Below are 576,716 nucleotides of genomic sequence, written 5' to 3' on the forward strand. Positions count from 1 at the left end.
GTGGTACAAACTGATGTTTTCTTTCCCTTCAACAAAGAACACACGGTTGGGTTTAGGCAGCAAAAACACGTGGTTGGGTTTAGCAAAAAAGAAGAGGGTTGGGCTTTAGAATCTTATGCAACACGAACACTGCTCTCTCTGGTGAAAGTCTGTGTTTGTTGGACCCATTCACCACTCCTCCCACCTGCCTCAGTCAGACTTTCGTCACCTTAACTTTCATCCTTGTCCCGCCACACTTCCCCCTGACACAGCGGGGCGCCGTTAAGCTATAACAGCAACCAGCCATGTATCATGCCGACGTTTCAGGATGCCCTTTTTCGTAGGTTTCTGATGCCACAAGTCACTGCCCAAGTGCTGGATTTCAACAACAATTTCAGAGTGATACCAGGCTCCACTGACAGTACTCAGATAAACTCAGATTGTTATTCTAAGTGCCTGAAAAAAATGGAAAGGATGCTTACAGAGACAGAGTGAGATCCATTTCGTTTAACCAGAAACAGCCTTGAAATCGCCATCGACACACCCACCAAACTCCATTGAAATAAACATTAATTTTATCATTGGAAAACGCACTTCACTGTAAGTCCACAAAAACAAAATAAAACTCACAAATGCCATCTTGGTTCGTCTTTCCACTGTTCCAACAATCACCAGCTCTGGTTTGGTTGACAATAATCCTTATTCACCCAGTTAGATGTAAAATATGCTGGTTCTATACACACTAAAATTACTGTTTATTTGAATTGAGTCTGGTGGGTTTGGCAATAGCAATTTCAGGGCTGTTTCGGGTCACACAAAAAGGATCTTACTAATAATAATCTGAGCCTGTCTGTGGCAAAACAAACACTTTCAGCGGACATACATTGAGGGTGTGCATTGCCCCAAGTGATTACATTGCAGCCTGTTTCACTGCTGCAGACTGCTGTCCTCTCTCTCAATACTGGACCAGTTTCAAAAGTTGTTGTTCCCATCAGTCACTTAGACACAAGCATGTGGGAAAACAGGGTCCAGGTTGAAAAATACCACAGTTACCCTTTAAGAGTTTAGGTATCAGAGGACGCATTTAAAGCTTGGCCTGATAACGCTAGAGGAAAGGTTGTCATAGATGAAGTCACTGATGAGCAAATCATGCCAGTGTGGCCATTGGCGTTTGGGATATGCCAGTCACAGAGTAGAAGAACAAAGGAGAATAAAACACAAGAAGTGATTTTGGGAGTGATTAGCTTAAGATTAACATCATATGTACAAAGTATGGAAAAATGGAATTGAATAGTGAGGCTGAATAAAGCGTGGCAGAGAGCTGGGACATATCTAGAGCACATTTGCTTCTCTCATTTTTCTTCATATGATTTGACAAGGAACATATATTCATAAACTGCACCACTGATTTCCAACAGATGTACAGTATACACTGACTTTAATTACTTTCGAATTATATTTTGTATAGCTTGACTTTGTAGACTGTTGAGGTTAAAAAAAAAGTGTCACACCCTCTGTTGTAAAAGAGTAGGTTTCTCATCTAATGCTGCTTCTGCAACTGTGTCTCCATTTAAACATAGAAATTTAAACAATTTAATTATGTTTTAATGAACCGGTTTGAGTGAACATAACACTGCAGCTGTTGATAAATCAAACATATGACACAATAATACGTTCACACATCATTACACATATAATATTATATCAGGTGAAAATCTAAACATATAAATGTTAATAATAATAATAATTATTATTATTAATACATTTTATTTTCATTTTAGGTCACCTTACAGAGTAAAATACAGAGTAAAATACAATAAAATACAAAGTACAAGATAATTACACATTTAACAACAAGCAAACAAACAAATATCAGTTTAAAAAGCAAACAAAACAAACATAAACAAAACATCTGTTCAGGCTTACCCACTCGAGAGTAGGAAAGCCAATGATTGCACATACGGAAAGGAGGTGTTTCCAAAAGTGTACTTTGGCATCCTCTGCTGGTGTGTGTGCACACGGACACACAGATACACACAAAGATGGTGTAGTTTTCTCTGAGCCACCCAAACTGATGCATTTTAATGTACTGTACTGATTGTGAACAGGGGTGTAGCATCCTCCTCTCTTGATTCATGTCTCTCTCATGTACCTTTTTATATTTTTTTTAAGTCATTTTGCTTTCTTTCCCTTCCTTTCCTTTCTTTCTTTACTTTTTTGGAACTCTGATTTCCCATTAAAGATAAAAAAAACGACTGGCCAGCTCACTTAGTGTAAAAGTCCATAGTATAGGCAGACGGTCCAAAAATGCATCCAAGGCACTCTGACTGTAGTTGTAAATATATGGATAACCAACACATTTACACTGAAAATTCTTCATCAGGGTATAAAATGCACTGGAAACAGGTGTGCAATTTAAGAACTCATGTGAGAGTCATGTCACACAGGTCACATGATATATTGGTAAAGCCCTTCTAGAGAAAAAAAAACCCCACATTGACAGAGACTGCAAATGAAAACGACATAAATATATACTCTAAATGATTAGCATATTAAGTAACAAGAAAAAAGGTTAAATGTCAAATAAAAAGAAAGACAACAACTGTGAAATAAAATAAAAATTGTTAAATGTTGTGACAAACCTGCACATAAATTGGCAGAAACTGAAAAATATAGTACATATGACAAGGACAAAAAACAATTTGTGTGAACAGACAACACACTCATAACCTGTATAAAATTGAAATATTTATAAAGTGTATAACTGATGATAACTAACAAAATGATTTGGCAGTGGGGTTTAAATTAAACCTAAATATTCAAAGACAGGAAAAAGTTCACAGGGCTTACAAAGGATCACCCCCAGTAATAAAAACATGTCATCAGTAATATTGTACACGTAAAAGAGGGTGTATAAAAACACTCATGGGTTCAACCTCACTAACACTTGTTCAAAAACACGAGGTGAAGGTATAATGGAAGAAAAAACAGAGTAACTTGAGAGTGACTTATTAACGTATTAGTAGGGCTGTTCAAGTCCCCATCCGGACCAAATATGGAGTGTGGACTAGTAGCTGGAGAGGTGCCAGTTCACCTCCTGGGCGCCCCACTCTGATATCTCTCCACTTAGTGCATGTATAGGTCCTGTTTGTGCATGTGTGTGTGTTTCGGACCTGTGTGTAATTGACAACAGAGTGAAAAAATTGAATTTCCCTCAAAAAAACAAACAAACAAACAAAAAAAACCCCCACCTTTGGCACATGACCCTTACATGAGATCTTTAATTGCACACCTGTTTCCAGTGCATTTTACACCCTGATGAAGACTCTTACAGCCACAGGGCACATCCTCCCCACACCATCTAAAGAGGGTGTGTCATCATTTTTGGCCGTATTTTGCTGCTTAAAATATTTTTGTTACAACCATTAATTTCATAAAGGGCACATATCGAAGTTATTCTATTCAAAGTCTAGGTTTTTTGGGGGGCTTTTTGCCTTTATTAAAGGACAGCTCAAGAATGACAGACAGGGAGGCAGAGAGAAAGGGATGACATGTAGCAAAGGGCCACAGGTTGGAAGTGAACATTGACTGCTGCGTGTACCCGGCCTGCATGGATAGTACACTCAATCGGTTGAGCTAGAAGTCGCTCCAAAAACTAGAACCCCTTGAGGACAGCTGCCCATAAAGAGACCCGTGAAGGTTATGGACCAGTCACTGAAACTTCCAATGTTTCAACAAATGAATAGGCATTCCTTTTATGATTGTAGTCATCTAAGCTGTTCATTTCACTGGTTGAGAGATGGATGTGATTGAATTAAGTCCAGGATGGCCTTTTTCATTGCAGACATTTTAACTGGTCATAGTGAGAAAAACACAGGTATACCTAATGACATTAACAATGGCTCAGCTCAGTTTAAGTGTCAACCATGCCAGTGCAGGGAGTCAGCATGCTCAATACCAGGGCCTTGAAAAAATATCGCTCCTACATGGAATAGAGCCATTAACAATGTCATCAACACCTGTGCTTTTCCTGCAATTACACATCAAAATGTCTGCCTGCCTAGTTTATAATATTAGTATGTGCAATTGCTAAAACCATTCTCAAATGCAAGTCTGGCGCATCACTTACAGACATAACCACCTCGGTTTTGCAGCAAAGATTTTCACTATCACACTGCACAAATCAATATTACTGTATCTACTCAGGTTCACTATCATCACTGATCTATATTATTACCTCAGCAAATATGGTTCAACAATTTCTGGCTTTTAAAACCTTTTTGCTCTGATGTTCTAAGACACTGTGTTTAATAATTCATTTCAACTGGATATGGGCCAGTATATACAAAGTCAAAAGAAATCTGGTGAGAGTAAACATCAGTAGTTTATTTGTAGAAGTTAGATGAGAAGGGAACTGAACAAATTGTTACTTAATATATTCCATATAAGATAACAGTGACATATGAAATGTTCTGCTGCTTGTTGCCTTAAGGATATTTGGCTCACTGGAAACCAATGGTGTAACGTAACTATTATTGAACTGAGTTTGGGAACACTTTTTAATTAAAACTGTTACCTCCACACACTTGTGTCCTTTGATTTACAGACAATGAATCTATTTCTATATGAAGGGTTGAGAAAATCTCTGGATGCATTTACACTCAATTGAATGTGACTATTGTAAGAAAAAATCGTACCAGCTGGAAGATCAAAACATAAAAAGATCATAGAACAAGTCTAAACTTCAGTTGAGCTGTCACACAGCATACCATTATTAAAAGAGGGAAAATGGGGGAGAAAAAAAGAAGACTATGGTCTATAGTTAAGGGCTTCCCTCTTATTACTTCCAATCTGGTTTCATTCTTCTGGCTTCTACAAAGTGTGCTCTCAACCACACAAATCTTCGTCAAGATTTGCAAATGGATTATTCTTAGACACAGGCTTTAGATGAGAGAAGATGTTAGTGATTTTGGAGCAGCAGCAACACAGAAAGTCTAACAATTAAGAGCCATCAGTTATAATAAAAAACTGTCCCAGTATTGTGGTCCAATATTTGCCAGACTAATGTATAAACCTCAGTGTAACTGTGGATTACAAACCTCAAATCCGATAAACCTCTTTTTATTAGGCTGCTCGGGAAATTGGAGCTTACATACGCCAAGCTTCTGCTGGGCGTCTGATGCTGAAAGACCCAAAACAGACAATTGTCTCGGGCTGATGATGTGTGAGGTGCATAGAATCGTGATATTACGTATGCCAGACCACAACAGCAGCCTCTAAAGCAGCCATAAAGAGCATCTTAGTGCCTCTGACTGAAAACAAATTACACCAGAAGTGCAAAAATGTCTGCGCGTGTGGAGTCCCCCTAATAATTGTTATGTAAGAATAGCAATGTGAATATAAGTCATCATCCATTACATATTTGATAAATACATTTGAAGATAAAGTTAATTTATCCCGTTGGGCACCTGACTTGTGACCCCTTAAGATAGATCAGTATTTACTCTTTAATCGTCTGCTGCTTGTTGCCTTAAGGATATTTGGCTCACTGGAAACCAATTGTGAAAAGTAACTATTATTGAACTAAGTTTGGGAATACTTTTTAATTAAAACTGTCACCTCCACACTTGTGTCCTTTGATTTACATTCAAAAAACACAAAAATCGTACCAGCTGGAAGATCAGAACATAACCAGATTTTAGAACAAGTCTAAACGTCATCTGAGCTGTCACACAGCATACTATTATTAAAAGAGGGAAAATGGGGGAGAAAAACAATAAGATTACGGTCTTTAGTCTCATACTTCTTGAGATGGTTTGTTTGGAATGATTTTTACTGCCAGAGGGGTAAAGGTGTCCGGTATTTCATTACTGGGGAAAAAATAAAATAAAATAAACACAGTTTTTGACAATGGAAATGTCTATTATCATCTGGTGACCCCTCAGATTTATCTTTGACCCCCTTAGGATCCTGATACACAGGTTGGGAAGCACTGTACAAGGTATAGCCCACTGCAGTTCACCTACAGCCCATGGGCCAAATCTGGCCCGCAATAGGGTGCCAGGTAGCCTGATGACCATTTTATAATTCATAATGAAAATGCATTGATTCACAATGGGATTTTTTCTTTTAATAATGTGTCAGAGTGCATAAAACCCCTTCAAAATAGAGATTGTCTATCAATATAGTGCCAGGGGAGGACCGCACTGACCCCTCATCAGAGGTCAGGGCTGACCAGGGCTCCTGTCACTTTGCAAAAGTGGGCCCTGGGCAAAGGAAGTTGAGTATCCCTGGTCTACTGAATAGACAAGGCAATTCAATTTTATTTATAAAGCCCAATATCACAGGTCACAGTTTGCCTCAGACGGCTTCACAGCATACAACATCCCTCTGTCTCTGTTATTACCTCCGCCAAGGAGGTTATGTTTTCGCCGGTGTTGGTCTGTTTGTCTGTTTGTTTGTTTGTTTGTCTGTTTGTTTGTCTGCAAAAAGTTATGAACGGATTTTGATGAAATTTTCAGAAAAGGTGGAAAATGGGACAAGGAACAGATGATACAATTTTGGTGGTGATTGGTTGAAGCAAAGGGGATAAAATAATAAATAAAGTCCATCGTCTGACAGCCTCAGCAACAATTCCAATTTCTAAAGATGGTGAAAATACCGCCATCTGGTGGCCAGAAAGCATGTCTAGTTCTACTTGCTAAATATTGTTGTAATTCTAAAGTTGAAATTAATGTTCTGAGAAAAAAAAAGAAAGCGGAAAATACAAAACAACATATTATATTCTGTGTTGGTACAAAATAAAAACGAAATAAATACACCACAGTGTCTCCATGGTGAAGGCATATATAACCTAATAATGATAGTGATGCAAATAACCTAATTGTGATGCAGGCTGCAAAATCTGATGCAGAGGAGGAGGGAATATCACCTTCTTGGTGGAGGTCTGCACTCTGAGTGCTTTTCTAGTTAAATAAATTGTTTTACATTTTGAGAATTTGTTTATTTGCCCGCTTGCCGAGTGTTAGAAAAGAAGAGACATACTAGGGGAGAACTATTTGGATGATTATTTTATGTAGGTAACTTTCAATTCAAGTCAGTTTTATTTATAAAGCCCAATATCACAGGTCACAGTTTGCCTCAGAGGGCTTCACAGCATACAACATCCCTCTGTGCTGGGACCCTCACAGTGGATAAGGAAAAACTCGCCAACAACAAAAAAAAAACACCCATAAACTTTAATGGGAAAAAATGGTAGAAACCTCAGGAAGATGGATGGACAGAAGTGCAATGGATGTTGTGTGTACAGAATAGATCAACATAATAAATGTACAGTAATCCATATGACAAATTATATATGAAGAGAGGGAGAGACAGAATGGCAAGTCAGGACATTTTTTTCTGTATAGCCAATTGGCAATTCAATGTGCTTTACAGTGTAATAAAAATACAGCAAAGGTTAAAGATTTACAATTTTAAAAGGACAAAGTACAAGCAAGGCTACATAAAAACAAAAACGTGAAGAGCAACATTGCTGCAGAAATGACAAAAAAAATAATACATTCAGAAATAAACATCTATAACAGAACTTTGAAAAATATTGATAAGAAAACAAATCACATGACATATAGGAATGCTAACTTTGTCAAGTAAACAAGAATCTTGGTTTGTGCACTGTAAAAAAACAACAAAAAAACTACACACATCATGAATATTTAAATTACACTTGTAGATGATGAGCACAGGAAAAGTACATTATGGTCTGGTCTAACTGTCCATCAGATGACCCGGGTGGCGAAGCTGTGCAATAACAACATTATCTTGTACATCCACGGTATTGACTCAGAGGGCTATCTGTCGCGTCCCGTGTTATTACACAGCAATATTTGGGGTGGCGCGCCTGTCGCCCGAGTGTGTTTGCTGCTCGGAAGCTTCTGCACAGAGATGGCAAGAGAACCGTAGCAGACTGTGGGGCCTATACGGTTGGGCAATTTACCGACAACCGTAACGTTAGAGCCGCAGAGACGCAGAGAGTAGGAAAGGAGCGGATCAACGGACAGGGTAAAACACGACTGCTTACCTAACTTAAACCGTTACGAACGACTCTGTCGTAATGTCAAAACTGATAACGTTATTTTTACAAGTCTGTCTTCTACATCCAACCAAACTGTTTGACTAGCTATATGATGGCGGACAACTAACGTTAGCAAAGCTGCTAAGTAACGTTAAATACGTTAGCAAGCCGGCTAGCAGGCAGCAATAGGATAGTAGCTAACTGGCTAGTTAAGTTTGTAGCGTTAGCTTGCTAAACTAGCCGTGTCTGCCTCACTGCAAGTTGTACAGCCAACGTTAGAAGATTAAATAAACACATTGAGTATTTCATGTGGCTAGACAGTTAGATATCATAAGTGTAGTTAGAAGGATAGTCAGCTAACATTAGCGGCAAGCTAGTAACTCAAACACATAACACTGAAACTGGGATTTATTTTCTGGGGCTAGCAGGCTAGCTTATTGAAGGCTAGCTAGCTGACTTCAGCTTTCGTTGCAAGTGGTAGAGGCTACGACATGGCTACATGACGTTAGCCAGCCTTATCTGACAGATTCTGTACCAATGTGATATGTCTGGTGCAAATATGAGATTACTAATCATTGACTCAGATGGAGGATATTGCTATCCGAAGGCCGCTATCTGTCATGTTATTCGTACTTTGTGAGCTAGCATAAATGTTAGCATGTCAGTAGATTGTCAAAAGTTAGCTAATGTTCGTTAACCATATCAGAGTTTGTGTGTGATAAGTGTTTGCGTTATAGATATCGACAAGGTGTTGTTAGCGTATGGCTTCAGTATGATTTGAGAGTGATAACAATCAGCTCCTTATCAATCCATTAATCCATGGTCATGTTTACTGAAACTTGCTGTCTGAAAAAACAATGTTTTTCTCCAACTTTTGGAGTTGACATTTGCTGTCAACAATGAGTTTCTTTGCCCATGCACACTATAGGTAAACAAAGGCCTGGTATCAAGCACACTGCTTTTTAATACAGCACCATATCATCATCATATCAGTAGCACCCCAGCTATAAATACTGAACAAGAACAACATAACACTTGGACAGTGACTGTCAGTCCTTGACTGACAAAGGCAGATCATTTTGAGCACAATGTGCCATAGGACTAACATTGTGTACTTGAGCTCAGCTGATACCTGATGGGAATCCATATCATCAAGGTTAGGCTCAGTGTTCTTCAATTCCCTCTCTGTGGATATGCTCAGCCTCAAATAAAAATGGTCAAACATGACTTATTTGTTTCAGTGGTTGATCAGAATTTTCTATACTGTCTTGGTGATTGTATTTCAGGAACATTAGTGAGCACCCTGCTGTCTCAATTATGAACAATGGTTCGACAGCTCAGACTGTCATCTACTGTATTGGTGCCACTGTGGGAGGGAATTGCTTTCAGGAAGGTGTCACTTGAGCAGCAAGTTTTGCTGTCTGGCTCTGAAATCTACTTGTTTGTGTTCTTTCTCAGCCTGTCTCTCTCTGTCACACACACACACACACACACACTCACTCACTCACTCACTCACATTGACCTTTGAAAGGCAAGAAAGCAGCTGTGGGGCAAGTCTGAGTTGTAGCCTGCCGCCACTGTGTGAAGTCAGAGTGTCATGCCACCGTAAAGAAACGTTGTGAGGATTTAACAGCTCCTGATTGTTGTGGAGATGGAAGTGGTGCTAGGTTAAAGACTGCTATTTACTTAACGTTCAGCCAGCCTTTACAGTATGTGGGGAAATTGCAAGCACCATTGCTGACGCATTACGTAGAATGAACCATGCAGCTATCGCAAATTCGGGTGCCTAATGGTCAGCTCTGAAACCCTATGTGATCAAAACTTCTGGCAAGAATAAATTAAGCTTCATCTGCCTCTTGTTGTTATAAAATTAAATTCTGAATGTGCTTGATGTGAAAGGTTTTTGTTATTTTTATATAAATACAAAAAATGACAACAAGACTAGAGTGTGTTATGGCTTAGTCTTGTTTTCTGTCACTGAGGTTATTGGACTTGTTTTTTTGCCCAGTTTTGTAGAGCTGAGTTATTTGCTTGAAGGGCGACTTCAATCCTGTTCATGTAAGCGAACACCCCCCCTGACATCATCGTCTGCCCAGATGTATTCCAGTGCAGTCAACTCTAATACTGTGTATGTGGGCCTAAGGGTCCATGTTATGTGTGTGAAATTAGAGAACCTTAATACTCATCGTATGAGCCTAGTTTTTAAGCTCTGTCAACAACAGCCTCTCCTAAAGAAGCTTTGGCCTTTATGCAGACTCACAAACACATATGCACCACAAGATATTAAGTGCATTGTCTAACAGTAGGGTGCTAGCCGTTGAGAAGCAAATCCAACTGAAATCTGACCAGTACATTAAACAAGCAAGCAGTTCAAGATTAAATAGTATTATGCAAATTGCACTTATCAAGACAGAGTTGTGCTTTTCACACCGCACCATGTGACGATCCCTCATATCTAATGTTTATTGTCTCTTGGACTTGAAGCCATTGAAATTATAACTTAAAGGAAAACAGGCAATAAAAATGCTGTATTAAGACCTCTGAATGTGCTGATCGAAGCAAGATGGGAAGCTAAGGGCCCTAGATTTAAACAAAGTCTAAAAATAAAAGTTACTTTCATTTTAAGATTAAACTGCAGATTACTTTTGTGGTTATTTGTTTGTTTGAGAAAAATACCTAATAAGTTTCAAAGAAAATGGGAAAAGGTGAAACTACTTACTTTTGTGCTTTAAAAAATGACTTAAACATTTGATTGATGACCAAAACTGTTGCCAGTTAATTTCCTGTTGATTGACTAATCAGTTAGATGACTAATTGTTGCAGCTCTTATTCAGACATGCTGTCTTTAGAGTGCAGAGACCCCCTTCCTTGCCTGTTATATTTTTGTTTTCTCTTGCACATCAGTGAGATGGTTGGCTGTTTTTCACTGTTGGGCTGTCTGAGCCTCCGTCTCCCCAGTTTTTGCAGTGTGTCCTGCACTGTAAGTGCTAGTCCTAGTCAGCTGTTTTTCACTGGATTCTCGTCTGTGAGAGAAATCACTCTGATTGGCAGTTCAGCTCAGTGTGCGTGCGAGAAGCGAAACAGAAGTGAGGACAGTAAACAGACGACTTAAGTCAAGAGGGCGTAGGATCAAGAAAACTTGTTATATTAAGTAGGATTATTTTTTCTTGCCACTTAGCTCTTGAGCAGAAATGGTACATAATTGTTGTGTTATTGTTTGTTAGTGCACTGTAAATATCATTTGTTCTTTCAACAATGGGTTATGTTTTTAATGTGCTAACTAGCATATTGATTCCACTCTGTCAGCCTCCTGGTTTTTGTAATACAGACTACCGCTGCCTGCTGGTATGGATAGTTATTAACTCTCACATGGGCGCAGAATGTACATGCTAGTTGGCTGTTGCCTGAAGTCTTGGGAGTGTGTCCATGTGCAATTCTTTGAACAAGACACAGGCAACATGAGGTGACACAACAGTGGAGTTCATTGCTACCTGTTCCTTGATATCGCCTTGGTGTGTCTTAGCCTTTACCTACGAGAAAACCTTCAGAAGAATTGAGTTAGATCCTCATAGTGTAAGTCTAATGTAAACCTGGCATATTTAGGTCTAACTAGGAAATGAAAAGGCCTGGCCAGTCCAGTAAGTAAAATTGCATACTTGGGAAAATGCTATTTCAGGCCTTATACAGAATGCAGTGCAGCTGAGAGCTGGTGAGCAGCTGAGAGCTTGAAGGCTTTTTCTTTTTTTTTGGGTAGAATTTCTGATGATCATGTTGAAATAGTTCTTGTTGGGTTTTCCCAGCTGCCTGGGGCTGTGTGATGCAGTGCATTTCAAAGTGTATTCACTAAATTACTTAATGGACACTATCTTCTGCAGATACTTGTGTATGACTAATGTGCTGGCTGTGGTTAAGTGTCCAGAAGTCTTTCATACATCAATTTGTCACATCCTATCTCTGTACACGGCTGGTTGTCTTCACATCTTTGCATTTAAGGGGAGGAGAGCAGACTGAGTTTAGATGCTGTTTGCCATGTGTCATGCATTATCAGACAAATGCACGGAAAACAGGAATTAACATGTCATTGCCTCTGATATGGTATGCAAATATCATTAGGATTGCATTTAATTATATGACTCAATGATCAAATGCCCTTGTGACCCTGTTTAGGGATTGTCTGTCTTCATATTGGCACTCTAATTTATGTGTCTTTTTCTGGCAAATGTTGATCCCATGTTTGTTTTCTTGTTTCAGTAAATATATTTTTATTCATAAGGCTCTTTATTAAATTACACCTCAGGTTCTGCTATTCCACATTCATGCTTTAGGCACATTTAGTGACTTCAGTTGGGATGCCCCGAGCTGATTTGCTAAATTGATAATTACAGTTAAACGACACTTTGGAAAGCCATAAGGCAGAGCTGTTTTTCTTAAAGCACAAATTGTCTGCAAGTTGTCAACCGTATTTGCACTTGATTATTATCTAGCAAGATAATAGCTAGATTGGGCAGTCCCTAGGTAGGATGCATTTTTCATTGAAATACTACTGACTGGGTTTTGTTCATCTCAGTTACAGGAGTAGGGCCGTGGATTTAGATGAGGTAAATATGCCTCATAGTGTAGCGTATTTTACACAGCATATATAAAACCTGTTGATCCAGGTGTCAGTCAGTCCATATAAGCAGTACCAGGGGAATCTGGGGTCAGTCTGTTGCCTGGCTGTGTTCATTGTTGATTTGTCAAGAAGATCCTTCAGAATGATGGCAGATGACTGCTGGACTTTGTCCCATCCCATCATTTCTACCCCCTGCTCTGTATGGTTGGTGTCCTTACCGTCAGGAATCAGTTTTTTTGCTCAGTGATTGATTTCAGTGCTCTGTGAGCTTTGTTCCCTCATAGAGCTATATAAAGTTAACTTTAACTTGGGCTGAGAGCTTTTACTTTTAAAAGGCTGATTAACCTAGCAGATCCCTAGTGAACTCACTTGGTATAAAACTTTGGGAGAAGCAAGATAGCAGACTTAGCTGTGCCTTGCACTGTGCTGCTGACATGAATAATTTTTGTCTCTATCTGCGCCGTAGCCTGCACACTGATCAGTTAATTCTGGCATGAACTGTCCCTATCTTCTTAATAGGGTTCTTCCTAAGCTCCTTAAAAGCTGCCTGCTCCAACTTGCGGTCCATGTTGAGTGATCAACCAGCGTATGTGTCAACCTGGTGCTGTAGTCATTAAATCATATCAGAAAATGCTTGGTCCTTATTAGAAGCTTGGTACTAGATCAGGAAACAGTGGGTGTAGTGACTCCTGGAGCTGAGACTCTGACAATTAATAGGCATGTTGTCTTCATGCTGTTGTCTTGTTTTTGTTATCGTGGTTACTGTGGAGGAGGCTTGCATGCCTGAACGCTGGTGATCAGGATGATGTTATTGTCACTGCTGACAAAAGAAGTTAGACAACTCTCAAAGACATATTCAGTTTTTATTAATATCAGTTGAATGTGGACAACTTAATTTACTATCTGCAGATTGCATCAATTTTAAAGAGCATCACATGCATCACAATTTTGCAGCTTCTATGATCAAGACAGGTTTTGCTGTATATAGTTAAGATAATAACAGTTCAGTACAGTATTAGGGATACATGATAATATAGGCATGTCATCGGTATCAGCTGATATTGACTTTAAAATAATCTATCAGCATCGACCAACGTGCTTTTTCTTATTTTACACAATGGGTAAATATTACATACCTTGAAAAGCATTCTATTTCCTGTCTCCATCTGCTTGTGGGCCATCACGATAAGAGTATGCATGCATAATATGATGTTAATTCCACTACAGAATAGACTTGGTGGTCATATAAAATTAGGTGGGGGAAGAAAGTGGATATACTGATATCGTTTATTGTCCAAATAACTTGTTATTAGTATATCGGCTATCGGCAAAAAAATCCAATATCGTGCATCTCTATTCAATATAGTATAATGTAGTATAATAATCATTCTACTCATACTGTAATCACTTTGCATTAATGAAAGTAATCATTTAGAACAACTTTGTTGATGATCTGATGATTAATTTTTTTGTATTGTTTGTTTTCCTCTTAGCGCTATAAGCAAAAAAAAAATTTGATGACAAATTTGTATTGGCCCATTTTATGATGCAAAAAAGAAATATCTTCTACAATCTAAAATTATCGCAGTATTGTATATTATTAGATAATAATAATTAAAGCTGTGCAATTAATCGTCCGGTGATCGCGATTACGATTTTGAGGTCAAACGATTTCAAAATTAATTAAATTGAGTGTAAACAATTTTTGGTCACGGATACCTGGAGATGTTATATTGACTTCTGCATGTGCAATACCGCCCCTCCCCTCCTCTTCTCTATTCACTCCATGAGCCAGTCAAGTAGGTGAACTACGAATAATCCGACAGGCAGGTAATCGTGGAAGATTTCTAAAACAGTGTGCGGAAAATGGCAGACGGAGAGCAAGAGAGGTTGTGTAAAACAATAGGGCCGTAATGGTACGTGTATTTGTGTCGAACCGTTCGGTACGCGACTTTCGGTTCGGCACGACCCTGTACTGAATTATTGGGCGCAGGATATTATTTTATTTTATTTTGTTTTATTTTAATTCCGTTTTTGTGAGCCTAACCATTTAAAATATCTAGTTCCCCAACGGACATAATTGAGTGACGGACCGAGTCCGACCGTAAAGCTCCGCTTTCACTTTGTGCAGGGCATTTTTGCATTTTGACAACATGGCAAGTGAGCCTGACAAACCTGAAGACCCACCCGCAAACCTCAAGTCCTCCGTTTGGGAACACTTTGGTTTCAGAGTAAAATACGAAGATGGAAATAAACAAGTTGACAAGACAAAAGCAGTGTGCCAACACTGCAGAACAGCGGTCGGGTATGTACTTGGAAACACGTCTAACATGCTAATGCATCTAAAGCGACACCACCCGAGTTTGAATGTTAACCGGCACGAGTAGAAAAAGCAATCTGGTGCAAACTACGATATCGCTGCCGCTTAAAAGAAAGAGCGTTTCCCTGACCATCGCGCTAAAGAAATAACCAACGCCATTGGAGTTGAGTAAAATTGTTTAAGCTGCACTTTAGATATAAGCATGTTTTGTTTACTGCACTTTAACAAAGTGGGAAAGCTACCTAAGTTCCTAGTAAAACTGAATCTGAGCAGGCTTTAAAACTGACCAGCTGCACTATACTTTTTATTTTAATTGAGTAAAACTGTTAAAGCAGAAATGTATATTTATATTTTATTTTTCACTTTTATATTTCTATTTTCATTCAAACAATGTGAAAAAGCAGGATTTTATATATATTTGTTTCATTCAAAAAATGTGTAAAAAGAGTTAACTGCTGTGGTGGTATGTTTTAAAAAGGTTACCAATAAGTAAAAGATATTTAATAGTTGTCTATATTTTTTCATTACTGTACCGAAAAAAAACGAACCGTGACTTGTTTACCGAGGTACGTACCGAGATTTTTGTGTACCGTTACACCCCTAGTAAACAATATAAGTCATCATGTGCACCGCATAATCGTTTGCATAATTGTGTTTTCAATTTTGACCAAAATAATCATGATTATGATTTTTTCCATAATCGAGCAGCCCTAACAATAATTTTTAACATTTGAAATGCTGGTTAGATGATATGATGATATTTCTATAGTATGGTCTTAAATAGGCAGAACAAAATGTCCGCCTTTTTTTCTGTGTGTAGTATTGTAGTGTTTACATTAATATTACTGCATTGAATCCAGACTTGACCTTTGAATGGAAATGTTTCTTGTTCCTACCTAGCCAGGTTGCCATCGTGAGGGACGAGTAAACATCACGTTGACACTTAAACTGCCAGCACATTTGTAGTTTGATGTTCATGTTAAAAGGGGCTTAAACATGCACTTTGCCAGAATTGTGCTATAACAATATTAGAAGACCTAATGCTGGCACCAAGGTGGTGAGACAAAGCCAGACCCCACTGTATCATTCTGCTCAGAAACAGCATTGTGTAGACAAGAAACTCCCAGACAGCTTTACAGCGCTACACTAGACCATGGCACATTGCAGTGCAAGTGATCAGGCAGGTTTTAAACAGGTTCAGTTTAACCCAGTTATCCATTCCATTAGTTGAAAAGTAAAAAAACAAAACAAAAACAAAGCCAACTGTTTATCATATGTAATTGTGCTACATGTTGCAAAACACTATCTGTACTTTACAGGTCAAAATGTAACCAGGAAATAGCAAACAACAGGTTATGTGATTGCTTTGTGAATACTGAATGGAGAAATTGCTGGAATAGGAATAGGTATCACAAACCAGTACTGAATTGGAACTAAGGACGGTGCACTAGTCCTGCAACAAACCTCTAGTCATTAGGGGCTTGCTGCTTAGTTTTTAAAGCAAGGCTGATTGAAGCTAGTGCTCACAAGTGTACTTTACAAAAGACAGTAGTCACACAGTAGAATGTAATCCCTGCAATGTGAAGTGTCCAAGAAGTAGGTTGGTACTGTTAGTGGAGAAGCCAGCTCAACAAAAAGTGTTGTGTGATGACCACTGCAAAAATGAGAGTCAAACATTTGTAGGTGTGATTGGTGTTCAGTTGTAGTAAGTGCAAGTTGCAATTGTTAGACTATAGAATTTACCACCAAATCTAATGTTATTATGTGACAGTGAAAACAAAGCAGCTGGAGCTTTATACAGAATATCTCATTTATACCTCCTTGCTGGGGACACAACAGGTACTATGTGTAAAACAATTGCTGCTTTATGTTACAAAATGTGTATACATACAAAAGAATAAATCAGAGGTCGGACTTGAAACTGCTGCAGTTTGCACCGGCTGTGTTGAACCTCATCCTAAGAACAAGCTCTTTTCTGTTTCAGAGGAACCATGGGACACGGAGTGGGCTGAACCAGAGGGTCTAGCAGCACACACCAATTGTGAGTATAGATTGTGTTTCAACCATTATGTCTACAATGTACAATTATAGTATGGGGAATCAATTACAGCACATGTAGATTAAGCTAAGAGCTGGTCGTAGAGGGCTGCATTGGGATTGGGTCCCGCCGGGTCCCACGGGACCCAACCCAAACTTTGCGAGAGTGGGCGGTTTGAACTTTGCTACGGGCGGCTAAAAAAACCACTGCGGGGTTGGGATGTAGCCTATAGTGACGGGATGGAGTTAACAAATATTGTGGAAAAGAAGCTCAAACAAGGTCTGAAGGCACACTGAGCCCTCTACTTCCCAGCGCTCTCAAAGCTGGCGTGTTTCATCTTCAGTATCCCCACATCCAGTGCGCCTTCAGAGCGGGCCTTTAGTGTCTGTGGGTGCATCTTGGAAGAGAGACGCACGGGATTGAGACCACAGTCAGTCAGCAACATTCTTTTCCTCCACAGCAATATTATGGCCAAGTGATTCATTTCTTAAATTCATTCGTTTCATTCATTAACTTTGTTTATGTTATTTATTAGTGTTATTTGAGCCACTCACAGCCTACTGTCGTTGCTATTTGTTAATTACATAAAGAGGCGTGATGATGCCAGTATTATTGAGCAAAGGCTTTATCTCATTAATGTTTCTTATTCAGGTCTCTCTTAGAAAAGAGACCTTAACCTCAACCACTGCGTGATTATATAAAGGTAAAAAAATAAATAAAATACAGAGGAGGAGAATAGAATATGAAACAGCCTTTATTTCACTAAAAACTAAATGAAAACAATGAAATAGGAGCGCTATTCCTGACCAGTGTGTCAAAAGACATGCAGGCCAGGGAAACGAAACAAACAATCCCATGAATCTTTTTATTAATAGCCTATAAAATGACTTGTTTTCTCCTGCAGGACGGGAGAAGACACAGAATCAGTGCATCTCTATTATTGTGTGGGCATAAATTCTCAGAGTTTTGCGGGAGCGGGCGAGAGTGGAAATACACATTGCGGGTGCGGGCGGGAGTGTAACACACACGTTGCAGTTGCGGGCAGTAATGGTCAGAAATTCAGCGGGAGCGGGCAGGAGCGGGATGAAGAAAACAGTCCTGCGCAGGGCTCTAGCTGGTAGAATCATGACCACAAATCTCAACAAAATGTTCAGAATATGTAGAAGCAGCCTTTACGACTTCTCAGCTGTATTTTTACTTGAATCATGCCAAGTTCACATGTTTCTTATTTGTGATTTTACGGGCTATTATGTGTTATGTGTTTTGATGTTTGCTTTATTTGTCTGTGTGCATATGGTTTTGAAGGTTTCCCACTGTGGTGTATGACATGGCCACGGCCTCATCTAGAGCAGAGTCTAGCCATAACCACAGCGGAACGACACAGCTCCATGCCATTGGTGAGTCCAAACACAGTAGGCTATAAAGTATAAGACTGGTAGGGTGGTCTCTCAGGGTCTAGACCCTGTCATTCTCTCACAGAGCTCACATTAGCCCCTTTTATACCCCCTTGTTGAAGGCAGGAATGGCACGTAGTTATTCTACCTTGCTGTTCTTTATAAACAGCGCAGGATGGGGGTCCAGAGTTATTTTGCCTTTTAATCTGGCAGTGGAGGTAGTAACAGTGCTGAATCAACGTCTGTGTAAAAGAGAAAGCCTGCAGGACAGGACGGGTGTGCTGTTTTGGCGATGTGTTATGTGTATGACCCACCGCAGGGAGATTTAAAAGCAGCTAGCTGCTAACTTAAGAATAGCAATCGAAAATGTCCGCAAATTGGGGAGACAATGAGGTCCAGCAGCTCTTACCTGTGGAGCCAAGGGCGAGATCAACCCCCATGCAACAGAGACAGTAAATGATTATTATTTCCATGTTTTGCCATTGTTGTTGTTTGGAAAGCACTACTCAATGCTGATGTCATATGTCACACTAAAGGCCAACACTGCTGTGTTACACGTCACACCCGTCAAGCCTTTTTTGCTACTGGAATGCCGCCATGCTATCTAAAAATCACACACTGGGGCGGCACTTTGCTTGTGTTGTTTGGTTCTGTGTAAAAAAGCAAAGGCAGCATAATGAAGGGTCTTCATAGGCACCCTGTTGTGGTATCTTTGTGTTTAAAGGACTATTTAAGCACTGTACATCTGAATTTCTAAACAAGAGTATTAATTTCATGCTGAAAATGTAAAATGTTGGAATAAGAAAATAATTCAGTGGTCTCATCACTTGCTTCATGTACCCACCACCAGTTTCCTGTGCCAAAATCAAGAGGAAGAAGAGCCTGTTTGGGACTGCCATTTATGTGGAGGTGACAGCGGAGGGGGAGTCGCGCCGCACAGTGAAGTCTCATAGCTCCTCCAGTCCTAAATGGGATGAGAGGCTCACTCTGTAAGAAGCAACAACTTGCCTCCTTTGTGTATCTGACTGTCTCTGTGTGTGTGTATGTGTGTCACAGCATGTTATATAAACAAGTTCATGTTCACAGTGCACTTCATAAATGAGTGTCAGGGAACAACTTGTGAATCCCCAGTCATTATTTGGAGAAGGTAAAATGAGAGACAGACTTTGAAGTTGAGACAACCACAGACATCTGTCTTGTCGTACTCCCCCTAACCAGAATGTTCCTAGAGAGAGCCTGTGTTGATTTGCAAGTTGCCCATGCTCATATAAAAAGCTGTTATGTGAGGAAGATGGAGATTTCCTCCTCTCTCTGTCTTTTAGTAAGTTGGTTTAGGTGCAGGAGTTTGGGCTCTATGTCTACCTCACGGTACATACGTTATGTAACAAACATGAGGCTGGTGGTTCATATGATAATTCTTTCAACAAGAGAAAAGGCTGTATGACGACACAGAGCTCTTTGTGTCATTTGAGATTTTTGCAGCTCTCTGGCTTCAGAGTAGTCCAGCGAAATGCCAGAGACATGTCATTGCAAATGTTAATCGCCTTGATTGGGTAATTATTGCCAACAAGATAGATTGTTGCTACCTTTGTGATCTTGGGTTTGCACCATAGATGTTTTGCAAGCCATTGTGACTCCTACACAAAATGTCAAGGCTATAATCCTAGATATTTCTCTTTAGGCTGATGTGCTCAACCGTGAATATGATGAATGTGCTGTGTAGTGTTCATTTTGTCTAAGCACAGAAAACACAAGGAAGCAGCATTGTGTGAGCTGAGTACATCAGTCTCTCAGCCTGCAGCAAAGACAAGATTGTTTTAGGAGGAGCAGAAGAGAGCATCTAAATAATAGTTGTTTTGTTTGTTGCTTTTTTCTTGTGTGAGGGGGAGCAGATGCTGAAAGTAGGAGGTCTTGAATAATGATTTTATTTGTTCAATGTACATATGTCACCACATGTCTGTTCCCCACACTCAAATGTAGGGCTGGGTATTGTCAATACCAATTTTCTAAAATCCATTTTGACGAAAAGAATTACATTTACACATTACGGTATAAGTCTTTAGTTTTATTTTTATGCTTTCAGAGCAGTTTCAGAGCATTTAAAAATATGAACCCACAGTGTGGTTTAACTTAATTTGTCTGTTTCAGCTCTCTAGTTTTATGTTTGTGCTCTTTAGTTTTATGTTTGCATTTTTGCACTCAAAGCAGTTTTACAACATAAAAAATAAGCCATTATACCACTGCTTGAAGTTGTCTATTATCTAACGTTACATGGGTCCCAGTTTAAGTCATTGCACCTGTTGCAGTTGCTTTAAGTGTAGTAAGCAACCATGTGCAAGTTGGGCAAAATTTAATGTTGTATGCTAAAGGTTACCCGTTACCCGCAGTCATCATGCACCATCCTCAGTAAACCCAGATGAGGGAGAATCCGGTGGTAAAAATTTGAAGGAGGCTCTGTAACATTAAGTGGACTTCAGTGCTGAGAGGAAGTCTTTTTCTTGCAGTCCATCACAGAGCAACCATCCACTCTTAAATTTATGCCATGCACGTTCAAGTGTTTCATCAATTTTGTTTTGTTTCTGGTCTTGGCAACCATGTCCGTTTGCATATATTGCATTGCATGCCGCTGGCATCAGGCCTGATCAAATGGAGCCACACTTTCAATCTCTTCTTAGACATTTTCACACCTATGCAACACACAGAATCCATTTGTAGAAATCCATTTGTGTAAATCACTCTTGGGCTGACTGATATTAATAGATGCGGTTCAAAAATAAAGATGTTTGTTCATTCGCTTCTAACTAAATTGTATTAGCAACTACTTGATTTACAGTGGTAAACACAGATACAAAATAATAAGTGAGCAAGATCATATCATACAAGCTGCACAAGGTCTAAAGTCTAAATGCTTTTCCGTCAGCTACACCAGCAGACTGCAACACCTTTCCTTTATGGACTTTGTGACCTGCAGGATTTACACAGACTCAAAGCCACTGATAAACACACACCACTCACAAAGTACAAAATGGCAAATAGAATAAGGATAAACACATGCCAAAGTCAAGCCTCTCAAAATACAACAACACACATGATCCTTTCTCTGGGCGCAACACGTCTATGATGTGTAACGTTTGACAGCTAGTCATAAGCATTATTAGATCTTGGTAGAAGCAGGCTCACTGCCGCTGATGAGATTTACTCCGTAGGTATCAAAATTAGTTACCGCATGAAGATGCATTTTTTGATACTCAGTAGTATTGAAGCAAATTGGTAGGTGCCATAAAGTATGGAAGCTCAGTACCCAGCCCTACTTAGATGTATTCACTGATCCCAAAGCACTGTAGCACTCCAACAGTGATTGAAGTTCACGGGGTTGTGCACTTATATTAAACTTATATTGAAAACCTGTGAGAGTGTGAAGCAGATCTTAGTGCTAAGTGAATCCATCCATTTGTAACATGATGAATGAGTCTATGCTTTAGCAATGCCAATTTCTGACTGTGTCTGTTGTTCTTCTCATGATGTTGTCAAATTGTGAGATTTGTGTAAAACGTTTTAAGAATTACATGTGTTGTGTGTTTGTTTGTGTGTTTTTGACCCTCAGGAATGTAACACCGCACACACAGGTGGATTTCAAAGTATGGAGTCACCACACTCTGAAGGCAGACGCTCTGCTAGGCAAAGCCACGCTGGACCTAATTCAAGCCCTGGAGAAGCATGACAGGAAATGTATGATTAAGCTACATCAAAAATACAGAACCATAACACAACGTCTAGGGTGGGATGTGTTTATTATGTAACAAATACAGCTGCGGCACAGTTGCCACAGTACCAGACAACAGAAAAGTCATGAAGTCAGACATCAGGTTGAGGTTGCCTGATATCCCATGCTGCACATCATTGCATCTTTTTCTGTAATATGAATATTATAAATTCAGTCTAAATGGTTTGCTTTTTGTTTTCTTTGATGGGACTCTATTGTAATGCCTCCTCCCACACCATCCCCCGTTTTGGCTCTACAGTGGAGAATGTGAAGGAGGTGCTGAAACTGAGCGTGGAGCAGAAGGGGGCTCCGGTTCCCACAGGGGAGCTGACTGTCTACCTAGATGGCCTGACTATCACTGACCAGGAGGAGCTGGCACCGCTTACCAACGGCAATGCAGCAAGTGGCACCAGTGAGTATTTCTGTGTTAGGGATGGGTGATAGCAGGGTTGGCAATTTTAATTACCATGTGTACTGGTGAATGACAATCAAGGAGGGAGAACAGGGAGAAAAAAGTGCCACAGATACATGTGCTGGAAATGCTGGCACTCTATCACCTCAGCCTTGTACAATCAGACACTTGCCAACTGAATTAATTATTGTAGTAAGTATACACCTTTGCATAATTATCTGTAGGGTAACATTGTTTTCTACAATCCTCTCTAGAAGTCCAACAGAATGGTGATGCCATCCATGAAAATGGAGACTCTTCCTCTTCTTCCTCGAGGGCTGCCAACAGGTAAACTAACTCAACGACCCAGCCATTTGGGGTTATTTTATGTTGCAACATATTTCATGGGAAAAATGTTTCTGTCTTCTTCACTCTTCCTAAAATGGTTGTTGGCCTGGTTAGAGAAACTCCTTGAGAACCAGGAGCATGCTAATCCTCAAGTTAAGGAATGCTAACAGGCTGCAAAGAATTATGTGTTTGCATGGTTTCCCCACAGTGTGCACGTGTAAAAAGGCTATACACGCGCGCACACACACACACGTATATATATATATATATATATATATATATATATATTATACACACATACATACACACATACATACATACATACATACCTCAGAGAGGTCTGTGTTCTGTCTGTGTCTTACTTTTCTAAACCCTGGCTCTATCCCCTTCTGCTTTAAGCTCTCGTGCTGCCCCACTGGTGCCAGTCTTTATTATTTGTCACACGGCAAAAGTGCCCTTCAATGAGGCTTACTGGGCTTTTATGGGAAAGCCACAAAGGAAGCACGTCTGCTCATCGCAACAGACGGGAGGTTGGTGGGGGGGTTGAGTGGGTTGTGGCTGCCTGACTCCTCTCTGCATTGCAGTTGCTGAGAGGACTGCAAGACACAAACAGGGGTATATTTAAAACGTGGTAGTGTTTCCCCTCCCTGGGAGTTCCCGAAATGTTGAGTAATGACTCCACAGCAAGATCGGAAAGGTTGCCAGCTGAGGGGAATTTGTGGCGACAAGACAAAATTTTGCTTTGTCATTGTTACCTAAGTAATGAAACCTTAAACAATTACAATAACATACACATACATTTTTGTTTCAATGAATTCAAGCACAAAAGGGAAGATCAGCTCCAGTTTAAAACAGGGAAGCTTTAAACAGTTTCTACTAAAAAGAAGAAGAAAAGCAACACAGTGTGTATTTATCCTGCATTGCATTTTTTAAAATTGTAATTGTAGTTTTGGTCTGAACTTGGTTTTAACCTCCCCATTCTTTCCCAAAATGTGACTTCACTTGCAGCTTGTAAAAGCAGAAGTGAGTAATCGACTATTTATCTGGAAGCTGATTCTTGGGGAACCCCTCTGCCCTACTTCTCTCCAGTTGTTCTTCATGGACTCACAGCTCTATCACACTTAACTGGCAGTCTTTACATTATTACCTCGCTTCTCTTTTCTGTTCCACCTACCTCCCATTATTTATTTATTTATTTATTTATTTCATTTTAGAAATCTTTATATTTCCTGAGTTTCACTCACTTTACCTGTGCCTTCATTTCCCTCCTGTTTTCCTTTTTTACTTTGCTTTGTTGCTTTTCACTTCTTCTTTCACTCCGTTTCAGTTAGCTTGTGTTGCTACTTTTCCTCAGGCAGTCAAGTAGGGAGACCCTTCCTGTGGAGTCAGAGGCGCCAGGTCTCACAGTCTGTCAAAATATTTGATACTGGCCTCCGTGCTGGCTACAGGAGCAAAAAGTTGGATTTGGTTCAAACTGTGTGTGTTCCTACTTAGGTAATTTCAGTAATTGCTCGTCTGTTTTGTCTTTGGACCTCTCTCTGCATCAGATTCCAATACTAAACCAGCAATTCCAGTCGCCTTTGACTTTGTATTTGTAGGTAATCTGTAAATATTGAAACATCAGTATAATGCTAACAATAAATTATTATAGATACAAATGAACTGGGCTCGACACTGAAATTTAAACTGGGGCAGATATGATAGAAAAAATTTACTGGCATAATTTTCTGTGTAATGTGTCTTATGTCTTGAACATTGTCTATTTAAGTATAGTTTTATAGCTTTTGTGATTCGGGACATGGTGAGCAGTAAAATCAACATCCATTGTTGTCCTCGTTTATGACCCTGTCTGACTTTTTCTTCTTGGTCGCAGCTTTCTGGTCTGACATTTTTCTTATTGCTGGCTGCCAAGACAAAGCCTGGACTTGAGTCATATGTTAGATTTTGTATTGGTCTTAGCGTGGGCTCGTCTGTGGCACTGTCTGAACTCTGCTGGCTCACAAAAGAGCCTCTTCAGCTGTGCCCATTACGTCACTACTCCATCCTATTATGTCCTGTCCTTGCCCCTACAAAACAATAGTCTCAATGTCACAAGTTGGTCTTTTATCTGCCCACACACACACACACACACACACACACACACACACACACACACACACACAGAGGAAGCACACACTTACACACTTAAGTCAGAGTTAGTATGAGACTGTTTTGGGCCAGTAGGAAAAACAGAGCTTGAGTTTTTTTGTTCTTGGAATTATCATCTTTTAGAATGAATGAATGAACTTGCTGAACCGCTACTGAGTTTTTAACAGTGTGTGTCTCCAGATTCAGATTTGATAAAATGATTTTGAACTCTGTGTGTGTTTTCTCCTAAAGCACAGTGAATGGTACAGACTTGGGCCCGAGGTCAAGTTCCTGTTCGGCCTCCAATGGTGTGGATGGTCAGGTGCCTTCCAGCTCCTGCAGCCCCGCCCTTGATCACGTCGTCAATGGAGATGCTACACCCAACTCGACCCCAGTCCACCAACCCTCAGACAGTGATACAGAGAGTCGGACTGGTGAGCTTGATCTTTAGTTTACATCTGTGTGAATCACAGATTACAGTATCTGTGATGGTTTAAAATGGGTTCCTTGAAGAGTGTGGTGTGCCTCTGGCCTCTTCAATGCATTGTTGTGTTTTTCTCATTAACAGCCTTAATCCCCTGTGAGTGGTAACGTCGTTAAATATAATTCACTTGAGATTTGGAGTATTTCCTGATTAAATTTGATAAATTATATGCTTTTGTAAAAGATGAAATAATGGAAGTCATTATCAGACCACCTCTGTTATGCACGTGCATATTTCCAGCAGGTATTCATTATGTTCCCTGTGCCGGGCCTTTACTTCTTCATGGTTCACTTGGTCCTGGTAACAGTAGAGTATAACTGTAGATTCGTTTTCATTAAGTGAGGCCTGTCAGCACTTCTGTCGAAAAACTCCCAGGAAAGATAAACGCATAGAAAAGGAAAGCAGAGTGCAGTATACCATGGAGGGCAGGCAGGGGAACCAATAGCACATTGTCTACACTGAGCCTCGGTTGATGGGAGAATATTAATTCTTCACATGTATATGTAAGTTAGGGCCACATAAACAAAATCCAGTCGCACGAATAATAACTAGTATGATTTGTTTGAAATTATTGAAACGCTCCCCATGTGCCCTTATTCACACGAAAAAGCAAGATTTCCCTCATCTTGGTGCCTCCCCTGCCTCACTTTGGTAAGAAGCTAACAGACTTTTTAAAAGACCTCTTACACGCCCTTGTGAAATTGCAGGTTTGTGAAATGTAGAGACTGAATTAACTATTAGATGTCAGTCTTGTTCCATCCTTAATGTGATCTGTAACATGCAAGGGACGACAAGCACTTGCCAGAAATTGCTGTAGTCCCTTCAGTGTTGTTCTTGGACTCTTTGCAGTTTTCTCCATGTCCTTTCATTAAGTTTGGAGGGTCGTGCTGATCTTTGGAATGTCTCTTTGATTCCACATTTTCTTTACTTATTCATGATGGTTTTGACTGCGCTTCATGGTACAACTGTCTTTATTATTCTTTTAAATCCCTCTCCAGGTTGGTACTTTTCAACAATTAAATTTTGCAGTTTCTTTGGGAATTCTTTGCAGACCATTGTCCTCGCAGTAGGATGCAACCTCAAACATTCAAGCAAATCCCACAGCAACAGCTGACTTAAATCTAATTTTAATAAGGATCACTTTTATTGTTGGCAGGCCTATGCTGTTTACCAACAGGCATGATTTTTATAGCGATTGGTAAACCTTGAACACAGCTAGAATCCCCATTATGAAAGGGTATACGGACTAATGCAATCAGGGTGTGGTACAGCCCAGATTTCAACAAAGGTGGGATGCTGTGTAAAATGCATTGATTTGATTATAGTACAATACAAGGTATTTAATGTTCAAACTGATAAACTTCATATACACTTATTCTAAATCTGATGTCTGCAACATGTTCTAAAAATGTTGGGACAGGGGCATCCTCAAAAGGCTCAGCAATTTACAAGCAAGGATGGTCACTTTATATTAATATTAATATTACTACAAGGGCTTGTGAACACAGTTAATTGCTGCAACTACAAATGCATGTTAAGACTCTACCATGCCAAGCAAAAGCCATATATCAGCAACATCCAGAGATGATGCTGACTTCTCTGAGCTCCAGCTCATCTAAGATGGACTGACACAAAGTGGAAAAGTGTGCTGTGGTCTGACAAGTCCACATTTTAAATTATTTTTGGACGTTGTGTCAGTGCTAAAGAGGAAAAGGACCATCCACATTGTTACCAGCTCAAAGTTCAAAGCCAACATCTGTGATAATACGGGGGTGTGTTGCCAAGACACATTCTGCACTAGTTACAACAGCGTGGATTCACAGTAAAAGAGTGCAGGTTTTGCATTTATTTACATTTTGCACAGCATTCCAACTTTTTTTTTTTTTTTTTAATGTTGATAAGATCTGACTGCTCTGTGTAGTTGCAGTTGTCATGCAACCCCAGCACGTGCAGAATGTGGCTTGGCGTTGTCTTGCTGGAATAAGCAGGGACGTCCCTAAAGAAGACATTGTCTGGATGGCAGCAAAACCTGTATGTGCCTTCACAGATGTGCAAGTTACCCACAATGCTATTGACAGCAACACCCCCCACATTATCACAGATGATGGCTTTTGAACCATATGCTGATGATCCTTTTCCTCTTTAGCCCAATGGACATAATGTCCATGATTTCCTCAAACAATTTGAAATGTGGCCTTGTCAGACCACAGCGCACTTTTCCACTTTGTATCAGCCCATCTCAGATGAGCTCGGGCTCAGAAGTCCGCAGCGTTTCCAGATGTTGTTGATATGTAGCTTTCACTTTGCGTGGTAGATTCTGGTAGTCTTAACATGTATTTGTAGATGCAGCGATGAACTGCATTTACCGACAGTGGTTTTCCAAAATGTTCCCGAGCTCATCTAGTCATGTCCTTTATAAATCATGTTTTTCTATATGTTTTACACAGCATCCCAGTGTTTTTAGAATAGGGGTTGTACAACTGATAGGGTTGGGTACCGAAACTCTTTTTGTACTTACCCAGTACCGATTCACTTATAATGAAACGGTGCCAAATTTCGGTACCTGAGGTGGAGGCAGAGCGAGAGCGCATGACTCGCACCTCAGACTCAGCAACAATGGCGACAAAAACAATGTGCAGACAAAAGTTAATGTGCAGCACTGTTCCTAAATGTTCTCAATAAAATGTTGAAACTGAGAAGTTTAGACTATGGGCCCGAACGACACATAGTGTGTCCAAATTCACACCTGTTCTTCTCTGTGGATTTTCTCCGTGACCGTGCGTCATAGCGAGAAGCCACGCATATCAGCGGAAACAGCAGAATTGTAGCTTTCCGACAAGCACTTGTCGGTAATCCAATGTTTTCACAGCGAAAAATTACAATAAAATGATGTATAACAGAGCTTTCATACAGCTTTGCACACACATTACTCTTGGATGGATTACTCACGAACGCAGGCTCGCACAGAAATGCCACGCATATCACATGAAAGCGTAGGACCACACACATCATTGTGCTGTCATCCCATCACACTCTAAATACAGATCAATTGTCTACAAAATAAAAACTTGATGAATTTCTTTACAATCCATTATACAGATCTTGTTATCAGTCACTTCATATAGTGAGGAATATCGTATCTTACCACTTCTTAGGCTTGCGTGTGTTTCTCCCTGTCTATCCACATTTGTAGTCCGGCTTTCAAGATGCAAATATCTCCATATTGTCCAGTTGACACTCCATCAAACTTTGTATGACAAGACTAGCACACTTCACCTTTGTGCACCCAGACAACTGCAGCCTAATGCATGCTGACAGGGCCGTAGTCACCATATACATCCCCCCCCCACCACCACCACCACCAATGCCCAAAATGTCTCCCCAATGTATAACTGAAACTGAAAAACAAATATTATCTTGGAGGACATCATTGCACTTGGCTGACTATTTTTCTGTGATCTTAGATGTAAATATTGCATGTTTCTTTCAGATAAAACACATTTTTGACTTGTGAATGAGTCAGTGGAATTTCTTGCAATAATGAAAAAATACTGGCAATCATGTCCGCCTGGCACAAACCACATGTTTTGGACAACTGTGAAGTGACAGAATGTCCCAGCATCATGGTTCATATATTGCCAGATTCCAGAGAGTCTTCCCTCTTCATATATGGTAGAATATGTCAACTTCCAACTTGCTATGGTGAGATACATGTAAAAATGTAAGAATTTAGGCACACAGATTTGATGATGGCAAATCTGGTTAGCCCAGATTGTCCTGAAAAAAAAAAAACAAGATATAGCATGTGTATGTACTGTTATGACTGTGATATGAGCTTAAAAGTAAAGACAGTAAAAATACCCCAAAAATGCCTAGGGCCCATAGGGTTAAAAAGTACCTAAATAAAGTACTGTTTGGTACCGGTACCGAATTCCAGATACCGGTACTGGTACCATATCCGTTCAATTATGAACGGTACCCAACCCTAACAACTGAAGTTACATTCAGTATATATACATCCAGTACTGTCACGAACGGCAGAACGTTGCCATCAAAAACACTGTGTATTGTGTACTGTGTATTTTGCAGTCAGGATTGCAATGTTTAATAAAACTTCAGTAATATCTTCTGCCTTAGGTTCGACACACAGCACCGCTCTCTCACTGGAGCAGCTCCAGTCTGTGTTCGTCTTTGCCATCAGTGGCAAAGCAGCCTTCAGTGTTGATAGGTTATTCCCCATGATGTGTAACCAAGCAGAAAGTGCTGTGGGTGGGATGCTGAGCGAAGCTACACAGTGGAGTGGGAACTGCAGACAGACAGTTGGCTGTATCAGAGCCAAAGTAGCACATGTTTCCAATGTATTTATTCTAGCTGCCATTGGATTTTAACAGCTAAAACAACAACACAAAATATAAAATCATTATGTGGTGGTCAGTGCAGATATTGTGGCTGGCTGCCACAAATAAATCGATGTATGAGAAACACTGCCACTTTCTTTTGTTTTCAGTTTTGTTAGTTGGAGTAAATCTGACATTTATATTGTTGTTATTTCTGTCTGTACATCTCAGAAAGCTGCAATTTCACAATAGTGTGTGGAATTTTTTTAATCCACTGTAGTTTCATGTCAAGACACTGATTATCCATTTTCAAACTTTAAATTTCTTCTGTCAGTGGATATATTTTCCCTCACAGAGGCACTTACTGATCAGCCAGTTGCTATGAGTTGAGTATGTATGTAGATTCCTAGACTTTTAGACAAATGGGCTCTTGTTGTACGGTCAGACATTACAAATGCAATTCTTCCCCTCAGATATCACTGAAATCAAGTCGTAAATGAATAAAGTGTTTAGTCCATGCATGTAAACAGCAACATTGTCTTTCTCTGACTTGCCTGCAGTCAATGGGGAGTCCTGTGACGCTGCTCCCGAGCCATCATCCTCCACAACAGATGTGTTGCCCCCTGCAGATGACCATGAGGACTGCAATCAAGATGCTACCCTGCCAGACCCTGACACAGCACCAAATAGCACATCTCAAACCCAGCCAACCTCCTCTTCCTCTTCTGCTGCTAAGCCTATTGATGGCACTGCTGCTGCTGCTGCTGCTGCTGCTGCTGCTGCTTCCTCCTCCACATTCGCCTCCCCAGCACAGGGGGCCACCTCCTCATCATCGTCCACTTCCTCCCCAGCAATTGGAGAAGCGAATGCTTCAGGAGGTGGTGGTGCAAGCAGTAGTAGCAGTGCAACTGTAACTACAGACGGGGCGAAGCCCAGGCAGCAGGTCCCCAGTGCTGGAGCCCCAGATCCTCTGCCACCGGGGTAAAAAACACCACCAGCTGCCTTGTCTGCATTCCCTGACCATTTAACATCACATACACACATCAAGCCATTATAACATAAAGAGGTATTTACTATATTTTCAAAACATAGTCTAAAAACTTAAAAAACAGTATTATATTTTATTATCAAATAAAAACATATAGTATTCTCTCCCAGGAAGATGGTGCCACCTGATGGCGATACTCATTTGAGTATGAAACCCTTAAAACACCCACACACTCATATTTCATTAAATCTGATGTACATTTTCTGTCACTATATTTCTATTCATATCTGTCCTCTTGCACAATCTTAATGTAGCTTTGTTTTTCCAAATAGTTGTTAATTGTTGTGTCTTTCAGTTGGGAGCAGAGGAAAGACCCGCATGGAAGAACTTACTATGTAGACCACAACACCAGAACTACGACCTGGGAGAGACCGCAGCCACTACCACCAGGGTGAGTATCTTTCTTGCTCACTCTCTATCTTCAGCCCCTCTCAGACATGATATCTGTAACTTTACTGGGTTCATTTGTACATTTTAACAGTGGCCTTTTGGCTTTTATATGTAGGTCTCCACAACAGTGTTTGGTGGTGTGGTATGGTTTGTTTAATTTCTTGCCCCTGCATTTAGTCCTCATAGATTAAGACATATTTAAGCTACTGATACTGCATAAAAAAGTGTCCAAATAGATGAATATAACCAGTTTCCTGAAGGCAAAGAGTCTTGTGAAGCAGGGTGGTGTTTTCTCTGTTGTCTGGTAACGAATCAACAAACAGTAGTATTGTTTCTAATTCTAATAAATAGATTTAGAATTAATTATATCTCAATCACTCCTCCAGTTGGGAGCGCCGAGTGGATGACCGGGGCAGGATCTATTACGTGGACCACAACACCCGCACCACCACATGGCAGCGTCCCACCATGGAATCGGTCCGCAACTTTGAGCAGTGGCAGAGCCAGCGCAGCCAGCTGCAGGGAGCTATGCACCAGTTTAACCAGAGATACCTCTACTCTGTAAGACAATACCCACCCCCACACTTCCTACATCCTCTTCTCTCCTTTAGTCATTACAAACTTCCTATGGATTTGTACCTCAAACACAGGGTTCCCACAGTCGTGAAATTCCTGGAAAAATTACGAAATTAGAACATCTGTTTTCCAGGCCCTGAAATAGTTTGGAATTAACAGAATCTGGATTGGAAAAGTTTTGAATATACACTGTATTGACTATTGTTTCAAATATGTTTATAAAAATCTTAAAACATGTCCAAAGTTAAGCAAAATACATTCCTTGTGTATCCAGTTTAAAATCAAGTGCTGCGCTGTGTGACTTTGAAATGTCACTAGTATGGCATGATAGACACAGACTAGACCAGCATCAAGTCATAGTCAAGGCAGGGATATAAAGCCTGCTGTCACATCAGGAGAGAAACAGGATAATGCAGAAAGGCTGTTATGTAGCGGGTTAATCAAGACTTTCACACTGAGATCTGAAGCACATAAGATGCTGAATATTCACCATCAGTGTTGTTAATTGCTAAATAATGCTGGTGACAGTAACCACTGATGGATAGTGAATGTTAGCTTGAGTGGGAGGCTGCTGTAGTACAGTCATACAGTACAGCAGCAGCAGCAGACTGTCGTCTCCAACTAAATCTCAGCCAATAGATCTGACATTTGGCTATTAATAGGTTGCTTATTTACAGACATTTAGCCTGCCAGTAACTAATGATTCAATCAAAAATCAACTGACAAATTCCCTTCTGTTCAGCTTTAATGTAATAATGTATCATGAACGCTCAGTTTCAGGCAAGATGCCTGCCCATTTTAATTTAAGTCATGGGAATGGGTTAAAATATTATGGAAAAGTTTTGAACATCCATTGGTAAAAATGTGTGGGAACCCTGTAAACAGCAACAATTGTTCTAAATACAACTCATTAGTTTATTTGTAATTCCCATTATTTAAGTAATTTTTTGTAAGCAAAGATAAATGCTGCCAGTCTGCAAAACTGCAGACTCACGCATCACTGAGTCACCTGACCACACCGGATCTATCTAGCTTTTAGCTTGTATCAGCTCATCACCTTAAGTACACATTTAGCTCAGACCATTTCCCAGTATTTACCCAAAACTACAGAAACAGAGAAAACTATTTTGCTCAGACTGAAACGACTTCTACAAATCTTTTAAGTCTTTGAAGATATTTTAGTCTCTGGTGATGTTGGTTTTCTCAGTGCCTTGTGTTTGTAATGGTTCTGATATCAGATATATTGCAGTCCAAGACCCTTGTGCCATTTTCAAGAGCTCCATTGTCTTTTTAGAGAATTTAAGGCACCATTTAAAAAGACCAGATTAGAATATCTTTTATGATAAATCACATTTATTTTACATAAAAACTGACTTTCAACCTTTTTTGTTTCATCCAAACAGCAGTAATTGGTTTAGTGTTCATTTCTGTCCTTTATGACAGACTTTTCCTGTTCCTACCTAAAACCACCATGCATAGTGCAACTTTGACAACAGTCAGAGCAGAAATTACGCTCATTGTTATACCTAAATCAAACAATTTTCAAGTCATTTTAAGTTGATAAATGTCTGATCTTAAATGTGATCCTCCAACAAACAATAATCAAAACAAGGAACAAGTAGCAGTGTTTCCTGTACATTGATTTATTTGTGGCAGCCAGCCACAATATCAACACTGCTCACCACATAATGATAATGTCATTGCAAATGAATGGAAAGCAATGCCTGTTTTAAAGGTAGTTAAATCACAGGTCAGAAATCTAAAACACTACAGTATGCTTTGAAAATGATTAGCCTCATTGTAAAGTACGGTAGAGTAAATCAAAGAGAAATAAACAGTGTTATTTTCTCACCCCCATATGTTTCTTTCTGTCCTATTTGGCAAAAGTAAACAAGTCGATGTCAATTTTGTCGTCATGATGATCTTAGAAATCAACGCCCAGCTTCCGATGGTGGTTACAAATTATAAATTGCGTTGTTTTCATCTTTCATCTTTTCATCTTTTGAATCTCACCTTTTTCTCTGGGTGCATTTATTTTGCAACCCCACTCACTCAGTACAGAGCTCAGCTCACATAAGGTGAGAACTTTGCCTTGCTAAAGTTAAAAACATGCACGCCTCAGTCTCTGCTCTAATCTGGTTATTTTGGTGAGGGTCCCTCTGCTAAGTCTTTGATATCAGCAGTGATGTTATCGTCACTGATGATGATTAGCTCACAACACAAATCAAAGAAGGACAACTGGGCAGTATTGAACCCTAACTGGCCACAGAGGCCTTCCTGCCAGCAACAAAGCAAAACTCAGTTTCTCATTTTGTTTTGGATTTTTTTACCATTTCCCTGATCCTTGTTGTGGAGTCTATTTATTTTCCTTTTTTGCTTTTGAATACATGCACATATTTGGAATATTTCTGGACCCCATTTGTGTTTTCCTCGTGTTTTTTTAAATGGATGTCCATGTGTGCATCCCTCGTTTCCAGGCATCCATGATGTCTGCTGAGAATGATCCTCTTGGCCCGCTACCTCCTGGGTGGGGTAAGTTCATGTTCTTTCTTCTAAGTACTGTACACATTTTCATTTGGTGTCAGTTTGTACTCAATTTTAAATTGGAAATAGATTTGCAGTTCATGCTGATAAGTAAAAACATTGTACCTGTTTTCATGCCAAAATGGATGTAACTACGAAAGAACAAATTGTGATACTGTTTCTCCCCTTTAAATCCCTCCCTCTGCTGTCATGCCTCACTGTTTACAAAGATATGTTTATAGTGTTAGTCAGCACTGATGATGATAATCTGATAAGCGTTGCCACACTGTGGGGCCCAGTGTCTTTTCTGTCTATTAAGCTACAGATTCCTGTCTGTGTTCATATCACCTTTAGAGAGGCGTGTGGACTCCAATGACCGAGTGTACTTTGTCAACCATAACACCAAGACAACGCAGTGGGAAGACCCCCGAACCCAAGGGTAAGCTCAGTGACAGAAAAACCACAAACAAACAAATTTTAAAAAAAAAAAGGAAACTGTGTTTTCCCACACATGGCCGTGCTGTGGTCAGGTTAGAAAATAAACACATATAAAATATAGCTCGCAGAGTCCTGTGTGACTGCAGTGAGGTGGCTGAATATTAAATCCAATTAATTTAAGCAGGAGTATACAATTTATAATTCAAGACCCTTTTAAAGATTATAATTTTAGTGTGAAACATCATCTAGAAGTCATTGGTCTTGTTCCTGTCCTGCACCACACTGATATCGCACAGTTTTCTTATAGGGTTACCAGAGATTTTACCTGCCTTTTTTTGCAGTCACTCAAACTGGTGTGTTGATTGGCATACTGAAACCATAATAGTCGTGCTCCCTCAGATATTATATTCTTTATGTACTGTGTTAGGGGCAGCACGATATTGGATGAAGCTGACATTGCTAGATTTTTCTGTGATATGTATTTCACAATACAGGAATGTTCGACAGATGACTTGAATAGCTCTGTTTGGAAAGTGTGAATCACTGTGGAATTATTGGGGGGATTTTGTGGTGTAAATGTAGATTCTGGAGTGCATCTGCTAAGAGTTTCAAAAAATTATATAAAAAAACAAACCAAAAAAGGACTTTTTACTCTAAATTACTATCCTCTCTTACACCTGGTTCCAATGTACCAAACACAGAAGCAGAACGCTGTGCCCACTCTGCTGAGGTGATTCATGGGGGAAATTAGGTAGTTGAATACAGTGGTTGACTCATATTGACACCATTGTAATCTTATAATATTCTTCTGTCAATCTGAGCTTAAGTCAATCATTTAACATGCCATGATATTAATACTGCATGTTGCTTATCGTGAAATAAGGGGGACTACCTTATGTTGCACTTCTCCTGTTTTGTGCTCATTTTAGGTAGTGTTGGACAACTATCAGGGCCTGCTTAGGTTTTGATAAAATGATCAAGAATGACTGTGATTGGTGGTTCACTGTGCATGCAGAGCTTGTATGTCACTCACGAGCAACACTGTGAAACCAAGAACTCTTAAATTAGAGTTAGTTATATTATATCAGACAGACTTCTCTTGTAGATTAATGTTACCACAAAGGAACTCTAAAACCAATCTGTTATGCTTTTAAAGGGTACCTTTGGTATTTTTCAACCCTTTTTTCAATCCATCTCTATAAAAAGGTCTATCTCTGTAGGGATCATTTTCATAATGGTATCAGACACTCAGAATAATAGTCTGAGCCTGTCAGTGGCTAAAAGAAGCACTTTTACCTAAACTGACTGTGCGCAAATGCCCCAGGTGGTTACGTTGCAGCCTGTTGCTCAATACTGGACCAATATCAAAAACTGTTGTTCCCATGAGTCACATACTGTAGACACAAAAACAAGGCAAGGCAAGGCAAGTTTATTTGTAAAGCACAATTCGTACACAAAGTAATTCAAAGTGCTTTACAGAACAAGAAAATGCATTAAAATCACAATACAAAATAAAAACATAAATAATCATTATAAAATGAACTTTAAAAGAGAAGAGTGCAGATAAGATCCTTTCAGTCATATGCACAGTGAAATAGAGCTGTTTTGAGCCTAGATTTGAACATTGTCAGAGTAGAGGCCTGTCTCACATCTTCAGAAAGACTGTTCCAGATTTTAGCTGCATAAAACTGGAATCCTGATTCCCCATGTTTAGTCCTGACTCTGGGCACCAGCAGGAGGCCGGTCCCTGAGGTCCTCAGAGTCCGAGATGGTTTGTATGGCACTAACATGTCAGAGATGTACTTTGGTGCTAGGCCGTGGAGAGACTTGTACACAAGCAGAGCTGCTTTAAAGTCTATTCTCTGAGCCACAGGAAGCCAGTGTAGAGACCTGAGCACAGGACTAATGTGCTTGTACTTCCTGGTTCTGGTCAGGACCCAAGCAGCAGCATTCTGGATGTACTGCAGCTGTCTTACGGCCCGTTTGGAGAGGCCAGTGAGCAGGCCGTTACAGTAGTCTAACCTACTAGAGACAAATGCATGGATAAGTCTCTTCAAATCGGGTTTAGACACTATACCTTTGATTTTGGCAATGTTTTTTAGATGGCAAAAAGCTGCTGATGTTATTGATTTGATGTGGCTGTTAAAGTTCAAGTCTGAGTCCATTATTACCCCGAGATTTCTAACCTGATTTGTAGGTTTTAGAGAGAGAGACTGGAGGTGACTGCTGACACTTTCTCTTTGTTTCTTTGGACCAAATACGATGACTTCAGTCTTGTCTGAATTTAGCTGGAGAAAGTTGTTTTGCATCCACACACTGACCTGTTGGATGCAGTGACAGAGTGAATCCACTGGTCCATATTCACCTGCTGTCAGTGAGACATAGATCTGAGTGTCATCTGCATAATTGTGGTAGGACACATTATTACTTAGTATTAACTGGCCTAAAGGCAGCATGTAGAGATTGAGGTCTATCTCTGTAGGGATCATAGAAAGGGATCATCAAAACATAGAATTGGGTCCAGGTTGAAAAATACACAAGCTACCTTGTATGTGACCTTGAATGTTGAGTGGAGAAAATTCTGAGGCAGCAAACTCTGGCATAACACCGTCATTGAATTTTTACTGGAGTGGAGGCAACATCTGCTTTTCTAATCTGGTTCCAGTGAAGCCAAGATGAATATCTGTAGTCATTATATCTGAGCAGAATGTTGAGAATACCTCGTGACAGGCCATGGTGTACAGTTACATTTAATTTACAAGAACAAGACATGCAGACATCTCTGTTGGCCTCCAGACTGTCTGCACAATGCACAGTGCTTTCACAGTCCTCCTTGTCTTTTGACTTGTTTGAAGTTAATGAGAAGCACATCCAAAACAATATCAGGATCTAAACCATGAACTTCACTGTGCATCAATCTGACCTTAGACCTTAATCAGTGTGCATTCTGGGAGCAAACATTTGTACTATTTTCGTAGCAGAACATACTACAGCAGTTAATGATTTACAGGAGAATAACAACCTTTATTATCAAAGCAGCTGTAACTAACTTGCCTACCAGAAAGCCCATTATGCCACCATTATAATAGCACCATTAACCTGTTGTTAAATGTGTTTGACTATGAAAAACATTGGAAGCTGCACCAACAACTAATGTGTTTCTTGTCCTTGTACAAAGCCTTCAGTTTTCTGCCTCTATCAGTCAATGTATGTAATCGTATGTATATAATGTATGTGTTCGTGCAGGCTACAGAATGAGGATCCTCTTCCTGAAGGTTGGGAGATCCGGTACACAAGGGAAGGCGTTCGTTACTTTGTGGATCACAACACCCGAACCACCACTTTCAGTGACCCCCGCACTGGAAAGTCATCTGTGTAAGAACACAATTATAGATAATTTACTGGTTCATGTGTTCTATATTACACTACATATTACAGAAAGCCATGCTAACAGCTGCAGCTATGGGAGCTTGCGCATAATTTAAGAGGATATTTTACTGGGTCCAGATGGAGTCATTTTTTTACTGTGATGTAGCCAGTGTACATACAATGGTTCTATTTCACACAGTGACATTCAAGGAATTTGATACATTTCCTTTCCATTTGGTTTTCATTATTTGGTGAACACTCAACTGTTGACCCCTGTAGAATTTCTTTCATTTCATCAATCAGTTTATACTTGTCACATTTTGACATTTTTCAACATTGTTCTTCTCAGCACCAAAGGCCCTCAGATTGCTTATGAGCGCAGCTTTCGATGGAAGCTTGCTCATTTTCGCTACTTGTGCCAGGTAGGTGTTCTTTGTCTTTATTACTTGTATTTCTTGCTCTCAGTCACTTGTCTTAATATTATTTTCCCCACAAATGCATTAATGTTTTTTCTGTCTTTGCTCAGTCCAATGCTCTCCCTAGCCATGTGAAGATCACCGTCTCAAGGCAGACATTGTTTGAAGACTCTTTCACGCAAGTAAGACGGTCCTTTTACTACTGTCTGATTTTACTTTAAGCCAATGTTATATAGTGTATACAAAATTTCAAGAGCAGTGCATGCTTTGTTTCAGAGTTTTCCTTCGCTGTATGTTTAGTAAATGCATGCCAACCATGCCTATGTCATTTGCTGATGTTGTGTGTGTTCTCTCTGTTTGATAGATTATGGCCCTGAAGCCTTACGACTTGAGGAGGAGACTCTATGTTATCTTCAGAGGCGAGGAGGGTCTAGACTATGGTGGCTTAGCCCGGTATGGACAATATAAGCAGTGCAATGGATTTTTAGTGCAGACTAGCTTTTTGTGAAATGTTAGCCGTAATTGATAATGTGCAGTTGTCTTGAAGTTGTCTTGCCTTGTCTCTCTCCTTCCATTTTTTAACTTTTCCTCCTTTCATTTTCTTCCCCATGTCAATTCAAATTCATCCCTCCACACACACTCTCTTATCTTCATCCTCTCTTCTTACCTCTGTCTGTCCTTTGTCTGTTTCTCACACACCTAACTTTGCAGAGAGTGGTTCTTCTTGTTGTCCCATGAAGTGCTGAACCCCATGTACTGTCTGTTTGAGTATGCGGGCAAGAGCAACTACTGTCTGCAGATCAACCCGGCCTCTGCTATAAACCCGGACCACCTCTCCTACTTCTGCTTCATAGGCCGATTCATCGCAATGGCAAGTTCACATGCTGCCCACACACAAGGATACAATCCTTATAACACTAACACCTACGCAAACTTAGGAGGTAAAACAGGCTGACAGTTTTCCAATCAAATGTGTTGACTAAAATAACCAAACATTAATTAATAAAACATGTTGAAACAAAAGAGTTAAAGAGGAGCTATTATGCTCAATTGTAGGTTCTTAAAGTATTTTGGATTTCTACTAGAACATGTTTACATGCTTTAATGGTCTGTCTGTGCTGAATCACCTGGATTCAGCCTCTGTCTGAGTTGCTCGACTAAGTTTGCATGTTTACTTCATTATTTAAAACTTTGGCCACCTTTAATATGAACATCCAACATTGTAACATTATATATCTGACAGAAAATAAGGGAAAGCTGAATAGGGTCCCTTTGAGGTTCACTTTGTTACAAAAACAAGTGCACTTTGAGACTGCGCACATTCTGTATGTGTTTCTATGCCTCTGTGCTGCCTATAGCTGTGGCAGGAGGCATCATCTTTATGGGTTGTCCATCTATATGTCCATCCCTTTGTCCATCCCATTCTCGTGAACGTGATATTAAAGAAACCCTTGAGGGAGTTTCCTCAAATTTGGCATAAACGTCCACTGGGACTCAACAACGAACTGATTAGATTTTGGTGATCAAAAGTCTCAGTCAGTGTTGCCTCACAAAACATGTTTTTCCGCCATAACTCAGGAATTGATTCGTTTTATGACACAATTTCACACACATGTCTAACAGGGTAAAATGATTAAGTGATGGTATTTCTTATATAAGACGTCAAAGGTCAGTTTCACTGTGACATCGTAACGTTCTGCAAAAAAACATTTTTCTGGCCATTATTTAACACCAAAACTCAGGAGCAGAAGTGGAGGCATTTGGTCAGATACTAAGTTGCTGACACTAATCTTGACTGTCCACCTTGCAACTATGCTGATTGTATAGATCTCCTATGCTGTTTGAAGATATGTGAAGCATCCATGTTTAAGAATTTGCAGCTTCTTTACGGCAACATCCATATTTGAAATGTTGTCAATTGTCATGGCTTCATATCTGTTTGTACGGACATGGATTTAAACTGTAACTGCAACTTGACTGGTTCGTGGAGACATACAACTGCAAGGCAGTAATTGTAGTTATTTTCAGATTGTCAGAGTTAAAACACGTCATGGTTTCCTTATATTTAATACATTGATCTGTCATGTGATTGCCATATGTTCAGACGTACCATATTTTTCAAAATGACCAGCACAGTAAAAAGAATCTGTTTTCATTTGTCTCTTGCTGCAGGCACTTTTCCACGGCAAGTTCATCGACACAGGCTTCTCTCTGCCCTTCTACAAACGCATGCTGAACAAGAAGCTAATACTCAAAGACCTGGAGTCCATTGACCCAGAGTTCTACAACTCACTCATATGGATCAGGTAAGTTGTGTCTGGGCTGCATGACCTTCGGAATGTATGTGAGTATTCAGGCAGGAAGATTAAAGTGCAACACACACCACTGCCATACATTGCGTTAAAACGGCCACCTCCATTATATTCAATGAACAAACCCTCGCCGGCTGACGCGACGCACCGCTCTGCTTCAGCCCACTGCTCTATTTCCAGCGTGGGCAGCGCTGCGAGAAAAGCCTTTCATGTACGTCTCGGCCGCCATCGTTTCATTTGCAGCTTTCAAAGGGGTATCTGGATGCTTAACGTTATTAAGTTTTTCAAATTTTTAATAAGACGGTTTTGATAAGAAACTCAGCCGTGAAATCCAAGTTGTTGTTGCCTCAAAGTTTTTCCTCTTCTTCTTCCATTACTAGCAGTTGGCAACCGTTGGCAACTAGTGTAGGCACAGCCACCTAGCGGGCTGGGGTGGGAAATACACTTTAGTGTCGACGGTGCCGCTGTGCGCTGCTGCCAATGTGTGTTGGGGGGTGGCACTTGACGGCCACAGCGCCGCGCTGGTGGCAGTGTGTGTTGCACTTGACATGCATATTCTAATTTTAATGATCACTTTACTGTCAAGCATCTGAGAGCTATTGTCTATTTGACAGCTCTTAATATTGTAGCAGTTTACACAAAGTGGACCTTTTGATTAAAGAGTCACTTTGTGCATTCTTACATAAATTACCCCGTGATTTTTTAAAGGAAAGTCTCCCAAGGCCCCTTGACCCCACACTTGTGTGTGCACACTATTGGTTCAGTGTATTTAGATAGATATACTGTAAGTGTTTTTAACTCTGGGGGGAGCCAAAGTAGTGGAAAAAGTTTTTGACATCTGTCTTGTGGGTCTGTGTAGTGCAAGTGATGCACAGTAATGGTCTCACAGACATCTGTCATTCCAAATGAATGTTTTCAGCCTTTGCGGCCTTTGTATTAGTGGACCATGAGGAGGTATTTGCTGAATTTGCCAAAAAAAGTGTAATGGATTTAGGGCTGCCCCCGACTAAGAATTTTCCTAGTCGACCAATAGTCATCATTTAGGGCCATTAGTCGACTAGTCGCCCTCATGTTTACGATATTAATGTAATTAATAAATGATATATTTTGGGCGGAGAGGTGTGAGAAAGAATAGTATCAGTAACATTGTTAACACTGTGCTACATTACAGAGAAATACAAAACCATACTAATGAACCTTCGTTAATATAGGCCTATATTTTATCTACAAGTGCACGTCACACACTGAGCGAGCCGCCTGTTAATGACGCTGTGGGCTAATGGGCATGTAGCTACTTCCATATTTCAGATGATACATCATGTTTGTAGATGACCAATGAAGATGAGTTTACATATCACCTAGCCTGTGGAATAACCGCAGGTACCAGCCCTGGAAATTAACCTGCTTCCTGTCTGACTGCTGAGCGTGGACACTTCCTGTGTCTGTCCTTTCAAATTAAATCCCCACATGGTCCAGTCATATAGGTTTGATTTGTCTGAATGAAATCTTGGTGGCTGTGGATCAAGAAAACGTGGGAAGTCAACTGCAAAAACATGCGTACCACAGAGATATGGAAAAAGGACAGATCACACACACATACAAGAGGCAATTTATTTATTGACACAGACAGAGAGTATACAGGGTGCTAACAGGGGATGATCAGGTAATTGCAGACATCACATGATGTAAGAATAGTTATTAACAAAGATGCCGCCAATACCAGAGACTCAGCCAGCGTTTGCTTACCTTTACAAGGCAGTCAGATTTTATGCTTTTGGATGGAAACTTGAATATCTCAGAATTATTAGTTTGTTTTTTCAACAAATGAACTGTTCATCCTCAATTATGCTTTGGCAGCAACACAGTATCATCTCTCTTCAGGGACAACAACATTGAAGAGTGTGGTCTGGAGATGTACTTCTCAGTGGACATGGAGATCCTGGGGAAGATTACTTCTCATGACCTCAAAGCCGATGGTGCCAATGTTCTAGTCACCGAGGAGAACAAGGAGGAGTATATCAGGTTCAGTGTAGCTACTGTTTTATCATATTAACAACTGTATCTGACCTCTGAATATCATTGTGAGTGACTTACAAGGTACGTTTTTGCCGTCCGGCTTACAGTCTAATGGCAGAGTGGAGGTTCTCCCGCGGGGTAGAAGGTCAGACCAAAGCTTTCTTGGACGGCTTCAATGAGGTGGTTCCTCTTCAGTGGCTGCAGTACTTTGATGAAAAGGAGCTTGAGGTGAGCAGCATAGCAGCAGGTGTTTCCACGGTCATGGAAAACCTATTTTCTTTTATGTTATGGAAAGTTATGGAAAGGTTTTGAAATTCTGTCAATGGAAATGTGTGGTAACCTTGGGTGCTGTTATGTCTCCAGTGAGCATTTATTTCAGTCTCAGTAGCCTACCCCACTCCACAGAGCTTTGAACACATTACTTAAAAACATTAGATAATATGGTTGTGTGTGGAAAACCACTATTTCCTCTATACTCTTTTTGTGTGAGAATTCTCTCTCCTTACTTCTGTGTATTTGCTTTGTGTTCTATGCATCATTGATGTACTTGTATGTGTTTGTTTGACCCAGGTGATGCTGTGTGGCATGCAGGAGGTAGACCTTCAGGACTGGCAGAGAAACACAGTGTACCGTCACTACACAAGAAACAGCAAACAGATCATCTGGTTCTGGCAGGTACAGTCACACAACCAGACATCATGTCACGTGTTCTTCACCCTCTGCTGCTTATAATGGAAAGGATCTGAATATTGTGCCAGCACAAGTTCAGATGTGATGGCACAGTGCACCAGGAAAGGCCCAAAGTGCCAAAGAGAAAGAAGAGAGCAGTCTGTTTTTGGCTGGACTGCAGCGATGCAAAAGTCATTCACTGCTTGAGTGTTGACCTGCATTCACAGAAAAAAAAAAAGATCACTGGAGAAAATAAAACTACCTTTGTCTGCTGTTCAATGTTTTAAACCACAACTGGAGTCTGTACGTGCCATTGCATACAGTTGTATTCAGCGTTTGTGAATGCCACTCTGTGGGCCTCTACATATGTGACTGAACACTGTCTCATACTGAGACTACTATGTTTACACTGGTGCATTGTACAGAAATGAATTAGGTTTTTTTTTACTTTATTAAATACAAAATTTCAAACAGGCATCTGTAAAACACATGTAAAACATGACAGCTACATGTACTGATAAAAGCAGGTCATTTAAAATCGGAAGTAAAATAATCAAAATGAATAATATAGAAAAGGACAGACTGTCGTATTAAATTGTCATGTTAAAGTTTGCAAGAGGGGATTACTTACAATTATTATTAAGATCATTTTTTCAAATGCTTAAAAAACAAGTGATGTGCTTTTGTCTAAACAATATTTTGCCAGTGGATCAAATTGTTTTACAAAAATATTCAGTATATCCCTGTCACAATTTGGCCACAATTTATTACTAACTGTGATTTTTTTTTTCTTTTCAATCAGAACTCCTAGAATATGTTGCTTGTAAAAAGTGTTTGTTTGAGGCACGACATACACACGTGTGCACATGATCACGATGGTACTCCCTCCACCTCATGTTGAGCCAGGAAAAACCCTGTGTTGCTCCTTTTCAATGTTAATATGAAATGTGTCATATGATTTAATGATTACAGCCTGACTAATCAGTTGTGTTAGGTTATTGATGATTGTGTGCTGTCACTTCCTCCCCTGCAGCTGGTGAAAGAAGTGGACAACGAAGTGCGGCTGCGGCTCATGCAGTTTGTCACAGGGACGTGCAGGCTTCCTCTGGGCGGCTTCGCTGAACTCATGGGTCAGTGACAGACAGACACACACAGAGTAACATATTTACTACATCATCAGTCAGATGCCAAGAGCTACTGATACATACTCTGCACATTTTACTGGGGACATTGTGTTTTCAGACTGTCCGTCCTGTTCTCATTAATGCAGTATCTCAGGAACACTGTCAGGGAATATTCCTCAAATGTGATTGAGGAACTGATTAGATTCTGGTGGTTAAAAGTCAGAGTTGCTGTGATATCATAAAATGTTTATACCGTTTGTTAAATTCCTTCAAAGTCTTCACTACATTTATTATATGAGGGCAGACATGGACGTAAACTGCAGCTTGAATGGTCAGAGGAGTTGTACAGCCAAGAGGCTGTAATTTTAGTTTTACAGTGTTCGTCTCACCCTTCATTATCCTTTGCATTTCAGGAAGTAACGGGCCCCAGAAGTTCTGCATTGAGAAGGTGGGGAAGGACACATGGCTTCCTCGGAGCCACACATGGTGAGTGGTGTGCTCTACCTCTGATTCATGAGACTCATTCCTGCCTTGCATAGAGTTTTTCCAGATGTTATTGCAGTATATCGCTATTAACAGTGATTTACTGTGATAAACTGTATCTTTTGTGGCTGGATTCAGTTTGCCGTCGTATTCCAGCCACTGGTTTAATGAGTTTGCCAGAAAAAAGTGATTCACAGCAGCTGCAGTTTGCTTAGAAAGCTGTGGATATTCCTGAGATTGTACATAATCATTATATGGGAACTGTTTACAATCAATAAGGATCCGACCTTTTATACTGATGTTTCATCTTACCGTTGTCTCTCCAGTTTCAACCGTCTGGACTTGCCTCCCTACAAGAGCTTCGAACAGCTGAAAGAGAAGCTGCTCTTTGCCATCGAGGAAACGGAAGGATTTGGCCAAGAATAGAGGGAGGAGTCCGCTTGTATCTCTCTCCCTCCCCATCGCTGTTTATTCAGCCAAGTAAAACAAACTAAAAAAAACAAACAAAAAGGAATTGCACAAGATAACCACCAATGTATATAAGCTATTTTGTCATTTTAAACCAAATCTTAATTTGCAGCATCATTTTTGCAGCAATCCTGTTCCCCAGCCCTTAAATATGATATGATACCCCATCATGAAATATGCAAGCATTTCAGCATTTCTGCTCCTCTGTTTAAAAACAGAAATCATGGATATTTTTTTAATTTCCTCCCCACTGCTGACTGGCTTTTTAAAAGAGACTGAAAGTGTTTTTGAAAGGATTTTATAGTTGAAGCGCAATCTTCTTTTAAAGCTCTAGTTCTATAGAGCTTCTAAATGGCAAGAGTAGTATTGGGGTCTGGTGCCTGAATTTTATTTCCCCCGTTGGACTCATAGTAATTGTTGCAATTTTTGCGTGCTTGCATGGCTGCCTCTGAGGATGAGAAGACTGCTGTGACCACCCTCTACCACCACCTATACACACGCAAAGACATTTAAGCATGGACGCTCCATCTCTCAATGAGCTTTTTTACCATTATCATCAAAAAGGAGTTCATTCTGAAGCAGGTGAAGCAGAGGATACGCTGTCATACAGTTTTTACCTTAAAGAGATTCTGGACACACGCCCGGAGTAAGAAGCATCATCGGATCATTTGATTAAGACACGAGTCAGGAAAAAAGCCGTCATGGAGAAAGGCTACGATATGAAATGAAATATGGGGACTCAAGGAAAATATCCTGAATCAAAGTAAAAGAGCGAATTGTGAGTGTGGTGGCAGTGAAGGCTGTGGTTCACAGCTCTGATGTTTAAGCCATGGTCACCGGACATGTCCCACACCAGCTAGACAGCAGCCCTCTGCTCTAGTTGGCAAGTAAGATACAGGACGGCGATGGAGTTGTTTGGGAAAGTTGTCGCAGCAAAAGAGATAGACGGACTCTGGCTCAACAGGTCGTGTGTGTGTTTGCTGATTCTCTTTTGCCTCTTTGAACTTTGATCTCGGATTATGAAGCGTCCCCAGTCCTGTGAAGCCACTGTGGTTTACAGAGCAACATACATCATTCTGCTTATTTGATAACATGAAGAGCACATGACCCCTCAATTATAGGTTTCACAATAGACAAACACCCCGACAGTGGATCTTGTCATGAAACATCACTACAACTTGATGCACACGGAGTGAGAAGAAGGGCTGGGCGATGTAACGACTGTGTTCGATATATCAATACGTTTTCAAGCACGATATAAATTTAGACAATACCCTTTATATCGATATAGGGTCAAGTTGCATTACAATACGCATACCAGTGTTTAATCTGTCTGTTCATTAGTCTACAGTGTGACATGAGTCTATATGTTGCACATGCTACGCTAAATCAGTCTGTGAGATGAATGAAATAACCGCAGTAGCACACGTGCAGTACAGCACTGTGCTGCATGTGTGCTTGATTGCGTGAGGTTAGCTTTGGTTTCCAAGGTGTAGCCCGTCACTGTTCTTATTGGTAGTTGTAGTCTACTGTGTGACACTGAGACAGCGCCTGGATGCAGGCGACAGATGTGTTTTCAGAAACACGGCGACAACACAGACGTCTCATATACAAGCCTCTCTGTTGATGCTCTGTGCATAAATAAGATTGATAGCCGAAATAAATGAAAAATATTTAAATCATTTTCCAGCTCCTGATTCATTTGAAAGGCCAACAGATGGAAAACGACTTTTTAATTCCCCACAAAAAATTTTTCATTTCTCCAAACAATAAAATGGATTTAGGCCTCTACTTGATACTTTTATACTCATGTCATAGTTTTGTGTCCTTTGCTTCAAACCTTTAAACCTTTGTAGCTCCAGTGCTGTGCGTAAAAAGTTCACGTACAGCCCTGCTATTTATTCTATATCTTATCATACTTTGGTTCATTTGAACATGCAGCCCATTTTGTAAAAAAAAAAAAAAAAGTCATGTATCGCCATTCAGCCTGAAAATACCGAAACATGAATTGTTGTCTATGCCGCCCAGCCCTAATGAGAACTGACAGCTTGTTACATCTTGTGTTGTAGTAAGGTCCACAGGACATCTCATTCTTATGAATGTACATTTGTACATCCTCATTTCTTACCCACCAGTAACTAAAAGCAACTGAAGCCAATGTGGCATAAAAATGATTGCATCATTACAGAAATGTCATTATCAAGGCAGTAAGTGTCGTTCAGTGTGCCATGGGTAATGAGGTTTTTAAATTTTTGTCAGTGTTCATAAAGTGAATAGAGACTGAAAAATATCAAATTTCATGTCTTGATTGACATGAAAGCACCATATACAAATACTGCATGCAGGCAGCACAGAGTGGAAACTGGCCAATTAAAATAAAATAAGCATAAATACATTTTTGAGGGGTTGATAGGTCTACTAGAAATTGTGGGCTTCTGAAAGTGCTACCTGTGTCATGAGCCTGTATGGCATTATCGGTCACATACAGTGTGTATCTGCTCCTCGGCTGTGCGGTCAACAGTATGACTGCAGTTGAGTTTCCAGCCGCAGTGCTGAGCCCTCCTGAGATCATACAGTTTAATTTATTCAGCCCGTGTTCAATTTCATGATTAGTTTTTGTGCTGAGATGAGACAGCCTTAGGTTAAGAGATCTGTGTGAGTGTGTGTCAGTAAATAAAACCTAGCCTTTCTTTTACAAACAAATCATGATTATAAAACTTAATGATTTTATGAGTTAATGAGACACTAAAGTGCCACAGACCAAATAACGTGTGGAAAGCTTCCCCAGTGCAGCTGCTTAGCAGTGGAAGGCCTGTCTGGAGACCGACGCAGCATTGCAGCGCTACATGTGTGTTTTTTGTTTTTGCACCCTCACTTGTCCTTTCTTTCCTTCAGTGCTTCAGGGGACATGTCCTTTGTTTTTCAGAACGTCACATGTAAATCCGTTGTTTCTAAACTCTGGTGCTTATTCTTTGAGTCAGTGGTCTTAACGCAGCAGTGGCAGGCCATTCTCGTTTTCTCTAGCATTGTGGGGGGTTTTTTTTTCCAGACCACTGCAAACAGCAGCAAGCTGCTTTAGACTTTTACTGGGAGGAGCTTGTGATTACTCAAATTATCAGTCATGTATATAACATGTACTCAGCTGTCCCTGTGGAGGAGTTTGAGGGAGGGACGACAGTATGAAGAAATCATTTACTGTAGCAAAAGGAGCCGACTTAAGAGAAGTCAAAATAACTTTGTGCTTCCTTTTGAACAGAAACCTGTAATCAAGGAAAATCAACTGTGTATGTGAATATTCATTGTATAAAGATAACGAAAGTAAATAAAGTACTTAAATATTATAATTAATTACACAGAGCCGCCGCTCCATTGATGGAAATCTGTGATGCCTTTGTTCTTATCAGACATGGATGGGACGTTTCAGGTTGCCTTCACTGTCGCCAGTAACTGAAGCATCACCTGGACAGGTGTGTCCTCTCAAAGCTGACTCGTGATACTGGGCATCATTTCAGTACGTGATAATGCAGCAGGGAGCTTGTTCGTGTGCTGACTGCGGTCGAGGCCGTCTGAAACGCATCCAAACTGTAACATATCGCGTGTAGATACACACTGTAAACACCACCTACACTGTACAGAATGCCCCTTTACTGGAGACGATGTGTATAGAAGATTCATTTTTAATCTGCTTTCACCCATTTTAATGAAGAGAGATGGATTTATGAGATACAAATAAATAAGTGAATAAACCCCCTTCATGACCACGCTTTCTTTCTTGTTTTTGTTGTGTGATTATCGGGGGACGAGAGGCCTTCTGCTCAGGATTCACAACAAAACTGTTGGCAACTTTTATTCTGTTCTCAGAGAAAATAACACAATGTGCTCTTGGTTCATCCTCTGTTTTGAATGGATCTTGCCTGTGGAAAGAACCATATTTAATAAATGTATCTGACCATCTTTAGAGCTGGTTTGAATTTATTTTTTAGTTCAGTTTGATACTTCATCTGAAAGCTTTAGCTAATATATTATCGGGGTGGGATTCAAGATACGACATTATCACGAAACTTAAGTCACAATACAATATTAATGCGATCTTTAAATATGTTGCGACATATTACCTTTTTTTCCAACTATAAATAATGCCCCAAAGGAAAACTTTATCAATGTTTTATGTAATAAGATAAAGTTTTCAGTCTGTTTATCTCACTTCAGCCATTTTTTTTTTGCAGCAACAAAATGTGTCTAATGGAGTGAAGAAACAATTAATTATATTATTCTAGTAGGCTACTTAAAGTTTAATTTATATTTGTAATATTAATATTTTATATGATAAAAAAATCAATACTTAGCACTGTGTGACGATATGATATTGCTACACAAAAATATCGCGATACTATGCTGAAACGATTTTCCCAACCCTAATATATTAGTTATGTCTTTCTTAAAAAAATTTTATTGGAGGCATGACATCACCTCCTTGCTACAAAGGACTCATGTCATGGTGACTGTTGAAGACTTACTTTTGTCTTAATAACCCTTTGAAACCCGAGCAAGTTGGCTTTATTTCTTTCAAAAACAAAGGAAGAAGGCAATGAAAGAAGAAGTGACCCAACATATTGCAAGAATTTAGTAAAAAAATAAAATAAAAAGTAATTTATTATAAAAAAAGAAACAAACAAACAAGGAAATAACTTGGGGAGAAAAAAGTGCTTAAAAATTATAACAATTCTTTACCATAATATTTTTTTAAATTATTATTTATTTTATATATTTTTTAATTATTATTTTTATCTTTACCATAATTTTAAATATGTAATAATAATGATTATAAATATTGTTTTTCCCTATTTTTTAAAAAAAATAATTTTCTAAATCTATTAATTTATAATATGTGGGACATTTCTCGCCAAGTTGCTCATTGCCTTTTCCCCCATGCTTTTGACAGAAAACTCATCAATTTGCTGGGATCGGAGTTCAAAGGTTTATATATTTGTGAACGGCATCTGAAAGCAGCACATGAAAAGTAACGTGATGTCAGGTTTCAATGGGCTAAACCCGCTCAGTCGACTCTATGCTGGTGAAAAAACACAGGCATTATTAAGCTAAAGATGCATTTGTGGCTTTGATTTATTTATTATTTTGATCAGGAAAAAATGCCCTTCAGTTAAAACACAGTAAATGCATGTACAAAAAAAAAAGAAAGAAAAAAATTTGTGACTAGAGAAACCATTAACTATTGCTTGAGTTGTTGGTAGACAGATACAGATGGGAATTATATTTGTACATTTTTCTCTCTAAAAATGTTATTTACAATATGCAAAAGCACAATATCTGCTGTGTTCTTCACTGTCCCACATTTTTCTTGATTCCTCCATTTTCAGATCATAAATCTGAATTTTAAAAAGTGGCAGTCTTGTAAACATTCAGCCCAGCAAACAGCACGTGATCACCGCTAAACTAGATGTCAGAGAAATTCAGGCACGATTAGATAAGTGGAGACCATTAGATCCTGTTCACTAACTTAATCTCAAAAGTTGCATGTTGTAGTTTTAATTTAACTACAAATTTAATGACCAGACAGTTCTGCTGTGTTAACGACTACAGAATCAGATTTACTCGCAGTAATTAACAGTCCAAAAGTCCCCAAATGCACCATGTTCCACTGTAATTAGGGCTGGGCAACATATCGATATTATGTTGATATCGTGACATGAGACTAAATATCGTCTTAGATAGTAAGTTGTGTTGTCTTTTCATGGTTTTACAGGCTGTGTTACAGTTAAGTGATGTTCTATTATTTGCCTCGATCGACTCAGTCAGCTCTACGATATCGACTCAATATCGACATTATTTGGTCATAAATATCATGGTATTTTAGTCCAGCCCTAGTGGTCATAACCGCTTCATCCTAGTTTCTTCAACAGGTCTACAGCATCTTTATGGACCTGCAAAGAAACAAACACACTGTAAACCAACTGAGTACGTTCACATCAGCTTGTGTGATTCATGCATCAGGATACCTGAAGGTATTGCAACATCTTCCTCAGAGTTATTTTACATCTGGGTTAAGTAGTTATGAAAACAGTCAATCAAAAGCTTGGGCTAGTGTTACCTGGGGACCTCTGATGATTTGTAATAGCTGTAGGGGTTCAATCTGCCTTGTCCGTAATTAGTCAAGTATAAATTCAACCACAAATTACCTGCCATTTCGCCAAACACGGAGGTCATGAGATCATTTAAGTGGAGTGCTTTAGTGCACGTACCTCTTTGTCTTCCAGCGTGTGAGCAGGGTAGTCCTTTGCTTTGGTTAAATAGAACCGTGCTTTCTCTTTGTCTTTCATGCCCAAGTAGGTCTTCCCCAGCATCAGCAGGTTCTTACTGTAGAAGTTTGGATCAACTGAGAAAAACAAAACACAGAAATGCAACAATAGTTAAATACATTTTAAACCTTTAGATAATCCTTTACAAGCACAGCACTGCTCTGATCTAAGAATCTGTGCTGCAGCCAGCAGGAGATCAGCAGTTTCTCAGTTAATGCCTCAGTGACTTTATTAGTATGCTGTGTTTTACCTTCTTCAGCTTTCAGGAAAAATTCCAAAGCCTGAAAGGAGCAGAAAAAAAACATCATAAAGAACTTTCAGCCTGAAGCTGTTTTAACAGTCAGCCATTGTGTGGTTAGTAACAAGACAAAGGAAGAGCGGTACAAACGGAGACGTCCTCACCTCTTCATATGTGGAGTTAGGCGGCGATGAAAAAATTAAAGCCGCCACCTTACGTTGATACCAAGGCAGCTCTGCAAAAGCAAAGCACCTGAGAAAGAGAGGGCATAAAGAATACCTTGAATAATAACATCTGATCGGCTTAAACTCTGATAATGTGTAATAGAAATGGCAGAAATTGACATTTTTGATGAAAGGTCTGCGATCACAACTGCAGTCAGTCGCACTGTTTACCCTGTTAACCTTTAGTGGCGAACAACGGGAGACGCAAGAACACTCACAAGAGGAAGGCTATACAAGTGCAGTCCATTCACCATTGGGAAACAATAACATTATGTCGATCATCTCTTCAATTCGCACATGCACATTTTGTCAGCACAGCTTGGTCTAATAAATTTACACTTTTATTTAACACAGTTGCACCACGTCATGGACTAATGGAGCCGTCTGTTAAGCCCAGTATTATTTGCTCCACCTCAGCGGCTGCGATTAAACTCTACCAGAAATGACAGTTTTGGATCAAGTCCAGCTGAACAAGGACACAATGGAGCAATTTTCCATCCATCCATTTTCAACTGCTTATCCAAAGCCCGGTCGCAGGGGCAGCAGTATTCTAGACGTCCCTCTCTCCGGCAACACTTTACAGCTCCTCCTGGGGGACCCCAAGGTGTTCCCAGGCCAGATGAGATATGCAACCCCTCCAGCGTGTTCTGGGTCTGCCCCGGGGCCTCCTACCAGTGGGACGTGACCAGAACACCTCAAACACGAGGCGCGCAGGAGACTGCTCAGATGCCCGAACCACCTCAACTGACCCCTTTCCCTGCAAAGGAGTAGCGGCTCTACTCCGAGCTCCCTCCGAATGTCTGAGCTCCTTACCCTATCTCTACGGCTGAGCCCAGCCACCCTTCTGAGGAAACTCATTTCGGCCACTCGTACCCACAATCTCAATCTTTCGGTCACTACCCAGAGCTCATGACCAAAGGTGAGGGTTGGGACACAGATGGACCAGTAAATTGAAAGCTTTGCCTTCTAGTGCGTTCTTGTGTGGACAGAGATGTTTTGTAAAATGAAGGTGAAGTGGACTTTTTTTTTTTTTTTTTGAATGGGGAGGGAAAATATCTGTTTTTAAAAATATCTGCATATGTATCGACAGGGCCTAAGTCTAACGCACGCAGTTTCTATCCATCTGGTTGACATCCTGTTCTGTTTGCAATCTTTGGGCCTCACAAAGTGACAAGTCCAACAACGACAACTCCACTGCTGACTTCCCTTCCTTTAGCCTCTACAGTCTTGATGTTGACTGAACTTTCAGATGCTCTTGAGGCAGCTGTATTAAAAAATGAAATGCATGGTTTGTTACAGTAAAAAAAAAGACTCACCAGAACCCCAGAATATGTAAGGAAGTGGCATCTTTGGGATTGAGCTCAATGGCTCTCTAGGAGAAAGCAACATGTTTCACTTCAGAATAGAGTTCACTGTGACACACTGATAATATGACGCTGACCTGAATGTCCTCTCACCTCTAGATGTTCCCTGATGATGTATGAATTTCCAATTTTCACCTTGACTCCCTCGTAGTCTCCGGTATCACTGAGACAGACTGCATACCACTGTGTCAGGAGAGAGTTTGGTCATATCTCCTAATATGGGCTTTTTTGGTTTTGGTTGTTTTTTCTCTGATAAACCTGATGGAGGTGAATTAGTAGTGTCTTCTCAGTGAAGCCAATGGCTTACTTTGTGTGCAGCAAAACACTTATCATCCTTCTCCAGTGCCTTCTTTGCATATTCGAAGCCCTCATACATCAGCTGCTTCTTCCGTTCTGCCTCCATGTTGGGCAGGAGGGACATGTCACGAGACGCCCGGGCCAGCCTCCACAGGAACTCTGCATCATCACTGGATGGATGGAAACAAAATCACAACTTAAACTCATACTAGTACATGAAAAATGTGAAACTGGTGCTTCCTGGTGGTAGTATTACAAAAAGACAATGTGGCACTGACCAATGGATTCAACTCTGAATAATAAAAAGACAAACAAAAGCAAGGATGAAAATAACAAATAAATTATACAACGCACCAAAACAGGGTACATCTCAATAACTTCTAAGCAGAACATGGAAAATATGAAAAGTGAGAAGAACAGAGAAGAGCTGGCTACAGCCGGTGTGTAACTCAACTCTGTCCTTACCTGTCCTTGTACTGCACCAGCAGCTGGTACAGCTTCTCTGTCTCTGCACAGCTGTACAGGTAGTCGGCCTGCTCCAAAACCTCCTCTGCACAGACACAAAACACAACAGCTAATTCAGCTGGACACTGTCCTGTGTCCTAATTCACTCAATTCAGCTCCGTCTCTCTGCCTGTTATTTACAGTGCCCCTGAAATTCTCATTACATATACACACGAACACATGCATGTATGTGTGTGTATGTATATGTGTGTGCGTGTGATAATTAACTTTTAACTTTTGCATACATGACAATAACTTGTTCCCACAATATAATTAACTTGCACAAAAAATAATAACTTGTTCCCACCAGGTAATAACTTGTTCCCACAGGAATATTAAATTGCTGCAACAACATAATAACTTGTTCCCACCAGGTGATAACTTGTTCCCACAATAAAATGAACTTTTGTGAACAGGATAATAACTTGTTCCCACAAAGTAACTTGTTCCCACCAGGTAATAACTTGTTCCCACAGGAATATTAAATTGCTGCAACAACATAATAACTTGTTCCCACCAGGTGATAACTTGTTCCCACAATAAAATGAACTTTTGTGAACAGGATAATAACTTGTTCCCACAAGGTAACTTGTTCCAACAAGACAATAACTTGTTCCCACAGGAAAATTAACTTCTGCGCAAGATAATAACTTATTCCATAAGATAATAACTTGTTCTCACAAGATAATAACTTGTTCCCACTGGGTAATAATTTGTTCTTACGAGATAATTAACTCGTTCCCACAAGATAACTTGATCCCTTTTTGGGACTTAAGGGGCTTTATCATTTCTTTAAATTTTCTATATCAGGATAATATTGTTATCTTGAATTTGGCAATGTTACTCATGAAGGTAAAATCTGGTATGATGCCAGCCCTTGTGTTTATTAATGACATGCTGATCAGGACTGTGATATTCTACACTTAATCACTTAGGAAAATACATGTTTGATTACCAAAATCTGTATATTCAGGATATCTTACATCTAGCACAGTTAGCAATCACCTTTTTCTAGAGCATGGACCACAGCTGAAGTCTGCACTCTGTGATACACTTCATAACCCAGACAGGACAGTGTGGGGAACCCCAGGAGGAACGCAGCTCTTCTGCTCTGTACACAAGAAAGGAAGTGTCAAGTCAATTATATTCATGTAACAGGTGAGTCCTCCCCTGGAATCAGTCTGATTGTGAGCAGGTGAAACCTTCATTCTACTGTGCCCATATAAAAGTAGCTGTGTACTGCTGTGAGAGTAAGTTTGCCACACTCTTCCACCTGTTATCGCTGCTGAGGGCGATGAAAGTGAGACTAAGTTATGCCGCTACATGTTGTCCTTGTTTGGTTGAGTATTATCTCGATATTATGGTTATTAATATGTGCCTTTATCTAAGAAGGAAGAACAGCGTTCTGGTGCACACTGTGAAGGTAGTTGGTGTCTCCTCACTGTCATTGTTGTAAATAGTTTAAACCATTAGTATGTCATTATTTTTGCTTTATTAGGAGGAGCACCTTTGTCACTGCTGTTTCTGTTCCTTTATCTAATTTCTTATAGCCTACTTTTGATTAACATGTGTTGTGTGACTTTGTTAATTAGTCCTTTTTTATTTCCAGTGATCGCTGATTTTCTCTGGTTCTTTACTTTTTGGTTAGTAGCTTAACCACCTTATAGGCTGCTGGTTGTGATGGGGACAGGGCCTGTATCTTATTTTTTTGAACCAACCGGGGACTTTGAGTTAGGTGGAGGTTCTTTGGGCCTTTCTCCTGGAGATTAACTGCATGTTATCTGGTTGTATGTAAAGTTCCTGTAGCTTACTGTGTATAAGTGACTGTGGAATTACATTTTTCTAACTTTTTCAGCTTTTATCAGACAATGATTGCCATCCGTGACTTATTTTAATTCAATAATAATAATTCAATTTCATAACAAACAGCCCTTGTGAGTAACTTAGATTTCCACCTAGGAAATATGCCTGTGTTCAAAGACACACACATTAAATTAAAAATGGTGCCATGTGCTTTATAGGCCTTTGAAAGGCAAACCCATCTCCATTATGGCTTTCTGTTTTTGTAAAATAGCCAGAAATGTATAACAAAATATGTTATCAAATGTATGCTTACTCTATATAAACTATAACAAAAACAAAAATTGTTTAATTAAACAAATAATTCCTTATTTTCTTTGGTATTTTTTTTCCAATGCATATATGCGATGATGATCTCTGGGTGGTATGTATGTTGGTGTTATCCTGTGTCAGGTATTGAGCATAGCGTTAGTTCAGGCAGGACACGATGTCAAGCTCAGCTCACATCCCAGCTACATCAGCTGATCTCAAACAGCCCAACCAACTGGTGATTCTCATTCAGGTCGCCCTATTTAAACTGCTCTGGCCTGCCTACTGTTGCTGCTTCCTCTACAAGCCGCTTTGCAACCTGCCTCCACCCCAGCTCCTCCTTTTCATGTTGTGTCTATGTGTCTATGTAATTTCTGTTTGTCATTGATGTTTACTGTTCTGTTCCCGGGGGGGTCTTTGCTGCTGCTCTCCCTGCCTTAGGCTTTCCTTGTTAGGGCATGGAAGGGCAGGGAGGTTTGCTCTCTCTGACTTAAGGCTTTCTGTGTAGGCCTAGGAAAGGCAGAAGGGCCCCAGAACAGAGGCATACCACCAAATATAATACTGTAAATGGAAATAAAGTTTTCTTTAACCAAAGTGGTCCTGACTGACTCTATTTGATCATGTGACGATAAGATTATACAGTAGCTAGTTTAGGCGCATAACAAGTTATTAGTGTGCCTTAGGGCCTGTCATAATAGTGTGAACTGGGGCCCTGTCCGCTACTGACTAGTCAGCGCACTGTGGTGATTACAGCTCCACCTTTTAGTGCAAGATCAGTGTGCTAGGTACCTCAACAGAGGGGTGACCACTGGAACCATCCAGAACTTTTCACAGTGCAGACAGGAAAATGTGTACCGAACTGAGCTGAACTGGTTGAAACAGGGCCCGTGTGAACTGGGACCCTTGGAACTACCTTACGCCACTGCTACTGCTCCATTTGGCGCCATCTTGGCAAAAGTGAAAGCATTAATGAGTCCAAACAGACGGAAAAGATTCCTGCTCACTTACATCTAAGCAGAGTTTCAGCTCAAAGTAAAGTAAGACACCGCATAAATCTTAAGTGTGCGGAAACTCCTATCTCATGGCTGTTCTCTACAATGATCAGTCTCAGCTGACCCAAGGCAACCTGACACTACCACAGAAGCAGTGGGGAGGCACCAGGTCATTGCACTCACCCATATTCAATGTAGAGTTTCAACTGAACTTCCGACACACTTAAATTAATTATTATATACATTGTTTGAACTGAACAGTCTTCCTCAACATCATACTAAACCTGTTTCACAGTGACAGTGATGAAACATCCTGGTAAGCAGTACTAAAGCCCTGCTGCCCTTTTACCTACATAAGCATATAGGCTTATCAGTCACTTTTAAAAGACACTCTCTAACAAGGCATAAATCAATGAATTCCGTGCAACTGTAAACAGGTCAAAGTAAATGACTAACAGTTTCATGCAGGAAAACAACACTGTCAGATGAGAAATAAGGAAATGCATTGTTATTTACAGTCAGAGCACCGGCAGTCCTTCTGAAAGTGGTCCAGTAGAGCCGATTTGTCCCTCTGATCCCGACGCCTTTGGCTCCAGATGCTGACAGTAAAGTCCAGCTCACACACCGCCTGAACGCCACTGTAGCCATGGTGTCAACCTGCAGCGACTCAACGATCAGATGGTCACAACTGCATCAAAAAAAAAAAACTTACTGAAGCAGGTCAGCCAATACAAACAAGCTGCATTCAAGAGCACAAATACAAAACGTTGCAAAACGACAAGATATGGCGGTTGTTTCTTGACGAACACATATAGTTTACTGTAGAGTTTGACTTAAATTGCGACATTTGCAGTTACATTATACTATATATTCAAAATATTTAATCTTAAATTTATAATACTTGATACTTTCTACTTTTAAATATTTTTTACTTTTCTAATCATTTCTACAAATACCAAACACCACTAATATAGTTTGTGTACTTATGTCATACAAGTAAATTAATTAGTCGTCATCTTTTCTTTTTTTAAAAAAAAAAAAAATTATTTTTATATACATATATATTTTTTATTCTTTTTTTTTTCTCTTGTAATTTTCCTTTGACTGGTTTGGTGTTCTCTGTTTGTTCATGGGTTGATGAGTGGTTAGGGTTATCTTTTTGTCCTTAGTGGGTCTGTGTTTGTTTATTAATATTCTGTACACCTTTATTGAATTACCAATAAAAATATCTTGTTTAAAATATGCATAGTTTCTGTATGTTACAAATAAGTACTTTTCATATATCCCCTGTTAACCAGACAATATGGCAGTTAACAAACAACAAGTTAACATTTTGGAACTAAAACGGAACAGAATAAATCAAGGGTGTGAAACATACGGCCCGGGGGCCAGAACTGACCCGCCAAAGGGTCCAATCCTGCCCACTATTAATATTAATACACCTGTGAAGGCTAGGAGGTGTCACGTTTCAGGTTTGAACAGTGAGTAGATACTTCATATAAAATGCTGCCTCAGATGTTTTTCACCTGACCAGAATACAGTGCTCTGAAATAGAAATAAAAACGTACTGTGGTCAGATTTAAAGATATTAAATATCGTGGAAAATATTGTGAACCAGCACCTTTCAACAATTTGCGCAAGTGAAATACATGTGAAGTCAATGTAAAGACGCAGTAAGACTCAAATTCCCACCAAGTGGCGCGATGGACGTGATGACAATGACGTGAATTAAGCAACGTAAATGAAGTGAACTCTCGCTAATTCGCAAGAGTTGAAAAATCGAAACTTAAGAGACCAATTCGCACTGCGATAGCCAATCTGCATTGAGATCCTTCAGGGACATGATGCTGAGGACATACTCCCGGAAGTTCATTCATTGATTCAGTGATTTCACAAACATATGACTCGAGTTATTCGCGTGTATGAAGCGAGTCAACACAAACTTGTGCAAGTAATGTAACACAAAGATTCGCATCATGTTTGGTGACATCACACTGGCAAAACTTCAGATTGTAAATGGTTTGTGAGGCAGGGGACGACTTAACCTGTTTCGTCCACTTAAGTGGAAACTTCTGGAAAAAAAGTCACATGTAATGTAAGTGAGTCAATATCACAGGCTATCATGGATGAACGTGAAAATGGGAAATTTGAAGAGGTTGTTATTTTAGGTTGTTATGTGATGGTTTTACTGGTCCAGCCCACTTGGGATCAAAGTGGGCTACTTGTGGCCCATGAACTGAGTTTGACATCCCTGGACTAAGCCCTGTAACCAGTTAAGTACTAAACCAAACTAGCTAACTAACTTCAATTACTATCGGATAAAAACGAGTTAAAATGCAAAAACGATCACAATAATACTCAATGAACATCTACACGGGATATCTTCAAAATTACAGCAATGTCTTACATGTTCTTAAGCTATCACAACGTCTTAAATTATTAGCTATAAAGCAATGCTACAAAATATCTTCCTTGAACGCACCCCGGAAAATGCTGTCCCCTCGATATGTAGCCGACAAGAAACAACCAAACCTCGTTAGAGTTCCGCTGTACTTTTACACTGGCTATTTTTAACAGCAGTGTTACGACGAAGTTTTAATTTAATTTAAGCCTAAATGTACCAAACACACACCATAAGATGTGACTGTAAAGCTAAAGCGAACATAAGACGTTACGTTGCTAAGATAGTAACGTTAGTTAGCTGAGCCTTGGTGGGAGTCGGCTCCTCCCCCATGTTGCTCAGCTGTCCTTGTCAGATAACGATAAACGTTACGTGCTCATGTGTGACCAGAGGCGGGCTTAATTGTTTATTTTTTTTAATCAACGAAACAGGTAAATAAGTGTGAGTGAGCTTTTAACTGATGTGAGGAAATAATATGTGTAACTTGGGTGGAGGCTGAGTAGGTTGGTGTGAGTTTAGCTGGTCGCCACACCCACCTAACAGGCACCGCTTTGCTTGACTTGACTTAATTAACGCTGAAGCTAAAGCTGACGTTAGCACAGTTAACGGCTATAAACTCGGTTTGAGTCCAAGTTTTATGTGTTTCACTGTATTATTGTCACTGTATATTTTTTAATTGTTGTCTTTGTTTCAGTTTTATTACAGGCTCTTCATACACTGCTGTGGTCCGTTAACGGTTTATTCTCTGACATATTCATCTAAAGGTAACGTTAACGGTACACTAATGGTCACGTTGCATCAGCAAATATTAAAAAGCATTTCAACCTGATGTCACTCTAAACTAACAGGACTTGTAAGCGTGTTGTTAGACTGCTAATATGAGACAGGTGCTGCCTGTACAGTATCCAGAGTAAAGAAGTAACGTTACTCAGGCAGCTTTATTTGTACGGCACATTTCAGGGTGCTTTACAGAGCACTAAAATATGAGACATGTTTACAGTAAAAAATAAAAAGAGACAATAAAGAAAAAAAAAAATTTCTAAATTATTTACAGTTAAAAAAAATACCCCAAAGTACTCAAAGCCTTTTATACTGGGTTGCTACCACTGCTGTTACTTGTATTACTACTTCTTCTTCTACTGCTATTACTGCAACTACTACTTCTAAAAGGTAAAATTAATTACTAAACGATTTACAGTAAAAAATAAAAAAATCACCATTTAAAATAGCAATATCATAGGAGCAAATTTTATGCATTGCCCTTTGATTCTTTTCTTTATAACATCAGAGACACTGAACACACAACAGTTTGTCTGGCCAATTAGTGCAAACTCTGAGAATGGAAGCCTTTTGTGAATGAAGTCATGGATGTTGAAGCACAAATTATTCAGAGGCCTTTGCGTCTGGCTGTCTTATTGTTCCCGGAGGAGTGTTTACATGACAGATACAATTTCACCTCACACACTATCATTTATCTTAGCAATCTTCTCCACAAAGATATATCAAATATTACACATTATGGATTTGCAATATCATAGGAGCAAATTTTATGCATTGCCCTTTGATTCTTTTCTTTATAACATCAGAGACACTGAACACACAACAGTTTGTCTGGCCGTAAGAAAACGGACTCTGGCTCTGCAAAGACTTTAAATCAGAGTGGATCAAAGAGGAATTCCACAGAACTGCAGGTTTGCCAGTGTTAATAAGAAATTAATCTACATGGATACATTATGAAAATTATTTATGAATACTTTTAATATATTTAAAGAGTTTGTGGTGTAATTGGCTCATTTATGGGCCTCACATCCCCATCGTAGCTCCATCTGAGAATAAAATAGATTACAGGAATCGAAAGTCATTTCACAGTAGTTCAGTTAACCTCAGCGTAATTTTGCAAGAATGACATAAGTATAAGCAAAATTTTTGCCAGTCTGTACAATATTTTTGTGTTTGATTTTGAGTTGCTGCCCAGTGCGTTTGAGCCCCATCAGATTACAGCTGAATAAGCTGCAGCTGCAGCTGCCGTATTAATTTTTTTTTTATTTTTTTATTTTTTTTTATTTTAGAAGATATGTTTGAAGTCCATATACACGATTCAGCTGGGATGAAATAAGTGGCTCTGCTTTTAACTCTGCTTTCTGCCACTGGCAATCATGTTATCTGCACTCCACTGAGGATGGCTTCTGGTGCTCACCGTAAACATGCTTCCCTCAGGCTGAACATACTCAGAGTTTATTGTGCTAAATCTGATTAGCTGTTTCTGGAATTGAAAACTCTTGAGTTTCCCAGCTCAGGCTAAATCAACTCGATCAGGAGATTGTGATTTGGCTCAGAGTTTGTTGAGCCTGCTTTCTGAAATAAGGCCCTGGACACAGTCTGGAAGCATCTCATTTTTTACCTTATACCTTAGTCCATCAAATTTCTAAATTTGAGAACCTGTGAGTTTATGAATAATATGCAGTTGAGTAAATACACTGTAGTCACTCTTATTTATTTATTTATTTATTTTACAATATTTGTTGATTATCTGTGGTGAATCTGTTTAATCCTCAGTCCAACAAGCTGTCATGGCCACAGGTGGGGCCCCAGGGCCAGGGGCCGCCCATTGGGCCACCAAGGTGGAGCTGACCATCTCCTGTGAGAACCTAATGGACATGGACGTCTTCTCAAAGTCTGACCCTCTGTGTGCCTTGTACATCAACACAGGCTCCCACTGGTATGAGGTCAGTATTGGGTCCTGGGGGGGTGGTCAAACAAAGTTAAGACCCTCATTTGAATACTCAATTTATATAAATCTGTAAATCTGACATAGAGTACCTGAACGCATGGTTGGCTCATAGCTGATGATGTCCCCTATTATATATATATATATATATATCAGTGTATGTGTTTGGTTCTGAGTTATCTGACGTTAGCTGGATCATATGTGTGTTTTCTTTCTTAATCAGTTTGGACGTACAGAGATGATCCTGAACTGCCTGAATCCAAAGTTTACCAAGAAATTTGTGCTCGACTACTATTTCGAGATGGTGCAGAGGCTGAAGTTCTGCGTGTATGATATTGACAATAACACCTACGACCTGGATGATGATGACTTTCTGGGGGAGCTTGAATGTACCCTGGGCCAGGTGAGCTTCACTTTGTACAGTTCAGAAAAAAAAACTTTGGACGTTCCTCCACCTTTTCATTGTTGTGTGACACTTACAGTGTTTTGTGTCCAGATCGTCTCTAACAAGCAGATGACTCGGTCTTTACTGCTGAAGAACAAGAGGCCTGCGGGGAATGGCACCATCACAGTGAGTGGACTCTTCTCTCATTTAATAAAGATACATATAAATGATAAGCTGTGCTGTGACTGAGGCACACTCTTTGTGGACACAGACACACAGGACAGAATGGGTGCAATGTGCTCAGGTAGTTGTGACAGACGTGAATCAGGCAGACAGTATTTATAAAAATAGACAAAGTTTCTCACTGTTGATTTATCTGCGCACCAAACACAATTTAATTTACACAACGTCAGGCTTCAAAAAAGACCAAAACTCAAATTATCTATCACTGTCCAAAGTTCCATGTCTCAAACCTTTTAGAATTTTGATCACTCTCTTTGTTTTTTTAAACAGATCTGTGCTGAGGAAATAACGGACACCAGAGTGGCAAACATTGAGGTGTCAGCCCGCAAGTTGGATAAAAAAGTAATGAAAGTCATTTTCAATAGTTAAAGGAATATTTCACCCCCGCAAGTGACCATTTATATATCAATCACTTGCATTGTGTGATGCTGAATTCGTGAAGAAAGCTTGTTTTTTTCGCATGCCTCTGGTGAGCGAAAAATCCCACAACTTTGATGGATTGAATTCATTGGGGGCCACGTTAACAACAGCAAAACTACATCAAAACATCTGTTTCCAAACTCTCACACAACTCGCGCAGTATAATCCAAGTCTCATTCATTCAGTCATATGATAAGTACTTTCCAAATATGCTACATTACCTTGCTGTCAGACGATGGGGAACTGAACTGAAAGTGAAACTTACATTTGCTTCCTTCAAAGCCAGACTACGTTGACAAAAAAAAATGTAATTTTACCTCACTGAACACAGGAGCTGTGAGTCCACCACTACCTTCATAGATAGTTTGCTTGTGTTATTGTGTGACTTTGGTGAATCCGATCTAACCCTTTACAACGCCACAGTCACACATGGGCCTTTTCCACTGTCACTTTTGGCCGCATAGACTCAAGCCATGCTGCAGCGATTAGCGTTTCCATCATCAGTTTAGATGCACTGTGCTATGCCAAGCTGCAGCAGAGATGGTGACTCTAAATTGTCCATAGGTGTGAATGTGAGTGTGAATGCTTGTCTGTCTCTATGTGTCAGCGCTGTGATAGTCTGATGACCTGTCCAGGGTGTACCCTGCCTCTCACCCAATGTCAGCTGGGATAGGCTCCAGCCTTCCCATGACCCTTAACAGGATAAGTGATTATGGAAAATGAATGCAGGAGTTGTGTGAGAGTTTGTAAATGAATGTTTTAATTTAGTTTTGCATGCAAGAAAAACAATGTGTTCTTCACAAATATATCGTAACACAGGGCGAGTGATTGATATTCAAATGGTTATTTGTGGGGTGAAGTATTCAGGTTCTTTATTGTTTAGCTATATCCTGCTGTTAATCCATAACTGGATCTGGTTGTTCAGTGGCTGTGGTGGTCCGACCCTTTCCTGGAAATCTTCAGGCAAACAGAAACTGGCTGGCAGCTCGCTCACAGGACAGAGGTACACATATTTACCAACAACTCATTACTCTGCTCACATAGAGATGTTATTAACTTGTGGCTCATCTTGTACCTGTTCACGTAGGTGGTGTACAACAACCTCAGCCCAATATGGAGACCCTTCCGCATCTCATTGCGAGCTCTCTGTGGAGGTGATGTGGAGAAACCCATAAAGGTAATTTTGTTTACAGTTTTAGTTTCTTACCTGAGTTAATAAGCCTTGTAAAATGCAGCATATTAACACAACTTGTTCCCTTAACAGTAGATTTCTTTGGTTCTTTTAATTTCTTTTAGATTAGTTTGATCGACCATAATTCTCTAACATACTAATGATTCATCTAGTAATTGAATTTCTTTTCATTTTTACAATGCTCCCAAATTTAAAACACACTGCGAGCCAGCTGGATAAGCGGTGTGTGTTTGTGTGCACGTCGCCTGCATGACGTCCCCACCTGAAGGTGTGCATTTCTGCTTTGTTCTTTTTACTCAGTTGAGTTACTCCCATTGCTTTTACTGTATTTACACAGATAACTAAGAAATTTGATTCATTATTTGTGCATGCTAGGTGTGACCTTTGTAATTTATTGACAGTTAGACAGGTGTTAGACCAAGTGTACGCTTAAAATATGATGGGGCGTCTTTGCTGACCACAAATAGTGATACTGTGTGTTTTAATTAGGTTCATATTTCTTCTATAACAAGAGAAACTTGCCATTGTAGCATAGCAGGACTTTCTTTAGTAGTCTAAAAAAGACATGCTATTAACGTCATAACACTGACACAACAAACATTTCTGAGCACCTCCTTTTAATACTGCTTTTTAACTATAATAGAGATAAACATGTATGTGAAGTTGACGATCAGCAAAAATGTTGTCGAGAGCTTAAGAAAATCATATCAACCTTAAAGGCATACTATGCAGAGTTTGTCACTTACTGTTTCTAAACACAGCATTCAAACTTGGACCCTCCTCCCTGGCTGAACTAGACTGACAACAGCAGTCGTCAAGAGTGAATGAAGAGAGAGAGGAGAATAAGAGGAGAAAAAAAATATAGGCAGAGGGCAGGTTGTCAGCAGATACAGACACTCTTAGTGGTTCGTAAGTGATGATTGAGCAGGATCACTCTCTGTTTGTCTTCAGGTCGACTGTTACGACCATCACGTCAACGGCTCCCATGACCTCATTGGGACCTTTAAAACCACACTTGCGGAGATGCAAGTGGGAACACACATCTCCCCGGTGAGACTTTTGTGTGTGTGTTTGATTCCAGCTATAAAAGGCCAGATACTTTTTTTTTATTTTAACTGCCATAAATATGACTCATGTTTCTCACTTGCAGGTTGAATTTGAGTGCATTTCCCCAAAAAAGTTGAGGAAGAGAAACTACAAAAACTCTGGGGTCATTTGTGTCAAGAGCTGCCAGGTAATGATTTAGAAATTTAAGACCATATCTTTCCTCTCACTGAGCCACTGTGTCTGCACTGCAGCTCACAGCTAACACAATGTTTACCCTCTCAGGTGGTGAAGGAGTATACCTTCCTGGATTATATCATGGGGGGTTGTCAAATCAACTTCACTGTGAGTTTGGAAATGAATGTTATTACTTTGATACTTTTACTTATGATCATAGTTTTCAATCAGACATAAGTAAAATGTTTTGTTTCATCATTCTTTGCGATGCAAACTCTCATTTGCATTTAGTCACTGAGCAGTTATCTTAATCTTTGTCATCTCCTGTTCTGCGGCCAGATTGCCATTGACTGCACAGGCTCTAACGGGGATCCCAGGACTCCCCAGTCACTTCACTACATCAACCCTGAGGGCTATAATGAATACCTGACGGCCATCTGGGCGGTGGGTAACGTCATCCAGGACTATGACAGGTACACTCAAACTCTGCTTCATCCTGTATTATCCGACCATTTAAATTCTACTTTTGACTTTTGCAGAGTTTGAATAAACGATGTTGAAGCATAGCCAAGGAAGAGTTAAAGGAACAGTTCATCCCATAATCAAAAATACATATTTTTCCGCACTCAGCTTGTGGTGCTCATATCACCAAAAAAATAAATTTGAAAAACTCAACAGCAAAATCTCCTTCTATAAATCATGACCCAGTTACTCAAGATAACCCACAGACCTTGTTGTGAGCAGATTCATGGAGGAACTATTTTCGTTCCACTAAACTACACCCACCAACTGTATCACTGCACAGAGGAAAGCAAGCATCTTCTGCTAACTCACCTAGAACCACTGAGCTAGCTAGCTAAAGTTTGTTTGCTTACAGTGATCATAGGATTTAGTTTCACGGCTTTAATCTACTGACTGATGTGCCCTGTTTAATATATGTTATTGTTTTACCTAAACCTGTATGTTTTCTGTCTTTCTGTTTAGCAATAAGATGTTTCCTGTCTTTGGTTTTGGAGCCAAGGTCCCTCCCTCCTTCCAAGTATGAAAAAATTCTAGTAAACCTTAAAAATCCTAACGGTCACTTCAGAGACTGACACTGGGGCTGGGTATTTATTCTTGATACTTTTAAGGTATCATTCTTGGTGCGTCAGTGGTCAGATCCCAGACTATTACGGCTCCCCAGTTGATCAGCAAACTTTCTGTTGCTGCCATCTTTTGAGCCGCTCTCCTGCAGCGAATGGTCTGTTCAACGTCCAACAGCTCCAACAGTGAGCTGTTTAACGGTCCCAACCAACTCATACCGACACTGAAAGGGCTTGACTGTGTTGTTACCTGTTAAAAACCAGTATCTTACATCAGTGATGCTAATTATTAGCCCCGTCACTGTGTGTGTAAGGGCAGACTCTCACCAGTATCCCTGACATAGAGCTCACACTCTGCAGTTTGTGCCGTGGTGAAGTAGAGTGTGTTGTCTTGACAGATCGAGATGCCATCAAAATGTTAGAAAGTGTGGCTTTACTATGCTTTATTCTATTCACATTATGGGTATCAAATGTAGTACTCTACTGGCATCAGTATCACCTAAAGGTTACGGGTATTGGCACTCCATCCACCCATCCATTTTAATCTGCTTATCTGGGTTGCGGGGGCAGCAGGCCAAGCAAAGCAGCCCAGACATCCCTCTACCCTGGCATTGACACTGGTATCATAATTTTTTAAACAGTACCCAGCCCCAGACATCAGGCACTTAGTGACTCAGGCTAAACTCAGACTCTGCTTTCACATTTATGTCAATGACCTCTTCATGCTGTTCTAATTCCGGCCATATACACCAAATCAAATATGATTTAATTAAACTGTGACATCTTAAACTGGTCTGATACTCAGTCAGGAGTATGTGAGTAATAGATCCCTGTACAGCGCAAGAACATGTGTACAGTTATCTATCCATAATGACCTTTCCTATCTATAATTGCAGAGACTCAATGAAATCAGTTCAGCTGATAAATACGGTGTAGAATGTGGGATTTGTTACCAGCTAAAGAGTGATTTTATCTGTATATTTTATCACTGACCTGGCTGGGAGTGTAATGTACTTTTTAGAACAGCTTAATTATTGGTCTGCTTGTGATTTGAGCTGTGTGAGTCAGGTAATCATTTTTATACAGTAGATAATGTCACAAGTTTCTGACAGGAGGAACATTAAAGCTCTGTAAAGCTCTTATTTATTTCTGCTAACAGGTCTCCCATGAGTTTCCTATCAATTTCAATCCAACAAATCCATTCTGCGCGGGTAAGTCAACTCAAGATTGTGTTTGGGTGTCAAATGTTGTACAGTAATGCTGCATTCATGTGGTCTTACTGTATACTCCTGTGTGTGTGTGTGTGTGTGTGTGTGTGTGTGTGTGTGTGTGTGTGTGTGTGTGTATTTGTGTGTGTGTGTTGCGTTGCAGGCATAGAGGGTGTGGTGCAGGCCTACCAGGAGTGTCTACCTCAGTTGAAGCTCTGGGGCCCCACCAACTTCGCTCCGATTATCAACCATGTGGCCTGCTTTGCCAGACAAGCTCTCCGGCAGAATATGGCCTCAGTAAGTAGCCAAATTCTTTTCAATGTGAAATCTTACGGCGCTCCTCAATTAAATCGTTGTTAGATCCAGTTTTGAGAGCAAGCCTAGCTGATGGAGAAACTGAAAATTCAGGTTACTTAGATCAAAATTTAAATGTTCGGATTTGAGTACACAAGGAACCTCACTGGAAAGCTGCAAAATGATAAAAACATGACAAGACAAAAAAAGAATAATGGCACCCTTTAAGAAACAGAGTTCATCTTGTATATTTTGGTATAACATATTTCACTTTTGTATACCTCAATACCTGAAGATGTTTTGTTGTTTCAGAAATGTTTCCAAAAAGGTTTTATGTGAAATCTAATTCATGAAAATGTGAACAAACTTGTACTGTTGCTTATGTAAATCTTCCACAACAATAATTACGAATATATGGTGTTTACGTACGTACTCCAAAAACCCGACCATAAGCTGGTTATTCACGTCCACGTTAACACACTTGTTGTCTGATTAGTTTTCTCTCTCCATCTGCAGCAATACTTCGTGCTGCTCATCATCACAGACGGAGTCATCACAGACATGGACCACACACGCACTGCTATCGTGGAGGCCTCTCGTCTGCCCATGTCTATCATCATAGTGGGTGTGGGCGGGGCAGACTTCAGCGAAATGGAGTTCCTTGACAGCGATGACAAGTTGCTGAGTTCGCCCAGGGGTGACGTCGCCGCGAGAGATATCGTCCAGTTTGTGCCCTTCAGGGATTTCCAAGTAAGCAGTTGCCCGCACCTTCATAATCCAATATCACTTAGTTTAACAGGTGTTTACCGATTTGGAATAAAATGTGAGTGCAAATGTGTTAGCAAACATGGTCCCAAACATGGCTAAGACTACCTCTTATTCTTATAACATTGTCGTTGCAGGGAAGCAGCGTGGCCCTTGCCCAGAGCGTCCTGGCGGAGCTGCCTGATCAAGTGTCGTCCTTCTTCAATACTTACAAGCTGAAACCCCCGAATTTATTCAATGATCCTGACCCCTCCTAGAAAAATGGGCTAAATTAACCCAAATACCTCATATTTACTACTTATATGCATCTCCTTCACCCTCTTTCTGTATTTACTGTTTGGAATGGCATACATGAATGCAAAGACATGAATGAGGGTAAGAAATAAACCAAAAATATATGTTACTAACCTCAAACATGTGCCTGGAATTCTCAGCAATGTTGATAGAAGAGTTGCTGTGACCAAGAGACATGATAGCTTGTATAGTGCATGTACAACTTGACATGTTGGTACGGCTTTGTTGATTAAATATCAGTATTTCTCTTTCTTTCTTTCCTGTATCGCCTCTTCTCTGTTGTTAGTCTGCACAGTCTGTCAGTGCTGTAACCTACATAGACAAGTTATGTGTCTTAATCCTCAGGTCACCAGAGACAACAGTGGGCTCTGTCCAGTCTGTCCAGGGAGTGAGCTGAGAAAGGGTCGTGGTCAGGCGTTGGACAGGTTGTGTCAACACCATCACACTGATGTGAAACTTCTTTCAGAGCTAGTCAACATAAGCCCTGGTTACTCCTGTACATGAGGGCGATCTCTCACATGATTTAATTTTGAGTGTGATGTTTGTGGGTTTTTATGAACAACAGAATTTGAGGCATCGTCTGTAAGCAGTTAGAAAGTGTGATCCCAGTTACAGCTCTTGTAACATGGGAGATCAGTGATATACAAGATCAGGTATACAAGCATCTGCTGTACCCTGCTGTGAGAAAAAATTATAGTTAAGTTTAAGTTAAGTTTAAGTTTATTTACTTCATTAATCCCCCTGAGGTGAAATTCAGTGCCAAATCTAAGTGTCTTTACTGCCAGCTGATTTATGTTTACCTCAAAGCCCCCTGTCCTTTGACACTTGGGATGGACAATATTGGATTTTTTTCCCAATATATAACAACTTATTTGGCCGACAACTGAAATGTATAGATCCACTCCCCCCAAAAAGAGTTTTTGTGATCATCAAGATCGCAGCTAATAGGCACAGGACACATCATAGTCCAGTGAGCTATATTTAGTTTTAAAAAGCTGTACATCAAAATATATTACACACTGAATGCCATATTCAGTTAATCATCCTAGGTATACCATTGAATAAATGTGCATCTGCAGTATTTAGATTCTTACATGAAGACTGCCTGAAACTGTGGCAAATGGTATTAACCCCTGAAAAAGCTGCAACAACATATGAGGCATAATTGAGCATGGGAATGTCCAGCATATACTTCCATCATAATGTCCCAAGTCCCTTTACTTATAGCTCTGGAGCCGGCTCTTTGGCCCCTCACTAGTGGCTCCCTGTGGCTTTTAAAAGAATCACAGCATTTACTTTTTGAAACATTTTATTTTTTATTTATCATTTTTGAAGGCCTAAAGAAATTCTTACAGTCTGTAACTGTAGTAATGTGTACTTATAAACAGAATTTAAAGAAGTTTTTAACATTTTGTCAACTATGTCTATGGCCTGATAACCTTTTCCTCTAAGTGTTGCTCGGGCCGTGTCTAAATGAACCTCAGTAACTGCAGATGATCTTGAATTTCCTTAGCGAGGCTGGCTATAGACTCTGGGAGGAAACAGACGTACAGAGGACACTATGAATGACATCTCATCTATGGAAGCATAGAACATACAGCAAGTATTAAGGTGTCCACGTGAGCCTACGTACACACAAATACTCACACTTTCAATCATGGGAAGCAATATTATAATACATATCTTTACTGTAGTTACAGTCACAGTTCTTCCAAATAAATCTTGCATGTTGTGCCGTCCAATGGACACCACCCAATCCCCAAACGGGGGGTCCTGATCCCCTTAATATGACTGGATGTTGGAGTGTTTGGGAGATTTAGACCTATTAGTAATGTTGTTATGTTTTTGATGCAATAGTCTGTGTAACTGTCATAGTAGGACTCAAATATGTTTCTTAGGTCCAGACAGATTTTTTTTAAATGGCTCCTATGAAAGTTAAGGTTGACCCCTGACCTATAGCCTACACCCCAAACTCTAGTCTTCTTCATTAGGGTTAAACATCCTGTCACCCTCCAAAGAAGACAAAAAATGGGTGAAAATGTTTTTGTAGCTGTGTTTGTGAAATTTTCATGAACCAAGTTATGTGTTATATTTCGTCATTTGTTTCATCAGCTTTTCTATGTTTTGTTAAAAACCTACAAAGTGAGTGAGTGCATTGCTTTTGCTTGACTAACGGGTGTCCCTCTAATTGGAAACGAGCGCACTGGGCACCGCCCATCCCAGCGTCATCTATCTCGTCTGTCTGTCTACAAACCAAACCTCACACTCCACTCACAGCCAACGAGGTAAGTTTGGACTTATTAAGACTACTTTTTACATGACTTCAAAAAAAAAATGTTTTATTAGAGAGCGTACTAATTGTGACGGGTAGAAAAAAAAAAGTACTAAAAACAGAGGTGATGAAAATGCACTTGAGTAATAAAATAGAGGTAAATTGTGAAATGGGGAAAAAGTGATAGATTATCAGCTTTTTGGATTAATTTTATTTCATTTGATTAAAACAGAGCCACGTTTCATCATTTCTCCGTCTAACATTGATCATTCATTATTCACAAAACAAAATTGATCATGTAAGGGAGGTGGCCTCGAGGGCGGGAGGCACAGAAATAATTAGAAACAAAAACGGAAGTAATGAATTCCTACAAATTAATTATGGACGCAATGAAATAACAGTTGCTTTGATTATTAGTTGTGTCCTCAGCCTACCAGTCATCATTCACAACACTGAACTGACATTTCTTGATTACAGCAGGGGTGTCAAACATATGGCCCGTGGGCCAGAACCTTCCAAAGGGTCCAGTCTGGCCCCACTCATTGGCTCTTATTCATGAAATGTTAGTAAGTCTGTGAGTGTATTTGCACCTAGTCAGTGTATTTGCACTAAAAACCTGGGCACCCTGCATGGTCAATACTCAGTAGCGCCCCCTTTGGCACATTTGTATCAAGCTCAGAGTCTTTCAATTCTTGTTTGGAGGATTTTCACTCATTCTTCCTGCAAAAGGCGTCTAGCTCTGTGAGATTCTTTGGCTGTCTTCATGCACTGCTCTTTTGAGGTCTGTCCACAGATTTTTAATGATGTTTAGGTCAGGGACTGTGAGGGAAGCCTTCAGCTTGCGCCTCTTGAGGTTGTCCATTGTGGATTTGGAAGTGTGTTTAGGATCATTGTCCTGTTGTAGAAGCTCTCTCTCTTCATCCTCAGCTTTTTTTTGCATCCAGAATTTGCTTGAATATATATTTGAATCCATTCTTCCCTCTACCTGTGAAATGTTCCCCGTGCCACTGGCTGCAACACAAGCCCAAAGCATGATCCATCCACCCCCGTCTTTAGCAGCTGGACAGGTGTTCCTTTTTTCTCCAAACATACCTTTGCTCATTGTGTCCAAAAAGTTCTATTTTAACTTCATCTTGTTTCCAAAAAGCATCAGGCTTGTTTCGATGTTCCTTTGCAAATTTTGGGCGCAGAATTTTGTGGTGAGGATACAGGAAAGGGTTTCCTCTGATGACTCGTCCATGAAGGTCATATTTGTACAGGTGTGGCTGCACAGTAGAACAGTGCACCACCAATCCAGAGTCTGCTAAATCTTCCTGCAGGTCTTCTGCAGTCAAACGATGGTTTTGATTTGCCTTTCTAGCAATCCTATGAGGAGCTCTCTCAGGAACGTTTTCTTGGTCTTCCAGACCTCAACTGCCAACTGAGGAAACAGCTACTTGAAAACACTTTGCTATCTTCTTATAGTCTTCTCCTGCTTTGTGGGCATCAATTATTTTAGTTTTCAGAGTGCTAGGCAGCTGTTTAGAGGAGCCCATGGCTGCTGATTGACAGGAAAAGGTTTCAGGAGTCAGAGTATTCATAAAGCTTTGAAGTTTGCGTCACCTGGCCTTTCCTACCGATGACTGTGAAAAAGCCAGAGCCCTAGCAAACTAAGTCTGGGACCCTGGTAGAAGCTGTCTGAGAGCTCAAATGTCTTCATGTGCCCAAACTTTTGCATGGTGCTCCTTTACTTTTTCACTCTTAAATTGTACAAAACAAAAATAATGCACTGATGTTGTTGAAAAACATGTTTTACCTTTCACTTCATGCCATGTGGAGATCAGCTCATCTTCTACTTACTAAACTATTCACAGGAAACAAAACTTTAACCAAGGGTGCCCAAACTTTTGCATGCCACTGTATGTTTAACATGATCTTTGAATGCAGTTTTTTTGTTTAGTCTTTTATAGAGGCACATATCTGTCTGGGCAGGTCAACTGGCAAACTGTGTACACTGAGGTAGCAAAACTGGACAATTAAAGAATATTAACATCTGCAAAATAAACAGAGGAATGATGCAAGTGAAGCTTTCAATAAAAGTCATAGCTCAATCATAACTTGGATGACTATGGGTGTGGTATGTTAAACGTTCCCTCCCATTTTTATAAGACTGTTTGTCTGTGCTTCTGCTCATCAGTTTGTTTGTGTAAGGGAACGTGTGCGTCCTCCTGGCTGTGATGGCAGCAGTAACAGACAAGGAGCCATGGTTTACTGACCATGTGACTAAGTTGGCACTGCACATCTCCTGTGAGAATCTGCCGGATGTGGAAATGTTTTCAAAGTGTGACCCTCTGTGTGTGCTTCACATGAACAGCTCAGGGCCTCACTGGTGTGAGGTAAGTAGATCAAAAGGCCAGAATTATTTCAGTATTTCCAGTACTAGGAGACATTTATGAAGTGAGATACATCAACTCTATTTGCTGTAGGGATGCTGAATATTGGAGTTTTTTGCTGATATATAACAATTTATAACGATTTTAGTGATCATCAAGTCTCTTCTGTAGTGGAATTCACATCATATAATACATGCATACTCTGATCATGATGGCCCACCAGCAGATGGAGACATGAAATACAATACTTTTCAGTGTATGTAATATTTATTCATTGTGCAAAATAAGAAAAAACATGTTGGCTGATTCTGATAGTTTTAAAGTCAGTATCTGCCGATGCTGATGAAGGCTGCTTTGAGTCAAAAGTGTGTCTGACAGAGACGATGTACAAAAAAGTCCTTTTGTGAAACATGTATCTGTAGATTGGCCGGACAGAGAAAATCAAGAATTGCCTTAATCCCAAGTTCTCCAAGACTTTTGTCATTGACTACTACTTTGAGATGGTGCAGAAGCTGAGGTTTGAAGTGTACGACATCGACAAGGAAGACCACAGTCTGCAAGATGCGGACCTCCTGGGAGAACTGGAGTGTACCTTGGGAGAGGTTAGCTTTTCTAGGTCTTTGCTTACTACAAAAAGTCTTTTTTTTTAAAAACTCATTTTTATTTCACCTTCAGGCTTCTATACAAGCAATACAGTTTTTACATAACTCACATTGTACTTAGTACTTTAATCATTGTACAAAGTTTCCAGCTGCCGTAACGTCTATCCAGATTTAAGACGAGTAAAAGAGAAGAAAAAAAAAGAAGATTTTAGAGCTCCCTTACTGCATTGACAAACTCATTATAGAGCTCCACCTCTTTATGAATTTTGATCTTTGCATCCTCTTAATTCAGATGTTGTACATTGGAGGTTCAGGATCCAACCATCTAATTGTAATACATTTAATCACAGAGAAGAGTATTTGTATAGGTACATTTTTGCCCTCCCCTCAAACCCTTCAGGGGTTGCTCTGAGGATAATCACCCTTGGATCTTTGGGGATATTTTGATGGAGCACTGCTCTCAGGGCATCTAACACATCCTTCCAGAAATTGCTTAACTTGGAGCAGGGCCAAAGAATATTAAAGTGGTTTCCAGTTTGTGGGCCACATTTTCTCCAACACTTACCTTAATGGGATGGAGCCCACTTAGCTGGTATTTGTGGGGTTTGGAAATATCTTATTAAATCACAAATGCTTATTCGTCATGCTTCTCTCTCTCTTCATCAATGTTAAGCATTAAAAACAACGCATATTAGTTTTTTGTTTTTACTGTAGAATTATCATTTGAAGTGGTGTTTGGGCATTTCCAGTGAAAAGTATTTTTCTGTCCAGATTGTGTCTTCAAGGATTCTAACAAGACCACTTGTCATGACGGACAAGAGACCAGCAGGGAAAGGAACCATCACTGTGAGTTACTGTCATTTAGATTGGCAAAGGCATTTAGAGCATTTAAGTGTCCATGTGTTTCTTGGTGTATTTGCACCTTTGTGTCATTTTTCAACACAATACTGTTTCATGTTTTGTAGATATGTTCTGAAGAAAGAACAGACAACAGGGTAGTGGAATTCAAAGTTGCTGGTAGAAATCTGGATAGAAAGGTACCACCCAGTGTTACAAAATACACATCACTGCTATCACGTCAGTCAGTCTCAACTGTTATTTTAGTTGCCTCATATACAGCATAGGAAAGTGGTTAAGAAACTAATAACTTTTTTTATGGTCTCATTTAAACAATTTTATTACAGTTAAGCATTTTGTGACCTTTTTTTTTTTTTTAAATAAACTTACTTTCTCACTAAAATGTGCATTATAGGTACATAATTTTTGAAGTAAACTTGAACTGCTGTATTTAGCGGCCCCTGTTCATCAAGCTTATTGTTTTCCTTATATTGATTTAGTTTTGGCAGCTGCCACAACATCAACATTAACCATCACTTACTGATTTCTCTTATTGTAGTGGTTAAAATGGTATCTGTTTCTCAGACCACAAATGGGACATGAATTAGCAGGATAGCCACCCCACTCCAGCCTCACTCTCCGCCTCTAGGGGATTAATTGCTGGTAGGAAAACAAATATTTAAAGGGGTACTACAGCCATTTTTTTTAAATTCATACATATGGTCTCAATTGTTATTTCACTTCATTAAGTTTTGAGGGAAAAAAACAAACATAGAGACTTTTAAAACTGTAAACTCTCACTCATTTTTAATTTCATTCACACAAATGATACGTCTACGTCTTCAGAAATAGTCTCGAGACACCTTCAGCTTTTCTTGCAATGTATTTCAGTTCTTAGCTCCTGTAGGTAATACAGTTCAGCCTCCATTTCTACAGATTTTCAGATGTTTCAGGCAATCCGTTAAATATCTCTGCATTTTCAGCAATGCTTTTGAGCTCATTTCAGCTTCAGCATTCACATGCATTTCTGCAGTAAATGGATTTTCTTGTTTTTTCATATTTGCAGCCTTTGCCACCTTTTTCCTCCAAAAAAAAAAAAAAAACGCCAGACACATTTAACATCCATCTAGTGATGCAGTGGCGCGGCTGCTATCAACAGGTGAAATATGATTTTAAGCAATAAATTTTAATTGCCGGACCATCGTGGTGAAGGGGGAGCTGAACTGGAGGGTGGAGCTTTTGATTTACTGGTCCATCTACGTCCCAACCCTCACCTATGGTCATGAGTTCTGGGTAGTGACGGAAAGAATGAGATTGCGGATACAAGCGGCTGAAATGAGTTTCCTCTGTGAGGTGGCTGGGCTCAGCCTTAGAGATAGGGTGAGGAGCTCTGGAGATAGATAGATAGATAGATAGATAGATAGAGCTGCTACTCCTTCGCGGTGAAAGAGACCAGTTTAGGTGGTTTCGGGCACTTGATCAGGATGCCTCCTGGGCGCCTCCAGTTGGAGGTGTTCTGTGTAGGTCCCACTGGTAGGAGGCCCCGGGGCAGACCCAGAACATGCTCGAGGGATAACATATCTCATCTGGCCTGGGAACGCCTTGGGGTCCCCCAGGAGGAGCTGGAAAGCGTTGCTGGGGAAAGGGACGTCGTGGGTGCGGATGAAAATGGATAGATGGATGGATGGATGGATGGATGGATGGATGGAGATTAGAATTAGAAAATTGCATCTAATTATATGTTGTCAGTAATTTATTTGATTCAGCTGCACATTATTTTCTTACCTATTTCCAGACTTACTTCAGTAAGTCCGACCCTTTCCTGGAATTCTACAAGGAGACAGAAACTGGATGGCAGCTCGTGCACAGGACGGAGGTACAGATATACTCACTGTGTACCATGCTTAAAGCCATAACTAGAGGGTGTATTGAGAGATTGGAGTTCATACAGTTAATGCTTTACAACTGTCAAAGTTGTTTTTAATCTGTGCTGGTATACAGGTGGTGAGAAACACCCTAAACCCAGTATGGAGACCGTTCCGTATCCCAATGCAGTCACTCTGTGGAGGTGACATGGAGAGACCTAGTATAAAGGTACACACACACACACACACACCTGGACTGTAACGCATGGTGACTGATGACAGGACAGCCTTTTTCTTTTGTCTGTCCTCTTTCACGCTGCATTCCCTCATCTACTTCATGTTGCTATCAGGAGGAAATTTGGCCTTCTATCATTTGGCATATTCATTATTTAAAGGACCTCATGGGCGGAGACAAGCTATGTTTTTTAGGTGGAAGAAAAGTACTCAGAAGCTGCAGTGTGCAGATTGTCTATCTCGCACTAAAGTTGGTAGTGGGACCTTTCCCCCTCTGTCTGACTAATAGGAGGCTTGTGTGTGTGTTTCTGTTAGATATCTTAATATCAGGGTGTTGCCTTACATTTGAAGTTTCACTCCCAAAGCATGCTTTTGTCTCATCTGCTTTGATTTTCACACACTGATGATAGTTTATCATTTAAATATAAAAATATATAAAGCTATTAAGCTAAAGAGAATTGACTGAATTTGTAACTGTGTGTATTCCAGGTAGATTGTTATGACTACAACAGCAGCGGATCTCACGACCATATTGGATTATTTGAGACCACACTCTCTGAAATGCTGAAGGCATCACAAGCATATGAGGTGAACTCTCTCTCTGTATCACATATTTAAATCTGTGTTTTCTTACCACATCTGTCTTGAGTAGAAGAGATCCCATGTTCATCGTCTCAATCATTGTGGGAGAGGCTAAATTTCATTTCAGCGATCAAGGCTACAGACACAGTATTGGTAAATAAACACACTCACTGCTGTATTCACTCATGCCGATGAGGACCTGATGATGCTTTATTGTCCAGGGGGAACAAAATGTCTAAACAAGCCACTGAGGGGTGAACGGGTGAACTCGTTTAGGACACATGTTCTGGGCTAAGAATAAACCAGTGTCCAGTGCACGTTATTTATTTGGATTGACCTTGTTGAAAAACATGTTTCTCAAGCCAGGGACTCTGAACCAGAAATTTAAACAATGGGCAAACAGAGGCCTGAATATATTAGATACAGTAATTGAAAAAAGAGAAATCAAAAGCTTTCCTAAATTAAGAAGGGAATATGGATTAGAGCATCAAGATTTTTATATGTATTTACAAGTCAGAGACTATTTTAATAAAGAAATAAAGCCAGACCTCCCAGGTGAACCAAATAAAGTGATTGTGGCTTTATGTAATGCTCACAAGAACAAATTTGGAAGAGTAATATCTGAATTGTACCAAGGTATGGTAGCAAATAGAAACACTTCAACTTTGTACATAAGAGATAAGTGGGAGAAAGAACTAAAGAACTGGTATGTGGTATAATATATTTAAAACACAGCAAACAACTAGTTATTCCAGAATATGGAAAGAATTTTGCTGGAAAAACATTGTGAGATTTTTCATCACACCGAAAATGAAAAAGGGACGTTCACCTGTTCAACAACTCTGCTGGAGACTGTGTGGGGAACAGAATGTGGGTCACACACATGTTTTTTGGGACTGTACCAAAATCACAAGATACTGGAATGATGTGTGGAAAGAGATGGGAAAGATATTAGGCTATGAGCTGCCTAAAACATGCACCGCACTATACTTGGGAAATGTAACTCGAAAACATCCAAGACAAAGACTGGTATCTGATTAAGATTTTACTGGCGGCTTCCAAGAAAGCCATCACAAGGAGATGGCACAAAGAAGACCCCCCTACTTGGAGGAACTGTACGGAGATCATTGATGAAATACACGTTATGGAGAGACTCACACATATTATAAAACTGCAACAATCATTATGTGAAAGCAGATGGGAAAAATGGACTGTCTACAAAAAACAGCATAAAGACTAAAAGTAATTTTTCTGACACTATGTTCTATATGTATTGTGTTGTTTAAATGAGAAAATCAATAAAATATTAGTTAAAAAAAAAAAAAAAAGAAAAACATGTTTCACCTTTCACTTCATGCCTTTTAGAGACCAGTTCTACTTAACTCTACTCACAGTAAACGAAATTTTGAACAGGGATTCCCAAGCTTTTGCATGCCACTGTAATTTCATGTGACAAGTAAAATTGAGTGACATTCAAAGTTCCCCTTTCTCCCCCATTTTGATGCATGGTTTAGACTTAAGCAGATCATCTCCACTGTGTCTACATGTCTAAATGCATTGAGCTGTTACCACATGATTAGCGGATGAAATATTTGTATTCATGAGCAGTTGCACAGGTGTACCTAATATAGTGACTGTATATTCTGTATGTATGTTCCTGACACTTGTGTGGTGTGTTTGTGCTCCTCTTCAGGCCAAGAAAAACAGGATGAAAGGAATCCAAAACTCTTGTATGATCATTATTAAACACTGCAAGGTACTGTGGTTTTATATACACTTTCTTTCTGAATTAAGTGGGTTTTTTTCCACATGAAGTCAGTTGCACGATATAGAGTTGTTCAGATGACTTAAACAGTAGACCTGTCATGTTTCACACCACCTGTATATCTAAAACATTGTGAACAGATGTGTACAGTAGTTTTTATTGGGTTACATTTTGTAACTTTAACAAAATACGGGTAAATGTACAAACACCACAACAGTGCAATACCTCAGCATATGTGTTGATGTATTATTATTTGAACAGTTTGATAATTTCCTGTCATCAATATGTATTTTCAGATAGTGAAGGAGTATTCTTTCCTTGATTACATAATGGGCGGCTGTCAGATTCACATGACTGTGAGTATACCACTTTTTTTTTTTTTCTTTTTAAATCTTAAATCTTTTCATGAATCTTTGAAGAAACAACAAAAAAATATCCCAAGGACCGGCTGCACAAAATACCATAAATTTCCTCCTTAATTATGACAATTAAGGCTTAATTTCTCCTTAGCGGAGGGACTTACACAGTTGAACAGCAAGGTGTCCTTAGGTAAGGAAAAACGGTACTGCGTTTAAAGAGATTTCACAGTTTCCATGGAGACTGTTTGTTTTCTTGAACTCACACTTGTGATGCCTGGCATTGTCTCACACAGTTGGCTTATAGTTAGATAGTGAAAAAATGGCAGAAGAAAAGAAGACAAGAAAACCATATTGGTCAGAGGAGGAAAAGATTATACTTTTGGAGGAATACAATCATACAAAGCACAGACTACAAAGTAAATCTGATCCCCAAATACCAGAAAACAGAAAATGACAGCAGGAAGAAGCAACGAAAACTAATTCACTCAAGTGTATCCATTGGGTTCTCCTTGTCGCAGAACACTCCTCTTGGGGTGTGTTAATTTTTTTCATTTATCACCATCTGTCATGTTACAGTTAAGATGGAGTCAGAGGTACCTGAAGTTTTTTTTTTATCTTGCTTTGGTTGCTAAGGTCTTTTGTGCAATGATCTCAGGATTCCTTAAGTATAATAATAATAAATAATAATAATACATTTATGTATAAAGCGCTTTCAATCAAAGTGCTGTACAGGTGAATTAAAACAAGTACAAGTACAAATAGAGACAACGTAAAACAGTTTCAAAAATAAACACACAAACAACAATCATAAAAACACAACACACACCTAAAACAGGACATCACAGGAGGAGCAAACCACCCATCACTCAAACGCAACAATAAACAAGTGGGTCTTTAACTTTGCTTTAAAAACCTCAATTGAGCAGGCCTGTCTGATGTCGAGAGAAAGACTATTACACAGAGTCGGTGCACGGAAAGAAAAAGCATGTTCACCGACCGTCTTCTTTTTGACTTTAGGGACAAGCAGACGGCCGCTCCCCTCGGAGCGCAGAGACCGTGTAGGCACATAAGTATCCACAAGTTCTGTTAAATATACAGGTGCCAAACCATTTACAGCTTTATATATTAGTAACAGCACCTTAAAGTCCGCTCTAACCTGAACAGGGAGCCAGTGAAGAGAGGCCAGCACCGGAGTAATATGATCATACCTAGATGATACAGTTAAAATATGACCTGCTGATTCTGAACCAACTGCAGACCTCGAAAACTCTTCCTGGGCAACCCTGATAAAAGAATGTTACAATAATCCAACCTGGATGTCACAAATGCATGAATAAGAGTTTCAGCATCTTTTACTGAAAGGACTGATCTGATCTTTGCAATTTTTTTGAGGTGAAAGAAAGCCACTCGTGTCACCTCTTTTACATGCAAGTCAAATGAAAGGGTCTGATCAAAAAGTACACCAAGGTTCTTTACCTTGTCCTTGCAATGAATGACACAGTCATCAAGAGATAGGGTGAAATGATCGAACTGGTGACTAAATTTTGACGGTCCAATAGCTATTATCTCAGTCTTAGCTGAGTTAAGTAGCAGAAAGTTTGTTGATAGCCAGGACCTCACAGCAGCCAAACAGGCTGTAAGTTTATCAGAAACAGACCCATTTCCTGCAATGACTGGCATATATAATTGCAAATCATCAGCATAACAATGAAAAACAATCCCGAAAGAGTGCATGATCTGACCTAGTGGTGGCAAGTATATTGAAAACAACAGTGGACCCAGGACAGAGCCCTGTGGGACCCCATGCTGAACAGAACAAGAGTCAGATAACACGTTGTTATAAAGAACACGTTGAGATTTCTCTGACAGGTAAGATCTCAACCAATTAAGCACCTGACCCGAGATGCCAAAATAATTCTCGAGCCTGTCCAAAAGTATACAGTGGTCCACAGTATCAAATGCGGCGCTAAGGTCCAACAACAGTAGAACAGATGTTGAGTCTGAATCTAACGCCAATAGTAAGTCATTCACCACTTTTGTAAGTGCTGTTTCTGTAGAATGGTTAGCACGGAAAGCAGACTGCAGTGGCTCAAATAAATCATTCAATGACAGAAATTTTAAAAGTTGGTTGGAGACCACTTTCTCAAAGATTTTCGAAAAAAAGCTAAATTTGAGACAGGTCTGTAATTGGCAAGAGTTTACGTCCAGATTTGGTTTCTTCAATAAGGGTTTAACCACAGCAGACTTAAAACAAGCTGGAAAAACTCCAGTGGACAGAGAAAAGTTAAGGATAGCTTAAACATAAGATCCTAATATTGACCAAAGCTCCTTAATAACCCATGCTGGTAGCGGGTCCAGAGAGCAGGTCGTACTTCTTGCAGCCATAACAACCTTAGTTAGAGCAGCCAGAGAAGTAGACTCAAACTCAGAGAAACCTTGACCTGTAAAAGTGGGCAAAGTGGCAACACAGTCTGATCCCCCAGCCAGTGACTGGGGTATTCTAGATCTAATATCCTCTACTCTATCATTAAAATACTCCATAAAATCCTGTGCAGAGAGGTCAGTGCTGATGACTGGCTGCTGATCCTGTGTTAGTCTAGAAACAGTGTCAAATAAACGCCTTGGGTTGTGCTTATTATTCGTAATCAAAATAGAATAATAGGCAGCCTCCGCCGCAGACATCTCAGACTGGTAAGTGGTCAGACTTTCATGCCATGCTTGATAATGAACTTCCAGCTTAGAGTGACGCCACTGGCGTTCATGTTTTCTACAGCTCTTTCTGAGAAGTAATAAGTCATCATTTCGCCAGGGCATAGGATTTTTCTGAGGACCCCTTTGCTGGAGCAACTGAATCCAATAGTACCCGGAGAGCATTATTAAAATTTTCAGTAAGACATTCGACTGAAAAAGATTGACTAAAAACGGACGATAGATCACAGCAATCAAAACAACCGAAGGTTTGTTTATCATGAAAAGCTGTAATTCAAAGCTGGTGTAGGGATCACAATAAGAAATCAATTTGCATTTAAAACTGTCGTTAAAAAGTGAGGCAACTCCCCCTCCTCTTCCAGTCAGTCTAGGGGAGCTGAAAAAGCTGCTGTCAGGAGGACAAAGTTCCATTAGGGGTGCTACTTCCCCATCACGCATCCAAGTCTCTGTGATAAACATTAAATCCAGAGCATGGGAGTTACAAAAGTCACAAAGGACAAAAGTCTTACTAGATAGGGGCCGGGCATTCAGGAGAGCTATCTTGACTTTTATCTCCTCATCAGCTGGTCGGGCTGTGCAATCCAGCAGACGCAGGTTTCCCACACACACGCACCAGCACTCCTGCCCTGCCTCCTCTGCACACTTAGCTGTGACAGCTGATCAAGTTCCACCAAGACCAAGACAAGGAGAAGACCATAGATACTTAAGTGAACATTCTAAGGAAACCTTAAGGAGAAAGACTTAAGGGTGTTTTGTGCAACCAATTTTATTTTGATGAAACCTTAAGTAGCACTTTAAGGAAAATCTTAACTTAAGGTGTTTTGTGCAACTGGCCCCTGACATTTAAATCTTCATGTTTGTTTTTTTAATTGCAGTGTCTATTGGATATTTAATGTGTTCAGGAAACATTTATTATGATGTAGTCAGTGTTATCTTATTTTATATTCTCTGTTTTCATTCCTCCAGATTGGTATTGATTTCACAGGATCCAACGGGGATCCCAGCTCCCCCACGTCCCTCCATTACATCAACCCCGAGGGCTGTAACGAGTACCAGGCAGCTATCCGGGCAGTGGGAAACGTCATTCAGGACTATGGCAGGTACAGAGATTGTTGTACAGAAAGTATTATGTTGGCTATCATCAACGTTTAGAAGAACAATATGCATAGTTGTGTGTTTTTGTTCCTATAGCAAATTAGTCAGACAGACAAACTTTCAATTTTTAGGACAAGTTTGATAGCAAAATATTGCATGGAATACGCTTGGATACATATTTAATCCAATGTTTCAATGGTCCATGTCCCCGCTACCAGCAGGCAGTTTGTGCCCAGCAGAAAATTAAGTGCAGAAGAGTGTTTCATAAAGCAGGACTTGGTTTTTAACCCAACGTTAATTCATGCTTTAGGTGCTGAAATTCACAAATGTACAGCTTTTAAAGCTGTGAATTCAAACCTGACTACCAGCAAGGTATCAGCTTTATTATAAATAAAATAATGTCAGTATTTTGCCATTTAGCTATTTTGTATTTTAACCCATCCACACATTAATGTCAGTGAGACAGGCATTCAGAGCATGCAGTGCATCAGGGGCATTTGGTGTGACAGAGACATACAGTCATGTGATGTCAGCATAGAAATGGTAATTAATGTGGTGATGGCTAATAACATTTCCAAGTGGAAGCATATATAATGAAAACAAGACAGCTCACTTACTCTGACAGCAACTGACACATACTCAGTAGGCTAACATTCTTTATTACAGCCTTAAAAATTATAAGCCTATGTAAAATATTACTGTATATAAATCACAAATATGAATCATTCCAGCTGAGGACAAAACTTAAGAAAACAATTAGTATGAACAAATAACCCAGTCATTTGCAGAAGGAAAAATCACAACAGCACACACACACAAAAAAATCTCATCCTTTCCATACACTGTGACATAGACAAGCCCCCCTACTAAAAAGCCCAGTCAGCTCTTACCGCCAGCTCTTCTGGGTCTTCAGCATCTGCACGCTCACCATCTCTGCACCCTACTTGCAGCTTGTGTAATGACTATGACGAAGTATAGCAGCGCATTCTACTGTGAAAAATAATCAATAAAAGCTTCTAAACCAAAATCCTCACAACTGAACATGTTCCAGCAACAATCTGATCCCACACTGGGGAGAAATTAACAACTTCTGCAACCAAGATTATAGGTTGCCCTAATGTTAGCATGTGGCTATATGTAACTGTGTGTGTACTGTAAGATAAACACTGGCAGTAATTTGCCTGGAACAGATGATAGTTAAAAGAAATCCTGGTGTCAGCTCTTACATTTCTGCTCTCTGCCTGTATTTTTTTCTTATTTGCTATGACGTTGAGATTATGCCCAAGACCTGGGACTCCAGTGTAATCCCTTGTATATGTCAATTTACTTGGACACAATAACACCTGTTTTGTTTCACTTCCTGTAGTGACAAGATGTTCCCTGCTCTTGGATTTGGAGCCCTGATCCCTCCTTCTGGGCAGGTGATTGTTTGTGCTAATTAAAACATAGTTGAATGATTGACATGGGATCCAGATTAATAGGTATTTGTGTTTGCAGGTCAGCCACAAGTTTCCCATCAACTTCAACCCATCAAATCCATCTTGCGCAGGTAATAATAGACTGCCGCTGATGTGAGCTCACTCTGCTGTGTGTTTAATGAGACAGACTGGGACATGTAGGGCATTTGGCTGTTTACAAATTTGTTTTTTTTTTTATGGCATGAGATTGGCATCATTTGTTCTTCTACGGTAGAAGCAAAAGCATACTTCAGCGACATCGGAGTCGGAGATTAGTCATTAGAGTAAATTAGTCAGTCATGTAAGTATTTATAGACAACAGATTTGATAATCAATAGGCGTCCGAGTCATTTAGCAAGCAAAAATGGATTTGCAGCATGTATCTGTTTTATTGTTGATAGAATGAATGGTGTATCGATCACTGCAAAAACTGTACCAACAAGATCGATCACTTCTCTTACATAATGTTTGTTTCAACATTTAACCAGAAATTTAAATTGCTCAGCACTCTGTCCTCGGTCATTGAACTGACCATCTCCATTTCTAGTGGTGCTGAATTAATTGGAAATATTTTTTAAATAATTCTGTAAGACTTACTTCTGTTCACCTGCATGTGTGTTTTTAGGTATAGAGGGTGTGCTCCATGCCTACCAGCAGTGTCTGCACAAAGTGAGGCTTTATGGTCCCACAAACTTTTCCCCTATCATCAACCATGTAGCCCATTTTGGCCGGCAAGCCATGCAGCAGGAAACTGCCTCAGTGAGTTACTGGAAGTCTAAAATCAATCAGAATGCTGTAATTGTTGCTGTATTGATCAATCCTACATTATTCACTATTTATTATGTCATTCCCTTTTATTTCGATGTTTCACAGCAATACTTTATTCTGCTGATCATCACCGATGGACTGAGCACAGACATGGATGAGACTCGCAAGGCCATCGTCAACGCCTCTCATCTGCCCATTTCAATCATCTTTGTTGAATTAGGGAGAGCAGACTTGAGTGATGTTGAGTTCCTGTGTGGAGTTGATGGAGTTGTACGTACTGCAGCAGGCGAGGCCGCCATGCGCGACATTCTGCAGTTTTTGCCTTTCAGGCAGTTCCAGAACGTAAGAATTTCTGACTTGAAACTGCATTTGACCAAAGACAGTCTCAAAAATGGTGGTTCAGACAGCCAGGGTTTCATACGTCACATTCCTAAGGAACAAATCCTTTCAACTTGCCGGGTGGGGCTTTCCATATCAGTAGTATAATGCTATGGAGACATGAGTTGTATCAGAGGAGAAGTCAAGTGTAGCTACATTCACTTTCACTTCAACTCACATGTGGCATTCAGGATCAAGGTGTATCTAAAGCCCAGTTCAGAGTAAAGATTCGCGACCATGAGTCAAAGACGTTTTAGAACATTGCAGAGAAAAGTTGCAGTGGTATGAACTGACCAGTCTGAGCTCAACTGAAGTCACCTGATGGTGCCACCGGCAACTCAGCTGGTCAAATCACCGGCGGCTGGTTTTAAAACGTAAAGCACGTCACCTGTTTGAATGGCCAGTCAGTTTGTAGTGAAGTCAGCTGGTCAAGTCCAAATGACTGCAGATGATGTGTTCGCTTGCTGCAACAGGTGCTCCATCTCCACTTAGCCCTCAGTTTCTGTCCTCATGGTGTGCCGGTGTTGGACGGTGGGTCGCTGCTGCTGCGCACACACACACACACACACACACACATACAAACAAAAAGTTAGAGGAACTACGAAATACTTGGATTGATAAATTACACAAGGCTAGAAGAGTAGCAGAGGTTCAATGTACACTTGGAATAAACTTGCCATTCTGTGTGGGGAAGCAAAACACGCATATGATGTAGTGAGTGTAGTAGTCAATGCCTACTGATGAAAGGGATAAACAAAACATGTTTTTTTTTTTGTTTTTTTTTTTCTGTCTGGAAGAATATTGGACAAACGGCAACTTCAAAAATGCTCAACCCAGCATTCATTCTTTGGCAGACTGTCCACAACTGAAAGGGAATAACCACAGGGACAAAATTGTCTTTCTAAAGAAGAAAGCTGTTTTTTTTTCTGCCTCTGTATTAGACGCAGGCAAGGATTGCCACAGGCGCTTGTTTCTCATATCACCAAGGAGCCGCAAAGACATTGAACATCCCAGGAAACATCACGTGTGACACCAGCTTCCTTAGAATTATGTGGTCATACAAAGGGTGGTAAGGACAAACGCTTTCTGTCCATTTTACATGTCTTGGTGAAGTCCACCATATAATACAAACTTATGCATTTCTGGATCCTGGCAGCACAGCTACAGTCTGTCCAGAACATCTCATGCAAGAGTTGAATTTTACCAGTAAAAGAGCCAGCAGTCTTTTGCGCACTACTGGACGGGAAAGGGCTTTTTCAACTAACACCTTGAAAGGTTTGGAGGTGTCTGGTCTCAACGGTAATTTCTTTTACAGTCCGCCAGCAGTTCTTACACAAAAGAAATTGCCTGTTATTGCCAGCAGTATTGCCACACAGGAAGAGTTGGCAAAGTCGTCATTCTTCTCTGATGTCCAGATTCCCCACATAAAGGCCAGTGTTGACATGTTGATTGCTACCAAACCCTTGACATACTGGAACCCTAAGAGTTGTCAACAACCATTGAAATGGCCTATATGCTGTAAGAATTGTATTACATCGGATGGTTAGTGGTCCACTCTGCAGCTCCTTGTGGCTCTCGGCTGCTTGGCAGATTTCTGGAAACATTCTAAGAAAAGAAAGGCTTTATGCACTCTGTGCATCTGCGAACAAAGAGTTTTGTCTTTTGTAGAAGGCTGCAAGCTCTTTGGGCTGGACAGTCAAATATTGACCTTCAACTCAAACACGGCTTGGTGTATACATGGTCTGTTTTGTCTCCATACAGTTGTATACATGTTACATCCATTTTGGCTCCTTGGGTTTGAGTTTAAATCTAATGTTTGCCTGCTTCAACAATCAGGGGCTGGTGTGTTGGAGCCATTTTTGTATTGTGTTCATTAGTATGTATCTCTGTAGACTCACAAGCCAGTCTTTAGATGCTTTGCTTAACTATCAGAAGGCGGAGATCTCTGACTGTCTGGTGGCGAGACTAGTGTCTCTGTGAGGTATGTTTTTCACTTGTCGTAGTTCCCTCTTTGGACAGTAGGTGGTATATGGAAAGTACAACAAGTGAAGGAGTAATCAGATGGGGTGTGTTGTATACTGGAACAGGCACACAGCTTCTTTACCGCCACATGTAGTATGCCATGGAGTCATCTGTTTGTTTGCATGTAAGTTATTAATGGATATACATAAGTGCTTGCAGATCGCCTTCCAAACTGTGGATAGGCCTGTTGGTCTAAAGATAAATTCTCTTGAGTGTGCCTAAATCTGAACTGTGAACTGTTCCACTGACATGCTGCACAAAGGCGACGCGTCAATTTGCAAAGTACCGGCACAGCAGCCCTTCAGTGGCTTGTAGGTTTCTTACAAGCCAAGCCATCACTGCAGAAATTTAGCAGCTCAACTGCCTTATTAAAATGATATATTTACTTTATAGAAAGCTTAAAAGCTTGAAAGTTTTTTTTCAAAGCTTCTGACAAACTTTTTATTAGGCCCGTAACCATGGGAACATGAGCAGTTGCTTTAAGACTGGCAGTAGGATAAGATGTAAAATAGTAGAGTGCTTCTGCTGTCAGTGTTGAAACATCTGTTTGCACAAAAATATGCCATGTTTATCTATAGCTACATTTAGTTCCCCTACTGTCTCCCTCTACATCACGTATATGTATTTCAATTAGGAGACACAGACGAATGATGTAAAGACAATGTTTAATACAGAATATGAGTGTACAGATTAACAGATGCTTTGTGCTGATTAAGATTTAACATAAGTCTTTTGCGCTTGGACACCAGAGGGAGATATTTTGTGATCGAAGGACATCTGAATGGCAACAGGATGAATCCCCCCCAGGAGTCCAGACACTGGTGGTGGTGGTGGCTGCTGACTCTGAGGATGAGCATGAAAAGTATTGTCTTCCTGACTGAACTTTTGCTAGAGCTTTGTTTATCACTCTCACCTCGTAACTCTGTCTCTACTGCTTCTCTACAGTGTCCTCATGAAGTGCTTGCTCAGAACATCTTGGCAAAAGTCCCAGCTCAGGTGGCAAGTTTCTTCAATACCATGGGTTTGAGGCCACCCTGCAGTGACAGACCTCCTCCTGACCTCTTAGCATCTGCCTCCACAGTGATGTCTCCTGAGGACAACATGCAACATCCAGCCTGCAATGATGTGTGAATACTATGTAACAATAGCAGAAAGCCATAGTCATTGTTATTTTCAAACATGTCCCAACATTGGTTAATATGTACTTAACAGATATTTGATCAATGAGTTTTTATTTGACACATGTAAGTGTATCAGGTACTGGTGAAATGCAATCCCACTGGATTCCTCTCAAGCTAGGATTTGTAAGAAGACTCAAGATCAGGAACCTCTCAACCTACAAATGATCCCATTCCTGTTTGGATCTCTGCCTGAAGCAACTATCACTACTCAACATGTTCTGTAAATACATCAAAGCTGTTTAAGTCCTATCTACAAGACAGGGAATACTTTGTTTCCAGCAGCTACATATCTGATCGACCTAGCATGACATTTGGAGTTCCTCAAGGCTCCATTCTTGGACCTCTGTTTTTTAACCTGTGCATGCTTCTTTATGTTGTGTTTACACCAGGTGTGAATGAAAAAGTTTACGTGAGTGAATTACATGTAGAGTCAACATAAAAACGCAATTAGACACAAGTTTCCGCTGGGTGGCACGATGTACTTGACGCTAATGACAGGAAATACGCAAATTAAGTGGCATGAATGAAGCGAGTAGCACAATTTTGCATCTTAATCACAAGAGTTGAAAAATCTGAACTTCAGCAACCAATTTGTGCTGCGATAGCCAATCAGCACCGAGATCCTCTGGCGACATATGACGCAGAGGAAGTTCTTTCGTCCATTCATGCGCGTGTGACGTGAGATATTCGCACGTATGAAATGAGTCAACAGAAATATATTCTAGTGTTCAAACTTGTGCGAGTAAAGCGAAGTTAAAATTTGCATCATGTGTGGTGTAAACACAACACTAAGCATAATCTTATAAAACAATAATACTGCTTATCATAATTATGTGGATGATACTCAACTTTAGCACTTTCATAAACTGACTGCTCCAATACACTTGCTGCATCAATGCATTGACCAAATAAACAGCTGTGTGAACCATAATTTTTTATTAATTATTTATTATTGTTAATTTTTCTTCTATTAAATAAAGACCAAACTGAAGTAGCTGTCTTTGGTGCTAGAGAAGAATGGCTAAACACTGACTCCATTTCTTTAAAGTCAACAAACCAAGTCAGAACTTTTTTGTCATTTATTCCGATCTCAATTTTCAAGTCAAGAACAATGTCACCCTATTGTCACCTTTAGAATATAACAACCATCAAGGATACATGTCTAAACTGGATCTAGAAAAGCTAATTCATGCCTTCATCTCAAGAAGGTTAGACTAAAATGGTATTAGGTCTTTCAAAGAAAACACTAAAGCAGCTTCAGCTCATTGAGAATGCAGCTGTTGGAGTTCTCATCAAGACTAAGAAAGCAGGTGTCTGCACTGGTTACCAGTCAGTCATAGAATGGACTTTCAGATACTGCTGGTTGTGTATAAATCATTCACTCGCCGAGAATCTAATTACATTTTTGACCAACTCATTAGGAACTGATCAGCTGACTGTTCTGCTACTTTGACTTATTTTGCCATTCATTGTTGGAACAAACTTATAAAAGACCTTATATTTGCACCAAGTGTAACTACTTTTAAAAACAGGCCAAAGACTTTATGTTCATATCTGCCTTTTTAATTGAAATTGCACTTTAATTTAGCCTTTTTATATGTATATTTTTAATGTTATCATAATTATAATTTATATAATTTTTTTACGTTTTGCTTCTTTTATACTCCTGAGACCCAAACTTTTCTTTGGTAAGCATTTTTACTATCTCCTAGCTATTTGGGATTAATAGGACCTGATAAGTATAAAAACTGAAACATTGTCATGGATAATAAAGTCACAAAGTCGTTCAGCAAGCTGATGATAAATTCCCAATGTTTTCAAATAAGCAACCTCATATTAACAGCATCTAACAGATAAAATTTTACATGTAAATGTAAAATTTGTATGGCATATCAAACTAAAAATGTTATTAATCATATCCTCCTGACACTCTGTGTCCTCCTATGATGACATTACAGTGAGTTTACTGGACCTTAGACTTCATTCTGCTTAACTTAGACCTGTTGTCATCCTGATACGACAGTGGACAAGGTACAAAACCGGTTCAGATTTGGTTGAACTATTTATGTTTGTGGACACTTTTATGCTCATTCTACAGCTCATCCCGACACAAAAGTGGGCAAGGTACAAAATCTGATTAGAATTTTATGTCTGTTTGATATGGCATACAAATGTTATCAACTTTAGTAATAGTAATGAGCTAAAATGCTGTTAATTAGGAAGTACTCGCTTGAGGACACTGGGACTTTATTATTGTATTATCCCAGCATTTCACACAGGGCAATTACATATGTGACGGACTGTTCCTACAGGAAAAAAGGACATTTGCAGACTGGAATACAAAGCGGGGAAACTTTAATAGAGAGTTACAAAATGCATAAATCACAAGGTTTTTAAATAAGCTGTATTGTTTGCAATTTTGTTTTTGCACATCCATGTTCGGCCATTGAAAATAACCCATTAGATCAGTTTTGGACCTGAGCAATGACCTCTAACCCTCACAGTCACAACACATTAAACAGCTGTTGCATTTTTTGTAATTTTGTTTTGGCACAACAATGTTCAGGTATCAAAATAAACTGTTCTATAATCTATTACATGCTTGCAACTACTAAAAAAAAGAAGACATCTTTTTATACTTATGACATCCTACATTCCAGTCAGAAATTAAAAATGCATACCAAATAAAAGCTGGGGTCTCAGGGATGCTCTCTTTATGTCTGACTACATCAGCTTTGACTAAATCCTGGTTTTAGGCTTTGTGTATGAGTGAAAGGCCTTTGGTTTCATTGCATTACTTTCTCAAAGTGTAACACAATCCCACTTCTCTCATATGTAATCAAATCTCCACTTTTGTAGCTGTGTTTGTGGACCTTTTGTAAGCCTAAAGATGGATTATACGTCACTAGCTGCTCTCTATATTTTGTTAAATACTACAAAATGATAAAAATGATGAGCGTTATGCTCTGCTCTGCTCTGACTGACGGGTGTCCCCCTAACTGGAATCGAGCGCACCAGGCACCGCCCACCGTAGCGCGAGCTCCCTCTCCACGGTTGTGTCACTGCTACACATCAAACCACAGAGGACTCCCAGCTAACGTCAGCGAGCTAACAAGGTACGAAGACTCCCTTTTACATTATGTTTTTTTCGCTGTCACCATAAATATATAACGTTAAACATGACGGTTTTATTAGTTAACGTTACTACTTGCTTACTTACGGGAATGTAACGTTAACGGTCAACGTAACGTTACCTATGTTTTACTTAAAAGGCGTTAGCTCGTTCAAATTAACATAAGCTAACGTTAGAAAAACCCCGTAACACTCTTACGTTGTATATTTGACAGCAGTGTAACTGTTAAATATACGTTAGCTAACGTTTAGACGTTTATGTTAGTAACGTTATGCCCCCACAGCTCGGTCCGTTAGATTTCCTTCCATCAAATTTACTTTAAATAACTACGTAACATAAGTCAGATCTCTTTATAATGGACTGACCACATAATCAAAGTTAATGTTTTACTTTGATTTGACACGTAACGTTATCGAAAGCTTCAGCTAACGCTAGCCCAGTCTTGGACGATCTCATCCACAGGATAGCCAGGAAAACCCCCACCGCTGTTTGGCACTGCGCGTAGCTTCATTTAAATCTTACATTTTATTGAAACTAAAGGGGCAGTAAGTGCATAATGTGTTGGCCGAATTTACCAAACAACCCGTACGAATCATCTAATCTCCTTGTGTTATACAAACAGTACTTTTATTAATTATCAAACAATGAATAGCATGTTCTTTGAATGCAGTTTGGCGTGTTTGCTTGGTTCATGGGCATGAAGTTAACTGGGCGTGTCAGCTGCCAGACTCTGCACACTGAGATAGCTAAACTAGTCCTATCCTATCCAGACAGTCTGTTCTCCACACCCGGGGAGAATAGCATAGTTATCTTTCAAGATTTTTTGTGATCCGTGGGGGCATCCAAATATAGGCCAGCCATTAGGACACATCAAGAGTGGGACAACATTTGCCAAAGTGGGCTCTTCATTCACACTCATGCCAAGGGGGGAGGGGCACAATCACATACCACTGTGCAAAATTAATCATGTTTCCACATGTGTGTCCTGGGCTGAAAAAAAGCCTTCAAATGAATGATTACAGAAAAGTCAAATCAAACACTGATTGAGGAAATGACCGCAAGGTGTTTATTCAAAAGCGCAAATCATAAGTGACCAAATAGGAAGGGATGGGCGATATGGCCCTTAAATAATATCACAGTATTTCAGGGTATCTTTGCAATAATGATATTCTTGAATAAGTCAAAAAATATTTTATTATTCATGTAAGAAAAAAGAATTGCAACAAAATAAGTGATATAGTTTTACAGTTTCCCTCAAATATTCAGTAAAAACTAAACAAAAATGATCTCTCATTTCTTTAGTTTGTAAACAACAGTAACTCAGAGTGAGATTCAGATTCCGTTACAATATTAATAGTTAAACAAAATAAAATCTACCACAAATAACACATTTAAACAGCTCCCAAATACAAAAATGTCCCCTGGGATCTGTATATATATAAATCAACAAGTGATTTCCTTCTTTTAGTAAAATCCTAATCCTAATTATTGAGTTGTTGTTTTTTCCACCTGGACCTTTATGCTCTGCCATTTGTCCTCTAATCATCACGCTGTAACCTGTGACAGGCTGTTATGATACCACAACTATCACACAGTCACATGTTTGTTGTTTTTTGTTGAGCCATGAGGTCTACATTACCAAAGGTTTATGACAAAATCACTTGATGACACCGACTCCTGTGTGCACAACATGAGAGGAGAGGGAGAGACGTTGTCCCTGACAGTTAATTCCACACTACTGAAGCCGCTCCTTTTTTTGGAGCCACTGCAGAGTCTGTAATACTTTCACTTTCAGCCATGCTTGTTGTTGCTGTGGGTAACAGTATGACGTCCATGTCAATAAGTGAGGCTACTTTAATCAAATAATGCTCACATTGCATACTGAAGTGAAACAGTGCAAAGAGTATAGACTGTTTAGGGACCCCAGTATGCACAAATATTTAAATACACATTTTAAATAGGGCAATGTTTCTTTTTTTCTTGCCAAAATTTAGCGTAATTTTGGAGCGTTATTTGGCCCCCTTTCCGACAAGATAGCATAACATGGTTGGTACCAATGGATGCCTTAGATCGTGTCATTTGATATGATACCAGTGTCCCAGTGTCTTCACTGTAGCTTTAAAACTGAGCCTGATACGAGAGATTTTGTTTTGCTAAAAATTATTCTGCCTCACTTCTCACCATAAGCTCTGCCTGTCATATCTGCTGCTTCTTCACATTTCTTTTGCCAGACATTTGCCCATTGCCTCTCTGCTCCTTTCATTGTCTTGTTCTCTCTGTACCCTGACTTTTTCTTTTGCGCATCACGCAACTGACCCACTCTGTCAGATGGACTGAACCATTTCACAATACCTGCAGGGGGTGGGAGCATCAGATGGCATGCTGAAATGTGTTTTAGTGATTAGAATACATTTATTTATCATGTAGATACATATAACTTATAATATATAAGTAATAAAAACACTTATAACACTTATAACAGTGATTCAAGTCAGTGATTAAACTGTTGTGCTTAATCCAATTTAAAGGTCAACCATAGACCTTTTCATGGCCCCCCTTGGCCTTTGGGACGGTGTCGTCTGTATCTTTTGACCCGAGCGGGCTGTCCAAATAATATATTTAAAGTATGCCATTGTATACTTAGTGGATCAAGGTAAATTTAGGGGTCAAAATCTGGGGCATTTGTGTCACAGCATCACACAAAGAAGTGCATATCTCTGCCTCTGAACATTGTTAATTGTTTATTAAGAATCCCCGTGCTAACATGCTATTTTAATATCCTTTATGTCTATACATTGGTTTCTAGGGTGTTCTAGAAATCATATTATCACTGAATTTTCTGCACATACAAACTTGTCTTTGTAATATGTTTCCCCCCCATGAAAACCATGATGCATATTAGCACTCAGACTGAAACATTAAATGAGACCAAGTTTGAAACATACCTTGACTGTAGGCCTATATATAATCTTATGCTACCATATTTGGGCAAACACCTGTACAGTTTGAACAGGCAAGGTAGCAATTAAGTCCTCGATATTGGCATTTACGGCACAAAGTTTGGCATCCTGACTTACATTTTCAGTGCACAAGCTCCAACAAGAAATAATGAGCAGGGCTTTGGCCAGAATCAATGGGAATGTGGCATGAGTCTTGGATCCTCCAACCCCGGTGGTAGCAAGTTTCCCATCCATTTCTGAACCTGATGATACACTCTGAAGCTGTGAAACATGGCAGGGTGGAGGGTAGATAGTCATTTTGCTGTATATATAATTATTTAAGTGTTTCTTATTGTGATTGAGACTGATTGTCTCTCCGCCTTGGTAGATCAGTATCATTGTGCTTTCCCCTGCATTGATTGATACTTGAAAAATCCCCCTGGGAAATGATTATTGATTATTGATTATTGATCCCCATAGGGAAATTCATGCTCTGCTTTTACCCCATCCTGACTGTTGGGTAGGAGCAGTGTGGAGGGATACTGTGCTAGGTGTACACAGACCCTCCAATATTAACACCATTTTACCCAGACTGTGTCACTGTAAAACGCTTACACTTTGCTTTTGACCTTTAAACAGAATGTCCCACTAAATCCATGATGGTATCCTTTTATATATGACGCAGGAGTGTATTTGGACCAGTAAAAATTATGACACACTACTCTTGCAATTTCTCCTGGGTTGGGCCCTATTTTGAGCTAGACTGCTTGGACTAAACTGACTAAATGAAACTGCAGCTGTCAGTATAAGTTTGAAAAATTAAGTTTGCTCTTATTCACAGTGACATCGAGTGACAGACAAGTCAAAAGTGATTACACAACATAAAATACAAAATTAAAAACAGGGAAAAGCCTACAGAACACAAGATAAAAACAGAAAATCAGTGAAAACAGTTACACATTCATAAACAGTGGTTTGTGATCATGGTTTTAAACTTTGCATAGTTTGACTCCATGAATCAGGAGCGGAGGAAAAGGCAGACTTTACAAGCCAGTCATTTGACCAAGCTTGATGGGGTTCAAAGTCATGGCTCAATTACAACTTGGATGGCTATGGGAGTTAGAATGTTAAATGCTCCCTTCCATTTTTCTAAGATCTGTGTTTCTGTTCTTCAGTTTGTGTGTGAGTAGGTGTGTGTCTTCCTGGCTGTGATGGCAGCAGTAGGAGCCCCGGGGCCAGCGGTCAGTGACTGTATGACCAAGGTGGCACTGAGCATCTCCTGTGACAATCTGCTCGACATGGATACCTTCTCAAAGTCTGACCCTCTGTGCGTGCTTCACATGAACAGCTCAGGGCCTCACTGGTGTGAAGTAAGTAGGTTTAAAGGCCAGAATTATTTTCACTTTTCAGAATTTGAAGTATTTCCAGTACTGGGATAACTTAACTATATTTGCTGTCATTGTTGTGGAAATTTAAGTGCCAGGCTGCTTTGAGTCAAAAGTGTGTCTGACAGACGCTATGTACAAAAAAAGTCCTTGACTGTGAAATATGTATCTGTAGATTGGCCGGACGGAGAAAATCAAAAACTGCCTTAATCCCAAGTTCTCCAAGACTTTTGTCATCGATTACTACTTTGAGATGGTGCAGAAGCTGAGGTTTGAAGTGTACGACATTGACAGTGATAACCACAGTCTGCAAGATGCGGACTTCCTTGGAGAACTGGAGTGTACCTTGGGACAGGTTAGCCCCCTTTGCTTACTACAAAAATCATCACAAATTCCTACTCATTATGCTTCTCTCTCTTCATTGGGGTTAAACACATATTAGTGCTTTTCTTTCTCCAAGAATTATCATTTGAAGTGGTGTTTGGGCTGTGGCATTTTTAGTGAAAAGTGTTTTTGTGTCCAGATTGTGTCCTCAAGGAAACTAACAAGACCACTTGTCATGAAGGACAAGAGACCAGCAGGGAAAGGAACCATCACTGTGAGTTATGATTGTTTAGATTGGCGATGACATTTGGAGCATTTAAGGATATTTGATTTTAAGTGTCCATTTGTTTCTTGGTGTATTTGCACTTTTGTGTCATTTTTCAACACAGTGCTGTTTCATGTTTTTGTAGATATGTGCTGAAGAAAGAACAGACAACAGGGTGGTGGAATTTGAAGCTGCCGGTAGAAAACTGGATAAAAAGGTATCCTGAGTATCTGAATTTTGTTTACGAATTTACAAATAATAAAATATTGTAGATGATCCTACTGGAGTTAAAAAAAAATCTGAATTGCTACTGTGGTTTTTGCTACTGGAGATAAGTTTTTATGATTAGAAAAACACTCTGAAATTTTGCATTTTCTAATTACTAAGTAGTTCATTTGATCACCTGCACGTTCTCACTTATTTCCAGGATTTCTGGGGCAAGTCTGACCCTTTCCTGGAATTCCACAAGCAGACAGAAACTGGATGGCAGCTCGCTCACAGGACAGAGGTGCAGATATACTCATTGAGTACCATGCTATCCAGTCTATGGGTTCTCGGGCAGAGCATGGGCAAATAAAGCCACAACTACAAGGTGTATACAAGTTGTTTTTAATCTGTGCTGTTATACAGATGGTGAAAAACACCCTAAACCCAGTGTGGAGACCGTTCCGCATCCCGATGCAGTCGCTATGTGGAGGTGACGTGGAGAAACGTATAAAGGTACACACACACACTTACACCTGGACTGTAACGCATTGTGACTGATGACAGGACAGCCTTTTTCTTCTGTCTTCTTTCACGCTGCATGTCCTCATTGAAGGGTTGCTATTAGGAGGAAATTAAATAATCCCTCCCGTCTCATTCTGGCTTTAGTTGTGTATGCTTATATAAAAAGTTGCCTGGAACTTTTCTCCAAATGTAAAAGTTTATAACCTACTAATGACTGTGAGTGTTGGATTAGCTTCATTGAATGGCCTGTGAGATTTGGCAAAATGTTTTTCTTGAACATCGACATTGATCATTGAAGCATTTTACGTTTGTCATGTAAGATCAAGGAAACGCCGGGTCAAGGCCACAGTGGGAACCCTGCCTGTGTTTTAATGCTTGCATCTTGTTGTATATATCTAAGGGTGTGATTATCTTCTGCAAATAAGGAAATGCATTTTAGTATTAGTTTATGTATGTTGTTTTTTGTTTCCACCCTCTAACCCGTAAAAGCACACTTGTCAGGAAGAGATGCTTTCCACTCTACAGTGCAAGTGAGTGTACTGTTTCCAACGTGAGTACTCTTCACGTGAAGGATGCAGTGTCTGTGACAGGACAGGCCAAAGTCCTTGACGCATCTAAATCTATCTTAAAGGACTGCGTAAAAAAAAAGAGGAGTTTGGCTCGTTGGTCAACTTACCTGTTAAATGATGAGAGCGTCATCACCACAATCATCCTGTGTCCCTAGTTAACCATTAACTTTCTTTGAACTTCTCCATTGTGTTTATTAAGTAACACAATGGAGCACAAGCATTAATTCAAAATGGAGTGTGTGTCAAGCTAAATTATAAGTCAGGATATCCAGCGCAGTCGATACAATACAAAGAAAATATACTGTGAACTTACTAATTTCCTTTTTAACACAGGATATGAAGCCTATGTGTGATAGTAGACTGTGATCTCATGTGTCGTTGATCACAAAAAAAATCTGGCTTCATCAGGTATTTAATATTAAATATACTTTATTGTTCAAGCATATGAAATATATACATTTTTAGGCCACATGATGAAAAGTAACACATTTTTCTGTCGGCACTAGTGGCGTTCAGTCATTCAGTATATGGATTGGGGGTCGATCAATATGTTTTTTTCAGAGCTGATGCCGATAATTAGTAATCAATGAGACAGATAACAGATATTTGGAACCCATATAAATAAGCAGTTAAGAAGAAAACTTTGTTTTGACTCCTTTAAGCATGTGTTCTATTAAGAGCCCTACACATGCCGCCTTTTTTGTGTCCTTATTTTGAAAGCTGGCACAGAAAAGGCACCAAAGTAGCGGCCAGCGTCCGATCTCACGTTTTCCAGGCGGCTAAAGACGTGGCATGTGCACAGACCCTTAAATGCTACAGAAGAGAACTCTTTGGACATTATCTGTAAAACATTTAAAGTTATCTAAAAACAAAATATGAGCCAATGCCCATCCTGTGCTGAAACGTTTTCTGCATGTACTGCAGACTGCCTTTCATAGTGTTGGTTGAGTGTTACATTCCCACACTGCACTTTTATACCTTGCATCCATTCAGAGAGAGGGGAGGGAAGTTCTGACACAATACAAAAACTTCCTTTGATCATAAAGCACAGTGTTACTCTACAGTTCTCTGGTTCATCAGTAAAGTGCATGAACTACACTGCAGACTCGATTCTCTACAGTGACAAACAGGGTGACAACTGTATCAAATGAGCAGGGCCAACAGAGTTGAATGCGTATGGGAAGGTCTCAGTCATATACATCTGGTGTATGAAATGTCTGTACTTTCTGTCACTGCCCTGTATCTTTACAAAATGGATCATCTGGTCACATCTCTTGCCGCATCCAGGCGCAGTCTCACTCCCTCTTCCTTTCCTTGTAACTCTCGTAGTAAGTACTGTTACTAACAGCAGAATGTTACCAGTGGAAACACTGGTCTGTTTTAAAAACAACAGTGTAGAAGAATATGATGTTTATTATAACATCAGTAATATCTGCTGCCTTATGTTAAAATCACAGTTCTGCTCGCTCCAGTCTGCATCTGCGTTCACCTTTGCCCGTCACACTATCTGTCAGTGTTGATAGGTGTGATGTGTAACCAAGCATCAGAGCCAAAGCAATTGTATAAATGCTGAGTATTGCATCTGTGCCAAGACTTGGTCGATCCCTAATATTGATTTTTTTTTAAATTACCTGGCAAATATTGATTATGTATCAACAAGTAAGTCAACCAACGGGCCAATTTCCTAGAAAGTAGACGCTTTCCATTAAGATGGATCCCTTTTTTTAATTATTCATAAGCTTTCTTAGTTAGTCATCCTGTAGACTGACTGTAGCGTCACACAGTTTGTCTAATATGTACTGGTTGCTCCATGCTGTGTCTAGATCTGTTTGTCTTTGCCTGTTTTCTTAACACTGAAGGAACTCAGAAGCTGCAGTGTGCAGATTCTGAGCAGGTACTCTGTGTGTCTTGCACTAAAGGAGGTAGTGGGACCTGTACGCTTCTGACTATTAGGAGGCTTGTGTGTGTTTTTCTGTTTGATATCTTAATATCAGGGTGTTGCCTTACATTTGATCTTCACTCCCAAAGCATGCTTTTGTCTCATCTGCTTTGATTTTCACACACTGATGATAGTTTATCAGTTGGATATAAAAATACATTTTCTAAAGAGAATTGACTGGATTTGTGGCGTTTCTCCGAACTGTCTGTGTATTCCAGGTAGATTGCTATGACTACAACAGCAGTGGATCTCATGACTTTATTGGATCCTTTGAGACCTCACTGTGTGCAATTCAGCAGGCATCACAAACATATGCGGTGAGCTCTATTTGCCTTATCTTTTTGCATGGGTATGTCCCAGATTTGACATTTTCCGTAAGCATAGACAAAACAGTGTATCTCTCCTACTTGTTTTTTCATTAAAAGCATTTGGTGATGCTTGACTGGCATTTTTAAAGTGTAAAAATGTACATATTGTTCCTGACACGTGTGTGGTGTGTTTTTGCTTCTCTCAGGCCGAGTTTGAATGCATCAACAGTAAGAAGAAACAGAAGAAGAAAGGATACAAAAACTCTGGGGTTATCGTAATAAAGAAATGCAAGGTACTGTGGTTTCTTTTTTTGTATGAACTTATTATTTTCTTTGATTAGTATTTTAGTACTCTGCAAATTAGGAAGATATGCAAATAGACACAACACGAGCACCTGAAGAAACATCTTTATCAATTTGACAACACATGCACAGCATTTAGAAAAAGTACTGCATGGAGCTCACAGCAGAAACTGTTTCCAGAGGACACTAAAAAGTGATGCACACACCACTGGGACTCACTGCCATGAGCTTTGTCATATGAAGTTATTGAGGTAGGCAATCCGGCAGCGATGTTGGTTAATGAGCACACTTCCCTCCTAAACATTCAGACATTGTGTGTGTGAAAAAATGAATGTGACTTGTAGGGTAAAAAAGCGCTCTAAGTAGTTGGAAGACAAGAAAGGCACAATACCATTCACCGTATGCAGATGTATACAATAGTTTGTATCTCGCTATGTGTTGTAACATTGAAATAATACAAGTAAATGTGCAAACAACACCACAGTGCAGTACCTCAGCATATATGTGGTTACATTATTTCTTTTAAACAGTTCAATGACTTTGTGTCACCAATATTTATTTTCAGACAGTGAAGGAGTATAGTTTCCTGGATTACATAATGGGCGGCTGTCAGCTTAACTTCACTGTGAGTACTACACATTTTTTAATCCTTTTATGCATCTTTGAAGAAACAAAAAAAAACCACTTATCTTTTTTTAGTTACAGTGTTTGTTTGAGGATTTAATGTGTTCAAGAAACATTTTTTTTATCATGTTATCAAGCATTATCTTATTTTTTGTTTTCTTTTATTACCCATCCCTCTGGGCCAGATTGCTATTGATTTCACAGGCTCCAACGGGGATCCCAGAACCCCTCAGTCCCTCCATTACATCAACCCTCAGGGCTATAATGAGTACCTGGCCGCTATCTGGGCAGTGGGAAATGTCATCCAGGACTATGACAGGTACAGAGATATTGGTTTTATGTAGTAATAGTATGGTATTATGTTGGTTAACAAAGTAGAGGAATAGTACACCATGAACCATCTAAGCATAGTTGTGTGTTTTTGGAGCTTTTTCTGTCCAACTGTGGTCTCATCCTTTCTGTATGTCAACTTACTTGAACAATAACACTTGTTTCGTTTCACTTTCTGTAGTGACAAGATGTTCCCTGCTTTTGGATTTGGAGCCAAGATCCCTCCTACATGGCATGTGAGTGTTTGTGTTAATTAAAACATGCTTGGATATTTGTAAAGGCCTCTCTCCATGTGATCATTACATTCTTTAGCGCAAAAAAAGCTTGTCTTGGATCGATGTGATTCAAGTCTACTTGATGTGGGATCCTGATTAATAGTTGTTTGTGTTTGCAGGTCAGCCATGAGTTTCCCATTAACTTCAACCCATCAGATCCGTTTTGTGCAGGTAAAAATATACACAGTTGTGTGTTCGGTGTGACAGACTGTGACACGTGGCATTTGACTGTTCACAGATGTCGTTTGGCACAGTATAACATGAGACTGGCATCATTTGATCCTCCACTGAAGTTTTGGCATGGGGTGTTCAAAGCAGATATGTAACTTGTGCAACGAGTTGTGGAAACATGTTTGATCAGTTGATTAGTCAGTCACCTAAGTATTTATAGACAACAATTGTGATAATCAATAGGTGTCCGAGTCATTTAGCAAGCAAAAATGGATTTGCAGCATGTCTCTGTTTTGTTGTAGATAGAAATAACAGTGTATCAATCACTGAAAAAGTTGTACAGAAAATACCAATCATTTCTCTAACATAAATTGATCATCATGTTGCAGTGTGCTGTCCATTTTCAGTGGTGCTGAATTAAGTGGAAATATGTGTGAAATAATCCTGTAAGACTTAGTTCTGTTTACCTGTGTGTCTGTTTTTAGGTGTAGAGGGTGTGGTCCATGCCTACCAGCAGTGTCTGCAGCAAGTGAAGCTTTACGGTCCCACAAACTTTTCCCCAATCATCAACCATGTAGCCCATTTTGGCCGGCAAGCCATGCAGCAGGAAACTGCCTCTGTGAGTTACTGGAAGTCTAAAATCAATCAGAATGCTGTAATTGTTGCTGTTGTGTGCAAATGTTTGTTATTGTAGTTTTGATTTGGAAATAGCCACTAAACAGGGACAACATCATTTTAGTTCTTCTTTTCCACACAGTATCAATCAGTGAAGGTGAAAAGCGCTTCCACTTCATTTTGTTTCTGCTGTTCCCCCTTATTTCAATGTTTCACAGCAATACTTTGTTCTGCTGATCATCACTGACGGAGTGATCACAGACATGGATGAGACACGTAGTGCCATCGTCAACGCCTCTCGCCTGCCCATGTCGATCATCATTGTTGGAGTAGGGGGAGCAGACTTCGATGCCATGGAGTTCCTGGATGGAGACGATGGAATTTTACGCTCTGCCACAGGCGAGGCTGCCATGCGAGACATTGTGCAGTTTGTGCCTTTCAGGCAGTTCCGTGATGTAAGTTGTATCATAAAGCAAAGTCTTTGATGGCATGCACCACCTAAGCTTCTTAAGTCTTTAAAAATCCTTAAATAATGCACGAATGTCTGAACATCTAATTTCAGGCAGGCATTCCAGCACTTGCCCAAAGCGTACTGGCAGAGTTGCCTGACCAAGTGGCCTCCTTCTTCAATTTATTTGACCTGAAGCCCCCCAACGAACCCCCCAGCGAACCCAGTCCTTCCTAGAAATGTAGGAGTACCCCCAGTACCCAACAAACCTCATTCCCCTCTTTCCTCCCCACCTTTGATTCAATGCTGTATGATTTGATTTTGACCAGAGGCATAATTACACAACCTAGTTAGCTTAACTAACCACCCTGTTTTCCAGGGGTTTTTTTATATCCTGTCCACTTCACAGTATGCCTCACGTTATGTCATCATGCACTGAAGGTCTGTGGACATACTCTGTTGAAATCTCTAACTCATGAATGCTCTCACAGGGGGATTAATGCAAGACTATTTGTTGGCAGTGAGCAGAAACTTCCTGGAGTCTCTGCTGGTTGCCTGGCAACCGCTCAGAGCCAAGAAAAAGTCTAATGCTCCATGTAACTGCAATGTTATATGCAAATGTTTTTACACATCGGTTTTTGTACAGATTAAAGAAACCAGATACAGGGTTCCTTCACAGTGTGGAATAGTAGAAATGTTAGTTAACTGAATTTCCAGGTCTGGATAAGTCATAGAATTAAAACAATAATTAGATATTGCGGCCGGTGCATACGCCAAAAAAAACTTCACAGCTTCCGGATTTACTTTCGCAGTATACAGCCCACTGAATATCCTGACTGCAAGTTCTTGCTCGTCTCATGGATGTATATTGTGATGATGTCGTAGATTATTAAATTGCTCTTCTCAGCTCAAGGAAAGATTTACAAAAAAGTTAAAAAAAAAAAAAAATCATAATAGAGAGAGTCATAATTTACCTTATTTGCAGTTCGAGGTTTCCTGTCAACAGTTGTACAGACATGTCTTTTACAGTGGTGGCTATGGAGAAATGCTTTTTGGGCAGCAGGGATTTTTTAGCCGCAAGTGGCTACTGGGGAAAATTGGAAGCAAGGCTGAGCAGGTTTCCTGGGGGCTGGGATAAGTATGGAAAAAAAATATTTGTGTTTCCAGACTTTTACCCCTATTCTGTTTTCTAAAATATTAAATTTAGAGTTTCTAAAAATAAACTGATCATACAAGCAGAGTTTTTTTTTAGCACAATTAAAATGTTGACCACTGTTTGAGCGGGTGCGGGCCAGACTGACCTTGACTTGTTGACATTTATCAGTGATACACTGATGTAGTTATCAGTACATTTGATGAGTTGTTATCAAGTAAACTGACTAAGGAAACATTTATAGCTGCACACATCATCGTTTCCATTGATACCGTGAGTAAAAGAGGGGCACAGACGCTGTGAAAATTACATTTTTTTTTTACTATTTTCAAATTAGTTTTGGCTCTTAATTATAAAAAGAGGCATAAAAAGCATTTTTGGCCCAACCAAACCTGACATGAAAAATCGACCTTGAAGTCTGGTAATTTGGGTCTGGAAAAGTATAAAGTTTTGATATGGAAAATATGTAGGAAACCAGCTGATAAACATATGATACAGTTTCCAGTCTATGTGTTAAAGTCAACCAACAGGCTACTGGCTGTAGCCGTATAAATACTGTATAGTTATGACAGCAGTATGGGTTCTCTCTGCTAGAAAGTAATAAAATATTTCCTCATGTTTAAAGATCAAAATACATACCAATACCATTTATATGTTTTGGGAAGTATGTTTACACTACACTTCTTTAATCTGTACAGTAACTAGTGTAGACACTGAACTCATTAGCACAACACTAGCATAACCTGTTACTACAGGAACATTTGTAGAGAGCATTCCTGGGCTAGTTTTTAGTAAATCATATTCTAACCATAGGAACATAAGCAGTTGCTATGAACTGGCGACCTGTTGCAGCTGTCAGTGTTGAAACATCACTCTGTTTGCACATGAATGTGCATCGTTTATCTGTATACTAGGGATGAAATGGTTATTGCTTTCATGATAAACCGCGACACAATTCCCAACAGTTAGAATCCCCATAATAAATTTTGATTATCATTAAAACTCTGTTTGATTACCATGCTTTGAAAAACTGATGCTATGCTAAGCATCAACCAGAGTTTGCAACAGTCTCCCACATGCAGGTGCAGCATGCAGTTTATGTTTGTTTTGCTGTTGCCAGGTTTGTAAAGTGGGTGTGTAGCAAGTAAACTCAGTGATGCTACCGGTCCCTTGTCCTCATATGCAGTGACGCAGACACTCGGGCTTGTATCTCATAGACAGGCCCCTTTTTTTTGTTTTCATATGTTAACATATTAGATATTATCATTTTAATTTTCATGCAAATGAAAAGTGCATAGCGCTGCAAATTTTATTTGTGGTTTTCACTGTAAAATTTGGTGAAATTATTTCAGTTTTAGTGTCAATACTTTTGGGACATTCTCATCACATATTAATAATGCTGTGACAATACTAATAACTGGGATAATTTTGGTCACTATGAGTGTATTATGACATTTTTATACCGTTTCATCTCTACTGTATACTCCAGAGGTTCTCCCTGTTTCAACACTGTGCTATACATACTTCTAATCATACTAATAATAACTAAATATTCATCATGTAATACTCAGATGCCTGTTGTTCATCCCTGCTTCTTTTATTTGGTTGCTCTATTTAGTGTCCCTGCTATCTCCTCCAAATTCATGTACAAGTGTTTGTCACTCTCACCTTGTGACTCTGTCTCTGCTCCTCTAGTGTCCTCAAGAAGCGCTTGCTCAGAGCGTCTTGGCAGAAATCCCGGGTCAGGTGATGGGTTTCTTCAACACCATGAAACTGAGGCCACCCCACAGCGACACACCTCTACCTGACCTCTCAGCATCCGCACCCCCGAGTGAAATGTCTTGAGGATGGCATGCAGCATCCACTCTGTCAGCCATGGTTTGATTTGTAAATACTATGTACTAATATTTTAAAGCCATACTCATTGTCATTGTCACACATTTTCTAACATTTTTTCAATGTGCACTTAATGTAGATATTTAATTTGACTCTTGCATACAACTTTATGTGACTCAAGTCAGTTAATCAGTTCAGTTTTTATTTGTCACGTGATCATATAAGGTCCAATTCCAGTGAAATGTAAACCTGCCAGTTCCTTCAAGACACGATTGTTAAGAATTTAAGAGTTTAGGGCATTACTAGAAACCAGTATGAGTTAAGCCAAGGTCTAGGTATATGTGGAACAATTGAGGCAACTAACAGTAGTCATCTCATGAGTCTGTCAGAATGTATGTATGAAAGGGCTGGCGTACTTAATGTGTCCTACATGTTCCTGCTAATACTTCCTCAAGCATCTCCATATTACAGTAACTACTTACTGGTTTATACACTCTCTCTCTGAAGCACGCATTTCCTTTGAAATCAGGACCTCGGACAATACGGTGACTATCAAATGCAATTCAGTGATGTTTACATAGTGGATCCATACACAATGGATTAATCGTTTGCCTAAACCAATGCCTTTTGTAGATTTTACACAACAAAGAGGATTACAGTGTGTCCTTGGTGCTGTTTTGTACTTTAATCAGTTTCCTTTTCTTTTTTAAATCAAGTTTCATATTTGATTTGACATGTAAGTGTTAGAGAAGGAGAATCTATTATTGGTGAGCTTCATTTGTTTAAAATGCATGTTTGTACACTAGAAGTTCACTCTGTCTTAAGAGGAGAAAGTAAAACTTCTCACTTTAATGACTATTATGAAAATGGCCTCGTACATTTTACTGAGTGTATATTTGTTGTTTGGATAAGTTGTTTGCACCGATCACTATGACATTGCCTTATGTATTATAGTTATCTTTGTCTTGGACTTTGATTTTATCAATATTTTATGTAAACATGATAGCAATGCAAAAGAGAAATTATAGTGTACCTACTTAACAGCCGGCTTCTACTTCAATATTTCTATGTGAAATTATATGGTAATTTGAAAGATTTTTGTTGTTTTGTTTTGCTCGTGCCTTCATCTCATGACATTTAAAAGTACTGCATGTATTTTAACAAAGTAGTGATTTATATTCACAACCAAACTGATTTAACTCTGGACTTCAGACTTGCAACTAAATAAACACCTTCTCTATCTGTTTTTAATACTTGTGAAACCTTGGTTACTCCTTCCAGTATGAAATAGGTGGTGCTTCCCTTACATGTAGCAGTCCTTCAGGAGTCTCCTGGCTGCCTTGGTGCTGGTTGGAAATGCTCGTTGAAGTCAAGAAGAGTATTTAAAAATAATGGTTGTTAACTGTCATTTAGCAATCAGAAATGGCCATAAAATTATCATGTGTCAAGTACAATCAAGGGTATGAATGAACATGCTAACACTAGCAGGATGTGTGTTATTAATGTAAACTTTGCTGTCAAACAAGATAAAGCCCTGCAACATATTGCCATAAACAGTTTATAAAGACAAGCTTAACAATCACAAACAAAATCCACAACCAGATAAACATGAAGGCCATTTAGATTCAGGAAAAATAAAGGATAAGTATAAAAAAATGAGATAAATTAACAAATAAATGTGTTTTTTATACAAAGATATTGGCTCAACACAGACAAAGTGTCAATGGGGGACTATTGGTGACACTACAGTATGTTTCTAATATTCATACAAAGTCAGGTCCAACATTGAGAAATACACTATTTTGTCCAGTTCTCAATAAAACTATCCTGGGTTTTCAATAAAAGTAATACTCTCCATTACATAAATCAAGTCGACATTCATCAACACTAGGTACTGTAAAACTTAAAGTAATATCCCGGGCTATTATTTGCATATATCACTGAAATCAACAGGCCTATATTTGGGACAGGTCTTTAATTCCTTTAGCACAAACTGTTGCTCAGCAAAAATCAGGAAATATAATCAAGTTGTTTATTTAAACCAGTATCAGTATTACTTGTTTAAATATTAAGCTTCAGATAATATATCAGTTATGAATCACTCATTTAATCTAGCTCCGTGAGACAGAGCGTCAGGGAAAGAGTGAGTTACCACACTCATTTTACAGCATCCAGCTTACCAATACCACGTTATCCTGTTAAATCAATACTCACAACATGGATTGATTTTTATAAAAACACCTTTTTGATTCTTTTGATCTGAGGACCCTTACGGACTAAAGGAGTATGAATAATTTACAGGGTTATCAAGGACTGGAAACATATTTTGAGGTTTTATACAGCCAAAGAACTGCAAAAAATGAACTGCTTGAGACAGGTATTTATTTGTCCAAATGTGTAGCTACACCGGGCTAGTATGTCTTTTTCAGCCATTTCTGTGTTAGGGATTTCTTATAGGCCACTAACTATTTTTTATTTATTTTTTACAATTCAAGTTTTTATTGGTTTGAAAGGCTTGGTAAATGGCATGCATATATTATCTTCCAAGCATACAAAAATATAAGGCACATATTTTTTATTATATGGAGGTGGACTCCAGCACATGAAGAAAAATTAACAAATAAGTCTAGAAGGAAAGAGAAGGAAACAAACTAACAAACAATAATATGTCACACATATGTCAGCATACATCACTCTACATGGTCACATAATCACCGAGAAAGTTCATAATTATGTAGGCTTATATTCCATTTCGATATGAAACCATAACCGGCCCCATATCAAAATGGAATATAAACCTACATAATTATGGATAGTATTTTTAAGATACTTATCCTTCCATTGAAGTTTCCCTAGTCTAATCAGGCACAGTAGTTTATTTTTACAGCTAAATCATGTCGTCGTCGTCGTCCCCCCCCCCCCCCCCCCCCGCACCCCCTTTATTTTAAACTTTGCATTAACAGTTTTAACACAATGCATTCAGTGGTCAGTACATTCAGTTTGTATACAAAGTGGTAAGTAATGACCAAAAAAATACAATTAGAATGAGTTAAGTGAGCACAAACTTCAGTAATATAATCGTATAAAATAGACACAAGTATGAACACACACATGATCACACACAGGGGCTTTCCTAATTAGTTATAAAGTTGCTCAATTTGCATAAATCAATAGGTTTGTTTTTATCATATTTTTAAGTATGTTATTATTTTAAGACATAGGACATACACGAGGGTAATATCTTTTATTCATTTATTTTATTTTTTGAATATGAAATTTAGTTAAAATAATATTATAAAAATAAATGAATTATATATTATTAATTCTTGGAGAAATTTAAATTTAAATTTAAAGAATATTATTTACACATCAAGTTTTTTGAGTCTGGGTCAATTTCTAGTCAGCCACCCAACTACTTCTACTTCCGGTGAGTCCTTCAAAATAAAACTTTCAAAAAAAGACAGATGCAGTTACGCCGAGTTATACACTGTAACCCCTGGACGAGGAACCTTAATTACTGTACACTATACCACACGGTGTGTACCACAGACTGTAGGTTTTACAGTTGTACTTTTTACAGTCATGACAAAAACTAACTCCTTGAGCGTCAAGCCAGATATAACAGTTTGCGACTTCCGGTGAAGAAATTCAACAGAAGCAGGAGGGCTTCTTGGTGGGCGTAATTTTTTCCGTGTGGGCAGAGCTCAAAGAGCGGAGCCTCAAAGGGCGACACCACCCTCTGAAGCTGTTAACGTACGATAACCTTGTGCTATTATCGCCACCCGACAAATTGTTTTCTTCGTGAGACGTTCAAAGGTACGTCTGAATTTAAATAACAGTCTAATTGTTAGCGTATGTTAACGGTGTTAGCCAACTAGTTTACTAATTTAGCATCTACTAGCCCAGTTAGCTTGTTAGCTTCAGCTGTTGTGTTTTCACTTAATGCAACCCTGTCAGCTTTTATCCTTCCCATCGGCTAGACTTAATGGGTGTTTAAGTTATTGTGTCATAGTTTCCATGAGCCGCAGTTCAATACACCGTGTGTGAGTTGTGTGTAACTTAGCTGTTTGAAGCTAGCTTAACGTTAACTCTTAATTTGATGTTTGTGGCGTAACGTAAACGTTGGGTGTGTAATTTAAAGTCACTGCGGCACCAGCTCGTCAATGTTAACTTAAGTGTTTAACATGCTGTAACTTACCTTTTAAGCAAGTAACATTAGCTTATAAACGTTTGTATTTGCAGAAATGTATGTCCATCTTTTAACGCTAACAAATCTTAGCTAGCATCTTAGCAATTTAAGCTACATCTTGTTATATCATGTTTGTGCGTGAATAAGCATGTAAATATGTTTCATAGTAGTCTCCCTCTCTGTGTGTGTTTCTAAGTCCTTCCCTACCTTTGTTGCTTCCCCAGCTCGGTGCCTGTCAGACATGGCTGCCCAGTGTGTAACTAAGGTGGAGCTGACTGTGTCCTGTGAGAATCTGCTGGATAAGGACATCGGCTCCAAGTCCGACCCTCTGTGTGTCCTGTTAATGAGCAGCGCTGATTCCCAGTGGTATGAGGTCAGAAGGATGTCTGGATCTGGATTCATTTATTATATTACAGATTTACAGCTGCTATTAGTGGGGACTGGTGTGAAGCTGCTAAAATGTTATTGATTTAAGTTTAATCCAAATCAAACACACTGTAGTCAGTCAGTATTACTAAAATAACATTTATTTTGATATGCAAAAATGCACTCCTGAGAAACCACCCTTGACCTGAGATAATATGATATATCTCAGATAATATGGGATATACAGAAGGGTGATAAATTAAAGGAAAAACAACAAGGTGTTTGGCCATCACATGCTGCTGCAGTCTGGCATTGATTCCAGAAATCTCTGGAACTCCACTGGGTGATTTGATGATGGTGGTGCAGAGTGCTAACGTAGGCAGAAAGCATTTTGCAGGTTGCAGAACACAAGGCACACTGCACTGCTTTTTTTAAATTTTAATTGAATGCCACTGGCAAAAAAAGAAAAGCTTGCTGCCTCTTTACCTAACTCTCCTGTGTAATCAATCTACCGTTTTATTTTATTTCATTTAATTTATTTCACAGTGCAGTGGTTAGCACTGTCGCCTCACAGCAAGAGGGTTCCTGGTTCAAACCCAGGGTGGGGAAGCCCCTCTATGCAGAGTTTGCATGTTCTCCCTGTGTCAGTGTGGGTTTCCTCCAGGTACTCCAGCTTCCTCCCACAGTCAAAGACATGCAGGTTAACTGGTGACTCTAAATTGCCCGTAGGTGTGAATGTGAGCGTGAATGGTTGTCTGTCTCTATGTGTCAGCCCTGTGATAGTCTGGCGACCTGTCCAGGGTGTACCCCACCTCTTGGCCAATGTCAGCTGGGATAGGGGGTTACGGAAAACAAATGACTATGAGGCAAAGGGTACTTGCTGTAGTTCTGGTTGAGGGTGAGAGGCTGTCAGTGAATAGGTTGTTGGTCACAGGGAAACAGAGATCTGTGTGGGTACATGAGACCCTAAAAAAGAGGGTGGATCATGGGGAGTACCACCAGTTGGTCCAGGAGCCTCTTCGCCTCCATGATGTCTTTTTAAAGGCATATTTTAGGTTCCCTTGGGGGCAGTTTGACAGCCTGCTGTCTGTCGTTGGGCCATGTAGCTCTGGGTATGCAGCAACCGCTACCACCAGTTTCTCCTCCATTGTTTACCAACTGTAAACTTGTTGTTGTGACCACCACAGAAGGCCTGCCTCTCAAATCATCTGATTGGACAGTGGGGAAAAAACAGGATGAAAAAAGAGTTGGTGTGGGGCATTTTTCAGCTCTGAGTTAAAGTTTTTCAAGTCGAGGAGTTCAGAGTGCTCCTGCAAAAATGCCAGGCGTCAAAGTGCAGAAATGCGAGGCATCTAGCAACACAAAAGCAGCGAGCAAAGAGCGTCATTGTCATTTAAAATCAATGTGATTAGGGCCTAAATGCGCCTTGGCATTGATTCCACAAGTCTCTTGAACTCTACTGGAGGGATGAACACCACCGCACAGTGCTGCCTAAGGCATCGGTCCAAAATCCCCCGTAGATGTTCAGTTGGGTTGAGATCTACATCATAGCATGATTCACATCATTTTCATACTTATTATCAAACCATATAACAACCCCTCGTGCCCTATGAATGGAGGCTCTGTCGTCCCACTCATTTATTCTGTTTTTTTTCCATTCATTTGTTACCCATCTGTATAAAATGACACATTTTACCAAGGTGGGGCAGTTATGTCATCAGTTAATCGTTAACCCCCAAATGGAAAAGTCAGTGTTGTGTAAAGCAGCAATCGCATCAACTGCACTTCCTGTTTTGTCAGCGCATGTGTGCCAATACATTCTCCTTTTTATATCGTGGTCTGATGTTGTGGATCTCTTGAAATGTGTGCATGTTGCAAAAATCACAAAGCAATCCAACCTTTCCCAACAGGTGGCACGCACAGAGAAAGTCCAGAATTGCCTCAGCCCAAAGTTTGCAAAAAAGTTTGTCATCGACTACTACTTTGAAATAGTGCAGAAACTGAAGTTTGGGATTTATGACATCGACAACAAAACTATTGACCTGAGTGACGATGACTTCCTGGGGCAACTGGAGTGCACCTTGGGCCAGGTAAGGCTTTCCATTCTTCTTATGGAAGTACACAAACAAGTGTTCATGATCCATGTTTGTAAATTGTCATCTTTTAGCTTCTAAAGCTGATAAATAAATCCACTTGTGAGTGTTGGCTTTATGGTATGCTGAATGTTTCAGTTCCACACTAAGTTTCACTGAACAGAGTTTGTAAATTTATGGTTTCCAGTTCTAAGCAGTAAAAAGATTCATGACAGTCTAGTGAGTCAGACAGGTGCAGCAGTGGTAGACACATCATGTGGTGTAATAACATACCATTGTTACAGCTCTACAGTTGGCTCTCTGATAAGCAGTTGCTGTGTAGGCTCTCTCTCAGTGTAATCTCACCCCAGATGTTTATTCTGCCTGGTTGTTTTGGATACTGTTTGCCTCATGGCGTGGAGGCTGCTGAGGTGTGCTCATCCACTGCGCTGCAGGAGGAGCTTATTCATTGTGCTGCTTTAACTGCAGCTTTTTCATCTTTGCTTTTGTCCTTTCTTTAAGGTTGTGTCGAGTAAAAAACTGACCCGGCCTCTTGTCTTGAAGAACAAGACCCCTGCAGGGAAAGGGACCATCACAGTGAGTGGTGGAAAGAGCTAGAAAGAAATGTTGCAGTGTTGTTGTTTTTTTCCTGTTGTTAATTTCCTCTCTATTCTGCTGTAGATCAGTGCGGAAGAAATAAGCGATAACAGGGTGGCAAATTTTGAAGTTGAAGCAAGGAAGCTAGATAACAAGGTATGGGTATTACATGCTGTTATTCAGTTTAAATATTCAGGAGCATTTTACATATCGGTGTGTTTCATTTCTTTATTCATCCACAGGATTTCTTCGGGAAGTCCGACCCTTACCTGGAATTCTACAAGCAGACAGCGACTGGATGGCAGCTGGCTCACAGGACCGAGGTAAACACCAATGACAGCGCTGCTTCTGACTGTATAACTGCTGTGGAAAGAAAGCTACAATTCTTGAACAAGTATTGTAACATAAATCCTTAATTTATTTCCTGTCATAACCTGTAGTCTGTTTTTCCTAGAAGGGGACAATAAAACTGTTGGGAGATGAACAGTAGTGTTAAATGAGTTCATGTTACCTTATTTTATCGGTTTTCCCCTCATATCTGTTTGTGTGAAAAGACTATGTCTGAGCTGTGTTACACTGCAGCCTTTGCAATAACATGCATATTGGACAAAAGAAACATCTGTCGAAGCAAAGAGTCGTAAGTGCCCCTCACAAGAGCAGATTCTGTAACCCTCTTCCTGCGCTCTCACTAAACAGCTGCACTGACATACCACTGGGACCAATTATTTTTTTTACAAGCAAATGTAAAATCTGTTGTAAATGAAGGAGCAGACAAATCACATTTATGGGTGTGATCGAATCAGAGAACAGCTAATCAAATGAATTAATTTTTAAACCATATTTGCACAAAGCAGTAACTTCAGTGTTCTATCAGGCAGGTGGTCACACTGAGCCTGACAGCAGCCTTCAACACAGCAGCCACAGATTCTCAGCACATATTAGCTTTCCTCCTAAAATCTCCTTATCTAACTTGCAAACATTAACACTTGCCCTGTCCTGCATCTTAGCTTGTTAGATGAACAACCAGACAAACATTTGCCATAGTAAAGTGCACAGCTCATACCAGCTGATCCCCTTTAAAGCTACAGTTTGGTAACTTTTATGAAAATAACTTTTTGTTATATTTTCTGAAACAAGCACATGAGACATAGTCTATGAAAAAATGTATGTCCCTCCTCCTCTTCTTACTGCTTCTAAAGGCATTCGCTAGAATCCAGTGTGGCACAGCAGCAACAACCAATCGGACAAAGTCGCTTTCAGCCATGCTTGTTGTTGCTGATATGAATTTTTCATATCATATTAAAAATTATGCTGGTATTATTGTGAATGAGATGATACGGCACACCCCTATATTTTAGTGTAGTGTTGTACTGTACTAGCTGTAAAATAAGAGTTTGTAACCTGGCTGTCATGTTGGAAATAGTTGATCAAAGTACCAGGCACCACCCAATCTGACCAACTTTCTCATTTTACAGCTGAACACTACACTAAAGTATGTTTCTGAGATCATAAGAAGAAGAATCTTGATTCATATTTGATCAGCGCTGTCTAGTTTGACAGTTTGACTACAGTTCATGAGCACTGATTGACATGATTGACAGCTGTGTCAGACTCCATGGCTCTTTTTTGTCTTCATTTACATGCGGTAAGACACAGTCCTACAAGGCAGAGGAATGATTTTTGTCACAGATTACCTGTCTCATTTAGTGCTATAGTGACAGTTTCAGGAAAATACGAAAAAAGTTATTTATTTAAATCAAAGTTACCATCTACAGGTTTAATGATAAAAAACTAATGTCATTACATCTGAACATGTTGAGATTATTTTTGTCTGGAAAGAAGGATAACTAAATGTCATTCCATTTTGACTTTAAGAAGCTCCATACACATTTGTTCTTGATGTCTGCACTTGTATAATCTGTATTAATTCTGTCCTCAGGTGGTGAACAACAACTTGAATCCAACATGGAAGCCCTTCCGGATCCCCCTGCAGTCTCTCTGTGGAGGAGACATGGAGAAGCCTATAAAGGTACCCTAAATTCCTTCTCTCACCTTAATTACTTGCACTTGTGGAATGTGTTTCTTTAAGCTGCCCCTTGCAGCTGTAACTGCACTGATCATTTGGGTTCAGTGGCACTTTGTATTTTCATGGTCGTGACATAATACAACTTTTCTTAAAGGTGTAGTTTTCAAATCAAAATTGTTGGCTCAAACAAATATATCAAAACATGACTGTAGTGTTCTTAGTACTAGCTTGATGATGTATATTTTTTTAACCTCTGAAGCGAACATGTCAGGAAGGAAGCTGTTTTCAACCATACAGTTCAAGTGAGTTGCCCAGTGCGTTGCAGTGTTTGTCTTTTCTCATCTTATCATCACTTAATGGGTGAAGTGTGTGAATGGAGTAGATGGAGGGGGGATACACAGCGCCACATGAGTAAGGTCTGCGCCCTCCACGTTTCCTTCATTCAACTAGATCCTGTCATAGAGCACATTCGTCTGAAACTGCACATTTCTGTGCAGTTGTTCTTCGTCATTTTACTGTCAGCTTCTGTCGAGAACACTGGTATTACAAAGAGTCGTGTTTGAAGTCTCACTTTTGCATGTTTTTGTTTCTTCTGTTCTTTACATCTCCTGTTTTTTAATAAACTTAAAGGGTCAGTTCATGCAAATTACAGAGAAACCCTTTATCACTGCTCTCTGAGATTTACTTGCTCAGATTTTTAGGATCTGCCTCCAGCCCAGTACAGTGGAGGTGAAGGGAGTTTTAAATTGTTCCAGTAACTTTGGATAACACGATCTTGCTGTGAGCAGTGCTTTATTTTTTTCTAGATTTGGTGAACGAACCCTTTAGTTGTAATGTTTTTTCTCTGTGTGAACGAGTGAACAGTTTTCTTGTTTGTCACATCACTGTGTGTTTACACCTGTTTCCAGGTTGAGTGTTACGACTATGACAACGATGGCTCGCATGATCTTATTGGAACCTTTGAGACCACAATGACACGCCTCCAACAAGCATCACGAACATCTCCGGTATGTGTGTGTGTTTTTATTGTTGTTTGTCTCAACCAACTTAAAGCTAAATGGACTTCACTTACATAATGGTATTCTAGTCTGCCGACCACTCATAGCGCTTTTTTTTTTTTTTACACTACATGTCACATTCACCCATTTACACACACACAGTCACACACTGGCGGCCGAGGCTTCCTCACACGGTGCCACCTGCTACTCAGTAACCATTCACATGCACTCACACACTGATAAAACACCTATCAAGGGCAATTTGGGGTACAGTATATTGCCCAAGGATACTTCAGTGTGCAGAGGAGCTGGGGATTGAACTGTCCATCTTCTGATTAGTGGACGACCGGCTCTACTCTACTTTTATTATGTGTTATTGTAACTGGATTACATTTTGGTGAATGTAAAAACCCACTGATAATTGTGATTTAGTCTACGTAACAGCACAGATTAGTTCCAAGCAACCTTTAAGTTCCCACGCACTGCTTTAGTTTTTATGATCTTGACATTCACACTGCTATTGTGTTTTGCCCTCAGGCAGAGTTTGAATGTATCAACAGTAAAAAGAAACAAAAGAAGAAAGGCTACAAGAACTCTGGCGTTGTGAGCGTGAAGCTGTGCCAGGTACAGTACTATTTTATTTGTTTGTTTGTTTGTTTGTTTGTTTGTTTGTTTTTATATGTTGAATGTGTTCACTTTGTGTGATTAATCCTTGGATTTAAGCAGCAGATGCTTCAGTACTCTTCTATGAAACATATGTGTTTATCTTTTAGGTGGTGAAGGAGTATTCCTTCCTGGATTATATAATGGGAGGCTGTCAAATCAACTTCACTGTAAGTTTTGGCTCTCGCTATTAATGCCTCTTTTTAGTCATTTGTATTCTTGGGTTATTAATGAGGCTGATGATATCTGTATCTGTTTTCATGCATTGTCTGCATGTCTCCCTAAATGCTTTGGCAGGTGGCTATCGACTTCACAGGATCCAACGGGGATCCCAGGACTCCTCAGTCTCTGCATTACATAAGTCCTCAGGGCGTCAACGAGTACCTCACTGCTATCTGGTCCGTCGGCAATGTCATCCAGGACTATGACAGGTATGTATGACACAGTGTAGTGCATTCAGAACTTCATATACAGTATACGTTTTTAGAGGCCTGATGACAGAAGCATGAATGAAACCGTCATGGTGAAAGTATGAACATACTGGCAATGCTGCATTTCTTTGTGCAAGCTATGGATAATAATTCACTTACATACTAATGTTTTTTCTTCCTGTTCCTGTGTAGTGATAAGATGTTTCCTGCCTTTGGCTTCGGAGCCCAAATCCCTCCCTCATGGCAGGTAAGAGTTACATTTAAATGTGGAACTACAAATGCATGCAAAGGACAAGACTGCTGTTTACATGTAGTTTGAATCATTCTAAGAGTTGATGCCGTAGTTTGGGACAGGAACTAATACCTGCTGGGACTGTGTTTTGTTAAACAGGTTTCCCATGAGTTTCCTCTTAATTTCAACCCATCAAATCCATTTTGTACAGGTAGGTTTACAAATTATTTCACTGTTCATTTAGACAGATTTTCAGATGTTAGTAGTGCTCAGTTTGCAATGTGTTGATACAAGTGTGATCGTAACTGTGCCTGTGTGTGTGTGTGTGCGTAGGCATTGAAGGTGTGGTGGAGGCCTACAGGGTGTGTCTGCCCCAGGTCAAACTCTACGGTCCCACCAACTTCTCCCCTATCATCAACCACGTGGCCTGCTTTGCAAAGCAAGCTCTCCAGCAGACCACCGCATCAGTGAGTATTTATCTGTGACTGTAGGCTCTCAGAGTAATTCATCAAACATTACTTAATTACAAAAGCAGACAGTTTGCACTCTTTCCAGCTCACCAGAATTAGTATTTTGGCTAAAACAGTTCTGTGTAAAAAAGTTCACGTGGTTTTTAACCTTGCCCTGCTGCTGCCTTTTGCACAAGTTGTTTTCACTTGCAGCACACATTTGGCCTCATTGGGCAGGGTGGAAATGAAAGCCTGTCAGTACTCATTTCCTACAGCAATTTTGGCAATGGACCAAGATGATTTGATAAAACTTGAACCAGAGCAACAGGAGTTTTAGAAAAATACTGCCGTGATTGCCTGTTCAAGCTATTTTCAGATGCCAGGCACATAGTTAAAAGATTGGTGTGCCCAGGAGAAACACTACCTCGAGTTGTAAACTTGACAGCTGCATAATCTCTTGATGGTAGGTCTAATTAACTTCTTAAGTGAAGAGTAATGGCAATGCTCAGAACAGTTATGTTTATAATATGAACTCTGGTGGTGTGACTCAACTTGCATCCCATATATTTAATTGCTCTAATTGCAGCTGAGTAACGCCCATTGACCGCAGCAATTTATAAAGAAGGCTTTAATGAATTTGAGGGGGAAAACTAACAAAGATGGACTTAATTCTAGTACACTATGATCGTGTCAGACTACAATTCAAGATGCATTTGAGACCTCATCAAACAGTTCAGCCGTTTACTAATGGATCTACTACCTCTGTTGTTGCTGTCTCCCTGAAGCAATACTTTGTTCTGCTGATCATCACTGACGGAGTGATCACAGACATGGATGACACACGCAACGCCATTGTCAACGCCTCTCGTCTGCCCATGTCGATCATCATTGTCGGAGTAGGAGGGGCAGACTTCACTGCCATGGAGTTCCTGGATGGAGACGATGGACGTCTGCGCTCTCAGACTGGCGAGGCCGCCATGCGGGACATCGTGCAGTTTGTGCCATTCAGGCAGTTCCAAAATGTAAGTCAGTAGAAACATTAAACGTCTCTTAAGTTATTGGTTGATTTTTATAACGCATGAATGGTGTTTTCTGTGATTTCAGCTGATTTTAAAAAAAAAAAAAAAATTGAGCTCATTGCTTTAAGAACTGCATGCGTTTCAAGCTTTTTTCTAAGCACTTCACTGCTTCAGCTCATTTTCAACTGGCTTCAAAACAACAAATCCAAACATAATATACTAGTGTCCCCATCTAATGCCAGTATACATGCCCAGTCCCAGGGATTCCCAGCCCATCAACCTAGATCTCACCTAGCTGTGTGTGCGTTGTGTATTCATCTCTTTTCAGGCACCCATCCAGGCTCTTGCCCAAAGTGTATTGGCCGAGTTACCTCAGCAAGTGGCCTCCTTCTTCACTTTATTCAAACTGAAGCCTCCCCAGGATCCCAATCCTTCCTAGGGGTATCCTGAATATTTCAGTCATAAAACCCACTACTATCCTAACCTTTGCTTGGCCAACATGACTAACTGCCTCGCTCAATCACGGCATCAGTCATAGCATGTAGTGATATCCATCCTCCCAATGTCTTTCTTTCAACTTTTCCAACCCTGTTTTGCCAAAGATCCATCATCAGTGCTGAGTGAAGAGAGAAAGTACAATAAATTCTGTTGTTCTTTCTGTCTCAGGATCTGAAGCACTGGTGTCTGATCTCTTAAACATACTCTTGTTTATGTTAAAGGGAAACTCCTCTCTAGATCACTAAATCAAAGCAGTTGATGATACAGTTTTCAGGGTTAGGATTATTTTCTTGTTGTCTTTGGCATTTCACAAATTTGGATTGTTATCTAGCCAAATATGAACGACATAATGTCAAGATCATTGCAGCACAACTACACAGTCAAAACATTGTTGGTATGGGCCGTTCGTTGACAAAATGTTGCATGCCACAATGAGCACAAGCTCAACAGCAGTTTGTACAGGTTCATCTGCTGTTCTTTAACACACCACAGTCAATCTTTGGTCAGCAAATTGTGACCGCTTGAATTTTAAGACCCTGACACACCAAGCCGACAGTCGGCCGTCCGTCAATGTTGGGCCATTGATGAGCATTTGCAGCACTTTTCGCTTTTCGTGTGACTGACACTATTGGCTGTTGTCAGCTCGAGTTTGCTTTTTTCACACCCATTCAATGCGGTGATACAGTGTTGGCAATTGCGGAGCCCATCAGTGAATGAAATCACTCTGATTGGTAGTTTAGCTCAGCGCACAAGAAGAGAAATGGAAGTGAGGAAAGTAAACAAAGAGCTAAAGAGGAAGTGAGACCAAAACAAACGTGTTGCATAAGGTAAGAATAATTTTTTTTTAGCCACTGAACTCATGAGCGGAAATGCTGTGTGATGGTTCATGTTATGGTTCACTGTCACACAATGAATATGCTTTGTTATTTCAACAATGGATTAAACGAACTAGCATCAAAACTTCCGGTTCTCCTTTTTGTATGACGATTACGGAAGACCACTGTCTGCTGTGACAGTTATTTCCTCTCACTCAAGCACAGAACATACAAGCTGCTTGGCTGTCGGTTGAAGTGTGTTCTTGTGTAACTTTTTGGCCAAGACACGGGTGATGTGAGGCAACACAGCAGAGGGCTTTCATCGCCTCTAGATCTCTTAAGTTGGTTTGGTGTGTCTGGGTCTTGAAGCTGTTTTTAAGGTGAATTGGGTTGAAGCTAGACAAAACAACAAAGAACAATACTGATGATGTAATTGCTGTTGACGTCACAGTTGTTGCTCACTCAGTCTATAAAGTATAAGCAGTTCCTCTGGAGGTTACACGTGACAAACTCCCAACATAAAGTGAAACGCAAAGATTGTTGAAGTATAAAAGGGTGGAACTTTCCCTTAAACTGTCTTCCTCTGCATGACTTCCTGCTTCTCATTCATACTTGTCATTGATTGAATCAGTTTTGCACTTTTCTTTCATAACTCTTCCTCTCCCACTTCAGGGTCCTCCAGAAGCACTGGCAAAGAGTGTGCTGGCAGAAGTACCAGGTCAGGTGGTGGACTTTTTCACTACCATGAAGCTGAATCCACCCAAATCTAATCCTGCACCAAACCCTGCAGAGACCATCTGATACTGCAGGGAAGAAACCAGACATACTCCAACATCATCTCCTGGAGATATAAAGCAGATCCCAGCTTAATCTCATCACACCATTAACCAGATGTTCTTTGTTCACTTTTCTAACTCAACCCTTTTTTTCCCCAGTAGCTTAAGGAAACACCAGCACATAGCTTTGCCAAAGACGACCACCCAATCCACACACAAAACATCGCACATTCACTTTATTGACCAACTAGTGTTTTAAAGTGTCAAAAATTGATCTAGCTTTTGTTAGATATTAAAATCCACTCATTAATTTTAGCCATTAATCAGTGCTACTGCTTTGTAGAAACAGAAAACAAACATAATCATTCCATCATTTTTTAAAGGACTGCGCAGGGAATTGCACTTTTATTTTTTATAAGAATTCATTGTTTCTGTAGCACTCAGTAACACAGGTTACCATTTCAGAAACACATTGCACTGGGTGTTAACCGACCTGCTGCTGTTTGCATCAGAAGAGTTTATTTTTATGCCTGTTTGATGGCTCCAGCATCAAGTTACACTAGTTAAGCAAAACGCCTCAATGAACGCATGGGAAACTGGTATATCAAGTATATCACATAGGTTATATGTTTATACACCTCCCCTTATATTAGATGTTTACACCCTCAGCAAAACAGCTGCAACACTACGAGCAGCATAGTTACGTACATGTAGCCGAGTAGCTTTGTAGTTACAGAAAATATATCAGCGTTAATGTTAACTGTTGCATATACTTCCCTATGCACTCACCTATAATAACACCATGTATTCAAAGACTTATATTTGGTTATTCTACTCAGTGAAATGCCAAACTGTGTGTGTAGGTTACAAACCTTTTCAAACCCACAGCTCTTTATACCTTCAGTATGAATCAAATATTGTGGTAACAACTAGAAAGTCGTCTGACTGTAGACGTGGTTGTTTTGTGCCAGTCTCATCGTCTACCATAATGCCAACTAGTTTTGCTGACTTATACTTCCACATTTAGACACCGTTGATAGTTCCCTGGATAAGGACTAACAAGCACAAGACTAAGGAAGTGTATTGTCACCATGATATGACCAGTTTGGCTTAATCTAGGTTTCATATCCATTTCATAAACTGGCCTCCATATATGTATCAGTATTAAACATGCTGTCACCTTAGAAACTAGATGCAGTGCTGGTAATTGAAATCTATGCATATTTACTGAAAGTGTGTCTATTTCTGTTGTGTTCTCATTGTTTTTACATGTTTGTACATTGAAAGCTTTAAACATGTGTCTGATGTATCATGTTGTAGCTTCAGTGCTCTAATAGAAATTAGTAACATGCCTTAAGTGTAAACATACAAAAGGTAGATTAAGCTTGCTAATAAAACACCTCTTATTCAATATAAATTGAACAGAACGTTTATTCGCAGCATATACACTCATTGGTCACTTTATTAGGTACACCTGTTCAACTGCTCTTTAACGCAAATAGCTAATCAGCCAATCAGGAGGCAGCAACTCTGTGCATTTAACACTCTGTGTTAAGACAACCTGCTGAAGTTCAAACTTAGCATCGGAATGAGGAAGAAAGGTGATTTAAGTGACTTTGAACATGGCATGGTTGTTGGTGCCAGATGGGCTGGTGTGAGTATTTTCTGGGATTTTCACACACAACCATGTCTAGGGTTTACAGAGGATGGTCCGATAAAGAGAAAATATCCAGTGAGCCAAAATGCCTTGTTGATGCCAGAGGTCAGAGGAGAATGGCCAGACTGGTTCAAGATGATAGAAAGGCAACAGGAAGTCAAATAAGCACTGGTTCCAACCAAGGTCTGCAGAAGACCATCTCTGAAGCAACAACACCTTGTCCAAACTTGAAGCAGATGGGCTACAGCAGCAGAAGACCACACCAGGTGCCACTCCTGTCAGCTAACAACAGGAAACTGAGGCTACAGTTCACACAGGCTCACCAAAACTGGACAATAGAAGATTGGAAAAACCTCATTCAGATGGTAGGGTCAGAATTTGGTGTAAACAACATGAAAGCATGGATCCATCCTGCCTTGTATCAACGGTTCAGGCTGCTGCTGGTGGTGTAATGGTGTGGGGGAGATTTTCTTAGCACCAACTGAGCATGGTTTAAACACCACAGCCTACCTGAGTATTGTTGCTGACCGTGTCCATCCCTTTATGACCACAGTGTACCCATCTTCTGATGGCTACTTCCAGCAGGATAACGCACCATGTCACAAAGCTCACATCATCTCAAACTGGTTTCTTGAACATGACAATGAGTTCACTGTACTCCAATGGCCTCCACAGTCACCAGATCTCAGTCCAATAGAGCACCTTTGGGATGTGGTGGAACGGGAGATTCTCATCATGGGTGTGCAGCCGACAAATCTGCAGCAACTGTGTGATGTCATCACGTCAATATGGACCAAAATCTCAGAGGAATGTTTCCAGCACCTTGTTGAATCTATGCCATCAAGAATTAAGGCAGTTATGAAGGCAAAAGGAGTCCAACCTGCTGAGTGTAAATACACGATACAGTATTTGCAAGTGCGTGTTTGATTTGTTTGATAATGTTAAGTTGTGGAGATCTTTTAATGCTGCTGTGGCCTTATAGACAAAACTTGAAATATATTTAAAAGTTTTAGAGGTTTTTATGAAGAAATGTATGCTGAGGTTTTAGTATTTGACAAGAGGAATGCAGGCTTTTGCTGCCACCTACTGGTCAAGTCAGAAACAGTATTTGTACCATCTTTCTGTGCAAATTATTACTGAATAAGGTGATACTGATATCATGATGACACTAGATGTTATCTTGGACTTTATGGTAATATATTCATAATAAAATAAATCAAATATATAATTTCTATTGATACAGATTAAATGTTTATCTTTTCTTCATCTAAAAGGCTTCAACTGACCTATGTTTACATGACCATGAACGCCTTCACCCATTTTACCGTTACATCCACCTGTGGCCACAATTTTCCAGCCCTCCAAAGCAAAACACATCCAATCTACTGCCGATGTCCACAATCAAACTCTTTATTGTGAGAGTACTTAGTGTAAAGAGTGCAAAGACACAGCTTGTCCATTGATATCATTGTCGACAATATACAGAACTGACAGTTGTGACATCACATCAGTACTTGGAGAAACTACTCATCTCATCCTAATGACCCGTACACAGGCACTTTTAGTTTTTATATAAAAATATGCTATAGTCTTCGTGGAGTTGTCACTAATTACGTCACTCCTACTAAAATAAGATGCTGAATGTCTTTACTTCTGTACAGTCTGTAAATCCAGTGTGCAGTCTGAAGTTCAGTTAAAGTGAAGTGTTCAGTTAGAATTGATTACCTGATGTATGTGTTCTAAGTACATAAGACTAAGAGTGACCCTACTTGGATCAGCTCTCATGTATGGATGAATGCACCTCAGGGCTACAAACCCACTATATACCACATCACCTCTTACTGTCAGCAGGACTTAAACATCAGTGTAGAAGTCCTACACTTACTACTACCTTGGCAGAAGCAGCAAGTGATACTTATTTTTTGACATCAGAGTGTCAGGGGTCTCTAACAGTTCAGCTGGCTTTGCTTGTATCTCAGCCAAGTATTACTACAACCCAAGGTTTGAAATGACGGAGTGTGGAGCCCGATCCTGGTTTTGGTTACATGCGGTGGATGTTGTTGTGGTCCATGAACTGCTTGAGGTTCTGCAGGTTGTCCCACCACTGAAAGAGGAAGGTCTCTGCGATGAGGCTGAACCAGGGTGTGATCTCCAGTTCTTTACGCTTGGCCTTCTCCAACATCTCCTTCAGCTCCTCCTTGCTTACGTAGCAGTGGCTTTTGATCTCATTGGGGTCTGGACTCAACTCCACCTCCTTTAGAGAGACAGAAAAAAGATGTTATTGACCATAATTTAAGCCGGGTAAGTATAACACAGGCAAGCAGGCAAATACAATCCAAATACACACTTACAAAGGTGTCAGGGCATCATTACGCACTTTTTGTGGCACTAGCACCCCCGAAAACACAGCGACAGGTTGCTAAATAATTGCGCACATTTGGTGGCTAAAAAGTGGATGGAAACACTGTGCTGACTCACTTTAAATGACTCAGTTTGTTGGCCTTGAACTGTGGTCTGCAGTTTGGCAGGTGTCTTACCGAGATGTCACACAGTCCACCATCTGCTCCACCTCCACTGCCGTTGACAAAGTCAGCTCATATACTACGACGCTTTAGAAATGTTGATGCGCTACATGATATGTACAAATGTAACATATCCGTGCTTTGCAGAAATGAACAATGCCAACATTTTTTGTAGCAACTGGGCTGGTCAACGGCATCTTTAATTGTGTTTCAGTTCTTGATTTTATCTCTCTTTAACAGTGCATTTCACTGCCACTTAATTGATTTTCTTCAAAGAAACCAAGGATCTCTGGAAAAGTCTGCTCTTTCTGTTCTCAGTGTGTATTAGTTGCATCATATAAGTGAGTCATTAGACAGGCATTCACCAGACCAGCATGATCGTATCCCCAGTGCAGTGTGTGCCTCTAAAATTATCATTATATTCAAGTCACAGAGTAACGCAGCTATAGTCAGTACTTGTCTTCACAATGTGTCATATCACTACCCTGGAAATCCAGAGTTATCGTGAGAGCACAATTTGAATTTGCTCAGCGAGTCCTCAGTCTTTCTAGATTTGGGTCCGGATTTCCATTTTCATATCACTACTTTAATTTGAAAGTTGTCGCTCTTAATGATGAACATACAGTTCCTCTCAGCTCTGTGGAGCATTTTAGCATCTTTTAATTTAGGGTGCTTTTACACCTGCACTGTTTGGTTCGGTTCAATCAAACTCAAGTTTGTTTGCCCCCTAAGTGCGGTTTGTTTGGGCAGGTGTGAACACAGCAATCACACTCAGGTGCACCAAAACAACCGGACCGAGACCTTCTTGAAGAGGTGGTCTCAGTCCGGTTACAAACGAACTCTGGTGCGGTTCATTTGTGGTGAGAAGGTGTTCCGACCTGGATGTGAACCAACTGCAGTCACATGACACATTGTTTGGGTTAAACATGAGCATGTTACAGTCCTGGAGGATTATTAATGTGCACCTCCTCCTGTACTGCCTTAATATGCACATTCAGCACATCCAATGCATCAAAACATTGTTTTCTAGTTGGAGCCGCGCCTCGTTTTCAAACTGTATGCTTTGACTAAAATGAACAATGACAGCAATATAGTCCACGATGAGCAGCGCTAAAATCAACCTGCGTAGTTGTCCCTCCATTGTGACATTAGAAAGTGTCACATTTATCTTGCAAGTGTACTCTTCTTCAACGTTTGGTTTACTTCCTGGATTTTTCCCACATGGAAATTCTGACCAATCAAGAGCAGCTTTCTCACGCAAGGCATTTGATCTGGTCCGCTTGTAAATGCTGCCGTGAGAACACGAACCAACTCTAGGCAATTATACAACTTTGTGACAAAATTAGTCCCTGATTCAGACCAAAGCAACACAACTCTAGGTCTGAAAGCACCCTTATTGTTTTGGTTTTAAGTCCCACATATTTACAGTCCTGGTTCACTCTCATCACTCACATCAGCATCATTCCCAGCTGTCACTGCCTGCTCAACCACCAAACACCAGACTGACAAAGTTAGCAAGTAGCTGGAGAGCATAGTGGAGACACGCTGATGCTTAAGCACAAACATGGGCCAGATACACATCACATATCCTAATGTAACTCAACGCCAGCAGACATCGCTGTGATACCTTCTGCATGAAGAGGATGTAGTCAATCTCATGTTCTCCCCACACACCGTCTGACTGGGCCTTATAGTGGATCCTTGTCAGGTACGTCATTTCATCTGGTGTCACCTGAGGAGCAACAAGAAGGCAGAGATCAGGCACAAGGAAAGACTCTTGTGATGTGCTTAAACACACACACACAAACACACACACTCCAGTATACCTGTTCCATGGGGATGCCCAGCTCAGCTTTGAGTCTCCTCTGAGCAGCTCTCCTCACTCCTATTGCTTCCTTCTCCTCCAGCTCACTGTCTGTGTGTAAAGGGTGGCTGCAGCATGTGTTTGTGAAACAGCCTGCACGTGCACACACACAGGGATAGTTAAACATATTAACAATGCCCGCCATAAGTGTTCTCAAGTTGTTATGTTTCATGTGATCACGTGTGTCCCAGTGAATCACAGGTGTATTTGGGATAATGGTTAAACTACAAGGTTTATGGATTTGTCACTGACCTGGAAAAGTGATTTTGGCGTCAGACCTCTGTTGTAAGAGCAGCTTCTCCTCACTGTTGAAAATGAATACGCTGAAGGCTCTGTGTAATAAACCTGGCAAAACAAACAAACAACTTATCACAGGTACAAATCCAAAAGACACAGATATGCACCCTGAGGCAAAACAGGTGTGTGCAGCTCAACATGACAGACAGGTACCTTTGTCGATGTTGGAGTTGAGGTGACAGTTTTTCTTGGTGTCCGCTCCAATCTTGCGATCGTTCTCGTTGATGAGGATGCACATCTCGGACAGCAGCTGCACCTGCTTCTCGTCCAGGTGGTCTGTGGTTATCTCAGGCATTCTGACTGCAGACTGCAGGTGTCTCACCTCACTGCAGAGCACGGGAGGAGACGCAGACAGACAGCAGCTTATAATTGAATGCTTATTCACGTCAAAACAGGAGGAAACTCTGTCACAACAATGTTGTATCGTGACAATATCGTATTGTGGCGATTCCCTAAGTGGACCTTGAAATTTTTCCAAGTTCATAAAAATTTTACACTCAAGTAGGGAGTATATCTAACAAACAAACATACTCAGATACATGTAAAATATACCTACCCCAAAGATATCAATGTGCACTAATATAAAATACAAAACCTTGGGTAAACCAGATTGTCTGCAGGTATCACACAGTTAAATTTGATGCTTTTAAACACAACTTTAGGACTGATGTTTGTACAAATCATGCTTTATTTATTTAGCATCACTGGTAAGCATTGCAGGCAAGTATATATGTGGTCTTGTGCAGAGGTATGTGTTTATTGTAGACATATGGTTATTAGATTGAGTTAAGTTGATCTACATTTTGCCAGCAGGTAAGAACAAGTATGAGGCAAAATGACAGTAGTATAGTTGTTTTTTAAATGAGTCCACATTAGAAATGTGGACTCATTTTAACAAAATAGAAATTAAAAGATGTGTGAATCAAATTATAAAAACTGTTAGTAGTAGTTATGACCTCACAAATTTAAGTTTTAAGACTTCACTGACTGTTAAGGCCTTATGGTAGTACAATTGAAAAGAAGACATTTTAAGAGCTTTAAGGACCTGCAGACACCCTGTAAACATTCCCATGTGGGCAGTTAGCATCGGCCCATTTTTTAAGCTCATTTCTACCCACATGGGGCCAACAGCAGTAGTAGTAATAGTCAGTAATAATAGTAGCATTATTTGTTTATTAAAGGACATTTTTTGGACTGCTGCTTATCATTATGTGACTGATAGTTTCATTGCTAGTTGTGATAAAGTATTCCAGTTGTGACCCTGGCCACAAAGTTTACAAAACGTGCATGTTATAATAATACATCAGTAAATGCAGCTGTCTTACCTTACTGTATGCCGAATTGAAGATACTATGCTCAGGCTTTAAGAAGCTACTTTGAAATTGCGTACTAACTCTAACACGCAGAATATTGAGTTTTTTTTACAGTTGAATTTGGCGTGACTTTATTTCTTTATGACACAACGACGTTCATGTGACAAAGAGGCTTCAGCAGAGCTCAGCTATCAATAGCACAAACTGTGTCTTAGCTTAGTGTCAACAGGCTAATCTCTGACTGCTGTCTCTAACCTCAGACCAGGACTTGAAGACTTCACAGACCTACAGACTGGTAGCTTACCTGGCTATAGCTCTGCGGCAGGAAGTCAAAGGAGTGCAGACAGATCTGAGCCTCGGTGCAGACACTCGACCAGCGCCAGGTACGTTTGATTTCAGCACGGCGGCTCCCTCGCAGGACACCATCCGGAGCACCGCCCACACAGCCCGCACCATCGCCTGACCAAAACAGAAAACCAATCACAAGGTCTGGAGCTGTAGGCGGTGGTAAAAACTGGAGAGGAGTTCACCCAGTGAGGATCGGAGGACACACTGCTGATAACGCAGACGGTAAACATTAACGTGACTGCACATAAAATGAGAGATTTTAAAGGTTAAATTATAGACTGACTGCTTTTAACTCATAAAATTAGAAACACTTATATCCACTACTACTTTACTTTACTTCAGTAAAAATATCAGTACAACTGTGTTAATATACTACATTACCATGTAAGGATTACTGAAAGGGCATGTTAGTGCTTTTTCAGTTTCCACAGTGAAAAATTGTGGATGGTACCAAAAGAACCGTTCCATCAACATCCCCATGTTTGGTCCCCCCTCTGTTGGGGTACCTAGCACACAGATCTGGTACTAAAAGGTGGAGCTATGAACACTGCAGTCTGTTGATTAGTCAGTAGAGGACGGTCACTCTGCTCAGGGCTGAGTTGTGGCTGGTTTTGAGGCTCAGGTAACCACTGTTCATACTGTGGAGAGTTTTACATACATTAGGAAACTACAACAATAAAATTAAAGTATGTTTTTCTGCCTGTTGCAGCAGCTAGAGTCTGAGAAAAAATAACTTGACTTTCCCATAGGACAAAAACCGACTAACACCCACTAACATCTGGCTTTTGTATGTGATGTGAAAGGTTACAGTCCGCATTCACACCCTGGTCAAATTACTCTGCAGTAGTCACAGGTATTAATCAGCTCCGGCTCTGTGATCAGAAGTAGAAGTAATAGAAAAACATCTGGGTGAGCGTACTAATTTTAGCCCCTTTATTGGCGAGATGCAGTGACACACACTACAAAATACTGTCCATCTCCCCCCAAGCAGCGCTCAAACATCATTCCAAATTAGTGAACACAGAGCTTGAAAGAGATAGAAGATACAAAAAAAGAAGTAACGACGTAACATTTTCAGTGGCCTTCATGCAGCTTTCTATTGTTTACTAACTTGTTTTTTGGCCTGTCCATGAAGTCGAATTAGACTAGTTAAAAACAAAAAAACAACAGAAAGGCATGCTCGTCTGCTGCAGAGCCATGTACACGTCTCTAGTCTGCTGGCAATGGGAAAAGCGTCTAAAGCTTCTTTTTAGTGGGTTTTCCTATGTTTAAAAAACCTGTGTACATGTGCTAATTTTAGTGGAAAAGGGGTAAAAGAGATGCAAAGGAATAATAGAAGAATAATTAAAGAAGGAGCCGGCGTGGGTAGAGCAGGCGTCCAATATATAAAGGCAATGTCCTTGCAGCTGCTTGATTCCAGCCTGCAGCCCCCTCTTTCCCCCTTCATGCTTAAGCCATTTTTAGATAGGAATTGTGCAAATTTACAAGAAAGCCCAATCAGTCTTTTTTCAGCATTGGCAGTATAAAAACAAAATCGGGGAGTGCAGCAAAATGACGCCTGTCTACTTTTGTCTATACAGAATGTGCCTTTTTCAGGGCAATGGGGGGCGTGAGCAAGTAACAAAACGTGTAGCTCAGCGTGTGACGTAAACAGCCTTGCTCCGAGGGAAGCCGTGGCTGGTCAGTCCGTCAGCGATTCCCTCATAAGTCGGCCCGTTCTTCACCGTCCCCGTCATCTAACGGTTAATGGCCTCTTCGTTTGCGAGGGCAAGGAGGATGCGCAATTCCTTGTCTCCCCAGTTGCTCATCTTTACAGTGTCTGTCAGGTTTGCGTTTCCCTCTTGCTACTAGCTGCTCGCTAATTCCTGCTATCAGCTGTTTCCTGTTTATCCACCGCCAGCGGGTCGCACGTGCAGCATCATCAACAGCTCCTCCCAGAAGTCATGAACAGCCCTTCCCATTGCGGAAGGGCACTTCGTTCTTTTTAAACCAAAAAGGTTCCGCCAATATGTTTAGCCCTACGTGGCGGAAAATTAGGCACCTCGGATCAACTCGCCAATCCGGCTCTGTGTGTTTAAACGCTCACAGCTTGCCGGCAAAACGGCCCAACATTCGCCGAAAATCTGGCCGTGTAAACGGGGCTTAAGAAAGGGAAAAATCCAAAAAAAGCCACACACAAAAAGATGCATTATATTTACAAGCTTATGCAAAACAATGACACAAAATGAGGCCCATGATCCATGAACTGTGTGTGTGTCTTGCCACTCAAGCGGGGGGTCTTTTGCATATCTGTGCCCAGGGACCAATTGTCTGATGACCCGCTCCTGTCCATTACAAGTTAAAAGTCCCGTATTGAAATTGTTGCTCAAGTAAAAGTATAGTAGTTTACTCAGCAGTAAAAGTAAAAGCACTCAATGCAGTATAATAGCCCATGTGGGCATTATATTACTGGCTATGATTGATGCATTACCATTAAAGCAGACAGTAGTAAATAGTGGGATGTTATTTTGTCGCTCCAGCAGACTCCACTTCGTGTTTTCCTGTGAACACTGACTGTCAACACGCCATCAGACCACTACGCAGCACAGCCTGAGCACAGCCAACATCACCCAGGCCCCTGACAACCGGACATAAGTATGCACTGTCTGCTACACACACAGCCTACACATAAACTGATATACGTTACATTACTCACACAACAGTTTACCTGTCTCAGGTAGATACACCTCGTCTTTTAACGCGTGTTGCGCTTGTTCACGGCGGTATTTTAGAGCTGCACACAGTGGTCGAGCCAGCTAGCTTTCACTCCCTGCCTCTGAGGTCACGGTCTCTCATTGGACACCATGACATCGGCGCGGCAGCTCATTGGCTAACAAAGTGCAAACACAAATCACGTGATGCGGAAGTCGGTGCGCCAATAAAATACGTGATGTGTCAAATTTGGGTAAAAAATCTGATACTTGTCAAACTGTAACGTGTCAATAACGGTTAAAATCATACATCGATAACGTGTGTAAAATAACATACGGTGAAATGTACATACATGTGGAGTTAGGAAGGTCATAGGTCATGTATGCTGTGGTTAGCTAGCAGCCGTGTGGTGTGTAAACGTTAGATGCCGCAGTGAAGAGATGTGGCACCTCGTCTGCTTTACCGTGCAGCTGATTTTATTTCAAGACCACCGAGATAACTTAGAGTGATTTCAGTGACAGCGGTGAGTGTCTGTGTTGTATCGTGACATAACAGTATCATAGGTTGGTCACAAGTCACGACAGCAACGTCGAGCATTCATTTTGCAAGCGTGATTCACCCTGTTAACTTGTTATGGGTCGTTATTGGGCATAATGTTACATGGATACACGTGTTGACTGGCGGATGTTATACTTTCAATTTCAGTCTTGCTTGTAAATTGTCGTTAAGCTAGCTAACTAATGTTATGCGTTGTCCAAATGTTAAATATGGCGCCACGCCACCATATCTACAGCACAAACCTGCACAGTGCTCTGAACATGTTGTACCTTGAGGCTGAACTTCATTAAGATTCTGTTAATTTTAATATCTTACAGCAAGTAGGTGAATTATAGCAGATGACTTCAGGTCTGTCAGGCTTCACAAGCTGCTGATAGTAAATTAGGGTGACAATATAATTTACCAAGGGACGCTTATTTGTTCTACAGAGTGTGTAACTTCACATTTTTTTAACCTGTTACCTTCATAGTCCCTCATCCAACAGTGGGTGGGTGTCAGTATGTCTTTATTTTTATTTTATTTTTTGTATTCTTTTGTTGGGTTGCCTATGAGCAAAGCAGCATTAAATTCATGGACTTTTTAACAGTATTTGGAATTATGTTGTTTCAGAGCAGCCATTATGATGTCAGCACAAACCTGCACAGTCCAATAAGCATGTTGTACCTTGAGGCTGAACTTCATTAAGATTCTGTATATTTTAATATCATACAGCCAGCTGGCAAATGTAGGTAAATTATAGCAGATGACTTCAGGTCTGTCAGGCTTCACAGGCTGCTGATAGTAAATTCAGGTGACATAACATTTACCGATAATGTATAACTGCAAGGTTTTTTTTATTTTTTACCTGTTATCCACATAGTCCCTCTTTTAAACAGTGGTTGGGAATCAGTTTTTCTTTTTGTTTCTTTTGTTTTAATCTTTTTGAATAAGATGTCTTAAAGTCAGGTTCTACAAAGTATGCTTTATGCCTTTAAGTAAAGCAGCAAAACAGTTTTTTCCTGTTATTCCCGTAGTCCCTCCTTCTTTCAGTCAGAGGATTTACAAAAACAGTCACAACATCATGCGTGTTTTGGCAATTATATATAAAAACAAAATGAAGTGCTTAAAGGAAATAAATAAATAAATAACTAAATAAACAAGCCAAAATTAAACAGACACAGTAACAAATACATCAAAAAGATAAACATCAAGGTTTACATCAGTTTCCATTCGATTCCTCATCAAGACAATTATCTCTATTATCTGACAGAATATTTTTTGTTGAGTTTCTTTCACTTTCTCAAGTCACACTTTGACCAATTCAATCCCAAATAAAAAGGAAATTAATTATTCATAAGGAGAAAATACTTGTAACTTGTTATATCGTTTGCAAATATAGGAAAACATAATCAAATTTCCAAATAGAAAATTTATTGAGTTCCTTCTCCAGTGGCTGTATTTCACAGGCATCAATTGTTGGCACCAAATAAAACTATGTGTGGCACAGAACAAGTGGGAGGGATGGTAAAATTCAAATTATGCACATGTTTCTCACATTAAATAGGAGTCAGTTAAGTTAATAATCTTGAAATTATGTTTTATTGGAAAAGCTTTTTGCTTACAAGCAAAGCAACATTAAATTACTGGACTTTCAAATGTGGTTTGGCCGTATGCTGCTTCAGAGCAGCAGGTATCAGGGTCAGACTGATTCAACACGCTCTTTAAATCTGAATATATCTGCTTGTATCAGTTGGATCCATGCAGGGAAGGCTACCCTTCACCTTGAGCAGTTCCTGCAATGGCTGTGAACCTAAACTCAACTTCCTTTTTACTTGCACACAGGTGGAGATAACCGACCAACCTTATCCACCCACCAGCCAACTAGCGAGCCTGGCCTTTGTGTACCTGCTTCTCAGGTAAGAGGTGAGCAGGAGGCAGGGCCACCTGCGCGGTAGGAGGGATGCCTGTGGAGGGCGGAAGCAGCAGCGGCTCTGCTTCAGCTGCCCGTCACCCCAAGCAGAAGCGCAAGGCTCACAGCTTGTCTATCAGGCGCACCAACAGCACAGAGGAGAGGCCAGCAGGCATCCAAAGAGGAGACATGCTGGAGGGACAGGTGAGGGGGATGCACAGACAATGCCTTTTGTCTCGCTGTCAGCACACTCTGACAGTGGCAGACAAGCATTTTGGCAAATACAGAGCTTATACTACACACATAACATGTCTTATAAACATGTTCCACAGAGTTTTTTGTGGATCTGCTCATAAAACACCTACTATAAAGTAATTCTTTACTAAATAGCATTTTGATTGTTATTCAGTTTTGGTGTGAGTCTGTTTTTTGTCAGTCATGAGAGTACAAGCCGGTTGAGCAGCATTGCTTTTATTTTGTACCTGGTGTTGCAACATTCACAGCCCCATGCTACCTTGTATTTACGAGATGTGGTTTCCTCCCCCGAGGAAAGTGTAAGTGTTTTTATTAGGGAGCTACAGGATCCTACTTTGGAGTAAACTTGCTTTTGGCCAAGTGTTCATGTCATCTGGATTTTACATTCTCTAATCTTTGAAGGACTGTCTGGTGTGGATGCGCCTGCTGGTTACTGATTTTCTTTTTGTTAAAACAAAGGGATGTACTGTGAGTTTATAAACCCACTGGTGCCATAAAGTTAGTGATTAACTATCTTCAAACAGGTTATTTAAATTGGAGATTGATTTATTTCCTCCAGAATGGACAAGACTGTAACTGAAGCCTTTACACAAGCAGGCATTTCCTGATGCAAACCAGTCGTGGCAAACTGTCAAGCTTCTTCACCACTGAGACAATAAAAACTGTTTTTGTTTGATCAAGAACGCCCTGGTTGTTAACTTTTGGGAGTTGGCTGCAGACTGACCCTACTTAGAGTCGTCTCTCGGATAAGCTGAACAAAGAGTTTGTGTCAGGGATATTTTAGAAGTGTTTTAGATGGTATCATCATGTATTTCTGTCACGGGAGATAAAACCTGTAGAATGAAAAACAAAACATCGTCTGTGCCTTTGTTATGATCCAGGTTTTGGATCAAAATATTCAGGCGGAAATAATGTGATGCTTTATGTTTGTCAGTATTGCACAGCTCTAGTTTTGGTCATGGAGGTCCTTGAACATTTACTTTCTGTGCTTGACAATGTCCTTGAATTATCAACCACTAAACCTGGAGCTCAGCTTGCACTGGCCTGTTGTCTCATCAAGTTTTAATATGGGCCGCTTGTCCAGGTCTGATTAGTCTTTTCACCAGGCCTTTTTGTCCACTGCCAAGACATGCTGGCTCTGTTTATGTACCTAGTCTACCCCCCACAGCACAGAATAACACACACACACACACACAAACACACACAGCTTTATAAACCTATATATAATACACAGGATGCATTTTCTTCTGCGCTTTCAATGCTGTCATTATTAGCCAGAGTACACTGCAGGTTTTAGTGCCACAACTAAGCAGCTTTACATTCATAAGGGTGGCCTGTTGTTTGCTAATTGAGCTTTTTTTTTTTTTTTTTTTTGGTCAAGTGTGTGTTGACACGGGGTGCAGACAGAGCGATCAGGCGGTTAACGTTACTGTGGCAAACTGTTGTTGATTTTGAGCGCGTGCCAGAAGAAAGAGTGACAGTCAAGTATTTGGTTTCCTCGTCTTTCAGATGGCTGGAGAAAGCAGCAGCTCTTAAGGCGTGCTGTCAAACGCAGCCTTCGTTTTCACAGCAGCTTTTTTCGGTTTCTTTGCATGCTAGTCTGTTGTAGACTGGTGGTCACCTGGTACCTGGTACCTCTAGGAGTTCGCCATGGAGGTAAGTCAGTTGAAATGAGTTGGGTGGTTTCACTCTTGGCTGTTGTGTAGTTAGTAAATTGTTTTGTAGGGTATAAGTTGCGTAGCACAAAATGTAGCTGGTGGCTGATTGTATCAGGTGAACACGCGGGCTGTGTTGACTTGAGATTTATGTGCGTAGCTTTCGATTTGTTTAAGTGGTGTGTATTTTATGAGTCACCCAAACTTCTGTGTGAGTAGTGATAATATATGAAACAGTAGTTTGTCACTGTAAAATTGTAGTCTTGCCTGTGTTGAAGTTAAGAGTTTTAAGCATAACATATTGAATATACCACATTATTATAAATAAAAGATAATACGACGCTGGAGAGGGATCAGGAGGAAATAAAAGTGGTGACTTATTCTTAATTTTTAGGCCCATATGTCAGCTTACCATCAAGTGTATTAAAGCATTGTTCTTTTCTTGTCTGTCTGTCCAGGACTCCAAGCTGCCCCTCTCCTTACGGACCAATCTTCTTGACCTTTTTGGCCAGATTGAGCGCGAGTTTGAAAATCTTTACATCGAAAACCTTGAACGTGAGTAACTGATCGAAAGAGTCCATCAAATGTTTTTAGGGTGCTTTCATATCTGCCTTGTTTGGTCCAGTTCAATGGAACTCAAGTTCGTTTGCCCCCGTAAATGCGGTTTGTTTGGGCAGGTGTGAACACAGCAATCACACTCAGGTGCGCACCAAAACACGGGACTGAGACCTTCTTGAAGAGGTGGTCTCAGTCCGGTTACAAACGAACTCTGGTGCGGTTCGTTTGTGGTGAGAAGGTGTTCCGACCTGGATGTGAACCAACTGCAGTCACATGACACATTGTTTGGGTTAAACATGAGCATGTTACAGTCCTGGAGGATTATTAATGTGCACCTCCTCCTGTACTGCCTTAATATGCACATTCAGCACATCCAATGCATCAAAACATTGTTTTCTAGTTGGAGCCGCGCCTCGTTTTCAAACTGTATGCTTTGACTAAAATGAACAATGACAGCAATATAGTCCACGATGAGCAGCGCTAAAATCAACCTGCGTAGTTGTCCCTCCATTGTGACATTAGAAAGTGTCACATTTATCTTGCAAGTGTACTCTTCTTCAACGTTTGCTTTACTTCCTGGATTTTTCCCACATGGAAATTCTGACCAATCAAGAGCAGCTTTCTCACACAAGGCATTTGATCTGGTCCTCTTGTAAATGCTGCCATGAGAACATGAACCAACTCTAGGCCCAAAATTAGTCCCCGATTCAGACCAAAGGAGACAACTCTAGGTCTGAAAGCACCCTTAGATTTCTTTGCCGTATACCTTTTAAGTATTGACCTTCAGGTGTTGATTGACTAACCAGACAGTTCCAGAGTTTGTTTGCTTACTGATGTCCTGTCACTGTGCTAACATTACAGTACGGCGGGAAATTGACTCTCTGAATGAGCGTCTGACTGGAGATGGACAGACTGTTGAGGGAGGAGACCCCACCAAAGGAGCTCTGAAAACAAAAGGTACAATATTTCCTTCACAATCTGCTGCAGGTGTCAGTATATTTGAAGTTATGCTATGCAGGAAAAGTCATCAACTGTTTGTAGATGCAACATTTAAGAAAGTTGCTAACTATGTATTACACTGTATTTTGGGCATACGAACAAGCAGCAACATGTCCACAGGTAGAAGATGGACAGCACTATGTGTACGACTGATTTAATGAGACATGAATAGGACAGAAGTGCTAATCAACTGTATAAAACTACAGTTTGACTGTCGTTGATGCACAGAGCAGCCATCTTGAAATTTTGAGGTTGGGGTTTGGATGGGTTCTCTGACTTGTAGTTGGAAATTCCACTTTGGGGGCGTTCAAGCTGAAATTTCTAACTGGGAACCATGGATGTATGAAGAAACCTGGATACAGCGTTGAAGGCAGGACCCCGTTCATTCCTAGCATGAAGCCAGAAAAGCTCTCTTGAGATTCTTCAAGACTTTCCAAATGATATGGGACTGAATGGAGCAAGTCATTTTTTGGAGGTTGTGGCAAATGTATCCACTGATTTACAGACGTCTCTTTCCAAATGTAAGTCTTTGGGAAAATGTTTTTTTGGGCCAAATGGCAGCATGTGACAGATTCAGGAGTTGTAATCTCACTATTTCGCTACTACAAATTTTGGCTTCTAAGCCCAGCGCACTTCCTTGGGGCCTGCAGGGAACTTAAAAATTCTGACTTCCCAGTGTTAATAGAATGCATCATTGGCCCCTCGTCCTTTCATTGCTTGTTCATACCCTGCAAGCTACTGTACTATTGCTGTAATGTTAAATTTGTTGTAACGAAAACTCTGTAACTCTAACTGTATTCACTTGTTTGACTGCAAACGACCTGCAGGAAGATTTATCAGACTGTGACACCTGTACAGATATGACCTTCATGGAAGTGTCATCAGAAGAAAACCTTTCTTTTGTTCTCACCACAAAGTTCAGGGTCGGAAGTTTGCAAAGGAACATCTAAACAAGCCTGATGCTTTTTCAGAAACAAGTCCTGTGGACTGATGAAGTTAAATTAGAACTTTTTGGACACAATGAGCAAAGGTATGTTTGGAGAAAAAAGGAACACCCGTCCAGCTGTTAAACACAGGGGTGGATGGCTTCTACAACAGGACTTCTAAACACACCTCCAAATCCACAATGGACGACCTCAAGAGAGGCAAGCTGAAGGTTTTGCCGAGGCCCTCACAGTCCCCGACCTAAACATCATTAACGATCTGTGGATAGACCTCAAAGGATCAGTGCATGAAGACGGCCCAAGAATCTCACAGAGCTAGAAGCCTTTTGCAAGAAGAATGGGTGACAGTCCTCCAAACAAGAACTGAAAGACTCTGACCATAAAGGGTGTCCAAACTTTTGCTTCAGGCCCTTTTCATTTTTTGTTTTTTTGAAACTGTAAAAGATTGAAATAAAAAAGCAATCTTGCCTAAAATACTTAAGAAATGTTTCATCTTTAACTTCATGCCTTTTGGAGATTAATTCATCTTCGACTTACTTAACTACTCACAGTAATCAAAATTTTGACCAGGGGTGCCCAAACTTTTGCATGCCACTGTAGACATGTGTAAACCTCCTTTATGAAACGATCTTCTCGTGTGCTGTGCGCAGTTAAAAGCTTTGATGCTTTATTAGGCCGTTAGTGCAGCAGTGAAACCAACCAGTAGGTTTGTCACTGGTGGATAATTTCATTCATTATTCTTTATCTTTCCGTCACACAGCCAGCCACAGCACCAGTCAACTGTCACAGAAGCTGAAGACGACCTACAAAGCCTCTACCAGCAAGGTACCTCTCTCCAGCTATTTTCGCCTGGTCTCTAGAGCTCAGAAGATTTGTCATCTGTGTAATTATTTATATCTGTGGGGGTAACGGTTACAGACTATCGAAAGCCCCTTTGTTGCTGACTGAGTGAGGAGAAGGACGTCTTTCTCTTCCTGTGTTAGAGGGGGTAAACAAATTAAATTGTGACCAAAAATCATGACTGTTAACTTCATTTGATTTTTCAAGTGTTTTTATATAATGATTTTTAGACTTTTACGATGTTAAATTAGGGAAACTTGATATTAAGCGATTATCACTGATTGACATCTCCCTTGACTTCTTCCTCTTTAATCTCTTGCCGATGTAGCCCTTGTACACTTTCCACAGCAAAATAGGTGGACCTCGCAACTTCAGTGTGGCTTCATGGGAGTTGTGGGGAGGAGATTCATGGGTAACTTCCTGAATGCTCTGTTTGTCACTAAGCATTGTGAGGGTCAGCTGTGGGCTGAGTCTGTTTTTAACTACAGTCTAACCTTGACTCCTCATCTCTTCTCTGCTCTGCACCCTGTCGGACATCATTTGGGTGAACGGCTGCATTTATTTAAAAAACAAACATACTGTAACAGTGTCTCATACAATCAGACTGTATATTTGGTCATGTTAATAGGTTATTGCGTACAAGTCTCTTTCCATCAGCAAAAACGACTTGTCAGAGTCAGTTGTTGTAATGCCAAAATAAATTTTGTGGAATTATAAAAGTTTAAAAAAACAAATTGCTTCCCACATCACAAGACGAGTTTACCAGGAGTCAGAATGGTCATGTTGAAACTGATTAATGTTCAGTAAAGAGCTGTCTTCATACAGCTTTTAAAGGAAGAGTTCAGCATTTTGAGAAATAAACTTAAGTCCAGTTCAGACTAAAGATTTGCAATGAGACAAAACCCGTTTCAGAATGTTGCAGGTGACAGTTGCAGTGGTGTGAACTGTCCAGTCTTAGCTTGATTCAAGAAGAGGAAGAAGAAGAAGCATATGTACTTTATTAATCCCTGAGGGGAAATTTCACTTCACAATTTCAGTTATTTCACTTGTTGTCATATACACACAGGCCCAAAATACACACACATGCACAAACAGGACCTAGATGTCAAAGCGAGGGGGCTGCCTTGGACAGGCGCCCCGAGGCTGTTGCTCAAGGGCACCTCACTAGTGCTCAGGTGGTGAACTTGCACCTTTCCAGCTACCAGTCCACACTCTACATTTGGTCCAGGCGGGTACTGGAATCGACGACCCTCTGGTTCCCAACCCAAGTCCCGATGGACTGAGCTGCTGCCGTCCCCAAGCTGGCTGATGGTGCCGCCTGCGACTCAGCTTGTCAGGTTGCCAGTTGCTGGCTGTAGAACATAAGGCACGTCAACTGTTTTAACAGCCAGTCAATCTGTGGTGAGGTTTACCGGTCAAGTCCTTTACAGACTATCAGCAGACAGCATGTTCGCTCACCCTCTGTCCCTGCCGAGCCCAAGTTCGTCCGATTTACATCCCTGTGGCTTTTGAAACGCATGTTTATCCCCGCCCTGACGATGTTTTGCTGTGTCCCACACAAACATAGTCATCGACTGATTAATTGGCGCAGGTTAGTTAAGTCATTGTGGTGTATTGATTATGATTACAGTCCATCTGAATCTCAGGTCATCTGTTTGTGTTTTGCAGTTTCATCACAAAAATGCAGCTGTAGCCAGTATCTCACTATCACTCTCCTTATTCTTATTTTTAGAGGCTACAAATTATATTCAGCAACAAAATAAGCCTGAAAAGCTGGAAATCAGAATGGAAGTGTAGAGCTTTGTTGCTGTGGAGACAGTACACCATCTCATCTAGTGGAATTGATGTAAACTGGTTTTCAGAACATTTCAGACTGGTGTTTTGCAAGTTAGAACCTGTCTCATAGTGAATCTTTGGTCTGAACTAGGCTTTATTTTGTTTCTTACCAGCAGTTAGATGAGCAGATTGATACTACTCTTGTGTCTTTACGTTAAATAGTAAGCTAACACCAGCAGTCACGTAGCTCAGCTTAACACTAAGACAAACTGTTGAAGTAAAAAATCTGCCAGCACCTCTAAAGCTCAGTAATTAATAAGTTATTTCTCTGTGGTTTCATCCATACAAAAACTAGAATGTTCTGGGCTATTTCTTGACCAGAACCAGTAACTTGGAGTATCTGCTGGTTGCCTGGCAACTGCTCACAGGCAAAAGATAGTCCATCATATAACCTCTGTAAAACAGTGAAAAACAGACACGAGAGTAGTATTGATCTGTCTAACTCTCAGCAAGTAATTCCCCAAGATGTCAAATCAGGCCTTTACTGCAGGACTCTACAGAACATATGCTCGTGAAAACTGAAGTGTGTGAATGTGAAACGTTTTGTTTAAGAATCAAAAGTTTCAAAATCGTTTAATAATCTCCTAGTCAGGTCAGATAGGCCCAGTGTCTTATACATACTGTATAATCTTTAAAACTGAACTGTGCCCCTTAACTCTTTCAATGAGGCATACCAGTGCCTCTAAAAGTTAAAGTATGTACAAGTGTAAAAGGGTCAAATGTGTAATACGGCTTTAAAAGATGTCTTTGAATTTCTTTTCCCCATTCTCTCATTTTTCACATTTACCTTGATATTGCTTCTCTTTAAAAGTAAGTATTTTTTCAACTTGGACCCTATTTTCCTATGTTTTTGTGTTGAGATGACAAACAGGAACAACAATTTACACTGCAGCTGGCAGCAGCAAAACAGGAAGTCAGTTTATACCGCTGACAGGCTTAGATTGTTATTTTAAGGGAAAGGATCCCTACAGAGATAGACCCTCCATATTAAAGAGTGAGAGAGATCCTTTTTGTTTAACCAGAAACAGCCCTGAAATTGTTATCACCAAACCCACTAGACTCCATTTAAATAAACTAATTTTATCATTGTAAAACACACTTCATTCAAAGTTGAAATAAACTAAAGAATACTCACAAAAGCCGCCTTGGTTTGTCTTTTCACCGTTTCAACGATCACCAAACTGGTCTAGTTTAAATAAACCTTAAATTCACCTAGTTAGATGTGAAAATATGCTGCCTCTATACATGCCAAAATTACTACTTATTTGAATGGAGTTTGGTAGGTTTGGTGATGGCAATTTCGGGGGCTGATTCTGGTTAAACAAAAAGGATCTTCCTCTCTAGCAAAGAGGTCTGTCTCAGTAGGGATGCTTTCCTTTAGTTTTCAGACACTTATAACAATCTGAGGCTGTCAGTGGCAAAAACAAACACTGAAGATGTGAACATGCTCCAAGTGGTTACAGCTGCCATCACCAAACCCCCCAGACTCCATTTAAAATAATAGTAATTTTAGCGTGTATAGACCCAGCATATTTTCACATCTAACTGGATGAATCAAAGGTTTATTTCAACTAAACCAGAGCTGGTGATTGTTGAAACAGTGGAAAGATGAAATAAGGTGTCTTTCGTGAGTTTAGTTTTGTTTCTTTCGGCTTTGTGTGAAGTGTGTTTTACAATGATAAAGTTACTGTTTATTTAAATGGAGTCTGGTGGGTTTGGTGAAGCCAATTTCAGGGTTGTTACTGGTTAAACAAAAAGGTAAATCTCTGTAAGGATCCTTTCCATAAATTGCCAGACACTTAAAATAACAATGTGAGCTAGGGCTGTGCGATTGCCTCTAAATTTCATATTGTGGATTGTCATTGCTCTAGATTGCCAATACACGATTAAATTGCCAAGGGCGGGGGGGGGGTTACATCCTTGGCACGTGTCTTACGTCGTTCACTACCACGTTGTTTTAATATTTTGCATCACATCACATCACAAAAGTGAGCGTCTCCGGCTTGTCAGCGCAGCGGTGTCCTCCTCACTTCAAGTCGCTGTCATTAACTTTTAACCTGCAAAGTGCCGCAGTGCTGCAACATTGTAGGAATTTATGAAAGCCCTTGTGAGCATTTTAATAGTTACACATTAAAACAATATTCATTTGCAATTACTCTATTGAATGACCCCGAAGCATGAGCAAACGGGCTGTGTCACTTTGGATCAAAGAGATGCACCCTGTCACTGTCAGTGCAGGGCTGACAGGGCGTCCTCCACTGAGAAGAGGGAGAGGAGAGGAGAGGAGAGGAGAGGAGAGGAGATGGATTGTAGGTCTGTTTGTAAACAGGGCTTCTCTGACAATCATATATTTCCCCAAAAAACATCTCTTAGTGCACAGTAGAGCGCCGTTTTTTGTTATTTTTTCAAAATGGCCTTGATATCCAGCAAATCGCCTGGCAACCCTCCAATCGCCAATATACGATTTGATCGCTGATCATCCCAGGCCTAATGTGAGCTTGTCGGTGGCTAAAACGAACACTTTTAGTGGGCATAAATTGACGGTGTGAACACACCTGTTATCAGTACATTGCAGCCTGTTTCACCATTGCTGACTGCAGTGCTCTCTCAATACTGGATCAATTACAAAAGTTGTTGTTCCAATTAGTCAACTAGACAAAAAACATTGTAAAATAGGGTCCAGGTTGAAAACTACAGTACTTAGCCTTTAAATTAAAGAAACAATCTGAATGCAGCCAAAGTCTGAGCTACATGAAGAGTGGGCCACGATCCTCTGCTGATTTGTAAGTTAGAAAAGAGGATACACAGGATCAAGGGAGGACTTCTTAAATTAACAGAACTAGCTGCTATATAATCTACAGCTAACCTGTCAGCTGGCTACGAAACATGACCGACAACTAATTTTGTTCAGACTGACAGTACTTGAAACTAATGATCTGCACTAACTATACCCTGGGTTTATTACTGGGTTGACCTTCACTGGAATGGGTTATTATGCTTGTTGCCCATTATGTTTCAATGACAGGGAACAAACAAGATTGTATTGTACTGTAATGTGATTGTAAACACAGCAGACAGAATGAGAGCATATATTAACACAGTCTCACATGAGGGAACCAGATGCTTTGCTGCTGCATCTAATGACTACCAATGATCTAAGCTTATTGTTGTGGTCAGCCGTCTGCTTGCAGCAGCATGCACAGTACAGGTTATGACCGCTCTGTGATAAGTGAAACTACAATTCAGCCTTTAATTTGTTCACGTTGAAGCCTGCAGTGACTAAAGGCCATGTGTAACCAGACCACTGGATATTTTTAGTGGTGCACCACTCGTTTGGTATCAGCACACACAGTGACAATCTATCTTACTTTCACTGATACTTGAACTGGCATTAGAGCAGTTGTGATATTAATACTCTAGTGGCACACGGTTTGAGGCAAAGTGAAACCATCAACCTTTTGGCAGTTGCAGAGACATCCTCTGCAATATAACAGTGCTTGCTTACACACACACACTTGGCTTTGGCAGGCTACGAGGGCCCTCTAACATGAAGCCAGTTCAACCTAGTCCATCTCTCTCTGGCTTCACTGAGCCTGATGCTGATGAATAACAGTGTGGTATGACATATACAGTGGCATGCCAAAGTTTGGGCACCCCTGGTCAAAATTTCGTTTACTGTGAGTAGTTAAGTAAGTAGAAGGTGAACTGATCTCCAAAAGGCAAAAAGTGAAAGATGACACAAAGCTTCAATTATTTTGTAATTTTAGTCTTTTAAAGATCCAAAATAATAATAAAGGAAAAGGGCCTGAAGCCCATTCTTCCTGCAAAAGGCTTCTAGCTCTGTGAGATTCTTGGGCTGCTCTTTTGAGGTCTATCATCAGATTTTTAATGATGTTTAGGTCGGGGACTGTGAGGGAAATCTTCAGCCTTCTCCTCTTGAGGTCGTCCATCGTGGATTTGGAGTGTGTTTAGGATCATTGTCCTGTTGTAGAAGCCATCCCCTCTTCATCTTCAGCTTTTTTTCAGAGGCTGTAATGTTTGCTTCCAGAATTTGCTGGAATTTAATTTTATCCATTCTTCCTTCTACCTGTGAAATGTTCCCTGTGCCACTTGCTGCAACACAGACCCAAAACACGATCGATCCACCCCCATCTTGAACAGCTGGACAGGTGTTCCCTTTTTCTCCAAACATACCTTTGCTCATTGCATCCAAAACCTTCAGCTTGAACTTCATCAGTCCACAGGACTTGTTTCCAAAAAGCATCACTCTTGTTTATAGGGATGCACCAAATATTTGGTAACCGAATATATTCGGCTGAATATTGCAAAAAAACACACATTCAGTATTCGGTGGAATAAGTAAAAAGCAAGGCCGAATAATAGCGACGTGTTTTGATAACGCAATCAAACAGCGTGCATGACAGATGGAGTAAAATGTCCGCAGTGTGGCGATATTTTACTCCGTCCGTCACCGCACTCGCATTTGTGACTAAAAATAGTTTTATGCGGGCAAAATAAATCATTCAGCACGCTGTGTGAGTACAGATTTCAACCAGCAGCATAAACGAAACGGCGAATCCCGTCGGTTGTGGGTTGAACGAGGGTCACAGACACGGACAGGAATACGTATTCCTGTCAAATATAGCGGCGCATAAGAACGGCTTACCGGCGATGGAGAAGTCCGGCTCCAGGTGAATAACTTGTTGTCACGACTGCCCAAAAGTACCTGAACAGCCGAGCCATGGCGGCACACAGTATGTGGCGTGTCAGAGGAGAAACGAGCCGTTCACATTTCTCGCTTTGTGGCAGGTAACGATCCACAAACCTCACTGCACTTTAGGGACTGTTCTTTACTTATGGAGGGACTGTTCTTTATTTGTCAGGGGAGGAGGGTGGCTGGTTGATTTATATATTATTTATTTATTTTATTTTGATCCCCCCTATGTTAATCACTTATTGATGCTGTTTTTGAAGTATGAATAAGTCAATAAGTAATTTATTCCATTGAAATATCATTGATGTATTATAGAAAAGTGATTTATCTTTTTATAAATGACAAAAGGCACATCTGCCTCATTTTCGCTGTGGTATCCTGATACTACTCAGAACCATGATATTTTCACTGGTATCGTACCATGGGTCCCAATTTTGGTACCTTGACAACACTAATCTGGAGGGGGTTCATCTGCAAAAACTAACGAAAAACTAAAAAACAGCATTCGGTATTCAGTACTCGGTATTGGGCCAAGCGTTTAATATTATTCGGTTTCGGCTTTGGCCACAAATTTTCATTTTGGTGCATCCCTACTTGTTTAGATGTTCCTTGGCAAACTTTGGACGCTGAATTTTGTGGTGAGGACACATTAAAGGTTTTCATCTGATGACTCTTCCATGAAGGTCATATTTGTACAGGTGTCACAGCGCAGTAGAACAGTGCACCACCACTCCAGGGTCTAATAAATCTTCCTGCAGGTCTTTTGCAGTCAAACAATGGTTTTGATTTGCCTTTCTAATAATCCTACGAGCAGCTCTCTCGGAAAGTTTTCTTAGTCTTCCAGACATCACCTCGACCTCCACAGTTCTTGTTAGCTGCCATTTCTTAATGACATGACGAACTGCGGAAACAGCTCCCTGAAAACTAGTCTTCTCCTGCTTTATGGGCATCAGTTATTTTAGTTTTCAGAGTGCTAGGCAGCCGTTTAGAGGAGCCCATGGCTGCTGATTGCTGGGACAAGGCTTCAGGAGTCAGAGTATTCATAAAGCTTTGAAATTTGTGAACAAGCCATAGTCCTAACAAGCTAATTATGGTCCGAGACCCTGGTAAAAGTTGTGTTACAGCTCAAATGTCTTGGGGTGTCCAAACTGTTGCATAATGCTCCTTTGCTTTTTTGTCACTCTAAAATTGTACAAAAAAATGAACTTATCTTGCTTAAAATGTTGAAAAGCATGTTTCAGCTATAACTTCGTGCCTTTTGGAGATCAGTTCATCTTCTACTTAATTAACTATTCACAGTAAACAAAATTTTACCAGGGGTGCCCAAATTTTTGCATGCCACTGCACAGTAGGACACAGATATAATAGATTGAGAAGCTGCAGAAACACAGGAATAATATCTACATATCAAACATAATGCTAAGGCGATACAGAAGAGCTAGAAGTATAATAGATTCCTTTTGAAAAAATATGAATGTGGACAAAATAGTGGACAAGTTGTTGCTATTATCCTTCCATGTATTGTTATTGTCTCATTATGAGCAATCTGAATAAAAGACAGGAACTGTTAAAAGTAAATAATGGCTTTTCCTTCTGCCCCGACTGAGGAAAAGAACCGATAAAGAAAAAAGAAATGACTGACTGATAATGCAGAAATGCTGCATTCATAATGAACTAAGCTAATTAATTGTGCACAATTAATATGCAGCTATAATTGCCGTTCATTAGCCTGTGGTAAACCATTTTATTGTTTGTTTTAAATCTAGAGTGGACACATAATTGTGTAACAAATGTTTAATTCATCTCTGACATAATTAACCCAGAAAACAAAATGATTCCACTGATCTACAACAGTGTCTAGTGCTTTTTATCACTTCTCACTTACTGTGTGTCAGGATCCTGTAGGAATGATAACTCAGTGTTCCCCAGAGAGCTGTCAGGCTGTCGACAGGATTTGATCCTCTGAAGTTAACCTGCTCTGAAACAACCGCCCACTTCGCCTAATCTGTTTGTCAGAGACCAAAATATGTGACGCATGTAGAAATGAAAAGCTACTGTTCGTCTGTGGTTTGGTTAAGGAGCCAGCTTTCAATTACATCACGTCATGTATCAAACACAAATTATAAAATGAGTAAATGGAAATTAATTCACGGGTATTTATATCAGCCAGATCTTTCAAAGTAATCCCATCAGGTCTGAAGACGTTGTATTGGTGCACCTGTAGTTACTTTTTTTACCTGGCCTCTTATCTAAGCAACACTGTGTTGCTTATCACAGAATGCTCATCCCTCTGTCCATTTCTTTCCTTTTCTTCATCATGCCCTCCTCTCGTCTCTCCCTGCTCAGATTGTGTCCAGCTTTAAAGCCACCACAGGGTCCCGGGCTTTGTGCCAGCTGCTCAAGGAGTACATGGGCCATCGGGACGGGATCTGGGACCTCAGCGTCACCCGAACTCAGCCAGTGGTCCTGGGCACCGCCTCTGCAGGTACACCAAGGCACCTAACTGACTAGTTGGCTTAAAGTAAAGAGTAAATGGTTGAAAACGTTCAAAGTAATGGATACAAAAAAAAAGCTTAAAGTCAATAAATAGCTCATATAATTAATTATAAATAGCAATGAATGGTTGTAACTACACTGCCCAAAAAAATTAAGGAACCTAGGGACCACTGCACCACCATAAGGTCTGACAATCACTCTGGGAATTTCATCCTGGTGCCTAACAGGTAGCCATGACATAGGGGTCTGTGTGACCCTCCAAGGATAAGCCTCCCCAGACCATCACTGACCCACCGCCAAACTGATCATGCTAGATGATGTAACAGGCAGCATAACATTCACCACGGCGTCTCCAGACACTTTCACGCCTGTCACATGTTCTCAGTGTGAATCTGTTGTCATCTGTGAAGAGAACGGGGTGCCAATGGTGGACCTGCCAGTTCTGGTGTTCTCTGGTGAATGATCGAGCTGCACGGTACTGGGCTGTGAGCACAGGTCCCACTAGAGGAAGTCAGGCCCTCATGCCACCCTCATGGAGTCTGTTTCTGACAGTGTGGTCAGAAACATGCACACCAGTAGCCTGTAGCAGCCAGTAACCAGTAGCCTGCTGGAGGTCATACTGTAGGGCTCTGGCAGTGCTCCTCCTGTTCCTCCTCACACAAAGGAGCAGATACTGGTCCTGCTGCTGGGTTGATGCCCTTCTACAGCCCTGTTCAGCTCTCCTCGTGGAACGGCTGGTCTCCTGGTATCTCCTCCATGCGATTGAGACTGTGCTGGGAGACGCGGTAAATCATCTTAATCGATAAAGAAAATAATTGTTAGGTCCAGCCCTAACTTGGATATGTCAATCACAGGTCATTGTTCTGCACACAGCTCACATCCCACAAAGTGGTTTTCAGTACCCAAATAATCCGTCAGAACTAAGGATGTTCTGTGCATTATTTGCATCATTGTCACATCAGTTGTGATACCTTGGTGCAATTAGCAGAAAATGAGAACATAGTTGAGATGATTGATGGCATCTGTTGCATTGTTATTGCTAATACTGTCGAAATTCTGAACAAAAGAGACAACCCTCACATAGACAGAAATTTAATGACTTTTCAGTTTTATTGAACCTGTTTTTTGTTTTTATTTCCATCATCTGCCTTTGCAAGAAACATTAGAAGCTCTAAATCTGTGTTTGCTGCTCATTTTATGTTCCTCCTAATGTCATGTTGTACACAAGCCCACTATATAGTGGTCCATAACTGAATCTAACTAGAGAGCAAGCTTTGTGAAGACAGTACATTACAATATGAAATCACAACCTGTTTGCTATACAAATGTAAATGGCTTCCTGTTGCCTGCCTACGCTCTCTCCACACAGATCACTCAGCTCTGCTGTGGAGTATAGAGACTGGGAAGTGTCTGCTGAGGTATGCCGGCCATGCAGGATCAGGTAATGATTCGTATGAAACTTAAATATGTGTATTTGTATTTGTTGTTGTTAGATTTTGTTATAAATTGCAGTGTATCACTAGAAATTGGTTCAAATCAACCTACAAAATAGTGTTAAATAACCTTTCTTAAATGGATAGAATGAGAATTTATTCAGCAAGGTCTGTCATGTCATGTCTTTTTTATTAAACTCTCTCTGGTTCATGCCTAAAACTATGAAGGCGGATTAGGGCCATGTTAATAACAGAATAAAATCATAAACCTACAACAATAAAGTCATAATATTACAAGAATAAAGTTGCAAAACTATGAAAATAAAGTCAGAAATCTACAAGAATAAAGTCAGAAATCTACGAAAAGAACGTCAAAATATTACGAGAATAAAGTCAAAATATTACAAGAGTAAAGTCGTAAATATTACAAGAATAAATTTGTAAATCTACGAAAATGACGTCAAAATATGAGATTAAATATATATTTATTTATACGAGAATAAAGTTCAAAAACTATGAGAATAAAGTCGTAATATTATGAGAATAAAGTTGTTATGATAATAAAGCTGCAAAACTATGAGAATAAAGTCACAAATCTCCGAGAATAATGCCAAAATATTACAATTATAATGTTATAAATCTACGAGAATAATCATAATAAGAGATTAAAATTCTAATTTTAGGAGAGAAAAAGTCAAAGAGAAAGACAAGACAGTCAGGTAACATGGTATAAAAAGTGCTTACTTTATTCTCATAAATTTATGAATTTATTCTTGTAGATTTATGACTTTATTTTCTAAATATAAGATTCCTTTTCTCTCTAATGTGACCCTAATCCTCCTTAATATTTAAACATATGCTGCTGCAGCATCGTGTTAGATAAAACAGTGTGTCTGTCAACATGTGCTCACTTGGCTTGTCTATAATAACAATATGTGATGTAACACATGTCTCATCATTGTTCTCTCGCCCACAGTCAACTCCATAAAGTTCCACCCCACAGAGCAGATGGCCCTCACAGGTGTGTCTTTATATCCATGTGTGTTTCTTCAGTTAAATTAGCTGGATTTTCTTTATCAACATGTTCATCTTCTTCAGGACTGTTTGACCATCTCCTCCCTGCTGCTGTTGGCTCCAGCACTTCAATTTCTGTAGATCTGAATGTGCTGTGTGTTTGCTGATGTGAACTTGTGTTCTCCGCAGCCTCTGGGGACCAGACGGCTCACATCTGGCGCTACATGGTGCAGCTTCCTGCCCCGCAGCCACCACCAGATGTCAGTGTGAGTAACCTTTCTGTTCTCTTCTCAGAGTTGCTGCTGGAATAGTTTCTGAGAGGTGTGTTTTCTGTCAAAGGATTTATTACATTTACCAAGTCAGTGAATATTTAGTGCATTTACAAATAGGCCACTTAAGTTTTCACAGCAAATTAATCACAACAGAACAAGATACTTGCTGTCATTTTTAATTTCTATATCACTGCAGGCATCTGTGTGCACTAACTGTATAACTGTGCCTTCTTCTTTCTGTACCCAAAAGGCTCCATGTGATGACGACCAGGACTCGTCAGACAGAGAAGAAGGTGAGGTGGATGGCGAGGGCCCTTGTGAGGTCCCCACTGTCCGGGTCCCTACAGCAACCTTGAAGAGCCACCAGGGTGTTGTGATCGCAGCTGATTGGTTGGTGGGAGGTCGACAAGTGGTGACAGCTTCCTGGGATCGTGCTGCCAACCTGTATGAGGTGGAGACGTCTGAACTGGTTCACGCACTCACTGGTATGTAAACTGGCTGACATTATATATCATAGTATTTATGGTATAATATGGTGTCTGTTATCGTCATCTTCTGGTTCACATACTTTATCTCCAAGTTTTTCATATGTTAAACATTTAAGTATTTAGGTATGATCCTGAGGGTCACAGGGGGGCTGGAGCCTATCCCAGCTGACATCGGGCGAGAGATTAGGGCAGGGTTCACCCTGGACAGGTCACCAGACTATCACAGGGCTGACACATAGAGACAGACAACCATTCACACTCACATTCACACCTACGGACAGTTTAGAGTCACCAATTAACCTGCATGTCTTTGGACTTTGGGAGGAAGCTGGAGTACCTGGAGGAAACCCACGCTGACACAGGGAGAACATGCAGACTTGGGCTTCAGTAGTTCTGAAGTGGAGGGACTTCTGCAGGAAGTGAATTCTAAATGAGCTGTCTTATTTTAAAAGTGTCAGTATTGGATACAAAATAAAGATGCATGGGAAGCTCCTATCTGTTCAGTGAACACTGTATTCAGGGGAAAAAAAAAGACTCGAACCCAAGTCTAATGCTCAAAAATATTTCCAAACACCAGAAAGAGATTTTGACCACTGGAGGGGCGCAGACTGGTCCTCGCCACTCTCTGCAATTAAATCTACATGGTCCTGGAAGATCTGTTCCCTGTTCAGAACATGATCTGTAAGTAGGTCTAAGGTGCAGACATAGGCCAACTTTGGGCGTAGAAATAGCGTGTCAGATGTCAGTCGGCCCCAGTTTGGAGAAGCAGGCTGGAGTCTGACATGGAAACAACTTCCTGTGGCGCTGCTCTGCAGGTGACATGGATACACACTATGCACAACAGACCTGTTGTGCAATGGGCAACGTGCAGTTTGTTAGCTCATAGCAGCACATGTACTGGAGGTACTGAGTGTGTAGGATTGTGAATAGTGACAGCTCTGTGTATGGACTGTAAGTATAATTTTTTTTGTGTGTCTTTTAACGGCAGGTACTACTTGTATCCAAGACAAATTTCCTTCGAGACACGTCTATCTTATCTCATCTATCTTGTGATCGGCCACTCATTAATGGGTGGCATGGTCCCCAGTTATCATAAAACAATGAAAATAAGTCATAAAAATATAACAAATGCTAAAATTATTATTGTAATGTAAATGCTATATGTTAGTTTTCAGAAGAAGTTTCTTCTTAAAAAGAGGCCTGTTTTTGCTGCTAAAAGATTGAATCATGACAGCTAAAGGTCCACGTTTACCTCTGTCTGAGGCGGTAACGTCAGAGGTAACGAGTAACTGAGATTAAACAGAAGACAAAATGGCCTGCCTGGTTATTTTGTGGAACCAAATTGGCTGTTTGTGTTTTTTTGGCTCCCAGACTAAACAGGAAGAAACCACTGTTTCCTTTGCTTAGTGTCCCCACACAATGAAATAATTGTAGTCCAAGCAAACTGCGCTGCAGGAGCTGTTTGGAGAAATTAAATAGCCAGTTTGTGCCTCTTCCAGCACTTTAAACATCACTTTTTTTTTACAACACTTGAAAGGAAATTCGCTGATTGGTGCTGTTTGGGTGCACTAAATAAAGTGGGGCTCTGAGTGACATACTCTTACTGTTGTACTAATGCACAAGGAGTTTATTAATTTGTGTCTTTGTGTGCAGGACATGACCAGGAGCTGACCCACTGCTGTACTCACCCCACCCAGCGGCTGGTGGTCACCTCATCCAGAGACACCACCTTCAGACTGTGGGACTTCAGAGACCCGTCCATCCACTCTGTCAACGTCTTCCAGGGACACACTGAGTAAGTCCACACGTCATGAACCGACACCTGCAGTCTGTGTTGTGCCCACAGGGTGGTGCTGTAACATCTCTCTGCTCTGTGAATCCCTCCAGTATTTTCTGCCTTTTTTCCCTTTTCCTTTTACAGTGCCACATTAATTTACAGACCCTGTTGCTCTAAGCCAAATCCTCCACTTGCCTCTCATTCATTACTGAGCACTTCTCCTCACTCCGACGGTTTGCTTCCCTTTCTCCCCGCTCTTTCTCTCCCTACCTCCCTCTCTCCCTCGCTCTCCTGTTCATTTATCTGTCCGTTTCTGCGTTAATCCTCCACTCTGTGTAATTTGGCACTTCGCTCGCTGTTAACACTCAATTGCAGACGCTCATTTCAAAACGATGACTGTCAGGCTTGTCTGTGGCTTTCAATGGCAGCGCTCTTTAAAAGGCGTAAGAAGAGTGTGTGTGTGTGTGTTTATGTTCATGTCTACATGTGTGTGCTGGCTGGCTGGTACTCTCTGGCAGCCTTTGATTGCAAGTGGGGGGATTACATAGAGCTCATTATGTACGACCCCAACATGTATAATTCCTGCAGATCCCACTCTAATTCTCTCCCATAGACAATTGGTATAATGAGATTAAGCACCAGTGTTTCACAGTTAACGACAGCCCTCCTCCTTTCCTTTCCTTTCCTTTCCTTTCCTTTCCTTTCCTTTCCTTTCCTTCCCTCCATTCTTCTTTCCTTCCCAAATGGCCATCAGTGGTCTTTAAAGTAAAAACTTCCCCACTTCTCCTTCTGTGGTGCGTTTAAAGCGGCAAACCGAGTCTATAAACAGATAAAAACTGTTTGCTGAAAGACTGGAAAAAAACTTTTCGAAGTTGTTTAGTGCTTGGCTGCAGTGGTTCAGAATAAGAGAATTGCTGCCACCTGACATTTGAAAGTTTGAGTGGGCAGATAATAAGTAACTAACCTGAACTGGCCTTTTTTCTGTTAGAATATTTTACATCTAGAGCTGCAACTATTGCTTATTTTTCATTATTGAATAATCTGCTGGTCTATAAAATATTTGAAAAATGGTCACCGTACTTTAGTAGTCCCAGATGATGTCTACTAAATTCTTTTGTCCAACCCCCCCTAAGATATTTAACAACAACCCAGTTGCTAGAATAAATGTTGCCATTGTACGTTTATGTAAACCACGAATACGTAACATTTAAGTATTATTGTGCAGCAGATATATTGAAATGTTATGTTTCTTTATGTCATTTTAACAGTGTAAGATAAGATCAGTGTTGGGCAATCTACTCTGAAAATATAACATATTACATTTAACTAGTTACCTACAATTGAAAGTAATCAGTAACTTTACAATATTACTCTGTGTAAAGTAATAAGTTACTTATTACCCTACTTTTATTTTACTTTCACCAAAATTCCCTCAGAAGAGCTAGTGTTCATTTTAAATGGATGAGTGTCATGTTGTTTTACAGCAGCTCCAGTTTATTACAGGTTATTTCCTGTACAGTGCAGGTCTGACCCATTCATGTGTCCACATACAGTGGTTACCACTTTGTATTTAATTCCCCTAATTACATTAATAATAGCATGATGATTTAGAACAATTAAAGCCTAGACCTTTTTAAATAAATGAATATCCTTGGACACAGAGAGGGTCAGGCAGAGGATCAAAGTCTAAAAATGATGAGATATGGCTCAGTATTTTTGGGTCTATGATATGAAACACAATAAACAAATATTGAGGTTAACACAACAAACAGAATGGCGTACAATTAAGTCACTCTGTCGAGCGCAAATTAAAACACCACAGCTGGAAGACACACCTGTCGGTTCCTGAGTGTTTGGCATTGTTCGACTAATTTTTGCAACTATAGTTGTAGTGATGCTCCACATTAAAACAGCTTCTAGTGTGATGTTCAGTGTCATTTTGTATTAGCAGTAATGCGTTTTGGCGGCACAGTGTTGCAGAGGTTAGCACTGTTGCATCACAGCAAGAGGGTTCTGCCAACTTCGACCCTGCCGGCCGACTGGGGCTCTACTGTGCAGAGTTTGCATGTTCTCCCCGTGTCAGCATGGGTTTTCTTTCAAAGAGGTCCAAAGACATGCAGGTTAACTGGTGACTCTAAATTGTCCATAGGTGTGAATGTGAGTGTGAATGGTTGTCTGTCTCTATGTGTCAGCCCTGTGATAGTCTGGTGACCTGTCCAGGGTCCAATAGATAATCAACTCAGCTCTAGTGTGTGAGAGGGGGAGAGAGATGAGGGGCAAAGAGGAATACTGTTGACTCTATGTGTGTGTTTATGTTTTATAAATACAGTTTACTCATCCCCACACTTCTCTACCTACAGACTTATGAGCAGTTTGTTTTAATCAGATCCTACAACAATCACAGGTTTCTGTCTCGCTGCCATTTCTCTTGCAAATTTTCCAGAATCTCCAATATGGCGTAATGACGTGGCATTAACGGCCCAGTCTCCACATCCCTCCTGTGGAAACGGCAGAGGAGAGGAGAGTGTGAATGGTTTAATAGGCAGCAGAGGTTGAGAGCTGGAGGGGAGACAGCCTCTTGTTTCCACAGTCTTCACCGGCAATTACAGCTAACGCTTCCTGACAGTGAACCGCGGCAGCTAAAAGTGCAGCATACACCCTCTATCCCACCACCCCGCCATAATTGCAGAGTAATGACAACTGCACGCGAGCTAACAAAACAGCCTAGAGCAAACGAGAAGTGACAGCGGACTTGCTCTACAAACGGAATGCCATGTCACGTTTGTCTCTCCTGCCATCGACGGCTTTCGGAGACATTTGATTGCAGTTGATAGAAATGCACATTTGTGTGTGAGCGCGTGTGTGCGAGGGGTGTCTGTATGCAGATCTGACATCCTGTCTCTGGAGGAATACAACAGCACTTACCAGGTTCTCAGCGACTGTCAGTTTTGCTGCAGCACACCAAAATAACAGAGTGCTCTAAAACCTCTTAGTCGTCTGTACCTGAATTGTTTCATTTACATTTCACCTTTTAGGCATTTGGCTCGCGCTCTCATCCACTTACAATGAGCACATTGTGAAATTCCTTGAGATTTCATAAACTCACACATCAGTCATTAAAAGCGCTCATTAGGAAGGAGGATAAGGATCAGAGCCACAGTGCCAGAACAAATTCTCCAGTTTAGCTGACAGATTTATGTTTGATAGAGATGTGCTGGTAGGTAAAGAAATGAAAACCTGGCAAGAAAAGTGTTTCTTTAAATCACACAAAGATGTGCCCCCTGTTGGATATTATATCAGTAATTCCTCTCAATTTATTAGTACGTACTTTGAAACCCTTAAAATTCTCAAAACACTGCAATCATCACATCAAACTGTGCAGACTAGCACTTCATTTGTCGTCTGCAGTTCATTGTTCGTTGATACTTACGTAACCCAAAGTGTAAAGAGTCAAACATCCCTCAGAGCCAGCTGAATAAAATTCATTAAAGCTCGAGTCATGCAATCACCAGTTTTATCAAGTTGTGCATTCAAAGGCGTCTCGCCGCCAATGTGCACCTTTCCACAGTTAAATTATTGTAAAAGACTAAAATTGACAGCAGTGCCAATCTGACTCTAAAGAGTTGCTGCCTGTCTTACTTTGTGGACTCAGATTGGAGGTGACAGCCTCATCTTCTCAAACAGTAAAAGAAAAATTTACAGGACTCAACGAGAAAGAAAAATGACAGCAAAATGTTAGTGGAGACTCTCAGTCATTCAGGCTCAGGGTAATTCTAAGTGCTACATTGCAGGCAACTACTTAGTCCAGTTACTTACGATATAGCACGCAGGACAACAAAAATCCACAACCCTTGATGAACACTTTAATGTGAGGTCCGAAATATGGTGACACCTGCAGCGGGCAAGCCTCCTGCTATGGGTTTGGGTGCTGCCCATGGGAGTAATATGCTTTATGCTTCAAAAAATAAAACAAAATAAAATGTAGCCCAGCCACAGACATTAACACATACACATCTCAGGTTTATAGGATATCAGTCAGATCATAGTTTATCACAGCAGTTGTTTCCTCTTCCTGTGTCTCTCATTTCTGTCTTTTCATCTTCTTTCATGTCCTACACTTTTGTTAGATTTAATATATTCATTCATTTTCTGTGACTGCTTACTCTGTTTAAATAAGAAGCAGAAATGCATAAAAATGCATGTTGTGAGCTGGTGCTGTGTCATATGGAAAACATCAAATATCACAATATTTTTGACCAAAAACCTTGATATCAACATTTCAACTTAGGGCTGGGTATCGCCACTGATTTCCTGAATCGTTTCGATTTCAGTTCACATGGTTTCGATGTGATTTGATTCGATAGCTCTTCAAATGGGAATATTTTAATTACAACACCATTTTTTAAAGCTTCACACATCCGTGGGAAAAAGCTCATATTAAAAGATTGATCTCTGATTTTATGAATCGATATCAGGTCATTCATATGAAGATCGATTCAAACCAGGTGAATCAATTATTTTAACCCAGCCCCATTGTGACTGTATTGTAGGGTTGGTGCTTTCAAATAATAATTACACAGTGAAATTTTTGATAGATAATTATCAGTAACATGGGTAAAGGCAAATAACAGAACAGTCTGGTATGTTTAGAAAATTACATCAAGTTACCGTTATCCAGTCTTTAAAACCAGGAAATGACGTCATTCACTATATTACGATATCTAAAATCTAAGACGATATCTTGTCTTTTATCACAATATCAATTTAATATCATTCCATTGGCTGGCCCAATTGTGAGGCAACGAGCTATGAAAGTGAGAGCGATTATTTTATTTGAGTATACATCAGACTGTTTCAGACTGTTGACAGGTTTCATCTCAATGAAGACGAAGGGGGGCAATTTTAAGACGTCATTACACAAAATCTCAGTGTCATTGTAGAGGCTGAAGCTACAGGTGTGACTGACTGACAGAGTATAACACTCTAATGTAACATCAGTTGATTTTGAACACCTTAAGGTGCAACCTAGACACGTCAACAGTGATGTAACTTAGGGTCATCAGGTGCTTCGGGTCTTTTAACTTCATACACCCTCCCCCAGATGACCCAGCCACGGTTGATCAGACCCCTGCCTGTGTCTAGGTAGCTTGTGTGGTCCCCTTTTGATCCACAGCCATCCTGATGCCCTCTCAGCAGCAGCAGTGACATTCTTGATGGCTCTTCTTCTGTGCAGACCTCTGATCCCCAGAAACATGAGGGCCCTGTAGAGCGACTGGCCGGCCAATCCTTGGCAGGCGACCTTGATGGGGTAGCATCAGGTAGCACACGTCTGCGAGCTCCTCATACTTGGCCTTCTTCCTCTCAAATGCCTCTCCCTTTACAGTCTGCCTTCAGGAAAAGCCGTCAGTCAAAAAGGTTTGGGAAGAAAAACTTGACTCAGAATATCACACTGTCTTACCTCATGTCTCGGGGTGTTCTTGAAACCATGGCGCAATTGTAGAAAAAAAAAATCTGACCTCTTGAGTGCTACCTTTATGTGGCTAAGGGACCTTTGGGCTCAGTGGTTAGGGATTCATCCTGCTCACCTTAACTTCTCCGACTGTAGAGAGGTCCCATGATTCCCTCTGTATGTCTCTCTCCTTCTTCCTTCCGAACTCCCTAAGTCTCCGATCGCAGGGAGTCTTGACCTTGGCTGTCAGACACACTGCAGTGATGCCATTAGGTAACACTGAATACTTCCCTCCCTCCTCACCACCCATTCCAAAAACCCTTTAACCTTAATCAACCTTTTAATCAATTACCTTGTCTGATTACGCTCCCCACAAACCTCCCACCCAGCGCACCTCCTATCTTTCCTTCTCTCTGTCTCTCTCTTGTATCCCCAGGTGGGCTGTACCCTGCAATGTTAGAAGGTGCCTGTAACGATACAGCACTTTCCCCGAGTCCCGGCCCCTCTAATAGGACAAAGTTTAGTCCCCTAATTAGCCCTTAATGCCACGTCAATTTGAATTAAGAGGGAAGCCAGTTTTTGAAAGAAAAACTGGATGTAGAAGTCTGGACAACGCTCGTGTGTGAGGGGACACTGCTCTGCGCTAATCTTAATCAAGAATCAGAGCTTCTTTTTTTCCAACTTCCCTCCACGAATGAACAGGCACAAAAGGGAGGAAGGAAGAAAAACCCCTCACAGGAGCGACTGACATACAGTAATAGATTGGAAATATTAAAGGTCTATTAAATGAATGGCTAGGCCTGAGCGCAGTGCTATCGTGTGGAGCAGTGCATCACGGCTGGTTGGATAAAGGCCGTGGGAGGAGGGGGATGCTGTATGCATATAAAGAACGTGTCTGCCTCCATTGTGCCAAACATAGCTCATGATATGATGAAGCAAAGTACATTGTGTATTTGGCCCAATTTATCTTTTCATCAGTTATCTACGAAGGCTGAAGTCACATTTGTGTTAGACTTACAGAGTAAAGTTTCTTTTAAACTGCCTTCTTCTTGTGTACAGTTTCAAGTCTGCTGCACCTTTGACCACACTCGGCATCAAAGATTGATGTGATCAGAGTTGTGATCACCTGTAACTACATCTGCAGACATGTCAAGGGCTGGGTATGGGTACTTGATACCTTTTAAGGCAGGGATACTCAGTGACAGTAGGTCAGGGGCCAGTCAGCTGCCCCGCACATGTACACAGGGGCATTTCTAGGATTTAGGGACATTCGGGCTCAGGCTGGAGGTCGTCAGGGGATCCTCCTCTGGCACTTTTCGATAATCAAGCTTTGTTTTGATACTTTTTTATGCACTCTAGCACCTGAAGCTGCGTTCACACCGTCATTTCAGGAAGAGTAAGGTGTTGAAGGGGAGGCAATTAAGAACACAGCAGTAGGGGTATGAAGCAGGTGCTACCTACATGATTTTGCTGTGCTGAGCCGATAATGTTGGTGTCTGAATACTCACAGCTGTACAGCACAGCACAAGCAACTTATAACCAGAAGAAAAACTGGGCCTGCAATATAGCGGTGGGTGATATGGACCTTAAATGATATCATATTATTTCAGGGTATTTTTGCGATGACAATATTCTTGACAATAGACACAGACTCCTGTATGCACATTGCATTTTTTGGGGAACGCTTGTGTGGGTAGGCGGTTTCTGCGCGGCATTGAAAAGGCAGCTTAATGTATATTAAATGTGAATCAATTTATTTTCCCTGTGAATTAGAAAATGGTTTTTGGGGGACTGTCCGGCACCCTGTCGGGGGCCAGATTTGGCCCACTGGCCATAAATTGAGTATTTCTGCTTTAAGGTACTGACCAAAATAACTTAGTACCAAGTAGTATTGGAACTTCTCCAGTCAAATGTTGCGTGCATATGGTCCTTTTGTACCCAGATCTCGAAAGAGAAGTCTATTTCTATGGTTTTGCTCGCAGCCAATCACAGCAAGCGTTCTTTGATTTAACTCAACATGTGATTGTTGGCAGGTCGGCATGCTGAGATGCCACCATAACATTTGATAGGATGGCTATACTACATGCCTGTTGACATTTAATGCAAGTTAATACTGTTGGACCTTCAGAAATAACAGACATATTATATTAACTCATCTGTTTAATACAGTATGTCACAGCCAGGGTACTGACATGGCTCCCCTACTAAAACTTTAATGAACTCAAGTGAACTTAACTTAAAAAAATAGAATAAAAATAGAAACTGTGGTTTGATTAAAAAAAGATGGTGTTAAAAGAGGAACAAAAGCAGCCAAATTGGATCACAAAGCGGTGTGATCTTCTGTTGGTTGTTTTAACATATTAACAACACGTGTTGCAATTTTGAGAGTGTGAAAAGTTGTCATCAAGCGAGAGTAGATCTTAAAATAGACGATTAAAATAGTCCAGTGATGGATACAGAAACGACTGAAAGTAAAGAATAAAAAGTTTATTTAATTAGTTAATAGGAACAAATGGTTGTAACTATATCCACTTTTATATGATTAATAGAGATTAATAACATCCAGTTTATAATCCATTTGTATAAACATATCGTGGTTAGAGCTGCAAAGATTAATGGATTAATTAAATAGTTGTCAATTATTAATCAATTATTATTATCAATTAGAAAAAAAAAATCTCTGAATCTTGGTTCTTAAGTATAATTTTTTTCTGGTTTCTTTCCTCCTCTGTGACAGTAAACTGAATATCTTTGGGTTTATAGGCTATAAACTAATCAGATAATCAAGGAGATAGTCATTAGTTGCAGCCCTAATTGTAGAGGAGCCAGTGAAGTGGTACTTTGTTATTGGGAACCAGGGCCTAATACACCTGGAGATATTCTAGCACAGCCACCACGGTAAAGTCATGCTGCTCAGCTGTAGCTTTGACCATTTATTTTCTCTTACAAATAAGTTTTTGATCACATTTTTCAGGTGATGCGACAGGATGCAACCAGGTGTATTTCTGTGGTTGTCTCTAGTATTTGGTTTGTTGAACATGATCAGAGATTAGCAAGCAAAGCAGAACCCGCCTTTCACACCTCGTAATGGCTCAAACACATTTGATGGCGTTAACACTTTGAAGTCATTATTGAGCCCATCAGGTTTTCCTGCCAGCTACACCTTTGCGACAGAAGCGCAGCAGAGTGTGATCCATCCCGCCTCCGTTTCTTTTCTCCAGTGGGAAGGTGATGCCTCAGAGTGGCGCTGAATCACATGTTAAATCAAGAACCACACAGCGTTAACTTTCTGATGTTGTACCTGATACATCGTCTCTGGGTTCTAATAGTGTCAGCGCTCATAACGCGTCTTGACATATCACGGTGACGCATGTGTGGATGTCACTTATCTTTTAGGCGTGCGAGTAATTACAGTGTCTGTGGGAGAGGGCGACTCGACTGGCTATAAATATTCACTCTACCTTTTCCTGCACTGGAAGAACTGGAGGACTTTGCTTTCTTTTCTCTTCAACTCTCATCATTGCACTTAATTTAGACTGTGAATCTCCTAAAAAATTCTACACTTTTGGTTCATGTTGGAACGTGCACCGTCTTTGTGTAACATATGGCCTCTGTTTGTGTGTGTCCATCTCTTGTAGCACTGTGACGTCAGCAGTGTTCACGGTGGGCGACAATGTGGTTTCAGGGAGTGACGACCGCACTGTAAAGGTGTGGGATTTGAAGAACATGAGGTCGCCTATAGCAACCATCCGCACTGACTCAGCTGTGAATAGGTGGGTGAAAGGAGGGGTGAGAACCAGGCTCTGTGGTTGTGCATTTATTTGGAAATTTTAACATTAACAATTCCATGAAAACTTGGCAATCCGATACAATCGAAAGCTCCAGAACAACGACTAAATGAGCTCTGAAGTTTGATAGTTTTGGAGCTCAATATTTAAATTGCTTTACTTATTTTAACATCCCTACTTCTGATTGACCATCCATTTGTTCCATTATTGGCTGAATGCTGCTTTAAGCTTCTGATAAGAATAAATTCCTTGAAATACTTTTTAAATTTAAAATGCTACAGCTCATTGATAGAGGCAAGGAGTTGTGTTTAAACTAGGTAGTGAAATTGTGCTTGAGATATTCATGTAAATACAGTGCTACACACACCATGCAGGATCTTCTGTCACCAGACATTATTTAAGAAGTGATGTAATGCAGAATAAAAGCTGTAGTTGCAGGAGAACTTAAAGGAGTTCATTTAGAAAAGGAGTATTATCCAAATGTGACCCAGATTCAAAGTGAACTTGATCTGATCTTTCAGGATAAGCGTCTCTGCCAACCAGAGGATCATCGCTCTGCCACACGACAATCGACAAGTCCGACTGTTTGACATGAGCGGAGTGAGGCTGGCCAGACTTCCACGCAGCAACAGAATGGTGAGGAGGGAAACAAAGTGAATGGGAAGATGTGTGTTTGATCAGTCGATCAGCGTCAGGGGGGGGGTCATGATTCTTCAAATCCACGAATCCACAATTGATTTTGAGATTTTAAGGTCATGACTGGATTTGATTTTTTTAATGAATCTTTCTCCCAGCACCAACAGGTGTGCTTGAACTCTTAAATTTTTATATGTAGAGATCATCAAATCATTTACATGGTATAAAGTGAGATATAACTGTCTATTTTTCATGAAAGTACAACACTAAGGCCACACGGTCAATTTTAAACAACTGATATAAAATGTAACTAACTTATTTCATCAGTCAACTGAAAATGAAGTGTTGGGTCGGGTTCACACTGGATGTGGATGTGTGATTTGTTAATTGTCACTCAGCTGTCTGTCAGCAGTCATCTGGCCGCTCACACCAGAATTTCTCTACACTGATCAGCGAGTGATTCTGCTCTCTGCTCTGTTTAAATCACACAGAGCTTTGTCTCCGTCTGTTTGTGCGTGTGTGTGTGTGCGTGTGTGTGTGAGAGATAGCACTTCATTGTGTGCTCATTTCTCTTACTCTTTGTTTAGACACAACTGACATATATGAAAGCATGGGGTGCATATACCATCATTTATCATAGTCAGATCATTTATATCATATTTAACTTTCCAGATTCTCTTGTGCAAAAATACGTGTGAAGCAGGAGCTATCACTGCAGATAGCCGGCTGGCCTGGGCGCACCATGGCCAGTGTAAACAACCCAGTTGCTTAACATGGGCGCTGAAATCTAGTGGGTAGAGTTCCACAAAAATTCAGCGCGCTTCGTACCTCTTCCGTATGCAGCATGAACCCGGGGTTACACAGAAAGGAAAAGAAGAGTCACTAAATGGCAGAGGGTGCTTTACAACAACAGCTTGAGTTCACTCACCTGCAAAAAGCCACCACTTCACTTCACTACTAGTTTTTCTGTCAACATCTTGACGACAGGAAGTAGGAGGATTTCCCAGTTCTGTAGTTTCTCTGTCGTCTCCGGCTCTGGCAGTGGCCGTGTGCCTGGAGAAGTGCAGCTGTAGGCTACAGGTTAGCTACTAGAGGTGTAAATCACGAGTTTACTAACACACATATAACACCACATGGGACAAGGCTTTCTTTCTCTTCAAGGCTTTCTGACCTTTATGGAAGAAGTGTTTTCAACAACCAACATCTTTGTCCTAAAACTTCAGGGTTATCTGTCTTAAAGCCCTGAAGCCATAAAACATGGATTAACAACAAGATCATATGACAAAAGTATAAAACTCAGCTCTGGAATAACTGTCAAGGTTCATAGACACATTAACTGTTTTTTGCTCAAGCATGTTTAAGTGCGTAAATTATCCTAGTGGCTAGCAGACTTTCCTCCATTCATAACTTAACTAAGTACACGTATAAGTTATACATTTTTTACTCACCGTTTAAGTCGCTGCATCTCCTGACAGAACAGCTCTGTTGAATTTCAGCCTGCATGCACGATTTTTCAGCCGAACATTGTTAAAACAAAGCAGCTAATGTTGCTGTAGTGAGAAGTTAGCGGAGTGAGATGCTCGAACCAGGCAGGTACAATGATCTTACGTGAAGTCATTGTTTACATACAGCCACACTGCCGATATATTCCAGAGTAAATAACGATATCCTCATCGTCTTTCTCTCGGCTTTTTTGCCATCTGCCTGCTGCTGTTTGACGGTAGCGACTTGTCAAAATAAAAGCGCATCCTAAAGATGACAATGTAGATCTATGTTTTCACTTTGCATCAATGATACTGGATCGTTGATCACTGAAACAATATGTTGATCAAGATTGATGGATGGTTACACCCTTATTAGCTACACTGTCGTCTTTGAAGTGCTGTTTTTTTTTCCTTTGGACGTGTGCAATCAGGTGGGGATCAGAGAAAGCAATAATACTGGGAGAATCACTGGTCCTGCTTTTGATTTAGAATCAAAATCGTGACACCTCCTTATCAGCCCCATTAAAACTAAAATCTTAAATGTGTGTGTGTGCAGGGTCACAGGCGAATGGTGTGTTGTACAGCCTGGAATGAAGAGAACCAGCCGTGCAACCTGTTCACCTGTGGCTTCGACCGACAGGCCATCGGCTGGAACATCAACATCCCTGCGCTGCTGCAGGAGAAGTGATGCCACTGACACACACACACACACACACACAACAGAAACACAGCAAAATAGGAGACGGTACACAAAAACACTGTAATCTGTGGCCTCGCTCGTGCTTGTACGTTCAAAGTGTCTATCTAGTGAAGCATTTTAGTTTTTGTGAAAATATTACCGTTACATTTTAGGACGCAGATATTAACACTTGATAGGAGTGTATTCCCCTGATGAATTACACTAATTTACTGTGTACACCTGCAGATGAAACCTCCTGGTGTCAAATGACTGACATGGTTCCCACATTTTAAAGTCCAGGTGCGTGCGAGGCCGCAGAGCTGATCTCCTGTGTTTGACCCTCTCCCTTATTTAGCATGCATTGTGAAGTTGTGACACGGCTAGGCTGATTCTTTTGCTCCTAGCCTTTTCTGTTTTAAAGTATAAAAGTATATATATTTGACTCCACAGTCATAGGCTGCTGTTCACATCACTGTTGTTTAGTTACTGCTGAATGGTTGCTCTTGCATGTAGATAATCTCAGTTTGCAAATGTTACTTGTAAAGAAATGAGAGAACGACTATAAGGCCAGGAGAGTTTGTAGAATATGATATAAAGAAGTTATGTATATATTATGTCATGGCCTGATTAAGTGATCTGTGTTGCAGGTTCTTGCTGTTTCATGGATTAAGTGTCTTACAGAAATCTACCTGTTACGGGTGGAGTTTGGCAGAGACAGCGTGGTTCTGTGAAATGTTTTTATCCTTTTAGTCAGACTTGAAATATTTCTCATCATGAAACAAAATAAATAATATTCAGGCCTGACAGGTGACCTTCGCAGCACTCAGGCTGCGGGGTCATTCGGTTGTCTTAAAATGTTTCAGGATCTGCTGTTCTGTCCGAAAGTTTTCACCAATTAAGATTCGACTCTTTGCCTATTACCTTTGATGCTTTCAATTCACAGCCAGCCTCTGTATTTCCAGATTTTGTTGTCAATATTTCAATTGATACTGTAACTGCCTTGTTCCATGTTTACAGTAGGATTTCATTTTTTAAAGTTTTGCTCCGTTCTGCCTCTCTGTCAGACTGCAAAGTGTCAAAAGCATAGCAATAATGGGAAAACGACTGCACTTCTGTTGTTTGCAAATCTTTTGTAGGTCTGTGATCGGGATGTGTTTGACATTATCATAACCTAGTATTTTCTGTATGTTGCAGGTTTAGGTGTCAGTACTCTTAGCCATAATATGCACCCAAGATTCCTCAGTGTCGGTGAAATACAGACCCAATCCTCTTCAGCCTGTTGCCAACTCAGATCCCTGTTGCTGTAATGTGTCATCCCCAAGTGAACTTGTCAGTTACTGGTCATTTCTGTGCTTCAGTAACAGCCTGTCAATATGAAGTTATAGTGTTTACACTTTGCATTGAACCCTTAGCCTTGTATGACCTCTTGGACCTTTTGTTGTGGATGGCGCTGTCAAGTCTGTGAGAAGCACTCTTTATCCAAATTCAGAAGCAATAACCCAGCTCCTTTGTGTTTCTGGTGCTCAGAGTGAAGCCCATTTGACTTATGGATATCAGCGACTTTAAACACACACTGAATCTCATTTTGAGAACTAGAAGAACTAGATGAGTTGGGCTTGACCAGAATCCAGGAAACTCTTTATTTGTTACACTTGTGCAATATACGAAACATGAAGTCATGCTGTAGTTTCTGATCTTCTTGTTTAACTTATTTCAGTGCTGTAAACCCAATACAAAGATTTTATGTACTTGTGTGACTGGTGTAGATGTAGCTCAGTGTACATAGGTATGCATAACTTACCCCAAAGTTGGCGTCAGACTTCACACTTTACTGCTGTTGCTACCAACAATAGAGTCAGGATGGATTTTGAAGTGGCATGAACCTAAAAATGTAATAAGCGTATTGAAATGCCTTACCATTGCATTGAAAATGGTGTATTAGCCTTATCCATCTGAGCATCAATGCACTTTTCCAAATGCTAGTTAAATAACTAATTGTGTTCCACTGCTCAGTGCAGATAGGATTTTTATCCCTGTTTCATTCAAGGAACTCAATCTCGCGCCCACTGATATCAATGTCATTTTAATCTGCAGGCAAGTCTGATTTGTGCCCGACATATGAATTCCAGCTCAGAGGAAATATGATTCTGGATTGATACATTAAATTATTGTGTGCCAGATTGAAGGGGGGTAAAAAAAAAAAAAAAAGTGGATAGGCTTCGCTTCATTGTAGCGAATCATATTCACCTCAAACTTCATTATGTGATCTACTTTGCATACTTTATTGTGACGGGTACGTGCTCTCTGACACTTTCCAATAAAATGTGTGATTTTCTTCTCCCAGTCTCTCATGTCTCTTTTTCATCTTATTCAACACAAACCCCTCTCACCCTTTTGTTCCATTCAACAAGAAATATATCACTTTGAAAACTACACATTATTCATCCTGGTGTAAATCTGGTAAGTTGTAATGAAGTCTAGTGTTAATGAAAGGAGAACCATAAGGTGTATGGATATTTGTACTGAGTGCAAACAGAAACTTTGTTATTTGGCCCATGGCTGAATTAACATTTAGTTTTAGTTAGAGTGAAGTTTTGTTGCTAAATAGTAGCTTAAGGGAAGCCCATATGGCATCCACAGAGTTGCATGCAGTTGGCAAGTAATACTTATTATGAATATGTGTTTTCTAAACTTTGGTGAGAAACTCTCTTTGAAGTAGGCTAAATAAGGATGGTTGGTTTATCTTTCATAGTTTAACATGTAGCTGGGGCATAATCACAATGAACATTTTCAAACAATATCAAATTGTCCTACCCAATAATGTATTGATTCAGAATATAAGACATAATGTAAGATGTGGCATAGTATGTAACGCAGTAAAAACTCACAAAAAATGTTTTGATTAAGTCTGCCATAAAATGGCAACGTAAAAAAAGTATAGTCATAGTGTACTATAACATAAAAATGTTGTATAGTATGCTATAACATAGTCATAGGCTGTCATAGTATAGTAAGCCAAAAAAAAAGTCCAAAACGTCATGGTATAGTATGTCGAAAAATAGTCAAAAACGTCATAAAAACCTCATAGTATAGTATGTCCTAAAAACGCAAAAAAACGTCATAGTATAGTATGTCGAAAAAAGTCATAGTATAGGATGTCATGAAAATGCATAAAAAAGTCATGAAAATGTCATAGTATGTCATAAAATAAAAGTCATACAAATGTCATGATATAGCATGTTGAAAAAAGTAAAAAAAAAAGTCATAGTATAGTATGTTGAAAAAAGTAATAAAAACATCATAGAATAGTATGTTGAAAAAAGTCATGAAAATGTCATAGTATGTCATAAAATAAAAGTCATACAAATGTCATGGTATAGTATGTTGAAAAAAGTAAAAAAAAAAAGTCATAAAAACGTCATAGTATGTCGAAAAAAGTAATAAAAACATCACAGTATAGTATGTTTAAAAAAGTCATGGAAATGTCATAGTATGTCATAAAAAAAGTCATAAAAAATATCATGGTATGTTATGTTGAAAAAAGATTTGAAAACGTCATGGCATAGTATGTCGAAAAGTCATAAAAACGTCATAGTATAGTATGTCCAAAAAAAGTCATAGTATAATATGTCGAAAAAAGTCAAAAATGTCTTAGTATAGTATGTCAAAAAAAGTCATAGTATAGTATATCGAAAAACGTCATAGTATTATATGTTGGAAAAAAAGACATGGTCTATTATGTTGAAAAAAGTCATAAAAACGTCATTAAAATGTCATAGTATAGTATGTCGAAAAAAGCCAGAAAAGTCATAGTATAGGATGTCATGAAAATGCATAAAAACGTTATAGTATAGTATGTCGAAAAAAGTCATCAAAATGTCATAGTATAGTACGTCCTAAAAACGCAAAAAACATTATAGTATGTCGAAAAAAGTCATAAAAACGTCTTAGTATAGTATGTCGAAAAAAGCCCGAAAAAGTCATAGTATAGGATGTCATGAAAATGCATAAAAAAGTCATAGTATAGTATGTTGAAAAAAGTAATAAAAACATCATAGAATAGTATGTTGAAAAATGTCATAGTATAGTATGTCCTAAAAACGCATGAAAAAGTTTTAGTATAGTATGTTGAAAAAAAAGACATGGTCTAGTATGTCGAAAAAAGTCATAAAAATGTCCCAGTATAGCATGTCATAAAAACGCATGAAAGCGTTATGGTATAGTATGTCGAAGTAAGTCATCAAAATGTCACAGTATAGTAAGTCCTAAAAACACAAAAAACGTCATAGTATAGTATGTCGAAAAAAGTCATAGTATAGTATGTCACAAAAACACATAAAAACGTCATAATATAGTATGTCAAAAAAAGTCATCGTATAGTGTGTCGAAAAAAGTAAAAATAAGTCATAGTATATTATGTCGAAAAAAGTCATAATGATGTCATAGCATAGCATGACGAAAAAAGTCACAGTATTGTATGTCAAAAAAAATCATAAAACCGCCATAGTATAGTATGTTGAAAAAAGTCACAAAAAAGTCATGGTATTATGTCATACAAACCTATAAAAACGTCATAGTATAATATGTCGAAAAAAGTCATAGTAATGTAAGTCGAAAAAAGTCATAAAAATATCATAGTATAGTCTGTCATAAAAACGCATAAAAACGTCATAGAATAGTGTGTCAAAAAAAGTCATAGTAATGTAGGTCGACAAAATTCATGAAAATGTCATAGTATGGTATGTTGAAAAAAGCCAGAAAAAGTCATAGTATAGGATGTCATGAAAATGCATAAAAATGTCATGTCGAAAAAAGTCATAGTATAGTATGTTGAAAAAAGTCAGAAAAACGTCATAGTATAGTATGTCGAAAAACCCCAAAACTCATAGTTTAGTATAGTATGTCATGAAAATTCATAAAAACGTCATAGTAGAATATGTCGAAAAAAGTCATAGTATAGTATGTCACAAAAACACATAAAAACGTCATAGTATAGTATGTCAAAAAAGTCATCGTATAGTGTGTCGAAAAAACTCATAAAAATGTCATAGTATAGTATGTCGAAAAAAGTAAAAATAAGTCATAGTATAGCATGACGAAAAAAGTCACAGTATTGTATGTCAAAAAAAGTCATAAAAACGTCATAGTATAATATGTTGAAAAAAGTCACAAAAAAGTCATGGTATTATGTCATACAAACCTATAAAAACGTCATAGTATAATATGTTGAAAAAAGTCAAAAAAAGTCATAGTATGTCTATATAGTATGTCATAAAAATACATAAAAACATAAGAGTATAGTATGCTGAAAAAAGTTTAAAAAAAAGCCATAGTATAGTATGTCATAAACCACATAAAATGTCATATTATAGTATGTCGAAAAAACTCATGAAAACGTCATAGTATAGTATGTCAAAAAAACCTCATAATATAGTATGTTAAAAAAAAAAGTCATGAAAATGTCATAGTATAGTATGTCGAAAAAAGTCATAGTTTACTATGTCATAAAAACGCATAAAAACATCATAGTCTAGTATGTCAGAAAAAAGACATGGTCTAGTATGTTGAAAAAGTTGTAAAAATGTCCTAGTATAGTATGTCGAAAAAAGTCATAGTAATGTAGGTTGAAAAAAGTCATAAAAATATCATAGTATAGTATGTCATAAAAACACATATAAACGCCATAGTATAGTATGTCAAAAAAAGTCATAAAAATATCATAGTATAGTATGTCATAAAAACACATATAAACGCCATAGTATAGTATGTCAAAAAAAGTCATAGTAATGTATGTCAACAAAATTCATGAAAGCGTCATAGTATAGTATGTTGAAAAAAGTCATAAAAATGTCATAGTATAGTATGTCGAAAAAAGCTTAAAAAAGTCATAGTATAGTATGTCATGAAAATGCATAAAGCGTCATAGTAAAGTATGTCAAAAAACAGTCATAGTATAGTATGTCGAAAAAATTCATAAAAACGTCACAGTATAGTATGCTGAAAAAAAGTCATTAAAATGTCACAGTATAGTATGTTGAAAAAAGCCCGAAAAAGTCATAGTATAGGATGCCATGAAAATGCATAAAAACGTCATATCGAAAAAAGTCATAGCATAGTATGTTGAAAAAAGTCATAAAAACGTCATAGTAGAGTATGTCGAAAAAAGTCATAATGATATAGTATAACATGACGAAAAAAGTCACAGTATTGTATGTCAAAAAAAAAAAAAATCATAAAAACGTCATAGTATAATATGTTGAAAAAAGTCATGAAAATGTCATAGTTTAGTATGTCATAAAAAAGCATAAAAACTTCATAGCACAGTATGGTGGAAAAAAGACAGTATAGTATGTCGAAAAAAGTCATAAAAATGTCACAGTATAGGATGTCGAAAACGTCATACTGTAGCATGTCGAAAAAAGTCATGAAAATGTCATAGTGTGTATGTCGAAAAAAGTTTAAAAAGTCATAGTGTAGTATGTCAAAAAAATGCATAAAAACGTCATAGCACAGTATGTAGGAAAAAAGACAGTATAGTATGTTGACAAAGGTCATAAAAATGTCATAGTATAGTATGTCGAAGAAAGTCATGAAAATGTCATAGTTTAGTATGTCGAAAAGTAAAAAAAAAAAAAAGTCATAGTATGTCATAAAAATATATAAAAACATCATAGTACAGTATGTCAAAAAAAAGTCATAGTATAGTATGTCAGAAAAAAGACATGGTCTAGTATGTCAAAAAAGTCTTAAAAATGTCATAGTATAGCATAGTATAAAAATGTATAAAAACGTCATAGTATAGTATGTCGAAAAAAGTCATAGCAATGTAGGTCGAAAAAAGTCATAAAAATATCATAGTATAGTATGTCATAAAAATGCATAAAAACGCCATAGTATAGTATGTCGAAAAAAGTCATAGTAATGTAGGTCGAAAAAAGTCATAAAAATATCATAGTACAGTATGACATAAAAACACATAAAAACGTCATAGAATAGTATGTCGAAAAAAGCCCAAAAAAGTCATAGTATAGTATGTTATGAAAATGCATAAAGCGTCATAGTATAGTATGTCGGAAAATGTCATGGTATAGTATGTTGAAAAAAGTCTTGAAAATGTCATAGTATAGTATGTCAAAAAAAGCCATAGTATAGTATATCGAAAAAAGTCATAGTGTACTAGGTCATAAAAACGCCATAGTATGTCATAAAAAAAGTCAAAAAATGCCATAGTAAAGTATGTTGAAAAAAGTCATAAAAACGTGATATAGTATGTCAAAAAAAGTCATATAAACATCATAATATAGTATGTTGAAAAAGCAAAAAAAGAGTATGTGTAGTATGTCGAAAGTAGTCATAGTTTAGTATGTTAAAAGAAATCATAGTATAGTATGTTGAAAAAGGTAAAAAAAAGTAATAGTATAGTTTGTCGAAAAGTCATAAAAATGTCTTAGTATAGTATGTTGAAAAACGTCATAGTATAGTGTGTTGAAAAAGCCAAAAAAGTCAGTGTAGTATGTCGAAAATAGTCAGTATAGTATGCTGAAAGTCATAAAAATGTCATAGTATAGAATGCAAAAAAGATTTTAAAAAAAAGTCAAAGTATAGTCTGCCAAAAAATTCATAAAAATGATATTGTATAATATGTTAAAAAAAAGTAATAGAATGTCATCGGTTAGTATGTCAAAAAGCCATAAAAATGTCATATTATGTTTGTAAAATAGATTCATGGTATAGTATGTCAAAAAAAGTCATGAACATGTCGTAATATATTATGTCAAAATAAGTAATAAAAATGTCATAGTATAGCATCTTTTAAAAAGTCATGACAATGTCATGGTATAGTACGCCATAAAAAAGGAATAAAAATGCCCTAGTAGTAGAATGTCATTGTGTCAGTATAGTACACAAAAAATCGCATGAAATAGCATGAAATAAAGTGTCACTGTATAGTATGCCATCAAAATTTTATAGTATGCAAAAAAGTCATATATATGCTGTCATAAAATGTCCTTGTATGCATTTGATGTCATAGTATGATATGCCATAAAAAAGTCACAAAACAGAAAACTTTGAAAAAAAACCCCCCACAACTGTTTTTGGATGGTCATTAAAATGTTCTAAAATGTTACACCACAGTTTGTCGTTAAAATATTGTAGTATAATATGCAATAAAAAGAAATTGCGTAGTATGTCATCAAAATGTCATAGATCAGTCATAGTATAGTACAGCAAGAACAAAGTGACAAAAAAGTCGGTTAAGTATATCATAAAAATGCCACAGTACACTTTGTCCTCACAGTTTGTCATTAAAAGTATATTATACAATAGAGGTCATAGCAAAGTATTTCATAAAAATGTTGTAGTATGGTATGCATACACATAAAAAAGTTGTAGTCGCAGTCATAGTCATAGCATGTCATAGAAATGTCCAAGTATAGTAGGTAATACAAAAGTCATAAAATGTTATTTACTTTGATAATAGTGTCATAAAAAGGTCATGAAATAGTACTGTATGCATAAAAAAAAGTCACACTAGTTTGTCATAAAAATGTCACAGTATAATATGCAATAAAAGTCATACTATACTGTTTACAAACTTGCTCCATGCATTCTGTCTTTTCAAAATAAACCGGCTCAAGCTTTACAAAGCTTTATATTGAGTTTCAGTGTTCAGCTGTCTGACCTAGTATCTTTACTGTTTTAAAAACACTAATCTGGAAAGAAACTAGCCGTCAAATAAATGCACTGGAGTAAATATTAACAGATGTGGTGAAGTAGACTCATAGAAAACTTCCTTTTCACCACTGCTGCAGTGTTTACATTCTTTTACACCGTTGGGAAGACCGTCAGGTTTCAGAACAAAGGTTGGAGTTTTCTAGAATATTGAAGATGCCAGACCATTTCAAAAAAGCAGGTATCATCCCTGTGTAAATCTGTATGTTGGTCTCAGCCTACATGTTGAAATAGTGTCATAGTTAGTGTGTTATGGCTCTTAGATTTCATTGAGAAACAGCATGACACTGGGAGAGAGAATATTCTGTGGAGTTTTACCTCTCTGTCCTCGTCCATTAGATTATAGCTGGCTGGCCGTGACCAGCCACTGGAGCAAATTGTCAATTATGATGTTTATTGTAGAGCACACAGTCGACTCCATGGCCTTAGGGGGAAGGGTGGATGCTGCTGAGGAGGCATACCTCGATCCCCTCCTCTCCTCTCCCCCTCTTCCTCGCTTCATTCTTCCTCCAGGCTAATTTGGTGGCTGGTCTGTGTGACACCTGCCACCGAGCCAAATAGAGATAACCATTTCCCTGTGGATTTCCCCTGGGAGAGACGGCAGGAAGGAGGGAGGCCTCTTTAATATTTGTCTGGATGCTCCTGAGGGCCGGTGCTGGCTATAGACAGGTGATCTTAAAATGGACCAATATCAGTGCTCATTATTTGATTTTTTAATGTATTTGTAATGAGACACGTATTATATTTTACATTTAATGTTTCCTCTCCATCGGCATCATAATCTTATTAATCAAAAAACTATCAAGACAAAGTAAAATTACAAGATTTTGTGTTTTTATTCACATATACAGTACAAACATTCACTTTTTATTTGTTACTGAAGTGCAATTTACAGACCTTAGCAGCAATTCTTCATATACTTTAATTTACATGATAATTAGACATTTTAGGATCTCTGTCACATCTTTGTCAACATCTTTTTTTCTTTTCTGTTTTTTACATATGTACACTCTTGGATACAATATTGCCATTCAGACATGCCTTATATTTATTATCTCTCAAAATAAATCTGTGTATCTGTTTTCATGGCTCATACAGCCATTATGAAACACGGGGTGAAGCCATGAGGAATGTTGTTACCTGCGTCGACAAACCATGTCATGTCTGAAGTTATGGACTGTAGGCAGACGATGACCACTCAAACAATTAAGATCAGCAAAACATGTTGGTGGAAAACAAACACTTGATCTCTGTTATGATACACACAGACAAGATTTACACAAACTCCGGTGTAAACAAAGAGTCAGACAATATGAGCTCCAGAAAATGACGTCTAGTGGGTTTTCTTTTCTTATATTGATGCCTGGTTCACACTACACAACATTTTTGTCCGTTCCGACAGTCACTATGTCAGATTAGACGATTGCGGAGTCATAAAATCATGCTGGAACTTCTCGTCCTATTTTTTATTTTTATTACTACTATTTCAGTCACTGTAACCGTGCATGTGCCAGCTGAAATGTTGTAGTAACAAAAAGCGCCACCAGATGGCAGGAGCTACATTTGACGTACCGCATGCAAACTCTGACAGTTACTGAATCCTCAACAAGTTCCTGTAAATGTTTCACAATAAAAGCCTTTTTGGAAAATGAAGGGATTCTCTCAACTGAAATTACAAGAGGCTTTTAATTTTAAAGAGATACAGGAAGTGTTAGTTTGAAATGACGGCGCAATGCATTAACTTTATCAAATATAAAAGTAGAATTTTTTAGAGGAAATAATAAATAACGGGCTATTTCTAATGTAGTATGTTTCAAATGAAGCTGGTTCCCTCTGCAGTTGAGGTAAGTAAAAGCCCCACCACTACATTTTAATTTTATTCCTTTATATCCTCCATTATGAAGAAATAATGTTGTTTGCTAGCTTGATGCTAATGGCAGTACTCACCAGGTTGCTAAATTGCCTCTACTGTTTCTCGCCAGCATTATTCCCTTTTTACTCTGTGTGGTAACGTCCCTAGAGGAGATATCAAAAACCCTGGGGTGTTGTTGTCGTACAGTTGTCTACGGCAGCAGCTCGCTCTGTGTTTCTATTGGTCAAAGTGACGGCTGTGACGGGAGCAGTTGTGAACGACAAAAAGAAAATCAAACATGCAAGACTTTCTATCGGAAAGTCGTGAGGCGTCCCAGGTGTGGCGTCGGTTGTCGTCTACTATGTCAATCTACACGAGATTAAACGATGGATTATAATGCATGACACTCATTGTCGTTCACTATCCATGCAGACACCACATGACGCTGCATCAGGCTATAATCAGGCTGATATCTTGTAGTGTGAACCAGGCATAAAACAGCCACAGGCCAAGGTTGGTGGTTAGGGGGATCAACAGGGGCCCAACAGCAAATTTTTGCCCAAGGGTTCTGTAAAAGCTTAATCTGGTTGTACCACTTACATTTAATAAACTGTAGTTTGCCATTTTCATGAATTAAGACAGCATGCAAACCACTAGGGGACATAAAACTACTGATGAAACATGAGATATTAAAAATACTTCTCGTACTGTCATTGTTGAAAGAAACACAAATAATTCAAAGGCCCTGTTTTCTCACTGAGTTTCTAACAGGAACAGTTTTTCGTATTCCACAAGAGTTTTCTGGGTTTTTTTTTTGTGGTTTTCACTGCACTCTTTTTGCTGGTTTAAAGTTGGTGGAGATTAATTTAGAAAGAGATGATGTCACATCAGGATTTGGGCACAGCTGAATCAGAATCTGACCTCAGTTGGTGGGCTGTTTGGTCACTGCCAATCAAATCTCAACAAACCACACCCACACAGCCACCATGAAGCAGAGCAGCTGAGTTTTCCCAATAAATAATTTTGGTACTAACTTTAACTTTATGCTTTTTAAGTTACAAATTTGTAATGCAATAATAATTCAGGGGCTTTAAAACTTACATAAAACAATGGATACAAAATGTAGAAATGTGCCAACAAACACACTGCAACCGTAGTGTCTCCGTAGGTGTTGTGAAAGAGAACAACACAGTGATCATTGAGATTATAAATTTGGGGGATTATTTTATGGGACAACATCCTTTTTTGTAGTTTTTTTTTTATGTCACTGTACTGACAGCCATAATAGGTAGCCTGATGTCTACTTCGGAGTAACTGTTACACGAATCAAGTGCAAAGTATAAATGTAAATTTTATTACACTTTTGTTCCTGAAATTCACCCCTCTGCTGGGATCAGGAAAATCTTGTTTTTTTTTTTTGTTTTTTTTTTTTTTTTAAAGTATCCCAATCCTGCTAGGAAGTTTTGAGCAATTTGTACTGAAGGTCTGATCCAGATCAAAACCAGGACTGGATTACATGATCTAATCCCACTTTTTTTCTCTTTTGAACAACCCACTGTCAAGATCTGATCCTGTCCCATGACCGAAATCGGATCAGATTACTTCTGAACAACTGGGCCCAGAATATTATAGTTGCTGTCCACAGTGAAACCTATGATCAGAAAAGTCACTCTTATGACTCAGGCTGTCCTCTGTGGTGGATATAATAGTGAAAATAAATGATTCCCCGTTTTCCTGGTGACCCCCTGGAACTACCTCAAGGACCCCTGGAGATCCCATTTTGAGATAACTGTCCTAGACCTGCTAATGAGCTATTAAATAAGTATAGAATCTGATTGAATTGAATGGGAAGCAAAATGCAGGTCACATATGGGTCAAGTTCTCTCTTGTGTAAATCTGCCTGTGTGTTTCAAAACATCGTCCTCACACACTGACCTCCAGTGAAGGTCTCATTCTACAGTTCAATCGGCCAGACGGTCAACAGTTTGTTTAGGTACTGTATCCTCACTGGAGCACATGATGCTGCCAGAGCAGGGGCTCAGAAGGAGCAGGACAGGAGGAGAACAACAGAAAGCACCACTAGATGTCACTCTCACTACTTGGATTTTACTGCTGACTGAGCCATGCTGGTGGCTGGTTTGGATGCCTCGTCTAAAATCCTTGAAGAGAATACAGCAATGACAGAACAACACAGTCATGATCACAATGAATATCAACACTTAGCTGCTTAAAAAAATCACACGCGGTGTGTTTGCTCACATCATGAAATATGCAAAGACATAAAAAATACTGTGAGATACAAATGTACATGGTGGTGATCGGGAACGTCCATATTCACCTTGCTTATTTTTAATCCACAAGTGAGGCTTGTGTGTTCAAGTGTGTGGAAAATGGCTTTCAAAATAAAGTCCCTCAAGTCGACCACAGCGCTGACAGTGAGGGGGTGTGGGCTGACAAAACTTGAAGCCACCTTGACTATTATCTTTTCAGGGCGGTCGTGACCACAGAGAGACAGCACAAGTCGATCAGGTCAACAAGGCCTCGCTAATGAGTCACGACTGAAAGTCGCTCTTATTGGTGACAACAGGGTTCGATTCAAATGTACAGAAACTGGCCAAGTGCGACTGAGAACTGAGGTCAACCAGGTTGAAAAACACAGAAAGAGAAAGGAAATAAAATCAGTATGAAAGAGAAAGGAAACAGACAACCACTCCCCTTCCTCCATCATCACCTCCACCTGTACTTAGGCAAGCTGTAATGGCTGCATTTATGTACCTCGCCTCCATTCTTCTCCTTGTCTCTACCCAGTGGGGTGAGGATGGGAGGGAAAAAAGAGGGTGTATTAACCTGTCGTCGTGTCGTGTTAACCTCCGCTGTGCTTGAAAGGCAGGAGGGGTGGAGGGGGTAGACACAAGCCCAGAGGAGAGAGTGACAAAGAGGAGGTGAGGGAAATAGGTGGAGGACGGGAGAAAATGGAAAGAGGGCAAAGAGGGAGAGATGGAGACAAAGGGAAAAGGAAGTCAGGAGTCAAAGGGTGAGTCAGAGAAGGAGGACAAAGATAGAAATGAGAGAGGGAAGGTGAGGCGGGCTGAAAGCAATGGTGTGTCCTCTTTTTCTCACTCTCTCTTCCCATCGCTTCCCTTCCTCTTCCTCTATCACCCGTCACCCTGACAGGGCCGGTAATTGGACGTGGACCTCTCTCTCTCTTTTTTTCCCTCTTTCTCTGTCTCTCTCTGTCTCTCTCCCCCGTGGCTCTGCTCCTCAGCAGGAGCCTTGGGGCCCGGAAATAGCTGATGACAAGATAGCGGCTGCCTTTCATTCTGCTCAAGGTTACCCCACCCTTTCTTTGACAGCCAGAGAGGAGCGTATTTAGGTGTGTGTTTGCTTAAATGCGCATGTTTGTGCGTTTAAAGGAGGGCGAGTCAAAGAAAGAGTCCATCTTTTTTGTGTCCGTTTTCTTTTCAGGCCGTCCAGTTGACCTTCGTCTTGTCAGGCTTCTTGTGGGGCGGATGGGTGGCACATCCAGAATGACACACACACACACACGGTGGTGATAGCCTTGAGTTTAGAGGTTGCTGTGGGACACTTCCAGGTATGAAGCAGGATGTTGGTAAAGAGCATAGAGTCATCTTACCCTAAAAAAATAAAGGTTAAACAAACACTCTTTCTCTGTCTCACTTACACACACACGCGCGCGCACACACACACACACACACACACACACACACACACACACACGCACATTTCCTCAGACGGACAGCAGGAACTGTTCCTGCTCTGGCGGTTTCTTGACCCAGGTACCGAGGCCTGTTTCCTGCAGGTATTTGAACCACTGCTGCTTCACTGTCTGGTAAGGACGTGCCGCCATCTTGGCCTCGCAGTACATGAGCTGGCGGTCCGCCGAGCCGGACAAGTGGATCCCCGACTGAAGAGAGTGAGCAGGCAGAGGAGAAAGAGAAGAAGAAAGACAGACAGAGAGTCAGATAAAAGCGACACAGAGACAGAGACAGACACGAAGATAGGGAGGGAAAACAAAGAGAGGGGAATAAAGCCGGGGCACAGAGGCTAAAGGTTTCATGAAGGGGGGGAAGAGAAGAAGAAGAAGAAGAAGAAGAAGAGAGAGCAAAACAAAACGAATGAGCCGGCACAAATGCATTTGGGTGGGGTTGGGAGGCGGTGGGGTGGTGGGGGGGCTTCAACAGCTGTGTAATCTCCCCATTTAAATTTCACAAGCAATTGAACATTCTCTGTGCTTTTTGTGCATTCCTATTGTCGCGAGGGGAAACAATGAAGATCGGCGGAGAGACAAGTGGGGAGAGAGGGGGAGAGAGCAAAAGTTTCTTTTGCAGATTAGTGCGACTGCTCTTGCGTGGCCCTTATATACGGCGCGCAGGGAGCACTTAGGGTGGGGGCCTCCTCGAGTACTTCTCCAAATAATTATGGTTTCATAGTCATTATGCTTTAACGGCCGCCATTTGGCGATGCAGGCAGTGTCTGTTACATAAAGTTTCAGAATGGAAATGAAAGTGCAGCGGGTCTGTGTGCTGACGTTAAAGATCCGAGCTGCCAGTTTTTGATAAGCCGCATAGAGAGCAGATGTTGCCGAGCCGACAAATTTATCTACGGCGGGAGAGGAAATTCCACATGTCCTCTGCAGAGCGCTCACCTGCAGCCACAGCGCTCTGGGACTCTGATTTTAATACACGTGTCTGTGCTTTGTAACTGAGCGGCTGTTGGCGTACATCTCTACAGTTAATGTTTCTGTATTACCCCGTGTACGCGCCTGCATGTGACTCCTGATGGCGAGGGATTGCATATTGTTTTTGACAATGCTGCTTGTTTTCCAGCAGAGGAGCATTTACAGGGAGAGCGAGTGGAGTGGTGAAATTTATTCATACGGAATGTGACTATTGTTTCAGCTCAGATTAATTAAACAGTACATCATAATATTTTTACAACAAGTAAAAGATACACTGTGGAAGGTGGTTTTTCATTAACATTTAAATTAGTAGGACTTTTTTGCAGCACATATTTTGATGTGTCATAACAAGCAAAGCATAGTGTAATTAATAATATTAGTAGTACCTGTATTCCACTGAGTTGTGCCGGTGCCCTTTGTATTGTGCATGCTGGTATTCGTAAATGGAACAGAGCTATCATTAATGTTGGAGCTGTGCTTTTTCTACCAAAAGTCAAAATGTCTACTGTGAGAAAAGTCTATAGGGTGACAGGAGCCGCTGGTTCTGTCAGTATGTAACGGCTGTTACTTTATATTTCTTGTAATAATACGCTGAGTGTTCCCCAACATAGAAACACACAGTAACCTGGGTAATTTAACATTGGGTTATGGCCATCAGTTTTAATTATCTTAACTTTGTTTTGGGGCACCTCTGCAGTTTATGGGCAAATCAACATCTCTGGTTCCAGGGCTCTCTTTCCTGTCCCCTCTCAACCATGCTGTCTAATTAGAGCTAAAATGCTGCCCCAAAAATAATAATAATTCATTCATTCATTTTCCATAACTGCTTATCCTTGGAGCCTATCCCCACTGACAATGAGCGAAAGGCAGGGTACACCCTGGACAGGTCGCCAGACTATCACAGGGCTGACACATAGAGACAGACAACCATTCACACTCACATTCACACCTACGGACAATTTAGAGTCACCAATTAATCTGCATGTCTTTGGACTGTGGGAGGAAGCCAGAGTACCCACAGAAAACCCATGCTGACATGGGGAGAACATGCAAACCCCGCACAAAAGGGCTCCCCCACCCTGGGTTCGAACTAGCGATATATATTGAATTTCATATTGCAATAAAACAATGTCTTGATACCTTCGTGGGACTGTGACGAACTCTACCATGATATAACATGATTACTACGCTAGTATAGCTGAGATCTACTATCCCTTCTTGTCTGACATTGTCAGGGTTTGACATTAGAGAGGAAGCTAACCATCGTGCTGTCCCAACGAGGGCTTAGATGCAATTACATCCCTCTCAGATGTGTTGTTATCCTAAACTGCGCGGTGTCTCTTTGAAGACTTTGTAAAGTAGCTCCTTAATGATAAATCCAACCATGAATGTCTTTTGTGATTATTCATCCAATTAACAATTTGATATGTTGTTGTTAGCCATCCCTTAGCTTTCCATGATGCTTGTTGAGTCTGTCAACAAATCAAAGGCTGTTTCTGACAGTGTGCCAGCTTTAATCTCAAACACACTGCATAATGAAATAACAAATGACCACCTTGTTTTTGGCCTAATGTGTTTCTCCAACCCCCTAAAGCTGGCCAAGTGTCAGGCAAAACAGGCAATTAAATGATGTTTAGGGTAGAACTGTCCCAGCCACTTAATTATTCTCTCTTTAACTGTATGTTTTGCATGTTAAAATATTATAGTAACTGTCTAAATCCCAAGTGATTTTATAATTAATGTTCTTTTTAAAAGCTTAATGTCAAGCCCTGATTGTATTGTTTTTGTTTGAACAGCAGAGGGCGTAATAATACCTGTCAAGAAAAAATGTCGAATAAACACATCCGATTTGTAATTTAATAGAGACATTTTTTCAACTTGTCATTTTTCTTCTCTGCAGAGTTTGCATGTTCTCCCCGTGTCAGTGTTTTCTCCAGGTACTCCAGCTTCCTCCCACAGTCCAAAGACATGCAGGTTAATTGGTGACTCTGAATTGTCCGTAGGTGTGAATGTGAGTGTGAATGTTGTCTGTCTCTATGTGTCAGCGTCTTCCCCAGTGTCAGCTAGGATAGGCTCCAGCCCCCCCGCGACCCTCAACAGGATAAGTGATTACAAATAATTAATGAAAAAACACATTTTTCTTTGTTTTTTAATTTTGTGATATATTTTGTGATAAATATCATATCGTGGACTTTTTATCGTAGTGAGATCTTACTGTGAGATTTCGGTTTTGTTACAACCCTACTCATGACCCATGACATTCAGTACATTTACATGCACAGTTAAGTCAAGCTTCAGTTACAGCTCAACTAGGCCATTTAATTGGACTACTGTCATTGTCCCAGTATACAAGCATGGGAGGGGAAACCATTTCCACCACAATAGGTGGCGATATGCCCCCTTTCAGCTTGTTAGTATTGGACCTTTTTACAGTTGACCTATTATGTCACAGACTAAACAATCGACACACAAGTTAGCCACGGTTAGCTAGCAGCGATCTGGTACCACGGTAGACAACTTTCTTCAGCTTCAGCTTCTCTTCAAGGAGACACAGCATGAACTGTGTCTCCTCGTCCATCCAAAAATGCAAAGCTCTAGATGTAGATTTCACCATGCAGTTATCAGCTTCTTCTTCTGTTGCACATTTAATGCTAACAGACTTTCGGGTCAAAGCCTGGAGCAGAAACTGTGGGACATACACAGAGCGCCTCGGCCAGTTTGGGTCCGATTGTCTGTATACATGCAGTAACTCAACTCCCAATCACATTATCTGGGTGTGTTAGTCTGACTTTGAGGGATATGATTTAGTACGATTTTAGTCAGACTAACATGTTCACATGTATTTTAAAAGTCTGGTTTAAGTTAGACTATCACAATAATTAGATTTTCTCTAATGTCATAGATTCTGTCCCCACTGATTAATCTAGTTGAGCCCCTTCTGCCCTCACCTTGCGGTAAAGTCTGTTCCAGCGGGTGAACAGTGCGTGCTTGCAGAGACGCGATGGTGTCCCTGAGTCCCGTCTCCTTCCCGTGGCCGTGTTGACCACCTCCAACTGTGTGTCACCCAGCGTCCAGTTGACACTCACACACGAGGCCTTCCCAGGCTGCTGATACTCAGCACTGCTCAGCCCTACAGGGGAGACAACACAGGGGAAACAGACTGACTTCAGGCGGGTTTAATCGTCATTACATTCAAGGTATTCCCCCATAGGTGACCCAAATTATCTCTGATGTGTAAAACAAAACATTTCATCAAAATGTTTAATAATGTAAAGCACCTGTGATTAAAACAAGTACCTGAGTGGAAATTTGCAATTTTCCCATCAAACCTCCTCTTTGTTGTTTCGTTTAACCTTCCTTCACCCTTCCCTCGCTCTCGCCTGGAGGCTAATGGCAGACATAAAGTTTTGCAGCGCTGCAAAAAGCCAAGTCAACCTGGCCCTGAAACTGCATGGCTGTTTATATGGAGCTTTGATACACCCTCAGAGAGAGGGGGAGAGAGGTTGGAACAGGAGGGCCATTGAGCATATAAGCAACTTGTTCCTGCCTTTGTATGAGTGCTTGTCTGCTCTTGAGTTCCAGCAGTTAACGGTGTTTGAGTGTTGCCAGCTATGTACGGCATAAATATTAACTCCAGTCACAAAGATCAACCCTCCGCTACACCGGACTGTCTATCTCCCTGTCCCGCCCTCTCCACCTTCTCTCTCTGAAATAATTAGCCTCGCTAGCAAAGCACACAAAGCGATCAGCTGAGAAAAGAGAAAAAGAGACAGAGGTAGAGGTAACGTGGAGGTGAGTGGCTGTCACATTGGGTTCCATGTCGAGAATTAGCTGTTTGCATCAAGAACACAGGTGCTGGCAGAGGTGCCAGGCCTGCGGCAGAAACTGAGCTGACAGCGGGGTGAGAAACGAATGAGGGCTCAGGGCAAATATGTCCTTTAGAGGCCACAGTGGGTGTTTCATAGGAGCCAGTTTACCAGTATACTCTGGGTAAGGAAATGGAGAATTTGTGATTCATGTCTTAAAAAACATCCAACTGTACTGCCTGAAGCAGGAGAAGATGCTGAGCCCCAGACTGTTTGGATGACATGAAGAAACAGGTCTCCCAGAAGTTCCCAGCGGTAATAAAGACGCTAATATTTGTATTTATTTTTACAGTAACAACGAAGATAGATTGTCCCAGATGTTAAGTTAGCTGCAAAAATTTGCAAAAATGTTTTTGATATTACCCATAAAACAACTCTCACCACTACAAATTGAAGGCTTACTTCAGCATATTAAAAAGTATGCTTATTCCCAATCTTGCAGAGTTAGATGAGAAACTTAAGGTCATTCGCGTCTGTACTGTAAATACGAAGCTAGCTAGCAGCTGTTTAGCTTCTCTTAGCATACAGACTGAACTGGGGGTACAGCTAGCTTGGCTTTGTCTGAAGATTACAAAATCTACCTGCAAGCACCTCTTATAAAGCTTGTAAGTTGCATGTGTCCGTTTCCAGTACATGGGACCTTAAAAATCAATTTCTCATAATGTATTTCAATGGCTAGATGAAAATTATTTTCTGGTCCTGTTTGAATTGTGCCATGACTTTCACATATGTTGTTTGTGAATTTTTAATATATTTTTTTCGTGCAAAGAAGGCTACAATTTAGTGGGAAGAAGTTTGATACTGTTGGGTTTTGTGTGAGAGCGCTTTGTGGACTACAGCTCTTTGCTGCTCTCGACGCGTATGATATACATCACCACTCGCACTCAGAACATGGCTGTGTCTCTGGTACACTTCACCGCCTTCTCCCAAGGAGAGGACAAAAGCCTTAAGTGTGGCAAAAACCAGTAAAAGTCTGGACATGTGGAAAGTTTCAGCTACGCCAGTGGGGAGATGGTCGCCGTTGATGGCTCCGTAAATTGTGGCAGAAGACGCAGCAGCACTGTGGGTTGAGAAGTGGAGGGAAAGTGTGATGACGCGATGTCACATAGGCGACATATAGTCTTTCTCATTCCAATGTTTCCACAGCCTTTAACTGAAGAATCATACAATAAACTGTCGAACTCATGAAAAAATATTATTTAGACCCACACAAAACATTTGTGTAATCCAAGGCATTTAATGACTGGGACCAGAAAATAATAATTTTCTCTCCATTGATTCCCATTCATATTTTCCGAGCCTAGAGGTCCGATGGGGGTCTACCGGACTTATGAGCTCTATACCACAAAACACACCAAGCAGTGCTGAAGTGCAGCCTGCGTTGAGCTGCGATGCAATATGGAAAGCTGTGGCAGCTGCTTGAGGGTGCAGCTGTTTGATTCTGCAACGAAGTCCAGCCAAACTAAAAGTTGTGGATAGTTGTGGACAACTTTTAGTGGCGAAATGCAGCCAGAGAATACCGACAGCCAATCAGTAAACAGAGTCCTATGCATTCTGTGACATGTTGACCCATGTTACAAAGAATTCTTCCAGACTAAAACATGTGAACATGTCACTGAAAATGTAATATTGACAGCGAGCCACACTACGCCCCTGCTTGGTGTGTTTTCGTCATCGAGCAGAAACAGACTAAAACATTCTGTAACCACCTGTAAACCACAACTTGTTGTTTATTCACTTCAGCTTCTGTACAAATTAAACAAATAGAGTTATAATTATTAGACTTGGAGCCTCTGGTGGGTGAGTTCTGTTACAGTACCATTGGACAGAGCCAAGCTGGCCTTTTCCTTCTTTTTCTGGTACTTATGCTGAGGTTAGCTAAGCTCGCTAGCTAAGCTCTTGACCAGCAAATAAGTGTATTTCCCAAACTGTCAAACTATTAATAATTAAAACAAATTAAAGAAAGGAGCAAATTGCTCATTGTTTGCCACAAAGACTGTCTAATAAAGATGGACGATATAAGAACTCCCCAAGAGTGAAGCCAAAACACCGTCATCGCCCCCTGGTGGCTGGCTGCAGCATATGTTATGAACTAAACCATGGGACCAAGCTAAAAGATTGAAGTACATGTCAAATACATTTCTCCCAACAATGGTTTCTGTCTTTTTCAGTAATTCTTATCACGCTGATGGATGGTAAAGTGTTGATTGGACGAACGGTGGGAACTCAATACCTTGGAGATCGTTTCCGGGCAGACTCTGGCTCCAAGAAACGTCACTAGCGCAAGAATGCAGCGACGAAATCTGGGATACTCTGCCTTCATTTATATTCAGTGTTAAGAAGTGGAGACATGTTGTCCATCTTTAGATACAGTCATTGGTTTGCCCGTGGAGCTAACAGCTGACTTCTGTTTCTTCCTCTGAACATAATAAACTGTCTGATGGAAGGTGTTATACTATGAATTACAGCACAATATGCTGCACTGTAATTAATCACAGATGTGTTTTTATTTACTGCTGATAAAACTGAGACAACATCGGGTGAAATTTGTGTCATAGTGCCAGAGACATTAACATGTAGCATCTAGGGTCACGAAGTCTGACAGTTATGTGCTGCTTGAACATTATATCCACTCTAAATCTGTAAAACTGTCTTCAGAAAGGAATCGCTGTCTTGGATTTCACCTAGACTTCCAGCCCAGTTATTTATTACAGTATATCATGCAATGTTAAAGGTGCCTTCACAGAAAATCAGCAGACAGATTCTGTGCGACGGGTGAACAACAGTTGCCTCTGATCTCACCGTCTGACAGACAGCTTGTTATAGTACAATACCTGATGTACAATACCACAATACATGCCTGCAGATCATCTCCCTCCTTGCCACACTCATTTTCCCGTCTTCACTCTTCCATTCACCAATCTCAGCTCTTCTTTTCTGTAGCTCCTTGGAGCTGGAATGAATTGCCTGCCACAGTAACAATCCTCCAAGTCTCTTATTACCCATCTCTTCTCTCTTGTGGAGACGCACCTCTTTGAACAAAAGACTCTCCTATCCATCCTGCCTTTTTCCTTTCTCTCCCTCCATTCATGGCTCATTTCATCCCTTCAATGGACTTGACTCCTCTGTTTCTGTAATAGCCAATTTGATTTTTCCCTCATTGAAGACTTGATCAATTTCTCTTCTGGGAAGTGTTTGGCAGACATGAAAGAGGCAGAATTAGAGCCTTTGGTTATGGGATTCATAATTGTACAACACACATACACCACCGCGGCTTAATATCTGAGGCTAATGTCGAGCCACAATACAGCACAACCTATGTGTTTATGTGTTCACATTGCATCTATCCTGCAACACTGAAGGGTAGTGCAGGGTTTTTGAAAGTGTTCCTCATGGAGATGATGAAGCAGAAGAGTAGTAAAGCAACAGGTACGTAAAAAGATGGCCTTCGTCTGTGTAAGGCTGCTTTCAGACCTAGAGTTGTCTTGCTTTGGTCTGAATCAGGGACTCATTTTGTGACAGAGTTGTATAATTGCCTAGAGTTGGTTCGTGTTCTCACGGCAACATTTACAAGCAGATCAGATCAAATGCCTTGTGTGAGAAAGCTGCTCTTGATTGGTATAACTCTTGGATAAATCCAGGAAGTAAAGCAAACATTGAAGAAGAGTACACTTGCAAGATAAATGTGACACTTTCTAATGTCACAATGGAGGGACAACTACGCAGGTTGATTTTAGCGCTGCTCATCGTGGACTATATTGCTGTCATTGTTCATTTTAGTCAAAGCATACAGTTTGAAAACGAGGCGCGGCTCCAACTAGAAAACAATGTTTTGATGCATTGGATGTGCTGAATGTGCATATTAAGGCAGTACAGGAGGAGGTTGAATAAACACACATCCAGCAATCCAGAGGGTCAGAATGCAAAGCAAAGGACAATATATGCATTTTTTCCTTTTCTTGTTCTTGTTTTGTTTCTTAATGTAACAGTTGTAACAATTAAAGTGAGAGCTGAATGTTAGAACAACCTGTGGATCCGAGCAGTGGTGTGAAACCAAGTGGAAAGTGTCTCAGGTTTTGCTCCATTTACCTCAGCTGTAGATTTTTCTAGAAGACAAATATTATAGACATTTGCAGCCCAGAATATTATTTATTTTATTTTCTTCTTTATAATTTGTTTTGCTACAGATGGCAATATAACATTTGGGTTATAACCAAAAAACCATAAAGCTGGGCACAGTGGAAGAGGTTTATGATCAATCAGCTTTTAAGAAGCATATCTGATACATATATCAGACTAAATATTTTACACAATTTCTTAAGTAAATTTACAACACCAACACCATACTGTGACATATACCATTACCGTGATATAAAATAACATATACTGAGGCAGGAGATTTTAGCCATTTTAGACGAACTGGGAAGAATGGAAATCTTCATGTTTGTACATACTGCATTGGGGATGTATATAAATACTACAGTCTATAAAATTTAATCCAAAATTTTAAGCAACCTCCCATCATGTAAATCATATATTGAATACTTTAGTAACGTGTAGTATACATAGTTACTATTTAAAACTGCAATGTGAACAAAGCAGGGTGTAGCTGTAAAACAAGCGAGTCTACTCAATCAACTGCAAAGCTCCAAAAGTGGTGACCAGCCATTATTAATGTTTCCTTTATCTACTGTTGTCCTGATTTTCCTTATCCCAAAACGACAAAGCCCTGCCACAGTTTCTGTTCACGCTACGGTGGAAGTGAACAGCAGGACAAGAGTGAAGGACAAGTCAGCCCATCGATGTGTTTGGCCCTCGGGGTTCAGGTGTAGCTGCTTTGGCTGAGTGCGATAAGAGCGGGCCCCTCGATCCCCAGGAATTTCCTCTAGGGGTGTTGCTTTTAAATAACCCTGGACACACAATAGCCGGGGAGCTCATCAGAGCCAATGAAAGGAGGGAGGAGGAGATGAGAGGAGGTGGGGGGGAGGTACGCACACAGACAACTGAATGCAACCGAAGTTCTGCTTTTCTTTATTCCCCCCTCCTGCCTGGCTGTCTCGCTGTCTTCCCCTCAGCCTGTCTGTCTCTCTGTCCGAGCTCCCTTCAGACTGAATGGCTGCCTGATAAGGGCTGTGATTACATTGATTTGGTGTAGGGCCATCTTTACTGTCTGTCCATCTTCCTTCCTCTCCACCCTTTCCTTCACCCTTCTACCCTTCAATAGACTGTAGCTACTCGAGGTACCGCAGGTGCAAAGATCTGACAGATTGCGATGTGTGGACACACAGAAAACACACATTATCGTGAGGCATGTCAGAGAGAGGCCACCTCTGTTTAGAGTAAAGAGGGTGTCTGAAGGTAAAGGGCATGTCTAAATCATCTGTCAACACAAAGAACAAGAAAAATGTAAAGGCAGCATTATTCTTTAAAAAGAAAACAGTAGTCATTAAACCAACTATGTACTTAATACAAGGTTTATTATAGTTAGAGTGATTAACTTACTATTATGAGTGACTATGATTGATGAACGAATGGATCGTACCTGACCGCAATCCTCCAAACATTAACTGCAGCTTGTAATATCTAAATCTGAAAACTCCGCTCCAGACAACTCAAATGACTGCCGTCAAAAAGCCATCGAACAAATCATGAGAGATGTTCGCTGAGGCCGTGGTTGCAGGATTCAATGATAAATTTGTCCTGGCTATCATCACCAGAGGACAAGTCAGTACAATTATCAATCTTGATGAGGATAGGCCTCACAAAATATTCATCCTCATGGCAACCAATTACCCGCAGCAGAGCCCTGCAACGCAAAGAGCTCCTATGACCTTCAAGAAGTATTCTTGAAACCTGACACAGTGTGGACATACACCGCCCAGCCAAAACATTAAAACCATTGACAGTGAATAACATCAATCATCTTGTTACAAAGCAGTGGTCTGTTGGAATACCTTGAGTCCTGGCATTCTTGTGGATGCCACCTGACATGCACAACACCAGACCAAACACACCCCCTCATGGCAAAGGTACTCCCCGATGGCAGTGGCCCCCAGCAAGTGACATGCTTTTCCACATCGCAAACACTGCTCAGGTGTGGTTCAAGGAATGTGACAAAGCGCTCAAGGCGTCAAACTGGATTCCAAATCCCCCAGATTCTAGTCCGATTGAGCATCTGTGGGATGTGGCAGTACCCCAGAGGTCCTGTGTCCATGCCTCAACAGGTCAGAGGCCCCACAGTGGATTGAACTTGGCTCTGGCCTTTCGAGGTGTGAAGAAAGGACCCATTGACCGTCGACCCTTTGATTCCTGCATGGTGCGAGGTGGGGCACTGGCACATGCCACGAGTGTTTGATCTGTTGGGATCTGGGGAATTTAGAGGCAATTTTTATGGTGTGGCGTGGCACATCGTCTTGCTGGGGGCCACTGCCATCAGAAAGTACCATTGCCATGAAGGGGTTTGCTTGGTCCACGATGGTGTTGGAGAAGGTGTGTCAAAAGGCATCCACATGAATGTAAGGACCTGAGGTGTCCTATCAAAACATTGCATTTGAAAAAGGTGATCACAGTTATTCTCTTCATCTGTCAGTGGTTTAAATGTTTTTTGGCTAATTAACACTAATTAATCGCGTTGCGTGGTGCCTATTAACCCGGTGCGTCACTGAATGCCACAGTGGCTTTGTCACATGATGGTGGCAGACAAGATGACGCTGCTTGGCCAAGTGAACAGAACATTTATATTTAAAAAAAAAAAACGCCCACATGAAACTGTTGATGGGAGCACCGTTCTCTGCAATTTCTACAGTAAGGAATTTTCTTACCATCGGAGGACTTCAAGCCTGACATATCACCTCAAACCCATGGGTCCAATTTAGCACAGCCTCTGATGCTAGCGCTAGCAGCCACCCTCGTCAAGCCACAATTGACCAGACGTTAAGATACAAACTAAGTCAACCTATGACCGACTAACTAGCTCCCTTGCAAAATGGATTCCATGGTAGAGGACAGGGAAGCAATTGTGTTCAAAATCCAACAGCTGTACTATGACACATCTGTCAATATTCTTACGATTAATTTAGATTAATTAATCACAGAGCATGTAATTAATTAGATATTTTGTAACTGCTTGACAGCCCTAACATATATGTATTAATAACTGCTTTTACTTGAGACACCACTTGAATCCACAGAACAAGAAATTAAGGTGTTAACGGTGTTCCCAAATCTCGACCAGTGGACCTATTTCTACCATCGCAGATCATATACTGTCAAAATCAGCCAACCCTAACACACACACTCACATATACACATACATATATTTGGTGGCTCCTAATATGTTATTGTCACACTGTCCTTGTTCTCATCAATGATCCCTAGCAACAAACCGTGCCCTACATCGCTGTGCGTCTCTGTCGCTCAGCCACTCTGACTGGCCTAGATCTGAAGTGATGGCTGATGCAGTTTCTACAAGTTGGGTGTCATTCAGATCTTCTTCCAGCATTCATCTTCACTACAAACGAAAGCCTCAGGTCTCAGTGGAGCCCCGAAGGCAGACGTGCCAGACAACTTCATAGCTGTTGCTTGTCTGGCTGGCACAATGTAACCGTAGAGGAGCAGGGGTACATGAGTTTGTCAAGCATGTGTGCGTGGGTGTGGGTGTTACATGTGTGATCTGTTGTGATTCATTTGGTCTGGAGCTGACATATTTATTAAAAAGAACCTCTGAAAATAGATACTGTATATATATGGCCCAGGATCTCTGGACGGGATGGCCCCATCTGTAAACACAGAGCTTGCTTATATTTAGCACAGACAGGTACGTGATTGTTTCAATAGAAAGCAGAGAATGTAAAAAACTAGAGGATAAAACCTTCACTGGGCCACATGAAAATCGCAAAAACCTCCAAGCAGGTCAACCAACCAACCTGTGAATTCCTAATTTAGTGAGTTTAAATGCTGTTTTTCAGCTGAGTTGGTAGAGGGCACCACAGAGATAAAAGCTGAGTGAATATTGGACTTACGATCATCAGGTGGACACAAACACGACTCCATATGAATGATAATGTTGCTCCCTATCTGCTGAAATAGTAAACAGGCAACTGTTTGCCATACTAACCTATAAAGTGATAATATACCAGTGTTGTGTTCACAGCTTGTTTCTGTTGCCCTCAAGTAGCAAAAACTATTTGCAAAAATAAAGAATTAAATTGAGTAAATAAAGCTGAAGTAATAAAGTTTAGCTGAGCAATCTCATGCAGTGATTTTCAGCAGTAATTCACTGTAACCTTCTATAAAATAGGAAAATAGCTGTTTGTGGTTCAACACAGCATATTATTTCAAATCACATTTTATGATATGAAATTGCAACTCTTATTCAAAACTACTGCATTTCAAAAATACTGTGTCAAAGTGACATAATGCTAGTGCCCTACAACCACTCAAAAACCCTGTTTCCACCAAACCCTTTCGGTATGGTACCTTTGGAACCAACAGTAACCCTTCAGACACGGTACCAAGACCTTAGAGTTTCCACCGCAAACAGTACTCTTAAATGTGGGCAGGTTTATTGTCACTCACTGCTCTGTCCAGCACTCGCTGTATTTCCTCATTACTGGTGACACAGAGGGAAGTCTGCACCTCGTTTATCGTCCACAGAACGAGGCTGCACGCTGACATTTTCAAAACAAAATAGAACAGGCTGCAGTGAGAGTCTCTCTCCATGGGATATTTAAACATAGTGGGTTTGTGCATTTAGTCCGTTTCAGGCAAGCTCAGGGGTTTAGTGTTGCTGTAGCCCACAGGAACAACACTCTGCGATGCTTGTTTTTTGTCCAAGTGAGTATTAGAATACATGCAGTTCACGTAACCCGGCTGGAATTAATATATATAAACACTTGAAGATCCACTTGTAACCAAAAGTGTTTGTCATATAAAAACTAAAGTGATGGTCAAAGTTGTTAAAGTGAAACTTAAGGTGTGTTGATTAATTTATGTTGTCAACTCATACATTGAGTAACATTACAAGTAAACGTTCCACCTTAAAAGTTGCCGGCAGTCGGCCCACTGAATTAAGTTATCTTTTTCTCCGACTCCAGCTGCTGTGAGAGGCAGCAAAACATCCTTTCATTTTATAGTTACAGTTTACTAACAAAACTCTCCACAGTATGAACAGTGGTTACATGAGCCTCAAAACCAGACACAACTCAGCCCTGAGCAGAGTGACCGTCCTCTACTGACCAATCAGACTGCAGTGTTCACAGCTCCACCTTTTAGTACCAGATCTGTGTGCTAGGTACCCCAACAGAGGGGGGACCAAACATGGGGACGGTACGGAACGGTTCCATTGGGACCATCCACAACTTTTCACTGTGGAAATGAAAATTAGTGTACAAAACTGCACTGTACCATACTGCTCGGTGGAAACGGGGCTTTTTTGGTGAATTTTGACCTGCAAATTTGCACCTCGTCACTCTCCTGACAGTTCAGAGATCAGAGATGACTCTGAAACAGAGACCAAGCCTCCAGCAGCAGCTATTCTGAAAGGACTTGTAAATGAATTTCGTTGTGTCACATTCTGGTGTGAAGAATTCCCAGAGTTGATGTATTTCCTAAATTTGATTTGTCTAAATCACACTGAGACACGTCTGACTGTCTGTGTCGTACCGCTGAGCAGGGGCTGGTTGCGTCTATGCGTGGCGGGCAGTGGGCCCAGGCGTTCCTGCCGCTGGTTCAGAACTCTGCCCAGATGGCCCGTGTGACACAGGCTGCCGACAGTCACGCTGTGCAGGTACACCGGCTCCACAAAGTGGCTCAGCAACGCCCCCTGCAGGCCCAGGATGTTCCATCTGAGGTGAGAAAGCGAAGAGAGGGGAAGTTAGGGAAAAAGTGGTGTGATGATTGAAAAGAAGATGAGGAGGGGTTGATAGACAGAACGGCATAAAGTGCATTTGTGAAAATGTAGGTGAGGATGACAGAAAGAAGGAGAGAAGGAGGGAAGGCAACAGTTGGGGAGGGAGATAGAATCAGGGCGTGAAAGGAGTAAAAAGATGGGCAGAGAGAGTCAGGGAGAAAAAGAGGGAGACAGATGTGAGAGCTTCAATGACAGGTAGAGACAATTTGATCATTATCTTGATGTGGGACGTGATGAATAACAGCCACTGGACTGACAACACACACAAACACATAATCTGACAGACACACACGTCCTCCTATTCCATTTTCCCTGGTTCAGAGACACAAACCATCATCGCCACCGCCGACAACAATGCTGCCAAAGGTCAGTCCATCAGCATTCACTACATGGAGCTACGCATTACCACGTGTGCATTCATCAGTGCCATTGAGGTTAATGCACTGCACGGCAACCTTCCGTCGATTGTTCAGCAAGAGGGGCAACCACCTCAGGATTTGTTTGGGGGGGATCCACCAGCGACACAAAATCACTGTGGGGCTAATCCTGCCAGCCGCACCGACGCCTGATACTGTAGCCAGCTGGTCATGTGCCACCTACTGCCTCTATTTAACCAGCAGATGCTAATTTATGGATGGAAAATGATAATTACTGTGTTTATTATCATTCCTGCCCTTCATAGGGAGAGACGGCCTGCTGTGCGCCTGAGCTGTGTGCTCTCCTATGCACCGGACTAATGAACTTATGCGAGGCACAATCAAAGCCTCGACATTATGCTACTAATTTTTAGATCATTGTTCTTTTTGTTAATCAATGTCTCTTTATCATGGATGCAATTACAGCGGCTGCTTGTTTTTTTTTTTTGTTTTTTCCCCCCCCAGACTTAATAATCACTCATTATGGCTTCTTTCGCTTCCCGAGCAGTCAATTAACATCAACGGCTTTCTGGGAATCACTAAACGCCGCTCACGAAGCAGCGGCCGCCTGCCTACGCTTTACCTGCAATCTGTCAGCAAGATCTGTCCTTTACCTCTCAAACAGAGAGGAGGAGCTTTGTTCAAAGAGCACACACACACTCACACACTTACACACACACAACCTCAGTGCTTCACCAAAACAGAAATAGTTTAGCCTGAAATATTAATTTACCCAGAAAGCGACACCGTGAATCAGAAACATCTTCTAATCTCATGCAAGAAAAGACAGCCATCTGGCTTGGGTGTGTGAATTTAAAGAGAGGAGAGGGGAGAGACCTCTTCTCTCCCTCTCTCTCTCTGTCTGTCTCTCTACATCTATCCTTTCTTCCCTCCCCGGTAAACGGCGACCATTAAAGTAATGTCTTCATCTGCATAAAACTGCAGTGGAATGGAGAACATCATCGTTATATGAAAGCCATTTAGGCCCCTCAATTAAATCCAGCTGTCGACTTCAAATCAAATATTAGCAGAGGAGCTTCACAGGGCCAGGTTTAAGAAAACAAAATGATCACATCAGGTGAAGCTATGATGGGCCGAGATATTACCCAATATTAAAAATGTTTATGATAAGAGCAAAGATCTTAAAATCCCTTATGGTCAAGACTGAACTGAGTATAATTAAGTGCAGGAGCTGAAGGAAGTGGGGAAATAAAAAAGTAATGGGAGGTTGCAAAATGAGTGTGACAGAGGACAAGAAGAGTATCCAGGGGATCACTTTAAGACTGCAGGAGTGTGTGTGTGTGTGGCTGTGTTGAGTCTGCGGTCCTAAGCTCCTCTCAGTTCCACCCTCCACCCTGACCTTGATAAACTGGCCCTTTGTGACCCACTCACTTTAACGACGGCCACCCATCATTTACAGCGATATAAAAAATAAAAAAAAATAAAAAAAATCGGAAAGAGGAGGCTGTGGAGCAAAGAGAGCGCGTCTGCCGTCCAGCTTGGCGGGACGGACGGAGGGGAGGGGATGGTGTAAGGGAAGAAAAGCAGGGTGTCCCTTCTCCCTCCCCCGTCACTCTATTTTTTTGTAAAGTAATTGCTTTCACCCCCGTTGGTGACCTGGGTAGATTTAATCACACCATCTCCAGCCCTGGCCAACTGAATCAAATTGGTCAAATTAACAGCGGCTCCACAGGAGAAGGGTTCACCTCTCTCTCCCTCCTTCTATCTCTCTGTGCGTGTGTGTTTGTGCCAGTCCTTTCACACACAACAGCGGCTCAGCTGTAGTCCTGTATGGCTCAGTTGGCACAGCGCGGTGCTTACTAAGCTAAATTCATGGGTTCAGTTCCTTTTGAGGCCCAGTCCTGGCAGAAAGACTGAGACTATATTAAAAATCGATTTCAGATATGTTAGAAAATGCAACATCAAGGGTGGAAGTAGAGAATTACTATTGTTGAGTCCCTTCATTGTGTGCTGGGTATTTTTAGCTACACTAGCAGCATGGCTCGAGGGACAGTAACGTCAGTCTGTCAAGAAGGGAAGAATGTATTTAAAATGGCAAAGAAATGTTTATTATTATACATGTTATATTATATATTTGTTTCTTGTTTTTTCAGGGTGTCTACAGATATAACCAAATTACATTTAGGACTTTTTAAGACCTTTTTTAATATCACCTTATATGAATTTAAGACCAAACCTGCAATTGAAATTCACATTATTCACAAGTGCTATATTGTAGGCAACTGGACTTGATTGATTTTCTTTAAGACATTTCACCTCTCATCCAAGAGGCTTCTTCAGCTCTAACGACTGGTGCGGAGTCACAGGCTTTAAACTCTGTGTAGGTGTGAACTGTTACAGAGTCGAGAGGTCACAATGTGAGTCGTTCACCCACGTGGCCATCTTGTGTGTCATTAGGGTTAGATGGGTCCAGGTGAGAACTGGTGTTAAGTCGTCTGTGGGGGGATCCCGAGACTGCATTGTAGGTGGGTGATAAATGGTGTCATAGGCCACCTCCTCTGTTTAACGATGGTCGTTGCAGTTTGACGTAGATGATGATGCTTCTTTCAAACATATTTCTTCTCTGGCCAAGATGTGAACATTGCTGTCCTCGAGTGTCCCTTTTCTTTTAGATGTAAGTGGACAGCTGAGTCTTGACCTGAGGAGCTGGCTCTCCTGTGCTGTGCCATGTGCTTGTGGAGTGGTTGTTTTGTCTCCCCAGTGTATAAATCTGTGCATTCCTGGCTACACTGAACTGCATACACTACATTACTCTGCTTATGCCACACAGAATTTAAAGCCTGTGACTCCGCACCGGTAAGTTAGAACTGAAGAAGCTTCTTGGATGAGAGGCGAAACATCTTCAAGAGTGTGTGTGTGTGTGTGTGTGTGTGTGTGTGTGTGAGACACATGTGTAAGTACTCTTTCCAGGTAAAGACACTGATGGGTCAGTTGAAAATGACCAGTAAGGAAAAATGACAGTTGGGGGAGTTTAAGTTTAATGTGTTTAATGTAAAAAAGAAAACAAAATCTCATCACTGTCATAATTGCTATTCATTATTGTAATTCTCCATTCTCTCTAAAGATTGTAAACAGTCTTTAGGTCTGTCAGGCTGAAGACGTTTTGCAGTAATGTGACTAATAATATTTAAGACCCATTGAATCTGAATTTAAGACAATTTCAGATGTTTTAAGGACCTGTAGACACCATGTTTCTGGGGGTATGTTTAGGCACAAAACCACTTAGTTATGGATAGGAAAAGATCATGTCACACAATCAGCACAATCTCAGCTGGAAGCAAGGTCATGTCTCAGTATAAAACAACCGCTTTTTGTGGTGCTATCCCCGCCAGAAAAACAGTGACAGGTTGCAATAAATAACAAAAAAAACAATTGGTTTTGTTTTTTGTTGGTCTTGAACAGTGGGAAGCGGCTTGGCAGGCATCTCTTCTACATAAACACCTCTCTGGTACTGTACATAAACATGTCATTTCTTTGGTGATTGGTCTCCTTACTTTGACAATGACAGATATATATATATATATATATATATATATATATAGATAGATAGATAGATAGATACCTTTTAGATTCTTAATTCACCGTTCAATTTCCACCTATAATTCACGTGTGTTTGGGTATATATATCTAAATGTTGCCAAAGACATTAATGACATCTTTGCTTTATTGTAGTGTAGTGTAGTGTAGTGTAGTGTCTGTGGACATACAGTACGAATTTGGTGACACTGACACCTGTGCCCTGAGGCCAGCTGATTTTTTTTAATTCCTTGTAACGGGAGCACCGTGTATTTACACTACACGACAAACGGCAGCAGCGTGACTAGGTGCTGAGTGTCTATTCTACACTTAGAGCTGTACTTTTGACATATTTTCTGGTCGCAGATAATTGAAGAATGTTTAACTTTGAGTAAAACGCTGCAGCTGCTCATCACTGTCACTCTTTACCTGGCTCCCCAATCACAGTGGAGAAGGAGCAGGACAAATACCACAAAGGCCTCCCGTCACATGGAGGAGAAATATTATAAAAAAATATTGTGTATTTTCATATGTTTCCTCACATGAACCCGCATAGACCATTGGGTCCATCCTCCCTCCCTGTGTTTCAGCCTTCCCTTTACTCAGAGCAAGTACTCTACCTTGTGGCAACATTTTTACTTCCTTGAATATTCCGTATCATAGCAACCAGACACAACCAAAGCGCCTCAGCTGTAGAAATGCTGCACCTATAGATTCTGTTTCTATTGCTGCACCTACAAAGTGCTGTCAAATGCTCCCAGCTGGGTGTTTCCTGAGAAGCGCCTGGTGTTCTCAGCTGCTTTGGTGGACAAGGGGCCTCAGTTTCTCTCCTAAGCATATGTGTGTGTGTTTATGTGTAGGTATCTCCTCCGCCTGTAAAGATGCTCCAGTGTGTACACACCGATGCCTTCACTCCCCACACGTGAGGCCAGTGTGAAAACGGAGGCGGGAGAGCAAAGCTGTCTTGTTTTAGCGTTGCCGTCTGTCCTGCGCCGGCTTGCCAACATGCGGACGATACATTAATAATTTAAGAACACACACAGGCTCCATTGTGTTGTTGTTCTCTGTGTGAACTACATGTGTTCCAAGTTGTAAATTAGTATATAAATAAACAGAATTAAGCTGAAGTTAAAATTATTGTTAGCAACAAAACATTTTTGGGTCGACTAAATTTCAGTATGGAAACATCACCCTCATTTAAGCATGTAACTGCTAAAACCTGAGAAAGAAAATAAATATATAAATAAATATCTCACAAAGCGTAACGGGGTTGAATGACTAATCTCTTAGCTTGAGGAGAGTCGGCCCTACAGATCTGGAGCTTAAAACGATGACATGATTAATGCACTAATTCATTAGAACAGGATTACCTGTTCAAGTTACATATGGAAAATCAATAGTCACCATCCGGCCTACAAAGGATTTCATATACAGCATGGCTTACAGCAACACAACGACACACACAGATGTGCAAAGGTAAATATCAGACAAACCTCTATCTGACTCATGAAGCACACTCTAAAATGCTTTATTTAAACAGGGATCACTCTTTCTCATAAGGAAGATAATCTCCTAATAAAGTTAACTCTTCAATGAACCCTTTACTCTTCTTTTCTTGCGTAGGCCAGAGACCTCCTGGGTGAGAACGAGCTGATCACACAGTTTGAAAGGAGTTCAGGTGAAGGCATCTCTCATGACATTTTACAATACGATCAACACAATCCCTGCACTGATAACAGCAATGCTCAGCAGGGATGATGGGTAAATTATATTTGTAACTCTTATTGATAGTCATAGTGTGCACCTATTTTACCCAGTCTTGAGAGCTGAGACTAATCATGTCCAGCCCCTAAAAAACATAAATTATAACTTATCAAAACACTGATTTTGTTTCTGGGGTGAAACTTTATTTTAAAGGGATTAATATGTTTGGAAAAAAAAAAGATTCATAAAATATTTTAACCTGCTTCTGTTTTTTAAAGCTTTTTTTTTAATGTTTTAATTATTTATTTATTTTATTTATCTATTTTTTAATTCTTTTTTTTTTTAAACTTTTTTTTTACCCTTTAAAGCCCTGTGCCAGAAAACAGCCTTCTCCCAGACAAGAATTCAGCACATAAAAAAAAATTAAAAAATATGTGAAATATTTTTTATCAGACATCAACGGTATGTACTGATAACATTGGCATAAAAATGTACTGCTATAATCATCTCATTTTAAAATATAATTATTGTGAGTCAGTCTGCAACTTTTAGCAGCACAGAGCTAAGATTACATTAGCTAGCTTGCTACAGCATGCTATATTTGTGTGTCTTCGTTTCCCCAAAATGCCATGACTCCAGTACTGCTTGCTGAAATTTATTCACTTTGAGGAAAGTGGCATCTGTGACCACTCCAGGAATTCTAGGGTGCTTTCAGACCTAGAGTTGTCTTGCTTTGGTCTGAATCAGGGACTAATTTTGTTGCAGAGTTGTATAATTGCCTAGAGTTGGTTCGTGTTCTCACGGCAGCACTTACAAGCGGACCAGATAAAATGCCTGCATGAAAAAGCTGCTCTTGATTGGTCAGAATTTCCATGTGGGAAAAATCCAGGAAGTAAACAAAACGTTGAAGGAGAGTATACTTGCAAGATAAATGTGACCGCCTCTTCAAGAAGGTCTCAATCCGGTTGTTTTGGTGCGCACCTGAGTGTAACTGCTGTGTTCACACCTGCCCAAACAAACCGCACTGAGGGGGCAAACAAACTTGAGTTCAACTGAACCGAACCAAACAGGGAAAGTGTGAAAGCACCCTCACAGTGGACTGCTTCAGCAACCAATGTTACATGGAGCATAAGATGGACTTCGTTTCTCTATTCTGACGGTGTTACACCATCAGGGCCTCACTGTTATGACACGCCCCCTTTAAACAATCAAATCAAATACCTCCAAACATTATATCTCGTCTGTCTATCCTGCTTCACCTGAAAATACATCACGATACTGAAGCTAGATACTCTCAAAACCTTGTTTCATCTGGACTTAAGGGCTTTGGTAATGGTGTTGTTGAAGTCCTCTGACTATTTTCTGTAGAAGAAATACACAAACAAAATAATGAAGTCTGACTCAAAACTTTAAAATGGTGAACAAAGTAACATTTTTTATAAAGTCCAATATCAAACCTGTGTTATTTCAGCAAAAGACAGCAAGGACAGTATTTTATCTGAGAGAAAAAAAAAACTGATTTGATTTCCAGTTTAAACTCGCCAAGAGAGACCAGCAGGTTGTTTCAGGTATAAATCAGTTTGCAGCATGTTCAGTATAGCAGCAGCACAGAAAGGTGCTTTTGCCCAATTTAGTTTTGACCCACTTGACAGATAACAAAATCAACAAGTGAAATGAGGCAGAATATAAAGGGAGGGTTTCGATTTGGAACAGAAAGACTGCCACAAAGACAAAATGCAACGTTTAACCCAGACAGCGACAACGTTTTAAACTCAGAGGTAACATCTGAAAACACTGACCTGGTGATCTTGTCAGTGCAGGACATGGTGATGAGCTGCTCGCCCTGTAGGACGCCGTCCCACGTCTGGACGGGTCCCCGGCATCGCACCGGCACCGTCCCCTCGCCTGACTCGATTTTGGTCCGCAGGTGGCTGCGGTGCTTTCTCATGAGGTGTCTGCTGCTGTGTACTGCAAACACAACACAGACGACCACAGTCTTCATCACTCTGCATTATGTCATTCTGTGTTACACGGCTTTGCTGGATACCAAATTTAATTAACCAATACTGAATTTCCACATAATACAAAGCAGTTTCAGATTTAATCAGCAGCCAAGATTCAGTTTGTACATTTCTGATTACATTTACTCAAAATACACCAGGTAAACTAGGCCAGACACATTATTTTCCTCAGTGTTGCTCTTTATATATTATAGAAAATGATCCATTATATCGTCCATAAAGCTCTTAGAGGGGAACATCACCTACATCGAGAATTCCAACATATTATTTCTTTGGCCCAAGATGAGCTGCTCCATAGACAATGAATAAGAGACTGATTTTGTGGACCCACAGACTGTTTGTGTTCTCAGTTCTGACGCAGAAAATGTTCCCACATACTCAGAACCTTCCCCTGGGTGCTCTCTGTGTCATCTACAACAGTGGCTCCCAACCTTCATATTATAGTCAATGCATAACAATGACAGTGCAGAACAACTGCCACAGTTACTGATACTGTGCAACTACTCCTAATAGCGAACGCAATAACTGCAGTAAGTTTGTGTAAAAAAGTAATTTTATAGAATTTTGAGCTGATTGTTTCATGTGAATATTACATCATATTATTTTAATAATCGTACATACTTGACCCTTTGAAACCCGAGCAATAGGCTTGATTTCTTACAAAAACATGCGAAGCAGGCAATGAGCAACGAAAGAAGAAATTACCTGTAACCTCACTGGCCAATCATTATGTTTTCTAGGCATGCCCAAAAATACAACCATACTGGTAAGAGATGGCAGCTGTTACTCGTAAAATAATTTGGATGGATTTAATCTCATTTATTATATTATAATTTGGAAATATACCTGAAACTGTCCAATGTAAAGATAAATATTCATTAAAGATACTTTTAGCAAGTAGCATGAAAGCTATAACTCGCAAATGGTTGCAAGTTGATCCTCCATCATAGGCCAAATGGCAGGGGATTATTAATGAAATATACTGTATGGACAGAATTTCTTTCATTCTACGACTTTAGATGGAAAAATGAACAAAAAATTTGGGAGAAACTGATTAAAATATATATATATATATATATATATATAGAGGGCGAGACTGTTTAGCAGAGAGAGTGAAAGCTTGTGTTTAGGTCTTCACTGTGCCCTTATCCTGTGAGATGTTTTTGTTTTTAACTTTATACCTTGAAAAAGCAGTCTTAGCTGCTTTGCACTGACTTCCTGTTACATTTAGAATTGATTTTAAGGTCCTCCTCCTTGTCCTTGTATACAAAGCCCTAAATGGACTGGGACCAGGCCATATTGCTAGCTCCCTTGCTAATTTGCCTCTAATAATAAGAAGAACACTGTGATCATCTACTGCTGGTTTATTGGAGGTTCCCAGCAACAGGGGGAAGAAGATCGGGATGCAGCCTTTGTCGCCCCCAAACTATGGAACACACTACCTATAGATATCAGAGAGGCTAGCTCGCTAAATATTTTTAAAAGAAAGCTAAAAACGTATCTGTTCACTTTAGCCTTTAACTAGCTCTGACTTTGTGATACAGGTCTGAAACTTCTTTTTAAGCTTCACGCTGCTGCAACCTTTTTAAAATCTCACTTGATTTGATTTTATGATTTATAGTTTTATAACTTTATGATTTCATGAATCAGTTGTTTTATGTTCATTCTATTTTTATGTGAAGCACTCAGTGCTCATAATGCCCTTATTGTAAAGCACCCTGTGCTGCATTTCTTGTATGAAAGGTGGTATATAAATAAAAATAATAATTTCATTCAGTTTTAGTCATATAAATTATCAAAATGCTGAGATGTAGGCCTACTGTATACTTAATCAAAGAAAGTTTTCTTAAACCCGTAGATTCAAGAAGGCCTCACGACCCCCCAGTGAAACTTTGATGACCCCAGGTGGGGGTCAGGACCCCCGGGTTGGGAATGATGGCTCTAAAACATTTTCTCCCAGTCATTGTATTTGGAGCAGTTCTAGACTTTTACTTGATGACATCAAAAATTTGAGTTTTAGCACTCTAGCTTTTGGATTTGGGAGAGAGTTCACTAATATTTTTTGACTGTCACTGACCACAGGTATAACTCTCCTTAAAGTGTTACATTCTCTGTATCAATTATTGGTGTTCATGTGCAACTGGATAAATGTACTTAAAACAAAATAAATGTTTATTTAATATTATGCTAAGCCCATAAACAATAAGAGATTACAATTATATCTTTTAAATGACAGGTACTGATCCCAGCAGAGGACAAACATTGTGATTCCTTTCAAAGCAAAAGTTTAAATGAGGTGAATGGCTTCATTTAGGGAATTAAATGCATTATCTCGGGACTGCTGGCTGCCTAATTATTAATGAAGTGAGCATTTGACTGGATTGTTGCTGGATGTTCGGAGCAGTCTGCGGTTTGGGAGGAAGGAGAAGGAACCGTTTTTGTGGATGAAGCAGTTTTGATGCATCCTCGATGAAGTTAGTACTGTTCACATAAGGCATGGTATGATGTAGTACTGTATGAATAACAGACTGTACGACCATCGTCTTTTTAACCCTATTAGTGAGAGCACAGTCCCTTTGTTTAAACCACTCTCACATGGTTTCATGTGTGTGTACCAGGCAGCTTGACCTCTATGGGCACTAACATTGTTAACTGAAGTACAAGGTATTGGAAAATAGTCTGCGTAGTATCAGAAAAATGTGGGATAAATTAAAGATGTTTTCTTGCTTTCAGTACAATTACAACGTGGATATCTCTCTAACAGTGTGACCGAGTGTACGTGAGTAATCAGTGTTTTTGTTTTAATAACCTCTCATTTCTTCAGGCTTAAAATCTCCTTCCTTCTCTCTTCCTCCATGGCTGTTGCTCTGGCTGATGTGACAGCGGCTAAAAATTAAGCCCCGACTTCCAGCTCAGAAATGTTTAAGAACAGTCAGGGAAAGGTACTAAGTAATTTTCTAATCTCTGAAAGCGCACTGCAGAACATTTAAGAGGTTTAATGACCAAAAACGTCAAGTTCAAAGGCTTCTCCAATGACAGCGTCATCTTTTCTCCCTCTCTCCTTCCATCCTTACTGGTTTCATGAAAATCTCACCATGCACTGCACTGTAGTGTATATTCATAGAGCTGAATAGCAGCTTCAGTCTGTGATGAAAGGAGGAGGAGGAGGAGGAGGGGGGTATATATATACATTCTACTGATGGAAACTGCAGTCCAGATTACATTTCTGAACTCGTAGGCCACCAGAAAAATGCTGGGCAAACCGTCTAAATGAATATACAATTTATTTTCAGTGGGTAAGCAATAAAATGTCATCTAGTCAGCACAGCGTGGCTGAAAGAGGCCAAAGCCGGGATGTGACATGAAAAGGATGCCAGCTTCTTGACAGTGTCTGTAGGAAAAAAAAAAAAGCAGTGCAGTTGCTTTCAGAATATCTGCCAGAGAAAATAATCTATCTGTAAACCTGAGAGACTGACTGAGAGAATGGGATGATAAAGACAATGGCAGTAATTGCATGACGTAGAATTGTGTGCTGTGTATTAAACTTAATTTTGTCAACAAACAAAAGAAACAGAAAGGCCTGGTATCTTACGGTCAGTGGTGATCTCATACGGCGAGTTGAGCCTCCCGTCCCCACACGGCGACGTGCTGATGTACATGTGGAAATGAACGTTGTCTCTCAACCTGTAGCCACACTCCTTGTGCCGCACAAATATCGACTCCTCCCAGTCCTCTGGCCTTTTACTTTGAGAGAAAAAGACAAGGAAAGAGAAAACAACAAGAAGGAGGGAGACTGATGAGAGAGGGAGCACCATTTATCACAGCATAGGAAATAGATTTCTACTTTTCGTTTCCAATGATGAAGTGAGGCGGAGACGGAGAGAGATGGACACTGGCCCTTGCTCTGACCACAGTCCATTCTCCTGCTGTCAGGTGAGACTCCATGACATTACTCAGGCTGTCTCAATGTCTCAGGGGAAACAGGGAGAGTGAGTTTAACCTGTGGTCTAAACATGCTTTGCATTTGAGTTGTGAAAGTGTCAGCATGAAGGTCAACTAAAGAACTGACTGAAAGAAATTAATGGTTAGATATTTAACAAACATGCTGTTAGGGCTTAATGAGAAAACAAACTATTATTAAACATTAAGGTTCATTCTGCCTGCTGCATGACGTTTGTGGGCTTGTTAAGGTCCCTCACACCAAGCCGACGGTCAGCTGTCGGTCACTGATCGGCCTTCACTGATTGTCTGTTGCCCTGTTTTTGCAGTGTGTCCCACATCGTTGGGACTTGTTTGCTTTTCTCCAGCTAATTCAGCATGTTGAATCTGCTTCAGAGAAGTGGGGCCTGTCGTTGAATGAAATGACTCTGACTGGCAGTTCAGCTCAGTGCATGAGAAGTATAACAAAAGTGAGGTACGTAAACAAAAAACTAAAGTCAAGAGGGCATGAGATCAAAAACAAAATTCTAATCAGAGGTAAAATTAGTATTTTAGCCACTGAGCTCTTTAGAAGAAACATTCCATAGTAATTGTTTGTGTAACTGTTCGCCAGCGCATCAACTTCAACTTTATATTGTCCCTAGAGGGCAATTAGTTGCACAGGAAGTAAAAAGACACTTAAAAAGTAAGAAAAGAACACATGAGAATAAAAATACCCAACAATCGGGGGAGGTGGGGGGAACCAAATACAGTGATCTGTAACAAGAGTGGTCACAAACAACATCCATCAGTATCAACATTAACACCACCGTCATCATCGTCAACATCATCACCATCACCCATCACGTGATCATAACAAGAGTAACAACCAGCTAAAAGAGTAGCCTCAGTATTAAGTATGACTCTTCCACTGCCCTGCATTCATGTTAAATAACGTGTTTTCTCAACATCGGCTTGTGTTGTTAATGTGCTAACTGGTTAACTAGCATCTTGAATCCGTCCTTTTGGTCTTCTGGTTTCCCTTTTTGAATGAGGAACAACCGCCACTTGCTGGTATAGAGAGTTATTACCTTCCATTCAGGCACAGAACATACATGCTAGTTGGCCATTAGCTTTTTTCTCTGCAGTGTATTCAAGTGCAACTTTTTGGCTGAGACACAGGCAATCTGAGGTGATGCAACACTCAGCCCTCAACACCACCAGTTCTTTGATATCGGTTTGGTGTGTATGGGGCTTTGGGGCTATTGGGACAGCAGTAGCTCAGACCATAGGGACTTGAGTTGGGAACCGGAGGGTTGCCTGTTCAAGTCCAAATATGGAGCGTGGACTGGTGGCTGGAGAGGTGCCAGCTCGCCTACTGGGCACTGCCAAGGTGCCCCTGAGCAAGGCAGGTTATGGAAAATGAATGAATGAATGGCGATCACCTTGACTGTCTTTGTCTCTGAAACGCTATAAAATGTTAGATGAGACATAATTTCTATCTAAGAAAGTCTGTATCAGTCTCCTTGTGATTAAAATAATTCTACTTTAACTGGTGTTTTATGTGTCTTTATTGTTTCTGTGACTGAGTGTTTTACAGAACAATTTTCCACAACACTGTACAGTCAGCACATTGGATGTTTGAGGTAAATAAACAGACTAAACAATGGTCCAGTGTAACATGAGGATTTGATAAAATAACATTTCCAGTCATTTTTAGGGATGGCTAAATCAATAGTTTATAAAAGCCTTTTTTCCATTCATTAACAATGAGCTGAGATCTTACAATATGACTGACCATCGTGACACATAATCTAACATAAATATGGTCATTGTTTCTGCTGTGAGCAGCAATACGGCTTTCATCACTCACACACGTAGGTACTAACACATATAGTATATTTAAACTATGCATCATGATGCAAAGCACAGCGTCTTTATATAACCTCTCCTCTGTCTCCGATGTCCTTTCCCTGCGTGCAAATATGGCAGTTCTGGCATTTTGTTTGGTCATTCCATTATGAGTTATCTTCCCCATTAGCCATTTTACTCAGCTGCAAAGTCTCTGTACCTGCCACCCAGCATTGTGCTAAGACAAAAAGTCAGTGCTGTGTATGCAAATATGACATTCAACGATCTAGACTTCTAGCCACTAATCTGATGAATCAGCCTTGCTATCAAGTTCCCCGGGGAGCTCAAAAACATAATATATGCTTGTGCACTGGAGGCAGTTTGGAGTCAAAACTCATCAAGACCGCTCTTGATGCTGGTGAGAATCTTGGTGAGTTTGTGTGCACCAGAGCAAGCTATACAGTGGCACAGATTGCAAAGGCACACACAGCAGATGCATTTAAAAAAGTGCTAAAAACAAATAGGCCATTGAGACCCTGAGCTGAACCAGTTGAGTATGTGATAGTATGCTTAGTTAGCTGGAGAGAACAGCACACATATGGCTCGTTGATTATTGAAAAGTCTCTGATGAACAAAGCGAAGCTGTTTCCGTGGAGCCTATTATAGAGGAGAGAGCATTCTTTGGCACTGCACCAAGAGGTCAACAAACGAGATATTTAATGTTATTAAGCACACTGTGATGCATAATGTAATGTACTGCATGTTAATGTAGTTAGAGGCACCTTGGAAACTAAAATGTAGGAAGCCTACGCATCATTCTGCCTTCTCTCCACTATAATAAAACTAGATGGCACTCGGCTTGTGCTGTTCAAAGTGCCAGAAGAACATACACATTTGAAAAACTCAACACAAGCCAAGTGCCATCTAGTCCCATTATACTGGAGAGGATGCAGATATCTCTATGATCTATCAATCTAGACTGATGAATATCACTACAGGTAAGACGAAAAATACATATTTCTGATTTGGGGGTACACTGTTCCTTTAATTACTATATTTCTGCTAATTCATACCATGTTACTACAAAGCAATACTTGCTGTAGATAAAAACTTTCCAAACGAAGTACATGGTCATCTTATTAAGCCCAGTTCAGACCAAAGATTCACAACATGACGAGTTGAAACATGCAACTACTTGCAACGTGCCACTGTGCAACGTTATAAAAACCTGCTGGTTCACACCAGTGCAACTAGATGAGACGGTGTATCATCTCTATGCAACAACTTTCTGTACTTCCGTTCTGATTTGCAGCTTTTCAGGCTTATTTTGTGGCTGTATATAATTTGTAGCCTCTTCTGAATGAGGATAGTGATAGTGAGATACTGGCTACAGCTGCATTTGTAGTACTGATGAAACAGTGAAAAACAGAAACAAAACCAGCATAAGATGGGCTGTATCCATAATAAATTTGCCAAAATAATATTAAAAACCAGATTAATTAATCAGTCTTTGAGAATGTATGTCTGTGGGGGGCATGGGCACATACAGCGAGCAGCAGCAGCGACCCACCATATGACACCGGCACACCGTGAGGACGAAAACAGAGGCCTTGGCAGGGACGGAGCACCTGCTGCAGAATTGGAACTCGCCGTCCGCAGTCATTTTGACTTGCGGTCATCACTACAGGCTGTGGAAATGTGTGACCAGCCTTATGTTCTTAAACCAGTCGACGGCAATTTAACCAGCTGAGCTGCAGGTGACACCATCAGCTGACTTCAGTCGAGCTCAGACGGCCAGTTCACATGGCTGCAACTTTTCTCAGCAACGTTCTGAAACAGTTTCGTCATGTTGCAAATCTTCGGTCTGAACACCACCCAGTGCAGTGCAGTTTATAGTAAATAGGCCAAACTCGTTCGGCATAATACTTCCATTATTTTCAGAGTTAAAACTAATTTAAAGAATCCAACATTCATGTCGTATTTTTGGTGGAAATAGAATCAAGTCACTTCACATGTCAGAACAGAACCATGAGATGAAGGCAAAGGATTTTTCAGTACTAAGCCAAGCTTCCAGAAAACTAATTGGCTAGTTACAGTGAGCATTATTAAGTTATTCAAGGGGATAAAGAATGTAAATTCCTCAGGGGTAAATACAGCACTCAAATAATGTGTGCGTGTCTTAAAATTTCACGGCAGATGACAGATCTATTACCTTAAGAAGAGTTCAAGTTGAGAGTAGAGGAAGCGTAACAAGGCTCTGCGGGCCGTGACCTCAGCGTGACAGTCATTGACCACTTGTCCCTGGTCACTCAGATACTCCCCGTTGATACACTTGGTGCCCGTGGATAACGCCACCACCTGGGCGTGCCTCAGGTCCAGACCTGTTGAACAAATTACAGACAAATGTTGATCTTATTTTGCTTGTCATATGCTCCACTGACTGCACTTATTCAAAAATCCATGAGTTTAATAGTAGCCCTCAGTGTTTAATATCTAATGTATGGCCTTTCTGTCTGTGAGAGGCATTTTGTCATCATTAAGAAAGAAGTCCGAGAACACGCTGACATTCACAGAGGAAGAAAGCAGACTAACATTGCTTAGATTGCTAAAATCAACCACAAGAAACAGTAAGGTGGGCGAAGGTGAAAAGCCAGAGTGCTCAGACAGTACATATGACTGTTTCTGTTTCTAAGATATTCATGCATAATGGATGAAGACTGGTTTTGGGAGAGGACATAAATAAATCACATGTTGAACTTCAAAGACGTTGGTTTCAAAATCACAGATGTTGCCACTAGAAGCTCTCCACATCTTTTAACTATCGCATAAATTTGTATTTGGCGAAGGCTTCCTAACTTACATATTTTAGAAAACAAAGATCCAGATGCCACAAGGTCTTTTCAAGAATAAAGAACCAAACCTGGGATAAGCAATGCATTTTCCATCACTAAGGTCATGCTCAGTGTGTCTTCACTCTGCACCTGTGCACGTTTGAATACTTTTAGACGTTGCCAACTTGGCCTGAGGAAGTAGTGGGCATACATTTGGCATAGTTGGGCCAAAAATGTCTGAACACTACTTTGTATAAAACAAGTATTTTTTAGAGTAAATTTAAAAAACCATAAAATAAAAAACGGAATTGATAAGAAACTAGAATTTCCCCCTCGCAGTTGTATGCCTCAGCACACCAGTCAAGTTTCCCTCGCAGTTTACATCCCTGTCTGTGAAAACATTGATGCTTCACACACAGAAGATCTTTAAAATCAGCACAGTTTGAAGATTAGTGTCACCAATTCAGTGTTTGAATAAATGTCTACCCTTCTGTTCCTGACTTATGACAATGAATAATGGCCAGAAAAGTGTTTTGTGCAAAATATGATGATGTCACAGTGAAGCTGACTTTTGACCTCTTGAATATAAAATGCCATCACATCATCATTACTTCCTATCAGACATTTGTGTGAAGTTTTGTCATAATTAGCGTTGGAATTCTTGAGTTATAGCCCAAAACATGTCTTGTGTGGTCTCAGTGATCTTGACCTTTGACTTATGACCACCGAAATCTAATCAGCTCATTCTTCAGTCCAGGTGGACGTTTGTGTCAAATTTGAAGACGTTCGCTCAAGGTGTTCTTGAGATATCCCATTCACAAGAATGGGATGGACGGACGAATAACCCCAAAATATAATGCCTCTGAAATAAAAAAAAAAGTAATTCTAAAATAAAACAAAGCTAATACAATACAAATGGACGGCAATGGATGAATGGAAAAATATACTTCAGGCTGAAGCTGGTCTTTAACTTCATCAGTGACAGAGTTCCCTTTGCTCACACAGTGAAATGAAAAAGAAAACACAGGAGGAGAACGGGTAAAAAGGTCATTCTCACAGATAACTTTGGGTTATTTCCATAACCACAGTTTGCTGAGTAGCATCTCCTCAGAAGCCCCTATCACACCACACCAGCCAGGATTAGCTGGATCCAAGGAGTGAGGGAGGGATGAGACCCTCCACCTATAAACTGGGCCGGCACCACTCCTTCTTACTCAGAATTTTCACCTCTTCACATTGAGACACACACAGGAGAGAGCTGAGTCTAAAACCAGGGAAGGAGGAAGGACTCTTTTCTCCATATTCTGACTACAACAGATGCTCTCTGTGTGATTTTGTGGCCACTTTAGGATGTTTGTGTCATGTGAATGGTATACTGGATGTCGATATATGCGCCCATAACATCAAATGCAGCGAGCCAATCATGAAAGGTCTAGAAAACACAGCAGAGAACCAGACTTGCTCTCTACATCAAAGGATCGGGCCTGCTGCTTCTTCCAACTGTTTAGTATCTATGTAACAGCTGCACCAAAGATCCAGGCCCAGGGATGTTCCTGCAGGACCATCACTGACTCACTGACTCACTCCCTGACCTTGAGGTGTTTCTAATTCCTGGGACAGAGGGGCAGCAGCATCACGTTTCTTGGCTCAGCTTCAGTACCAATGAGCACATTTTCTGAGAGACTCCTTAGCTCCTGTGTGGGGGCTGTGGGAGCCATGATTGGGTCACCGCAGGACAAATTAGTGTGATGTGAGGGCGAAGCAAGCACAGTAGGTCCACTTCTTTAGTGACTCGAGGATGGCTAGGGCTTCTTTTAGGCCAAGATATCACAAAACGTTGATCAAAACCTTGTGTCGGGTGCTCATAGAGAATGGGAAACAACAGGATTGACAGGAAGGAAACTTAGGTGCTCCATATATATAGAAAACGAGGAAGGAAGTATTCAAAAACCTTTACTGTAGTGGCTGAATCATTAAAAGAGCCAAAATGCTTCTACCACTGCAGGTCTTTGTCAGGGCTTTAAAAATATTTTTTACATCTGTCTTGCAAATTTTTTACACCACCACAAAGTAAAACAACACGCTTAGAAAACAAAAGACTGTTAACTGTTATTTTTCTCAGAGCTTTTTAAAGTTTAAAGGAAGCGTTCAATAGAAATGCAGATAGATCAGACAATGAAATAACAGCACTACACAATGCAAACACAAATAGGCTAAATGGTCTGAAACCAGCATAATACATACTGTATGTAGGCCTACATAAATGAAAATACATATAAAAAATAAAGATAAACCGGGGTACATGCAAACAAATAAATAAGTATATCAGAAGAAGAATCAGTCAGAGGATTCGGGAAATATAGCTGCATAATTTTCCGTAATATCTGGATATATCAATATTGGTTATCGGCCAAATGAGTTGTTATATATCCGCATATTGGATATCAGCAAAAAGCCAATATGGTGGATCCCTTTAACAATATAGTAACCTCCTTGAGTGCCGCAATGTTTATTGTTTACATCATGCAAATCTGGAAATACCACACAATCTGAGTTCTCTGTGGTGCCCTCTAGTGGAATCCTGCAGTAAGTGATTTAATTTTTCCAAGGATGGTGATGACATGGCGTGCTCTGCCTCTGATTGGCTTTCCCTGACATTCTTTTCCTAACCCTAACTAATCTCACTCCTACTGCCTAAACCAAACCCAACCAATGAAGGCAACGAGCACTAGCCAATCAGAGAGAGAGCAGGGCAGGTCGTGCCTTCACCGACCTAGGAAAAGGTCATTTGCCTCTAGTAGCATGTGTACTATATAAATAAGTAGTGAGCAGTTGTCTGCGTAAATGTGTAGCTAAAGACAAGTATTTTTCTGGCTATATGGCCTCAGTTCCTTCCAACCTGTCTGGACAGCGTGATATAAGCCTCTAAAGAGGTCATCCAAGCGGCATTCTCAATGTGAGACACGGAGCAAATGCTATGAGAGAGATCACAGAGTCATCCTGTCTCATGTTGGTTTTCCTTTGAGAATAAGACACTTTTCTCAGTGAGGATTCAGGCTAGTGCGGGGCCATGTGAGAGCCCGACTGACTGACAGATAGACAGAGGTGGTGCAGAGGGGGGAGAGGCTGGATCAGCACGTTAACGGCATGCCATTCCTTCCCTGGCTGCCACAAATCTCTCCCATCGCCTCTGAAAGTCAGGCTTCGCTGGCTCCTGGCAGACCTGCAGGCATCGCCGGCCCGGCACATGAGCTTTTATCAGCCTCGGCCCAGATGGCACTGCGGCGGTGGAGTCCTGACACCTCCACTGATGAGGAATGGGAAGGAGGGCAAGGGAGGAAAAAGTTAAGGGAGAGAGGAGTGTGTTTCGTGTATGTGTGTGTATGTGTGCGTGTGTGTGTGTGGGCAGTTGAGGAAAAAAGAGCACAGCAAAGAAGAAAGGAAAGTCTAAGGTAGTGTGGAACAAGTTTCACTTTTACTCTACAAACTACAGCAGAAAACTTCCAAAAATACTTGTCTTAAAAAAAATCTAACGCGTATGGATTTTTAAAAACTTTTTTTCTTAAAACAAACTGTCATATTGATGGCAGGAAAAAATAGGGTTAATGTACTGTGGTGTTTAGATCATGTATAACAGCATCAAAGTAAACCTCAGTGTCTAGGAAGCAGAATTTTTAAAATCCTATTATTATTATTTTCCTAGTCGACCAGTAGTCATCATTTAGGGCCATTAGTCGACTAGTCGCCTGTATGTTTACGACATTAATTTAATCATTAAATGATATATTTTGGTGGTTTGAGTTGAAGGTGTGAGAAAGAATAGTATCAGTAACATTGTTAACACTGTGCTACATTACAGAGAAATACAAAACCGTACTAATGAACCTTCATTAATATAGGCCTATATTTTATCTCCAAGTGCACGTCACACACTGAGCGAGCCACCTGTTAATGACGCTGTGGGCTAATGGGCATGTAGCTACTTCCATGTTTCACATGATACGTCATGTTTGTAGTCGACCAATGAAGATGAGTTTACATATCACCCTGGGTTCGTCCTTCACCTTCTCAAAATGATCCCACACTTTGGATTTCCTGCCCGACATGTTATTAACTAGCCTGTGGAATAACCGCAGGTACCAGTCCTGGAAATTAGGGACCATACACATGCAGTGTCTTTTACCCCCTGGAAAACATGAGGTCGGGTGCTGGACGCTACTCTTGTGCCTTTTTTATGCCAGCTTTCATGAGCGTGGCGGCAGGTTGCATCTGACTTTGCTAACAAGCATCATATAGCCTGTTTACCTGAAATCCTGAGTGCAGAGCTGATCTTCTTCCAGGAGCTGTGTAGGCCTATCGTCTGTGTGACAGATATAAAACTCTGGGTAGCCCTGCACTAAAACGATCAACTTTTCTGTATTCATCAGACTGAATACTTACAGAAGAAGGGAAAGATATCTGTCGGCTGTGATTGGTTTTTAACCTGACTCCTGTCTGACTGCTGAGCGTGGACACTTCCTGTATCTGTCCTTTCAAATTAAATTCCCACATGGTCCAGACATATAGGGTTTGTTTTATTTGACCTTATGAAAAGGTGCAGCTCCGAAGAGAGTTTCACTTTTGTTTGTTTATTTTTTTCCTCCGACTAAGCAACCAATGACATCCTGCCGACTAATGACCTTTCTGGTCAATCAACGGCTATTAGGGGGCAGCCCTAACTCCTATTCAATTTGGCTAAGTTTAGCCAACAACATTAGCATTTATTTGGAGGTGTGTTTCTGGACACCTGCCAATTGTCAGTCCAAAATTCAGTCTTTTATCTCTGTTTTTAGTCTCCACCAACTCCTGAAGGAAATATCTGCTAAATGCTTTACAATGTTCACCAGCTAGTCACTAATTCTGCCTGTTCACTTGTGCTGTGCAGTTAGCATGGACAGGGTTTTTGAGCTTTCTGACTGAAAAACAACACTGTTGAGAGCGCGGAGGGTAAAACAAAACACCAAAGTTGCTCTGTAGAGCTGAAGGGAACAGTGGGGTTAGATGATTGTTATCTATTATCTGCGGCCCCTCTTTTGGGGCCCTTGCTTGGACCACACCCATCTTTGAACTCAGCCTTCACTGTGATCTGCACTACCCAACTGTAGAGTGACTGCATTTTGCACGGTCGACATATGGCACCTAGCAAAGTGCTTCAAACAGCAACAGAAACACATCACAGTGTGCATGTAGCTGTGTTAAATGATGATCAGATGTATCAACAATGAGACAATATATTCTGTTAACACTTGGATCAAACCATTAAAGCATCTTTCAGTACCTTTTGCTGCAGATATTATATATGGAGGAATTATAAATTAACATCTAGAGAAGAGCAGGTTTAACATGCTGTGCCACCACACAGAAAACATACAATATTTATGACTACAGCACCCTAAAAATCTTCTATATCATGAGTTCGACTATTGGCATTCCCTGTAAGCAACGCGCCCCAATTCCTCCTGGGTGATAAAGCAAGTTCTAAAAGGTAACAGACTCAACCAATTTCATTCTCCTGCTTTTCCTTGCCGTTCCACTTTGCGATTGTTTAGATCAATTTTGCAGTGGATAATTTCTGCTGTGCTGCTCACTACCCTGCCATGAAATTGGCACTGAGGTTGCCTTCAGTTTGCAGGAGAGAGGAGAGGAGGAGGAGAGATGAATGAAAGAGGGAGAGAGACAGTGAGAGACATAGAAAGAGAGAGACACAGAGAAGCGATAGAGAGCCCCACAGGCAGTGTGCTGTTTTTAAACCAGGAATAATCAGCTGCATCACAGTAATACAAAAAGAGAGGGTCAAAAGAACAAGGTAGAGTGGAGTCAAAGGCCTGAGGCACCCTTCACACACAAATACATCTGTTACTGGTGATTCAAAGATGTCACACCCCGGGATAACAGCACTGTCAAAAAGCATGTACATCACAGAGTGAGACCTGGAACGACTAACTATGGCAACTGCACTACACTGTTCAGTTCACAATACTGTCAAGGGCCTTTAACAGGAAGACAAAGCACATGTCGCCTCACTATGGCAACGGAGGAGGTAAACACACTTTGTGACAGCGCACGGAACAGAGGTGCACATAGGTATTTATTTAACACTGTATTTTGATGACTTCTCCTGAACTCGGCTGCACCTAAGTGGAGGAAGAAGTGAGGTAGTGGGTGTGGTAACAATCAAGCAAAGCAGTGCAATTTCCCTGTCAGATATTAAAGGGAATTTGTGCCAGACGACCAGGTCAAAAGTACGGGCAAATTGCACTCATATTCCAGTGACTGACACCAACCCCCCACCTTAAAAAAATATATTCAAGACATTACCAGTCTTTTTGAGGCTAAGTTGGCCAGTTTAACTTATCTGAATGTACAGTACAATCAGCCGTTGTGATTTTGGTTTCCTCTTGAGACAGGCTTTTGTGGCAGATTCAGTCCACGCTGCTCCTCACATCACAGATTACTGTGTTGTTGAGATGCTGCTTTCAAAAACGAAAGTGAGGTTATTTTATTGGTTGTGAGCAGTCGTGACAGCACCTGTGACTAAATGTATTCTTCCTAATGCCCCTGATTCCAACTGTGCCAAAAAACTATGCCCTATGGAGCGAGGAGGGGGTCGGCTTCAGGTACTTCAGCCCTAAATCTATTCTCAAAAGCCCAAAACCTCTTTATTACAGATGCACAGCATACATTTTAGGCCAATAAATTATCGGCAAATAGTGGGACATTTTTATAATTATGCATTATTCCAATAATTAACATTATAGCCAATAAATAGTGCCGATAATACAACGCCGGACTGCTTTCATTGACTTAACAAGGGCAGCATCTCCACACCTGACACAGTGGGTGGTGTTACATGTACCTTTAAATTTGGTCTGTAAGTGCCAATAAACACAGAGAAGCAGAACAACTGCAGCACGCTGTCGAGAGGGCAAAACATGTCGCTGTGTGGATGTCTTTCACTGTTCCACATGATGACAACAGGACAGGGACAAAGGGTCTGATCTCCAACTGCCCGACACCCCACCAGACTCAAAAACTTCCTGCAACTGGGAAACAGGTTAAAAATCCGGCTTTATAGACACAGCACTGGAGGACTGTCTCCAGAGTGTTAACACAAGCTAATTAAAAAAGTTATTAGTAACTGCTAACCATGTGATGCTACAGTTAGCAATTATTTGTATCGTCACCTGTCAAACCCTGTCCAAAGCACTTCTCTCTCTCTGACTGCGTGTGCTTGTCTGTCTGAGGTGAGCGTTAATCTGTGAGGTGAATCAATAGCGCATCACTATTCTACTTGGTAATTGTAGGCTATTTTATTGTGGGACGGTGAGACGGCGCCTGGGTGTGTTTATAAAAATGCAGCACGATGATATAAACATTTCATACACCAGATGTAACGTGGACCTGCTGATGTTCATATGGTTGTGTTCATAAACTTTTTAAAATACAAAAATAATTGGTTATCATATCGGTTATTGGCCATTAGAAGCAAGTAATCATCACTTATCGGTATCGGTTGAAAAAATCCAACCCTAGTTTTTAAAATACCTTCATATTTGTGTCATGTCACAGCAATCAGCCGTGGTGAAGAAGGAGCTGAGAGCAAAACTTTTGATTTACTGGTCCATCTATGTCCCAACCCTCACCTATGGTCATGAGCTCTGGGTAGTGACTGAAAGAATGAGATCGCGGATACAAGCAGCTGACCTGAGTTTCCTCCGTGGGGTGGCTGCGCTCAGCCTTAGAGATAGGGTGAGGAGCTCAGACATCCGGAGGGAGCGCAGAGTAGAGCCGCTGCTCCTTTATGTCGAAAGGGGTCAGTTGAGGTGGTATGGGCATCTTGATCAGGATGCGTCCTGGGCGCCTAGAGGTGTTTTGGATATGTCCCACTGGTAGGAGGCCCCGGGGCAGAACCAGAACACACTGGAGGGATTATATATCTCATCTGGCCTGGGAACGCCTCGGGGTCCCCCAGGAGGAGCTGGAAAGTGTTGCTGAGGAGAGGGACGCCTGGGGTGCTTTGCTTGGCCTGCTGCCCCCGCGACCCGGCCCCGGATAAGCGGATGAAAATGGATGGATGGATGGATTTGTGTCATTCAGCTAAATGTATGCGCCCACGCTGTTTATCCTACTATCATATTCCCTGAAGAAATCTCATATAACTTAGTAAATGTTCATATGTTGGCAGAATTTTTAACTCAGAGTACTGACGACCACATTTACTTGGCATTGGTGGGGATCCTTGATTAGCAATTAGAGCAGCCGAGATTATTGTGGCATGGATTCAAATGTAGCAGAAACATTCATTCTGTGAACTCTAACACTGTACAACAAGAACATGCTTTCAGATATGTATGAAATGTAATTCAAATTAGTAACATTGTACATTTTTTCCCTCTTAGTAGGTGGCAGGAGTGAAAATTAGTCATCCTCAACATTTGCTGTTTTATGGTTTCAGAATGATGAAGACAGCTGGAGAACAATTAGATAGGATGTAGGCTCTACATGATATTTTTAATTTCCTTGGCAACTATGTTTTTCCAAAATTAGGCACAGATTTTCAGTCATTCTATCATCTCAAATGTCTTGAGAAATATTGTGTATGGCTGCTGCTGCATGGGAAAAAAAGCATGTCCTCAGACCTCCCTAAGTTTGGGCCGAGTCCCAAATGTTTGCAATGTCTGGCTCCTGTCCTGCACACCTGCACTGTGTGCCACTGATTGGTCCTTGTGCTACTGAGTCATGGAAGCAGATCCTGTGTCTCCCTTAACAAAGCAGGACATTATGACCCACCACTCTGAGAAATAAAGACTAAGGTAAATCTGGAAATATTTTTGCTGAACCAGTTGTTCTTTTTTTCTTACAATAGAGCGTTAAGTCATCACATTTATCAAACAACATATATATATATATATATATATATTTCTGCTTAATGTTGCATAACTTCCGCCACACAACACTGGTTCTCGACTTGCTCTGTCTGCAGGCCGGCGAAATGGCCCCTCGCCACTGGGTTGCATCACACAGCTGGAGCAGACTGTGAGACAGTTGTTCAGGTTGTTAGATCACACAGCCACATCTAAAAGTACATCTTAAATCAGTGATGACATCATCAAGGTTATTTTTTTCAAATAATGGAAAGCTTCCTGGAGAGCTGCTGAAGACATTATAAAACTGTTTTCATAGTTCCAGTGGTGCCCCAAAGAAGGGAGGGGGGTCATGGCCACCTTCTTACAATTGCCAGTCCCCTACTAGCCCACCCAAGCTACCAAGGTAGTGGTTAGGGCTGCCCCCGACTATGTATTTTCCTAATCGACCAATAGTTGTCACTTAGGGCCTTAGTCAACTAGTCGCCCACATGTTTACGACATTAATTTAATGATTAAATGATATATTTTGGTGGTTTGAGATGAAGGTGTGAGAAAGAATAGTATCAGTAACATTGTTAACACTGTGCTACATTACAGAGAAATACAAACCGTACTAATGAACCTTCATTAATATAGGCCTATATTTTATCTACAAGTGCACGTCACACACTGAGCGAGCCACCTGTTAATGACGCTGTGGGCTAATGGGCATGTAGCTACTTCCATGTATCAGATTGTAGGAGCCAAATTCATTATTTTGTTTTGTGAGAAGTGTATCTTTTTTGCCCCATTAAAGGTTTATTCGTTGTGTTAATTAATATTAATTATTATTAATATTAGAATAATTGGTTATGGTGACCTGCCTGACTTCACGCCTTCTTTTCCCATGTTCCTCTCGTTTCCTTTCCACACCTTTATCTTGTCAGGTAATTTGGGACTCAGGTTGGCTCAGGTAGAACGGCACTACACAGTTTTTTGACCGCAATTAATTTGTCCTTAAATAGGTTGTCTTGGAGGCTTGAAGCCGTTTTTTTGTTTATTTTTTATATAGTCAATTGGGGCTGTTGTATGAGAATATTTTGTGTTTTCTTCTAGAATAAAATAAGTTCATTTTTATACAATTCCCGTGAGATCCTGCCTTCACATTGTCAAAAAACTCTGTCATGTTTGTAGTCGACCAATGAAGATGAGTTTACATATCACCTTGGGTTCGTCCTTCACCTTCTCAAAATGATCCCACACTTTGGATTTCCTGCCCGACATGTTATTAACTAGCCTGTGGAATAACCGCAGGTACCAGCCCTGGAAATTAACCTGACTCCTGTCTGACTGCTGAGCGTGGACACTTCCTGTGTCTGTCCTTTCACATTAAATTCCCACATGGTCCAGTCATATAGGTTTTAATTAATTTTGTTGAGGTGCAGCTCCTAATAGGGTTTCGCCCTTTTTTTTTGTTTTCTGTGACTAAGCAACCAATGAAATCTTGCCAACTGACCTTTCTGGTTGACGAACGCTTGGTCGACTATTAGGGGGCAGCCCAGTAGTGGTATCTTGGTAGCTGTGAAATTAGACAAGCTAAGGCTTCCATTAGTACCAACCATGTCAGCGTAGCTTGCCAATAAGGCCGATAAATAACACTCCAAAGTTAGCCTAAATTTTGGTGGGAGGAGTCATTTTCAAAGGGGTCCTTTGAACTCTCACCTCAAGATATCCGAATGAAAATGGGTTCTATGGGTACAGTCAGTGTACTACTTCAAATTAAAACTGTACATTTGTCTATTTAACCTTACAATTATAAGTCTACGCGGATTAACTGTAAAATAAAAACAGATAAATTAAGAAACCACAGTATATCAGATTCACTGGAGTGCCCCTTTAAATTGTCACATACAATACTAAAACTACGCTGGATCAAACTGTTCCCATATCCTTACTGGGAGAAAAAAACTCAGGTTGATTTAGATGATGATGATGATGATGATTTCAATTTTAGGGTGTGTTATAGGCATGTAATATACTGTAACAAGTAGAATACCAAAGGAATGCTAATAAATGCTAATAGGGACATTAATTAGCCACACACAAGGGTACATGTCCGTAGGGGTTATTTTTGGTTCTAAAGGTACTATACCGAAAGTTTTTGGTAGAAACAGAGCTATAATTCAAATGTGACTGTTGAACAGAGTCTTCTATATACATGTTGTATATGTATTCCTCATGAAGAAATGTGTCCTTTACATTTGACCCATTCTTACAATTTAGCAGCAGTGAGCAGCCACAGAGCAGCACCCAGGGACCAAGTGCAGTCCTAAGGTCAGTGACCAGGATCAGACAGAGTTTCCCTCATAGCTGACATATGGTACATGTCTTTTGGAATGTGGGAAGAAATCATTGGTGCAAAGTAAGTAAGTACAACTGCTCACGTTCTTTATTTATGTGTACTTTATGAGTAAATTAATGTATAACACACTGCACACACTCCATCTTAGCAAGTCAGTTTTGTCTTTAAGTGAGTCCTCAAAGTCAACTTTCTTCAACCAAGTGAAAAAAATATATTGTCAGCCTATTTTGATAGAAGTCTCCTGGTTACATATATTTGTACTGCCTTGGCCAACTACGATATTAAAATGCTGTTATCGGGTGGATGTGTAGATAAGAAAAGGATCTGAATACTTTTTCCACCACTGCAAGAAACTGAAAATACCTGTGAAAATATGATGAAGATTTTCAACTTCTGGTCAGTTGGTTGATAGGTTGTGCAATATGTTCTTGTCTGACGAAATTCTTAATGGTCAGACAATAGCTGGTGTTACTTTAATAAGGCCGTGTGTCTACCAAATCCTCTTTTCCCAACAGAAAATGACAGTTGTTGTTGTACAGCACTTGTATTTGTCCTCTGTGACATTGTGGAATTTGTCCTATCCCTCCTCAGAGATAAGTTAAACATTTTTCAACTCTAATTTTTAATTGGAAAAAGGGATAAATAATCACAAAAGACATTCAGTGTCTGATTTATCATTATGGATTTGTGTAACTACGTCTCCAAAAAGACCCTGCAGTTCAAGGCTGGATTACAAAAGCTTCTGAGAGGGATACCATCACACAAGAACCCTTGTCGGAGTGACAGGATGGCTAACCTTAGCTAATGTTACCGGTCTCAAAATAGTATGTCTCTCTTTCACATGCAGCGTTACAGAGATATTTAATGTTAGTTACGCTATGTTAAATATGACATTGTCAACCCCAAAGTTAACTGCGCTCTGGAGGACACACAATGCTACCAGGTAGAGTACACTCAGTGCACTGTGGCGATTTAGTTAATCTAGAGATGACGTGCAGATCTACTTCCTCCATTGATGAATCGATTGGTAGAATTTCAAGATTTTCTTCGTTTGAATACAGCCCTACCTGGAGAAAGAGACAAAGAGCTGCCCTATGCTACTCCAGGAAAACATAGTCAACTGCAGCAAGCATCTCCAAGATATTACACATAAAGCCTCAACATAAAAGCTATTATATATTTGAGGTAAGTATTTCAGGTGTTGACAAATTGCTGGCGATCGCCGTTAGGAACCACTGGGGGTGTCAAACAAAAAAAAAATCCATATAAATGACCATGAACTTTGCAGTCATCAATTATTACACAAAGCAACTGCAACTGACAGACGCTGCAAGGCTCCAATCTGAATCCCTTTATTCTCCATGGTTATAAAACAGAGAAAAATGTTTCCTAATAAGCCACCCATTATCTCCGAGCACCATAAAGCAGATATTAAAAGATTTTCCTCTAAAGCAGATTGAGCTCTTCAAGGTCAACTTTTGGTAAACTGTATTATGTGCCGTTTAGGTTGAGCTCCATAAATCCCATCTTTCATGTGTTCCTCCATCACAAGATGTTAGATGATTACACTGAATGTCATCCAACACGTGTCGTCTGAATAACAGAAAATCTCTGAAAATGCTCAGCACTTGCAGAAGGAGAGGAAAAAACAACTTGGCAAGAGTAGGGACTGCACCCTGTTGAATCTTTATTAGCTTTAACAGGCAACTGCTCTGAACATATAAGGGTGTCTTTGTGAAATGCTGCTGAAGCTCTCAAATCTCTCTCTCTGCTGCAACACACCCTGGGCACATCTCTGCTAATTTTTTTGCCTCTTAGCAAGCTGTTTTGTTGCCGGATGTGATTACTGAATGTTAAAATTTGTGGCAGCCGGAAAACCAGATAAAGAGTGGAGAAAAATCCCTGTTTGAAAATGGATATGCAGACTAAGAACCATAGCTTAACCGTCATTTGTAATCAACTTGTTTGAAACCCTTTGCTCTCGTCTCTTTCTTTGAGTCCCTGTGGTATTTCCCCCCCCCACACTCGGAGTCTCATCACCCTGCTGAAAAAAAGAAGCCTCAGAAGAAGCTTCTCTCATCCCATCCAACAAACAAGTTAAAAAAAAAAGGAAGAGGAAGGAGGGGAGGTCTGATTTTTTTTTTGCATTTTCCATGTGGACGTCCCTGATTTTTCATGTCTCTGAGCACATCTGAACACTGTTTACCATCTCCACACACCCAATGCTATCTCAGATCGATTCAAATGAGATTTTCCACACTATTTGACAATGTTTGCTGGCGGTTTACTTTGGCGGTCGTCTCGCAGCTCTCAGCCTGTTGGTGAGGCTAATCTCGCTCAGGTTGGGGCTCAACTGTCTCGGCGGGACTCCAGCGAGGGTGGGGGGGCTCTGCTGTCTGTCTACGGTTCAAAAACGGACCCTGATTAATATTCTTGAGGCGAGAGCAGAGGCATGAGACAAACACAGAGAGGGAGAAAGCGAAGGGGCGGGGGGGAGAAACAGAACAGGACTCCCCAGCGTTCCTGTCAAGTTTGGTGTCTGACTGCACGGACGCTGGCCACCACACTGCTGCTGCCGCCGCCGCTGCCTCACTGTGAGCACTTGGCAGCCCTACGTCTGGATCTCTGAAGATAACATGTGCTATTAATAAACAAACAGAAGCAATTACTGGGAGGCAGAGGAGAGGAGAGGGATTGGATTAGGTCAGGATGAGCGCCGGTCTCACTGAAGTCTAAACTGATGAGCTGCAGCACTCCAAAGACAGCAGAGATACCAATCCCTCCTCACTGACCCCTGCACCCCCACAGCCTGCAGCAACACAGGGAGATAACACTCCTCTGTGTGTGTGTATGGATTTATGTCTGTGTGTCAAGACTCCACATGTGCAGACCTGTGTGCATTTGTGTGTGTGTGCGTGGTCATTTTGGTAGTAAATCCCATTAAAAGTGAAGGCCCTGAGACACTTCTGTGTCTTTTTATCTCACATCTCTGCTTCACTTGTTTGTTTTAGTTTTGGTTCAATTTTTCGGGGTTAAGGTGATTATTTTGGTTAGTTATCTCTACACAAGGTGAAATGTGTCAAACGTTGGCTGAACATTTTCTATAGAAGCCCAGAGTTAATGTTAAATGCTGTTTGACCTATCATTAGGCCCCGCAGCGGCTATCAGGCAGTGCAGTCATAAATCTACTGAGCCTCATGACAGGTGACACCGTTCTCTAGCTCTGACCTGACGTACATTTAAACTGTTTCTGAATCCTACTCTTACCCAAGCAAACAGCTGATACACAGCTATTTGACCACACCAAACCCCCAGGAAGTGTGCCGGGCTTTCATTTCATAGTGGTCAAATAGTGTAAATATGCCCTGGGGCCCAAAAAGACATGACCAAACAGACGTCTGTAAATCAGCGGATATATTTTTTTGAGTGTCACAACCCCCGTGAAATGAAATGTTTCAACTTTCAAGATTTGATCCATTTGGTTTGATAACATTTGGAAAGTCTAGAAGAGCCGCACGATTGGATCATTTTATCCCCATTCTTGTTAGCAAAGGGCTAAACAGGAAGTAGCCGGTTCAGCTGACGGAAGTCTCCAGTGCGCCTACTCTATGGGCTGCACAGTGCAGAAGCAGTGCCAATTATCCGGTTAATTCTATACGTGGCAGTTGAGCCTTTTTAGCTTCATGCACCACTGAGCAACTCAACCCCTCCTCCGATACTGTATTCAGGTCTCGTTATATGTCCATGGACCAGACCTTGTAGACGAATTCGGAGAGCGATTTGTGTATGCTGCCATCTTGCGGCGGCGCCATTGCTGCGGTGACAGCATCATATTGACCATCACATCATATTGAAGGCCATCAATATTGATGGCCTTCAATATGATGTGATGGTCGTCTAAAAGGCGGAGCTCAGGTAATTTTGAACCACAATCAGAGACCTGTAATTGCTGTTTTTTTGGTCATTGGAGGCCAGGCGATCAATAAAATATTCTTGAATACCTAAAACAAAACACAAACACGTGTTGTTGTTGTTTTTAAGTCACGTAGCCTGTCCATAATGATTAAATGTCACGCTGCTAGCTTGCTAACGTCAGCACACGTAATGTATGCTAACGTTATATTACACAGTGTTTAATTATATATTAATGTATATATTATCTCCCTATTACTCTAATCTTTCCTGCTTATCGCTCCAACAAATTATTAATTTCTAAATTAATATCGGTGCTCATTTAAGATACCTTCATCAGTTACCGGAGGCCACCGTCTAACATCATCAATCCAGCTATACATGATGCTGTCATTGTAGAGAGTCACTTCACAATGACAGCATAATGAATTGATGACTGACACATGTCACCGCAGCAATGGCGTCGCTGCAAGATGGCGGCATACACAAATCGCTCACTGAATTCGTCTGTATCTGCATTGTATCTGCCTAGGATAAACTACAATGATTGCCCCCACTGGCTTTATACGCATCATCTAAATGCCATAGCCCACACAGCTGTTCAGCTAATATCACTGAATATCACTAGTTCCACCCGTCTTAAAAATAGCCAACAGTTAGCAACCCCTCTGTTATGAGAACGTACTCCATCAATGAATAATGTCTTAAAAACAGAAGAATGGAAAACTGTACCCACTTGAATTTGCACATGAATGTAAGTGTGCTACGGGGTCATCAGTGGGACCCCTCTCCATGACTCATGTTTTGTTGAGTTGGGCCCACAACACTGACTCACCTGCTCTTCACATGTACCCACACACTCACCACGGCCCTCTGAAGCAAGCTACACTCACTAGGGTACGTTCTGTCTGTAACATCACCAGCTAACATCATTGCTTAATAACATGGTAGCTAACAGCACGTTAAGTTACCTAGCATGTTGCTATAATGATAGCATGTGCCAAACATAACAAATCCTCCTCAGCTACCTCACCTTAGCAAGCAACAAAACACTTCACAAACTTGTGTCTAAAACCTCACCAGCTAACAGCAACTAGCAAAGACAGCTAATGTCATGTTAAGCTAGCTACAACCAATGCTTCACAACAACACTGAACAAAGACAGCTAATAATATGTAAGCTAGCTAACACCAACAACTGCTAAGGCTGTGTGGTGAGCTCATTGGCAAAACAAAACAAACTATTAGGGTCATTTTTCCTGCAATCTGGAAATCCATTGGTTAAAAAAAAAAAAAAAAAAAAATTTCTTCCTTTCTCCTCTGGAGGAGGAGTTTTTCGACTAATGGAAGTGCAGGGGCATCACGCCCTTGACTTCCAGCGGTGCCCCCAGGGAATCGCCCTGTTGTTTACAAATACTTCGGGTAGGAAACCAGCGGAGTTTAGCTATATATCACCGTGTAGACTAATCTGATGTTTGTAAAGTCTATAAACACAATGACTGAACAAACATTACTATTTCCGTGTGCATGTTAACATAGCTGGGCTAACCGTTAGCTGTTAACGTTAGCCGTTAGCGGTGTCTGTAATAACCATAGACTGTATAAAAATAAGGTAATAACTCAATAAATGGTCCGTGAATAAAATATTTTTTCCAGCAGATATCTTAGTTACAACATGATTGAGCTAGCAAAGCAGTTTTGTGTTACTATGTGTGGTATTTATTCAGTTATGGGAAATCACGATGTCTAGAAAACATCAGTGGCTGCTGCTAACAGTGACAGTTAGCAAAGCCAACATCAGGACGTCATCTGTTTAAAGCCTCCCATTGTCGGATACGACATGAAACTACTCCAGTTAGCTAAATCATGTTGTAACTCAGACATCCGCTGGAAAAAATATTTTTTTTTCCACGTTGACGAGACGGCGTTTTGGGTGGAGTTGTCGCTATGGACGCGGAGCTTGCTGCTTCTGTAGGTACACATTTCCTGGGGACACCTGCACGTCTCGGCCGCGCCTCCTCCATTGCGATTGGCTAAAGCGCAGCATCGTTCAGACTCAAAGCCCCGCCCTTCCCCCTTCTTAGTCGTCTTTCACACAGGGCATCTGAAAATTATGATGGAAATGCCAAAATTCAAATTAAAATCCCCTGATTTGCACAAACTAAAATACGCTCGCTTTAGCCAGGTTTTGGTTGATTCGAAAAAATGTTGATTCGCAAAACGGGGGATGTAAACATTTATGTTCGAATTAAGTCTGACGTAGCGCACCTCTCTCCATGGTGATATCCACACTCCGGGTTGGGAAGGCGGTGATGCATTTACAAGCTGGTTGCCAACCGCCAGAAAACGTAGAAGAAGAAGAAGAAGAATGCGAGACTTGTTTTGTTTCCGGTTCTGCGGAAAACTCGTGCGAGTTCGTAGTTTTCACCAAAGTCCGTACATTTAATGGAAACACACAGGATTCGTATTTCTTTTAATGTGCATTTCCCAATGATTCGAATCACTTTTGGATGGAAACACAGCTAGTGCTTGGTAGGGATGGGAATTGAGAACTGGTTCCAGTTGATAATTGATCCACTGGAGTCATATGTATTTCAATTCCTTTGATCGATGGTGGCATGTGTTTCTGAAAGTTGATCATAGCAAAACAGACACGTCAGACTTGTGCGTCCACGTGTGCGGCTGTAGCTCAGAATGAAAAGCAGGTTGTCCACTAATTGGAAGATTGGTGATTTGAGCCCTGGCTCCTCCAGTCTGTCCTCCTGTCCTTGAGCAACATACTGAACCCCAAATTGATCCCGATGGCTGTTCCATCAGTGTGTGAGTGTGTTAAACAACTCGCAAGGACAAGTGGTCATGGCGAAGGGGAAGAAACGGTCCAAACTGTGGCTTCATTTCATGAAGAACTGATGATGAGGTGCTGATTGTAATGGCTTTAAAATGGTTATAGGCTATTTGACAATAAACATTCGAGTGCCACTGCTTCCCAACTGAGCAGCACATGTTATAGAGGGACAAAACCCTATGTAATAATAACATCACTGCCAGACCGGCAGGCTAAACTCATTTTTTTTTTTTTTGACTAAGAAAACCTGAATGTAGATGAATGATATAAAAATATTTTCTCACTGAATCTACACTGTGATCAGACTCAGAGAGAATAACATAACAGTTGCCTTGACACTGAGAAAACACTTTTTCCCCCACAGATAATTGATCAGGAATCAATAAGGGAATCAATATAGAATCCGACTGATAAGCAGAATTGATGATGGCACTGTTATCAATAAAACCTTATCAATTCCCATCCCCAAGCTAAGGGGCCTTGTATAGGATCCCATAAGATCGCACCCTCCTTTTCTTTTGTTTTTTTTTTTTTTTACTTACTATAGATCCTTTTAGGGCCGACGTCACAATGACGTCATTTTAAAATGTGGTCTTGTTGTGTTATTTGGAGCCAGAATAGAAGGAGTCACGGCTCCAAACTAAAATTTTATCTCATACCAGCCACCACAACCCGTCAACAAAAACAAAGACAACTATGGTTAAATGTGATAAGACCAAAGGACTGGACGGAGGCGATCATCAAAAATGCTCACATGTGCAGCGCACACTTCATATCAGGTCAGGGAAAAAGTATTTCCTGTTTTAGGGATGAATAACGTTATGTGTATAAAGGGTTATCATGTCCACCTCATCAGAAACTGGGGAGGGATTAAGAGGAATATTGGATTTCTCTGGAACGCTAACTTTTTAGCACATTTGCTAATGTTAGCTTCAATAGCAAAACAAACAAGTGCCGTCCTCCTTTGTAAGATTGGCTTCCTGTGACATCATCCATCCACTGAGTGAGAGCATACAGGTCAGCCAGTCTGGTCCCGTTGGTCTGTGATTACTTATTTAAGTTACACTAGCAGTCCCGGAGAGTGAGTGACCTGACATAGTGCGTTCATAAATTCAATCTGACACTAAAATTAGAGCCCTGTTGGTGAAAGAAACGGCCCATTCTATATTTTGAATTAACAAAGCTTAAGTAAAATCACATATTACGCATCTACAAGAGCTAAACAATGGCAAAACAAAAAAGCAAACTTTAAATGCTCAACAGTGTTTCATAAACAGCAGATTAGAAAAACATGACAGTTCAGTTTAGGACTGAATGTTACAATCCCTTGATGCATATACTGGAAACTACGAGTGGGAGTGATAGCTGTCTGGGGGTTTCAGAGTGGGAGTCAAAGGGTTAAAGTTAGATGGATAGAAAGTAAGAAAGAGCTTAGGGAAGAGCCAAGGAGAGACATCTGTGCGGACAGAACTCAGCACTCAGCTTGTTTTCAACAAATGTCATGTGAGATGATCCTGAGCTTTACTGTATGTGTGCACATATTGTGTTAGGAGAGATGTGGAGTGTGTCAGGGTTTGTACATGCTGTACAGGCCTGTGTGTGTTTTTGTGCACCCCCGATGTGAGGCCCTGATGTGATGTGCAACAAACACCGCACATAAAAGATAAATGTGTGGTAATATCTCATTGTTTCATGCTGCAGGAGGACAGCGGTGTGAAGCTTCCTCCTCCTCGCTGTTCCTTCAGTGTGTCACTCAGTCGGGTTTCAGATTAAGTTTTAAGCTGATCTAGTTAAGATTTCCACTGTGGCATCTGGAACTCCTGTCAAAGCTGCCTGAGCACAGCGAGTCCAGCATGCAGTGGGGATGACTGACACTCACTACCATGTCTCATTCCCCTCAGAGACTGTGAATAGTCAATAATTCATCAGGAAGGTATATTCTCCTGCACGAGTGCAAGGTACAGCATGGAGTGGAGACTCTCTCTTCCCCCCCTTAGTTTATCATTTCTCTCTCTCAATCTAAAATTCCTTCCCCTTCCCATTTCTCGCCCTCACCCTCTTTCTTTTTACCTCCCTCACTCATTCTATATTGCACCACTTCAATAATTCAAAGTGATATATAAAAGTCAATGAAATTTGCCATACCTCGGGTCATTACGATGCCTGCCAGGGATTTGTGTCGAGCGTGCGCAGGACTGCAGCCGCCCACCAGCGACCGGTACTTCTCCCTCACCAAGTGGAATATTGAATCGGCAAAGTCCTGAAAAACACAATCGCTCCCTTAATTTTCAACTAGACACAATCTGTGGAGACTGACTTCACAGGTTTCATTTTGCTGTATGATATTCCTCTTTCCTAATCTGCTCAGGTGATGCAGGGAGTTTGGGGAGATTGGCTCCAAGGTCAACTTACCTGTTTAGCTATGAGCACATGCAGAAATCAAACATGGTCTACACATCATGATAGTGATGATGTTCCCAACACTACTATGATGTTGGACTTATGTTTGCCATGTATCACCAAAAACAAACACATTTCGTAATTTCTACACATACTGACGAAAAGAAAAAGAAACTATTTTAGGTGAGAAATTTATGTATCCCTCTGTTGTGGTGTGATTTCAGTCTGCACATACTCTGCCTTTGGGAAACACTTTTTCCTAACATATGTACAGGGAAAGCACACCCCTGGTATCCACCCAGCACAAAACTGCCAGTATCCCACTATCACTCAACATAGTGTATCTGCAGAGGGCACATACAGTCAGATTTAGTGTTAACATTCCCATCACTTAAAGGTTAAGTTGACCAAAGGGGCATAAACTGTATTACCTGTATATTTTATGTGTCAGTATCTATTATGCAGGTCTACAGATGGATGATGCTACGATGTTAAAGAAGTATTCCACTGCTGGAAAGATGATCTTTTCATAAAACTGAGCTGTCTATGCAGAATTAAGACATAAATACTTTTTAAATTTGTGTTGCATGACCAGAGAAAACAGAGACAAAAGGCTACAACTGCCAGCATTCACTGCGCAGCACCAGAACTAATAAATGCTCCCGTTGGTGGGTGACGACGCTGGTGGGTAATGCCTGCTTGTCAGTTGTCAGGAAACAATATGGTGGCTGGCTGGTAACAAACGATATTAGTTAAACTAAATTACTGTTAAATGGTAAGCTATTAAATGTTTCTGAAGATGCAATGCAGTCACAGATTCTTGGTTCATATTTAATCAGTTCTGGCACCAACTTCTTGTTCACAAATTCATGGTTGAATCCGAATGTCCACCCTCTGGACTTGCAGACTGAGCCCTCGTGGACTTCAGTTGTACATAGAGTGATGCATTTACTGTCTGCGAGGGCAGAGACTGCAAGCGGCTGATAGGCAGCCCTCAAATCTTTTACTTGTTGCTGTGGAAAGATTCAACTAGTCCACTTCAGGCCCCTTGTAGACTGGATGAATTGTAGCTTTTGACAGCCCTAAGCACTCTCAGACTTCCCAGGAACGCGCCCGCAAAGTGTGCGAGTCTGCAAGTGTGGTGAAGTGCAGACATCTGAATTCAGCCTATGTCCTCCTGAGAACCTGTGTCCTCACATGTGGACATCACATTTGGGTTTTCTGGACCTTATTCTTCATTATGCTTAACTTAGACCTGTTGTCCTTCTTCATGGACACTTTTTTTGTACCATCTAGTGGCAGTAAGCGCAAAATACACTAATCCATGTAAAAACAAGATGGCAGCCATCTCTGTCATGTCAATTTGCAGCCGACCTCGAAACAAAAGTGGACGAGGTCCAAAACCTGATCACATTTTAAAACGTGTTTATTTATGATTAATAACATTTTTAGTCTGATATGTCAACAAATTTGACCAATTTTGGCAACAGCAACATGCTAGTATGCTGTTAATGAGAAAGTACTCGTTTGCAGACATTGGGAATTTTTCATTAGCTTGCTGAAGGACATTGGGACTTTATTATCATTGACTTGACAATGTTAAGTTTTTTATACTTATCAGGTCCTACGAATCCCAAATAGCTAGGAGACATTGAAAATGCATACCAAACATAAGTTCAGGTCTCAGGAGGATATATCACAGCCAATTATTTCACTAAAATATGTTTCTGAAAACATTTTAAGTTAAAATTAGGAAATACAGCAACAGGATCTTGGTTTATATTTGATGAGCTCTGCCTCTTCTTAAGGGTTAATCTGTGTTTAGTCTGAGTTTGAGAGCTTTCTCTCTCAGTCCCTTTCCATAATCTTTGTGTCCAGGGTGGCAGGCATACCAAAATACAGACACACAATCTGTAGTTCGAGCAATAGCGCTTGAGCCAGAGATCTTCTCTGGGAGAAGAGCAGGGAGATTTGGGCACTGGAAAAATGAAGGTAAGTTTACGTCAGTTTCTTCACACACAATACCCACACTGTTATGATACAAAGCTGGTTGAAAATTGGCAAAGTATTCCTTTAGTTATTTGCACCTCAGGTCACTGAAGTCAAAGACAGTCTTGAGACTCTACTGTTTGGTGTAATAGTAGAAGAAAGGTAAGCTCTAGAGAACAAACACTGTGCATGTTTAGAAGAGATGTGCATGTTGTTAGAATAAAACAATCAAAAAAGTTTTAATAACATTTAGCCAAAACTAAAATGTGTTAGGTTGTGCCCCACTCTCCCTTATACAACACATGACACCATATATACTCAGACCCGTAACCCAGTAATGATGCTGGCTGTGATCAGAGGTGTACCTGACTTGAAATTTTTTACCCTGAGGGGGCAGTGTTGAGTTCCTCTTTACTAAGAAAAAACAGGAATGGCTAAACATGCAATAGATGTCATACTGTATGTAAAGAGTGGCCAGAAATAACCATAGTTACACTATGACTGAGATGGAGAAAGAACTTTCTGTTCTGCACTACAGAGTGCCCATTCTTGCCAACGACTGCGTACTGTAACTGCTACTTTAGAAAATTACTAAACCAATGTGATATATTTTTCACTTAAGCATTTTGACATCAGCATAACCATTGTTAGGAGAACAGTGAATCACTGGTGTAATCGGCCGTCTTTTCTACATAATCAAAGAGGATGTTGAAAGTTGTCCCAGCCCTGTCTTTCTGACCGCTCTCTCTCTGGCTTCACTGAAGATGTGGATAAACATGATGGACATTATTTTTTGATTTCCTCCACCATCTGCCGTCTGCAGCTCCCTTTGTGCTGAAAGAATAGTACAATGTGACAGCGTTGTGCTGTAAGAAACCCTCTAGGTCTAGGTACCATGTCTGAAGGGTTACTTTTGGTTCCAAAGGTACCATACGGAAAATGTTTGGTGGAAACAGGGCTCAAGTTGACCACGTCTTTCACAATATAAAATGCAGACTATTAAGGATTGATTGATTGATTTATTATCCATCTATCCGGCCAATCCAACACTTCTCACCACACATCCACTGAATCCACACTATTCAGCAGATGTTGCAAAGACATCTGGATCATATCCACCACTCCCCCAACCTTTAATGCTCTGTAGTGGTAATTAAGGACTTAGTCTCAGAGTGGCCTTCACGCCAACTGTAGAGCTGAAATGGATCACCGGGAGATGGCAACAAAGTGGCAGCAGAGTGGGCCTTTTGGACAGATTGAGCCCCCAGTAGCTGAAAGGACATCAACAGATGCCACGGTAACGGACACACAGAGTGAGAGAGAAGGAGAGAGATTAAGCGTGAAAAGAGACAGAGAGAGGGTGACTGAATTAGCGAGCATATTGCACATTATAGCCCTCGTCAGGGCTGTGAAATACTCTCACAGTTGGAACTGGCGGTCAGGGTGCTCACAGCTTGTGGTGTGTGTGTGTGTGTGTGTGTGTGTGTGTGTGTGTGTGTGTGTACGCACATATTATTGCTCTGACTGTGTCAGCCTGAAGGTTTTTGGGGAACAGAACGGGACAGTGAGGTGTTGTGAAAAGTTGACAGTGACTAACTTTCAGCAGTTTGTTTTTTCGGAGCTGCAATGATGCCTGATCAAGCACTCTAACAGTTACATGACAGGTCACCTCTGAGATCGGTGTACTTCTCTTTGGCCAGACTAGCAAGACGGACTGGAAGGAGAGAAAAGTTGTCCTCTGAACTTTTCATCTTGTGTTGTTTACTTTATGCTTGAGTGATTGATGCGGTCTCAGAGCATGTATGTCAAGCCCTAACTCAGTGCAGCTCATGTTGCAGGGGGGGGGCAAAGGAACAGAAAAGTAAAGTGGTAGATTGTCCGCTTCTTCAAAAGATTAAGTGTGACCAAGGACACTCAGAAGTCAATCTATGTTACAGATTTTCTAAAGGTATATGATGCAGTATTGTCGGTTACAGTTTGTAAATACCCTCACAAGCTAAAGTGAAAGTAAAATCCAACCCCAGATTCACTTTTTTGGTATTTCACCTTGCTGTATTAGTCTTAATATTGGTTTTTAGGAAAAGCCTGCATCGAATATCTTTGACGACCTTATCTGTTATTTATTTTGCTCTAATCTATCACAAGGTAGAGGAACGTTTGCTATTCAGCCTACTGTAGATTCCTTCTTTAAAATGCTGGCTGTCATCCTTCTTAGATATTTGTAGTAATTTTCAAAGCAGAAGGTCCTTGATTTTAGACAGCAGTAAATAAAATTTGCCTTCCCATTCCAGCAAGCAGCCCTCGATTTTATCAGCTGAAATGAAACTGAAGAAGATGCAAACACAAGTACACAAATCAGCTTCACTATAGCTCGCAGCATTCACAGACAAACACTTGTCTTTATCTGGACACATTTTCCCCACAAATACAACATGCTAATGTTATTAGCACAAGTCTATGGCATTTTACATTGTATAAATTAGCCTAGCGGCTAGCAGACTTTTCCTCTACTCATATGAAGCCAGGGACAACAGCAACATTTAACAAAGGTAATGTTACAAAATTCAGCTCCATTACAACTCACAAGATTCACCGACAAAACAACTGTCTTATACTAAACCTGTTATCCAAACAAATACAACATGCTAATGTTATTAGCACAAGTCTATGGCATTTTACATTGTATAAATTAGCCTAGCGACTAGTGGTGATTTCTTCTGCTCATATGAAGCCAGGATAAATCACACACAAGACTTAAAATGCTATTTTTGTGGAGGCTTGCTGCGTCGCTGCAACTTGTAGTTACATTTAGGGTACGGCAGTTTTTTTCTAGGATTTTTTTCTTTTTTCTGTTTTATATCATTTTAAATGCTATATCTTTGGATTGTGGGCTGTTGACGGGACAAGACAATACTTTTTTTTTTACCTTTCATAGACAAAACTACAGTAAATTAATCAAAAAAATAATCAACAGATTGATCAATAATAAAAATAATGGGTAGTTGCAGCCATATGGTTCTCTGAAGCGACAACAGCAGTGCAGTGTATGTTGGGTTAGTGTAGAATACTATCACCAAAATCAATGGATTATGTCTTTAATCATATTGACTTAAAAATTCTGAACCTCCTGATAGTCGACTTTCAGGAAGGTGAGAAAAAAAGCCTTGTTTCAGTAGATTTTATCAGCTCATACATTGTTAAATTTCCTGATTCTGGAGCAGCACACAGTTACACAGATGTGAAAAAACACCTGTCTTGTTCCCTGTACCTGAAAGTGACATCCAATTAATTCTAACAGAATCCTGCTTGGCTTGGCAGCGTCAGCTGGTGTCGGTCACAGTCTGAACCCCGAGTCAAGTCCTCCATCCCTCCTAAAGGCCTTTTCATTGATGACATTACAGAGGTGAGAGAAGGTGGCAGCTCAGAAAGGCCCGGAGAGCAAAGGTGGAATAGACCCTGGCACGCGGCCCAGCTTTTTGTCCCTCCCTCCTGCTTCCTCCTCCTCTCCTTTTGTTCTCTCCCCTCTCTTCCCTTTCACCTCTCTCTGTCAGTCCACATTTCCTCTTCTTTTCGTCCCATCTTTATAAGTCCGGCTCTTCAGATTCTAGTCTCGCCTTTCATTCCTCCCTATCTCTTGTCCCTCTTTTCTCCCTTTAACCACCCGGCCTTCTCACCCTCCTCCTCCTGTGTTGTCAGGCTTCTCTCCCTTTCTCATACTGGTTTGTGATAGAGGGCAGTGATGTGCCAGGACTACAAAGCCAACAGTGAGTCAGAGCCTATAATTTCCTCATTCTGTGAGTCAGAGTCGGGAAACAACATAATCTACATCACCTGACACAAAAGGAAAATAGGCTGTGATTTACAGCTGTGGTTGCATTAGCAACAAACGCCCTCCACTTTCTCTGTTTATATCAGCTAATATCTAACTACATACATCTGCCTGTACCTGTAGTTCTCACACATTTCCCCGTATCATTTTTCTCAACATACACGCACACACTCTCTTTCCTCAGCGGGGGAGTTGAGTGCCACCTTCAGTGTGGGCCTAATGTGGCAGAAAAACGGGGCCAAGGATCTCGCTCCTCAGTCAGACAGAACATCAGTGCGACCTGCCACACAGAGAGAGGAGGGCCGGCGTGTGCTCGTGGCTGGCTGGCTTCCTCTTGGATGAGCATCAAGGTTAACGCTGCTCCATATAGCTACATTTGGGAATATGGTTTTCAGAATGTGTCTCAGGTAACTGATGTAAGCTCCGCTCGAAATACATCTCAGGTAGAAACTGCTCAGAGCAGAAAATGCTGCAGTGGCTGTTGTGTTACTCACCCCACCTGGTGTCTTTCCTGCATTAGTTCTGACCAATTTACTTAGCAGTTCCTCTGGGCCTCCTCAGGGTGGAGAAAACAAGCGGCAGTAGTTTTTTTTAGTAACTGCTATAGCTGCAATGGATCAGATTTATTACAGCAATCAGCCTTTATGAAGAAGAGGTGCAGAAGTACAGAACATGAAAACTGACCCACTGACCTTTGACCCCATTTACACTTCATGTAAGGTATCTTCTGCACATAGGATAGCTGTTTCATGTCAAAGAAAATACATGTAAATGCAACCAAAGTCAGTGAAAAGAAATGAGAGGAGAAAACAGATGCAAATTAATTTTATGCCTGGGTCTTCAACAGGGGGTCCATGACCCCTGAGGGGTCCCTAGAGTTTTTGCAGGGGGGATGCTAAATTATTGTTTGATAATTAAGCTTTTATGATTTTCAAAAATTTAAATGTCTGAAAATACATATGAACATGAATCCAACATATTATTAGCAAAGATAAATTGTTAACATTAATAAAATAAAATATTTTACAGTAAACATTAATGGCATTCTAACCGTCACTCATGAATCCTTGTGCAATCATGTGACCTAGCTAACACTAAATCACTGTGTGCTACTTATCCATAACAGCAAGGTGAACTAGCACTGGCTAACATTTACATACTATTGAAACATTTTGGCCAACTAGCTTTAGTTATTTGTCAAGTGTGCAGACATTCTCGTGAGCCATAATGGATCTTGTCGTAACTTTTCGACGAGGCAACACTGACGCACTGCCCACCTTGGAAACACACCGTGAAAGTGCAGAGGGTGAAGCTAACACATCTAGCCATGCGACAACTGGCTCTATGAGTGTATCTCAAGTTGCATGCTTCTGCCAAGCCACAAAGATGGCGACAGTTGAGGGTAAGAAGTATCCAGCATTACAACTTCTGGACCGTTTAGAGTGCCCTAGTAGTACACTGTACTTTCCCATACAATACACTTAGCGCTCTTATGCACTCATGCACTCAAAATGTTAGGTGTTTAGTACAGAAGTATGCAATTTAAAACACTGTATGTTTAACAGCTAGCTTAGTAGCTAACTTTGCATGTCTGCTGTTCGGGGCTGATTAAGTGTCATGGCATTGGTTAATCAAAGCCTTTTGTCGTTGCTATAAACAGCTGCCTGTTGTGTCTGAAAACAACACTATGAACCGTGAGCCTGAAACAACAAAGTTTTGGGCAGAAAAAACAAAATATCAAGCTGAAAGATGCTAAAATGCCATACAGAGCTGAAGGGAACTGCAAAGTGAAGCCCAAAACACAATGGCAGCGGCCACTGCATATAAAAAAAATACTCTCCTATTATTTTCAATGTACAACCCTACACTGGTGGTGGCTAAATTTGTGGTGGTGCTGCCGCCCCTGAAATTACATGCATTTCCCCCCACTCACTCTCTGCTTGTACATACCAACTGCCATAGCAGCTCTTTTTCTCTGCTCCTGTGGCAGCTCGACTCCTCTCCTCACCACTGATGTATACAGAGAACTCTGTAGCTGTTGCTGTGCCTCGTGTGTGACAAAGACTGGATGATGAAAGACTTGATAAGATCGAGAAATATCCTGAGCTGAACGACCCACACTCCCGTCATTGTAAAGACAATGGCCAAAAAGATATTGTCGGCGAGTCATAGCTCTAGAGATCGGCTATGTTTCGCTAGGGGCTGTCCTTACATGTTTTTAAGCTAACGCAAAGGTGGAGGAAGTACAGATCTTTCAGCATAAGTAGTAATAGCTTTGCGTGGTTGTCTGTTGATGGGCTGTAGCGCAACATGTCCAGTGTGATGCACGGCGGCGCTAGTGTGTTTTCAGCCTCAGGTGATAATTATCTGTAGTAGGGGTGAGTTTGTGTACAAAAATCTCTAAACATTTAGAGTGGGTAATTTTTTTGTGCATCCTCAAATCGTGCACTAATTTTTCATAACCGTTTATGATCTCAAACACGTGTACTGTGGGTTCATCACTACAAGGGACTTCTTTATAATACATGTAGTTTTGTGATCCATTGTTAATACAAAAAAATAATAATCAAAGACAAACATAAACATCATTTTTTTAAAAGCATGATAAGGATCTTGAATGCATCTCTGGCCTATTTTGTTTATCTGTCCTTTTTTAATCTGTCCATCCATCCATCCACCCCTCCCTGCCTCTTCTTCCCCTCTCTCCCCCTCCCCAACTGTTTGTGCACGTAAACAGTTCAGCATCTATCTCCAAGGTAATGTGGAATGTCACCAACAATCCTCCTGCTGCCTTCCCTCTGAAGTCAATATTGTGCCAGAAACACAAAATGTCAACGGGGAAATTTTCTCTGCTGCGGCCTGACCTAGAAGTCTGTGCATGCTGGGGTAGGGGTGATGGTATGAGTGTGTGTGTGTGTTGTGAGGAAATACTCAACTGTATAATTTATTGTTTAGCACGAAGGCCCCAAAGGGAAATTATGACTGAAGATTCATTAGTGATTACATTTTAAGGCCCTCCATAACATTCTCCATATGCTTCCGCACATTGTGCCTCAGTTAATCTGGTGAAGTGTAAAACTGAGGCAGCCATGTTGATTGTGTGTGTCCATGTGTGTCACTCCTTCATGAACACTGCCGCTCATGTTGCGGAGTGGCAGGGGGTGGATGTGGGCTTGATTCTACCCCACCCTCAGGAAAACACACATACACACACATGTGCGCGCTTCAACCCACCACCCTCACCACCTTATCACCTGCCTGCAGAGCGGCCCAGGCAGCATAAAAACGGGGCCATGTCTTATATTTCTTTATAGAGGTATTTAACAATTCATTCTCCCGAGTTTTAATAGTGTCTGCCCTCTGCCTAGATATCCCCCCTCCGCCCCACACCACCACCACCACCAGCCCACCCTTCCCTCTCCCCGTCCCTCGCCTGCCGCCAAGCATGAGGCTTTTGAAAATGGATATCTATTCATTTGGTGGAAGCGTTGCCTCTAGGGGCTTTTTAGATTCTCAAAAAGCCAGACTCCTCGCGGCGAGACAGATTTCCCTCTTGTTTGTTCTCCATATGACACATAGCATCACTCTCACTCCTAAATCTTTGGCTCCTTCTCTCTGTCCTCCAGATCTGTATCACAATAGGCGAAAAAAAACCCACAGATATGTCGGCGCTTGTACTCGGATCTTCTTTCAGTGGTTGTTCTGTTGTCTCGCTTTTTAGTGACAGTAAAAGATGCCGTTGTGTCATGCGATGACAACAAAGAGCAACCCAGAGAAGTTGAACTGTGTACAAATTTGGAGAGTGCTGTGAAACACTCCAGCACCTCGCCTCTAACTATATCCAACCTTTTCTCGCATGATGGCCAGATGGCCCTGCAGCTCGTTGAACAGATTTCTCTCAGTGTGTGTGTGTTTGTGTGTCAAACTTTTTGCCTGAACAGCAGGGCCTTGTCAGTCAGATCAGGCAGCCGGGCTGCACCACGCGGCCGTCGTCATCATGAGAAGAGGTCTTTCCCTTTCAAACCACATGCTTGATGTTAGCGAGCGGGAACAAAGGCAGATGAAGGAGCACACGAGAGGGAGCAGGTGACAGAGATTGTGCGATTGATCTGTCTTTGCCACAGCTCGCCTTAGCTTCTTTCCCCATTGCGGGTGAGGAGGGGGAGATAGGATGCTGCACCGCAGGTTTCCAATAGCAAGGCAGAGCTCAAGCAGTGATTCCTCATTAGGCTTGAAAAGGTAGGAACCCAGATGACAAGCCTGGTGCATGTGGTAAGGATCAGAGTCATGGAGGAGCTACCACAAGAATGATAGCCTCATCCAAAAACCAAGGACAATACTTCCTGGTGATGATGCTAAACATAGAAGTGGATCATTATTTCTCTCCTGTTCTCCACCTGGAGCCACAATCAATCCTGATGGCCCAGTTCTTCTGGAGGGAAATCCTTACTGTAAATCTAAATACGTGACAAAGACCACACAGCTTGGACATTTTTAGCCATACTCGCAGCATAGCTGTAGGGATGGTGACATCATCTGCTCCACCACATAAGTCCAAACTGAAAAACCTCAGCAACTACTGAATGCATTGCAATTAAACTTTGTACAGATATTCATGGCCCCAAGAGGATAAATCTTGATCCCCTTACTTTTCTTCCAATGCCTCCTGCAGGCCAGATATTCTACTTATCTAGTGACTTATCTCAACATCTACTTGATGGATTGGTTCACACATTCATGCCCCCTTTCTGAGGATGAACTGTAGGAGCTTTGGTGACCCCCTGACTTTTCTCAAAGTGCCACTATCACTTCAAAATTTGCAATCCCATCAGCCTCAGCTGTAGTACATGGTTTAAGTGCTAATCGTTAGCATGCTAACAAGCTATTCTAAGACGGTGAACATGGTAATCTTTACCATGAGATTTTTTTAAGCAGTTCCAACTCTGACATTATTGAGTAAATCCCATGAGTCTTTTGCTTTGAACACAAAATGTTGTGTTGATATCTAGTGGTCAAACTATTTTGTTTAAGATAATCTTACTCATGTATTTTAATTCCATCCTGCTTAAAAACATAAAAAATATTTTTGATTTTGACCAGCTTCTTAAAATAGTTCCCAACTGCCTAAAAACACGTTAATAAAACAAATGTAATTTTTTTTATGCTGAAAAACATGTTTATTTTAAGCACCATCTACTAACCACATTAATTTCAAGTATAGGCTTAAGATTTCATTTTGCTAGGTGTCATATATTTTAAAAATGTCTGTGAATTGTTGGTAGAACTGAGGTTGGATGAACATCAAATGCATAATTTCCTTTATTTTTGTGAATTGTTACGCACCAATTTGTGCCTTATTTGCTTCAGTTAATGGTGTAAATTTTTCTCATTTTGTCAAATTAAAAGTCTGCTGCTACTTTAATGTTGTAACTTAGGGGGGACAAATGCAATGAGATGTGTCCGCTGAGTCTCCCACAAAGCTACACCTATGGGCACAGAGGCTCTCACGAAGATATGTGGTGTTTATAGCTCAGTGATTCTGAAAAGATACGAACTACAAAAATATGTTAAACGATAGCACATATATTGAGTGCATATTGCATAGTATTCAATTTGAGACACATTAGTTGTGTTTAATGCTTACAAAACACAGCAGTGGTGATAAAATACCATAAATGCAGTCAATTTCAAGCCAAGTCAGGATGAAACATTCACAGATATCACAGTCTAGTCTCAAATGATGTTGAAATAGTAGCTAGTCTCTCAGTATCTGGACAGTATCAGAAAACAATCAGACATTTTATGACAATGTCACAGCAAAAAAGAAATAAATAAAAATAAAAAGGGAAATTAGAGCCTGTTTTGCCTGTGTCCAGTATTTCCTAGATGCCATAAAACTAAAATGAAACTGTGTAACTGAAACTTTGGTCACAGCTAACTTCATATGTCCCCTGATTGGTTACATCTGCTGAAAGCCACTAATGCTCTTAAGCCTAAATCCAAACATTAATTTGGGAAATGAAACCTCAATATTCAAGCCAAAACGAACTGAAGCCACTGAATCATAACCACCAACCGCAGATGTTAAGCGCGACTGACTCTAAAACTCATTATCAGTCTAAATTCTCCTCATCTGATCAAACAAGCACTGCCAGTTATGACAACAGAGACACTATCAGGGCCTGGCCCATGTGTGCCGCCATGTTTGGTGTGGTTGTAACCTGGAGACCGTGCCAGGTCCCCAAATAACCTTCATCCATTCCCTCTCCGCTCTGTTTTTCTATGTGGTTCACAAGAGTTCTCTGCCTCAAACAGACAACAGCATCTTTACAGTTTATATCACTGAACTATCACTGACTCTGCTGCAGGGTTTAAACACAGACATTAGCCAGAGGACAAATGTTAAAGTGGAGTGTCAGACATGAGACATATTCACAGTGGTGACAGAAGAACTCAGATTGGACTCTGTTTTCTTATGTTTTTGTGTCTAAGTGACAAATGGGAACAACAGTTTTTGAAATCGGTCCAGTATTGAGCGACACCACTGCAGCTCACAGCCGCTTAACTGGCTCACGTAAATATTGGGGACATTTTCAAACTGTCAACTTATGTTCACTGAAAGTGCTTGTTTTTGTCACTGACAGGCACAGATTAAGACTCTTACTGTCTGACAACAGTATGGAATGGATCCCTACAAAGATAGACTTTTTTGTGAAAGCATACAGTCTTTTTTGTTTAACAAAGAACGGCCCCAAAATAGCCATTGCCGAAGCCACCAGACGCCATGTTAACAAACTTTTAGCATATATATATCTGGTTGAATAAGGGTTCATTAACCAAAAGAGTTGGTGATCGTTGGAACAGTGAAGAGAGGAACCAAGATGGTTTTCTTTCGTTCATTTTTTGTCAACTCTGAGCAGCGATTTCAGGGCTGTTTCTGGTCAAACAAAAAGGATCCTATTCTTTAACAGTAAGCTCTATCTTTGTATGGATGCTTTTCATAAGTTGTCAGACACTTTGAGCCTTTTTTCCCGCTGCCAGTTTAAAAAAAACTGTTGTTCCCTTTAGTCTCTAAAACCCGGTTTCCACCAAACGCTTTCCGTGTGGTACCTTTGGAACCAAAAGTAACCCTTCAGACATGTTACCTAGACCCTAGCGTTTCCACCACAACCATGACTCTTAAATGTAGGTGGGGTTGTTGTCACTCATTACTCCATCCAGCACCTGGAGTCTGCACTTCATTTATCGTCCACAGAAGGAGGTTGTATGCCGGCATTTTCAGAACAAAATAAAACAGGCTGCAGTGAGAGTCTCTCTCCAGGGGATATTTAAAATAGTAGGTTTGTGCATTTAGTCCTTCTCAGGCAAGCTCAGGGGTTTAGTGTTGCTGTAGCCCACAGAAACTATGCTCCACAACGCTTTTTTTTCTCCAAGTGAGGATTAGAATATATGCAGTTCACATAGTCCCATCATAATTAAACACTTGAGGATTCACTCATTATTAAAAGTGTATATCATGTAAAAGTTAATGAAACAGTCAAAGTTGTCATATTGAAATTTAAAGCCCCTACAAGGAACTTTCATTTTGAGTTGATATTGGCGACCCTGTGGACAAAAGCGGTAGTGTTTTGCCGGAATGAAGCCTACATTTCCCATGAGCTCCAGCATGTATTGTTGTAAAGACGCTTACCTGGCTCGCGCATGTGTTTGTTTTGGGGATGAATGAAACAACAAGACGGGAAAACTTTGCCCCCGCTCCTATCGGGGATCCCAGCTCACCTCTGCCGCGCCCCAGCTCCACCTCTCCGGTGTAAGCGCCACCGCCGCCGGGGTAAACGCAGCGGTCGGCTGGTAAGGCTGAAGGCCTGTTTGGTGAGCACTTTCTCGGCTTCTTGGACTGAGTATGGAGCGGTGCCTCGCCTCTTTATTTCTCGGCACTTGCTGGATCCTGTCGACGCCTGGCTGGTACCTGTCGTTGGCCCAGATGAGATGTTCCAGCCCCGCGGCCCCTGCTCTCCTCATCCCCGCTAGTGCGGGGTGAATCTGTGTGTGGCTACCCGGACAGCTAACGCCGTGGACCCGCCGGCTCCTGCCAGGATTGGGCTGGTAAATGCTAGATCGCTAGCAAACAAAACCTTTATCCTGAAGGATTTCCTGATATCCCGAGGATTGGATTTTCTCTGTGTGACTGAGACGTGGCTGACTGTTGGTGAGTCCAGTGCTTTCACGGAACTTTTACCCGATGATTGCTGCTAATTTAACTCCCCGCGGACGTCGGGTTGAGGAGGAGGAATAGCGACTATTTATAAGAGTCACTATAAATGTAAGCAGCTAGGTAAGATGATGTGTGCCGCCTGAGTACCGTAAATCGCTTCATCCTGGAAGCGACCTGGGGCGGCCCAGGAGACAGTTTCCTAAAGGTATGGATATACACTATATAGAAATAGCTTATCTTCACACCAATGGTCTCATTTGCTGTTGTAGGTCACGCGCAGACATCAGCAGAAACGAGAGACTTTTGCATATCCAGTTAAAAGTTCCTTGTAGCGGCTTTAAGGTGTGCTGATGATTCATGTCATCAGCTCATGCATTGATTAACATTATAAGTTAACGTTCCACCTTAAAAGTTGCCGGCAGTCAGCCCACAGTCAGTTTACAGCTGCTGTGAGAGGCAGCAAAACATCCTTTCATTTTATAGTTACAGTTTACTAATAAAACTCTCCACAGTATGAACAGTGGTTACATGAGCCTCAAAACCAGACACAACTCAGCCCTGAGCAGAGTGACCGTCCTCTACTGACCAATCAGACTGCAGTGTTCACAGCTCCACCTTTTAGTACCAGATCTGTGTGCTAGGTACCCCAACAGAGGGGGGACCAAACATGGGGACAGTACAGAACGGTTCCATTGGGACCATCCACAACTTTTCACAGTGGAAATGAAAATTGGTGTATAGAACTGAACTGTACTGTATTGGACTGCTTGATGGAAACGGGGCTTTAGACACATAAACATCGTCAAATGGGGTCCAGGTTGAAAAATTCTGAACTTACCCTTTAAGTAAAAGTACCAGCACAACAATATAAAAATACTCCGGTACGAGTAAAAGTCCTGCATTTATAATTCTACTTAAGTAAAAGTGTGTAAGTGTGATAAGAAAAATGTACTTAAAGTATCAAAAACAACATATCAACAAATGTTTATTTGTTTGTGAAGGGAAACGTATCTCATCTGAATATGGCAGAAGTGTGTTTTACAACACAATTCTGTCTGATATTTCAAATCCTATTCATTCCTTTATTTTTTAGATTGGGTTACATATGGTTATAATTACTATAATTAATCACTGTGAAATTAAAATGCAAATATATTGCATTATATTTTAACATCCATAAAAGCCACTTCCAGCAGTATGATTTGTTATTGTTTTTGTTTGTTTGTTTCTTTAATTAAATGTGATGCAAGGCTGCATGATGCTCTTTGACCTGCTAAATATTACCAAGGAATTACTATTGTGTTACTGCATTTCTGCTTCACTTGACAGTTCGAAGTTTAAAGTGACTGAATAGACAAATATCCTCTTCCTGAATCTGTCTGTTAAAATATGCACAGGGCAGAGAGGAAGAGGAGGGAAAAAAAAAAGGTACGGGGTGACGACAGTTGGAGCGCATCTAAGTCGTTTCGGTATAAATCCCCTCTGATTAACCTCCACGGTGGAGATAAAAGCAGCGATATGCCTGAAACAACTTAATAATGTCAGGCACAGTGTAAAACACACACCAGCGGCTTTATACATTATGCACCTAAGACCAGCAGAGGGACTCCTGTGAAAAGATAACATGAGCTACCCCGGAGAGAGATGGAGAGGAGAGAGGAGAGAGGAAAAGAAGGGACAGGCAGACACTCAGAGAGGAAAAGAGATGGAGACTGAGGAGAAAATGAGAGGGTCAGTGATGAGGATTTAACAAGTCTATCATCTACAGTACGTAGCTGACTAAAGGGGGATGGAGAGGAGGAGGAGGAGGAGGCCACTCCAAAGGCCCCTGAGGGCTGTTCACACAACTCCCATTAATCTGCACATGATTCAACAGAGGGAGAGTAAAGAGAGAGAAGAGAGAGCAACCTTTGTGGTCTGCTGTATCATCCAGGGCAGAAATTTTATACATACAAATATCACACAATGAAATATGAAAGTCTAACACATTGGTAATAATTTAAGACTTGTCGTGATATTGAACAGCCACCTGAGAGATTTATTAGCCACTCTGAAGGGACAAGCTCTCCAATAAGTGCTTATCAACTGCAACTAATTGTCACAAAAAAGTCAACACTTATGAAAACTGGGGAATTTGCTGTGTGACTGACTTCTGGGTCGATTACTCTCCATGGTTTACGACTGAAACCAATCAAATATACTGTATAGTAACTATAGCTGCCTATTAGCTCTGACATAATGTGACTGTTAAAGACACTGACATTTTTGGATTACAGTAGTCAGAGGCGAAATTATGTTTGACTTGCATCTTCTTCCACATCAGCAATTTAAATTTTCTGGTATCATCTCATCGTAGCCTCAAGGGCGTAGGTTTCATTTCGACACTGGAGGGGACACATGAAATGGTGAGTTTGGGCGTCGTCTGCCAGAAGATTCAGATCATCATACACTTAATTTCTTGCATTCTGGTGATTTTTATGCACTAATTTGTGCCTTTTCTGCGTCAATTTATGGCGTTAATGTCTTTAATTTTGTCAAAATAAAAATCCTCTGCTGCCTTTATGTTCTTTATGATCTAAATATTAAAGGTAATGTGTATATACCCTGCGTCCTGACCGAAATCTACACCTATGAGTAGCCTATTTATTAACAGAAGCATATCAAGAAGACGTAGCTATGCAGGTAAATATAGAAATTTTACAGAAGCATACCATACCATATCAGTGAAATACAGTAATTCTACAGGAGCATACTGCTTAATCACAGTTATGTAATGGATTTTAACTGTGACGTTACAGTTGAATGTAGTCATTTTACAGGAGCATACACATCACAGTAATATGCAGGCATAACTACTGGGAGGTCGCAGTATACATCTGTCATCTCGCAATAATTTACTGTAAAAATGCTACATTAATTTACTGTGAAAGCGATGCAAATGGTAGCTGGGAATTTACAGTGTATATCTTATTCACTGAGCTTGACTGAGTGCACCAGTCAGCACACATAGTCAGAGGAAGAAAGCCTGGACAGGTGCATTCGAGTCAGGTGTGATTTTTAATTTCTTTCTCACAGGTATGACTCATGTCCCTCCATTAAAGAAGCTGTACACTACGTCAGAGCATATGTATGATTCAGAATCTGGAGCGGGGTTGTCTCCACGTCTCTCAACTTGGTGGTGGCTGACCAATCTACTGGGCAAAGGGAACTATCTGTAGCTCTGGTTGAGGGTGAGAGGCTGTCAGCAGATAAACAGAGGTCTGTGTGGGTACATGAGACCCTAAAAAAGAGGGTTGAGTACCACCAGTTGGTCCAGGAGCTTCTCCTCCTTGATGGCCCTTTCATGTCCTGCACTTATATACTTAGACGCCTGCTGCTTTCTGTTGAGATCGTGGTAACTGCAGTTTGTAGAGTCATACAGCTCTGTGTATCCAGCAACTGCTACCACCAGTTTCCCCTCCATTGTTTACCAACTGTAAACTTGTTGTTGTGATCACCACAAAAAGTCCACCTCCCAAATCATCTAATTGGATAATAGGAAAAAATTAATTCTCATTAAAAACAAGCCCCCTTCAGCTGCTAAAACACTGTCTGTGTGACCGAGCCTTACCACAATATCTTTACACCACCAATAGTGGTTTACTGCAATATTAATGCTCTGAATATTGTAGGGACCTCTTTAAGGGCACAAGGCTTGCACCCTGGCTAGCCAATTTATGTATTTATTAATTTATTTTTGAGTGTGTGAATGTCAGAGAAGCTGAGGCGGACTCACACAAAGCTCCAGCTCTGCACTGGGACAGCACACACAGACTTCTCCTTCAAAATAAATCAGGTAATTAATTTCAGGGAAAACCTGAAAGAATTTCGGAATACTTTTTTAAATATCAAAGGTCACAAGCAACAACATTTTCATTTCGGATATGCTTTGATGGAACCTGTTCCCAAGGTCTGGTCGGGTGTGTTTGCTGCAGTTTTCTTTGAATGAATCAGCATTTAGACAAATGTGGGAAACTCAACTCTCCGGTGAACCCTGTATTGGGGTAGCAGCTCCTTAAAGCTCCGTGCTCCAGGGTTTATACATTAAAAACAGTACCCCAGATCACACTCGTAGGGTTCCTAAAGTTATATATATGAAGTTAAATAACAATCATAACAAATAATACTCAGTTGCTGTGGTCATAGCAGGACTTGTATCATAACAGAGACACTGAATCTTTTAATAAAAGTCACATATTGGCATTATGTGTGCGTTCACAGATTTATCAGTCCTATTCTATTCTCAGTGTCTCAGCTGAGATTCCTCTCTGGAATCTGTAATATTTTTTACGCTGGTCAGAGCAGAGCCACAGAAATAATAACAACCACAAAACGGTGTTTGCTGTTTCGGCATGTGAAGAGGCTGCAGCGACAGCTTTAAAACATTTGGGAGGACGGCAGGATCTAGCATCGCCTTTCATGTGTTGAAAGAGCCGAGCCATTCAAATGGCTCCTCTGAAGCGCTGCGATGGCTCCCTTCAAGGGGTGGCCGATTGTGTCGGCCTCCGCCCAGACGTGGCGGCCGCGCCTCCATCTCTGCTGCTCTTGAAGATACCGCTGTGGCTCTTTTGGCGGGCTCGACCCTGGCAATCAGCGAGACTTCAAACCCCGCTGCCACCCTTTGAACGGTGCCCGGGAACGTCTGTTGCCAAACGCCGCTTTCCTCTCGGCGCAGAGATTAGAGACGCAGACGAGGGGGAAACACTGGTGCTTTCAGATGCTTTTCTGTCTCCTTGTCAAGCAATGCCTGTAACATAATGTACTGTCAAGGGTACAATGTGCTGCTAATACCAATGCAGAAATACAACAGACTCACTGCTGTGCGTTAATACACCTCGCTCAGCATTGATATACATTACCATTCTGCAAGATTACACAATTAATTTAAATTAACAGAGGCAATAAGTCATGACAGAATCTTAAATCTCCTGGTGGACTTCATATTGTTATGTATTTGAAGAAAAATAATAGTCTTTATGACCGAGTACAAGACTATTTGACTTTTCAGGCTGGATGTTTTGCAGTGTGCTGAGTCCATTTTCTTCTGAAGGAGTCATTTATCCAGCGGCCTTCCCTCCGCTGGTGACTAAGTGTGGACCAGACTCTGTGTCATGTCTGTGGGTGCAGCTGCGGCCAAAAGGCCCTACAGCGAGCCATACATCATCAGATATTGATATGGTTCCACCGCAGCGCCACGGCTGACATTTGATTCATAGCTCTGGGTTCTCTTTTTGAATTCTTAACAGTCAACAAGGGATCACGGGGAAATGTCAATGTTGTGTTGGTTTGGGGCGCCTCAACGACATGAGGGAGAGTGGTAAAAATAATGGAGGCGGTCGGGACAGGTAGCTAACTTTGTCTCGGGCTAATGGCCCTTTGGTGTGTGACTGTGGTAATGGGGGTAGAATCCGACAGAATGTGAGGTCGTATCTGTTCAGATTTAAATTCTGTTTATCATTTTTGGTTTCCAGTCAATCCTGCCTCAGATCTTTTAGCCTACTTCAGCAAGAACAAAATTAGAAAATCAGGGTACCTATTGTTATATTCATGCCGTGGGTTACCTGAGAGGGTGGGATCTAAGCACCCCACACAGCTTCCATCTGACTCGCCATCTCGGCCATTGTCACACCTTTATTCAAGCATTACATTCGATCTACAGCTACAGTCTATTGCTTCACATAAAATACAAGGGACGGGCGTTTTAAGTAATGTCCATATTCGAGCACATGCAAAAAAAAAAAAATCTAATGTAAGAATAGGGATATAATATGGCCAACAATGGAAAACAAGTGCAATTTGAAATTCATTTATTGAACAGCCCGTCTTCAATTAGCCTATCAAACCACAAATTGAAAGTTAAAATAAGAAAAGTCAGCAAGCTTTCAGACGCCAACGTTAACATTAAATGGATTAGACACAGTGCTGAAAGACCGTCTCCCGAGCCACGATCCTCACGGTCAGTTCAACTTCTGCCTGGTAAGCACAAGCTAACACAGAAGCAGTGGCTAACATCTGAGTCAATCACCGAAACAGCTCGACTCTGTTGTTAAAACTGTTACAAACCATAAGGAAATGTTAGCCTTATGATGCTAACAGTTAGCCATGTCACTGTGTGAGTGTGTATGTGTATGCAGGCAGACTCTCACCAACTGTTCTCGGTCGGTGTGGCGCTCACACTACTGCAGCAGTAGCTGATATGCTACACGCAACTCTACCATAAAATTTGATTTTACCCATCTATATATAGTATACATTTTAATAGTAAAAAATACATATATTCAAAGGTCATGTTTACATGTGAAAGGGGCAGCAGCGAGTGCGAATACACTGAACGAATACTGATGTCCAAAAAAGTACTCGAGTACTCATAGAACTCTTAAACTCTTAACTTTCTTTAAACATACGAGATATTATAGACGTAACATTGACAATGCAGCAGCTTAAACGTCCAGTGTGTACGACTTTGTTGCATTTAGCAGTGAGGTAGCAGAACCGAAACTTCCCCCAAGCGTGTAGGAGAACTATGGTGGCTGATGCACGAAAAAGCAAAAACACGACTTGCCCTGTCTAGAGTCCGTGTTTGGTTTGTCTGTTCTGGGCTACAGTAGAAAGAACATTGCAGGCACTGTGGAAGAGAACCTGCTTCATATGTAGATATCAAAGGCTCATTCTGAGGTAACAAAAACACAACAAATATCATTGCCAGGTGGTCATAAACAAATGAACACATTAATATGAATATCAGATACCATTTCTGCCAAAAGATGCCCCTAAACCCTTCACACTGGACCTTGAAAAAAGACCCAGTGTATTTACAGCACATTGCCCTATTGCACTAAGATTTAGCATCGAAGTTCAACAGCTTGATAAAGGCTGGAACAAACAATAGCTTCCAGCGGTTTGATTTGCACTTTGGCATGCAGAGTCTTTTTCCTGATGGCATGAGGTTTATATTCAGAGAACAGAAGATGTTGAGAGTCTGCAGTGATGGCTGCTTACATACAGTGTGCAATTACCGCAGCTCAGTTACACCATTTTTTCCCCTTCTGCATGCATATAGTAACCATACATAAAATATAGATGCATGTAGTGTGAGTGGCCAATTCTGGCTAGGACAAAAAGGTTAAATACAGTTGGCTGTTTAGCCAGCCTGATTTTCTTTTGTCATGGGAGATATTTTGGCATCAGAATAAAAACAACACCAGATTCACCATGGAAATTTGCCTATCACTGTAAAATTCATTGTGTTTCTGACCATACAAGTCACATACACCATTAGGTCATGTTGAATGATTCTTCCTATATGGTTGTGTATATATGGGAGGAAGGCCCACATGAATTCACAGTTGGAGGAGGTTCACACTGAAAAATAAAATTGCTCTGAAGTAAAAAAAAAAAAAAATCCTGAAAAGTTAATCTGGCTATTGACGATTGCTAAGCCCCGCCCCTTTGTGATGATCCAACAAGCTGTCGCAGTAAGCATGGAGCCCACACTGTAACTAACTGCACTCCCTGAAGATATATTATCATACATTTGGAGAAATGAAAGAGTGATTCCAGAGAGAAGCAGACAGAGGGGTCTACAGTCTGTGTTTGAAGGATATATCCAGGATGTCAAACTGACTCAGCAGCAACAACAGGTTCAAAAGACAAAGATAGTTAGAAGCTAAAGCCGAACTATAGGCTACAGATCACAGTGTAAAAGTGAACCACCACATCACTGCTGATCGCCACACAAGACAATGAATATAAAGGGAAACTTTGCTGATATTGAACCAGCTGTGTGGCATCACAGTGTGTGCAGATGAACCGTGTTTGGCTTCACCCCCGTGCTGCTGCCAGCACCTGGAAGGGCAGGGATCTCCAGGGGAAGTCAAACAACTTTCATCAGCACTAGGGTTGGGCGATAATACGGTAATAAGGTATCCCGTGTTATCTAAAAGTAGCAACGGTATCAGTTTCATTACCGTCATTAAAAAATTCTGCCGCCCATATAGGCCTACAGTGGCCTGATATAATATTAAATACAATTTATTTAATGTCTAAATAATGACTTTGTCCAGCACTCATGTATGTGTGGTTGAGTTTTCAATTTAATACTATTATAATTTAAAAATAATAATAGGCTATAATGTTTCTCATAACTGTTGTCAGGAGATGACATTTGATAAAGTTTTTGGAGGTGACGTCATGTGACAGCTCAGACGTGAGAAAGAGAAGAAAAGATGGGAAGCCTCGCATCAAGCGAGTTGGTCCCCAAAATCCCCACAACTTCACAACTTCTGCAAGCAGCAGCAGCACCAGCAGGTCCAGTTTCCATCAGAGTGGAGGAGGGAGAAGCGCAACCCGAACCACCGAAAAACAGATGACCGTGGGCAGTCTCCTTCAAAGAAAAGCCGATGTGGTGGCAGGTCCAGTCGGCACCATACAGGAGCGAGCAGGAGCAGAGATAATGGCCTGTTGTCATGAGCCTGTTATTCAGGGAGACGAAGACCTCCTTCTCAGGTGGAAATGTGATGGAACCAGGCGTTTTCCTCTGATGTCGAGGCCTGCCTGAAAGTACCTGTGCGTTTGTGCCACGAGCTCTCCATCAGAGCGGTGTGAGCAGGACTGCGGCCAAAGTTGTCAATCCACTACGTGCAAGTAAACATGCTGGTTTTTCTGGCAAAAAACCTTGAATAGTTTTGAAGCATATGATGCTGCTATAGTTATCATTATACTTTGTTGTTATGTCATTTTCAATGAGGAGTAGCCTGTTCTGACAGTCAAAACAGTTGGGACTTGGAGAGGGTGAACTTTTCAGACTAAAGGTAGGCCCATTTTCAGTCATGCCTTGTTATTTATTGTTCTGTTTTTCTTATTTGATAAGCCCTAGTACTGGATGCTGTAGAGCTGTGCTTTTAATGTATTTGATTTATGTTGATAGGTTCTAAAAATAAACCATCGGACAGCAGCCGCTGGGGTCGGATACGCTGTATAGCACATATTATCGTTACCGCCATTGTTATTTATTGATACTTTTTTGGAAGAGGACTGTAGCCCACAGGCAGTGTTGTTATTTCATTCTGTTTGGTTGACTGCTGCATTTGCACTTTTTTTTATTTTTATTTTTTTTAATATTTATCAATAAAAGTTGTTAATGTTGTACATGTTTTGTTATTTTTTCAGTATTCTTAGGCCTATGTAATGTTTGTTATTATGTTTCTGAAAGATATAGACACGAGTCGACATTTTGGCGACTCCCTCTGAGCCCTTTAAAGTAATTTTTAATTAGTCACGGTAATATGGTATACCCCGGGAAAATGTGGGGAAGGTTTAACGGTAACAAAATTTGGATACTGCCCAACTCTAATCAGCTCTAGTCATGACACACTGCGATGACACACTGCTGGTTGAATATGAGCAAAGTTTCCCTGCTTCCCTTCACTGGTTCCTGTACAGCAGGGTCGGTCTTTGTTTCACTGTTATAATCGTTACAAAGCAAAAGCAGCATGTGTATACATTCAGTAGGCTATATCTTCAGTAGCTAGCTAGCTAACCCTACACTTTTCAGGGTTTGATTTTGGTTTTGGAACAGGGAAGAAACGTATATCTTTTTCCAACCTCTCCAGGTAACGAGTATCATTAATACACGACGTGCCCCAGGCACAACATTTAGCTCCAAATCCACAAAACCAGCCTGAAAATGAAGGAAATCTGAAACAATGGAGCACAGCTGTGTTGTTGTCGGACCCTGGTCTGAGCCGGCTGATGCTTCGTTATGATTGGCCAGTCTGCGTCAGGAGGCGGGACTTAGTGAAGAGTCAATTGTGCATGCACTTTTGAGACAGTCCCTAACTTCATTTTGTGACTGTCGCATCTATTGTTGAGTTGTGCAAGGTGTCAAACATCAATTGAGCTTAATCCTGCGCTGAAAAGCAAACCTGGTGAAAACTGTCGACAAGCTGCTGATGAGGAATCTACTTGAATCTGTTTGTATCTGTGTGTTATTTGCTCATATCCTAAAAAGCACCTGTATTTCTTTGGATCTTGGCAGTGTGAGATCAAATCATGAATGTTGGGTGAAACGTCATAACTTCAAATTCCACTAATTGCCATATTTCAGCTGCAGCTGAAGATGAACTGCTCCTCTGTGGGGTGAGAAAGTTCAGCTCTGGGGGCTTATGACAACCTTTCAAATCCCCCTCACACAAACTGAATGCACGGATGTCAAACTCCAAACAGAGCTGTTCAGCCAACATTTAAGAGATGTGGGGTTTTCTCCCAACAACAGTGATATGTTTATCCCGCAGACAGTCGCTATAAGTTTACACCTGCCCTTTGGAGAAAATAGTGCTGCTTTTTTCTGCACTGATGAATGTGCCTTCTAACAAACATCCCCTGACAGAAGAGGCTTAAACAGTGCATGATCCCTCTCACCGCCAACCGCTGTGTGCACACACACAGCCTCAGCGACACAATATAATATGCACTTCACAGCCCGCGGATGAAATGAATGCAAATAACTGCGTGAGAAAGGCTTTTGAGCGTGCCAGAGAAATCAGTCTGTGGCCCCTGCTCTTTTAACATTTACTAAAAATCCATCACGTGGCGTTTGCAGAGTAAGCAGAACGCCAGATAGACTGTAACAAATGCACATGCTCTCTTTTGTCACCTTTTCTTTCCTTTCCGCCGAACCTTTCAAGTGCACACACATACTTCATAAGCTCCTGCAGCAGGCCAGCAGAGAGAGCAGGAGAGGCATGACAATAGACTGAAAGGAGAGTCAATATCGAACTGAGCAGAAAAAGAAAGGCAAAGAACACTGAAGGTCTATACCTATTGTGTGTGTACGTACGCGCGTGTTGGACTTTTAAGTCCTTTTGAAAAGTACACACCACTGCTCCGCGCTGTCTGATGTGTCAGACACTTTCTCTAATGAATGCGTGTCAAGCTGCTCAGCATTGTACAGGAGATTAAACTCGCTGTTTTCTTTATTCTACTCTGGCTCATAATGCACGCTGCCGCGTTGCGAGCGAGTGAGGTGAAGAGTGATCATAAAAAGAAAGGGAGACAAATGAGTGGTTCACCTTAAGACAGGAAGATCAGCGTCTCTCCACCTCCACAATCTGTGGACGCATCTCCCTTAACCGCTTTAATAACAGCTCTGAGAGAGAGTGCTGAATGTCAGCTCTGCTGGAGCGCCCGGCTGTTTGTGTGAAGTAGCTGCTACATCGAAACAAGCCAAGGCTGTAAATGTGTTTCTATGAAGTGGTTCAGAGGGGAAGATGCTTGACATTAGGGCTGTTGTAGAAAAGAGAAAAGAAGAGAAAGCAATTGACAAAAGGAGAAAAGGGAGAAAAGGTGTGTGTACACATATACTGTACATGTCTACTGTGACAGTCTGTGTATACTGTACAGGTGTGTGTGCCCATGCTACCTCTAAGTGTGCCACCTGACTATGGGCGAAAGCGTGGGAGAGTGAGAAGACTGACATGACGTAATCCAGTGTGCAATGTCACAATGCTCAACCCTGACATTTCACGCAGCAGTTAGAAAAATCCAAACCAGCAGCTACAGTGATGCCGGAGACAAAGCCCTGACAAATAATGCACATGAAAAACAAAAAATCTGTTTTATGAAGTGATGGGAACGTTGACACCAAAATTATCCATGCTTCCCTACTTCTAGTCCTGTGAAAACCACACATCTCCAAAATGTCAACTTCTCTGTTTTCAGCTGTGATAATGTATTTTTCAGAATTTCAAAAAGTTTATTTATTTTAAAATTACAGCACAGTTATTTTTATTTTCATAAAACCAAACCCAGTTTTTAATATTAATTGTTTCTGCAACAGTCATTCAATGTATTTACATCCTGTAATTATCATTCATTATAATTGTTAGTGGCGGGGTCTGCCATTCATTGGCTCAAACCATCTACCTACATACACCACACATTCTCACATCTTGATGTTTGGTCAGGCACTTTCCACATCCACATACGATGTGCAAGGTACTCTGGGTCCATTGTCTGTTGACATTCTGGGACGCCGTGCCAACTTCTGCCTGTTACATGCATTGTTTTCTTTCAAAATACACTTCTGTTTTCACAGGAAATTTAGAGCTTACATATAGTCTCTTTCAAAATAAAAGCACTATGTCAGTACAACACCACAGATTGACTTTTTTTTCCCTTCAACAACAAACACGTGGTTCGGTTTAGGAAAAAAGAACAGGGTTTAGCTTTATAATGAACGAACACCTCTCTCCTGGGTGAAAGTCCGTGTTTGTTGGACCCATCCACCACCCTTCCCATCTGCACTACTTGGACTTATGCCGCCTTAACTTTCGTTCTAGTCCCAAACTATAATGCTGACCAGCCGTGTATCATGCTGACACTAAAGGACAGCTTTTTATGTCAGTGTCTGACGTCAGAAGTCACTGCCCAAGCGCCGGATTTCTACGACTCCTGAGTGAGACTTGGTTGACGTACAAGAGATTCACAAGAAACAGGAAATGCATGTGTGTAATCCAAAGTTGCTGTCTGTAACTTTATCTATTGATATAATTTTGTATCAGAGCTGCAAGTTACTGCTTATGCTAACCTAACATTGCTACGGCTGTTATTTCACATTAAAAGCATTCAACTGGCAAAACACAAGGTGGTTTTTATTGTGAAGTAGTCACAGGAAACGCAATGTATAGTGCAGGCAGAAATTATTGAAAATGCATCGACAAAGCAAAACTATTATTTTCTGCATGTTTTTAACAGCAGTTCAGTTTTAAATGCTGTAGAGAGCGGTGATGGGATTTACTTTAATCCCACTACTTTTGTCTAGCAATGTTACTAATCATTTTTTCCAAATATTTTTGTCTTGATCACAGCAGATAAGCGCAGTGTATTCTTTAGATTTTTTCCTGGTTATTATCTAACATCAACTGTAGCAACAGGCAGCTCAGGTGAGTGGCGCTCAGTGTGTTTCTTTAAGAGAGTGACACAGACAGGGAGGAAGAGAAGGTGGAAGGTGGACTATTGCGCGCAATGTTTCCGTTAACAATGGCTTAACATTACTTGGAACACTGTGGGACCTCCTGGACGACGTGCACAGATATACTGTACAACGGTTACTCACCAGACCTTAAGGCGGCGCAGTGAATAGCGTGAATCAATCAGCATCAGACTGTCACTGCACACAGTTGAGGCTATTTGATCCTGCTCTTCTGGATATATATAAACATTATTTTTACCCTCCTTGAGATGAAGAACAAAAGCATGCTTATCGTGGTGAGTTACAGTCTATGTGCAGGGTTTGAAGCACTGTTTAGGTCACAATAGATAACCCCCAGTGTGTTTGTGTTTTTGAAAATGACTTTCATAACTTAGGCCTGTTCTAAATTACTGTAAAATGTCTGAAAAACAATTGTTATTTCATTTTATTTTGCCAAAACAGTACTGAAAACTGACTTGTGTTGCTTGACTTGAAGGCCTGTCAAGGCCACCTTAATTAGACCTATCAAAACCTATTGTGTTTTATTTTTTCCCATTGCTAATTACTTTTCATCACAGTGATAATGGGAACAACCACAGATAAAATTTGAGTTGTCTTGTATCACACTTCCACAGCAGCACTAAAATAATAATGCTGTGAGTGCACTGATAAGAGGATGAAACAGGTATCAAAAAGTAACACAAAGGTTACGTCCCCTTGTAACTAATTACTTTTGTATTAGTAATTGGTAGAGTAATTCAATTACTTTTAAGAGAAGTAACTAGTAACCGTACCTAATGACTAATTTTTGGTAACTTGCACAACACTTGCAGGAAGTAACAAAACAAGAAGGAGCAGCCAAAGTGAGCAGTAAGGGGCCATACACATGCCATGTTTTTGCGCCCTCAAATTCGCATTTTCGGCGGGCGTGCTCAAACGCCAGAGTGAGGCCTTCGTGGCGCAAAGGCTTTCCTGAGGGCCTTTTTCTTTTTTTACTCATGGCACGCACATCATAAAGTTAGATTGTGGTGTTTTTGAATGGCAGATAAAGACAGATTATTGACTGACTTCCTTTAAAACAACATGTTTTGGCAGCACTGTTTGCAGATACACGAGTTGCTTTTCTCTTTCTGAGTGCTGTAGTCTTCAACCACACTTGCTGTTGCCACAGCAACCGTGGGTGTCGCCAAATCAACTAGACCCAAAATGTGAAGGATAACAACTTTAGGAAACACAGTGGAATTGTCTCCACACATACAGTAAAGGAACACTTTGTGCTCCCGTTTTATTGAAAAATCACCGTTTGGAGATACAAGGTTTTCACAGGGAAGCATAACAATGCGAACACCTGTCTAATCCCTCATGTTATTTCTGTCTTTTTCATTTCCTCCATCTAATTTATTTTTTTGTATTCTGTTTATTTGCTTACAGCTTTCACCTGCACTGTAATCTCCTACGTTGTGGATACCTTTATGCTGCATGTGAGTCTGTTCTGGCAGGTGAAAACGGAAACATCCTCACACATAGGGATGTTACATCATCGGTGTGTTTTAAGATAAGTCAACTTCTGTTTATGCCTTTGGTGCTTAAAACTCTCCCTGTCAACCTATATGTGTCTGTGTGCGACTGTGGTGTTTCATTTCTCCATCAGCAGGAACAGCGCTACTTCATCATCCTGCACAGGAGAGTTCGACGCAGGCCCTAAAATTCAGCCGGGATGCGGAGACAGGAAACAGGGCAGCAGTGGGAATGGATTTGTTATGTACCTGCTGACGTACAACCAGGTGCTACAGCAACAGTAGAAATGTATTAAAAGTCAGAGCGTGTGCATTCTGCACTGGCAGTTAAAGTTATATGCAACTGTGAGGACAACTCTGCCCGCGCTATTAGTAATTCATCATCTTTTTACAGAATGTGATGATAAGTGCAGCGAGCTGGGTCAAACTTTTCTTAGTCTAAAAGCTTAAAAGTCACCGGAACTGAAAACTTCTCCTTTCAGCCTCTGACTAAAGCATATGATAACTATTCATGCTGTGAGCCGTAGATTTTTTTTCCCCCCCATATAACACAATCTGTCAAAGCTTTATCACTGCTCTGTGAAGCCAATCGAATGGCTAATCAGCCCATCTACCCAGAAGACTTTGTTCTAAAGTTCACGCCGCTGAGATATCTTGAAGCTGCACGCAGGAGCCACCTCTGTGATAGTGTGAATGATTGGTACAAATGTTCTAAGGGCATGATTTGCTCTAGCCTCCGGAATGGCTCTTATTTGATCTGCTAAGTGCTTTGCGGGGAGACAGCATCGGGCGAAGATATTATGACTCATGGCAACCCCGCCTGTCATCTGTATGCAGAGTTCATCACTTCCTGTATTGGAGGGGAAGAAGTGCCATCAAAGGTCGCCCCAGAAACATCCCTCTGTGACAATGACAACGGAGACGGTATTAACAGGTCCGCCTCTCAAATTTAGAGGTGATGCCTGTGACCCGAATCGGCAATTCAGCTGTTCTGGAAGCAACTGTTACAAAAAAAAAAAAAAAAAAATCAGCTGATAAGAGCAGTGAAAGTAAGAAGTTCAGTAAGAGTTCAGCTGCATCTATTTTGTGCATTCATACTCCTCTAATTTGGCAGGGCTCGGCTATCGAGGAGGGGAACTCGGGCACGGAGAAATGCTGCTGCTATACCGAGTGAATACTATGAAATATTGCACCTATTTTCCTGCAATTTTACAGACACGCACACGCACTAACACATTTACAAAATATGTGGGGAGAACCCTAACACAAGGGGTGAAAACCATCATGTAAACATTATGCGTTCCATATATGACCTCTGTGTTTCCTCTTATTGCCCGGTGGGATAACATAAAAATACATGAAGATGTGGAAGGAGCTCCATCCATAACCCAATGGACAGTAGTTCCAGGCACAGCGCAGGCCTTAACTAGCTGGCTGTTGTATACTCATGGGCAGGCAGGTTGAAATATGAGGGCTGAGGACATGAGGTCTTCCCAGAATGCTAAACTCTCCCTCTCCCCCCCATCTATATCTCTCACCCTTTCTTCCTCTCTCCCCCCGCTGTGCCCTGCAACCAATCTGACGCCTAATTAATCCTGAAGGTCTTTTGTTCCGCTGAGGTTTTCCTCTCTTTCCCCCCACTGCACTCCATCCATCCTCACCTCCCCTCCTTCCCTCTCTCCCTCCCCCCACAGCCTGCCTCTCATCCCTCCCCCTGCCAGCTTGGTTTTCTCCCCTCCTCCTCCTCCTCCTCCTCCACACACCTACACACACACACACACACACACACATGCTCTCATACATACACCTTATTCCAGCCTCTCCCATTTTGTTTCCCCCGAGGGAGGCACGGTACAGTCCCAGAGAGCAGGACAGAGGTAACATATGTTTTGCTTTTTCTTTTTTTCTCCCAATCTTTGGGGTAATTTAGTCGAGACTAAAATGTACGACTGTTGTTAGATTTATTCCCAGTATTCTACTAATTATGCTCACATGAGACATTTTCGTGGTTTTTAGTATGCAGATATGCAGACATGCAATGTGGGTAATGTGGATACAGCAGAGACGGATAGCAGCAGAGGAATGCAAAGATGTATACTGCAAACCTAAATGTTTCAGGCTTCACATCTTCAAAGAAACAGTTCAACATATAATGTTGAATGAATATGCTTATTTGCTTTCTTGGCGAGAGTTAGATGAAAAGATGGAAACCACTCTCATGTCCGTGTGCTAAATACGAGGCTACAACCAGCAAAATAGTTAGCTTAGCTTAGCATACAGACTGGAAACAGCCAGACTGATTTTATCCATAATACAAAACCAAAAATACGTACAAAAAGAAAAGTGTAAAAATGACATTTCATTGTTTTCCAGGGGATTAAGGGCCAGACTATTTGTTAATTTTCAAAGTGTATACTGAATTTATAATATTAAACCACTCTACCTTGCTGTCAGAAAGCCCTTTCCAATGGGGAATTGAAATAACTAAAGCCATTATCTCAAAGTGTCCAGACTCCATTGCCAAAAACATTTTTAATCACTGGATGTGCTGGTCAACCAAGGTTGGAAATTAATCTTTTAGGGTGCTTTTTACACCTGCCCTGTTTGGTTCAGTTCAATGGAACTCAAGTTCCTTTGCCCCCTCAGTGCAGTTCGTTTGAGCAGGTGTGAACACAGCAATCACACTCAGGTGTGCACCAAAACAACCAGACTGAGACCTTCTTGAAGAGGTGGTCTCGGTCCGGTTACAAACGAACTCTGGTGTGGTTCATTTGTGGTGAGAACGTGTTCCGACCTGGATCTGAACCAACTGCAGTCACATGACACATTGTTTGGGTTAAACATGAGCATGTTACAGTCCTGGAGGATTATTAATGTGCACCTCCTCCTGTACTGCCTTAATATGCACATTCAGCACATCCAGTGCATCAAAACATTGTTTTCTAGTTGGAGCCGCGCCTCGTTTTCAAACTGTATGCTTTGACTAAAACGAACAATGACAGCAATATAGTCCACGATGAGCAGCGCTAACATCAACCTGCGTAGTTGTCCCTCCATTGTGACATTAGAAAGTGTCACATTTATCTTGCAAGTGTACTCTTCTTCAACGTTTGCTTTACTTCCTGGATTTTTCCCACATGGAAATTCTGACCAATCAAGAGCAGCTTTCTCACACAAGGCATTTGATCTGGTCTGCCTGTAAATGCTGCCATGAGAACATGAACCAACTCTAGGCAATTATACAACTTTGTGACAAAATTAGTCCCTGATTCAGACCAAAGGAGACGACTCTAGGTCTGAAAGCACCCTGCCTCGATCAGTTAGTATGTAAGGTAAAGCAGTTAGACTACCAAACATAGCCTATACTTCAGCTGAAACTGATTCTTCACGTGGCTCTTATAAGGTAACTACAACACGTTTTGCTGTGGTCCCCGTCCACAGCAGTACAGTGCTTAGCTTCCATGCTAGTAGATTTGATTAAGTAAAGATGCTAGCAAAGCAACACAGTACATAAAATAAGCACAGCAGAAACTTAACATAAGGTTAGACAACTGTGTTTAACTAATTTCTTTAAACGTTACAGTTACGGCTAATAATGACAATAAAAATATATAAATTTGCTGATTTCACATTTCTCGACAATTTAAAGCAATTGCCAGTTCTCTTCCAGGAAGTCACAATATCACAGTTGCCAGGGAACCAGGTCTACCTAAAACAACATTCCTTTTTTAAGCATGTCACATACACACGTGATGTTATACCTTTCCATATTGTAAATGTGTCTGTCAGATGAGATGAAGAACTGAGTCTGAGTCACTACAGGTATCACCAGAATGATGCAAAGTTGAGTATTTTAACATAACAGCCGTACAAAAACTTCACTCCGGCATATATTCTATCCCGCAGCCAAGCAGAGCATATCAACAACACAAGCCATGTTGCCTCAGCTTTGGAAGCGAGGGGAGGAAACCCTCGGGAAAACATCCACAGAGGTTTGGGAGGCCCAGAGGGTCCAAGTGATCAGCCAGGCATGTGAGTGGGTGGAGAGGGACAATCGCTGGCAGGGGATGTCTGTCTATGTCTGTGCAGCAGAACAGGACTGAGAGTTTGGACATTTTGTTTTGAGGATATAATTATTATTTTGTGGAAAATCAGCGGCTCAGATGTCTGTAATAAATTCAGGCCTTGGAACATTAACACCATATTTGCAGACTAATTGAGATAGCAAGATGAAACTAACCTGTGATCAGAAGGCAAGCTGCTATATTACTGAAAAAATACTGTATGTGTAACTACAAATATGATAATGGATTATCTGTGTAAATAAATTAGAGCTCAGTGCTTTTCTGCAGATAGTTTTGATTCCACTTCCTCCTCCTCTGTCTGGCTATAGTAAAATTTATTACAAGATCACAGTGGTTCTTTAAAATAATAATGTTAATAATATCTAATAATTACTATCAGCCCTTTAAAACTAGAATGTTCCATTAACTGTGAGATCAGAGAAACTAAATTCAGGAAATGAAAGTCTGTTTTACATCTGTGGAACCATAAACATTTGGCACTTCAGACTAATGCCAGATTTAAAAACTTCTATTTTTCTTTGTATTTATTGTGACCTCTGATGTTTTTGTAAATTAATGAATAAAAAAGAACACACACAGAGGCGGCAGCCATGATGTCTGTGTGCTCTATTCCCTTGAAAACTTTCTGCAGTGGAGAAGCCCTGTTATAGATGATATGTTGCTATGTATGCTAATCAATGTCATGCAGTTTTTTTTAAAGCCCCTACAAGGAACTTTCATTTTGAGTTGATATTGGCAACCCTGTGGACAAAAGCGGTAGTGTTTTCCCGGAATGAAGCCTACATTTCCCATGAGCTCTAGCGCGTATTGTCGTAAAGACGCTTACCTGGCTCACGCATGTGTTTGTTTTGGGGATGAATGAAACAACAAGACAGGAAAACTTTGCCCCCGCTCCTATCGGGGATCCCAGCTCACCTCTGCTGTGCCCCAGCTCCACCTCTCCGGCGTAAGCGCCACCGCCACCAGGGTAAACTCAGCGGTTGGCTGGTAAGGCTGAAGGCCTGTTTGGTGAGCACTTCCACGGCTTCTTGGACTGAGTATGGAGTGGTGCCTCGCCTCTTTATTTCTCGGCACTCGCTGGACCCTGTCGATGCCTGGATGGTACCTGTCGTCGGCCCGGATGAGGTGTTACAGCCCCGCTGCCCCTGCTCTCCTCGTCCCGGCTGGTGCAGGGTGAATCTGCGCAACCTGTGGCCTCTGTGTGTGGCTACCCGGACAGCTAACGCCGTGGACCCGCCGGCTCCTGCCAGGATTGGGCTGGTAAATGCTAGATCGCTAGCGAACAAAACGTTTATCCTGAAGGATTTCCTGATATCCTGAGGATTGGATTTTCTCTGTGACTGAGACGTGGCTGACTGTTGGTGAGTCCAGTGCTTTCACAGAACTTTTACCCGATGACTGCTGCTATTTTAACTCCCCGCAGACGTCGGGTCAAGGAGGAGGAATAGCGACTATTTATAAGAGTCACTATAAATGTACGCAGCTAGGTAAGATGACATGTGCCGTCTGAGTGCCGTAAATCGCTTCGTCCTGGAAGCGACCTGGGGCGGACCCGGACACAGTATCCTAAAGGTATGGATATACACTATATAGAAATAGCTTATCTTCACAACAATGGTCTCATTTGCTGTTGTAGGTCACGCGCAGACATCGGCAGAAACGAGAGACTTTTGCATATCCAGTTAAAAGTTCCTTGTAGCAGCTTTAAATTTAATTCATCTGTAACACACTGTCAATGGTAACTGTTGACCTTATCGTTTTTTTCCCCTTGTGTCTAAAATGTTTAAGTATCCCAGGCACAGGAATACATATTAACAGGGTGTGCAACAAAAGTTCAGCTCCACACAGCGAACTAAAACCTAAAGTATACTTGCTGCAGGAAACGCGTGTGCATGCAGTTTTCGTGCACTTTTGGCTGCCACACGTATTTTGCGGTCGTTTGGCGCATAGACCACACACTTTGCTGCGAGGTAGCGTGATGCGTATGCAAGATGCAGTATTGACATGAACACTAGAGGTGCTCATGCGAAGTATACCTAGAGACTGTGAACGTGAGGTCGGAGGTGGACTGGTGAAAAGGATATAATGGAATGAAAGATGTAGGAGCAGGGTAGACCCAGAAGATGGAGGTAATGCAACGTAACTGATACCAACCACCGTAAGACTCCAAAGAAGAAGAATTGCCTGTGCTTTTCCTTATCGATTGCTCGCATGGGTAAAACAAGGGAAACAAACTCCCCATGTGATTGGTTAAGGGGCCGCACATACCATCTCCGATGGCGGTGGAGACGACACCTTTTCCTCTGCCGAGATCTTAACAGCAATAAAATTCTGATCTCCTCTTCATCGAGAGTGCCCATGTTTGTGTTTATCTGGAAATACACTGTCACCGCCTTCTTTGCTTTTCGTGACCTGTGTGTCTGAGTGCTGCGGTCTGCCCCTAGCAGAGACCACCAGTATCACACGTTTTGGCTGCATCGACTAACGTTCGTGCTGCAGCAAGTATACACGCAGGTGCAGCACACCGTGTACACGTACGTTTGGCCACACAGCAAGTATACTTCTTGCTTAAAGGGAAATTTCGGTTTATTTCAACCCGTCTCCTATCGTCCTAAATTTGGTTCAAGAGACTAGTAACATACAGATAATAGTTAGCATGTTAGCCATTAGCCTAGATACAGCCGTAGCGTCAGACCTATTAAAACGTAAGTGAACGAGCATCCCTTCAAGTGCAAAGTTAGTCCACTAAACAAGCTTTTTTCCCCACAAAGACCGGCTCATAGCGTTAGGATAAATGTCAGAGAACATATAGAAAACAATATGTAACCGTGTTGTCTTACCTTACCGGTGTGGTACCATGTTTGTTTACCATTTAGCTCTGCTTTCCAAAGCGCAGCCAAAATATATCTGGCCAGCTCTAGATAAAGCCCAGCTGGATACTACTCCAGGTGGAGGTGTCTCGTCCTCGGTCACATCCAAACCTTGAAAATAAGGCTGCAACCGCTCCCATTCCTTGCAACAGAGGCATTCCTCTTCTGTGGGCATTGGGGCACAGCATTCACAGGTACACCACCAATCTCCAGAGCTATGCAGCCTTGTGGCAGCCATTCCTCCTCTCTCGTCCTCTAACGTTACCTATTGCGCCTCTCTCTCTCCTCCTCCTCCTCCTCCTCCTCCTACGTTCAGGCGACCGTCTGGTTCTGTCTTCCAGCTGTTGCATAGCTTGGCACGCTATGAGATGGCTGCTTGTTCTCGCGATATTTCGGCTGCGCTTTGGAAAGCAGAGCTAAATGGTAAACAAACATGGCAGCACACCGGTAAGGTAAGACAACACGGCTGTATCTAGGCTAATGGCTAACATGCTAACTATTATCTGTATGTCACTAGTCACTTGAACCAAATTTAGGATGACAGGAGACGGGTTGAAATAAACCGAAATTTCCCTTTAAGTCACTCGATGTCAGGTATGAGACCTCTTTGGTCGACTTCAAATCCAAAATGTTGCCATATTGGTGCAGTTTTAGTTCTCTTGAGAGACTATCATTACCATGTCTCCTCTCATCACCCCAAAAAACACATGAACTTTATAGTAAACAACACAACTTGCACCACCTTGACTGAAACTGATTTCCTTCTTGCTGCCATGCTCAGCTCAACAGTAAATTGTGCACGGCCTGTCAGACACTAGTGGCTCCATTTGTATATAAACAAACTACGTACATCACGTCATCATGTGGCTGATGTGGGCTACTTTTTGATTTGTCATAATAACAAATGCTGCTTCAGTTTGCTTGCATAAAATCAAACCATCAAAATAAAGAGAATGTTACATCTGTGCCAAGGTAAGAGCCATGTTGGTGAGTTAACTAGAGATGCAGTTCACTTAGCAGTTTCACAGAAAACTAAATGGTACTATGACAGACCTGTGACACTGACTTGCAAATTATCTCTTAAACTGACAAACACTGAGATAAGGTCCCATGGGGGACACTGGAAGAGGAGGGACTTCGCCTCTCTATCAAAACAAGAGGATATAAAGGTAAATAATCATTTAAAATAGCTGAAGATAAAACAGGAGCTTGGCCTGGTTGTAGTATGTGTGTTAAATATTAAACAATACTTTGGTGCCACATCTGTTGATCTGCTTACTGTACGTCACCGTGTTGGCGTTATGAACGATTTGATCTCCCCTGCTGTGATGCATGCTGATTTGGGCGTGTGCGCGACTCCATTCAGCGTGTGTGACAGAACGGTCCATTGCTCCGGGCTGGAAGGTCATTTAAAGGCCAGACATCCAGACCTCTCCTCCCTCCTCTTCCCCTCTCTCCTGCCTGAGAGCCAGAGATAAACCTACACATGCCAGCCACACAGGACCAATAGTCATGATTTATCGGAAGCCATTTGGTACCTGAACGCCTATGAAATTGTAATGAACTTGATTATGCTTTTAATGAAGTGTGAGAGGTTCTTCAGAAACGATTATAGCCATGCTCCGGCTCACAGCTAGGGGCTGTGGAGGGGAGAGGAGGAGGGAGGAAGGGGGAAAGGGAGGAGCGGAGGACTGTCACAAACAATGAAGACTTTGTAGGATACTGTAGGGCGAGCAGAGGTGCAGACAGGAGCGCCACGCTTTTTGGGAATAGATTACAGGGGCGTTTTACAGTATATACGAGGTGACTTGACCCGACCAACCCCATTTCAGTTCCTCCCTGCTAAGGGATTTTCCCTCAAAGCTGCATGCTGACGCGGTACATTAGATTCAACAGCCTGCAGCCTCATAGGTCATATTTTGCATACATATTAGACAGTTGAGGATGATTCTAACCTTTCCATGTACAGGGTGCTCCCATTCAGACGGGGAAACATTATTGTTCGGTAATTTCACACACAAATCTCCACTCTCCCATGCCGCTGCTTCTTTAAATACCACATGATGAGGTAAGTGGCTGCTAAAAGGGCAGACTGACAGTCCAGAAGCAAACAGTGGCTTTTTGCTCACATTATTATTGTACACTAAGTGACAAATTGTAATGAGATACTTTATGAATGCACATAAGGAATTCCCTCCTGGCTCTCATTTACAAAGGTCAGTTATCGGGATTAATTTGAAATATAACACCAACTGGTGTTCTTTAAAAGATACCTCCATTTTGTTACAGACGGGGTATTATAAGTGTAGTTTTACCACTTTCTCAGTTACGACAATGTTGTACTCATCAAAGCTGTGGCTGAGTTTTAGGAACCTGGGGACATTGCAACAATAGGGTGACACCTGATGATTATTTTCATTATCCATTAACCTAGTAATTATTTTATCAATTAGTAGTCAAATATGCCAAAAGACTCATGCACATCTCTCGCATTCAGCCGTCAATGATATAAAAGAGACATTCTCTGCCATCGAACAGGAAGTGAAAGGCGGCGAAGTTGAATGTCTTCTCCATATTACAACTCTACATCCAGATCATTGTATCTACAGGTATCAGTCACCTAACTTCAATGCTTTTTAAAGATTATTTTTAACTGAATTTAAGAATGATTTTGGACAAATCCAAGTTCACACCAAAGATTTTCGCCAAGACGAGTTGAAACAGGCAACTACTTACAATGTGCCATTCTGCAACGTTATAAAAACCTGCAGGTTCACACCACTGCAACTAGATGAAATGGTGTATCATCTCTATGCAACAACTCTGTACCTCCGTTATGGCTGAATATAATTTGTAGCTTCTTAAATGTGTTGAAACAGGTGATGTACTGTACGCTCTAAAACCAGTTGTCAATGATTTGACCAGCTGAGTCATAGATGACACCATCAGCTGGCTTGAGTTGAACTCAGATCGGCCAGTTCACCGCTGCAACTTCCCTCTGCAACGTTCTTAGACAGTTTCGGCTAGTCGCAAATCTTTGGTCTGAAATGGGCTAAACAGTAAGTAGTGCATATGTGGTCTTTGACAGTGGTAGGTTTTATGTAAAATATGGTTATTAAAGTGAATTAGGCTAATCTACATTTTGCCAATAGGTAAACCGAAGTATAAGTTTTAAAGATTAAATATGAAATGTGGACTTTCATGCAGAAGAGCTTGACTCATTCTGACAGAAAGAAATCAAAAGATGTATAAATGAAATTAGATTTTGTTTAGTTTTAGTTTTAGATTTTAGATTTAGTTTGTTGTAATTCAGACCTCACAAATCCATAAATTAAAGTATCGGTGTGTAAGATTTAGGACAATTCAGTGGTGTCTAGGGCACTGCAACCAGTTGAAACTTCTACCCAGTTTGCTGCTTCCTGTTTGGTGCTGGAGAGAGCGCAGCGATTGGTTGTTGCCAGTGTTCACGTCACTGAACCTCAGTGTTTGCATGAGCCAAGACGATGATATCAAACATGTTTGATTTATCGGATCATTAAGACGAAAAAAAGACTGATTTAAGTCAGCTCCGACTGGATTTGAAGACCACCTTACACCAAACAACTGAGATAAAACGGATGCTATTGTACTGAAATTTGTCTGCCACAGAGTAATCGCTTGAAAAGTCATTTGGAGTAAGGCCAGCATTAGATGATAGTTTTACTCTTTGCCTTTTATTTCACTTCCAAATAATTCAATTAACCTTGAAGTTCACCTACAATCTGTACAATTAATATTAACCTTGTGAGTATGATTTTATTATTATCACTGATTAAAATTATGACTAAAACCACAAAAAAAGCTCAGACGTATCCTTTACATGTCTAAATTACCACCCCAGGAACATCAACTGCAAGAGACGCTCTGTTTGGCTGCATCAGTAGAAAGTGACGGATGCGGATGTTTCATCAGTCTATTTGCACTGCACCACTAATGGTGATAACCACAGCTGATCCTGTGGTTACAGTCTGCTGCCGTAGCTGTCACTTTGTGTGTATCTGCTGCCATCACTGTCCACATGCTGAGGCTGTAACACTATCTGCAAGGTCTCCGAAGCTGTTAATCAACTCCCCTCTAATGTGTTGTTCACACCTTCTCTCTGTCTCTCTCTCTCCCACTTGGTGGATTTCTATCTTAGACAGGGTGCTTGGCTGGGCGATCGCTGTCGCTAATTTGTTGTGGCAATATTAATTAATGATCAGCCTGTCACAGCTGTTTATATTGAGACAGATTAGAAGTGGGAGAGATTAGACAAAGAAAACAATCTGCGAGAGGCTCAGCGGCTGACAGGGGTCACCTTCGCGTGTCTGAAATCATATTCAATTTGCCGAGGCGGAGGCAGGGAAATTACTCTACTTGACCAGTCTGTATCCTTCTCTATCTGTGATGGTTCACATTTAGAGATAACTTAATCAATTCATTTTCAACCACAATAAAGACAATTTACAGTCGCATTCGATCTCAGCTGATATGATGAAAAATTTACATATTCAGCTGCTTTTTATATGTTTGGAATAACCGAGAGACAAATACGCTGGCTCTTTCATCTGCAGCTTTTTCATGCTTTCTCTCCTCAACCTCTCCTCCATTAACCCTCATTTTCATTCTGCTCTGCCACCGAGCACATTTCCCTATTCAAATGGACCTTAATCCAAGGTGGCAGAGCGCGGCGTCCTGACCACTGACCTCCGTACTGTCCTTCCACGTGGACCTGCTGACTCTGTGCCTTCCCACTGCTGCACACAAGTCCTGGGCTCAGTTGACTTGGCAACAACGCAGCGCATTGTGACGGCGAGGGGAGATTAAGTGGCCAATCAAGGCCTGAACAGTGGGGTAATCATTCCACTTGGTGAAATGGGTGTCAGGATTACTCCGGCACTTTCTCACTTCACTGTGCAGGCTTTATTAGGGCAAAGACATTTTCCGGTAACTAGAGTGCTGTGGGTACGATTAAAGAACAGCTTCCTACTGACTGATTAATAATAAAGACTCAGAGTTACATTCAAAAAGAAAATGTTACCTTGAGGTCAGGGACTGTTCAGAAATTATTAGGGATGACGGAGGGGAGTGAATGTTATTTGTGCTGAATGGAGAATAGTCTCAGTACTTTGATCGGAGAGCAGGGAACTGATTTATTTTTTCATATTTGTGATGAAAAAATATTCGGTGGCAGCAGCCCTGTCTCCCAGAAATAAATGTACATACTGTGCTACTAATTTGCAACCACAAACATATTTTTAGAGGAAATTACATTTTTCTTTTAAAGTAAGGAGGAAATTGTGTTACCCTGAAAACATTTCTTCAGATACTATATATATCAGGAAATGCTGTCATTAACAACCACAGACTGTATAAAAGAAGTGGACGTGACCACTGTGACATCATCCATTGGTTTGAAGTTTCCCATTGTGACACCCTGAGTTCTTGGTTTTTGGAGTCAGAACCGACCATGTTTGGACAAGAGGGCGGAGCTGTAGGTTTGAAGCTGAGGTTGTGGATCTGAAGGAGGATTTATACTTGTGCAGTGGTGTGTCTGTGCCACTCTGCAGTTACACCTCTAAGTTTAGTTGATTCAAAACACACATTAAACACACATTAAACAAGGCTTAATTGCAACAGTGTCAAACACCAGTACACAAATCAGCTTCACTATAACTCGCAGCATTCACAGATGAACACTTGTCTTTATCTGGACACATTTTCCAAACAAATACAACATGCTAACGTTATTAGCACAAGCCTATGGCATTTTACATTGTATAAATTAGCCTAGCAGCTAGTGGACTTTTCCTCTGCTCATATGAAGCCAGGATAAATCACACACAAGACTTAAAATGCTATTTTTGTGGAGGCTTTATTGTCTTCACAATTTATTGTTTTTTAACTGTGAAATTAAAGTAAATAAAAGCTTAGTTTCCACTGAGGGAAATGGTTTCAGCTTACAAAAGTAGGTAGAAGGTCTGTGTCGCTGCGACATGTAGTTACATTTTTGGGGAGGTGCACGTCAGGCTCAGGGTCAATTTGATGCCGAAGTATAAATCCCACGACACGGCCGTGGTACCGACTTGTCAATCATAAGGAAGCCACGCCCTGAAGTATAGCCTGCTTTATGGTCTACTTTACTCGATATGGGACCTTAATTTACAAAATAAAGATCATGCTGGATTGAAGAAGGCTTGAAACTAGCGATTGAGACCATAAATTCATTAGAAAAATGTTTACTGAGGTAATAAATCAACTGAACCAGTACTGAGGCAACACATTCTCACTCTAACCTTGTCACATATTGACGTTTGGTCATGGACTTTCCACGTCCACATACGCTGTGCAAGGTACCCTGGGTGTGTTGGATGGTGACATTCCGGGAGGCCTTGTCAAGTTCTGCCTGTTACATGCATTGTCATCTTTCAAAATACACTTCTGTTTTCACAGGAAATTAACCGTTTGCATACAGTCTCTTTCAAAATAAATGCACTACAACAACACAAATTGACGTTTCTTTTCCTTCAACAACAAACACGTATGGTTGGGTTTAGGCAACAAAGCATGTGGTTCAGGTTGGGAACAAAGAACAGGGTTTGGCAAGATAATCTTACGGGACAGCAACACCGCTCTCCCAGGTGAAAGTCGGTGTTTGTTGGAAACTTCCTCCACCCCTACCACCCACTCTTTTCAGATGTCTGCACCTTAACTTTCGTTCTTATCCTGCCATGTTTCACCCTAACGCCGCTGAGTGTAGTTAAACTATAGTGGTGACCAGGTTGACTGAAGTTGTGCTGTTGAGCAAAACAGTTGACTGTTACTGTCACCAGCTGCAAATGTATGCGACTGTGGTTGTACTAGGTGTCTCTGTGCTATGAGTAGCTTGAATGAAGTCAGTGCAAGGCAGGGTAACTCTGCAGAATGCATTCTCATTTGATTTCCCTGGATAAATAAAGGTTAAATGAAGGAATAAAAAATTAAAGTACTTGCTGGAAGATAAATAGCTCTTTAATGTCAAGCAGACTTTGGCCCAGTGCCTCATTTCTGCTATGATTGTTAAAAAGTCAATTCTCATAGACATAAGCGTAGGAGGCATGAAGAAAAGTGTAGGCTATATTACTTTAGGGAGTCTATTGTATGTGTAAAAGTGCACTAGTATGCTTGTCTTGTCACTCTGGCTGTATTATTCCGTGGTATGTATGTGAAGCTCAATACAGCACCGTGCAGTTTCCGTGAGATTAAATATTTCATTGAGGGGATGAAGCCTTCCTGTTCTGCTCAGCCCAAGTTTGAAGGACTAATGCTGCTCCTCATCCTCATGTTCCAGTCTGCTGAGTTAATGTAATACTCTCATATTACTGCCCTGTCTTACCCTACTTACTTTCATTGTCCACCATCAATATATTCAGGTGTTGGATCGTTCGTCTTCTCTGCATCCTCACTTCTTTTTAACAAGAAGAGAGTAGCAGTGTTGTCCTAACCCTGGGCTTTACCTCTGGCTCTGTGTTAGACATCAGCTGGTGGTTTACCCTGTGGGTCTTTATTAAAGTAAACCAATCAGTCAAAAGGTTGAGTATGAAAGCTCTCCACCAAAAAGAAGAAAGATAACCCATTGCCTTCTTTGCCAGGAGGAATCATGTCGTGTAAATAGATGGTGTGCACATAGACACAGGTTGTTAGAGAGGCTGGGTGCATCTTTAAAGGTCCCAAACTATGTTCACTTTCAGGTTCACACTTGTATTTGGGGTTTCTACTAGGACACGTTTACATGCTTTAATTTAAAAAAAAAAAGCACTGTAGTGGCAGTTTAGTGTTTGCCGTGATCACGAGAAGAGTCCATCTGAACTCCCCCCTTATGAGGTATTTCCGAACTTGTGACTAGTGATGGCCAAATGAGGCCTCATGAAGCATTTTATTTTCTGAGCCCACTAGATGGCACTCATGGCTTAAAGAGAGAGGCTCAAAGAATGGCAGTTCAGTGTGCTTTCAACCTTTTGCTAGACAAAAAGCGCCATCTAGTGAGCTCATAAAAAAAAGAAAATGCTTCATGAGGCTTCATTTGGCCATCACTACTTGTGACCTGTTTGCTGAGGTTTTCAGAAATGGCGCAGGTCATGGACTTTTACTTTTCGGCAGATAGTGAGTTAATGTTACTGGTGTATCGATACTGCGGAACATGAGCACTGAAACGACTTTAAATATTCAGCATCACTATGTATCGATACATATATATTTTTGACAACACTACATAAAGTTAAAATAAATCACTATTTAATAGCAATGACGTGTCAAAGAACAGCGGCATGTGAATAACTAAAGAAGAAAGCAACAACATCCGATTGAAGCTTCTAATTATTTGATCAGGAGAGGAGTTGATGTTACATCCTGTGTAGAGCCAACAATAAAGCTTTACGCTGCAACAGGTACAAGCCAGAGGGAATTCTGGGAAAAGAGAACGGAGTAAGGTGGCACACATAATTTGGCATTCCACCATAACATTTGCATTACCCTCAGGCTACAGCTGGCAACCACCCCCACATTACGCTTCACATCTGCAGTGTAGTCAACGACTGCCCATGCAATCAGTGCTTGGCAGAGAGATTGGCTCATGTGAACATAGAGAGTGTATGTGAGCTGGAGGGTTCTGCATTAACATTACGCAACAGTGCAGACATGTAGCAAATCATTCCCACAAACACACGCCCGGTCACATGTTTATTCCCACATGCATGCATGCATGCATACATATTGTATGTGCGCTTTTGTCCTTTCCTGATGATAATAAAATGCCTCTTGAGCCTGGCAGACAACACGGCTGACTTTCAAGAAATTCCACAAGCGAGTGCTTTCTGGAACTAAACGGGTGCGGCAAATCCTCTTAAAATCCTTTTAGACACCGTGGCAGCAGGGAGAAAAAGAAAAAGTTTCTCCCAGGCAAACGTGCAGGTTTGTTGGGTTGATGTCGTGCTCTGGGGAAGGACACTCTCGCCAGTTTTTTTTCTTCGAGACTGGAAAAGAATGTTAATACAACACATATCCTACAGGATGCGCGGGAACACAATATGGTGGCGTGTGTGTGTCGACAAAAGGCTTCAAGGAAAGACTTTCGGGGAAGGACGCTTTGGATGTGTATGGATGGGCTTAATTTCTCCTGTCAAGACTTGGAGGGTGTGGTGCTGTGCACATTCCTTTGTGTTGTATTAGGATAGTAGACGGACAGTTTGCAGTTTCACTGTCAGATGCCGATATGCCAATGATCCAGGGCCTCATATATATAACAGTTGTGTATGCAAAAAAATGTGTGCTTCAAATGTGTGTAGCTGCGCCACTTTCAAGCATTTCACAAATAAATGTGCGTAAATTTATGGAAACTTTGACCCATTTGCACAAACAGGGGAAATTGGCGACGCAGATAATGAAGCTGCGCATTAAAGCCAGATTTTAGGAATTAAATCTGAGAGGAATCATTGAATGTATAATGGGAGGGGGCAGATCAGCATACTGTTTTGGTGTGTGTGTCCTTTTGTGATCATTCTGTGCCCCCTTTATGAATTCTGAGGTTTTTGTAAGTCCGAAAACGCAGTGCAAGCAAAACTCTTCATGTTTAGTATTTTTTTTTCCCTCAGCAGCAGCTTGTTGAGTTTGAATTGCAGGATGAAGAACTGATCAGTCAATCACACTGTGGTCAGATCACTCAAAGCTGATCAGATCTGACTGATTGACTGATAAGAGGAGCGGCTGCTGCAGAGGCTGGTGAACCCAAACTTTAAGACCCAACGCTGGCAAAGCAGCAGCTTTCATCCAAAGTAGGTTGTAAAAACAAACACCACAATGATAACCCTGTGAAATAGAATATCATATTTCCATATATACTGATGAACAGTTAAGCTTCACTTTTGGAATCAATATCTGGCGACAAATGCTGATATCGGGGCGTAACCTGCCACAACTAAATAAATGTGTGGGAAACCCTGCACTCAATAAGCACCTCAACTGTAGAAGCAAACTTAACTCTCCAATCAAATTCTGCCCAACATTTCATCAGCGCTGTCTCACCACCATATTCCCGCCCCCGGAGCGCAGAGCAGAGGGCCGCACTGTATGACACTGACACTCCTGGTTATCTGTTGAAATGTTAGGATGATGGCAGGGGGGCAGAAGTCAGGGAAGTCTGACTTGGCTTTCCCCGATATTAAGCATGAACATACTGAGTCCTTCTCACCTCAACCGCGTTAACAATTCTAACTGATGAAATTACTATTATAGAGATCCAAGATTAGATCAAATTGCATTAAGGAATTGCAGAACCGAGGTCAACAGTGTTCAATAACTGTATCTCACCAAGTACCGTTTAAGTTTTCATAGAGTTCTTGTGTGTAAAATGGTCGCAGTTAACATGACTGTGCTGTCACTGGAGGCCCACACACTCTGCCTTCTCCAGACACCTCAACACCTGCACATACTGTATGGATTGTGTAAATTAGCAACATCTGTAAATAAAGTATGAGTCCTAATCATGTGCAGGCAAAGTTCACCATGACAAAACTTAAACAAGTAAATAAATTGTGTCCAGCTATCAAAAATCAATTTTCAATTGATATCCCAGGTGGGGGATACCACTCACTGTCACGACCATATTTGGAGGGGGTGAGGCAATCAGTGTGGTTGCAGTAAACATAAATACTGCTGTGACATTCAGTTGATGCACTGATTCACTGTAAAGAATCATGAGGTGCTTTGCATTGAGCATTTCAGGTTGGATGAGGGCACATAGAGGGCGGGAAATGATACTGATCCACGTGCACACAACAGGGCGTACGTACATTTCTGCATTTCTACGTACTCAAACATTTGGTGTGGATTCTCTGCAGAGTTTGAAATGAAGTCTCTGGACAGCCTGGATACAAGATTTTCCCTCTATGCAAACAATAGAAAACAACTAAAATCAGTGTGACTATCTACTCAGGGCAGTTTTGCTTTAGATGAAATTCTTCAGCTGAAATGAAGTTTTAAATGGCTGTCAACAAGTGCCAGCCAATCCAGCCACTATGTCTTTAGGCTCTCCAATTTCCTCAAGTTTCTCAAAAACTAGTTTCCTGGCTCTGATTGCTATTTACATATTTGGGTAAATGAGCATGGGATTGGGCTCAGTGGTTTGTTTGTCGATTTGCTCTTTGCTTTTCTATCTCCTTTGGGCAACAGATTGAATTAATGTTTGTAGACACTGTGATGCCACACATGAGGAAACAGGAGATCTTGCAAAATTACAAAACTCTCCCAATTACAGCTCTACAAACACATAAGACCCCGGAAAAAAACTCATTTGGGTGGCAATGCAGATTTCTCTTGTGTCAGAGGCACAAGGACAATAATTAGCTTCATTTACACGATTTTCTATTTAAACAGACCAACAAACAGATATTGTTTACTCGAGACACAGGCTTTGCAGGAGACACAGACATGCACCCACAAACACATGCGCACGTTTGTGAACTGTATTTTCACTCTATGCACTATTTTTTGACACAAGGTAAATGCCAGCTTGCTTACACATATTCTTTATCAGCGCTGCCACCATGTCTCCTTCCATCCCTGCTCGCTTTAGCTCCTATCTCCTTTCCTCCTTAATTACTTGTTGGAAGGTGTTTGGCTTTTCGCTGCACGCCTGCTGTTTTGGTCATTACAGGCCCCTGTAGGAAGTGGAGTAGCTGCCAAAGAAGCTTAGCAGAGGACAGGCGCTGGGGATGTGTCTGTACTCACCTGGGGTAAATGAGGACAGCTCTTCCTGCTGGCTTTGAGGCCCATTCTCCCCTCAGGGGCTGTCCTGATGTTGAAGAGGGCTTGAAGTGCACACTGGGCTGCCTGGGTCTTGGCCTGCTTCTTGCTGCGACCGCATCCCTCAAATATCCGCCCATCCACGCGCACCGCCATCACAAAGCTACGTAGCCGGCGGCCTTCGGCTCGCTCCGAAAGGCAGGCATAGCGCAGGCCCGGCCGGAGCTCATTGAGCAGCGCCACGGGGCTCTTGGGGGCCTCTGGCTCTGGAACAATTCCACCTAGCCTCTGCTGAGCCTGCACCATCAGGTCCAAGGTGTGGCGGAGCAACCGTCCATGTCTCAGTAGCTCACTCGATAGCAGCTCGCTCTCTGCTGCTGAGTTGCAGAGTGAGAGGCCGTCGGAGCACGGCGAGGACTCAAATTCCTTGAAAAGCGTGTCAGGAAAGTCCGCCTGATCTGAGGTGAAGTCAGCTGAGGGGTTTGAGATGTTCCCCATGGCAAGGTGGGCCTGAGGAGCGTTTGGAAACTGGATGAAGGACTTGAGGGCCAGCTCGGCAGCCCTCATCTTAGCTTTCTTCTTCGTGGGGCCTGTGCCCTCGAAAGTCAGCCCGTTCACCTCCACAGCGATGGAGAAGACAGGAGCATGGACTGGCCCCGTCTGAGACACCATGCGGTACTGCAGGCCCGGCCGGAGCTCATTGAGCTGCACCAAAGCATTCTTTGGTGCTTCAGACCAGGACAGTTTCTTATAGATGAGGCGGAGCTGACACAAGTGCCCGTTGTTGTCCTCCTCCAGCGGCCGTTTCCTCTTCAGACCAGAGCTCCCACTCCTCGCAGAGTCGGAGCAGAAAAGCGACTGGCACTCTGCAGGTCCTATGGAGCGATCCTCTAAGTTCCCAATATTGCGGTTTTCCTTTACCTCTGCACTGCTGGTGCCTGCAATACAACCAGGGAAACAGAAACAATGTAAAAGTGATAAAAAGATAGTGAAAAGGCTGTCATTACTGTGTGACATCCACATTTATCCTGGCTGAACAAAATGAATCAAGAAAAATCTCCCAGGCAAGATTGAGCCACTTGATACACAATGAAATGGTAATGAACAAATCTACAATCATCTCCCTGAGCTGAGCCCACTTCATACCACAGGGCTCTATCATATTTAAGTGTTTTAAAATCCAAATACAAATCCCCTAAAAATGGCGATGTTATCTGCCAAATCATTCTGTAATCTGCCTCCAAATTGGTTCTGAATCTGTGTCGTAAGTGGGAAACATTGGTCCCCGTGGCCAATGCAAAGCATCAATCCTATTTGTAATGGGGGTGGGGATCACATCGAGTGGCAGACATTCCAAGAAAGGATGAAATGTCTGTAGCCCGCTTTATTTCACACTTCTATCCTCTGTGAGAGCGGAGTCTGAACAGCTGTGATACGCTCTTCAAACCTAGTTACGGGGAAGTGGTGGCGTATTGCATTTCTGATGGGAAATGAACAAAAATAGGGTGTTCAGATCATGCCACAGGAATGTTAATGGTGGGATGGGAGGCTGGGATCAAGTGCTGACAGTCACCGGTGGGCTGAAGCAGATTGTACATGATAGTGTATGTACCTGTCTAATGACTTATTTATCACAAACACTCGAAGCTCACTTTTTAAAGATGATACACATTTTAACACACCAGCTGACATGCGTGCATAATCAAATACCCCATTTCAAATAACTAATTATGTGTGTGACAGAGAGATCATTTCCATATTAGGCCTGCCACTGAGGGAGTCAGCGCAGCATGCTGACAGAGAGAAAGAAAAGAGGCAGCAGCTTACTTAAACTGTCCTCGTCCTCTGTGCTGCTGGTCCCAGGGCTTATGTACTTGAAGGGAGCGATCAATGCTGACAGCATACTGACTTTCTCTGGAGGAGAGACAAGAGACACGCAGAGTCAACAAGAGGGCGGCGGCGGAGATGTTTTGATAGTTTTATCGATTAAAGCAGCGAATCAGTGTTGGCCCAACACGGGGACAGAGATGGAACATAAGTGGGCAGGGAGTATGCACACAAGGCCACGTCTCTGTCGCCCGCGCATGGACCACAATGCACACATGGCCATATGAGAAGGCAAACACAAACCTGTACACCAACATACACACACATAGAAGATTTAAAATGCCTTAGTAACATAAATCAAATAAAAAAAGTGGTACACAATACACAGTGGGCCTCATGCATTCGTATTCTTATCCTAATGTGTTTTTCTCTGAGAAGTTTCAGCTTCCAAGTGTTCTAAGGGCTCATTTACGCACAACTTTAGATATGGAGACAGACGATGCCTTCTGTCCTTACTCTGGGTTCCTTTTGTCCGTATTTGTGCACATTTTCTGAAAGCTTACAGATACGAATGAAACAGAGCAGTACCACTGGAGATTGTGGAGGCGGTGTAGTGTAGTTCAAGAGAGATACAGCTGTAGAGATGAAGAAATCTGAATACAAACACACATTAAACACACATTAAACATGGCTTAATAGCAACACTTTCAAACACAAGTACACAAATCAGCTTCACTATAACTCACAGTATTCACAGACAAACACGTCTTTATCTGGACACATTTTCCCCACAAAATGTTATTCGCACAAGCCTATGGCATTTTACATTGTATAAATTAGCCTAGCAGCTAGCAGACTTTTCCTCTACTCATATGAAGCCAGGGACAACAGCAACATTTAACAAAGGTAACGTTACAAAATTCAGCTCCATAATAACTCACAAGGTTCACCAACAAAACAGCTGTCTTATACTAAACACGTTTTCCAAACAAATACAACATGCTAATGTTATTAGCACAAGCCTATGGCATTTTATGTTGTATAAATTAGCCTAGCAGCTAGTGTAGATATCCTCTGTGCATATGAAACTAGGATAAATCACACACAAGACTTAAAATGATATCGTCAGGCTATAACGTAGGCTCTACGCAGAAGTATAAATCTTTCTTAAATAATGAAGGCCACAAATTCTTATTCCATGAAGAAGAAATCGTGCATGAGGCTCACTGTTATATGCAGTTTACTTTTATATGTGGATTTACTGCATCATAATTACGTGAAAAATCTTAAAACGATGAGCTGATGGCAGCGACACGAAGCTCCGCCCATGGCTCCACCCCTGAGCTGTTATTGGACAGTTGACTGTTTATCATTTTCGCATGAAAAAATGCATCTCTAATTCATAAAAGAAAAGCTCCCACGCACCTCCTCATGAAACCTAATATGAAAAGCTAATGTGCTCTCTGAAAGACAACACTGAAATGCAATACTAAATGTATGTGTACATAAATGTGTATTGTGTTGCATCAGATGTTTTTGTTTGATTGGATTTTATATTGGCATTTTAAATCTTCAGCACACACACACACACACACACACACACACACACACACACACACACACACAATGGTGATAAACTTCCTTTCTTTATCAGTGCCAACTTGTCGACAGTGTCTTTCTCCTGTTTCTCCCTGGGGCCTGCTGCTGTCCAGGTGTGCGTGTTGTTTACAGTGTGAAGCCCTATTAGGGCCATCGCTTGGTCTGGTGCACTCCATGCAGCGCTGAGCAGAATTGACAGACCAGTCTGGCTCCTTAATTACACCCCCTCTCTCTCCCCAACAACAGCTAATGATCAATAAAAGAGAAAGGTAAGGGAGAGGCAACAGGAGGGAGGAACCTGGAGGTGGACAGAAGTAGGGGGAGGTGATGAAGTAGGAAAAAAGCAGGAGGTAGAAAATGAGGTAAAATGAGTTTATGTAGGTGTGCGGAAGGTTAGAGGGTGAGCCTGAGGTCAAGACCCCCTCCGAGCTGCCTCGTCTGCCTCCACCACAGTTCTGGAGCAGGATTCAGGCCCGCGGCAACAACAATATCAGGGAGCTAAATGCTGCATAAACGGGGCGCTACATTACAGTGCAATAAACATGTTTTGATAAGAGCGCAAGGTTGTGAATGAGCTGGGCCCCCGGTGCTCTCTCTCTCTCTCTCTCTCTCTCTCTCCTCACAGCTCGACAGCACTAGAGGGGCTCAATGAGTCACTCTGACACACATGGATACACTCTAAACACTGAGGCTGGAGATGCCCGAGTCCTCGTGGGCCAACATCACAATACAAGCATTTGCATTCTGACCTAATTACGGACGAAAGCCCAACACAAGCAGCAATTTGGCCCTAAACGACTCCCTCGCCATACAGGGTCATTATCCGGACCATTTTCAAATCAGACTATATTGTTTTTAAAGCCCCTAAAGCCCTATTTACAGTAAAAACATGGCTGTCTGGTGTGTTTACAAAAGGGGAAAATTAGAGGTGTCGGGGACGTGCTATTGGCTGGTACACCATATCTTAGCTTATTCTTGCATTTGTACACAAAATGTATCCAATTCTTTTGTAGCGTGAAAGACAAATGTTCACATCAAGCATGAAATTACAGGCAGTTAACACACAGGGGCCTTAGCTTTCACACTGTGGCCTGAAATGCCTGTAATGTATATTTGATAATCCTGTATTGCTGAGGGGGTCTAAACCACCCACTCGACAGCTTCTGCCAAGTCAAAGAACCCACTGGGCATGAGATACCAAAGCTTGCTGTGACCAGACACACATAGTATGGACCCTTTCATGAGCGTGAGCAAATTTATTCTCTGTAGAGAATATACCGAGGCTTTTAACACTCAAATCTACAGGTTCACAGCACAAAAGCAGAAGCCAGCAGTTTGATACTGTATTGATCTGTTGTACTGCTCTTGTGTGAATACAGATCTGAGTGTTTGACAGCTACAGAAATCCTGCACATCCAGGTAAGAGCAACAAAAACAATTTTATCTTTCCCACCCATCACAACAAGAAGCAGGTTTTTACATCTGGTTGCTAAACATGACGAGATGGTTTATCTTTTCCACTGCGATGACAAGTGTTTTGTGAAACAGTCGTATGCTAAGTTGGCTGTAATGTTACCGCTCACCTCTTGAACATACCAGAGAAAACTGCCACTCTATTTAACTCTCTTTTTGTAATCGGTGCTGATGTGCTCTGATGTGTACTGTCAAGTCAAACCACTTCCTGTAAGCAGACAAAACTTGATCCCTACTTGCAAGGGACAACTATTAAAAGAGGACCTTTTGTGTAGAGATGCATGAAAACATTGTCATGTTATTGGTATTGGCCGATATTGGCTTTAAAATGAAATACTGGAATCGTCTGACATGCTTTTTCTTAATTTTCACAATAAATTAATGTTACACACATTGAAAATTTCATGTCTCCATCTGCTTGTGGGCCATCAGGATAAGAGTGAATTCCACTACAGAAGAGAGTTCATGATCACCAAAATTAGGTAGGGAAGAAAGTGGATATATCAATATCTGTATCTGTTATCTGTCAAATGAGTTCTTACACATCAGCATATCAGATATGGGCAAAAAATCCAATATGGTGCATCCCTACTCATGTGATTTAGAAATTACCCAACCACATCTGCATTCATTGTGGCGCGTTTGTTCAGAATAAGCAAAGTCTTCAGTTTACTTAAATTTACTGGCGTTATCCCCTGATTATGATGTCAAGGCTGGACTATCTGCAAAGAAAGCACTGTGACAGCTTTAAAAGCAATAAGGAGGCCAGCTCAGACCCCATTAAGTGTCCTTATTTTGATGAACTGGATGCTGTTCTAGGTAAGGTTAACTGACACCGCAAGTCTAATGCTCTTCTGATGAATTTCAGGGTCTCATGCTGTGTAATAAGATGAAAATGCTGTCAAAGCTTTCATTCATAATTGTGTCCATTATTCTAGAGTGGGAAAGAGGTAGAAAAAAGGAGTGGGGAAGACAAACAAATAAAACTTGTAAAAAATAAAATAAAACAAATAAATAAATATGATCCCAAATCACAAAGATACTGATTCACATGGGTCTAATATTGTCAATCTTGTTTGGCGACATATCGTAGGTAATGTGCGGTGGAATTTTTAGACCTGGTGTTGACATAGCATCTGTATGTGATCTGTTCTGTACGACACCTATTGCACGTCTGGAAGAGGGATCCCTCCTCAGTTGCTCTTCCTGAAGTTTCTACCATTTTTTTCCCCCTGTTAAAGGGTTTTTTTGGGGAGTTTTTCCTTATCCGCTGTGAGGGTCCTAAGGACAGAGGGATGTTGTATGCTGTAAAGCCCTGTGAGGCAAATTGTGATTTGTGATATTGGGCTTTATAAATAAAATTGATTGATTGATTGATTGATTAACAGCAATATAGTCCACGATGAGCAGCGCTAAAATCAACCTGCGTAGTTGTCCCTCCATTGTGACATTAGAAAGTGTCACATTTATCTTGCAAGTGTACTCTTCTTAAAAGTTTGCTTTACTTCCTGGATTTTTCCCACATGGAAATTCTGACCAATCAAGAGCAGCTTTCTCACACAAGGCATTTGAGAACACGAACCAACTCTAGGCAATTATACAACTTTGGAACAAAATTAGTCCCTGATTCAGACCAAAGCAAGACAACTCTAGGTCTGAAAGCACCCTAAATGCAATCAGACCAGCCAAGGCAGGCCATACCACATCTGGAATTGTTCTGGACTGCCTTGAGATTGGACCTCTGCCAGGTGTAAATGTAATCTGTAAAGCATGACACTCTTTAAAAGCAAGATGAGAGGTCCCTTAACTCGACCTCTTCCTGCTAGCTTAAGCAAACCAGGCAAAAGCTACATAACAGAAGTAGCTAGCAAGTCTCAAAAACAATAGACACCTGTTCTTGGCGTTTCTTCAAATTACCTGGGATGTGCCATGTTTGTCGACAAATGCCAGCCCCAGGATGCTTGCTAACACTTACTAATTACCACTAGGCAAGGGTACAGCTGAGGCTGGTGGGAATGTCATTAGTTTGAGTGTTCTGGCCAAGACAGGCAGCAACATAAGTTACAGACGAACTGCACAGAACAATACAAAATAAAAAATATAAAGCTCTAAAACAAGAAATATAAACCCAAAATAAGATTACCACAAAGAAAAGCCAAGAAGTATGTTAATATATGCTATAAGACAACCATAACAACGCAAAAAAGGGCAACTACACATGAATACAAAGACGAGACCTGACATTGGCATACAGATGATTGCGTACATACAATCCTACAACAGTGCTTTGAAATTGCAGAGAGGAACCAATGACGATGGTGTTAGATGAAAAGTCAAGGGATCATCAGAGTTACTGCAATTTTCATTGTCTGAGAAACATGTCTGTACAAAGCTTCATGGAAATCAATTGAATAGTCATTACCATCCTTAAAAGGCCAATGCTGAAGAGGAAACTAAGTCTTTGCACTATGCCTCCGTGTTGGACACATCACTGGGCTGCATAAAAGCCTGAATGGAACCTTTTTATTCTGTATTCAGAGCATTTTTATTTCGATGACAAAGTTCACAGTCAGAAAAGAGCGTTTCTGTATAGAGCTCTTCAGGTCTGTATAATTTCAAAGTAACAAAAAAACAATTCTTCTCACTTTCAATGGACCACAGTTCATTTCAAATGTCTCAGGAAGTAGCTATTGAGTAGAAAATATCATCATGTTTTCAATAACTCTGATGCTGAATCAACTGCGCAGTGGCAAGCAGCGCAGTTTAGAGGTCATCCTCGAAATGCCACCTCTGATCGTTTTTTGATAGGTTTATGAAGCACCGGCACAAACACACTTCACTCTGATTTATGAGTGAGCTGTGTATAACGTCAGAGGCAGTTTGTGTTAGTAGTTTACAGTATGTAGTGTGATTGATTTTCCCACAGAGATACAGCATATTTCCAGCCTTTTAAATGAAAATACACTGCAGAGAACTCACAGTCTGAAGCTGTGGGAAAAGAACACAACTGGTTTGTTATATTGATGGTACAAAACTCCAAGAAACGATTAAATTCTGAAGTCTAAACAAGACTGTTGTCCTAAATAACACCAATAAACTGTTGTGAGACTTGGACTGTGGACTTTAGTTTAATAAAGAAGGTTGTAGGTAGTAATTATGTAATTCAGTACTAATTATAGATTAAATATAGATTTCTTTAAAAGAACAGCTCAACTGAAATTCAATCAAATAAGTATCCATTATTTATTCATTAATGGAAACTTTAATCATGATAAAGGTTTAATTCCATGCTTGACTGTAGAGAGAAATTCACATTTTGGCATATAAAGCTGACACAGTGTTCACTGCAGTCTCTGTTGTTTACTAGGGGTGGGAATCACCAGAGGATCCACGATACAATATTACTGTGATTTTAAATCTGTTGCGAATGCGATATGTTGATTATTGTGATAAAATATTGCGATATAGTGCAATTTACTGCCTTTTTTTCAGCTGCAAATTATGTCCCCCAAAGGAAAACTTTGTCAACATGTTTTATCTATAAGATAACATCATTTATCAACACCATTTTTTGCAGCATGTATCTAGTGGACTAAAAAAAAAAGCAATTCATTATATAATTCTAGCCGGCTTGGGAGAGAGTTACTGCCTCAAGCGAGCGAATTCAAGTATCTAAGGGTCTTGTACACGAGTGAGAGTAGAATGGAGCGTAAAATGGATTGGCGGTTTGACACAGCATCTGCAGTGATGCGGGCGCTGTGTTGAACCGTCGTGTGAAGAGTGAGCTTAGCCAGAAGGCAAAGTTCTCGATTTACTGGTCCATCTACGTCCCAACCTTCACCTATGGTCATGAGCTCTGTAGTGACCGAAAGAATGTGATCGTGGAAACAAGCAGCTGAAATGAGTTCCTCAAAAGGGTGGCTGGGCTCAGGCTCAGAGACAGGGTAAGGAGCTCGGAGTAGAGCCGCAGCTCCTTTGCATTGAAAGGGGTCAGTTGAGGTGGTTCGGGCATCTGATCAGGATGCCTCTTGGGCGCCTCTTGCTGGAGGTGTTCTGGGCACATCTAACTGGTAGGAGGCCCCATGGTAGATCCTTGGGGTCCTCCAGGAGGAGCTGGAAAGCGTTGCTGAAGAGACGGATGTCTGAAATGCTTTGTTCAGCCTGCTGTCCCCACAACCCGATTCTGAATATGCAGTTAAAAAAAACAGATGGATGGATAGTAGGCTATCTAAAGTTTAATTTGTGTTTGTAATATTTTTTCTTTATATTTTTGGTCACTCTATTATGTTAAGATTGTGAAAAACTAAAACTAAAATTAACCCTACTCCCAGTATCTTACATGAAGAGGATTTCATCTGGGCAAATGAAGTGAGTTTACAATCCTCTCTGTTAAAGTCTCACATCAAAGCTAAGAGATAAAACCTGCCTGGTGCAAAGTTCATCAAAGGTACCACCAATCACCGCCGCTGATGTGGACACTGTTACCTTACATGCCCTTCACGGTATCTGTCATCCATCCCTTCTTATTCACCAGCCGGCCGAATGGATGAGACAATGCATGCCAATGGTCTCAGTTCGCTACGTCCGTCCCCCACTGCACCAGGACACGGTGAGAGGAGACGGTGCTCATTTGTTTCCACCGCACAAAGGCGGGGAGGCAGAGGAGAGCCAGGTTAGATAGGGAGAGCCTTGGCAGATGGCCATACACTCCTGATAGTGACAACACCGATGATGGTGTCCATTCACAATGAGCTGCAGGAGAGGCTCTGTCTCTCTTTCTCTCCTTGCACTTCCTGTATCAGTTCTGAGGAGAGGGTAATGAGCCCAATCAGATTTCCCCATGGCTCAGCATAACCAATGGGTCAGATGAGCGACAGGAGACACTATTGAAACAGGCGCTGGGGGAAATCATTGACTCTCTCTCTGTCTCTCTCCCCGTTTAGCACCTGCCCCTCTCTCCCTCCTGTCTCCCTCTTTCTCCACATCTTCCTGCGAGCCTCGGATTGAAAGCCACTGAGCCACTAAATGAGAGGCTGCATTGTTTCTCCACAGCACTTAAAACCTGATTCCTGTCACTTCTCTCATCTGATCTCTGAGCAAAAAGCTATGTAAAAATAGACACCGAGTTAAGTGTCCTCTCCACCTTTTGTCTGCACACTCGTGAACACGTACTTGGGAGGCTTACATAAAAAGGTCCATGCATGCTGTAATTTTATCTTGTCATTTTGCCATCAGTTCATTTTGAGGAAAAAGATGCAGACTGATTCATCATGGTGCTGACATGTGGGAGGACACAGGAAACGTTGTGCTTGCAGCAGTAATTTGTCACCCTTATTGTTTTAAAGGAGACAAATTAGAGCAAAAACCAACATATAGCATCTTAGCAAGGTGTCGGGCCAGCAAGTCTCTGGGACTCTAAGGAACAATGAACATTCATTCATTCATTTTCCATAACCAATTATCTTGTTAGGGGTTACGGGTGTTCTGGAGCCTATCCCACATGATACTAGGTGAGACACAGGGTACGCCCTGGACAGGTCACCAGACTATCACAGGGCTGACACATAGAGACAAACAACCATTCACACTCACATTCACACCCACGGACAATTTAGAGTCACCAATTAACCTGCATGTCTTTGAACTGTGGGAGGAAGCTGGAGTACCTGGAGGAACCCATGTTGACACAGGGAGAACATGCAAACTCTGCACAGAGGGGCCCCTCCACGCCAGGGTTCGAATCAAGAACGTTCATTCTTCGTATGTTCAACGATCCATTATTATCAATCCAAAGTAAAAATATTGATACATATAAGACACAACTTTATTTTGAAACTTTCGTTGCATGTCTGTGTCACCATTTCCATCAGAGCACACCTCCTCCCTAAACATTCAGATGGTGCTAGCAGCCAAGCACCAGGCAGATAATGATAAGTGGCCAAGAAATATACAATGAGGACATTTACTGATTCCATCTCATATCAATCGCAGGTCATAGCAGACTTCTTGATATTAGCAAATACCGTATCAGAGTTGATATACTGAGATATGAACTTGTGATTCACACCCCTACACATCTGGTGTTTTGATGATGTTGGTGGAGGGCATAGTCTAACATGTTGGTCCAAAATCTCCCAAAGGTGTTCCACTGGGTAGATATCTGGTGACTGCAAAGGTCATAGGCCTCAGAAATCTTCAGTAGCTCAGCTTCAACTAGAACAGAATGCTGCAGCTTGTATTTTAACTGGGACAAATCAAAAGTCACATATCCCCCAGATTTGCGCCTTCCTCCACTGGTTGCCACCTAACTTCAGAATTGATTTTTAGGGGCGTCGGTGGCTTAGTGGTAGAGCAGGCGCCCCATGTTGCTGTTGCCGCAGTGGCCCAGGTTCAAATCCAGCCTGTGGCCCTTTGCTGCATGTCATCCCCCCTCTCTCTCTCTCTCGCCCCCTTTCACGCTTACCTGTCCTGTCCAATAAAGGCAAAATGGCCAAAAAATATCTTTAAAAAAAAGAACTGATTTTTAGATTATTTTTGTAACTTTTACCTGAGATCCTCAAGCCTATGCTCGCTAGTCATTCTTAGATCGAGGTTGATAACTAAAGGTGACCAGGCTTTTGCCATCCAGGCACAGAATTCTTTCTACACATATTTTTATATTAAAGCTTTCCCTCTTAATGCCTGATTTGTACTTTTTAATTTGTAACTTTAGTGTTTTATTTGCTTTGTGAACTCGTTTAGGAAAGTGCTTCAAACATTTCCATACTCCATTCAATGACCCCTTGTGCATAATGGATGGGGGCTTTGTCATCCTGGAGGAGACCACTCCCATCAGGATAGAAATATTTCTGTACAGGATCAAGGTGATTTCTCGGAACAAATTTGGTTTGATCTGCAGTGACCCTTCCTCTAAGCATGGTTCATACTCGCTGTAGTGTCCCTGGTGCAAGGTGCGCAAGCCAAATTATGACTTGTTTACCAACATTGAGCAGAAGGCTTCGAAAGTTGTTGTGGCGCTAGGTTGAACACCTCTGACTTCTTTTAAATAGGCGCCCACTGTGCACGCTGTACTTTTCTGTTATACAGGGAAGACTGGCCTGAGCTGGTTCACCTGTACACACACCACTAATGATCTCAAATAACGGCACCTCATTGAGACACCACAGGGACAGTCAAATGGCTTTAAATTCTTGGAAAGTAATAGCCCACCACACTGGAGAAAGAAGAGGCTTATGCTGCAGGGTGTGGAGGAACATGAGACATCGCTGTAAAAGCTTTAAAAAAGTCTCATGGAAAAAATCGCGACCCACAGGGAAATAACGAGATATAAAATAATTTTACTTGGAGGTAAGCGACAGTAATAAGCACAGTACACAAATGCAATGTTTGCTGGTACGTTGGTGTTTACTATCGTTGCCTAGAAGCCTACTTATTGGCCAGCGTCCTTCCGTTAGCGCACAGTGACCTCTTGCTTATCCATAGGATATTTTGTTTGCGTGCTCCCTGGTGTTTTGGAGTACATTGGACAAACATTGCGTTGAGCATATCCACCTCTGTGCATACTCTTAGCTTGCATGCCATCGACTGAGGCCCACGCCAGTTTAAAGACAAGTGGGAGCTAGACTATGCCAGCACAATGGCATGGGGCAGCTGGGGCTCAGGAGGTGGAGTAGGTCATCCACTAATTGGAAGATCAGCGGTTCGATCCTTGGCTCCTCCAGTCCACATGTCGAAGTATCCTTGAGCAAGATAGTGTTCCCCATGGCTGTTCCATTGTTGTGTGAGTGTGTTAAAGCTGTGTAGCAGGTGGCACCTTGTACGGTAGCCTCAGCCACCAGTGCGCGAATAGGTAAACGTGAGTCGTAAGTTAAAAAGTGCTTTGAAGACCAGAAAGGCTATACAAGTGCAAGTCCATTTGCCATTTACCACAATGCACCCCAAAGCATATCACAGCCACTGGACCCTTTCACTACAGGGGTCAAGCATCCAGGTTTTTCCTATTATTTGTCACCCATCTGTGTGCGTTCAAACACAAACTCCAGGGCATGAAAATACACCACAGAGCTGCTTGCACTTGCACAAACTGACACCTGAGAGAAAAGCGCGTCTTATTTCTCTAAAGTTGTGTTTCCCTGAATCCTCTTTCCTTGTGTTTTCAGAGGAAGGGACTAAGATGAGACGAAAATGAGAGCGACAGATGCAGTTCAGGGAATTGGGATGCACCTAATTTTAGCGGTGCAGGACTGGGACGACACTGTAAAGATAAGAAGTATTTAGCTTTTCAAATTTCAGCTCCAAAGGCCAAAGTTAGCGCCAATAACAAATAACACCACCGCTGCCATGAGACCCATTTACACAGCGTTCTCTGCGTAGTCAAACTCGGCAGCAATGTGGTTTGATGTATGATTTCTCAGGTTTCTCTGATGTTGGGCTCGATGCATAATGACTGTAGTGTAAAAACAAAGTGTCAGCAGGGGAGACCTGTTCACATCAACCGCACAGTGATAATTACTGACAGGATGTGGGTTTGTTTTCAGGCTCCGGTATCTCCCACCTGTCAAAATAAATGTGTGAAGGTTCTTTTGTTTTTTTTTGGGGGGGGGGGGTTTGATGGAAGGATGTGATTTAATTTAGAGTTTTTCTCTCTGTCAGTGTGTGTTGTTGCAGACATACCAAAGCAGCTCTTAAGTAAATGAAGGACAACACTTTGCCAATCATAATGAACTGGGAAACAAGAGAATGGCTGAAAATAACTTAACTTTTAATGAACTCACGCTTAAACGGTGAGTGGAGGAGGGGAGTGGATGGAGACGGAGAGTGAAAAGAGGTAGAGGAACATATAAGCACAGACTGATGGATATTTAGCAGCTGATTAGTGGCAGTGAGGACAAAGTAGCCAGGCCATCTGCTTTACATTTGCTCCCCTGGACATGAGTGCCAAGGACAGAGAGTCTTCACTGTGGACACTGACCCTGCGTGTTGTCTGTGTTATTGTCAATGTTGTCTGTTTGAGCAGATGTTACGCTGTGCAGAGTAACGTGAACTTTGTCACCTTTATCAGTCACATCATCTGTGTGTTGTGACATGTTGTATTTGTGTCGATGACGTCGCGCAGATGTCTAACTTTCTGTTTACATGCTGGGATTTCAACGCTCTCATCTTGGGAGCCAGCATCCTGGCAGGTATTACTTTTCATTTAACCGTGTTAAAAGCTACACTCGTCACACCCTTTGAGAATCACACTGATTAAACCTCTCTGAAATTCACCCATCAGTTTTCTTTATAATCACACATTTTCTCTCACTTGATTTGTTTTCAAAATTTTATTTAACTTTCTGAAATTAAAACTGCAACAGAAAACAAGATGCAAAAAATACTTTAACTTAGAAGGAACAAACCGCAAATTAAAAAACATGTTTTTTGGATATAAAAAGAAATAAATACGCCAAACCTGTAACATTCACCTTAATACATCTTCCTGCATATCATACAACCTGACAAATCATATGCACAAATGGCACTTTAAAAGAAAAATTTGAATTTTTCGAAGTGGGAATGTATAAAGCCCAGTTTCAACCAAACACTTTTGGTATGCAGGGTTCCTACACATTTGGAATTTCAAAATTCCATACCCTAATTTCCAGACTTCTCAGCGTTTTGTTTTGTTTGTTTTTTTTCAGAGAATATGCGACATCTGAGTAAATATATCAGTGTATCATATTTCACATCATATTTAATTATTCTGAATAGGCAACTGTAGCCAAGCACCATAATGGCATGTGCAAATAAAAACTCAGGTAAGTTCAATGTCTGGGCTGAGGCAAAAAGGTTGGGACTCAGGGGCTCAGAATCGCCTCCTCCCCCATGTTGACGATGTCAAACGATTTCACACAAAGCTTGCATCTAGCTCTGTGTGTGAATTGGGAATCCTTGGCCAAACAGTATTTATATACGGTATTGTCAAGCTATCCATCCAAAAACTTGCATCTACCCATTGTGAACCACGTGAAACTCGTCTTCTTGTAGAAGGTGCAGTGTTGGAGTGAAACTTGATACCTGGGGGGCTGGAGGAGGGTCATGGGGCAGCGGACTGGACATACCATTTGTCAATCAGGTAAAAGGGGTGGTATGTTTTCTGAGACGTTTGCTCTCACACAAACTGTGCTTGGCCCGGCATAAAACACGATCCGGATTCATTAAATTATTTTTGGAAATACCTAATTTTCTATTTTAGAAAACAGTATTTTAGAACAGTAGTAATAGTCTGGAAACATAAATATTTTTCCATACTTTATTTTTCATTTTCCATACTTTTTAATACCTGGAAATTGATCAAATTTATTTCCATACTTTCCATACTTGCGTAGGAATCCTGGGTATGGTACATATGGAATCAAAAGTAACCCTTCAGACTTCCGCTAAGTGTTTCCACTGCAAACAGTCTTCTTAAATGTGGGCGGGCTTGTTGTCACTCACTGTATTTCCTCCTTTATCAGTCTGCACCTCGTTTATCGTCCACAGAACAACGCTGCACGCCGATATTTTCAGGGCAAAATAAAACAGGCTGCAGTCAGAGTCTCTCTCCATGGGATATTTAGAAATAGCTGGTTTGTGCATTTAGTCCTTCTCAGGCAAGCTCAGGGGTTTAGTGTTACTGTAGCCCACAGGAACAATGCTCCGCAACGTGTTTTTTTTTTTTTTTTCTTCAAGTGAGGATTGGGATATATGCAGTTCACATTATCTATTTGAAATTGATATATATGTATATATATATTTAAACACCTGAAGAGCCACTCATTACTTAACGTGTATGTCATCCAAGAGAGACAATAAAAACTAATGGAATGGTCAAAGTTATCACAATGAAATTTAAGGTGTGTTGATGGATTCACATTGTCAACTCATACATTGAGTAACATTACAAGTAAACGTTCCACCTTAAAAGTCGCTGGCAGTCGGCCCAGTGAGTTATTTTTCTCCGATTCCAGCTGCTGCAAGAGGCAGTATGTAGTGTATTAGTGTATGTAAAACTCTCCACAGTATGAACAGTGGTTACATGAGCCTCAAAACCAGACACAACTCAGCCCTGAGCAGAGTGACCGTCCTCTACTGACCAATCAGACTGCAGTGTTCACAGCTCCACCTTTTAGTACGAGATCTGTGTGCTAGGTACCCCAACAGAGGGGGGACCAAACATGGGGACAGTACAGAACGGGTCCATTGGGACCATCCACAACTTTTCACAGTGGAAAGTGAACTGTACCGTACTGCTCGGTGAGGCTTAAGGTACATATCCATGGTCAGGGCATTACCGACAGCAGATGGCAGTCTCATGACATGCTCCCAGTTTGGAGAAGCAGGCAGGAGTACCACCACAGAAACTAAGCAATGTACCTACTGCTGTGGATGCCGGCAGCAAAACATATTTCAGCTGAAGTGTGAACTATATTGAGAATATGTTCATCCATTTTCCTTACCAACAGACAGCCCTTTCCTTTGACATTTCATTTTCTCTAAGTTCAAACCTCTGTATCCCTACACATCAGCCCAGCTGTGCCACTCACTGTACTACGCCACAGGTCTTCTGCTTCCATGGTGGTACTCCTGCCTGCTTCTCTAAACTGGGAGTGTGCCATCTACTGTAGGTAACACAACAACCATGGATAAGTACCTCATACAGCCCCACTTCAAAACATACATCAGCAAAACTTCCAAAATACCTCTGCTGACCTGTCCGGCTGGCTGTCAGGCAATCACAGTTACAGCAGCAGCTCTGTGAAGCTTGTGCTTAAGACGATTTCATAATTAAGAGACAAAGAATTCCACGACCAAGAAATGTAGATAACAATGTGTTGGTGCCAGTTAAAGAAGCCAAAAACATTTGTTTTTCGTAAGTTGGTTAATCTCACAACACTTGTGCTGCCAAGAAGTAATCAAGCAGCATTATTTCTAAATGATCTGAGAGAACACAAGAGAAAAGCTCCCACAGAGTCGACCGTGCTGTATGTCAGAATCAGACGATACTTTTCAACATAAAGGACAGTATATGTGCAGTATCTTCATTTTAAAACAGTGTCATTGATGTGATTATTCTCAGTGTGCCTGTGTTACTCAATCTTTTCATCTTTTTTTCTGCTTCGCGTGTTTTTTTCATTTAGCTGCGTTCCATTACTATTTATTGCAAATACCACATCTGGGCCCTGCTGTCCTACACTATATAATACAATAAAAGATAAGATTTAGCTGAGCCTCTTTGAATTCATAGGCAGCCCTGGCAGCGAGGGTTACTTTACTCCGAGTCAATCTGCGGTGGTCACAGAATACAACAATGTATTCCACTGCGGAGCGTATACGCAGAAGAACTCCAGTGGACATCGAACTGCTTAATCATATTGTGGCACAGGAGAAAATTTGATGCCATCTTCCCCCCTCCCCCTTTTTTTTCCTGCTCTGCTTTTCCATTTTGACAGCGAGACACAGAGTACACTCTTATGCTCCTGAGAGGCGACTTGCCATGGTTGAGTGTCATTGAGGAACCTGCTCAGAGTGTGTGACGGCTGTGGATTGTCACAGAGGCCCTGCAGACGGTGCGGTGGTACAGTGGGGCTTATGATCACGCCGAGGCTCTGACTTGTCGACCACACCGCCGCCTAACACCGCTTACATCTCCTCGAGCACTCACCTCTGGGAGCTGCGCTTACTTTCAATGCTCGGATAAGACTTCAGAATACTGTCATGATAAAAGCTTTTTAATGTCATGTGTCATACCAGAACAATGCAGAAGAATGTTGTTGATGCAACAAAAATAAATTTTTCAATACATGTTTTTCCTGCACCGTAGATAGAAAATATGTTTTCTTTGGACAGCTTTGCGTTTGACTGCAAAAGCTTTTAGCGCTAAAATAGCAGCGTCTGAACAAAGGTACCGGAGAGTGCTGGAGAGGCCTTTATGAAAAGAGTGAAGGTGAAGAAACACACAAGCAACATGTCATCCTAAAAAATGAACTTGTTGAAATGTCAGTGCGGCCTGGAGATGGAGTAGGAAGAGAAATAAGCAATATGAATCCCATATGCTGCTACCGTCCCTCCCCTGAATACCTTTTGGCAATTAAAAGCAAACAGGCATGACTTTTTATTTTTTATCAAAACTTCTACACAGATCACGATCACTACCTGATAAGTGGCGGATTTAATGCGCACTCACTTCCCTCCTTAACAGAATATTAATGTAGGCTGCCATCCATGAGAATGACTCATTTACAAGCATGCAGAGGAAGCTGAGGACTCAAACCTGGATGAGGTTTGTCGCCTCGCTCGTTTGATAACAAGCACTCGAGTGTATTTACAAGGCAGAGCGAGTGAGATAAGTCTGCAGTGTAATGACACTAAGCAGGTCAGGAATGTCTCTGCCTCTCACTGTGTTGTTGCTCATCTCCCTCCCACGGTTATCCCTCTTTCTGTCAGCCAGCTACACTTCCTCGTGCAGCCCGATGGCGTGCGGCGCTGTCATCTGCGCCAATGTAAAGCATAAATATCAAACGCTGCCATTCTCTGGTATGACTCATGAAGCCTTTATTGTTCTCACACACGCACATATGTGTGCTCAGAGCTGAAGTGACGTCCTGATGGTACACTCAGAGCACAGAAAACATTGTGTTGCTTACTGCCTGCCTCGGCAGTAAGCGCACAGCCATGCTGACATGGCACTCAGATGCCGATGTGACCCCGCGTGTGGTCTCCAATCTCAGAGTGTGTAGGAGTCAATCGGTAGGTGTGAGGTTAGATACAAATTGGCCCATTCGTGTCACAGCTCTGCAGTCACCAGCTCAAGCCTGGACAGCAGCTAAAACCAGAAAGCAACACTCTGAGGAGGAGGAAGTAGTGAGGGAGGAAAGTAGCTGGAAGATGGGGGTTATTTTTGATGCAAATGCAATTGATGTTTGGAGAGCTGAAAGAAATATGTATTTCCCATATTTAGAGGCCAGCTCACCTTCTCCCCCATCCTGTTTATTCACGTCACCCTCCATCTATTTATTACTTCACCTACATCCTGTCCTTTCCTGCTAAACAGTCTCCCTCTCCTGTCGTCAAATAAACCTGCCAGCTTCTGTGTGATCTTCCCCAGAAGTGTTTTATGCGTCATATTATGACACATATAATCAGGCTGGCTGTTTGCACTACTTTGTTCAGCACAAATTGCTGCACCGATGGTCGCGGCAAAGCACAGATGGGACGTGGACAGTTTTTCATCGGCTGTTCCATACCACAGAGCCCAACACATCTGGTATGCAGCGAGAAGCATCTTTGCACTAATTTGTTTGTCACTATACATTGAAGGGACTATCTGTCATCCTGCCATGCTTTGGTTGCGGCATGATGTTTGAAGAACATGGCTAGTCATAAGTTTCAGGCAGCCCGGCTGGCTGGCCGCTTGGGACTCACTCACAGGAGCCATCTGACTGCTGGAATGAAGGCGAGGAGGGAGGGAAGAAATGGGATGCAGAAGAGGAAGGAAAATAAAAAGAGTGGGGTTGGGGAGTGGGGGGTCTGTATATTTTACTGCAGCTCCTCAACCCTCAATTTCAAAAAAGAGGTGAAGAAACCATTTTCACTTCATTTTGATTCTAAAACGAAGGTTGATCGAAATGAGCTTTTGATTTCAATCAACAAAATCTTGAATAGGTTACTACTTGCGTGCGAATAAAAACATCAACAACAAAAAAAGATGACAGGAGGGCAATCAGGCACTCCGCCAAAAATATACAAATACAGGTACTTTGTTATCCAAACCTTTTGGCACTTTTAAATGTATGCATTGCCCTCACTGTGACAACATAATGCAGACTAAACATTTTGTTGATGTTAACAAAAACAGAACTTATTAATGATTTTATTAGTTACAACAATACCTTTGTTATATACCACCAGACTTCGACATGTGTGGAAGGTTTTTTCTACATAGGCCATAGAAAAAGACGCTCGAGGGATCACCTTGCTAAACACAAATATGCCATAAGAACAAAAGAAAATTTGTATGTCCTATTTAAAGAGCTATCTAAGGTTAGCTCAAGAGGGTCGTGAACAATCAGGTCATAAACGAAGAGATGGTGATTCCACTCTTCTCCTGTAATGACTGGCAGAGCCATGATCTGTTTGGAGACCAATAACACGGAAAACAAACATGCACATGTAGATAAAGTCGTTTGGCAACTATAAAAATTGGCTTCAAAGCCCAGCCCACCTCCTGGGAACCTGACTGTAACACTCAGTCACTACTCTAGTTCAGTCAGGAACACTTTAGTAAAAGAAAACTTTATTTCTATTTGCAATATTATATTTGGTGGTATGGCTCTGTTTTGGGGCCTCTCTGCCTTTCCCTGGGCCTATGCAGAAAGCCTCTTCCACACGCCTAAGTGGAAAGCCTAAGGTGGAAAGAGCACACCTGTCTGCCCTTCCACATGCCTACATCACAAGCCTAAGGCTAAGACGGCAAATCTCCCTGCCCTTCCACGTGTAAAATAGGAAAGCTTTAAAGCAGAGAGAGCAAATCTCCCTGCCCTTCCATGTGCCTACATGAAAGAGCAGCAAAGACCCTCCAGGAACAGGACAGATCAGCATCAGTGACAAACAGAAATGACACTGATAAGTCAGACACAACATCAAAAGGAGGAGCTGGGGTGGAAGGTTACAAAGCATCTTGCAGAGGAAGCAACAACAGTAGGCAGGCCAGAGCAGTTTAACTAGGGCGCCCTGAATGAGATTCACCAATTGGTTGCATAGAGAGGAATCATGTGATCTATTAGCTGACTCCCTTCCATCAATCAGTTGCTCCATCAGTTCACTGGTTTGAGATCAGCTGAGGTAGCTGGGATGTGAGCTGAGCTTGACATCGAGTCCTGCCTGAACTTACACTACTAAGCTAATTAGCTGACGATTGCTGCTGACATTAGAGGAGATGATCAAACTGTTTAATCCATTCTTGATACCTTTTCTCTTGTGTTTTGGATTTTAGAGAGGATATTGAATAAATTAAAATGAAAGTAAAATAGTTACAGCTGCTGAGTTGCGGTTGGACAATCTCTGTTTCGTCTCGCACACTGACATGAACGGTTGTGGGAATACCTGGATCCCTACCTCAGATTCCTCGCAGGTTTCTCCACCTGTGTTTTCAAGCCACTACTTTCCATACGATCTCAGAGTGAAAAAAAAAGAAGCTGATGAATGCAATGTGACAGCTCATAATATCCCCTTTCCCATTCTATGCTCTACATTTAGTGTGATTCTAAGTCAATTAAAGAACTGTTTGATGTTGATGCATTCAGACTTGGAAATTAGGCGCCAGTCTGCTAGTTTGTTCGTTGTCAGCGTTGGTCTTCATGGCCAACTTTACACCAACAGTCTCTTACAGGCCATATAGCGTTACAGAGAATATCTCCTTTGCTCTGTGCAGATAGGCAGGGTGTATTGTAAACCTAACTCTGGATAAACACACCAGATGAGATGCAGACTTTTGAGGATACATTTTTATCCAAAATACAATAAAAACAGGGAAAAGAAGACTGGAAGGGGGACAGGAAAAGTGGGGCTTTTGAGTGAAATGTAAATGGCTCGGTGCTTGCACAGAAATCTATTTTTCAGTGAGAAAAGAATAACACTTTTATCTGTCGACAAGCACTTTCCTTGGCTACTTAAGAATGACATTAATGTTGCAGGGGAGGATGGCGTTGTGGTATTACTGGCTGCAAAGGGACTCGGAGAGATCCAGGGCACTCAGTATCTTAGAAATATCAGTTTTACCTTTATTTAAATTGAAAAAGGAAAAGCTTCTGCTTTTTCTGTAGAGCTTGTGTTAGTCTAATCTAGTCCTAAGTAACTTAAAAACATTTTCCAATTTGCCAAAATTCATGTAGAAAAACTGCATAAAAGGGTAGAGCAGGAAAATGTGATTTCCTGTAATTCAATGAACTGAATTTGTGAAGTCTGAAAATTGAGGGGCTTTATAAAGTGGCACAACCAGGAGAGACAGTGTGTTCTCTGAGTAGGGAGGAAGCTGACTGGATTACTCACATTTATAGTGTTCAAAAATCAAAATTCAAACATTCAGAAAAAAAATATCAGGTAGAAATGTCTCATATACAAACACATATTGGTCACTGTTTTGACTCACTGAATAATTGTGCATTTAGAGGCCCCACAGAGAGAGACCTGTGGCCTCCACTTGCGTGTTGCATTCAGGAGCACATCACAGTACAGTTGGTTTAATGCACAGCTGGTTTAAAAAAAAAAAAAAATCAAAGCCTTGGCATGAAAGGAATGTACAGTCAAGCAGAACTGAAGAGAAAGAGAGAAGATATATTTAGTTCTCAAACTGTCACCAATTTCTGACAGTGTGCTGAATAATGGAGCGCTACAATGTGGGCACGCAGACACATTAAAAGGTTTTTCCTGTATTTCTTTTGATTTGGTGCCACTGAGATGAAGGTGTGTGTGGTGTCATCACGAACCTGAATCTTTAATCTTCTCTGTCCCCATGTGCTGGAGCCCATATCTCCTCTATCAGCGTGTTTTCAAAGCTTTAATTCTCCCTGGCAGATTAGCTATGATATGCTATTGACCTGAATAAAGGGGTCATGGTGGCAGTCAGCAGAAGGTCTTTGATTTACATTTTCAGAGTGTGACAAGCCGTGAGTCTGGGAGAGGGAGAGGCACCAAAAACAATACATCACAGGACTTCAAAGCTACGTGTTCCCTTATTCTAAAATGTGCTGTATAACTGTGTCACATATATGACAGCAGTTATTATCAGTAACGATGAATTAAAGTGGAAATATAAAGGGTTTTTGCATTAACTTATCATCATGAAGTAAACGCTGATTGCACGATGAAATGGCTAAAGAATAATGACACCATCAGCGTTAAGATTGGTTCGCTGCGTAGGCAGAACCATGTTCCTTTACAATTACTTCCAGGAAGAAAAACCCTGCAACTTGTAGATAAAATGACCAGCGCTGATTAGTCAGTTCTTTACCAACTAAAAAAAATCAATATGATTTTAAGTGTACTCTATATTTAGAATTTTTCACCACTTTCCCTTGTCAGACAACCCTTTCTGACAGGGAAGTGAAGCCGAAGCCACCAGACTCTATTGGCAAAAACACCAATTTTATTTCGCAGATCAGGAGAGTTGTTGGTCTACCGCTGTCTCCATCAGTTAGTGTGTAAGCTGAGAGAATATTCCAAATATAGCATATAGATTTAGATATAGATTTTTTTTAAGTAGTTAAAATATGTTTTGCTGTGGCCCTCGTCCATAGCAGTAGCTTCCATGCTGAGAGATTTGTTATATCAAACCCGGTCTCACTCCGAAGTCTACGATAAGCGCTGCTTGCTCAGTGACTTCCAGCGACAGACACCACTGAAAAAGCCATCCTTTCACGTCAGTATGAGACGCAGCCAGTCGCTTTTCGTGTTTTAAGGCGCCCTGCGCCCTCCGCCCTGCGGCGGGACAAGGACAAAAGTCTGTGTCAGGTGGGCGGGAGGGGAGGTGGATGGGGCCAACTACCAGCTTTCACCCAGGAGGCAAACCCTGTTCCTCTTTCCTAAACCCAACCATGTGCGAGCATTGGCAAAACGTAACCACGTGAGTTTGGTGTTACGTTGTACCGACGTAGTGAGTTTATTTTAAAAGAGAAAGTATGCAAACTGTACATTTCCTCTGAAAATGGAAGTGTATTTTGAAAACAGACAACACATGTAACAGGCAGAAGTTGATATGAGGACATCACATTTTGGGTTTCCTGGACCTTATACTTCAAGTGGCCCTGGCGGAGTGCAGGAAGACAATCAAACTTGACTATCTATAGAAGTTAAAGTCGTAGCAAGGCTTCCACTGGTGAACATTCGGAAGGATAATTCGCACAATACACTAACCCATGTAAAAACAAGATGGAAGCCATCTCTACCAAGTCAGTCTGCATCCGATCCTGACACAAAAGCAGACAAGGTCCAAAACCTGATCACATTTTATGATTAGAACTTTATTCACGATTAATAATGAATACAAATGTGACTAATTTTAGCAACAGTAACAAGCTAAGACACTGTTAATTAGGAAGCACTCGTTTCAGGACAATGGGACTTAATTATCGTTGACAGTGTTTTTTTTATACTCATCAGGTCCTACTGATCCAAAATAACTGGAAGAAATTAAAGATGCATACCAAACAAAAGTTCAGGTCTCAGGAGGACATATGAAAACCTTTTAATTCAGTATCATTTCAGGGTGGAGTTGAGGGTAAACACACCAAACTAAGCCACACAAATAGAGCTCATCAGCCTTTGGAGCCAACATAAAGCATCAGGAGAAGATTCACAGTGTTAAAGTCGGCAGCATCAGACTGAAGTAAGTCTTCAGCAGCAATCACACTGCATTTAAACTAAAGATAAAAACCAGCTAATGAAGCCAAACATAAAAAGGCAAACTTCACATGGAAGTTAAAGTGACTGTTATTGTGAGGGGGGCATCATAAAGGCTTCTCCCAACTACTCCAAAATCGCTTTCATTCACGCAGACCACCCGCCCCCCCATCACCTTCTGCGAGCCTCCAATCCATAAGCCAGCTCTACTTTCCCACCACAGCAACAGTGGCTGAATGAATGATGAGTAATCGTGTAGGAGAGTGAGGCCATTATCGAGATGTGGAAGTTTGAATCGGCACACCGGAGGCTTCATTTGTGCCGCATTCACGACTCCTTTTGACTTTGAAGTGTGCGGCACACCTGACTCTTAGTGGGGAGACTGGTGTTTCTGCTCATTTCCGCTTCGTCTTTTTGAAGCTAACACAGGCTGATCTATTTTGAGAAGGGCCTCTACAATACTTCCCTAAATGCTGGATGGAAGTAAAATGTAATGTTCGTGTGTGTGTGTGTGTGTGTGTGTGTGTATGTGGAAAGATTTCTTGCCCACAGTGTTTCTAAAGGAAGGCATATAAGAGGAAGAAAGAGAGGGATAGAAATGTGTGTGTATGTGAGCGTTTGGTGAGATGGGGAGAAACAAGCAGTGTATCCTTCAATATTTCAAGATCTATTCAGATGATATTGTTCTTACTAATATGTTTGACACTCACCCTTACTCCCCTATATAGTCATTAGGTTTCAGAACAAATACAAATATGTAATCTTTATAAACTGAAGTTTTGAGGTCTGTCTTACTGTGAATGGCAGCCATATTGGAGGTCATGGCAAAAGCAAAGTGACATAGCAAAACACTTATTGAAAACAGAAGCAGCTGCCACAGTGTGATTGGTAATGTTTTCACCTTGTGTCTCTGTGTGTGTCATCTAGGGCAGTGGTTCCCAACTGGTCCAGCCACAGGGTCCAGATTCCTCCTCAGTCATTAGTTTGAGGTCCACAGTTTAATACATTCAGTGTCATACTTGTGTTTGGCCATGTCATTAAGCTAGTTTGCTGTGCTCTGTCAGTTCATCACCCACTGTACAACAGGAAACAGTACTTCACAATGAAATCTCTGTGCCAGAAATTCACTGTACTTTAAAATAAAGTGTGTTTTTTACTATCTTGACATGTTCTTGAGTCACTTGTGGTCCATTCAGAATGGACCCATGACCCACTTTTGGACTGCGACCAACCAGTTGGGAACCACTGGTCTAGAGATGTCCCCTTTGTCCTTGACTTTTTCAATTCAATTCAATTTGATTCAATAGAACTTCATTATCCCAACGTAAATTATTGTGCCAGAGAATGCTTCAAATTACAGTAACACAAGCAACCAGTGGGCTCCCTGGGTCATGGTCACTCACTGGGCCAAGTTTTAAAAACAATAGACCCTGATTTCATTTTCCCACCATTGTAGTATTGTACTATTAATTGCTCTAGTGGTGTTACGTTCTTATGTAAGTGCTCTGTTTAATCAACTTAAACCACAATAGGCTATATGTCATGATTAACTGGGAGTAACCAAGCAACTATGTGTAAAATCAGATATTAATATAGCCTGAATGGAATGATCCTTTGTGTCAAAGCCACATTTTCTTGCCACTGCAATGATTCGACTATGGGGAGTGGGAGTCAAATCAAGCACCTACGATGGAGTTGTCGAATTGTAGACTATTCGGGATCACTCCTAGTGTCATCATGGCAAAATGCTGACCCTGGAGAAACCTTTTGTAGCTGGAACTACCACAGAAGCTGTTCTGAGTACTCTGCCAGGTGTTTATATGACTGTCCTTTAGCAGATTTTGTCACAGTGATCGTGTTGCAACGAATTCGAAGGTGGGTGTGGTCCAAGCGAGGGCACCAGAGGTACAAGGGTAGGAGGTAGTGAAGGGGCTAGTGTCCCCCCGACTTTACGCCCCTGATGACATTTGTGGATTGCTGTATTGCGGCAGAAGTGATCACATCACAGGATGGTCTCTAGACTAGTTAAAATTTTCAAATGTATTTTGGCTCTATTGCGTCTAAATTTGGAAACATTCATCATAATTAGTGTTTGGACTTTTACTTTGAGTGTTCGTTAATAGAGCTACACCCACACTGAATCAACATCTTCATGTTCCAGCCTTTAACGTCTTCGGTTGTTACTCGTTATTAGCGTGCAACCGAATCTCCAGGGCACCTTCATGACACCAGGAATAGTTGCTAGGAGACCCGTGATGCAACTCCAAAGCCTTATCACAATATTATTATTATTTCCACCAGAGATATTTCTGTGTGTGTGAGAAGACATCAGACTCACTCAGCTGCACTGCGTGTGTCTCCTTTTGTTTCCACCCTCAAATGTCTGCTCTGAATCACTCTGTGGTTTCATTTTCTTTGATCTCAAGTGGATAGCTGCTATTTCTAGGGTGATACCACACATTTAGTCATTTCAAGGTTGTGCTTGTTTGTGAGCTGCGATGAAGAGAGTGTCGTGATACACTCCCTTGTGTAATCAGGTGAAAACAGATTTTAAAAAAGAAAAACTCCCCCCACCAAAAAACAAAACAAAAAAAAACCCCAGACTCATCTCAGAGGGAATGTGTAAGTCCTCCACAGAGTAAATAATGGGATCAGAGATGTTATCCGCTGTCTGTGTAGGCAAAGCATTTTGCTTCTGGTGCATGACCCAAAACAGACAAGCCCATGAAATGGAACACCAGCTTAGTATTGCTCTAGTAGACTCTGATGCGTGGAAACAAATGGAGTTTGGCATGCTACCCAACATAGCTATGTATGATACAGTGTGTCCTAAATGCTCTCTGACAGTAATACAAGCCTTTGTCTGTTTAGATCCATACAGCAATACGGATCGGAGGGAGGCTAACGCTACATCCTTACAGTACTGTACTGTACGTGTTGTTAGGACTGCTTTGTTTAAGTTCCCTTGTCTGCATCCAAGGAACTTCCTATCCTGCGTTGCAGTTGACCGTTCGCTGAACCCCTCACTTGCGCATGGGGCTCCTGTAGCCTAAACGCCCACTGTTATGAAAACCTAAGAAAGAATTGTGACTCAGCTCACCAAGTCTGTAGGTGGCAAACTGGACACTTACCAGTGTGAGTAAAAGCAGAGTCACATCACAAAGGATGCAGTTGTATCGTGAACATTTAAGGAATTAGCATGGATGTAGCATCAAATTCAGGGCCCTGTGAGCAGTCTCTGTGGGACCCCCACCCTTCCTCTCTTGATCCATGTCTCTCAAGCACCATTAATAATCCTCCAGGACTGTAACATGCTCATGTTTAACCCAAACAAAGTGTCATGTGACTGCAGTTGGTTCGGATCTTGGTCGGAACACGTTCTCACCACAAACGAGCCACACCAGAGTGCGTTTGCACTGAGGGGGCAAATGAACTTGAGTTTGATTGAACCGAACCAAACAGGGCAGGTGTGAAAGCACCCTTAGGAAATAAATTCTAGTGCTGGGTGGACTAAATCATTTTGCAACTTTCAGGAGTGAAAGAGACCTCATACAGACCTCAACTATTTATTTTATACAAATTTCAACTAATTCATTCAGCCAATTTTACCTTAGCTATGGCACTAATTACTTAGAAATAATCAAATGCAACCCAAACCAAACTTTTCATTCCAGGCTTTCTGAGGCTCCAATTGGGGCTCTGGGTAATCAGTCCCACTTCTCCCCCCACTACGATACCCTTGGCAAGTAGACAAGACTAGAACTACAGCTAGGGTCCTCTTCTTTGAGTTTACATCAGCATTTAACACAATTCAGTCAGAGCTCTTTTTGGCAAAACGATTTAACCAGTTGTTAATCCTTACCTGACTGAATTCATTTGTAGGGATGGGAATCGAGAACCGGCTCTTGTTAAGAAGCGGTTCCAACTGGTTCAATTCATCGACATCATTAGCCTTTATGCTTAACGATTCCCTTATCGATTCTTTTCATTATGTCGAATCTATGCTTGTCAGTCAGCAGCACGTTCAACAACAAAGAAGACGTAATGGCGGAGAGACAGAAGCGGTCAAAGCCGTGGCCTTGGGGGTGCTTTTTTCCAAATCTTTCTCATCGTCTTTCTAAACAAGGTTCATAATAAAACGTTATGAAAGCAGATGTATTGGGTTACAAACAACAGGAGGTGATATCATTAATTCACAGGAGGAATCGATAAGGGAATCGATAAAGAATCGGATCGATAAGCAGAATCGATAATGGCACTGATATCGATAAAATCCTATCAATTCCCATCCCTATTCATTTGTTATAAATAAAATACAACACAGTTGAAGTTAATCAGACATATCCTGCTTCCATTACTAAGGAGCACCCCATGGTTGTGTGACCTCACCTTTACACTTTACACAGCCGATGGTAAAACTAATAATCCAATGTGTTTATATTGAAATTTTCAGACGATACTACACTGTCGTCTTTGTTAGGCACTGGAGATGATCGTAGTTATCATCAGTACAGACAGATAAGTGGAGTAGTTAGAAAGGAAATCAGTTATTATTTATCCAAAGAAGATAAAGGAAATCATTCTTGGTCTTCCTGTGAACTCGTGCCCTCCACCTGTTACTGTCCGTAACACACAGATTGACAAGTCTCCTATAAATACTTCTAACTTCATCTAGAGAGAGCACATACAGATTATATTTGTAGCGAGGTACAACAATGCATTTACTTTGAGGAGACTGATGTTATTTGGAGCAAACAAACAAATCCTGTTATTACTTTTCCAATATAAAATACAGAGTATGACGTAGTATAGAATCAGTGCATGGTACAGTTGTCTCTGTTCAGTTTAACGTTACAGACTGTCACAAATCTGCTCAAAGGTCTTGGTCAAATGCTTGAATTAAATTTAAAACTGCGGATACTAAAAGAAAACAGTAAAGCAATGATTTGCACGCATCCACTTTTGTGTAATACATGTTTTTAGGATGGTTTTGTTGTTTGGCTACATGTTTTGTTTTGTATTTTTGTATTTATGTGTCAGGAAGGAAGACAAATAATTTAATCTTTCCAAAACCAATGCAAAAGAGTAACTTCATGACCAGCACATGTACTGTGTGTAGTATTTCCCAACACTGGAAGCCGATCCTGGATGTATTTTGTCGGTGAAGATTCTCAGTCATCCAGGTCATGGTAATCGTAAGTGCTAATATCGTAGGCAACTGGACTTGCTTGTGTTTCCTGGATTTAATTTCAGCTTAGGCTAATGTTAGCGTCTCTGTCAACCTCTCTATTGGAAATGTAAATGCTACATGTGATGGCCATGGTTTTAAATTTGTTACGCTATTTCTCTATGTCCATGTCTTCAACATGTGAGGATGTTGACTTTTTGCCAGGGTCATGCAGCTTTTGCTTCAGTCTTTTAGTGTGATGTCATATATGTTGTTGTGTAGTGCATATTTAAGACCTGTCTAGCAAGATGCTCATTTTAAAGAGTCATCTGAAAACAGTTAGTCTGCCGGAAGCAGCATTTTCAAACAACTCATGAAGCTAACGTTAATGAACTTAATTAGCCAGCTAGCTCCAGCTGCCACTGGGAGTGGAAAAGTCAATGGCAAGTGGTTAGTAATTTGAAACCTGCATTTGAAGACCTGTTGTTGATATGATTACTAAGAATTTTGAGGGGTAAATCTGCCGCTGTTGTCATTGTAAACTCCAAATGTCAAAAAACTTGACGAAAGACCCAGACACACCAAACCAACATTAAAGTTCCAGTGGCGTCGCCTCACATCGCCTGTGTCTTGGTCAATAGGTTGCACTTCAACACAACACAAAGACTACAGCCAAGGGCCAACTAGCACCTCGATCTGCACCTGGCTGAGATGAAATAACTCGCCGTACCAGTAGGTGGCAGTAGTCTGTATTTCTCATTCAAAAATCGGAAACTCAAAGACCAATGGGATGAATTCAAGACACTAGTTAGTCAATTAGCACATTAACAAGACAATCTGACATTGAAAGAATGATATCTGCCATGATATGATATAGAATGATATCTTAATATGTGCCAGCACTCTAAGGTGTACCGGCACCTTAACTCAACGTGAACGCATGGCAAATTGCACAGCTCAGATGAGCAAATATCTTTTGCACATTGCTATCTGGTTACGTTGTATGTTTTGTGTTGTTTAAAGCAGTAGTACCCTGTCTCCAATCCAAATTTCTCCCAAGGGAGACAAATAAATGGACTTTGACTTTGACTTTATCTAGTGTGTGTTAGCAAACAGTTTTGAGCCATTTTGGCTAAAGAGTTCAATAAGCAAACTTTATCTAATAAAGAGGTTTGTTTCAATTTCACTCCCTCTTGACTTACGTTGTTTGTTTACTTTCCTCACTTCCGTTTCTCTTCTCGTGCACTGAGCTGAACAGCCAATCAGAGTAATTTCATCCACTAGCGAGCTCATTTTGCTTCAGCGTCCATTCAACATGCTCAATCAGACAATAAAAGCTGGTAAGGGCCAACTAGTGCCAATGGTGCAGACACACTGCAAAAGAACGGAGTGACAGATGCTCTCTGATGGCCCAACATTGACCAATGGCCTTACTCACTGTCGGCTTGGTATGTCAGGGCCCTAAAGGATGGGGTCTCACTGTAGCCAGCATTGTCAGAATTTGTACCAGGAACAAACCACACAGCTCACAAATTGTGTTTTTACAATAGCAAATGTAAAAGACTTAATGAACTGGCTGCAGGCTGTTTTTCCTGTTGTGTTAATCTGAAATGGAAAAGCTAATAAAAGGTAATGGATCATTTCAATTTTATTAATAAGAATCGTCAAGTCAATATCAAGTGTAAGAATTGTGACCAGTGTCCTTGTAATCACTGCTTTTCCCCGTGTTACTGCCTCCCTCCGTCCACCTCCTCCCACTGTCTGTGTGCATGCTTCTGTAAGCCTCTCTACCTGGCTGCCTGTCGCCCTGCCTGTCAGACCGACTATCTACCTATCAATCTGTGAGTGTGTCCGCCTGCGTGTGGTGATAAGGAGCCGTGGGTGTCTGTAGCCCTGACACCAGCTGATTTATGCCGGCCTCTTTCCCTTTAGGGGGCCGATTTGTGAGAAAATCCCCAACGAATCATGCTGACTTTGTGTACGTGAGTGTGTGTATCTGTTTGTCTGGCTGTTTGCATGTACGTGTGTGTGTGTGTGTGTGTGTGTGTGTGTGTGCTGCGCCAGGATCGTCTGTCAAAACAAAGATGACAGGGAGCTGTAACTCTTTTATTGCCATATTTCAACTCCTGTACATCACTCAAACCTGATTTAATATTTGAATTGCGTTCTCAAAAACAACTTAACGGGAAGGTATTAGTTTACAGAAACACATCCAAGTCCCCGCCACCCACCACATGGGTGAAATCAATATGCAATAAAAGATAAATGAGTAAAAACACAATGTATTGCTAACTCGACTTAAAAGTTGATGACTTCCACCAAAAACAAGAACACAGTTTGATTTGGAGTTAAAAATTCATGTGAGAAACAGTCTGAAATCTGGTTCGCAGTGTGTGTGTGTGTGTGTGTGTGTGTGTGTGTGTGTGTCCTTCATATTTTATGTTATTAAATCAATTCAGATGATTCTTGCCCTGCCTTACTCATTTTCTACAAATCTAAAAAATAATCACAGTTAACCAACTTTAAACACACAAACAAGTCTAAAATTACACCAAAGCCAGACATGAGCAGAAATTAAATTAAAGCTTGCAAACCTGACAGTGGATGTTAGAGGCACACACATTTCACAGGGTGGGAAAGTTGGTGTAAATTAAATAAACGCTTTAAACATCACTGAAGCCTTTGCTCCACCGCAGAGATTAAATATTCCAGTTAGAAAATATTAAATCTGTGAGAGCGATTAGGAGACTAATGTTCCTCAAATCAATACATCTAACAGGTATAAATACATATTTCCATCACCTCTTCTTCACTGCTTTCATTATGTCATTTTATTGCTCCGTGGTTTAACCATGCTTTGCTTTTAGCTCCCAACTGGACAATTAACATCACAAAATGTTTATCTCAATGCTCCCAACTACTGATTCACAAAACAGTAGCAGATGGAAACTAGACTGGCCAATATGTCGAAATTATATCCATACTGTGATATGAGATTAGACATTGTCTTATAATTTGGATATCATAATATCATTAAGTGTTATTTTTTTCTGCTTTAAAGGCAAAGTAATGTCGTTTTCGAAACTTGCCAGACTGTTGTAGCTGTTCTGTTATTTGCCTCTATCCACGTAAAGTCTTGACAACACAGAAAGCGTTTTAGCAGCTGGAGACGGCTTTTTGTTTTAAATGAGAATGAAGCTTTTTGCTCCTTGTTTTTGTGTTGTGACGTGCTTTGCATTTCTGCGCTCGAGGTACCTTGCCTTTTTAAAGGAACGCTCTGAACTCCTAGAGTTGAAAAAACTCAGAGCAGGAAAGCGCCACACGTCTTCTTTTTTCCCATTGTCCAGTCGGATGATTTGAGAGATGGGCCTACTGTGGTGGTCACAACAACAAGTTTACAGTTGGTAAACAATGGTGGAGAGAGTGGTGGTAGCTGTTGCTACTAATGTTGCTGGATACCCAGAGATATACTGCCCAGCGATAGACAGCAGGTTGTCAAACTGACCCTGAGTCATCCTAAAATATGCCTTTTTTAGGGTCACATGCACCCACACAGATCTCTGTTTCCCAGTGCCCAACAAACTATTTACTGACAGCCTCTCACCCTCAACCAGAGCTACAGCAAGTAGCTTCCTGTCAGCTCAAACAAGGCTCAGCATTGTTGTTTAGGTCCAGACCATGCTAATGACTTGCGATCCATTGTGTCCAAACCTGATCAGTTCACCATTCCCATAAATACAAATGTCAAAGCTTCACATCAGCAAAGCTGGCAGTGACAGTGTTCTGCTTCCTGACCGTTATGGGTCAAGGGAAGCATCCTCAGTCCACCTCAGCCGACCTGATGTGAACTCAGCTCTGTGTCCATCTGTCATTTATCTCAGGATGACTGTCATCTAAGTGGGTCTGCCCCATTCGCCAAAAGCTACTCTCAGAAATCCAGAGCACTTAGGCCTCCAGATTGACTCGGATCAAGTGTGCTAACAGGGACGTGAAGAGGGGACTCTAACTGAGGAGTAGGTGGACACACTGGGTGGCATTCAGAGGCTGCCTCTGCACTGTGTTATTCAACACTCAATGATATTATCTCTACTTCATCTGTTTGCTTTTAACAGCATTGTTCTCATGTTCATGGCAAGCGACTACCTGCAACAACACAGAAGAGTCAGAATGAAACAACATGTCTCTGTGCTGTTTTGGCTCCAGTACAACTCTGTTGATAGAATGTATATTCAACACACCCAGAGCCTGTTTGCTGAGATAATTAAATTCTCAAAGGATGCGAGGAGACGCAACACGTAAATTAATTTGAGCTGCTGCAACAGACAGGATTTATGCCGCTTTGGCGGGAGCATTCACTTCCAGAACAAATAAATGGGATGTTTTTGAAATTAATTACTGTTCCAGTGCGCCATTAAAGAGTATCAGTTATCAGATGACTTTGAAATACACACTTGGGTCTTTTGATGTGTTAATGATGACAAAGTAAATCATCCTCCCTGCCATGGAGGAGTTAGAGAGACAGGAGAAGAGACAGAAATAGAATGAGAAAAGAGCAAAAAGCATCAATGAGTGAACAAGAAAGGAAGAAGTGTAAAGGGATAAATGGCAGAGAGGAACAGTCCGAACTCATGGAATAATGTCTATTTTATATCAAGCCTATTAATGTGAAGGTTATGGCCTTCATGGTTCAGACACTAAAACATTTCTGTTCCTGTTTTTATTCCCCATTCACCATCCCTGAGAAGGTTTCAAGTGGAGGTTTCAGATCGTGCCTAAGGCTCGCTCAGGCTACTCCGAAAAATACAAGCTTCATTCACTTCAAATGAAGCAGCATGTCTCTGAATGTAGGCCAGAATTACAGCAGATATGACTGATTGTGTCTCACTCTCTCCTCTGTTGTAATGCAGGGCTGGATTTAATAGTCCGGCTGTTAATCCATGTCAAGGAAGGCAGAAAAGGCCCATTTGACATGGGCTAACTTCCCTCTGTAATTAGAAAACCTCATTAAGTTCATTAAGTCATTCCTTGTGTTAAGGGATTTGTTTAACATGCGCCGCCAACAGACACAGGCCACCACTGGCTGAATGTGGGCTAACACAGGCTGGTGTTCAGTGTGGGAAGCATTTGAGATGATAAAACAAGCAAAAGGAAAACTTTTAAATGTTAAAAATCATTTCAGATGTTTCGGAAAACTGTAAAGTTCTGATGGTTGTGCTGCAGGTTTTCTATCATGACAAACGCTCATGTTACGAGGGGCCTTGGCTGCAGCTATCAGTCTAACGACCACAGATGGGGAATATCATAGCAGCAGCATTTTGATGGGGAGGGATATCAACGTGACACATTCCTGAAAGGCCCTTTGTTTTTCTATTTATCAGAGGCCTTGGGCACACAGAGGGGGGAATACCTTGTGCGGCCTTGGAAAGCGTCACGGTAACAGATGACTTGACGCAGCCGCCAGAGGCCCTCTGGTTTTTGGTTTTTTTTTTTGTTTGGATTTTTTTTTTTTTTTGTTGTTGTTGTTGTTATTTTTTTTCCAGTTTGGCTCCCGGACCCAATGATTCCAATTTGGGTGTCAGTGAGAGCAGCGATTCATCATTGGCTGGATTACTTAGTGGGCCGAGAGCAGAGGGCTATTCATCTCAGTAGCTGACACAACCCCGGCCAGAGAGACGCCATGCTGCCAGCGCTGCCACCGCTGCTGCAGCTGCAAAACTAAGTCCTGGGAACACACACACGTGAATGAAAGTACTCTCCATCACAGACACAGGAGGAAATGTGCATTGTCACATGTAAGCAGAAACTTAGAGTCAACAGAGTTAAACTTACAGTACAGAAAATCGGTTGATCTCTTAAACTTTTTTTTTCTCAGTGGTGTCAGAGGTTGCACCGCTTCAACAAGTCTCCTTCTTACTTTCTTATTTTATTCATTGTTTCTACATTTCTATAATTAAAGATATAGTATGTAACTTTTCCACATTAAAATGTCTAAAAATGACTAGATCAATGTCATGTTTTATTGAGCTGTGTCGGCCTTTAAAGGGACATTGTGTAACATTTTCAGTTGTTTATTGGCAAAAATCGATGTCTGCATTCATAAATATGTCACCATTGGTGTACTATTACCTCCACCAATAATCTGACTTATTCTCATAAAAGGAGAATTTTGGATTTGTTTGTACATTGTGCGGGCAAGTCATCGGTGGGGGGGGGGTTCCATAACATTTTGCCATATTGAAAATACATCCGCCAGTTTTCGTAGAGAGCCAGGCCAGCGCTGCGTGACTGAGATGCCGAAGGAGAGGAGCAAGAGGCGCTTAGCTACTACCCCGACACCATTGCAGCATAACAAAGTCCCACTCTTTGAGCATAATGCAGGATCATGCATATGCAGCATCACGGGAGACGGAATCCTCGTCGCCAAGAAAGCGCAAAAGGGAATCAAAAAGGCAACGTGACCGGCGAATTCAAAAAACGAGGGTCAACATCGGGGTAGATTTTCCCAGGTGGAAAGAGCTGCTGGAAGGTAGTGATGGCCAAATGAGGCCTCATGAAGTGTTTTCTTTATTTTTTGAGCCCACTAGATGGCGCTCATGATTTAAAGAGAGAGGCTCAAAGAATGGCAGTTCAGTGTGCTTTCAACATTTTGTTGAACAAAAAGTGCCATCTAGTGGGCTCATAAAATACAGAAAATGCTTCATGAGGCTTCATTTGGCCATCACTACTGGAAGGTAATGCAATCACAGGGCAGCGCCGCTGTCAGCTGTTAGCTGCTGTCAGGTGGGGAGGTATTAAGAGGAATACTGGATTTCTCTGGAAGGCTAACTTTTTAAGCTAGCTTTGATAGCAAAACAAACTAGAGGAAACAGTTCAAGTGTCGTCCTCCTCTGTGAGATTGGCATAGTAATGAAGCACAAAGCTTCCTGTGACATCATCCGTCCACTTTGAATAAACCTATGAACATATGAAAATGGGCGTAGTTCCACTTTAAGTTCCTTTACAATCCTCTTAATCCTTTTTTTTGCTTAGTATTATATCAACAAATACATGAGTTAGACAGAAGTTGTTGTTGTTGGCCTTTCAAATGAATCTAGTGCTGAATGACAGAAGAAGGAGGCAAATCCTTGGCAATAAATGCCGCGATGGCCTTTGTAATTCGCTTCGCCTTTCCAGATGAGGGTGGCAGCTTTCTAATTGCTTCCTCGATTGTTCTCTGGTCAGTAGCGCCACTAGTTGCCGCAGCAACAACAGCCTGCCGTCTCCCTGACTCCTCCGTCAGGTGGAATCGAGTTACATGGCTTCTCATGTTTGTTGTGTTGCCAAAGTATTTTATTTTAGCACGACACAGCTTACATATAATGTGGCTCTTGTCCAGTTCGCTTCCGCCGTCAACGTTGTAGAAGGAGCTGTTCGGATCTCACGGCAAGGTGGGTGGCGGTCAGCCATGTTTGTTTTCCTCTGTGCGCGTGTCGGCGTGTCTGCTCCAGGTGCGCATCTCAAAGTGTCCCGGAGATGACACGTACTGCGCTTCTTAGTTCCGCATTATTTAGAACCTTCTGTATTACTCTAATTAACAGATTTAAATAATCGAAATTTGGATGTTTGTGAATCGATTCAGATTCGTCCATGTCCGAATCGCGATGCATCTAAGATTCGGAAATTTCCCCCACCCCTACACACTAGCATGCAAACTTAGACCTGACGCAACCAAGCAGCTCTGTCTCTCACACATGCAGCACAGCACTGTACTCCATGTGTGCTACTGCGATAATTTCAATCAATTTCAATAATAATTTTCATCTCACAGCCTGATTTAACGTAGCACGTGCAACATATAGACCGATGTCACACTGTAGACTAATGAACAGACAGATTAAACAGAGAGAGAGTGTGAGAGAGGAGAGATGAACAGTTCTGGAGGAGTTATGTAACGCAACTTGACGATCTAAACAGTATTGTCTAAATTTATATATTGCTTGAAAGGATACCGATATATAATTCATAGTCGTTACCTCGCCCTAAATCCACCTGCCAACACTTCTAAAGTTCAATAATTAACACACTGTGTTTTGTTCGTTTAATCTGTACAAAAACCTAAGCATTACACCAACAATTCCCTGTTTTACTGGAGGTTATGTGAAGTTATGTGTCTGAGCAGTTGCCAGGGAAACCAGTTACAACTCCCAAACTAGAAATAGTCCTAAACATAACCATCCATTAAGTGTTGTTTTGTAAAGATTAAATAAAAAAGATATTTTGTGCTTATCAGTGTGCTCAAAAAGTTCTAGTAGGTGGATTTTATGAATTTAGGACAAAGCCAGTGTAGCTGTTCCAGTATCTATGCTAAGCTAAGCTAACTGTCTGTAGCTTTATACTTAATAGGCAGATAAGTAGTATCAATTGTCTTATCCAACTCTCCACTAAAAAGCAAGTGAGCAAGTTTCTGAAAATGTGGAACTGTTCCTTTAAGATGAGAAGAAAAAAAGGGGCGCTCGTAAGTACACACATGAGCTCATAAATAAATGCAACAAGCGCGTATGTACGATCCAACACAAATATATACATTACTAAAAATATAGTGCTGCATACAGGAAACCCCCACTCCACACACACACACACACACACACACACACACACACACACACCTCCCCCCTGCCAGGCCTAAACACCACTGTGTGCTGATAAGACAGAGAAACCACTTGCTTCCCTGCAGGTGAAAAACAAGGTGGACATCCACATACTGTGCCTCACACAGCTTGCTGCATTTACAATAAACCTCTGTGGCATCAACATAAATCTGCAGTATGTGCTTGTCCAGGATACGCATGATTTAATGCCCTGGAATGAATGTCGGAGCCTCTATTCATTTTGGGAGCAACAATAGAAGGAAGCGCATACACACCAGGGGAATAAAAGGGTTACTTCAAAATGGTAAATGGGGCACCCCGAGGTAAAATGGAACATTTCTCCGTCTTGTTGTGGCACACTTTTACTTTGGTCAGGAGTTAGATAAAAAAGGAGAGAACAAAAGGCTAACGGCACATATTCTTTGAGCCATGCCAAGGGAGTGCAAGTGTGTGTGTGTGTGTGTGTGTGTGTGTGTGTGCCTTATACACAAAAAAAATCTTGGTTTGTTTCTTTTATCTCGACTTTGACACTGTCCACAGAGGTCCAGAAGCACAAAAGTGTTTTCTCTGACTTCATTTAGCTCCACTTTTACCACACACCACCGCCACACAACAAAACTGTCGACATGTCATTTGTACTCTCTGTACTGCCCCGGCAGATTCGCGCACGTGTCACTAGCCGAGGACTGCACTGTGAACTGTGTACTCCATAAACTGTATGACAACTCAGGGAAATGGACTTCAGAGTCATGCCCGGCTATCTGAAATGCCACAACTAAATTATCAGCTATCAGTGAGGACGGAGAAACAGAGAGAGAGAGACACACACAGATGGAGAAAAGAGAGATTTCATCTAGAGTCCGCTTATTCTTGTGAGTCGCATCAAAAGGAAAAGTAATTAAGTCGTCTGAGGATGTTATTGGAAACGAGAATTCTATCAGTGAGGCTGTGGGCTTGTGATGCCTGCAGCTTATCCAGCCCGTGTGTGAGTGTGTGTGAGAGAGAGTGTGTGTATTTCTGTGACTGACACGCCGCCGTGCAGTAGAAGATGAGACCTCTGTTGTGCGTTTGTAACAGGCGCAGCCAGCCGCTCCTCATTAACCTTTGGGGAGATAAGCCTGTTTTAAGTCCATGTTTGAACAGCCTGTGTGAAGTATCTCCCACTGATATGTGGCTAGCCAACCACCCAAACCGTCCTTCCCTCCCCTTTCACATTCAATATTCCTCTTCCCTCACCTCTGCCAGATTACCAGAATTAAATTTCAATTTTAATCACAGGCCCGCAAATCTCCATAAATCTAGCACCTGAGCCACCCTTAATTACGGAACAAGCATTCGGGGGCGGCGCGCTGCCGTGCCCCGCTAACAAGGTTAAAAGGTGCAAAGTGTGTGTAATGGGAAGCAGAGGAACTCACTGAGCAATTGTTAACACCATGTTAGCTACTCCACTTCTTTGTCTCTTGCCATGTTCTCGTCCTATTTTCCCAGCTAGCGAAACACACAGAGCACCTTGTTAGAGGCGCTAGGCTAGAAGTAATGTAATTTAGCTAAGTGGTGAATGTGGAGGTGCCAGATGTGTGTTTTGTGCGGTGATGGAGCAGGCACACAGAGGCAAAGCTGTTACATTATCTGCTGCTCGCTGGACTGCTGCAGACAGAATCTGATAATTGGCAAAGAGGTGGAGTCTGTTTTCTGGAGGGACCTTGTCTTTGGTTTGTTTATTGTCAACACACAAAACTAAAAGTAATTTGGTTAATATATTAACAGCGATATAAAAAGTAAATGCTGATTTTTATTTTAAAAAATCTCCTGTCCAGTTGGAGACACAGCAATCTCATGCTGCAGTTACAGGAGATGTTATATCTCCAGTAAAATGTAAGTACTCCATCTCATCCTGCCATAATGTGGCTTCACTGCAGGTGTTTACCCAGCCCCTGAAAAATACCACCTTAAAAGTTTCATGAAATCAGACCCAATTTTTGGTACTATTTATCATTAGCATTTGTTTTATAACTAGCCATTAAGTGTATTAATATTTAAATACGCAGTTACCTCTCTGGGGTTCCTTCAAACGATTATTTTAATTGCCAAATAATTTGTCAATTATTTTCCTGATTAATCGTTCAGTTGTTTGGGCTATTAAATGTCAGACAATGGTGAAAAATGTCGATGAGTGTTCCACGAAGCCAAAAGATACAAACGTTACTGTCACACAGTGGTAAATAAACCAGAAAATATTCACATTTAAGAAACTGCAATTAGAAAAATGTTGCTTTCATTTCGTGAAAAAATTACTCAAACCAATAAATCAGTTATCACATTAGTTAGGGATTAATTTGGTGGCTGAGAACTAATCAATTAATCGATTAATCATTGCAGCTCTAATATACAGTTCTTTCCTTTGTTAGTGGCAGGGTCCGCCATTCCTACACTTGCTTCACACTGCCAAGCTGAGCACGAGGGATTCACAGGAAAATTAAAATCTGAATCAGCACTTACCTCTCTTTAAGGTAGGGCTTCAACAAACAATTATTTTCATTGCTGAATAATTTGTCAATTATCTTCTTGACCATTTGCTTTGTTGTTTGGTCTATTTAAATGTCAGACAATGGTGAAAAATGTCGATCAGTGTTCCACGAAGCCTAAAGATATAAACGTTACTGTCACGCAGTAGTAAAGAAACCAGAAAATATTCACATTTAAGAAGCTGGAATTAGACAATTTTTACTTCTGTTTCATGATAAATATTACTCAAACGGCTTACTAAGTTATAAAATAAGTTTGGGATTAAATCGATGGTTGACAACTAAACAATTAATTGATTAATTGTTGCAGCTCTACTATGGAGTTATCTCCTTTGTTAGTGGTGGGGTCCGCCATTTCTACATTTGTGTAAGTGCTGTTTAAAAATGTTTAGTATAAAATGTGCATGATGCATAACAAAGTTCATAATTTAATAAATACATGGATAAATAATTCAGTTCATTAAGGATAAATTGTAAATCTCATGTGACTGAGTTGATGTATATAGGGTAAAATGTACATATTACGAGGGTTGAAGCTACTAAAGTACTGGTTCAGTGTTTACTTATATTTGTGTCTGTGGCAGAACTAATGTTCATTCTGAGGTGTGCTGCTACAGTGGAATTTGCTGTGGGACAGTGTATAGCTGGGTGTTGAGAATGTCTGGCTAGTATGGCTTGTTTTGTAAATGTCTGAGGCCGAAGTGAATGGTTGGAAAGATGGCCGGAGAGACATTTTATGGACTTTAAGCATTTTTGGAAACTCTTTTCATGACGCAGCTACCAAGGTGTTTTAATTCACTTTGTTTCTCATGTTCTCTGACTGCTATCTTGTTTTCTCTTATGTCATGTTAAGCCTGATTGATAACTGTGCGGCAGACCCTACTCCGTAGCCCACACACTTCAACTACACTGTTGCGAGCATTTACAGTATACTTGTGCGGTGGTGTGTCTGTGTCACTCTGCAGTTACACCTCCAAAACACTAGTCGGTGGGGAGGTTTCTGTGAAGTGCTGTAAAGTCTGCTTGAAAAAACACATTAAACACACATTAAACATGGCTTAATAGACACAATTTCAAACACAAGTACACAAATCAGCTTCACTATAACTCGCAGCATTCACAGACAAACACTTGTCTTCATCTGGACACATTTTCCCCACAAATACAACATGCTAACATTATTAGCACAAGCCTATGGTATTTTACATTATATAAATTAGCCTAGCAGCTAGCAGAGATTTCCTCTACTCATATGAAGCCAGGGACAACCGCAACATTTAAAGGTAACGTTACAAAATTCGGCTCCATTACAACTCACAAGGTTCACTGACAAAACAACTGTCTTATACTAAACACGTTTTCCAAACAAATACAACATGCTAACGTTATTAGCACAAGCCTATGGCATTTTACATTGTACAGATTAGCCTAGCGACCAGTGTAGATATCCTCTGCTCAAATGAAGCCAGGATAAATCACACACAAGACTTAAAATGCTATTTTTGTGGAGGCTTTATTGTCCTCACAATTTATTGTTTCTTATCTGTGAAATTAAAGTAAATAAAAGCTTTGTTTCCACTGAGGGAAATGGTTTCAGCTGTGATGTGTAGTTACATTTCTGGGGAGGTACACGTCAGGCTACGGCGTAGGTTATGGCGTAGGCTCTATGTCTGTGTCGCAGAGCCTACTTTTCACAGCGTGACAAGAAGGAGATGCTTCAGGAAGACAGAAATGCCCAAAATAAATGCTTGTTTGAGAGAACCGAAATGTGTCTGTGTTGTGAAAGGAGCTACAGTTTGTTTCACATTACCTAGCTAAGCACAAGGGGTTCACAGGGAACTTAAGATCTGTCTCATTTGTTTCAACCAATCAAAGGAATTTAAGGTTACACATGAACAAACCTTTCTATTAATCCATGTGTATTCGTCACGTGAAGCACATTTACATTTGTTTTGTTTATGTGTTAATTTGGATCCCCATTAGTTACTTCCAGAGTAGCAGTTATTCTTCCTGAAGTACACACAGATTTTAGTTTTAATATCAGACATGGGTTAAGTGAGATTTCACTAGAAAATTGGTACAAAAGTACAGTATATACTTGTTCTTTGAAGACGCTAAATACCAAGCAATCCTGATTTATGTTTTAAGACTCCATCTGTTTCCTGACTTTTGTTCTACAAGGTGATCAGATGGATTTCAGCCTATCGAGGGAATAATCACTGAGTCTGCGCTGTCACAAAGCGAGTCTGAGAAGCCAGTGAATCCCACATACGCTCCGGTCTTTGTTTCACAATTTGTAAGCCGCGGGCTGTGAATTAAAGTGGGACAATGTAATGCAGTCCATAATACAATTATGTGTGAGACGACTGCATGTAGGAATTGTGAAAAGGGTTTTGTGACAGGATTTCATGAGTGCGAAAAGCGACTTTAATTAAGCAGTGGTGCATAATAGGAGTCTTTGAGCTTTCTACTGTGTGAAATTGTATGCCAATTAGATAATCATCTGTGAAAACGTCGGACATGAAAGACAACTGCATGATAACAGTATGATAATACACAAATGCAGCATCACAGTAATTATGCACGTCATTCATTTTGTGCAAAGTCTGTGTGATTATTATATTATCATTGCACAAAATTCTCCCCTCGCCCACTCGCTGCGTCCCAACACAAACAGAAAGAAACAGCCATTAAATTCACTTTCTGTTTACTGTATTGTTAATACGTCTTTCCCTGTCTCACAAATAAATAAAGAAAGAATTGGAAGCTGTTAGAAAGAGACTAATTTACACAAGCTTCATCCTGACAGCTGGCCGGCTAATACTGCATAGCCGCCTTGTTTTGTTTACACATTGGCTTGATTTTGATCACTGGTCTGCTCAGCTTTCCAGATGTCTTGCCCACATGTGTGTCTGCTATTTCTGAATGCAGAGACCATGGTCACCAAACAAGCCTGCGCTACACTTCATGTTCCAGATGAGTCTAAGTGTCCCTCTGTCTGTCTGTCTGTCTGTCTGGAAAATGTTTTTTTTTTTTCTTCCTCCGGACGTTTCATTTTCCTTAACACGCATGCACGCAGCATAATCAATATGACTCCAGCAGCAGTGAGTGTGCACACACAGGTGTGTGTATATCGTGTGTGTGCGAGCTGTCAGATAGCAGTGGGGGAAGCAGCTGTTCTCCCTCCCGTCCCCTGCCACTGATTTAACATATGGCTAACCTTTTGGAGATAGCGCCGCTGTTTACTTTCCTGCTCTGCGCTGATAACATCCCAAATCATTACCCAAAACCTGTGTCACACTAAGCTTTTAGAAACGGACCGAGCCACAATGAATTGGCTCTAAAACTCAGACAGAAGCTGGTCAGGTTTGTTTTGGTCATCAGGGAATAGTAAGCCTCTGCATGTGCCAAACTGTATGACTGTGTAACACATCACTGAAGAGAAATTTCTACATAAAAAAATCTATTCAATTAAGTTAAATTTAATGCCACATCTATATTCCAAATCACTTACCCTCTTTGGTTTGGGTCAAACAAAACCTGGTGTGTTTGCATGTTTGGTTTGGTTCATTTAGGCTGTCAATCAAACTCTGGTGCAGACTAAACAACCAGAACTAGACCTCCTAAAGATTAGGGTCTCCAAGCAAACTCTCATTTTATTATTCTGTGGTGTTAAAGGAGCAGTGTGTAGGATTTAGTGGCATCTAGCGGTGAGGACTGCAGACTGGAAGAGAGGTTGAGGTCTCTTCTTCTCCAAAACAAACAAGCCAGGTGATTGAAACCAGTAAACACACTGAATAAAGCAGTTTCACAATACTAATAAGCGTTTCTCTTCTAAACTTTTTTCTCTGCTAACTTAAGATTCAGACATTCAGGAGGTTTTCACCAGGAGCCAAATTATCCACAGAGGTCTCCTCCTCTCCAAAACAAACAGACCCAGTCATTTTCCTGGTTATGAACAGTGAATAAAGCAGTTAAATGTTAAAAATCCTAGCTGGTAGTAGCTGGAGTTGATGTTTTATGCACACCTGCAAATGTGTGCTCAACTTTTTTCTTTGATAACTGACAGACCAGGTGTTCAGAAGATTTTAACTAGGAGCCAAATCATCTCATCCTCTTTAAAAAAAAAAAAAAAAAAAAAAAAAAAATCTGGTGATTGGTGATAAAAACAAATCAATATTTCCCTGACGCTGTTTGGCTTGTTCCAAAAAGGCTGCTACCCCAGTTGAGCTGCCACTATTGTTTCTGCACACCTACTACTGTGTGCTCAACTTTTCTCTCTCTCTCTCTCTCTCTCTCTCTCTCTCAGGTAATTCAAGATCCAAATGCTCAGGAGGAGGTTGTTTCCAAATAAAGAAGTTTTATATCAAAAATCTGTTTGTTTTTTTAGCTGCCACTAACATTTACTGCACATCTGCAAATGTGTGCTCAGCTTTTTTCTCTGTTAACGAAGGTCCAGATGTTCAGAAGGTTTTAACCAGGGGCCGAATTATTCACAGAGGTCATTTCCTCTCCAAAAAAAAAAAAAAAAAAAAAAGAATCCAGTGGATCCAGTGATTTAAATTTGTAAAAATACTTAATAAAGCAGTTTCACATTACAAATCCGTGTTTCCCTGACAATGTTTGGCTCGTTGCAGATGGCAGCTACCCCAGTACTTACATTGTGTGCTAAACTTTTCTCTGGTAATTTAAGATCCGTGTGTGTTGAGAGTATGAATGAACAATATCGTATCCCCCCCTTTATTATTTATTAATCATTTTTAAACAATAAGTTCAGCTTTATTCTGTGCATTTAATTTCCGTTGTATTTATTTACAATGACAATAAAGGGAATTAAATCGTATGTTCAGGAGTTTTTTACTGGGAGCTGAATTATCCACAGAGGTCTCTTCCTCTCAAAAACAAATGGATCTAGTGATTTAAATCGGTAAAACCGCCCCAAAATGCAGTTTCACATTAAAAATCAGTGTTTCCCTGACATTGTTTGACTACTACTACTAGTTGAGCACCAGTATCATGTGCTCAACTTTTTTCTCTGGTAATTTAAGATCCAGATGTTCAGGGGTTTTTTACTGAGAACTGAATCATCCACAGAGGTCTCTCCAACACAAACGGATTTAAACCAGTAAACTTACTGAATAAAGCAGCTTCACATTAAAAAAAAAATCTGTGTGGGGCGCCAACTGGCTCACCTGGTAGAGCAGGCGCACTGTGCACGAAGGCCCATGGCCCTTTGCTGCACGTCATTCCCCCTCTCTTTCCCACTGTCACACTGGGTGCAGTTACATGATGGCTTCTCATTCAGAATGAAATAAATCTGAATGAAATCATTTGGAATTAAAGTCTTTCCAGGTAGTTTACATGGGAGATATTCATTCCAAATGAGGGTTTACACAGGAGATCAGTTTAATCGCCTTTATTCGGGTCCGCGCAAGGTTTGGGGCAGGGAAGGTTTCTGATTGGATAAGGGGTGGGGCAGATGTTACGTGTTTATGTTTACCGGAGGAAAACACTGTAGTCCTCGCTCCAGATAACAAGATGCTTGATGACGCCGTTCTTAGTGCCTTTTTTGGGCGCGTTTTGCTTATATTCTTGAAGCAGCAGGACGACAACAACCTTGTTCTGCTAATGCATCGTCTGCTGAGGAGGAGAAGAGAGGTAGAAGGTCGAAGTGCTGTGGCGAATGGAAACTGGTGAGTGCAATGAGTCGCGTGTGTGCTATATACGTCACTGCGCCAGAAGGGCAAGGAAATGAGCATTTGCAAAAAGGCCGGAATGAACTTAAAGAGGAATGAGTGTATACGAGTGCAAGAAATTCTTTCATTCGGAAATAGAAACAGAATATTCCAGCCCCTTACATCGGAATGAATTTTTAATCGCATTGGCCATTTTCATTCCGAATTAGGTGTTTACAAGATCACTTTTAATAGGAATTAACTTTCATTCCAAATGAAAAGGGAATTAAACTGTCCATGTAAACGCACTCAGTGTACCTGTCCTTTCAGATAGAGGCAAAAAGCCCCCCAAAATATCTTGTATCATTTGGTTTGTCCATTCTGGGCTACTATACAAACAGGTTGGTGCTACATGTAGGGATGTCCTGATCCGATAGCCGGTGCATCGGCATTGGATCGGACTGCATGGAAATATGCCGATCCAAGAACTCCAATCCAGTTTTTCATAGAGTACCTTTAAAACTAAACAAGCCGACCAGTATTCTGTGATATGTGATTTAACCACTGACACAAAAGCCACACTGCTAATGAAACCAGCTGCATATTATGATCTGTGAAGAAAGTGATTTGTATATTAAAGTTATATCAACTGGTAACCATAGTGACATGTATACGTGACAGCGTGCCCAATGTATTAAAAGTGTGTGAGAAAAGGGGTTAACAAAGGTCTGTGTTGAGCTTGTGTCATACTTGTTCGCAGCATCTCATTAAAAACTGAAATCAGTGAAACATGGCAAACAAACAGTCGCAGCTCTGAAATATTACAGCGAGCAAACATGATGTTTTTAGCTCGAGCTGTAGGTTGTCAAAACTGCATGGAGCATCATTCTCTTAAGTTTTCTTATGAGCTTAAATACCTGGTCATAAGTGTTTCCCACAGCTTCTACACCGTGTAACCTTGCTCAAGTGAATCGTGATCTAGTGGTTGTTTGTTGTGGTGAAGCTTCACTGGAGTTACACACGCCGCTAATGCCGAGGGACTCTTGCCTCTCTGCTTCCTAACAACATTAAATGAATGGTCCACTTAGAATTAATGACTTCCTCACTGTGGACAAATTTGATTGTGTTAGGCTAACGACCAATCCTCAGCGAGAACCGGGCCAACATTTAAGTAGAGCTACGATTGGTTCTGCCGCTGTTTGAGACCTTTATTGATGGTGCCACACACACACACACACACACACACACACACACATGCAGAGAGAGAGAAGCACTCACAAAAGGGGGCGAGCACACACATGCACGTACACACACCTTGAAATCAACACCTTCCCTCTGTTTCACAGTCAAGCAGGGGCAGCAAATCGCTCCGTTCCCCAGACAATATTATCTCATATGCACAGACAAATTACCTCTTTGTTTTAAGGACATGAGTATTTCTCAAAAAGAAAAAAAAAGCCACTCACACATTATGAAAATCCCTCCATAAATAGGAAAAAGAAAGCACTCAAAGGGAAGCTAAAGTGGCACTTATGGATACTGTTAGCGTTTTGCTTTGGCAAAAGAAATTCTCCTATTAAATGGGTCTCTCTCCCTCTATCTCCCTCTCACTCTCGCCCAGCTCGCCGCAGAACAGATCAAATGAAGGTTACGCTGTCCTCTCTCATGGCCTACATCCTGATGCCAGAGCTAATTGCATAATTTGTTTCAGAATTAACAGCTAATAGCAGTCTCTTCTAGCCTCATGCCAGCTCCCTCCCCTCCATATACTCACTTTCTATTTTTTCCCAACCTCTCATCCCATTACGCCTGTAGATGCAGCAGCTTTAGACAATATAACAAAAAAAAAAAAAAAAATCATGCTGGAGTAAATTACATTCATACCCAAGATGGCAGTCTGGTGATAAATTATAGGCTAATTCCTCCACTTGGCCCCTTGCTTATTGAATCTAATAGCATTGTTAAAATCTACAATGGATATTTCTCACTGCATTGACTGTTTGTCAAAGCAACTGGCGGCAGAAGACAAAAAAGGCGTTTATAATGAAAAAACTGCTCATTTTGAAAGATTCATGAGCTGCATTTCAGCCGTCAAACACACCAATGCGCCCTCCGCAAGAGGAGCGCGTCAGCTGTGCAGATCAGCTGACGTTCTCCACAGTGGGGATCAGCGTTAAACAAGCCCACCTCCACGCGTGTGAAGGGAAGGCCAGCCCGCTAACAGACGACTGAGGATGCAAGAAGCTGAGAAAGACAGATGAGCTGCTCCAGAGGTGGCCACTATAAGTCAATGCCCCCTCGCACAAGGCAATAACCTTCTCTCCTCTCTGTGTAATAACCAGCCTGAATTTCAAAACTAAACCAAACAAACAGGAAGGGGAGCGATGGAGGCAGAGGAGGAGAGATCGGTACTGCAAAACAAAGAGACTCTGGATTCAATCAATACAGAGATCCAGCTGTCAATCATTGGCTATATTAAGCTGCGGTTAGAGGGTGTGAATGTTTTATCTGCTTATCTGTCCCGGACACATCAGCAGCCGTGGTTACGTCCGTCTCACGGCATGGAAATGAGGCTGCCAGGAAGTGAGAATGTGTTATTTAGCTGTGGCCAAGATCAAATATTTCCCCAAGAAGTTGTTTCAATCAATAAATCTGTGAGCAGTGTTATTTTCCTGTGGTAGACGCCCTCGCTCTGTCTCCACAGTGTGCGCCTTTTACACAAAAACAACATTCAGGTCACTGAAAAGCTGCGCCACAACCTCTTCACATTTTTCAAATTAAAGGTCACTTTCACCTAAAATATTGAAACTGGTGATGTCATGGCAGGTAGTGAGTGAGTTTACCCGCTGTTATTTGTCTTGGAAAAAAAGCTAAACATATTTGATTGCCAAGTCAGAAGGGTCGCCGTGGTGAAAATGTTAATATTTTTTCCTAATCACATGACTTGACCCCGGCAGCCAATGATCTGTATCTGGCTCTTGCTCGTTCCTGATGTACTACAGCTTGCAAACAGAGCCCCAGGCACAAAAATCTTAATTAAGGTCCTTCCCAAAGCGCAACCTTCAGACGACGTTGCCGAAACAAAAGGGGGGAGAAATAATAGAAAAGAAACACTTTTTTTCTCTGGTTACCATTTAGGCTAACAGCAGCTCGTTGAAAACTCTTCAAACCTTTGCCTGCATTTGGAATTTGATTGTAACCTCAGGTTGCCTTTTCTATTATGGTGGGAAATAATGTTACAATGCACAGCACCAGTTTTTAAATTGAAATTTGACAGGTCTACCAGGCGGAGATGTGGGGGAAAAAAGGAGACTCAATATTGCATATTCGTGTAGCAGCTTCTCTTTCTCTCCTTTTTATGTGAAAAGCACTATTGTTGCCAATTTCCTTCAGTGGAAAGCAGCCTTTCTTCCTCTGATTTATCTCACGTCATAAACATTATACCAGACAGCACATGCAGTATCACAGGAGTGTTGTGACTGGGCTCTATTTTTATCTTATACATAAGGTGTTTGAGACAAGATCATCATGGAGGAGGTCAAATGGGCCTGTTACTGCTTTTCAGAAGGGTCAGTGCTCCATCCACAGGGGACAATGAATATACTGTGAAATCTGTACAGCTGGCGTGTGATGCAAAATAATTCAATTACAGGGTATATGCAGGAATCCTGAGGTTAATTTCAATACCTTTTTAAGACTTTTTTAAGACCTTCCAAAAAACCTTTAGACCTCATCGCCACTTCAAGCTGTCGTTAGCAGCAACGCATCTTTAACTTACTAAACAGTTGTAGTTTGCAATTAAATCTATGGAGCACAAACATACCACAGAACTCAGATAAGATGAGAAGAATTTTTTTATTGTCTTTAGCTCCTCTGTTTGGCGCCTGGATGTGCGCCGTCGCATGATGTCACACAGGTACGCGGCCCCGAGTAGTAGTCCGAGTGTGCCTACCTACACATTGTTGTTTGTAATAGGAAATTAAATTATACATTCATGGATACTTTTTGTCAAAGCTTGAAAGCCAAGAAAATTTAATACTTCATAAAATCGCGATTAAGACTTTTTAATACTTTTTAAGGGCCTTAATTTTCCGACATTTGATTTATCAACTTTTAATACTTTTAAAGACCCCGCAGACGCCCTGAATTATTATAACAATAAAAAATTAGACATATTATTTAACATACTTTGTTTTCAATGACATTAAAGAAATGATCATTTTCAAGAGGTTAAAATCACGAAGGACTTAACTTCATGTTTTAGTAATTAAACTTAAATTACTATGATTTAAACCACACTGGGAGGGGATATTCAATATCCCGTTGCCATGGAGACAGGTGTATGATCTAATTTATAAAGCTGTTATAGATTCAGTTACAATATTTTCAATTAGAAATTCTACACAAAATACCGCCGACAAGAAAAATGCTTTTTGGTTGGGGTATGGACGAGGAAGGAAACCGTTTTCTGTAAATCTGAAATTTAAGATATGTTGCATTCATTTTGGTTCTGTCCCCTTGCGGAAACTTTTTGGGCGACTATCAAAAGATGGCTCGCATCAAGTTTGATTTTTTTAACCATGTGTCATAAAACAATGCTCGGTGAATTAAGAAATGGTTGTTCTGGCATTTTAAATACGATTAAATTATTAGGAAAAAGATTTATTTTTTCGATTGACAGTCCCGTGTTTTCTGTCTTTTTTAAAACATTACTTTATGTAGTTACCTTTTTTAAATCTTTTTTGTGGGGTTGGGAGATGGTTGGGGTATTTTGCCTTTAATGACAGGTTGGTCGTAAATAAATAGGCAGGGCCGAAGAGAGAGAGAGGGGGGGATGACATGCAGGTCGGGGTCACAAGTCAGATTTAAACCCGAGGCTGCTGTGAAAGACTCAGCCTATATGGGATGCACACTCCCATGTAATTTTCTCTGTGTTACAATCTGCCACCACAGACAATAAAGCTTAGATCAAATTCATCTTTTTGATATCTCCCAGTTTCCCCTTTAAAAGTTTACTTTTTGTCCCGTTAGCTAATGTTAGCTTACTATAGCTAATATTTATACCTTAAATACAGACAGAAATAATGCGCTGCTGCCCAGCTCTGAATGCCTAACAGTGTTTTTACACTCAAGACAATTAAGGTAAAACTGTGTGTGCTTAAAAGAAAAGTGACAACTGCCACTATCGTTTACTATCTGCTAGCATTAGATGTGTGTCTGTGTTAGGGTTGTCCCAAATAGCATTTCTGGGGCTCTGGAGCTTTGGCAGTAATCAACGGCAAATATTCAAAGCTTTGGCTGGTGGGTGTGGGGAGGCATAGATGTGTATACATTTTTAATGAGCATAAATGTTAATAAAAGCCTAACTGACTCAAATCCAAGACAACACCAGACAAAGTGAAACAAAAGTCCAGAAATAGCATAAAAGCTTCAAGATTTGAGATTTATATTTAAAGGTTACACACGTTAGATGCAGCGCTTTAAGACCATCTCCGGATTAGCTCTCCTACAGGCAAACAGTCTAGTCAACATCTACATGGCTAGCACGAGCTAACACAGCAGCAGTGGCTAACATCCAACACAAAGCCGTTGAATGGTCCAAACAAACACACTGACACAGAAACAGCTCGACTCTGTCATTAACTCTGTTAATAACCTTTAGGTAATGTTAGCCGTGTGATGCTAACAGTTAGCCCTGTCACAATGTGTGTGGGCAGACACTCATCAACAGTCCCGAGCATGGAGGAGAGCTCATATGGTCAACGGAGAGACACAGGCAGACCTGGCTGCCTAGAGAAGACAGGCTGTGTCAGCTCTGTCCACACAGACAGGTGGAGACAGAGCAACATTTCCTGCTACAGTGCAGCACATATGAAGACATCAGAACAAAGTTCTTTACAAAAATTAGATGTAAACTCCAGGATTTTGACACTCTCTGACCAGACTAAAATCAAACATCTACTTGAAGAAAATAATGTCAGCACCACAGATGCAGCAGGATATAGACAACCAACACTTCAGCACATAATTCATCTCCTCACAGATCACACTCCCCTTTTTATCTACTCGTTCACTTATTTTTTTTTTCTCTTTTGTTAATTTTTCCTGTCTTAAATAATACTGTAATCATGCTTTGGCAACAGATATGAAATCTCATGCCAATAAAAGCTTATTGAATTGAAAAAATGAATTGAGAGAGAATGGGGTATGGAGGGGCTGCATGCAGACGTACAGTGAAATAAGATCTGACCTATTTTAAAAAGTAACTAAAAAATGATAACAATAAAAAAATATATATTAAAAAATCATATTCATAATGTTACAATCTATTATAATTTATTGATAAAAAATATATTTCTATTTCTATTTAATTCCCTCATTTTGATTTCTCAACAAAAACAAAACAAACAAACAACACAAAACCTGAAACCTGAAAACCAAATACCTAATAAACACAATGTACAGGGTGGCTAACAGACCGACAGTCGTATCTCTCTGTTAGTTTTTATAAACAGAAACAAATAATCCTTCATTTACTTAATAACTAAATATAAAATTAAAAACTGTGGCACCCCCTTAAAATGTCTTTGGCAGAGCTTTGTCTTACTCACAATGGTATTGCTAATACAGTTAAAGCATTGATCCCGTCCTTGACTTTAAGTGGACAATGGCGTGTTAAAAACGTGTAAATATATTGTATATATGAGTCCAGTTACAGTTAGGAGGACGTCAAACTCCCACTCTAGTCGCACTGATCGAGAGTATGTTACTCAGGAATCATCCTGATATTGTAACCTGACAATAGCGGGTGTAAAGTGTGCTGGCCACTGTCTGTTATTGGATGTGTGTGCGTGTGTGTGTTGTGAGTGAGTGTGTGTCATAATTCTTTCACTTTCAGCAGTGCCCCCTGTAAGCCCCCCACAGCCGGAGCAATATCAGCAGCACCAGAGACAGCATGTGACCCAGCTTTACTCATCTCAGCTAAACCCATCTCTGACACACACACACACACACACACACACACACACACACACACACACACACGAGTACATGCACACACATACGCACACACGGGCAAATGCACATGCACTGACACAAGCAGGCACATGAACGTATACTGTGAAAAAGCGCACAAGCTGAAAGGGGAGCTAATAACAGTCTTACCTGCTTCAGCGAGTCAGCAGCAGCAGCAGCAGCAGCAGCAAAGGGAGCGAGACAGAGGAGAGAAACAAAAGAAGTTGATGTGAATGGCAGCACGGGAAAAAAAAACATGCTTTATGAGACGGTATTGTGATAGATTATATAACAGGTTATAAGAAGAAGAATAGATAAAGGTGTCTCAATGTAACCATCAGGAAATTACATCCAGCGTCTGCACTTCAAGTTGCCTTTTTAAACATTGTTATACTCATGTCTAATTAATCACTGCTCAATTAACACGGTTTAATTAGTGTAAACAAATGAAACCATGTTTGAGATGAATATAGCCTTTATCTTGTGCCAGTGGTATCGTTAGCAGTGCTGTGTCCAAATTAAGAGCACATTTGCAACAATCCCTGTTGCACAAGATTTTTTTTCTTGGCTTCAGTGAATAAAATAAACACGCTGGAGGTGATTTTTCTTTTTTAATTTGCTTCTCATTTCTTGCCAAAAAATGACCCCTGGCTCATGATGTAAAACACTGCCCAGTAGAATCTTCTCAGCATGAAAGGAATTGTTCTTTATTTCTCGCCGAGAGTAAGGTAGGAGTCGATTAGCTTATCTTAGCATAAAGAAGCAGGAGGAAACTGCTCCCGGTCGAGAAATAGACAAATCTCCATTAAGTCGTGCTAACATCACTTCTGGGTAGACAACTGGCAACTGGTATAAACTGACCCTTCACGTAACGTAGCGTAGCATCAGGCCGGCTCAGACCAGGGTCCGACAACAACACAGCTGTGCTCCATTGTTTCAGATTTCCTTCATTTTCAGGCTGGTTTTGTGGATTTGGAGCTAAATGTTGTGCCTGGGGCACGTCGTGTATTAATGATACTCGTTACCTGGAGAGGTTGGAAAAAGATAAACGTTTCTTCCCTGTTCCAAAACCAAAATCAAACCCTGAAAAGTGTAGGGTTAGCTAGCTAGCTACTGAAGATATAGCCTACTGAATATATACACATGCTGCTTTTGCTTTTTAATGATTATAACAGTGAAACAAAGACCGACCCTGCTGTACAGGAACCAGTGAAGGGAAGCAGGGAAACTTTGCTCATATTCAACCAGCTGTGGGTCATCACAGTGTGTGCAGATGAATGCTGTTTGACTTCCCCCGGAGATCCCTGCCCTTACAGTGGCAGAGGTATGAGGACAAAGCCAAACACCGTTCAAGACCTGCCATTCTCTAAGATAAGCTAACAAAGTTCCGCTAATTCAGTGAAAAACACATTTAATTTCCTTTGGATTCTTCATAATAAAAGTCCCCTGTTATTTTGTTATGTAAAAACTTTTATTGTGAAGCAGCAAAATAAGGAAATGTTGAGTTTTCGAGCAGCAAAATCACAGAACTTCTAATATGGCGGTTAGCGAACATGAAACTGTAAAATAACACAGATATCTTAAGTTAAAAAAAAAGACACAAGAGAGAAACTAAACTCCAAACCACAGAGATTCAATTAGAAGCTACAAAAGTCTGTCCAGGCCTACTCAGCCTGGCCAAAAGTCACAGTGGAAAGGGCCCATTAGACAGAGGCAAGCCAGCTGTATCGTTTCTTCATGCTAAGCTAAGCTAGCCAGTTGCTATCTGTAGCTTGTATTCACTGTACAGATGTGTGAATAGTGTTATTGTTTTCATCTAACTCTTGGCAAGAGAGCTAATGTTCATATTTCCTAACTGTTCCTTTAAAAATAATTATACTAATACTCTCAAAATAGACATGGTAATGATAGTTGGGTCATAACCACATTTAACCTTGCAGATGTTCGTTCATACAGAAAGCTGAGTACTGATGATAATAATCTTGTTCTCAAAATGTGCTTGTAATGATGTTTATGATCCTTCAGCTTCATTAAGACAAAAGGTATCAGGATGGTTTGATCTCAGGACTCTTTCTCTGAGACAAAACCCCACTGAGCTGCCCGGGACACCTCTCCCCTCAGCCTATATGGTAAACAGCACATAGTTACAAACCTGCCACATACTCTTCCCCAAACAAACATCCATACCCTGAAAAGCAAGCATTAAGAAGAGGGGGAAAGGCAGGAAGGACGTTAGGGAAACGCAGGCATGCTGATTGGCTTTTTAGAGCGAGCGAAACCGAGAGATTTCAATCAAGATTTCTGACAGCCTATTAGGATTGGCATAGGTTATCATTACCTTGTGTGTCGGCATCCTAATGCATGTTTTCCTTATCAACGTTTAGCACATTGATAACGCCACAGAACAGCAAAATGTCATTCTCTGGGTAAAGGTAGGCCTATATGTCTCCGACAAACAATGCAGCTGTCTTTGAAGTTATCAGGTTTATCTTGTGGGGACATATTTGGAGCGTCAACTTGGGTAAAGATTGAAGTAATTTCCCCAATTTGCCTCTTGTAAACATTACTGTACCTGACAAATGTCATAACGAAGTGCTTAGAGCAACTATATTGTGGCAGAGATATTGATGTCAAGCACAACAATGGTGTGTGAATGAATTCAATGATGTGTCATGTTCTTTCTACATTTCTCGTTAACCTCTCATGTCATTGCTCACATCCAAAATAATGAATCACTACAATTATTAATTGATTTATGGGTTAACTTGAGCAGTTTTCTGAAAAATTAGGCATTTCAAAGCTTCTATAGTACATATGCTACTCTGTGATCTCCCTATGTTGTGCAAAATTCAGAAGGAGGACAGGAAGTAATAGTTTCATATACTGCGTGAACAGTAAACAGAGGAGCGTAACTACATGAAAGGGTTGGATGAACATGCAGGCAGCAGGTATCACCAGATAATTGAAACTCTAGGGCTGTACCCAAATATTCGGATATTCGAATATTTGTTTCTATGGGTAGGTATTTGGTATGAAAATTTGGTATTCGATATTCTTTTTATTTATTTATTTATTTATTTTTAAACATATTTTTTGGTGCTAAATGCAGTCTTTTTGTTGTTGGTAAATGTAGGTTATCAATAAAAATCAAAACTTTTAAATTGCATTGTTAAAAATGTGAAAATATAGTATAGCCTACTGAGCTTGTGCGCACGGCTGGCTTGAGCGCATCCATCTGAGGCTGTGGATCAATGCCAAGTTTTACCACTTTATCACTATTCCCTCTAACTTGTTGCTGTTTTTTCGTTATCTTTTGAATTTAATATGAATTATGGAACCGTTTTTGTCAACGTTTGTTTCCCCTGTTTTGTACAATAAATTATTGTTTATTAAGTTTCTTTTGGAGTACGTGACACAAGTGTGTTTTGAAAACGACCACGGACTGTCACCTGCTCATCGCATCAGTACCTTCGGATGCCATGACAGTAATAGCCAATAATGTCAAAATATCATTTACAGACCGATTTAACAGACGATCACTGCTGCCCGACCCGCAGGTCCATTTGTGGGTCCTGCGGGTTACGGGTCGACCCGCGCATCACTACTCAGCTCAGTCTATAAGGCTGTACACAACAGTAAGGCTATAGACATTATATTCTGTTCAGGCTGGCAGAACCAGCAGCGCATCGGCTCTACAGTGCTCAGCACTGCTGATTAACCATTTTATTGCAGCACAGAGTGTCTGCCAGCAACCAATTACTTGCAGAGGCTTCCTACAACTTGTTACAACGGTTCCGATTTAATCAGAAGACAAATTAAACAGGATGACTAGCCAATGTGAAAATCAAAAGAAAGCATAGAATAATGTACTGAAGGAGACTGTTGTGCCATCACATTTTTTTGTGGTTTGAGAGCAAAGATCCGGTCGCCACTGTGCAAAACTCCGCAATAAAAAACAATTAGGTATGAAAAAACCCCGGAGTCCGCCCCCTGAAGTTGCTTAGCTTAAGTTTAACTGTCCTTTACATTTTAACTCTGTACATGGATGCACCGCTGTCAGGCTAACGTTAGCTACCTTTGGCTACTATTTTCTACCAGGGGTGTAACGATCTATCATCAGTATCAGTACCAGTATCATCGATGCAAAGTAAAAACATCGATCTATGTCGTCATCTTGCCATGAGTAAGAAAATGGGGAGAACGTTATGTACTTGTGAAGAAATCAGTAGTGTCGAAAAATTTCCGATTTTGGAGAAGAAAGCGTTCAACAGACAGCACATGCCGAATGTAAGCAATGACATTATGAGATAAAACACGACATAACTTTACCTGCCTGGACGAGCCTCTCACTCCGCTAACTTCTTACTACAGCAACATTAGCTGCTCTGTTCCAACAATGATCGGCTAAAAGAATGTGCATGCAGGCTGAAATTCAACCGAGCTATTCTGTCAGGAGATGCAGTGACTCAAACCAACAGTGAGTAGGAAAAAGTATAAATAATACATGCAATTAAGTCAGTTATGAATAGAGGAACGTCCACTAGCCTCTAGGCTGATTTATGCAATGTAAACCTGCTTGAGCTAATAATGGGTCACTGGCATAAACAAATTGTTTTTTCTATGAACCTGAATTTTCTACCTTTGTTAAATGTTTTTGTTATTAGTCCATGTTTTATGGCTTCAGGGCTTTAAACCAGACAGACCTTAAGTTTTAGGAAACGGATAATGGTTTGGGTTAAAATGAAAAGACTGCTAGAAAGGTCTCTTTGGTAGATAGACTTGAAGGTTAACTTATCCAATGTGCTGTTTTATTTGTGTTAGTGGAGTCAGTTTAAAGTAAACTTTACTTAAGTGATTATAGCTATTTACGTTATTTATGTGCTTTACGGCCATTAACAAAAATAAAGGGGTGGCAGCTTCTTCTGTAAACAGTAATATTGTATATAATATCGTCTAATATCAATAACAGGCCCCTGAATTGCATCGTATTAAAATCGTATCGTGGCAGACTTTGTAATATCTGTAAATACTGTATCACTGTCCAAAGAATCATTATGATATTGTATCGTGGTGAAACCAGTAATTTGCACCCCTATGCACCTATTGCACCTCTTCTACCGAGTGGAGCAAGTGGTCAGAGGTCTGGTGAAATGTTGTTAAAAATCTGGGTTGTGGCTAACAACATCAAGAAGTGGTCACGGAACACTGTAACTGCATCCAACATCCAACAGGCTGTTTAACAAAATGCTTTAATGTTAATTTTGAATGTTAGTTTTTACTCTCCCCTTATCAGTCCTACTATTTTTGGGACTTTAAATTGCCTTGTTTCTTCCCAATTAGAACAGCTGTAAACAGTGTGATCATAGGCATTTGTGCAGTGTTGGTAGTTTACTTCCAGTTCCCTGCCTTCCATCTGGACGGCGCACCAATGTGTTATCACATATGCAAGGAAGCTGTGGCACTCAATTTTAAATTGAAGGAGCCAAAAATGAAGAAGTTCTACTAAAGTCCAAACTGGTGATCAGAGATTCATTAAACAAGACTAAGTTAAAAGCAGGGACGGCTTAAATCAGTCTGCATTTATACATAAATGAGTGTGAGTGATTGTTTTAGTATCTGTTGTCTACAGCTACTTTATATTGTAACTTCTCCTTGTGCTCATTAAACCCCTGCAGCCATCCAAAGGCAGCAGGACAGATATGTTGATAAATAGCTAACATGGCTAAAACTCTCGCCTGCTGTCGTTTTAAGCAGACAGTGGATCTACCACTACCTGCGACCTGCACTCCAAGATGCTAACACAGGCTGAACTTTTCTGTATCTCCAGATGACATCTCTGCCAAGCCTTTCAGCCTCTCTACGAGAAGAGCTACTTATAATTCAACCTCACCAGGAACGGTATTTAAGGAACATGAGCAAACAGACAAATGGTTGAAAAGATACCACACTCAGAGACGACCTGAGGATGTAGAACGGAGACTGGAGGGAAATGTGAATGAAGAAGGGAGGGACTGTAAGGGAGACAAAGTGAGAGAAGGCGAGAACATGCCACAAGACACGGGGAGATTAAGCAGGTTTCTTGGCTGAGGTCGCACAGAAACACAAGCTCACACAGGAACAGTAGTGTGAGCTGTTAAGCCAAACAGCCTCGCTGGAGGGTTTCTCACTTGTCTGTGGATCATCGAGCTCTGGCCAGATGTGGATTACATCTGTACTAACATGTGGTTTTGGATCGTGTATGTTCAGTGATAGCACACAGTGAAGATTCAGGAAACACAGGCCAAGAATTTACAGGGCTCCGCACTAACTTTATACTTTGGTAACACTGGTGCGCCTAACTTTTTCATTCAGGTGAACGAGCACCTAATTTAGATGGACCCAGATGTTTTTCATCGCCCCTTTCGACAGGCAATAATATGTTGTAAGTGTTGCCCCGGTTTCAAGGTATACTGGGTGTAAAAATTGACAGTTATCATACCATATACATTTACTTTCTCTATGGTTTTGAAAAAGAAAAAAATAGCAACTGGACAGAAAATTTCATGTTCATTTATTATATGTATTATACATTTATTATAATAATACTTTTACACTGCAATATTTTCTGATATGGTTATTGTACCATTGAGGCTCATACCGTTGCAACCCAGTTGTCATAAACATTGGTAATTCCTAACTAGGGGTGTAAGGGTACACAGAAGTCATGGTTCAGTTCATATCCTAATTTAGGAGTTAGTGCAAATAACTTTCAGCTGGAAAAAAAACAACAAATGCATCGGGATGCATGGGATATTTTGGCTTCATTTTTGTACAGTGGGAGGAAGTGGGGACACTTCATTTATATTTATACACTGTCTGTGGTCAAAGTAAGTTATAAAACTGAAAGGCATCTCTTGCAGTGAAATAGGGGTGGGAAATATGGCCAAAAACTTACAACATGATATATGTAATCTTATAACACTGGTATATATCACAAAAAGTAATTGTTCTGTAAATTTAATTTAGAAATGGTTTGAAATAACCATACTGTACTTCATAACATAAAAAACCCCAAAAACATTTGCCTCACAAGAAAAACTATAAGTAGAACTAGAATTTAGAAACTTCACTAAACTTAGAATCTCGCTACCTTGTGAGATACTTTGATTCGCAAGACTCAAGAAATCACACAAGAATCCAGGCCTGAATAGCTCCCGTGGTAGACACTGTCCCACGGTATATATCGTCAAATCACCCATATAGATTGAAAATATAATGTAAATAGAATAAACAAAAATGAACCTTGTACATTCAGAGTTATTAGTTATTATAGTTATAATTAGTTCCACATTGGCTATAAACGCCAAGTGCTTCCTTCTTGTTATTTTTTATTAAATCCCATTCTGCTTTTGTGTCTGACGGCTGCTTGAAAGCTGCAGGGATAAGGAGTTGGGCTCCGGTTTATTTTTTCCTCATCTTGGTGATGGGCACATCTGGGTGATGCCATCAAACCTGTATTAGCATGTTGGATGAGTTTCCATTCACATATCCAACAACGGAAGTAACGCCGACATACGGCCCTAGTCTTTAATTCAACTGTCTCTCTGTTGCTGTCATGACTGACCTGGAAACCGCAGGTGGGTCTTCCAGCTCCACTGTTTCAGTTGCGTTTGCCATAGTGTGACTGACTCGCACGCCCATTCACTTGTTGTGCTCAGCTTATGTTGCCTATGGCTCAAAGGTTTTGGGTGGAACTCATGCTTGTGAACTTTGGTTCTGCATTACCTGCACTCAGTGTTGGACAGTAACGCATTACAGTAATAATATTACTTTTTTCCCGTAATGAGTAGTGTAACTAATTAGGAATAAAATTTCTGTGATACTATCACAATTACTCCAAAACCAAACCACTTGTTACAATGTTACCTTTGTTGTCACATCACTACTGACTTGAAATACAACATCACATCAGCTGACTTGTTTTAGTAATCGTCGAGCTGCGCAGGCACATCACAAAGCAGCAAGCTAATTTGGAAAATGGAAACGCTTACCTTAGTAGCTGGAAATATTCCAATTACTTTGATTTTGTTGGAAGGAAAGATGACAAGAACACCGTTGCGTCAGGTAGTCATACTAAAACCCTTTCCACTGCAAAAAACACATCCTCAAACCTTTGGTCTGAAACACCTACTACAACTAACAGCACAAGAACGTGAACCTCCAGGAAATACACCCCACCAAAGGTGAGCCCTCCTCGGCTGCAGAGGTCGGCTGTAGCCTTTCACTGGCTAAACAACCTAAACTGGATTTTAATCATGGACAGCTGCAGCTACAAAGAAGTGACGAAGCTTGTGGTTGGATATGTTGCTCCATGAGTGACTCTGACTTTCGTGAGGAGCCTTGGGAAAATACCCGTCACAGACAGCGGAAGACCCCCAAGTAAATAAAAGCTATCTACCTTTAGCTACACTTAACAGCGTTTGCCCTGACATTCACACAGAGGCACAGCTGAATTTTGGGGAGATACGCAATTACCAGTTTCATGGGGTGTAAGAGAAAAGTAATAAAATGAATAGTAACGAATTACTGATGGCAGAAAATTATTACTGTTGAAAAGAGTAATGACAAGTATTTTACATTTTTAGAGTAACAAGCCCAACACTGCCTGCACCAATGAGAAGCTGCACTTGACAGATTGGAAACTGTCACACTTCGGAGCCCTGACTTGATTTTACCTCCTCTAACTTCAAATAAGCGCTGCAGTCACTGCACAATAAAGCAACTGTTAGAACTGACTTATTTCGGTCAAACCAGGATCTTCAACCTTTGAGAGATGGCAGATGAAGATCAGGTTTTTATTATCAGTGAAAATGCTTGTCCTCATATGCAGCAGCTTCAGTAACAGTGGCAGAGTATCCTGGGTTTTAAGGAGTTTTAGGTTCTCGTCCATCCTGAAAAAATTGCAGACATAATGGGCAATACTGAATATGAAAGATAACTTTTTGGGATTTTCAGCACCAAAATGATGCTGATATTCAAATCCGCGTCATTTTTAGCAGCTTCCATCCACAAAAACTCAGCACTGACCTTCAATAACCCATTTTTTGTTTCCTCCTTCACCGCACTTTGTCAAAGAGAGCGCTACAGAAGCAGCATTTGATGCTATTGTCCTCATTCCGCTGACAGAGTTGCCAATTTATCTATGTGGTGAAACTGGAGCTCCTGGAGTCTGTACTCAGAATCAGATACAGACACCATTACTACACAGATGTTGCAGTGTTGTAGTGCATAACTCTCTCATGATTTGATTGGCAGGCCAAGCCAGACAGCGACACGGTGCTATAATTACTGATGGTGAGGCTGTATGCGAAAAACAAACACAAGTCGACACAGAAATCTACGTCGAGCCGAGCTGCACCATTCATCTCAACAGAGGCAACATCCTCAGAGTTGTGCTAACATCATTCAATCATGGAGGTAATTGATGTATTTTTTTTCCGCAGCTACAAGCAAGCTCGGGGGAAGGAGCTTTTGTCAGTGTGCTTTTTTCCCTCCTCACTCTTGCGTTTTCGTCTCACCACCTGCCACATGTTGCTCTGGCAGACAATCGACTGCACAGATGAGGGGAAGAAAGCGACAAGAGGAAAGTAAGAGGAACGCAGAGATGCGATGAGGAAGGCAAGGCGCTGGTAGAAACCCAGAAAAGAAAAAACAGAGAGACAGAAACACGGGGACAGTGAGATGATTGAAGGCAGAGAAACTGGGAGTCAAAGTGGATGAGGAGGAGGAGGTGGAGGAGTGAAGGAATAAGAAATATACATCCAAACACAGCAAAACACATAAGGGTGAATGTGTGACAGAGTCATGCTGGCAGCCATCCATCCACCACAGTGAGGCTGACACTAACACGGGTGTCAGGCAATTAAGACCCAGCCGTGGTGGTAAAGCCATAAATCATCAGCAGACGTATGAAACACTCGTCTACTTCATTATGTACTTGTAAATATTGATGTGAATTTGCAATGCAGACCACAGAAAGGTCAACGGTGGAAAAATGGGACATTAAACATGTCTGAATGTACACAGATACAGTATATACCCAAGAAATACACCTGGATACGGCGGTCAAGGGAGTGATAAGTGACATTTAACGACTAAACCGAGGCTAATCTACAGGAATAACTTTCTGATGGAAATCACTTTTATGGCACACTCTTTTTTTTAGACAGCTGTTTCAAAATTTTACGAAACACACCAGAGCAGCTGTTTCCCCTCGTATGTAGCTGGAGCCAAGAGGCGATTAGCTTAGCGTAGCATAAACACTGGAAGCTAGTGACGGGCAAACAACTCTTTCAGGTGCCCCACATGTAGCAGGTCACTCGTTTGAGTCAGGACCTCCGCCAGCCAGGGCAAATGGTGCATTTAGGTGCTCCTCAGATGGCTGTTTTTCCAACTTTGTTGTGTTTATTAGCTTTAAGTTGTAATGTGGAAACAACATGGATGCTACAAAGATGTGTTGGATTTTACTGCTCAGGTTGATAATGACGAGCAAAGTAAACAGATCAGGTGAGCTATGAAATATGATCAGGAACTAGCTTTTCAGATTATGCCAACACCACATGAATGCAGCACGAGGCTGTGGAGGTAACCGATGCCTTCTTGTCCTTTAAAGTATAACAGACTGTTGGTCAATGACATTTTTCTGACGCTGTACTGAGCTGACATAGCCTACCTACATACAGTTGAGATTCTGAATATCACACTGACATTAAATCCTCTTTTGCAAGTGAGACCTGGCCAAGACATGGTCATAAACAGTGCCGACCTGTGGCATAGGAAGTATAGGCGAATGTCAAGGGCGCCATCATCCATAAAAGGCGCCACAAACGCAAAAAAAATAAACAATAAATAAATAAATGAAATGTTATATTGTTACTAATAGTATTACATAAGTCCACAACACCATAACTACATAGCAAAGCCTAATAGATAATAGAGAGGCCTTTTTTTCTGGGTTCTTGATGCCCCCGGAGCCCCTCCCCAGCTCGTTACACTTTACCTGCTCTGTGGGGGAGATGGGTGAGTTACCTGACGCCACGTGAACTCCAAAACACACTGTATTGTTATCATGTCAAAACAACAAAGGTGTTCTGGTACCCACTCAGCTACCACTACACTACTGAAAGGAGTGTATGTGGAGAGAAAGAACATGAAATCATCAGGAGGAGAGCTCCTTAACGTAGCTCTTAGCAGTTAGCAGCTAGTTATCATTACCTCTAAGTAGCCGGTGGACGCAACGAACAGTTCATTGAGATTGTGTTGATTTACAATGTGAATTGTTCAAGCTCCATTCAGTAAAAATTTGTATTGGGCATAGGTGAACTATAACGTTCTCATGATGCGTTCAGTGTAGTCTTGTAAAATGTAGCTCTTGGTGAGAAACTTGAATAAATCAGTTGTTTGAAGGAGAAATGTGTTGATGTGACTTATTAAATTTGTGCTTATTCAAAGGTAGTGTCATGACTGAAATGACTTAATGACTTTAGAACTATTTATTTAGTTTGGGGTTTGAGTTCAAGCTCAAGCTGTAGGTCATTCTGGGACCAGGGGCCATAATAGACCTGACTTGTTTTGCAAGGTATTAAAATAATTATTTTATCTTTACTAAAATAAACATACACAAAATGACCAATAATGCTTTTAAGAGAAGTTTTGTTGGGCAGACAACACTAGCTGTCAATTGTGCATGTACTATAATATAGAGTGTAATGATGAAGCTGACACTACGTTTTGCACAAAGCTCAAAAGGTTTGATACATTTAGGGACTGTTCTTTATTTATCACAGGAGGAGAGGGGCTTGGTCATGAAAACATGCCCTTCAAAGCTGCCGGCAGGAGTTGGGTTTTAAAGGGCATTTAAAATAAACACAAAATACAACCACTTAAAGCTGTATATCCTTCCCCTAAGCAAATATAAATCTCCAGTGTTTAAAAAATTATTTGACATGCTTCTCCTGTTTGCACCACCCCCTCCCACCTCATAATTAACAAACAGTCCCGTACATGTGTCATCTCAAAGGAAACAATACTGTGAGAATCAGTCAATCCGCCCATCACCACTGGAAACAGCAGGTGAATTGGTGACAACATTGTAATCACTGAGCTTTAGAGGTGCTGGTACACAGTTTATTCTAACTGGTACTGGGGCAGACTGGTGATTTCCCTCCTTTTTCCAGTCTTTATGCAAAGCTAAGCTCATCGTGCTAGCTTTATAGCACACAGATAGACTTGACAGTGATATATTCTCATCTAACTTTCTTCAAAAAGGCAAAAAAGTATGTCCCAAAATGTCCAATTATGCCAGACGACTGATTAAAATCGCTAACTTTACTGGCTGCCACTCTGCAGTTAGTGTATAACTGTGATTCTGGGCTGACTCCTCTACTGTGGGTTATGTTTGTTGGTCGTGTTTGGCTGTGACACCCCCCTTGACACCGTAAGTGGACTGACCACCAGCTGCCACTGTTTGTATTTCAAGTATTTATCAACCGATTAGTAATCAAACTCAAGATCTGAGGGAAATATGTTTGAAGGGACCCCATTTCCCTCGTCGCACAACCTCACTACACCAGAGCCCTGGCTTCTTGATATTATGCGACCAGCGATGAGAGTTGACCCATTTGTATGTTGCTGAGCGTGCCACGGTGGGAGGAAGGGGCCATTCTTCTGCCATCTGCTCCACACAGAGCCACAGTTGCCCACTGCCCCCATTGATTTCAACTGGCTGGAGGTGCAACTGCTGAGCCAGTCAAGACACAAGGAGGAGCATTCAGGTCCTGCCAGCTCCGACGCGGAGCTCGGTTACACAAGCTTCACTTGTACAATTTGGAGAGCCAAAAACTAGATAGATGACGGTGAAAACAAATGAAGGAATAATGAGCTGTTCAGAATGCATGATAATTGGCGATACATCTGTTTGTCATTTTGCTGAACTTTCTGCCACCATGAAAAAAACAAAACCCAACTGACTAATTAGACATAGGTTACATGGTTAAATGTAAATGTGTCATTATTTTGTGAAGCCAGTGTATTCGCCAGCGAGGGCGAGCATTTCAGTGGTGGGGCCTAATTAAATCTGGGTTTATCTGCACACAGCCAATGAACCTTGATGTGCGATGCTATCTCATTAAATAAGAGTGATGAATAGATGGATGGATAGATGACTGCTTGGATGGATGGATGGATGGATGGATGGATGGATGGATGGATGGACGGATGGATGGAGTCATAAAGAGTCAGAAGACATGCAAGTGCTCAATGTCGCTGTCAAAACAACCTCGAGACGAACACGCATAAAAATACACAGACACATAGACACAGTCAGTCTCGCAAACAGCTGGCTACTGACAGAAGTGTCAACCTGACCGGCGTCGTATCTCTTTATTGGACACTTCATGCGTGACCGTTGTGGCGCTGCTAAGTTTGGAGCGCCCACAGACAAACAACAGGGGAAAGAAAGTTGTTTCTGTCAGTGAGTCAGAGGCTGACAGAATGAGACGGGGCTGAGATGGCCACTGCTGTCTCTTACGGGGAGATAGCTGCCAGTTCGGTGGAGAGACACAACCGAACCCATGCTCCCAGTCATTAGTGTGACTTAGGTGTCACGACTTAGCAGACTCATTAGCTCTAAATGCACTTATAATTCGATGCATTGTTGAGAAAGTAATAAAACCGTTTAACTCAGCGCACACTGGTGAGCTTATTATCAATTTATTTAAGAGTATGACAGCATAAAGTGTGGGTGCCAGTGCCTGCCAGCGCTCATACAATGTTGGCACAGGTGGGCTTTCACAGAATATTTTCAGACTTCTTTTTTTTGCACATGATCTGTCTTTAAGGCTAAATATGCAACTAAGAGTAGGCGCGTGGCAGTCGTTCAGATGTGACTCAAGAAATAACAACTAATTGGCCGACCATGACTAAAAACAATTTTTTTTTAATATCGCTTCTTGGAGCGATACCTCGTTCTAAATCTGCAGAGTTGAGTCTCACCCAAGATAAGCGGGCCATCCCACAGCTCTCTCTTCCCCGCATTGTTAGCTTCTCCCTGGCAGGCTTCTTCCTATCTAATGTTTTTATAGCCCCTCGCCTCGAGCTGCACAACATATATGTGCATCTGTCCGCTAGTCTGCACATATCATGTGTTTATCTGTGTATGCATTAACCTGTCAAATATACTTTTACTGCTGTGGGTGTGCGTGCATGTGCACAACAGCGTGTGCCTAATATGCTTTTATTGGCTCTCTCAGGTTATCCTGCTGCTGAGACATGAGCATGGCAGTGCTAAAGGGATCCTCACCATCAGTGGCGCCAATATGCAACTGGTAACAGACACAGGAGCGTGTTGTTTAATGCCTTCCCTACCATTAACTCTCAGGGTGCGTGCTTGTGTGTAAAAGCATGCATACGTGTGTCTGATTGTGTGTCTGTGTGAGAGAGGGAAGCATTTCCTCCGGGGGCCCTCTGGATGACAACAAACACTTCAAAGGATCCCTCCGCGATACTGAGCATGATATCTGCCTGAAGACACGAGGTTTAAGCGCTGATCCGCCACTGTTTTTTTTACGATTAGCCAGGCGGCAGAGCAAAATGTCATTTAGTCTAACACTGTTCTGGTGGATTTGCAGCGCTGTTTGTCTTCTTAAATCTACAACAGAGGACTTGGCAAATGAACCTGAGCCCTATGAATAAAACAACAGGGGAGGAGAGAGGTGGCAAGAGAAAAGCCTCGCTGGGTTGGAGCGTTTGAGGAACAGCGTGGTACAGGAGGCAACCTGATTGGAGCCGACAGCGGCAGCCAGCAGTCACCTGCACGGGAGAAAAAGCCCCGTCTGGCTTTGCTTAGACGGAGCTTTTAGCGCTCCATCAGCGAGGGAGCGTTTTTTCAGGTGTATTAACACGTAAGGCCTGTGTGGCTTTTACCTTGCTGCAGCAGTGTTGGCAAGGACAAGTTGTTGCCATGTTGCAGTCTGTTCTCCCATGACCGCTTTTAACTGGTGTGACCCGTAACACACACTTGATCATTTGAGTTATTCATCACGGCTACTGACACTTCATAACCTGGCTATTCGCAAGAGCTGTTTCCATGGCACAACCAGCTTCCTGGAGAACGGCCTACCGCAGCAGATCTCCAGCTTTGACTTGATAAATTTACACTCTGCACTGCACGTGTTTATTTACAAGAAATACCAGCTACTACGTGGGGAAACAGTCAGGTCAACCTTCATATGGTAACTGCAAGTGGAACGTGTCGTAAAATTTGTGCTTCTGTTCTGATCTAATCTGTTGTGTATTTTGAGCTACTAAGGCTACCGTAGTAGTGTGAGCCTCAAGTTATTCTGGGTAATGTAGTAACCGTTGTTGTGCTACTGGAAACAATGAGAAGCAGCCGTGTACGCTTGGTGTAAGGAGGAATAAACAGTTAACAAGTCATCTGCTGAGTCCGCATTATTATGTGAAAAGAATACTCCAACGATTTGGGAGTTATGCCCTTTCTCTATCATTTTCATATTGAGACAGCGGTTAGCATGGCACTTGTAGGGGGTCAGTACATCTTGCGCGGAGGGATACACCGGTGAGCAACAGCTGCAGCTTGCTCTGGAACAGGTACGCTAGGTCACTCGGTAAGAGCAAACAAAGAGATGACATGGACGATATTACTCACCCGACTGAAAGCTGTCCATCAGCTCCTGCAGGCCTGGGCGTTTTTTCCAGTTCATCTTAGGAACATGAAAAAAAGTTTCAATCACGCCAGGATTAGTGATTGCTGCAAAGTTTTCACTCCTTGTGATGCACTCTCTGCGGCGGTTTTCCTCCTGATGATATATCTTCCCAACGATGGTAGCACCAAATCCCATTCTGTGCAGCAAAATGGGAGCGGAGGATTCAGCCTCTCTTCTCGCCGGCTCAGCATGCAACACATGGAGTTCCTCATCTGTGTACTCTGGCTCAAACAGGTATGGCTCTGGGTCTGTGACCGCTACAAGAAACTCTTCAAAATCGCATTCAAAGTCGTCCATTGTAACTACTAAAATCCAGAGATATCGCTAGGCTAAACAAACAGCTGAGTTTTGTTTACAAGCTACGTCTGTGCCTGCTCACCGATGTATCCCTCCGCGGATCACAGCGCAGGACGTACCGACCCCCTATAAGCGCAATGCTAACCGCTGAGACCCAGCCACTGGACGTACAGACACAAAAAAGATATCGATCATGTTGTCTCAATATGAAAATGACAGAGAAAGGGCATACCTCCCAAATCGTCTGAGTATTCTTTTATGTGAAGATACACAGTGAAGACATAACATAATCCTAACACAGCAAAGCTGTTACCTGCAGCCTTCACTTGCAAAGCTAACGCTACTAACGTTAGGTCAGTCCAAGTGATTAGTGGAAACATGCTAACATGCTAACGTTACACACAAATTAGTAGTAAAGTAAGACCTGTTCATAAATGTTCTGGTGTAGCTCTGAATTTCTTGCTGAACTGCCTGCTGTATATTTGTGTTCATGGTCAAAGTCACAGATAATTTTACATGATGCTCCTTCGTTATCCGCCATGACATCAAAAGTACAACCAAGTCCTCATAGATACATCTCTGGTAAAACTGTTAAGTGTTACTGTGCATTCACACCAAAAGCGTCATGAGCGTCATAAGCGGCCGGCAGCCATTCATTTTCAATGTACGCTTGCTACAAAGGGCGTCAGGGGCGTCGGCTGCAGCGAGCGGCGCGATGCCAGCAACCAGAGCGTCAAGTAGAAGTTGAGAGAAGCTGAACTTTATGCAAATGAGCAGCGCCGCTGCCAAAGCAGCAGCCAATTGCAGATCGGGATTCGGGTACGGAGATCTGGGCTCTCCCGGAGCTGTACGAGTCGGTGAAATTCACCGTGGAGTTGCCGGGTTTGCAGGACTCTGTGGACCCAGACGGCCCGACGGCCTCATAAAGGCTATATTGACTGTGTTTATTAGCGTTATTTTAATTGTGTAATGAAAGTCATGGATAATACAAAGTGAAGACATATATGATATATTTGTTCATCCTTGTAAAATGAACAGCCGTGTCAGCCTTGATGGACACATCTGCAGCAGCCGGCCCCGCCCCTTTGGCCGCTGCAAGCGCCTGCTGGAGCTGCTGCCGCTGGCGCTCAGGTCGCTTTTGGTGTGAATGTACCATTATGTGTTCAGCAATGCCCGTTGCGTACTGCTTACTCGAAGAACACTGTAAACACGGCTCCTTCTTCTGTGGTTTAATCGCTGCGGGCCGCTGCGGGCGAGCAGAATCACTTCCGCCTCGGGTGCTGTATTCTGGTTTGCTGACTTCCGCTGTGTGTCCGACCCGAGCGAGGCTACGCTAAATAGCCATATAGAGAAAGGCTTTTTTGTCACTGTTGGGTTCAAATAAATATGCATATCTTCAAGGGGGGGGGTGATACGAACTAGGGACAGTTTTATTAATGGTAAAAAGTTCCGCACAGCTGCTTTAACAAATATTGAAAGGATTACCATGAAATTTTGTGCACACTTTAATGTTTCCCTCAGAATAAATCACCTTTGACACTTTTACTTTTCATCTATCACCATTATTAGGGTTACTAATCAAATGTTAACATGCTAACGTGCTAAACTAAGATGGCTAACATAGCAAACATTACATCGGCTTAACATAAGCACGTTAGCTTTGTGATTGCAAGCAAGTTAGCATGTTATCATTACCACGTAGCAAACTATGATACCAGTACCAATAATAGTAACCTTACCAATACCAACAGAGAGTTTCATTTGACACCTACCATGTGAATGGAGTGGCGTCAAGTATAGCCATACTTTCTAACGTTTTGGTGGCATCTTGGCATGCTGAACTGCCAACCCTATCAAGTAAACCGGGCTCAGATTCACCACACCACAGACTGTACAGTACTGTACAGTAGCTGCTGCCACGGGGGGAGAGTGTGAGCTCTGAGTCGGGAAAGTTGACTAGACTCCGCCCTGTCACACACACACAGTGACAGGGCTAACTGTTACTTGATGGTCAGTAACGGGTCTAACGACAGAGTCCAGCTGTTTCGGTGTTGGTGTGAGTTTGATGGGACTGTAACGGTCGGAGCTGGATGTTAGCCGCTGGTGTTGTGTTACGCCATGCTAACCAGGCAGATGCTAAACTAACTCTGGAGCAACAGAAATTGCTGATCTAGTGGGGGGTCAGGACGATCCGGGATCAGACAAGATCAGATGCAGGTATCTTTTGACTGGAGACACTTCACAACTCCTGGTTATTTCTGTCTATACCTTAATGGTATTGAGTGCCGATACCCAGCTCTAGCGCAGCAATTTGCAACCATGGACTGAAATGCTACCAAAAAATTCCTGTAGCTATCGAAAAACATTAGATTTTGGCGTGTTGATGGATTATTTTAACACACTGTCTACCAGAGAGCAAAAAGGTGCACTGACAAACCAAATATCTAGTATCTCAGTGGAAGCATCTCTCACCTGACCTTGCTAATCTTGGAGAACTTTATTCCCGATTTAATAACGTTAACCTCACCGTCAAACCATAGCAGGCAGACGATTTAACATTATTAAATCAGGAAAAAATCAGCAGAGTGGAAAAATTTTCGAGTATGGAGAAAATACGGGTCAACAGACAGAGCACATGCGATATGTGAACAATGTCATTGTGAGATAAGACACGACATAACGTCACCTTCCTGGATGGCCATCTCACTCTGCTACCTCCTCACTACTGCAACATTAGTTGCTCTGTTTCAATAATGTTCGGCTAAAAAAGCATGGATGAAGGCTGAAATTCAAACGAGCTGTTCTGTCAAGAGATGCAATGACTAAACCACTGGTGAGTGAATGAAATAATAGCGTTAGATCCAATTTGTTAAGCTAAGAGTAGAGGGGAAAAAAGTCCGCTAGCTGCTAGGCTAACTTATGCAATGTAAACATGCTTATGCTAATAATGAGTGACAGGCTAAAAACTATTGTCTGTGAAGCCTGACAGTTATTACTGAGCAAGACATTTCTTCCAGAAAGGAGTCTCTGACAGAAAGCCCTGAAGGCTGACTTATCCCATGTGCTGTTTTATGTGTGTTAGTGGAGTCAGTTTAAAGTAAACTTTACTACACTTGATATTTATGTTGGGTTTTTCTGGTTGTCTTTAACGGGTATATGATATTGTCTCATATCGATCACAGGCCCCTGAATCCCATCGAACTGATATGGTAACATGGCAGACTTTGTAATATCGGCAAATACTGGATCATTGTCGTATGGTATCGTGATGAAACTGGTGATTTACACTCCTGCTGTGTTGGTCGTGCATCCCACCACAAAACAGCTTTTAGGTATTTCTGCAGTTCTGTAGTTTGCTAGCAGACAAAAGTGACAAGGAGGCATCTTCACGTAGAACTAATTGAATGGACAGCGAGGAATGTGGGTGGGAGCTAATTGCGCTCCGTCTCTGCGTTGATATTGTCAGTTGATGCCTGTTTGCCAATCAGGCACCAGCACCTTCTACCTACGGGTCATCTGGTCAGGAAAAGTCCACGTCTCCATTGTGTTACGACTCCATCTAAGGCAGACGTGGAGGTCATTAGTCCAGGGAGACTGTTTGGCCCAGTGACATTTCAACCAGCCCAGTCAGTCATTCCTCACTAATGAATATGTTAGTGTCTGGCCAAAGAGAGCCTGTGTAATTTTTCCCTCCTTTTATCACCAGGATGCAGACCGACACAGCCATGGCATACGTTCAACACTCTGCGGGGACAAACAGGCTCTGCCAGCAAGATGGAGTGTTTATGTATTTCCCACCTCTCTGTTAATATTCAAATACCTCTGCCCACTGGCATGGTACACGAGGCGCTGCTTTAGCATGATATCCTATCTTGCCGGTATTGATGACAATTCAATGGGCCCTCCTGACCCGCTGGTTCTAATCACCATCATAATCCACCCACTCACTATCGCTCGCCTCCTCCATAACAGACCGCTGGTGGCTGCGTCACCAACGGGCTCATTAACTCATTGTGTCAAGGGAAGCCTATTTTATAGTGAAGGTAGGTTGGTGGACATTAATTAGTCCAACACTTGTCCATATGCATTATTCAACTGTGTAGGAGGCATTTTGGCCAAGGAAAGCCAGAAAGAAAAATGTGATTGCTTCACTCTTCGCCTCCATATGAAGTGATTTGCAGCTAATCATACCGTTTACATATTCACACCTGAAAGCTCCTTTCTTTTGTGAGAGAAACGCCAACTTCTTGACTGCAGCTACTGCATTAACAATAGTTTGGTTTCTTTTGACTGTTTCATTATCATTCAGGTAAATGAAACTTGTTTTGCCAGCAAGTAAGACGACGATCAACGCTGAAAGAAAGACGAGAGTTGGTAAAGAAACAGATCCAAGCATTAATGGATCATTAGAGGCAGATCTTGGCTGATAAAAATGTCTTGGATGACATCTCGATGTAATAAAGTGCCCCAGCGAGGGTTTAGATGAAGTTCTGAGGACGGCTGCCAGCAATGAGAGAGCGCTGGCACACTCAGGCTAAATAAAAATATTTAAAGGGCCAGTTCAAAATACATTCATAGTCGTGGCAGTGATTCAAACGTTAGCTCAACAAGTCAGTGACTAAGGAAGCAATGCTGACACTCCAAGCAGTCAGCTGCTATTTGAAAGGCTTTCTGAAATCAGTGTGTCTTGTCTACTTCAAATGTTCATACAGATATTGACAGAAGACTCTTTGTTTTATCACGACAAGAGTATAGTCACAGAATAACGTATAAGGTACTCACATCAGATAACCTGCAGTGTACACAGTACACAGTGTCTGTGTGTGATATTTTCTGTCTCCCACCCGTCCTACATTACACGAAGACACAGAGACTGAAAGAGACACAAAACAACTACATAGGACGTGGGTGCGAGTCTTTGTAGTCATTCTTAGACTCTTTGAAGTTGTTTTGCATCACTCTGAAGTAGAGCCACTCTGTGTGTAACAGGTAATATTAAGTATTGTAATTACACAAATTTTGTTTCAGTTGTTATTACCTGACACACTTAGGCCTTCATAGTCAATATGTGGAACATTTGATACTCAGTGTCTGTACCCCTACGTTCACATTTGGAGGTACCCCACCTATAAAAGGGTGTCTCTGGCCTTACCTCTCCCATTTTGCTGTTGTACTCCATGGGAGAGGGGCTTGAGTTTATATGGATGTAATTGACAGAGGATTTTGATTTTACCTCTTGCTGTCACAGATAGGGTAGATCGCCTACAAAGATATCCACGGTCTGGGCCTCTTCATATCAACACAACACAGACAACACTAGAGTCCACGGGTTACATGTAGTCGTTTTGCACCTCTTTGTATTTGTTCTGTATCTCTGTGTAGTTGTTTTGCATGTCTTTGTAGTTGTTTTTAAGTCACTTTGTAGTCATTTTGCATCTATTTGTATGTTTGTGTGTCGTACTCGTTTTTAGTCTTTTGTAGTTGATTTGTTTTCTTTGTATGTTTGTGTCTTGTAGTTGTTTTATGTCAATTTGTAGTTGTTTCGAGTCTGTCTGAAGTTCTTTTGCATCTCTTTAAAGCTGTTTTCAGTCACTTAATTGTCATCTGCAACTATTTGTATGTTTTGGGTTTTGTAGTTGTTTTGCATCTTTATGTAGTTGTTTGAGTCACTGTGGTCATTTTGCATCTATTTGGGGTTTTGTGTCTCTGTAGTTTTGATCCACTTTGTAGTCATTTTGCATCTCCTTGTAGTTGCTCTGTCTCTCTGTATGTTTGTGTCTCGTACTTATTTTGCTTTCTTTTGTAGTTCTTTTTATGTTGATTTGTAGTTGTTTCCAGTCAGTTTGTAGTCTTTTTGCATCTCTTTGAAGTTGGTTTGAGTCACTCTGTAGTCACTGTGCATCACCTTGTAGTTATTTTGTCTCTTTGTAGTTGTTTTGAGTCACTTTGCGTCATCTGCAACTATTTGTATGTTTTGTGTCTCGGAGTTGTTTTGCATCTTTTCACAGTTGTTTGAGTCACTGTGGTCATTTTGCATCTATTTGTGTCTCGTAGTTGTTTTGTATGTATTTGCAGTTGTTGTGATTCTCTTTGTAGTTGTTTTGCATCTATTTCTATGTTTGTGTCTTGTAGCTGTTTTGCATCTTTTGTGGTTGTTGTGAGTCTCTTTGTTGTCATTTTGCATCACCTTGTTCTTGTTTTGTCTCTTTGCGGTTGTTCTGCATGTGTTTATAGTTGTTTTGCATCTTTTTGTAGTTGTTTTGTGTCTCTTTGTAGTCATTTTGTGTTGTTTACGTTGCCACTGTTAGTTAAATAACACAAAAACTTGCACCAAACAAATGATCAGTACCAACTACATCGGACAGAACATATTCATGTCCCCTGAACAACAGTTACATGTGAGGTACTGTCACGGCAGACGGCCTTTTTTTAAACCTGAAATTTTTCTTCTCTTTCATTTCAGTTTTGACCAAAGAGCTACACAAATCCAAACAGCCTTCAAATATATATACAAACAGTAACTATATACTGATTTCTAGCAAAAGAATAATAATTTTAATTTCAGTTCGACTTTAACATTAACTCCAGTTTGATGGTTAGGCCAAATACTACATTAGTCCTGCGACAACCATCTGCCAAACCAGAGATGAGGGGGAAGTGGAAGGCAATCATGGCTACATTTTATTAACAACTCCATTTAAATGGCTTAGTGGCAGCAGCAATCTGCAGAGGGCACCTTCAGCAATCAACAGCGTTTGAGCACAGCTGCCATGTGAGGTGCACTATGGGTAGCGGGGAGAGCTGAACAATGCGATTAATCCCAATGGATAAGAGAAAAAGAAGAAATTCTACAGACAATCACAGTCCCACGACCTATTTGCTATACACAGGTCGGATGGAATAAGTGCTTCATTTAATAATAATTGATTGAGGAGAATTGTGGACGGTGGATGTGAGGTAGTGCACTGGTGACACACTCCCTCCCTTTCTGTCTCTCTTCTGCCCGCTTTTCCTCCTCTCTCCAGAAATGTATTTTGTGCTTGAGTGAATTAGGTGATCATTTTTTATCTTACATGCCGCGCTGGCTTCTGGAGTTTCTAGCTCCAAGGAAATTGGAAGGGAAGAAGAAGTCGAACATTTATCGCATGCCGAGGTTAATCTCCTGAAATGGTGGGATTTGGTCAGAGAGGAAGTAGAAAATCCACGCTTTGCCACTGTTATTTTTTTCTCTCCCTCCCTCGCTCTCTCCATCCTGCCTTCCTCGTGGTGGAAGTAAAATCCTTCGAGCTGAACAGCGGTGACAAGACGGAGTAGCAATGCATAAATTTAGGCAGTGACTGTACTCATCACTCACTGTCTGATGCGCTGATAATACTGTGTGCTGTGTGATCATCTTTCATCGCTGTTGTTAATGCCTCAAATGCGAGCACCTGCACTGTTGTGTTTTGTCTAGCAGCAGTGTATGTGAAATGTTTACTACGACGTGACTGCAGACGGTTAATGATTTCAACGGGAGCGCTGCTGATTGCTCAACTGCAGGTGATAAAAAAAGAAACCAGTTGACAAATAGAAACTGAATACCGGTGTCTGTCTCACTGAACTGATGCATAAACGCTAAAACAGATAAAGGGAGTCAGTGTTGAGTAAGGCCACATATGTTATTAGGTCTTTTTAGGCAGGTTCAATCTCAGGTCATTTAACTCAAGCACTGTCAGGCAGGTCGAGTCACAAGTCTCATGAGTGAACTGTGATACGAGATGCAAGTTTGTTAAGAAAGCTGTGTTAATAGTTGACGAAACAGTCTCACCTCAAGGTCCATTTAGTGACTGTTCTGGAGCTTTTGACCATATCACATGATCCTCATCAGCAGATTTTCTCAGTGCTATGGCTATGACTTTTGCACGTTCTTGTCCATGTTGGCTTAAAGGGGAGGCACACTCACATTCATAACTCATACATGTCATTTCTCTGGTCTATGGCAGTCCAAAAATATTAGTTAACATGAACAACTCTCTCTGAAATCCAAAAACTAGAGTGCTAAAACTCAAATTTGTGATGTCACAAGGTAAAAAGTCTGGAACTACCATATAGAAAACGAATATGGAAGGATGTTATACACAGGGCCGCTCATAAGGAGCTTAAGGCCTGGGGTGGGCTGGGGCACAGAGGCCAGCAATAATTAAGTTCATCCATCAGTTATAGCCAAATATTATTTCAAACATAAAAGTACACCATTACTTATTAAAACAACAAAAAACACCCACTGTATTTATTGTTGCTTTAGTCAAATGTAGCCTGTTTCATAATGAAAACACACTCTCCTGAAAATGGTGTGAGTCATATTTTTTATGCAACTGTTGTGAGAAACAAAAATGTGGGCAGCAGGCCACATAACCTGATATGTACTGGTCTTAACTAAGAGAGAGAGAGATTATGAGTTGATATGAGTAAAGAAGATCTGGGGAGGACCTCCTGGATGCTGTCAGGGGCCAAACCACTCTGGTTCTAGATGACACTGAGAGCACCCAGGGGAATGTTCTCTATGGGTACCTTTTATGTTCCAGAACTCAGAACAATACAATTAAATAAAGCTCATTTGGGTATTAAAAAGCAAACATTGTGTGGGTTCACAAAATCAGTCTCTGATTCGTTGTCTATGGAGCATCTCTAGACTTTATACCCTATGACATCAAGTTTGAGACTTCTCTGGTTTGTGGCTTTGAGAGAAAGTCGCTCAAGTTCACGAATATTTATTGAAACTTCCTAGACCTAGACCATGGAAATTAACTATTGGAAGTCTTAATTTAGGTGGTGTTCCCTTTTAAGACTTGAGTTTTGAAGTTTTTTTCTTGAATTTCAAAAAAGCAGCAGAAATATTAAAATAAAAGAGACTGATGAAGATTATTTGACATGATCAAAGTATAATCTGTTAGAATCTACAATCTGTGCAGCTTTAACTTTAAAGTTAAACTACATACTTTGCAAAGTAACAACAGCAGATCTCTCCAGGTTGATCTTTGTCACTGGCTAACTCGGTAAGTGGCGTTTGTGTTATCTCCAAGGTAACGGATATAAGAGCAAAAGGGTCAAAGTTCAGGGTGTAACGTTATGAGAAAGCAGTATGTCCCGACTGTGTGCATACTGCATGCAGCATTATGTACTTTTCTAGGGCAGTTGCAGCGAAAGTAAAAAGAAAAAGTATGCCAGTCAGACCACAGCCATGGTCACCTCTGGCTCCAAAAAAACAAATTGGCAACGGCCCTAATGCCCAACATGAATCTTCAAAACAGGGGTCCACAAACTGATGGGTGACATCACCGTAGCTACATCCTTTACTTTTAGTCCATGGTTAGAACTGACAACCCTGGAACAACACAAGACAATTAATTAATATTTCAATTTAATGGACCCTAAGATTGTCCAAGATCAAGAACATACTTCAGAATTTTTCACAGTTTCAGGATTAGAGAGTGTGGCTCGGGACGCATTTTCCTGACTGAACCCAACCCAAGTCCAGGACAGTTACAACCGAGCCCAGCCCGACCCCAACAGCCTGTCTGATTTTTAAGTCCGAACCCAACCTGAGCCCGACGCAGTTTGTTACCTGACATAGTTGACTGATTGACTGATTGATAGTTATTGTTATCGTGGTTACAGCTTGTCTGTTTACCATGATCGACACATGGACAGTGCGTAAATGACCATCAAAAGGCTGCTGTTACGCACAAAACCAACTGCTTCATTATCATCTGCATCAAGGACTAAATCGAAATGCCTCCACACCGCCGACTTCCCTGCATGGTTTTAAACGGTTTTAAACTGAAATGTAACTTTTGGCCTGTGTTGCGTTCAGGCATTGTCACGCAAATAACAAATTCCAACACTTGAATAGGCCATAGCACAATATGTCAGGTTAGGGTCCGGTATCCACACTCTAGTTTCAACTCTCATGTTCTCATTTTTGTGAGCTACAGTAAGTCTAGATCAAGTCCAAGACTCAAGTCTACAGCTCTGCCATTTACACTAAATACTAACTTTTAAATATTGTCAGATATCCTTGAGCACTGACGGCTGCCATACACTCAATAAAAGCATGATGAACATCTTTTCTCCTTGTAATAATGGAGTTGTTAGCCTGGCTATTGTTTAAGTCCTGTGAAAAGGACAACTGTCAAAATCATCCTGTTTTGTGACATCAACAGAAAGCTTCAGTCACCACTGTGCAGCAGCCACTTCCATCACTACTGTCCAATACTTTCTTATATATAAAGAACCAGAGAGGCCTTTCACTGTAAACACATGCTTGACAAGACGGCTGCTGCTGAAGAGCCTGAAGCCTCAGATTAAGTGCATTCCGGTAGGCGATTTATACCTGCACTTTATGGCATTTGCAAATGACTGCCTCAGTAGTGGCAGAGTAATTCCATCCTGTCATATTTGTCTTTAGAAACTGTAACAAATTACAGTGAGTTTGCGGCAGAAGAAACTCGTCTCTACCATTTTCCAGCTTCCTTCTCTTAGCTCGCCCTTTTTTCCCCCACTTTCGGGCGGCGGAGATAAGTCGCTGATGGCAAGATTGCGGGGGCCATCCATTTACAGTGTGCGGCAGGTGACAGGCAGACATGTTTCATTCTGCCTGGTGCTGCGTGATGTGGTCCCCCCTTTCCCCTCTCTGTCTGTTCTCCCTCCTCTGTTCTCCTCCCCTCTCTGAACTCCCCCAGCTTTCACCCTTCCATCACTTCCCTTTCCTCTCCTCTCCTCCCTTCACTCCCTCTCTTTTGACTTTCTCCCCCCACTTTCTAGAGGGGTGCCTGTCAGCATAACTCAACCCGTCAGCTCAGGGGACAGGATAGGGGTAATTGGGGTAGAAGTGTGTGTGTCGATGTATGAGTTTGTGTGCGAGACGGTGCTTTCACGGCAGACATAACTGCCGTTCTCTTTTCCACTACCTACTAATGAGGTGTGACTTGTGTCTTGTGGAGAGTTGGACAGACGATCATACCCTCCCTCCCCCCTCTCACACCTCCCAGTGACCCTCTCTTTTCTCTTCTCCCCTCTTCTTCTCCAGTCAATAGATGCTGGAGATTCATCAGTCACCCAGACAACGACTGAAGCCTGACCAGAGCACAGCGAGCAGGGTGTCAACACACTGCACATGGCTGCATCAACCACAGTTAACACTCTCTCCCCAGTGTCACTCTGAAATGTATCAATACTTCCTGTAAAAACTGGGTTTATTGGAAGAGCAGCTGCAACAAGCCACGGCAATACTTTCTGTGGTATTGCTATTTCCCATCTGTGCAGGCGGACAAACTGAATCAACTAGATAAGGCAACATTTTCTGAAGAAAGCGTGAGAGTGCTCTAGGGCTGTGCCGTGACAGTCGACCAAACATTAGTCGACCAGAAAGGTCATTAGGCAGCAAGATTTAATTGTTGCTTAGTTGCAGAAAAAGCAAAAAACAACCCATGAAACTCTATTAGGAGCTGTGCCTTGTCAAAATAAATCAAAACCTACATGACTGGATCATGTGGAGATTTAATTTGAAAGGACAGACAGGAGTCAGGAGTCAGGTTAATCTCCAGGGCTGGTACCTGCGGTTATTCCACAGGCTAGTTAATAACATGTCGGGCAGGAAATCCAAAGTGTGGGATCATTTTGAGAAGGTGAAGGACGAACCCAAGGTGATATGTAAACTCATCTTCATTGGTCGACTACAAACATGACGTATCATGTGAAACATGGAAGTAGCTACATGCCCATTAGCCCACAGTGTCATTAACAGGCGGCTCGCTCAGTGTGTGACGTGCACTTGTAGATAAAATATAGGCCTATATTAATGAAGGTTCATTAGTACGTTTTGTATTTCTCTGTAATGTAGCACAGTGTTAACATTGTTACTGATACTATTCTTTCTCACACCTTCAACTCAAACCACCAAAATATATCATTTAATAATCAAATTAATATCGCAAACATGCGGACGACTAGTCGACTAATGGCCCTAAATGACGACTGTTGGTCGACTAGGAAAATTCTTAGTCGGGGGCAGGCCTAGAGTCCTCACAAAATGCTGGTGGAAACACTGAAACAGGTTAAAATGTTAACACTTGCATTAGGAGATACTGTAAGACAGTTTAAGTTTAAGCAATAAAAGGAGTTGAAGTGTCAGTTAATGTTTTAGAGCTGAAGGCAGCTGAAATCAGTTGAAATGTAAATGCTAAAATAATGCTGAATTTCTTGTGTGGGCACTGCAGAAAGTTGAGTTGCTGCTTTTTTAGTACTGAAAGCAGTTTAACTGTAAACTAAAGAAATGGATGTACCTGAAATGTCAGCTGGCATGTACAATGAGAACTGAAAGCAGTTAAACTGCCAATTACAGATTAAGATTAAAGTTAAAATGTGTAAAATGGAGCCTATCCCAGCTGACATTAGGCGAGAGGCAGGGTTCACCCTGGACAGGTCACCAGACTATCACAGGGCTGACACATAGAGACAGACAACCATTCCACCACCACGCTGACACAGGGAGAACATGCAAGCTCTATGCTGAGGGGCTCCCCCACCCTGGGTTCGAACAAGAAACCCTCTTGCTGTGTGGGAACAATGCTAACCACTGTACCACCGTGCCGCCACACAATACTACTACTACTAATAATAATAATAATAACAATAATAATAAGAGTTACGATAATGTTTGTATATTTTTTAAGTACTTATGTCATTTGAGAAGTCATGGAAAATTACTTTTTAAAATGGACTTGATAATTTCACACTCATGCTACAATTCTGAGGCCTGTGCTACAAAACTTCCAACCTCTGTAGCATCAGTGCTACATGCAAGAAAACAGCCCTGTTATTTTATTGTCTCATTAGTGGCCCAAGTAAGTGGGATAAGGTGCTGCTACTGTTGCAACTCATGAAGCTCAGCTTAAGTTCAATCAGGGCAACTTTCTTTACACTACATTCATTCACAATTTTCTCTCTATCCCACTCCCACAGCTTCCTCCAATCAGCTGACGATGGGCATTCCCTACCCTAGTTCAAATCAGACTTTGCACGATCTTCTTCAGTCATTCATGTTGCTGCTGCCAACTTTAAATCTGTTCTCCTCTCTACTCGTGTTGGCTGTCATTGTCCCCCTCACATCCAGATCCTCAGCTCCCTCTTCATCTCATCTCATCACCACCACCAGCGTCTACACTCCACCTATTATGTCTTTACCACCCTCCTGGAATAGGTGACATCACGACACGGTCTAATCAGCAAATACTTTTCACATTTCTCACACTTATGTGCACATATAAACAAATATTCTCTCAGAACGAGTCTCTCCTGATTGAAGTACTGGTCATTAACTATCTAGACTGAAGACAGCGTGCTGCTGTGTGACACAGGTACAAAGTTAAATGCTTGTTGCACATTCAAGCCTACTATCAAATTAAACCACATTAATACATGTAAAGCTAATTCCCAGACTCAGCAGAGGGTGTGATATATTATGTAAATGTTTTATAAGCATCCCCAGGAATTATTCCTAAGACCTAACACCCAACATTTATAACCACATATGAATTATTGCAGTGCTTACAGATAGCAGTCGTGTCTTGTAAACACTGATGTCATAGAAACTGTTAACCTTAATTCCTCCCCAGACTGACACACACAATTGCTGTTATTAAGCCTGGTGTTTTCTGGTTATATGTGAATCAGACCCTGACCTGTTCTCACCCCGACACCTCGGTCACAGCAATGAGCATTTAGCCAGCGCACTCCCTGTTGCTCAACCTGTCAGCCACTTTAACAAACCACTTGCTTGCTGCGGCGGCTTGTACCTCAGCAGCAAGGCCGGCGGTCTCATCGCTCAACTACAAAAGTGCCTGTGTACAATATCTCCTCTCATTAAGTCAGCTGTAATGTGTCCCCCAGGCAGGAGTCACACGTAATGTGAAGCCGTCTCATTAGCGCTGTCACGTCACTTTCATTTAGGAGCTATCCGACAGCATTACGCGCCTCTTTGAGCGTTCTGGCCCTCCCGGCCTAGTTCAGCATGTCCAATGACTTATTCTTGCTTAGCGCTTCACATTTCCTTAACTTTCACTCATTACGGGCGTATTACAAAAACATATTCCCCGCAGAGTTCTGCCAATTTAATCTTTTGTTAAACGTGTGAGGTAGAGTTGTAATCTAATAAACCTCATTAGGAGGAAATAAGGCTTAATGAAGACGAGGGGATTTTCAAGAGGCTGCTAACCACCCTGCTTTGGCCCTGAAAGAAATTACCAATCAATGATCAGCCCACAACTAATTGCTAAAATAGCTTGCATAGACATCTCAGGAAAGATTATGGGAATATGGCCGTCACTTTAAACTCGACACTGAGGGGAAATTAAAGACATTATGGATTGAAAACATGTCGCTTTCAGGTGTGACTTGACACATTACTTTCACCTCTATAACTCTTACACGTGTCATAATGCAGCGTTAATGTTGAGCTCTTCTTCACAACTAACACAGTTTTAATTAGTTTACAGTGGCAGTCTTTGCTAAAGAGGTTTACTGTAACAGAATACAACAGTAGTTTAAGCAAATTCGTTTCAGCCGCCTTTAGAAACTGTCGAATGAAAGCAATATCACTATTGAGCTGCTGTGATTAGAAGAGGAATATTGCACCCTCATAAGGCACAACAACCCCCAGGCATGAATGGTAATATGAGCATTTGTTGCAGAGCATTTGCTTCTATTCATTCTAACATTTAGCTGCTCATTTAGACAGTCGCTCTTGTTTTCACATACTTCAAATGCAACTCCTGAAAAAAACAACTTCAAGGGAGCTGCTGTTTGTTCAGACGTTTTGTCGGAGACAAAGGAAGGAGGAGGGGGAGACCAGATGAGAGGGAAAGTGGCCACGAGAGGCGGGTTGGAAGCGTCCATCCAAATCAAAGAGGAAATTTGAGATGAAAATGGTCACCTGGGCGGCGACGGTGGGCTGGTTATTGATTTGTCCTCGCGTCCGTCATTGAGACAAACTGAGGGGAAAACCCCTGGAGGTGATCATTACTGCTGAACGCATGTCAGTGGGCCCATTAGGGAGCGCGGCTGCCTCTGGACTAAAGGGAAGCAGAGGGTACAATGATGTTCTCACTGATCCCCCAGAGACAACGCAGCACAGGAGACGTTCACAAATAAATCACTGTCTGCTCACATTAGCTGAGTAACTTTATAGATCAGATAAAGTCAACTTAGGGACTGTGCTACAATTAAAAGGAGGAGGGGGGTCAACAAGGGAGAGGAAGTGTTACATATTTTTTTTATTTTTTATGTATTTTTAAAGGGACAGATCATCCTAAAATCAAAATTACGTATTTTTCTTCTTACCTGTAGTGCTATTTATCAGTCTAAATTGTTTTGGTGTGATTTGCCGAGTGTTGGAGATATCGGCCGTAGAGATGTCTGCCATCTCGACATCTCTGCTTGTGGTGCTCAAAGTGCCAAAAAAATATACAAACATTTGAAAATGTACGACGTCTCTTACTAGAAATCATAACCCTGCTCCTCAGGATAATCCACAGACACACGGACAACAGGCTAGTACTCCTGACAGCATGAGATGCCGACATTAACACTTTCCCCGCCAGAGTATTGTTTTTAAGTTGCTAGCCACTGCCAGCATTTCTGAACATATTCACTAATCTTTTAAGACCCACAGAAGAAACAGTATATACATGAAGCTAAAGAAGAGACCTTCTGTTTTTAAACATAAAAAACATTTTATTCTATCTTATTCCATTCCTTTTTTTATCAACACTTAAATTTGTGCATTTTCATTAACAAAAAGACAACAACAACGATTTGGAGATAAAGCTGATAAAAAGGCTTATTTGCTTGTGCAACCGTAAACTTTTCAGCGCTAACATTTTTTGTGCAGTTTACAAGCTGCTACATTTCTATAAACGTCTTCTCCTGGTTTCCAGCGGCTCTTCTTCTTCATTTGTAACACATATGTGTAACAGTGCCCCCTATCTTATAACAGTGAAAACACAGATTGCCGGAAAATCTCGTCAATGGCGGGGATAGAGTTCATAGCATCCTCCTCTGCTGAGCTGTAACGTTAGCTAGCTTAGTGGTGTTTGGTGAGCCAGTCATAGATGCACGCTTCCTTCTGCGCAGTAATACAGTTGGTGGGTGTAGTTTGGTGGAAAGAAAATAGTTCCTACATGAAGCTGCTCACAACAAGGTCTGTGGATTATCTTGAGTAAGTCAGTTAGTCTAAAAATAACAGATTTTGAGAATGTTTTGCCATACATTTAAAAAAAACTAAAAAATAAATCAAATAATAATAAAAAAAATAAAATTAAAAATAAATAAATAAGCCTTACCTAGAAGAATCTTTGCACAGTCCCAAAATATACCAGGAAGCATCAAGTTAACACCTTAGAACAGTTTAATATTGTGTGTGTGAATGCATTTGTGCCTGTAACATCATTCTCCAAAACTATGAGCACCATGAGAGCATTTTTAATATTGGGAGCACAAGTCTCTTGGATTCTTCCCAAACACATTATGTGCAGTTCACTTAACACCATTTTTGATTGACAACAAGCCAGGCAAACATTCATAGGGAACAGCAGGCTGTGTGTGATACTGCTGACTGCACAAACCGCCGTTTAAGTCCTGCTCTCGCTCGCCAAGCTGGGCACTTTTTCAGCTACTTTTGTCCTTTCAGCTCTTCGTCGCTCCCCCTTCTTCCCCCTTCTCTTTCTCCCTCAGTCCCCGTCGTCCTCCTTCATTTGATCCCACTTTCTATCCCTCTCCTTCTCCCCCCCTCTTCCGTCCGCCCGTCCGTCCCCTCTCTCTGTCCAGAGCTGAGACAAATTAAACGAGTCCCCCACTGTAATGGTGGAAACATAAGCCTCTGGCAGTGCTCTATTAGCCTGGCTGCTTATTTGTTAACAGACTGGATTAATGTGCTGTACTTGGTATGGGAGGCCACCTGCTCAGGCAGTGAAGGGTATTCACAGGCTCACCGGTCCGCTCACTAATCTGCCTCCAAGGATGATTGCAGGTTTCTGTGGCATGATAAGGCAGCTAACCCCCTTCCTCCCCTCTCTCCCTCTCTCCCTGTCTCTCTCTCTCTCTCCAGGAACATCAGTGAATGGTTAATTTCATCACTTGAGGGACTCTTGACCCCCGAGGTGCCTTGACTCCTCTGGTCTAGCAGGCCGACCAGCATGCTAATGGAACAGATGTGTCAGCCCAGACTCTGTCCTCAACACTGGACTGCGCCACACCGTACAGTAGGTGCAGCGAGGCCGGAGCGCAACACAACAAACTCCATATATGTGACTGTGTGATAGTTGTGGTATCATAACAGCCTGTCACAGGTTACAGCCTGATGATTAGAGGAGAAATGGCAGAGCATAAAGGAAAGGAAAAAAACAACTACTTAATAATTTAGGATTTTACTTAAAGAAGGAACTCACCTGTTGATTTATATATACTAGTCCATACCCATTGGTAGCTTTGTCACCTTCTACCTATGCCAATCCTCAATGCCTATGTGCAGTTTCACATAGATTGACCACGTCAGTGAGTAGAAAAACGTGGGACAGACAGAATGACTGACTGACAGAATGACACACTGACAGTTTCCGTGATTATGTACAGCATACCATACCATGACTTAGTCATACCAAAAATTATAAAAGAAACAACATTGGTCCACAGGGGGAGCCACAGTGATCGGTCGCATTTTAGCCATTTTTAAGCATTTTTCTGTTGTTATAGCGCCACCCAGTTGCCAATTAGAGTTAAATTTCTCCAGTCACCTTGAGGCGTCCTGTTCTACATATCTACCAAGTTTAGTAAAAATCCATATGGCGGTTAGGCCTAGATAAGAAATTAGCTCTCTAGCGCCCCCATTTTGTTTGATGGGGTCAATAATGGAGGGGTCCCCTCAGATTATGTGTGGTCATATGCCTACAAAGTTGCGTGGTGATGTGTGAAACCCTAGAGATGTTATACACCTTTATGTGATGAGCCACAGCATCCGCAACTTTAGATATTGGTCCCTAGATTATGTTCACCCAGTTTCATGCAGATCGCTCAAACTTCCTAGGAAGAGATCGATTTTAAGTGTTTTTCAAAAAAATTCAATATGGCGGAAAATCTATATAACCGGAAGTTATGGGTTCTTGAGGCAAATTTGTTCCTCATGAGGAGAGGCATCTCTGTGCAAAGTTTCATGTCTCTACGACATACGGGGCATGAGATATGCCCATTCAAAGTCAGCAATTTCAATCGGTTGCTATAGCGCCCCCCTTTGGCCAATTGATGTAATATTGCTTCAATGACCCTCTACCACTGTGCCAAATTTCACATGGACTGACCAAGTCAGTGAGGAGAAAAATGTGGAACAGACACACAGACAGAGTTTTCGTCATTGTATAGTAAAGATAAAGAACCTGGAAACATGAAATGAATGTGCATCAGATTGGTTTTTATTGAGCATAAAGGCTTTCATGAATCACTGTTGTACCCTAAAAATCAGAGAAAGAGAAGAGTAAAGCAGTTATTTATTACAGATCGGGTTCGACTTTAAGGCAGATAGAAAAAGTCACATAATAGAACACCGTGTGGCTGACAGTTTGACTATTTCAAAGACTGTTTTCAGTAGACAGCAGCTACAGATGAGCCAAATGAAACCACAGAGAAAACTAGAATTGATTTCCAGCTATTTGTCAATCGATTGTCTATTGAATCTAAATAAATACCACACAGTGCTCTGTAAGGGAGCCGACGTTCAGCGTGATGAACTACCACTGATCCAAGCAACTCACGCCTCTCCAGAACATCACAACACATTTAATTGTCTGGCAGAACAGTAACTAATGAGTCATGTGTGTTACTGTGACTTACAATCCACACACACGCAGAGTAACAACTTTAAATTAAGTCTCGAGGCAAAATTTAAAGCGATGATACATCCAATGGTGTCCATGACAACCCTGTGAAGATGCAGTTTGCGATTATCTGCAGTATCATACAGCATGTTAACAAAGTGAGGCAGCTAACTTCAATGGCAGGGGGCCCTGGGGGTTTGCAGTCTGCAGGAGGTGCTGATGGGTTGATGTTGGGGCCCCTTTGCAACACACACACATACACGCGCACACACGGAGGCGATGTCACGGGCTGTCAGGCACCCCAGGGCAGTGCTGCATGTACTATGTCAGGGAAGAGAAATGATCTGTGAATCCTGGGGGAGCAGTCAACTAATGTGCACTGAGCTCTGTGTCCCTGTACAACCTGGATAAGTGACATAAAAGGTTCCTTCCTCCGTTCACAAATCTCTTTCTCTTCCTCGACAGTCTCATTGTCCAATGAAGTCTGAGATTTTTTTTTTTTTTTTGCAGACTATCAGTTAAAAAATGGTCGGAGTGATAAAAGACGACAGTGTTTATATCCTGAATTTATCATGATGGGAGTTTAAAACCTCGCTCTGTCTTAAAGTCACCTTAGTAATTCACTGTTCGCTAAACCCCTCCCACCAAACAGTGCCTGTCCAATCATACCTTAGCAACCGTAACTAGGCACAGCAGGCCTCTTGAGCTTTGGATTTTTTTTAAAAGTAAGAGTGTAAGGAATGGATTCAACTGTGTGTTTGTCTGCTTCAACAAATGTAGCATTACTTCCAAAACCTAAGACCTTGCTAGCTTCCCCTAGGGTAATTAATAGCAAACCTTTCTCACATGATAACACACTAAACCCAAAACAACGTCCTCAGTGTAGGGATGTCACAGGAGCCAATACTTTGGTTACAAAGTTTGCATGTACTCCCAGTGTCAGCATGGGTTTTCTCCAGCCTCCTTAAGACATGCAGGTTAATTGGTGTCTCTAAATTGTCTGTAGGTGTGAATGCGAGTGTGAATTAGGGCTGGGCGGTATCACAAAATTTTCGTATCACGTTTTTTTTTGAAAAATCATATCGGTTTCACGGTATTTGACAGTATTTTGCTCGGGTTCGGCCCACTTGACCTGCTGCTGTGTTGTGCTATGGCCTATTCAAGTGCTGGAATTTGTTATTCACGTGACAACGCCTGAACACAACACAGACTCCGCTCCATAAGTGCCATACTCGGTTATAATTGTCTTGGACTCGGGTTGTCTTCGGTCAGAAAAATGTGGCCCAAGCCGTGCTCTAGTGTGCTCACCTGTGTGTGTGTGTCTTTGTGTGTGTGTGCGTGCATCGGGGTGAAACTCCGCCGTCCGCGATACAGAGAGCAGAGAAGAATTGTAAACGGCGCTGTGCCGCTGCTGGCTGCATATAGGGGCTCTTTTTGGTATGAGTTCTTCTGGGTCATCGTGTACAGTTGCTTCGCTTTCAGAACTCTCTCCTGCGGACATTCTCGCCTCTAAACTTTTCACCATGCTCTCACTCTCGCTGGCTCTAGCACGTCTGTGGTGTGCAGCTGTGAAATAGGTCCCCGCTGAAACACTTTCCCGCCGCGCACGTTCCAGATGTTGTTTGGGCTATTCACCGGTATTGCAGTATATGAAAAATTTATATTATAACGAAAATAAATACCGGTTTTCAGTAGGAACCGGTATACCACCCAGCCCTAGTGTGAATGGTTGTCTGTCTCAATGTCTCAATCAATGCCTGATGAAGGGCAGGGGCCCGAAACGTTACAACAATGCATGAATAAATTGTTCAAGGAGCAGCTTCTGGTGTGCGGACTTTATCTTTTTATTCCATACTTACCTTTTGGTCCAGCACCTAGCATTAAAATTTTTTTTGGGCATGTGCGTGCTACTTTTACCTGTTATTGTCTGTCTCAATGTATCAGCATTCACCTGGACAGGTGAACCCTGCCACTCGTCCAGTGTCAGCTGGGATAGGCTCCAGCCCCCCAGCAAACAGCAAGCGATTACAGAAAATAAATGAATTAATACAGATATGTAATGATGATGATAGCTGGGTAATCTCTATGTTGATGATGTCTAATATTAAGTCTCTGTTTAATCATGTAACCAGATGATATGTTAAGTAGCTAGTTTAGCTGCATAATCTCCGAAGACTGACAAGCTGGGCACATCTGCATGTGGATGTAACATAAAAGTGGCAGTAAGACACACTGGTGATAAAAATATATACATATATACACCTAAAACTTCCAGACATCAGTGAGTAGTAACTAGGATGCACAAGGGCCCATCATAATAGTGTGCGCTGGGGCCCATCCGTACTACCATTGCCTACAAGTCTTGCAGTCAAATGCCAGACGAGAAGGGGAACAACAACACATGGAAGACTGTGACGAGTGCAGCAACACCTCCACCTTGACTTTCCGAATAGAAAAGTGTTTTGTCCTGATTTTTGGTAGCTCTTTGCAATGGGAACACCATGTTTTTTTGTATTATAGCCATAAAACCATAACTGGCAAATGGCTGTAAGTTAATCCTCCAACACTGGCTGAATCTTTGGGGAATGATGGAAATGATATAAAAGGCTTGAGATGGAAAAATGTACAACTTACTGGGAAAATGGATTGTGTATAAATGCTGTTGAGAAAAGTGTGACAGTGTATGCCTGGATGTAAGTGAACAAAATGGACTGTGATTTGACTTTGTAACATTTGGACGACCTTATGTTCTGTGTTTCTTAAATAAAAAGAAAACAAGTTTCAGTGAGCTTGTGTAGCTAACAATAACTAGCTGGCTAGTCAGGATAAAATATGTTTGCAACAGACATTCCAGCCAGTAAAATCAATGGTTGCCAGTCAGATAAAAGAAGCCTACTTTTGTCAACCTTCAAGGCATCAATGACTGCTGATTCAAAAATTCCTGAGAGCTCTGAGCAGTAAATCTGCCACAGTGATCACTGGCAGGCATAAAAACAAAAGCCAGAAAGGCTTTTGACTCTTCTTGATACAAGCCAAACATCTTCAACATTTAACACTGACCAAACAATCATTTGTTCCCTCTTAATATGAAATGAAGCCTTTTTAAAGCTCAATTAATGTGTGAACAAAGAGAAGCAGAGAGACGTAGAGCAGGAGGAGGTTCAGAAAAACAGAGAGCATCACAGAGAGACGAGTGAAAGCAAGATGAATATGATGAGAGGGAGAGAGACATAGATGGGCGCCACCGCTCTCTGTGTAGTGGGGTGACAAAGCGCCTCGCCTGAGGCTACAGCCGTCATAAAAGCAGTAATAGAGTGAACACACATTTTCATTAGCTATTGATTCATTTCCAATTCTCCATTAATTTCGGGGGGCCATCACCGCACAGTGGCCTTTCTCCTCCCCAGGCTACGTTCCTCAGCTCCGCCTGACATAACCGTGGTAATTACTGCGCTCCCGCCCCGCAAGCTGTTCACAGTCTCATACAGCAGTAAAAATTGAATGAGTATTCTTGAGGAAAAAAAAAAAAAAAAAACAGACGAAAGGAAGAGAGGGAAGAAAAAACATTGACTGAAAGGGAGAAATCAAAGACAGCGAGGCTATCACCTTCAGGCGTGCGCTTTGACAAAACAGTATTACAATGGGCGTGAACAATTGCCATTGTGCTATTTCTGCCTTAATTGTCAAAGTGCTCGATCTGTTCAAAGCTGCGGGTGTGCACCGCAGCTGTGGCTGCTACAGTAGGCGCAAACTTTTCCTCAGAAAGGGGAGGTTAGAGATGAGGCGTGTAATAACAAGCACCAGTGGCTGAGGGGATGAGTCAACGTCAGATGACACCAACCTTGAGGAAAATGCTGGAGTCAGAAAGCACAAGCTAACTGTCCATTATACACTTCCTGCAGACGGTGATACATTCCCCGTATACTGTAGTCTTTATGGGTGTATGATGCTCAGCAGCTGACAAACACATCAGGATGTGTATGATGTATGGAAACATGCTGCTGACCTGCGGTTCAGACTGTGCACACAAGACCCTTGGTCTGTTAGCGAGAGCTCGGTGACTGACTCAGGTGTCAGACATGATGAAATACATGTAATGAAATGTGTACAGTGCACACACACATAAACAACCACACTTGTGTGGAAACAAAGTGAGGAGGAAGAGAGTTCTTACCTGATCCAGGTAACATCGAGGAATGCATGAAAAAAAGAAAATAAAAAGGAGCAGTTAGTATTTTTGACACAGTCAGTAGAGGTTGACTTATATTGATTTTTACAGACAAAGATCATAATGTTAGTTTGGAACAAGAAAAAGCAGATAGCGAAATACTTGGCCAACGTCTCCCACCCCACCCAAAAAAAGTATGACAGTGTTTGAAATGAACTGAGCATCTACGTCAAAGTAACTAAATGAATATATAAATCTGGAACTGAACATCAAACAAATTGAAATACTTGGTGGGTGTTATTTTTATTTTTGGGGCTATTATTTTACCTCAAAGTCAACCTGAGATTCTCAGGTATACAGTGACATCACCTTGACATCATGTATGGAGCTTCAATGCAAAACGGTGATCAGAGAGGGGCAGTATTTCTGTTATCTGTATTTGAAATATGTACTTTAATTACTTTTGAATAGCTTGTAACTGGAAAAAAAATGCTGTAATGTGATACACTAGAAGGCTTTTGTTTTGTAACAGGCAACGGCACAATTTACTCAGACATGGACTATTGTTTTTAGCACAAGCCTTTGGAATTTAGCATTGTATGAATTAGCCTAGCGGCTAGCGGACGTGTCTCTACTCGTATTTAACAAAGGTAACGTAACAAAATTCAGCTCAATTACAGCTCTCAAGGTTCACAGACAAAACAACTGTCTTATGCTAAACATGTTGTTGAGACAAATACAACATGCTACGTGTTGTACGGCGTTGATTCGACGCCTAAGTATAAATTCTGCCTAACAAGACTTTTGCTCTGGCACTAATAGAACTACAGTGCCAGACCAGCTGACGTGGTCCAGGCAAAAACTTCATGTCAACTCGTGTGAAAATGAAGGTTCAAACAGTAAGACACAGTCACACAGCAAAAAGAACCTGCTTTCTCCAGAGTTGTAACCACTGACTCTCAGTGCTGGGCAAGTTACTCTCAAATGTAATATATTACATATTACTCGTTAGCTTCATTTAAAGCAATACGTTACTTTACAATATTACTCTATGTGTGGTGTAATAAGTAACTTATTACACCACACATAGAGTAATATGTGTAGTGTGTAATTGCAAAATGACCTCAGAGGGTCTTGTTGTTTCACAACCGGTAATCGAAGCACAGCAGCTCCAGTTTATTACAGTTCATTTAAAATCCAGTACTGCAGGTCTGACCTATTCATGCATTCACATACAGTGGTTACCACTTTGTATTAAAATGCTCTGTTTATATTAATAATGGCGTGATGTTGATATAGAACATTTAAATAGGACAGAACATTAAATTCTTGGACGCAGGGAGGGTCAGACAGAGGACGAAAGTCTGTATCAGATATGCATACATATTTGTGGGCCTATGCTATGAAACACAAACAAATACCTAGCATGGTGTTTAGCACAAGAAATGGAGTGGCGTACGATTAAGTTGCAAATTAATACATTGGATCAAACAGAGGCAAGTTGCAGCGATGACAGTAGTTTATAAAATGTCCTATTGCTGCAGATTAATCGGCCCAACCAATGAATCAGTCGACCTCTAATAGCCATTAATAAATACAAGACAGGATTTATAATTCCATCACAAAAGAGCATTTCAGTCATCGAAGAGGTAAAAAAACAAAACAAATCAAAACAGCATACAGACTAGAAATCCACATATAGCGAGAGGCACATGTTTAGTAAGTGAGGAACATTACTACTGTGCCGTAACCCGCACAGGAAAGCACCAGAGTTGGTTGCACTGGAGGCTACCCGGCAGTGTGGAGGGGGAAAAATGAACTCCACCAGCTTCATCTATCACACTCGCTGCCTCCAATGCTCCACGAAAGATGAAAAAAGGGGGGAAACAAATGGCAAAGCAAATCAATTACACAAAAAAGAATCATGTCACCTGTCAAACGTACACTCTGTTCTATGTCGCCGTATCCCCCCCCCTTTCCAACAGCGCACATTTTCGAAATTGAATTTTGAAAACCTTATACATTATTAACACCCTTCATGCTTCATCAATTCACAGAGGTAGATTCTTTTTTTTTTTTTTTTTGCTCTCTTTCTCCTTCTGTTTCAATGAGACAAAATCTAATAAACAGTGTTTGTCCGTGACGTCCATGCTCTTTTTAATCCGACATGAGAGGAGCCAATGCCACATATGGAATTCAATAGGGAGCCTCTTCAAGCTCACAATGGGTGGGGGAGAGAGAATGTGAACAAGAGGAGGAGAGCGCGAGAGGAAAAGTCGAGCATCAGCCGTACTTCACATTTAAGTCACTCAAAAAAGAACCCTGTGATGAGGGCTTAAGAGGCTGGACAGACAGCACCAGTGTGGCTAACTGGGAAAAAATACACATGAAGAGTTTTCATATCCGCTCAGATTAAGGGTACTTGGAAAAAGGGTGAAAACACGACAGGGTTGTCAAGGAAACAAGTGCCACGGCGACACCTTAATCTGGAGAAAAATAATTGGAAAAGGAGTGATAAACATCTTCCTATCTGAGTGTGTGATGTACTGAACGGTATTCGAAAGGAAGCCGCCTGAGCACTCATTACTGGAGTTATTGTAAGAATAACACTAATGAATACATACGGAGAGATTTCCTCGGGGGCTAAAAGAAGGAACTCTGATGTAGAAACAGCCTTCCAGGGCTTTTTTACAGGATAAGTAATGCTTAAAAAGGCTTGTTGCACATTCACACGCTGCATACAAATGTGATGAGCAGCGCTGGAAACAGCACTTATATAGAAAATGACTCTGGATTACTCCACAAAACAAATATTGGATCTTGCGAGAGCGTACAGGTGCACGCCGCACATGCTGCTTCGCTCCTCTCTGTCGGCTGCACGCGCTCAGTTTGAATCCACAACACAAGCAAGCCGCGCCGTAGGACACAGTATCATTAGCGCCTCAACCTTCACAGATGAAAAAAGAAGTCATAAAGAACTCCATAGCAAAATGACATGCAAATAAGGAAGAACTCAAGAAATCTTTGCCATCTCTCACCAATTATCTTGTTAATTACAAGCCATTGTGAAGGGCTCCCACTGTCGACGGGCTCGCTGATTATACAGTGCATTTGTCCCCACTTTCCACAGCCTAATCAGTAATTACTACCTGCAGCTGCAGCTCAGTGCAGAACAGGCTCGGCCATCTTGGGACAACAGGGAACACTGGGCTATTTGAGAGATCTGGGGCCTGTCAGCGATGTACATATTTAGTTCACTCAGTGGGAGCGTGTTGCTGGTGAAGTCAGGTCTTCTGGGAGCTCACTGAGTCGCCCATGAGTCACATAACAGTCAACAATCCTCACTTTCACACCTCTCAGCCTCCCTAAGTACAGTGTTAATTTTTTTAAGGAAAACAATGACTAAACGTTCATCGACTTTGAGGTGGTAAAAATAGATCCTCGATTATAAAAACAATGACGAAATCTTTGTTTTGTTTTCCTTAAGACAAGACAAACATCTCAGTGGTGAGCTATCGTTAACATTAAAAATGACAGAGGAGAGAATGATGAATATTTCATGTAATAAGGAAAAATGTTTAAAACTAGAAAGCTGAGAACAGCCGTATGAGTGCTATGAGATCGGAGCGCCAACAGGTTGGTAAACACCAGTAAATAGTCTGCACCACGATGTTTCGCTAGCCTCAACATGTACAGTGAGGAGCATCAGCCGATACCCCAAGTTTAGAGCTGTAATTCATTCATTTTGACTGTATATGTGGAGCTGGTGGAAGATTTGTGGAGTCTGCTGGTTGAAGCGGTGGCTGTTAGCTCCGCTTGTTAGCCTCTGAACCGCAGTAAGGCGAGCAGCTGCCGGACTTGGCAGGTAGGAGGCTCTGTTATCTGTGAGAGTAGCTGTGCTGTATGTAAACAGAATCTCTGAAAGTCCAGTTTTATTCAGTGATTCAGTGAGAGGATGTGATCTAAAACCTCCAGACTAACATGCTGCAGATTTAGAAAGAAAGGCTGAAATAAAAATATTTACTGCTTCTTAACAGTGAGGCTGTTAAATCGGACTTTATTGTGAATCTGGGTACAAATAGTTGTCCATGTGTCTCATATTAGCTTTGAGTTTTTCAAATGATGTTCAGTAAGTGTGTGCCCTTAAATAATCCTGTAAAAAACTTTCCTTTCTTACACTGCCCACTCCTTCTGTCATGAAGGCAACCTTTTTTTAAAACTCAATTTTAAATAATCTTTGTATCTTTGCACCTCTTGTCTGAACTTTTGCTATTATCAATGGTAACTTTTAATTGTAAATCATTTAGTAATTAATTTCACCTTTTATATCTTTTCTCTCTTCACTCTTTCTGAATCTTTTATTAAGTTTTATATTTTATTGCTCTGTAAAGCACTTTGAATTGCCCTTGTGTATGATAGCTTGTGTATAAGGCTGCCTTTCCTAAACCAGTCAGAAGCTCAACTGCAAGTTTGTGAATGTGAAAAAAATATTCATAGTTGCAGAAAAAATTAAGTGTAAATGAAATTTCAACACTTAATAGAACCTGTCACCTTGATTCAGACACCTGAAAGCTCAATTAGCCTAACTACATTAGCTTAATACAGAGGAAAAACTTTTTAAATAAGAGTAATGATCAAAACATAATGACTTTTTTTCGACTAAAACTGGACTAAAACGTTTCAAGTTGTGCTCAACTAAAACTTGATAAAAATAACATAAACTAATAAGCAATTTCTTCTAAGATGAAACCTGAAATAGCCAAAATTAATAGGGATACACAATATTGAATGTTTTGCCAATATCTGATATGCCGACTTATGCTGATATATATCCACTTTTCATGATCATCAAGTCTCTGTAGTGGAATTAATATCATATTTTACATGCATACTCTTATCGTGATGGTCCACCAGCAGATGGAGACAGGAAACAGTACGCTTTTCAGTTCATATTCATATTCATCCATTGTGCAAATTAAGAAAAAGCATGTTGGCCAATTCTCTTTTTTAAGCCAATATCGGCCGGTACCGATGACGTGCCAGTATTATTGTGCATCCTTAAAAATTAACGCACCTTTAGTGGTGTGATGAGTAACATTTCAATCACTCCGGCACATAATTTGGCAGTGAGGCTACCGAGAAAAATTAGACCATTACCAAATAGCCTCTGAAAACAATCATCTAAGCTGCATTCTACACAGTGTGAACCCATTTGTGGCCTTTTGTTATTCACATGACACCATTCTTGGAGTTATTAACATTTAGTGTAAGGTTGTGTTTTATGTATTAATGGCCATGTCATGTGAAAAATACCTCGAAATGTCAGTTAGCTACAATGCTAAAAAGCCAGCTTGCTAATATGACTGGAATACCTCATGTCATCATTTGCTAGCAAAAATAATTTTCATTATTAGTAACTCAAAGTTACTGTGACTACTTTAATTTTTATTTTTATTACATCAGGACAGTTTGATGATGCAGGAATCTCAGAGAATGGCATATTTTTTAGCTCGCAAGTTGTGGAACATTTTAGTGATCTGATGCTAACGCTACAGCGCTCCTGTGCGTCCCGTGTGTTACGCCCTCACTCTTTTTCCCTTTTAAGGGTAGTGGCCTTGTGGGTAACCTGTGAGTGTGACGTGTGCTTCGTTGTGTGTGGTGTGGGAAGCAGCTCTCTCTTTGGGGTGTCATGGTGAAGACCGCATGCAGCAATGAGTGATGATAGCCAACAGAAAAACAGTGTCTAGATAAGCTCAGAGCTGTTGCTTAACCTCACGCAATAAATCCACTGCTGGTAAACGACACCCAACGCCTCGCTATCCACGGACCATAAGAAGCTAGTTGCCAGCCGGGAAGCTGTCACAGAGAGGTAACGTGGGTTTTTGTCTGTGCAGCTTACTTTAGTTTAGTTAAACACAGAGATGACAGTGACTACAGTCAGAGCTCAGACACTGTCATTGATGACTCTAGCTTGTCCAGGCAAACATGAGGAGTGAATCTGGGAGCAGAGAGCACACAAGAAGAGCACAGACAAGACCAACAGTAGACAAAAGGCCAGCGGCAGAGACAATACACAAATGCAAATCATCACACCACAGCAGTTGTTCAGCAGAAGAAATATTAATGTAAAGCAGTGGCGAAACATGCTCTCATTGTGCTTACGGCAGTGACTCTGCCCTTTTTGCTACTGCTGCACAAGAAGTGACGAGAACTCTACTGTGCGATCCCTCCGGGCGATTACGTAGGGGGAGGCCCTCAGGCTGTATTTAGCTGGCATCCTCGTGCCTGTATCCCCAGGGCACGCTACAGTCTGCCTCTGATAACTTACTGGTTAACACACTCCTGCTTTCCTTACACCTGCATGTATCATTTAGGAAGTCATTCTGAAGAGGAATTACACCATAACACCATTTTAACAGTTTCTGAAAAATCCTGCTTTGTGGTTATTCAAGACAAACCACCAATGGAGAGCATCGCCTTTACAGCTGGAGGTTAGCTCAGGTTTTGCAAGTGTCTGATTGGGGTCCTAGAGTCCGGTCTCGCTCTGAAGTCAACGAAATCTGGCACTCCGGCAGTAACTGACGAAAAAATACCTCCTTTAACATTGGCATGATAGGCGGCCAGTCATCATTATAGTTTAAAGGCGCTTGGTGGCTACAGGGGGAAATATGGCGGGAAATATGGCGGGACAAAAGGCGACGAAAGTCCAAATAGGATGGGGTTTGTTGGTGAATGGGTCCAACAAACACCGACTCTCACCCAGGAGAGCAGTGTTTATGTTTATGTATAACCCTGTTCTTTTTTCCGAAAGCTAACTACCTACTTTTGTTCACGAAACCCGACCATGTGCGTTAGCTGTTGGGGAAAAACAAAGTTTCGCACTGTTGTACTGACGTAGTGCGTTTATTTTACCAACACACCCAGGGTACCTTTCATATTGTATCTGGACGTGGAAGGTCCATGACCAAACGTCGATATGTGACGAGGTCGGAGTGAGAATGTGTTGGGTCCTAAGAACCATTAAGGTACAGATACTCCAAATTCCCAGCAACAAATACTGGACTTGACAAAACCAAGATTCATTATCTGAGCATCCTTCTCATGTGGTAAAACACATCTCTCGCCATAAGCTTCTTTCCCATTCTGTTCCTGGCTTTGGGGGTCACGACCCACGCCACTCCACCCACCAGCACCCAGAGAGGAAGACTTGATCTCTGGAAAGCAATGCATATCAATGGGGCAGATCTATTAAGGAGGTGGTAAGGGAGGGGATCACCTTCGATATCAAAAGGTGAGCAGGGGGCAGGATGGGTTCTATTTGACTGCCACCAAGGCCGGTGAAGGTTGAGGAGGGCATTAGGTGTGATGACTCAGACCAGATGGCTCCACTGGTTTGACTTATGGAGGAAAAAAGGCTGGCCTTCGTCTTTCTCATCTCCTCTCTATAAAAAAGGACACGGCGATGCACCAATTAACGACTGTCTGTAAAATACGGTACAAGCTCTAGTTTCAAGTACTCCACAGGGGCTGTTTATGATCTCAACTTGGTCACATGTCATTTGGCAGGGGTAGTATTATGATGCCGTGACATGCTAATGAAAGCCAAGGCATCTTATCACATCAGTAAAGCTGAGACTCACAGATATTCAAAGCTCTTCAGCGGCCAGTAAATACACAGGATATTGTCCCGGTGGAATTGGTGTAGAGGCAGCGGTGCGGTAGACTGCCTGTGTGTGCGCTCTTGTATATGGTTATGAATAAGTGTGCTGTGTGTGTGTGTGTGCGCTCATGTGGCTAGTCAAACAGGAAACAACCTGGCGACCTTCAGAGGTCAGGGCTCTACAGTCAACCTATTAATCACAGCCGTGTCTCGCTCCTCTGCTGCCATGAAGGCAGACTGGCAGACCTCACTGTGTTTAGCGCTGATGTCTGAGTGTCAGGTTAGACATCCAGCACTCAGGCTCACTGCCCACATGTCCGCTCCGTCGAAGAACAAATCCCCAAACAGGTCATCAAACAGAACATCAGCTGCTGAGAAGCCTTTTATTAACCTAGAATTATTGCTAATCTGTGGACGTATTCAAAGTGGTCCGTGGAAAAAATATTTTATTGTTTTAACTGCAGGATAGCTGTTTTTGTATTAACTCATTCACATTTAGCCACTAGAACTGCAGCGATATCGTGGTTTCAAGGTATGCTGTGATAAGGAAATTGACGGCTATCATACTGTGAACATTTGCTCATCCACCATATTGACAACAAAATGCAACTGGACTGACAATCTCACTTTTATCGTAGTTAAAAACATGCTTTTAAGTTTCAATGACAGTAATAAAACCTTCGTTCAACCAAACATAGCCCATTCCTTTAAGGGTCATTCTGACTGATAATAATAAAGGTGTAGTACCATGATACCTCAAAACCGCCCTCTTTTTTTTTTTTTTTTTTTGAGACGGTTATTGTAAAAACATCATACTGTTGCAACCCTATCAGCCACTAAATGCATCTTAGGAGTGTCAGACATTTGATACCAAGAAAGCCAAACGTACAATGAAATGGGTCGCAGTCAAATGTTCTGCTTTAAGTATAACTACGTCAACCAGACATCCTTTACGAGCATAATCCAGCCTTAAACTGAAAACACACCAGCAACGTGTCGTATGACGTGTGTCAAGTGCCGCCCCTCACACGCCGGACGTGTCACAGTGCAGTTTGTTAATACACGACCATGCAAAGTTATTACTGCTTTTACTGTAAGATCATACCTCTTCCACCTCTGCGTTAGCTTAGGATCATGTGTGGACAGCCCAGAATTAAACTTGATTTCTCATCTGTAGAGCTATGACTCATCACGCAATACCTTTTTGGCCGTTGTCTTTATAATGACGGGACTGTTGGTCGTTTAGCGCGGGATAGTTCCCTACTTCCATACGAGCCTCTCATCATCCAGTCTTTGTCAGGCATGAGACAGCAAGAGAGTTCTCTTTATGTATCAGTGGTGAGGATAGGAGTTGGTTGGACCTGGTATGTACAAACGGAGAGTGAGCGGGGGAAAATGCGTTTAATTTCTAGCCAGATTTGCATCCAGCGCAGGCAAAGCCATTTGTGAGCTGGCTGACTAACAGGTACATACGTGTATGGTGGATAGTGTTGTAAAAAAAATGATTTATCATTACATAATCATTCTGAATATTTGAAACAGTTTCAATACTGCAGTATCAATACACTGGTACCAGCTCCACTTTCACACTCTCTCTTATTGTTAATGTTCATAGGGTTAGGGTTAGGTCAATTTAGGGTTAGGGTCAATTTTTGTCAATTTTTCCCGTGGTATCAAAAAATATTGAACATTGATATTTTTTAAGGTGCTGTATTAAAGTTAGAAATACCAAAATTATGACAATATTACTGTGGTAGCAAAAGTGGTCTGCTTTCCAACAGCTCCCCCATGAAGTTGCTGCAGTGAGCACCCATCCTCCAACCCTGCTGCCAACAGTAGCCGCAAAGTGGCACCTTCATCATAACTGTAACAGGAATCCCAATCCAGAATAAATGCTTGTGAATGTCTCTTTCAAATCACACAGGGGTAGCCTTGATAAATAATCCTAATCGGTTAGTCACATGGTTGCAGATATTTAGATATGTAGTCAAAGATCTATTAGAACGTGGTGAATACAGTGCCACAAATCATTTAAATGTTAAATACAATGGGAAGTTAAAAAGGCAACTTCCCTGTGATGGCAGTATTTCTAACTGGAGACTGTAGCACCTGTCTTTTGCTCATTAAGGCCGTGTTTCTGTAAAGTTACTGAATAAAACAGAGAATTACAGGATGGAATGAAACTAAACTGTGCTACATGTCACCTGAAATTTGTCTGGATTTGAATTACATGAGATACCTGAAATTACAAGTGTATATAAAGTACTCTGTCATGTCTGATGTGGGTAGGGTGGTAGACATACATAAATGGGTTTGTGCTTACTCTGCATTCATCAACCTGATCACGGACTGGATGAGAGGAAACGACTCATGTTTCTACGCACATCATGCAAAAGAGCACTGCGAGCTCCGAGTAAATTTTCAATACACCTCTGTGTTAACTAGATTTCTCTTATGACCTGGAGACATTTCTGGCCTAATCACAAGTTTTGTTCTAAGTTATTACATGTGAGTGAGTGCTTGATGACTAAGGTGCTTACTCACCTCGCGCTGCCAGCGGGGCATGAAAAAGGTTAGTTTATTGAGGCTGAATAAAAATTTGCCTTCTGTCCACTGTATCAGACTGCCTCTGCTCTTTAATAAGACGCAGGTTTTTTTGTCTTTTTGTCAAATTGTACATCCAATAAAGAGTAAGACTATATTATTTTAAACCTGGGGTACATTTAAACTCAGCTCTTCCTGTGTGTAGAGATGCTGTCTTGCTGGATATTTTCAATGGGTGTGGGGGGATGTAAAGCTGAGATGGAGAGATGGAGGGATGGATAAATGAAGGGAGATGATGAAGGAGAGGTAGATCACTTCTGCAGCCCCGATGGGTGTACAGGTATGGGAAATGTGGGCGGGGGGGGTGAGCAGGCGGGGAAGCGTGCCGCGAAGGAGAAGACTGCATGGTGTGATGGAGGGATGGATGGGTAGAGGGAGAGGAGAAGAGGGAGAATGCTTCAGTGGCTCCACTTGACAGCTGAGTGAGAGGGGAAGCGGAGTGGCTACTCTATGTAATTTGTTAGCGGGTCCATGATGCATGCAGGCATGATACCACACCAAGCCTGGCGAACACGGGAACGACTAGAAAAAGGGGAGACAGACAGCAGAGAGGGAGGGAAGGAAAGAAGGAAAGACAGTGGAGTGTTTTGACAGATCAGGGTGCATCAAGGGAAAGATCAGATGTGGGAGTAAAAGGGGATAAAGATGGAGAGCCACATCCCACCCTGCGTTTCCAGCCTCTGTCGGCCGTGCGAGACCGACCGGCGTCCCTATCTCCTATTATACACAAGACAGGTGATTGTTTTGCATAACAGCGTCTGCATCCGAGCTTTGAAATCATTGTCTCTCCGCTATCTCGACAGCTCCTTCTGCTTTGCTCCGCGGCAGGTGCATCTCGTCTTGGTACAAGCCACTCTGGATGCATCGCAGACACAATTTGCCGGAGACGCTGAATAAAACGATACAAATCTGGGCATCAGCCCGCTAATAATGATGCCATGTTGATGTGGGACCTATTTTGTGCACGTGCGTGTGTGTACGTCAAAGTGTGTGTTTGCGGCTTGTTGACGTGGGACTGATCCAGGATGCCATGGCAGCTGTCTGCTATAATTACCTGGGAGCCGGATCACACACACAAACACACCCACACGCACACACACATCTATCCTGATTACCTCATAAGGCGAGGTTTGTCTGATTAGCTTCCATATTTACACCAAAGACTTGTTATTAATGAACATGTGTTCGACGTTTCGCTCCACTATACTTTGTAACTCTGTGACTATTTGGAAGGCAATCTTTGACAATGGTTGAGGAGCATCACTGATTAGATGGCACGTTCAAAACACCAAGGCCTGTTTGATTGGAAAACAGTTTGCTGCATGTGTATAATTTTCAAATCTGAGAACGTGGCTTTATGGCTGTTTGTTGTGCAGGAAATGGAAAAGAGGAAGGGAAAGAGGGCGCCTGGCATCCCACCACAGACACCTTGGAAGAGCGAAGACATTACCAGACGGTATTTCTGGGGGGCATGTCTACGAGACTGAATGGCTCCATCAACCAAACACAGTCTGCTGTCTGACACACATTCACACACATTTCTACACGCGTACACGCTCACAACACAAGGCAAAATCCCACCCACGGCTCTCAGCCCACACCTTTCCCTGCCAAACATTAGCATAATGAAATGCACTGTTACTTATGTGTCATCAGACTCTGCAGGACCTGAAAATGAAGTGCTCGTTAGCTGTATGGATCCCTAAATAGATCATCAGGTGTCCAATATAGGGACAGACACACAACAATGACTCCCCCATCTTGGGCGCACTCCAGCCTCGCCTCACTTAAATGGCACTCATTTAAAGAAAAAATGATTCAAGCACAAGCTGCGTGCGTGTAAGCATGCTCGGGAACGCAGTGCTGGATTATTTGCATTTGCTAATATTAGAGAGCAACAGCAGAGAGCAGGGAAGGAGCAGTTTCAGGATATATAAAAGAGAAACTGACAGGAAAGTGACATGAAAAGGAGGGAATGGAGTTGGACAAATGCAGGAAGCAAAGAAGGTGAGAAAGAGCAAAGAGGAAGGGAAAGTGCAACAGGGCAGAGCAGACAGGAGTGGAGCATCAGTAAAGTGTTAGCTGGAGAGGGAGGGAGGGACTGTGGGTAGTGGAAACGTTTGGCTGCTCTGTTTTCTCCAGTCATGCCTGTCCATGTTACCTGGAGAGCCTGTTTCCCATTTATCAGGGCGTCAGGTGTGGAATGCAAATGTCGGCCACAGCTACCTGCATGTTCTTTGAACCTTGAGGGCCACCACCTAATGAGCTCACTTTAAAGAGTTTATATGACAGAGAAAGACGCTGGACGTGTGATCAGCAACAACCTGCTTGACATTGAGCGAGAGAGAAGAGAGGCAGGATGTATATGTAGGAAGTGCAGAAAAAAAGCGTCTGCAACTCAGTGAGTACTATTGGAAATATATAGTTAAAGACCACAAGTTTTTTTAAATGTATAACTATTAAACATCTTGTTTTTGTAATTACGGGAAAGGTTACTAAGAAATGACTCTGCAGCAGTCACAGGTATTTATTGCCTCCAGCTCCAAACGGCTCTCAACGGCGGTGATGGAAATACGCCAACAACGTGGACTTGCTAATCTTAGCCCATTTGCCAATGCACTGCAATGACGGGCCTCCACAAAATATCGTCTGTCTCTGTCCAAGCAGCTCTTAAACAAGACTAAATAAGAGACATAAAAAAAAAGCAACCACCGCAACATTTTCACTGGCCTCCATGCTGCTTTCTACTCTTTACTAACCTGTTTTCCAGCCCATATGTAACACTGAACATGACACACCAGAAAAGAAACCAGAAAGGCAACATGTAGACTGGCAATGGGAAAGCAGCTATTGCCTGTTTTTAACAGACATCCCTGCCCTTAAAAAACTAGAGACTGCATGTGCTAATTTTAATGGAAGCTAAGCTAGCTATTTACTATTTCCACCATCTTACTTTTGTGTGTTAGCATGCTAGCATCAGCTAATCAGCACTAAAAACACAGTACAGCTATGGGTGACAAGAATGTCATTGACGGTTAAAAAAGGCCAATACTTGTGACCAAAAATAAACCAAATTTTGGACATGTTTTGGATCGCCTCTCACAAAAAAATCAGCTAGATTATATTGTTATAAACACTTTTTTAACACCTTTGTAACTAACATTTCTGGTTGATTCTAGCACTGTGTGGAAAAATGAAGCCAATAAACATTGCTATAAAAACAGCGATCAGTGTTCGTCAGATTGCTGCTCTGTCAGTCCATCTCGCTGTGCATTAGATAATAAAACCAGTCAGATGTTTGCTAAAATGTAGGTGATGTAAGGAAGGATGTAAATCTACACAATGCAGCATATTCCCACTTCCAACGTAGACGGGAAGACAAAATAACAGAGTCGGAGCACCTCCTTGTTTCTGTAACGCATTAGGTCAACAGAATGGGATGAATAGTTCCTAACTCCTCTCGCACTCGGGTGATCACACAGTGGACTTGAAGCTGGAGGACTATAGGTACAGCGAAAGACTGTAAACACTGGGCTTTGTCTCTGTGGGCACGCCTACACAAGGAGAGGAGGATTTCTTTCCCTCTAATCCTCCCGTTTACAAGAGCAACCACTTTCCAGGGCCATTGTGGACGGTCGTCTCCCTCCATTTACTCCCTGCATGGCACTCATTCCAGCTAGTTTAACGCTGCCTGGGTTCCAGGGGGAAGGATTAGGACGTGACGCGCGCAGGCTAGTGTGGAAACAACATTGACTACGGAGCCCTCCGTCACTCCTCTCCTCTCCCTGAAGGGCACACTTGTGGACTTTGTGAAATTCTCCACATGGATTTATGCTGATTATCGGTGCAAGCGTGCATTCTTAAACCAATCAGGAGCGTTTGAGCTGCAGCAGGAGGGGAGCAGCTCCTACATTCAGAGGACTCGTCTTAGTCTATTAACTCCTATTAGTTAGGCTTTTTTATCCATGTCCTGAGACGTGAATGCACATTTTGGGGAATTAATCTTGCCTTGTTTTTCTGGCAACACCCCGACTCTTCAGAGAAGGAATGACGAAATGCAAACTGCAATTATAATCTGAGCATCTGTGGTCCACATGTTAATTTCTCAGACTTGCAAGTTCAGACATGTCATTAAAATAACCCAATTTCATTCAAGGTTTTGTTCAGAAAGCGAGTAAGTGTGTTCCCCAAAATGTCAAACCATTCCTTATAAGTTTTGGATTCATTAGTTTTAAACCCTTATACACCAGCATGTGAAGACTGAACGTGACTTCAAATGCTTCCTTTTGTTTTGTTTGTTTCTTCTTCAGCTGAGGAGCAAGTTCACTGCTGTACAATGATTTACATTTGGTACATTTGCATCAAAGTGTACATAAAAGCTAAATATAATGGGCTGACTCTATATCCATAGATAAACTTGATCTCCTCCCAAATTCTCAGAGCTCTTCAACCATATGGTGGAAGAGAGTCATGTTGAGATAATGGTGATGAAATGAGAGTTTAACGGGGAAATCTCCTCCCCCAGCGCTCACTGATGGGCAGCAAAGTGAGTCAGTGGATTACCCGATTTCACAGAGCTCACAGTGGAGGGCAAGGCTAATGGCACGTCACTTATTGAAATGGAGCAGCATAGGTTAACCCCACACGTGGGCCGACATCTTTTCATTTAGTTTGCGCGGCTAACCAAAAAGGCGATTACCACAGGGAGCAAAGCCATTAAAATGCTGACCTTTTCCCTTTGTGAGGATAGCTCTGTGTGTGTGTGTGTGTGTGTGTGTGTGTGTGTGTGTGTGTGTGTGTGTGTGTGTGTGTGTGTGTGTGTGTGTTGGCAAAATGCCATAATAACTTGCATTAACTTGGTTAGCATGATCGAGTATTTGCAGCGTGGTGAGATAAAGGGCAATATGTCATTATAGGGAATGAGTACAAGTGTATGCACATAAACACCATCACCGTCTCAATCCTTTTACAGTTTTTATGATACGAACTGTTCAGAGGAAAATGACGTGTGTGAAATTTCAGCAACCTTTTCTTTGTCCCCGCTGCTCGTTCACACATTCGGTAGTTTTCCCACAAAGCTCAGACTTCATTAGAGAGATCAAAGCATACTGAGAAACCAATAAGACGCAAACCAACAGGTTGCAGTTCATGTAAAGCCTGAATTCATTTTTGATAAATCACTGCCCAGTGGCTTGATTGCTTATTTTTCCCCGACATGCCATTAGCAATTTCTGGAAGGCATTGTCCTCCTCTATTCAAAATGAATTGGTCAGAGGTACAGCCAGTGTCCTTTTGTGAATAAATCACTCAGAAACGTCCTAATTAAGTCTGCCCATTGGTGAGCGAGGGAAGTCAGGCGCCGACACGGGGAGAAAAACCACGGAGAAAAAAAAAAAAATCCAATTCCTTCTCTAAAAAGCGGAACAATGGCGGAGATGGCCGGGCCCTGACTGACAAAAGGCGAATTCACAACAGCTGAGGCGCGAAGGCATTCTTTTTGACTTCCTATTATGTTTGTACCTTGGAGATGTTGGGATCTGATTTTCCAGCACGCCGTTCTGTTCCAATCTCCCTCCATTCACTCGCACATCAGTCCATTATCATTAAATACGTGTTTGATTTCCTCACAATACACTCACTCCTCACAATGAACAGAGACGTAGAGAGGCAGAGGAGAGACAGAGAAAACACATTAAATAAATGGCCTATGAGTGAATGACAACAATAAACATATTTGCGCTGGGAGCAATGAGCAATGTTTATAGTGATAAATGATGTGTAGAGGTGGATCGGCCTAGATGCACTGCAGGAATCCCTGACTGCGGGAAAGAGAGATGAGGGGAAAGGGAAGGCAGCTAATGAAAGAAGAGCGCGAGAGGTAAAACAGGTCATCAGAGAGACTAAATTGAATGATACAGTCAGCGGTGCCATGTGACATTTAAGCTAATTTCTAACGTTTCTGCAAAATAAATATGAATAAGCTACATTTATGTGGATGTATTCACCAGAGTGTAACAAGATAATATAACATAATTAATTGAGCGTCAGTCACTCTGATACATCATGGTATTTTATTGCTACTTCCCACTTAAGATAGCGTTTGTGTTTTTTTATTGAATGAATATGTCTCTTCTGATCCGTGTGTTTCTGCATTTGAACCAAGGATGATGACTTTATGTACTTAGTACTCCTTTTTGGTGATATTTTGGGCTTCCTGGTTGAGTTAAGTGTTAGCATGAAGAGAAAGCTCAAAGACGGGAAAAAGGGACAGCATCAGCATCTTCATTATTCAGCAACTACAGCCACAACATAAGCTTCGTCAAGCTGTAGAGACACAACAGTGACGTACTTATGCAAACATTAGTATGCTAACATGCTGGTTTTCTGCAAGTCATATTTACCAACTTCCTTAGTTTAGCTTATTAGCATTAACGCAAAGTTCAGCTGAGGCTGACTGCGATGTCAAACTTGCAAAATTTTGAAAGCAACCCAGCCAACAGTTGAGATATTTCACTCAAACCCAGAAACATGAACCTCATGGTGATGCTGGATGAGAAGTCAGGGAATCACTAAAATACTAAGATCTATTCTCTGGGGAACATGAATGTGTATGCATAAGTTCATGGCAATCAATCACGTACTTCAACAGATATTTCATTGTGGAACAAAAGCCTCTCTTCCACCAGACATTTTTGGTATAGTATCTGTAGAAACATGCATTACCTGTACAGATATGTACCTAAACCCTAGATCTGTTTTGCGTTTCAACCGTTGACAGTTGTCTTAAATGTACGTGGGGTTGTTACCAGATGCTGCTCTATCCAGCTCTCAATGTATTCCCTCTTCACCAATCATGCAGAGGAAAGTCTGCACCTTGCTGATCGTCCTGTCCAAGGTGCGCACAGACGTTTCCAGAACAAAATAGAACAGGCTGAAGTGCTGAGAGTTTCAGATGCAATCAACTGCTTATTTAAAAATAGCTTTGTGCATTCAGTCCTTGTTGAGCAAGAGTGACGATTCTCTAACGATGACCAATCAAAGGACCTCAGTGTGTCAAGCTTCACCTTTTAAGCCCCGTTTCCAGCAAACATTTTCAGTATGGTAACTTTGGAACCAAAAATAACCCTTCAGACACGGTACCTAGACCCTAGTGTTTCCACTGCAAACAGTACTCTTAAATGTAGGCGGGGTTATTGTCACTCACTGTATTTCCTAGCTCTTCACTGGTGACACAGAGGGAAGTCTGCGCCTCATTTATCATCCACAGACCAGAGTTATACGCTGAGTCTCTCTCCATGGGATATTTAAAAATAGCTGGTTTGTGCATTTAGTCCTTCTCAGGCAAGCTCAGGGGTTTAGTGTTACCGTAGCCCGCAGGAACAACGCTCTGCGATGCTTTTTTTTTCTCAGAGTAAGGATTAGAATACATGCAGTTCACATAACCTGGCTGAAATTAATACATATAAACTCTTCATTACTGAAAGTGTTTGTCATATAAAAACTAAAGTGATGGTCAAAGTTGTTAAAGTGATATTTAAGGTGTGCTGATGGATTCACATCGTCAGCTCATGCACTGAGTAAAATTACAAGTAAACGTTCCACCTTAAAAGTCGCCGGCAGTCAGCCCAGTGAAAGAAGTTATTGTTTCTCAGACTCCAGCTGCTGTGAGAGGCAGCAAAACATCCTTTCATTTTATAGTTAAAGTTTACTAATAAAACTCTCCACAGTATGAACAGTGGTTACATGAGCCTCAAAACCAGCCACAACTCAGCCCTGAGCAGAGTGACCGTCCTCTACTGACCAATCAGACTGCAGTGTTCACAGCTCCACCTTTTAGTACCAGATCTGTGTGCTAGGTACCCCAACAGAGGGGGGACCAAACATGGGGATGGCATGGAACAGTTCCATTGGTACCATCCACAACTTTTCACAGTGGAAATGGGGAAAAAAGCGAACTGAACTGAACTGTCCTGCTCGGTGGAAACACGGCTTAAGTTTCAGATAAGTGTGCTACGTACTTCAACAGCGAGGTCACAAAAAAAAAAAAAAAAGAAAGAAAAACAGGGACGGAATGAAACAGCTGTATCGGTACCATCCATATATTTGACAATGGACGTGCAAAAATAACCATACTAAATAAACATGTTATTTTGAAGAGCAAAATCCGTCCTTTTTATAGTATTTATTTTACTTTCATATTTACTGAATGAGTGCCTGTTGTCTGTCTTTTTCTTATTACGTGCATTAATCGCACTGACCTGGAGTAGCACTCCTTAATTCATTGTACTTGTACAATGACGATAAAGGCTTTCTGTTCTATTCTAATGATTGTAATGTCTAACAAATTGACCTGAATTGAACTGAACTGCTTGGTGGAAACAAGGCTACAGTAGTAGGGCATACAATGCCATTCATAGAGTCACTCACATAGCATGGGCTAAAAATATGAAACACTGGGTGTTTCCATGAACTACTTTTATATGAATATATTCAAGAGAGTGTGACAAAATCCAACCGCACTAACCCTGATAGATCGTGACATTTTAATACTACTCCCCACCAAAGATGGCACTTATGTTTTTTTAATGAATGAATTTGTCTCTACTGATCCATGTGTACCCCGTGGTGTTTATTATCAGCTGCCATGGTGATAAAGACCTAACATGCAACAAGAGCCCCCATCAAGACGTACAGCCCTGACATCCTCGCTGTGTTTATTCCTTATGTTTTGCTCTGTGGTGGAGTGGAAGCATGAAGAGTAAGCTTTGTCTACAGCAGAAGCAGCCTGAGCATCGTCTTCAGCTTCTATCACATCTTAATACAAAGAGCCTGACATCTGTTAACCTGTTCATCCCATCAGCCTTACCGTAGTCCTACATTCAACATTGACAGCTTTCTCTTTTGGTGCATATTCCTCTGTGAAAATTTGGTCAAATAGAGAACATGACATCATGTTGAGATACATCAAACAAAGCCACAGTGGAGTCTGATATCACAAAATGTTTTAGTGATCATACAGCATCAGCAGTGAACGCCAGGTTTGGTGTCAGTCACTTGAAATCAAAGAACAGGGACTTCTTTCTACTGTCTACTGTTTAGCACTGACAAACAATGACGGGTGGGGGAGAAATCTATTATGGAAAAGGATGTCAAGTCTTCCAGTGACAGCAGTGTCGTTAAAACAGAATTCAGTGCAGCTAGAAGACACGTTGCGTTTTGAATTTGAGGGCTGACAAGAGTTTTTTGTCAAAAAGAAAACTCTACACACTTTAAGTCCTAGTCATCGCGGACATGGGTAATTGTATAAACAGTGTTTCCCCTCCTTCGTTCTCAATAAAATTCCCATCCATACACACAAGGGCTGCCCCTTAATAGTGGACCAAACGTTAGTCAACCAGAAAGGTCATTAGACGACAATATTTCACTGGTCTCTTAGTCACAGAAAACAAAAACAAACATATAAAGAAGAACCCCAAGAAACACTATGAAGAGCTGTGCCTTGTCTAGACTCACAAGTCAGTCGTTAGATGCTTTGCTTAACTAAAGACTGATGACTTTCTCCCTGATTTTGTGTTTAGATGGGCGGATACAATTTCAGAGTTTAAAAAAACTCCCTACGTTGCAGAACCAATAGTAAATCTGCAGGGCGGTCCTTTGGTGGCTCACTGAACTCTTGTGCTTGTAAACAGAGTCCCACTAGAAACACGTGTAGCGGTACAAAATGGCTCAGCCGTGCTCGCAGAAAACGCAATCAAAGTTAGTGGGTGTTTGTCGCGTTTGCGGCGACACATTCTTGCCAACTAAAAGAAACGAACATAATCTTTTACAAGGCCATGACTCATCCGTCCGGCCGGATTATAGAGAGAATCGCCTTGTTGTTTACAAATACTTCTATATATCACATTTTTCACATCACTGTATCACCGTTTGGACTAATCCGATGTTTGTAAAGTCTATAAACACAATGACTGAACAAACATTACTATTTCTGTGTGCACGTTTAGCTGGGCTAACCGTTAGCTGTTAGCCCTGTTAGCCGTTAGCAGTGTCTGTAATAGGTAATAACTCATTAAACGGTCCGTGAAAAAAATATCTTTTCCAGCGGATATCTTAGTTACAACATGATTGAGCTAGCAAAGCAGTTTTGTGTTGCTATGTGTGGTATTTATTCAGTTTTGGGAAATCACGATGTCTAGAAAGCATCAGCTGACAGGGACAGCTAACAGCATCAGCAAAGCTAACATCAGGATGTCATCTGTTAAAAGCCTCCCGTTGTCGGATACGACATGAAACTATTCCAGTTAGCTCAATAATGTTGTAACTAAGACATCCGCTGGAAAAAATATTTTCTTCACGGATAAGCACACATTTGATAAAACGGAGTTAAATATCTCGGCATCCATTTTCAAGCTCTCTGTGTGTTTGTTTCCCTGTGGACGAGAAAAGGAGGAGCGCACATTTCCGAGAAGGCGTGTCCTTTTCAAAAATGCAAGAGGCGTTGCTTTGTTGCCGGCCGTTTTCGCAGGTGTGTCAAACACACTTTAGAAAGGAGTGTCCCCAGACTATCAGAAGGCGGAGATCTCTGATTGTCTGGTGGCGAGACTATGCCTTGTTGCTGAAATGCACTCTGAGAAATGTAGGGAAGCACTAAATGAAGTAAACAAGGCACATTGAGGGAGGGCAGTAACACACACACTCGAAAAAAAATCCCCACCCTGATTGTTTCAGTTTAGATCCCTTCAGGTCACAAATCTCCCATGTTACTCTAACCTCCAGGCAACCACCGGCCCATTAAACCCATCCAGAGACATGCATTGTGGGAGAACAGATCAACACGCGCAGCGGCACTGGGACACTTATCCAGATTAGGAAGCAATGCCTGTCTGCTACTCCAAGATACTATGGACCTCTGGGGGCCTATAAGCGTGTTTTTGTGTGTGAGAGAACACAAGGAAAACACATATGGAAGAGAGAATACAGGGGAAAAAATTAAATACGTTAAATATAATCTCATATAAGAACCACAAAGACCACACACATGCACACATCATGCCGACATGGCTCTGGATCAAGAGGGGAGGCTCATCATCACCCCGCACTGTGAGATAACTGTGAAGAAAAGCCAGGGCACTATGGGTAATGCTGCTGATAAATAGCATTCAGCAGACATTAAGGCGCTATGATTATCTCTCCCGCACTGCGCCTCTCTCTCCCGCTATGCTAATTATTGTGGTGTCGCTCTGAGGGGTATTTCTTTCTCTCCTTTCTCTTTTCTCCCTAACATCTCTCTTCGACATGAGTTTCTCTCTCCCTGGATCTGATATCACTTGTTATCGAATCATCAAAACTGGCTTTTATCGGCTAAATCACTAATGATTAAGTGAAGCGATGACTGATGACTGAGGAGATACTACTAGATGAGGATATTATTAGCCATAATCATAAATCTTTGTTTAGATGTTTCCTGCAAACAGATCTCTGGTGATTTTTTTTCTTGATGTTTCCATCAGGGTGATAAATGTAACGATTAATTGGATTTGCTTTGACTTACTTGTGTTAAATGGCCGACTGAGAGCTTATCAAACAGGTGTCTGATCTGCTGAGAAGTACAGTAGTCTTTTTAAATCAATCAAAAAACACTGGTTATCCTTCAGCGTGTGACAAACCTGCAATGTCACAAAAGACTTGAGAGTCTAGTAGCTATTAGACGACGTGTTATTATTCTTTCAGTGCTGCTAATGCTGTCCATATTTCATGATGAGTCTTGGAGTGATGCACAGAAATGTCTCTGGCAATATTCTGTCACCACAACTAATGGCAACAGAGCCATGACAGGTTGATTATACCTGCGGCAACAGCATGAAGGACACCTCTGTGAAGGTTGTAATGGGCAGATGTTTTACGGACAAACATGGCTTCATTAGTATTTATGCACAACAAATACAGGTTTGGCCTGATTTCCATAAATTTCCATCTGTCCACCTCAAGCAAAAATGTGTTGGTAGTACTGAGAGACTGAGATTAAATATTTCCAACTTGGCTCTTTAAACGAGTTCATAGTTTCAAAAGCAGGCTTCTTGTTTCTAGATGGCAGCTCCTGATTTGTTGGGTCAAATGACACCTGTTAAGGTGCTTTCACACCTGCCATGTTTGGTTTGGTTCAGTCGAACTCAAGTTCGTTTGCCCTCTAAGTATGGGCAGGTGTGAACACAACAATTGCACTCAGGTGTGCACCAAAACAACTGGGCCGAGACCTTCTTGAAGAGGTGGTCTCAGTCCGGTTACAAACGAACTCTGGTGCGGCTGGTTTGTGGTGAGAAGGTGTTCCGACCTGGATCTGAACCAACTGCAGTCACATGACACATTGTTTGGGTTAAACATGAGCATGTTACAGTCCTGGAGGATTATTAATGTGCACCTCCTCCTGTACTGCCTTAATATGCACATTCAGCACATCCAATGCATCAAAACATTGTTTTCTAGTTGGAGCCGCGCCTCGTTTTCAAACTGTATGCTTTGACTAAAATGAACAATGACAGCAATATAGTCCACGATGAGCAGCGCTAAAATCAACCTGCGTAGTTGTCCCTCCATTGTGACATTAGAAAGTGTCACATTTATCTTGCAAGTGTACTCTTCTTCAACGTTTGCTTTACTTCCTGGATTTTTCCCACATGGAAATTCTGACCAATCAAGAGCAGCTTTCTCACACAAGGCATTTGATCTGGTCCGTTTGTAAATGCTGCCGTGAGAACATGAACCAAATCTAGGCAATTATACAACTTTGGGACAAAATCAGTCCCTGATTCAGACCAAAGGAGACGACTCTAGGTCTGAAAGCACTCTTAGTCGCTGTCACCAAGTGCTTCTCAACCTGCTCTATGTGAAAAAGTCTCTTACGATAACTTTTGACATGATTTGGTGCTATATAAATAAAATTGTCTTAAAAGTTACAGTTAGTTATTTGTGTCTCAACCATGGATGCACCGAGAGAACTAGATGCAGCATTGGAGGTTGGATAGGTACTCAGTGGCTCATCAAGCCAAAAAAGTTTGACTTCCCTGATGTAAAATTACCTGGCTCTTTAACAGCATTGAGCCCATAGAGCAAACAAACTAGAGACTTCATCAGCCGAGCAGCTAACTTAGGATTTAGTGCTTCGCCATTCTCGGAACCCATCGGCTGTATTCGGCGCCTGACTTCCAGCAGACGGCGATACAGCCTCTGGGGGCAGACCCCCAATTTTTTGGCATTCCGGTTTGATTTGGGCGGAGGAGGCGAATTTCCGTTTCCAATCTCCATTTATATATAAGTAAATATGCTAAACCATTGCGATGGATTCAGAGTTTGCAGTGACGCCGATTATGTTCCGCCTCGTTAGTTCACCACACGGACCGTTTAACCTGGCAACAACTGCAGCCGGCTCAAACATGGTTGGTCAATATCACGCGGACTACAAACAGCCTACAACTGGAAACCAGGGCTCTTCCGCTCTTCTTCTGGAGGCAAGATCTCTGGGGTTTGTCTACAGACTCTACATTCACTGAATGTAGAGTCTGTATATAGAGACAAGTGCTTCGCTATGTGGGTAAAATGATACACAATACAGCCCCACTAGACTTTAGCACTTGTATAGCACTTTTCTAGTCTTCAGACCACGCAAAGCACTTTTACACTAAAATCTTTCCACTGGCCGGACCCTAGTGTCAACTTGTCAACTCATGTTGGCCCAAACACCACTGGCCTCTGAGGTCACACTGGTTATGCAGTAGAACAGTATATAGTACGCTAGTTAACCAGACATGCTAACGCTTGCAGCTTCCCTGAGAGCAGGACTCCTCACACTTTCAGTCTTGCACATTTGGTTCGATTCACAAAAAGAAAAAAAAAAAAAAAATACCACACTTAAAACTGTTAATGGAGCATTGCTCTTAATACAGCCCCGTGCTCACCACTTCAGCATGTGCTCTAAAAAGTCTTCACTCGAGCCATTACAGTATAATGAATGGCTTTGTATTTAAGCATGTGCGATACAAAGACACCATCACCGAATTATTAAATCACATCTTCAAAATCTACAGCGTCATAACTCAAACACTTTCCACTGAGAACATGCAGTAATGTCATTCATACAAAAGTTACGGACCAGTGCTCAAATAAACAGACGTACCAGAAAGTTACTGAATTGGAAAAGAGAAAAAGTGGACAGAAATAGAGAAACCTGCGTGTGTGTGAGTGTGTGTGTGTTAGGTATAACAGTGTGGAAATTGGATGCCAGGCTTTGTAGATCCCAATACCGTGATAACGTACACTCGATCCACACGTCATAAACACATGCTCACAAGTTGTGACAGTTCAAAATGAGAAAACACTGAACTCTAACTTAGACCAAAACAAACCCGCCAAAAACAGAATATGATTTGGATTTAAAGCTGCAAAAACTCAACGCTCGTATCTGATGACTGGCAGGACCTGTGAAACACTCGACAGCCTTATTGACTTCTCCTGAGTCTGCATGTGACAACGCTGCTGTCAGTGTGAGACAAGGCAACATTTTATATTCCACCAGAGGTGAGCCTGATCTGCGCTGCTAACGCTGGATGCCAAACGTCTTGAAATGAGCTCAGGCGACAAGCGAGCACACCCCCCGGTTGTTTCAATCACAGTTCCAGGCACAGTATCCTCTCTCCCAGGGCCTCGTCTTCCTTGTTGTGTGAAAATAAAGACGATTTACGTAGAGGTTACTGGCGCTGTTTTCTGAGGAAGGAAGGTGGGAAACGAACGGCGGTGGTGCTGGGAGCACTGGCAAGGATTTCTTGCTGGCCCAGTACGGTGGTTCTGATCCAGCCCTGAGGGAACGGCAGCTCAAGGCAAGATGGCAAGGGAGAGCTGACACTTAACATGGACAGGGGCAGGATGGGGCAGACAGGGAAGGTCACAAGGTCCCCCTGGAAGTGTGTGAGTGTGTGTGTGTGTGTGTGGCAAAACTAGAAAGAGCTAGTGCCACTGGCATGTAGCCAGGAGACAGTCTGAGATTTCTCTGTGTGTTTGTGTGCATGTTTGAAGCATATACTGTACTGGGCTTGGTATGGAGAGGGGAGACTGCGTGTGCGCATGTGTGTGTGTGTGAAGAGGTAATAGAAGCTGACAATGGCGAGGTGCGTCCCCTAACTCTGAGTGGACTGACAAGGACATGTGACAGCATCCAGGCCAGCTCAACTGTCAGCGCCACTCACTGAGGAGCCACACTGATGACAGCAGACAGCAGCCAAACACCACCTCTCAGGGAACCACTAAACACACACGCACACTCTGGCGTTTCTATATCTACAGCCTCCCATCAGAACACTTAGAGTCATAATCTAATATCTATGAAGACAAAACGTCCGTTTGCCACTGCCTGTCACTTCTTTCTGTGCTTCAAACCATGGCCAGTTTTAAAAGCTTTTCAATATGCTGTCGCTCAGGTAGAGGCGCGGGATGCGTTTAACAGTGCCAGCAGCAGTAATGTGCATTGTTTAGCATAAACAGAGAGATGACAGGGCAAATAGCATTAGCAGGTAATAGCAACCACGGCTGAGCAGACAGAGAAATCAGCAGAGACTTTGACTTCAACAGGAAAAACACAGTGCTGCAAATTTGGTGAGGAAAAAAAGAGAGCACTGAAACAATAAGGCAATCAATTGATTAAGATTTTACAAAAAAAAACTGATTGCTGAGGCAATTTTTAAAAGCAAAATTACATAATATTAGCTGATTTCAGTCTCTCAAATGTGAGTTTCACACAACTGAACACTGAACATGTTTCAGTTTTTGATCTTTTGAGGGAAAAAATGAAGATGACCAGCTATGGCAAACTGTGGGGGCCATTAGTCAACTAGTCGCCCGCATGTTTACGATATTAATTTAATTATTAACTTATATATTTTGGGCGGGGCAGCACAATGGTTTGAGTTGAAGGTGTGACAAAGAATAGTATCAGTAACATTGTTAACACTGTGCTACATTACAGAGAAATACAAACCGTACTAATGAACCTTCATTAATATAGGCCTATATTTTATCTCCAAGTGCACGTCACACACTGAGCGAGCTGCCTCTTAATGACGCTGTGGGCTAATGGGCATGTAGCTACTTCCATGTTTCAGATGATACGTCATGTTTGTAGTCGACCAATGAAGATGAGTTTACATATCACCTTGGGTTCGTCCTTCACCTTCTCAAAATGATCCCACACTTTGGATTTCCTGCCCGACATGTTATTAACTAGCCTGTGGAATAACCGCAGGTACCAGCCCTGGAAATTAACCTGACTCCTGTCTGACTGCTGAGCGTGGACACTTCCTGTGTCTGTCCTTTCAAATTAAATCCCCACATGGTTCAGTCGTATAGGTTTTGATTTATTTTGACAAGGTGCAGCTCCTAATAGAGTCACTATGGCCACAAGTGACATGATATAGTGGTGAATGCTAACTTAGCAGTAGCACCACAGTACGTCTGTTATCGGGAAATTTGCTAACATAAGGTAACTTCAGCCACCATGAGATAAGTAAGGCTGTAGCAGTACAGTGTGTTTTATTTTTTGTGAATTTATCTTTTTATTTGTGAGAGGAATAATGTGTTATTACATCTATCAAATGTAATATAGCACAGCTTTAAATTTAAAACTCTGTGAGTCCTGAGTAACAGAGCTGAGAATCAGCATGAAGCCACTTGGTTCAGTCACCTCAGACGACAAACAATAAAACAGTCATAGCTCTCTGACAAGAGGCCATTTCATATGAGCCCTTTCTTTTTGCATTTATACCTTTGCTGCTGCTGGCATTCTCTTTCCCTCCCTCTGTCTCTCACACTGGAGGCAGCAGAGCCAGGAGCATCACCCCCACATCAATACTGTATGTGTGTGTGTGTGTGTGTGTGTGTGTGTGTGCGCTGTATGGGGGCCAGCCGCTGGGTCTGTCTGTGTACTACGAGGTCAATACACATCCTGACAGTCAGTAATTGTACCAGAGGGAGGTGTGGGAGGGCGCCATAATGCAGGGTGACATCTCGCAAGACTTTTAGGCAGCCAAATGCTCGGAGGGTGGAGAGGAAGACAACACAAAGCCGCACTTCAAAACACCATTGACAGATGTGGAAACCCATGACACGAGAGCTGACCCTCACGTTTGGACCTCAGTCATCAGTTTAAGGAGAATCTGTGAGACATGATGTAACGAGCTGTAGTCATTACAGTAAAGACGCCACTTCTCTCCCTGGCAATCCTCCACAGAATTTGAAATGTTAATGTTGCAAGTGTTTAACAGTCTCCTGTGTCTGCATGCACCAGAAATCTGTTTATTTCATATCACCCACCCCTCCTCTTCTCAAGAGAAAAAATATACAATTTAGCTGCCACTTTGTTATGATTGCATTTTACAATCTGATGGGAGTCTTAACGAAAGGAGAGACAGTTGGGAGGGGTTTTTTTCAGATGTTTCCAGGCACTCAGCGGGAGATCTCCAGCTGAGAGAGATGGTATCTGATGGCGCACGCACAGATGTACTAGTTCATACACATGCTCACACATGGTACACATGTAGAAATGTAGCACGTCGAATAACGGTGATATGAGTGGTAATCAAGACTAAAATAACAGAGCATTTTCTGAGGTCTTTCAGAGATGCAGGGTTAATTTTGCCACTGCCACTTGAAAGTCAGCAGGTTGCTGTGCTAATTAATGGAGCATGACTGCTGTCCTCAGGCAAATCCTCGCGCGCACACTCACAGGCGCACACACACACACACGCACACACACAAGCACAGGCAAACAGATTCACTCACAAAAACAGGCACAGACAAATATGATAACTTTAAGGGGAGTGTGTGTGTGTGTGTGTGTGTAGGGTAATCAAGTGACATGCAGCTGCACACTCAATCAGAGCACAGCCCGATTGGAACACACCCACACACATACACCCACCCAAACAAGCAGACATACAAGGTAACAAACAAACATTTCCCATTAGCTCATGTGCTCATGCAGCAGTGGCTATAGGAGGGGCGGGGCTCTGCAGAGACTTGTGGTCACCGACCTTTGTTGTCTGACGTACCTCCATGTTCCAATCAGATGAGTTCAAGTACCCCTTCATTGACCCCACCTGTCTGGGACTTTCAACTATTTGTCCATTACTTTATACCCAGGCTATTCAATTGGTGGCCCCCGGGCCGGGTTCGGCCCACGGGGGATTTTGTGCTGGCCCTTTGGGCGGAACATAGGGAATACATGCGGGTAGTTTCATATATAGCTCATGGCTATGACTCATGGTACATTATCTGGTGCAGTAAGTGGCGGTATGCACCCATTTACACCATGGTGGCAATCTGCTATGTAATCAAAAGAGGAGGAAGAATATCTACTTGTTTTGGCCGGACACATATTTTTGGGGAAGTCGCCCATGCGTGCTCTAGCCGCGCTCTGCTCTGACCTATTTGTTTCTTCTTTCAAGCCAAGCACGGAGCTCGACTAACAAGACAAAATGTCTCTCTCTACTTTAAAAAAACGAAAAGTTGACTCAGAGAATAGGCAGTTCAAAGAGAAATATGTGTTTATTGCTGTTGGTGCGAAGCCTGTGTGCCTAATCTGCAACGAGCGCCTCTCCGTGAGTAAAGAGTATAATTTGAGAAGGCATTTCAAGACAACACATGCTAACTTTGACGCCACTTTCCCACCGGACTCTGCTGCTCGGAGCCAGAAGATTTCAGGGCTTACATCTTGTTATGAGCAAAGACGTCGCACCTTGTTTCGGGCCTGTACGGATCAGGAGAGAGCAACGGCTGCACTTTTCCGCAAGTTGTTGACTGACATGTCAGCTGAATACAAAGATTTGCTCATTCACAATGACATTAGATGGCTTAGCAAAGGAAACGCATTGAAACGATTTTGTGAACTAAGAGAGGAGATTGTGGTGTTTCTCCGGAATTCAAAGCTGAAAAAAGCTGTCAAGTTTCTGTCTCTGATGGAAAATAAGGAGTTTAATGCTGCTGTTTGCTTTTTGAGCGATATTTTCCATCATTTGAACCAACTCAACATGGAACTGCAGGGCAGAGATAAAACAGTCACGCAACTTGTGGAGAGACTTCATGCTTTTCAAAGAAAGCTCTCACTTTTCTCTGCTGATCTTCGTCCAGGGAAGATGCTCCACTTCCCAACATTGAGGAAATCAGGCCTACAAATTACAAAGGTGATGTCAGGCTTTATTGACTCACTGAAAAACAACTTTGCCACTAGGTTTGATGATTTCAGCATCCCCCATGAAGTGATGAGATTTGTGAAGGACCCTTTCTGTGTGAATGTTGAGGCAGACTTTGCAATGAAAGCAAAGGAGCTGATAACGTCATTGGACGAGGCACCTTTACAACTGGAACTCATTGACATTCAGTCATCAGAAGACTTGCGACAGTCATTGCAGCTGGCAGGTTTTGAAAAATTCTGGACTCATGAAGTCAGCCAAGAGAAATTTCCACCTTTCTCCTGACAATGTTTGGCTCAACATACACTTGTGAGTCGTCATTCTCACACATGAATGCCATTAAAACACACAATCGCATATCTCTCACTGACCAGCATCTGCAACACTGCTTGCGCATTGCTCTGACAACATATACACCTGACTTCACTGCTCTTGCTAAGTCAAAAAAATGCCATTTCTCTCATTAGATGGCAAATGTTGGTAAACTACATGGAAGGTAACAGACATGTTAGTCAAGCAAGCAATGAGGACTGATTTTTGAACAGTATGATGCAGTTTACATGTTATTCACCTCATAATGCCATATTATGCACTTAATTTTTTTCTTGATGATGTGGTATGGCTCAGCTGGACTGAATATTGAGGTGTCTGGTGCAATTTCAACATGGACAGATAAGAATGAAAAGCCCTCACCAAATCTCCTTATCAGTGTATCTGCTTTTGGCTGAGTAGTTAGAGCAGAGGAACAGTTTAACATTGGTATTGTCAAGAGAGGTCAACTAAGGGACTGTTAAATTGATTCTTCTCATGTCTTAGCAGGACTGACCTGGATGAAGTGATTATTGTTGGATGCAATTTGAAACATTTCGCCTTGGTAAAATACCATGCACTGTTATTTTGTTATAATTCTATTTACTACCACACTTTGGTTTTATTTTTGTTGGTGGAGTTAAATCTGATTTTGCCTGTCACTCAAATTAGTGAAATATTAAATATATGTGATATGGCTCACCTAGACTGATTGTTAAGTTGTCTGATATATTTTCAAAATGGACAAATGTGAGTACAGTAGTAGTCCATGTGTGGACTTAAGGGGCAGTCTATTTTATTTCTAAGAAGAAAAAAAGTGTATTATATGTGTATGTATTCAGTCATCAGTTATCTACATTTCTATTTTTAGCTAGTAGGTGTAACATTGGAATTTATCTCCACATTGTCCATTCAGGATAAAGTTGTCAGGTTGTGCTGGTACAGTTATGTGCAATTAAGCGGATGTTTTCTGTCAGTTAAATACATTTTTCTACATGTCTGTGTAATATGGCTTGGATATGGCTCACCTGGTCTGATTTTTTAACATGGTATTGCCATTTGAATTTAACAGTGCCTTGGACCTATGTGTCTTAGTATAACACAATGCACATATGTTGTTATGCATTTACAAAATAGAATATATTAACTCCTTCAGTATGTTGTTAAAATTTCTGATTTCGTGATTACTCATATTTTCTGGCCCCTTATTTGGCCTCAATTTTATGAACCGGCCCCCGTTCCAAAGTAATTGAATAGCCCTGCTTTATACAATCTACTGCAGCTTCAGTGTTTATCTATTGCTGTTAGCTAACTATTTCAAACAGTTACCAGTTTGTTTTAGGTAGCTGTTTTAACTTATTATCTCTTACCTTTAGCAAACTTTTTCAACCATCTATCAGTTACTTTAAGATAACTTATTCAAACAGTTATCAGCTAGTTTTAGCTGACTATTTTAACTGTACTTTTAGCTATTTGTTTTAACTATTTAACAATTACTTTTAGCTGACTATTTCAAACACTTATGAGTTAATTTTAGCTGACTATTTTAACTTACTATACATTGCTTATGGCTAACAGTTTCAACCATCAATCATTTATCTTTAGCTAACTATTTCAAAGAGTAATCGGTTAATTTTAGCTGTTTTAACTATTTTTCACTTTCTTTAAAATAACTACCTCAGCCATTTCTGAATTACTTTTAGCTAACTATTTCAAACCGTTATCAGTTTGTTTTAGCTAACTATTTTAACTTATTATTCATTACTTTTAGCTAATCATTTCAACTTACCCTTTACATTTGGCTAATTATAGAAGAAGTGTTTCTCCAATACTTTTAGCTAACTACTTCAGCCATTTATCCAGGACTTTTAGCTAACAATTTCAAATAATTATCATTTAATTTTAGCTAACTATTGTAAAATTTATTATCCATAACTTTTGGCTAATTATAAGAACTGTTTATCCAATACTTTTAGCCAACTACTTCAGCCAATTATTAGTTAATTTTAGCTAACTAAAATTAACTAACTGTAACTAACATTACTTTTGGCTAATTATTACAACTGTTTATCTATAAGCCTACTTTTAGCTTACTTTTTCCAACATATTATCCATTTCTTTTAGCTATTTATTTTTATAAATAGTTCATTAATTTCTTTATTAATAACTATTATCCCACTCATTCATTCATTCATCTTCTAACCGCTTCATCCTCTTGAGGGTCGTGGGGGGGCTGGAGCCTATCCCAGCTGACACTGGGTGAGAGGCAGGGTACACCCTGGACAGGTCGCCAGACTATCGCAGGGCTGACACATAGAGACAGACAACCACTCATGCTCACATTCACGCCTACGGACAATTTAGAGTCACCAATTAACCTGCATGTCTTTGGACTGTGGGAGGAAGCCGGAGTGCCCGGAGAGAACCCATGCTGACATGGGGAGAACATGCAAACTCCACACAGAAGGGCTCCCACGCCCGGGATCGAACCGGCAACCCTCTTGCTGTGAGGCGAGAGTGCTAACCACCACACCACCATGCCGCCCTATTATCCCACTATTTCAGCTAATTATTACAACTATTTATCCTTTACTTTAAGCTAACTTCCTAATTAATCGATTACTTTTAGCTAACTATTTCAAATACTTACTCATTATTTCTTGGCTAACTATTCCTACAGTTTATCCATTACTATAAGCTAATGATATTATCCATCCATCCTTTAGCCTACTTCTAGCAAACTATGTTTGTATCCATTACTTTTAATTAATTATGCCAACTGTTTATTCATCACTTTTAGCCAACACTTTTAACCATTATTGACTACTATTCAACAATTTCAACTTATTATTCATTACTTTTGGCTAATTATTACAATTGTTTATCCTTTAATGTTAGCTAATTATTTTAAGCATTTATTCATTATTTTTAACTAGCAATTTCCACAATTCATCCATTATCATTTATAAGCAAATTATTTAAACTATTCAACCATTAGCCTGGTTTTAACAAACTATATCTTTTTATCAATTACTTTAAACTTATTATTTCAACTGTTTATTACTTTTAGTTATCTAAGTGTGCTATTTATTCATTGCCTTTTAGCCACGTATTTCAAACACTTATGCATTAAGTTTAGCCAACTATTCTATTCATCCCTTCCTTTTAGCAATTTAGCAATGTTTTAAGTTTTCCATTTGAACAGTTCATCCATTACATTTAGCTCTCTGGTAGCTTGCCAACTAGTTTCTTGCATTTTCAATGTGTTGCAACTCACGAAGGCTGACAGCAAACCATCACACTTGGCAGCTGATTGATTACTATGGCAATAAATTTACTTAAAATCAGAATACTTTGGTATGCCCCTTGGCAACTGCAGAAGTACTCCTTGGGGCATGAGTAACCATGGTTAGTAATCACCATTACAAAAAAAAGCCCCATAAAACTAACTTAACAAGTGTGGCTGCAGTTCTGACAGTAGCTGACATAACTCTGGTCTTATGGCTGAAGCCCCCAACTAAGAATGTGCTAAGTTCAGCAAACATCATATGTAAGTACATATGCTTTTTTGAGGACACATGTCTCCACAATCCTTGAACCAAGTCACCTTTGCTCATCTGAGAGCCATTTGTGGTAATAAGGCCCACACACTCAGGCCCATTAAATAACACACATTTACACACATATACTGTATAATAACCCTGAAAGCGTAAATGTGTTTATCTATGTGTGTGTATGTGTGTGTGTGTGTGTGTGTGTGTGTGTGTGTGTTGAGAAGGAGGGAGGGGGCGGGGGTCAATGTCAGAGGCTGGTATCCTTGCACAGTGATGAGCGGGCGGGCTGCTGACACAACCATGATTATACAGGACCAGCTTGACCTGGAACAACACCACTAAAAACAACAGACACAGTCACAAGCACACACACACAGTCACAACCACACACACACAGGCACATGGCTATTTCACTGCGAGAGGTATAAAATGGGACAAATAGCAGGTTGGGAAATATACCAAGGCCAGATGGGACGAGAGAGCACATACACCTGTTCAAAATCACACAACCTGTCGGCAGACAAAAGCCTGCGGTGCCTGACATGAATAGCACCCTTGTTTTCCATCATCAGGGCCGCACACACTGTCATTATGAATCACTGGAAATGAGCATTAAACAGGGAAGTCTCTGCGATGCCCATTAGCACAACATTAGATGTTCTATCCACGCTGATTATGTGAGGAAACTGTATGAAAAGTAGCTGGCTGCCAAATGTCACTGCTGCAGTCCCGGGTTTGGGGCCAGACTGTGCATGTAAAGAAGTATGTGTAAAATCAGGCCCACTTCATTCTGCATCTGCCAAAATGAAGATGAATTTGTCTGTTAAAACAATGCTTTCTGCCTTTCAAGAAACCTCACGGGTGGGGTTTTCCCTCCAGCGAAGTGACTATCTGACACCAACCCAGTTTCCAAATGACTATAATTTTGCTTTTAAGCTGAATCCTGACCCAGAATCATAATTCATTATCAGCGACGCCGAGAGAGAATGAATCGGGGACTCCGAAAAATTACTTATAAAAGCCATCAGTGGTCTGACAAGGGTAGTAAATCTTGGCTAGCACTCAGGTGTGACTGCATTGTGCGAATCAGGTGTTAAATTTGGAATTAGCTGCTTGCTGGCTAACAACACATACATCACACTAATGCAGTTCTGTCATTGCTGCGCTCGCCCTTAATCAGGGCGCATCTGTGTTCTGATGAGGCGCCTCGGCTCTCTATGATGATGATACACACACAAACACGCATCGAGGAAGTCCCCAGAAACCTGATGTTTGCATTGGACTCTGTTGTATTGTCGGGTTTCAAGCGTGCCAGGTAGCAGATCAGTGCGACAGACTGATTTACTTTGTTGTAATGCAGGTTTTTGATGCTCCGTGTCGGCTAATTGAGAATCACAGCTGGATCTGCGTATGTTTACGGGAGTTCAGATACCATTGTCATTTAGTTGCACAGATTGCCGTTACTGCTAATGCTGAGGGGGCAGAGGGAGTGGAATATGCAGGATACAGTAGTTCCTGTGCAGAAGCTGCAGCAGCTGGTACAGAACGGAGAATGACAGTCCATCTTTTGCTTCCTTCTTGTCTTACTCTCTCTCATGGTGGTTAAAATGGCAACCAGCATGGAATAAATGCTTAACGTCTGTCGAAATGCCAGACTGTTTGTTGAACAATCCCCTTTTTTCAGGTGACAATTTCAAGCATAAAATGTCAATAAGACAATAATTTTCACATAGTCCAAATCTCAATTGCCAAAATTATGTTAAACAACTATGCATCCTGTGTACAGAGCGTTCCAGCTGCTTTCTATTTTTGGAACCAAGAGCTATTAAATTAACTTTTTTTTGTAGCTGAATAAGTGATGGGGCACAGATGACAAAGAGACAAAACTGATTCATCAGTCCAACGAGCAAGATGAAAAACCTGCTATAGAGAAATGAGGCAAAATGCAGCGGTTTGAAGCATGGCGTCCACAAAAGATCGAACTATTCTGATAACCTCAATCCAGAAAATGAAGAAACAAAATATAAAAAGCAAGAGCATGGAAAAAATACAGACAGTCTACTGCTTTTCCAAAATAACCACCCTCCCCTGTCTTCTGCGTACAGGAAAATACACACCTCTTCCACTTTTGTGTCCCTCCTTCCCCCACTAATTATTTTTAAACCACACCTCATGCGAGTTTAAAGACCTTTTAACGTAGAGGATAAATTCACTGATAGGCAGACGTACAAATATTTAGACCTTTATCGCCTCCAAAAGTCACCTCAGAGTTTGGGACATCCCTCAGCAGCTCCAAACAAGTCTTTTTTCACTTCATCAGGGGTTTAACTGTTTGAAGAGGTGTTGAAACGGTTTTTATCACAAGTACCTCTCCCAAACGACATTTCCTATTGATGTTCAGTACTTGACTTTTTTTCTGAAGTACAGCTTTGTGATTCATGTCTGACAAACAAAAAAAAAAATAACACATCAATGAACACACCTTTTATTTTGTTGCTGCAGGCGGAGTGACACAGAAATTTATTCTGACAAAAGCTTGTCGCTTCCTTTGTGCGTCACATTTGTTCACCTCATGTCTGATTTAGTCTACCTGGTGCAATAACACTGGGATCCATGTTGTGTTCAAAGGTAATACAAAGTCCTAAAGGGAATTTGATTTCCACTAATAGAAACGCGGAGTTGTGTGTGTTGCTCCATCCCAGAGTGTCTCCTACCCATGGATACAAACATGCCTCAACAAGGCTAGCAAGCAGCCTCGTCTCTTTTTTAGGTGCCAGACTGTTAGCTTTGACCTGGATAGCCTTCGTATCCACTGACAGAAGGTGGAAACATAGTGCAATGGCAGTGACAGCAATAGAAGCAGAGATAATTGGTGTCAAAACAAGTTTTATTTGGCTCGGCAATGGCTTTCTCAAAAAATGTATTCAGTTTACAGTCTCCTGTTACTGGGGCACAAAATAAGAACCTCCAAAGGTCCTTCCTTTTATAGAAATTATCCTGTGACCTCTCAATAGATTGGAGCCTGGCAAATAGCCTAAATTGAGGCATATGATGCAAATGAGGACAAGGCCTGTTGTTGAGTGTTCACTTTCAGTGTCACAGTATTTTACAACAAACAACAAACTTTTAAATGGGGATGCTCTCAAACAATCAGCAGTATCTGTATTAGCGCTGATACTGACCTTATGAAAGCAGATGGGTATCTTCTTATACAACGTCATATCAGTTCTTTAGACAACAATACAATATTTGCTGATATAACAAAATCTGCCACAATACGATTTCAATTTGATGCGATTCAGGGGCCTGTGATTGAAATCATCTGTCCATTTGACACAGTCAGTTACAGAGGAACCTGCCACCCATTTCTTTTTGCTTTTGAAAAACAACACATAAATAATGCGCTTAAAGTTACAATGTGTAATTTACGTGGTTGTTTATTAGCAAATATTAACTATTGCTTTCATAAATGTACATTTACTAAAGTGTAATGCAATTCACATACAAATGGAAGCTTTCTCATAGGCTTACAATGATTTCTCTATATATACACAGGCAGGGGCGGCACGGTGGTGTGGTGGTTAGCACTCTCGCCTCACAGCAAGAGGGTTGCCGGTTCGATCCCGGGCGTGGGAGCCCTTCTGTGCGGAGTTTGCATGTTCTCCCCGTGTCAGCGTGGGTTCTCTCCGGGCACTCCGGCTTCCTCCCACAGTCCAAAGACATGCAGGTTAATTGATGACTCTAAATTGTCCGTAGGTGTGAATGTGAGCTGTGGTTGTCTCTATGTCTCTATCTCTATGTGTCAGCCCTGCGATAGTCTGGCGACCTGTCCAGGGTGTACCCTGCCTCTCGCCCGATGTCAGCTGGGATAGGCTCCAGCCCCCCCGCGACCCTCAAGAGGATGAAGCGGTTAGAAGATGAATGAATGAATGAATACACAGGCAGGGCACGCTCTGCTGCTCTCTTGTGTCGCCATATTTGAATACAGTGGCTGAAAGGAATGTACGCGCTTCGCCTTTTGCATTTACCTAGAACTTGTCGTCACTGGAGACAGTTAAGGTGAAGATCAATCCGGGGCGCTTCTGCGTGAACCTGCTTGGTACTTTTATGATTCTGTCACACTTTAAATGGAGGACCACACATATGTTTTGCCCCGTAAGAGGGAAACCACACCACCAAATAAAAGAAAAAGATCAGATAAGCGAGGACGGGACAAAACGCGAGTGAATATCGGCGTTGCTTATTCCAGGTGGAAAGAACTCCTGAAGGAGAAGGATTTCACAAGGGATGCGGAGGTTGTCTGCTTTCTGCTAGGCAGGTAATTCGATATTTTAAAATCATTTTGGCTTCATGTTTGCAACTACTTTTCCCTCTCGTCAAAGTTCGTGTGACGGCTACGTTTACGTGCTAACGTTATCCTAGCCTTGGCTAACGTTATCCCAGAGCTACAGCTAAATGGTTAGCCTAGCTTACAGCCTAATCTGTTGATTCCTCTCGCGCTGCTGCGAAGGCTGCCACCCTCTCCTCCTCCTCTTCCCTCTGGGTAGCCGAGACACACCTCTTCGCCTGGCCGTTCCTGCACCGCTTCTACCCTCTTGCCCCCTTCCTCTCCCTGTTCTTCCTCCTCTCCCTCTCCCTCATCTCCCTGTGTCCTGTGGAAGAACACTCTGGAAACGCATATATTATAATCGTACCAACCTATATTTGCCGCACTGTGCCGTGACTATCACATAAAACGTGTTATTTTAGCATTACTGTGCTAATGCTCGTGTTACCAAAACAATTAGAAATAAAACACTCCTAACATATATCTCACAGATAGCCTATATCTCACTGGTAAGCTATAACATATCGTAACATGGTTTAGATTCCTAAATAAATATTCACCTCGTAGCTAGATACTCCTGAAAAACTCGAAAAACTCTGCTGTCTGCGCAAGGCTTTTTGTCCTACAAGGCCACCGTCACTTACCCAACGGGAGGGGTGAGTGAGTGAGCACGAGTGTGCCCTGCAATTAAGAATTTGACCGCTGATGTCACTGTTACTCACCATTTTTACACACTGAGGTTTTAAGTGAACTGAAGTTTACTTCAAACTGACTCCACCAACACACATAAAGCAGCACATGGGATAAGTTAACCTTCAGGGCTTTCTGCCAGACAGACCTTTCTGGAAGAATTCTTTTCACTTTAACCTAAACCATCATCTTTGTCCTAAAACTTCACGTCTTTCTGCCTAAAAAGCCTGAAGGCAAACTTCTTCCAACAGCCATAAAATATGGATTTATAAAAAGATAATTTAACAAAGGTATAAAATTCAGCTCTGTATTAACTGTCGAGGTTCATGGACATGTCAATTGGTTTTTGCTAGTCACCCATCATTTGCTAAAACATGTTTTCATTGCATAAATTAGATTAGCGGCTTTGATGTATTTTACACTAAAAGTGAGATTTTATTCAATTGTGCTTTATACAGACCCTAATATATAAACTGTTGGAAGAAATATTCACTCCCTGCCAGGGTTTTGATGAGGTTGATGTCATAGTGATCAGCAACTTCAATAGGAACATCTCAAATACAGGATTTTTAACATGCTCTGGACTTTCAACAACTTCTTCAATAGCCCACTCAAGTTGGTAAATTAAGTCAAACTGCTACTGATTTCATCTTGGTGCATGATCATTACGATGTACCAGAGTGGGGTGACTGACCGACCACTCATAGATTTATTGTACAAATTAAAAACAAAAGGTCCCATTCAAGACCTGCAGTACAACCAAAGTTAGTTCAGTTAAGAACTTCAGTTGGGATGACTTTTTTAAGTGGTTAAATTCATTAGACTGGTCTCCAGTGCTATGTACTGATGTGGGAGCACTCTAAATGTTTGTTCTTAAAGGTGGTGGACGAGGTTGCTCCTATTAAAATAACAAGAGTGAAGGAGATCTGAACCATGGATGAAGAGTGATGTTTTAGACGCTGTTAACGAGAGAAACAAAGCCTTCTCGGTTTTCAGGAAGTCCAAAGATCAGACTGACTCGGATAATTACAAGAAACTGAGAAACATGGTGCAAAATATAATCAGAGTGAGCAAAAGGGCATTTTGTCATGATAAAATAACTGAAAACAAAAGTAACCCAAAAAATGTAAGCAGTCTCTGAAACAAGCTGGGTGCATTAGAAGGTTTAACACCAGCAAATAATGTCTCTTAATATTAATGTTGAGCTTTCCTCTGATTGAACTGAGGTTACATCTAAGTTCAACATCTTTTTCACATGCTCTGACCCAGAATCACATCACATGAACACAATACACCATTAAAAATGTAGTTTGTGTTTGGTACGCTCACAAGGACGCGTATGCATGTGTACCAGAACGCATGCGGTGCAATACAAATCCTGTCGGTTTCACGCTATTCAGCTGATCAACAAATGCAAACAAAGGCAGTGAAGGAGAAAACTGCCAGTGAACAAACACAGATACAAACAATGCAGAGTTTAAACTTAAAAACTACTTTGGATTTATTCAACAAGGAAGAAAATCCACTCAAAATGCTTTTCAGAGAGAGAGAGAGAGAGAGAGAAGCTCTGAATGTTTACAACTAAATTCCACAGCGCACCTTTAAGTTCTGATAACTTCAACAAAGCTGTGTGTCTTTACTACACTCGTCTCTTCGTGTGCAGGCCTCCCCTGTTTTATTAAGTCGTTCAACATTTGGGAGTATTTAATAATACATGCAAAACCTGTTTCAGCGTTCAAATTTAAAAACTAATGCTGCCGTCTTCTGCGCAATAACCATTAAAGTTAATGATTCTACACAATCTCATTGATCTGAACAGTTTTCATCCTTAACGGTGACAGACTATCTCTCAGCAAGGTGAATGTTGCACACAGTAGCTCCATCCAGCCACTCTGATGCGAGCTGATTTCCTCCTCACTCCTCAGCTCAACAGCCACATCACAACATTACCCACTCCGCTTCACCTTCAACTTCATCCCACAAAACTCCGTCACTTGCCGCATTTCCACGCTGCACATCCCCATGCAGCACTGCCAGCAGTTGGCGTCACACCTGACCATGGGACGGCTCCATCTGTGACGGGTTTGTCCCGGTTCATCCCGGGGATTATCAGCTATCAGCCGCTGACTTTTCCGCCGGGGCCGGCTCTCAACTCATCTGCTCCTGAGCAGCGCTCCACTGCCCGTCATAATTGAGGCCGATACCGTTCCCCGATGGCTGCCATCTTACAGTGCTTCTACCCGCACACCTCCCCCCCCTCCCTCCTCCCGTCCCTCTGTCTTCCTCCGTGTGCCTTATCTCCCCAAAAACCTTCTCCCCGGGCCAGGCTGGGAGAAAGAACCAGACTTGCTGTTGGTGGGCAGTTTATTTTCTGACCTGCAGCCTAATCATGGACACTGAAAGCTTGGAAGGTCAATAACAATATAACAGTTTGACTTAAGTCGCTGATGGTTAATATTTCTGGCTCTGAAACATGCAAGGGTCAACACCAGGGTGGCAGTCAGAACAGGTCAACTAATCATAATATGGGGCAGGCAGAGAATCATCATACCGTGGATCAGGCAGGTCGAACAAACGCTTTAAAGCTAGGGCAAAGTGTATGATAGGAATGGTGGGAGAGGGGTTACTGCAGGGCAGGAGGGGGTGGCAGGTGACTGGTTACAGGTGCAAAAGTGTGAGGGCATCTGGTGGACAGGTAAAGAAAAGCAATGAGTAGGGTTGTCATGAGAACCGATACTTCGGTACCAAGTCGATGCCAACACGCAAAAAATACGTCGGTACCTGCTTTTTTGCAGTACCGTAAGTACCGGATACAACTTTGCCCTTAGCGGGCCGTGTTGATTCCTGTCGGAACTGACAGGGCAGTATGTGCTGAGGACGAGCGCCAAAGAAGAACGCCTGTACTCCATCGTCTTTGCTAGACACAATGGCTTCTAGAAGTGCTAGAGCTTAGAAGTCGTGTTATTTTGCATTTGAGGCAGATGAAAGCAGAGTAATTATAAACTCACAAAAACCAGTGTGCAAACGGTGCCTCCAAAGTTTCTAGCCCAAAGGAGGAAACACTGCAAACCTGGCTAAACACTTAAAAGACAGAAACCCTGACTTGTTTCAAGAATTCAAGGTGAGTGAGTTTCAATTTTTATTCTTTGATTTTTATTGTAGTATCGAATGAGTATCAAGAATCGTGGAAATTCACTGGTATTGGTATCGACTACTGAAATTCTGGTATTGTGACAAGCCTAGCAAAGAGCAGGCCTGCAGGGGGAAAAGGAACGTGGCTGAGAGGTAGGAGGGCAAAGTGGGCATGAGTAAACATATCTGACGCACATTGTGACACCCACTTAATGTGTTTGACAATGTTATTAAATTAGGGAGTCTTTTTTGTCAAGACATTGCAAAGATGCCCCCCCTTTACCAGAAATCAAAGTCATCTCCTTCTGTCAGAGAGAGGATGGAAGCGAGTTGAACTTTCAAAGGCTCAGACTGCGGGTTGACAGTGTTTTTCCTTCCTTTGATCGGCGGCGATGTCAGACAGAAGGCTCGCTCTTTGAGGCACCAGCGTAGGTGAGAACGGCTGACGAGCTGGAACAACGTTCTTGCTCTCTCGTCTATTAGCGAAAACCTATCCGCTAACGATAAATCGTCCACATTTATGCACGCAGGCAAGATGAGACGGTAACTGCTTTGAGCTTTGACACTGGCGACCTCAGCGGAGTCAACAAACAGAACACAAGATCTGAGGTAAAGAAAAGAAAAAAGCTTTTCACTGAGAACAACAGATAAGGACAGTGAAGTAAAAGCATTCACTTTCCTTTCATTTGAAGGGGCTGATAAAATACACGCGTCCATAACCATAGCATTTACTTTTATGCCCTAACAGCATATTATGTCCATGCGTCATTGCGACCTTCAGATTGAAAACCGTGTGCTCTCAGGAGTAAAAAGGTAACTAGGTCATCTGTGCAGAACAGACCTCTATTCAAATGTTAAATCACCTTGCAAAAGGAATGAGCCGTTTCTGCATGTATTGCTGAAATGATGGCAGCAATAATACCTGGCGGTTAAAATGAACCATCCGAACAAGATGCTCTGACCCAGAATCTGCAGCCAAGATGAGACATCAAATAACCAGAGAGAGACAGAAAACCAGAACCATTGCAGCGTTGTGTAACAGCAACACTGACTTGCTCCTTTATATATATATAAAACACATCTGCATGCAAGACAGACACGTTCTTGTATAAATTTAATAAGTTGAACCAACACACACCCAGACAGACTGACTCACAACACACACAAGTGCTGCTGACGCTCATTATTGACCCAATTCCTCAACAAGTAATTCAATGTCATCTTCCTGGCAGGGGAATACAGCTTAGTCTGCTCGTAACAATACCCAGACTAAGTAATGATGTTCGCCCCGCAAACTAACAAAGCCATTCAGCTCAACAAACTTCTTAGACGAGACAGCATCATTATGTACAAATCAGCCATGAAATGTGATCTAACAGCACTTGATCCATACGGCTACATGACAGAGACATGAGGGAATGGAGTTCAGGGTCAGTGATTAAGTTCACAGTCAGAAGGAGAGGGGATAGTAGCAGGGTGTGCTGGTGTTTTCACACACTGGGTTTTTTTTCCCTGTCTTTGAGGGGCCAGTTAATGATGGAAAAATAGCGACTCCCTTTTTTTTGTACTTTCTTTGCAAGTTCTGCCGTGGCGGCTATTGCTGCCGATACTCACTGCATGGTTCTTCCTCCACTGTTTCGTAATCAGGGCTGTTGTGGAGTTTAAAAACATATAAATAAACACCATTTTCTCATCTCTTAAATTCTGAAATGGTGTTAACACAGCTTCCCAAGTGGTAACGTATGCTGTACATGTGTTAATGGGCAAAATCGAGGCTGCAAACATTCGTTGTACGCTGTGCTCTACAGTGAGTTACCATCAAGCCTCCACCAACTTGTGCTATGCAGAAGTAAAAATAAATGAACTTTCTACACAACTGCTAGCAGGCATCAGGGGTGTAAATACGATAGTAATTCAATACAATACTAACTACCACAGGGCTGGGCATTAATATTGTATTGACAGCTTCTTAGATTTGGATATTGTAATGAGGCTCAGTGTAATTTAAATCAGGAAGACTTTTTTTTGTGCTCATTATTGTGGAAAAAAATTGATTCTCAGATGCATTGCAATGCAGACGTGAAGGATTTGGCATTGATTCACAAATGTCAGTAATCGATTATGTAAATGTTTGTTCATAACATGATGCTGACGGAACAAAAAAGGCGGAACTCAACTGCGAAGTCAGTGTAGCATCCGGACAGTCTACAGCGCGGACGAGCTAAAGTTAACTTGTACTAATTCACCGTCGCAAAAGAAGAGAGTTGGGTTTTTTATGCTTTAAATGCCCATTCATAAAACTTTCCTCACAGATTGTATTTGATTGGAGATTGTTGAGTTTATCAATCTGCCGTGCATCCCTTGAGGGACTATCACAGAGTAGCCGAGATAAGGTTTGTCTACCCATCTCTACCACTACAGACCAGTTTACAATCACCCTCCACTGCTACTACTGGAAATAAAGCAACTGGTAACCATCTGATAGTGTCGTCCTTAACAGCAAATCTAACATTTTGCTCTGACTACATTAGGTTGGATCACTGTTTTGTTGCATTAGCTGACCATAAAAGGTTCATTCATTCATATGGAAATGTTGGCGATTATTACTTTATTATGCAACAGATAGCAATAATCCCATTTAAGCCTTAAGTGGAATCTCCGTGGCTAAGTCAAAGACGATTTTATCTCCATTCACACGAGATCATCGCAGCGCTAACTTACTTTTAGGAAACCAGGCTTGGCAGTGGGGTCAGGGATCATATTGCATAACGCAGCTTGCGGATTCTCACTGTGCTCCGCAGAAGTGGCAGAAGTGAGGAAGGGTGGGCGTTTTGGGTGGGAGGCAGGAGGCAGAACCACCACCAGAATGCTTCGCTGCTTCTCGGTGGCATCAGCGCGCCAGTCAGTGGGCGCGGGGGAAGACAAATTACCAGAGGAATGACTGGAGAGTAAGGCGAGCTTCCCATTCCCAGCCTCCTCCAGATGGACATAATTAAACCATTAGCCGGCGAGTGGGGGCTGATGACTCCATCAGGACCCATTTTGGGCTTAAATAAATGGTGGAAAATAAAGCTGCGTTCAAAATTGCAGCCCGCTTGTTCACGCGCTGTTTACCAGCAGTGTGCAAGAAACCGAAGGGAAAAAAGACGGGGTGGGCTGTTTTTCCATATTCATCTGTTGTTGTTTTGCCGTTTCTGCCTACTTCTCTTTTTTATTCGATGACAGAAGGACTTTTTATCTTTGAGGAACTTAAGCAGCACTTGTGGGCTTGGCTGTAAATGCATCTTGCAGGCGATCTTACAGTCCTAAACGAGGGCGATGATTTAAGACGAAACATCCAGGGATGAGATCTGAAGGGGCTTTCTCCCTCCCTCTTGGGTCTAGTTTATCTGTCTCCACCTCAGCTGTCCCATATATCTGCACACAGAGAGGCTGGTGGTGTGAATCAGGCCTGCCATCACTCACTCTGTCCGAGTCTCTCGGAGCCTCTGCAACTATCCCCACAAGTGCTGCGGCAAGCAATCACGGCCACAATGGCGCCACATTTACTCCCTCTATCTGCTACTTTTAGTGGCCGTTTGAGTGATAAGCCGTCGATCTGTGGCGGCCGTTTTCCTGCCAACTCAAGAGCATGATTCGACAAAGACAGCAAAGGTGAGATTTTCCTGCAACGGCTGCGTGGCGAGCGCATTTTGTCGAAGGGATGACCTGAGTTGTTAAACTCTCCCTTGCTATCCTCACCCATCTGACTTCAGGGGCATTACTCAGACACTTCACCTTGACAGATAACAAAAATAAACATGAAATAGCTAACATGAAAAGAGCCTGACCCCGCAGTGACTCCAGCCACAGGAATTTATCACCCTGTAAGGATGAAATAATGGCTGATCGTAAATTCTCCCAGATCACAGCAAATGTTATATAACTCAAAAAGGGCTATTCATTGTGAGGTGGCAAGCAAAACTGTCAGGCTGATCTTAAAGGTGTCAGCATTGCCTTACACACAGGAGCAGCTGAATCATGGGAAATGTTGCTCCCACTCTCCCCGTCTAAATGACAGGGTGCACTGACCAGGTCACCCCGCAATTGAACCAGGAATCAGTTCCTATGTGTGATGAGTGAGGTGCCTCTGTTTACCTGCCCCCCCCGACTGCCGACACCAGGGCCTCTTCTCTTCCTCTCTTCTACACCATCAGGTAATACAGGAGCAGCTGCTCCAGGGTCTGTCTCTCTTTTTACTTTCATTTTTTCTCTGCCTCACCCCGATCCTTCTCCTCTCTCTCTGTACATCACAACGTCTCTTGTGTTTCTCTCCCTTTCTTCTCCCTGACAATGAAATAAAGTGACACCAATCTCGGGGGTCCCTCGACGCCAAAACACAGCTGTGTGGCTGTCCCACTTTCCTGCCATCGAACACCCCGCCTGCCAACACTCCTTCCACTTAGTTCCACCAACAACGCCGCTTTTCCTTTTCCTCCTTGTCGTTTCCTTTCACCCGTCTCCTCCCTCCCTCCCTCTTTATTCTCTCCTCCTCCGTCACTCACTTTACCGGAGGATGGCAGCGTCAAAGATAAGGGCCAAACAAAAAGTCAACATTCCTGCTAACATCTGTTCTGTATCGCTGCTCGCTCGCTCTGGTGCTCCATTTTACGTTTGATTTCTCTGTCAGCGTTAGGGGAACGCCACTTCGAGCTGCTATCGTATGGCATGCTACAAGGCTTCCAAAACGCCCTTGTTGAATTAAAAATACAGCATATGCTGCAGACAGCACTTTGTGATGTTACAAAGAACAGACATACCCTCTCTTTAGGAAGTGGAGCACACACCTGACATGAACAGCAAGGTGTTTACTGATATAACAGCTTACTTAGATAGGGGGAGAAGGGCAAGGCAGTGTCAAGTCTGTACACGGGGGGCATGACTGTATTTTGCTTCAAATTATAATGAAGGCAGTGATTCCTTATTGATGCCTGAGGGGAGGTTAGAGGTTGGCATCAACCTCAGAACAACATCCTTGGAGCAAAGATTAAATATATTACATGATGCCAGAATCAGACTGCACAATATCACTCTGATAATAACCCACTCTAATAGGTGAACGACGAATAGGAACACTTGGCGTTATTGCTCCGGTCTAATCTGTCATGGATGGAACTTTTCTTGTCCTGGTTGTCTCAATAGGCCTTGAAGAAAACTTTTTATCCTCTTCTCTTGTCTGGTTTGACAATGTGTACAACATCCTCAGTGAAATTTTTAACACCACATTCCTAATACAGGAAGTCAGTCTATGGCCCCTTCTGTGTGATCATGATCGCGTCACGCAGATAGTGAAAGACCAGACTTTGACTGGTCAGAGTTCAACATGTAGTCGGACTTGGAGAAAAAAAGCACCATGATCAATTACAGTGACACAGTAAGTCGAGCTTAGATCGAGCCTGAAAAAATTCAGCCCAACCACACCTGAGCCCGGCCCGTCCCTTTAGCTGTAATTTTTTTTAAGGATACGAATGTGGACATTGAAGGCTGACTCGTCTTTTTTTTCCATGGCAAGCCTTAGTCATGTGCCTTTTAAAGAATAACTTCGGTATTTTTCAACCTGGGCCCTATTTCCCCATGTGTATGTGTGCGTATGATTCAGTATGATTCATAGGTACAACTCGTTTAAAATTGGTTCAGTATAGAGGGAAGTGGATGCAAACGGCAGCCACGAAACAAACTAAAACAGTAGCGGGGGCAAATGCGTCCCATATAAGTTTGCGCATTCAAAGTGCTTTTTTTCGCCACTGACCAGTTCAGATCACCAGTGCTATCTCTGTAGATAGCACACTAAGCGTTTCGAACATTGTTTATATAACATTAGCTCCACTGTGTCTGTAGCTTTCACTACTTGTGGGACAGCCATTTTCTTGAGGAAGAGGTGTTTCAGAATTGGATGTCTTCTCTTCTTCGGGTGGCAGTAGTCATCTTGGGAGAAGTGAGCACTGCAGACCCGATGGTCTGCAAGGCGCAGTGTCTGGACAGGAGTGATAGCATCCATTTGTAGCACAACTAGCCACAACTTCAGCATCTCGCCGTCCGACAAAGGCAGCCTATGAAAGTACGGGGTGTTGCGCGACATCCTGTTCTTGCAATTCGGATAAGCACAAACACGAACCATTGTTTTCAATCGATGCAGTAAAGCTCTCAACTGTACTCCGGGACAACCAGCGCCACTCTGGCGCTCAGCATGGCTCCTCTGTTTTCTTCCAGCAACAAGCAAAGCTCTCGTGAGATGACGTCACACACAGCCCAGAGGAAGTGAAGGGTAAGGGAAACGCTTAGTATGCTATTTACAGAGATAGCACTGCCAATCTGAACCGGTCAGTGGGGAAAAAAAGCACTTTTAATGCGCAAACTTATACGGGACGCATTTGCCCCCATATCTACCTCGTGGCTGCCGGCTGCATCCACCTCCCTCAATACTGAACCAATTTTAAAACGAGTTGTACCTATGAATCATACGCACACATACACATGGGGAAATAGGGCCCAGGTTGAAAAATACCGAAGTTATCCTTTAAGTGTCCAGGTCCCCGTCTTTTTGGGACCCACACAATGTCACCGTCTACAACTCACATGTGCGCGGCCAGTGGCACCGTCAAGGGGCGGCAAGATCAAGATTTTCTTGAACTTTAAGTAAAAATCAACTGTAGGCGGCTCAATGGCCACTAATCTTGAACCCCCTTTACATCTTGCATTAAAATGTGTTTTGTGCGATCAGATTGCAATCGGATAGAGCTTGATAACATGACAGTACAGGTGTAAATGCACCCAAAGCGCACTGAGGACGCATTAAGACCAGCACATTGTGACCTATATTCAAAACAAATATAAACACCACTGCTTTCCAGTCCACATACAACGACTACATGGGTGTAAATACCTAAACGCACACACGGTGGTCCCTCTCACACATCGGATGCTAACACTGCTGCAGTATCTCCCTCATCTGTAATATATTCCTGTGGGTCACTGTCTTTAAAATCATGTCCGCTAGCTTCATCTTCACTGACCTCACTGTTCCTCCTGACTGACTCTGACATATATGACAACGATTTTTTTTTTAAAATATTTTTCTTCTTTTACAGCAGTATTGTCTCTGAAAAAAACAGACATGATGTGCACCATTATGTAACTGTCTTTTCTTTTTAAATACCTTTTTTAAACCCTTATCATAACAGGTGTTGACAGGCAGGGGCAGGGCCCATTTGGACTGCATGGTTCTTTGACCCTGACAGAGAGATGAGATCTTAATGTGGACACTAGAGACACACACTAGGTCTAAATGTAATCATGTTTAATTAACTCTAGATACAATTTGGATACAAGTTGCATTTTATTACAGGATGTTAAGGGGACTTACTGTAGAAGATAAGGGACTTGAATACTGGCATATTGTCAATAACAAATAATAAAATAAAAACACAAATGTCAATAATATAATGTAATTCTCCATCATAAGACTCTGACCTGCTGATTATTAATGAATATATATATGGTTTTTTATTCTCTAACTTTTTTGTAATTATTTAAATCTTGCTGTAAGATAAATTTTATTGGTAATTAATTTATTATTTTAGCATAGGTCTAGGAGAATCAATTATCTTAAACTGATGGGGAGCTACATAATTGACTGTTATTAATTTATGGAGAAGGGGTGGAAATAAATAAGTTTGTACTTCCTCCCACTCCATTTTTGGACATGTAAACCAAATCATTATATGTTGTTTTCAATTTTCATGCTTCCTTAGTAACCTGTTTTTTATGTCTGCCTACTACTGTATGATTATTTTGTTTATTTGCGACTTACATGTTCGAAATGCTGCTAACTAACTCATACAGGACGGGTACATTGCAGCGAGGCTCAGGCACTTTGGCATGCTTTAATAAAGTATTCTGTGTGACGTATCATATTTGTGAGCATGGTCGGATATTTGCGGTGATTAACATTTTTATAGCCTTAGTTATAACTTTGGTATGGTCTGGCTCTGCAGTGGGAGGCTGTATAAATGCTCTGGAGACAAGGACTTAGCTTTTAGTCTGTTTTTGTCTCACTCTGCTAATCAACACATTGAGGTGATGCAGTGGTAAATAAAACGTTCACAGCCTTCCTGAGAGCTGATGTAATGAGAGCTTAACAGGCTGTACCTGCAGCCGTCGCAATGGCAGACGGTTATTTGAAGAGATTAAGTCACTTGTAGGTTTGAAAAGTTGCTAAATCTAGCGAGAAAGTTGGCAAGTTGGCAACACTGAGCGCACCTCCGTACAGGAAGCGCTGACTTTATAACACAAGACAAAATGAGGGCATCATGCGAAACGGCTTGCAGCGATGATTGTTTTAACACGATTAGCTGGTTCTCGTGATCGTTTGAGACCAAAATCATGATTGAAAGTGAAATTCAAATAGCAGCCCAGTGTGAAGGCGGTCAATTTAACTGTGGTGCGGACCAAACAACTGGACAAGACGGAAGCTAAACTATTGCTAAATTCATCTGAGACTTTATATTTCGATAATGTTGAAGTTGAGATGATACTATTTGGAGTTTGTGTGTCACTTTTATTTACACCTCCACACTTTCAACACCCTCACTGGCTGCATCACCCAGGGGTACAGCAGAGAACACAGACGAGCCACCAGCATAATGTACTGAGCTCAGTGTTTTGTTTCCCCTCATGTTCAGCACTTACAGTTGCGGGTGAGTGTTAATTTTGACACACTGTCACAACTGCAGCGGCGGCAGACTTTCACGAGGGGACCACAGGCATCGCCGAAAACCCAGAACACCCGCTCTGAAGCCCAGCCACCAGCCAGGCGGAGCGCGTGTGGGGGAGATTGTGTCTGTCATGTTCAAGCTGAGACCCAGCAAGGAGAAGCTTTAGTCTTCTCCCTCCATCGCCCTCCCAACCCGCTAATAATCACTGACACTCACATCTCTTTGACATCCCCTCCTCCTCTCTCATCTGACGCTCCGGCGAAACCGGCAATTGGCCTCAAATCAGCCAAACATAATCCCGCCATCCTCCTCGTTTCCTGGCCGCAGTGCCGACTCGTATGGCAGAGACAACAGGGGAAGAACAAAGGAGCTGGTAGAGGCTCCGCATCTTGATCCGGCTCAGCCACTCTGCCTCCTCGTGTGTCAGAGAGGAGCAGTGTTTAGCACAGTCAACTAGCACCATGCTGTCTCTATTGTTCTGTGTAATTGCACTCAATGGACCTTGAGAAGTACACAGGCTGCAGACGCTCTTCCTCTCTGTTATGACTGCTGTCTTCACGGACACAGAAAAGGTGAGCATATCAAACGTGAGCCACATCTGAGCTGCCTTAAAAAACAAAGCAAAAAACAATCTGTTGGCCTTTTCCTGCTCGCTCAATCAGCCCCACTCTTTCAGTTCCTCTCCTCAGGCCCTCCTCTTCATCCATCAAACTGTCGCGCTCTAAACCGGGAGAGCTCGTCACCCCGGTGCTTAACCCCTCTTCTCATCCTCTGCTCAATCATCCTCCCTCCAAACCTCCTTCACCATCTCTCCATCTCTTCCCCTCACACCTGTGCTGGCTCGTTTGCGTGTGTTTGCTGCGTTTACCCTCAGGTTGCTCAGGTGCGATACTTGCCGCTGACCTCTGAGTTGGGGGACAACAGTCCTGGCAGCTGTCCCGACTGTCTGACACTTACACACACACACAAACTGCCATGTGCTCATTTCCTCTCCTCTGTCTCACTGTCTTCTATGAACAGGGACACACACAGTTCCCTGGGAATCACCCTCATTTTCCATCTATCATCCGGCCCCACACACACACACACACACACACACACACACACACACACACACACACACACACACACTCGCAGCGTGCGACCCAACACTGCTCTACTTTCCTCCTGCCTCCCGGTAGACCCTCTCTGGACTCTTTTTGTGCTTCTTTGCAGGAGCCCTCGACACGGAGGCAGCACACCCAGGTACCCAGCAGTAGTGCAGGGTACATGCTCACAGACATGGATGGCTAACCACTTGAAAGGCAGGTGGGATTACCAAGACAATGGCTTGGCTTTATGGGACATTTGCGGGCTTTCTGGCTTGTCTGGTAGAGAGTAGAGAAATCCAAGCTCCCCTCTGTGTTGGCAAGCGTCCTTGAACAAGACACTGAATCACTACCAGGTCTGGAGCTGTTGTTCTGTGGCTGGTGCCGACCTCTGACCTCCCTCTGGAGGAGGAGGAACAGGAGAGGTTTCTTATGGAATGCAGTGTTTCTATAACTTAAAGCAGGACGCAGTGTTGTCCAGCAGGTGCAAGTTTGTTCTCCCTCCATGGAGCTGAGCACCTTCAGCATTATAAGAACTACTGCAAGCAGACCAGCACCACAAGATACTGCCGTGAGTTGGCAGGTAGAATTTGAGATGGCTGCATAGCACAAAACAGAAAGAAGGCACTACTAGTCGACGAGACGAGACTAACCAATAGCTCTGATCATTAACTGTTCTCTCTCTCTCTCTCTCACACACACACACACACACACACACACAAAAACACTCTCAGAGCCCATGGATGGAACCACATGAATGTAACCAGTGCAAGTTTGCAGCTGTCCACAGACCAATCGATGCACTTAGTATGTCCAGGCCTCACAGTCATTCACACTGACTGGATGTCTTCTTGCTAGGCTAAACATGAGAGGTGCTTTTGGGCGCACTGTACAAGCCTCGACGTGTATGTGTATATGTGTCAATTTGTGTGAACACCATGAGTGTGTGTGTTTTCTAATGGAGGCGAGTTGTGACATTAAATCCACAGTTAAATAAATGTTATTTGTGAACTTATATTTAGTGATTTTTGCACATTTTTTGTAGTATATTTGCGACGTTCATGACGTTCATGAAGTGCCACAGATTTCAGCAGCATTTTAAAAGCAATTTGGTTCCTGAAAAATGTGATTAAGGATTTCAAATTGCACCAATAATAAGCACAATATTTTCAGACAGTGTTTAACCTAATAAATAAAACTGAGTGTTTTTTGAATGTAAACCTTTGTGTAAAAGTCATGAATAAGTTGTTAGGTTTCTGACAATGGCGACAGTAGTAAGAAGAGAGAATTAATCTGTCTAGCTGGCACATCCTTCTATTTTGTTACTTATTTGTTTATTTATTGACTGAGTTTTTTATCCTGCCTCTGGTGTTTCCCCACCATGATAGAGTTTCCTCAGCTCCTATTGGTATTGTTTTATTCCATTTATTGTGTGAAGCACTTGCATGTTGCATTCTGTTTGTATGAAAAGTATTATGTAAATAAGGTTTGACTGGTTGAGAATGGGGGCACATTTTTTTTAGATAGACTAGATAGAAAGTTTTGGGGAAATCTGGTCTAACACAGCAACAAAATATGGCCAAAAATGATCCAAACTCAGGGTGTTTTTGCTGATATCAGGTGCCAATCTAATACCAAATATAATCTATTTCACCTAGTTTAACATTTACATTCACAGCCATGCTAGCAGCTCTGTAAGACTGTACTTTAGAGGCACAGTGGTGTTTTGAATTTATCGCTAAAGTTGGCATGCTAACTTGATGATATTAAGCAGTTTTAATGTACCAGGTTTACCATTTTCCCCATGCTAGCATGCTAACATATGCTAGTTAGTGCTACATACTTACCACTAATTACTACTATACTTAAAATACTACTGCTTATATCGAGTTAAAGCATCAAAAATCAATTGAGATTACTGTATTTATATGCACAGAAAAGTTCAACAGATGAAATATAAACTAGAGACCAACTTGTGACGGGATCACTCAGCTGGGAGACAGCAATCCAGAGACCCCCTTCCCTACTTCCTACCCCTATACTTCTGGCACCCTTGCTCGGACCACAACCATCTTCAACTACGACCCTCATTTTTATCTCAGCTACAAAAATAAAAATACTCAAAATGCTACAACAGGTACCTTGAGGAGCACATTCTGCCACAATGATACACACCCACACAGACTCACACAGTGAAAAATACCAGGCGGCTGGTAATGACCCTGAAGCTAAAACACCTCAGTTGTAAATCACCTCTAACCTCCTATCACTTATTAGCGCTGTGGCTTTATTCAACAGAGACACTTTGACATCAGGTTAAAGCTTCTTTGAGAGTCGTCTACATTAAGACAGAGCCCCTTGTTAACCTTCTATGAGCATTAAATAACACACTGGTGTTTCCTGAGCAGGGAACATGGGGGAGATAATAAAAGATCATCACTATGTGAAAACTATCACGATCACTGAGATGATGGCAATAAAAACGGCATATTAGTTCATAACGACTTGCAGGGGGAGAGAGTGTGTGTGTGGTGAGGTGGAGAGGTTGGGGGGGGGGCAGACTCAGAGCAAAACAATGCCGGCTCCCATTTTCTCAAGTTCAATTAAATGGCTTGTGACAGCTCGCATGTGAGGGCATATCTGCCGCGCGCCACTTGACTCCCGTCATTAGGGTGTGATGGTGCCAGGCTACACCAGTTTTATAAGCGTATTTTTAGCAATAATAACCAGCTGGTGAACATAGATGGCTGTGAAAACGCTGGGGGGCCCTGTGATCACGTCAAGTTGAGTCTGAAGCTCCAGGGGATGATGAGTGACAATGAAGTCTTTGCTGTGCTGTTATTAGTGTGATTAAGGCATACAGTGAAAGAAAAGTCCTTAATTCAGCTCTTATATAATTGATGATAATCATAAAGCAATGGGATATTACTTGGAAGTGTGTGCACATACATGTGAGTGTAAGTGTGATCATGACACAGGCCCTCCATCTCACTGCAACACCTCGCCCATCACAAAGCAATCTGTCGATTAGCTTAACAAAGAGGTAAGAAAAGTAAAACATGTCAAAGTAACTGCCTACCAAGTCTCCTGCCAACTGTCAGTCTAATTAAAAAAACCCTAATTATAACATGCGTTGGTCTCAAACAGCCACTCAGGTTTAACGCCCTGGCTGTCAGGTGTAAACAAGGCTCACAGTTGCTCAGGAAGGAAAATCAATCGACATCTGTTAATTTATCTCAGGCAGGAGACCAAATTGAAAAATGGATTGCTCGACGAGCGCCCGGCGCAAATCTGCATTGTGATCAAGGAGCGATACGTCCCAGCACCTGCTTAGAGCGCGATAATGGGCATCGCTGCAGTTTGGCCAAGTGCGCAGCCAATAAGGATCAGATAACCATCTTGGCAAGAAAGCCGGTCGACGACAAGCAGGTGTGTGGAGGACTTGGGCCTGGAAGCTGGAGCTTGTTTTGATGAGGAGCGCAGAGGAAAGTCTAATTATTTCAGTTTAGTTCCTGGGACTACTCTCAGACACAATTACTTAAATCCTGCTGCAGTGATTTCTTACTGAGTCCACGTATCCTGACAGATACATGACACTATATATGCTACAAATGTTTGATGTCTGTCATATACTTGTGTTACCTTTGTTGTTTTGAGCTGTGTTGATGAATCCCTCATGAACATCAAAACCTTTGGACACACACACACACACACACACACACACACACACTTACAACACTGTATAGGACAACATTTTAGAGTGTTTATAAATGCAACTGTCAACAGTCAATAACTCCTCCTGTGCAGCATCCATAACTTTTGCTGATGAATGCTTGATGACACAGTACAGTTGCAATCATATTCACTTATCCTCATATATCATTGTAAGTTATATATGTTGACGAAGACTTATTTTTGTTTTCAGCAACATTAGTGTGTTACAATTCAGGCTGGGTATTGTTTAAACAACCACAATACCAGTACCAGTACTCTTAAAGCGATAGCATTCAAGTATTTTATTTGATACCTAAAATGTGAACCAAGAGACACGTAGTATAGTCGTATTTTCAAATGTTCTACCAATACCAATCTCACTACTACACAGACTGTATGACGTGAAACATTAGCTGCTGCTGTCAAAGTGTGAGCTCCACACCAGGGATAGTTGTGAGTGTATTCCCAGCCACACACTCAGTGACAGGGCTAACTGTTAGCATCACACGGGTAACATTACCTTACGATTATTGCAGGGTTTACAACGGTGTCAAGTTGTTTCCGTATGGGTTTGTTGGGACTGTTTAATGGCTCGTGTTGGATGTTAGCTGCCGCTGCTGCTGTGTTAGCTTGTGCTAACCGGGCTGTCGGATTAATGAGCGACCCTGTTAACTGGCAACTTTCAGTCAAATGCATCTACAGTTGTCAAAGTGACAGCTGTTGAAAACAATAAGGACTACGTAGCTGTCTTTGTGAACGCCTCCTTGTTTACTGTTTCTATTTTAATGTCAAAACACATCGGGTAGATGTTAAGCTGACGTTAGCAAGCCGGGAGTCAGGACGGTCCAGGTTCAGACCCCTAGTGCAAAAAGGATTGAATGCAGGTATTGATTAAGTGGAGACATTTTGATACTACTTCGTACTGGGTTATTTCCATAGACTAAAAATAATGGACACAGCAACCATGATGTCACCCACTGGTTTGTGGACTCCCATTCTGCAGCCTCGAGTTCAGCAATACAGCCATTGCCATCTTGGTTTTTGAGGGATGGATCTGACTAAGAAGACGAGGACACTATCGGCACTCATTAAGTGCCACTTTAAGCCTCAATACAATGCAAACAAATGAGTACTAAAAACATTTACCAGCTGTACAGATGTCATGATAGGGGAAATTAGCTTTAGAGACCAAAACTGTGGCCGTCAAAGAACTACAACTTATGGCAATTTCGCTTCATTTTTCAGCCCTGTAGGTTGCCACTTGATTATTTTGGTATTGAGCACCTATCGATATAAACCATTTATCAATATCTAAATATACATGCTAAATAAAGGGGTTGCCAAAAAAAAAAGGTGTTGCCAAATGTTGTTATAGTAGACAAAGCATTTTTTTAATTGTGTTTGGTCTCCAGGTGTTATTCTGCCTACCATGATAATGCAATAATTAACCATGTTTTGTAATTTTATTTATCTTTGCCTATTTCACATGTTTAATGTTGAAACTGCTGGTGTGGGCTCATTTCATACTCCCCACTCGGCTGTATTCATACGATAATCCTATTTTTCTTCAGTATATCCTTTATTACAAGCTGCAGCTGCAACACTTCAATTTCCCCTCAGGGATCATTAAAGTTTCATGTTATTTTATCTTATCAGAGCAGGTGATGTTAGTGGCTGAGTTAAGTGTCTCCTGTTACAAAGGTAAATTCTTGCTGGGAGCATACCAGTCTTCATTAGAGGAGTCTAATGAGTGGAAATGAAAGACAATGAATCTGTTCGCCATTCAGGGTTGGCTGGCTCTTTACTGTAGCCAGACTAATGATAATGCATTCTCTAGTTTTAACAAAGAGCCAATCCATATGCCCTCTGGCTCATTACATAACACTGCTCCAACTCATAGCCAGGAGCTCTGTGGTTGATGCTAAAAGCTAATCTGTTTATGTGTTGATGTTTTGCTCCTTCATATTTTCATTAACGCATTCGGCTTATTATTGTGAAGCACTTTGTAACAACGGCGTTTGAAAAACATCTTATTGTTATTATTACTCTGATGTTCTCACGGTGACACTGACAGTTAAAAGGTGGTGCAGAAATCATAATTATAATAACCAATGATGCTGGCTGTGAATGAGTCGGGTTTGACAGAATGATGATGTTTAACCTGTATTCATATTGCCGACTATTGTGTATCATTTAGCTGATTTACATCTGTCAGTTACTGATACAACTCTCCTTCCCTGTGCCATCGCCTTGACAACAACAATGTACAACAGTGATGACGAAACAGCCTTCTGATGGCTACTGTGGTTATATATTGGGATATTCTACTTCAGGTTTGACCAACAAGTGAACGAGAACAAGTCCACTGTTTCAGTAATCTCATATGGCTGACATGTTGATAAAGGATTAATACAATGACACAGCGACATCATCTGCATAAATCAAAGATAACACACAATAAGGAACATTAAAAGAGCAACCACTGAATTGATCTGATTAATTTTCGCTAATGGAATATCCAGTGATTACTTTACTTCATTAAAGTGGAAATATAGACAAGTAATGGTTATAGATAATGACACAATTGGTTCCCTAGCTCACTGTGCAATTCTGTTTGCAGTCAGGTAAAATCTCCCTGGAAAATGAAGGCTCAACTTACAGCACAAAGGAAGTGCGTCAACAATCGTCCAATCCAGCGTTAATTTTGCTGACAAAAACCATGGTGAAAATTTTTGTGCAATGACCTTTTTTCCATGACGAAAACGAGACGATGACGAGCTAAAAACAGATCTTGATATTAAAAACTGAGACAAAATCTGTGCTTCATTTTTGTTGACGAAACGAGACGCGATGAAAATGTTAGTGGTGAACTATCGGACATTAAAAGCCGAGAATGGCACTTGTAATCATCTTCAAATGCCCCATGAGCAACAGGCTGGTAAACTCCAGCAAATAGTGTACACCAGGATGTTTCGCTAACCAGCAAAAGCACCCACACTGGAGCAGCGTCAGCCATTGGTGTGAGTTGTGAGCTGTAATTCAGCAGTAAATAATCAGCATGTGGATGCTCAAGCTGCCAACAATACTACCACTTGGAAATGAGAGGGGGAGGAGGAGTTGAAAAGTTGTCTGTTTCAACTTTAAAAAATTACCTCAACATTTTGATATATAAACTCTCTTAACAGGTGAGATAAAAAAAAATGGATATCACTCTCAAATAAAGCAGGAAAAAGAGAAACAGGAAAACTGTCAACACAATCTGTCTATCAGCACCTCTAACGCTCACTAATTAACACCTTTCATCTTGTCAGAATGTAAGCTTAATGTCAGGTATTTGTCTATGGTTGAAATGTTGAAATTAATTTTGTTATTACAATCAGATTAGCAAAAAGATACTTGTAAAGTAGGTGCTTTTTTTTTGAAGAATTTCCTTCCTTTCTTTAAGTAACATAGGCTGTACTTCAGCCATGCCGTGTGCCATTGTTGTGTTATTGTATGTAATGTTTGTTCTCCATACCATGTCGTATGATCGGGAGTCGAATAAATGAAAGGAAATGACATGAAAATGAATCTACAAAAACCAGAGTGTGCAAAATGTTGACTTCCTGAAATCTTGCCTAGCTGTGTCCTCCTATTTCTAGTATTTATGCTAAGATTAGCTAACTGTCTGCCGGTGGTAGCGGCATATGTACAGCACAGAGCTGACAGTGGTATTGATCTACTTCTGCTATTCTCGACAAAAAAGCAAATGAGCGCATTTCTAAAAACCTTGAACACATTTTTACTAATTATCATGTAGTGTTGCACGGTATACCGGTACTTAAATAGTACCGCAGTACTAGAGTATTCCAAATGGTACTATACTGCATTTGGAAAATACCAGTACTTTGAAATTGATTCAATTCATTAATTTAGTTAATTTATTTTACTCATTTATGCCTTTCTTGTTCCTATTAGAGCACAGATTGCACAAGTGGTGTGTTTGGCAACACCTGTATCAACATTCGCAGCTGGCGCACGTGAAAAAAGGCAAGAGAAAGTCTGAATCGCAAAGGGAGACAACACGAGACAGCACAAATTTGGTGGAACATTTGAGTTACCAAACCATGACGTCCATACTGAGGTATTTACCGAACCATGATCTTTTTTGGTACCATTACACCCCTACTATTTATTGTTCTAAAGGTTTGTATCCAAAAGGACTTTTCCTTAGGAAAAGTACCAAAGAGTATCGAAATTCATATTGTATTGGTACCGAAACAAAGATTTTGGTATCGTGACAACACTATTATCATGTTATATTTACTTTGTTTAATCCGGATAGAAATGTAAAATGTTTTACGGCGAGTTTTGTGCTGTTTTGTAATAGTTCAACGTAATGGTGCTACTGGGTGTTTTTGTTATTTTGGACACAGCCCTGCTTCCAGTATTTATGCTAAGCTAAGCTAACCACCTGCTGCTCTCATGTAAGCATTCAGCATACACACAAGAGTAGTATTAAACTCATCTAACTCTCAACAAGAAAGCAAATAAGAGTATTTCCTAAAACACTGAAAAATTCCTTTAAACATATATCTACTTGATTATCATAAAGCAAAATTAATTTCAAAAAAAGAAGGATTATTATGACCTTATGGTAATGTACTAATAAACATTAACTACATTCGTTAAGTATACAACAACTGAAAAATGATCAACAAACTAAAAGATGTGAACTTGGCATGATGTGACATATAAAATAAAACACAGCAGCATGAAAAATAAAGTAGCCTAAAATAATAAATGTATGCAAGATTTGGAGTCCTCAGGTAAGTGTCTGTGCAGGAGCGTGTGTGTGTGTGCAGCGGAGGGCTTAAACAGACAGGCATGCTTGCCAGAAGACAAATAGCCCTTTGACCTTTATATGAACCAGCAGCCCCTGGTGGGTGATAACTCATGACCTGGTGGACCGGTCGGGCATCCATCTCTCACCCTGGTAAGGATGAATGTGATGATGAACGCAGCCCGCTTGCTGCTATTTAGATAGCCCTGAAGTCACAGCTATGACAAACTACCCACACAGAGAGCCAGGGCTGAGCCTTGTTTATACTGTCTGCCCCTTCAACACCACGCTAGGACTGTACAAACTCCAACTGTGCCACGGGGAACTCGTACAAATTCAGGGTCAACTGAGAACACGTATCTGTCTCAGGGAGGATGTAAACTTAGACTTTTACAGTAGACACAGGATACAGTATGTATAGAGCGCCAAATATTCCTGCAGTCACTGTACATTCCTGTAAAATTATGAAGTCATGATCAGGTCTAAATGTCGGACATGTTTTGTTCAGTCCAGCTTCCCCATAAGATCAGATTTTTTAATGAAACTATGAAGATACACAAGTTTTCAACGTATTTATATAAAGGATAACATACAACCATATATCATGGACTGCACTTGTAAAGCTCTTTTCTAGTCTTCCGACCACTCTAAGTGCTTTGAACACTATATGCCAGTATCTTTCAGGGGTTCAGTATCTTGCCAAACGACGCTTTGATATGAACCTCCGATCTTCCGATTGGTGGACGACCCATGTTACCTCTTTGTCAGCCTAAATGTTGTATCCCACATTCTCTGCATATAGCTGGGGTTACTTGTCTAGTAGCATTCCAACAGTTCCATACTCTCTACTCTCGTCCATCTATGTCTTAGTCCAGTATCCCATCTCTCATCAGACTCCCCAACACCTGACATGGACCTTGTTTGCCCAGACGACGGGTCTGACGGTATGACTCTTGTTTCACTTACCCTGAGGTAGGCTAGCAGCGTTAACGACCTTGCCGAAGGGTCCAGACTGGACAAGTGTTACCTGCTCTGACGGGAATTCGGACCTCAATCAAACCCTGATCTTCTCAGCAAAGTCAGTAGCCTTAACTGAGCTATCCAGCTACACACATGCAGTCTCCTCTGCAGCATCTAGCTCCGTCTCAGGCCACATGGAGTTCCCATTTCAGGTGTGTTGTCCAGCAGCGTGCAGGCCTCCAGCTGGCTCACTACTCTCCCACTTGCTGCTTACTTTCCTCTCCAACAGGAGGTTGTCAAAGTCCATTGAGAGAACCAAAACCCTGTACAAATTCTCTGAGGAGATTCCCAAGAAAAAAACTGAGTTACCCAAATTCAGCTGCCCCCAACATGAAAAACAACAACTATAGCAGGGACACATTTTGGTCCTTACTTTAGACAAAAGTTCAGTGAATTCAAGATGGAGTCTAACTTTCATATCAAGCTTTGGCAATTCATTAGCAGATTCAGCACCTTTTCATCTCACAAGTAAGTTGTGATGTTACTTCTAAAACAGTGATGCTGTGATAAAGGAGAATGCTACAGGAAACACATTCTTGACATGTTTAATTGGCTTTAAATGTGTTGATAAAGGAAGCCTGTGGCCCTTTGCTGCATGTCATCCCCTCTCCCCCTCACTCCAAAGAGCTACACGGACCCAAAACCATTACAACCTCACGCTGTGTGCACACAAACTGCAAAACTATCCATTGAGACGAGCCTTGTTACGTTGCACTGTAAGCCCAACTCGTATCATACCACTACTCCATCAATTGCAATTGACACGCTAACATATAATTTTTTAATTCAGTGTTATATTAGATAAATTGAGATTGACGTATTTTAACCCAGTCATTGTGCATTTACCTTACTTGTGCATGTAAAGCTGGGTGGGTGTCCCGCAGGTGTTGTATCATGTTGCTCTTGTTTGATCCTTTGGCCACGACTTTTTTGCGGCATGTTTTACAAACTGGAAAGCCGTCGTCAACAATGACCCCTTGGTCATTTGCGATAGCCAAAATGATCCCACACAGCTGACTTTATCTGTTTTTTGGGGGGGAATAAGTCTTCTTCATCCATACTTCATCACTCAGAGACGCCGCTTGTGTAACTTTGTTTTCGTTCCGTGCGAGTTCCGCTGACCTACTGTATATGGTTCCATGTTGCAGCATAATATTTGGAGAGTGACGGTGTTGAGGAATCTTTACGAATAATTAACCATGGTGTTTAAAATCGCGGTTAATAGTGAAATAAAGTAATCCTGACATCCCTATATTAATGAAGGTTCATTAGTACGGTTTTGTACTTCTCTGTAATGTAGCACAGTGTTAACAATGTTACTGATACTATTCTTTCTCACACCTTCAACTCAAACCATTGTTGGTTTAATATCTTGCTCAAGGATATTTCTAGGTGTGAACTTGAGGAGCTGGGGATCAAGCGGCCAATCTTCCAATTAGTGGACGACCCACTCTACCTTCTAAGCCACAGCTGCCCAGTGATATCTGCTGTCTTATGTTCAGGACACAGCTCCACTATCTAACCAGAGCAGCTCCAGTCTCCATCTTTGTTGAGGGGGACATTGAGAGAAGCTACAGAGTGACGACTGCAGACAGACGTGCGACTGTATCAGAGTCAAAGTAACACATTTTTCAATTAATTTATTTTATCAGTGACTGGATTAAAAAACGGAAGGAAAGATTGAAGTATTAATTCTAACAGAGAAGGTGTGCGCTCACATCATGTGCTGGTGCGAACAGCTGACAAAGTTGGCAGCACCGGAGCTACCAGAGGAAAAGTTAGTCTGGAGCCCTGAAATGTTTCCTCTACTTGAAGCTCCTGAAACAAACAGCACCTGAAGAGCAGCAAGGCTCCCTGTCCCTGTGTCCAACTGCTGCCTGTGTTATTTGAAGTCCTCTCTGTCTGCCATCTTTAAGCCTCAGCTGTGGCTGACTCCCCTGGAACAGGTGCCAAGAAGATAATAGCACCTGCAGCCCACAGAGGTCACTGCATTGACCTGCGGGCACTTCTCTATTGTTGTGTCTTTATTTCAGAGCACAGACAGTGTGTGTGTGTGTGTGTGTGTGTGTGTGTGTGTGTGTGTGTGTGTGTGTGTTTGTGTGTGTACATACATGCATGTGCCTGCACCCTTTCATGCGCACACTTTTTCTCTCCATGCTCGATTTCTCTTCCACACAAGTCTGCACACGTACACGGGCGAGCACTTCTCTCCTTATCCAACTGATGGTCCATTCAAATTAAAATGAAGCTCCATCACGCTAATAGGGGGAGCGGAGAACAAAGCGCGGGCTCTCTGCAGTCAGCAGGAATAGCGGGAGGATTATCACCGCTATCGTCAGGGCTATTATCATTAAACCCAGTTGCCACTCTCCCCTTCCGCTGCAAACCAGCGGGCCACGCTGAGTTTACTGCAGCACAAGTTGGATTGGAGCTCGGAGCCGGGCTGTTGTTTTAGTGAGGGAACCCTGGTGCGCTGCGAAACACTACAACAGATGATTAGTTTGATTTCAATTATTGTTTCTGGACATTTAGGAAATTATGTGTATTTTGGAGAGTACTAACCCTAATTTGAACTTAATGATACGTTTAACTCAGCACTGCAGACATACAGTATCTGTGCAGCAGCTCACAAGCCCTCTGCTGTAGTTATCCTCCTGTTACTACTCAGCATCATCTCCTGTGACCACAGCAAGCTCAACTTTCATCTTTTAAATTGTATTTAACTGTATTTAAATGTTGAAATATTTATGAAACCTGTACCTGGCTTTGCGTTGCAGCATCAAAATCATTATTTTTACAAGTCAGACAGAGACAGTGCGGGAGAGAAAGAGTCAATGTTATAAACAGGATATGGAAACGCATTTGCCGAATAAATTCTGATTAAGCAAACATTTAACTGTCATGACTAATCAGGTGTTTCCAGTTTTTATACATCATGTGGCCCAGATTGCTTCATTTTCTATGATAACTTATCCTCTACTGCCTTTTATAGTCCTAATACTTAAATAAATAAGTTTACTGCCAGCAAAATAAACAAACTGCTGAGCAGGTGGTGTAAAGTGGGTTATTAGAGCTTTTTCTCTGAAAACAGCGGCATGCTGCTGCCAAAATGACGCCATGCAAACCAATACAGTAAAGATGTGAACAGCTAAACAATAAAAACTCACTATAAAGTAGGGCTGCACAGTTAATTAAAGATTAATCATAATTGTGATTCTGGCTTCCCACAGTTAAATGAACACAACTGACTGCGATGTTGATGTTTAAAATGTGTCCTCCACCTCATAGAAACTTTTCTGCACATCAAATCAAGCTCTTGATAAACTAAGAGCAGCCTCTGCTACACATGCACCCTGCTGCAGCAGCAGCCTGTGAAAAACTTTCCTGAATGTTGTTTTCATTTGTTGTTTGGACATAGGAGAGATTAAATCATATGCAAAGAGTGCATGAGAGTTTAGTCTGTGCTGCAAAGCAACAGAACTAACTTGTTAAATCACCTGGAAAAAACACTAAAATCTGCAGTACGATAAATGCATGAAGGCTGAAAAGAGTGGACTTCCTTCCTTATCCGGCATCAATTCAGACATCTGTGGCAGTAACACTGTGGCAAGGATAAATACATGAATAACATACAGCAGCAGATATGCATCCATATGAGATGCACTGAATTCAGGTGAAGAATAACTTAATTTAAGTCTTGTTTTGAAGCAAAGATTTGTTATTTAGCAGGAGTGTAGCACAAAGGTTAAAGTCAAATCTCTGCTGATTTATTTTGGGTAAAAAGTTTTGGTACAATATTATATTTATATTTTGCTTCTAGGAGACGCACTGAGAACAAGGACCGATCTTATTTTAATGCAAAGATATGATGAGCATTAGCAGGAATGTAACAACACAGTGGAAGATGCAGAGCTGTTTATTTAAATATGAAAATGCAATGAAATGCTGAATAATTTTCTGTAGGCTTCTCTGTCGTGATGCCTTTCACACCTTCACACTGTCATTTAACCTTCTTACTATAAAGATACGGATTATAGCTGTTTTAATGATCCAGACAGGAATAATTAATGGAAAAAAAGAGAGTTTATCAATTGTAAAATATAAGTCAGACTTGCTTTGGGTCATATTAGGGCTGGGCGATATCACGACTATGTACGATACATCGATATATTTTAAAGCAAGATGTCAATTTAGACAACACCGTTTATATCGATATAGGGTCAAGATGCGTTACATGACTCGCATCATCTCTCATCTCTCCTCTCTCACACTCTCCACACAGCTCCGCCCCACTCACTCACTCACTCACTCACTCGCTCTCCATCAACACTCAGAGACACAGAGCTGCTCTTCTGTTTAATCTGTCTGTTCATTAGTCTACAGTGTGACATCGTTCTGTATGTTGAACATGTGGAGTTTCTGTGACAAAAAAATTAGAGAGCTAAATCAAAAATCTGAAAACCATACTTATCCATTAGGCTTCAGGTTTCCAATGAAAGGTGCCAGGCTTTGATGAAAGTAACACGTGTAAAACATTAGTGGCTTTATCCAAACTAATCTGATAAGACCAGATGGAAAGTTACCGAGGATGAACCTCGTTTAATGTCTCAATATGAAACTTAAAACTTTGAACGCCTCTTTGTTTTTATACAATCAGAGCTACAAAGCCGGACGCTGTTCAACGCACAGTTCAGCGCACATTATCTGTTTATGCCTGAATAATAATGGAATCATATTTGTTTACATCCCTCGCAGGTATATGACATTTGAAGCTGTTGTGTTTTCCGTCATTATTCAGAGGGATGGAAGACAGGTGCAGGATGAGCTGAGGCAGAGCTGTTTGAGCAGCTGATGAGACGGCTTCTCTTCAGATGTGCAGCAGGGTTTGTTTTTTGGGATGTTTTTATGAGGACTTACACAATATACCTTGTGTCTAAATTTGGAACGGTGGTTATGTAGGTTCATCTGTGCCAGCGTTTAAGGGACTCTCTGAGCGCAGAGGCACCCTCCCTCTTTGTCCTTCACGCGAGGCAACATTCGTAGCCCCGGGTCCTGCGCACCCTTCACCCTTCACCGACAGCTCTGGCCCCAAAGCACCACTGTGGGATTGTCAGTGAGGTAGAAGAACGGGGAGAGGAAGGGAGGGGGTTGGGGATGAAATTCTCCATCATGCCAAAGCCAATCCAAGCAAACCAATGCCAAAGCACCATGTGTGTACAAACAATTCAACTGAATCCGACTCGATGTATACTCAGGCCTTATCTGGGCGAGGCCAAATAGGCTCTGAGCTATCAAAGTCAATGGATGAGCGATTGGAACTCTCAGTTTTTCGGCGAATGCAAACACATCTATTACGCTCCAACACTCCAAGCTGTACAAATCAAAATCAGGGCGGCAAGGGGGAAAAATAAACACCACACTGTGTGACTGTTAAGAAACTTGGAAAACAGGACTTCACATATCGCGCCGATCGGCCCAGAGGTATATAAAACTCCAGCTCGCCCATCGCCGGCCGACTCTGTGGTGATACGCAGAACATCACACAGAGTTAATGCAGGCAAAGATTTTTTTTTTTTTTTTTTTTTTTTTTTAAATACCTTTTAAAGGATTTGCAAGATAAGCCTGTCGGTCTCTCCTAGAAGGAGCCCCTAAAGGATGCTGGAATCGATGGATGAGAGAGGATTTACTGTAGGGCGAAGAGGGGGAAAAACTGTTATTTAATGCTGGCGTGTGAGCGGAATAATGAAGCAGCCAGGAAGCTCACATGTGTGCGCTCATCATTATCAATGCACTGATCTGCCATTAAGTAATTCCATCAGCCGCGTGGATCTAATATGCACTGAATGAAACGTGTATTTACCTTTTACTACCAATCAGCCGCCGTCAGATATATTTACATGCGAGAGAAGAGGAGGGAGATTGCTCTTGACCCCTCATACGGAGAGAGGTGAAAATATCTCAGTGCTAGAAAGCATTCTGTACACAAGCACAGTAATGGAGCTCATGACACAGACCTCTTAACTGCACAGAGATAATGCATCGCTACCCATAATGCTTACAACCTATCATATACGCTAATGCTGCGATCATCGTTAGGTTATTACGAAACAGATACAGACACATGTGACCTCCGACCCCCATCAGAGATTAGCAACTGTAACCTGAGGGGTGCACCACGAGGTGAGAGGAGTGGCATAGTGAGGTATGTGGAGCCAGAAGCAAGAGTTCCTTTGTCATTTAACCCGGCTAGATCACCATGGTAACAAGACCAGTTTATGTTCTAATGGTCAGTTTGAAATCGACCAAAAGGCGTCTTTCACTCATCATTAGTAATAGCATCACTCTGTATTAGGAGTGTGCTATATCAGCTCGTTCACGATAATACTGGTATAATTTTTGCAATATTTCGACTTGCTGACATATTGACCGCACACTGTTACCCACGACAACAATGAGCATGGCTGAAACTGACATTATTACCAAGAGGAGCAGCTTCAGTAGTGTGGAATAAACTGTGGCGTCCTGAACGTTTTATGAACAGCCCCGGACTCCTCAGACTATTTTAGCAAGTTACCGCTCAGAGGGAACTCATTCAGCGGCTCCTCTGGCAGCAGCACAGCGTCTCTCCCTCTCCTGTCTCGCTGTGCGCTCACAGGAGTCGGTGTCGTCAAGTGATTTTGTCATAAACCTCACTTGTTGATTTATATATAGATCCCAGGGGACATTTTTTGTATTTGGGAGCTGTTTAAATGTGTAATTTCTGGTAGATTTTATTTAGTTGAACTATTAATATTGTAAGAGAATCTGAATCTCACTCTGAGTTACTGTTGCTGTTCACAAACTAAAGAAATGAGAGATCATTTTTGTTTAGTTTTTACTGAATATTTGCAGCGAACTGTAAAACTATATCACTGATTTTGTTGCAATTCTAAGTTCTTAAATTAATACTAAACTATTTGTTTTACTAAATGTTATCGCAAAAGTACCCTGAAACATTGTGATATTATTTTAGCACCATATCGCCCACCCCTACTCTACAGTCATCAGTCAATTTTTCTCAGCTGAGAGAATATATTATAAATGCAACCTTATGAGCTCTTACATTTTTTTTGCCACTTGAACATACAGTATATCAGTGATGCAGAAAAACCGAGTAAGAAAAATGGTGTTTTATTTAAGTCACAGGGTCGTTCTTGTTCTCACTGAAATAATAAATGTGGTTGTAGAGGTCTCTGGTCCATTTGCCCATGCTGGCTCTAAATTCAGCCTTCTATAGAAGCGCAGGCAACATTACTGCTACATTACTAAGTTAAGTATATTATTAATCAGAAAGACGTTAACTTGCTGATGGAATGCGGTATATATTTTAATCAAACCATATCATAATGTTACCACTCTGGGTTGTGTTTAATGATTTGCTAAAGTCTGTTACACTGTTGGTATATTACAGCAAACTGATTAAAAATGTATTAGTATATTGTTATATATCATAGAGAACATCAGATCAATACAATTCATTTTAATTTGATTTGGCCTAAAACTAAAAAGATTCCAACATAGCCTTCATTATGGGACTCTGAGTATAAAGTTTAAATATGCTCCATCAAGTGGTGTTACAGGTCGAGACATTGGTCTGGTCTCAAGAACACTTTTGAAGGTCTCAGTCTCGTCTCGGACTTGACTGCATTTTTATTTGGTATTTTCTCGGTCTCTGATCAAGAGTAATCAAAATTTTATTTCAAGACCTGTCTGGACCACAACTGAGGGAATAATTACTTTATAGTCTGTGTAAAATATGGTTACATTGATTTCAGCTCCTTAGTGTTTGCAGGTGTTTGCTCAAAGCAAACTAAGGAAAATTCCCACACATAAAATTCACCTCTGCAATATTTCATATTTTATCAAGACAATTTTCACTGATTCGTACACACAAATATACACGGAGATAAACAAGGTGAATGAAGAGGAATGTTCATTTGTTTTTTGTGGGTGTTTTCATGCTAATGTGGATCTTTCAGATCGACTGTATCTACAGTTTGCATGTTCCATATTTTGTTTTAGAAGTGTGCCATACAGTGTGGGTCTTGGTCATGATCCAGGACCTCGGTTTAGGTGGTCTTGACTACAACACTGGCATCAAGCTTAATGTAATGTGCAGCTGTCATGTTAGAAATAAACGGAGTGATAAAATAAATATATTAACTTGTGGATTCACACAATAACAATAGTAATTTTCTGCCATCATTCTTCTCTCGCCTTGATTATTTTTAAAAGAAGAAAGTAGGCGGCACGATCTTTTGACTTGTTTCTGGGAACGTGCACAGAGCCTGAAAAAAGCCTGGATTAACAGACTGAGTTGATAACCACCATCGTAGTACTCATACTGTCTGACTGGGGCTCTCTCCAACCAGCTCAGGCAAAGAAAGCCTGGCTCTGTCACACTTGCTTCCTAGTACCTGTAGTAAAATAATCCGCCCTATATAAAGATTTTGGAAGATTGTGTCTTAATTTTCAGCCCATCAAAAGCCAAAAAACAAGATCAAAATTGTAAGAAATTGATTCAACAGTTTATCTCCTCTAACATAAGCTGTAAACTTTAGCACGCTTAACAAACTTACTGTGTACACCCACAGTGTAACAACAGTATTTCTCTCAGAGCCAGTCCTGGATGTTTTCAGAGTGCAGGCTCTGTCTTCATTGGATTTAGGGATGTTTACACTCCAGCACCCCGGCCAAACTCATTATATGTCCTTATCCTAAAAGCCTGTTCTCTTGTAAAAGTGAAAAATACTGTAAGAACAACAAAGTTTAAATTTAGCCACAGCCTTGCTCATCCATGTATGGAGGCAGACCAAACAGGGTTATAATACTGAGACTAACTAGATCTACACTTTAATACATGAACATTTCTGTTTCTCTATTTTCATGTCTTCTACGTGGAACCTTTCACTAAGCCCCGCCCCTTTGTCAGGGTAACAGTGTGTTTGAAGGCTATATCCAGGATGTCAAACTGACTCAGCAGCAACAACAGGTTCAAAAGACAAAGATAGTTAGAAGCTAAAGCCGAACTATAGGCTACAGATCACAGTGTAAAAGTGAACCACCACATCACTGCTGATCGCCACACAAGACAATGAATATAAAGGGAAACTTTGCTGATACTGAACCAGCTGTGTGGCATCGCAGTGTGTGCAGATGAACGCTGTTTGTCTTCACCCCCGTGCTGCTGCCAGCACCTGGAAGGGCAGGGATCTCCAAGGGAAGTCAAACAACGTTCATCTATCAGCAAAGTTTCCCTGCTTCCCTTCACTGGTTCCTGTACAGCAGGGTCAGTCTTTGTTTCACTGTTATAATCATTACAAAGCAAAAGCAGCATGTGTATACATTCAGTAGGCTATATCTTCAGTAGCTAGCTAGCTAACCCTACACTTCTCAGGGTCTGATTTTGGTTTTGGAACAGGGAAGAAACGTATATCTGTTTCCAACCTCTCCAGGTAACGAGTATCATTAATACATGACGTGCCCCAGGCACAACATTTAGCTCCAAATCCACAAAACCAGCCTGAAAATGAAGGAAATCTGAAACGATGGAGCACAGCTGTGTTGTTGTCGGACCCTGGTCTGAGCCAGCCCGATGCTACGTTATGATTGGCCAGTGTGTGTCCAGGGTAAATTTTACAGTATTCAAGTCAGCTAGAAAACTTTAAAAGTCCACTGGAGACTGCGTTTTTAAACACCAATGAGCTAACATTAGTTTAATTAGCTTGGTAGCCTGCAACAGTTGTAATTTTTTGCTGCTAAAATCCAACACACTATCAACTACTGTCTGAAATAAAGGACCTATTTTTCCCCAAATTACTTTTATAAAATGAGTAAGTCTCTCTTATAACTGTGACGTGCACACACTTAGAACTTGAGCTAACTCACACTAACACCATGCTACTGCCCATCTGGTCCTCCAAGAAAAAGAAAAAAAAACACCACAGTGCTGACAGAGCAAAGGTACCAGCTTCTCAAGCTGCTCAGATTTATATTAATGACCTAAAAAAGATATATCAGGGATGGACAGCAGTGATTATGGTGATTGAGTGTGCACCTCGGCCCAAGTTGTGTGGAGCCACATCAAGGTTAAGACAAGTTTCTTTGAGAGAAGACACGCTGCAGTGTGTCTCCACGCGCCCCGCTTGGTGAAATTAACTCGTTTGGAGGTTGTTAAGGTGTAGGATTCTCTCCGACCTCCGGAGAGAGCCCTCAGGAGAGGCCCTCTTGTAAAACGCTCCATCTTATTAATGGAAATAAATGCTGTTAGCGCCCCACCCCTCCTCGTCGCCCGCCCCCCCCTCTGGCAATAAGACGTGTCTATTCTTGGCTAAAGTCCCCTTCATTAACGTTATCTCAAATAGGCACCCAGTCTGATGGTGAGAGAAGGGACGGCGCGCGGTTAAGCTGCTTCATCCAATTTCATTATTCCATATGAGGCGGGGTATCAGTGCTAACTTTGCTATGTCAGCACAGCAGACGGGGTAGTTCTGCTGTCATGTGGCTGAGGCATGACATCGGCGCAGAGGTTTAAGAGTCTGCCAGCTGATCAGGTGCTGTTGCAGGACATTCATGTGTTGGTGACTTTTAATTTTCAAATGCACTCAAATGGCAGCTAAACACATTTCATGGCTGACTCGCTGTATTTTGGAGCAAGTTTGTGAAACAGCTAAAAAGCTTTTTCTGGTACTCAAATTCTAACACCTTATTTGGCTATTTTCTGCTTATGAAATATGTCCCTTTTCACAGTAGCAGCTACCGTGCTGTGAATACGCACGAGCGAGCCGGAGGACAACAATAACAGAGTGTGTGCTGCTCAAACCAGAGACGGGAGGAAAATGAAAGAGGAAAAGGAGAGGAAGAAAGAGAGGAGAGGGATAAAGAAAAGTGTGAAACTGCGGACCGTCAAATGATCTGGCCTCTCTCCAGCCATGATGACTCAGGGATGATGGCACAGTTAGAGCTAATTAGGATCATAAACTGGAGAAATGTTTTGCCACCATGATGTGGGGGGCGCCTCCACGCTGTTGGCAGAACTTCAGATTAGATGTGAGAGCTTGTCTGGAAAGCATGCTAAAATAATAAAAAATGAAATGAAATCAGCTGCCTTGAATCAACAGCTACACTGAGACTCGATAAAGCCTTTACTAAACGATTATGTCTGTTTGAAGCCGGCTGTCTTGATGCAAGAGCCGGCTGGAGAGGAGGTTTCTCTTTACATTTGGAGCAAACCAGGAGCGTAACTTCAACTGGGAACAGGATGGTACATCCTCCTTTAAGATATAGTTTTACATGTTTTAATTTCAGTTGAATTTCCCTGCTAAAAACAAACTCCTCATTCTGGTCCAGCTCTCATAATTCAAAAGCAGTGAGGGAACTTTTTAGCTTTGGGAAGGCCTTTTACGATAATTACGTTATCTACTTATCGAGGTCAGCAGAAATGATCAAGGGCATGCTCACACACTGTACGATGACGCCCTTGTGTTACATGTGCATACGTTTACATTAGAATGTCACAAACACTTTAGTAAGGTGATGACAGAATAAACAGCTGGGTCTTCTTGGGTGCAGTGTCTAAGCGTCACTTCACAGCGCCTCAGCGGAATTAACAAAAAAAAAGAAGCTATGCTGAGTCATCTGCTTTCCGTTTATGTCTAACACACACACAGCGTAAGTAAAGCAGGTAAAATCAAGATAACGTCAAAGCTAAAAGGTAATTTTCCCGACAGCTACTGACCAGCCAGAAACTCTGGAAGAGTCCAAACAGACTTGGTTTCACTCCACGGGAACGTTCTGCGTTTAAGCTAAATAAGAGAGGAGAGCCCGTTAACGTGAACAAGCCAGCACAAAAAAAGAATGGCAACACAGCTACTAAAAACTCATGCAAACCACATTGTAACAAAGGTCCAGGGACATCTGGAATACCTCGCTCAGCCCACTGTCCCCATGACCTGACCCTGGATCAGCAAATGAAAATGGATGGATGGATAACAAAGGTCCCAACCAGTCAGAAACTGGACTGGCAGGAATGTCTCTCTAAACACCTGTGCTACATGTGCAATATTAATTTGAGGGCATTTTTTGTTACAAGAGCCAAGACGTACAATTTATTTAATTTCTTCTCTTTTTTATTTAATTTATGTATTTTTGTTTAGAATATTTTCCTTTCCTTACGTTTTACTGATTTTTAACGTCTTTATCCCACGGAAGCAACACAAAACATGTATATTTGACATCAACTTAACCATTCCTCCCCTGACTATAAATAAACACTGTTCATCGTATTTACTGACAACTTCAAATCAGAATCCCTGACTCCATCCCCACCACCCTGCCCACCCATCCACATAAGGTTAAAGGTTACAAGATACATTCTAGCTAACAGCACTTCACCAAATAATTGTATAAATTACTCAAATGTATAAAGCGAGCGGAAAAGGAAAGAAAAAACAAAAACCTCAAAAACTGTAGCTACCACCTTATTCTTGAGGTTTCAGCAGCGAATCAAAAAACTCCAAAAAGGGACTCCATGTCTTTATGAAGGTTTGAGAGGACCCTTTGAGTGAGTATTTGATTTTCTCTAATCTTAAGAAATAAGGAAACATCTCTGACCCAATGAGAAAAGGATGGGGGGTCTAATTTAGAACCCGATTGGGTTTCAAACATCTCGCTACAAGCTTTTAAATACTTATCCAAAAGGTGGAGAGGTTTGTCTGCTCGCTGGTTTCTACATGGAGCCCAACATTCGGATATATCTCTGCCAGTCTAGCATCAGTAAGATGTAAGATGAGCTCTAACTGAAAGTGTATTAGGCACTTTCAGTTGTATTAGGCAATAAATGTTTGAATATTCTTAAGAACTAAAAATTAATTAGTCTTTGAAAGGGTGCACCTATATTATTGTGATATAATATCATCATTAAAAATGGTCTTGAAATGGCAATAATATAATTTATTGCAATTATTTCTGGGACAAAGTATCGTCCACCAGATCTAGTAATCCTGACAGGCCTATCTCCAGGTCTTGACTCTCTGGCTTCATAAGGGACGTCCTACATTCTTGGTGGAGGTTTATACAGCCTGAGAGGCAGACTGCAGACACAACTCATGTAACCTACAGTACATTTTAAATTACGGTTAATATTTCCCTGAAAGGACACCAGAATTGAGCATCAAATATACGAAAGGAAGCTACAAGGAAGCTGAACATGATTTTAAGTGAGGTTAGTCCCTCATAACATGAAGATTCACATTGCTACACTAAATTATTTTCGTATTTTCTCAATTACTTTCTTTTTTCTTGTTATATACAGCCCCTTAAATGTTTCACTCTACAAGTCTGAGAAGAGAAAAGCCTTTTTTGATTGAACTGCTGATGCCTCAAACACTGATTTAAAGTAGAGCTGAAACCATTAGTTGATTAATCAATTTGTCAACTGACATGAAAAAACTAAGCAACTATTTTTTGAACAGTTGTTTCAGCAACTTTTTAGGCAACACTGACAAATATTTGAGGGATGTGGTTTCTACAGTGGGCTCCGTTTCTTTGTCTTGCGCTACTGTAAACTCAACATTTCAGGGATTTCAGACATTTATGTGAACGCTGGACCAAATGATTAATGGATTTATAAAGACATTAATCACCACATTAATCGATAAATGCAAATAACAGTTTCAAAATATGGGGTCAGAAGCAATAAAAAGGTTGAGAGCTGCTGCTGTGGATCATAAATGAACAAAGAAGCGACACGTGAATAAAGAAATCAGAAAACATCAAGATTTTTCCACGTTAAAACTGTTGTGATGCGTTCACTGAACATCCGACATGACACATGCAACACAAAGTCATATATTCTTGAAAGGGCTCCGCTTTGACTTGACTTTGTTCCTTACATCCAACGCCACCTCAGAATCTCTTGAGAGTTGCTACGAGGCGTCTCCAGTCTCTCTCCTACACCATCAGCTCTCTCATGTAGCGTTGTCTAGTGGACTGCAGACACACAAACACTGACAGGAAGCGATAATGCTGCTGACTTGCTGTGCCACATCTCTGTTTATGAGGACTGACAGCTCGCTGCGAACGGCAGCACACCAGCTCGTACTGTACACACAGCCGCACAGGCAAAACACACACACCCCAGACATATCTGCGCTCATACACACATGCAAATTAACACAACATCTGATGCACTCCGGAGCATAATTCCCATTGCAGTCGCACATTAGCGCCGTTAAACTACACCGCAGTATAACCGTTCTTAAATGTCTCCCCTAAAGTAGTTAATGTTTTGAAAGCTGTTTTGGACAGATTGATGGAGCGTAACACATGACTAACTCAATTAAATGTCTGTGTTTTGTCGTCATAGCAACAAGTGCAACAAGTTATTTGTGATGTGAGTAATACCCTTATCTCTCCAACTGTGGGAGTCATCAAACAAACGACTAATTAACTTAAGTGTCACCTTCTGAATTTTTTAAATCTGCATCTGTGCCTTTTGATACTTGTGATTCATTTTCTCCACAACCTGACTGTGGCGGCTCTCAGCAGCTCGTGTGTGTGTTATTGAGACATTTTGGCATGGAAATTTGTTTTCTCTGCCTGAACTTTAAGTACAATTTCTCACTGCCGAGCTCCAAAAAGCCAAGAGGGACTATTACGAGATAATTACTAATTATGCTAATGTGCTAAAGTTGTGCTATTCCTTTTCCTTGGTCATTTTATCAGCTGTCCTCAAGAGAGCACAGTCAGTGGTAATAACCTTTTTTCCCTCAGCTAAACGCTCAGTCAGTTAGAGGACGCTGTGTCCTAAACCGCCGACTCCTCCGCCGCTACCCTTAATCAGGAAGCGCCTGTAAATTCACAAAGCCATGCATGCGCACACAGAGGAGCGCCGCACCGTCTCCATCGACGCTGACCTTCATTAACCTCATAAATGCCAGCGGTGTTTTTGTCACAGCTCTTAATGCGGTTATCAGCACAAACACAAACAAATGTGACAGAAGTGTTTCGGGGCTAAAACTAGACTTTACGTCTGTGAAATACATCTCTGTCTCCCTCCCGCTACACACACACACACACAGGCTGTGTGACATTGGGCTGTCCCAACATGGAAACCAGCACTGGTAACTACAGTGTTGCACAACCAGTAACACCCCCCACCCCCCCACCTCCGCCCTGCTGTGAATAAACCTACATTAGGAAAACAGTGATGGGGACAATTTGCAAGCTGTAAGTCCTTTTGTTGTCTGTGTCTTGAGTTTTTTACGTGTGAATTGATTCAGAATGTAAATCTAGGCCGCTGCAGATAATATACTGCACCGTAACGATGCGTACGTCCAGGTGTGCAGGTGCTGGTGCACACAAAAACTGAGACACCGACATAACTAAGCAGGTTAGATTAAAAATAATCATGAGAATGAATGAAACAGCACAGACACAGATCAGCTGCTTCCACATCGCAGACTCCACAGACAATATTTGGACTGTTTATATCACTGTGGCTTCGGCGCAACTGTTTCACAAAGAGATCTCGTTGCAGTAATATCTGGCACTGAGCAGACTATTTTTTACTTTCTTTTATTACTCACTTCTGGCTTTTTATTGACGCCATTATTCAGGCTCGAGCAGACAGCGTGTGGAAATTGTACTGTAAATTATAAAAGAGACCTATTTCCTAAATTTGTGATTTTCTCTTCTTAGTGATTCTGTTGTTACTGAAAAAACTCTGTAAGTGCAGGTTTACTTTAATTTTTGAGGAGGTTGACAAACTCTGCTACAGAGATGTGTCTCGTTAGGTCAGACGGTGTTTTAAGCAGCATTTGAGGTTTTAAATCAGCCTAATTTGACAAAGAAGCTCTCAAGAGGAAAAAATATAAGTCGAAAACAGTGTTATTTTTCTCAGGAGGCCATCTTGGTAGTCTAATCTTGGTTTTCAAATACTGCTGTCACAACTGTGACTGTGTCAGGCTCCTACAAAGACTGAAAATACATGAAACGCCACAACAAAGCTGATTTCGCTGTCTTTACATATATTACAAACATGTTTTGGAGCTACAACAGTGAGAGTGAGATAACTGAGAGTTTCGTGTCACATGCAGTGATGCAAGATTTTAGATCTATAAAATCCTAATGGAGGTTCTCTCTTCCTCCGTCCTGACCTTTGCCCTCACCTCCACACAGCCTGTATCGCTGTCACCGGCCTTAAGAGGGAAGCAGATGACATGATAATAGGCAGAGTTTCCTCTCACTCTTCCCTTCCGTGCTCAGCTGCATGTCAGAGAGTCAGAGCAGCCCCTCAGAGAGCATCATCGAGCAGCTCGACACTGATCGACTCGTCTGCCACACTAAAGCCTCCGCCGGTGGCCTCCTCCCTCCCTCCAAAAACGGGAGCCTCGGCTGCGAGCGGGCGATGACCCTCATCCTCTGCCCTGTCCTGCACGCCCCCCTCTCAACTTTCATCACCGCCGCGACAGCCCACACTCGACCCCTCTGCCGCCACCTCGCCAGGAAGGAGAGCGTAAACAGTAATTGCTACATAAATTATGCTACACTCTGTGTTTTTCACATTTCCCCCCTCGGCACTCTTGATGATACGCTGATATACTGTACTGCACGCTCAGAGAGTACAGGGTGATAAGTGTGGCTGTAAAAAATAATGTTGGTCTATAAATCTCGCCTCTGCTTATTTTTGTTCATAAAAAAACACATTGTGGATAAAAGACGAAGAATACGTCTCACATATGTCTCACAGAAGAGGCTGCTGATGACTGACAGGTAGAATTTTACAGACAGTGGACTCGTCAAGAAAATCGGGACGTGCTACATTCACCCAGGCGTTCCTGAACATCTCTGGACTGCCACTATTTACACCGACATCCTTAAGGGGCACAACTGTAAATCACAGGGCTGTGATTAATTAAGAGGCAGACACACAGCATGTCCATGAATCCTTCCTGGAGCGGCGACGCTGGTCAAACACTGCGCTTTAAGGGAGAGCAAACAAATGCAGAGCGAGGTGAACATCCGCACAATGCCGAGCTGACAGGAGCACTGTAGCCTGTGCGACGACACAAGGAGGCGGCAGCAGTTGGCAGAGAGAGGTTGAAAACGCAGCTGATGAATTTAGTGCGATTTCCAGGAATCCCGAGCAGAGACAAACCCGGGTGACAAGAAACATAAATAAATCTGTGACCTGTAATCTTCCGTCTGTGTGTATTTGTTTCTGCGCTCCACAGCCGAACAATCGCAGCGAGGAGTTGGGAGGGAAAACAATTAGAAGAAGTTGCGGGGAGGAATCTGCTTACAACCTTTTTGAATACACACATAGGTTTTAGTGAGTCCATCCACAAATAATCTGCAGCCTTTTCAAGGGATTAAGCCCCAAATGCCACGCAATAATCCCTCTGTGACTTTAGCCTTAAGGTCTGTGGAAATAATTGTGTGGAATCTGAAGACGATCAGCTGGCATTTGAGATGAAGGATAATAATGATCAAAAATAAAGATTGAAGCAGGAAAAAATACTTCAATCATGAAAACATTTGTGAAATCTGCATTTATAAGAGCTCTCTCAATCTTTAACACACACACACACACACACACACACACACACACACACACACACAGAGGAAAAACATTCCAACAGGAAGAGGAGCTCTGACTGAATGGAGCAGGGTGAGTCCACCTCCTGCAGCTCTGGAGGAGTCAGCGGCCATCAGCACTTCCCAAAGACACACTTCATTTACAACCGGTCCCTGAACCGGCCCCTAATGTCCCGTGTTATCAGAATGAATCAGCAGTGCTGATAAATTAGCCGTTCTGCAACACGTTGCGAAGGCCTGTCAGCTAATGTGCGCGCGTTTGTGTGATACTCATATGCAATGCTTAATGTTGTGGAACCAATTCTGTCGTTTCCATTATGTAAATACATTTGCCTCAGCACTATATTTTATGTATTGTCTCCCTTGTCTCAATTACTTGGGCTATTAAAAATCAAGAGGTTATGGAAATGAGGTGCAGTTGTCTGTTTGTAGTTTGATGACAAGTGCAAAGTGTTTATGAAAGCTCGTTATGCATTCAATTGCAGTCGGATACGTCAACACGCTCCGAGCATTCATCCATACTGCTCAATGCAGTGGGGTGGCACATCAGCATCTCCAAGCACAAACACATACAGTCATGCTCTCATCTCTTATACGTGTAAATAAATAAAAATAAATGTGTCGTTGCTATTTTATTTAGATCTCAGCTTTCTTATGGAGGTGGCAGAAAATGTGAAACTGGGGGGGGGGGATTCAGTGAGTGTTTGTGGCCTGTGCCAGAGCAAACAAGCGTTTGATGCTTCAGTTTGGGTAACTTACTGTGAAGTAGCCAAATTACCTCAGGAAATAATCAGGAAAACTAAAGCAGGGAGAAGCTCTTTACAGGCTGTGAAGCTTCCACTGACATATCAAAATACCTTTTTGTCATTCTTTTTTAAATGTCATTTTCTCACACTACGAAAGAAGTCGGTGTAAAAATTACTCAGCAATCGCAGGTGCAATTTTTAACAGTGAACAACACTGGTGGTAAATTGTGACTATCTTAAAACAGACAAAAAGTGAGAGGCAACGAGATGGGAATGTGTGATCAGTCAAAGTGCTGGAAATTGTGAGGGGATTTTTTTTTTCGGTAAAAGCATAAATGGCATTAAATGTGGGACTGTCACAGGCGGAGAAACTACACCTTGCTGCAGGGGTGTGTTTACCAGAAGCTCCGGTCAGCTGCTATCCGTGTGGCTACAGAGAAATTCTTATTGTGTTCCAGTCACTGATTATCAGCTTCTCCATTTTGATTATAATTAATCATCTTACAATATATGTTGTCTGAGTTTTCCTACACTGACTTGATGCATCATTAGAAACTCTTCGACTCTATTCAGCAGTTTAAATTCCAAAACACACTCAAATAAAAATACCCACATTAAATTAATTTTATCCTGAAGTCCTGGACACTTAATGCTATTTTTCTGCTCCTTTCCTCTCCCTGCTGAAGGCCCAGAATTGTCCTCAAACTTGAGACTTTTTAGTGTTGAGTACAGTTGAATTTAGCACAGCAGAGCTCTGGAGTTCAACCCTCTAATGAGGCAAAAATAGTTTTGTATGAGACAACAGAAAATGAAAGAAGCGGAGGAATTATTGGAGATATCAGTACTGAAATTCAGCATGTTAGTACGGTCCAGTGTGGCTGTGACATTTCAGTGCTTTCTTTAAAAATATACAGAGCATGTGGAGCATGGTTTATATATTAGTTTAAATATTACAAGTCAGTGACAGAGTGATTCAGTCGTGTTATTAAAATGAAATAAGGAATCGCTGTTGATTCAGAGAGGAAGTTGATCATCGTTTCCTTTCCGGATGCATCAAAAATCAGGATTTAAATAGAAAAACAAGCCGCTCTTCTTCATCAGCTCCCGTTTAAACTTAAAGCAAAAGAGAGGTTTGATTTCGTCACTGTCCTCCGCGATGCTCGAGACAATGGAGGCTTTTTAGGGACAATAAACGCGGCAGCAACTAAACTTTGAAAGCGAAAAACAATGCGTCATTTAAAGCCGACGGCACATCTGAACACAGGGATCATTCCTCCGTGTCCTCGCTGAGGGAGAATCTCAAGGTGCATGTGGCGGATGGTGCCGCACGGAGCGGCTGGAGCAGCGCAGGGTCCACCGGGCTGCCGTGCGCTCCGATGCCCCGCCAAGGTGCGCACGACCTCTGGGAAAAAAGCACATGAGGGGAACAAGTGTTGTAAAGTTGTACCTTTTCTCTTCGATCGCCTCCTCCTTCTCCTCTTCAGCTTGCATTTGACCTGGCCGCTCTGAGCCCCCGACGCGCGGCTGTTGTTTCCAAGTACGGATGCCATCAGCGCAGCCTTTGGAGCGGAGCGCAGGAATAACTTGGACTCGGCGGCTCGACTCTCCTTTGTACTTGTCTCGCTTCAGCCTCCGTTGCTCTCTGATAACGCAGCGTCCTCGGCTTTGACGTAGACTATATTTTCGGCTCTCTCCGTTTCTTTTTTTTTATCCCTCCAAACCAGGGGGGAGCGCGTCTTGCTGTTTCTATATCACCTCTGAAACTCCAGCGTCGCCTCCCCGTTCACGGAGAGCCTGTTCGCAGCGCAGCGTGGCAGCTCTCAGCAGCACTGATACCGGCGCCCCGTCTACTCCGCTCCTCTCCGGCAGTTTTCCGCGCCTCTGCAGAAATTTTGGCATCAGCCACTTTGAATTCAATCATGCAGGACGCCTATCTATTTGCTGCCGAGCTTTCTAATTAGGGTCCAATCGTGGCTGTCTGGGAGGTGTGACATCACCAGCGACACCCACCAGCTCACACCCCTTATTCACCCGCTGCTTTTTTAAAATGTTTCCTACATTTTGACTTATTGCTCGACACTTTTTTTCCTCTCCACACTGCAGGGGAAGTGTGTTCCCTTCCTCCCTCCACAGGGGGAGGAGGGGGTCAGAGGTCAGCCTGGTAGGGATTCTTGCTCAAGGGCACTTCAGCAGGTCGGATGTTTTGCAGCATGAGGGACCTGATGGTGGCTTCCATACTCTCCATATGCCACCCTGCTGCAAACTCACACTCAACTCCAGGCTAGGAGAGCAGGGTATTTTGGATGCAGAGGGAGGATATAAACAAAGTCTCCGCAGAATCCTCCTTCTCCTCTCCTTGTTTGTCTACTGAGATTTGGGATTTCTAATTTTCTTGTAGGATTACGGATCTAAAATAAATTCCCTCTCAATCCCACTCTGTGTTCTAAAGTCACTGACAAGTCCATAAAGGGAGATTACTCTAAGATGCACAATGTTCAATTAGCACGCGCTCAGCGACATCAAATGCATCTTTGATATACTGTTTGAGCTTTATAATCACAGCAGCCTCCTAATTACAGAATATACCACCAAATATGTCTTTCTTTTATTGTGAAAATCCTGGTTTTTGGAGGTGACCTTCAGCGCAGGAAGCGAAAAACCGTACTGACAGTGTGTTGCGGCCACAAAGTTTGAAGCTTGTGACAGTTTGGCATTTTTGTGTGAAAGTGCAGCGTCGAGGCTTTCAGAAAGCATTTGTGGCATTATAGCTGGAGGTTATTGTTTTATTCCCCCGGCCTCAACCGTGGATGTCAGGTGTGTGTCGGTGCTGCCGGACACGGTCAAGGCCGGTACAGTGACAGAACAAAAACATGCAGATTTGCTGAGGCCTAATCGATCGCACGATTTTACTTTGTTGTTTGAAGCTCTTGTAGTTTGTGTTTTTACATGTGCAGATATTGAATAAAACAATGTCTAAAAAAATGAGCCTGTAAATGCTGCTATTTTCTCCACAAACATCCAAACTAGCTCCCGTCCTTTTTACTTTTCATGTTCAAAAGAGAAAAACAATGCATTTGCAGAAAAACCACAACGACCCATTTGCTGATGTCAGATTGAAAAGTCACTTTGAGGCTCTGTTGTCGGGTGGAAACATTTCCTCCTGGCCCGAGGGCCAGAGAGAGCGAAGAGAGGGAGAGAGAGGGTGCCGGGGCCGTGCGCCAGGCTGCAGCCTGCCCTCAGGACGCCCACAAATATCCATGTAAATTGCAGTTTAAGAGAAATCAATACAAGTGACAAGTTGCCAATGCCACTATCTGGGGCAGTAATGAAGGTGTGCTGGCGGGGGGCTGGAGCGTACATAGATAACAGCAAACAGGCTGGGTGGGGCAGAGGTACAGGTTAGAGGAGAGACGTGGATGTGCCGCACACACAAAGGACAAGGTCAGCGGTTGTTTGGTGGAAGCAAAGTGCCACTAAGGGCTCGGTGCTAACCTGGATTATATCTGCTGTTAGCACTAATAAATCTCTACGTGACGTGTGTCATGTTCTTTTATATACGAGCAGGGGAAAGAGGGAAAGCTTTCTGGGGCCTAGCTGCTAGTTTTGTTTGGTTTGTTAGGATCACCGTTAGCTTCTTGAGGTCCACAATTTTACATTTGTGACAGTGCACAAAACAACTCACATATGCTTAACAAAAAAGACAGGATGAGACTAAAACACTGACACGCACAAACAAGACAGCTCCTGGTAATACAACAATAGATACATGCTTGTCCGAGCCCAGTCTCACTCCAAAGTCGTCGAAATCTGGTGCTTGGGGAGTAACTTGCGCCATCAGAAACCAACAAAAAAAAAGGCGTCCTTTACGTCAACATGACCTGCAGCCAGTCCCTGTGACTGTTTAATGGCACCCAGCAGCATCGGGGGGAAATGTAACAGGACAAAAATGTAAGTCAAGGCGGTGAAAGTCCGAGTAGGTTGTGTGGGAGGGGTGGTGAATGGGTCAAACAAACACAGACTTTCACCCAAGAAAGCGGTGTTTGTGTCCCGTAAGATTCTAAAGCCAGACCCTGTCCTTTTTTCCTAAACCTAACCACGTGTTTTTGTTATTGGATGAAAAGAAAAGTCAATTTGCGTTGTTGTACTGATGTAGTGCGTTTATTTTGAAAGAGACTGTATGTTAACGTTAAATTTCTTGTGAAAACGGAAGTATATTTTGAAAGACGACAATGCAGTTCAGTATGTGGACGTGGAAAGTTCATGACCAAACATCAATATGTGACGAGGTCGGAGTGAGAATGTGTTGACTAAACACCCGATGCTCAGGGGAGTCTACAGGGAAATTTTGTGGGGGGAATTTACACGGACTCTAGCTGTCATACCATTAATTCAAAGTACTGGTTGATGTGTCACATTTACATGTCACCTCGCAGTTCGGGGGCGAAGTGTCTCGAGATACATCCCAGATTCTTTACTGATTTTTGGGGAGCCAGAATGGACAGACAACAGAATTGCAGAAAAAGTTTTGGCACTTTATGTTTCAGCAAACCTCAGATACGTTATATTGCACATCATCATGTAGCTCATATGTTGAAACTTCACATTTTGACTAGGGCTGCCGCAATATACTAGTGTTATGGTATACAGTGATACAAAAGTTGGTTGTCTTATCGTGGACATTTGCTTAACTTCGAAATTGCAGCTGGACAGAGAATCTCCCCTTTATTTTAGTTATTTTTAAAGGGGAGACTTTTTACACATACGTAATTATTAAATTTCCTGTGAAAACTGAAGTGTATCTTGACAGAAGACAATGCATGTAACAGGCAGAACAAGAGGTGTCCCTGAATGTTCACAACCAACGCACGCATGTGAGAATGCGTTTGCCTTTCCATGATCTCACTTGGTAAGTAACTGCCAGTTTGGGGCTACATTTTACTCGGATTACCTGATGATGCTCCATTACTGTAATTTTAGACCACGTTTTTATATTACACTTTACATTGTATGTTTCCATGCACATGCTACATGTGCACTAAAAGGAATAGTTCCCAGGAAAACAATATTTTTACCATGCATGAAGTTCATTAGAAAGTACGAATCATATTATACAGGTCACCTTTTCTTGTAGTCTCATTTGGAAAACATGAAAATGTGATAAGCATACTAACAGAAAACAATCACCAATTAAGACAGACCCTTCAAATCCTGAGACACTACAGTCAAACTTACCTTTGATATTAATTTATTAGGCTTTGACAACTTCACATTTGTCTGAATATACGTCTAATTTCAGGAGCAGGTCATGAACTAACGCTGCCTGTGTGTTAGAGACTGTTAGTCACGTCAAAGTTAGAAAATATCTGTATATTTTTATGATTCCTATGAAATAAAGGCACTACAAGTTACAGGATGTGTTCTCTGTTTCTGTGTTTACTTACCAGAATTATTTAGCCCAACACTTGGCATTAGTTTGATGTCATATCTCTGGATTAAAGAGTTAGATTTAAATTGAGATTACAGTAAACACGTGGCAACGACTCGTCTTTTTTCCATCATCAAATCAGACACCTGCAATCTAAGATAAGAAGGCCAATCAGTACGCTGCTCAGACACATTCATTTTCTGCACTTTTGATTTTGACTTTTTTTTTTTTCTTTACATTTGAAGGAACTCGGCTGTCTAGAAATGAAGAAACTGTTGGTGTTGGAGTGCTTTTTATACGACAACTTTGATGTTTTGTGCTGGGTTTTTTTTTTTTTTTTTTACATTTAGAGTAATTAATACAACACACTCTCTCCGTGTTCAGGTAGAACTGTCTCCATGGTAATACATCTGTTGCTCTCTAATCAAAATACTGTAATTAACAGATATTTTTTCTGTACTCACGGATGGGAAAGAGCACATGTTAACATTCAGCAGAGCTTTACCCTTGAGACAACGTTTGAGGAGATTAGGAAAAAAAAGCTGTCCTGTTTCTTGACACGTCTGCAGCTCATGCTACAACAACCCAGTGTGAGTCAGGATATATCAGACATATTGATAATTAAATCAGTGACACCCACTTTATTTTATTACATCTATTTAAACTATTGTTTTAAACTGTGCATGCGAGAGGCTGTTCAACCCTTTTTCATAGTGTTTCAGTCAGAAACATTCAACCTGTAGTGAACACTGGCACTACTGCTAACTATAGTAACCAGAAAGCTCGTCCAATCAGAATGAATATTTTTTTATATTGGCTAAAAACTGAAACAAACTTAAATTAATTAAGAATTTATAACTGTTAAGCCCATCCATCCATTTTATGCTGTTCATCCGAGTCCAGGTTGCATTAATCTGACTGCTTATATCCTCAGAATTTATTGTTATATACTTCTGGAAAGTACTGAAAATTCTAGGCCATGAGGTCCCTTGCTATCATACTTTCTTACATACAGTAAAACTGGACAGACATTGAATATCCGTGAACCTGCAAAAACCCTGAATGATTTAAACTTTATTTGCTATTTGTTTTCCCACATAACACAACTTTACACACTTTAGGCATATATTAAAATAAATAAAACAATTAAAAAAGATATACTTTATGTACGATAGATATGTCTTACAGCTGCATAGCTTAACATTAACAAAACCTGCTGGTTTCCTTTTAGATTTTGTGCAGCGTCCTACAGTACTTCCTGTAATATCCATGGGAGTGTCAGTGTGGATTCGAGCCTGGAAGGTCTGGACAGGATTTAGACAGTCCTCAGTGACCCTCAACAAATAGTTTCAAATCCAAAGTTTTTAAAGGACTTAATACTGTACTAAATCCACTGTTTAAATGACATGTTCAGTCACTTTATTATTGATTGTGGTTTCATTTTATAGCAGTTATTACAACATGGAAAATCCAGCACTTCTGTTTCAGCCAAGTCTACAGAGGAAAATGTTGGCATTCTATGTTTCTGCACACCTTGAATATGTATAATGTATAATATGTATAATAACCGTCTCGGAAAAAAATCGCAGTTTCATGGTATTACAGAATTTATCTTATTGTCAGTAAGAATGACCCCTAAAGGATTGAAAATGAAAGGGATATTTTTGGTTGAACAAACGTTTTATTACTATAATTGAAACTCGAAACCATTTTGTTAATAGAAGTATGCGTAAAAACATCTCCCCTTTAAAAATAACTCAGATAAAGGGGAGATTCTCCATCCATCGGCATTGTTTTTCAATTTCATAGATTAGCAAATGTACATGGTATGATCATCACCAACTTTTCTATCATGGTATACCTTGAAACTGGTATATCATGGCAACCCCAGTTGAAACATAAAGTTTCAACATACCAGCTACATGAAAATGTGCAAATGTATCTGAGGTTTGCGAAAACGTACAGTGCCAACATTTTTTCTGTCTGTCCGTTCTGGCTCCCAAAAAACCAGCAAAAAGTGTGGGACGGACCTCAAGACATCCAGTCCCAGTAAATTCACCACAGAATGTCCCAGTAGACTCCCCTGAGTATCGGGTGTTTGGTCAACACATTCTCACTCCGACCTCGTCACATATTGACATTTGGTCATGAACTTTCCACGTCCATATACGACGTGCAAGGCACCCTGGGACGTTCTGAAACACCGTGTCAAGTTCTGCCTGTTACATGCATTGTCATCTTTCAAGATACACTTCTGTTTTCACAGGAAATTTAACGTGTACATACAGTCTCTTTCAAAACAAACGCACTGCGTCAGTAAAACAATGTGAATTGACTTTTCTTTTCCTTCAACAACAAACACATATGGTTGGATTTAGACAACAAAAGCACGTGGTTAGGTTTAGGAAAAAAGAGAACAGGGTTTGGCTTTAGAATCATAAGGGACACAAACACCATTCTCTTGGGTGAAAGTCCGTGTTTGTTGGACCTTTCCACTACCCCTTATGTCCTTTCGTCACCTTAACTTTCTCCCTTGTCCTGCCATGTTTCCCTCTGACACCACCAGGTGCCATTAAACTATGATGGCAACCTGCCTTGTATCATGCCAACGATAAAGGACGCCGCAAGTCACTGCCCACGCACCGGATTGGAGTGAGAGCGAGCTTATTCAGTGCAGGATGAACAGAGTGTCTTTTTTTTACCAAGTCATCATTCCGCAGAAATTATTTCAAAAGCGTTCTTCCTCCTCTTCGGTGCCTCTCTGGGTGGTAGTACACTATGCAATCGCCTGGCTCCCTTATAAAAAACCAGCCGTGCCCGACGTTAACAAAGTGACTGGATAACAATAAAACTAATTCAGAAGATCCAGTCACATTTGATGACATATTTGAACATGACAACATCTTTATTTCCTCAATCCACATATAAGATCTACACAAACAAAGATAAGCCTCTGCAGCCAGATTCCACCAAGACACAGATGCATCAAACAGGTGGCAGGCATTTTAATAAGCAACATACTTCAAAAACCGAGATTGTCAGGATATTGCTGGAATGAGAAAAAATCAAAACAAGATTCAAGTGGTGTCAACACGAGGAGAGAAGTGACATTTGTGACAAGCTGTTTTTGCAAATGAATAAGAAATCTGGGTCCAGCTGTGAATACAATCTGACTACATCTAGAAACAAGATAAACAAATGTTTAACAGCAGGTGTAAAGTGGGCTTTTGGCTGTCTTCCTCCTCGTATCGAAACTTTATACTTGCACATTCCAGAGACTGTTAATGGCGGCAGAATGAAAGAGGAGGACAAGCAAGGACATCTGTGACAGGAAACTGAAGCCACAGCTTTTTAAAATACCTACATGGCCTTCCCGCCAGTGGCAAAGAGCAAATGGAGGCAATATTGCAAAGTTGGAATTACACCAGAGAATGCTTTTTTTTTTTTTGTGAGCGATGTCAGGAATTTGAGCAAACTATTCCTTAATGTACCTTGCAAACATTACCAACACAAAGAGAACTAATTGCTAGTTGCAAACTCTTGCCCACACCTCATTTCAAGGTTGCATTCCCCGGCCGTATTAAAACTTTGAAAGTGACATTGAACATTTCATTTTACAGCACGTAGCTGCAGCCAGGGGGGCTGAATTCTTGCTTCCGCTGATGAAGTGCCGCCAATGTACCTTTTCTTCAGCAACAATCTCCTTTGGATGACTTCTTCTTTTCTTTTTTCAACCCCACCCCACCCTTCTTAAGTGACACCCATTAATCACATAAGGTCTTTGGGAGAATTGTCTGCTAAGCGTCAAGTCTTGGCTGACCCCAACATTTGGAGAGTGAAGATAAAGACGTTGCACTGACAGCTCTGAAATAGCCCCTTTTTTCGTGGGTCAGCGTTCAGGGGAATATGAATATTATTATACATAAAAAGAGAGGAAAAACAATTGAGTTCTTACTTCAGAGGGGCTGAATGACATTGGGAATTCTCTGTGTTTCTGCTGCTGTGGATAGATTGCCTGGGTAGGTTTCAAATTAACAGATTGGTAGCAAAAGGCTTCATGTGGCGACTTGATATCTGCAGCTGCAAATGTATGAGTTAATAAGACCATCATTAAAGTCTATCTCACTAACATTATTGCTGTATTCGTTAGTCTTTGCCTATCTGGGAAGCCAGCATCTCCTGACATTCAGGCTAATAAAATACACAGAGAGTCCACGATTGTGCAGATCAATGGTGATTGTGTTTAATATTGGATTCTTTAATTTCTGAAAGCATTGAATATTATGGCGCTCTTTGTGAGTCTACATTCCAATCAAAATGTCTCCGTGAATAGGAACTAACATCATTGCCCTTAATGTCACGTAACATTATCAGCTCTGTGGTTTAGTACAATGGAGCCATTGTGTTCTGTGGTGAGGGGGGCTTATCAGTGAAAGACAGGAAAGGAGAAAGGAGAGAATGAATAGAATAAAAGTAAATTCGATCTCTGTTTAGCAGAGGAGAGATTTCTCAAAATAGTTCTTCACAATGCTGGATTTAGACGCCATGTTCAACTTAAATAAAAAATGGTGTTGCTCAGAAATCAGTTCATACATCCTGTTAGTTTTACAATAAATGTGTTATGCCACCAACTAATAAGAAAAATATCACGTTTACTGACCAGGTTTATTAACCAGCTGGAGGCCAACATTGTTGACCATTGCAACATTACTCTGTGACTTTGTACGTTAAATCCTCCATGTTGTGATTAGAAACAGAGGTAACGTAAGGAGTGCTGAGGTTACAGGATGACCTGTTGCTGTATGGACCTTTTTACTGTTAGTAAACAGTACGATGTTTTTGGGGGCGGGGCTTAGCTGGAGGCAAAACAATTCTCCACAGACACTAGCGAGCGCTAGCTAGCAAGTTCTGTTGGCTTGTTTTAGACAATGGAGCAAAATGATGTCAGTAGTGCGTTCAAAAATACTCATTCCAAGAGACTGAAGCGCACTGTGGCACAAACTGGACTATTCGTAAATTTGGCATGTTGTCGGAATGTACCTTTCAGTTATTCAGAGCGCCGCACTCTCAGAGTAGCAGAGCGCCTAGTGGAGATGGTGATTAACTTAACCGTTTGTTAGTTCATGTAGAAATATAACGCTCCGTTTCTTAGACCAACAGGGCTCAAATTTTAGTGTAGAGCGTCAGACTGAATTTAAGAGCGCAGCATGTCAGGTGAGGTCACTCACTCTCCGGCACTGCAAGTGTTACTGGAGTAAGTAAACACTGACCAACGGGACCAGACTGGCCGACCCATATGCTCTCACTCATTGGATGGATGATGTCACAGGAGGACGACAGTTGACCGTTTTCCTCCGGTTGGTTTTGCTATTGAAGCTAACGTTAGCTAATGCGCTAAAAAGTTAGCGTTCCAGAGAAATCCAATATTCCTCTTAATCCCTCCCCAGTTTCTGATGAGGTGGACATGATAACCCTTAATACACATAACGTTATTCATCCCTACAACAGGAAATACTTTTTCCCTAACCTGATATGAAGTGTGCGCGCACATGTGAGCATTTTTGATGATGGCCTCCGTCCAGTCCTTTGGTCCTATCACATTTAACCATAGTCATCTTTGTTTTTGTTGACGGGCAGTGGCGGCTGGTTTTGAGCCATGACTCCTTCTATTCTGGCTCCCAATAACGCAACAAGACCACATTTTGAGACTCCTATGTAGCCTACAGCCCTGTGGTGGAGAGGCAGGTTTTGCCTCCAGCTAACAAACTGACATCACTGTGACGTCGGCCCTAAAAGTGTCCATATCACAGACTGGTCATCTGCCATATCGAAGCCCATGACAGAGAGACAGCTAATGCTAGCTAGGTCCCTGTACTTTGTACACAGCGGCATGAGTAAAGCCCTGAGAGTGCAAGAACTGCCAATGACTCAGCAGGTGTTTATTAACATTAAGGGAAAATAACGTAAACTGAGAATCAATGCTAACATTAGTCCAGTAAAATTCAGTGCTAATGTTACCGCTAACTAGCTCCACCTTTGTGAGTGTAAGCTACTTAGCCTAGCTTGCTAGCTGCCCCTTTACAAGTGAAATTCTAAATTAACAACACAAAGAGTACTCACACATGTTTAACAATAAACAGGACAGATGTCTTGAGTCAGTCAAACTCTGCCACAGGAAACACCCAATCAGAGGCTTTAAAGGGACAGTTCACCCCATAATCCAAAATGTATACTTTTCCTCTCACCTGTAGTGCTATTTATCAGTCTAGATTGTTTTGCTGATTGTTTTGTAGAGATGTCTGCCTTTCTCAAATATAATGGAGTAAGATGGCACTTGACTTGTGGTGCTTAAAGCGTCGAAAAATACATTTGAAAAATTCAACATCAATGTCTCTTTTCGGAAATCATGACCTGGTTACTCAAGATAATCCACAGATCTTGTTGTGAGCAGTCTCACGTAGGAACTATTTTCTTTCTACCAAACTAAACACGCCAACCGGACGAGAGGCTCATGATTGAAAAAGTGCGAGATGTAAACATTAAGAGCATCCTCCTCTGATGAGCTGTAACGTTAACTAGCTTCGTGGTGCAAGGTTAGCTAGCAGAAGATGCACGCTTTCCTCTGCGTGGTGATACGGCAGGTGTAGTTCAGTTAAAAGAAAATAGTTCCTACATGAAACTGCTCACAACAAGGTCTGTGGATTATCTTGAGTAACCAGGCCATGATTTCTGGAAAGAGACATTGCTGTTGAGTTTTTCAAACGGATTATTTTGGCGCCTAAACACCACAAGCCGAGTGCCATCTAGTTCCATTATATTAGACAGCAGGCAGACATCTCTACAGCTGATATCTCCAACACTCTGCAACTCAGAACAAAACAATCTAAATTGATAAACAGCACTACAGGTAAGAGGAAAAATATGTGTTTTTGATTTGGGGGTGAACTGCCCCTTTAAAGTCACGGTTAAATGGCAGTTAGAGTGTTCTATATTGTGACATATTTCAGAGTGAAATGTTATATGTGGGCGTTTTTTTGTTATAAGTGTAAGGCTGATGGAAAAATAAACACATCTGATTCTTTAGAAACATAAAGAACGTCTTCTTTTCAAATCACCTCCTACTATAATATCTCTCTACTAGCTGCTACAACCAACAAACTAGCAGCTTTAAAAGACAGGAAGGGTTAACTAGTTGATCCGAATCCCATTTAATTTCATTCATTTATGTAAATTCCAAGAAGGAATTCAGAATTTGTCATAAAAGATGAAAAAAAAAACAGATTTTGCTGTAAAAATATTTAAAAGACTAAATATTAGAAACTTTTTGTGATTTTTTTTAAATTTGGTGGATCAAGATTTCATTTTGGAAAATTTATTTCTAATTTCACTGTCTTTAAACTGCTAGCAGGGTGCTATTTGACTCTGCATATTTATGTGTTTGCTGTAAAAACAGGACGCTAGGAAGGGACTTGTCATGGATTTTCACAGGCGTCACAGTACGTCGTGATTTCAAGAGAACTTTTCAGAGACACTGACACATTTTTTTAATCCTGTCTGAGGGGAAAAAGGAAAATATGAACCATAGCTGCAGAATCATAACAGATGTCCAAACACAATGAGAAGGGGGAATTCAAATCCAGTGACATTTGGATAACATGAATACATTAAATAATGTGTAAGGGGATTCTTGTTTTTTAACCTTATGATTCCAGAGACCAACAAGTTCAACTGCAGCTCATGCTACATATTTTCCTGTTTGCTCCTCTTGTAGTTTGTGTTTTCAGGCGGATCTATGGAGAGTTATATCTGCACAGACAGATGGAGAAAACCATTGTGGAGCTCCTGAAGGTAAAGATGCCAGGTCTGATCAGGCTGAATTCTGCAGCCAGGGGGAAAATGATGTACAGCTACATTCGGGTTTTGTTTTGCTCATTGGTGCAGGTACAGTGCTGGAAACTCCACCAGACCTGACCTCCCTGACGGCACATTTCATATATTGCATGAAAGTTAAAAATACCTCGCTAAAGCTCTGTTGTGGACAAACCTCATCGTTCCTGGCACTACATTCGCTGTACACCTCATGCAGACATTATGAGCTCTCCTGGTTTTGACCTGACAACAGAGCGGAGGACAAGGACGCGAGTAAAAAAACAAAACAAATCAAATGTCAGCGGAGCTTAGTTCTGATCAAACATCCTGTTCCAACTGATAGTGCCTCGGATGATCAAGCCGCTTGGGAACCGGCTGTAATTGAAAATGAGCGAAACAAAATCAAACAAACTCCGGTGCTCTCACGCATGTCTGATTGAGGAGAAAAATGAATGGGTTTCATCACTAAACCTGCTTTTAAATAACCCGTAATTGCACGTTTGGGTATCTGCCACATATTCACACACACCACCATCAATATGACCACATGGGAAAATTAGTAAACAGAAGCTTATCATTTTCCAAAAGATCCTAGAGGCCTTGAAGCTCAGCTGTATCCCATTTTGAAGACAGAGATTAATTGCCTCTTTTCCGCCCCGACAGTAATCCTTGAAACTGCCTCTGCTTGGTGCAACAGCATCTCAGCCAGCCTCCACTCCTCTCACACACACCAAGGATACCACCACGTAAAGTCAAACAGGCCCTCCCCTACCACACACACACACACACACACACACACACACACACACGCTTTACTACATCACTAGTATCCAGCCCATTAGCACTTTAAAGCCAGCATCCAGAATTACTTTAAGTCTCACAGGCGTTTGAAGTATTACAGAGTCACAGTTGTGTGAGTGGCAGGAAGCACGGAAAGTAACAATGATGCTTTGCTCGTGTTGCTCGGCTCGGCAAGGAGTTGAGTTTGTTAATCTCACAATGCAGGGAGAATTGGTAGCTTGGGTACGCCGAGTCTTAGCACTTGTGGATTGCTGCTCCATCTCCAACTCTAATACCTCCTGGAATCACAGAGTGCAGAGAGGCTACATTTGTTGTTTCCCTGTGATATTTGCAGGTCTTACAAATCAAACCAGCAAGCCATGGTTTTAATTAATTTCCCTGTCTTTGTTCAGAAGACCATGCGTGTGCAGAATGGCAGCATATGGTGCGCTCTGTTTTGCAAATCCTCAAGAATCCAGACCGGCGTGGGATTTATGAATGTAACAGATGAGGTTTTGATGATTATGAGGTTGCTGATGGTCGTCGGCACTGGAAAGGTTGTGCCTCCGACTCTGCAGCGCAGCATATGCTGCCCGTGGATAGCGAGAGGTCATCCAGATCTTCTGCCAGCGCCAGCCATTTCATTACACCAACAGATGGCTGCAGGGATTTTATCATTAAAATATCCTTCTGCTGAATCTTTTTCATATCATAAAAGTTATCAAATTGACAGAGCTCCGTCATGTGTGACATTAACCACGTCGTCACGTTTGGATATCTGCTTTCATGGAAATGAGACTAAGTAGTCAAATGATATTATTGAGTTGTTGACCAAACGAGCATCAAGCCTGTGGTTTGCACATAAAACATAATGTGTCTCAAGATTAATGAGGATTAGGGTTACAGGATGTTTTTCCCCGCATTTGCCAGAGATGAATCAAAGGCTGACTGGGAATCACTCAAAGCTTTTTACAAACTGAATCCTCCCTCGGCAATTAACTTTGTATGCGCTGAGGACATGGCAGATTTTGATTCAGGCTGAAATTACGACACTCGGTACGTGTCTGCGCTGAAATCAGCCGAGTGATTTTCCTACCAGCGCGGCATCATGTCACTGCTGCATTGGCACTGATTACAAGGCCCCATTGACCTGCGGTGCATGCCTTTCTGTCCTCCAATGATGGCGCCGCATGAATAGGGTGTAATCAATCTTTGATCCAATCAGAGGTCGGTGTCTGGATGACTGACAGAGAGGTCTCTGTGGGGCTCTTATGAGGCCAGAGTTAAAGGGCTCCCAGGGGGACCAGAGGCCATGACAAAGAGATGCTATGAAGAGCGGTGACTCAGTGAAATGAATTTAGTGAGCACTCCTCTATTTCCTCTTCTCAGTCCATCACTGCTTTATGTCAATGGGGCCTATTTAATAACTGCAAAAGAGGTGTTTCCACAACATTATGTCATGTGTTAAATTCTAATGTTAATGCATGAAACTAGCAGTGGTTCAGATACTTTTAAAGGTGCTAAGTGCATATGTTTTCACCTCAAAGTATCGTTTCAAAACCTAACAACACCACGCAACAAAACATAAACACAGGAGACCATATGTGAGAGTTATTGTTGCTCAAAATTAATACATTTCACACAAATCCTGTTACCTTCTGCTGCAAAGATGTTGCTACTTCTGTTTGCACTTAAAGAACTGTGCTTGCCATCTTTTGTGCAACCCAGCAGCTTTCTAAATTTACCACGCTGTACAGTGCACGCGATAATAAATACAGCACAGAGACCAATGAGGCTGGAAAAGGTCATTTATCCATGTTAAAAATGCTACAAATAGCACCTATAAATCCAAACAACTCAGGAAAAAAGTTTGTATTTCTGCATTTACTTAAAGTTTCAAAGTATTTGTTTGCAAAGTCTTATAAACCGCAGTAATGGACTAAATGTTTACAACACAGTGTTCAAATGAGGAAGACCTTCTACTGCATGACTGTGCCTTGAAACCTTGACTTCCCTTCAGTAACTGTTGGCGTTGGCACACAGCACAAAGCCGGAGATTCTTTGCAGCGACTTTTATTGTAACCTCTGTGTTCTGGATGAAAAGGATTAAAACACATTCTCCTGATTCTTTCTTAATGGTGTGAACGTTAAAATCGATAATGGTGTGCATCCTTGGAGGCAATGTGTCTGTAAGTGCTTCAGACGAGGGACAGATAATACCAGTGTTTACACCTTACAGAAAGTTACTTTGCCAAAATATGCAGCTTGAAATCAGCCCCTTTTGTATGTTTGAGTAGTCACAATTATTTCCCATATTTTGCTTAAAACAAAGGGGTTATTTTTACTATTCTTCTTTCTAATGGAGCTGTATGAATAAAGTGTGTTGTGGTTTGAGAAGTCAACTCCTCCAAGTGAACAGTAGATGGTGGTAGTAAACATTTTACATGTGTCTGGGACAGGGACGGCAGACTGTCAGACACAACACCTCTTTCAAACTGCACATTTACTGTTGGAAATTGTAAGTCTCATTAACCATGTGCAATTAGTTTTAACACATCTGTGTGTTTTGTTTCTACATACGAGGTTTCCTGTATTCACCCCCATGTTAACATTTTCCAGGGATCAAAGACAAGTGTCATTACTTTCCCGTTACTCAGAATAACAATCAGGCATGAAGGCTACACAGTGTTCGACAAAACGCGGGAAGGGAGAGACGGAGCTGCTAAATCCCCAAAGTTAAGCTCATCACCTCCTCTTCTCTGAAGCTCTAGTCTTTCATCAGGCAGGGTTTATCGCTGCGTCAGAGACCGGCGCTGTTTGAAGTTTCAAGCTTTTCCCCTCACTAAACCACACATCGAGGTGAGCAGCCGAGACTGGTTCCCCACGTCCACATGGACGAAGGCGCTCATGGGCGCAGGAGGAAGTAGGGTGAGAAGTAAGCATTGACATGCCAGACATGCGTGAACACGGGTGGAGTTTGTTTTTTCTGTCAGAAATGTGTGCTGACAGAATTCGTGTGTGCGTACGGCGATGGGAGAGAGTGAATGTAGTTTCTCAAGTGCGGGGGATAAAAGCACTGTCGATGGAAATTAAAGCTGGCAGATCAATAACTGTGGGAACCAAAGCCCTGTCAGAGACAATACAGTACAAACACCAGACTCCCAGTGTAATCTACACTGAAAATGGAACATGTTAAATTTATATCTATCAGTGGAAATTATATTTCTAACAGCCACTGTGCTTGGAAAATCTCTCTCTTTAATAACAAGCTCTGTCTCATATGAATTAAGTTAATGTGAAACCAAGTGTTTGACTTCAGCACCAAAGGCAGCCCGCGTTCATCCTGTCTCATCATCACAGTCAGGGTGAACTCTTTTCTGTATTCAACCACAATTTAAAGCTGCTACAATTCATATTTTTAAGTTGACGACAGACCAAGTGACTGTGTGTATGTGAGAGTCAATGACTCATAGTGATGAACTTACAGAAAATTATGACCTTACTTTGCACTCCCCCTCAGCTCTATGAAGGTTTACAGCATCTTACAGCTCAGTGTTTTGTTCTTATGGCCCACAAATATTTTGGTTCACTTTCACAGCTCTCATCATCGCATCCAGATGGGGCCGGTTATTGTTTGAAAAATTACAATACAAGTACCGAACCCAAAAAAACACAGCGTTAATACCCATGATGTGAATGGAGAACTCAACATGCTTATCTGCAAACTCCATCAAATACACCGTGCTCGACTTCACCTCACCACAGACTGTATGAGCTGGACTTACTGCTGCAGGAGTGCAAGCTCTGTGCTGGGAACAGTTGTGAGAGGCCGTCTAGCCACACACGCGTACACAGTGACACGGCTAACTGTTAGCATCACACAGCTAATGTTACCGGTTATTAAAGTCAGGGTGAAGTAATCTGAGATTTACATCTAAATTAGGGCTGTAACGGCACATGTACTTGTGTCGAACCGTTCAGTACGCGACTTTCGGTTCGGCACGATCCTGTACCGAATTATTGGGCGCAGGACATTATTTTATTTTATTTTGTTTTATTTTAATTCCGTTTTTGCGAGCCTAACCATTTAAAATATCTAGTTCCCCGACTGACATAATTGAGTGACGGACCGAGTCCGACCGTAAATCTCCGCTTTCACTTTGTGCAGGGCATTCTCGCATTTTGACAACATGGCAAGTGAGCCTGATAAACCTGAAGACCCACCCGCAAACCTTAAGTCCTCCGTTTGGGAACACTTTGGTTTCAGAGTAAAATACGAAGATGGAAATAAACAAGTTGACAAGACAAAAGCAGTGTGCCGACACTGCAGAACAGCGGTCGGGTATGTACTTGGAAAAACGTCTAACATGCTAACGCATCTAAAGCGACACCACCCGAGTTTGAACGTGAACCGGCACGACTAGAAAAAGCAATCTGGTGCAAACTACGATATTGTCGTCGTTTAAAAAGAAAGAGCGTTTCCCTGACCATCACGCTAAAGAAATAACCAACGCCACTGGAGTTGAGTAAAATTGTTTAAGCTGCACTTTAGATATAAGCATGTTTTGTTTACTGCACTTTAACAAAGTGGGAAAGCTAAGTAAGTTCCTAGTAAAACTGAATCTGAGCAGGCTTTAAAACTGACCAGCTGCACTATACTTTTTATTTTAATTGAGTAAAACTGTTAAAGCAGAAATGTATATTTATATTTTTCATTCAAAAAATGTGTTAAAAACAGCAGGATTTTATTTTTCACTTTTATATTTCTATTTTCATTCAAACAATGTGAAAAAGCAGGATTTTATATATATTTGTTTCATTCAAAAATTGTGTAAAAAGAGTTAACTGCTGTGGTGGTATGTTTTAATAAGGTAACCAATAAGTAAAAGATATTTAATAGTTGTCTATTTTTTTCATTACTGTACCGAAAAAAACGAACCGTGACTTGTGTACCGAGGTACGTACCGAACCGAGATTTTTGTGTACCGTTACACCCCTAATCTAAATACATTACATATGTTAGAAAACACTTGTTTAAAACATGTAAAAAGACTATATAGCATTGAATAGTCGTGTTAGACCATTTTTCACCGTTTCTGTGTCCAGGATATTTTCATCAGGGCTAAAAGCCTGATCAATGTCACAATGGAGCATACCTTAGCATATGACCAGCCCCTACACTATACAATGTTGTGTTCACACCATTACATTACAATGCACATTTTCGCGTCACGTTGCTCACGCAGATTTGAATGCGAGAATATTTTGTGTTGACTTGCTTCACACACGCATGAAATCGTTGAATCAATGAATGAACTTCCACCGGCACTTCCTCTGCTTCATACGTCCCCAGAGGATCTCTATACTAATTGGCTATCACAGCACAAATTGGTCACTGAAGTTAAGATTTTTCAACTCCGGTGAATAAGCATATAATGCGAAATCATGCTACTCGCTTAATTTTCGCCGCTTAATTTGCATATTTTGAGTCATTTGTGTTGCGTCCATCATACCGCCTGGTGGGAATTTTCGTCTAATAACGTCCTTACATTGACTTTTCATGTAATTCACTTGTGCAAATTGTTTTATGTGCGTCTGCGGTGAACACAACTTAAGAACCCTTGAGTTTTGCTGTTGTTTGTAAAAATAAAAATTACCATTCTGTTGCAGACTGAGAAGAACTAGGTTGATTTTCGGGCAGGTCAGTGTCCTCTGGCTCTGGATGTGATGCTGGCTCTGGTGGCTCAAACATGTACGGCTGCACAAGTCCAATAAAGCTGCCAAACAGAGCATCCATTGTTGTGCTGCAATTCAAAAGGCTGCAGCTTTCCTGAGTGGGCGTGGCTTCAACACATTCAGCAAACACACCCCCAACATCTCAGAGCAGCGAATACTGCCTTCTCTTTATAATTTTGAAATGCAATTTTATATTCTGGTGACATTTTTTTAATCATTCAGATTTTGGCTGGGTGCTTTATGACACTTTTATTGTGTGGTGTGACAAACTCATTACACATTTATTTTTGCTTTACCCAGACTTTAACAGGTTTGATGACAGAGTCGAGCTGTTCTAACAATAAACACATGCGTCATTTTGTTACAAGTGCTTATTGTAGGAAAAATGTATTAATTCAAATTAACGGATCATGAATATTTTACAGAGACACCTAATGTGAAAATTCTGCTTTTGTTAGTTAGAGCTTCATCTGAAGAAGAGAATCTAGCTTGAATGTGCCAATAAATTGCACCTACGGGAGCTGCAGCGTGCAGACTTTTTTAATCTCATTTGTTAATATTCTTTTTGTCCAGCACCTGTCTTAAATGGTTTTAAATATTCATGACTATTATGTTATTCATAACATTCTGCTTGTGGACATACCTCAAGAGAATTCTGCAGAGGTGGCCTCAGGGTTTATGTGTAAATGTGTGTCACAGGACCGTGAACCCAAACGACCCTGGGTTGTGTCTGGCCAGAGACTTTTGATGCATGTCATTCACCATCTCTCTCTAGAAGCAAATAAAGGCCTGAAATGTCCCAAACAATATTTAAAAATAATAATAAAAGCAGTAAATGCCAATTCAAATAATATCAAAGTTTTTGTGTTGATTAAATGTATGTTAATAAAAAATTGTATATACAAAACAACAGTATGTTAGTGACTTGCCAGCATCGTGATAGTGTCGAATCAGGAGATAGGCATATTGTCCCAGTCCTGAAGTCCACCTTTGCTGGGTGTCTCTCTCCTCTTACTGTCTAAAATAAATCAATCAAACAAAACAAATGGTCTCTACTACAAACACCATTAAGCTGGTTTAAAATGTTCTGTTCAAGGCTGCAGTGTATGTGCACAACAGAGAGGCCCAAAAGCATCTCCATGCACGTCTGTGAGTTGACAGAGCTGAGGGATGGTGAACTGGCTGGGGAATTCTCTCTTTAGTTGAAATTGATTTCTTCAAAGGCGACTGTTGTTTTTTAATTAAAACACTGAACTGGCTAATTGTGAAATTGATTCAGGTTGTGTTTTTCACTGTGTGAAGCAATATACTGTTGCCCTCAGTGCTATCTATATTTATCAGAGACAGTAAAGCAGCTTGCACTCACTGCCTGTCGTGCTCTTCCTAATTCCTGTGACACTCACATATCCACGCACACACCCGAACTCACAGACCGTTTAGACCGTTTAATGCTGTAATCCTGCAACTGTTCAGAATGTTTTGGAAGTTTCTCAGTAAGCTATACGTATCACTGACAGTATGAGAGTCTTTAACTCACAGCAAACCCTGTAAGCTCATCCTCAAAGTAGCTTCAAAGTCTGTATCAACAACAGGATTAAACACTGGACCAATCCGAACTTCAGGGAGTGATTTGCACTTCGTTTACATGTTGCTTCTCGGGAGCACGGACAATTGAGCTATAATTGTGTGTGATGTGGACATATTCATGATGAACTTATTGTACTTTTCCCCTGCCAGTAAGATTTATGTCTTGCTCCAGATGAAATTCCCCTTAAAAAAACGCATGACAAACCCCCACATCCGTCTTTCTTGAGGGCTAAAGTTACCTTCAGAGACGCCATATTTCAGCAGGGCGTTTTGCCACTGGATTAATCATTAGGCCTTAAATTATTCATCCCTTATCCAATCTTGAAGAACTGTCCTCAGCTCAATGTAATTCCATAATTTTGCCAAGAAAAATGGCCCCTTATGATGCTGCCTAAGGTATCCTGGCAAACGTCCACTCGCTGACTTCGGTCTCTGCACAGCAGTTCCTCACAGCCATTTGGCAAGATTATTTTATTATCCAAAATACACAAGGTAATACGAGGTTCACACATGCAAGACACACCGTCACTGCAAGCCACATAGTCATAAACACCAACCCAGGTCACAGGATACAGGTTTACATTTCCTTTCAGGGGCTCCTGAGGCAGAAATAATCTCATTTGTTGCAATAAAAGCAAAAGGACCGATCCAGACAGCAGGCTCAGTAATTACACTGAAGCCCAGTGAGGAAAGAGAAGAGGTGTACATGTTACAAACTGGAACTTTAAACTGAAAATAACATGCTCATGTGTCCAGGTTAAATAGGGTAACTAGGGTAACTTGAATTCCCTGTCCCAAAATGGCCAAATTATCACTTATCACAGGTTTTAATATTTATTTTACACTTTAGAGATGTGAGCTGCTTTTAGAAAAGTGAGTGAAACGCTCAGCTCACAGTGCTGTCACTGGATTCACTCCAGCTGCCTAAAATGATTTGGAGGCTTTTATTTTGCAAAAAAAAAAAACTAAGTCTTTTATTTTATTTAAGTTGCTCACTTTCCTAAATACAAGTTTTACTGTTTGAAAGATGGTCTTTTAATTAAACAGGGGTGTCTATACAGAAGACAGACATGAAAAATTTTGAAACTGAAAACAGGTAAAGACGCCGCATTTGCTTTTGCTCAAGAAGTAAAAGCCCTACGACTACCCAAAAGCACTGTGCGACACCAGACCAATAAACACTCCTGCTGGTGGATGACGTAATGCAAGATAAACACAGGAAACAATATGGCGGTTGGCTGGTAAAAAACAGTCGTAATACAGTTAAACGCTAAGCTAAAATGTTTCTGAAATCATTTGAGGCGAGAAATCAGCAACACAGTGACAGAATTCATATTTGATCACCGTCTAGTTTTACAGTTTCATCTCAGTTTTCAAAATACAGAAAACAATATGGCACCTACTTCCTGTTAACAAACTCCCAAATTACAGCTCAAGCCCCCAGGAACAGAGCCAGGCTCTGAAGCCAACTTTACATAGTTGCCAACAGTGGAATTACAACGACCATGTCCGTCACATGATGCCATGGGGCCCAAAAAGACTTTCTCCCATAGACTTAGACTGGGAGAGAGACGTCTGTATATCAGTGGATACAATTTTTTTTGAGTGTCACAATCCCCACAAAACGACTTTTTTTCACTGTTGGGATTTGATCCATTTTGTCCAATAACTTTTTGAAAGTCTAGAAGAGCCACTTGATTAAATCATTAATCATGTGGCTCAAATATCCTTATTCAAGTTAGCAGAGTGCAAAACTGAAAGTTAGCTGCTTGGCTGTGCTTGGTGGCCATAAGTCTATAGCACTTGCTCTATGGGCCCCACCATGCAGAAGATCGGGGTGATTTCATGCCACAAAAATAGGATGTTTTTGGCTTGATGCGCCACTGAGCAACATTCATTAATAAACGGGGCCTTGCCTCCAGTGCTGTATCCAGGTCCCTAAATACTAGGGGTGGGAATCACCAGAGGCCCCACGATATGATATTATCGCAACACATAAGTCACAATACAATATTATTGCGATTTTGTGATGTGCTCAGTATTGCGACAACATATATTGCAATTTAATATCTTTATTCAACTGCAGATTATGTCAACATTTGTCATGTTTAATTTGTAGTTGCAGTATTAATAATTTATACAACAAAACAACTAATATTTCTCTTGTAATGATACAGTATTGCCACACAAATTATCGCAGCACTATGCTGTATCAATTTTTCCCCCAGCCCTACTTGATAGATCCATGTCACAACTAAACAGTACACTAAAATATATTTCTGAAAACATTTTAGGCGAGAAATAGTCAATACAGAAACAGAATCTTGGTTTAAATTTGATCTGGGCTTCTATTTTTACCCTTCAATCTGAGTTTGACAGAGAAAGACAGAGAGGCTGCTCTTTCAAGATCCACTTCTATATTCTTTGTGTCGGTGGCAATGGCACACAGAATGTGTAAGTGCAATCTATAAGTTGAGAAGCAGCCCGAGAGTCAGCAAAAATCCAAAAAGAGAAGATCAGGGAAATATGGGCACTGGCAAGATGGAGGGAAGTTGACCACAGTTCATTTACACATACTGCTCTCACAGTTAGGATACAAAGCTGGTTGAAAATTGGCAAACTGTTTAATATAGTTTGGGGTCTCAGAAGCCTAGATATTCTCTACATACTGTAAAGGTTGCCATACTTAGACACACAGTTGAATTTGGCAGTGATTGGAGTCCCAAGAGGAAACTCAGGCAGACAGATCAGTAATCAATCCAGCAGACCCCTCTTGATTCACAGTGCAGCGTCCCAGCCATCATTTTTATTTACTTCCCTTTTCATGTCATGCAAGAGCTAAGTAACACACCATCAGGGATTCATTTTGGCCAGCTTAATTTCAGAGTGAAGCAAATTAAGTCATACTCCTCCACTCTGATGTTTCCACTGGTGCAAATCTCTCGTCACTGACCTGTTCCTTTGAGGAGGTGCAGCGAGACACCGCAGGGTTTGGGTCTGGGGGACAGACATGACAGCGCTGTGCAACCGCTCACGCTGTTAAATCTGTTGGGAAATTAATCCCTCGTTTGTTAGTTGCACACATACCAATTAATCACGGCCCTCTGTGCGCGCGGCTAAATGGTTGGCGTTTACAATAATGTCAAGGAGTCAAGCTTGGTTATTCCCGCCAAACACTTAAAGACTTCAATCAACTGTCCCCTCAGCTGCTCTCCCGTGGAGACACACACACTCACACACACACAGAGATGATTTAGTCCTCCCAATGAGGCATCATAAATCACACTTCTGAGCCAATAAACAGCTCTGCTTGGCCATCTCTGAACCCTCCAAAGGCTCTGTTAGCCTTCCTGTCATGTTAGCGCTACAGAGTAATTAACAAGATGTTTCTGCAGGGAGGAGAAAAAAGTGCCACTAATACACATTTCACTGGAGACTGTTGGTGTATCGCCATGGTTACACTCATATCTGAAGAGTGAGTCAACAAGGGTTAGGCACCGCCAGATAAAAGACAACACTCTGCAGATCTCACTTGCCTTTTTAAAATGTTGCTACATGCGTTAAGACAACTGTATCATGCCGTGTGGAATCGAGCTCCACCGCCGTTTGCTCCGCATTTAACTCCGGGTGACTGGGCAGATTTTCAGGCACTATGATATGCCCAAAATGCCAGCTGCAGAGCATGTGAAGAATGATTGAATAAACATTGAGATGTCATGCCAAACAAAGAGCGAGCAAGCCACAAATCTCACTGCTGAGAGGAAATCATTCTCACCTAAATCCCACCGAGACTAAAAAGGATTCAGGGATTACAGCAAGCGCTCACTTAGCTTTAATCAAAGTGCAAAGCTGTGCAGGCTAGTGCTGTCCTTGTTAGACATTTAAGCAAGGAAGGAGTTGGGCTCGAGCAGTGCTGCTAACACTGAGTTAATCAGACTGGTGAGTAATTTCTCCAATACTTTTACTTTAGCGATGGAAACGTCTCCCTCGGATACTCCTACTCCGACTTACTAATTTTTCACATTGCTCAAAATATTCGCCCTCTCTATTTGTTTCCTTTGTGCATCTTTTGTGATTGCAACGAGGGCAGGCAAGAATACCCTCATCTGATCGTCTCCACCCTCAATTTTCCAAGCTCATGTTTTGCATGGATCACTGTTGCTTGTTTAAAGTGTTTTTGACGTTGCCTTGTTATCCCGAAGTGCCACGTACGTGTGTGATCTCCATACAGACGGGTGTGCGTGTAGGCTTGTTCTCTATGAAACGATGAAAGGCAGTGTATTTATGCATATGTCTGTTCTTGCTACGGCACAGAGCGCATGTGTTTTCACTTCGTATCATACTCCACTCCTCCTTGCCCCCACATCATTACACTGCGCTTTAATCCCTGGTTTCCCTCTTTTTACCCACAGCTCCCTCTGGGGATCTGACTTATGCTACACTGCCTCTTTGTACATAGTGCACAGCTAACACTGAGGACAGAAGGCAGTGTCTGTCTTGGTTCTTCGGGGAGCGGGGAAAGACAAAGGGAAGCCCTGAAGCTGTCTCACAGGTACAAAAACCAGCAGAGAAAAAGGTAAATATGGATTATTGCACGGCGGGAGTGCGTGTAGGCAGCAGGTACAAGAATAACACTCATGAAACCTGATGTGAAAATTAATGGCTGTGAAAAGGTTCAGTTATAAATCACTTTTTGGATTTGCTCCCGTTTCAAACTGTAAATTAGATATTGAGTATTAAACTGTTAAGTGATTTTTTTTTTTTTTATTCTTTTCACAGAAATATCAAGCTGTCTTTACTGGATGGATGTTGGCAGCTCGCTGCTGCTCTTTATTGTATTTGGGGATGTTTACACTCGGTCAATGTTACCTGAGACTGTGTTACAGTCACCAAACAACACATCTGTGAGCATTTCCAAAAACAGTCTGATCTTGCATTTTTCTAACTGGCTGTACACTGTAATACAAGGACAATGTTGCTACTGTAGTGTAATGTGTGAATCAGCGAGGACTGTTTGTGTGGGACATGTAGGTTTAGCCTCAGGCTTTAAGCATGATGTCATGTATGTAGTCATCATGTGCATAAGACCACTTCTCAAAGGGTTCTTGTTTAAAACTAGTTGAGGACATGTTCTCTAACATTGTTTGATAAGCAGCCTGGTCAGTGATCCTTCTGCTACCGATGCACAAAACACCTTACACATCTTTATGACACACTGGGCTTTCACCTAACTCCACTGTAATCCAAACTGCAGTAATAACGCAGTAGAAAGAGCAAGAAAGTCAAGAGTAGGGCGGCAGGAAGAGGTCAAACACATACCGCACTTTCACCCAGGAGACCAGTCTTCCCTGTGAAGTCAACTTCAGTTTTTACAACCACGAAATGTAGTTACTGGAGTACGTCATGTCACATTGTCGTCAAGTGACATACATTAGTTACTGAAACAAGCGTAATTATTGTGACCCAAACTAGGGGTGCCTATATGGCCCTAAAATAACATCACAATATTTTTGAGGGGTATTTTTGCGATAACAATATTCTGGATGATATGAAAAATTATTTTTTTAAAAATGTATTATTAATTTAGGAAAATAGAATTGCAACAAAATAAGTGATATAGTTTTACAGTTTGCTTTAAAATATTCAGTAAAAACTAAACAAAAATGATCTCTCATTTCTTTAGTTAGTGAACAACAACAGTAACTCAGAGTCAGATTCAGATTCTCTTACAATATTAATAGTTCAACTAAATAAAATCTACCAGAAATTACACATTTAAACAGCTCCCAAATACAAAAATGTCCCCTGGGATCTATGTATATAAATCAACAGGTGATTTCCTTCTTTTAGTAAAATCCTAAATGACTGAGTTGTTTTTTTTTCCACCTGGACCTTTATGCTCTGCCATTTCTCCTCTAATCATCACGCTGTAACCTGTGACATGTCAGGTAGGTTTACATCACCAAAGGTTTATGACAAAATCACTTGACGACACCGACTCCTGTGTGCTCACAGCGAGAGAGGAGAGGGAGAGACGCTGTGCTGCTGCCAGAGGAGCCGCTGAATGAGTTCCCTCTGAGCGGTAAGTCACTGAAAGAGTCTGAGAAGTCCGGGGCTGTTCATAAAACATTCAGGACGCCACAGTTTATTCCACACTACTGAAGCTGCTCCTCTTTTTGGAGCCACCATAGAGTAGGTAATTGTTTCGCTTTCAGCTGTGCTTGTTGTATGATATCAATATGTCAACAAGTCAAAATATTGCGAGTATCACAATATGGATTTTCCACGACATGACACAGCACACCCCTACTAACCAAGCAGTTTTGGTGCCTGAACCTCAACATTTAGGTTCGGAAATTTATTCTGAAAGACACTGCGGCATGTAACAAGCAGTGAGAATGTACTGCAGCTTAGAAAGCTAACGCTGCACCTTCCACCTCTGTTGTAAAGATGCGGAGGATGTATAGTCTGTCATAATTTGTTTGTCAGGGCAAGCTACACAAGCCTGTTAAAGCTTTCCGAACACACTTCAATTTTCTTATAGATTACAACACTGTCTGAGAAAAAAGTGAAAGCTAAAAATAATACTGAATACCAGATCTGCTGACTTTTGATAACCATGGCAACACAAAAAGAATCAGTAAAACCACTGCAACTACGACTCTAACTAAGTCAACATTCAAACACTCAGTAGATCAACTTACAGAGTTGCCTTCAGCCTGCCAGCAGCTCCTGGACTTCTCGGCTCAGCAGTGTGAACTTCCTCCCAGCCTCACACTCATTAGCAGGGTAACACAGGTTGACCATGACAATGTTACAGGCCTGAGATTAGACCCACCTCTTCAAAGGGAACTCTGGCGGATAGTGGGGCTGAAAGTGATCAGGCTGCACCGGACAAGAGGATCACTTTTAATGAGTCTCCTCTCTGTTCCCACTAACCAGGCGGCTCCACCTGAACACTGCCCTCCTGTCCGCTGGGATACTGAGTGGTGTTCAGCCTGGTGGGAGGAAGAGGAGCAGCTGAGGTTCACTCAAACCACTACAACTTTCTTTCACAACTAGGTGCAGCTCTTAGTAGATTGCTGAATAGAGTATGTACTCACAGCTTCGCTTTACACCTGCACATGATCTACAGCAGGTCATTGCACCAACTCTCTCATTAGTCATTCTCTCTGTAAATATCTCTGACCGAAAAAACAACTACAAGCAGGCTGTTACGACCCATGCTTACATTTACTGTTATGGCAGCACCCTCCAGTGGCCCAAGGTATTAATATGGGAGCAAAGGAAAAAGTTATGTGACGAATCACAGCAAGCAGCAAAGTCCGTGTAGTGTTGCAGAAATATCAAAGAAGCCATTTTAGCAGTGATACTAACTTACGGCTCGTCGGCCAGATTTGGCCCACAGTAGGGTGCTGGGTGGCCTCTCTAACAACTTTCACAATTAAGATAAACTGATTCACAATTCAATTTTTCTCTTTACTTTTAATGTAAATCAGGTGCAAGAGTACATAAAGAACATCAAAATACAGTTTGTTTATCAAATAAGTACAAGGGGAGGATAACGCAGACCCCCCGACAGAGGTCTGAGCTAAGCCCTCAAATGTCCTCAAATCCTGTAAACACCCCTACCATGTTTATAATTTAAAATAACACAACAGTGCATAACCAAACACATTTTTCAATACCCTAATCACTTCATTACAATTTTAATTTTGTGTCACTGAGCCTACAGGCATAACTACATAACGCCCTAGACACACCGGGCGCGTTAGTGCCATCCGGTGTGTCCAGGGCGAAGCCTAATGTCAAGGGTGTGTGGATGTCTGTTCATCTTTTCGTTCATGTCATTATTAATGCACACTTTATAACTTGCATGTTGGATTTATTAAAAATAAACGAATGAAAACTAAATGTCTTTGAATATCTTTATTATCATTTAAAAACGAAAATTAAAATGTCTGGTAAAAATAGATTATGACCGGATTTTTATGACCCTGTCGGTCAAAATGACCGGCGACAAAAAAGTCTAGCGCAACGTCTGCCCAGGAGACCAGTGTTCATGACCTGATGCAAATGTTGACTTTTTTTAGTAACAGCATAAGCTAATATGCTAGTTTGTGTAGCATGCTAAGCTACTGACCTACATGATGTAACATATGTGACATACGTCACAGTACGTAAGTGATAAAAGTACTTATTCAATGCCAAACCATGTTTTTCCTAAACCTTACCACATAGTTTGGTAGCCTAAACCTAACCAAGTAGTTTTGGAGTGGAACAGCAATCATTTCATTATGTTAAGAACACATTTAAGACTAAAAGGTATCAGAGAGAGTTGGTAAATACACACTCATTTATTAAGGATAGGTGTTTAAGGCAGTGGTTCCCAACTGGTGCAGCCACGGGGGTCCACGTTTCTCCTTAATCATGAAGTTAAAGGTCCACACAGTGGCGTCACACTTGTGTTTGGTCATGTCTCAAGCTAATTTGCTAGCTAAGTTGCGGTCTCCGTTAAGCAGCTGTTCATTATTTACTCAATCTACAGCAGGAAGGCACTTCAAAATAAAAGCTTGAGCTGGAAATTCAAAGATATAGTGTTCCCCAAAAAAAAAGTATGCAAAAAGATAATTCTATCAACTAATCGAAGAGCATGTTAATAGCTGTAGCTAGCTTATACTAGGGTTGTGCCTTAAAAAAGTTTAAATTATTTCAAACAACACAAATAATGCTAAATTACAAAGTTGCGTTCCTTTGTGTTGCCTTAACTACCTCACTTGAGTGACAAGCTAACGTTCCTGTAAGGCAGATGCATATTAGAAGTTCAGCAGACAGATTTCACACAATTTTATTTCTGTTTTGCTTAAATGACGAGAGCAAGAATAACCAAATTTACTGCAAGCTAGGCTAACTAGCGTTCTCCTTTCTAAGCCTTTGTCAGAGTTTCAAGTGTGCACCAGTCAGGTGATGACTCTGGGCTCTTACAGTGAAAGAGGGTCCAAAAAAACATCATAGGACAGATGAATTTATTCAAAAGGCCTACAGCTACATTGGAGACCCCAAACCTCCTAACTGCTGCTGCCTGCTGGAGATTCACTTCAGTCTCCTTGCTCCCTTTAAACCTCCACGTACTTCAGTGTGACCTTCAAGGGATCATTCAGGTTTTGCTGTTTCCCCCATATACGTGTTACTCAACAGCTCCTCGTAGTAAATGGTTTGTGTTGTCAATTTAAGGAGATAAACAGCGGTGGCCTGGTTTATTCCCATTTCCGCTCTCCCACTAAGAATCTTACTGACAGAATATATGGCGTCAGCATGCTCCAAATCTTTGAGCCTTTTAGCCTCTTCTGTAATGCTTACACAGGGAAATTGAACTAGAGGACAGACTGTGCCACCCCACAATATTATAGACTGTAGAGCAGAAACTTCATTCTCTTAAGCCTTCAACTTTAGTGACCCTCCGCAGTGTAGCTTGTTCTCGGAGGAGGTGGAAAGCTGTTTTGTTTAAACTGAAGATTTGTTGCACTTGCACTGATCCTGTGTTGTGTTGGATTGATTTTTGGTATTTCTCATCTGCTGAGCACCAGGCAAATTATAGGATGTATACATAGTCAATATAAAAGTGAAAGAGTGGGTGGCATTGTGCAAAGTACACCATTGTGCAAATCATTACTATTTAACTGAACATTAGAGGTAATGTTTTCATAATTATGTCTCTTGCAAATGATGGCTGTGCTGCTCACTAATTGCTCTTTCCTCTTATTTTATTCATCTAGAATTAAATCACAGGCCAAGAGTGGATAATAGTGACCCAAACTCTACCACGCATACTTCAAATACAAAGCAGCAGTTAGAATTCCTCTCAGAGCCACATAACCATGAAAGCATGGCTGGTGTTCTCCTTACAACAAAAAGCAGATCAAAGCAACCAAGCAAAAGTTGTTCAAGTGTGTTCTTTAAGTTTGGGGTGACTCTGTAACGAGTTTCGAGGTGCACTAAAACAGCGTCATCATCCACATAATGTCATAATTATCCCATTCTCAGTCCAGGGGGCTTTTGGGCAGCTGATGATGATGATGCAGGATCTGCCCTCTTGTTTCATGTTGGCTAATATCCACCAATTTGCCACCTCACTGCTCCCTTTTCTTTTCCGAGGAGTCTTTGATGCTGTGTCAAATGTCTCCCTCTTCAAAGTGTTCAAGGATATGGACCGCACTACCAAAATTGGTTGCATCCACACGCCGCGGAGCCTGTGTGAACCTGCCAAATAGAGAGGACATTGATGGAGGAGCACGCTGATGCAAGGTTGTATGTTTTATCAGCTCTCAAAACAATGGGAGCCAGACTCGATTTTCAATTTGATGGGATGTAGAGAGAAAAGTTTTGTCCAGCTGCACTTTGTGAATGCGCCTGATACATTATACCTTCAGACAGCATCTCTCAAAGTACAAAAACAGCGTCTGATGAATTGGGCTTTATCATATGGTGTGAGACGTTTAATCTTTTCTAAGAGCTAGCTCTCCTCTTTCCTGCCATTGATTTTAAGCATCATAAGCTGTACTGTAGATAATGATCAGAGTCTAATCAGCTGCATTATCAGTATGCCCTTCCCTATCAAAGCTGCCAGCACCTGAGGCTGTCCAGTCAGACATTGCTCTGGTGCACAGCTCAGTGGTAGACAAATAACCTTGCTATGATGTGTTAAACACTTGAGAATAAATGTCCTTTCCTGTCTGGTTTGTGTGTGTTTTTTCACTTCATTCTTCTTTGTGTTGATTTAATTATATGGACGTTATAACAACAGATCTGCTGTAGTCATTAACCTTTAATTCAGATTCGTTTTACTGTAGTCACGCTGATTGATTTTGGTTATCCTGTCTTTTCATCCAATGCTGTGTTCACACTGAAAATGAGGGGTGGCCGCAAAGGCTCAAGGACACGAACACAAGAAATACAAATTTCTCAAGAGATGTTGTGTCACAAAAGCCTGACAGTGTTGATCTGGTTGAGATTTTACTGATGTTACCACAAAATGGTAGTCAAATTTATCGTCACCATCTAAGGACATCCAGAGGTCTAACCACTCAGCGTCAGTACTGTACAGACAGAACACAAAAGGAGAGGGCTCAGAGAAAACTAACAAAACTCTCTGACTAATTTCAGTTGGTCTCATATTGTGGAAGACAAACAATGAAAGGAATAAAAAATACAAAACTCTCAAAGGGCCTCCCTGATTACCATATTCACATCACTTGATTCCAGCTATGCAGCTTGTACCATGAACCAAGTAAGCTAGTTAGCTGCCCTGTTAGTTAGCGAAACAGCACAGCTGTTAAGGGTGAATATTTGCAAACTGACCTTTTGCTAAGCCCCGCCCCTTTGTGATGGTCCAACAAGCTGTCAGAGTAAGCATGGAGCCCACACTGTAACTAACTGCACTCCCTGAAGAAATATGATCATATTTTGGGATAAATAAAAGAGTGATTCCAGAGAGAAGCAGACAGAGGGGTCTACAGTCTGTGTTTGAAGGATATATCCAGGATGTCAAACTGACTCAGCAGCAACAACAGGTTAAAAAGACAAAGATAGTTAGAAGCTAAAGCCGAACTATAGGCTACAGATCACAGTGTAAAAGTGAACCACCACATCACTGCTGATCGCCACACAAGACAATGAATATAAAGGGAAACTTTGCTGATATTCAACCAGCTGTGTGGCATCACAGTGTGTGAGGATGAACGGTTTGGCTTCGCCCCCGTGCTGCTGCCAACACCTGGACCTCCTCCTGGGGAAGTCAAACAACATTCATCTGCACACACTGCAATGACATAGAGCTGGTTGAATCTCACCAAAGTTCCCCTGCTTCCCTTCACTGGTTCCTGTACAGCAGGGTCGGTCTTTGTTTCACTGTTATAATCATTAAAAAGCAAAAGCAGCCTGTGTATACATTCAGTAGGCTATATCTTCAGTAGCTAGCTAGCTAACCCTACACTTTTCAGGGTCTGATTTTGGTTTTGGAACAGGGAAGAAACGTATATCTGTTTCCAACCTCTCCAGGTAACGAGTATCATTAATACACGACGTGCCCCAGGCACAACATTTAGCTCAAAATCCACAAAACCAGCCTGAAAATGAAGGAAATCTGAAACAATGGAGCACAGCTGTGTTGTTGTTGGACCCTGGTCTGAGCCGGCTGATGCTTCGTTATGATTGGCCAGTCTGCGTCCAGTGGTGGGACTTAGCGAGGGATCAATTGCGGCTGCAATGCAACACAAAAATTTGCTTTGTGTTCAGTGTGAACACAGTCTAACACCCCCAGTCAAGTTCTTACTTACCCAGTAAAATCTCTTATCATTTACGATCAGGACATTCATGGTTCTCAGACTATGAAGCTTTGGTACTTTGGCGATCCCCTCTTTTCCTCTAGCGCCAATATGAGGTTGAGAATCTGGTTTTAAGTAAAATATCTCAAATCGGATAGACTGCAATAAACCTTTGCACACAACTTCAAGTTCTGTTCAGGATGAAGTAATCCCAACTTTTCATCTAGTACAGTCATCATGTTGAAACTTTAATTTGTACACCAGGACTGTTTCCTCACACACTGTCACAGAGCTTTCCTTGTGGCCATCGATTGATTCACAGTGGATCCACCACTGTTTCGGGAAACCTCCCTAATGTGTGTCCCCATCAGTAATAACTCCTTCATCCATGTCACTCTGTGGTATGCATTATTTCTGCAGCTATTACTAAGAATTCATTATTTAAGTGATTTGCTATCAGCGAAGAGGCAAGCAATTTACTTGTCAAAATACATTACTATGTGTGGTTTGAAATATGACTGGGGGGGCTCTGGTCTGGTGCGAGCAGAGAACAGGCAGGAGCCGTCTGCTAAATTATGGATAGTCGGCTATATTTCAAATTGGGATGCTGAAAACAGAACAGCTCCCAACTTTGAATCCTTTCAACTGGATCCAACGTCACCCAGCTTTCTTTTCAGAGAGGTAAATGAAATTACCGCTCTTTTCATTTGGTGAAACGATGCTTTTTGTGATGGGTACTTGCGCTGGTGTACCTGCCATTAACAGCAATCCAGAGGCACTGTGATTCACAGTGAAGATTACCGCCGAGGCCCAGGAAACTTTTTTTTTTTTGCATCTGTCAAGTCTTTAATGCTAATCTACCTCTTCTTGTTACATCAGCTTTTCCCTCTTCGAGACTTCTCTTATTTTCGCTGAAGCGGCTTTGATCCCCCACAGACTCAGGTGATCTCCACCGCACCTCTTTGGTTAAGTGCTTAGGCTGGATTAAGAGGGGAGGATGACGAAAGGAAGGAAGCAGCCCTATCTATGCTCTCTTTACCCATAACCCCATAGGGAAAAGGCGACATCCAGCTGTGGAGATTGACGGCTCACAGGACAGCACCACAGCACTGCAGACTTATCTTGTCTACTACCTGGTTCAGTGTGGGGCTTTGTCCCCCCCTTCTGTCTTCTACCTCTTCAGTTTCCTCATCTGTAACCTCACCCTCCCGAGACCCCGACTTTAGAGGATTAAAGGCGCGCTAATTTGATTCATGAGATACATCTAACTCATTCTCTCCTGTTAGAGAACAACATTACATCCCGAGAGAGTCGAAGAGAGACACTTGGAGAAAAAAGATTATCTAACAGAGTTTTTTGTTTCTGTGTTGTTAAATGGCTGGCCTGCCTAGCGCTTTCTAAATGAGGACTGTCGTTTAGTCCCTGGTGGGGTTATCTTTTTCCTCTCTACCCACGCGCATCGCCCAGGCTCTGTTGGCTGCTACCCACTTGGGAGAACAGACTAGATGATCCGCTGCCGCGTAGCTCCCAGCAAATCTAACACAAACCAAAGAACCTTTCAAAGTTAAACAAATCACCCTTGGGCGTTGTGTCCTTCCACATTTGGCTCCAACTCTCAGAGCACAGTAATGTTTGTAGACTGCATAAACAGCTGGGCGGCACAGAAAGTGAGAAACAATATTGGACAATAAGCTGATCTTATTCATCTGCAAGGGAAATCTGAGGAGGCAACAAGAGAGTGCTCAAGTTATTTTCTACAGTGAGCAGCACTTTGTAGTTGAAATGTGGATGCTGTCACAAATCCGGACATCGTAAGGTTTAATATTAAAGATTAAAATAAAATGAAGTTTGGCTCTTATTTTTCAAAGTTTGCCTTCACAAACATTTCTTTTTTCTGAGATCTGATATTACAGCAACATTGCTGAAACAAATTCAGATGGGTCATAAAACACTAGCAGACAGGTTTCAAACAAGACAACAGATTCACCAAATAAATTTTAAAGACACAATGAAGGCCAATGATAGAATTATTACCCAAACCATCTGACGTAAATATCCAACACAGTTTACAGAGCGATCTCATGTTCAACTTTGACCATCACGCTTTGTGTAGTTGCTGGGGATGCTAGGGATGTTATCGACCAATATTCACGTTGTTGACTACCATTAGCCTATCAACAAATTAAATGACATGGCAGTGGTGGATATTTTTCTGTTGCGTCATATCAATTTCTCACAGACTAAAAAGGCAGGGCTCAAGACTAGTGGTGTCTCATCGTCTGGAGACGATAGAGAGAAAAGTCTGATAGGGTTCAAGTGCTATTCAGTAAAAATGAGTATTGGATGATGGTAAATCATAATGTTATCATGATGTGTTCAAATGTTACCTTGCAATATTTAGTTTTTAGGGAGAACCTTGAATTTGTTTGAACGAGAAATTTGTTGATGTCTTAATGGGGAATTATGATGTATTATATAAATAAAAAGGTTTCTGAAGCAGTTTTTAAAAAATGTTTTCAATGTGAAAGAAGGTTATATTAAAGGTTGCTTCATAAATGTGTATAGTTAAATTTGTGCCCATTCAAATATCGTGTGATGAAGTATGGAAGCAAACTGCATTCACTTAACAAATTTAAAAAAATCTGTTTTATTGAGTATTTTTTTCAGCGGTAATTTTGTTTCTGTTTTTCGTGGTATTTTTTTTTGTTTGTTTTCCGGGGTAATTTTTTCTGTTTTTCTGAGTATTTTTTTTCTGAGTTAAGAGAGCAATTCCTTTCTTGAGAGCTCGATACAATGGAAGCAGACATGACCCGCTTGTTTAGTTTAATCCAGTTTTACTTTGTTTTGGGTTTGAGACACTGGGAGATACTCTTGTCTTTAAGTCATATAGATGGTGTTATCATTAGTTTGTCAACTTTACACAGGCACCGGTCACTTGCAGGTGTCAGGTGGGAGCATCAAAAAAACAGAAAAAAATTACCACAAAAAAAAAAAAGAGAAAAAAATACCATGAAAAACAGAAAAAATTACACCAAAAAACAGAAAAATAAATAAATTACTCAGGAAAAACAGAAAAAAATTACTCAGAAAAACAGGGCTTTTTTTTTATTTGTCAAGTGAATGCAATATGCTTCCGTAGATGAAGGGCCGTATGACTTTAAAACAGTTATTTTTTATAGTGGGCATTTCCTTTTTCCTGGCAAAAAAGGGGGGAATACAAAACTATTGGCACGATAATCACGATAATACTGGTATCATTTTTTAATATCATATGAAAAATTCATATCGTGATATCTGTGATATTTAGATTTGTTGGTGTCAAAAAGAGGAGCAGCTTCAGTAGTGTGGAATAAACTGTGGTGTCCTGAATGTTTTATGAACAGCCCCGGACTTCTCACTCTCTTTTAGCGACTTAACGCTGAGAGGGAACTCATTCAGCGGCTCCTCTGGCAGCAGCACAGCGTCTCTCCCTCTCCTCTCTCGCTGTGAGCACACAGGAGTCGGTGTCGTTAAGTGATTTCATCATAAACCCTTGGTAATGTAAACTTACGTGATGCTCACAGCTCAACAAAAAACTCCATACATGTGAGTGTGTGATAGTTGTGGTTTCATAACAGCCTGTCACAGGTTACAGCGTGATGATTAGAGGAGAAATGGCAGAGCATAAAGGTCCAGGTGGAAAAAAAATCCAACTAATCATTTAGGATTTTACTAAAAGACGGAAATCACCAGTATGATCTAATCATAACTGATAAAATTTATGGCACAAACTATGAAAATAAGAGCCAGCTTGTAACTATCTAGAAGTATGCTCTGAGACTGGTGTAAAATGGGCCAATCTTGACTATTATTTATGGGAAGTTGCTGGGGATCTCCTTAATATCTAGAAAGTCCTCTGAAAATCTTCCAAAAGCTTGTGAGAAAGGCTGCAGATGAGATATCATACAAACGTCATGGTCCCCAGCAGAAGCCATCTGCCTCTTCATTATGTATCTCCAAATGTGTCACTAGTGGGCTTTCACAGTTTGCCAGCATTAGGTAGGTGGAAGTGAGTCAACTGCACCAAACTAACAAAGCATGTTGGCAACAAATAAAGCACTCAGTGGACTTTTAACATTCAAGAAGGAGAACTGCCTGATAATTATTTTTCAGAGCTACTGACAAACAATAATTAAAACTTAAGTGAGTGTCTGTGACTCCAAGTATTGCTAAATATCTCACAGTAGAAGAAATGATGGAAATAGTACAATGTTCTGTCAATGTGTTCTTCCTTTCTCTCGGCAATCCAGAGCCATAATTATAGTCAAACCATCTACTTTATCCAGGGTCCAGAATTACAAGATCAATAACACTTTACTTTAGACTTGAATAACTGCAACAAAGCTTGGGCTTCATGTGGCATTATACAATATGTCATAGTGAATCAGTGAAAATTGCTGCTTCTACGCATGGTATAGATTAAATGGTCATTAGGCTGAATGAAGACACTTGTGCCTCCACAGCGCCATAGTTGAAAGGCTCCAAGAGCTCTCAGATCAGAGTTATTTCAGACAGAAATGGCTTGTGATATAACGGGCAGGCTATTAAACACTATTATCTGACAGCTATTTTTCTGCCTGGGCAAAGCACTGCATATGACAGGTTACGAGAGGAGAGAAACGCTATCTTAATCATAGTCTGAATTACAGCCCAGGAAAAAAAGCATTTTGATATGAGGTTAATGCCTGTCACATTAAGAGTCTTGATAGGTCAGGTTAGGAAATCTTTGCATAAATGCATTCAGTGAAGACGTGCCACAGAGGAAGAGCACACAATAGAGCTGTATCTAACAATCACTTTCATTGTCCATTCATCTGTTGATATTTTTCTTTACTTAATTAATTAATCAATCAAACTATAAGTCAGAAAATGGTGGAAAATGTTGATCAGTGTTTCCCAAAGCCCAAGATGAAAATTTAAGAAGCTGGAATCTAAGAATTTTTTTTAAACGCTAAAGTGTAATTTATACTTCTGCGTCGAATCTATGCCACAGGCTCTAACTTACCTCCCCAGAAATGTAAGTATGCATTGCGGTGACCCAGACCTCTGTCTATCTCTGTAAGCTGAAACCATTTCCCTCAGTGCAAACAAAGCTTTAATTTACTTTAATTTCACTATGAAGACAATAAAGCCTCCACAAAATTAGCATTTTAAGTCTTGTGTGTAATTTATCCTGGCTTCATATGAGCAGAGGAAATCTCAGCCTGTCGCTTGGCCAATTTATACAATGTAAATTGCCATCCTAATAACGTTAGCAGGATAGGATATCCCGATCCAGCTTCTTCATTTCCGATCCGATACCGATATTACAGCCTTGAGTTTTGGCCGATACCGATACCAATCCGATCCAAGCGCGTATTATACATATTCACTTATTTTGTTGTCAGTCATGTTAGAAAAGGTTTGATCAAGCAAAGAAGAACTACTTAATCAGGTTAGTTAGAATGATCTACAACAGTTGGTATGAGAAACTGACCTGTTTATTGTTAACAGGGTTAAATAAACAAACTTTAAACTTGAACATTAACATTAAATAAAAAATATAGCTGGTTTGCTTTGGCTGCTTTGGCCCCTTAATAAATAGAAAATGAATCAACACAAGAAATCTTTAAAATGTCTAACAATGAAATTAAAATAGTAGCAAGACTCCACACACTTGTGCTTTGGCCCCCTAATAAATAAAAAAAGATTAACACCACAAGACATTGTTGGCATTTAACAAACAATGCAGCCTTTCCTTTTCAGTCATTTTAGTAGTGTTTTTGTAGTCCATCCATGGCTCCAATTTCACGAATTGTGCCCAAAACAATGCCATCAGTGCTCTTTACTTAAACAGTAAGAGTGTACACCAAATAAAAATATCACTCTCAAAAAAACAGAGCAGAAAACAAATAGTTAACTAAGTTGACCGCTACTCTTCCTACCCTCTGTGTGTCTGCCGTCTGCATGCTGGCCTGGTGGATTGATAGTAAGAGCTGGAGCGGATCACTGGAATGGACTGCTTAAACTGTGGAGCGCTGGGCTGGCCGGAAAACCTGGAGCGGACTCCCTGAAAAACTAGATTGGAGTTCATGGATCGGCATTTTTCCATGCAGTCCGATCCAATGCCAGTGCCCGTTTTTTGCTAATATCGGCGGCCGATACCGATCCGACATCCCTAGTTAGCATGTTATATTTGTTTGGAAAACGTGTTTAGTGTAAGACAGTTGTTTTGTCAGTGAACATAATGAGCTGTAATGGAGCCAAATTTTGTGACGTTAGCTTAGTAAAATGTTGCTGTTGTCCCTGGCTTCATACGAGTACAGGAAAAGTCTGCTAGCAGCTAGGCTAATTTAGACAGTGTAAAATGCCATAGGCTTGTGCTATTAACATTAGCATGTTGTATAAGTGGGGAAAATGTGTCCAGATAAAGACAAGTGTTTGTCTATGAATGCTGCTTATAGTGTTACTGATATGTGTTTGAAACGGTCTCAATTAAGCCATGTTTAATGTGTGTTTAATGTGTGTTTTGAATCAACTCAACTTTACAGCACTTCACTGAAACCTCAGCCGCTGACCAGTGTTGTGGAGGTGTAACTGCAGAGTGACACAGACACACCTCTGCACAAGTATAAATGCTCACAATAGCGTAGGCCACACACAGGCTCTGCTGCACAGGTATAAATCTCTCTTAACACATTAAATGGCAATCCATTTACTAGTAGGAGTAAATAGTTCAAATAACACTGCAGTTCTAGCACACAGGCATACGGGCACAATCATAAACTTTACTACCTTCTCAAATATGTACATGGTATATAGATGGAAAAGGGAAAGCTGTAAATCTGTCTAAATCTAGTCAACACCTGAGGGCAGCGCTTAGCAGGAGCTTTCATGATCTACTACTGCTCTATCTGAGCCCACTGGGAGCTTCTCATCTTCAGCAATATTACTCCACTACGCATAACACCACATAGCTGCAGTTTTATGTCCCACATGTGGCCTGTTATAGCACCATATGCTTCTCTGCTATGACTGTAGACTGTGCAGAGTGCTGTCCAGGGTACTGATCAGTGTTCAGCACCATCTATTGCTAAATGCTCCATTTAAAACCAAGTAAATATAAATTAATTTACATTAGGGATGTCCTGCTTCGGCTTCTTTGGCTGAACAGCCTGTGACGATACTTGGTGGCGTCAGATGCACCAATAAATAACGTCCCATAGGTGCTCAATTGGATTTAAGTCAGGGGAACAAGAGGGCCAGTCAATGGCATCAATGCCTTCATCAACCAGGAACTGCCCACACACTCACACGCCACATGAGTCCCACCGACCCACCAGCAACCAGGTCATGCTGGATGATGTTACAAGCAGCATAACGTTCACAACGGCGTCTCCGGACTCCACACGGCTCAGACTGTGCTGAGAGACACAGCAAACCTTCTCCTGGAGGAGCTGGTCCACCTGTGCAACATGATTGGGCTGCAGTTTAGGCAACAAAAGCATGTGATTGGGTTTAGGCAACAAAAGCACGTGGTTGGGTTTAGGCAACAAAAACACGTGGTTAGGTTTAGGCAACAAAAGCACGTGGTTAGGGTTAGGCAACAGAAACACGTGGTTAGGTTTGGGCAACAAAAACACCTGGTTGGGTTTAGACAACAAAAACGCCTGGTTAGATTTAGGCAACAAAAACGTCTAGTTGGGTTTGGGCAACAATAACATGGTTAGGTTTAGGCAACAAAAACATGTGCAACAAAAACACATCTTTAGGTTTAGGCAATAGAAACATGTGGTTAGGTTTAGGCAACAAAACACGTGGTTAGGTTTAAGCAACAAAAACACGTGTTTAGGTTTAGCCAACAAAAACACGTGGTTAGGTTTAAGCAACAAAAACACGTGTTTGGGTTTAGGCAACAAAAACACATCTTTAGGTTTAGGCAATAGAAACATGTGGTTAGGTTTAGGCAACAAAACACGTGGTTAGGTTTAGGCAACAAAAACCCATGGTTAGGTTTAAGCAACAAAACACATGGTTAGGTTTAGGCAACAAAAGCATGTGGTTGGGTTTAGGCAATAAAAACACCTGGTTAGGTTTAGGCAACAAAAACACATCGTTGGGTTCAGGCAATAAAAACACCTGGTTAGGTTTAGGCAACAAAAACACGTTGTTGGGTTTAGAAAAAAAACATTTGGTTTTCAGTTTGGTTTTCATATCTTATGGGACGTGAACATGGCTCCCTTGGGCGAAAGTCGGTGTTTGTTGGACCCTCTCGCCTGCCCCTCTCGGACTTTTGCCGCCGCAACTTTCGTCCTTGTCCAGTGTTTCCCCCTGATGCCAACAGCTGCTGTTAAACTATAATGGCAACCGGCTGCGTATCATGCTGACATTAAAGGACACTTTTTTTGTTGGTTTCTGACACCGCAAGTGACTTTGGAGTGTGATTGGCTTGCAGATGACAAAGGCTATTGTTTCTTTTATTACGTCCTATTTTAGTTCCACATAGACTGCATGGATCTTTCCATGAAGCTTGTTACAAAATAACCGTGATCCAGTAAAAGTCTCTCAAGAGCAAACTTTACACCTGAGCCCTGAGTCAGTTTTTGCTAAAATATATTAAGATATTAAACGGTGAGTAGAGCTGTTTACCAAGGAAAGAGACCAAAGCAACTCTCCTCTCTCCCTCTTTTTCTCTCAGTGTAAGAATGATTGATCTCTCCATCAGTGATAAGAAGCTCTTCTCCATCATGCGCCTGCTGCCACCTCCGTCCCACTTTCCCTGAGCTATCATAGCAGGCCTGTCTGAGAGGCCCATGATAACGACAGGCCTGGGACACAAAGGTAAATCAATCTCAGCGAGGGAAGTGAGGGGAGGGCTCACTGAGTGTATGTGTATGTGTGTGTGTGCATCTGTGTATTTATTTATTTTCCCAACAGCTGACAAGGAGATGTTACCAAACCATGTCTGCACAAACATTACATGTGATAAGATATTTGCCTAGATACCAAACCAGAAAACAAATAGAGTGCTATTTATGTTGGATTGAATGTAAAATATACTGTACACTACAAATTCCAGAAATAACACAGATGATGGGTCTTTGTAGAAGAAGCTACGTCAACACTAGCGCATGTTAGCAAGTTTAACAAACTAACAAACACCTGAAAACTACTGTGTTAACTCTGGCTACAACTCAATAGTGTGTCAGACTGTAAGAGTAAAACTAGGATTACTGCCTTGTGGTTGTTTGCCTTCATGAACCAGTTGCAGTTAGAGTTTACATCCACATATGTGAAAACGTGGATGCTTCACACTCATCTTCAACCCGGCAGCACAAAGGATCTAAACAATTAGCACAGTTTCAGGATGGACACCCAAGATTAGTGTCACCAATTCAGTGTCTGATTATGTGACTCCACCTTTTGTTTCTGAGTTATGACGTAAAGGCCAGAAAAGTCAGTCATTGTTGCGTCAAGGTGGATGTTTCTGCCAAATCTGAGAATGAGGGGGATGCAAGGTCACGGTGACCTTGACCTATGACCACCAAATTCTAATCAGGTCATGCGCTAAATCTGAAGAAATTGTCTGACGGTGTTCTTCAGATATTATGCTCACGTGAATAAGAAGGACTCAAAGTCACAGTGACCTTGACCTTTGAGGTTTGACCACCAAAGTCTTAATCAGTGCATTAGTATATCAGTGTGGACCTTTGTGCCACATATTAGAAGTTCCCAGAGGGTGGATGAGAAGGACGCATGGCTGCAAGGTTTTTCTAAAAGTGCTTGTGACGTCTTAAATGTGGCTTTGACTTGCAACTGAACATGTGGTTCATTTCGTAAAAAAAATACTGAGATATAAATCATGTATCGCCAGTCTGCCTGAAAATACCGAGATATGAATATTTGTCTATATCGCCTTGACTTAGACGTCAGCATTTCTAATTTAGAGCAGTTTCACTTCTTGGCCATATTAAACCTCTCCATGTTATAAATTCCCATGGCAAAACATCTAAACCGAGAATACATCGTGGCGGTATATTTAAAAATGACTACTGTTTTCAGCTGCCACATTTATTAACACCTGATCATTCCTACGCTGTGATCGGTGAGGTAAGAATGTTTCATGAATCACACACAAACTCTATCATAAGATGATTTCTGCGCTCAGATCTGTCCTGGTTTGTACATAAGTTTGATAAATGAGGGTCAGTGTGTGTCCCTGAGGTCTAACAAAGTGTATTTCCTTCCTCATAAAACATTTGCAAAGCATTCCTTTGAATGATTTTCTTTTCTTATGAGTCAGTAACCCATATGTACTTAATGTTTTCTACCGATCACAATGGCCATTAAGAGATGACGTGCTTCAGTGTAAGTGATAGTGAAAAGAGAAAATCAACAGTCCTTATTTTGTGAAGAAAAAAAACAACAAAGTTTGCCTAAAGTTATTCTGAGGTTTCAGCTGTCTAAGTCAGACAAATGATGTGGATATCTTCCAAAGTTATTTTATTTTCAGTACAAAATTCTCTCTTGTAGAAAGTCGGCATGTCCTGCCTCAGGCTTTAAGCCTGCATTGACTTTGTCAGGATTTAACCAAGACCACAACCAAGACTCAAAACTTCACCAAATACTCTCATTTGTCCAAAAACAAAATAATCATTAACTATGCTTGAACTGCCAGGTGTGGATATAACAAGATACCTAATGAAATACAATGCAGATATACACACAGCTACTGTTTCAACACCAGAAATTGAACCTCCTCTTAAACCTCTGAAACTTTTTAAAAATAATCTGTATCAGGCTGATACTAAATATAATGCCTCCTATATTACACATTAAATTCATGAGAAAAACATACTGAGCTTTGACAGGTTTACCCTCCACTGCACCCCCGAGCATCAGGCATCACAGCCCACAGTTTTCTGCTCTATTTCTGCATACACTGTGCATACAACTTAAGAGCATAATTGTATGAAGCGTGTGCATGTGGCCCAGGTGCTGTCAGAGTGAGGATTGCCCCTGACAGCGACGGGTCACTGTGAAGCCTGTAATTCATGAGCAGTGATGTGATCTCTGAGAGACAGGGGGAAGATGAGTAATTAGACCCTGTCCTCGTGCTTGATTACAGTCTTGTTTCGACATAAACCACATCTACCCAGGGAGGCCACATTTCCCCAGTGCTGCCTGGTTATGTTCACTGAGCGCTCTAAGCACCCGTTTTCTTTCTTTTGACAGCTCAAATACTCTAAAGATATTACATGTGCGCACCTTTTCAATCTCCGCATGTCCCTCCTCATCATCTACTTATAGACACTGTTCTCATCTGATTAAAGCAGAAGCTGATCACAGCACTGAGAGTGATACTAACTCTGAAATCGTATTAATTATAGCCTGTACAAGTTTGGGGAATAAAGTTTAAGTATAGACATTCTATCGGTGAGGTAAACAGTGTTATTTACAGTCCATTTCACATGTCAATAATTGACAAACACTGTAGAGTGTAATTTAGTGGAGGTGACACCTACTATCAGTTTACCTGCTGTTTTATTTGAGGAGGAGAATTTACATCATTTGGGCTTCATCACATACTGTAAAACCAAATCACAGCACAGGAAGTTCTGACCTTGCATTATGACTTACTGTCTGCCAGTCTAACACCTCCACCTAAAGTCCTTCAGTGTCCCTTCAGCTGATTTACTTTTACTTGTTACCCTGCCACCACCAGCTGACAGTTGTACCTATGTCAGAGATTTCTTAGTAAGTAAAAACTGTATTAAAACATATGACCAAATTAACTGTTTTGGATTAACTTTATCAGCTTTTCTGACTTTCAAAAATGCAGCTAGGTCTGTCATGATAATTAGTTATCATCAACCTGTGGTACGATATGACGATGATTCCTTTATTTTGTGTCATGCACACAAACATGTGCCCAACCCTCATGGATTTACAAGACACCATTACAATGTTCAGCTGGCTCGGCTGTTCAGGTACTTCTGGGCAGTCATGACACCAAGAAGAGGATATTATTGGAACCGACTTCTCCGTCGCCCGGTAAGCCGATGGCCGCTGTATTTGACAGGAATACATTAACGTTACTGTCTGTGTCTTTGACCCCCGTTCAACCCACAATCGGTGGGATTTGCCTTTCGTTTCTGCTGCTGGTTGAAATCTGTAGGCTGCTCGCACAGCTGCTGAATGATTTAAGCCTATTTTGCTCGCTCAAAACTATTTTTAGAGTGCCATGATGGACGGATCGCCACACTACTGACATTTTATTCCGCCCATCACAGCACGCCGTTTGATTGCGTTATCAAAATGCCGCTATTATTCGGCCTCGCTTTTAACTTATTCCACCGAATACCGAATGTGTGTTTTTTTTGCAATATTCTGCCTTCTATCCGAGTCCTGGCAACGAAATTCAGCCACAAAAAAAGGTTCCCTTATGAAACAAAACTACAATTTTTCCATGATCACGTAACCAAAGAAATCAACATATATGATATGGACATGGCCTTGATCATTTTTGCTGAGTTCAATATTGACAGTTGTTAGCCAACACCATGCCAGAATTAACAGCTGGATCTTTCCAGACTTTTAAAACACTTGGGCGCAGTTATTCTCCCTTTTTCTTTTTTTTTTTTACTCCACCCCGACCTACTTGTGCATGTCCAAAGAAAAATAAAACAACACCTAAAAGAGCTTAGGGAGCTAGGGACTAGGGACAACTGCCAACTACCCCTCTAACTATGGTTTTATACATACTTTCATGTACATTTTAACAGCTGTTTGTTACTTTTCTTAAAATCTATTAAATTTTTTTCCATGTTCAATTCCAATGTCTGAATATTTTTAAGAAATAAAAGCTCATTGCTCTTTGAAAGGGTGTACTATTATCATCATGCTATAATAGTATCATACAAGTGGCGTAACATGGTCTCAAAATAACAATATAATTAATTGCAGTTCTTACATGGACAATATACTGTCCAACAAAAGTAGTTATTGTGACAGTCCTACATGCAGCTGCCTTGTAATGTTAGCTTATTGCTCCACTAATAAACCTGACACAGTTAGATCGGATTTTGCAAAGCGCACTTTTCTAATGTGATGTGGCGGAAACCACACAGGACAGGATAAAATCATGACTGCAGTTTGAAGGTTATAAACAATCAGTATTTTGTAAGTAAGAAGTCAACCCCACCTCCTCTCTCAAACTGGCTAAACACTGGCGAGCCTTGCAACTTTTCCTCGAAGTGGTCCTTTTGCTACCAGCAGCATTACTAATATGAATGACTGTGGAGAAAAATCTTGTGTGACTTATTTTAGGATGGGCTACATAGGATGTGTTTGAATTCACTCAAACTGAAAGCGCGTTAGCTCAAATCAGTTTGAGGATGGACAGATACAGTTAAAGATGGCTGTCACTTGGTGGGAGTGGCCGCCTAAATGGTGAATAAACTAATGCAGAGATGTTGTTATGGATCCAACAGCCATTTTTAACATCCAAAATGCCAGAGAAGTCAATTTGCATGATTAAAAATGGACCAGCAGACCCAAAGAGACATCCAGTAATTGTGAAATGGATCTCTGTGATCATGGTAAATCATTTTAAGTTGAACACCGTCGCATACATTTGTTAATACCTCCCAAAAGACCTTTACCAAATACACTTTGACATTAAGCTAATGTCCTGGTCGATCAATATGCATTTCACAGATTAAACAGCAGCTTGATTTAGTGAGTAAACAAAACACCGGCTGCCTGCCGAGTGGCAAAGTTTAAATGTGATGAGCGAATAGTATTATAATTCATTATTACCAATCAAATATGTACATTTATTTTAGTATTTCCAACTCAACCGAGTGCTCCAGCTTATTGCCAGCCGTAGAAAAATATGAGTCTTTGCCATCCTGCAAAGTCAATCTGATGTCACACACTTGAAAACAAGATAGAAAAAAAATCAATATTTGATTATAAAATGTATATTTCTTATCTATGTTGTTACTATCGCAACAGAATCTTGTTATCTTCAAAAGCTCGACCTTGACAAGGTTATATGGGATTTACTGATGGCTGCTGGAAGCTGTACTATTTGAGAGGCACCAGTTTGAGGCCTTGGATATGCTGGGAAAATCTACAAGGAGAAACTGAATACAAAATGACTACACCTTAACAAACTGAAGTCCTGTGGCAAGACATTACACATGTTAGTGTTACACAGAAGCTGTTCAGCAGTCAACCAGAAAGGGCCAAAAAACTCTTCAGGGAAAAATGAAACTCCTGAATACCCAGAGGCCAGATATCTGTTTGGCTTCAGATACAGTCAAGAAAAAGTAGCAGCAAAAAAACTATTATTTGTTGTAAATAAACATTGTTTCCTCTGCAGTCATTGTCCGAACATGAGCCAGAGTCTGAAGCTTGGCTTCTGGTTATGGAGTATGACGTACTCAGTACTACTAACTCTACTGGACATAACAGTCAACCTAAGGCCTTAAGGACTGGCTGCACAGTTTGGACTGTGAGACAGAATCTGTTACCATTTCCTCAGTTTCAACAGGCAGGTTGTCTTAAAGGCAGACACAACAAAGTCTCCACAATGTCGGGATATATTTTTAGTGATTCTAGCAGCCTGAGTCTAGGGACGGAAATACGTCCACACTGAAATATCTCAACAACTACTGGATGTCATAAATGCGATATCATAGGCAACTGTCTTCAATTTCTTGCAGACGTTTTGTCTCTCATCCAAGAGGCTTCTTCAGTTCTAACAGACTGGTGTCACAGGCTTTAAACTCTGTAGGTGTGAACTCTTACAGATTCGTTGGGGTCACAATAAGAGTCGTTGACCCACCTGGCCATCTTGTGCGTCATGGGGGTTAGATAGGTCCAGAGAATTGGTATCAAGTCATCTGGGGAGGGATCCCAAGACTGCATTGTAGGTGGGTGATAAGTGGAGTCGTCGGCCACCCCCTCTGTTTATCGATGGTCCTTCCAGTTTGACGTAGATGGCTTCTTCCACACCTCTTTCAAACTATCTGTCTTCTCTGGCCAAGACATGAACATGTTGTCTTTGAAGGAGTGTCCCTTTTCCTCTTGAGGTAAATGGACAGCCTAGTCTTGACCCGAGGAGCTGGCTCTCCTGTGCTGTGCCAGAACTGAAGAAGCTTCTTGGATGAGGCGAAACGTCTTCAACAAATTCAATCAAGTCCAGTTGCCTAGGGTATAGCACTTATGATTACCATGACCTGGATGACTGAGAATCTTTACCGGCGACTACTGGATGTATCGTTGTGACATTTGGCTGAGACATTCATGTTCCCCTAAGTATCAAGAGTATTAACAGAGTACAGTATCATCTAGGGCAATGGTTCCCAATTGGTGGGTCATCCTGGAGGTCTGGCTGAGAACTAAAGGGGACAGAGCATTTGCTGTCAGTGCCCCGAGGCTCTGGAACGTCCGCCCAAGGAAATCAGGTCGGCCAAGTTAGTGATCTGTTTTAAGTCCCTTCTTAAAACATACTTTTATCAGAAAACCTTTCCTGATTTTACTTGATTTTAAAGTTTATTCAGAGTGTCTTTTATTTCCTCCGTTTTTTATATACAGAAGTTTTTATCAGTTATTTTTGAAATAGTTGTCTCTTGCTCTATGTTTAGACACAACTGACAAATATACGAAAGTATTTGATGCATATTTTGTCATTTATCATAATCAGATCAGTTATATCATGACTCTTATATCCCTTATATCTTTAGGAATAGATTATCAATGTGTTTCCTTGCCAGACTCACTCGCAGAAAAAACAGCCCAGATGCCTAAGCTACTGCTGCATATCTTGAGCCGGCCACGGGGCTCAGGGTGGTGGCGCATCTGGTGTAAACAGACCAACTGGTTAACATGGGCACCGAAAGGACCCGGGCAGCACTCAACTGAAAACGTTTTGCTTCGCAGCGCTTCCACATCCAGTGTGTGCCTGGCGTTAGTCTTGTTTTCTGGATTTGTGTCATGACTGTTGCTTCAGCTGAGTCTCAAGAGGACATCCAAAAAACTGTTGTTACTATACAAAGCTGAAATCATAAGCATGTGTGCTGCCTTTCATTAAAGGCCCTGTTCAGGTAGATCATGTCTAGTAGAGCACATAAAATGTGCCCAAGTCTTAAAAGTGACTGCATTACAGGGAAACTGGCAGATTTTCAGATTCGCTGCAGAATTCAATTTTCCATGGCAACACCTTTGACTCCTTATGAATAAGTGAATTAAGTTATGAATTAAGTAATATGTGCTGACTTAATGCTGTTTAATGTGGACTGTCCTTGCTGGACTGCATTTCTGCCATTGTTTCTCCGTCGAGCCCCTCCCCTCCACCCACCACAACAATATAACTTCTGTGATATCTGGTCTGAGCTGCTGTATCAGTATTCCTCACCTCCCAAAATTAAGAATGCAATTACAGTGGCACAAAGGAGGCGATGGCTCGTTCTCCTCTGCGCAGCTTTATGATAATTAAGCGACAGGAGGTCAAAGGCAGTATGTGTAAAAGTAATCATCGAGTCACACTTTATGAATTTTAAGTGACCGGATAAAAGGTGTGGTTTGGGGAGTGCTAACACTGAGGGGAGAAGAAAAAAAAATCTGCTCTTCTCATATGGCACAGAGGAAATCTAGCGAAGGGATTTCAAACATTTTGCCATTTTCAGGGGGACGTCTGTTTGCAGAAGATACGGGGAAGTTCACGACCGGGTCGGAGCATCGGTATGAGGCTGGTATTCATGTTGAAAGAGCCTTGTGTTGCCATTTCCATCCATGACGAGAATTCGAGGTGGGGGGGAAACTGATGAGCCGCCTGCTTTCCTGATTTGCAACACACGCCAACTCAGTCTGCCCACAATTTACACTGCTGTCTTTGTTCCTGAATTATGTCTCAAACTGGTACCCAAGAAAATAATAATGGCAACTGCTGTTGGTGTAATGTGTCTGGATTGATAAAGTCAACTTGGATTATTTGCTTAAATTCAAAATGGTGAAATAATGAGAGAATATTTGGGCCTGTAGCAGAAATAATGCAGTTTATTCATAATTAATTTCATTTTACTGAATCACAGTGTGTTACTCTCTCCTGGAGGGAACAGTATCTGGCACAGGCGTGAGGTATCATCACGTTAGGAAAGTAAATGAGGCTGGTAATTCTTGTCAGAACATGGGAATATATGGATAAGCTCCTATCTATAGGAGTACCAAAACACTGTTCTGAGGTTGTGAGGAAAATGTCTCGTAAAACCACATTTTGCACTGAAGCACAATAGAATAAGCTAAACTGACCTTAACTTGCATGTTCAGCAGTGGCCCCCTGATAAAATAGTTGCCCCTCCTACTGCAACCCCCAACAATAATAATAGGCCAACATTACTGTCTTTAAGAGGCTGTGGCACACATATTTTTTAAGCTAGCATGAGGGTAGTGTTATATTGTGAAACAAGACAACCTATAAGGCACCCACTGGTACTAACCATGTCAGCATAGCTTGTTGGGAAGTGGGCTAAATAATGCTCCAAAGTTAGACTAAATTTTTGTGAGGGAGCAAATGACACTGCCATTTTCAAAGAGGTCCCTTAAACTCTCACCAAGATATTTGAATGTAAAGGGAAACTATGGGTACCCACAAGTCTCCACTAAACTTAAAAAGGCTTCTTTCCAGTAAATATTTTGTTCCTCAATAAGAAATTCCCTCATGGTGTCCTTGAGATATGGCATCCACAAAAATGACACAGATAAGATCACAGTGACGTTGACCTTTGACCAACAAAAACTAATCAGTTCATTGTTTAGTCCAAGTGGACATTTGTGCCAAGTCTGAAAAAGATCTCTCAAGCTGTTCTTGAGATATCACGTTCATGAGAATGATAAGGATGCAAGATCACAGGGACCTTGATCTTTAACCCTTGACCTCCAAAATCTAATTGAGCTCATCCTCGAATCCACGTCAAACTTTGTGCCTAATTTGAAGAAATTCCCTCAAGGCCTTCTTGAGATATAGCGTTCTTGAGAATGAGACAGGTCATAGGTCAAGGTCACCGTAAACTTGTCTATGATGACCTAAAAAACTTATCACTTCATTGTTGAGTCTAGATCAACCTTTGTGCCAAATTTGAAGGTATTCCCGTGAGCTGTTCTTGAGATATTGCAATAATTACATGGATGCAAGGTCACAGCAATCTTGACCTTTGACCCTTGACCACCATAATCTAATCACTTCATCCGGAGTCAAAGTAGCATTTTATTTTCTTTCTTCAAAAAATGAACCAGTTCACAAGTGTTGGGCTATGGGAGGCTAAATTAACCAAACTGACATCCCTATAATGGATCATTGTCTGCTTCTTCTTCCTTGTTCTCTAATTTCTCAAAAAATAATATGTACAGAACTGTTGTTTTTTAAGCCATGGAAGTATAAAAATAAACATGTTGTTAGAGTTACTGAGCACAAATGAGCTTTAGCATAATTAGATGAGGAAAAAAACAACTCTTACAGCTAAAACTGGAGTTAAACAATTACTGTAGAGCACCAGTTTTCTAATAGCACTATAATGCATCTGTAGCAACGACTTCTGGCTGCCTGCCTACAAATACAAATTTCTTTTATAACCTTTGCAAGTTTAATGTCTACCTTGGGTTGCTTTGCATTGCCACCAGCAATTTTAGTATGCAAGCAGGAAAAAAGAGCAAAGTCCAACTAATTTGTTACTCTGCTTAGATTTACATTCCCTGGCCCTGGGAACAGCCGCTCGCCTGCTCCGGCCCATTTGTTCAGCACTTAATAAATTGCATAGCAGGTTCAGAGAGGTGATATGATTGATCACTAGATATGGAGCTCCCTAGCAGCAATATTTGTCTGAGGACGCAGGGAGAATTAGCAATAACTATGTATTTGGGAATTTGACTTTCACAGATGGCATAACTAGGGCGTTGAAAGTGCTTTTATTAAATGCAATGAGGCTCTGCTGTGTTTTATTAAAATAGTTTTTGGTAGAGCAAGGAGAAGCAGAGCACAGAGGAAGTAACGCTCCATCATCAAATACAGTAAAATGAATGAGTTTGTTGCCAATAACATTTACTTTATGATCACATTTATACTGTCCGGAGTTTCTTACCAAACAGATTACACTCAAGACTTGTTCACTGACTGTTTAATGAACATCTCTCCAACTCAGTTTGCTAGTAATATGAGGGATAAATGAATTTCACCTTAGTCATTCAAATGAAGGGCTCAGTAATCAGGGTAATTGCAGATAATAACCCCGGCCTACACTGTAGGGCCTAGGGTTTTCAGCCTGCCCCTCCCCGTCACATCCCCCTGTTCTCACTGATGTCGCCATTAACTGAGAGGGGCTCTGAGGCATTCCCCACTGTTCAGCATGATTAAGACAGCCTCTGACTCTCAACACGCCACCCAGGGAGGCGTGTTGAGAGTCAGAGGCTGTCTGTGCCATGAATTTTAACAGCATCAGTTCACATCTTATTAAATAATGTTTTTTTTTCTCTCCCAAAAAAGTAACAAAAAATGAAAAGGGTATTTTAAAGATTTTAAGATGTTTCATTATGCCGTTCAGTTTAACAGTTCCCAACCTTTTTTGTCTGATGTGTCCTCACAGCTCTGTCACATTAACTGAAGTACCCTTCACCTCAACCACCGGTCATGTTCCCAATGTGTTCACTGGAACTGATTTTAAACTGGACGGTATTCACAGCAGCACTCCTTATTATATACAGGTGGATATTATAACTATTGTTTCATTACAATAACGTCAGTATTTAGGTTGGTTTGGTGAAGATTACAAGGTGTGACAAAGAGTAGTATCAGTAACATTGTTAACACTGTGCTACATTACAGAGAAATACAAACCGTACTAATGAACCTTCATTAATATAGGCCTATATTTTATCTCCAAGTGCACGTCACACACTGAGCGAGCCGCCTGTTAATGACGCTGTGGGCTAATGGGCATGTAGCTACTTCCATGTTTCAGATGATACGTCATGTTTGTAGTCGACCAATGAAGATGAGTTTACATATCACCTTGGGTTCGTCCTTCACCTTCTCAAAATGATCCCACACTTTGGATTTCCTGCCCAACATGTTATTAACTAGCCTGTGGAATAACCGCAGGTACCAGCCCTGGAAATTAGGGGCCGTACACATGCTGCTTCTTGAACGCCTGGAAAACATGATGTTGGGCGTTGGGCGCAGGTTCTGTGTGAGGTTACTTGCAACCTTTACAAGCATTGTATAGCCTATTTACCTGAAATCCTGAGAGCAGAGCTGATCTTCTTCCAGGCGCTGTTTATAAGTTTGTAGTCCTATCATCCATGGGACAGATGTAAAGCTCTGGGTAGCCCTGCACTAACATGATCAACATTTCCGTGTTTCTCAGACCGAATATTTACGGAAAAAGGGAAAGATATCTGTCAGATGTGATTGCTTTGTAACGTGGCAGGAACCCAGAAAAAAGGCCTCCCTATTATTTAGTAGGCTTTGCTATATAGTTATGTTGTTGTGGCCTTATGTAATATTTAAAAATAGCAGTAGTAATGGAGTTAGCACCCCTGTGGATGACAGTGCCTTTAGCATTCACCTATACTGCCTTTGCCACAGGCTGGCACTGAGCTACTTCAACCAGCGAACAATTTCCACTGTTTAACTACAGACTGAATAATAGAGATGGACGACACCACAGGTTCCCAATAGTGAGGCTGAATAATCTCTACAGGATAGTTCATAAATGTTGCACACTCCATGTTCCCTGATGGGACACGGGGCAAACTAAAAAAAATCAAAGTACACATCAAATACGTTTTTCCTGAAGATGGTTTCTGTCATTTCAGGGAGTTCTTATCATGCTAACGTTTGTTCAAGTGTACAATATTCTGATGAGTGTGGTTTTAATTAGTTATATGATGCTGCAGCTGTGTGTGTGCCATTCGGCGTGCTCAGGATCAATAATGATGCTCACGACTGGGTCCGATGGCAGGAATTCGATGCTCTGGCTCCAAATGACGTTACCAGCACAAAATGGCAGCAGCTGTATCAAGGATATTTTGGCTTCACTTTTGTACAGTGGGAGGAAGTGGAGATGTGTTGTCCATCTTTATATACAGTCACTGTGTTTAACCCTGACCTCTGCCTCTCTATTAGGGGTGTGTCATACTATATCATCGCATTCATGATAATACTGGTATAATCTCTAATATTATATTGACATCACACTGTTACCAAGGCAACAAGAAGCATGAGTTTAAGTGAAATTGTTACCAAGTGGTGCCAAAAAGAGGAGCAGCTTCAGTAGTGTGGAATAAACTGTGGCGTCCTGAATGTTTTATGAACAGCCCCGGACTTCTCAGAGTCTTTTAGTGACTTACCGCTCAGAGGGAACTCATTCAGCGGCTCCTCTGGCAGCAGCACAGCGTCTCTCACCATGTGCACACGGGAGTCGGTCAACAAAAAACGACATATAGTTTTTACTGGATATTTAAAGGCAAACTGTAAGGGTGTAAAACTATGTCACTTACTTTGTTGCAACTCTACGTTCTTAAATTAATATTTTTTCTTTTTACTAATTTATATCATCAAGAATCTCGTTATCACAAAACTACCCTAATATATCATGATATTATTTTAGGGCCATATCACCCACCCTTACTCTCTAGTTAACCATGAATCCATTACCTCTGGCTAACTCTTCAGACTTAGTAAATAGCAGTAACATCACTCTCAATTGCAGCATGTGGTGTGTTCCAAATTAGCTTAGCTACTTTAAAATCTTCTCAAGAAACCTGGCAAATACTGAAGCATCTCCCGGGTACCCCTGGTTAGGAATCTCTAGTTTGATAGTTTGGAAATACACCTATTCATTTTCTGTTGTGTATGTGTGGCAGTAGCCTTATATTAAACAAGAGTATCATCTCATCCAACCCTCCACCAGAGAGCACCTCCACAAACACACAATCAGCTGTCTCTTCTCGCCTTTTAAGGCATCAACCCAGCCGATGATATTTGTCCTGGGTCTCAATGTTCAGATCCCTGTCTCTTAATTGATGTTATTCTGCAGACAGGAATATTGATGGCGCAGCTCAGCCGGATTGGCAGCTGCATGAATCGTTATTAGCCAGGTGGTTGGACACCCCGGTGGCCTGGGAGGGAGTTCAATAGGCTGCCTCTGATACAGCGTTATGCTGCTGGGCCCCTGGGGAGGTGATCACGGCTCAGACAAGAGATAATTAACCATCTGAGGCTGGCAGCCCACAGGCCAGCGGCCAGGTGAGGAGGTGAGAGGGATAAAACTACAGGACAACACAGAGAGGAAACCAACCCTCTGGTGTATTAACACCATGCAGGCAGTTGGTGGACGTCAGGGTGGAAATAGAGACCGACTGTATATCAGACACGATAATATGGGATGAAACTGTAATGAGGCCTGTGGGGAAACTGAGCCCATGCAGCAGCAAATAAAGACTGTACACTAAATAGACACACACTAACAATTTCAACAACAAATAGTTATAGGACGCAGTTCAGGAAAATAGGATTTATCTCAACGATATTATATAACACAAAAAAAATATCATTTAAAGGACTAAAGTATGAATGATGAGAACTGGGTAATCATATTAAAAGTATAAGCAGAACAGTTGTCCAAGCACAAAAAAATACAATATGCATATTATTTTGCAGTATTAAATTAGTTGAGCAAAATATAAGAGTAATATAAAGGCTATATCCAACATACAGAACTACAAAATGAGAGGTATATAAGTGTAGGGATGGGATTTAGTGTGACTTTATTGATACCAATGCCATCATAGATTCTGCATATTGGTCCAGTTCTTTCTACATACCCTTATTTATACCTAATCAATTTTCTGTGTGGAAAAGAAGAAGTTCTACACAGGTTTCCAGCATAGGCGCTTCAGCATATTGCTGGTGTTGCCACCTTCACTTTGAAATTATCATTTTACAGACATTACAAGCAGCACTGTTGTCATCTTGTCATCGTGAAATGAAGCCATGATTCGGACTGTTTCTTCCACCCCAACATGATTCCTCCTTGTTGCATATTTCCAACAGCATAGATGTCTGAGTTTGACGTCATTGTTTTACAACGAGCAACTTTTCAGAAAAACATGCTGGCATCAATATAAAGAACTGAAAAGCTCGGAGGCATATATAAATCCAGAGCTGCAATGCAAGAGGTAGCGCTAAAATAATACGTTGAATTATCAATGAAAACTAAAATGGTAGTGAATAGGACTGCTGCCTTATCGTTGACGAAACGTTTATCAACCAGAAAGGTCATTAGTCAGCAAGATTTTAATGGTCACTTAGTAGCAGAAAAAACAAAAAAACATGAAACCCTATTAGGAGCTGTGCCTCGTCAAAATAAATCAAACCTATATGACTGGACCATGTGGGAATTTAATTTGAAAGAACAGACACAGGAAGTGTCCACGCTCAGCAGTCAGACAGGAGTCAGGTTCATTTCCAGGGCTGGTACCTGCGGTTATTCCACAGGCTAGTTAATAACATGTCGGGCAGGAAATCCAAAGTGTGCGATCATTTTGAGAAGGTGAAGGACGAACCCAAGGTGATATGTAAACTCATCTTCAGTGGTCGACTACAAACATGACGTATCATCTGAAACATGGAAGTAGCTACATGCCCATTAGCCCACAGCGTCATTAACAGGCGGCTCGCTCAGTGTGTGACGTGCACTTGGAGATAAAATATAGGCCTATATTAATGAAGGTTCATTAGTACGGTTTTGTATTTCTCTGTAATGTAGCAGAGTGTTAACAATGTTACTGATACTATTCTTTCTCACACCTTCAACTCAAACCACCAAAATATATCATTTAATCATCAAATTAATATCATAAACATGCGGGAGACTAGTCGACTAATGGCCCTAAATGAAGACTAATGGTCAACTAGGAAAATTCTTGGTTGGAGGCAGCGCTAGTAGTGGAGTACGTTCACAGTTTTTCATTGCTACGTCCAACAAATCCTGTTTTTGTTCCTAAACCCAACCATGTGTGTTTGTTGATGATGGAAACAAACGTGAATTCACAGTGTTGTACCGACGTAGTGCGTTTACTTCCTGTGAAAACCGAAGTGTATCTTGAAAGAAGACAATGCATGTAACAGGCAGAACTTGACACAATGTCCCAGAACATCAACAACCAACGCACTCCGAGTACCTTGCACGTCATATGCGGATGTGGAGAGTCCATGACCAAACGTCAATATGTGACGAGGTCGGAGTGAGAATGTGTCGACAGCTAAGTATTTTTTATAAGAAATAAACCTTAGCAAATGTACTGACGCACATTAAATTCCTTAGCCCTGCAAAGCTTTCCCACACCTCTAATTGGCCTGCCACAAACTGTGTTAAATTCATGTCTACAACCTAAGTTATCAAACTACGGTGATTTTTCCCAGTGTATTTTCCTATTAATATTCCATCTACTACCACAAGCGAACAACTTCTCAGAATCCAGATGACAGGTAATTATTAACCTGATGTACACCATGTTGATGAACCGTGCTCTGAACCTGCATGCCATTATTGGAGGAATGAAAAACCTCATCTCTTCCTCATCTGCACCGCGCCTGTTCCCTTTGAACATTCTGGTCAAGGCGCTGACTGCAGCATCCACGTAAAGATGAAAGACCTTAGAGTTCCCTGCTAAGCACAGGTCCCCTACTGTACAGTCGATTAACATAAACACTCAGGATATACTGTAGCTCTAGGACTCAATTTGTCCTGTTTTTACCGGAGATTGTCAAAACCTCTCTAATCCCAACTTAACATAACGTCTCCCTTTTAATCGCATTTGTCAGGGAAGTGAGACGATGATCATCAGACCGACTCATCACAACAGCTGTCACATTTTCCACCACTTCTGCCAATTTGAGCCCTTTCAAAACAAGTCTTGGAACGGCTTTTGCAGAGCGTAATCCATACAGCTTCTGATCACATGTGCTCTCTCATAAAAACACACGCAGGAACACACACACACTGCTGAGTCTAATAAACCCCACACACCTTCTGCCTGTGCCCCGAGGCTGGCAGTGGAAGGTAAACTGAGCAGCGGCTCAGGTGAAGCAGTGTGATGGAGCAGACTATTGTTGTGGACATAGGATTAAACACCATGTTCATTTTGTGCTCAACACGGATATTGACTTTCTGTTGTCCTATAGTCGGTTCATCCCCTCTCCACACTGTTGAAATTGAGACTCAGGGCTTTAAGCATTACAGTGACATTAATGTAGTAGCGAGCCGGCGCAGGATCTCTGCCACCTTTCAAACTGCGTCCAGTCGAATTACTTAAGTCTCTAGTTGCTCCTATTCATATTCATTAGCCACGTTATTGTGGCTAAAAGGCTCCTTGATGACAACAATAATGCCATCATCCTTCATTCTGTGTCTCGTATTGTTGAAATGGTAACATTTAATCAATAAATGGAAATGTCTATTATTCTAATACTCATCCATCTTAGGTGGAAAAACCCAAACATATCAGGTATATGTGTTTTGTTGAGGTCCAAGAGGGCAACACAGTTTTGTCTTTTCAAGGAATGAAAATGGTTTATGTGAATCTGACATGTATTAGTGCTACAATGATTTGTGAATTAGTCAAAGATGATGATGATTCCAGCTTTACAAATGTGAGACGAGACGAGACGAGATGAGACAAGACAAGATAATCCTTTATTCGGAATCATCAATAGGGAGGCACGTGATTAGTCGTCTAAAAGATTAAACGTCCGCCCCCTCACTAGTCAGCTCCAGAAATCCAAAAATATTAGTCGGTTAAACCAATGAGTGTTTTATTCATGTACAAGGCTGCCTAACTGTCATGCAGCCGCCCGCCACTAGTGGGTGCTACAGAGCCGTCAGACAGCAGTCCCTGTCCACGCGGTAATGCTCGAGTAGACTGGAGTTTTATAACGGCACGGTGGGAAAATGGAGAGATGTCCCTCCACAAAACCAGCGCAGTTTGGCTGTACTTTGATCTAGAAAATGAATTCATGTGCAGGTTTACATTCATACTGTACATAGCAAAATGCCTCATTTCAGCTGAAATGTAATTATAATTTGTTATATGTTGTTTTATTAACTTTAAAGTGAACTGCTATCATTTCTGTCTGATAATCTGCAAGGTTCAATGGGCCCACATTTCAGAGGCAGTTTATTTATTTCAGATGTTATTTTAGTGGTTAACTTTTGACTGAGTTGACGTCATGTTCACATTCATACCGCACAGCGCAAAGTGTCTCGTCCTTCAGCGGCATTTAAAATCCAACATGGTTGTTGAAGATTGTGATTAAAGGCTTCAAATTGCTTCAAATTGTTACTGATGGAAGTTTACATATTGAGCAGTGAAGAATATTGATAGTGACTGACTGTAAGCAGTACAAAATAAAAGCAAGATATAATAATAGACAGGCTGAGTGGCAGAATTTACATTATCGCACATAAGAAGTCCTTGATTCTTTTCTTTATATCACTGTGAAATTAATACCTTTGGATTTTGGACATTTGGTCAGATGAAATGTGCATTTTGAAGATGTAAACCGGATTTTAACAGATAATGAAAATAATTTTAGCTCCAGCCTTCATAAACAACAGCACACATAGGTGCAGAGAGTCAGGGTGCTGATACATTTATGTATAATGTATTGTTGCTAAAAATTCTGTCAGGTTAAACCTGAATGCTCCACATCCAGTCTTTTGTTTTAATTGTTTCAAGCAGCACAAGCTGTCCTGTTTCCTGTGATACTTCTATATAATTTCTTCTCTGTGTTGATCTGTTGTGGCAGTTAGGTTTGCACTGGATTTAGACAGTCTGCCTAGCAACAAAAGTGGAAATGAAGCTTTCAACCAACAGAGACAGTAACAAAATGATATTGTCATATGAGTCATGAGTTACCTCTCTGTGCTGCCAGCGTCATTGTCAGAATCAGAATCAGAAACACTTTATTGATCCCCAAGGGGGCATTGTGATCCGTTACAGTCGCTAAATTTAAAGAACACAGAATTATAAGAAGTTTGAATGAGAGTGTGACATAGAAGTATATCAATATAAAGCAATAAAACAAAATAAAATTAAATGACACTAACTTACAAAGTAAAAATATTAAAAATAATATATATCCTCACTGTGCTGAGGCTGTAAGTGTGAAACTTAACTACCATATATGCATCAATAGAATGTTTACAATAGATTCAGACCTACTTGATACTTTTATACTCATGTTATAGTTTAGTGTCCTGTGCTACAAACTTTTAAACCTCTGTAGCTCCAGTGCTATGCGCAAAACGTTAACGTACAGCCCTGCTATTTATTCTATCATTTTTCATTTACATGTTATGCAGCTGTATAATTTCAAACAGGGGAATAAAATCCATTTTAGCATTTTATTTTGATCACGGTCTGTCTTTATAAAAGACATCTCAAATGTGGCAACTGAACATGTTGCCCATTTTGTAGAACATGCATATATATCATGTATCGTCATTCAGCCTGAAAATACAGAGATATGAATTTTTGTACATATTGCCCAGCCCTACTATAATTGAAACTCAAGACCATTTTTAAGAAGAATGAAATAAAATAAAGTTGAGATTGACCACTGCAGCCTTTCTTCAGTTTTTTTTTTTAAGTTCAAAGTCTTCCTTTTGAGAGAAACTAAAACAAAATTAAAGGTAGGGTCTGGAGGATTTTCCAGTTGCTGTTTGTAAACACACATTCAAATTCGGCCCCTCCTATCAGGCTCAACTCTCCCGGGTGTACGGAGCCCAGAGGTACGGAAGAAGGCTTCACAGAAGAGGTTCAGGCAAGGCTCGCGCTGGTGCACGCTCGGACACGCTCGGGCACGGCACCTGTGCTCTCTCATTGGCTGGGGAAATCTCCGCCCAGAAGTGGTCCGAGCTCACAAAAACATCAAAATACAGTTAAAGGGCAGGAGCTCTGCAAACAGAGTCACCACCACACATGAGTAGAAGCCCATAGGTGATGATTAAGCAGGATTTCATTTGTATATGTATGTCTATATTTTGTTTTGTTTGAAAATCCTCCAGATCCTACCTTTAAGATTCACCGCCCACACTCATGGAGTTGTCAAAATGCAACTTACTGGGCGTCGGTGGCTTAAAAGAGCAGGCACTCCAGCACTGTCCTTGCTGCAGCAGCCGCGGGTTCGAATCAAGCCTGTAACTCTTTGTTGCAGGACATTTCCTCTCCCTCTCCCTATCACACTGTCCTGTCAATTAAAGGCATAAAAACCAAGAAAATTATCTTTAAAATGCTGTAAGGACCTGATACTAAACTTCTTTTATTTCGTGCCACAATCACTTCTGATATTCTAGTCATGTGTTTTTGTTCTAGCTGAAACCTACTGAAAATAAGCCCAGCCTCTGACAGTACAGACACAGTGAGGCTTCATCGCTGTAGGATTTCTAACTCTGGGTGTAATTTTCATCATCAACTAAACTGCCCACTATTTTCTCAATTAATTGTTTGGGTCTCCAAAATAGATTAACTGAAAAAAATATTTCAGCTCAAGTTCACACAGCTCCATACACAAAGTGTAGGCTGTGAATCTGACCCCTGGCCTGATGTGGCATCTTCAGAGGCATTTCATTTTTCCAGACCTGTAGAAAACCTCTGTTTGCATGTACCCACCGCAGAGAGCAGCAGCGTTTCAGGCCGCAGTGAGCAACACCTGCTACTTGGCCCTCTCCAGCTCCGGCCAGTGGGACTTGATTAATCATAGTGTGACAGCCCCTCCACCAAGATACCAAATTTAATTATGAAAGCAATAAATAACCTTTTCTAGGACTGTATAGATCATCTGCTGCTCAGGATCCACAACTGGTGAGTTATCTTCCCGCGGGGAGCATCCCATCTTTGGGAGCGGGGTGATAGATTACCGACACGAGGCCTCCGAGGCTGAAATATTTATTTACATCCGTAGTAAAATGCTCTCATTATTAATGCTCTGCATCTTCATGTGGAATTATGATCATTCTGATTTTATTCCTCTTTTTTTTTAATGAGAAAACAAGAAGTGGGTGCTTGATGGTGTTTTGCTAAACTTCTGAAAAGCAGTAAACATATTTGTTTATATATAATAAGATTATGTCAGTCTGAAAAGATGCATTTACTTGGTGTTGCAGCTGTAAACAAATTGCCGTCTGATTTATATTAACAATTTTCTTTTCAGTTTACCATCTGTGGTTTTGGAAATTATGATCTAGCACATGGACTGTATTTCATCACTTCTCTTCTCTTTTACAACTAAATAAATTCAAATTATTTATCAGATTTTAAGGGATGATGAGTCTCTTACTTAACTTTTCTCAACATACTGTATGTGCTGAGAGCTTTGTCATTGTTTTATCGTACTTCAGTCCTTTTTAGCCGTTTCTGCCTCCCTCTGTGTTCTCAGGGATGACAATGGCTGTTTGTGGTGCGCATACACAGATCGTTCCTGGCAGTCTGAAGGTTACAAACAGCAGTAGAGGCAAAGTGAATTTACTCTGGATACTTCAGAGCGTCAAGATATATCAGCGAGGATCACAAGTGAAGGGAGGATGGGAGGGGAAGGAGGAAGAAAAAAATCAAATAAATTCAGAGGCAGACTGGCAGACATTATGTCCATTTGTCACCTCGCGCCGCGCGCAGAATAAAAGGCCTGTATGAATGGAGTCTATTATGGGAAGAGAGAGCTGCTAAGCTGCTTGCCACTGTTGATTTCTTGCTGCAGTCGATAAATTGAGCAAGGCCTAAGCAGGCCGTGTATGTTCCGTTAAACAGCGAGTGCCGCTTGGCGTGTCGCACTTTTCACCAACGCTCGAGCAGTTTCTCATGATTGCTATTCTCTGTATTGATTTGCTGTATTCATGTGCTCACCATGCAGAAAATGCAGAGGAGACAGATGCTGTCTTTTTGGGAGCCATAATGGTCCTAAGAATACCTCTGGTGATACAGTCCTGCACATTAAACCAACATTAGCACCAAGGGCTGCAGCAGACATCGAATTCCTGTTACGCAGACATTTACAGATGCACGCGGAGCTCTGAAGGTCTGATGGAGACGAAACGCCGCGCCTTTTATCAGCTTCATTTAGATGCTGCAACTTTAGACTATCAAATCATTTCACATTATGTAAATGCTGCTTCATTACACAATCGCTACACTTGGGTAAGAGCTAAACACAATCTAAAAGTATAATGAGAAATGTGTGTCACAAGTCAGTTTTCAAAGCTTTCATGTGCACCTTTCTCTGTTGTGTGTGTTTGTAATCAGCATGATGGGAAATCTGAACATCCCATCATGGTCTAACACACAGCAGAATAGAAATATGAAAGACATGGGCGAGCTCTACACTTTGTGAAACATTTAAAGTGTCTTTGAGGCTTTGACCATGTTCACACCTATTTTCCATTTTGAAATTGGCATACTGTATGTATTTCAAAGTTGACTGCAATATTGCAACATCGAGCTATTGACAAGTCAACCACAGGAGATGGCAAGCAACCACCACTACCACTATGTTGATGCTTTTTACTTACTTTTTTCCATGAAAGCGCCGTGTTTTTACACTATACCACAGACGCCAGAGGCACTGAGCGTCTATTCTGCACTGAGCTGTTTTTTTCTGGTCACCAAGGTTTGAAAAACATTCACCTTTGTGTTAAACGCTGCAGCCGCTCGTCACCATAGACTGTATAATAAAGATGGAAGACATGACAGCTTCCCAAGTGAAGCCAAAACATCTCAATTGCCCCCTGGTGGCTGGCTGCAGTATTAGTCGTTGGTCAGCCTCTCTAGGTTAATGGATGGGACATGGGCCAAATTAAAAACTCAAAGTACACCTCAAATACATTTTTCCCAAAGATGATTTCTGTCATATAAGGTAGTTTTTCATGCTGCTCAGCATGTATTTGCTGCTCAGCATGTATTTCATGCTGCTCAGCATGTATTTTTCACATCACAGTGATTTCTCATGGACATTTTTACAGGAAACCACAACGCGGAAGTGCGCTCGACTATGGAAGCTGAATGACTGCGGACATTCCTCGTGGAGTCCGCTCCGCTTACAGTACGCCCGAGTCTGTGGGCACCTGTGTCTGCCTCTTCGCCAAGCGCACAGCGAGCAGGAGAGAGAGGGGGGTGGGCGTGGGGCAGGGACTGAGCTAGGGGGTGCAAGTGCGCATGCGCCGAGGCCTCTACTGTAGCCTGGAGTTTGTTTAACAGTGACGGGGAGTCGATAATGGCGGATAATTTAGTCTGGAAGAAATCAAAGAATGCGCCAATATGGCAACACTTTGGCTTTGAGCCAGACGAAGGAGGCAACCCTTGCTTGCACTGATTGAGTAAGCTAAACCTGCAAATTATTTTGTAAGGAACAGAAGAAACAACGTGTTACTTACGCCCCCAAGTGGCGAAAATCCGGTATTACCGACTTGATGTGGTTTTCACAAAAACCGGACTGTTTGGTTTTTTTTACTCATCCCGACCCAACCCTACTGGAGACACTACAAAACTTGTTTGCAACAAATAAACAGAGATCTTCCCCAACACAACTAAAGAAGGGCGTAAACTCACAGTCTACATGTCAGGGAACACGCCCTATTTGTTCCTGGATAATGCTATATTGCGAACAACAAATAATCAGGAAGAAAACAGTGTGAGTTGAGTGATTTGGGTGAAGTGGAAAATGAGTCCCATTTTATTTGATATTGTACAAACAATAATGAGTTAAGAGAGCAGGAAGAGAGTGAGTTAACGCTAGCTATTAGCAGCTGGTGGCCTGGACTAACTGCTGACTGAGTCACATTTTGTTGCATTCAAGCTCTGCTCAGTAAAAATGAGTACTGGGCGAAGGTAAATTATAACATTCTCATTATGGGTTAAAATATAATCTTGTAAAATGAAGTTTTTGGTGAGAAACTTGAATAAATACATTTGTTTAATCGTGAACTTTGTTAATATAAAATAGATATTAATATATGGAATTATGATATATTATATAAGGTAAAAGGGCTACTGAAGCAGTTTTTCTAAAATGTTTTTATGTGAACAAAGCTCATTTTAAAGGTTATTTCATAAATGTGTTTGATTAAATTTGTACTCATTTAAGGGCTGGATGAATTTAAGTTCAATTTTATTTAATATAATGAAGACTTCTTTGTTTCTCTGGCACAAGAGGAGGAATACATGACAAAAAAATGAAATAATCAACAATCGGTATTAGCTGTTAGCCAAATAAATATTTTATACATTGGTATTGGCTCCAAATTTTACAACAGTGTCTTTCATGCTTTGACCATGTTCACACCAATCTTCTGTTTTTAAATTGGCATATTCATTTTGAAGTTGATTTACAATTATCACATCTCCGATCTCATTGACGAAGCCCTGGCTGGTTTTAACATGCCTGTAAACTGTTTTTGCATCAGCTCATCCAGAGTTGATTAGGTAACGTTTCAACCAACACAACCTGCCATCTGGTGCCGCACAGCTCTGCCACACTCACACAAAACCCTGTCACAAGTCCTATTACAGTCCAGTTCAACTCTCATCAGATGTAAATGAGAGCATGTGAAGGCTCTGGCAGTTGTCATTATAACGTGGCAAAAACAGCTTCAAAAGGAAAAACACTCCCAGGAGCCAGATGACACATGACCTCTCCCCAGACTCCTAAAATTTTATGTAAATACACTTGTGCTAATGTGTTGTTTGCATAGCGTCCGATCTATTTCTGTGTGTTAAATAAATCTACTGTGGCCTGGTTTAGTCACACAAAGGTAGTTTATTAAGAGTAGGGTGTGGAAATAAGAGTTTGCCTGCGGAGCCCCCGTCCTCTCATTACAGCTGCACTCTTACATCACGGCGATAGAACTGTGCCATAAGTGGCACGACAACATTTCTCCTACAGGTTTCATCAAGTGTCCTGTCTCCTAATTACCAATCTGTGATCTTTCCTCCATCTTTCTCCCTCCCACCAGACTGCGTGCCTCTTCCTCATTATTCACCCTCAATTATGTGAGGAGTTTGTCCTGCACTGCTTAATTACTTCATCCAGGAAGATGATAAGTTAATTTTGTGATTAACCCTCCGACACCTGAGCAGACAAGAATATCACGAGGCGATTATCATTTTAGTTTGCGTCCCCCCGCAGACTTGCTCTCTGACATTGGGACACTTATTTGCAACGGGTGAGTGCGTGTCAAAGACTCCACGCTGCCTGATTTAAGCATGGCAATTTTTTAAAAGCATAAACATGTTGTAATGTTTATTCATCAGTCATTTAAGCCAGATAAGTAGTCGGACTTGACAATAAATAGCAATCCATTAAATCAGCACCTCTATTTGTGGCATAGAAATGAATTCTCCTCAGGGCCTTGGCAGCATTGTCATGTTAAGAAGATGGCAGGAAACAAGTTGCAGGTATGGTTTAATTAGTGCTCTGGCTCGCTGTTGGCTTCCCTTCGCTTCTCTCTCTCCACTGTACCATCTCCTCTGATTACTGGCATTACAGCAAATTTGCAGTTGATAATCAGCCTCAGATTCCTGCTAAATTTCTCATTACGCTGCTGGAGATGTCACTTGGGTTTTGAGTTTGCATTAATAGGGTTTAATCTGCAAGTGTTTGTGAGTGAGTGTGTGTGTGTATGTGTGTGTGTGTGTGTGTGTGTGTGGAGGCGCATCCATGCTAACAAGATGCCTCGTACACATCACACATGTCAGGTACAATCTTGTAAGAATTCCCAGGAGGCCACTTGTTTAACAATTACCCTTCATACTTCATTATTTCATATTGGTGCAGAATGATTACATTCAACCCTTAGAGCACAGGGCCTGACAGTCTCAGCAATAAGAACAGAGCTCATTAAAGACACGATCCAAACACGGTAATATAACTCCACTGCCACGCCGCATAGTATGAATCCTGACACTAAACCGTGGAGGCAAATAATGGCTAAAAAGATTTGAGTGTTATAAGCAAATGAATACCTAATTGGGAAATTTAATCACCACTGAAAATACAGCGCTTAAACATTTTACTTGCAAACCAAGATCAAGGGCCCGGCATCAAAAGCTTTTATTCAAATTGCTCAAATTCACTGAGTTTAACTCTGATCTGAAAAGTCAAATCAAACCACAAGGTCTGTTTGCTCACATAGGTCAAACTCAGACACTAAATTAATCAGACCTCTGGCTTTTTTTTTTAAACGAGAAATACACTGATGGCCACATACTTACATAATACACTAAAAGACTGACTAAAGCCACAAAAGAAACCAGCTGGTTACACTTGTAGGAAACAAAGACATAAACGAGCAGCATTGTTCTTGTGTTGCAGATTAGCTGTTAGCTCTGGTAGCATAGTACAGCTTGATGAGGACAAAAGTGACGGTGAAGAACACCATTATGAGAAGAAATTAAAAATCTAGTATAACCATGTTAAGATGTTGACCACAGACTAATATTTCAGTCCTCATGTTGGGTTTGCATTCTGAGGGGGTTGCCAACAGAGGACTGACCAGGGACTGTTTAAGGCTGCTTTCACACCAAATCTGGCATTGCTGCGATTACCCACAGGGTTGTGGGAGTGTGTGGGCGTGTCACTGAATGGCCCATTTGTGGAGGGGTGGAGAGAAAGCCAATCTCCCCATTTCAGCATTTGGGGTGTGCCATATCATATCGTTCATAATAATACCAGTATAATTTTTAATATCATATGAAAAATTCATATTGCGATATTTCATCTTGTTGACATGTTGACATCATACTGTTACCAATGGCAACAACATGCATGGTTTAAGGTAGCAGCTTCAGTAGTGTGGAATAAACTGTGGCGTCCTGAATGTTTTATGAACAGCCCCGGACTTCTCAAAGTCTTTTAGTAAAATTTTTGTTTTTACTGAATATTTGAAGCAAACTGTTCGCTGGAACTTGTGATATTTATATACCATTTAAACTTAAAAATAAATAAAAATAAATAAATAAAACAGCAATCAGTCCAGTGGATGAGCAGATACTGATCAGTGACAGTAACAGTGGCAAATGTTCACAATGGCAGTGACTAGCCACCAGAAATGGTACCACTTCACCCTACTGGAAGCCTACAGTTTATCTGGTAGATAAATTTGAATGGTTACTTTTTAAGTATTCAATTAATGCCATTAGCACAACTGTAAAGACACACACTGGAGTTACTGTAGATGGACATGCAGATGGACTCACATGGTTGGGGATAGGGGGCCTTTTAAATCACGATGTTGGTCTCAGTGGTTGTTGACTACGGAAGCATATTGCATTCACTTGACAAATAAAAAAAGCTCTGATTTTCTGAGTAATTTTTTCTGTTTTTCAGAGTAATTTATATATTTTTCTGTTTTTGGTGTAATTTTTTTCTGTTTTTCTGAGTAATGTTTTCAGTTTTTCCTGGTATTTTTTTTCTGTTTTTCAGGGTATTATTTTTTCCTGTTTTTTGTACCAATTTTTTTCTGTTTTTCGTGGTAATTTTTTTTCCTGCTGCTAGACAATTTCAACTACAGGATCAATAAGGGTAAGGCACGTAAACACAGGGTATGATAATCTAGCTATGTTTTCGACTGCATCCTTCTAGTGTAGGCCTATCGCTCAGTGTAACAGGTTAGGTTAGTAACGTTGCAACAAAAACGTGTATGGGCATGATTGCAGTTGTCAGGTAACGTTAAGCTAACAGTTTTTTTCCATCATGCTGGACATTGTTACTCATCACAAATTTGTCAGCTAACGTTGTTACAACCTGTTACTAACCTATCCTGTTACACTGAGCGATAGGCCTACACTAGAACGATGCAGTCGAAAACATAGCTAGATTATCATACCCTGTCTGTAACTAATTACGTGCCTTACCCTTATTGATCCTGTAGTTGAAATTGTCTAGGAGCAGGAGCACGGATGCAAAATACATCCATGAGCAGGAGACACCATGGTTGCAGGTAGTATCTTGTCTCTTCGTTCAGGAAAAAAAATTACCACGAAAAACAGAAAAAAATTAACACAAAAAACAGAAAGAAAAAAAAATACCCCGGAAAAGCAGAAAAAAATTGCCACGAAAAACAGGAGAAAAATTACTCAGAAAAACATAAAAGTAAATAAATTACTCCGAAAAACAGGGCTTTTTTTATTTGTCAAGTGAATGCAATACGCTTCCATAGTTGACTGACTGCGATCAGTAATGACCCAAGCACACACAAACATAGCAGTCTCTCCTTTATAGCAGTGGTTCCCAACTGGTCCAGCCCTGGGGTCCAGATTTCTCCTTAGTTATTAGTTCAAGGTCCACACAGTTTAATAAATTCAGCGTCATTTTTGGCGTTTGGTTTCCCCCAGTTGGGAACCACTGGCCTTTAGGATAGTACATACAAGCTGAATACATACTTCATTTCTTTACGGGGTCTCCCACACATTCATTTATTTGTGGCAGGCTGCCACGATTAAAACATCTGCCGCCACGTTTTGATTTTCTATTTTTTGAGCTGACAGTTCAAAAGGGGCGCTGTATTGTTTGGGTATTATTCGCTCCACAGATGGAGCAGCAGAACGCCAGGTGCAGTGAAGGTGAAACTTAACCTGACGGGCCCCTGCAGCATCACATCGGTGTCACTCCAAAACTCCAATCTGTTTCAACTGCGCACTTTTTTTTAGATTTAACTAGGTACTCCACACTGACCTTTAACATCAAGACTGTGGAGGTTAGACAAAGTCAAATTTTTATGGTCATCTTTTTGCTTCGATACCAAACTGAAATAATGCATAGTTCTATATTCTGCCAAACAGCTTTCTTCAGCAGAATATGATGAACAGTAACCTAGATATTAACGCCTAAACAAATGCAAAACTGCACCCATTAACTTTTTGTTCTTGATTATACTGTGAGGTGTCACGCTGTGCTCCGCAGAAGTGACTTGTAATCAAGTTCCAATCATTAATGGCCCCGTTATCTGCACCTGGCTCCTGAATAAACAAAAATCTCATTGCCCCCCTCAATCACTTGAAAGTTATCCCACTGAGTGGCACTTCCAACATCATCAGCGATACAACTAGCTGATTCTGGGACCCGTGAGGGAGAAAACTCCCTCCGAAGAAAGCTTGATCAGTTCCCTTTGGGCTAAACATTGCTATTCTTTGAGTCATGCTGTTCGCTGAATCGTAATCACAGCTCAGCTCAATTGGACTCATTGTTGCCGGGGCCTGCGAGCCCGTTTTGTCTGCTGATTGATTCGTGTCATGTGAGAGCAAGATACTCAAAAAGACCTATCATCATTCATTTGTGCTGGTTTCTGTTTATAGGCCATTCTCCACTGATGATAACTATATCGAAAGATCTTTAATTAGTGGCTTTTGTGTGGGAGACAAATGGAAAACAAAAGGCAAGCACGGTGCAGTGAGATCAAAATGAGAAAACGCTTGATGAGTAAACATTTTAATTATAGTGTTAAATATAAAATGAAAGGTAACATTTAAGAACAAATTAGCCTAAAGGTCACTTTTGTTTGAAAGTGTTCAGCTGGTGATATTTTTTCTCTCCTGTCCTGTCTGCTACAGTCCACTGTGTGCAATCTCAGCTGTAAATGTAAACAACAAACTATACATTTAGTCAATTCTCATTTCCTTTATACATAATCATGATTGATTGTGACTGTGTGTGCTCATTAAAAATATTAATCTGAGGCAGTGGCATTTCAACAGTCAAGGATTTGTCGAGAAAAGACTATTCTTGTGTCTGAGCTACATTGAGAGCGTGTATGAAACATCTGCACGCTCTTTTATTTTGTTTTATTGTGCGGAGAATCTGCTGATTTTCTTTGTTTTACTTTACATGAGAGGAAACTGAATATCTTTAGATTTAAACAGATGCTCAGACAAAACATGACATCTACCGACATTACATCAGCCTAGCCTTTAGTAAATTGTTATGGGGAAATTTCACTATTTTCTGGCAGTTTATTAGGGCTGTCCCCTGATAGTCAACCAAATGTTCGTCGACCAGAAAGGTCATTAGTCGGCGAGAGTTCATTGGTCGCTAAATGTGAAACTCTATTAGGAGCTGTGTCTTGTCAAATAAATCAAACCTATATGGCTGGACCATGTGGGAATTTAATTTGAAAGGACAGACACGGGAAGTGTCCACGCTCAGCAGTCAGACAGGAGTCAGGTTAATTTCCAGGGCTGGTACCTGCGGTTATTCCACAGGCTAGTTAATAACATGTCGGGCAGGAAATCCAAAGTGTGCGATCATTTTGAGAAGGTGAAGGACGAACCCAAGGTGATATGTAAACTCATCTTCATTGGTCGACTACAAACATGACGTATCATCTGAAACATGGAAGTAGCTACATGCCCATTAGCCCACAGCGTCATTAACAGGCGGCTCGCTCAGTGTGTGACGTGCACTTGGAGATAAAATATAGGCCTATATTAATGAAGGTTCATTAGTACGCTTTTGTATTTCTCTGTAATGTAGCACAGTGTTAACAATGTTACTGATACTATTCTGTCTCACACCTTCAACTCAAACCACCAAAATATATCATTTAGTAATTAAATTAATATTGTAAATATGCGGGTGACTAGTCGACTAATGGCCCTAAATGACAACTATTGTTCAACTACTGTAGGAAAATTCTTAGTCAGGGGCAGGCCTACATTTTTTTTTTAGACAAAATAATCAATCAATTAAAAACTAAAATATTGGTTGGATTAATCATAAATCAAAAAAATGTAGTTGTGGCCCGAAATCTGATACAATATTAGCAAGTATTCCATTTTTTTAATGATAAAAATAAACATTTTAATCAACGATTCCTTAAATTTGTTTTGCTTTTTTCTTCCAAGAACCATGGCAAAGATATTTACCAGTTTTACTGTGGATTTTACAGTGGGGAAAAAGGCTCAGAGAAACTACGTGATGGCATTTTTGTAATTTATCGGCCAACATATGCAGCAATACCAATATTCCAGTGATAAGCTGATGTCTGCACGGAGGCTCTGACCTCTACACTTATTGAAAGGATACGTTAGGGCTGGGTGATATGGAGAAAATCAAATATCATAGTATTTTTTACCAAATACCTTGATACTGATATCCTGTGATATTAGATTGATTGTTGGTGCTTTCTCAAAATATTTACACAATGACATTTTTGATACATAATCATCAGTTATGTGGATATAATGATGAAGCGTGTAAAGGCAACAACTACAGAAGCTAGAACAGTCTGATGCAGCTGACCAGAAAAAGACAACACACACTATATTACAATATCCAACATCTAACACTATATCTACTCTCATATCACAATATTAATATAGTATCTATATATTGCTCAGTCCTAGGATACGCTAACCTAGACCCACCAGAGACTGTGGAGTGACAATAATTACTTTCCCCTAGAGGAGCCTGTTTATGAAACACTATATGGACAGTAGCAGTCATGTGTCTGTGTGAAGCAGGAGCTGGAGGTGTCTACTTGAACTAGCTGACGAGCTTCACTTCAATTCAGTCAGCCAAGTTTGTGGAACTGATAATAATGTGAATGCAAAATATAAAAAAGAAAGAAAAGATCATTTCAGTCGCACAGCAGCAGTACAGTATGTAGACTCTACTCAGGACAGAGCATGAGCTACAAACCACAGAGGGACTATCTGATATTAGAGGGGTCAGTACAGATGCACCAATCTGCCTTCAGGATGCACCTGCAGCAGATTCACTTGTGCATATTACATCATAAATGTTTGGCTTTGAGTTGACAAGCTCCTCCTTTACATCGCTTTCCAGCTAATAGCAAATTATTACTAACAGGCAACAACAACTGTTTATATCTAAGGGTTTAGTCCAGTTTTTCTCGTATCTTAACACTTAAAAATGCTAATGTGACTCTCCTCAGCAGCTAAACTTCACTTATGATTTATTGACATTTTGGATTTGTTTAAAGTGAGATATTAAGTTTATATTGTGACCTTGCTGTTTTAATATTACTGTTGCTGCTCTGGAAACACTTAGTTATAAAATATTCAGTTTTAATCCTGTTCTGAATTTAGTCTTTTTTTTAAATAATACCTTGTAAAATTAACAGTGTTAGTTCTCTGAGAGTGTCTTTCACATTCTCGCAAAAATTGGTGTTGTAACTGAAATATCGATATCTATTCGATAACGAATAGATATCGAATCGAATCTGGACCTCGTGAATCAAAATCAAATTGATTCAGAAAATCAGTGGTGATACCCAGCCCTACTTTCAGACACTCTTAATAATAATTCAGCAAGTCACTGGCAAAAAGTGGTTCAATTGCAGCCTGTTTTGCTGCTGCTTCCTGCACTGGTCACCTCAACACATCACCAATTTAAAAATAGTGTTGCCATTAATCATGTAGTCACAGTAACATGGTAAAGTAGGGTCCATATTAAAAACATATCAAAGTTAACTTTTAAGACTCCAGTTGGTATTAAGCAAGAACAAAGTCCCCAAAATTCAACAACCCGGTGGGAAATGTCACAAAACCACTTCAGCCATGACCTGATGCCCAAACACCTGTCCAACAACCACAGGAGGATGAGCACAGCCGTTACAGTAACAGTGTTAGCCTAGCGATGCTAATTAGCTAGCTACAGCAACACGTAGCTGTCAACCGCCATGACACCGCCCACACGTAGCTGTAAACAGGGCAGTAATATAACAGACAGCAGCGTTAGCATCATTGTAGGTGTGATACAACCACAAGATATTACCAGACACACACATGTAGCTATGGTAGCCTACCTGGTGAGGTGACACACGGTGTCCGGGTGTCTCAACGAAGATTTAACGTCAGGAAAATCTGTTCAGCATCCACAGGGGACCGTGTGCACGCGGGGCGGTGACAGGTGTTACAGGATATTCAGTGACCCCAAACATTCTGTGACCTCATCAGTGTTTCCGCCAGCAGTTTTGCTGTTTTTGTTTTGTTTTGGTTTTACACATTTAGCAAATAGGGAGCAACATTAGCATTCATTTAAAGTTGTGTTTGTTAACCAGTGATTTTTTAATTCATTTATTTATTTTAATTTAACCTTTATTTAACCAGGAAGTCCCACTGAGATTTAAAATCTATTTTCCAAAAGAGACCTGGCTAAGGTAGCAACCAATCAAAACACAGATACAACATATAAATCCACATAAAATAGAGATAATGGGCATAAAACAGACAAACAAGGCAAGATAATATAAAAGGACATTTAATAACAGTTTAAAACATGAACAGTGGTGATGATTTGAGATCCTATTAATCCTAATCTCATATAGTATTCTTTCTTGTGTCACCTTTTAGGCCAATCAGAGCCTATAATTCCCAACAGGCACAGACTCACCAACAGACAGTGATAACAGACAGCTAACCTCTCACTGTGGGTGTTGTCTGCGCCGGGTACAGCCCGCAGCTGTCCCAGAATCTACCAGTACCCAGTTGTGGCACTGTGGATCAAACAGATCTCGCTACAGTTTTGTCTCCATCAAATCCACCATCCATTGATCATAAAATATTTTTTTTAAATCATAAGATGAAATAAATCATAAAAAGTTATAGAATAATATCATAGAATTGTAAAACTACAAATCATAAAATCAAGTAAGATTTTAAAAGAGTTCAGTCAAATCCTCCCTACAAATCACATCATCATCATCATCATCATCATCACACAAGCTGTGTGTGCCCTTCAGCAGTGTGGGTGTTTGACTGTCACCCATCCTACCACACAAAAACAACACAGTTTAAAAAGCCTACACATCCCACACACTCCCACACACACACACACACACACACACGCATCACAGCGTGCACACACAGTGAGCATTAGCAATGTGTATAGTGACCAATCTCCCAAATGAACTGTACATATCAGCGGCAGGAGAGGCCGGAAAGGATTTTTAAAAAATTTTCCCTTTGATGTTTGAAAGTTAAATATCACTATTTTAAACATAGCTTTGGTTATGCTTCTTGACTGAAGTTCTCTGCAAATGATGTGTTCAAGGACGATCGGAAATTTAAAAGTCTGATGATAAATTTTTGTTTTTACAGTTTGTGGCTTTGATAAATGATAAGATTTTGGCATTGAAAAATGCTTTTCAAACCTACTGGTGGGTTCTTGGGGGTGAGATGGTATTTAAATATACACAAAATACAACCATTTAAAGTTTCAGTGCTTAAAAAATCATATGACATGCCTCACTCATTTTGCACCACCCTCTCCCGCTCATAAATAACAGTCTCTTATATCGTCTAAAATGTGTTACTATAACTTTGGTTCAAAGATGAAAATAAAATCCTGTGCCTACCTGTGCCTGTTACTCCTTTCTCACACTTTGAAACAAGCCTCCACCCTGAGTCTCACTCCCCAGGTTTCTCACTACCACACCTCCAGGCCTGTCATCAGTTCCTATTGACCCTGTGTTTGTCCCCTCGACTCCAAGAAGCAGGATTAACTCTCACCTCCCACTGAACTCTAAATTTTGACCAATATTTGTTCTTCTATCATGTCTGCGACTGTAATCCATTACATATTTGTAGCACGTTTAAAATCTCTCCAAGTAGATTTTCCTTGAAAACTGAGATGGCTTGATCACTAGTGAAAACATCACGCATGTTCAGCCCCCATTGTGTCCGAGCGTACAGACTGCATCTGACTGAGGTTGCTGTTTTTCATCCTGTCTATTATATAAACTGATTTGGCCGGAGACCTTCGCCTTGCTGGGAGCCAGACGTGATGTGATGCTGGCTGACACATCATGACGTCCCTCCCCCTTTGCTGACTCCAGGCGCTCTAGTGGAGTCTGGTGCTCCACCTCACAGCCTGCAGTTACCCAAATATCACCTCACCGTTTTTTGACAGCGGGAAGAACAGCATGAGATGCGAAACACAGAAACACAATCGTCGGCGGGAGTCATATTGAAAGAACCCCTCTGCATGTTGGGGAGAGATAAAGCTGTGTTTTGAAGGGTGAAGATAAGGAGGAAAAAATATTACATGGTGTCATACATGTGCTCAAAGAAAACTGTGTTAACTCTCGCAGGAACAAATATATTTCTGTGTCAAGCTGCACAGATCTTTTACTCATCCGAAATATCTAAGAGCATGAAAGATGTCAGGGAAGCACTGTTTCAACATTTCAACTCTTGGTGAACTATTCAAAACATTTTCTCTCTGAGAAAAAGTGGGATATCACAAAAGATGGAACTCCTACGGAGCTGACTGAGTTCAAGAGTATCAGAAGTCAGAAAGCACGATATTCTGTGTTCACTGAGACAAGAAACACCATTGATACCACAGAATCTTCAGTCTTCTTTGCTTCTAGATAATTAATATATTGCAATAAAAAAGATTTCTCTGCATTATTTATCGTCAAAAACAAATATAATTGTCTTTAAACCCTGTAAATTTACAGTAAACTCTCAGCGGTTGCATTTTCACCTATCAAAATGTTGCTGCCTGGCATCAAACAGAGTGCTTTACAGATAAGGACATACCACAGAGACTTAAGCAGTGTGAAGTTACCCAAAATTTCTGCCTCCGCGTCTCACACTGTGTTGCACCCTGGAAGTATGGCGGCCTTAACCAAAGGCAGACACATATATAAATAAATAAGTTGGTAGGAGATGTGCTCTTGAAGCTGTATTACTGGGCTGACGGCTTAAGCTTAGGGAGAGGGAATGAGGGACAAATTTAGCAGCAGATCTTAGAATAACTAGGTGGGGATAAAGCTTATAAAAAGTGCAAATGGCTGCACTTCTGGACGGTGTGCTTAAGGCCCTGAGATGAAGTGCTGACTGTAATGTTTGCAGTTTTGTAGGGAGGAGAAAAAAAAAGTTTAATGAACTAATTTATGCTTTTCAAACCTCTAAAAACTTGAAGAGGGATTAATGAAATCTTCACAACCTTTACTATGAAGATCCAGTTTGTAGACAAGAGACAGGAAATGAGATTTTGTTCAATTAGATATCCAACTTCGTTTGTTCATATTACACTGATTTAGTTCTTCTATACTTTTTGAGAACATATAATACAAGTAGATGGGGAGAAAGGGATTGCTGAGCTGAGGGTTAAACACGATGCTACAACCAGGAGATGGCTAGTTTAACTTAGCATGGACCAACACATTCTCACCCCGACCTCGTCACACTGAAGTGCTTGGTCATGGACTTTTCACATCACATACGATGTACAAGATACCCTGGGTGTTAAGATGATTAATTGTTATCCCCTACTCTATGGGTAATGACCAAAAGAGCGGCCGATATCGAGAGCGACATGTTGACAAGCGGCCGAAATGAGTTGAGTGGCTGGGCTCAGCCTTACAGATAAGGAAAGGAGTTCGGACATCTGGAGGGAGTTCGGAGTAGAGCCGCTGCTCCTTTGAGTCGAAAGGGGTCAGTTGAGGTCAACACACTCTCACTCTGACCTGTACATTTGGTCGTAGACTTTCCACGTCCACATACGACGTGCAAGGTACCCTGGGTGTGTTGTTTGTTGATGTTCTAGGACGCCGTGTCAAGTTCTGCCTGTTACATGCATTATCTTCTTTCAAAATACCCTTCTGTTTTCACAGGAAATTTAACGTTAACATAGAGTCTCTTTCAAAATAAACGCACTACGTCGGTACAAAACCGTGAATTGATGTTTTTTCCCCATTAACAACAAAAACACATGGTTAGGTTTAGGAAAAAAGAACAGGGTTTGGCTTTAGAATCTTATGGGACATGAACACTGCTCTCCTGGGTGAAAGTCAGCGTTTTTTTGACCCACCTACTACCCCTCCTAACTACCCTTCTCGGACTTTCGTCACCTTAACTTTCGTCCTTGTCCCATGGCGTTTCCTCCTCTGACGCCGCCAGACTCGGTTGAACTATAACGGCAACCGGCTACGTATTATGCCGACGTCAAAGGATGCCTTCCTTGGTTTCTGATGCCACAAGTCACTGCCCAAGCACCAGATTTTGGTGACTTCGGAGTGAGACCAGGCTCAGTTTTCTGCCCTAGATCCCAATAATAAGTGAATGAGAGATGCAGTTGTCAGTTTCATCAATTTATATATTTTAAAAAGTGTAGTAAGAATAAATAAATGTCAGTGTTTAAGACTAGGCAGGTCTTCATTTAGGATTCTTGTGGCCTTCCTGAGCCTCTCAGTGCTGGCCTGGTGTAAGCACTACCTTCTTCCTGACTTCAACTTAGAGTTAAGGCAGTTATCTAGGTGGTTGGCATTGCATATGATTCTCCTAGCCTTATTTTAGCAGGGCCAGTGTAAACATCCTTATGGCAGGGTAAAGCAGTGCCTATGGTGTGTTCAACTGGACAAACCAATCTTTGCAGGGCCTTGTGTTCCTGTTTGGTGCCGTTTCCATACCAGGCAATGAGTCAGTGCGCATCATCCAGGTCAGGCCCTGAGACTTCGGGACAGAACACTGTTTGAGATTATCCAGTCTCTCCACCAAAGACCTGTTGATATCAACGGAGGTGTAGTTATTTTGCTGCTCCTTTCTAAAGTCCAACATCATGTCCTTATTTGTGCTAACGTTCAGGAGTACGTTGTCCGAGCACGGTCTCACTCTGAAGTCATCGAAATCTGGTGCTTGGGCAGTGACTTGCAGAGCCAGAAACCAACAAGAAAAGGTGTCCCTTAACATCGGCATGATATGCGGCCAATTGCCTTACTATCTTAATGGCGCCAGGCGGTGTCGGGGGGAAACGCGGTGGCACAAGGACGAAAGTTAGGTGGATGGGCGGTGGGTGGGTCCAATAAACACCGACTTTCACCCAAGAGAGCAGCGTTCGTGTACCCAAAGATTCTGAAGCCAAACCCTGACCTTTTTTCCAGAACCGAATAATTTTTTTGTTGCCTAAACCCAACCATGTGCATTTGTTGTTGAAGAAAAAAATAACGTCAATTCACGATATTGTACTAACGTAGTGCGTTTATTTTGAGGGCCTTGTCATCGTGTGATTAAAACACTTCATTCATTCATTCATCTTCTAACTGCTTCATCCTCTTGAGGGTCGCGGGGGGGCTGGAGCCTATCCCAGCTGACATTGGGTGAGAGGCAGGGTTCACCCTGGACAGGTCGCCAGACTATTGCAGGGCTGACACATAGAGACAGACAACCATTCACACTCACATTCACACCTACAGACAATTTAGAGTCACCAATTAACCTGCATGTCTTTGGACTGTGGGAGGAAGCCGGAGTGCCTGGAGAGAACCCACGCTGACACGGGGAGAACATGCAAACTCCGCACAGAAGGGCTCCCACGCCTGGGATCGAACCGGCAACCCTCTTGCTGTGAGGCGAGAGTTGATTAAAACACTTCTTAGATTTAAATATTAAAACGTAATAATCTAACATGTCTTGCTTCCAGTGCTCCAACCCCACAAAAAAAAAAGAATAAAATAAGCTGTCTGGTGCAGATAATGAAGAGCCAGGCTGTGTTAAGCTTTGTCCGTGCTGACCCGATTGACTCACCACTGATGCATTCTCCAAAGCACAGAATACACAAGAAACAGGTGGTACAGTGTCCCGAGGCTCTTTAAACACAGCTTGCAGTGAAGGGACTTTACCAAGGATGACCACCCACAAACAAGCTTGTCACACAAGGGAGAAAAAACAAACGACACAGTTTAAACAATGACATAATGGACCTCTCGGCTCATGTGTGCAGAATAATGGCAAAACTTAGGAACTGCACTGGAAAACTCAACTCGCAAGGCAAAAGAAGGGACATAAACATCAGCTGAGCTAAACAAGAGGCTGAAGGCAGAAAGACTTGAGACTCCTAGTGTGATTCAATCACTTTGTGCTGTACATCTGAAGGCACCCAGGACAGAGCGGGAGCCATGTAACCTCAGGTGTGTTACTGTACACTGATAGAGACTGACGGATTATTGAAGGCTGTATCAGACAATGTCAATTTTTACACTTAAAAAAAGGTCTAATGTGAGACAGTGTCTCAAAAGTGCAATGTCAATCAGTGGAGTCAGGTCCATTTCCAGGGCTGGTACCTGCGGTTATTCCACAGGCTAGTTAATAACATGTCGGGCAGGAAATCCAAAGTGTGGGATCATTTTGAGAAGGTGAAGGATGAACCCAAGGTGATATGTAAACTCATCTTCATTGGTCAACTACAAACATGACGTATCATCTGAAACATGGAAGTAGCTACATGCCCATTAGCCCACAGCGTCATTAACAGGCGGCTCGCTCAGTGTGTGACGTGCACTTGTAGATAAAATATAGGCCTATATTAATGAAGGTTCATTAGTACGGTTTGTATTTCTCTGTAATGTAGCACAGTGTTAACAATGTTATTGACACTATTCTGTCTCACACCTTCAACTCAAACCACCAAAATATATCATTTAATAATTAAATTAATATCATATACATGCAAATGACTAGTCGACTAATGGCTCGGGGGCAGCCCTAAATTGTACAGTGTGTACCCTGCATGTGTGTGTCGTAGAGATAGAGAGAATGCAAACTTTGGCTGCTTCATTTTTGCAGATATTGACTTTTAAGGTCTTTTGGGATGTCTGTCTCTACATTATTGTGACCCTCCGCCAGCAAACAACTTCTTGCCCCAGAGCACTCAAACAAATTTTTATTGACGATTGTGAATAGCCAGAACAGTCCGCAGGTCCTAATGGCCCATTTTTAAATAACAATTTTTCTAAAGTGAGCTCAAATTGTGTATGCCTAGTTAAAGCCAGAGTGCCCTGGACTTCTCTATTATCTAGATCAGTGGGTACCAACTGGTGGGTTATGGTCTAAAAGTGGGTCGCAGATCCATTGTGAATGGACCGCAAGTGACTTGCAAACATGTCAAGTTTGTAAAAAGACACAGAGAGACAGCAAACTAGCTCGACATGGCCGAATGCAAGTATGATGCTGAATATGTTAAACTGTGTGGACCTTGAACTAATGACCAAGAAGAAATCTGGACCCAATGGCTGTCGCAGTTGGGAACCACTGCCTTTACTCTTTTGAATGTTTTTTGTGCTTGCTGTGTTCATAAAATGAGCCTAATAAACCATCTTCTTTGAATCATTCTGTCACTCTGTTTCATCCTGTCACTACTAGCAGCTGTGTTTTGTGTAATTTGTGCACTGGTGTTGTTTCACTTGTAACTCAACAGCTTAAACCCGAATAAACTTACGAATGCACCAGAGTCCTATCTCCACCTACCCAACATCCTCCATCTGCCCAAAAAAGAAAAATGGGAGGTGTGATTGCACCCTCAACCTCTGTGACTGGGACATCTGTTCCATGGCAGATACTCCTCCCTGTAGGCCTGCACTCTTCCAGAGCTGGGCGTCACCCTCTTCAAACTGCAGACAGAAATGTTTCCTCTTTCCCTCCTCCAACTCCTTGACTGGAGTCAATACACTGCTGCTCCTGGAGCTATTACCGATATGCTCCGGCCAAGTGTAAAACCTCTATCTGCCACTTATCAGCACACCAACTCTCCTCTATGAAAACTTCCCATTATGCTACACCACCTCTCCTCCACTCCCAGTACACGTGATACTGGAGCTATTTTGGTCCGTTTGAGGCCTTCTGAGGAGGAAGTTTGATCAGTTAGGAAAGTATCACCTGTGGTAAGCGTCAGCGTAGCACCACCGTGCAAGAAACCACAACTCCAGCATTTCTTTAATTACCTTTATTAATAACTTTGCTACTAGACAATACTGTGTCTTTATAATGGGTACGCTGGAGGATGGGGGAAGCTGAATAAATCATATTTAGTGAATTAAACTGAATGAACATTTTCATGTAAATAAAACATCTGACTCAATTGGAACAGGTTTTCTTTGAAATAGCAAAGTTATGGAGATTCATGAGCTTTTTAAGAAAGCAGAATTTCATTACCTTACATCTCTATTAGGATCTTTATAAGCATACATAATAAAAGAGCCTATTAAAGATTTAATAAATGAACTTCTGTGTGAAGTCAAATGGATTTGGCAAAGGCTGTGGGGTAAAAGCTTTCTCTCCCTCTAACACACACACACACGCTCACACACATGCTCACACACACAGAAAAGAAAGGGACTTGGGGTCCTATTATGCTGAAAGAATAAGCAGAGCCGTCAGAAATGGATTAGCCTTGTAAAACAAATTTGGTTTTGAAAGAATGGAGGCATGTTCTACTCAGGGTCTATTGGTAAAACAAAGCACAAAGGGCTTCAATGGAAACAACCTGTGTGATGTGATAAGTACAGTCCGCTTGTGAAAAACATGTAAGAGCATGAGGAAGTGTGAGAAAAAGAAACGTCAAACAACACAAGCATCAATGAAATCACACCTTAAGAACACATAAAACAAAGGGAAATACACAAAATGAAGTTTTTAAATCATGTGATTTTTGCTACTATCTAACTGCAAAGACACAGTCGTCATTCCTGTTTCGATGAGGATGCCACCAGCAACGCTGTCATTACGGACCTCAGGTTACCAATAGGTACATACAGTGTTGGCTTCATCACACCGTGACCTCCAACAGGCACTGGGATGGTTTGCAGTCAAGTATGAAGCGGTCGGGATGAGAGTCAGCACCTCCAAGTGTGCCGGAAACCAGTGGATTGCCCCCTCTGGGTTGGAAGAGAGTTTTGTCTCAAGTAAAATATTTCAAGTGTCTCGTGGTCTTGTTCATGAGTGAGGGTAGAATGGAGCATGAGATGGATCGGCGGTTTGGTGTGGCTTCTACAGTGATGCAATCACTGTGCCGGACTGTCGTGGTGAAGAGGGAGCTGAGCCAGAAGGCAAAGCTTTCTATTTATTGGCCCATCTATGTCCCAGCCCTCAACTATGGTCATGAACTCTGGGTAGCGACTGAAAGGATGAGATCGCAGATACAAGCGGCTGAAATGAGTTTCCTCCGTAGGTTGGCTGGGCTCAGCCTTAGAGATAGGGTAAGGAGCTCTGACATCTCGAGGGATCTCAGAGTAGAGCTGCTGCTCCTTTGCATCAAAAAGGGGTCAGTTGAGGTGGTTCGGGCATCTGATCAGGATGCTTCGTGGGCGCCTCCTGTTGGAGGTGTTTCCGGCACATCCCACTGGTAGGAGGCCCCGAGGCAGACCCAGAACACACTGGACATATCTCATCTGGCCTGGGAACGCCTTGGGGTCCCCTAGGAGGAGCTGGAAAGCGTTGCTGGGGAGAAAGACGTCAGGGATGTTTAGCTTTGCCTGCTGACCCCGCGTCCTGGCCCCGGATAAGGGGATGAAAATGGATGGATGGACATATGATGTCACTAATTAAAGCTGAAGCAAGAGATTTAAGTTTCATAAGCTAATAATTAAATTAAGATTAGTCAAAAAGTGCACCTAAATGTTGAACTGCAAAACATTTTGAGACATCTGAAGTACAATCTCAGATGCCACAACCACAAGCGTCATTTTTTGTTGTTCAGTTTAAGCATGTTTAATGGCATCCAGTTTTCATGTCATAATTGCAGTTGATTAATTAGAGATGAACACGTTGGGTAGAAGGTTTGTGTGAAGGTACAGTTGTGTATCATCAGCATACTGATGATAGCTGAGTCTATCGCATTTGATTATGTGACCTAAAGGAAGCAGGTTAATGATTAAAAGAGGTGGTCCTAGCACAGAGCCTTGGAGTACCCCTTGGATGACGGGGGCAGGGTTTTATTTAGAGTGCCTGATTTCAACCCACTGCTCTCTACAAGCTGTTGTTATTGATTGTTTGTATGTATATCTAGGAACAATCCATGATGCACGACTATTTGTGTGCAACCCACGTAATCATGAGCCAGTAATTTGTGCATAACCCAAATAATCAGGATCTTGCAATCACATAACCAATGCACTGACGGTTGTAAAAAAGTAAGTACTATAGAGGCCAAAAGTGTGTAAGGGCACAGGTTGGGCTGGTGGATGGATCAAACTTCTTTTCCTAAGCCCAACCAAAGTAACTTTATATTAAGAACGTAACCTCTTTCATCGGGTGCTATTTTTTAAGTATGTTACAAACCATTGTATGACCATTTTTGTAAGATATCATATGAACTACTGTAAGAGTATATGTTGCTTCCTGTAAGCGAGATGGGACCAGACCCAGGTACCATCAATCACTATATCAGTAAAGTCTTATCTTAATTTAGATTAATACATAAATAGCATTTTATGAAATCTTAATCTAGTTTAACATTTCCTTATTGAATTTCTTCAGCTTTTGAAACCTAAAAGTAAGTAAAACTTTTTGTTGACTGAGGCAGCAGAGAGGGCAGAAACACTACAGTGTTGAGTGGCAGAATAATTACTGAGAAAAACAGATAAAACCTGAAAATAGCAGAATATATAAAATGTTGAGTAAATTTGAATCGGACAAATACAATAATACTGACTTTTACACCTTATGTTTCTGAAGTTTGACTGCTGCTGTCAGTTTGATGAGATTACTTTGCTATATTTTACATGGAATATATTTTTAAAAAACATCAAAGTTATGGAAGGTAATGGGGCGAGAAGAGTTTTCACTTTCGTCTTCACAAAACTTTATTATAATGTAAAACTGCCTTGATTTATAACTGTTTATTCCACTTCTCCAGAGACAATCTACTTTATAAAAAACATTGATTAGAGTATAATTTTTTGTCAGACTTCACAGATTCCTGATTTCAAAATCCTGTGTGGGAGTCAGCTAATCTGTTTACTTACTCAAGACGAAAATGACTCACTGCAATCGATTAAGAAATATGGTAATACTTTACTTGAAGGTATCGACATAAGGGTGACATGACACTGTCATAACTATGACATGACACTGTCATGGACTTATCATAAATGTTATGTACATGTCATGAATATTTATGACTGCTGTCATTAAGTGTCATTCAGTTTTTGAAATGACAAATTGACACCGGGTTGTCTTGATTATGACAACTTGACATTAATCAAAGTGACATTACCAGAAGTTGTCTTTGTCATAACAAGTTGACATTAAATTTGTTTGGATGTCCTTATTATGACAACTTGACATTAACCAGGATGACATTACCAGAAGTTGTCTTTGTCATGACAACTTGACATTAAATTTGTTTGGGATGTCCTATTATGTCAACTTGACATTAACCAGGATGACATTACCAGAAGTTGTCTTTGTCATGACAACTTGACATTAAATTTGTTTGGGATGTCCTATTATGTCAACTTGACATTAACCAGGATGACATTACCAGCAGATGTCTTTGTCATAACAATAATAATCATTATGTCAACTTGTCATAAACACAATAAGAGGTGCATTTCTTGTTAATGTCAAGTTGTTATGACAAAGACATCTTCTGGTAATGTCATCCTGGTTAATGTCAAGTTGTCATAATCAAGACAACCCAAACAATGTCAACTTGTCATTACAACAACCGAATGACACTTAACGACAGCAGTCATAAACGTTTATGACATGTACATAATGTTCATGACAGTTTCATGACAGTGTGATGTCACTCTTATATAGATACCTTCAAGTAAAGTGTTACCGGAAATATAAAAGTTATAGTGCTTTTTACATTTTACTTGGCGCTCACCCTGACACCACTACTGTCCCTTTCTGCCACCAGTTTGGCTCTGCCCACAAAATACATAATCTCTGTTTACAAACACAAAAACATTACAGGGATCCTTCCCATGGGTGTGGGTGAGGGGCCCACTTTGAAAATATTGTCCCCCTTTACTAACAGCTGGCCCGCTAGAGTGGCCGATGCAGAAATACAAATGGCTGAATCTAGATCCATCGAGTGTTGAATTTCTCTCCTCGAACGAAGATATAATTACAGATATTATATACCATTTCTTCCAATGGATGTCCCCAAACCCTTCACACTGGACCTTTAATGAGTGATGAAGAAAAAGACGCGTTAGCTAAGAGCAGAAAAGATTCAATCATCAAGTCTTAAACCGATTAAGAGCTATAACAGATACATTAAACCCCTGTGTGTCCTTCTTCTCTTCTCCTTATGCACAATGTTTGCAAAAAACAGTATAATAATTTACTTTGAAACAAACAACTGCCGTATTCCCAACATCTAAGACAAAATCTGCATGCTCTCCTTTAAAGACTACGAGAGCGTAGCAGCTATCCTTTGGTTGTTCCATAAACATGTGTTAGCCCCTGGGGTGGCTAATTCTGAATGTAATAATCTATTTAATCACAACTTAACATTATTGATCCCCACGTTAAAAGCTATTTATGTGAGGGCCTGTGGGCTGGCAGAGTGACGGGCTCACTCCCCTCGGTGTCATTTATTTCCCATTCCGCCATGCTAGCCAGACTCCGGCAGCATGCTGGGGAGATAACAAATTAAATATGTGTCTGCTGAGAAGAATCATGTTTGCCGGGGCTCAGGAGGACGAGCGAGGTCCTCACTCAGATCCTCAGAAAAACATACAGTGCAGTTTTTACTGTCGACCGTATCAGGATCATAAGATTGTGTGTGTGTTTCTGGCCATTTGAGGAAATGTTGATGCTAAACAAGCCTGTAAAAAGAAGAAAAAAAATATATGTAAAATATATGTTGATAAGTAAGTATTTGCCAGCTGGTGATATGATTTCTGAGTTTTTGTTATGAACATATAGTTCAGTTCCTCCAAAGAGGTCAGATAAGGTTATAATTTTTCACTAAAATGATCCAGGCTGGATTTGTTTAGTTTTTTAGTGTTCCCTCGCAGTCTCAAAAAAGAGGACAGTCAGTGCCTAAATCCATCTCAGTGTCTTTTTGTTTGTTTGTTTGTTTACTTTGTTTATTGACACATTATATGCATCAGTATGGATGGTCAGCATCCTCACACAGCTACAGCACTCTTGGCTGCCTCAGGATCAGCACCCTGGACGGCAGTCGTGACATACTTTGGTGCTAAGTTATGCAGGCTGAACACTGTGTTCCCGACAGGGGGCTGCACAAAGATGTTCCAGTCGAATTTTACACTGTTTAACTGACAAAGTTGTGAAAATTCAAAATTTCAAGACAAACTTCAACTTCAACCTTTATTTAACCAGGAAGTCCCATTGAGGCCGTAATTCTCTTTTACGAGAAAGACCTGCGATGCATCAGATGCAACATATAATACAAAAATCCACAATAAAACTATTCAAACATAGTGACCTCTCAAGAAAAACAAGCACATGTCTCTGTCATCACATTCTTTATGATGCCTTTAAATTCATCAGTGGATTTAAGTGTTTCTAATTTTCAAACTTTTTGAAGCTTCTTCCATGTCCAAGGTAAATTACATTTAATTTTAAATTTGTCAAACTTACAACAACTCTGACTTATTTCAAGTTTGAGTTTAACGATATGTTGTTGCAACTTTAAATGTCTAACCATGTCTTTTCTTTAATTATTTGTATTTTTTTATTTTATTCTGATAATGTTAAAACATAAAATACAATGTACAGTGGTGGAAGGTGACGAAAGGACATTTTTTTTGTAGCAAAAACTGTCCTTTAGTACAGATACACACAATTATCTGACAACACAAGCTGTTGAAGGTTGTTTTACTTCACCAAAATCCAAAACCACAGTCCAACGTACAGTAATATACCGAGCAATGCAAATTATATTATTTAAAAAAAATATTTTAAAAAATTATTTAAATGCAATGGTATTTAATTAATAATAATTATAATTAGTTTATATATTATATTATATTATATTATATTAAAGGCCCATTCTTAAATATTTAATCACTGGTGCTCAGATTTAGGATATATAAATATGTAACTAAATAAATATTTAACTTAAAAAAACAATGACCACAATTAAATACACTAATATATTAAATGTATTTTCCTTTTACTTCTAAATTTGTATTTGAATTAATAAGGTATGCCAAAAATTTACAGTGTATTCCTGAAACCTTTATTTGTCATGTGTCACAGCGGTTGTTTAGAACTTTTAGCTTTGTGTTATGGATTGTTTTAATAAGACTTTTACAGAGTACTTAAATAATTGTGTTAATAAAATACATGTGTACATGCTACATGGATGCTCCTGCACTTTGGTGGCTACACGTGACTTCCAAACACAAGTTCTAGCTTACTGTACCAAGTGTGCCATAATCAATCACACTGATAACTGACACACAGGCACACACACCCTTGAATATACAACCATCCACACACGCAAAGAGGCACACACATTTATACATGCATTGGAGTCGGCTGCATGTGCCAAGTAATTAAAGCCCAAATCATGATATGTCAGAGCCCTTCCTCATGCCCTGCAGCTCCTGGAAGGTGTCCTGGCTTATCAGGGCCATATTGATCTGAGCCGAAGGAGAAGCTGGTCTGAGGGAATTTGTGTTCATTTTGGAAGAGGACACAGCTGTCAGCGGGCCAAAGATTAGTCCGTCTAAAGAGCTTTTCTGACAGCATCGCTAAATAGTGTCTGGCTGGATGCAGACGGGGAGAATCAAACCTCAGTCTACTGTGTGTCAAATGAATCACATATGTATCATTTGTCCAGCAGCACTGAGGGCTTTGAGACAGTGTTTGAGACTGGGCTTTACCTGCACTAGAAACGTTGGGCTCATCAGCACCTCATTAGGAGTCCACACAAAAGGACACCTAAATCACAAGTCCTGTGGCATTAGTGCTGTGGGAAGCCCCAGGTTTTAGCTGTGATCTTTGGCTGTTTCTCTGACAGTCAGCGTGCTGGAGATTCACTACTGTAAGCTCCTAATCCCAAGGATTTGTATCAGCCGTGTCTGCAACATGCTCATTGAACATTACAGACTGTACCTTAAAAACAGAATGCTTAATTAGCATAGCGTAATAATAAGGTGTTGTCACATAATCCTGTGGTGGTCAATCGACATGACTGACGTGGTGATCAGTTTAGAAAATGTACGTTTTCTGATTGAGGTGATGTTTGTGACACAATATAGGCTTGGAAACAACATGTCAGGGCGGAAGACTAGAAAGGACTTAAAGGTCTTAGTTGTGTAATAAAAAAATGCAGCTTCAATAGGAACAACAAGTAAAAATTGTTTGAAATTTGGTGGCTAGCATTCATAGACTTGTAAGACTCACAGTTTGACTTGCTATTTGCTCATGAACACTTGGCCTTGCCCCAAACAGAATTGAGACTTGACTCTGAGAGATTTGACTTGGACTTGGTTCAAATAACATTGTAGCAGATAATTAAAAATTAGTCATTATTAACTTGGGAGATGATAGTGTCATTGTTGGCTGGCCGATCCAGATTGAAACATCTCAACATCTATCGGAGGGATAAAATTTTGTAAAGACATTTATGATCCCCAGAGGATACATACTACTGGCTCTGACTGTGCCACAATGAAGTTGACATTTCTGGTTTTATGTAAAATGTCTCAACAACCGTTGAATGGATTGCTATGATCTGTTACAGACTTTTAAGGTCCCTAGAGAATGAACATCTATAACACGGATTGGGCTCAATTCTAGTACAGATATTCATGGTCCCCAGAGGATGAATCTTACTGGCCCTGGTGATCTCCTGACTTTTCCTCCTGTGCCACCATGAAGTTGACATTTTTGGTTGCCATCAAACTGGTACAGGCATTCGGGGTCCTTAAAGGATGAACCATGATTACATATACAGGTAATAGCTCAACAGCTAGAAAATAGATTGGCCTAAATTCGAGTTCAGGTATTCATGATTGAATCCTTCCAGCTTTGGTGATCCAATGATTTTTCCTCCTGAGTCACAATGAAGTTGACATATTCAGTTTCAAGTAAAATGTCTCAAAAACCATTGGATGGACTGCCATCAAACTGGTACACACATTTAAGGTCTCTAGAAAATGAACTGTGATGACGTATACAGTTAAATATCTCCACATCTATGGCATAGATTGGCCTACATTCTGTTACAGATATTCAGGGTCCCTAGAGGATGAATCCTACAAGCTTTGGTGAGCTCCTGACTTTCCCTCTTGTGCCACCATGAAGTTGACATTTGTGGTTTCAAGTGAAATGTCTCAACCACCATTTGATAGATTGCCATCAAACTGGTACAGGAATTCAGGGTCCTTAGAGGATGTACCGTGATAACATATACAGGTAAATATCTCAACAGCTAGAAAATAGATTGGCCAAAATTCGAGTTCAGATATTCATGGTTGATTCATTCTGGCTTTGGTCGTCTCCTGACTTTTCCTCTTGTACTGCCATTATAATTGACATTTTTGGTTTCAAGTAAAATGTCTCAGTGACCATTGGATGGTGTGCTATGATACTGGTACAGACATTCAAGGACCCTGGAGGATGAACCCTGATTACATAATGGAAAATATCTCAACAGCTATAGAATAGATTGGCCAAAATCCTGGTACAGATCTCCTGACTTTTTTTCCTGAGCTACCATGAAGTTGACATTTTTAGTTTCAAGTGAAATGTCTCAGTGACCAATGGATGGTTTGCCAGACATTTAAGGTCCCTAGAGGATGAACCGGGATATCATATAGAGACAGACAACCACTCACGCTCGCAATCACACCTATGGACAATTTAGAGTCACCAATTAACCTGCATGTCTTTGGACTGTGGGAAGAAGCTGGAGTACCTGGAGAAAACCCACGCTGACACAGGGAGAACATGTGAACTCCACACTGAAGGGGTTCCCACACCCTGGCGTTCAAACCCTCCACCCCAGATTTGAACCCAGAACCCTCTTGCTGTGAGTCGACAATGCCAACCACTGCCCCACCATGCCGCCATCTATAGCACAGATTAGCCTACATTCTGGTGCAGATATTCATGGTCCCTAGAAGATGAATTGTACCGGCTTTGATGAAATGTCTCAGCGACCATTGGCTCAATTGCCATGGAACTGGTACAGACATTTAAGGTCCCCAGAGGATGAATCGTGACAATATATACAGTTAAATATCTCCACATCTACAGCATTAACTGGACTAAATACTGATACAGCCATTCATAGTCCCTAGAGGATGAATCTTACAGACGCTTTCTCTAACACCACCATGAGGCTGACATTTGTAGTTCCAAGTGACATGGTTTGATGGAGCGATATGCAGTTTGTGCAGGACTTCACGGTCTTTGTGAACTTTGGTGGCCTTTGACTTTTCATCTAGTGCTATCATCAGGTCAAAATGTCAATTAGTACAATACTTACCACGTAGTTAATTACATCCAACAGCTGTGGCATCATTTCATTTTAGACACAACTGTAGAGTTTGTGTGAGTTAGCGCCCCGATACTGCCCACTTACTACCACAAGATTTATGTCACTTCTTTACAAGGTACAATTCTTTTAATACATGTACAGTGCAATATATAAAAACTAAAAAGTGTGGGGGAAAATGAGAAAGCTTCATTTTGATGATTTATGGCTTGAGTGGGTGTCCATTTTTTAAATGTCGCATCAATATTGTTTCAGTGCCTGTTTCAGCTTTTTTCAAGTTGAAATCTTTTGCTGCTGATGTGTGCAGCCGGCTCAGTGCTACACCCACATTTTCTTCACAGTTGCTAAACCACCCCCTGTCTGAACTCTATTCCCTCTGATGGATCCCCTTGTGTTCATTTATTGAACCCAGGTAGGTGTATCCAATTAGTGTTTCTGTGTCTCCCATGTCAGGCTATGCTAAATCTGCCTCCAAAAAGCTGGGGATCCTATTAGCTCGGAGTAACGCCTCTGTATTTTATACTATGGCTTTTATGGGCTCTCCAATGTCACTGCATCAAAGGAGCCTTGTCTGTACATGAATCTCACCATGCCAGAATCCTTCAACCCCATTATCTGGGTGAAGTGCCCTTCCTCAGCTATTTGTATCCTCCCGCGCCTCGCGCCATTACCTTCCACTGGGTAATAGCTCTTTAGGCTTCTTGTCTTTCTGTCCTGCTTCTGGTACAAGAAAAAAAAAGGAGCTAAACTAAACTTGTTGTGTTTCTTTTTCTGAAATGCTGTATGTTGTATTACTTTAATATAAGATAGAATTGCTGCATTATAAAGCCTGTTAGAGTTAAATGTTGATGCAGGAGATAACAGGTACGCCTCCGTCATGATTGTCTGTAACATGGATACAGAGGCGGCACTCATAAAAGTGATAAGCTCAGGGTAAACACCATAGTTATATTATATAATCTTACCTTGAGAAAAACTCAAGACACCACTTCCATCTTTTTAGTGCCTTCCTATTAAACTCAAATTAGATGATTATTTACTCTGGATCTGCTCAGTCATGCATAGCCGATCTCTCAAGTCCCCTCTGCAGTGCTGGGTGGATGCGAGACCAAAAAAAGAAAACCTCAAGGATAATGGAAAATTGATTTTTATCTCCCCAAATCTGTTTAAATATGATTAACAGTGAGTTTGACACAGCACATCAAATTAATAATGACGTGCAGTGGGAAAAGGCAATCAATAATTGACAAGATAAATATAGATAACGGTTCATAATGCTCCCGACGCGGGTCACACCGATAACAAATGAAGCATTAGCATGTGAATGATAATCAGGAGTCATTAGGCAGGTGTGAATGACAATACAATAGCACGGTGGCGACCACGTTTTGACATCACCTCTAGCGCTCTGAGGGCAGCCCGTGAAATTAACTGAGCCCCGTATCTCTCTGTTAATCTGCTCTGCAGCCTGATAGGAACCTAGAGGTCATTTGGCAGAGCACTGTGTTACTCCTCCACGTTGACTCCCCACCTCCACCACCACCACGCGGCTCCACTGTTTCCCCTGAATCAAAAGTGAAGTGGTGGCTAATGAAAACGAATAGCACATTTGTATGTCGTTAGCGCCGAGCGGGGGCTCCGGGGGGAAGTGTTGGGTGTGTGAACGTGGTTCAACAGTGATTACGCAGAGGTTAACGGCCGCCCTGACATAAGTGTTAGACTCCACGTATTATGTCGATTCACTGAGCTGTTGAACCATTACCACTCTCTCCCCCTCACAGTCAGATAAAGGTATTTGCCCACAGCTAGACAGATGTACTTTGCATTTATGAGAGCATACATTATGTTTGACATCAAACATTTGCTTAACACTGCCCAGGGATCTCGTTTCATTTGAGTCAGGTCGCGGTTTTCATCGCAGTTTTGTAGCAGATACCTTTTCCTGTATGATACACGCATTAAATAAATACATCTAGGGCTGCAGGAGTGTAAGCAGCAAAGATCTGTGCAAAGTCCCCGACTTTAACTTATCATCTGCCTGCTCAAAACTATAGGTTTTAGATGACAGGGCTCGTAAATGGGTTATCTAAAATCCAATATATATTGGAAGAGAGATCGCAGGGGGAAAGGCGCGCTTGACTGTATCATCCTGATCCATAACTTTCCCTCCAACCAAGGGGCCCATTTATTGTCGATTCCATCCGAAAGATGGGTCTGTCAGTTGGGTGGGAGTCTCGCTGCTGTTTATTTTCAAATCAATACTCAATTACTATAAGGAAGATCCACTCCCTCGCCCATTTTCAAGATAAAATTATGGACTGCAGCAATAACACTTAGTCAAGGCGAAAGCTAGTGTCATTAACTCACAACTGGGCAGGATAAGTACACCAGGGTTTTATAACAACTGGATTTCCAGCCCCCCCTCCTCCTTTTACCCTTTTAGTCTCTAATTAATCACTATGAAAAAGACCCTTCACGACATGACGGATGGCCAGAGAAAACAATTTTCACCCTAAGAGCCTTTTAATTTTAAACTCTGAGAGCTCATTGACTGCAACTCCCAACAACCCATCAATGCTAGTTTTTAATGCACTTCCTCTTTTGTTATTGAGAAGAATGGAGAGGCAGCGAAGGCCCCGGCTCCTCTTCATAACTCATGTCATTGATTTGCTAAATGCCATAGGAGAGAGTCCTGTCAATGGCTTTGGCAGGGTGTGTGTAAATTACTCCATTAGGGAGCGTTTTTGGGTTATTTATAGTTGAGAGAAATAGAGGTTAGGCTGCATAAATGAGCATGGATTGGACGCTGCAAGTCAAATACACCCCTTGTTTGGTGCTGTCACACGGAGAGGCCCTTTAAGTACAAGACAGAAGCTCCTCCAATATTGCAGCATAAAAACAGAAAAGACATCATTCACCGTAACGCATCGTGACAGACGGGCTTTGCTCTTGTGAAAGTAGGCTAGAAAGGTCCGAGGGCAACATCAAGCCCTGACGGAAACTGTGCCAGGCGGTTCTGTTGTAGTTATTGTGAGCGTCCAAACCAGTTGGACGGGTCAGTCAAAACAATCCTGTGACACTGAAACATGTTGGAAGAGATGCTGTCTTTTGTAGAAAGCAAGCACAGAAAAAAAGTTCAGTAACAACATACCCAGACATAAACAGGTCATAGCTGTTTTCAGTTAGAACTTAAAGGTCCAGTGTTTAAGATTTAGGGACATCTATTGGCAGTGATAGTATATAATATTCATAACTATATTTTCATTCGTTTATAATCACAGGAAAATAAGAATCTTTGTTCTTTAGTTACCTCAGAATGAGTCGTTTAGATACAGAGACGTCTGCCATGTTTAGTTTAGCGTGTCAGTTAAAAGTGTAGTATACCACATCCTCAGTGACTTAACATGATTAAATTGTTTCCGCCTGACATATATTTACTAAATCTGTCCCATTGTTAATCAATCATATCATTTTTCCAATTTAATCTTCCCAGCATCTTTTCAGACGCAGTAGTTTCCATCATTTAAGCTATCCACATACTCAGTGTAGGTGATTGAGGCTCCTTCAGACACCTTAGAATCAACCGAGCACAGGTTATAAGGCCTGTTTTCAATACCCTAAATACACATTTATTTAAATTTGGCACTACAGTTTTGTCACCAAGGAGACATAGTCTTGGCGAACGAGGTAATTCACTTTCTAACCATTTACCAATATAATCCAGCGCATTCGTCCACAGGAGAGAAACCCTTGGACATTCCCATTATACATGCATGTATGTGCTATGTTCTTTTCTTCATTTCCAACATAGATGGTCTTTACGTAGACCCATTCAATTGAGTGTTGTTGGACTGTGATAACATTGAAGATATCAGCCTTGACCCATGAAACTGCTTTGCATATGAGTAACGTACCTTGGCAAGCGTATGAGTCTGACCTCGGCTCGTGCGTTCCATTAAGCAGAGTTCAAATGCATGGATAAATATGACTTGGATTACACTGTACGAATCTTTGTAAATGGAGAGTCAGATATAGTTTTGCTGCTGTTAAACATGGTCTCCATTCATCTAAATTCATCAAGAATGTTTTTGGATTCCTTGTTCACCATGAAGGCATGATGTCTTCACACATTCAACGTAAAATAGGGCAAATAACTGGGTGAAATATTCCCAGTGCAGGACCTAACAGACTCAGTGCTCTAGGCAAGCTTCCCCAACCCCCTCCAGGAAATTTTAAAAAAAGTATTTATTGCACTGATTATAAGAGCTCATGACAAGTCAACACAAATTATTAACTTAGCTAACAATCAAAACTAATAAACTTTTCATTTCTCTTTTCTCACTCCGCTCCACCATACCCATCGCTAGTGATGGCCAAATAAGGCCTCATGAAGCATTTTCTTTATTTTCTGAGCCCACTAGATGGCGCTCATGGTTTAAAGAGAGAGGCTCAAAGAATGACAGTTCAGTGTGCTTTCAACCTTTTGTTGAACAAAAAGCACCATCTAGTGGGCTCATAAAATAAAGAAAATGCTTCATGAGGCTTCATTTGGCCATCACTACCCATCAGCCTCCTAAATTCAGGTGGAGATGTAAAGCATACAGACACTTATGGTATAATCAGTGTTCTCAGCCCATCTTGTAAAATACTGCTGCTTTGTCTGTGGACTTTCACGTCTACATATGATGTGCTAGGTATCCTCCTGCGTCTGTGGCTGGTGTTTCCAGATGTCTTTTGAAAATACACTTCACAGTGCACAGTTTCTGCTTGTTACTTGCATACTGTCCTTTACAAAATAAACTTACATTGGTAAAACACCTTGTATTTACGATTATTTTCATGTGCAACAAAAACACATGGTTAGATTTAGAAAAAAACACCATGGCTTGGCTCAACATTTACATGGGGAGTGAACAGCTGACTCCTGGGTGAAAGTCTTAGGTCTGTTGGAACCATCAATCTCCCCTCCCTCCCGCCCTATAGGGACTTTCCAGCAGCTTACATTACATTGTACGTTTCATAAAACCTAGGTGCCTTTGTGCGCCGGTATCTTATGTAGACGTCCTCAACAATTTTAGTCTGTGGTTGCTGTGTCAACAACTGCCACTGCTCAGTGTGTATTACACCACTGCGAAAGTTGCCTTTGTGCGTCAGTACCTAACGCCTAGATCACTGACAAAGCAGCAGTATTGGTAAGTTCGGAATAAGAACGCACTGGAATAATTGGTGCTATATTTTGATTAACTCTCACATAATCTGACTCTTAGGAAAATATTTTCCTACTGTTAAATGCCGGAGCACTGTGCTGCTCAAAGAGACAATGACAGAGTGATGACGAACCTGATCAACATGAATGCTTCATGTTCTCTGTGTATAAACAGATACCTGCATACATCCATGTGTCCTGACTGCTTTATTCTGTCTTTCCTCATAAAAGCAAAGACTATCCTACACTTACAACACGTGACCCGCGTCAGGACGAACAATAAAGCTGCTTTTGGAACAGACACAACTGAATAATAACACAGTAATTCAAAAATATAATGCGGGACATTAAATTATGGAGCAAGTGATTGTGCATTCTTGTGTGCAGTCCAAAGATATCATCAATCACAGCCACGATTCAAAAATCTGCCTAGCTGAGCGTGGAATGATATAGAAGAAAAACTCTAATACATACCGTTGCATTACAGACAGAAATATCTTTGCTTAGGGAGTCGCATTGGTAGCTGATGGAGTGAGCAGCTATGGCCACAATCAGCAGGTTATTGTCTCAGCTTTCCTCTCTCTAATCACGACATTGTGGCTCGCGAGTCTTTTTTTGCATCTGGAAAAATATTTCAGCAGCATGGCCGCCTTTAAAATATGTTTCTGGTGGGGGAAAAAAAGTTTCCTGTTTTGAAGTGATTGCTGATGAGGCTGCATTCAACTCCTTCCAAAGTAGTTTGCTGCACTGGTGTGAAGACCTGCTAGTCTTTAAGATGCCGGGGGAGGATTCCTATAGACCTCACTATTTGTTCATCTCTGCTGTTTGTTTTCAATCTCTGAAAGATTACATGGTGCAAGATAAACCAATAGCAAGCTCCACAGGAAGCCCGGCGCTTCAATATCACATCCTCGGGGAGACCATCAGATGATCTTGGATATTTTGACTTTTTATAACTTGACTTTTTAAATGATTGCAACTATTTTAATTAAATGGGATTAATTAAATCAAGCAGCCGTGAGTCCAATGGATGCGGTTGAAAGTAGCTGATGTTAAAATGTGATCCTTGTTGTGTTGTCATTTTATTTAAATGCAGAGGGCTTGTTTTTGTGCCAGCATGTGTGTTGCCCATGGATGTGGGTATTCACACACAAACTCTTTCACTCATTCAATCTGTGGAAGTGTTGCCAGTGCGATGGGACTGCATTTAACAGAATAAAAGATAAATGGAGAGTAACAAAGTGCGCCTGAGGGGTAGTGATATTTTTTGCCTTGACTCTTCTATGACACCTTGATAAGGCAATTATAGAGTAATTACCTTAACAAGTGGCATTAGAGGAAATTATCCTCATTTTTCGGCTAAAATAACACCGAATCAGTAGTGAGTGAATTTCAGAATCTCTAATCAGCATCTCATTAGGTGCTGCAACTGCCTGATTTAGTCAGCCTTCAATGACAAATGCAATTAGTGCTACTAAACAACAAGAAAGTGACAACATTGTGCCAAACAAGGCAGATGAATCAGTCACATCCTTCAGAGATTTCACATGTTTCCTCAATTCATAATGGCTAATTGTATTTGGAGAGCCTGTGTGCACGATTCCTGCAGCTCCTGAGATGCTATCCGTGGCCCGAGTGAAACAAAAGGTTCAAAGTCAATGGGAGCCACACTGGGAGTGAGACTTGGAGAATCTCTCCTCTTCCAGCAAATGGGACAGATAAGCGGAATCGTTCTCTTCCTCTCTTCTCCCGAGTTAGCTGGTGCAGCAAGGTCAGGTGAATGTGATCAGCCACTGTGTCTAAGCGTATTATCAGGTGAAATCTGTGGAGTGACGTGAGCCAACCAGGCCAGTCAGCTGTCTGGAAAAATCATTACACAGAGCCGGACATTTTGGATAACTTTGGAGGCGATCGGCCGCTTGGGATGCCGGCATGGATCTATGCGTGACCAAAACGCCCTTGAATGAAACACTTCCTCATCATGCCGGGCAGAAGCCTAATCGACAGTTGACTGTTCTTAGGGAGAACAGGCTGAGATGAGCTTGTGACGTTCAGTGGAACACACTGTAAAGCTATTGCTTTAAAGCTGCAACAGCTGCAGTGACTTTTTTTTGGTTTTTCCAGGCATTTCATAACATGTTCACTGTGTGAGCCGTATAAAGACCAGTGGTGGAACACAACTGAGTACATTTAGTCAAGTCATGTACTTAAAGCTGCTCTTATCAGTACATCCAGGGCGAAAAATTAACTTTTTACCTCATCTGCCATTGGCTAGCGACCTCCAAAAATTTACCGGCCAAACATATTTTTCACCAGCCAAATAAAAAAAATCGTGCCTTGTTTGACTAAAAATAATTACCTTACGTTTTTCGTATGAAAATCCAACCCTGTCCTCCATGTTTCTTTGGCGTGCTTGCGGCAAAGGCTGCAGCTCATCGTGTTGGTGTGGGGGTTGTAGGTCAGCGTTGTCTAGTTTCCATTTTTCTGTTTAACTGTCTGTTCTTCCTGTCCAAATCCAATATGTTCATCTTCGTTTTTCCTCTTCTGGCGGTGGCTTCACGGCAGAAATGTGTCGCCACATATTGCTCAGAAGTTACCATAGAATGCCCAGGGTTCCGGTAGCTGACGTCATGCGTTCCCGGCACATGTACAATAAGCCGCGAGGGTCAAAATGGTCTGACACAGCTGGCAGAAATGGTCAAAGCACATAAAAAACCCACATGCATTTCAAAATTTTCCATCGGCCACTGGCGGGTGTGTGTTTTTGTTTTACATGCCAAATTCATTTTTTACCCGCCATTGGCGCTTGGCGGGTGTTAATTTTACGCCCTGAGTACATCTATATTAAAGTTCCCTTCTAGATATGTTGGACTAACTTTTTGTTCAACGTGTTTCTCCCATGTAATAGGCCTAGTTAAGAAAACTCTGAAAAGGGATCAGACACAGATCTACTCTTTCTCCGGTAGGTTTTGCTTTTACTTTCCGCTTTATCCAGTGCTGCTCTCAGTAACTTTACCAGTGAAAGAGCAGTGTGTATCAAGATAGCAACCGTTAGCATTAAAGAAAACATCGGAGGGATTAAGCTATACATGTCTGAACCTCAGATGAAGAGTCTGTTGTGCACCAAAATATGCAATTAGCAGACGTATCAGAATGGTGAGTGGAAGGTTAGCTAAGATTTTTTACTTGTTCGTTGTTAGTTAGCTTGTTAGCTTGAAGGCTAGGTTGCAGTTGGTGACACTGCATTAGTGGTTGTGAAACATACAATAATATTGTAGTGTCCCTTAACAATGAGGCTATAAGGCATGAACTGGTTTTGCTGGCTTTTATTCCTGTACTTTAACACACGATATTGTGAGCCGTCGCCAATGCCAAATCAACAAACGTGTCTGATTTACAAGGTATTCTCTGCATTACGACCTAGCAGGAATAACAACAACTCTCCCCCCTCAAGCCTCTGCCAATCCCAGGTGGGTATCTCACACAGATCACTGTCATAGGTGCTAGTATTGACTGACAGGCTTCACATGAAGCAACACGTTTACTGACATCATGGAAAACTGAGTAACTGCCATAAGTTCCCTTTTTACTGTAGCTGAACATAACACATTCTTAACTGTGACAGAATCCATACAGTTAACATCACGTCACCCAGTCCATTACAATATACTTGCAACAATCTTACCATGTGTGTTCACATTAAACCAGCTGTGCATCCAAAAACTGCGCACTCACCATGTTTGCTGTCAAAGCTTTCGCTATGCTAATGCTAACTCGGCTCTCTGTAGCCTGCTATCAAGTCTGCGATTTCACGTAATGTTTCAGGTTTCTTTGCTGCTGTTGTGCCTCCCATTCACTTCCATTCAATGCAAGCAAAGGGGCGAATAAAACGTTTTCTTCTGGTGACAAAGCAAATTTGCATCTTTGCATCCCTTGGAATTCAACTTTGGTGAACTTTGACTGGCGAAGTCACAGCCTCAACAATAGCAAAGGAGAATGTGTGGAGGAATCATTGATTGTTGCTGTGTTTAACCAGCTGATATTGTATGATATTGGCCATGAAAAATACAAACTACTCCACTCAAGAGATGTTGCCTGGCCAGTAGTGAGTCAGGAGACAGGCATGGAACATAAGAAAATGGAAAATAGCATCATATTTTGCTAGCCAACACTAACTAGCAAGCTAGCTTTCCATGTGTGTAACATCTGGCACCGCCCACATTCAGCACGAATATTACCTGCATTCGCTGACAGTGCCCTCAGACCAGGGGCCACATAAGGCCCGTTTCCACTGAAGAAGTTCCTGGTACTATTTGGGGGGCAGGAACTACTACAGGAACATCCTCTCGCTCGACCCTCTCAACCGCCGTGTCTCCACTGAGAGAGCGGAGTAGGAGGAAGGTTCCTGTAAAGTTACCGGGCTCTGGATGTGACGTAATCGTTGCACGACCACTTCGACCGGGGCGACGTAGGGGCGTAGGGACGCCGTTAGCTGTTAGCGGTGTCTGTAATAACTCCGGTCATGGTCCGTGAAAAAAATATTTTTTCCAGCGGATGTCTTAGTCACAACATGATTGAGCTAACTGGAGTAGTTTCGTGTCGTATCCGGCAACGGGAGGCTTTTAAGAAATGACGTCCTGATGTTAGCTTTGCTGCTGCTGTTAGTTGTCCCTGTCAGCTGATGCTTTCTAGACATCGTGATTTCCCAAAACTGAATAAATACCACACATAGCAACACAAACCTGCTTTGCTAGCTCAATCATGTTGTAACTAAGATATTCGCTGGAAAAATATTTTTTTTCACGGACCGTTTGTTGAGTTATTACAGACACCGCTAACAGCTAATGGTTAGCCTAGCTAAACTACTATAACCATGTTGTTATTTACAAAACGTCACATCCCACCTTGAGTATATCCAATCAGCACCAAGTAATCCCCAAGCCCCAGCTAGTTTCTCGGGGCCGTTCTGAGTACCTACTCCGAGGCAGGGACTTGGTGGTGTCCTTCGGGGGTGGTTCCTGCGGTGGAGGCACGCACCAACGGCCCCAGCCCCGTAAAATTACCCCGAAGTTCCTGCGGTGGAAACGGGCCTATACAGCCTAATTTGATCTCAGGTGGGCCGGACCAGTAAATGTCCACTTACAAAACAGATTAACAGCCTGAGACGTCTTAAGTGCAGTTTCAACAGAATGTCTCAGTGTTTCCACATTCAGTCAGTCAACTACTCACTGCCATTACATGTGCATTTTTCCAGACATTTCCACTCCTGTGTAGTAATGCGGGCATCACCACACCAAAATAAAATAGAAGCAATTGAGGTGGGTGAAGTATCTCCTGCTTTACTAACAATTTACACATTTAAAGTTTTGGTAGTGTCCACCCTTATTATTTTAAAGACGTTGTTTTTCAGAAAGCTGTATTCTGGTCAGGGTGGCAAAGCCTCTTAAGCAGCACTTACTGTAAAATGAAGTAGGATACTCGCTTTTTAACTTGACACATTTTAGACTTCACAAGTGCTTCAATATTAGGTGTGCAGAGTCATCCAATGGGCTGGATCGGACCCTTTGGCCCATGGACCAGATGTTTGACACCCCTGCCTTAGACAGTGACTGCCTGTCCTATTAGTGACGTACCTGCTCTAGATTGTGCAATGTACGTTTGGACAGACGTCGCTGTCTGCAGCAGGGGGATGTGAAAACACCTCTCCAATGACAAACTGCACAGATACAAGTCAGTCTACTCAAGGTCAGACATTTTAGGGGAAATAAACAGAAAAACTGAGTGGAGGAGACTTTATGAATGCATGAAGGGACTATGAAAGTGGTCACTTGTAATAACGAATGCACAGACTTCTCACCCAACTCTGCAGGTTCCATCAGCTCTATAGTGTTTTAGCATTTATTATTATTATCAGCTTCTATTATTTGTGTTATATATGATTTAACACTAACCCCAGTGTTGCACATTATCTAATATACTAAATTTCACACCTTTCTAATTTAATCATCACTGTACCCCAAACTTATCTATGATCATGCCAAGCCATTCTTTCTTGTGTTCATTCCAAATAGTTTTTTAATGTGTACTTCAAATATATTTTTTTAATAATGGATCCAGAGAGACTAGTTGGTGCCAAGGTAACAACTCTGGGATCCAAAAAACTGGATATGCATCAGATGTAAATAAAGTTCCATCAGCTCCATGAAGGTTCAGTCGTGACGGCGTTCAGTCAGTCAGCGACAGACAGGAAACAGATGCGTTGCGTTACTTTAAAAGTCACCAAAGTCAACTTCTTTAATTTATTTCCTTAATGTTTTAACATCACGCAAACTTTAACTCGGAATTCATAATTAGTCTCATAATCACAGCTCATTAATTATAAGCTATAATTAGGCAGAGATCAGCCTAATGATAAGACACAATTATGTCTCCAGATGCATTGTTTCTAATCAAGCCCTAATATTCAAACACAGCCCAGTGAGTGTCAGATGTAAACTGTCTGTCATCGGGAAGTTACTTCCTGCGTTTGTGACCCCCCTTTAAATACATTTCACCCTGTCTGCCTGTGTGCACGACGCATGTCTGTCACACTGCGGGTGTGTGTGTGCGCGTTAAGTGTGATGAGGTATAGTTATTACCATACATAAACTGGACGTTTGAAGTAAAATAGCATTTAATGACTTATTTGAAGTATTTGAATTGCAAAGGGGATGAAACATCCCTTTGAGGGAGGAAATGCCATATTCCAATCAAACATTTCACTGTTGCGAAGGTTAATGAATGCCATTAGCCCAGCGCCAATAAATTCAGACTTGTACTTTCACGAGATGCATAAATTAGATAAAGACCCAGAATCCAAAGCTTCATACGGGGGGGAGAGGGAATGTATGACAGCAACACAATTACATGCCTGTGGAAGAAACGGCTGCTAAATGGAGACAATTTGACAAGCTCCAACAACTGGAAGTTTCCATCAGCTCTTGCTTGTTTTGTAAAGCACACTTTCTTCAACATCAATAAGCTGTTTTTCTTTTTATGCGCTAAAATATTTATCAATTAAAATTTTGCTTCATTAACATATATTTACAAAATGCATCCTAATTGTGGCTCATCTCCATGCACATTAGCGGGATTCATTAGCAAACTTAATAATGCCACACCAAAATGTTACCAATTCCTCTGACTGGTTTGTTGCATGACTGAATGGGCGACAATATTTATTTTCAGAGATATTACAATAATTATTAACCAATTTGCACATGATGTTTCCTTTGAGATGCTAATCTGTTGTTCATTTAGTTGTATCCTTTCGGCTAATGGCTCATCACTTCTAAAAGTGTCCTGCCTGGCATTAATAAGGTCTGACGTAGGCATTTTTTATACTTCATTACTCCTTTCAAATGATCATTGGCCTCCTTAATTAGATGATAGTTGAATTATAGCCCCGCTGTAGACTGCGACCTTGAAAAGAAGTTAAGATCTGACAAATGATACCCCAGGCTTGAAAGCTAATGGCTGAGACGGAATGACACTTTGTTGTGGTCGGTCCTACTGGTCACTTTGAGGAATTTTCACTCTCACTGCAAAAAGTCAAAGCAACATGTAAAACCCATTAGGATAACACTATACCTGTGGTCTTTGAATATCAGGAACAAGAGGCACAAGGTCGTTTCTCATAAAAAGATAGCAGCAGAGATGAAGGAGAGGACTGGGTTAATGTTGACTTCATGCACAGTGGGGTGGGATATTAAAAATCTCTGCTCTCACCTTTGGAGCCTCCAGGTTGAACAGTAATATTGAGAATTCACTTCCAAACACACTACAATGATAAAAACTTGGATTATCTCCAGAATGCTTTTAAATGTGCCAAATACCAGTGCAAAATACTTAGAGTTTAGTTTTGGACAAGTTCAGAGTGCCTTAAGAAATGTGTTGCTGTGTGTAACTCTACTATGTTCTCAGTCCCAACAGCTCGGTCAGTGGCTTGATGCCTCAAACTACAGCGCTCCAGGTACCCAGTCATTCAGTTTTGGACGTTCAGGCACTGCCCTTAAATTTCCGCTCACTACATGCACAGTGTCTTTTCAAAATAAACTTCCGTGGCAACTTGGGTGTTGCTCACTTTCATGGTGAAGAGGGAGCTGAGTTGGAAGGCAAAGCTCTGGATTTACAGGTCCATCTATGTTCCGACTCTCACCTATGGTCATGAGCTTTGGGGTTCGGGACTGAAAGAATGAGATCAAGGATACAAGCAGCTGAAATGAGGTAGCTCGGCTCAGCCTTTGAAATCTGGAGGTAGCTCAAAGTAGAGCCGCCGCTCCTTCACGTCCACCAGAGGCCAGTCTAATTTTGTTTGGCGTGGGCATCAAATCAGGCGCCTCCTGTGAAAGGTTTTCCAGGCACTACCCGGTAGAAGGCCTCGGGGTAGACCCTAACACGTTAGAGGGATTATATAGCTGTGTCTCAATACTGGGGCTGCAGTCTTTGAAGGAAGTGGCCTTCATGGTTGACGTCGGCCATGTCCTTTGAAGACCGCACCAGCCAAACCAAATGGTCTCCGAAATGGGACGGTCTGGTCTGCGAAGGATTTACTGGTTGCATCACCAGTTGTTCTCGCCCGACCCGTTGGCGTTCCTGTTACCTATAAACCAGTTCTGCTTGACGAAAGAAAGAGTAAGCTTTTAGGTTAGTTAGCGCTAAATCATGGACCCTGAGATCATTATTATACATATATATATATATTTTAATTTAATACTTGAGGAGATGATTCAGGGACACCGCTGTTTGATATATTTCAGGCTGATGAATTAAGATTGTTTAAGCTGTGTGCTTTAAGCTAATAATAATGTTATCAACAGTAAACCGTTAGCTTGTTAACTGTTAGTTAACTTAATATATAATCATAAACGGTGTGCAATGCATCTTGGGATAGGCTGGGCCAAGAAGAATTCATCAGTTGTATCCTCCAAATTCTGGGAAAGAAGACTGCATTTCTCTATGGCTATCGGTCTTCAAATGCAGCCTTCGAAGGCTGCAGCCCTTGAATTCAGACACAACTTTTATCTCATCTGGCCTGGGAACATCTTGGGTTCTTCTAGGAGGAGCTGGAAAGTGACAGCCTGGAAATCCAGACTCAAATCTAGAAAGATTTTGAGTCTGGCCCTCACCGACACACCCTTCCTACCCAAGGGGCGGCACTAACTGAGGCATATTAAATGCCGCCACAAGCAATTGGATAGCATGATTTCGGGATACGGCATGCTTTTGCCGTATCCCGTCGGCAAAACAGCAAAAACCTCCTTCCTGGAAACGAAGGCTTTGAGGGCAGCCTTCTGTTCCTCTCTCAAGGAAAAAGATAAGTGTAGTTGGCTTAGTGTTTCCTCCAAAGCTCAATTAAATGGACGCGGTCTTTTGGCAGCTGCCATCTTGGCTGTTTACTTTTCGACTCCTACAGCGCAGCGCAGTCCTCATCATGTTACGCCTGCCCAGAGCCCGCCTCTGTCAGATAGACTGATCTGATTGGTCCGATTGGCGAGTCAGCGGGCTCTGCTTGTCGGGGCCAGATTCCGGTGCAGTGCAAATTCGAATTTGCTAGGGGCGGGGCTGGGAAGAGGGTTGTCTGGAGTACCTTACTCAGACTGCTGCCCCAGCGACCCAGCCCCAGTTAAGTGAAAATGAATCGATGAGTGGACTTCCATGTTCACAGGAAATGCAGTTTTCATTTTATTACGAAAACTACTTTAAGTTTAGGCAACAATACGAGTTGGTTAGGTTTAAAAAAAAGGGTCATGGTTTGGATTTGCTGCATAACTGAAGTAAGTTAACTACTACATCATGTGACGTCCTGTATGTGACATATGACCAGTCCATCAGTCAAGCGCACATTGTAGAAAAGCCCTTTTTAGATGGGGAACTGTTTTTTTGTTATGGACTGACTGACTAACGAAGCCATCCCTATAGCCATGCAACAAGCATGCACTTAAAATATATTCATGTTCATGTTATGTGGTTGGTTAATATTCAGTACAAATGAGACACTGGATGATTTGTCTCTTCAGACACTGAGCATTTTCTAAACACCTCTACACAAGATGGGTTTTAGACTGCCTTCTCCCAGAGCATGCTGGCATGGGCCTCAGGCCCCAAATGATCTTGAAAGCACTGGTGGCTGAATGACTGGAAGGATGAGTGAAGACTATTTAAAGTAATAATAAATTGGTTCATTTCCCACAAAGCAACAACCAGAAGGCAGCATTTAAGGAAGCAGGCGTTTAACAACACCCAGGGCGTTAGGAGAGTTTGGTGCTGCTAGTTAACCAGACCTGCTGCAGCTCCTGCTCCATCACTACGGCACCACTATCACTCTTGATGTACACCACCACATCACTCCAGTAAGCAAAATCCCCTGAGACGGGTCTTTTTTCAGTGCTAACATGTGAAATATTGCTTTGCTGGGTGTTCACTCAGGCGAGCAAAAATCATTGCCTCTCTCTAGGTAAGGTTGACAGATGGCCATCCACACTGTGAGGAAAACAAAGGCTTGGATGGCAGAGTGAACAACCAGGTCGGCCCATGTTTTATCTCCCTTCACTTTGTAAAACGGCCTCCAAGGTTAACCCCGGCTGCCTTTCTTTGGTTTTATTTAAAGGGAAAATTACAAAGAAAGCAGGTTGGGCTGGACATACTTGTGGCCCCTGCCAGAGCGTTTCTTTCTTCCCTGTGGATAAAAAAATCATTTTGAACTTTCCTTCCATGTTTTTGATTTGAAATCCACATTAATACCTGGCAGGATATCTCTGACATATTCTTACACTTAATCAACACGCTTAGAAATTAACAACTTCAAACTGAAATGCAATTTGCATGTGTTTGCTTGTGCAGAATAATCAAATCATGCGGTATTAGGCCACGCATCAAGCACTGGAGACAGTGGTTTTGTTCAGCAGGAGGTAATTGAGCCCCTCTGCCATCTTTTTGAGAACAGTGCCTGACATAACCACTGGTTGTCGGCAATCTGACGAGCATCAGATGAATCATTTTAATGTTAATTACATAGTAGCAGAAATACATTAAAATTCCTTTCATGATGGGCAATGAAAGAAGTTAAAGATGTCATTAAATATGGTACCCTGGGATATTTTTACAAACAGGACACAGGAGAGCAAAGAGCTGTGTTATATTTGTACGTGTTGCAGGCCGGGGTTAAACTAAACTTTCTTTTCAATTAGTTCAGTTTGAAGTTGCTTTATAATTTAACCCTGAACGCCTGGAGGTCTGTAACTGTAGTTTATATCTCTGGAAGAATAATAAAACATTGCTGGGAGAACACAGGTCACATTAGGAGGAAGAAAAAGCTTTTCAAAGCTCATATTCAGACGAAAGGTTGTCCGTTATTTTTTCAATGTTTCCTGAAGTGCAGAAATTTAATCTTTTCTAATGGCAGCACTGCTGCTGAGGCTCCGTTATTGTTTTTCATGGATATGATTTACTCTTAATTTCCAGAATAGAAGTTATTGATTTGCTAATCTACCTGCTGTGATCTCTTCAGAACATCCACACAACCGGCTGATGATCTCATTTCCAAACACTGTGACATGCTGAATTCTTGAAATGAAATGGAAGATCGATTTGGAGGATGTGATGAAAATCTGGGGTTGATCACTGAAATATTTCTGCAGGAACATGGTGACATCAGTAACATAATACATGATACTGTACAGTGTTGACTATCAGGTGGATTTTATGTTACTTCAGAATCAGCCTGATTTATTATTACGATATTATTAGCAGTATATTTTAAACTGCTGGCACTCTTGCTAACCAAGTCTTTGATCGTGTTGGCATATGAGCTGTGTTTTCACACCTTCAGGCCCCGATCACACCATTAAGAAAAAAATTGAATGCCGATAGTAAAAAAAAATGCTTGCTGCACTGTTGCCAGACAACCACCCCATCACCTCCTATTTCACAGTAACTAGCAGCCACATACTAAAATGTTAAGGCAGAGGGTACTTGCTGTAGCTCTGGTTGAGGGTGAGAGGCTGTCAGCAGATAAACAGAGATCTGTGTGGGTACATGAGACCCTAAAAAAGTGGGTGGATCATGGGGAGTACCACCAGTTGGTCCAGGAGCTTCGTCTCCATGATGGACGTGTCAAGTACTAAGTAAGTTTCCTATTGAGATGGTTATAACTGCAGTTTGTAAAGTTGTATAGCTCCAGCAACCGCTACCATCAGTTTCTCCTCCATTTTTTACCAACTATAAACTTGTTGTCGTGACCACCACAAAAGGCCCACCTCTAAAATTGTTCGATTGGTCAATGAGAAGAAAGCTGAGATAATGCGGGGCGCTTTTCTGCTCCGAGTTGAAGTTTTTAATTCGAGTAGTTCAGAGTGCTCCGGCAAAAACGCCATGCGCGCCTATAGAGCAGACTCACGAGGCACATGGCATTGCAAAAACAGCGAGCAAAAAGCTTCGTTCTCATTAAAACAATTACAAAAAGCCGCCTCCAGCTGCTAAAACGATTTCTGTGAGATCAAAGTCTAGGGCACAATCCTACAAAAAACTCAATTCTGAATCTAACAAATCATGATACATATTGTACATCACATATAATGTAAGTGTAAATCCAAAAATCCCATAGGCATTCTGGCAAAGGGAACCAGTGTGATGCTAACTTCCGCATCAGCCTACAGAAAAACATCATCCTTGGGGCACTCTGTGAAATGTATCCTGAAAGCTAACTAGCTATCAAAGTGTTAAAAATACTGTTTAAGTCAACAGCAATTGATATTCACATTGTTAATGAAATACATGTATCTGAAGAAATCAATGGCATGGTGGTGCAGTGTTTGCATGTTCTCCCCGTGTCAGCGTGGGTTTCCTCCAGGTGCTCCAGCTTCCTCCCACAGTCCAAAGACATGCAAATTGTCCGTAGGTGTGACTTTGAGCATGACTGGCTGTCTGTCTCCATGGCCCCGTTTATACGACAACGATTTCAACTGAAAACAGTAAACTTTAGTTGCGTTTTGGCCGATCGTTTACACAACAGCCGCGTTTTGGGTGCCTGAAAACGCAACGATTCGAAAACGGGTTCCAGAGTGCAACTTTTTGGAAACGGCAACGTCTCCGTTGTCATGTAAACTTGCAATATGCAGAGACTTTTCGCACATGCGCATTACGGTTCCAGTCACTAGGCAAACCGACCGTCACAACAACAATGCTGAGCTCTGTTTGTGCTGCTCACTCTGTTGATTTGAAGTGAAGTGTAGATCTGTTACTGTAGCAGCTCCACCTTGTCATCCATCCAGACAAAGTTATCTGTGCATGCTTTCGCCATTGTGTCTTCTTTGTTTTGGTTTGTAATCACCGTGTTGTAGAGGAAGGCGCTTCAGCGCAGGCGCAATTTACACTGCCACCCATTGGGCTGGCGTGCATACTACATCGTTTCCAGTAGATTTTGCGGCTCCGTGTGAACGGAGATCGTTTCAATAATGTCGTCGTATAAACGCAGATGTTTTTTAAAATGCAAAGGACAGACTTTTCTGTTTTTAGAGAAACCGTTGTCGTCTAAATAGGGCCTATGTGTCAGCCCTGTGATAGTCTGGTGACCTGTCCAGGGTGTACTCCGCCTCTCGCCTAGTGTCAGCTGGGATAGGCTCCAGCCCTCCTACGGTCCCTAACAGGATAAGTGGTTATGGAAAATGAATGAATGAATGAATTCTGAAGGAAATATCTGTCTCTTTAGCTGCTAAATGCTATGCTATGTTGACCCACTAGTTGATAACTTTGTCGTTCTGCCATTTGGTGCTGAACAGGTAGCGTACAGTGGGTTTATCTGAGCTTCATTACTGAAAACAGCTGCCTGAAAATAATTAATGTTGATGAAAGCCATGAGTTGCAGGCTGTAATTCCAAAACAATGAGCTGAAAGATGCTAAAAAAGCTACGTGGCGCTTAGGCAAACTGCAGTCAGGTGTTAGGAGCAACCCCCTTCCTACCACACAATCATTTGATCCATTTGTTTCAAATAAAAATATCGAGTAGAGCAGCTTTAAAGCAGTGCTCTTTTTACCACGAAACAAACTGATAAACAATACTGTGTTAAGATAACACAGTATTTTGAGTGTGATAAGTCAGTGTTATCAGTTAGATAATTTTCCTTCGCCTTGGAGCAGCAGCACCAGTAATCTATTAGAAGAAGATGGATGCTGAAGTCTGGTGGGTGACATAAAGATGACCAACTCAGGCTCAACGGTGATGGAGACGCTCCGTTGCTTTGATGCGTCGGCTTGCAATACGGTGTAAGCAAAATGGACTGGATGGCTGTAAACGGAGGTGTCAAGCTGTAAGTCTGCATATAGACAGGGTCACTTCACCTGGTTACTGAGGGCGAGGAGCTGCTCATTCAACCCTGAAAGCATGTGTGCAGGTTGATTCGATCTGCTGAGGCGGCATCGAGGAGGAAAACCCATCACATGGAGGAAGAGTTCACTCCACAGGCAGGGCAGCTGAAACTTAGAGATTGAGGAGCTTCAAACTGATTCAGGATTAAAAATAACATTGCGAGCAGCTGCAGCACAGAGGTATCATATCATGCTGGAGAACTCACATTCACCGTTAACCTCCCATGTATCTTTTATTCTCACTGCTGTCCATCACTCTCAGCACTTCTTCTGGGCGATCATAACTCATGCAGAGTTTTGTCGTAGAAGAAGCCTCCTGTCCCCTGGGATCAACTCCATGTTATTCCCCTCAGCATTGATTAGCACTGTGTTACACTGACATGGACAGAGACAGATAGAGTCTCCTGGATCTGTCCGCCTGATAATCCCCACTGCCAAAAGAGGGGACGACGTTAAACCAAACAGGCACAATGTGTTCCGACATCACTGCGGCTAATGTCAGGAGGAGGCGTTTCGACAATGAGGAAATGAGGAGGTGACCCGGCGAGGCCACGATGCATATTGCTTTGACCCTCCCACTTGGCCCCGCCATTGTTTTTCAATTAATCGCAGCCACTTTGCGGCGAACGACACTGACAGATGGCAAGGTCTTTGTCGGGGTTCACGGGGGTGCGAGGCAGATAGTGCTTACTGGTGGGGAAAAGTGAATTTTGGGGCCAAATGATACACGCCCCCGAGCAGAGCCACTGAGGCAGATTTCTAAGTGCTGATCTATTCAAAGTGCAAGGAACCAGGAAATAAGGTGGAGGTGTCTCTACAGGTCTAGAGGATATTACACCGCTATGTCAGGGGAGAGTCTTGCATGATGAAGAGATGTAATTTAAGTATCATCATAGTTAGTCAATTAGCCTTTTAAACTTTTATTGCAGCTCACAGCCCTTTGTCAGTGATTCAGAACATCCAAAAGTGAACTTGATTTACAGTGTTATATATTGACAGGAAAATAACTACTGGAATTTTTAGGCATTTTTGTAATTACCCTAAACAGATAACACCAATGCAATGACTGTGCTTCTTCTATCAGTCATCTAAATGTTGTAGTCCCTGGAAATCTGCTGTATTGCTCAAGGTATCCTCAAACAACGGTTTGTATGATGTCCTGTGAATTGGCACCCCATGAATGACGTTACGAACTTAACGTAAAGTTATGTCCTAGATGTCGAGGTTTTTTTTGGTTAGATTTAAGAAAAGAAACATGGATGGGCATCTTTGGATCAGGCAAGTAAAGTTACTGTGATGACATTCTCGGAACCCATCGGCTGTATCTGGCGTCTAACTTCCGGCAGACGGCGATACAGCCTCTGGGGGCAGACCCCTGATTTTTTGGCATTCAAGGTTTGATTTGGGCGGAGGAGGCGAGTTTCCAGTTTCCGACTTCTGTTTATATATAAGTAAATATGCTGAACCATTGCGATGGATTCAGAGTTTGCAGTGACGTCAATTATGTTCTGCCTCGTGAGTAAAACACATGGAGTGTTTAACCTGGCAACAACTGCAGCCGGCTCAAACGTGATTGGTCAATATCATGCGGACTACAAACAGCCTACAACCCGAAACCAGGGCTCTTCTGCTCTTCTTCCGGAGGCAAGATCTCCGGGGTTTGCCTACAGACTCTACATTCACTGAATGTAGAGTCTGTATGTAGAGACTACTGTGATGATGACATACCTTAAAATGACTCAAAGTTCACTTGGTTTCAGACGGTACCGAGCACTAGTCCACGAAAAGAAAGTCCTGTGTTTTGTGACCCATCTACATCCCCAACCCTTCTCCTTATGTGGACTTCCGTATTTACTCCTGTCAGCACATTGGTCATAATCCCAGCCTTCCCAAGATTAGGTTAGGTTATATACGAATTGTGGTGCATTACTTTTCATAGTAAAATATACAAACAGTGCATAAGAACAGTCTGCATTGCTTTACCTCTTTGGGCTGTAACCCTGTATTGCCAGGCAGTGCCTACCCACAACCCCTCATCTCATAAAACTACTCTGTAAAAACAAAAACGTATATTATTTGGCATGACTAAGTATAACAAGTTGTTTGGACTCAGAAATATAAATATTTAGCATCCAAATTAAAAGATTCAGTAGTAGCAACAAACCAAGCCTGATCTCGTCTCGTCCTTCAGTACCAGTGAGTGAGTCAAATGCCAAGTTCAGACCAAAGATTTGCGCCGCGACGAGTTGAAACATGCAACGGCCTGCAATGCGGCATTCTGCAACATTCTTAAAATCTGCCGGTTCACACCAATGCAACTACATGAAGCGGTGTATCATCTCTATGCAACAACTCTCTGTACTTCTGTTCTGATTTGCAGCTTTTCAGAGTTATTTTGTGGCTGAATATAATTTGTAGCTTCTTAAAACATGAATGAGGATAGTGATAGTGAGATACTGGCTACAGCTGCGTTTGTAGTAGTGAGGAAACGGCAACCAACATGAACAAAACGGGCATCAGATGGACTGTGTTCATAATAAATATACGCCACAATAATATAAATAATCAGCGCCAGTTAATCAGTCAGTGAGTGTGTGTGAGAGGGCATAAGCACATACAGCGAGCAGCAGCAGCAACTCACCGTCCGACATCAGCACACCGTGAGGACGGAAACAGAGGGCTCGGCAGGGTCAGAGCACCTGCCACAGCAAGCGAACACGCTGTTAGGGTTATTTTGACTTGATCAGCGAACTTCACTACAAGCTGATTGCCTTTTGAAACAGATGTGCTTTACACCGGTGATTTGACCAGCTGAGTTGCAGGTGTCACCATCAGCCGTCGTGAGTCGAGCTCAGACCGTCCAGTTCACACCGCTGCAACTTTTCTCTGCAACATTCTAAAACAGTTTCATCTCGTCACGAATCTTTGGTCTGAAGTGGGCTTTAGAATATGTAATTGCTGTAAATAAAAGATATCTGCATATGTATGCAGAATCTGTAGACAATGGTGCAAGACTTCGGTATCAGAAGTGTTCTGGTTTCCTTTTGAAGTCTGTTTGTGGTTCAAATAGTACTGACCAATCACGTTTCAGTGGAGCAAAAGAGGCAGAAGTACCCATCAGCTATCATCCGATGACGATTTAGCTTCATTTTAGATTTTTTTAAAAAATGTTTACATTCATATGTGGATATCTGTTCACAGACAGCAGCCATAATGACCAGGGCATGGAGGAGGAAGTCTTGGCCCAGATATCCACTGGCGTCAGTGAATCTGCCGAAATATCAGCCGTCACCCCCAGAGGCTTTATGGTCACCAGACTGATAGCTAATGGGTTCTGATAAGGTAAAATCTGTAGCTGTCATTTATTACAAAGTGTCAACATTCTGTTAACTTGTGTTGTTTACTTGTGGGACTATTTTATTTATTTATTTTCTGTTTATTTTATTCTATTTATCTATTTATTAATACATTAAAAATTTATTTATTATTTATGTACTTATTTTATTTTTATTATTATTTATTTTTTATTTATTCTATTTATTTATTCTACATTTTAGTTTTTAATTCTATTTTATTTGTAGATTTTTCAGATTTTAACAGAAACAACACAAATACAAGACACCCACTCCCCCACCCTCAAAAGTGAACAGTATAAAAACAAAGGAAGACCTCAAAGATCAAGAGATCTCAAAAAAAGATCTCAAAAAAAAAATTAGGCATTTGTTGTGCAATATTGTTGAGTGTTGTTAGATATACAGGGAAACATGAATGGAGCTGACACTCATGTGTCTCTGGACAGCAGACTCCGGTGCTGTTGAGAGCCAGCCGATCCCTCTCCTTTATGGCCCACTACAGCACTGGCAGATGTGCTGTTAAGTAGCTCTCAACGATTGTTAGTGGAGCCCTAACTTCTCCCTGGTGGTGAGCTATTGATTTTGCATTAGATAAACATGAATCTTGTAAATAAGAGGTGAGCGTGGATCCATTGACCCTCCCCATTGTGCTCGGAGACAGAGCGGGAGGCACAGGGACGGAGAGGGAGAGCTTTAAACATTAGCCAACACAATGAGCGGAGCTTCATTTGAAGCGTAATTATCTTTCCCACTGAAGTGCAGTGAGGGGACAAATGGGAGCGCCAGAGGTGACATAGATTCTCTACTGGTGGACTACAGAGGTCAAACCTCTGAGCTAAGAGACTGGCGAGGGAAGAAATAGACAGTGAGGATGACTAACAAATACGATTTAGGCTAAAATCAGAGCTGCCTGTGAGATGGAAATATTGACTAGTGTGTTTGAGAAAAAAGATTGAGGTCAGGGTGCCTTTTTTAAATCTATTTGTGTGGCCTTTACAGATCAAGTAACAGGAATCATCATTGCATGGGAAGATTTTCAGTGTATGACAGATGTGTTTACTGTTTGCCATCCTCTATCAGCAGATATAGACCCTTGTAGGGCTGACGTCACAGTGATGTAATTTTTTAGCTGGAGGCAAAACACGACTCTCCACCACAGGGCTGAAGGCTACATAGGAGTCTTTAAATGTCACCTTGCTGTGTGATTGGGAGTCATGGCTCAAAACCAGCCGCCACTGCCTGTCAACAACTACTGTTAAACAAAAGGACTGGATGGAGGCCATCATCAAAAATGCTCACATGTGCAGCGCACACTTCATATCAGGTTAGGGAAAAAGTATTTCCTGTTGTAGGGATGAATAAAGTTATGTGTATTAAGGGTTATCATGTCCACCTCATCAGAAACTGGGGAGGGATTAAGAGGAATATTGGATTTCTCTGGAACGCTAAGTACATTTTAGTACATTAGCTAACGTTAGCTTCCATAGCAAAACAAACAAGTGTGGTCCTCCTTTGTAAGATTGGCTTCCTGTGACATCATCCATCCACTGAGTGAGAGCATACGGGTCGGCCAGTCTGGTCCCGCTGGTCAGTGTTTACTTATTCAAGTAACATTCGAGGTCCCGGAGAGTGAGTGACCTGACATGGCGCGTTTGTAAATTCAGTCTGACGCTCTGCACTAAAATGAGAGCCCTGTTGGTGGAAGAAACGGAGCGTTATATTTCTACATGAATTAACAAACAGTTAAGTTAATCACACATTCACTCCGCTCGGCGCTCTGCTGCTCTGAGAGTGTGGTGCTCTGGATAACCAAACAGTACACTGCAACAGCGTTACGAATTAACAAACAGTCAAATCTGTGCCAGAGTACGGTCCGTCACTTGGAATGAGTATTTCTGAACGCGCAACTCGCATTATCTTCCTCCATTGTCTAAAACAAGCCAACAGAACTTGCTAGCTAATGTCTGTGGAGAATTGTTTTACCTCCAGCTAAGCCCCGCCCACCAAAAACACCATACTGTTTACTAACAGAAAAGGGCCTATAGAGAGGATAAAGAACAGGCCTTCTGGGCTTACGGTCCTGATCTGATCCAATAATCTAAATCTACTGTACATGATGTGGACATAAAACAAAAGCTCGGCGCTATGACTCTTGGCTTACTACCACAGATTTTCATCAGGGCTTTAATGATACCAATAATGTCCTAACACTGCGAGGACAGAAATTCATTTTAGAGCAGAGTATTAAAAAAAAAGCCCTGGTGGTGTTTCATCCATCTGTTGAAGCGGCTTTTTTCTGCAGAGAGGAATTTATGAAAAAGTCTCTAACAAGTCTGATTTATGTTTATAGGCTTCTAAACAGACAGGTAGTCAGTGGAGCTCGGGGAGCGCTAAACAGAAGTACATAAAAACAATGGAGAAGGGATTGGATCAGCTCAGCTGAAACACATTTGTCCTGGGGGAAAAAGCCTCTTCGGCAGCAAAAAGAGCAGCGGCAGGCACAGACAGTATATCTGGGAAATGGAATCCTTTGACCGTTTATTAATCAATAAACACATTGGGTTGCATCAAAGCGTGACGCATTTTGGTCTGTTTTTTAATGTCACTGATTAATTTTACCAGGGTCCTTCGGTGCTGCAGAGGGCTGACAGCTAACAAATTGTGTGCACGCCCGTGTGTGGTTGGATCTGATGCAGTAAATACTTCACTGCTGTAAAGAACAAGCATCAGAATGGGCACCACATTAGCAGCGTTCACATTTCTCATTATAAAATACAGTTATGATTTTAATTCAGGCACAAAAAAACACACTGGAAACAACCGTACTGCTTCAGTGTTAGTCGGCTCAGTTTTTACGGATACACAGTGCAGAATAAAGGCCCATATATGTTGTCTCTGCGTGTTGACATCCAAAGCCCCTCTATCTCCTGAATCTCTCGGTTGAGGCATGTAAGTTGGAGGCTGGATGAGATTGAAAGTGAAAGCCTTCCAGTTTTATTTAACCCTGTCCCTCTGATTCAATATGAAGCCTGCCTGTGTGCAGATGATAACTGAGAGCAAAAGGTTGACATCAATAGGACTGACTGACTGTCTCTGCTTGTGTGTGTACCAGTCTGTCTACATGCATACATGCATGTTCGGGGGTGTGTATGACTGTGATTACACATGAGTGTCCGAGTGTGTGTGTATATATGTGTGTGTGACAGCAACACCCCAGACAGACAGGGCTGCTGGCACAGAGCCGGTCTGTCAGTGAGTGATTAGTGAAACCTGCTACACTAATAATCCTCCTGTAATAGTTTTCTCAGAAGATGGCCTATTTGATTATTGGAATTCATTGGGGCCTTTAATTACATACGCCAGGCATTTCCAGGCTAATTTGTACCTCCGTCCCGTTTAGCATTTCAAAGTGGCAAATTGTCCTCGGCACCTTATTAGACATCTCCGATTCCTGACGCAATATTCTCTGCAGCCTCAGACGCGTCAATAAGGAAGTATTTTAAAGAAAGTTGAAATGAAATAACTGATAAGTTGCACACAGACATCAAGGTAACACAATCGGTACACCCGCAAATAGAATTTTGTCTGCTTAAATTACAACCTCATAAAGTACTGATTGAATTGGCAGACCTTTTTTTTTTTTTAGCCCTTAGAAGCATACAGTACATCGGGTGACTAAATCAGCCCAGTCACCCGATGAAAATGTTGGCAAACCACAAATATGTTTCTAAAATGACATAGTATAAGTGCTGACCTCGTCTCCGGGAGGTGGAGGGGATGTAAGGTGGCATGACAGGCAAGACTCTGTTTAAAATCAACAAACAACAAAACCAGTCCTGGCTGGGGAGGCATTGCTGTTTTCCCAGCAGCTTTTTACACACCAAACATTGGTGTTTTGTAGCAACCTGTCACAGCAGCAGCACCCAGTGGGACCAAAGTGGGTGTTCTTAGGGATTTGGTGACTAATTGCGGTTTTTCCAGCTGCTTTTAACACACCAAAGGTATAGGTTTTGTAGCGACCTGTCACAGCACCTTTTAAGGCATCAATGTAGGTGTTCTTAGGGAACTGTTAGCCATGTCTTCTGCTGTTTTTCAGCCCCAAAATGTAGACAAGATGCCTGCCAAGCTGCAGACCACTGTTCCAGACCAACAAACAACAAAACTGGTCCTGATTTAGTGAGTAATTGTTGTTTTTCCAGCAGCTTTTTACACACCAAATGTAGGTGTTTTGTAGCGAACTGTTAGTGCCCTTTAAGGGACCACAGTGGGTGTTTTTGGGGAACTGTCACTGTGTTTTCTGCTGCCTTTCAGCTCCCAAACATGGACAAGATGCCTGCCAAGCTGCAAACCCTACAGACAACTGTATAAAACCAACAAACAACAAAACTGGTCTTGATTTAGCGAGTCTTTGCTGTTTTTCCAGTGGCTTTTAAGACACAAAACGTAGGTGTATTGTAGCGACCTGTCACTGCAGCTTTTAACGCACCAAAGTGGGAGTTCTTTGGGAACAGTTACTATATTTCCTGCTTCTTTTCAGCCCCCAAACGTGGGCAAGGCATCTGGCAAGCTGCAGACCACTGCAGACAACTGTTTATGACCAACAAACAACAAAAACAGTCCTGATTTAGTAAGTCTTTGCTGTTTTTACTGTGGCTTTTTACACACCAAACATAAATGTAATGCAGCAACCTATTACAGCGCCTTTTAAGGCACCAAAGTGGGTGTTCTTAGGGAACTGTCATTATGTTTCCAGCAACTTTTTAGCCCCTAAACATGGACAGGACACCAACCAAGCTGCAGACCACCACAGACAGCTGTTTAAGACCAACAAAAAAATAAAACTAGTCCTGATTAGCAAGTCATTGCTGTTTTTCCAGCAGCTTCATACACACCAAAAAAGGTGTTTTGTAGCCTGTCACAGCACCTTTTAAGGCACCAAAGCTGCAAACCACTGTAGACAACTGTTCCAGACTGACAAACAACAAAACCGCTCATATTTAGTGAGTCACTGGTGTTTTCAGCGGCTTTTTAGGTACCAAACTTGGGTGTTTCTTTATGACCCATTACTGTATTTTGAGCAGAGGTAGTGCCATAAAAAGTGACTTTTTTTTTTTTTTTACAGAGACATTGCTGTGTTTCCTGCCTGGATACTGGCATGAAAAGCAATTGTTTTTATACCAAAACATTGCTGCATTTCCAGCAGGGATTGTGCCTTAAAAACCATGTATGTTAGCCAAAACATGATCCCAACCATAACCAAGATGTTTTGTGTTCACAGTGTTGCTGCAACAATGTTTTAATGTATCTGCTACATAACATGCAAATGTAACATATCTGTGGTTTGCAGAGACAAACAATTTTAACATTTATTCTGCCAATTGGGTGCGTTAAATGACTCAACTAGTCTTTTTTGCCCCCATTATTTCTGAGACAAGAATATATCTGGATGTTATAGTCCAGGTATTCCTCAAAAGTCTTGTCTTTGATACCCCCAGGTGTATCAGATAAATTATAATCTACATTGTCCTTCAATATAATAACACCACAGCAAGAATAGGAACGGTTTCGTCAGTATCAGAGGACTTCAAGTTTATGCTAATTGATGTGATATTAATGCAAACACTAACATGGTCTTTTTCTCAGCTGTGTTGCTTTTGTTGCCAGATGAAAGGAACTTCCACTCATATGAAAATCTAATAACATTCATCTCAAAGGGAGTTATTGAATTTTGATGTTCTCCCTATGAGCACCATTTATATAACTTAGCAGGAAATCAAAAGCCGTTTGACAATCCGAGGAATCAAACGGCGCTACACGGGCTTATCGTCCTCATCTGCTCTTGAAATTTTACAAAAGTCTGCGATTGTTTCTTCATTTCCTCTTCCCTCCTTTTTCTAATCAGAAAAGCCCCCGAGGCATACTTCTGTTATGTTTTTCCCCGTCCTGTTTCTTCGAGTTTTCCTCTTAATTGTTGAACCACTGCTATTACAGCCATGAATTACTCCTTTTCCTCCCTTCTGGCCGTAGATGCTTGAAGTGATTCCTCTGCCTGCCTACACTGATAAGGTGAGGGAGCCTATCTGATGGTGCTTGCTGAGGAAGCATGATTAGATCTAAGCTATAAAGTCACTTTAGTCTTTTTCTAAAATAGCCACGAGGCAAAAAGTTCTCACCGTAGAAAAATGTAATCTACAGGACAAAACGGTCAAACAATCCTCTATACATTGTTGAGTCTTCCATGATCTCTGAAACAAGGGGATATTTTTATGTAATATGGCTTTTGTTTCTTGGAAAAGACCAAGTACAAGTAAGATTTGATCTTATTTACAAAAACGTCCAAAGAGACAGATCTGTACTGATGGAGGTAAAAATAGAAATGATTCTTCTTATTTTCTGTGACTCTCTTTGTGCTGCATTTCTTCGCACAGTTCTGTTGAGTGTGTAAGATGTAGGGGTGGGCAATATGGCCCTAGAATAATAATATAAATAGGCTAATCAATATTTCAGGGTATTTTTGCAATAATTATATTCTTGACGATATGACAAATTAGTAAAAGAAATTATTAATCTGTCGAACACACAATTGCAACAAATTAAGTGATATAGTTTTACAGTTTGCTTTCAAGTATTTAGTAAAAACTTGCTTGTCGTTGCTGGTGCTAACAGTATGACGTCAATATGTCAACAAGTCCAAATATCGTGGATATCACAATATGAATTTTTGAAATGATATTAAAAATTATACTGGTATTATTAGGAGCGAGATTATGTGGTCCACCCCTAGTCAGATGGCATATTTTATCATACAAAACAAGAAGAGTAACGTTAGCAGATATTTGTCAGGTAAGCTAACGCTGCTAACAAGCTAACGTTTAAATGCACATCCATGCAGCACTGGAGTTTTGGATATATTTTTGTCAGTTTACTATCCTTAAGTATCAGGTAGGTACTGATAGGAATAAAAAATATTTCTTATCCTACAAAGTCAAAGCCCAACCTGCACTGTGTCTTCATGGTACAATTTAAGGTGGAGTGGATGTTCAATAGACTAGCTAAACAAGATACTTGCCATACAACCACACACCCCACTGGAATACCCCTAATAGACCTTTTTCTTTTTCACAGTTGTTGGGGTCAACATATTTTTACCTCACTCGGTGGCACCATAAATGCTGGGGTCAACACACTAGGTTTCACACGGAGGCACCAAATATGTTGGGATTTAATTGGCTGTCGGAAAAAATTAATAATTATTATTAATAATTAATAATTATGTTAAATAATGTGACTTAATTGACATTAAATCATCTCGTGGGGCACCATTTCCGTAAAGGGAAAAATGATAGCCAGTTAAAGATATCAGTCTCATAAAATACGCTAAAATATTAATTTGGAGTTATGATTAATAATTAAATTAATGACAACAACCAAAATTAACAGTAACGTCTGAAGGATTTCGGAGTTCTTGACGCAGCAGAGGTTGACTATTCATTCACTCTTGTGCAGTATTAAACAGATAGCAGGCATGATTCCAAAGAATTATATTTATTCACAAATTAGCAAAGCAAACCAAAACACACAAATTCTAACTAACTATATACAAGCTTGTTGTGTATATGTGTGTGCGTGTGTGTGTGTGTGTGTGTGTGTGTGTGAGTGTGAGAGAGAGAGGGAGAGAGAGAGAGAGAGAGAGAGAGAGAGAAAGAAGAGAAAGACAAAGGCAGGTGTGGTTATCAAGGAGCCATTTGGCCTTCAAAGCAAAATGGCTGACAACAGAGAACTACCAAAATGGCCGAATCAAGGCTGCTTCAGTTTCGGGGGAAGGTGTTTGTCTGACCATGCGGTCAGGACAAAGACAAAGGAAAAGAAGCGGGAACTTTGAAATGCCTGTTTGGGTGTAGCTCTGTTGAAACCCTGTTTGTTAATGAGTCTATGTCAATGTGACCTAACTGCAATCTATCACAACAATAACTCAGTAAACAGCATCAAATCACATATAACAAGTTAAACAGTCTTGCTTAGCCTGTAAAGCTGTGATAAGCTATGCCCAGTTGTTACATTACCGATCCTTGAATGGATGGAAGAAAGAGTCACTTGGTGGTGCTGCTTTGTTAGCCGGCAGAAGAAGGCTGGGAAGATGGTTCCAGCTGCAGTCTTTGCTGTGTCTTTTGTTCCAAAGGTTCTGATCCGAGGAAGCTGGTCGCTCAGGGTCCTTGCAGAGTTAGACGTTGGGTGCTAACTCACTTAGTTCCTTGTTGCTGGAAAGCTAGTTGCAATGGCCTTGTGTTTGCAACAGAGTCTGTGACCAGTTGCCCTCCCTTTAGTGGTATGGGCTATGGAGCAGGGGTTTGGGCCTCTGCTGTCCCAGGCCCAGCCGGAAAGAGGGGTGCAGCTGCTACAGCAGCTGGAGCAAGAACAGCGAGGTCTGAGGAAGGGGGCAAAGATCTACAGATGCCTGTGACATCAGAGTCACATGTCACTATAAAGGTCCAATCAAGTTTTGGGACTTGAGTCTCACTGAGGTGTGAGGTGAGATCTCCTGTGGAGATGGGTGCCACTTAGCTCTCTTTATTTGAAGACAAAGAGCATGCAGAGGAAAAAGCCTTAAAATTGTCCAGTGATGATTTTACCAAATGATAAATCATCTGTGGTCCTGTGAATCCCAAACACAGTGAAATATTTTGACTTGTCGTAATACAAAAAACACAGGTAACACTGATGGCTTGGTTCTATTCAAGTGTCCCAGTTAGCTATGAACAGTTAGCTAACGTAGACGTCTCTTGCTAGCATGTCTAGTTTTTAAACTTGGAAGATCACCACACTGTATTTATTTAGTGTGCATCAAGAGTATGGGATACATACACACAATACAGTTCGCCACCTGTTTGAAGTTTTTTTTCTCCATCATATTCAAGTTAGCAAAGTTAGTTCTCTTAATGTTTTCTTCTTAGCTTGTAGCTTCTTGTTGTTAAACGCTGCAGGTGTGTGTTGTTGACTAAAGACTTAAGTTCCTACTGATTGCAGCCTCCTGTCTGACATTTAACACACTGAAAAGGGGTTTAGAGATTCAGTGCCTGCACTTGCTCATTGTTAAGGATTTCCAAACCATAAATTTAATAATTTGGTTCATGCTCAAAGTTCTCCTCAACCCCTTTTCCAGCAGCAGACAGCTCCACATGTTAGACAGACATAAGCCATGTTTCCATCAGCCTGTTTAGATGCGCATCTAGAAGTATCGCATCGGAAAATTATGATGGAAACGCCAAAATTAGAATTAAAATCCCCTGATTCGCACAAACTAAAATACGCTCACTTTAGCCGGGTTTTGGTTGATTCGAAAAAATGCTGATTCGCAAAACGGGGGATGGAAACAGTTATGTTCGAATTAAGTCTGACGTAGTGCACCTCTCTCCATGGTGATATCCACACTCCAGGTCGGGAAGGCGGTGATGTATTTACAAGCTGGTTGCCAACCGCCAGAAAACATAGAAGAAGAAGAATGCAAGACTTGTTTTGTTTCCGGTTCTGCG

General features: G+C 41.2%; 9 protein-coding genes across 15 annotated transcripts; 6 read left to right on the forward strand and 3 right to left on the reverse strand.

Annotated features, from left to right (window-relative positions):
- The first annotated feature begins 7,722 nt into the window (after nucleotides 1-7,722).
- Nucleotides 7,723-49,656, forward strand: LOC125881626 (NEDD4-like E3 ubiquitin-protein ligase WWP1). The gene is made up of 25 exons (XM_049564842.1): nucleotides 7,723-8,040; nucleotides 16,970-17,026; nucleotides 18,329-18,420; nucleotides 19,268-19,406; nucleotides 22,022-22,146; nucleotides 22,440-22,592; nucleotides 22,847-22,919; nucleotides 25,299-25,480; nucleotides 30,428-30,848; nucleotides 31,211-31,306; nucleotides 31,692-31,866; nucleotides 34,359-34,413; nucleotides 34,759-34,843; nucleotides 38,089-38,217; nucleotides 38,561-38,633; nucleotides 38,738-38,809; nucleotides 38,992-39,080; nucleotides 39,339-39,498; nucleotides 40,800-40,933; nucleotides 42,821-42,961; nucleotides 43,063-43,183; nucleotides 43,526-43,630; nucleotides 44,658-44,754; nucleotides 45,162-45,234; nucleotides 45,558-49,656. Exons 3-25 carry the CDS (start codon nucleotides 18,351-18,353, stop codon nucleotides 45,655-45,657), a joined length of 2,868 nt encoding a protein of 955 aa, XP_049420799.1. The 5' UTR covers nucleotides 7,723-8,040; nucleotides 16,970-17,026; nucleotides 18,329-18,350; the 3' UTR covers nucleotides 45,658-49,656.
- A 960-nt stretch (nucleotides 49,657-50,616) lies between these two features.
- Nucleotides 50,617-58,459, reverse strand: rmdn1 (regulator of microtubule dynamics 1). Its single transcript, XM_049564861.1, has 10 exons — nucleotides 58,261-58,459; nucleotides 55,649-55,754; nucleotides 54,605-54,689; nucleotides 54,150-54,309; nucleotides 53,936-54,025; nucleotides 53,795-53,850; nucleotides 52,419-52,506; nucleotides 52,267-52,297; nucleotides 51,960-52,093; nucleotides 50,617-51,641 (listed from the first exon to the last, which is right to left on the reverse strand). The coding sequence occupies exons 1-10, from the start codon at nucleotides 58,390-58,392 to the stop codon at nucleotides 51,600-51,602; spliced, it is 924 nt and encodes a 307-aa protein (XP_049420818.1). The 5' UTR covers nucleotides 58,393-58,459; the 3' UTR covers nucleotides 50,617-51,599.
- A 1,924-nt stretch (nucleotides 58,460-60,383) lies between these two features.
- On the forward strand, nucleotides 60,384-70,207 carry LOC125881631 (copine-3-like). The gene is made up of 17 exons (XM_049564855.1): nucleotides 60,384-60,576; nucleotides 60,840-60,909; nucleotides 62,702-62,871; nucleotides 63,097-63,276; nucleotides 63,370-63,444; nucleotides 63,772-63,843; nucleotides 64,847-64,924; nucleotides 65,009-65,098; nucleotides 66,065-66,163; nucleotides 66,264-66,347; nucleotides 66,443-66,502; nucleotides 66,674-66,807; nucleotides 67,319-67,373; nucleotides 68,576-68,627; nucleotides 68,788-68,921; nucleotides 69,435-69,668; nucleotides 69,821-70,207. The coding sequence occupies exons 3-17, from the start codon at nucleotides 62,716-62,718 to the stop codon at nucleotides 69,938-69,940; spliced, it is 1,623 nt and encodes a 540-aa protein (XP_049420812.1). The 5' UTR covers nucleotides 60,384-60,576; nucleotides 60,840-60,909; nucleotides 62,702-62,715; the 3' UTR covers nucleotides 69,941-70,207.
- Nucleotides 70,208-72,034: 1,827 nt separating this feature from the next.
- Nucleotides 72,035-91,349, forward strand: LOC125881629 (copine-3-like). 3 transcript variants are annotated; one of them, XM_049564849.1, is made up of 17 exons: nucleotides 72,035-72,262; nucleotides 74,426-74,624; nucleotides 75,044-75,223; nucleotides 75,995-76,069; nucleotides 76,189-76,260; nucleotides 77,856-77,936; nucleotides 78,062-78,154; nucleotides 78,649-78,747; nucleotides 80,435-80,497; nucleotides 80,803-80,862; nucleotides 84,541-84,674; nucleotides 86,036-86,090; nucleotides 86,167-86,218; nucleotides 86,752-86,885; nucleotides 87,000-87,236; nucleotides 90,044-90,156; nucleotides 90,240-91,349. In XM_049564849.1, exons 2-17 carry the CDS (start codon nucleotides 74,466-74,468, stop codon nucleotides 90,319-90,321), a joined length of 1,689 nt encoding a protein of 562 aa, XP_049420806.1. In that variant the 5' UTR covers nucleotides 72,035-72,262; nucleotides 74,426-74,465; the 3' UTR covers nucleotides 90,322-91,349. The 3 variants fall into 3 exon arrangements, with proteins under 3 accessions (XP_049420806.1, XP_049420808.1, XP_049420809.1); XM_049564851.1 differs by lacking the exon at nucleotides 90,044-90,156; XM_049564852.1 differs by lacking the exons at nucleotides 76,189-76,260; nucleotides 90,044-90,156.
- Nucleotides 91,350-93,515: 2,166 nt separating this feature from the next.
- Nucleotides 93,516-109,074, forward strand: LOC125881630 (copine-3-like). 2 transcript variants are annotated; one of them, XM_049564854.1, is made up of 17 exons: nucleotides 93,516-93,591; nucleotides 97,723-97,917; nucleotides 98,108-98,287; nucleotides 98,456-98,530; nucleotides 98,667-98,738; nucleotides 98,949-99,029; nucleotides 99,152-99,241; nucleotides 101,977-102,075; nucleotides 102,273-102,359; nucleotides 102,935-102,994; nucleotides 103,179-103,312; nucleotides 103,505-103,559; nucleotides 103,718-103,769; nucleotides 104,255-104,388; nucleotides 104,603-104,839; nucleotides 104,947-105,073; nucleotides 107,681-107,821. In XM_049564854.1, exons 2-16 carry the CDS (start codon nucleotides 97,759-97,761, stop codon nucleotides 105,067-105,069), a joined length of 1,638 nt encoding a protein of 545 aa, XP_049420811.1. In that variant the 5' UTR covers nucleotides 93,516-93,591; nucleotides 97,723-97,758; the 3' UTR covers nucleotides 105,070-105,073; nucleotides 107,681-107,821. The 2 variants fall into 2 exon arrangements, with proteins under 2 accessions (XP_049420811.1, XP_049420810.1); XM_049564853.1 differs by lacking the exon at nucleotides 104,947-105,073 and having other exon boundaries at nucleotides 107,681-109,074.
- Nucleotides 109,075-111,478: 2,404 nt separating this feature from the next.
- LOC125881632 (copine-3-like) lies at nucleotides 111,479-124,348 on the forward strand. Of its 2 annotated transcripts, XM_049564857.1 has the most exons (17): nucleotides 111,479-111,637; nucleotides 112,235-112,383; nucleotides 114,287-114,466; nucleotides 114,971-115,045; nucleotides 115,130-115,201; nucleotides 115,288-115,368; nucleotides 116,985-117,074; nucleotides 117,980-118,078; nucleotides 118,607-118,693; nucleotides 118,843-118,902; nucleotides 119,030-119,163; nucleotides 119,356-119,410; nucleotides 119,555-119,606; nucleotides 119,729-119,862; nucleotides 120,630-120,866; nucleotides 121,192-121,304; nucleotides 122,849-122,988. In XM_049564857.1, the coding sequence occupies exons 2-16, from the start codon at nucleotides 112,252-112,254 to the stop codon at nucleotides 121,300-121,302; spliced, it is 1,599 nt and encodes a 532-aa protein (XP_049420814.1). In that variant the 5' UTR covers nucleotides 111,479-111,637; nucleotides 112,235-112,251; the 3' UTR covers nucleotides 121,303-121,304; nucleotides 122,849-122,988. The 2 variants fall into 2 exon arrangements, with proteins under 2 accessions (XP_049420814.1, XP_049420813.1); XM_049564856.1 differs by lacking the exon at nucleotides 121,192-121,304 and having other exon boundaries at nucleotides 122,849-124,348.
- A 1,647-nt stretch (nucleotides 124,349-125,995) lies between these two features.
- Nucleotides 125,996-133,785, reverse strand: idi1 (isopentenyl-diphosphate delta isomerase 1). Its single transcript, XM_049564862.1, has 7 exons — nucleotides 133,661-133,785; nucleotides 130,910-131,064; nucleotides 129,446-129,618; nucleotides 129,248-129,340; nucleotides 128,958-129,088; nucleotides 128,759-128,863; nucleotides 125,996-126,863 (listed from the first exon to the last, which is right to left on the reverse strand). The coding sequence occupies exons 2-7, from the start codon at nucleotides 131,059-131,061 to the stop codon at nucleotides 126,651-126,653; spliced, it is 867 nt and encodes a 288-aa protein (XP_049420819.1). The 5' UTR covers nucleotides 131,062-131,064; nucleotides 133,661-133,785; the 3' UTR covers nucleotides 125,996-126,650.
- On the forward strand, nucleotides 133,485-169,745 carry LOC125881633 (WD repeat-containing protein 37-like). 3 transcript variants are annotated; one of them, XM_049564858.1, is made up of 15 exons: nucleotides 133,485-133,587; nucleotides 136,024-136,294; nucleotides 138,459-138,555; nucleotides 139,420-139,515; nucleotides 141,262-141,326; nucleotides 141,670-141,753; nucleotides 150,238-150,376; nucleotides 151,757-151,828; nucleotides 152,797-152,841; nucleotides 153,024-153,100; nucleotides 153,357-153,591; nucleotides 155,248-155,389; nucleotides 164,459-164,593; nucleotides 165,130-165,244; nucleotides 167,285-169,745. In XM_049564858.1, the coding sequence occupies exons 2-15, from the start codon at nucleotides 136,142-136,144 to the stop codon at nucleotides 167,414-167,416; spliced, it is 1,587 nt and encodes a 528-aa protein (XP_049420815.1). In that variant the 5' UTR covers nucleotides 133,485-133,587; nucleotides 136,024-136,141; the 3' UTR covers nucleotides 167,417-169,745. The 3 variants fall into 3 exon arrangements, with proteins under 3 accessions (XP_049420815.1, XP_049420817.1, XP_049420816.1); XM_049564859.1 differs by lacking the exon at nucleotides 133,485-133,587 and adding an exon at nucleotides 133,922-134,167; XM_049564860.1 differs by lacking the exon at nucleotides 141,670-141,753.
- An 11,995-nt stretch (nucleotides 169,746-181,740) lies between these two features.
- adarb2 (adenosine deaminase RNA specific B2 (inactive)) lies at nucleotides 181,741-454,086 on the reverse strand. Its single transcript, XM_049564848.1, has 10 exons — nucleotides 453,645-454,086; nucleotides 282,286-282,372; nucleotides 280,444-281,396; nucleotides 232,894-233,008; nucleotides 212,127-212,295; nucleotides 207,738-207,889; nucleotides 203,924-204,092; nucleotides 196,221-196,402; nucleotides 185,640-185,821; nucleotides 181,741-181,917 (listed from the first exon to the last, which is right to left on the reverse strand). The coding sequence occupies exons 1-10, from the start codon at nucleotides 453,745-453,747 to the stop codon at nucleotides 181,741-181,743; spliced, it is 2,289 nt and encodes a 762-aa protein (XP_049420805.1). The 5' UTR covers nucleotides 453,748-454,086.
- Nucleotides 454,087-576,716: the final 122,630 nt, after the last annotated feature.

This window comes from Epinephelus fuscoguttatus, linkage group LG21 (assembly GCF_011397635.1).
Source record: "Epinephelus fuscoguttatus linkage group LG21, E.fuscoguttatus.final_Chr_v1".
Lineage (NCBI taxonomy): Eukaryota > Metazoa > Chordata > Actinopteri > Perciformes > Serranidae > Epinephelus > Epinephelus fuscoguttatus.

Bases quoted from the DNA above. Each gene is read 5' to 3' on its own strand.
- LOC125881631 (XM_049564855.1), top strand. From the start codon at position 62,716: ATGGCCACAGGTGGGGCCCCAGGGCCAGGGGCCGCCCATTGGGCCACC. The intron at 63,445-63,771 runs GTGAGTGGACTC...TTTTTTAAACAG, and splicing joins CGGGGAATGGCACCATCACA to ATCTGTGCTGAGGAAATAAC. The intron at 65,099-66,064 runs GTAATTTTGTTT...GTTTGTCTTCAG, and splicing joins ATGTGGAGAAACCCATAAAG to GTCGACTGTTACGACCATCA.
- adarb2 (XM_049564848.1), bottom strand. From the start codon at position 453,747: ATGGCATCCGTACTTGGAAACAACAGCCGCGCGTCGGGGGCTCAGAGC. The intron at 281,397-282,285 runs GTAAGCTGCTGC...GTTGTATTGCAG, and splicing joins AGAGGACGAGGACAGTTTAA to GCACCAGCAGTGCAGAGGTA. The intron at 196,403-203,923 runs GTCAGTGTTTTC...TTCTCACCTCAG, and splicing joins TGCACTGACAAGATCACCAG to ATGGAACATCCTGGGCCTGC.
- LOC125881626 (XM_049564842.1), top strand. From the start codon at position 18,351: ATGGCCACGGCCTCATCTAGAGCAGAGTCTAGCCATAACCACAGCGGA. The intron at 34,414-34,758 runs GTAAGTTCATGT...TATCACCTTTAG, and splicing joins CCCGCTACCTCCTGGGTGGG to AGAGGCGTGTGGACTCCAAT. The intron at 45,235-45,557 runs GTGAGTGGTGTG...TTGTCTCTCCAG, and splicing joins CTTCCTCGGAGCCACACATG to TTTCAACCGTCTGGACTTGC.
- LOC125881633 (XM_049564858.1), top strand. From the start codon at position 136,142: ATGCCTGTGGAGGGCGGAAGCAGCAGCGGCTCTGCTTCAGCTGCCCGT. The intron at 153,592-155,247 runs GTATGTAAACTG...CTTTGTGTGCAG, and splicing joins ACTGGTTCACGCACTCACTG to GACATGACCAGGAGCTGACC. The intron at 155,390-164,458 runs GTAAGTCCACAC...CATCTCTTGTAG, and splicing joins GTCTTCCAGGGACACACTGA to CACTGTGACGTCAGCAGTGT.
- idi1 (XM_049564862.1), bottom strand. From the start codon at position 131,061: ATGGTGCGGGCTGTGTGGGCGGTGCTCCGGATGGTGTCCTGCGAGGGA. The intron at 129,619-130,909 runs GTAAGCTACCAG...CGTGCTCTGCAG, and splicing joins TGCCGCAGAGCTATAGCCAG to TGAGGTGAGACACCTGCAGT. The intron at 129,341-129,445 runs GTACCTGTCTGT...TTGTTTTGCCAG, and splicing joins CAACTCCAACATCGACAAAG to GTTTATTACACAGAGCCTTC.
- LOC125881630 (XM_049564853.1), top strand. From the start codon at position 97,759: ATGGCAGCAGTAGGAGCCCCGGGGCCAGCGGTCAGTGACTGTATGACC. The intron at 97,918-98,107 runs GTAAGTAGGTTT...ATGTATCTGTAG, and splicing joins CAGGGCCTCACTGGTGTGAA to ATTGGCCGGACGGAGAAAAT. The intron at 102,995-103,178 runs GTGAGTACTACA...CCTCTGGGCCAG, and splicing joins GCTGTCAGCTTAACTTCACT to ATTGCTATTGATTTCACAGG.
- LOC125881632 (XM_049564856.1), top strand. From the start codon at position 112,252: ATGGCTGCCCAGTGTGTAACTAAGGTGGAGCTGACTGTGTCCTGTGAG. The intron at 117,075-117,979 runs GTACCCTAAATT...ACCTGTTTCCAG, and splicing joins ACATGGAGAAGCCTATAAAG to GTTGAGTGTTACGACTATGA. The intron at 119,863-120,629 runs GTGAGTATTTAT...GTCTCCCTGAAG, and splicing joins TCCAGCAGACCACCGCATCA to CAATACTTTGTTCTGCTGAT.
- LOC125881629 (XM_049564849.1), top strand. From the start codon at position 74,466: ATGGCAGCAGTAACAGACAAGGAGCCATGGTTTACTGACCATGTGACT. The intron at 78,748-80,434 runs GTGAACTCTCTC...GCTCCTCTTCAG, and splicing joins AGGCATCACAAGCATATGAG to GCCAAGAAAAACAGGATGAA. The intron at 80,498-80,802 runs GTACTGTGGTTT...ATGTATTTTCAG, and splicing joins TCATTATTAAACACTGCAAG to ATAGTGAAGGAGTATTCTTT.
- rmdn1 (XM_049564861.1), bottom strand. From the start codon at position 58,392: ATGGCTACAGTGGCGTTCAGGCGGTGTGTGAGCTGGACTTTACTGTCA. The intron at 54,690-55,648 runs GTGATTGCTAAC...GTGTCTGTGCAG, and splicing joins GGTCCATGCTCTAGAAAAAG to AGGAGGTTTTGGAGCAGGCC. The intron at 52,507-53,794 runs GTGAGTCTTTTT...TCTCTTTCTCAG, and splicing joins TTACATATTCTGGGGTTCTG to GTGCTTTGCTTTTGCAGAGC.